The 554,628-nt window shown below is 43.0% G+C and overlaps 5 protein-coding genes and 1 long non-coding RNA gene across 12 annotated transcripts; 2 read left to right on the plus strand and 4 right to left on the minus strand.

Annotated features, from left to right (window-relative positions):
- Window positions 1–3,643: 3,643 nt before the first annotated feature.
- On the minus strand, window positions 3,644–172,285 carry WASF1 (WASP family member 1). Of its 4 annotated transcripts, XM_074948231.1 has the most exons (10): window positions 171,836–172,285; window positions 99,415–99,544; window positions 66,977–67,135; window positions 36,580–36,714; window positions 16,643–16,796; window positions 14,966–15,083; window positions 13,985–14,157; window positions 11,694–11,873; window positions 8,186–8,796; window positions 3,644–4,479 (listed from the first exon to the last, which is right to left on the minus strand). In XM_074948231.1, the coding sequence occupies exons 3-10, from the start codon at window positions 67,107–67,109 to the stop codon at window positions 4,322–4,324; spliced, it is 1,662 nt and encodes a 553-aa protein (XP_074804332.1). In that variant the 5' UTR covers window positions 67,110–67,135; window positions 99,415–99,544; window positions 171,836–172,285; the 3' UTR covers window positions 3,644–4,321. The 4 variants fall into 4 exon arrangements, with proteins under 4 accessions (XP_074804332.1, XP_074804333.1, XP_074804331.1 ...); XM_074948232.1 differs by lacking the exons at window positions 99,415–99,544; window positions 171,836–172,285 and adding an exon at window positions 74,415–74,432; XM_074948230.1 differs by lacking the exon at window positions 99,415–99,544 and having other exon boundaries at window positions 3,645–4,479; window positions 171,836–172,284.
- A 1,807-nt stretch (window positions 172,286–174,092) lies between these two features.
- Window positions 174,093–227,589, plus strand: CDC40 (cell division cycle 40). The gene is made up of 15 exons (XM_074948234.1): window positions 174,093–174,310; window positions 186,954–187,040; window positions 190,967–191,096; window positions 197,095–197,178; window positions 199,130–199,269; window positions 200,123–200,219; window positions 202,671–202,810; window positions 206,957–207,031; window positions 210,843–210,888; window positions 213,104–213,205; window positions 217,506–217,621; window positions 217,922–218,055; window positions 222,762–222,838; window positions 224,347–224,491; window positions 225,784–227,589. The coding sequence occupies exons 1-15, from the start codon at window positions 174,119–174,121 to the stop codon at window positions 225,959–225,961; spliced, it is 1,743 nt and encodes a 580-aa protein (XP_074804335.1). The 5' UTR covers window positions 174,093–174,118; the 3' UTR covers window positions 225,962–227,589.
- A 12,392-nt stretch (window positions 227,590–239,981) lies between these two features.
- METTL24 (methyltransferase like 24) lies at window positions 239,982–330,447 on the minus strand. The gene is made up of 5 exons (XM_074948235.1): window positions 330,091–330,447; window positions 286,101–286,199; window positions 277,552–277,691; window positions 273,801–274,029; window positions 239,982–241,873 (listed from the first exon to the last, which is right to left on the minus strand). Exons 1-5 carry the CDS (start codon window positions 330,445–330,447, stop codon window positions 241,559–241,561), a joined length of 1,140 nt encoding a protein of 379 aa, XP_074804336.1. The 3' UTR covers window positions 239,982–241,558.
- Window positions 330,448–362,922: 32,475 nt separating this feature from the next.
- DDO (D-aspartate oxidase) lies at window positions 362,923–409,821 on the minus strand. 3 transcript variants are annotated; one of them, XM_074948238.1, is made up of 6 exons: window positions 396,124–396,174; window positions 390,763–390,909; window positions 375,263–375,437; window positions 372,736–372,844; window positions 368,979–369,155; window positions 362,923–364,401 (listed from the first exon to the last, which is right to left on the minus strand). In XM_074948238.1, exons 2-6 carry the CDS (start codon window positions 390,775–390,777, stop codon window positions 363,834–363,836), a joined length of 1,044 nt encoding a protein of 347 aa, XP_074804339.1. In that variant the 5' UTR covers window positions 390,778–390,909; window positions 396,124–396,174; the 3' UTR covers window positions 362,923–363,833. The 3 variants fall into 3 exon arrangements, with proteins under 3 accessions (XP_074804339.1, XP_074804340.1, XP_074804341.1); XM_074948239.1 differs by lacking the exons at window positions 390,763–390,909; window positions 396,124–396,174 and adding an exon at window positions 409,694–409,821; XM_074948240.1 differs by lacking the exon at window positions 390,763–390,909 and having other exon boundaries at window positions 396,124–396,185.
- Window positions 409,822–413,566: 3,745 nt separating this feature from the next.
- On the minus strand, window positions 413,567–478,943 carry SLC22A16 (solute carrier family 22 member 16). Of its 2 annotated transcripts, none has more exons than XM_074948236.1 (9): window positions 478,847–478,943; window positions 448,133–448,609; window positions 444,881–444,998; window positions 440,102–440,651; window positions 438,624–438,751; window positions 438,117–438,226; window positions 437,538–437,637; window positions 428,842–428,995; window positions 413,567–413,636 (listed from the first exon to the last, which is right to left on the minus strand). In XM_074948236.1, exons 1-9 carry the CDS (start codon window positions 478,894–478,896, stop codon window positions 413,596–413,598), a joined length of 1,728 nt encoding a protein of 575 aa, XP_074804337.1. In that variant the 5' UTR covers window positions 478,897–478,943; the 3' UTR covers window positions 413,567–413,595. The 2 variants fall into 2 exon arrangements, with proteins under 2 accessions (XP_074804337.1, XP_074804338.1); XM_074948237.1 differs by lacking the exon at window positions 413,567–413,636 and adding an exon at window positions 424,318–428,482.
- Window positions 478,944–498,789: 19,846 nt separating this feature from the next.
- LOC141983943 (uncharacterized) lies at window positions 498,790–511,120 on the plus strand. Its single transcript, XR_012638585.1, has 3 exons — window positions 498,790–498,963; window positions 503,313–503,389; window positions 510,903–511,120. It is a non-coding gene; the product is annotated as an uncharacterized LOC141983943 (long non-coding RNA).
- The last annotated feature ends 43,508 nt before the right edge of the window (window positions 511,121–554,628 follow it).

Below are 554,628 nucleotides of genomic sequence, written 5' to 3' on the forward strand. Positions count from 1 at the left end.
TGGTGTTTAAGATCAAATCCAGCTTGTCAAGCAAGTTCAGTGTAATGTCAATATGAGAAAGAACTTCACCTGCCCCTCAGTAGCCAGTCATCCAGGTATGAGAAGATGTGGATTCCTTCCTTTCCGAGGTATGCTGTCACCATGACCATGCATTTGGTAAAAACCCAGGGGCAGAAGAAAGACCGAAGGGAAGCACCACATACTGAAAGTGGCACTCCGCTATGACAAACTGAAAGAATTTTCTGTGCTTGGCAAAACTGCCACTTGAAAGTAGGCATCCTGAAAGTCCTGAGGAGCAAACCAGTTGTTCTGAGACAACGTGGGGAAGACAGTCAATAGAGTGACCATGTGGAAATTTATATATCTGATGTATTTGTTCGGCCATGGAGGTTGAAAATGGGTCTTACCCCTTTCTTGGATTTGGGCACCAGAATGTACTGTGAATAGAAGCCCTGACCCCACTGTTCCAGTGGAACCTCCTCCACCACTTCCAAAGCCAGTAGAAAGTGGACTTGCTCAAGGAGCAAGCAGTATTTTCTGAGAGCAGTCACTGAAGAGGAAGTGGAGAGGAATGGACGGGAACTGGATGGCATAGCCCTATTTGACAATGCTTAGGACCCAACTGTCGGCAGTGATCGAGCCCCAAACATTGTAAAAGTGAGTCAGCCTGTCCCCAAATGAAGGGGTTGGGGAGAAGGGAGTGATGACTGGAACACTGCTTTGGACCAAGGAGTCAAACTAGGTACTTGAAGAGTGCTGGGGAAGGCGTGTAAACTGTCCAAAACCCAGACCCAAATGTCTCCTCCTCTGGGACTTATGCCTCTTTCTGAGGTAGTCCCACTGTCTTGTGGGAGAGAGAAGCTGCCCAAAATGTGCACTGCGGATGATACTGCTGTTGCTGTTGACCACTGTAGTGGCACCTCTGCACTGCCAACATATGCACGCCCAAGGACCGTAAGATAGTCCTTGAAGCAGTGCAAAGTCTCATCGACCTTGTCTGAAAAAGGGAATAGGCTGTTAAAGGGCAAATCCTGTATGGCCTGTTGTATATTGGGAGCAATGCCTGAATTCTGCAGCCAGGACGCCCCTTTTGTGGTCCCTGCAAAGGCCATGACTCTGGCCGAAGAATCCACAATGTCCAGCACGGACTGCAACAAATTCTTAGCTACCAAGCAGCCTTTGATAATAAATGCCCGAAATTCCACCCTCGAGGCTTTGGGCAGCTGGTCCACAAACTTAGACAGCTGTCCAGTTCATGAAGTTGTATTTGGACAGCAATGCCCATCTGTTAGGAAGGGAAAAGGAGGTGTAAATCTTCCTACTCTTCAAGTCCATCCATTTAGAGTCTTATCCTTGGGAGTAGACTTAACTCTGCCGTACGGGGCTCTGTTGTTGACTACAGTTACGACCAGGGAGTTTGGGGCTGGACGTGAGTAACCCTCAGATCCCTGCACTGACACAAAGTGGCATTTCTCCTTGTGCTTCACAGTAGGTGGTACCGAAGCTAGCATGCTTCAGAGAACCTTAGCAGGCTCTAGGAGAGCGTGATTAATAGGGAGGGCCACTCTCCCGGGACAAATGGCTGCAGGATATCCAGCAACTTGTGGATATTCTCCTGCAGAAACTCCACTTCAATACCCAGGGAAGCAGCCACATGCCACAAAGGTCCCGGTATGCCTTGAAAGCCTCTGGTACTGAAGAAGAGGAAGAGCCAGGTACTGCAGAATTGTCCGGGGACAAAGACGAAGAAGTTAACTGTTCCAGAACTGGGTCCTTTTCCAGGACTGATGGACCTCGATGGGATGACTGTGGAGGCTCCATGAGGGGAAGGGTCACAGTGCCTGGGCCTGCGACAAATCAACGGTCACTGCCACAGGCCTGCTCGGTGGGCTTAGAACAACTTGAGGAGTGGGACCTCTGCAACAGAGGGGTGTCCCATGACAAGTGTCAATCCTGGTACCCCTTGTGCTCTAGGAGCAGCCCCCAATATGGGTCAGGCAATGGTGAACAGGAGGAGGACGATCCCAACCTGGATGTCGAGGAGTCCTGGGTTTCAGGAGATAAAGATGGAGCCAGTCCTGAGGGTGCGAGCAACTGGTCTGACTCGTTCGGAGGCCAAAATGAAGAAGGAACTGGCACCAATGGTGGAAATGGTACCGCAAGCACTGAGTATGCCTTTGCTGTTTCCAGTGGTGGAAGTAGTGTTGAACCCCCAAAGTGGGTGGCAGTGAGTGCCACCACATTAACAATGACAGCATCAATAGTAGGGGTGCTGAAGAGGTTCCTGGTGCTGAGGAGGTAACTTTGGCCCAGCTCAGCCCCGCTTCCACTGTCTGTGGAAGGGAATCATTGGGATTTGGTGCTGATGGCTGGGCAAGCCCCTGAACCTGTGGGGCCAATGGGGTTATAAAAAATGCAGCCCTGGACCAAGGGAAAGATTGGAACAGAAAGGCAGAAGAGGTCCATTGCTGCCTGATATGCCACCAGAACAAAAGCAGCTGGTGCCAGTATTGCCCATATCAGTACTAGACTCAATGGATGCCCCAGGCCCAGAACCGGAGCCAATGGTATGGAGTCTCTGACTTCCCTGCGTCGTAGTGTTTGAGAGGACCTACTCCCGTGCACTGGCATTCACACCATGCCAGTCTGTGATCTTTCTGGAGGAACCAGACAAGTCCCCATGTGACCTGAAGTGGTCACGATCGGTCTTATATGACCTTTTCCTTGACACACTCGACGGGCAGCAACTTCACTCTCTTCAGAGAGGTACCAGTTGGAGGATGCGAAGTGGCAGCGCTCTCAGAAGCTGAGGGTGACCTCCACTCCAGTAGAGGCCTGGGTGCTGAAGCAGGTGCTGCTTTAGACGAAGATCTCTTGCAACTTGAGACCATTTCATGAATGATTTGCAGATTGAACACTGCTCCCTGAAGTGGACTTTGCCTAAGCACAGCAAGCATTGGGTGTGGGGAATGCTCCCCCACACAATGGTGAGGGCATCACCAGGGAAATACTTAAACAAAAGCTAACTAACACTATACTAAGGGTACTAAGTAACTATATATATAGAAAAAGTCACTAAGAAATAGAGAGCTGCAAGGTTACAAACCATACAGAGCTGACTCCAGCCACTGAAGGGGGTCGGGGCAGCACCGACTCATATAGCCAGGGGCTATGGCCATAAGATGCGAGAGCTGCCCCTCTATGGGTATTATGAGGCAAAATTCTCTGGCTCCAGTGCACTGGGTGCGCACACACCTAAGTGGAATACATGGTTGCATTTACTTGAAGAACTCTGAATTCAGTCCAAAATTGCATTGGCTTTTTGTGTATATGGATGTGGCTGACATGCAGCATAAATTAGACAGCATGAGACATGATTTTGCAATAGCATCTAGTTCTCTTTCAGTGTTGTTTCACAGGAACATGGAACATATTCATTCTGATTATTGCCCCCCCCCATACGTACCATGAGTTAAATTTTCAAAAGTACCTAAGTTACTTAGAAGCTTAAGTATAATTATAAAAGACTAAGTGATTTAGGCACTTTTGAAAATCTTACCCTTCAGATCCTAAGTAACGCCAGAAAAAGGGTGATGTTATTAAAAAAGCAACAGCTAAGAACATTTACCATTTATTAAACCAAACTGTTATTTTTAACAGTTACATAAGTTACACAGCATGTTTAAGTCAGAAGATTTCACACAGAAAAAATTTAAACTTTTGTATGCAGGCAAAATAGTACCACACGATATGTACCTGGGAGGGAGGGGGAAACCTCTAAACATTCAAATAAGGCCATAATTATTTAAAAAACAACAATAAAAGCCCCCAAAGATCCTTTTTTCCTTTCATTGTGTTCAGTGCTGCTAACTTTATGTACCTTCTTAGTGTACAGATGTATATCTTGATAGCTAGGTTTTTAAAAACATTTATCAAAAATGGAATAAGGCTCATTAGTACATACAGCTGCCCTCGGAATTTCAATCTCAGTTACCTTCATTAACTTAAAATTCACAAAGTGCACAGTTAAGATATGCCAAAAAATTGAAACTGCTACTCTACCAACAGCTGCCCATGCTTAATACTTAGTGGTCTATTGGAACAAAATATGTTCTTTCAGAAAAAGAAAAGCCACTGTAAAACATTTCGTTTCAAAGATGTGCTAGTAGTTTTCTTGTAAACTGAAAAGTAGAAAAACATCATTAATATGTGTAGTGTAAAGAAAAAAAAATACAAAAAACACTAGAAATGACCATCAAATGTTTCAAAGAACAATCACCACAATGGACATTAGCATTCAGTGTATATCAATGCATCTATTTTACTCCAACCAATCCACTTCATCAAACTCTGAATCATCTTCTGAATCACTGTATTCCACAGCAATGCGGCGAGACAATATAGTGGCAACATCATTCTCAATGCGCTCATGTTTAGCTTCTTGTTCACGCTGCTCTTCGACTTTGCGTAGCTGAATACCTAAATCACAAACATAATAATAATAATAATAATAAATTCCTTGTTCTTATGCGTAATACTTTTACCAACAGCTCTCAACTTGCTTAGCAAACAAAAACAAATTGTCTGAGAACACTGCCTGTCAGAGAGGTAACTAATACTATATTCATTTTAAGAATAGGAATTGCTGTACTAGATCAGAAGTCCATGTAGTACACTATCCTGCCTCTGAAAGTAGCTTGTAGCAGATATTTCTGAGAAATAAACCCTAAAAACCGTAACTCTGTAGTGACACCATACAATAACGATATGATTATGATCAAAACATTTCAGTATCTATGTTCCCAGATTAAATTAAACTGATTTTTAAATACAGTTTTTTCATATTTTTTTTCTCTTCATGGTTTCACTTAAGGTTGCTTGAGTACCTTAACATACTTGGATTGCCTTTATGTGTAATCTTAAATCTGAATTTCCTGGCTTGGAATGCTAGGTTTGGGAATAATTAAAACATCTCTGCTGTATTTTTTACCTTAAGTTTCACACTCTGAACCGCAACTCCCACTTAATATAGTGTTTTGTTTGGGAATGTCCTTCTTTAAAAAATGAAATACTAAAAATGTCCATTTCCAAAGAAAATAGTGTGTGATATTTTTCATAATTTGAAGGTGTATAGTATGAATCTTAAAAAAAAAATTATACTTTTAAGGCCAGATTCAGCAGTGCAAAAGCACAGGGCGAAACAGCTGAAGTCTATTGGTGAATCTGGCAATTGCAATTGAATTTTTATATAGAAGGGTGTGTTACAGAGACCCCTCTCTCTGTGAAAGGAGAGATGAGGAAATCTGAGTCTGAGTTCCAACGTTTCTGCACTTTAAGGAACCTCAGTTCCCCCAGCAGGGCTGCCCTGGTGAATTATACATGACTGGTACCTCCCCATACTGGGGGGGGGCACCAGCTAAAGGGGAGGATACGTTACCTGCCAACATGCCTCATCCCCTACCGTCCCCACCCCCAGCCTGGAGCCACTGTACTCCCCCCTGCCCCATGTTACCTGTGTGTGTGTGCGGTGGGGGGCTCTGTCCTCCCATTGCACCGGCTCCCGCCTCTGGCACCTTTGGCTGCTCTCCCTGGCAGCCAAGCCCAGGCGGGGAGCAGGCCAGAGCCACTCCAGGTCACTGCTCCTTCCCTGGAAGAGAGCTGGCTGGGGAGGGGTGGCAGCCGACTCCTTGCCCAGGCTCAGCTTCCGTGGACAGGGGCTGACTCCAAGCATGCCAGGGAGCAGCGGGCGCTCTGGGTTGCTCAGCCGCAGTCCTGGGAAGCCCACCCGAGCAGGGGGCAGCCTGCCGCCGCTACAGCCAGGTGCTCTCCCAGGCAGTTGCTGTGTTGCACTGGGCAACGTCCCAGCACGGCCAGAAGTAGCACTGTCCCTGCCCCTTATGGCGGCTGGGGGGTGTGGGTGGGGGGCACTTGACCCTGCGTGCCGCCCTTGACGCATTGCCACTGTCGGGTGTGCAGTGCAGTGGAGGCAGCAGTTCCATGGGGAGCCTTTCAAACGCTGATGTCCAAGGTAAAATGTGGCCACGGATCCTTTAAAAGTAACTTCCTACCAATAAGAATTCTTGGCACACATGTCCAGTTTTCCTTATGCCACTGAGTCCTTACAAGCAACAGAATTTTTGCATGCAAAATAGCTACAGAGAAAGGGTGGTGATTGGTAGAGTTACTTCTAATGTCACAAAGGCTTCATTTAAGTTACCTGACCTGGTGAGCTGACCGTAACTTTTATAATCATAACAATCAATAATAATTTTATTTAATTACAACCTAATTGTTTCCAAGTATATAGTATAGGCGCAATAGATTTCAATGAATTTTAGTTAAAGAAATTTGAAGAGTTTGCAAGATTATTGTTAAAAGCATTTGGGACACGAAAAGACTGACAAATGTTATATGTCTTACACAACTTGTTTTAAATTTGATTTTAATGCAAACTCATTAACTGATTCATTTCAGAAAATTCATTCTATACCCAAAGAGTAAATGTTGGGGAGGCTGAATCCCTGCTTCAACCACAAAATGGAACTCATCCTTAACTATGGTGTGCCGACTGGTGCCTCCACAATGTTAAACAATAAAGATTCTAGTAAGGAGCCATCGAGCACTCAGTCAGTCTTCAACAGGGCAAAAGTTTAAAAATCTATTTTTACTCCATTTCCTGGCTCTTAGGCAGGTTTTAATCTGTGACACTACTCTACTTTTCACCCCCACGGTTACTTAGTTTTCTTAATAGTGTCTTCTGTAGGATTCTGTCAAAAGGTTTTAGAAACTCAAATGAATTATGCCAGTGGGTTCTCCTTATATGCTTTTTTGCTGACATGTTCAAATAATTCTAACAGATTAGAGAGGAATGATTTCCTTTTAGAGAATTCATGCTAGTTATTAGATGTAGGTGTTCTATACCTATGTTTTTAGTTGTCATTTCAATCCATTTACTGGTACTAGAGCAAAGCTAACTAGTCTGATTCCCAGGATCATCTTGACCAGTTTTTGTAAAGATATATTTATCATTTGTTACCATCCAGTTCTCTGGTATAGTGGCTTACTTCACAGAAAGATTGCATTTTTTTTAAAGCACCTCAATTACTTCATTCTGAAGTTCCTTCAGAACCCTTTGATTTATACTGTTCCGTGTCCTGTTAGTTGAGTAAAGTGAAGTATAAAGAGGTTAAGACAAGTGACTTTCCTTAGGTAACATGATTTGCAGCAGGGGATATAACCCAGGAGTCTATCCTCTCTCACTTCTCTGCTCTAATCTAGAAAACACTTGCTTATTGTAAACCATGTTATATCTCCAAGTACAAATTCTGCTCTGTATGTTGAAGAGTATGCAGGGAAGCCTCTCCCAGTGTACCTAAAAACATTGGAGAAGGATTCCAACTAGTGTTGAGGGCAGCACTAGAAGAGACCCTATAGCCATGCACCAGCACCCCCAGTCCTAACGGTTCATGGTTAGACCACCAGTGCACATGTTGTAATGTGAAGAATGTGCAAGATAGGAGAGCATCAGTAAGGTACTGCCCCAGAAGGTTCCCCCATCCCTTTTGTTCTCCTGCCTTTTGTTGACAAGATGGTTCTGGGACCCACTGGTCCACTAGGCAGCTCAGAGTTACAAAACAAAACAAAACCCTTACTGATTTAATCTTTTAAAAAAACTGCTGAATATTGTCCTTACATTGTTATTGCACTGCAGTAATGTGCGTGAGGAATGCTTACATAAAAACAGGATTAAAACCCATATGCCAGTCTGTCTGCTCCACTCTTAGCTAATAGCTGTTGTGAAAAATATTCTTGAGAACATTTTTGCTTTCCACACAATTTGGAACAAATGTATCAAGAGATACTCTTCAAATAATTTGAAATGAAAAGATAATCTCCATAGATCATCTAGTAACATATACATTTCCTTAGCTAACTTTTATGGAGAACTGGTTTTTGCATTCTAAACTACACTCCTGATAGGTGCAATTATGAGTTGAACAAAATCTGTCTACTTGGCAAGCTGCAGAATACAAATATTGTGCAGAATACAAAGCACATCAGATTTAAGATACTCTTGTCAAATCTTTTTTCCAGAGGTGTAAATTATTCCATCTGTTAAAAGTACATTCGTTTTATTAAACTGCTGAGACCAACTTCTGTTGTTCTTTTAGTGGCCAAACGTTACCTTTTCGTATTGCTTCCAGTAGAACGCTTCTGGCATCGCTGATTACAGGTAGAGTTGATGGATGGCGTTTGGGTTCAGGAGCAGGAATCACTTGGGATGGTGGAGATGGAGGCATTACTGGAGCATGAGGGCCAGGAACAATGGTTGTGGGAGGGTGAGAGAGGGTGGCAACTGAGACAGGAGATGAGGGTCGAACGCCAGGGGGAGGCAATGGAGGAGGTGGTGGGGGTGGAGGAAGTCCTTGCACTTCAGCTTGTGGAACTGGCTGAACTGGTACAGTGTCACATACTTGGGCAGCTCTAGTGACTGGAGGAGAGGGCTGTGCTAGAGGTGGTGCAATTGGAGGAGGAGCTGGATGAAGAACTCCAGGAGCAATCTGGAGAGGAGCTGGTGGGGGTGGCACTGCTGGCGCTTGCAAAACAGCGGCTGGAGGTGGTGGTGGTGGAGGCATGGGTGGGGGAGGGGTGGAAGTCATTGCAGCTCTCAATGAAGAAGTTGACAAAGCAGATGGAAGAGGAGGAGGAGGAGGGGGAGGTGTGGGGCTCACAAACACTGGTGTCCTGCCTGTTGCTGGTGACTGAGGACGATTTTCTATCAAACCTGTGGTGGAGCTGAAATACACAATAGTAGGACAAGTTATTAAAACCACAAAGTGGAAAAACTGGCTAATATAATTATATTTACTTTTTTTTTTTTGCTTGTTAATATTTAAGATTAGTAATTAGGGTTATAAAAAAGCTAAATGTACTGATGTGACAACTGCATGGCTACTGTAGATCCCCATGAAATCAAATTTACCAAATCTAAAGGCTAGTTTTTAATTGTTTGGGTAGAACATATATCAGCCTTTTCCTTGCTAGCCTATACATATACTCAGGCAAATAGCTGAGTTTATTTCTCTTATCTAAGGTTTCCTACAGTAAGTAAGATTTTCCCTACACATAGTAGTAAATCCAGAGATTTATTCAAAGTATGAGGACAAGCTCGTAGAATGTGGCAGTCTTGATTAATTCCCTTTATTTTAAAGTGGGGCTGTCAATTGCCGTTAACTCAAAACAAATTAACCCGATTAAAAAATTAATCACGATTAACTGCAATTTTAATTGCACTATTAAATAATAAAATATCAATTTAAATTTATTACAAATATTTTTGGAAGTTTGTCTACATTTTCAAATATATTGATTTGAATTACAACACAGATTACAAAGTGCACAGTGCTCACTTTATATTATTATTTTTATTACAAATATTTGCACTGTAAAACGATAAACAAAAGAAATAGAAAAGAAATTCACCTCATAAAAGTACTGTAGTGCAACCACTTTATCATGAAAGTGCAACTTACAAATGTAGATTTTTTTTTTGGTTACCTAACTGCACTCAAAACCAAAACAATGTAAAACTTTAGTGCCTACAAGTCCACTCAGTCCTACTTCCTGTTTAGTCAATCGCTAAGACAAAAGTTTGTTTACATTTCCAGGAGGTAATGCTGCCTACTTCTTACTTACAGTGTCACCTGAAAGTGAGAACAAGTGTTCGCATGGCACTTTTGTAGCTGGACTTGCAAGGTATTTATGTGCCAGATATGCTAAACATTCTTAGCCCTTTCATGCTTTGACCAGCATTCCAGAGGACATGCTTCCATTCTGATGATGCTCGTTAAAAAAAAAAAATGTGTTAATTAAATTTGTGACTGAACTCCTTGGGAGAGAATTGTATGTCTCCTGCTCTCTGGTTTTACTCACATTCTGCCTTATATTTTGTGTTATGGCAGTCTCAGATGAAGACCTAGCACATGTTGTTCAATTTTAAAACACTTTCACTGCAGATTTCACAAAACACAAAGAAGGTACCAATGTGAGATTTCTAAAGATAGCTATAGCACTCAACTCATGGTTTAAGAACCTGCAGTGCCTTCCAAAATTTGAGTGGGACAAGGTGTGGAACATGCAGAAACTACAGAACTGGAACCACCTTGTGTTGGTGGCATCTGACTCAGATGATGAAAATGAACATGTGTCATCAGCAAGTTTATTGTTTTTACAGTGCAATTATTTGTAATAAAAATAATATAAAATCAGCAATGTACACTTTGTATTCTGTGTTATAACTGAAATCAATATATTTGAAAATGTAGAAAACACCCAAAAATATTTAAATAAATGTATTTTATTATTAAGAGTACAATTAAAACTGTATTCATTGCAGTTATTTTTTAAATCTCACAATTAATTACCATTATTTTTTTTAATCGTTTGAAAGCCCTATTCTAAAGGGACTATTTTTACAGAATGATTACCTAGATAAACTGACTTTGAAACTGAGATATGGGTTTAAGTTCATTGACAGGTCCAGTGGTACCGTACAAGATTAGTCATGCATAGTTATATACACATAAGACACTCCTGTCTAATTCAGTGTAGGACCCTTTTCAGTCCTCAAAGAGACAAGAAATGACTGTAAATGTTATTTTTTAAAGTATAAACTGCTAGAGGAATTTCTCAATCAGAATACCCAGGTAGGAAAATTTAACACTCATAACAAGAAAATGTTAACCTAATAAAAGAGACATATTTCTGTGTATAGCCCTGGGATAGTGGAAATACTTTCATTTGGACAGAGGTTAAACTATTTTGCTGACATAACAACATACTCTAGATCGACTCTTGTATATTCCAGATAAAGATAAGGGGAACCCTATAAAAATATAATCCATAAAGTATGACTTTGCTTGGATATGAAGTTACATGGAAAAATACTGTCAGGATGATTGGTTTAGATGGTATCCCAATATTCTACCCAGTGTTAGAAAGGCATAAAGAGAAACGATGTCTGTAATTTAATCTATTTTGTAGACTATTGTCTATGTCAGTGGTTTTCAAACTTATTTGATCGCACTCCCCTTTCTTTGTCTCTCTAGTTTACACGCCCCCTCACCACACATAAACATATACAGATTTAAAAAAAAAAAATCAGCGTGCAACTCTGACTAATAACTAAAACCAGTAAACCATTGATTCAAACAGAGCCAACGATCCATTGTAATAAGAGCAAAAGCAAAAGTGCGACTGTGGTGGAAGCTTACAATTCAATGTGCAGACTGCATTGTAGCAAATGGAATAACGTACAGATAGTAATGAATGACGTTGTACAATGCTATGCAAGCTTAATAGAAATCTGTCAAAATGCACAGCGCCATCTGAGAACCTGATATGTCTGGAGGAATCAGATTTGCTAGTTACTCGTTGCTGTGGGTAAAATACATGCAGTATGTTTTTTCCCCCCTAAAGCATCTCATGCCCCCCAGAATACATTGCACGCCCCCTTCCCAGGGCAGCCCTCCACCCAGTCTGAGAACCTCTGGTCTATGTTGCTCTCTGGGCTGAAATCAAGTCCAATAATGATGCTGCTTGCTTCTTCAAAGCATAGTCTTGCATATTTGGACCTTTTTCAGAGATGTACGTCAGTTTATTGTTGGAAAGTTGTTCCAAACTTGACTCCTTACCTAATACAAGGAGGTATGGGTTTCACATCTCCTGCTCCATGCATTGGTGGAGGGGGTGGTGGCTCATGTGGTCTGACCAACACTCGCTCCTCAGCTCTGCTCAGAAGTTCAGTCATCTGACTATAGGGTAATGCAGAAAGGGAGTAGGATCCATCCATATGATCCACATATGGCTGAGGTCTAAGAAAAAACAAAGGCAATTTTCCACTTCAGAATTGTCTTGTTGATGATCACAGACAAAATCATTCATTACTCAGCTCAGCTACTATATTATACTTCAGTTTGATCTCTGAATTAAATTCCCTCTCTGCACAAGAGATGCCAATCGAACTGTGGTTTTAAATTTTTTTTCTTTTCCCTTTCTGCCCTACTGCTTCTAGCAATTCAAACATTAAAACAATTTTTCATTGGTAAACCCATACCATTCCTATAGTATGTGTGTGTGATGTTAGTGTTTATTGTTCAGACTTTACTGAATTAAACAAACATAACAGTGTTATTAGAAACAGGTTTACAGTATGAAACAGTCATGTACCTGTGCGGTTTGTGATTCACAATCTTTTCATATGCAAACATTCTTTTACTACTTTTCTAAATTGTATAGCCATACATCATATGTTGTAGTACTTCTAACAGTTTTATAAAACATTTGTCAAGGCATTACTGTGTTTGACTGTCTTGTGGACACACAACTTACAGGTAGAGTTCCACTGATCTCCTCCCAAACACAATGTTGCAAGCTAATATACTTCAACAAGATAACTTAAAGTGTACTATAATGTAGTAGCAGTAAAATGAAGATAACTCATCAACAGCTTAAAATACTTCAGTCTCCTGTTAAAATCAACCTCTGTTTATGTCTTAAAGATCTGATCCAACACCAATTAAGAAATGTTTACAGATGTAACTGTTTAATTAAAATGTTGATAAAGATCACAATTTCTCTGAAGTCAGAGGAAAAGTGTTTGCAGAACACTTTCTAACTGCTGGTGGTTCTACTGTAGGTTTCTGGATAGTGCTCATGACTGTAATGTCTAAGCACAGTATTCATAGAATCATAGATTATCAGGGTTGGAAGGGACCTCAGGAGGTCATCTAGTCCAACCCCCTGCTCAAAGCAGGACCAATCCCCAACTAAATCATCCCAGCCAGGGCTTTGTCAAGCCTGACCTTAAAAACCTAGATTGTCACTGTTGATCCTTGGGGCTCTGAGTTTTCAAGTGGTTCTGCAATCACTTTGCTGTGGAATCTGGCATATACCTGCATGAGGGATGTGGCAGGGAGGGTGATGTACTCATTATGGGCAGCTAACACAGTGAAATACACCTATAGGGTTTTTTTTCACAGAAGAGCTGCACTTTAAGGAGGGTTTCATCATAACCTGAGTTGTAAATTACAAATTGAAATGCACTTGAAACCATTTTTGACTTTTCATTCTACATCACTGTAAGTCGAGTTCTCACTAGGTCAGAGTTCTCAAGAGGCAGGTTTTTTATTTCAGACACAACATCCTGGATCCTACAGTCTGCAGCAGGCAACAACTATTAATAGGGCTACCAGATAATCTTAAAAATTGTCTTATTTAAAAGGCTGAACAAAAAACAAGCCCCCCCTGCCAAAAAAACCCTATTTCTTTTTCATTTTCAAGATTAATATTATTTGAGAGTCAGCTCTCTTTCATAAAACAGTTCCTCAGTTGGTTACATACTTTTGGTTTTGCACAAACACCACAGGTATGTCACCAGAAATGCTACTGTCAGCCACCCGCAAAAGTATATTATGAAAAGGGAATTTAGCACGTTAAGGTTTGCAGAAACTTCAGTCAAATTCTAGATTCAATCAAGAGTAAATAAGTTCAGTGGTCTCATCCAAGTGGATAATTTGTTCACATCACAAAACCACCACATAATACTGGCAGTTTCTGCTCAAGTAAATCAGAAGACTAGAATAACAGGGGTGGTAGTTCAGGACTGAAATACAGTGACAGATCTGTGTGCAAGCCTGCACCAGTATATTAGACTGATAAATGAGTAACAATGACACACACCTCCACATCCCCCATAGCAATGAATTCCAGAGATATAAATTATTCTTTAAAATGACAAGGTAATAAACCATTTAAAACACCTGCGTGAAAGAACTTCAAAATTCTCTTTTGGTAGAGGTAATTCTGTTATCACCACTGCATTCTTAGTACTGCACCCCATATACAGTCATTTACATCATAAATATATTTAGCCAAGGATAAGGTGAATGTCTTGAAATCAAGGAAGGAAAGAAACAAAAGAAACCTTGAGTCAAAATGTGAGGCTGGGCCATTAGCAACTTCAATGTGCTTATGTAAGAGATTAGCATCATCCTCAGCAAGCTCTGGACCTTGGGCTAACTTCTGCCACTCTCGCCGTCTGTCATGAGGTGCCCTGGGCACTTTTTCCGGTTCATGAGGGCGATCTAGATTCTTCTGCTGTAAGAGTTATGCAAACAAAACTGACAGTCTTTTAAAAGAGGAATGCTTTTAAAATCAGTTACAAAACAGAGAGAGAGAGATCTTGATTCTAGCGCAAGAAAAAAAAAATATTCAAACCAGAACAGGAAATGAAGGCCTAACAGAGGGAGACACTTCAGTTTATATGATACTTACTTAGTTAAAGAATAACCAACTGATGGTATTAAGTTCATTCAAAATCTAAAAAACTGGCTTGCAATATGTCTTAAATGAGATTCTGAATGTGTCTCTCACATTTGCATTCTACAAGATACCATACTTACGCTATGAAATATGTAGGATATAAACGGCAAAAAACAAGCATGTAGCAGTGCTTCCCTTCAGTTTTTTATTCTTTCTTTACAATTAAAATGTTCCCTTTCTACCATATTAACGCTAATTTATAGTAAACATTTCTCAAAAAGGTTCCAAACAACTTTCTCTATAAAACGGTTGGGAATTCATATTTTAAAAGAAGACTCCAGAGACATCCTTGGATTCTTGTTGTATGTCAGTTAGAGATTTTTTACTGTTGTGAGGAAATCATAACATTTGGTAAACCTGCTGTTAACTATGGTGAGACAGCATTAAAACCCTGGGCTCTTTTAATGGTGTCTTATTGCAAGGAAAAATTGATTGAATTGAATGACATTGAGCCAGTTTCAATATGCTTGAAAATATTCTATTTGTCTATATAAAGAACTGAACTTTTTAAATTGCAGAACCACTGAAGTATCATATGTGCAAGCAAACATAACCCACAGCTATTTAGCTTGGAACATAATACCTTCTGCTTTCTCTTTTCCTTTCTCTTGTCCTCGGTGTCCTGCAACATCTTTTCTTTCCATAGATCAAAGAAATATGAAGGATTGGTGTAAAACTTCAAACCTTCTTTTCCATCATCTCTGAGGTAAAATTATCAAGATAGAACATACTGTTTATTTGGTAGCGCATGGGACTAAATGCTGAGGCAATGTAAAGACAGCTTATTCAGGTAGCTGCAGCCATCATTTTAAAACACAATATTCAGGGTTTTTGCCTCGAGTACATTATCAAAAAAATTATTACAACACAAGTTTACCTGAAGCATAATAATTAGATTTAAAATTATACTAAAGATCAGTACACATGTTAAAGATAAATAAATAAGCCTCTCTAACATGGACAGCCAGGTTCATTTGGAGACTCACAAAAAACAGAGCTGAAAGAAGGAAAGATTATGTGTATTTTACAGGGTAAAGTCTACCTCAGTGAAGCCACTTTTTCCTCCTGTTGTAGTTTGCTAGAGCATTTTAGGGGTCCCTTTTGGCTTATAAGATCTGCAAACAGCTCTACTGAGGCTAGGAATCTATGATAGACTAATTCTCCTGCTTTTTGTATTAAACCTTTATGCTGGAAAATCCAGACACCTTGCCTCTGAGGATAACATTGTGGGAGCAATATTTTCTGATCTCTCTCTTCCTCTGTATGCTCAGCTTTTATTATTTCAGTTAGTTATTTCAAGTACTAACACTCTCATATTGGTGCCTCTAAAACCTTCCTCCCCCATTATTCCTTGTAGTCAGATCCTTATTTGAGAAATAAGTTTTAATGCTAGTTGTGGGATAACAAGTATCCCGAATAAATGAATCCACTCACCCTAAATTGTTTTACAATGTGACTCTAATCTATCTCCCAACACAGTAAGTACAAGTTGCGGGACCAGTTTTTCATGTACATAGGCATTCAACATAATTTTAGGAAAGCAACAAACCCTCAGCTCATTTTTTGTACTAACCACAACAGTGTAATCACCTGTTTTCTAAAGTTAGATTCTTACTGTCATGTTATATTATTATTATCCAATAAATAGAAACCTGTAATGGACTAAAAATCAATGCCTTTTCCATTTTATTATGTGCTCTTTGGCATCAAATTTGCCTTGAATGTCAATGTCACAGGAAGAGAATAAATTTCTTTTCAATTAATTTTGCTGTATCAAGTCTTAGAATGAAATGGGGTTTTGACTGTGCTCTGCCAGAAACCACTGAACATGGCAACAATGCGCAATTCTTTTGGAATTATTTTTCCCCTTTTCTCATAGATGCTATTGTGAAATTGGTCACACCATATAAGATTCAAGTCACAGGACTGTATACACTATATAGTACTCCTTGGCAGAAACAGAATGCATCTTAAAAGGAATTTAGCTTTGACTTTCCTTCTCTTTTTCAGTAGAAACACAGTGTTTAACAAATATGGAGCTTTAGAATTGCTTTTCTTACCAATGTTAGCTGGGCATAAAATTCACAGTAGTTTTAATGTTGATGGCCAGATTATGCCATCCTTACTCCTCAAGTAGTTTCACTGTTGTGAATGGACTACTCCAAGACTATGGTACTACTCAACATGAGTAAGGATGTCAGAATATTGCTATAAGTTACTGGGGGGAAAAAAGGATTTTTTTCTGATTTTTCACACTTACCTGTAAGGGGTGAGTATGTTGAGTGGGGGAGGTTGTTCACAAGTATCATAAGTCTCCTGCAAAGGAATAGGCAGAGTCTTGCGGTCAAACAGCTGCTGATCTTGAATTGTGGAACTCCGGAAAGCTTTTCTCATTGTAATATCCTGCAATGACACTGAAAGGGAACATCAAAATAAAAAAAGAGTGGCCAACAACACTTGATTTGGTTGCATTAATCTGATTTATTATATTAATGCTGGAAAATCACTGTGAACTTGTAAAGCATTTTATAAGTGGTAAGCATTACTATTCATAATGGTTTATTTGTCATAGCACCCCAGTTTTATAGTGGTATATAAGGTCATATAGCTTTTAGTGATATAGTCAGACAACATGAAAACATGTATTGTATGTTCTGTTGCATTATCAGTGACTTATCACAGGAAACTTTTGCTCATTGGACTCCGGTTGGTCACAGAATTCGGTTTTCCCAGACAACTTGACTTTATCCCAGCTGGACCACCACAGCCACAAAAACGTGGTTCTAGATTTCAGAGCTACCTGCTAAAGTTAACCCATTCCATTTCATGATCCTACGGTACTAAAAGCTGGCTCATCTTGATGTGGGGGCTCTTGCCTTTAGCTCTCCTTAACATGAATAGGGACAAATTTGCACTCCTAGCATATGCGGCGCTGCCACTGAAGTACCACTGAGGCCCCAATTTAGCAAAGCACTTAAGCATGTTCCATTGAAGTCAATGGGACTTACTGGTAAGTAGTTCGCTCTCTTCTATTCCATTGCATGAAACCAGTAAAATGTCTTATTAAACAGATTTCTGAATCAGGGTGTGACTTTTCAATTTAACTTAATTGCATGTAACTACTAACAAACTTTTAAAAATCCTGTAATGATCAGTATGCAAGATTCAAATAAAGAGAATGGACAAGAGCCCATTGTAACAGTGATAAGCTTAAACACTGATTCATAACTAGCAAATATGCTTAATAAATCCTTAGACAATAATCAAAATTAAGGTCAATGTGACACTTTAGATTATTATACAACCTTTATGGTTTAAAGAACATCAGGCAGGTTGTGCTATAAGAATTCTTATTAGGAGCCTCGCAAGGTTAATTGAAAAAAATGATGGCAACAGATGACATTTGCACTGCAGAGTCATGAAATAGTTCAACATCACATCTTTCTCCTTCCCTTATTCCCATGGAGTCCAGTTACCTACTTGACCTTTTTTCCCCTCCTAACTAATGTCAGTTTTTCAGATTTGACAAATAAAAGGAGTACAACCTATACCAGCAAGCTGTGGTGTTTTTTCTCTTCAAAATCATTCTATACTGCAGAAAGGCAAATTTAATCTAAGTACTAAAGAGCTGATTTTGAACAGAACTTTCAATCCTGTCAATATTTAAAGAAACAGATTTGTGTTTCTCCCCTCATCCCCCCTAGAAATTAGTTTTTTTCTGGAGGTCCCTCAGTCTCACGCACCCAGGTGCTGGAACAGTTTGGTTCAATGGCTCTCAGTACCCTTTCTACAAAGATTGTTCCAGTACCCTACTCAAACATTCAGAAATGTCACTACAGTCTTTTAAAATAATGATTTAAAAGAGTGCATATGATTAAATTTTAAGGGTTTTCTTCAGTCTGATTTTTGTAGCGTATTAGCTAGGGCTGTCAAGCGATAAAAAAAATTAATTGTGATTAATCGTGAAATTAATCACACTATTAAACAATAATAGAATATCATTTATTTAAATATTTTTGGATGTTTTCTACATTTTCAAATATATTGATTTCAATTACAACACAGAATACAACAGGTACAGTGCTCACTTTATATTTATTTTTGATTACAAGTATTTGCACTGTAAAAAAACAATAAAAATAGTATTTTTCAATTCACCTAATATAAGTACTGTAGTGCAATCACTTTATCATGAAAGTTGAACTTACAAATGTAGAATTACCTACAAAAAACCTGCATTCAAAAATAAAACAATGTAAATTTTTTGAGCCTGCAAATCCAGACAGTCCTACTTCTTGTTCAGCCAATCGCTCAGACAAACAAGTTTGTTTACATTTGCAGGAGCTAATGCTGCCCACTTCTTGTTTACTATGTCACCCGAAAGTGAGAACAGGCATTCTCGTGGCACTGTTGTAGCCGGCGTTGCAAGATGTTTATGTGCCAGAGGCACTAAAGATTCATATGTCCCTTCATGCTTCAAACACCATTCCAGAAGACATGCGTCCATACTGATGATGGGTTCTGCTCCACAACAATCCAAAGCAGTGTGGACCGACACATGTTCATTTTCATTGTCTGAATCAGATGCCGCCAGCAGAAAGTTGATTTTTTTTTTTTTGGTGGTTTGCGTTCTGTAGTTTCCAGATTGAAGTGTTGCTCTTTTAAGACTTCTGAAAGCAAGCTCTACACCTCGTCCCTCTCAGATTTTGGAAGGCACTTCAGATTCTTAAACCTTGGGTTGAGTGCTGTAGCTATCTTTAGAAATCTCGCATTGGTACCTTCTTTGCGTTTTGTCAAATCTGCAGTGAAAGTGTTCTTAAAATGAACAACGTGCTGGGTCATCACCCGAGATTGCTATAACAGGAAATATATGGCAGAATGTGGGTGACACAGAGCAGGGGACATACAATTCTGCCCCAAGGAGTCAGTCAGAAATTTAATTAACGCTCATTTTTTTAACGAGTATCATCATCATGGAAGCATGTCCTCTGGAATGGTGGCCGAAGCATGAAGGGGCATATGAATGTTTACCATATCTGGCATGTAAATACCTTGCAATGCCAGCTACAAAAGTGCCATGCAAATTCCTATTCTCACTTTCAGGTGACAGTGTAAATAAGAAGCGGGCAACAGTATCTCCCTTAAATGTAAACAAACTTGTTTGTCTTAGCGATTGGCTGAACAAGAAGAAGGACTGAGTGGACTTGTAGGCTCTTAAGTTTTACATGGGATTTTTTTTTTTTTGGCGTGGAGTCATGTAACAAAAAAATTACATTTGTAAGTTGCATTTTCACGACAAAGAGATTGCATTACAGTACTTGTATGAGGTGAATTGAAAAATACTATTTCTTTTGTTTATTATTTTTACAGTGCAAATATTTGTAAGCAAAAATAATATACACTTTGATTTCACTTATAGCACAGAATAAAATATATATGAAAATGTAGAAAAACATCCAAAAATATTTAATAAATTTCAATTGGTATTTAACAGTGCAATTTAAACTGTGATTAATTGTGATTTTTTAAAAAATTAATCGCTTGAGTTAACTGCGATTAATCAACAGCCCTAGTATTAGCATATAAAAGCCAATCTACTTGAGGCACTGTCTGCTGCCTCACTTCCTTCCCATCGCAGCAGTTGAAAACAGTGTTACTGGAACAGCTGGTAGTTCCACTGTATAATCACAAGAGGGCAGAAGACAGGACTTTCTCCACAAAGGGCCTGCAACTTTGGAATGCTCTCCTCACTTATCAAATCACATCAATGACATTCTTTGTGAGGCTAAAGATGGTTTTTGTTCACTTTTTGGTTTGCCTTTTGAGGTTTTATTTATGGTGTTATTGGCGGGCTTCTCCCCCCTCCACTCCTGTTTTAGGATCTATTTAGTTAGGGGATATTTTATCCCTGTGAAAACCTTGTCTAGGTAGGTGCTCAGAAGCCTTTTCAAGACTTCATGAATAATACTATTACTAACAGAAAATCCCAGCTAGATGGGAGTAAAGCAATTGACAATGGCATTAACAGTAATCTTGAATTCCATGAACAATGGAGACTTGAGTTTTAGAGTGGACTCCCATTTTTGCAAGCACAATTTTGCATTCAACCATGTGCATATATATATTTATTTTTACCTGCCATGAATTGCAAGTAATTTTGCTTGCTAAAAACTGCACTTAAACAGAGGCTGGGGCTAACTTGATCTAAAATCAGGCCTTGAATTATTTAATAAAATTAACTGTTCTGCTTTCAAAGTTCTGTGCAAGATATGTACAACTGTCCATGTTCAGTACTGCACAGCACTCCCTTAAAGTCTTAAATGCCATACAGGATTTTAGTTTGAAACACATTCTAATAAAAAAATCAGTACAAATCTGTTTGAACAGATGTACCCTCAGACAGTAGTGAAGGGGTTAATTTGGAACATTTTTGGTCAAATAAAACACATACAAAATGTTTCTTTGCTTTTGATATCTGACCTTCACAAAAATATTTAACACATCTCCTAAAACACTGCCAAATTATTGAGACATGCACTGTTCTATATCCTCTCTTTTCTATCATCAATTGCCTGGTTAAGTCTTTAGAAGGAATGACCTTGTCTTCCACCTTTCCAGGCCTAAAATGTCCAAATCATCAGTCTCCCTCTTCTAGATATCGACCTCCCCTCCCCACTTAGCACAGCAACTATACAAGCCTCACAAAGGGGGAAGATCACTCCCCAGGGCATTTAGTTCACAAAGCTCAACAGATTATCTTTCCTCCAAACTTAAGAAGTTATTTGATCTCTGAGGGCTATTTATAGATTGTGGAATTCAAAACTGCTACTAGCATTTCCTTCTTTAACATTCTTTGATCCGGTCATGAAAAAGCAGCCGTTTGGTTCAAAACATTTGACCATATTATGATGATATCATTAAAGGAAATGGAAGGTCACAAAGCAAAGAATATGTAGAAATATCATACTGTGACATAATTAGCCTCTGAAAGTCATAACAAGCCTTGGTATGCTGCAGGTACAAATAATCCAATATCCAAAATGTTTGGTGGATAAATTTCTCAGGAAGCACAAACTCACTGTATATGTGGAAATCCCAGTGCATATCTTAGTTGTAGTACACAAACAATGAGACCCTATATATGCTGTTTATTCAACATTTAAATCTTTCTCATTTTACATTAAATGTAAGTGCTCATTTGAGGATCTGTATTAACACAGTAAGTGCAAGCTTGTCCTTTCCAACTCTATTCCTAGGATTCTGTGAAAAGACCCACTACATCTGCTATTCTTACTCCCTGCCAATACAGAGTTTCCAAGTAATTTAAAATAACTCATCTTTTTGACAGGCATTACCAACATATTGTATGTGAGGTTCTGAAAGAGAGATCCTTGTCCATTTATCTTTTCAACTTAAGGAAAAAAATAGAAGAAGCAAGTATTTAAATAGCGGTACTGCAACATATAGTAATTGGGTTTTGTTTGAAGCTGCCTTACAAATGAAATAAAAACCCATCAGTACTATAAATTGGTAATAATAATTTACCACCTGGTAAGCTGCTTCTTAGATTTCACTCCCCTTAGTATCATTAAAGTATGACCTGCAATTTACAGCAAAGGATGAGCTATGTAGCATATCAGCGTGCTGACAGAAACTAGCTATTCTGATAGAAATAATTTACATTTCAAAGAAATATTAAATCTTGTATTTTATAGCTCACTTTAAAAGAAATCTGTTAGGCACTAGAATTTTTACAGTCTTTCCAATGTACAGCTAATGAAAAGATTCTACACCAAAAACATTCCAGAAAAGAGGCTATTCACTTGGAACTGGCAAATATGTCTGTGCAGATCTACAGTTCTGTGAACGCTTATCTCAGCATTGCACTCCCAGCACCATTTAAAACCATGAATTCTGGAGCATCACAAGCATGATCCCTTGTGGAGCTGAACGTTTTGTGAGAATTTTATATAAACAGTCCATGAACCCAAATGCCCTCAGTTCCCTTCCTCTATTTAAAATCCTGTCCACAGACTTAGGAGAAGCAGGGAATGAAGGTGGATATTTAGAAAAAACTAGTTATGAGTAAGTAACCACCTTTTCTTTATTAAAATTTTTCTCTCTAGAAATAAGCATCTGACTCAGCTCACATGAGAGAGTAATCGTTGCGATCTGAGCTCAATGTAGGTGTTTTACAGATTTCAGAAAAGGTGATATTCTTTAAGCACGCTTAGAAGCCACCTTACATTTAGTAGAGTGACCCCTCTGCCACCAGATTTCCTGTCTGATCATAGTAGTCCTGATAGTTGTTAAACAGAAATTACTTTCCCCTAGACTTGTCCCCAAAGACAATGAGCAACCTCAAATTTTCTAAAAGGCTTTGTTTTAATGAAAATAATAGCTCATATGCTCTTTGGACATTAACTGACATGTGGAAATTAAGCTCCATAAATTGAAGAGGCTTTGAGAAGACCTGGGAGGTTAATGTACTGATTGAGACAGAGTTAAGAAATCACCTTAAATTTGGGATGTAGGTGTAGAACTATGTCCTGTGAAAGACTGAATAGAACTTTAGGGAATACCTTTCTCACCCAGGCATTTCAGGCAGCAAATGTGCTGGTTGGGTCATCACAAATATTTTGACAAGAAAATGCACTACTCAAAACCTGACATTTTGTCCAGATCCCCCTTTTTACAGATAGAAAACCAACTGTAAAGAAGCACAGATCTCTCACTAAATTAACTATCTTTATCAAATGGTGGTGGTGGTGGGGGGTTCTTAATTTAAAATGGATTAGCTACTAAACCATTAATAAATTGAATCAAATGGGCAGGACAACTGGATGAAATGCACTGAGGATGGCTGCAGACATGGCCCTCACCCCCAGTGTCTGGCTCTGTGTGAAGGACATGTTTACTGCTTTAAGTAGTTCTAGGATTTGCAACACATAGGAATGTGTGCTCAGAATAAGTGGGGATCCACAGATGCAATCTTTGATGGAGAAATGATTGCATTCTGCAATTCTAGCTCTAATGTATTGTTCTTTACTTAGGTTTGGTGCCCAAAATTCTGTCTGCATTAATTATGCTCTGATCATATTGTAATCAGTGCTTAATTTGTGCCAGGACTTGCCAGGGCTGAGTTCATGGCCCTGGCACCTCTGGGCTTGCTGTGTCAATTATGAAAGTAAAAAAATTGCTTGAGCTCCAGCGTCTAACTGCTTGACCTTGGCACGTATTTCATTACAAATTAAGCACTGATTGTAATTATGAAGTTTAGCATACTGTATATGGAGGTCAGGCCCCATCTACCTTGTATTCTTTGTTTTGAAACTCACTAAATCATCATTCACAATTCACCTACTCCCATTTTGTGACCCCAGAGACAATAAATGGGACTGGTTCTATAGCTCCCAGAAAGAGACAGTGGACCTCTTGTTTTAAGTGTTTTTCTTGAGATGGATCCCAGAAGAGGGACAGAGAGCAGGGGTCAGATGGAGGAACAGAATGGAAGTGGATAGAATGGCCCTCTTTCATGACTTCCAGTATCCACTTTTCTGAAGTAAGGTACTCCCAGGCAGGTAGGTAGTAAGAGAGTGGGTCTCCAAAGGAGGGGTAGTCACACAACTGGTGATCCAGTGGAGTGGAATACTTGATGACGCCAATGAAGGCATCAGAAGTCTCTCTTAAGAGAGAGGGGTTGACTGGGTAGAAGTAAGGATGGGAGTACCTCGTTTCTGAGGTCTAGCCTTTCTCCTGAAGGCTCCTGAGGCTTAGGGAAAGTGTGCTCATGGTAGTGCTCCATTTCTGAGCAGTTTGAGATCAACTAAACTGGCTTCTCATTGCAGGCACATAAATCCCCAGTGATCGCAACACTGTCTTGGAGTCCTTGAGTATGTCTGTATGCTTGGGAAAGAGCTTAAGGTCTACCGCCATGTTTTGAACTTCTCTTGGAAGTCCTAAGGATTGGATCAAGGATGCTCTTCTCATGACCATCAACCTGGCCACAGACCTGGAAGGTGTATGAGTGGCATCTAAGGCAGCTTGTAGAGCGGTTTTCCTATCAACTGTCCTTCAGTGATGATAGACTGGAATTGATCTTTCTGGTCTTGTGGCAAATGCTCAATAAAATGTGTAAACTTGAAGTATGTATTGAAATCATATTTTGCCATCAAGGCCTAGCATTTGGCAATGTGAAATTGGAGAGTGGCTGATGAAAAGTTCTTCTTTCCCATCAAGTCCAGCTGTTTAGATTCCTTATCCGATGGAGAGGCCCTAAATCATGTTTGACTGTTTCTCTCATTGGTAGCCTCCATCATAAAGGAATTGGGTTTAAGGTGGGAGAAGATGTACTCCATTCCTTTGTGTGGGATGCAATATTTTTTTTTTATCTGCCCACTTACAGATCAGTGGAATTGTGGCAGATGTTTGCCACAGGGCCTATACGGGAGATATAGATAGGACAGTGTTTACCTAGGGATGTCAGGATGTCCACCAGGGAATGTTTGGGCTCTTGCACCTCCTCTAGTGGGATTTGAAGGGAGTCCACTAGCCTTTTCAGGAGTTCCTGGAATGTTTTGAAATCCTCTTTGTAAGAGGCCGATGGTGGCATTACCACCTCATCTAGAGATAAAGACTTTCCAGATGGAGGTGAGATCTTCTCTGCCTGAGTCTCCTCTTCCTTTTGTACATCTTGCAAGCCTGGAGAAGTGCAGAGGTGTGAGGACATTCTGTAGAAGCTCATGGGTGGTATGATACTGGTGCTTTCTCCTAGGCATCCAATGAAGTTGGTCACTGTAGGGGCCCAGTGGTCTCAGTGACCCCACTGGGGAGGGACCCAACGATAATCCTAGTCTCCGAGCCTATGATATGTGGATGGTTCCCCAGGCTTGTCTTCATGCAAGGGGCTCATAGGGATGGGGTAGGATAGTACAGTACTGGGATGGATCCATGTACTGAGATCTCTGAGTCGGAGGTGTCGTCCTCCGAATTAAGGCAGGAGGAGCTCTCTGATGTTCTAATCTGTACTAAAAGCTGGAGGTATAAACCAGTCCCAACATGCTGCTTTTGTAGTGGTACCATGGAGGCGATGGTGGTAGATCCTCCTTTCATTTGCGATTCAGGTTCAGAGATAAGAAGATCCTCTGAAGAAAGGAACCTGGAAGGAGGTGGAGGGCTTGGATATCCATCACCTGAAGCTCAAGTCGATACTGGGTGATGAGATTGAGGTTGTTGCAGTACCAAGATGGTTGTAGTGTCCTGCCCTCTTTCAGAGATATTGCAAGATACCGGTACCAGGGTGTCAATGATAGCTCTGTGGGTCTCGCTATGTCTAAAGGAAGTAGATGGTGGTGCTGTGGTATTTGCTCTTGAGGTAGGCACATCTGAGTGGGTCTTCTTCCTCAGAACCGATACCTCAATACCAGACCTAGTCCAAAACTCCGCTGTACCCTTAGAAAGATGAGAGGTCTCCCAAGAGTGGGTCATATGCGGTGATTTTTCCCTCCTCTTCATTTCCCTCCTGGGAGAAGAATGCTTCCTCTTTTTTGAGGTCTTATTGTCCAGGGCTGCAAATGAAGCAGCAACAGTAACCAAGGCTGTCTGTAACATAGATGCCAATATACGGGTGTGTGTGTGTGTGGGGGGAAGTGGACCCCTCAGGAGCTAGGGCATGCTTCATTAGGATTAGCTTCAGTCTAGTGGGAGTAAAATCCCTTTCCCCTATCTTGAGCAGGAACAGTCTCCACTGCCCCTAATTGGAGGAGATGATCTACCTTTTGGGCAGTAAATATTCGTGAGAGGAGTCCATGAAGAGAGACGGGGTGGGTGGGTGGTATAGACAGGAAAGGAATGGTATAGCCCATTCGGGTGACTTGTAGGGACGATTTGTCCTTGGTGATAGCTAGGTACCTCCCATTGAGGTAGAATGGGAGCAAACGGTCTCCAAATAGCTGGGTGGATGGTATATGTGCTGGAATGTGGGAGAGGTCTTCCAGACCCTCCACCAAGCCTTCAAATTTGCTTATTAGAGGAAGTAGTGGTGGTAGAGGGCGTCATCGTTGTGGTCTCTGTCGCTGTCATTGCTGGTGTTGTTTGTAAGGCCTCTGGTGTTGCTGTGTATATGTCGGGTATCTAGGCGACTGATACGTTTGATACCTGTATTGTCTCCTTCTTCTGGCAGGTGTATGAATGCTGAGGGACCGGAGGCTAGCACGTGAATCCTTCAGGGTGTGCAGTACTTCATTGGTTTTGACTGCAAACAATTTTTCTCTGTCGAAAGGGAGATCTTCGACCGTATTTTGTATCTCCCGTGGGAATGCCAAAGAATTAAACCATGAGGCTCGTCGCATAACAACCACCATAGTGATGGACTTCGCAGTCATGTCAGCAGCGTTCAGCGAGACAGAGCCATGAAATCACCTGTCCTTCAGAGATCAGCAATTTGAATTGTTGCCTCTTTTTCTCAGGAATGTCATTAATAAAGTCCATACATTTGCCATAGTTCCTGTGGTCATATTTGGCAAGTAATGCCGTGGGTAATTCGCCACTCTAAATTGAAGTGTGGATGATGAGTATACTTTGTGGCCGAATAGGTCCAACTCTTACTCTCCTTATTGAAAAGGGTGGATCGAAATTGCTGTTGTTTGTCCCTTTGGTTGCCTGCTTCCACTACCAGCAAGTTGGGTGCTGGTAGTGGATCCCTTGCAGGAAACATAATATTTTCGGTCCACCCTTTTGCATGTTGGGGGTATTGTGGCTGGAGTTTGCCACACTGTCTTGGTGGGTTCCATGATAGCCACATTGATTGGCAATGCTATTTTGCAGGAGAAAGATGTCTGTAGGATATCAGTTAACTCATGTTGAGTTTCCGGCACTTCCTCCAGAGCAATCTTAAGCTCATTAGCTACTCTTTTGAACAAGTCTTGGAAGTGAGTACAGTCATCTGCCATGGTTGGTGATGGAGGTATAATAGCCTCGTCTGGTGAGGAGGAAGAATTATTGTTGGTTGGCGAGGTGTTGGGAGCAGTGTCCTCTTCCTGCTCTGCCATGGGTTCCTCCTGTGTGTCCACAGCTACAGTCTCCAAAGGTGGAGGCGGGAATCTGGTGTCTTCCCTATGTGCGCTGGGGTGCATGTTATGGTGTCTTCTGTAAGACCCCCAGGGATTCCAGTATGGCCAGTGACCAGGGAAGGTCCCATCCATGGGTAGTCATATCAAGGTGGCATGTCATGAGCGTATGTGGACCATGATCGTAGTGGTCCAGCAGCAATAGGTATCCTGATTAGGGAAGAATGGTGAGGGGAGACTACCCCTTCAACCTCTTCATCTTCATCACTTGAAAACTGTGATGGTATGGGAGATAGTTGTTGGTGTGGTACCACTGGCCCCGGTGAGACATTGGTGCCTAAGAGAGGAGACTCCGGGCTCGGGGAGACCAACAAATCCTTATGGTGCAGAAAATGGCATGGTGCCAAAAGCATCGGTGCTGCAGGGCCGGGTGCGATTGCACTGGTGGTGCGGTGTGCTGAGTCGGTGCTGATGTTGCTTGTGTTGGCACTGTGGCGATAGCAGCATTAGTCTGTGGCGTGGAAATAGGAGCAGTTGCCAGTGCCATCTCCTTTGGAGGTACCAGTGGTGCCGTGATGGAGACAGGCAGCTTAAAGCCATTATCCTTGGCACCGGAGTGGTGGGTGCCAGCGGCTGCCACCACATGAACAGTGCCAGAGGTGCCTGGAGTGTCGTAGGTGCTAAGCTGTGGTGAGGCCAGCATCAATGAGAGCGATTTGGTCAGCGAGCATTTTGTGCTGGTCTGCTCTCTATGAGGTGAGGAAGATAACTGTTTTTTTTACTATTTTTTTGGCCTTCAGGCACCTTGGCAGTGAAGAGACCGGTGACCTCTGCTGAGAACAGGGTTCCTGCCCAGGGTTGGAGGCTGGTCTTAGGGACTTCTCCATTAAGCTGAGTTTAAGCCTCAGGACTTGTCTACATTACCTGCAGGATCGACGGGCAGCGCCGAGTGCTCTCCTGTCGACTCCGGTACTCCACCAGAGCGAGAGGAGCAGATGGAGTTGACGGGGGAGTGTCAGCGGTCGACTCACCGCAATGAAGACACCGCAGTGAGTAGATCTAAGTACGTTGACTTCAGCTATGTTATTCACGTAGCTGAAGTTGCGTAACTTAGATTGATTTCCCCCTCCCCCTACCCCCAGTGTAGACCAGGCCTCAGGTATCTATCCCTTTATGCCCTAGCCTTCAGCTTGTTACAGTGGGCACTTTCTGGGGAATGTGAGATTCCCCCAGGCAACTGACACATTGAGTGTGTCCATCTGATACAGGAATTGCCTCTCTGCATGTCATGCATCTTTTAAAACCTAATGAATCAGGCTTTTCCTAAACTACTACTAACTGTACTATGGGATGGAAAATAATATTTTTTTTAAACAGGGGACATAATTTTAACAACTGAAACTTAACTTGTCTATCCTAATTTACTAATTTATCTAACTTGTCAATTTGAAAACAAAGGTTTTCAATGGGACTGCTGAGCACCATCTCAGGCCGGGGATGGTTGAGAAGGAACCGAGGAGTCCGGGTCGCATGCACACTAGCTGAAGAGCCAGCAGTGTGCGAAGCAGACACCGTGCACTGCTGCAAAACTCTCCGAGCAAAGGCGCAGGGATGCACCTTCACCTGGAGTGGAGTGGAGTACCCACAGGGACATCTCTCTCGAAGAACCTGTTCTTTCAAATGTCCCAACCCCCTTTCCAGGTGCTGCTCCTTGTCTTACAATAAACAAAACTCTAGCTTCCAGTTTCTATTTCCTTTACCAAGACCAGTTTTTCATCCCAGCTGCTGCTCCCTCAAGTTAACATCACAATTGACTCGCCTCACAGCTACCAACCATTCTAGGTTTCCCCTGCCAATGCCACCTTTGTCATCTATAGCAAAAGCCTCTACCCCCCACCTCTTATGGTATTAAGGCTATATAACAGTGGTGGGCAACCTGCTGCACGCGGCCCATCTGGGTAATCTGCAGGCAGGCTGCAAGATAGTTTGTTTATATTGACTGTCTGTTGGCATGGCTGCCCGCTGCTCCCAGTGGCTGCGGCTCACCGTTTCCGGCCAATGAGAGCGGCGGGAAGCAGTGGCCAGCATGTCCCTGCCCACCACCGCATATAACATTTCTCGTTTCTCAGCTATTAATCTTTCCCATGTGGTAACTAAATTCTGTGACAAAGCGATGTTTCTAGAACACTAAAAACCTACAGGTACACTTAAACATTCAAAAGAGACATTTGTATTGAATTAAAAGTTAAATTAATGACTTTTATTCATTTAAATATTTAATTCAATAACATTAGTTTTTGAATTTTTACACTTATTTCTCTGCTGCCATGGAATTTTCCATTTATCACAGCATTTAGCACAGGTGTGCTGCAAAAGTCAAAGGCTTTATGTACTATGTTTGGCTTCCAATTTGTTAAAATTAAAAACACCATTATAAGGCATTCTTTTCTATTAAAATAGCAAAATAGACAGATCAGCTCTCAGTTTATAAATTTTCCTTCTTCCAGGACACCACTTTTTTTTTTTTTTTTAGGGAGTAATACACAACTGTTATTTGCTAATGACTTGTTACAGTTGGTATATGTACGGCACTGTATATCAGTATCTCAAGAGAGAGGCATGAAAGTTAGGATGATGATTCTTAACAAAAGCACTGTAAAATTTCCACCTACACAGATTTTAAATTATTTATCTGTACTAGCACTTCAAGATTAATGGCACTAAGAAATTCATAGAACTGCGGGTAAAACTGACAAGTTTTCTTTACAAGAGCAACAATATGAATGGATCACATTTTCTTTATTTCATAGTTTGGACACAACTACTTTCACAAATAACCACTAACAGCTAACTCACTAGTCTTTCAATTATTATAGGATGTGTGTGTGTGACACACACCTTCAACCCCCTCAGAAATCACTGTATGTTAAATAAGGACATTAAATAAAACATGGCTGCAGAGAAACCACATCTCCAGTGCAATGAATTTAAATTATTTTTACTACAAGAAGGAATTTTATACCTTACCACGCTACATTTATGTTCTAAAAATAAATTATTAAAGGAAAAGATTTCAGAGAATTCCTTAGGTATTTCTTCAGTTAACTTATGATAATACTTACAGCACTGATTTCTCATGCTAGCCACAGCCAAAACAGGCTGAATGCTTTTATTATTTTTCACTGAAGAATTAATTTTATTAACACAGGCCTATCATCATGTATAAAGAAACATATTCATTCCACTTAATTGAAAACAAACAATTATTCTTCCTCTATGTACAAATATAGCATCACTGGTATGGGGAGAACAAAGTAATATAGAAGTCTTTGTGATAAGAAAAAAATGAGGGGAAGATACCTTATATTCAAAACATATGGACACTCCCTCTCTGAGCTACAATTTTTCAGATGTTATGGATTCATTAATTTAAACAGAGTATTTCAGTGTTGGAAACCATTTTGATTTCCTTTTTACAGAATATTAAGCAAATACATAAGGCAGAAATAATTCAAATGCTAGCTCTGATAACATTAAATCCCATTTCTGGTTGTTTGATTTCAATGTGCGATCACTGATTTTGTGAAATTAATAACTTCTAACAAACTTAGTAAATTTTATTCAAACCAAATCACATTTTTAAAGTAATTGATGCAATATTCTGATTCGTTCTATAAAATCTATGTATGAATCCATGTAATTTCTGTTCTTTCCGCTCCTCATTTTTTCCCGTAGAAAGTCAGTAATTCTATACGTTCCTTGTTTCACCCCTGAGGTACAATGCTTCCTGGAGCTCCTGGTGGAACCATATATTTCTATACTTCAGGGTAGTGCATAGCGAATACAATCCAGTCACTCTCCTGATTTGATTTTTCTTCTTTTGCATTAGAAGATTTTATTCATATAAAATTATGAGGGAAATTCAAAGTCCTTGCAAAACTTCAGTTTCTTCTGTCAACCCTAAATCAAAGTTCATGTCAAGCATCTGTATCTTGCCCAAATGTACTTCATTCTCACTGTTCATTTATGCTGTGAGCCCCTAAAAGTGAATTTTTTCTTATTTTCTTTGTTGCTGTGTGGACACAGAGGAGAACATCTTAAAAGAGATCTCTGCTATTGTCTGCTGAAAGAGAATACCCCAGTGACATATCAAAAGAGAATCACCTGATGTGTATCCTGGTATAGATGACCCCATTGCCATACAAGTTAAGTTTAACAGAAGGGAGTGAAGTTTTTACAGGGCTTCTGTAAATCACTCCGTTTTGTATGGTAAAAATTTCTAATGGAAGAAAAAAAAAAAACATGTTGATATAAAGCCTCTCCTAGCTCCATGGTGCATAGGGGCAGTGCTGTCACTCCAACACACTTTCAGAGGGTGCAGCATGTGCTCTGCTACATGGCTGGTCAGAGGGTAGGACCACAGTAATGCTTCCTTCCTAACCCCTTTGGAGTGGCTAGCACCTCTAAATAAATGCATACTTTGCAATCAGTTGAGCATAAGGACTGAGATTTGCTTGAATCTCGCATGGGGGTTTAAGACAGGAGGCTCCGTGAGCCCTCCTCTACCCTTACACTTCTGTAACTTACCAAACTAATTTGCCAAACTTTTTTAGATTTTATTACTTAAATCATAAACCATTTTCCTCCATTAAAAACCTTGATATTATTTTAGCCCAGATGAGAGCAAGAACTGTTTGTAAGTGAACCCTTAAAATTCAAAGCCAGAGAAGCCTGGTAAAGAACAAATGGTTTCCCCCATCTCTCATAATTGTTCCCCCTATCTCTCCACTCCCCTATCAAAGGATTCACATTGGGCAAACCTGTTCTTCTAAGCAAGGAGTGCTGGATATAGCTTCTTCAAGGAACTTGTTAAATGACAATCCTGGATCAGTAAGACAGGCAGTACCCCAACCTTTCCTGTAAAGTACTGCCAGGCACTGCTAGCCCAGAGAATGAGGAACCAATACTGAGTTGCCACTTGGGTCATGCTGCATGACCATGAAATTGGTGGACTGGCTCCCCCTCTTACCCCTGTTTTGTTTAACTGCAACATTCTTCTACTTCCTTATCAGTGTGGTTTAGTAAACATTTGCAAGAATAAATGCAGTATTGTCAAAAGCATTTGTAGTGCATTTTGGGCTAAATACTATTTTAACAATCTCTCTCCTGATTCTCTGACAGTAAACACCCATTAGTGCCTAGTATGTAAGCCTATAACTGAACTTGTCAAAGGCCATTTGTGCAAGAAAGTATGAATACCCATCTCACTCCTCTGTAATATCCTCAGAATCGTAACTACATCAAGCAAAATGGGCCCTGTGTATTTTTCTGAAATTTGAACGTTTACCAAATTGCACAGACATAATTTCCCCAAATACTTAAATTTTAAACCAATAACTAGATTGCCAAGGGTAAACATGAAAATGACATACCCCCACCATCACATCTGTTATAAGATTACAGTTGCTCACTAAGAAATCTTTCAATATCCAATCATTGTAAGCATAGTCCTTTACTTGAAAAAGGGGAGGTGTGTGTGGTTTTACTCTCAGAGACTTGGAGAATGTGAGAGCTCCTCGGGCAAATCATGAGTTTGTGGAAAATCAGCAGTAATTCTATGAGCAGTTGCTTTTAAAAATCTGTTCTAAAACAAATACCAAACATGTCAGAGTCAACAACTCACCCTTCCTGGGTTTAGTTTTTATTTACACTGAAATTAACAACATAAAATTCAGTTCAGACCTTCACACTGGGTTTGACTGCTCCTAGGATTCCTACCCTAGCACTGCTCAGCCTTCCCCCTAGATCAGTGGTTCTCAAATTTTTGTACTGGTGACCCCTTTCACATAGCAAGCCTCTGTGAGCGACCCACCCCTTATAAATTAAAAACACTTTTTTACATATTTAACACCATTATAAATGCTGGAGGCAAAGCGAGGTTTGGGGTGGAGGCTGACAGCTCGCAACCCCCCATGTAATAACCTCATGACCCCCTGAGGGGTCCTGACCCCCAGTTTGAGAACCCCTGCCCTAGATCCTCCCTCTAAGGTTAATCCCACCTTCCCTATATCCAGGTCAGTTACAAGTCACCAGTTTAGAATCAGGAGAGCACACTTAACATTCCACAGAAGAATAAACACCTGCTACTAGGGTGGGCTATTTCAGGCAAACAATCTTATAAAGCTGAAGAACTTGATAGTTTCCACAAGACTAGGGTCCACAGTATGAGCCTGATGTGCCCATTAGGTTTTGGAAATCTGGTGCATTTTTACCTAATTTTATAAAACAGACCAACCAAACGTTCAGACTCTTTTGTTTTATAACGAGCCAAAAGACTGAGCAGACTATCCAGTCTATCAATTTTAGCAACGGCTTGTCCCACAAAGAGAATCTTGATCACAAGCTGTCTCAGCTTAATGGTATGATCCATCAGTGGTGCAGCTATCTCAAAAGAAATGTGTTTTTCATTTCTAAACAGAATAGCTATAACATTATTCACCAGAACTGAAAAAAAAAACCCACAATAAGAATGCAAAACTTCCTTCTACTCATTCTAGTCTTGGAAAGTGAAGTTATATAAACTCCACAGTTCCTATAGGATGCAACATGAATCCTCACTTTAGTGTAGTTAACATTTTCTATCTCCATGAATGGAGCTTTAACCGCAACTAATCATGCAGAACTGGAACATCTTTTTATTGAAAACTGGAATCTTAATCTCTGTCTGAGATTACATTCCAAAAAGTGGAGTGGTCTGATTTGGGATTCTTAGATATTTTATGTCTGTTTCTGTCTATAAACAACAGCTTCCCTACTTAGGTTTTCAGGAAATGTGGAAATTACGCTAACTCTGTATGGTGAAAGGTTTCTGTGATCTTGCTCAGCTGGGGTGCAATTGACCCCATGCTGAGGGCCAGCACAATACCTATATACCACTTAAGTTGTACATAAATGCTACCTGCTAGTCCTCTGCCTAAGTCACCCCAGTGATGTTTTTTGAGCTACTTGTTTTCTCCGGGCTCAACATTATTTCTAAAGGAAAGAATCTCAGCTGGTGTAAATCAGTATACTTCACTGAAGTTAACTGAGATACTATGATTTACACCGTCTGAGGACCTGGTCTATGAGCCCATATAGGAAGTCACTGTCATTCTAACTGATCCAATTTTCACTAGTTTTCATACTAATAAAGTAATGCTGTGGGCTCCTCCTAAACTCCTTCCATAGCTAGCTCTGAAACTGTACGTTGAATCAATCACCCAAATAATATTTTACATGTTCTTATACTCATTCTGGTAACAATTCTTTAAGCAAGTCATATATGCCTTATTTTTGACAGTTGTGCCTTAGGTCAAACTGTGTTCCAGAGAAACATGTCTAAAACATTGCTTCTCCATTTTTTTCATGTCTTCAGCTCTCCTATAACTCATTTACTTCTGCATTGCATCTATACTACCAAACGTCATATCTTCACTAATGGTAAAACGGTGGATTCTGTCTAAGTGAAGAAAGGGAACAGTGTTTTAACCATGTTGTTTAACTGTACAGGAGATCCAGGACAGAAACAGTCACAGAACCCACATCCTTTTATTCCATGTAGGGTTAATGACTTAGTGGTGAAACTGCCTTGTCTACACTGCAGCTTCCATTGCTGCTATCACACACAGAGTATAATAACTGTGAAGCCTGCTATAGTAGACAAAGCTGTGGAGAAAAGGAAATTACTTACCTGTCATCTTGTTCTTTGAAAGAAGCGATGGCAGATTTATATTCACCCATCTTTCTCTACCACAGAGTTATGGTCTTAGCGGTTAGATTTTTTTGTGTGGTCAAAAAGAAACTAGAATTGGAAACTATAGCATTCTATGTACCTTCACAAGTTACATGATCTACCCTCTTCAAAAGGTTCAGTTATTTTGGCTTGTTAGACAGCTTCCAAATCTCATGACTAAGTCTTGAAACCCAACAGTATGGAAAAGCAGAGGATTTCAATCTGAGAATAGTCATCCAGAACCTTTCCTGAATACTAAATTTACTTAGGCAAAAACATATAAATCTTAAATAAATGGGGGGAGGGATAGCTCAGTGGTTTGAGCATTGGCCTGCTAAACCCAGGGTTGTGAGTTCAATCCTTGAGGGGGCCATTTAGGGATCTGGGGCAAAAATTGGGGTTTGGTCCTGCTTTGAGCAGGGGGTTGGACTAGATGACCTCCTGAGGTCCCTTCCAACTCTGATATTCTGTGCGATTCTGTGATTTTTAGCAAAATACACAGATTTAACGATTATAAGGTACTTTAATAAATTTACAGTATGCATTATGCATGAAAAAGGAAGGGGAGAAAAGGGTGAAGGGGAACACGAAAAGACTGGCAGAGTACTGATTGGTCAATTTTTCACAATCTTAAAAAAGACACAAAGGACCAAAAAGGTGGGGGAGGAGGTGGCAAAGGCTCATCCTTGATTTTCTGATGTCAAAGTTCCATAGCTAAACGATGAGTTGTTCACTGAAGATCAGTAGATGATGGACAGGATGGATGAGAGGGGAGAGCTGAACAGCATTATGCCTGTCCTGGGACAGATGAGTGAAACAATCTTTGACAAACAGGGCTACAGTTCAAACTTCACTATGAGCCCAAAGTTGTACACATTTTAATAAAGAATGACCATGTGTCAATTACTGAAGACTTTACTCACACAAGTGCTTATAAATCTCACTCATGAAGGTAAAAACTGAGTACAGGTTTACTCCCAGAATTAGACTTAATTAATAAAAACAAAAATATAATAAATAGTAATGCCATGTCACAATTCTCTAGCACCTTCCGTCTAAGTCAATGGAAGTTGTAGGTGTTCAGCACCCTGGTATGAAAATGTTGGGCAGAATGACTTGCTCAAGATCACATAGGAAATCTGTTGCAGAACTAAGAGGCGAACCTATGCCTCCCCTTCTCAGTCCTGTGCCTTAACCCCCAAATCATCCTTCTTTTCATTTTGCAATTTATCAATTATTCAATAATTTATCAATCATTATCAATGATTATAATTTATCAAATTATTATCAATTTATTTACAGCACAAAGGAAATACTCTTCAATGTAAGAACCACAGTCATGTGTGGAAGTAAACTTACGTTCTTCTTCCTTTGGGTCAAGTTGTGTAACACTGACAGATAAACGGTCCACACGTTCTTGTAAGGAGTTAACCCTGAAGGAGAAACTGTGTGCTTCATTGAAAAGCTCACCAAATATATCTTCAGCATATTTACCTGCAACAGAAAAAATTGGAAAATAAGAATTCAAGAATGGCACAAGTGATCCAAAATGAATGCTTTTTTAAAAGACTGTCTTTTGAATTGCTGTTATGTTACAAAGATTATTTTTAATAGCTGACAGCTGTTAAAGGTGCCAATCTTAACAAAAACTTGTAATTACTGAGTTCATTAAGAATGTTAGATGAAAGGACATAGAGAAGTAAAAGGGATTTTATTCCACTGACAATGTATTTACTAAAAATGAAATTAGTATATCCAATACACTAATGAACAGATCCTCAACTGGTGTAAACTAAGGTAGCTACAGTGACATCTGTGCTCAGCTAGGATGATGTATACTATCTGAGGATGTAACCCTACAACTGGATTAAGTAATCTTTTCAAGTGTAATTAAAAAATACTAAGGTAAACTTGTCAGTTATATAATCTGACAGGTTTTCGTAAATAGAAACCCAGGTATTTAGTTTCAGTATAATTTGAATCAGATTATTCATAGATACAATTAAAAAATAATTACTTTCTTCCTTTGAGTGCTCAATATTGTAGAAACTGACCAACACGCACTGAGTCCTTCCATAGACTTCAGTAGCCAATGGACCTTTCCCTAATAACACAACCTATAGCCAAGTATCATGTAGAAAGATGCAGTACAAAATTCTCCATGTAGTTCTGCTACTCCTCCTCCATCCTAACCTGCAACGCCTTTTACATCTTAAGCCTGTCCTGAGCAGAGTCTGCCAATACTACTACAAATATACCAGACTTGGGGCCACGTTTTCTGAAGACCGCAACCTGGTCTTGTGTGCATGTATTTCATGTGAAAAGTTTGTTCTTTTAAGATGCCTTCACAAGCGTGTCATATAGGCTTCTAATTACATGATCTTTGTAGAATCACTGAAATGTAGGACTGAAAGGAACCTCGATAGGTCAGGGGTGGCCAACCTGTGGCTCTGGAGCCGCATGCAGCTCTTCAAAAGTTAATATGCGACTCCTTATATAGGTGCTGACTCCGGGGCTGGAGCTACAGGTACCAACTTTCCACTGCTCAACCCCAGGCCCTGCCCCCACTCCACCCCTTACCCAAAGGCCCCCGCCTTTTCCTGCCCCCTCCCTTGAGCCTGCTGCACCCTTGCTCCTCCCTCCTCCATCCCAGAGCCTCCTGTACACTACGAAACAGCTGATTGCAGCGGGCAGGAGGCACAGGGAGGGAGGGGGAGGTGCTGATCGGCCGGACTGCCGGCGGGCAGAAGGTGCTGGAGTTGGTGCGGGGAGGGGCTGATGATGTATTACTGTGACTCTTTGGCAATGTACATTGGTAAATTCTGTCTCCTTCTCAGGCTCAGATTGGCCACCCCTGCGATAGGTCATCCAATCCAGTCCCCTGCACTGAGGCACAAGTAAGTATTATCTAGACCATTTGTGAGAGGTGTTTATCTACTCTGTTCTTATAAATCTTTAATGACAGAGATTCCACAACCTTCCCAGGTAATTTGTTCCAGTGCTTAACTACCCTGACAATTAGGAAGTTTTTCATAATATCTAACCTAGATCTCCCTTGCAGCAATTTAAACCCCTTACTTCTTGTCCTATCCACAGTGGTTAAGGAGAACAATTTATCTCCCTCCTTTTTATAACAACCTTTTATGTATTTGAAGACTGTTCTGTCCCCCTCAATCTGCTCTTCTCCAAACTAAACAAACCAAGTTTTTTCAATCTTTCCTTGTAGATCATGTTTTCTAGACCCATAATCATTTTTGTTGCTCTCCTTTGGACTTTCTTTAATTTGTCCATGTTTCTCAAAGTGTTGCACCCAGAACTGGACGTAATACTCCAGTTGAGGCCTTATCAGTCCTGAGTAGAGTGGAAGAATTACTTCTCTTATCTTGCTTACAACATTCCTGCTAATACATTCCAGAATGATGTTTGCTTTTTTACAATAGTATTACATTGTTGACTCATATTTAATTTGTGATCCACTTTAACTCCCAGATCTTTGTCTTCAGTACTCCTCCTAGGCAGTCATTTCCCATTTTGTTATTTGTGCAATCGATTATTCCTTCCTAAGTATTGTACTTCACATTTGTCCCTAGGGAATTTCATCCTATTTACTTCAGATCATTTCTCCAGTTTGTCAAGATATTTTGAATTCTAAGGCTGTGCTCCAACCCTTGAAACCCTTCCCAGTTTGGTATCATCTGCAAACTTTATAAAAGTGTACTCTCTATGCTATTATCAAAATCATTTATGAAGATATTGAATAGGACCTGACTACAAACAGATCCCTGTGGGACCACACTCAATATACCCTTCCAGCTTGACTGTGAACCATTGATAACTACTCTTGGAGTACACTTTTCCAACCAGTTGTGCACTCATTTCATAGTATAGTATAGTATAGTTCATCTGGGCTATATTTCTCTAGTTTCTCATGTAAGGCTGTGTCTACACTACAAAGTTAAGTCGACTTCATGTAAATCGACATAGAGCCTCCAATTTAAGCAAGTCGATCTTGCATGTCCACACTATGCTCATTGTGTCAGCAGAGTGCATCCTCACTAGCAGGGCTTGCATTGACACGTGGAGCACTGCACTGTGGGTAGCTATCCCACAGTGCACAAAGCCGAGTGGAATTTTGGTTTGGGCTTGCAATGCCTTATGGGACCAAAACACTGGCACGGGTGGTTATGGGAACATGGCATTAGCCTCCCATGATGCACTCTGAAATCAATGGCAAACAAACCAAGTCTTTTTCGCATCTTTTTTCATAAGCCTGGGTTACCCGCACGGACACCATAGCATAGACTCTGCTCAGTTGTACACTGTTGTTGTGAGCATTAAAAACATCTCGTGCCTTATCCTGCAGTATTTACACAGCCAATACAGGAGCCGCCGCATGGAACAATGTAGTGCCACTCAAGCAGCCCTGCTGGAAGACACAGAGTGGAGCAATTCGCAGTTGCTGGAGACAGTCATGCACCACCTTGACACGATTGAGTGCCATTTCTGGGCCTAGGAATCAAGCGCTGACCGGTGGGACTGCATCGTTATGCAGCTATGGGATGATGAGCACTGGCTGCAGAACTTTCGATTGTGTAAGGCCACTATCCAGGAACTGTGTGAAGAGCCTTCCCCAGCCATGAAGCACAGCATTACTAAAATGAGAGCTGCTCTGACAGTGGAGAAGCAAGTTGCAATAGCTCTGTGGACGCTTGCAATGCCACACTGCTGCCGGTCAGTGGAGCATCAATTTGGAGTGGGTAAATCTACCATGGGATCTGTCGTGATTCAAGTTTGCAGGGCCATCAAAAGACTTCTGCTAAGGAGGGTAGTGACTCTGGGCAACGTGCAGGACATAGTGGATGATTTTGCCATGATGGGGTTCCCTAACTGCAGTGGGGAGATAGAACGCATATCCCTATCTTGGCACCAGACCATCTTGCCAAAGAGTACATAAACCAAAAGGGGTACTTCTCAATGGTGTTGCAAGTGCTGGTGGATCACAGGGGCCGTTTTACCAACATCAACGTGGGATGGTCAGGAAAGGTGCATGACGCAGACATCTTTAGAAACACAGGTCTTTTCAGAAAGCTGCAAGCAGGGACTGTCTTTCCAGACTGCAAAATAACCATTGGTGATGTTGAAATCCCAATCGTGATCGTGGGAGACCCAGCTTATCTAGGGTATCAGATATTACTCTACAAAAGAACCTATTCAGCAAAAAGAGAATTTGCTAATTTATTTGATTCCTACAGAACTGTAATCATTGCTAAATCTTTATTCTTAAACTGTAGGTGTTGAGTAACTCCATTGTAGTGACTAGGAGTTATTCATATCCTGCAGGCAAAGAACTGGGTTCCTAGTGGTGAACAAATGGTTACTAACCTTCCGTAACTGTTGTTCTCCGAAATGTGTAATCTAGGACCAAACATTGAGGAAGTGGGAAAGGTAGTTTACAAACATGGGGAGATGGAACCGGGCATCTCCTGGTAGTTTACAAAGGTTTATAAAGGTAGTTTACAAACATGGGCAGATGGAAACCACAGAGGCAATAGTCCTAGCAGCAGAGTCTGGCGCGTCCAGTGCAGCCTGTAGTGAAGTTCTTGCTACAGACTTCCCCTCATCAACTAAAGAGAACTCCTGTCTAGCACCCTCCAGCAACATGTCCCTAAACTTTAACATGGAGTCCCAAACATTACAATCACAACGTCCCAAAGAGTTAGTTGGTTGGCAATTCTGATTTGCAGGATAAATAGAATAAACTTTTCTACCAAATAAATCTAAGTTCTTTTGCATCATTTGATTTGGGAATTGCTGCCTGTTGTCCCTGTCGTTCCCATTCATTGGCTGCTGGCACCACCAGAGAGCCTGGGGGTGGGGATGAAAGTATAGATATTCAACCCCTTGGGAGGGTACATAATATTTACATTCAGCCCTGTTTGAAGTGGGAGGAAGGGATGAAGGGATCTTCCAGAAAGATTAATGGGCTTCATAATTGCCTCTTTAATAGATAAGGACACCTGCGAAGGCCCTGTGGTGGCCAAAATATCAGTAAAGTGGTCTGAGGACTTCTTAACCTCCTCTACCTGGATCCCCAAACTTACCTTTTTCCATAGCTGTTGGTGAGTTTTATAATCATCAGGATGAGGTGAGATGCCTCCCAAGGAAATTGCCTCATCCAAAGAGGAGAATGAAGAAGCCAGCACAAGCTGAGGCTGCACCTCCTCCACTAGCTGTCCAGCAGAATCCTCCTGAACTGCCTCTTGCTGCTTGGATCTGGGCCTGGTGCCAGGCTCAGGAACAGGCAGCACCTGGTGAGTAGATTCCCCACACCTTTTCAAGGACACAGAGCAGGAACACCTGGTGTATGACCTAGAAACCAAGGGGGGTCCCCCGAGGTTCCAAAAAGACCACTGCAGGACCAGTAGTGCGCCCCCATGACTCCCCGGCCACATACCTGATCCTTTTCCAGCTGGAGGATCCCAAGACACCCCAGGCATCTCAGTGGAGAGTAATGAGACCAGCTCCGATGGATGGAAAATATAGGAGCCAATCTTCGATTCAGAAGTGAATGAATCCCTCTACTGACCAAGGGGTGAGGGTGGGGGGACTGTCCCCACTCTAAGGCAATGGAGTTTGTTGCAGAACTGAGTGCTGCACCAATGATACTGGTGTCCCTTTGTCTGCTGGTACCAAGAGCGCAGTCTCCTGCACTCCCAGGGATACTGGTACTGATAGGCTCAAAACATCTCTCGCTGCCACAAAAATCTCCAGTGTGGTCCACACCGAGAAGGTCCCAGAATGCTGAGGTACTACAGATGTAGAAGATGCCCCCTCAGGCCTCAGACTTGACAGTACTTTCCTGGGTGCAAGAGTCAATGGTATAAGTTTCTGTGCTACCAATGAAGAGGAGTGCTTGGGTTTCAGTTGCACTCTACTTATCCCCATGCTTAGACAATGACCTTTCTCTCTCGGTGGTGCTGGTGACCTTCCTCTCTCGGTGGTTTGTTTAGAGGTCTTAGGCCACTTCTTAGGCACTGGGGAGGGAAAATGGTGCCAGGCACATTCCTAACTTATGTCGAAGTACTCAGTGCTGAGTCTGAATGGCTGGGCTCTGATGGAGGTCTCAGGGCCTCCACCATAAGCAAAATCTTTAGGCTGGCTTCTCTGTTTTAGGCATAGAGCGAGACATGGAATTTGCAAATTTGGCAACAATCTTGAATGTGAGCTTCCCCAAAACACTTCAAGCAGCTTGAGTGAGAGTTACTCACAGGCATCAGCCTAGCGCAAGAGATGCAGGGTTTGAAGCCAGGTGACCCAGGCATCCGTGGGTACCCAGAAATGGAAACCCCAAAAATGGGGACCAAAAAAGAAACTAATTCGATCTACACTATTAACTAAATACTAATCAATAAAAAAACCAGAAAACTACAATAAATTTACAATGAGCACACTGAGAGCACTTGCTAATGCAAGCTAAGCAATTCCAATGACCATTATGGGTGCTAAGAAGGGACTGAGTGGGCTTGGGGTTAGCTGGGCCTTTATACTCCAGCATGCAGTGGCCCACAGCAGCAGGGTGATTTTTGTGCAGCCCTGCACTGCTTTGAGGTTCCTTGGTATTATAAAGTTAGTCAAAAAATTTAATGTTAACTTTTTAATTGTAAGAAACACATAAAAAAAATGATAAGACGTCAAGACGTGTGACAGTATTATTGTGCGTTTAGCTTTTAAAGTTTTAAACCAATATCCTAACCACTCAGGCAAATGTGAGAACATGACAGACACTAATAATGTTTTCAATACCATCATGATTTATCAATGTGGTTTTATACGTAACAGACACTTTCACATGAGTTGAGCATGTGAAAGACCTCCATACCATTGCTGTTTATAAGTCTCATATCGGAAGAGTTAAGGAAGATATGAAAAGCTGACTGACATTTGTTTGCAGAGACAAAGTAGGTATCTCAAACTCTATCTGTGGCTCAGAAAGAAAACCTATGAGATACATGGAATCCTAGGCACTAAAGCAGAGTGACAGAGAATTAGCACCAAATATTCTTTATCGTGAGTCCAAACTAGGGTAATCTTTTTGTTTTGAAAAGGCAGATCAGGGGGACAAGAAGCCACTCACACACTACAAAAGGTACAAATCATTCAGCAAACTCTGCAGCTCTTTACATTTAAAAACACCAGTTACAAATCCAGGAATCAGAGTAGCAGCCGTGTTAGTCTGTATTCGCAAAAAGAAAAGGAGTACTTGTGGCACCTTAGAGACTAACAAATTTATCTGAGCATAAGCTTTCGTGAGCATCCGATGAAGTGAGCTGTAGCTCACGAAAGCTTATGCTCAAATAAATTTGTTAGTCTCTAAGGTGCCACAAGTCCTCCTGTTCTTTTTGCAAATCCAGGAATGCTTTAAATAGACTGCAATAGAAATCTTTTAAAGCTCATTTTATAGTAGTTACATATATCTGCAAGACAGCATAGAAATTCGTAAAAGAAACACTGTTTACCTTTCCTTTAGCTACTGCTGACCACTAATATAAAAAAATCATTTAGGCTGAACGGATTTGGACAGGTTTGTATATCTCAATGTACACGGTTACTTAGAGGGCCTAGGGGTTTATTTTAACTACCTGGCTTACTTCTAAACCACTGGGCTATTCAGTTACGTCATCCTTTATGTAAGTACCAAAACCAGTACTTCCAGGGGTTATAAATTCAGATAAGGCCAGAAGGAACCACTGTGATCATCTAGCCTGAACTTCTGTATAACACAGGTCATCACAGCTCCCCAAAGTGACTGTCAATATAGTGAAGTAGTGGATTTTACTGCAAACCATGCATTGTGATTAGTATTGGGGCTATTTATTAAGAAAGGGCAGGGTCATGTTGGGTTATGTTAATCCTACTTCACTTGGAACAGAGCATTATTGCACAAAAATGTCTCCCACTTTGAAAAGTTTTTGCCTAATGTCTATTTTCAGTCAGTTGCATCGTTTCTTCATATAATTTATATAGCAGTGTGAGACAATTATCCCATGCAGTGTTTTGATCCAGTGATATCACCTCATAACATAACTTTATTTGTGTATAAGTCACATAAATCATTGTCTTTTGTTAGCATCTGGGTAGTTTTTTTACAGGAAATTGTTTGGGAGATGAACAGAATTTGGAGGTAATGTCTCCATGGCTATGCTAAAATAATAATAGTTATTTCCTGGATTTTAACAAATATGCAAGCAAAAAGGATGATCTCTGCTCTTGTGATTGGTTGCCATTTAGTCACTAAAAATGTAAAGGAGATTTGAGGCAGAGATTAGGAAAAAAACATTTGTGATTTTCAAGTGCATCTCGATTATAGATAATGAGTGGTTTAGCAGTAATTTGAGTACCTCTGAAAATGGCAATATACTCTGATCTTCAAGTTACTTGGTAATTGCTTTCATCACATATTACACATGAAAAAATCCATGGTTTTTGCAGTTGATGAAGCCTTTTAAAAACTTCTAGTGTGCTTTCTTCTGTAAAAAGAAGCAGGGTACTTTTTATGAGTTACTTAAATCAAGTTCTTAAGAAACTTTCCATGATTCTTTCATAGGCTTGTAAACCTCCAAAGGTGGGGTCAATATAGCTTTCACTTCAGTAAACCAGGAAACAAGAAAACCCATTCTGAACTTAGGCATGGGAATGTCACCATTAATTTTATTATGCTCACCAATCACATTCTGAACCAGGTCTGAACTAAAAGTTAATCTTGGTCACAAATCTGAGAGAAATAAGCTACATAGTGTAAATTCAAACCTTAATTTGTGTTGCAGCTCTGTCTTCTGTGTGACTCCTCCACACAATGCTGTACTACACTAAGTCTAATCACAGGTGTCACTTTGGGTCAAGCTTATAATATTTTAAAATGGAATAAGTAAATAATGGAAAAAGAGAATCAACTGTGTTGTTATTCTGAATTATCAATTCTGAATTCTGCTATTTATTTCATTCATATAAAAAGATGGTTATCTGCCTTTCGTAACTGTTGTTCTTCGAGATGTGTTGCCGCATGCATGATTGTTGGAAGTTTTTACCCTAGCGGTACCCGTCGAGTTGGCTGTGGAGCCCCCTGGAGGGGCGCCTTTGTGGTGGTGTATAATAGGTCCCTGCCGACCCACCGCCTGCTCAGTTCCTTCTTGCTGGAATACTCCGACAGAGGGGAGGTGGGCGGGATTTGGAATGGACATGAGCAACACATTTTGAAGAACAACAGTTACAAAAGGTAGGTAACTGTCTTGTCTTCTTCAAGTGATTGCTCATGTGCATTCCAATAGGTGACTCCCAAGCAGTTTCGATGGAGGAGGGGTCGGAGTTCATCGAGTTGCTGATTGCAGTACTGCCCTGCCAAAGGCCGCACTGCCCCTCGCCTGTTGAGTGATGGCATAGTGCGACGTGAAGGTGTGGGTGGAAGACCATGTTGCTGCATTGCATATGTCCTAATGGGGACTTGTGAGAGGAACGCAGCGGAAGAGGCCTGCGCTCTTGTGGAGTGTGCCATCAACACTGGGGCTGGGATCTTAGCCAGGTCATAGCATGTTCTGATGCATGGGAAGAGGAGGCTGGGGGCTGTGCTATCATGGCAATTAAGTCCCGCACAGCCTCAAAAGTGTCTGGTGTGGAGGGGAGGTCCAGGTCCTCCTCCAACATTTACCAGAATGGAGAGTCCACCGACACCAGACTCGATGGACCTCCACTTCGAGGCTGGAGTCGACAGTGCTGGGACTGACAGACCAGCGTTCTGGTGTCCCAAAGTGGGATGCAACACTCTGAAGTCCTGTCCACCCTTCTTGGTGGGGGAGCAGCCCCCTTCTGCCTTCTTTTTCTTATGGGGCACCGGGGATTGTGATCGGTGCCACACCGATGAGCCAGCCTTCACTTCAGGGGAACGGTGCTAATGCTCCTTATGTGAGTCCTGCCTCGGTGCCCAGATGTCCCGCACCGAGGCTGGTGCGCTGTGCACCGAGGCTGCCGGTGCCAGCTCTTGAGAGGGTTGGGGCTGGAGAGCGGACTCCATTAAGAGGAGCTTGAGGCGGTAGTCTCTCTCTCTCTCTTAGTTCTGGGCTTGAAGCCTCTGCAGATGGTACATTTGTCTTGCAAATGACCCTCTCCCAGGCACTTCAGACAAGCGGCGTGTGGATCCCCTCTGGGCATAGGCTTACCACACCTATTACACAGCTTGAACCCCTGGGGCCGCGGCATGCCCCAGCGATGGGGAAAGATATCGGGAGGGGGAACCCCCCAACTTAAATGTACTAACAAACTGACTAACTGACTAAGATAGTGAAGGATAACAACTAAATACAGGGGAAACCACAAGGAAGCACTTGCTAAAGCAAGAGACCAGTTGCTCCAATGACCGTCAATGGTGGTAAGAAGAAAAGGAGTACTTGTGGCACCTTAGAGACTAACCAATTTATTTGAGCATAAGCTTTCGTGAGCTACAGCTCACTTCATCGGATGCATTCACGAAAGCTTATGCTCAAATAAATTGGTTAGTCTCTAAGGTGCCACAAGTACTCCTTTTCTTTTTGCGAATACAGACTAACACGGCTGTTACTCTGAAATGGTGGTAAGAAGGAACTGAGCAGGCGGCAGGGACCTATATATACCACCACAAAGGCGCCACTCTAGGCGGCGGCTCAGCTGACCCGACGGATACCGCTAGGGTAAAAACTTCCGACGATCATGCATGCAGCACGTTCAAACACACCTATTGGAATGGACATGAGCAATCACTTGAAGAAGAATAGGGCCCTACCAAATTCATGGCCATAAAAAATGCATCACTGACTGTGAAATCTGGTCTTTTGTGTGCTATTACACCATACTATGCAGATTTCACGGGGGAGACCAGTGTTTCTCAAATTGGGGATCCTGACCCCAAATAGAGTTGCAGGGGGGATCACAAGGTTATTTGGGGGGAGGGCGGGTCGTCACGATAAGGTCACCCTTAACTGTGCACTGCCTTCAGAGCTGGATAGCCGGAGTGTGGCGGCTGCTGACTGAGGGCCCAGCTCTGCAGGCAGCAGCACAGAAATAAGGGTGGCAATACTGTACCATAGCATGCCATTGTTACTTCTACTTCCCTCCCTCCCCTGCCCTCCCCATACTCCTTTTTGGGTCAGGACCCCTACAATTACAACACCATGAAATTTCAGATTTAAATAGCTGAAATCATGAAATTTATGATTTTTAAAATCCCCTGACTATGAAATTGACCAAAATGGACCGTGAATTTGCTAGGGCCCTAAATATAAAAGTTGACAAAGTATAGCTAAATTTTCTGTGAATAATAATCAGGATGCAACACCTATTGGCACCAAGTGCTTTCTTACATCTTGAGCATGCAGGTTTTTGGGTTTTTTTTGTTTTTTTGTTTTTTTTTCAAATCCAGCATATCCCTATTCTTAATCATTAATTTATGTACATCCTTCATGCTAGACAAGGTGTTGAACTCTTCAAGTGAGGTTACAGATGCTCTTTTATTGGTGCAGCCAAAATCCCAGTGCTTGAATACAAGATGTTGGGAAGCCATGGCACTACCAATATTGACAATGCCTCAATGGGGCTATGGCTGAGTGTAGACAAAGTCCTGCCCCATTCCACAGCAGTTGGGAGCACACACTGAACTCTTTTACAGTGCCACTAGGTGGAGACCACTGGTCTTCTTTCGTACACCCTTTGAAGAACCTTGCTGGATTATAGGTAACAGGGTACAAATCCTTGAAACAGAAGGTCATTTTAAAGGAGTGAGGACTAGTGACTTTGACATGAGTTTGGAGTATCAATGAGAAGAGAACCAATGTAGTGCAACCACAATTATTCATGCTCACTCCTTGAACATTTTCTTCGATGCTCTAAGCTATGAAAGAAATGGTGGGGGAAGGACACAGAACAAGAAATGACAAGGAAGACAACAGTGCTGCTGGATATTGCCACCTTTACCAGAATAGACTGTCAATCAGGGTGGAATATGAGAAACCTTGAGCTTCACTTGACTAGCTATAAAATGCTCCTCTACACAAGAGGAACAAAGTGACCCTGCCACCGTGGCCTACAAGAGACCAATATAGTGTCACAGCAGATCTCACTCCCATGGACTCATAAGCCGTTTTGGCCATGAGAAAACAGAAGATGCTGAACCCACTACTGAAAAGCATCTGACCTCCTTATGTGGTTTGCTTCAGATGACAGAATTCAATGGACCAGTACAGCATCCTAACTCACTTACTTCATTCTCCATCAACTAGGGGTTCCTGTGGGATAGCAGAATACATGGGGCTGAAAGCTGCAGATCAAGTGTGCTGCTGAGCACAATAATGGAGATTTGTAGCCAGTCCTCCAGCCACATTAGCAGGTCAGGACCTCCTACTAGCAGACCAAACATGCAAGGCACAATAACAGGGACAAGTGATTTGCAGCCATTAGAAAGCCAGATTCTTTATTGCTTTGAGCCCTCTGTAGATTGGTTAACGGGAACTGCCTAAAAGCTGCTGAGGCACTGTTCCCTTTGAAGAGCTGTCCTGACTGAAAAAGTGTAAAAAAAATTAAAATTCTAAAATGAATAAAATATTCCCAGAACTCAGTCCTCAAAGTTGACTAGGAGATATTCCAGACCAGCAAGAAGGTTGCTTCTATCTGCTACAGATGGGAAAAAACTAAAGAGGGACATCCAGGAAGTTCCTAATATATGAAGGCTTCATAAAAAAATAACAAACAGCCAAAATATTCAGCTCAGTGCTCAGTAATTATATTATTAACTTCTCAAGACAAAACTACTCTTCAGAATGGTACCATAAGAGGTGCAAGTCAGCAAAATCCACAGGTCCAGTAAAGTTAGAAGTTTTGGCATATCATCTTGATGAAATTCTACTGTAGACATTATCTGTAGATAGGACATTTTTCAGTTGCGGCATGGTTTTAAACTCAGGAGACCCAGGGCTTAGTGTAGTTAAAGTACTGTTGTTCCTGCTCTAAAGCACAAACCATTGGCAAGCTGTCTCAACCTTTAGTGTGGACAGGTCAATAGTGGCTATATGTATTCATTTTCAACTTACTATCTTACAGTGCCCAAAACTATTTTACACACTTTACAGTATGCATAAATTGCCCCTCCCTCCAATTGCTTACAAATCTAATTTCACAAATGAGAGAGACAACAAAGCAGTGAAGTGTAGATGTAAGGACAAAGGAAAGGCCATAGCAATTACAAAGTTACTCAGCAAAGACACATGCATTGTATCGTTGACATTTTTTTGTCAGTAGCTTTCCTAAATATGTAAACATAAAAAATGTCTCTTTGTGGCCAAATCACTAGAAATTGGTCTGAAGAAGTGGAGGGTGGCAGCTTAGCAAACCAGTTTGGGAAGGAACCCCTCACTATGCAGGCCAAAAACAACTGCTAAATACAACTTGCCACATCATATGCACTTATGAACTTACCAACAAATAAAGTTTCAACTCTCAGAAAAAGGTACAGAAGAAAAATTCTTATTCTTGCAGAGAACCAGCCATGTGGGGGAGAGAGGCTCTAAAGCTATTATATGCTTTCCTCAACAAAGTCTTATGTCTCAAAGTTCTCCACCCAGCCTTTTAATTGCTCCACAGCCTCAATTGTATACTGGTTCTGGTCCAAAAATGTATCAACTTCTGTTGTAGTTCCAGAAAGGTAATTATTTTTATCAGACATAATTCCCTAAATTGAGAACAGATCTTGTTTTTAATGTAGGTATTACCTAATATTGTTACAAATTACATGTGATTCCTAAAACAAAGATTAGACAAAATATTCTAATGTTCTTTTCTTTGTGTAATTTGATAGGACTTTGGGTTTAGTCAATATCACTACTTCCCCTGCATAATCAATCAGTGAGTTTCTCCTTTTCATGTGGGTGTTTTACACAGCTATAAGGGATTTATTTATTTATTTTTTTTAGATAGGAATGTGTAACTGTAAAACAAAATTTTGCTGGACTACTCAATAGCAGGTGTAGTACCTGAGGCTGCTTTTAATTCATTTTTTGAAATGGACTAGACTTCCAGCTGGCAACGTTACTTTCAGGATTTCAAAATCATCTTTCTCAAAATGAGTCAAAAGTTGTTAAGTCAATAAGGGGTACATTATTAACACAATTTCCATTAGTGGCTCTCCTCTTATTTTCTTAAGGAGTAATAACCACAATTTTCCATCTTACTGGTTCTGGGGGATTCACTAAACCAAATGATTCAAGCTAGCATTTGGTAAAAATTCAACATTTTTGGTGCTGAACACCTATAGGCTGTCAGTTCTCCTTATTTGTGATTTTTATTTTTATTAAAAATATCCTCACTTTAGGATCCCCATCCCTTCAAGGGACAATTTTAGGAACAAAAAGATGCTTTCCACCAAACTCATTCTAGCACTGAGAGTCTCACGGCTTGCCTGTACAGAGACTTAGTGCGTGACAAGCTGGAGAGTGAATCTACCCTGCACTAGCCTGCTGTGCACTAAGTAGTTATGTGGACCCTCCTGCCATGCACTAAAAGTTCTGTAATGAACAGATTCATTATTAGAAGTGATGATTTTGGATAACATCTGTTCACCAGGATCACTTGAAATCCTGAGGGGAAATATGCATTCAGCTTCTGTAGAAAAGCAGCTCCAGACTGCTAGTTATTGGGTTCTGCTTATTTTGGGGCTTTTTTTTTCTTCTTCTCTATCTCAGTTCCCAAAAGGGTCTAAGGGCTTGATCCAAAGTCCTTTGAAGTCACTGAAAAGATTCCCATGGGCGTTTGGATCAGTTCCTTAGTTCTTATCATCTTAAAATCCTTAGATTCAGCATGGAGTCTACTTAAACAGCAGTCTCAGAAGGAATACAGACCTATAAATACAAAGGGAACCAGGAAGGGAAGGAAAAAATAATAGAGTTACATAGCAAGGTACAAAAGGTTAATTAAACAAAATATATATATCCATTGTAATAGAAATCCAGCACAAGTAAACCCTACAGAAAGAAACAAATTATGGCACATAAAGTCTAACATAGAAATTAGAAGTCCTAAAAGATATTTTAAAAGAGCAATTAACCAAAGACTATGAAGAAATAAAATATTATTTAATGATATCAGAAGCAAGAAGCCACCCTGGGGCAGAATTAGTGGGTCTGCTGGACTACCAGGGAACAATTAAGGAATTAAGGAAATTGCTTAGAAGCTAAACGATTTCTTTGCATCAGACATCACCACAAAGGATGGTGAGAAGATATCTATTCTTTTCAAGTAATAAAGATGTGGCAGTGTCAGAGTGCAGTTTGTCAGAAGAGGTGGTGCTAGAACAGACTGAGGAATAAAACAAAAAGAACTCACCAGGACTGAATGGTATTCATCCAAAAATTCTGAAGAAATTTAAGAAAGAAATGAGCTGCTAACAAGGACTAGACATTATATGGATAGCAAGAATATGCATAATCACATTGGATAGGATTAAATTATGGATCTGCTGATTGGAACTCCAAAATTAAGGTTGAGTTGAGTTTTGCATATAAAGGATATAATCTGTCATGCTTCAGAGCATAAAATAACCAAAGATTAGAAAGGCTGACAGGTTTTTCTATAATTGTCCAATATGGGGTTTCTTGCATCGTCCTCTGAAACATCTGATATTGAATAGCATCAGAAATATGATACTGTATTAGAGGGACTGCTGGTGTGATTCAGTGTGGCACTTCCTGTATCCTTATATTATACAATTCCAAGAAAACTGGCTACAGAAATGTTACAGTTTTTTTTAAAAAAGGTCTCAAGTGAGGTTTCTGCTAAATAGATTCTCTCAAGCTGCAGTACAGCCTCATCCTGTGGAGCTTTTAAAATGAGCTTTTAAAATAGTACATATTTTCAGTTTCTCTGACATTTTAAAAAATCTGAAATCTATGAAAAGCATCTCCTGACAAACCTATTAGGAACTAAGACTGGCAACGGGCTTATGTAGCTCTGCGTCCTGATTTCATTCAACCTATTTTTTTATTTAACGTCTAAGATAAAGGGGAAGCATATAGGTGTTTCACCTTAATCCCTGAAGCTTTGTGTGTTAATGTCTAATTTATTGAATTAGAAGCAGTCTGTCACAGGATTACTAATTACATTTGTTACTTTCAAAAATGGTAATACAGTGGATGGAAAGAAAGGAAACAATGATGATATTAAAACCTGGAAGAAATTATAATAAATCTTAAAATATACAGAGTAATCTAAAGTGATGATCAAACAAGAGTGCAGATGTTTTATAGGTTGTACAGTATAATTTCTATGGCAACACAGAATCATAGAAATGTAGGGCAGGAAAGGACCACAAGAGGTCATCAAGTCCAGCCCCCACATTGAGGCAGGACCTAAACCTAGACCATCCCTGACAGGTGTTTGTCCAACCTGTTCTTAAAAATCTCTAATGACAGGATTCCACAACCTCCCTTGGAAGCCTATTCCAGGATTTAACTACCCATATAGTTAGAAACTTCTTCCTAATGTCTAATCTAAATCTCCCTTGCTACAGATTAAGCCAATTAATTCTTGTCCTACCTTCAGTGGGCATAGAGAACAACTGATCACCATCCTCTTTTTAAAAGCCTTTAACTTATTTGAAGACTTATCAGCTTCCCCCTCAATCTTCCTTTTTCAAGACTAAACATGCCTAATTATTTTTTAACCTTTGTTCATAGGTCAGGTTTTCTAAACCATTTATTATTTTTGTTACCCTCCTCTAGACTCTCTCTAAATTGCCCACTTCCTTTCTGAAGTGTGATGCCCCAAACTGGACACAGTAGTCGAGCATCCTCACCAGTGCTGAGTAGAACGGGTCAGTTATCTCCAGTGTCTTGCATATGACACCCCTCTTAATCTGCCCCAGAATGATGGTAGCCTTTTTCACAACTACATCACATTGTTGGATTAATTTGTGATCCACTATAAACCCCAGAACCTTTTTCATTAGTAGTACTGCCTAGCTAGTTAATCCCCGTTTTGTAGTTGTGCATTTGATTTTTCCTTCCTAAGTGCAGAACTTTGCTCTTGTCTTCCTTGGATTTCATCTTGTTGATTTCAGACCAATTCTCTAATTTGTCATGGTCATTTTGAATTCTAAGTCTGCCCTTCAAAGCGTTTATAGCTGTCCCACTCAGCTTGGCATCCTCTTCAAATTTCATAAGCATACTCAACACTCCATTATCCAAGTCGTTAATAAAAATATTGAATGGTAACAGACCCAGACAGAATCCTGCAGGACCTTGGGTGGCAGATAGCATTTGTGCAAAATCAGGACGGGGGTGGGGGATAATAGGCACCTATATCAGAGAAAGCCCCGAATATCAAGACCGTCCCTATAAAATTGGGATACCTGGTCAACCTAGTGGGACCCCACTAAATACATCTTTTGAGTTTGACAGCAAACCATTGATAACTATCATCTTTCAACCAGTTATGGCTCCTCTTTAATTTCATCTAGACCACATTTCCCTAGTTTTGCTTATGATAATGTCACGTGGGACTATGACAGAAGCCTTAGATGTCTATAGCTTCTCTCCATCCACTAGGCCAATAATCCTGTCAAAGAAGGAAACTAGACTGGTTTGGCATGATTTGTTCTTGACAAATCCATGCTGCTATTAGTTATCACCCTATTATCCTCTAGGTGCTTACAAATGCTTAATAATTTGTTCCAGTATTTTTCCAGGTATCCAAGTTAGGCTGATTGTTTTATAATTCCCCAGGTCCTCGTTGCTCCCCTTTTTAAAGACAGGTACTATGTTTGCCCTTCTCCAGTCCTCTAGGTCCTCACCAGTACTCCATGAGTTCCTGAAATAATTGCTAATGGTTCCAGGATTGCTTCAGCTAGCACCCTTAAGTAATTTAGGATGAACTTCATCAGGCCTTGCCGACTTGAATACATCTAACATACCTGAACATTCTTTAACCTATTCTTTCCCTATTTTAGCTTGCGTTCCTTCCCCCTTGTTGTTAATCTTAGCTGAGTATCTGGTCACCATTAACCTTGAAGACTGAACGAAGTGTGTTAGACATTATGGACCAGACTCCAATTTTGAATCCACAATTTTGCCGTTACAATTAACTGCATGCAAAAGTAACAAAATTTAGATGTCACGCTCTGTAATCAAAACAGATAGGTGCTGAAATGTTCTCATTAATTGTGGGCATATAACTGGGGGCTAAGTAGAGACCACTTAAAAACCTTAATAATATAGCTCAGAATCAATATGGTACAATAAACCATATTGTGAAAACATATCATAGTGAAAACAATAGTGATCATAGTGAAAACAAACTTCTTAAATGCAAAAAGAATTTTTTCACCTTAAAGGATTTTGCTCAAATTTCCAACAAAAACTCACCAGTGGGCAGAAACACTGAAGGCTTCTACCTCAGAAGTTAATATTTCAAAGCTATGTATGTATGAAAACAGGAAGTTACAATGGAAACTTTTTGCCTTTTTAATTACAGCATTCAGCACAAAAAAATACTGTAATACACCTAAACACTTATATTCACTTCTCTGAAAACACAGCACATCTAGGCACCCAGTATAGAGCAGTGTGCACAATGATGTAATTTTGCTACAACACATGTTCAACAAGTGCCAGGATGTTTAAACAGCTCTTTCCATAAAAGCATTAGTCAGCATATGAAAAGTTTAAAAATTGATAGATAAACTTGATTTTAAAGCAGAGTTCATTTTCAGGTATCTGAGCTGTTAACAGTAAAAATGTAATGTTAAAAACATTACAAATTTGAGTTTTGACCCGATGGTGTTATTTTAGCTACCATAGTGGATCACCTGTCTAACCGATCTTGGGGCAGAACTTACCTAAAGTGCTACCTTTTGGACTTTTTAAATTCCTATTGAAGTGGCAAAGGGATCTCTCCATCAGATGGGGAGATTAGAGAAGAATGGAAGTAGAGAGCTGGATTTCTCATGTGGCATATGGTCACTGTATACAAAGAGCAGCTCAGTTAAAAGAAAGGTAAGCCTGACTGGCAGTTGTGAAAGAAACACCGAGGTTGCATCTACACAGGAAAATTAGATACACACTTTCTAACAATGGTGCAGCTACACAAGTAATAGCAGCTGTGTTTCATGCATGCTGAAAATGCCTGAGCCTGGTCTCCGGTAACCTTGCACCACTGGTAATGTCAGTGCAGCTGCACCATTGCTGGAAAGTGGATATGCAATTTTCTTGTATAGATGCAATCAGAAAGCAAGAAATACAGAGAAGAGTGCTTAGGAAGCTGAAACAACAGCTGCTGGTGTCCGGAGAGCTACTGTTGCTAAGGTAGTAAGAAGAGCCGCCAAATGATAGATTCTTTTACCAAGTTACAGAAGACAAGAAAAAGAGCGAGCGAGAGAGAGCGCAAGAAATAGGCAGAAAAAGAAACGTTACTTACTGGCAATTCTGTATGTTGCAGTTACATCTTCCCCCATTATACATACACAAACAGAGTGATACATCTCCATAAACCAGGGAGAAAGGATTGTCACTCAGAGTAGACATATAGATATTTTTGCCCTCCCACTTCCATTTCTTCCTGATGCCAAGAAATTTTCCAAGCTAATCAATTAAAACCAGCCACCCAAATGAACCACACAGGGGACTGGGAATTTTTAAGGGGAAAGATGACAACTATGGCAAATAGAACACTGGTAAATAACTTCAACTTATAATGCTTTTCCTCTCATCCTATACATTATTGTATATACCCATGAGGAAACCATTTCTGTAATCCGTGAACTAGGTTGAATCACAAGAAAACAACCCAAAGAAATTGTGTGGTTCCAAATGATAAAATAAAACAAGCACCCCAAAATCTAAAGATAAGTTCTTAAAGTGTGAGAGCCAATTCAGGTAAGCCTCTTGTATCTAGGAACTAATTCTAGATTAACGAAATCAACATCCCTAAAAAAATGTAAATAAGGATAATTTTTACCCAACACAAAAGACAAACACACTAAAACTTATTAGTTCTCCAACTCAATCTGACAGAAGAAAAGGCCATCTAAAAAAGTTTATTTACAAGTTAAAACACTTGCTAAACACTAAAGATGTTAAATGAGGGCCCAAGGGACTAGTATCATCAAAACCAAGTTTTCAGAGCATAAAGGCCCCAAATAGCCCAGTGGGCTCATAAATAAGATCTGTTTTACAGACTTCCATAGTGGAGGGAAAAAACACAGAAGGTTGATGCTTAGATTCAAAGATGTCAAAACCAAGGCATCTCTTTAATTGATCAGCTAATTCATTCAAATTATATGCAAAGAACCATGGTCCATCTCAATGCAAACTAAACCTATTTCCCCAATACCTCACTGACTTGAGGCCTACAATCAAGTGGAAACTCACCCTACAGTTCCCAAGCAGATTTCTACAAAATATCATTCTTCCAGGGATCACCTGTGCAACTGTAGGATACAGTACTTGTACTGAGACACAAGGACCAGAGTAAACTGCATAGATCATAATATGCTAACTATAAGGTTGTCTGCTCAACATCATAATTAAGAGAAAACGTAAAGATCTTTGACTTGAACAGCACTGTACACAAGGTCTCAGGGGAGTACCTCCTAAGCTGGTCTGTCTTCTGGGTCAGTTCATATCCTCATAATTCCCCAAAATGGAAAGCCAAAATACTTTCAAAAATCCAGTAAGCCATATCACTGGGACTAATATTAATATTTAAACCCGGCCTTCCTACAATGTTTTATGAGAATACTTAAACAAGGTCCTGCCTCCAGGAGCTTACCCCAGCTTACAGTTGTATTCAAACACACATGATATAAAGGTAAAAAGAAATAGGTGCACAGTCTATGAAGATCAACAGAGAAAGACTTCATGAAAAAGCCATGACGAAGCGGAAGGAGGCAGCACCAGCAGCAGGATCTTTCAGTACATAACACCACATCAGCAGGAGGTACTCTTTGAATGGGAACTACACTAGCACATTCCACTGGTGGAGCCACCTCTAGTCTTATGGAACCCAAACTGGCTAACATAGTCAAAGCCTCCCTTATGGTCATGCAATGAAAATGTGCCCATGCACAAGTATATTCAGACTACTAACATATAGTAAATTTATGAAAAACATTAACAAATGGAGGCCCACAATACACTGTGAGATAGAAAAGTATGTATTTACAGATGAGGAAACAGATGCCACAAGACTAGCTTTCCCACAGCTCCAGAGTGAGTTAATGGAAGAGCTGGGATTTGAACTCAAGAGTTCCTGGTTCCCAGTCATTTACTTAAGGCTCACTAGCCAATGAAGCCTGTCAGGCTAATGTAACCATCTTAGCTGCACATTGCATAAGCTGCTAAGGATCCAAAGTAAAATAATAATTGTTTTTTCTAATTTTATTTTACACAGATGCAGGATGGCATTTACCTTTCTTTAAGGAAAATATTTTGAGAACTAAATGGGTTACACAGTCTTCCTTTAAATAGAAGATATGAAAAAGACACAAAATAGGTGTTATCGCACATTTGTCCACAGAGATTCAGTGGGCAATGGTGTTCTCTATGTACATACACAAAAAGCAGAAGTGGATCACCAAAAAGCCTCCACTAGCTGTTCAGTGGCTTACTGTTATACCACAACATGTATCATGGACATTACCTTTCCGATGACAATATGTGAGAAAGATAAAGAAAGATCTATAGTTTGCTACCCATTGCTCCTACAACTGCTGGGACATCAGCCAAATTATTTTTCGAAATATCATTATAATAATTTCTGGATTTTTATGTGACAGGAGAACCGCCTGCTAGAGACATAAACTGACATGTGGTCTGGTTCATGGCAGGATTTTGTGTACTGAAAACTTGCGATAATATGCTGCACAAATTTATCCTGGGCTTTTTGTTTTGTTTGCTGCTTGCCATTAGCATTACTAACATCACTGCAGTGACTGATGTGCTAGAGCAAACAGGGCTCTAGCCCTGTTTCAGTTTCTTTTGAGAATAGTCCCAAGCAGAGAATTACATACATATCATCCTAATTTCTCAATTGGTGCTGTTTTTCTCTCTTCTTACTTCCAATTTTTTTCAATAAAAATGCTTTATTAAAACCAACAGGACAACAGATTTGCTCTCGTGTTATAATGTCATCATACACATCTTGTATCTTATCTTTATTTAGCTTTATGTCTCTTTGCTTCCTTTGTAATATCTATATGAACTCAGAACAAAACTATACATAAATTATCTAACCAAAACCACAATACACATCAGTTTCATTTAAAGTACTGAAATCTTGAATTTCATAATAGACTTTCTTGTCTCTGCAATGTCTCTCTCAGCATCCAGAACATGTAGTCTGCCCTCAAGAGCGGAAGAAAAATATGGGTAGAAAGTCAACAGGACCATGGTCTCCTTTACACGGAAGTATAAAGCCATTACTCCTGGAGAAATTCTGTGCCACTGCGCACATGCAGAATTCATATTCAGTGCAGAATTGTTTTCCCCACAGAAAATACATTCTGCCAGAGAAGTGCTGCAGTTCTGTCCTTCACCCACCAGGAGCTCCTGTGGCACCAGAACAGCCAGCAGCTGGCTGCGTTCATCAGAGCACCATGTCTGCCGGAGCCAGGTTAGGACAGACAGAGTGGGGCACACTGGGCTGCTGGGGGGGAGGGGAGGGGGACACAGACTAGGGTTCAGAAGGGCTAGTTGGGGGAACAGACTGGGGCACGGGCTCAGGAGCTAGTGGGGTGACAGCACTGAGCCAGGGGTTGAATGGGAGGGGTGCTGCAGGGCCACATGGGGACAGGGGGGTGAAGGGACACATGGGGATGGGGCAGATGTACCTGACTGAATAGGAGAGGCTTGGGGTCAGCCAGGGTCTGCATGGGGGAGGCTTCCCAACTCCCTAACAATCCCTCCTCTCTCCCCGCCCCAAAATCTGTTCTGTACGTCTCCCACCCACATCCAAAAACCCTCCAAGTTCATGCCCAGGCTCCTTCCCTCTCCCTCAGCTCTTCTGTTACCCCAACTCCCCCAGGCCTTTGCACTGCTTCTGAGGGGTGCAGAAAATATTTTTCTGTATTGTAGCTTAAATGAATTACTCAAAGTTCTGTATTAATATGCCTAGTAAGGAATCTATTTTTCAAAAAAAAGTATTACGTTAATTTTTTTTGTCTGTACTGTTACAGACATACTTGCTGACAGGTATTTTAAAATAAATTACCAAAATAATTGAAACTGGTGTGATTATATTGTGTTATTTTGACAAATAAAATAAGCAGAATTTTAAAATATTGTGTGCCGAAGTTTTAATTTTTTGGTGCAGAATTTTTAAATTTTTTTGGTGCAGAAGTCCCCCAGGAATAAGCCATATAGGAAGGAACTCCAAAGGCAACTGTAAAACCAATTTGCTAGGGAAACATAGTAAAAACAGGGTTTCAATAACTAGAGAGTTTACACCTTCAACATACTGAACTGGTGTTATAATGACTAAAAGAGCAACTTTCACCATCAACAGATGCAGGGAGAGTTTTCATGCATGTACTCACAGATTGAATAATAGAAGGCAAGTACTACTGAAGGATGATGTTCTGAAAACTGGTCTCTTTAAGGACTTGAAAAACTTGGAGCCATCAAACTTCAGAATGCAGTGATGGATAAAACCTGAATTCAAAGGCAGGAACTGAATATGGCTAAATTTATCTCAAAGACTTGTTGTAGTGAACAACTGGTGAATGTGATACCTCTTAATGCACCCCCAACAGAAAAGGTCATACATAATCTTCATTAAGCTTCTTGGTTGAGGGACTGTAACTACTCAGACAATGCATTTATAGCCTCAGGGGAGAAGCCTTCTTCTGTAACTGCTTTGTTCATCTTCCAGACCAGGGGGCTTAGTGGGATTGGACTGAGGAAGAGAACTGGCCTCTGGAGAAGAATATCAGGACAGCCTGAGAGGCCCATATATGTTCCATAGGAGGGTCAAGGAGCTTGAAGGTCAGGGCATCTGAGCCCATCTGAGAGTAAAAAGGATGGAAACTGCCTTGTCCACTTGGAATTTGCATAGTATCCATGGAATCAAAGGCAGCAGGGGCAATATATAACCAAATTCCTTCCCCCAGTGTCAGCTGAAGGCACCCAAACCAAGGGATCTATGGTCCAAAATCATAATCAAGGAACCTTGGCATAGGATCTGCAGGCAAACTAATACACCAAGGGAGTTCCCTCCACTGAGGGTAGCTGGAAAGACTTTGAAAAGGTACCAGAGTAGGTGTTAAAGAATCTTGAGAAATCTTCATGATGGCACAATTTCGGAGACTTACAGTCTTGGTAGCTAAATGGGGAGTGCTGTGGAAGATCAACTATAAGAGCACTCCAGAGAGCCTTCTGCACAAAGAGTGGGGAGTGTAGAAAAGAAAGGCACAAAAGAAAATTTGTGGGAAACCTGCCAGTGAGAATGGAGACGGGGAGTGATTAACCTCACCCAGTGGCCTGAAAGGAATACAAAAGCTCTTAATTAACCAACAGAGACCTGAACTCCTGTCCAAGGCAGAAAATCTGAGCTGCTGGCTGCCACTAAAGGTCGAAGGAAAGAAGATGAACCCCCTACCAGTGACCAAGAGACAACGAGAAGCTCTAATTGAACCAACAGACAGAGTGAACCTGGGTCAGAGCAGAAAATCAGAGGGACAGCCCACCACTGATTAGGGGAGTGGGCATCCAGTGACTGAGAAACAAACAGAAATTTCTATTCACCAGAAAGTCCTGGAATCCTGGCTCCTACATCCACAGCTGGTGAGGGAAGACACAAAGTCAATTGCAGGGAAGGGAGAAACAGAGTATGAGCATCTGAGGAGCTAGAGACAGCTAACACGTCCGGTTTTGCGAAATGATTGATGAACTGCACCATACACTCATGTTTTAATCCCCAAGGAAAGACCAGACCAGAGCATTGTATTCATGGTTGCTGAGACACAACTGAAAGCAGACAGGATCTCACAGTATGTATGTTGTGCTGCAGGCTAGCATCAGCACTTACTGCTACAGAGAGCCATCTTCAGTACAGACCTGCCAGTTAGGGTCAAGATAGAGGAACTGTAGAAGACAGGAAATGTGGGAGACAACGATTGCCCCCAGTTCACTGGGTCCTTGGCACATGAAGGGTCCATGATATGCTTTTCTTTGGATTTCTTAAGGGGGGGTCCTATTTTTTATCCTGAGGAGAAGGCTTTTATCCTGGGAGGTTTTCACTAGGAAAAAAAAAGGATACATAGACTGGCAGTCCACACATCAACTATCCAACAGACAGCAAAAAGGGAAACCCTATATAGGGGTTGAGCCATTGTGTTGTGGGACAACAAAGACCTGCATCCAACTACCAAGGAGGGGATGAAGAGAGGGAAGAAAAAGGGCTCCAAGCAGGAGTATTACAATTGGCACTGGGAAACAAGAGAGAGCAGAAGCAGCTGAAGGGGCCGCCAGAGCTAGGCTGTAATGACTGAATGGAATCTGAAGTAGAAGCAGCACTGAACTCAAAAACAACACTTGAATTCAACCCACCAGACACCAGTAGGCTGGGATCAAATCCATGCAGGTAGAGAGAATAAGGAGTCTGAAAAGCAAAGCCATGTTCCTTCTGAAGAATAGCAGCTTGCAGGATCACCTGAAGGGTTCTCTTTGATAGTCTACCTGCCACATGGGCCTGCATAATCAGGATAGGAATGTCTGGTGGATGCTCTTCAAGCTTCTTTTTGGCACTGGGAACATGCACAGTCTAAGATCACCAGACAGTACTCTGTTTGGCCTTCTTAGTTGGGTCCTTCCTGTTCTTATCTCTCTTCTTCCTCTCCCTTTTCTTGAAGTTGTCCTTGCTCTTCTTTTCTAATCTCCTTGAGGAAGAGCTAAAGCAATGGTCTCCAACCTTTTTATGCCCAAGTTCACTTTTTGAATGTAAGGGCAACCCAGGATCTACCTTGCCCCTTCCCTGAGGCACCACCCCATCCCCAAAGCCCCGCCCACTCCATCCCCCCTCTCTCTGTCCCTTGCTCTCCCCCACCCTCATTCACTTTCACTGGGCTGGGGCAGGGGGTTGGCAGGGGGTGTGGGCTCTGGGATGAGGGGTTCGCAGTGTGGGAGGGGGATCTGGGCTGAGCCTGGGGCAGGGGGTTGGGGTGTGAGGTGGGGTGAGGAGGGGGTGTGAGGTGCTGGCTCTGGAGTGGAGGTCAGGGCTGAGGCTGGGATGCAGGAGGGGGTATGGGGTGCTGGCTCTAAGAGGGTGGTCAGAGCTGGGGCAGGGGGTTGGGGTGCAGGAGGGGTTATGGGGTGCTGCTGCCTCTGGTAGGGAGGTCAAGGGGTAGGGGCTTGAGTTTCAGGAGGGGGAATGGGGTGCTGGCTCTGGGAGGGGTGGCCTCCCACCAGGAGGCACTTACCTCTGTCAGTGACGCAGCGAGGCTAAGACAGGCTCCCTGCCTGCCGCGGCCCCATGCCACTCCCAGAGGGGCCCAACACACCCCTGTGGACCCCGGGGGGAGCAGGGGCACGTGGCTCTTTGCACTGCCCCTCTCTGTAGGCACCACCCCCAAAGCTCCCATTGGCCACAGTTCCCGGCCAATGGGAGCTGCGGGGGCGGTGCTTGCAGGCAGGAGCAGCGTGTGGAGACCCCTGCCCTGCCCCCAGCCCTCCGGGGCCACAGAGGTGTGCTGGCTGCTTCCAGGAGTGGCATGGGGCTGCGGCAGGCAGGGAGCCTGCCTTAGTGGTAGGCAGCCCCACTGTGCCACCTCGGCCAGAGATCATGATCGACTGGGAGAGTCCCCAGGATCGATCAGTCGATCGCGATCTACGGGTTGGTGACCACTGTACTAGAGGTAAAAGAGCTGCATTTAAGAGCTTAGGCTCTATACTGCCAGGAGAGAAAGCAAAGCCCACTGAAAGGTCTAAGGTAAGGGAAGTGGAGTTTGCTTTATATATCCTTGGCCTTTCCCTAGTCTTTGCCTCCTTGCTTCCTGGTAGAATCAGACTGGTTGTCTGGAATCCTCCTCAAAAAGGGAGAAAAAGGAGTACAGATAGCAAACATTTTACTTTTTAAAAGCCACAACAAGACTGGATAGAAATCATCAGCCTCATTACTGTCTGTCATATTACTGTGCAACCAAAGGCCAAATTAGAAAAGTGGAAAAAACAGACACACTTTCAAAAGCATTTAATATTTCAATGAAATTAAAATGTACCTTAGGTTCAATGGTCGTGATGGAGCTGAAAGCCCTTTATCCTTTTGAGAATATATATATATATATATATATATATATATATATATATGCGCCTTCTTTAGCATACATTGGGCTGGCAGTCTGGAAAATGTTAGTGTCCTAGTGGTTAAAAAGCACTTACAATACTGGCAGTTCAAACTAGCGTCACATTGGTTCACTTGACAGCCCTTTAACTTTGCTATGGCTCCAGGGAAAAAACAGCCTTTTCAGAAAGACTCCTGTAGGGTTCTAAACCTTGTGAAGTATTCATTCATTTAAAATAAATATAGAAAAAATATTTGAGAGTGTAAAAAAATCTTCATTGCTTATTATCTTTAATGCTAGTTATTCCTCTGCCTTTAATTATACTACAAAGTAGTAATTCAAAGTAGTTATATTATAATTACATTTTAAAAATTACACATACTTTACAAAACAACAACATTTTTCCTTAATCATAGAAATGTAGGGATGGAAGTGACCTCAACAGATAATGTATTCCATCCCCTGGCACTGAGCCATGAGCCCCTGACAAGTGTTTGTCTAATCTGATGGTAATTCCATAACCTCCTTTGGTAGCTTGTTACAAAACTTAACTGTCAGTATATCTGGAAAGATTTCCTTAATACTTTACCTAAATCTCCTGTGCTACAGATTAAGCCAATTAATTCTTGTCCGATCTTCTGTGGACATAGAGAACAATCGATCACCACTCTCCTTATAACAACCCTTAATATATACGAAGATTGTTATCAGGTCTCCCCCTCAGTCATCTTTTTTCAAGACTAAATGTGCCCATTTTTCTAACCTCTCCTCATGGTCGGGTTTTCTAAACCATTTATCATTTTTGTTGCTCTCCTCTAGATTCTCTCCAATTTATCCATATTTGTCTTAAAGTGTGGACACAGTACTCCAGCTGAGGCCTCACCAGCACCAAGCAGAGTGGGACAATCACCTCCCATGTCTTACATATGACACTCCTGTTAATACACCCCAGAAAGACATTAGCCTTTTTCATAACTGCATCACACTGTTGGGTCATATTCAATTTGTGATCCACTATAACCCCAAGATCCTTTTCATCAGTGCTACTGCCTAGCCAGTTATTCCCCATTTTGTAGTTGTGTTTTTGATTTTTTCTTCCTAGGTGCAGTACTTTGCACTTCTCGTTCTTGAATTTTATTTTGCAGGTTTCAGACCAATTCTCCAATTTGTCAAGTCATTTTGGGGAATTCTAATACTGTCCTCAAAAGTGCTTGCAATCTCTTCCAGCATGGTGTCACCTGTAATTTTTATAAGTGTACTCTCTACTCCATTATACAAGTCACTAATGAAAATATTGAACTGCTCTTGACCCAAGACAGACCCCGGTGGGGTCCCACTAGATGAATTCTCTCAGTTTGACAGCAAATCATTGATAATTACTCTGAGTATGGTTTTTCAACCAGTTGTGCACCCACTTTATAATAATTTCATCTAGATCACATTTCCCTAGTTTGCTTATGAGAATATCATGTGGGACTGTGTCAAAAGCCTTATTAAAAAGGAGATACAGCTACTGCTTTCCCCCAGCCGCTAGGCCAGTAACCTCGTAAAAGAAGAAAATTAGGCTGGTTTGGCAGGATTTGTTCTTGACAAATCCATGTTAGCTATTACTTATTACTCTATTATCCTCTAAGTGCTCACAAATGGATTGTTTAATGATTTGTTCCAGTATCTTTCCAGGTATTGAAGGTAGGCTGACTGGTCTATCATTCCCCGGGTCCTCTTTGTTGCCCTTTTTAAAGATAGGTACTATGTTTGCCCTTCTCCACTTCTCTGGGACCCCGCCCATCCTCTGAGAGTTCTCGAAGATAATCACTAACAGTTCCAAGATTGCTTTGGCTAGTTCCTTAAGTACCCTTAAGTGAATTCTGAAGCAAACTAGGCATTGAACACCTCAGCCTTCTTGATATCCATTATTAGCTCTCCTTTCCCTCTAAGTAGTGGACCAACACTTCCCTTTGTCTTTCTCTGAATGTATTTATAGACCTTCTTCTTATTGCCTGTTATTGTAACGCTGACAGACCCTGGTCATTGGCAGGCGGGATTGAACCAGGGACCTCTGGAGCTTAGTGCATGAGCCTCTACAGCATAAGCCAAAAGCCAACTGGCTGTTAGCCAAGGCTGTTGAGCAGACTCATTTAACTCTCTGTCTAAGTGGTCTCAGTGCCACTAGATGGGACAGAACACCACACCCAGGTGTGTGGGCTACATTATGTCCTTTGCTAGGTGTAACTCATCTTGTGTTTTAGCTTTTCTCATTTTGTCCCTACATGCTTGTATTATTCTATTGTACTCAACTGTAGCAATTTGTTCATGTTTCCACTTTTGGTAGGATTCCTTTTTGACTTTCAGGTTATTAAAGAGCTTCTAATGGAGTCATAGTAGCTTCTTAGTTTTCTGCCTATCTTTCCTTCACATAAGATTAGTTTGCGGTTGTGCCTTTAATATTATCTCTTTGAGAATCTGCCAGCTCTCCTGAACTCCTTTCTAACAATCACAACATAATCCAGAGTGTATGTTATTGTGTAATACTGTTATAATTAGGTGACTGATGGCACTTACTGTCAGCTTCAAGCCTAACAAACCATACATTAAGGCCATATCATAATTACACTTTAACATAAATCCAATTATGTCCTATTACTTACTCAAAAATTGCATTTGGTTAGCCAGTATTGACTTATATGGCTAGAAGGCCATGTCTTACTGTTATCTTTGACTAACTGTAGCTGAACACCTTTGAAGGTTGTTACTGGGAAAGATCCTTTTTTTGCCTAATCTTGCTCTCACTGAAGTCAATGATAAAATAATCACTGACTACAATAGGATCAGTTATGAGGGTCCATGATAACTCCTATGCCTTTCTTATTCTTGATATCAAGTTTCCAGAATTTTTTGCCCCTTGAAGGGACAGAATTCCCAGTAGGAGGGGAAGAACAAGTATAAAGTGGAAATCAATAAGTGGGAGGGCATGATGAAAGGTGGTTGGGATGATAGAGGCAGAAGAAACAGCTATTCCACACATGGCAGCTATATTTTCAAGCGTGCTAAGTGTGCTGTTCACGTCTGATGCTAACTTTACTGTTCATTCAGTCAGTAATGTTAAGGCAGAGACATTGACATTGTAAATTTGGAAAAGCCAAAAGTGTTCTTGCCTGTTATCTACCTGTTTTGTGGAGGCTTACGTCTCCAGAACTGTCAGTCAGCACCTTTCAGGAGCACTAAATTAATTTACAAGATAACAAAAGAAAACAAAAGGTTCAGAGCAGTTTGTGTAATACAAGGTTGATCAAGAAATAAGGCTTTTTTGTTTCATTTTAAATTTGAAAATGTGGTTCTGTTTCATCTATAAAAACTGTAAGCAAATGACATTTTAGTTTAAAATGAATTGTAAAGTTAATAGCACAATGTACTTACTTAGACTACTCAGTTGTCTAATTATATTTGCCAAGGAAATATTGGTGACACATTCCAGTTCATTCTTGATGCCTCTGGGCAGTGCTGTGTGACACAGGTGCCTGGGGTCTATGTTTCTTTTCACTAATGGCATTTTGAGATATCAGAGGGCTAGCACACCTGTGAAGAAATTAAACAGAAGCATTATTATAGTTTTCCTTAATTATTTTGGTTCAGATCATTACATCCAATCAAGTCATTAATACTGGCAAGATTAAAATACCTTCACATTTAGGTGAAGAAGGGATTTCTTTGGCCTGAAAGGTTAGTTACATGAACCTGTATGTTTGAACCTGATTTTCAAACTTGTGAACTTTTATCTGACTACTGTGTCAATGATACTATGAACATTTTCAAAAAGAAAAGGAGTACTTGTGGCACCTTAGAGAGTCTGTAAGGTGCCACAAGTACTCCTTTTCTTTTTGCGAATACAGACTAATAACGCTGCTACTCTGAAACCTATGAACATTTTGTTACTATTCATGTTTTTCTGAAAAAGATGGAAAACCCTCTTTCGTACTGTAATTGTATCTTTCTCGACACATTAGTTCCTTACGCGGTCCCAGGCAAAATCCAATGGGAAAATCCTCTTGATTTATGGGAGGAAGTCATACTCCCCTTTTCAAATCAGAGTGGTGGCTGTGTTAGCCTGTATCAGCAAAAATCACAGTGGAGTGAATTGGCCTCATTAGCACTGACCCCCCCACTTGGTAAGGCAACTCCGATCTTTTCATGTGCTGTACTCTTTATACTGCTTACTGTATTTTTTACTCCATGCATCTGATTAAGTGGATTTTAGCCCTTGAAAGCTTATGCCCAAATAAATTTGTTAGTCTTTAAGGTGCCACAAGGACTCCTCATTGTTTTCTCAAATCAAACTCCCTTCCTATTGAGACAGACACAGCGCTCATATCATTCAGTCTGGAAGGCAGGTATGAGAAGCATATTCTAAAGATCAGTTGGTAGGAAAACTTGGTATTGCTAGCATGTATCTCCCTCGTCTTGAAGTCTAATCGCAATTTCTATATCATACCTAACTCAGGGGAAACAACAGGAGAGACTGATGGATCTCCTAGCCATCAAGCAAGGTTATGAGTAAAACGCTTAGCTCGGCTTAAAATGCATCTGGTAAAAGCCGAGATTTCTCACTCCGTTTGTGGCAGAGCATCCTCAGGCTGTTCCAACCGATGGAGGCATAAAATAGTAAATTAACTGCCTTGCGCAGCAGAGGAGACTTTTTCCATAGTCAGTTTAGAGGCGGGTCTGTAGAGCTTTCTCTAGCAGAGTGGAAGTTTTGGCTTATAGCTGAAAGCTAGATGGTGTATTGGTGGTAGAGGGTAGGAGGACAGCATTAAAGCTAAAACTGGAACCTTAAATGAGTATTTCTATATTTTCTGATATTTAGATGTTTTGAACTCGAATTACAAACTTCTGAATTGCTGACTCCATTGGGAAATTTGAAGTTAAGTTAAAAAAAATTAAGCATTGTATTTTAAACCCTAAATCAGAACTTTGTAATTTTTACATGCGTTTTGCATTATGTCTACAACAGTCTCATAATGCTGTTTTAAATTAAAACTATTTACAACTGTAATTCTATTTTTGTTTGGGAATTTCTTGAAAATTTGGGGAAATTCCCCCCAACCCCCCCTTAATGAATGAAAACTTGATATAGAAGGAGTCACTACAATTTGGAGAAAAAAAGTTCCAGTTTATGAGGGAATCAGACCCCCTACTGAATGATTAGCTGCACTGGGCACTTGCAAAATTGCAACAAAAAGAAATTTTACAGCCGAACCTGCCCACTTGCTGAGGCAACTGAGAGAAAGGCAAGAAAACCTGCCCTGCCAAGGACAATCTGGCAGAGAAGGAAAAATTCCTTTGAAGCCACAAAAAGATGATTAGGCATAACTACAACAAGGCCTCAAAACCCTGTCCTTCTCTGATCCCCAAGGGTGTTTTACTTCCTGGCAGGTGGAAGACTTTATAAGCCCCTCCCGTTGGGTATGCAGAAGTCAACAGGCTCCCCTCCCTTCATCAAGCCCATGAGGAGGTAGAAGGCCCATGAGTAAGGGAAGGGTGTGTGTACAATCCTTAAAGGGGGAAAGGGTTTTCTTTTCTATGTCAGCCCACACAAAGCCTCACACCTCTGAGGCTGTGGGTGAGGCAGGGGGTGGTACAGGTCTACACGGAGGATTATGTGGAACTGGCCTATCCCATGTTCTTTATAGAGACCTGGTGGACAGGTCTCTCACCAATGCCAGTGTGCAAAGGGAATGGGACCAGGTTCTGCCTCCTCCCCACCACATTTGGAGTAGTGTTTACCCTGAGTTTCCTCAAATACAGAGACTGGGATTGTGACTGACCCTTATATGTGATGCCTGGAGAAAGAAGGCTCCTTGAAAACTCCTCTGCCACCTTCATATTGCATAAAGGCTAGTCACAATGTGATCCGTTATGTATTGAGTTGATAGTCTTTAAGTGCTATGCTTTCATTACAATAGCTATTAAATTCTGACAGATGTCACCAATTTTTTTAAGCAGTGAAAATGCGTTGGATCTGATTTTTCCTTGTTTAATTCCTACCCCAATGTATAATGGCACTGGTGAAAAAAGTGAACACATTTTAAAAAATACCAATTTAATGAGATTTGAATGAACTACCTTTGAAAAGTTAGATAGTTACTTAATCCACTATGCTACATGCAGGCACAGATGCATCCTCTGTCCTCTAAAAGCCTTCAGCAGCTAACTTTTCTTCCTCATTCTTACCTTTTTCAGATGCCTCTGGCAGCTGCAGAGGAACCTGCCTGTGGCACTTCTGCCCTGTACATGCACTACATCTCCAATAGGAGCAACACTGTCAAAATGACAAGGATTATGTCAGTTTCATTCTGCTCCTAATGCTGAGGGAACACTTTGGGGAGCACCCCAATTCGTTGCTTTATAAAACACTTTGGGATGGTCTGAAAGTTGCCAACATATGAAACCCAAAGTCTCTTCTATGAAAATAGGGTGTGTGTGGAATTTTTAGGAATCTCCCCTCCCTCTCCCAAACCACTCCCAGAACACCGGTAGTTTAGCAAAAGAAATACAACTTTTTACCAGAAATTGCAACTTTTAGTGATTAACTTAACTTTCAATCACAGATGGGGGACACCATTTTGAAGAGCGCCCTGCCCTGCCCCCCGCGTGACCTTGCGCACATCATGCATGCGATGTCACACAGGCGGGGGCAGGGTGGCGCACTCTTCAAAATGGCATTCACCATCTGAAACTGGACAAAACCACATCTTGTTTTGTCTTGTACCAGACCTAGAACAAACTTTAAAAAAAGCAGGACTGTCCGGCTTAAAACTGGGCGAATGGCTTGCCTATCATGAGCACAGGCACAGGCATTGTTTTCCCTTGCAGAACTGGCCTACAGAATTATTTCAGAAGTGCAAGGAGTGTGGAAAAATGTTAGATTCTGCAATCTTGTGACAAATATAAACCCCAATTGTCAGGATAATAGGTCACATTTCCTATCAGGGACAGTCAGACAGGAAGATCGGAAGGATGGCAAATGTACATATAACTGAGAAAAAACCCAAATGCTCCACCTTTGCTGCTGACTTGCTGCCCACAAAACTAACGGGTATTTAATCTACATTTCAGTCTTATTCTTGGAAAGCTCGTAGAATCTTTCAGATCAAGAGGACTTTTAAAAAGTTACTTCTCATTAAGTTCCATTTGGGGACTATCAACCTTGACAATATTTCCTTAATGTTAATGGAAGTCATGTATCTATATCCCTACACAGTGTGCTGAAAATGTAGCACTGAATGTTCTTGCTTTAAAGGATTTAAATCAGACTTATGTTTTCTTTAATATATTTTTGTGCCTTAATATTGCCATGATTCTTCCTACCTATGTTTTAAAATACACAGTCCAGGAATGCTTTGTACATCCCCAATTTTCACTCAATCATTCTTTGACTGCTAGCAGAATGTTACACTTCAAAGTTTGTGACAGTCAAATTTAATATAGATTTTTTTAAAAATAGCAATAGAGTACATAACAGTCATTGTGTCTGCCTACACAGTCACACACTACCAGTACCCAACTCATTGCTTTATAAAGCATTTTGGGATACTCTGAAAGTTGCTAGCATATGAAACCTAAAGTCTCTTCTATTAAAACAGTGGAAGTTTTAGGAATCTACTCCCCTCCCCACAAAAAAACCCAAAAGACTACTATCCATGGTTTAGTAAAAGAAATATAAAGTTTCACCAAAAATTGCAAGTTTTAGTGATTAACTTAACTTTCAAAATATTCTACTATACATTACAGGAAACTTAGCAGCCATGGATTTATTATGTAATGTTGATATCACAGCCTCAGATTTAGGGACAAATTCTGATATCTTGCCAGAGCAGCTCCACAGTGGTAGCAACAAGATTTCAGAGGAGAAGGCTAGTGTGTAAACACCTAATTATGATGCTTAGTACCAAGCTAACACTGAAGTTATATAATATTTACAGTTTGGAGACACCGGCATTATACTAGGCCACTCAAATTATGTGTGTGTAATTTAGTAGTGTGTTAACTACATTTAAAAGTTAAAATGATGTGTCTAATAAACCGGTACTGGGCTCATGTCCTATAACTGCATATTACTTCAACTAGTGTTACTAGGAGATTTATACTTTAAATTCCTCTGCATGCAAATGTATAAGCTTGAACAGAAGCTGCTTCCCCACCATGCCGCCTATGGGAACTTGGGGATTTCCAGATCACTGGATTTGTGCTTATACAGGTGGGAAGAGAGGGCTACTCCTTAAGTATAAGTTAAACTTCTCCCTTCTGTGCAGACCTATTAGGAACAGGGTTGAGCACAAACTCCCAATGGGCAGGACTTGTGGAAGATCAACTTTGCATTGACTTCACCTACACACCCCATCTCACGACTACGATGGGCTTCTGCAGTGTGAAGAATTCTGCAAGATGAAAGACTTTGCACTGGCCCTCTGTAAACAGTAAATGCTGAGATATGTGCTGAATGTCCTTCTTACCCTTGCTATTAGGATGGAGCGTTCAGCACAAAGCTCTCCAATTTTTTGTTAATAACACCTGCAAATGCTTCAGATGAGATAAATAGCATCCACACTTTGCCAACATCCACACTTTTGTTAAGTGGGAATGCTATTTGTTGCTGTTCTCTTAGACTATTTTCTGACTTGCAAGACTAAATATGGTTAAGTTTTTTTAAAAAATCCATAATTAAAAAGGTTTTTCTCTCTTTTCATTTCTGGATTTTTGTATCTTAAACCGGCAGTAAATGAGTTTCAATTTGTTATGCAATAATTGGTTTTTAATCATATCATCTTATTCAAGTTCTGGTCTGCACCTACTTTTATGTTATCTACAATGTAAAACTGTTATTTGTGACTTTAAAGATTAATACTTTTTTTAATGCAGAAACAAAAATAACCAACTATCAGCTTCCAACAAACTTACCCATATTTAATTAACAAAGATATATAGATTTACTTGGTGTCTAGCTTCTTAATAGCTGCAATTTATTTTTGTCTAAGAAAATTAACTATTTTACAGACCGATTCCTAGAAAGACCTTTCACAGGGTGAAGCACTTATTACCTTCAGTAGCAGAACTACTGAAGACAGTAAGGCACTAAGCCTGTAGCATATCTGGCCCTTTGACATCTCGCCCACCCCCTGCATCACACATGACCACCCCTCACCGTTTTTTCAATAAGCTAAGTTACATGTTGTGTTAAATACCAGAGGTTAACAGAGAGTAACACTTCAATTTTTAAAATTCATTTGCTTTCAATTAAATATTTTAAGCAAATTTTGAAATTAAAAATATGTATTTAGCTATTTTTCAGTAAAATAGTATGTACAAATATTTTCCTAAAGGTAAAAAACACCGAAGTTACAACAAATAGAATTCTTGATTTAAACCAAAGTAACTAAAATGTATTCAAATAACAGGATACTCAAAATAGAATGAAAGAATAGCAAACGTTACATTACATTATTTAATTGATATTTCATATTTTGTTATAATAATGCTTCTAGATATTTTTAATATGAACTTCTCTCCATTTCATATTTGCTGAAGGAATTTCTTTGCTGGCCTACGATACATTAAGTGTACAAGATGATGAAAAGGTTAGAGACTAGATAAGCCAATATCATTATAAAGCTTCATGGCCAAATGAAAATATTAAAGGCAGAAAATGGTAAAACACATTTTATTCAGATATTGAAGATATCACACTAAACTATAGTAGAAACACATAAAAGACCTTCCCCTTAATAGTTTACTACAAACAAAAGGGATGGCTTCCAAAAATGGGCACAAGATCTAATTATATATTACTGTGGCAAGAATGAAAGAATAATTAAATTCATAATATGCCAAGCATGCATTAACACAAATATATAAGTCACATACCTAGAGATATATTGCACATATATGCCCAGTTTTACTGTTATGGTCTTAACCAAGAAGAATCTGATGGCTCCTTGTATTCATTCTTCTACTGAAGCTTCTGAATATGTAGCATAATTTTAAAAAGATAATACACGCACAATTTTACCTGATTATATATCTATATCTTTGTATTAGATATATGATTTAAAATTACTACACATTACATACATACACAGACTTCAAAGAGGACAGTTGCAGAGTTTTCTGGTAACATGACTAAAAAGTCTTCAGATTACACAGGGTTCATTTTCTTCTACAGAGCCCATTCAAATAATTTGATTTCAAAACATTTTGGAAGTACCCTGGGTTCTAATTTAAGCACAGCCAAGAATTAATAAATTAATTTTTGATTACAAGTTCTTCTTCACCCCCAAAAGGCTAAAAATGTATTAATGATATACAACTTACTATGCCATTTGAAATTGCTTTTTAAGATCTAGTGTTTATCTGATGACATTTTTTCCTCACAGCATTAATCTATTCTTTCTGTTAACAGCTTCTGCATACAGTATATCACACAAAAGCCCTATGATGGATCACAACAAAAGCTCTTTGTAATCTTGACAGAGATAGATAACTAATCCAATGTTAATTTAAATCCAAAATCTCTAAAGCCAGAAATAAAGCATAACTTCTGAGGTTTTATCAAATCTATCATAATATATAATCATTGATTAAATTACATGATAACCTTATCAAAGAATTAAATTCTATGAATTAAAACACGCAACAGTTAAATTCCATAGATATTCATCTACCACTTGAAGATAGCTACCTTTCAAATGCACATGCCAATTTTACAACTTGATTCTAAAAAAAATTATCACAGAGACACAAACTTGCTCTAAAATGGGTAGCATGGTGCTGCAGTAACAATAAATATTTAAAGAAAAAGTACCTGAACTTCACAGCAGCTAAGAAATGTAATGTAATCCCAGACAAAACCTGGCTGGCATAGAGAAGATATTCAGTTCCCACCTCCGCTACAACATTAAACTTCACTGTTACTCATCAACGGTGTATCAACTTTTAGAATTCTACACACACAGAAAGCACAGTCAACCTAGTCAATCACAGAACTGTAGCACTATTAATCATACCGAACACCTCCAGTCATTGGATTGCTTTGAAACGGGCTGGCTCTTGCACAAAGGAATTAGAATTCAACACACAGTGTCTTGCCTTAACAACAGAGCTATCTTTACAAAGAAAACACAGAAGCACTCACCCCCAGTGACCAAAGACTTCCTTTTTTTCCTCAGAAATGTGAAACGAACCCCCTAAACGCAGAATGATTAAGAAATAATTATTCCTTTGGTTCCAAACCATAATTGCTAAATATTAAATTATGACACGCCAGAAATGAGGGAAATGAGTGGCTATGCTGGGGGTGGAGAGAAGAGGAGGGAGGGGAAATAAGACACACAGTCTATGCAGCTCATTGCACTGACCTTACTGTTGAATCCAAGAAGGAAACTGGATGCTAATGAAATAATAAATAATGTCAGACACCCACAATAGTACTGAGGTCCAGCGTACAAAGGTCTGTGACTAGGAAACCTGACACAACATAGGAGCTAATTATGTGGTTGCTCTATATTAATCCACAAGTGACGTACAATTGTTTTAATTATTACAACCATAGCTTCAGACACATTTGACTAGACAGTAGACAGTGTCATAAAATTACTTTTTTAAAGCTTTTTGTGGCTGGATAGTTTTAAGTTTCTTATGCAAAACACAAAAGACATAGCTTAACCAGACATTTGAAAAAGGTGATGAATCATTCTTTGCAATATTAAAATAAATCATAGTTCTACATAACAGCCTTTTAGCTTTCCAAAGTAAGTTTTATACTAAGGTCCCAAAACAGACACTTTGAATTTGCTAAATATTTACAGGATTTTAATTTGATGATTACTGCTAACTTTTTTTCCAGTTTTAAAGAAGAGTTAAGATATGTCACAAATTGAGTCAGACAGGCAGTAATGATCAGCTCATTATTACTAGATGAGCTCCTTTCTATATAGATTTCTTTCCTTGCAAACAACAAAATTCCTCAGAAGGCGGGCTTGTTGCACAAGCCTGCCAATATCCATAAATAACATGCTGCCTTGTCTACTGAAGCCTTTTTTCTGTATAATGGTGACTCACATTTTAGTGTTATTTAAAGTGTCTGTTTGAACAGTGTTCTGTTGAAAAAAAAAAAGTTATTTAAATTGATAGAAAAGGTTGTTTACTTTCAAGCAGAGATTTATTAAAAGCTCTGAAAAGACTTACCTTTTGTAATTGTTGTTCTTCGAGATGCGTTGCTCATGTCCATTCCATTGTAGGTGTGTGCGCTCACCACATGCACTGGTGTCGGAAGTTTTTCCCTCAGTGGTATCCTTAGGGGACCGGCTCTGGCACCCTCTGGAGTGGCACGCATATGCGTCGGTATAAGGGGTGCCCCCGGCTTCCCCCTCCTGCAGTTCCTTCTTGCTGGAACTCCAACAGAGGGGAAGGAGGGTGGGTCATAGAATGGACATGAGCAACACATCTCGAAGAACCGCAGTTATGAAAGGTTACCATCTTTTCTTCTTCAAGTGCTTGCTCATGTCCATTTCATTGTAGGTGACTCTCAAGCAGTACCATCGGAGGCGAATAGGAGTTCACGGACGTGTCGATTGTAACACAGCTCTGCCAAATCCAACATTATCTCTGGCTTGCTGGGTGATGGCGTAATGCATTGTGAACGTGTGTACCAAAGACCACGTTGCAGTCTTGCAGATGTCCTGGATAGGGATGTGCCTGGGAGGAGGATATCCTGGTTGAAATGGAAGTGCAAAACCACGTTTGGCAGGAATGCCGGATGGGGCCTCAGCTAGACCTTGTCCTTGTAAAATAACGTGTTCCGGGGGCTCCAAAGTGAGGACTTTAATTTTGGAGACACATCTAGCCCAGGTAATAGCTACAAGGAACAGAACCTTCCACGACAAGTGGGAAAGGAAACAAGAAGCCATAGGCTCAAAGGGTTGATCCGTGAGCCTGGAGAGGACCAGGTTGAGGTCCCACTGGGGAACTGGGTCCCAGACCGGTGGAAAGAGTCTTTCAAGGCCTTTCAGGAACCTGATCGACATCTTATGTGAGAACACCGATCTATCCTGGATGCGAGGATGGAAGGCTGATATGGCTATCAGATGCACCTTGATAGAAGAGAAGGCGAGACTTTGGTTCTTTAAGTGAAGCAGGTAATCCAGGATGGACTGGAGAGACACTGGGTAAGGGAGATATTCCGCTCTGACGCCCAGCAGGAGAAATGCTTCCACTTTACCAGGTAAGTTGCTCTGGTGGAGGGCTTTCTGCTCTCCAAGAGAACCTGCCATACCTGACTAGAGCAGGCTTGTTCCTCTGGATTCAGCCACACAGCATCCAAGCTGTGAGATGGAGAGAGGCACGGTTTGGATGCAGGAGTCAACTGTGATCCTACAAGAGTAGGTCTGGGCAGCTGGGAAGTGGCCACAGGGCTGCAACAGCCAGGTCCTTCAGCATGCTGAACCAATGCTGGCAAGGCCATGCTGGGGCGATCATAATGACCCGTGCCTTGTCCCTCTTGATTTCTGAGAGGACTTTGCTGATGAGCGGAATTGGCGGGAAGGCATACATCAGGTCCCTGGACCAAGACAGGAGAAAGGCACTGGATAGTAAGCCTCTGCCGAGGCCTTGGGGAGAACAATACTGATGACACTTTCTGTTCTGTATGTTGGCAAACAGGCCCACTCGGGGAGCTCCCCACTTCTGGAAAAGGATTCTGAAAACCTCCAAGTGAAGGGACCACTCGTGGTGAGAGAAGAAATACCTGCTGAGGTGATCAGCTAGCATGTTCCGGATGCCGGAGGGGTGCAAGGCTTCCAGGCAGATTGCATACTGGATGCAGAAGTCCACAGATGGAGGGCCTCCTGGCACAGAGCCGATGATTGAGCTCCTCCCTGCCTGTTGACATAGAACATGGAGGCCGTGTTGTCTGCCAACACCTACACCACCTGGCCAGACTGTTGCAGAAGGAAGACACCACAAGCCAGAAGGATGGCCTGGAGCTCCCTGATGTTTATATGCAACATGAGCTCCTTTTAAGACCATAACCCTTGAGTCTGCAGTGTACCGAGATGCGCTCCGCAACCGAGGTCGGATGCATCCGAAATCAGGGAGACCGTGGGTTGCAGGCTCGGGAATGGCACACCTTCCAACACCAGGATGGGGTTGGACCACCATTGCAGGGATAAATACCTGCGGCAGGATCGTGATAAGCTTGTCTGCGTGATGTCTGGCCGGAGAGTAGACCGACGACAGCCACATCTGGAGGGGACGCAGCCTGAGTCTCGTATGTCGGACAACGTACATGCATGCTGTCATGTGCCCCAACAGTCTGAGACAGACCTGGGCCGTGGTTAGTGGATGAGCAGTGATGCTGGCAATCAGATCTGACATTGCTCTGAACCAGGCCTCTGGCAGGAACGCTCTGGTTCGGATAGAGTCGAACACCACTCCGATAAACTCTATCCATTGGACCAGGATTAACGTTGATTTTTTGTTCATTTATCAACAGGCCCAGAGCTTGACAAGTGGCTTGCAACATCTCAACACGGCACTGGACCTGGACTTTGGAGCAGCCTTTGATGAGCCAGTTATCGAGGTACAGATAAATCTGGATACCCCGACGTCTGAGGTAGGCCGCCACCACCAACATGCATTTCGTAAACACTCTTGGCATCGTTGCTAGGCCAAAAGGGAGCACTGCAAATTGGTAGTGGGCAGTCCTAACTACGAAACGTAGGAATCATCTGTGTCTATGAAATACTGATATATGAAAATAAACGTCTTTCAGATTGAGGGTGGCGTACCAGTCTCCCAGATCCAGGGAAGGAATGATGAAGGACAAGGAGACCATGCGGAACTTCTACTTCTTGAGATACTTGTTGATGCTCTGCAGGTCAAGGATGGGGCGGAGACCCCGCCTTGGCTTTTGCGAATCCGTATCTTGGCCATTTCACTGCCAAATATTAAAATCATAATGGCCAAGTGATGGTTGGCCACTCTGAGAAGGAGGCTGGACGTAGAATAACTTTTTCTACCAAAGAGATCAAGCCTCTTTGCCTCCTTGTTCTTAGGAATTGATCCCAGTTGGCCCTGTCTATCGTGCTCGTTGGCTGCCAACTCAACCAGTGAGCTTGGGGCAGTGTGGGTATAAAGATACTCAGACCCCTTAGCAGGGATATAGTATTTTCTTTTTGCCCACTTGGAGATGGGGGGCAAAGAGAAGAGTGTCTGCCACAGGACCTTAGTAATTTTCACCACTCCCTCATGCACTGGCAATGCCACCTGGGAGGGGGCTGCTGCACTTAGCACATCGAACAAGGAGTCTGAGGGTTCCGCCACTTCCTTGGCTTTCAGCCTCAGGTTTGAGGCAACCGTCTTTAAAAGCTCCTGGTGGGCCCTTGCATCATCCTGGGGAACCAAGTGAGAAGGTCCCGCTATCGCCTCATCGGGCGAAGATGAGGAGGAGGCAGGTACAGGTGGGTCTGCCAACTCTGCCGCTTCTGCTAGGGAAGCCTCAGCCGAGGTTAGCTAACCCTAGGGAGCCTCCTCTGACTCCACGTCCAAGTCAGGGGGTGGGCAGGAGACTGTCACTGACCATCCTTCAGATGCCACTGAGACTGACCTATGCCCCTGCGACGGGTGGGGAAACCCCCAGGGGTTCCATAGTTGCCAGGAGGCCAGGCACTGGCCCTAGGTCCATGCTGCCACTGGTGGCCCGGGGGGAATGTTGATGCCCCTGGTGGGTGGCCTTGGCTTGTAGGCAGGGTCTCCTCCTTGCTATCAAAGCCCGAGGAGGGAGAGACTTGTCTGGGGGACCAGGACGGTACCAAGGCTGCCTGTTGATCCGAATCCTGTTGACTCTGGCCACGGACCTCCATTGAGGACCTGTACGGGGGCGATGGCTCTTGGTGCCACAACTCCAGTGACTGGGGTCGTCGTTCGGCAGATCAGCGAAGGTACCCAGGGTGATCAGTGCCTCATGCTTACAGAGCAGTGCCACTCCGTAGATCGGAAGCGGGAACGGGAGCGAGAAGACCAACGTGATAGAGATTGTCATCTTGACCCTCCGGAATGGTGCCGTGAGCTGGGAGAGCGGACTGGGCGACCCAGCACCAGGGCTCTGGGGACTGGTGCCGCGCCTATGCAGGTCTGTGCCAGACTGCTGCCAATCGACACCTAGAGCCCAAGGAACACTGCCTAGAGTCCAGGGACCGAAGCCGGGAACTCTGGCAGGTAAGCCAACCCGCTCCTGGGGGCTGGTGGAGCTGTTCAGGTGACCGTTGCTGGGGTACCCTATGCGGCGAGGAGCAGTGCTGCACTGATGGAGACCGCTGGAAGGGTCCCAAGGCAGTTTTACCCCTCAAATGGGGCACCTCAGGGACCAGTGTGGGCAGCACCAGAAGGGACAGTATGCCCGTAGCGGCCTGAAAGGTCTCTGGTATGGATGGCACTGCCGGGTGCCAAGTGCCTCTGCTGCTTCCCGGGGTGGTGGACAGGTCTTAAAGTGGGCTTGACAGCCCAGTGGGAATCGGAGCCTGGCCACCGTCCAGAGGGGAAGAGCTGCCCCATGTGGGTCTTTGCTCTCCTCCAGCTCTCTCCTTCTCTTTACAGGACATAGGAGAACGCCACCTCCTTTGCTGTTTAGCCGGAACCGGGGATGGGGATAGGCACCAGTCGGAGGTCGGTGCTTGGAGCAGAGTCCGATCTCGTCGGCTCCAAAGCTGGTTCTAGGGCTGACCCCATAAAGAGCACTTGGAGATGAATGTCCTGCTCCTTTTTGGTCCATGGCCTGAAGCTCTTGCAAATGCGACACTTATTGCTCCTGTGGTTTTCCCCTAAACACTTCAGGCATGGGGATCACTGACGGGCATGGGTTTTTTGCAACAGTCACAAGGTTTGAAGCCTGGGGACTAGGGCAAGCCCCATCCCTAGGCTGAATCCCGTACGGGTCTATTTCTAACTTAACACTAAAGGAACTACTAACTATACTACTTTAAACAACTATATTCAACAAATTCACTACTAGATACAGTAGAGACAGGAAAGCTTGCCAAAGCAAGAAGACATACCAGCACTGTCACTGGCGGTAAGAAGGAACTGAGGGAGGGGGGAGCCGGCAGCGCCCCTTATACTGGTGCATACGCATGCCAGTCCAGAGGGCACCAGAGCCGGTTCCCTACGAATACCACTGAGGGAAAAACTTCAGGCACCGGTGCATGTGATGAGCACACACACCTACAATGGAATGGACACGAGCAAGCACTCTAGAAAGAAACACAGGTGATTTATATTATTTAAAAATAGGGATTGATCACTGATCCTTCAGTCCTTGCTAAGGCAAAACACCACAGTGAAGTCAATGAGGAATTGGACTGAGTAAAGACTGAATATCTCATAGAAGTTAGAGAGGGAAGAGACCTGAAGATTATCCAATCCATTTCTCTGGAAGTATAGGATTGTTCTTGACGGTATATTTTCTAGTGTTTTGTCCAGTCTAGTTTTCAATGTCCTAAGCAATGGAGCTTCCAGCACTTCCCTAGGAAGATTATTACAAGCTTAGTACATCTCAGTAATAGGAAAGTGTTCCCGTTATTCAGCCTCAATTCTCTCTCTCTCTCTCTCTCGCTCGGTTTCAGCTCTTTCTTGGCTTCATTCCTCTGTAGTCCCATGTTTCACACACAGTTCTTCTTCTTTCTTATTGTTTATTACCTTCACATATTTGTAGGCTTGTTATAATCCCCGCCCCCCAATCAGTCACCTAACCAAGTTATAGATATTCAGTTTCTTGTAATGTTTTCCTCATAAATCACTTCTACCATCTCTGATACTTTTTGTTGCTCGTCTCTGAACTCTCCCTAACTGATCAATATTTTTTTAGTCAGGTGGTAGCCAGAAATTAAGTCCAGACTCCAGGTGCAATTGTACCTGGGGCATATAGGGACCAGTTCTGCAGAGCATCTACAGGTGTACTGAAGTGCTTTGCTGAATAGGGATGAACTACTATATCAGGGCAATTCAGAGAGACTATTACTTCCTTGCTTTGTAACATGACGCCTGTGCATTTGAAGCCCTACATCTATTAAAAATTCCAAACTTATTTCTAATTTGCTGTTCACTCTGTATTGTAGGTGCACTGCAGCACTTAGGTGCTGATTCAGCAAGGTTTTTAAACACATGCCTAACTTTAAGCGTGACAGTGTTCCCACTGGCTTGAAGGGGACTACTTATGCTTAACATTAGAGGTGCTTAAATACCTTGCTGAATCATGGCCCAACACAGATTTCTCCTGTCCCTTCCAGATTTTTTCCCCCCTCCCAGTCATATTATTTTGCAGTTTTGCAAGTCAAATCTCATTTTGCTATTTTCTGCCTATGTTATTAATTTGTCTGTGTTCCTCCAGAATCAGGCTCTTAGAACCTCACAAACACAAATCTTTGTCCCTATGACTAGTCACCTTGAAGTTAACAGGACTCCTTACAGCAGTGAGTTTGTGGGACTGTGCCCATAGTTTTTAGCAGGTAATTTACCCTGTGGTTTCATGTTACATAGGTTCACTAGAATGGAGGTTTCTTTACACGAAGATGAAGAAACTATTTATACCATTACTTTTCAGGCATAAACCAATTGAAATGAGCAATGTGGCACCAACATTTGCATCTCTATTAGCATACTCTAAAAAAGATAAATTAAACGTTCTTTTTGATCTCTAACAAAGAGATGCCATTCTCTGTTAACTGATGTAGGTTGCAGGGCTTTTTATGTAAAAGCTTTTTTTATCTCTTAAAATTAATGGTACATAATTTCTAGCTTTTTACAATCCTCTGGAGCCTTGAATTTACCAGGTCTAAGTAAAAACACATTGTAAAAATAGTTCATCTTCCAAGGTATGAAATTATTAAGAGATGTGTATTATACGAACGTAAGTATCTACAACAGTGTGGGCAAACTATGGCCTGTCAAGGCTTTGGATCCGGCCCGCGGGATTGCCACGCCCATGGTGCCATGGGCCCCACGCCACTCCTGGAAGTGGCCAGCACCACGTCCCTGCGGCCGCTTGGGGGGGGGGGGGGGGACACATGACAGAGGGCTCCACACACTGCCCTTGCCTGCAGACACTGCCCTCCGCAGCTCCCATTGGCCAAGAACGAGGAACTGCGGCCAATGGGAGCTTCGGGGGAGGTACCCGCAGGTGAGAGCAGCACATGGAGCCCTCTGCCTCCCGCTCCCCCTCCCCCAGGGGCCACAGGGATGTGGTGCCAGCCGCTTTCAGGAGTGGTATGGGGCCAGAGCAGGCAGGGAGCCTGCCTTAGTCCCGTTGCACACCGCAGCCACTCTGGAGCCGCTCAAGGTAAGTAGCGCCGGGCTGCAGCCCGCGCCTAGAATCCCTCCTGCACCCCGCACTCTAACCCCCTGCCCTGAGCCCCCTCCTCCACCCCAATCCCTTGCCTTGAATCCCTTCCTGCACACCGCACCCCCTCTTACACCCTGATCCCCTGCCCCAGCCCTACATTCATGGCGGCCCTGCATGCAATTTCCCCACCTAGATGTGGCCCTTGGGCCAAAAAGTTTGCCCACCCCTGATCTATAAGATATAATTCTCCTAATTTTTCTTAGGCTTAAATACTAAAATTACTTCTGACCATCATTTACTGTCAGTGTCTAAAAATACAGTTGACAAATATCCATATTAGGGATGGGCAAAATGTTGCAGATAAAATAACCAACCTCACATTTTTCTTGAGGTAAACCTTTTCTTTAGGTTCAAAATCTTAACTCATGAATTTGTGTAAGAGCTTGATTCTGTCACACTCAGTGAGTAGTCCCAAATAAGCAAAGCCTAAAATGGCTGTTCAACAGAAATGTCAGAATCATGCCCAACATTTTTACATTCTTGTTCTTACTGATTTCAAACAGGAGCTACCAAAATAACACAAAAATCACCATTCTGATAGTATTTCAAATGGAGACAAAATCGTGGCATGCTTAAAACTTTATGAGAAAGCTTGTCTCCATGGAATCTTAGACAAATTTTCAACTGTACACGTCTCTGAAATTCTTCTGGATAAGAAAGAGAGAGGGAAGGTTGCTACAAGAGGTGTGCAGAAAACAAAAGCACTTTAAAATATAATGGGTTTGTGCTCCTGAGTAAACATTTGCCTAAATGGGGCAGAGTTACATGCCCTGACAACAGAAGGTCCAATCCTGCAAAAAATTAAGAAGCAAAAATGCCCTGGTTCAATTTCCATGGAAGCCAGTGGAAGCTTCTTCAAGTACTTCAGTGTGTATTGGATCAAGCTCATAGCGCTTACCACTAACAGTACTCTCACTCAGGCAGCCAGCACCACAGCTGAGGGTTCTGGAGTTAAGTCAGTACATCCACTAGACCTAAAAGGACCCTCCAAGTCCAAGTGTCATTCCCTGTTTCCTCAACATTGAGAGCAGCAGCAGCTGAGAGAAGCCTTTAATTTAAAAAGAAAAGGAGGACTTGTGGCACCTTAGAGACTAACAAATTTATTTGAGCATAAGCTTTTGTGAGCTACAGCTTACTTCATCGGATGCATTCAGTGGAAAATGCAGTGGGGAGATTTATATACACAGAGAACATGAAACAATGGTGTTACCATACACACTGTAACGAGAGTGATCCATAAATATTTCACATTTGGGGACAATGTATACCTTCAAATCAGCGGCACTGCCATGGGTACCCGCATGGCCCCACAGTATGCCAACATTTTTATGGCTGACTTAGAACAACGCTTCCTCAGCTTTCGTCCCCTAATGCCCCTTCTCTACTTGCGCTACATTGATCACATCTTCATCATCTGGACCCATGGAAAAAAAGCCCTTGAGGAATTCCACCATGATTTCAACAATTTCCATCCCACCATCAACCTCAGCCTGGACCAGTCCACACAATAGATCCACTTCCTGGACACTACGGTGCTAATAAGCTATGGTCACATAAACACCACCCTATACTGGAAACCTACTGACCGCGATGCCTACCTACATGCCTCCAGCTTTCATCCAGACCACACCACACGATCCATTGTCTACAGCCAAGCTCTACGATACAACTGCATTTGCTCCAACCCTGCAGACAGAGACAAACACCTACAAGATCTCTATCAAGCATTCTTACAACTACAATATCCACCTGCTGAAGTGAAGAAACAGATTGACAGAGCCAGAAGAGTACCCAGAAGTTACCTACTAGAGGACAGGCCCAACAAAGAAAATAACAGAACACCACTAGCCATCACCTTCAGCCCCCAACTAAAACCTCTCCAACGCATCATCAAGGATCTACAACCTATCCTGAAGGATGACCCAACACTCTCACAGATCTTGGGAGACAGGCAAGTCCTTGCTTACAGACAGCCCCCCAACGTGAAGCAAATACCCACCAGCAACCACACACCACACAAGGGGGGGTGGGATAGCTCAGTGGTTTGAGCATTGGCCTGCTAAACCCAGAGTTGTGAGTTCAATCCTTGAGGGGGCTGTTAAGTTGATCTGGGGCAAAAAATGGGGAATGGTCCTGCTCTGAGCAGGGGGTTGGACTAGATGATCTCCTGAGGTCCCTTCCAACCCTGATATTCTGTGATACAGACAAACAGAACCACTAACCCAGGAACCTATCCTTGCAACAAAGCCCGTTGCCAACTGTGTCCACATATCTATTCAGGAGACACCATCATAGGGCCTAATCACATCAGCCACACTATCAGAGGCTCGTTCACCTGCACATCTACCAATGTGATATATGCCATCATGTGCCAGCAATGCCCCTCTGCCATGTACATTGGCCAAACTGGACAGTCTCTACGTAAAAGAATAAATGGACACAAATCAGATGTCAAGAATTGTAACATTCAAAAACCAGTCGAAGAACACTTCAATCTCTTTGGTCACTCGATTACAGACCTAAAAGTGGCAATTCTTCAACAAAAAAACTTCAAAAACAGACTCCAACAAGAGACTGCTGAATTAGAATTAATTTGCAAACTGGATACAATTAACTTAGGCTTGGATAAAGACTGGGAGTGGATGGGTCATACATAACACAAAGTAAAACTATTTCCCCATGTTTATTCCACCCACCCCCTCACCCCCACAGTTCCTCAGACGTTCTTGTCAACTGCTGGAAATGGCCCACCTTGATCATCACTACAAAAGGTCCCCTCCCCCCCCCCCGCTCTCCTGCTGGTAATAGCTCACCTTACCTGATCACTCTCGTTACAGTGTATACGGTAACACCCATTGTTTCATGTTCTCTGTGTACATAAATCTCCCCACTGTATTTTTCACTGAATGCATCTGATGAAGTGGGTTTTAGCTCACGAAAGCTTATGCTCAAATAAATTTGTTAGTCTCTAAGGTGCCACAAGTCCTCCTTTTCTTTTTGCGGATACAGACTAACACGGCTGCTACTCTGAAACCTTTAATTTAAAGCTTTCCAACATCATAATTCATTCAACTCTGACACTTGGAATCTGGATCCCCCCCCCCCCTTTATTGTTTTGCTATGGAATTGTTGGTTCTCCTTCATCTTGCCCTTCTCCTACCACTGCAACCCTTTGGAAGCCTAGCCTCACTCAGTCTGTCCCTTAGCAGTATACCTCACCCAAACTATGGTCTTGATGCAGGAATTACTGAGTGAACATTTATAATGGCATTATGCAGGTCCAACTAGATAACTGACCAAAATAATTGGCCAAGTTTGTAAGGATATTACACTCAACATGACAGCATTTCTCTGTTTGTCTATCTGTATGTAATGCAGTAACTTTTTGAATGACACAGCCGATGAATTCCGAAAGTTCTAGGCATCAGTGGCCAAAACTGTATTGATTTTGTGGAAAATCAGAAAATTGAAAGGGGAAAAACGACGGACACATGGAACCCCTGCCATTCTGTTAGCATAGCCACAGCTAAAAGCACCTCTGCAGTTGTCTATAGACTGATTGACGGCTCCCATTAACATGGGGGGTGTACACACAACCCCAGGTATAGGGGGGAGATTGAGTGATCCTGGTATAGGGGAGGGGGGAACTCACAGAGCCTCTGGCATGGTGGAAGAATGGGGGACCCTGGTATAGTGGAGTGGGAAAAAGAGCATGGGGACACATCCAGAGCCCCTGCCATGAGGGGAAAATGGGGGACTTTAGAATGGGAGTGCACATAGATGGAGACAAAATAGAGCCCCAATCCTGATTTTGACCTCTGGGTGCTACAACAATGTAAATAATAATTTAAAACTTAAGAGACAGAGAGAGAGAGAGAAAGAGAGAGATAGAGAGATAGATAAGGATTTCAGACTGTCTGAGCAGTTGCTTAAAGGACCAGCACCAGACCGGGAGGCGGGGGAGCCTATCATTATGTCTCTTCAAAATGGCTGGTTTATTCTGCCTCTAGTATTTTGGTGGGGGTGGGGAAAGAAATATCTAGTTTTTAAATGGTTATTTTTACACAGTTTAAGGTAATTAAAACCAACAAACATGACAACCTTTGGCTTACTGACGTGCTCAGTTAAAAAAAATAAGTTTCAATGCCAACATAAATATTAATATACCACCCACTGTCTCATAGAGGTGGGGCAATTCAATTATGTCATGGCAGGGAGACAAGCAAAGCCAATCTGAGAAGTTTTTATTTTCTCAGTGCACACAGAAGCTGTATTCTAATGTCTCATGGAGGTGCGAGGGGATGCAGTAGTGGCAAGCATATCCATCAAGATCTCTCACAGCTCAGTAGGAGCACTTATTCAGTAAAGACAAGGTGATCTTCTAAATTGTATTTCTGTGACTAAAACTTGCAAAAATTAGATGAACCAAAAGAACATTCCACCATAGTAGCTGGTCGAGGTTAAGAGGATATCAGCAAACAGCTTTGTACTGCTAAAATTGTCACCATCTGAGTCACCAGCACCCAAAAAGAATGGTTTCTTCCAATGTAAAAAGAAACCATTGACAGTTACTAATTCCCACTTCCTTAATAGGACAAAAAATCCAAGTTGAAAGTGAAATCCCCACCTGCCACACTGAACGTGCTGAAGTGGAAAATATCAAGGATCAACTACCTTGTCCTGTAAAATTTTAAACTAAAACTTAAACAATGACTAGAAAGAAACTATCAGACAAGAAAGTAAAAAGCTCTAGCTGCAAAGAAAATATAGCTGACAACTGCAACAAATGAAAGCTCTAGCAGCCACTTAGGACTGTAAGAGTAGTAAAGCCTTTTGCAAGTTTCCAGAATTCTATCAGTATTGGAAAATAAAACAGAGAGTGAGATGCATAACGACAATTATGTGGTGAACAGAGGCTCTCAACAGTGGTCGAGAGACACACAGTAGTAGTAGTGGTGGAGAATGCCACGCTGTTGCTGCTACGATACTCCTCAAAGAAGCAAGTATTTTTCTGTTTGTCCTTACCACTACCATCCAGGAAAAGGACCCCAAAAGAGCCCAGAGTATTAATTGCCAGAACAAGTTTAGTACTGCTTCTCTCCATTTCACACACACACAAAACTACCACTCTTCTATGTTCTCACAATCCATGACCTTAGAATTCAGGAGGATTCAAAAAAGGACTGGACATTTATACTGAAAACAAGTACATCCAGAATTAATAGATTCATAGATTTTAAGGCCAGAAGGAACCATTAGATCATCTAGTCTGATCTCCTGTATAACACTGTCCATAGAAATTCCCCTAGTAATTCTTGTATCAAGCCCACAACTTCTGTTTAGTTATAACAGCAAAAAATAAACAAAAACAAAGCAAATCCAAAGAGTCCCTGAAGGAATATAAACTCTCATCCTCCACGGAATAAGCCAACCATTAACAATAGGGTAAGAAGAAACTCTCCTTGTGGTCATGTTGTTCTGTAACAAGCTAGTGCCAGGTTTCTTGGACCTTTCTCTTAAGCAGGTGGTACTGGCTACTGTCAGAGACAGGACACCATACTAGATGGACCAAAGATCTGCATGGCAATTCCTATGACTCTCCCTGATGTTTGGCTCACTTTTTCTGTGCTGAAATGTCATGTAAGTAAGTCAGGGAAGCAAAAAGATACGTAATCAGATATGACAGCTATGATGAAATGAGGTATCTTCAGTACCCTCATCCTAATCAAATATTGACCTATGTTTCTTCAGAGTACAGCATAGCAGAACTGGAATTTAAAAGGAAAAACAAGCAACCAGGGAAGAAGAATTCCTCCTGCTTTGCTGTGAAACTGTACAAGTTCAAAGCATATACCTGTATCATGCTAATGGTACCAAGCACCAGCACTGTTACTATTTTATCAACACTACTGAAAGTCACCAGGCAATAACTCAATATGTGATAAGGAAAAGACAATTTTCTTTATACAAGGTTTTCCAATAAGGCAGGTAAGTGTTATTACCCATATAATTATTCAACAACCCAATCTATTAACTGAAAAGCAGCAGAAACTATTGTCCTGGATTTGCAGCCATAGGTTAGAGTACAGGATATTGGCTTCCAAAAGGCTATTACAGCTTACTGAGCCATGCTATTCCCTATTAGGGAGAAAATTCTTCTCCATTATTGCTGTGCCTCAAAATGATTATTTCTTATTGATCAAAGGAAGGCATACTGTCAGGCAGCCAGAGAGAAAAGTTGTATATTTTAGCACTGCAATGTGGATAAACAACAAAATGATTGTATAACACTGTCTAATAGCAGACTGTTTGTTAGCTTTGAGCCTGAAGGCAGAGTAAGGAGGTTCTTACTTCTAGCACAGTTTCTGAAACTGCTATCAGCATACCAGCCACAGCCACTAAGCTGGAACTGCAGCAGCATCAATAGCAAGTAATGGCTGTTCTTGAAGTAGACCATTTCACACAAAAGGAACACTCTGAGAAGATGGAATATCTGGCTAATGTCTGGATTACATTATGACTTCTTCACTGAAGATAATAGTAGCAATATTACAAAACCACTCAAGGACCCTCTGTTCATTCATATTCATTTTTTCACCCACTGTCTTAATTAGATAATGTGAGGTTTCTACTAGCCAACATTTTACAATTAGTTTCCAGAGGCTACTCTCTCAATAAAACTACAGGTCTGAGGGCCATGAGGGTGTTTGTGTAATATGTCACCTACCTCCCCCCTTCCCTACCCACTAGCTCCAATATGCTTCCAAGCCCCCCTGTCTCTCCAAACAGAACAGTAGATGGGAACTGTAATTTTTAAAATAAGCCACTTTCTTCTTTCAGCTCTCAGCTGAAATAGTGATGCAGGTAGGGGACCATGTGCAGTGCAGGAATCCATAAGTGGCTCGCAAGATCTCACTCTCATAAGAGCTATATTGAAAGGGATCCTGAAAGAGTAGAGGGAGGCTGTAGACACTGCAGAGGCATAGGGTATCTGCAGGTTTATGAACTGGAATCCCTGACTAGATCTGCAGAAGTCAGGTCAAACCCTGCTCACCTGATTAAAGAATTCCAGGGAAACTTGGAGCTTTGTTGGCCTCTTGCGGAAGTAGCCTGCCTTGGGGAATACTCCAGCTCTAAGAAATGTGTCTTAATTTTCTGTTAAAAACTCTGGTCAGCCTATCTCAGGCTCACTCATCTATCTTCACTGCATAAACATCAGTAATTCTGGGATTTGCACTGATTTCAAGAAACTGCTGCGTTGATAATTAATTGAGTCTGCCATTCCTCACTTACATAGGGCAGATGGTTTATGTCAAAATATTAATTTTCAGCTTTTTGGTTTTGTAATTTTTTAAGGCTGGGTTTTTTAAAAATTCTCAAATGCATCTGAGTCCAAGTAACTTAGTTAATTCTGATAGCATCTGGATGTCTGGGCCTTTACCCAAACCGAACTAATGTCTAAAGCCAGGTTGCTAGATGGCTAAAAGGACTGATAAATAAACATAGGATCTCTCACCTCAAAATTATCAGTTAAAATCCAGACCAGGGAGGAAGTGACTAAAACTAATTACTATCTGAAAATGGTTTGGTGAGCAGTATGAATTGAGTTTCTGCTCTCAATCTACAAAAAGAACAAGAGTACTTGTGGCACCTTAGAGACTAACAAATTTATTTGAGCATAAGCTTTCGTGGACTACAGCTCACTTCATTGGATGCATAGAATGGAACATATAGTAAGAAGGTATATGTATACACACACACACACACACACACATATATACACACACACACACACACACATACATACAGAGAACATGAAAAGGTGGAAGTAGCCATACCAACTGTAAGAGGCTAATTAATTAAGATGAGCTATTATCAGCAGGAGAAAAAAACTTTTGTAGTGATAATCAAGATGGCCTATTTAGGCAGTTGACAAGAAGGTGTGAGGATACTTAACATGGGGAAATAGATTCAATATGTGTAATGACCCAGTGACTCCCAGTCTCTATTCAAACCCAAGTTAATGGTATCTAGTTTGCATATTAATTCAAGCTCAGCAGTTTCTCGTTGGAGTCTGTTTTTGAAGCTTTTCTGTTGCAAAATTGCCACCTTTAAGTCTGTTACTGAGTGACCAGAGAGGTTGAAATGTTCTCCTACCGGTTTTTGAATATTATGATTCCTGATGTCAGATTTGTGTCCATTTATTCTTTTGCTTAGAGACTGTCCAGTTTGGCCAATGTACATGGCAGAGGGGCATTAATTAATTAGCCTCTTACAGTTGGTATGGCTACTGCCACCTTTTCATGTTCTCTGTATATATATCTATATATATCTTCTTACTATATGTTCCATTCTATGCATCCAATGAAGTGGGCTGTAGCCCACAAAAGCTTATGCTCAAATAAATTTATTAGTCTCTAATGTGCCACACGTACTCCTGTTCTTTTTGCAGATACAGACTAACACCGCTGCTACTCTGAAACCTGCTCTCAATCTAGTTTCTAGTGGACAGGTCACTCCTGATAAAAACCCACCACAGCAGAAAAGCCAAGTACTAAATGGGCATGGAGGGCCAGATCCCCAGATAGTGCAAATCAACATAACTTCATGGAGCTACACTGATTTACAGCAGGTGAGGATCTCGTTCCGAGACTGAATACCGTTTCATTCCTCCAAGGTCAGGGTGAGACATTTGGACAAGACAAGGTGGGAAGCTTGCAGTTCCCACTTCTGTTTGTGATCCTTAAATGATAATAGATCGTTTTTCTTGGGAAACCTATCTTGCACCTTTTACAAGCATTACATAAACTTAAAAAAAAATAATATACCTTTTTGAAAAAACTGTAGACCATTTGAGATGCATGCTTCATTACATCATCTACTATCTGTACTTAACCATTAAATCATCTACTACATGCCCACAGGAGAGATAGTGGCCAACTTTCCCACAGTCTGAAATCCCAAAGTGTTTGGTAAGAAGGACAACATCATGAGTAAACCTGGAATCTCCTCCTGTGATCAGTGTTTCTTGACTCATAATAAAGAGAAGTCTACTATTTGGAAGACTCTCCACTTTCAAGATTCTGCTATTTGTACACAGTATTTTAATGGTACGCTACATTCAATTATTAATTTTCAGAGTGTGGTTAGATACCCTTTACTACTTTTAAGTAAATGGTTTTTAAAGTAACTATATAAAGAAATTTGTCTTGTCTTAGTCCTCACTTCCATGATGCTGTGTATCCATTTTGGTAATCTAAAAGATGGAGATACTATTGTCAGACATGATTATACATTGTACAGTATCCCATTAAGTTGAAACTCACTTGTTTTGGATTCAGAACACTAACATAGTCTGGCACTATTGTCATGGCAATAAGTCCCATAGTTCTCACTCTGACATTCTAATGAACAACTCTATCATTCAACTGCTATTCTGTGAATACTATAACAGCATCTTCAGCATTTTAATAAAAGTGGTGATTCTGTTCTGTACCATGAAGCCCTTTACAATCTTCAGACACAGGTAGAGAAAAGAGATTCTCTAATACCGTCCAAATGCTGAAAGGGGTTGGGGATAAGAGGGCTTATTTGTCTGCCAGTGCCTCTCTAAATTAATCTTTCTAGAGAAGGCCCCATTCGTCCACATTGTTTCAGGGGGTGACAGTTCAAAACACTAAGCACTAGTGGCAGTAATATTAGTGTGTGTGTGTGTGTGTGTATAGAGAGGAGGGCGTTAAGACATATTAATATACTTCAAATCAGAGTGTGATATTGGAAAAAGAAAATCAAAAAAGTTAGCATACATAAAACTAGTGATTAATATTCATGACATAAGCGTATACATAACCTGTATGAGGAAAACTTCAGGATTACAAATCTCGCGCATAAAAATCAGTATCTCTTAACATGAACAGGTCATGCAACCAGACTCTTTCCCAGCTACATGGTGGCAGGATGAAAAGGGTGGAGAACGGGCAAGGGTAGGTAGAACAACAAGAACAAAACAAACAAACAAACCAACATGAGCATAAAAACTCCAGCAACTTTCTGAGATACCCGAGCTGAAATTGCTGCTGGAACAAACGGAAGATAAACAATGAAAACAATTCAGCTAATCTATTTGGATAGACAATCACATTTAAAATGATCTTCTTTGGCTAGGTAGTGGTAAACTATCACATGGAGCAATTACCCTGTTCTTATGTTACTAAAATATTTGATGTCCATTTTGTATTACAACAGATTGTTTCAAGAGGCTGCAAAGAATGAGCATGAGGGAAATGTCTATTTCCAGGCGCCATATGAGACTCCCCAATGCATTAGTGGAATATGGAATGCGACACAACAAGATAATTAGGAAGCCAGGGAAAGCTTCTGTACAAAAGAATGTTATGTATTTTAGGAGTTTATTTACTACATTAATAATTTTATTCTGACGCCCCCGAACAATGCAGACGTTCAGAAATCTGAAAGTTCTCCCTTGTACAGATATGTAGGCTGTGCTCAACTAAGATGTTTACATAATTCAGACTGCAAACTTCTTAGAGTTTGCCCTCTGAAATCAGAATGGCTATTCTATAACTGGTAGCTCTTCATTATAAACTAAGGTTTCCATATACCCTGTCCGGGGGAAAAAGTTTCCTATCTGTTCTAGAGAAATTTCCAGCCACAGTAGAAAAAAATCTGCTGCAACTCATTGTGTACTAATCTATCATTAGCATAGGCGGATGCAGTCATGTTATTTCATTATGAATTCTGTCAGTCCACTTCCTTTCTCATATTCCCGATCTTAAAGATTAGACAGAATTGCACAGAAAAAAGCTGGGAGAAATTTACACCCTAACCTTCTCAGGTGGCTCATGAATAGGAACAGTATGAAATCAAGAAATAGAGAGAAGGAATGAAAATTGTGAGGTACTACTTCATTACTTATTTAGTTGTAAGGCAGCACCGCATTTAGGACCAGACTCCTATTGTGCAAGACAATGTACAAATGCACAATAAGACATTTCCTGCCCTGAAGATTACTGGGGAAAAAATAAAAAATTGCCTTAATCACTTAGGCTGTTAGATCCCATAGACATTCATTGATAGTAACTCATCTAATTGAAGACAATATTCAACAAGCGTGACAAAAAATAGGAGGAAATAAGGAGGAAGGAAAATGGTAACTCTAGTAAATGCACAGTTACCTTGTCCTCTGCTGTTATTGCTAGCCAAATTCCAGCTATACTGGTGCAGGATCAGGCGTAAAGTTAATGGAAGTTTAAACATTTACTTCAGTGAGAGAAAGATCAAGCCCAAAGTCCACAAAGAGAGACAGTCTACCTGCTCTTACTTTCAGTGCCTGGACCAGGACTCAGCATGACCCAGAGAAGTCCAGAGTTACAACTGCAGGGAAAGTCCTGCTCAACCGCAGGCTAGAGCATGCTCATTGTGGCCAGATTCTTCAGGGAATTTATCTATTATGCTTTAGCAATTGTCCACTGAGCATGTGCAAATTGTGATTTTTCACAGATTTATAACTGGATCAAATTTAGGAAGATTTTCATGAGGACAGCAAAAGGCACATCCAGTGATGAGCTGCCAAAATCTTAACATTGGGTTCCCTCCTCACCCCACGAGGGGGTCATTGCCCACCCCCGCCCCCCAGGACTCCTGCCCCATCCACCCCCCTCCCTTGTCCCCTGACTGCCCCCAGAACCGGGCAGGAGGGTCTCCTGGGCCACCATAGTGGGTGCCCACCCCACCCCACCCCACCCCTAAGAGCCAGAGGCACCTGCCGGGGGGTGAGGTGGGGAGTCCCAGAGGTGCTTACCTGGGGCAGCTCCCAGGGAGCATCTGGCAGGTCCCTCTGGCTCCTAGGGGCGGGGGAGGGTAGCTGGGGGGGAGCAGGGGGAGCGGCAGCTCCCCCATTGATCACATCAAAAGTAGCGCCTTAGGCGCCGACTCCCTGGGTGCTCCGGGGCTGGAGCACCCATGGGAAAAATTTGGTGGGTGCAGAGCACCCACTGGCAGCTCCCCGCTCCGCGCCCGGCCCCAGCTCACCTCACCTATGCCTCCTCCGCTGAACACACTGCCCAGCTCTGCTTCTCCCTCCTCCCCCGCCCCCCGCTTCCCGCGAATCAGCTGTTCGGCAGGAAGCTGGGGAGGGCTGAGAAGAAGGCAGCGGCTTCACACTCAGGCCGAGGATGGCGGAGGTGAGCTGGGGTGGGGAGCGGTTCCCCTGCGCCCCCCACCCGGTTACCTGCTGCGGCGCGAGCGGCCCTCCTCGCGCCCCCCCGGCCCCAGCTCACCTCCGCCTCCCTGGGCCTCTGGGCTTCTCAGCCCGCCCCAGCTTCCTGCGCAAACGGCTGATTCGCAGGAAGCCTGGGGGGGGGGGGGGGACGGAGAGGCAGAGTAGGGAGGCACGTTCAGGGGAGGAGGCGGAGGTGAGCTGGGGCCGGGGGTGGGGAGCTGCCGGTGGGTGCTCTGCACCCACCAAATTTTCCCCTTGGGTGCTCCAGCCCTGGAGCACCCATGGAGTTGGAGCCTAAGGCGCCACTTTTGGCCGGTTAAATTTAGAAGCCCTTTTGGAACTGGTTGTCCCTCGCAGAACAACTGGTTCTAAAAGGGCTTCTAAATTTAACAACCCGTTCTAGCGAACCAGCTCCAGCTCACCACTGGGCACATCCCTGATAAAAGCCAACTCCCTGCCAAATTTCAAGTCCAAAATCCAAAGCATAGGGGCACAAGAGATGATCAAAGAAAAAAATCGCCACAATTTCTTTTAATGTGGGCAAAACAAGGTATTGTTCCCCTGTCTCGTTCTCAGAAATGGCTAATCTGTTTTGGCTGAAAATTTCTAAAAATGTTCAGCCTGATGCAGACCACCAGCAGGGGAAATTTCAGTCCAAATGGTTCAAGTATGGCAAATTCATAAGAAACTGAAAACAAGGCCTTATAATGGGAAGTGTCGGCAACCTTAATACTAGGTGGTGCTACCAGAGCCACCTATAATACTGCATCTGTCTTCAGAGCAGTTGGCACATACAGTAGAACCTCAGAGTTACAAACACTCGGAAATGGAGGTTGTTTGTTATGGTTGTTCTTTCAAAAGTTTACAACTGAACAATGACTTAATACAGCTTTGAACCTTTACTATTCAGAAGAAAAATGCTGTTTTTAGCCATCTTAATTTAAATGAAACAAGCACAGAAACAGTTTCCTTACCTTGTCAAATCTTTTTTTAAACTTTCCCTTTATTTTAGTAGTTTACGTTTAACACAGTACTGTACTGTATTTGCCTTCTTTTTTTCCCCCTTCGGTCTCTGTTGCTGCCTGATTGTGTAATTCTGGTTCTGAATGAGGTGTGTGTTTGACCTATCAACTCGTAACTCTGGTGTTCATAACTCTGAGATTCTACTGTATTCTGTACACGGGGCAGACATTTCAGTTTGAGGCAGAATAAGTAAGTGTTGGAAAAAAGAGAGACACAAACAGGTAAAGGAAGCAAATTTTCTTAACCTAAATGCTCCTTTTCTTGTAAGTATGATTCTGTCTCAATAGGATGCTGTTCTTCTCTGCAGAATATTGGAAACAGTTTCAAATCTGTCCATCTGGGGCTACCTAGCACTAACAACCCACTTACAGAATTTTTCTCCATAATGCCTACACCCAAAGCTGTAAGACTAACATATACAGCATGCTAATTAAACAAATTTACTAACAGAAAATAATGTGTGTGTTTGGAACCAGATCTTTCTCATTTTATTACATTTCCAGGGAGAATCCAGACTCTCTCTTCAGAAAAAAAATATCAGCAGGAATAAAAATTTTACTCTTTTAGCAAGCATGTCCACCAATGTCTGGCCAATGCTTTTCTTTTAGGAAGCAGTTCTATCAAGACAGTGAAATAACCACATTAACTGCAACAAATTTATTAATAGATTACTTTGACTGCCATATTAGATGTCACCGTCATTACTTGCCAGTGAATTATTCCATATTTGTTCATATATGCAACCCTGGCAATGTTTTCTGGGATATGTCTGTAAAAAGAGAGAGATAAGCACTAAATACACTGCTTTTACCTCTGGAACTTTGGACCCTTCCATTTTCCAGGTACAGCCCCTGAACTGATTATTGTTCACTGGCAGAATCTCTCTAAAGTAAAGAGTGTCCTAAAAGAGTGTACAGTAGGAGCCGAAGTTCTGGCATGCAGTTGCTGAATAAGAGTCCCTTGCTTATTATGGACAGTAAGAAAGGAACACAGGTGAGGGACTCATGCCTACCTGTCAGTGCTATGGGGCCAAAAATCTAAGAGCAGAGGGAGTTTTGGTCTATCTCACACTAGGGAGATGAGACCCAGTGGTGGGAACTGTGTAGTGTGGAAGTAGAATGAATTATATTGAAATTATAATTCATTAAAGAAATGCTGCTTGAAGAGTTTGTTGAAATATAGTTGTCAGGAAGAGAAACATTAAGGAGTGTGAGACAATGGGTCCTCAAACTAACTAACTTAGAGCTCCTACTGAGCTAGGAGATTGGTAAACATTAGTATGCAAATAAGATATGTATGTATGTTTGTCAGTTTCTGCTTCCTTTTGTCTCCTATGTTAAATTGGCTTTGGCTTATCTGTATAAATAAGTTAGCTTGAGCTTTTGCAGGGGGCTCACAGTCACATGGGTGCATTGGCAAAGCGCTTTGCTAATAAACAGAGTGGTCTGACAAATTCAGTGAGTCTTGAATCTGACTTTGACAGTAGGCATGGAAAAGCTATTTCCTTTAAATAAATTATTTATTTCATCATAAAAGGAGAAAAGATGCTTTTTATACAAATAAATAAAAAGCTCTACAGACCAATTTCTTTATGTTAACATTGATACCGATCTGTTCAGTATTTTGTGTTGTTTTACTGTTTTGTGCATTGCAATAGAACAGCTGGAAAAAGTACACATTTGCATATTGTTACATTACCATTAACAGCATGTCCTATTACAACTTGTACTTGCAGTGCAACAGCACATTTAATACTCCTTAATTCTGTTCCTTTCACAGTGCTATTTGCTCTCTTCTAATTTCTATTTTATGTACCATTATTTCAATATTCATTTAGTTTAAAATGCACTTATTCTTTTTAACTTAAATTTTACCAAACAAATACAATTATTTCCTATCAGCTGTCCATGTTGCACATAGCTTATGAAATGCATTAATAATTCATAATCCATGAAAGTCTATATTTAGCAATGAAAAGAGGAATTGACAATACCAGAATATGTGAAATGTAGCCAAGCTAATATTCCAAGAAAAACCTTATCATTTGACATTTCCTGACTTTGGAGCATTTAATTTTGTAACTGTAAAGCGGCATTACTGTTAGTTTTTTTAGTTTAATCTTCCTGTGCTTTTAAGGCAAGAGAAGAAGAAATAACTAAAGCTAATCAGCTTACAAGTTTCCCAGTCTTTACCCATGGAGTATACAAGTCTCTTGAACGACACTATTTGGCTTATGCAGCTAACAAGTTCCACTGGCAATGCCTCTGGAATCTGACATCTCCTTAGTTGGAAACTCAGCTGTTTACTGCATAAACAGGCACCACTACCCTTTTCTCCAGAACTATTAAGCGTCACAACTTAGTCACCTCTTGTTTCAATAGTTCAATTTGTAAATTATTGCAATCAAATAACTGGTCATTTAATTACCCATGTACCACACCCATCTTTAAGTATGTAGCCAACAATAGCTGAAAGAAATTTCTATTGTCCTTGGTCAGTCCTGTATTTTCAAACATTCTTAACTTATTTTAAAAGCAGTATTTGTCCCAACTCATCAAAGAAGGTAGTGTGCATTAACAGTAACCCCCATCTATTTTTAACCCATAATTTTGTTTTCTCCAAACAGGAATCTGCTTCTCCAGCAGGCTTAGAATGGCTGGGTTTGGCACTTTTTCCAAATCCTGGGGGAAGGCAAGAGATTCCTCTTCTTTTCTACCCCCAGTGCCATCTGAATTGCTCCACAGGCCATACCACCAAAACTACAAACAACAACAAAAATTTGAAAAGACATCAGGATAAACATTTCCCACCTCCACGAAAAAAGAATGAAAATAATTTGTCATCTCCTCTCTCTGACAAGAAAATCTGCAAAAAAAAGATCAACTGCCATCTGTGTGCAGCCAATCATTTACAACACCAAACACAGAATACTGAAGACAATAGGTAAGGGAGGGTGATGATGGAGAGGACAAAGAAGATGAAATTACAGTTAGGATATTGTCAATTTTCTCATTCTCTAGCACAGCAGCAAGCAGTAAAGAACATCCTCCATCAATTAGGAAGGAGACATGAAAACATCCCAGATGTGAACATAGTTTCAAGACAAATAGTCTGAAATTTGCACAAGGGAAGACTGAAGGAGCTTACTTTTGAAGGCAGCATCAGACAAAGCATCCACGTTGTTGTGTTTCATGAATGAGCATATGGATGCCCAAAGGCTCTTAAGCAAAGTAAGCTGTCATGGGATAAGACGAAAGGTCCTCTCATGGATTGGTAACTAGTTAAAAGATAGAAAACAAAGGGTAGGAATAAATGGTCAGTTTTCAGAATGGAGTAAGTAAGTAAGAGAGGTAAATAGTATTCAACATATTCATAAATGATCTGGAAAAAGGGATAAACAGTGAGGTGGCAAAATTTGCAGATGATACAAAACTACTCAAGATAGGTAAATCCCAAGCAGACTGCCAAGAGCTACAAAAGGATCTCACAAAACTGGGTGACTGTCCATCAAAATGGCAGATGAAATTCAACATTGATAGATGCAAAGTAATGCACATTGGAAAGCATAATCCCAACTATACATATAAAACGATGGGGTCTAAATTAGCTATTATGACTCAAGAAAGAGATCTTGGCATCATTGTGGATAGTTCTCTGAAAATAACCACTCAATGTGCAGTGGCAGTCAAAAAAGCCAACAGAATGTTGGGAATCATTAAGAAATGGATAGATAAGATGACAGAAAATATCATATTGACTCTATAAATCCATGGTACACCCACATCTTGAATACTGTGTGTAGATGTGGTTGCCCCACCTCATAAAAGATGTACTGGAATTGGAAAAGGTTCAGAAAAGGGCAAAAAAAATGATTAGGGGTATGGAACGGCTTCCATATGAGGAGAGATTAAGAAGACTGGGACTTTTCAGCTTGGAAAAGAGACAACTAAGGGGGGACAGGATAGAGATCAATAAAATCATGACTGCTATGGAGAAAGTAAATAAAGAAGTTATTTACTCCTTTTCAGAACACAAGAACTAGGGGGTCACCAAATGAGATTAATAGAAAGCAGGTTTAAAACAAATAAAAGGAAGCATTTTTTCACATAACGCACAATCAACCTCTGGAACTCCTTGCTAGAGAATGTTGTGAAGGCCAAGACTACAGCAATGTTCAAAAAAGAACTAGATAAGTTCATGGAGAATACGCCCATCAATGGCTATTAGCCAGGATGGGCAGGGATGGTGTCCCTAGCCTCCGTTTGCCAGAACCTGGGAATGGGTGACAGGGGATCGATCACTTGATGATTACCTGTTCTGTTCATTCCCTTTGGGGCACCTGACATTGGTCACTGTCAGAAGACAGGATACTGGGCTAGACTGACCTTTGGTCTGACTCAGTATAGCTGTTCTTATGTTCTAAATAACTGTCTGGCAAAGTACACAGACCAATGGTGGCAGAAATATATTGGAGCATAATGACTCATATTTATGGAGCATAAGAAATATAGGGGTAGGGTATATTTCCTAGATCTTTCCTGCAGTCTCCATCTTAAAATGAGTTTTACACACTCAAAAGAGATTAAGGATAGACAGGTCCAGACTCAGAAAAAAATCTATCATTTTACCACCACAAAGAACCTGGAATAGAAAATAAAATCTCTCTTTTTGATGGGACTATGTTTAATTGCTCTAAGGGAAAGGAGATTCCCTGTATAGTCCAGAATGCTTAGTTTCTTCACACTGTCTTGAAGAAGAGGAGAGAAAAGTTAAAAGGATGGCTACTGAATGTCTAGGAAAAGGCCTTTACCCTAAGTTTGCTGAACATCTTATGATAGACTGCGCAGAATATCCGATGCAGTTGGGGAATACAAGCATGTTATGGCCTAATATGGCACTCAAAACTCCCACTGAAGTTAATGGGAGCTGCATGTGCTCAGCATATTTGAAAATAATTACACTCCTTTGCTTAAGCAATTTTGAATGTAACTACCTCTGTGGTTGCAGGTTTTATGTCTTTGAGACAGACCATGGCTGTAAAGTCTCATTTGTGATTTATACATTCTACAATGCCCCATGCAGAGGTACTGTTGCTTCTGGTGAGGCCAATACAAAAGACGTGAATGCTGTCAAGACGTAGTTTCCACTTTATTTTACAGTCACAATGATGGCTAGTTTCATACAACTTTTCTGCACTGTTTTACTGTTCATCACTAATTAATTTGAATAATAATTAATGTTTCCCATACTATACAGCTATAAGTTCATTTTTCATAGGGTATTTTAGAGGTTTCCTTTGGCAATCCTGTGTCCGTTTTTCATCAGCCAGTTCACCATAAATCAGCTCCTTTGGTTTATACTACTTATCTATCTATGAAACTTCATCTGCAGTGGTTCCCAGTCTGTTGACCAAGCCTTTCTAGTGCACATAAAACTACTCCAGAGAGGACATGGCTCATCCAGCTGCAAAAGAACACTAGTGGTAAAAAGCCTCTGAGCTCCAAAGGGTTGCTCCTTTCACCATCCCATGACTCTGCTCAGTCCCTTTGAGATTCAAGGCAGAAAGAAAAGCATTGGGGATGGGGAAACTGCCATGCTCCATAGCTAGGCTGAAGCTAAAGAGGAGAGAGTGGACAGTGACTCCTTTCAGTCACCTGTTTGACTTTTCTTTGTGCTCCCTCCACTGCCTGCCCATCACTGCTTCTCTGCTCTCCCATTAGCACAAAGAACTATGGATTCTCCATCAGCCACTGCCTGCCCCATGCCCCCAGCATGTATCCTTCTGGTAAGAGAGTGGCAGTGAATAAGTAGAAGAGAAAAGAGAAGAGCAAAATCAGGGAAGCTGGGTGTGGGGGAGGAGGAGGAAAAGACAGAAAGGAGTATTTGGAGAGAAAATTGGAGAGGGAGGAAGTAACGGGGAAACATGAAGGAGGAAGCTACTGGTGAGGGGGAAAATATAAACCACCACATTTCAGTACAGAGTTGGTGGTTATTTTAGTTTAACATTTTACACTGCTAGAAGACCATAGATGTCCCAGCTGTAAATTTTCTAGCACATTTAAAAGTCCATCACTCAGCAATAGATCTAGTTGAAATTTTCATTTCAACAGGGTTTCATCAAGAACCAAGATTTTTGTAAAAAACAAATTTAATGATATTTTAAAATTTTTCATCAGGAAATTTTGAAATCAAACTTTTTCATTTTCAAGAAACAAGAAAAAACCATAGACATCATTCATTCTATTATGTTCAGTGGCAAAAAAGGGGGGCGGGGAGAGGGAGAAAAGGGGGGGGAAATGTGTGATTTCAAATAAAACAAAAATTTCATTTTATTTTGAAAATTTTCCATATATATTTTTGAATGAAAGCTTTTCATCTAAGAGCTTTTCCACTGGAAAAAAGTGTTTCTTTTCTACCAATTCTACTCAAACCTATATAATAGGGTGGAGACTACTACTGCCCAGTTCAGTTTGTGCTCTCTCTTTCTCTCTCTCTCTCACACACACACACACCGCCCACCCCAGCCCTACATGAACATTTTGGACATGTAATTGTTCTCCTCAGATGTTAGTGCATTGTGAATGAGGACACAGAGGTATTTACACTGTTATTGTTTTCAAGACTACCATCAATATTAATCTTTGGTTCAATATACTGTTTTGTTTAGTGCTCAACGATACATAATCTCGGTTTTGAAATGCTCACAAACAAGCCAAAGTTTATAAAGGCAGCTGCAAAACTGAGATGGCATTATCTGAAGGTTTTTCTTCTGAGCAGGGTGCAAGGAGTCACTCACACAAACCATTTCTTTCAAAGGGAATGTTAGCACTTTTTGTAATGCATAGAAATGAAGTAGATTAAAAAAAGTTTACCTGAGTGGGATCTTATCAGTGGGTCATAGTGATAGTGCTCCATTGTGATCAAAGACTTCCAACTGAATGTCTAATATGCATTCATTGAATATCTTTCCCTGTTAATTCATTTGACAAAGTAGTCTGCTACATTCATGTACATATTACACAAAAACTTATGTTCTACTATCATAGCCAAATAACATCTTTCAATTTCGGCTGGAGTTTAGAGTGGACATACATATCTTCATGTTAACTTATAAAAAAAAAATGTATTTTTTGTTGTTTTCATTTTTAAACAACCCAAGAAAACATCACATTCATTGATGAAAAGTCGGAATGTAAGACTATGAAGACAGCAGCAAGTCAGGTCTACAAACATTTGGAAACATGGGATATTTAGTTAGCACAGAATCTGAACCTACCCTGGCTTCACGGGAGTTCAGAGTTCTAACCAAACCGTTCCCACAGTCCTATTTGAGGTGGACACCTGCAGCAAGCAGCAAAGATGCATTGACCCAAGGGGTGTAGTTTAACATCAGTTCATATTTATCATCAAATGAAAAAAACAAAAAAAATAAATAAGCAATGAACTACTGACACTAATAGGTCTCTTCAGTTTCTGCAATTTGCTCTTCTACCCAGCCTCTGCCTGACGGAGCTTCTTCTAGAATATGGGTTTCTCAGCCTAAGGGATTGCAAACTGTCCCTGGAGGATCACAATCATCCTAACGTTCTCTATGGATCCATGAGAGGGTAGTTCTGCAACTACTGTGATGCATTCCAGTAAACTGTTGCAAAATGGGTCACAGTATGGAAAAGAATGCCTCATTATTAAAGGGCAATTTATCTTTTCCCTGAGTGACATTACACAGCTAAATTATTATTAAAAATAATACAGCCAAACCAACCCTGAAGAATAGATATGTTGACTAACAAGTTTAAAAGCAAGCAATGATGTGTCCAAATCAATGGTAAAACTAATATGCCCTTGCTGTCCTGCTAGCCATCGTAAACGGGAAAGGCCTGGAAGGAATAGTAAGAGTTGAGGCTTTCTTCCGGCAACTCACGGAAGCTACTAGATCGCATGCCCTGATTCTCATGGGTGACTTTAATTTTCCTGATATCTGCTGGGAGAGCAATACAGCGGTGCATAGACAATCCAGGAAGTTTTTGGAAAGCGTAGGGGACAATTTCCTGGCGCAAGTGCTAGGGGAGCCAACTAGGGGGGGCGCTTTTCTTGACCTGCTGCTCACAAACCGGGTAGAATTAGTGGGGGAAGCAAAAGTGGATGGGAATCTGGGAGGCAGTGACCATGAGTTGGTTGAGTTCAGGATCCTGACGCAGGGAAGAAAGGTAAGCAGCAGGATACGGACCCTGGACTTCAGGAAAGCAGACTTCGACTCCCTCAGGGAACAGATGGCCAGGATCCCCTGGGGGACTAACATGAAGGGGAAGGGAGTCCAGGAGAGCTGGCTGTATTTCAAGGAATCCCTGTTGAGGTTACAGGGACAAACCATCCCGATGAGTCGAAAGAATAGTAAACATGGCAGGCGACCAGCTTGGCTTAATGGTGAAATCCTAGCGGATCTTAAACATAAAAAAGAAGCTTACAAGAAGTGGAAGGTTGGACATATGACCAGGGAAGAGTATAAAAATATTGCTCGGGCATGTAGGAAAGATATCAGGAGGGCCAAATCGCACCTGGAGCTGCAGCTAGCAAGAGATGTCAAGAGTAACAAGAAGGGTTTCTTCAGGTATGTTGGCAACAAGAAGAAAGCCAAAGAAAGTGTGGGCCCCTTACTGAATGAGGGAGGCAACCTAGTGACAGAGGATGTGGAAAAAGCTAATGTACTCAATGCTTTTTTTGCCTCTGTTTTCACTAACAAGGTCAGCTCCCAGACTGCTGCGCTGGGCATCACAAAATGGGGAAGAGATGGCCAGCCCTCTGTGGAGATAGAGGTGGTTAGGGACTATTTAGAAAAGCTGGACGTGCACAAGTCCATGGGGCCGGACGAGTTGCATCCGAGAGTGCTGAAGGAATTGGCGGCTGTGATTGCAGAGCCCTTGGCCATTATCTTTGAAAACTCGTGGCGAACGGGGGAAGTCCCGGATGACTGGAAAAAGGCTAATGTAGTGCCAATCTTTAAAAAAGGGAAGAAGGAGGATCCTGGGAACTACAGGCCAGTCAGCCTCACCTCAGTCCCTGGAAAAATCATGGAGCAGGTCCTCAAAGAATCAATCCTGAAGCACTTACATGAGAGGAAAGTGATCAGGAACAATCAGCATGGATTCACCAAGGGAAGGTCATGCCTGACTAATCTAATCGCCTTTTATGATGAGATTACTGGTTCTGTGGATGAAGGGAAAGCAGTGGATGTATTGTTTCTTGACTTTAGCAAAGCTTTTGACACGGTCTCCCACAGTATTCTTGTCAGCAAGTTAAGGAAGTATGGGCTGGATGAATGCACTATAAGGTGGGTAGAAAGCTGGCTAGATTGTCGGGCTCAACGGGTAGTGATCAATGGCTCCATGTCTAGTTGGCAGCCGGTGTCAAGTGGAGTGCCCCAGGGGTCGGTCCTGGGGCCGGTTTTGTTCAATATCTTCATAAATGATCTGGAGGATGGTGTGGATTGCACTCTCAGCAAATTTGCGGATGATACTAAACTGGGAGGAGTGGTAGATACGCTGGAGGGGAGGGATAGGATACAGAAGATCATTGAGGGTTTCTCATGCATTTTTATGGGAAACAGAGTAAAAATAACAATTGTTTGTCTTACAAACAATAGATGAAAACTATGTACAAATGAAATGGTACACTAATGCTTCCTACAACTAGCTAATATAGAAAGGTTATGGGTAGCTCGGCATAATCTATTTTACCAAAACAAAAAACATTCTTATTAAAACATTGCGTTCCTAAGAGGTGGTCAGTGACCACCTTGACCACTTTATTGATGTATTCTATTACTATTCTCTGCTCCTTTCATCAGTTTCTGTCTGTTTGACTTTTTGACCCTAATCCTGCAAGCTGGATTTCACTGAGGATAGAATGGCTTAGAAGGTATGTACAATTTCAGGAAAGACACATAAGACTTTTTAAAATAAAAAATGAAGAGAGGTAAAGTGAAAAGGTTGTAAAATCTTCACAAACAAGCAGAAGCAATATCAAGGTGCTTATTTTGGAGCGGGACAGGAAAGGGAAGTGTAATGTTCCATGCGGCAAAATTTAATGTTACAAACAAAACTCAGGATTCACTCAGAACTGCACATAAATTTTGGTCAAGCAACAACTATTCATATGCAGTTGTAGCAAAGGAGGCATGCAGATCATATCCTTCCACTGCTTCCCTCTCCCAAACTATTGCATAAAGTACAACTGAAGTGCTTTGTGCAACCAAAAATAATTTGTGTACACAATTTTGCCCACATAAGGCTCCCAACTGTGCAACAAATCCTGCCCTAGCCTCCTACACCTCAAATATCTCCTGTCATGGAAGATAGGGGAAGGATGTGAAACCCTGGTCTCCCTGAGGGACGGTACTGGTGGTCTGCTAAACTGCTGCCGATAGGCAGCCCATGGGTCCCAATATGGCCATTGCAGGGGTCCATAAGGAAGCGGGGATTGCATACAAGGTTGGCTCCAGCACCCTTGGTGACCCGTAAGACCCTCCCTGCAGAAAGGCGGATTCCCAAAAAAGCAAGTAGGAGAACCCCTCATGGAAACCAAGGAGACCAGTTGGGAAAACTCATCCTCCACATCCAGCTCTTGAGGGGCGGGGCAGTCAATGAGGACAGACAGTCCTGTTCCATGGAATGGCCACTCAGAGACTGAGGTCTCAGTACTAAGAGATGCTCAGTACCTGACAAGAAACAGGGACTCCGGTACATCCAAGACAGAGAGGTCCCCTTGAATATCAGAAATCCTGAAATACCACAAAGGACCTGGTACTAACGCCACAGCCAAGGTTGCCATAGCTGGAGCCAATGGTACTGGTGATGATATGCATAGTGTATGCACTGCAGATGCCAGATGCTGATGCTTTCTCAGCACTGAGGATACCAATTGTAAAGGCATCCCCCACTGAGCTGCTTGTGTTGGTACCGATGGCTGGATTAAGGCATGTGCTGGCAACAACAGATGAGTTGACTGCTTTGGTGCGGATGGCAGACCCAAGCTTGATGGTACCCTATGCTTGCCCTCCTTACTAGTATAGGTGCCCTATCAGAGCTGTGCTTACTGTACTTGGAGCTCCAGCGCTTCACGGGCATACTGCTTCCAGAGGAAGAGTCCTTAGCCTTAACAGTATCCTCAGAAACTAAGGAGCAATCTGGTCACCCAAGCTTGCATTCCCCCCTCCCATTTCTCCCCCCCACCCCCCCCATAAGGATTGATTAATTGTGAGGGATACAGGAGGCTTTTTGAATATTGATCCAGATTACTCAGACATATGAGGGTCACAGTAGCAGTTAAAAAGATAATATTTTCTTACATTTATCACTTGCACAACCCATGCTATGTCAGCTTAGGTAATGTGTTCTGCATACTAAAATATCAATTGCTTTTATCTGCTATGAAAAAAAACATTCCATTCTTTAAAAAAAATTATACATGTATACAGCAGCAGCTTGCAGTAACGTTTTATTCGCACCATTTTCCTCACAGCTGCATTGCAACTGTAGTTCAACTACCGTATTATAATATATCTTAGAATCAGTGACTGAGCAAAAGACTTTATCTACTTTCATATTTTAATTCAAAAAACCTTTACTTTGTACATGGGATCCAAAGTAGGTTTTTGTTTTTCCTTCAATAAAGAAACAGTGCCATTCCCCTTCTAACTTTCTCCTACAGCACAAATAAACACTACCACAATTTTTCTCCTTGTTTTTCATCTTGCACCTGTCGTGTATAGGTGCATTACAAAGATGCCTGATGCTTGTCCCACACAGTTTATATTATAAAGTATAAACATAATGCGACAAGCAAAGACAACAGAGATGGAAAGGAAGAGGAGTGAAATAAATATTACAACAAAAGATCAGGTGGTACCTTCAGTTAGTTGTAGGGTGACCATATTTCTCAAAGTGAAAACAGGACACTATGTGGGGCTGGCCCAAGCTGCTTTCCCGAGCCTCCCACCGCCCCAAGTCCTCTCCTCCCCCGCTGTGCGGGGATGGCCTGAACTGCTCACCTGAGCTGCTCACCTGAGCTGCCTCGCCATGCAGGGCTGGCCCATGCCACTCACCCGAGCCCCACCACACAGAGCTGGTGTTGCCACTCGCCACCCTGAATGTTCTTCTGTGCCCCACAGGGGGTGAGGTTGGGGGGCTCCCCACTTTTTGGCAGAACTGAGCATTTGCCCAATTTGCTCTTGCCAACTAATCACCAGTTGGCAAGAGCAAGCGGGACAAAATGCCCAGTTTTGCCAAAAGAGTCAGGACGTTCAGGACAGGGCTCAAAAAAGGGAACTGTCCCATCCAAAACAGGACATATGGCAACCCTAGTTAGTTCTGAATGTGTTCACAATAGTTCTATTTAAGGGTGTGCTTGTATATGTATTAATAAAGTTGTAAGTGATATTTCTTGAGGCTGGAGGAGTGAGAGGTATTACAGGAAAAGAAACGATATGGTATAAGAAGAAAGAGAAGGACAACAGGGCTGTCAGGGTGAGAAGAAGGGTGTGAAACATGATGGGTTGGATACAGGGTACAGAAAAGTTAGATGGCAGGATATGGGAAACATAAGAATATAAATGCCTGTGAAATAGTAATCTTAGTAAAACTCTAAGATAAAAACAGCTCAGAGCTACTTGCTTCAAATTATGTTGGGAGACAACTGAGGCTGTGACAGCTCGCCTCTCACATCTGCTGCTGCTTCTAGGTGGCTGGCCATAAGGCCTTGTATAGGTCTTTCCCAGAACCAAGGCAAGAAGTGGGTTGCGGATCCTTCTCTTTCCCTCTGGTTCAAGCTCACTTCCCGAAACCATATTTATAGATTATAAGGCCGAAAGGGACCATTGTGATCACCTGGTTTGCCCTCTTGTATTACACAGGCCATAGGTCTTCCCTGTTTGAACTAGAGCATATATTTTAGAAAAATATCCAATCTTGATTTTAAAATTTCTACTGATGGAGAGTCCGCCAAATGGTTAAATACCCTCACTGTTAAAAATCTTTGCTTTATTTCTAGTCTGAACTAGTCTAGCTTTAACTTTCTGACACCAGATTTTGTAACACCTTTGTTTGCTAGGTTGAAGAGCCCTCTATTATAAAATTTCTGTTCCCCATTGAATCCCCATAGAATAGAGATTCTTATATTCTTTGATCAAGACACCCTTTAATCTTCTGTTTGTTAAAATAAATAGATTGAACTCTTTAAGTCTATCACTACATGTTTTCCCATCCTTTAAAACCATTCTCATGGCACTTCTGTGCATCCTCTCCAACTGATCAATCAGACAAAGTGGGCATGGTAATATCTTTTATTTGACCAACTACTGTTGGTGAAAGAGAAGCTTTTGAGCTACACAGAGCTCTTCTTCACATCTGGAAAAGAGCATAGTGATAGTCTGGTTTTACCCACATAGTTATTGAAGCACTTAGTGCCCTGGATGAAGTACACCATATGTTGTGACAGGCATGTATAGGAGCTTGAAAGGTGTGCTGTCAGGGTTCCTTCCTCACTCTGAATTTTAGGGTACAGATGTGGGGACCCGCATGAAAGACCCCCTAAGCTTATTCTTACCAGCTTAGGTTACAAACTTCCCCAAGGTACAAACTTTGCCTTGGCCTTGAACAGTATGCTGCCACCACCAAGCGTTTTAAACAAAGAACAGGGAAAGAGACCACTTGAAGACGTCTTCCCCCAAAATATCCCCCCAAGCGCTGCACCCCCTTTCCTGGGGAAGGCTTTATAATAATCCTCACCAATTTGTACAGGTGAACACAGACCCAAACCCTTGGATCTTAAGAACAATGAAAAATCAATCAGGTTCTTAAAAGAAGAATTTTAATTAAAGAAAAGGTAAAATAATCACCTCTGTAACATCAGGATGGAAAATACTTTACAGGGTATTCAGATTCAAAACATGCAGAGGATCCCCCTCTGGGCAAAACCTTAAAGTTACAGAAAAAAGAAATAAACCTCCCTCTTAACACAGGAAAAATTCACATAAAACGAAAGATAAACTAATCCGCCTTGCCTGGCTTACCTACACTGGTTGCAATATTGGAGACTTGGATTAGGATGGGTTGGAGAAGATGGATTTCTGTCCAGCTTTTCTCAGTCCCAAGAGAGAACACACACACACAAAGAGCACAAACAAAAGCCTCCCCCCCCTCAAGATTTGAAAGTATCTTGTTCCCCTATTGGTCCTTTGGGTCAGGTGCCAGCCAGGTTAGCTGAGCTTCTTAACCCTTTATAGGTAACAAGATGTTGCCTCTGGCCAGGACGGATTTTATAGCACTGTATACTGAAAGGTGGTTACCCTTCCCTTTATATTTATGACATGTGCTGTGGGGAGTATTGATCATCATAACAGTGGGGATATGTCACTGGCCACTCCACCTTGAATGGTCTCTTAAAATATGTTCCTTAAAGATTAACAGATTTGAGCATAAGCTTTCGTGGGTAAAAACCCCACTTCTTCAGATGCATGGAGTGAAAATTACAGATGCAGACATAAATATACTGACACATGAAGAGAGGGGAGTTACCTCACAAGTGGAGAGCCACTGTTGACAGGGCCAATTTGATCAGTGGAGATCACTGGTTCTTCACTTGTGAGGTAACTCCCTTCTCTTCATGTCTCAGTATATTTATGTCTGCATCTGTAATTTTCACTCCATGCATCTGAAGAAGTGGTTTTTTTTACCCACGAAAGCTTATGCTCATATAAGTCTGTTAGTCTTTAAGGTGCCACCGGACTCCTTGTTGTTTTTGTGGATACAGACTAACACAGTTACCCCCTGATACTTAAAATGTGTTAACTACTTATGCTAAACAATCTGTTCCGCCTTGTATTTAGCCTGACACTCTGAGTGCCTTTCCCAGACCTAAGAGCTCTGTGTATCTTGAAAGCCTGTCTCTTTCACCAACAGAAGTTGTTCCAATAAAAGATATGACCTCACCCAGCTTGTCTCTCTAATAGCCTGGGACCAACACAGCTACAATAACACTGCAAACAATTGATCAATATCCTTCTTGAATTGTGGATGCAAGAACTGGATATTGTATTCCAGTAGCTGTCACATTAGTGCCAAATACAGAAGTAATACACTATCTTCCTATTCCTACTTGATATTCCCATTTATACATCCAAGAATCACATTGGCTGAACGTGAGCTCCCAGCAGGATGCTTTGGATAGAAGGGCCAATTATTCACCATGATGCCCAAGTTCTTTTCAGAGTCCCGGGATAGAGTCCCCCACATCCTGTAAGTATGGCCTACATTCTTTGTTCTTAGATGTATGACTTTACATTTGGTCATATTAAAATGCATAAGGTTCACATAGGGAACTTACTGAGTGATCCAGATTGCTCTGCACTAGTGACCCCATCCTCTTCATTATTAACCATTCTCCCTATCTTTGTGGTCATCTGCAAACTTTATCTGCAATGATTTTATATTTTCATCCAGGTCATTGATAAAAACGTTAAAAAGCATAGAGCCAAGAACCAATCCCTGCAGGACCCCACTAGAAACACATTTGCTCGATGATTCCCTGTTTACAATTGCATTTTGAAACCTTCTGTTATCCAGTCTTTAATCTATTTAGTGTGTGCTGTATTAATTTTGTACCGTTTTAGTTTCTTAATCTAAGTGTTGTGCTGGACCAAATCAAATGCCTTACAGAAGTCTAAGTATGTTATATCAACCCTATTATCTTTATCAGCCAAATCTGTAGTCTCATAAAAAAGATATTAAGTTAGTTTCACAAGATCTATTTTTCATTAACCTATGTACCCCTTTTTAATTATTGGCACATTAACTTTCTTCCAGTGCGCTGAAACTTCCCTAGTGTTACAAGATGTATTGGAAGAAATCAACATTAAACAGTCCAGAGAGCTGTTTTAAAACCCTCATATACACACACACGCATGCATGCACGCACGCACATACACAACCCTTGTTTGGATTTTATTCTGTTTGTACATAACAAATGTAATAAAGTCATGATCACCTGTACCTACGCTACCAACCTAGTTTTTAGTTCTGTGATCAACTCCTCTTTATCTGTCAATATGAGGTCTAATATAGAATTTCCCTATTTTGGATGCAACACTGAATTAAGAAATTGTTATCCATAATTTTTAGAAATTTAGAGGACGTTTTAGTACTACCAGCAGGAAACCACTAGCATACGTCACTCACATTGAAAAGTCCCCATGAAAATGCAGCTCCCCCCGACATATTATAGATAGGTGCTTAATGAAACAGTTATATTTTTCTTAGTGTGATTTGGTAGCCTGTAACAAATACAGCTAGTACTCCATCTTGTGCTTTGTATGTTAGAACCTTATTTTTTAAAAAAATCTAAAAAGAGGTGGTAGGGAAGAGGGATTGCCATTTACTTTGGCGGGGAAATTCTTAGCTCTTCACCTTTGAATTACACATTAATCAGACTTTTCTTAAACCATCATCTTTTTAACAAAATAATATCAGGCCAGAATTTGCAATACATCCCTGGAATTAAAAAAAAAAAAAAAAAAAATAGATTTAAACAACAAAAATCACTAAGTGGTTGGTCTGCATCATAGAAAGGGAAAGCCCTATTATTGCCAACTTCAAAATTTTATTTACATGTTGTAAATTGACAAATTTTAACAGAGTAGATGTGAAAAAGTTACACAATTACTGATCTTGCAGTGACTGGGGCTTCTCCGCCCCCCCCCCCTTTTTTAAACCATATTTGTTTTTAAGACAGGATTCCTTTAGCCTCTAGGTAAATACATGGAGGAGATTCAAATTAAAAATCTTTATTAGTATGACAAGTTAGAAATGTTTTTACAAAGTTCAAATTGCTACTTGAATCCTGCTGAACACACTTACATCTGTTATTTCAGAAGGCTCCATTTCAAAAGACCCATTTTGCAGAACATAAACCCATTAGGTTCACTCCAGTTTACATACAAATTTGGAATGAAAATTAGTAGCAACTGAACAGTAAAATGTAGAATTTGCTGACAGTACAGTATAGTCAGACAGACTGGATTAAAGAATAATTTATGTATTTCCTATACAAATTGTGATCTCAAAGAAATATTTAGTAACAGCAGCAGAGAAAGAATACCACCAAAAAAAACTGTTCATGGCTGAAGACATCTGTACTTGATTAATTATTTGTAACAGGATCTTCAGAGCACAGTCATCTAAATGACTCAAAGAAGGTGAAACAAATCTAACAAAATATGTAGCACATATCTCAATATGACATGCTTGCATAAACTCCATTTCCACAGACTTCGACTGACACTGGAATATAATGAACTGCTTCATTTACTACAATACCTAATAGACTTCTAATGACATCATAATGGCTAACACAATGCTCATTGACTACTATTAATCTAGCATGTGCCAAACAAACATAGAAGATAACTTCATCAAAACAGCATCCATATGGTTGTCCAGTGTATGCCTTAAAATTACATTCAGCAGCATCCTTACATTCATTTTGCATTTGAGAAGCACAGTGGTGAACACACACAGAAGAATGGCATGAAAGGGATTTATTTTAAACAGTTTCAAGACAACTCAATTGCACACACTAGAAAAATTAGTTATTTGGATCCACAAAACATATGGGTACAATTAAGTAATACCACATCAAAACATGCTGTTAAAACCAAAATTTTATGCATGCAATAACCTGCCATGCACACACTTTATGTATTGAATAGGGTGTTAGGTGGCAAAGCATCCTAAGCAAAAGCCCATAGCTCTAGATATTTGCTACAAGCCACAGCTTTGCAATTCTACATGATAGCCATCATTTAGCTGTCCCACTGCTGGCTTAGGACCTCATATTTTGCACTTCTACCTTTCATCTAAGGACATCAGTGCTTACAGGCAGTAAGCTTCACTACAGCTCTAAGAGGACAGTAAACATTCAAATTTATAGACTGGGAAACTGAAATACAGAGATTAACAGCCCAATTCTGCAAGATGCTGAAGCTTTCAACTCAATTTCAACACAAGCAGAGAGAGCTCAATACCACACAGTATTAAGCCCGGTAAGCTTAAGCATTAAGATCAGCAGGGGCTCATGAATCCCAATCCTGTAGGCCATGCTCACTTTTTTAGAAAACTTCAGACACCATTATCTTTGCTGAATGATTTCCCACTCATCAACTTTGTTGTTTGGCTGCAAACACATGAAGAATAGACATGAATAACAGATTGATTTTTTGCCCATTTAGAACAAAATGACCAATTCCTGAATGAGGGACTCCTTCCCCTGATAATTCAAATATGATTGTCTGTCCATAGTGTCTTATCTTAAAAGTAGGTTTTGGGAAAAGCTAATGTCCTTTATAGCTGGAGGGGTTAGTCTTACAGCTTTTGTAATCTTTATGAACCCATGCAATAAATTAGTGGGGGAAGTTACTCGCCTTCTCATAATTGTTCCTTGAGACATGTTGTGTATGTCCATTACATTGTAGAGGTGTGTGTGCAACTAATGCGCCAGTGCCAGAGAGTTTTCCCTAGTAGTAACAGTAATGGGGCCCACACCCTGGCTCCTCATGCTCTGAACAAAGGGTATAAAAGGGTGGAAGCCACCCTACACCACCTTTGATTCCCTCAAACCAGAATGCTGACAGTAGACTCTGATGCACTGTTGGGGAAAAGGATGGGTTGTGTAATGGACATATGGCAAAACATCCTGAAGACCAACAGTTAAGAAAAGGTGAGTAACTTTTTTCCTCTTTGTGTGCTTGCATATGTCCATTACATTGTAGATGACTTCCATGCTGTTATGGAGGAGGTGGAGCTTGGAACATAAGAGCAGCCATACTGAATCAGACCAAAGTTCCATCTATTCCAGTATCCTGTCTTTCGACAGTGGTCAATGCCAAGTGCTTCAGAGGGAATGATCAGAACAGGTAATCATCAAGTGATCCATCCCATTTCCCATCCCCAGCTTCTGGAGAACAGATGCTAGGGACACTATCCTTGCCCATCCTGGCTAATAGCCTTGATGGACTTATCCTCCATGAATTTATCTAGTTCTTGTCTGAACCGTGTTATAGTCCAAGAAACCCAAAAGGCTTTTGCCCTGTCCAGTTAAATAGCCAAAGCTCTTCACACATCCAGAGCATGCAGCCTTCATTCATCCTTGTCAGCATGCAGCTTTGGGAAGAAAACAGGTAAGTATATAGACTGGATCATATGAAAATCAGATATCTTTGACAAAAACGTATATCTATGTCTATAATTGACTTTAACTTTGTAGAAAATGGTATATATGGTGGATCTGTGACAAGTGCATTTAGCTCTCCCACTCTCCTAGCCAAGGTGATGGCCTCTAACAAGATCACCTTATCTGAGAAGTGTAGAAGCAAGCAGGAAGCTGAAGGCTTGAATGGGGGGTCCATAATGGCAGAAAACTCTAAGTTCAAATCCCAAGGTGGTGCTAGATCCTGAATGGGCGGGAACAATCTATCGAGACCTTTATGGACCCTGGTATGATATGGTTAGTAAATATAGTTCCATCATCAATTCAAGGATGAAATGTTGAGGTAGGAGTCAGATGCACCCTAATGAAGCTGAGGGCTAGACCTGACTCCTTAAGATGTAAGAGACAGTCCAGAATTGTTTGAATTCTAGTTTGAGCAAGTGACACATTAAGGGAAGTCACCCTAATAGAGAAGTGCTTCCATGTACTAAGGTAAGCCTCTCTTGGGGAAGGTTTTATACTATTGAGGACATTTTGGACTGCCACCTAACTGTGTGTCTCCTCTGCATTTAACCACGGATGACCATACTGTGAGGTGTAGCACCTGAGGGGTCAGGTGCAGCACTGGCTCATAATTCTAAGTTATGAGGTTTCTAGTGAGTGGCAAGAGAAAGGCTTCCTAAGTAGAGAGCTTTTGCAGATCAGACCACCACAGCTGCCTTTGCCAGGGTGGAGCTATAAGGATCATTCCATGGACAAGGAAGCATCTGAAACTGACCCAGAACTGATCCATCCCAGGGCTATGACCCGGTTTTGCCGAATCTCAAACAGATCCACCATCTGAAAACCCTCTACATGAAACACCTAAGCTTGAATGGCCGCATTGAGAGACCATTCATGGTCAAAGACGAAGGATCTACTCAAGTGATCTGCAGGTCATTTTGAATACTTGGCAAATGAGACCCTGAGAGTGACTGAGCTCTGTATGCAGAAATTCCACAGCTTGCCTCCATGCATAGGCTGTATGACTAGGTGCCCCCTTGTTTGTTCACATAAAACACTGCTATGGTGTTGTCTGTGAGCATCTACATAGTTTTGCCCTGCACATGAGGCAGGAACTGCTGACACGCACGGAATACTGCATGCAACCCAAAAATATTTGTGCGTAACCTGGCCTCATGGGCAGTCCACAAACCATAGCCTGAAGATCACCCAAATACACTCCCCACCTCATGACTGAAGCATCCATTACCAAAGTCACATAAAGGAGAGGCAGAGAGAAGGGGACACCCCAGCACACATCGTCTTGGCTCAGAGATGACAACACCCTGTCTGAGATGCATACCAGCTTATCTACATGGTGAATCTGAAAGCAATAGATTGACTTGAGCCTTGCCTACCTTACACTGAGGTGGGGCCTTGCATGAGGGGTCAAAAATATATATGCTGCCATGTGACCTAAGAGCCTGAGAAAATTCCGCATTATGGTTTGGTCACTGATCCTTGAGCAATGCACAGAGGTTCCATATAGTCTGGAATCTGGGAGAAGGCAGAAAGGCCTTGTGGAGTATAGGATTGTTCCAATAAACTCTATTTTCAGTCCTAGGATGCTGAACAGACTATGAAGGATAATGGCCTCTACCTGACATATGGAGTGACCTTGAATCAACCAATTGTACAGGTAAGGATATGTGTGGACATCTCTCTCGTGGAGGCATGCTGCTACCATTGCTATGCACTTGGTAAAAACCGTCAGTGCCGATCACAGGCTGAAGGGCAAACCTCAGCCTCATGACCAGGATGGATCATCACACAGAAGCAGGTATCTTGGAAGTTAAGGGCAGCATACCAGCCTCCCAGATATAGGGAAGGGATAATAGTAGCAAGGAACATCATATGGAACTTCAACTTCTTGATGCATTTTTTAGGTTCTGAAAGTCTAGAATGGGTTTGAGAATATAACTATTCTAAGTGGGAGGCAGTCTCTCAATTTGCAGATAAATTGCCAGAAAACTCTAGGGAACAGTTCTAGGCCCTCGTTACAGGTCATTTCGTCTCTCGTTCAGCTCTGGAGGCTTTCTTGGATGCAGCAGATTCTGCTGTGCAAGCAAGAAATAGGATAACCTGTCCTGGAAAGGAGGGGAAGGGCCAGTAACTTTCAGTTGGTGATTACGCTGTCCTCAGTGTAGGACAGGCTGCCAGAAGAAGAAATATTGCTGCCTCGGTTGGTACTGAGGACAATATTTAGTCCTCTTCATAGCAGCTGTGTACAGACCTGAGGACTTTAGGACTGCTCTAGAGTCCTTTAGTGTGTGTAAAGTTTCATCTGTTTTGGATGAGAATAAGGCACAGCCCTTGAAAGGGAGATCCGCAGTCACTCCGCAGGAATACCTGATCATTGCAACCAAGAGGAATGGTGCGCATTCACTGCCTTCACCATAGCACTGGCCACAGAATCTGCCGCATCCAAGGAAGCCTCCAGAGCTGAACGAGAGACCAAATGACCTGTAACGAGGGCCTAGAACTGTTCCCTAGAGTTTTCTGGCAATTTATCTGCAAATTGAGAGACTGCTTCCCACTTAGAATAGTTATATCTGGACATGAAGTCATGGTGACTAGCAATGAGGAGCTGAAGACTTCCAAGGAATAAATTTTTCTCCCAAAGAAATCAAGGGTTGAGGGTTTTTTGCATCTTTTTCTTTGGGGGTAGCTTTAGCACAGCCTTGACGACACCTCTCATTCACCACTGCCACTACTAGTGAGGCCGGTGTAGGGTGTGAATAAAACTGCTCAGGTCCCTGGGATGGAACCTGGTATTTATGTTCTGTTCATTTGACCACTGGTGAAATCAAGTAAGCAGTTTACCACCTGGTCTTGATATGGCCTCATGTATGGGTAGGGATACCTTTCCTGGCATAGTTGGGTGCAAAATGTCAAATCAGTTTGCACCTATTTTCCTACACTAGCTACTTGTATAACAAGAGAAGCAGCCATTCTTCTGAGGAGCATATTAAAGGGAGTCAAGGGAGAAACCTCCCACGGTTGGTTCTGTGGTGCTGGAATCAACTGAGCTAAGTCCAGTAATGCTGAAGCTGTAGGTTTGATCGGTACTCTCCATCACAGGCCTTTCATGACTGGCAAGAGAAGCCTCTCTTCTAAGTGATCTGCTCCTGTGAGGGAGCAAAAATGTTGATTTGGATGCTGGGGGCATCCAATATGACCAATGAGGAGGCTTGTACGGCACCAGGACCCAGCTGTACCTGGACTATGTCTCCCAATCTCTGACTCTACTCTTCTCATTTCCTTCTGAGTACAAGAATGGATCTGGAGAAAGCCCTGGAATCTTGATAATGTGAGACCTGAGAGCCCATCTCAGATTCTGTTGAAAAGGAAGGATATTCTGAGAGCCATGGCAGGTCAGTACTGAGAGTTCCTGAAGAGTGTGGCTGGGATGTATTCCAGGAATGCGATACCAGCGGAAATGTGGACGGCTTTCTAACTATTGGTACCATGTGAAAAGATGGAGCGGGTACAGGACTGGAGGAGCCCAAAGAAAGCAGTACTGGGCCTATGGTTGATGGGACCACAGCAGAGTGTACTGGAGCCAATGAGCACGATACTTGCAATACTTTACCCAGAATCAACAGCAACGGTGACACTGAAAGTCATAATAGGTCTCTCGCCACCACATAAGCCTCTGGCATTGTCTATATTGATATAGGCAGTTATCCCACCATGATTAGAAATGTCTGAACTAGAGTTGCAGACAAGGAAGTAGCCGGTCTTAATGCTCCCTGGGAGGCACCAGTCAGGGGTTCAGGTCTATCACAGTCAATATGAGCTGGTACTGGGGAGTGGCAAGCTGAAGGGAGTGCTCTACCATCAGTACAAGAGCACTGTTGGTACCATGTGAAGAGGACAGTTCCAGATTTCCTGTAGCTCCTATCTGCTGGTAAAGCTGGGGGAACAACCTGGGGAGGAATCATCAATGAGCTAAAGGAGTTTAGACAGGGGTCTAAGGGCAGCTTCCATAAAAATACATCAAAGACTCTCTTCCCCTAGTTTTTTTTGTCCTGATCTTGAAGCCCCAGCAGATCAATCATCAGTCCCTTATTTGGGCCTCACCCAAATACTTTAAACAGTGTGAATTAGGGTCACTTACAGGCATGGGCTTTCAGCAACTAGAGCAAGGCTTGAAACCTGGGGATTTAGCATATGCCCAGAGGCCTGCCTGACCAAAACTAGCCAAACAAAACCAAAACCCAGAAACTCTAATAAAAAGGAAACTAAAAAGAGGGTGGGTAGGAGGGATGGAAAGGCATTGGATGGGAAAGCTGGTCTTGATGATTACCAGTACCCATCTGTTGTAAATGATGGTTCGCCAGTTAGGATAGAACAGTATTAGATGATTGGTAAAGGGATGGTTGATGAGAGGTAGTGTTGGCAGCAAAAGTTGGAGGAGATCTGGCAAGCCCTTGAGTAAACCTTCAAATCTGCTGTTTAAAGGTTGATTGTTGAGATGTGGTGGGTTGGGAAGAGCTTGGTCTGCGTCTGGGCAGTCTCTGTCTATGCCTCTGGTTATCGTATTGTCTCAGCTGCTGTGTGTATGGTACATGTCTGGGACGCTGCGATGTATAATGCCTGCCTTGTTTACATTTTGTTGCAGGTGTATAGATGCCAAGAGACCTGCGTGTGGTCCTCGAAACTTTTAACAAATGGAGCAACTTGTCAGTCTTGGCGGCAAACAGCTTTGGACCCTCGAACGAAAGGTTCTCTACCTTGGTTTGGACCTCCCTAGGGAAGTCCGACAGGTCAAGCCAGGAGGCTTGGCACATTACTATGGCGTTGGTGATGGTCCTTGCCGCCATGTCAGCAGTCCAAAGCAGTCTGAAGGGCAGTTCTAGCCAAGAGGTGGCCGGTGGAAGTGAGCAATGTAAACTACTCTCTTTTGTCCTCTGGTATGTAGTCAAAGTCAGAAAATTTGGAATCATTTACATGGTCATACTCACTATAAGGGCTTCATAATTGGCGATCCGGAAGTGCAGTGTCGCTGATGAATAGGCCTTGCAGTCAAGTCAGTCAAGTCTTTCCCACTCTTTATCATAAGAGGTGGTTCTAGAGTAATGCTGTTTGCCCCGTTCGTTAACTGCATCGATTACCAATGAATTTGTCTGAGGATGTGTGAATAGAAATTCCATCCCTTTTGAAGGGACGTAATTTTTTTGTCCGCTCTCTGACATGTGGGCAGGATGGTAGCGGTGGTCTGCCAGATGTTCGTGGTGGGTTCCATGATTGCCGAGTTAATCGGAAAGGTGATCTTGGAGAAGGTGGACATGTGAAGTATGTCCAAGAGCTCATGATGTGACTCTGAGACCTCCTCTAGGAGTGTCTAGGATCTAGAGTGTCTCTGAAACTCTTTTGAAGAGCTTCTGGAAATTCCTGAAATCATCTCCAGCAATAGGCATAAGGGGCATAACAGTCTCATCCGGCGAGAATGAAGTGTAGGTAGCAGGAGCCGCCACCTGATCTAAAACTTCTGTCTCCTCAACGCTCTGTTTGGGAGAGGCAGCTGGTGGCCCTGTGGATCATGGTGAAGAGTGCCTATATACCTCCGTAGTGCCATTTAAGGTCTGTGGAAAACCTGTCTATAAGCTGCCCATGGATCCCAGAATGCCCACTGAGGTGGGAAGGGCATAGGTGGGAGTCCCCAGGGGTGACCATACCACCCTTGAAATTCAAACCCAAGCCGAGACTTAGGGTGCTCCTGATGTGCAGACTGAACACTGCCTTGCATAAGTGAAGAGCGTTGGGAGGAGAAAGCCTCCCCCTTCCTCATCTTCATCCTCCTCACTAGAGGAAGGAGAAGCAGATGTAGTTGGTGGAGTGAGCAAAAGTGCCGAAGCAGAATCGGTACCGAGGAGAGGTGATTTTCAGGTCCCTTCAGAGCAAGAAACTGTTGAGCCTGTGGTACTGATGGTGGTACCTGTGTGAAAGGCAGTATTGTGAAGGTACCAGAGGACCTTATGGTACTGGTAGAAAAGGAGCCAACAGAGAGCATGCCAAGGACAGCATGGCAATCTTCGGTGCAGTGTATGTGCTATTCAACATAGGGTCAGAAGGTGGCGCTGTTGCCTTTTGTACTGCAGAGTTGCTCTGTACTGAGCGCTTTGTCTGTGCTGCTGGTGCTGAGGTGGAGGAGGCGGTCTTCTGCCTGCCCTCTTTCTTAGAGCCTGCCCACTTAGGGTCTGTGACTGTGAAGGTACCGCTGGTACCGGAGGTCCCTACCGACTCATAGGTACTAAGCTGTGGCACGGTCGGTACTGATGTGGGGGACGGAGTCAGGGAACATTTCCTCCTTGATGTGGTCTTGATACGGGGAGTGTTAGCTCTCCTCCTCTTTCCAAGTCCTTTAAGAGACGGGTCCCTTCCTTTCGGGGGGAAAGGGGAGGCCTGTCAGAAGCCACCTGAGGTGACAGGGCGGCAGGAGAAGTTTGCAAGCCCGGGTCTGAAGCAGTATGGAGGAACTTCTCCATTAGGATAAGTTTCAGTTTAAGGTCCCTCGCTTTCCTTGTCCGGGTCTTAAGACTGTGGCAATGGGTGCACTTCTGGGGAATATGGGTTTCCCCCAGGCATCGGACACATTGCAAGTGTCTGTCAGAAAGTGGAATTGCCTCACAACAGGAGAGGTAGCATTTAAAGCCACGCGACCCGGCATTCTGAGAAAAATAACGTCCCTTAAGGGGACGAAAGGAAAAAAAGGGTGGGGTTTTGTGTTTTGTTTTTTTCAAATGGGGAGAAAAAGAAATAATGGGTTCTTAAACACCTAACCTAACTACATTAAACTACTGGACTAATCTAACTAAACTAAATCTCAGGTAAAGTGAGGGAGCGCACTGCTGGAGCTCTGACTAGGACCAAAGAAGGAACTGGAGGGGGACGGAGGAAAAGAACTGCATGGCACTAATTAAATTTCCACTGCAGGTGCGATTAGGGGAGGAGAGTGCATGTGCGGCCCAGCCAGGTATGGCTGTCGAAATTCTCTGACTAAAGGCGCAGGGCACACAATCACCTAAAGTGGAGCACCCACAGGGACTCCACTCGAAGAACCACCAGGGGTCACCGAATGAAATTAATAGGCAGCAGATTTAAAACAAACAGAAGGAAGTACTTCTTCACACAACACAAAGTCAACCTGTGGAACTCATTGCCAGAGGATGTTCTGAAGACCAAAAGTATAACAAAGTTCAAACAAGAACTAGATAAGATCATGGAAAATAGGTCCATCAATGGCTATTAGCCAGAATGGTCAGGGATGCAACTCCAAGCTCTGAGTGTTCCTATCCTCTGTTCGCCAGAAGCTGAGAGTGGACGACAGGGGATGGAGCACTCACTGATTGCCTGTTCTGTCTTCTGACTGGCCAGTGCCACATGCTTCAGAGGGAATGAATAGGATACTGGGCTAGATGGACCACTTGTCTGACGCAGTATGGTCGTTCTTATGTTCTTAATTATTTCTGTTGGGTCATCCAATTGCTTATATGTAGACTCCACACCTTTAGGCTGGTATCAGTCATAAAACAAACCTTTCTGTTCTCATAAGATGCTCCTCCGATGTTCCCTGTTCAGCTGTACCTTCAAGGATGATTTTATATCTAATGGGACAGCAGGAGCTGTTGCCTGTTCCCTTTTCAACAATTCCTCCTGCGACAGAAATTGAGATTGTATTTGAGACTATGTGCATGAAATCCGATCCTACCAGAAATCCCAGCAGATAAATGCTCCTTTCCTGAATCCAACTAACTGGGTGGATCTCACCACTATGTGAACATCCTCTCCACAGAACTAATGTTCAGGTTAGCACTATTCAATAACCTAGAACCTTGCAGCTAGCTGAAAGAGGGATCTGCGATCAAATTCTCTTGGACAGAAAATAAAAAGAAGGAAGAATAGTTTTATGATTAGGGACTAGAAGTCAAAAGACCTGGGGTCTTATCCTGGCCCTCCACACATCTGTAAAATGGGAATAAGTACTTTCCCTAGCTCACAGGTGTTTTATTAGGTTTAATTAGTAATGTTTGTGAGGTGCTCAGAGATTTTTAGATAAAAGATTCAATAGAAACACAGAATTCTGTGGAAGCCTGAAGAGTCTGTAGGAACACTGAGTTGGCATTGTAAGTCAGTTACAGTAAAACCTGAATGTTTGGTTTCAATTGTTTTGTATAATTGCTTATTAAGTTTGGTGTCAAGGAAATGCGCATTTTCAGCATCTCTCATTTCTCTATACTGGGTTTTCACTGTAAGAGGTAGGATAATAAATGTTCTGTTCTTTTAACAATCCTTTCATAAATATTCAATATCAGTTTGTAGCATTTACATATGCATTAAAATCCACATTCAAAGTGATGCTTCCCACACATTATAGGATTAATCATTTAATCCAGGAAAGGTATTTTAAAGAGGTGTGAGAAGTGTCTTAAACAAGGAGGTTTGTAGACAACAAGCCTCAGGAGCCAGGTAAGAAAGAGTAAAAACAATAATATCACTCCTGAACAGTCTGAGAGCTACATCCCTTGCATCTCTCCTGATGAAGAAAGAAAATGGACAGTACAGGAATTCTCCCTGCCAGATATGTGATATCACAAAGAGTTCATTAGGCTTTGCTAAAAATCATAGCAGATGCCTACTGAGCATGATCAGAAGTGGATTTCTCTCTCTCAAACTTATTTCGATCCCCCTCCAAGCTTATCAGTGACTCTTCTCCTTGATCACAACTATTTACATGAAAAATTTCAAGTTTTAGTCATCAGCTGGTTTTGTTGTAACTAGGAATAAAGGTATTTAAATTAACTGAAAATGGATAGACAATTTGTGTCAAAAACCAAAATTTGGCTGAATGAAAGTTTCCACATCTTTTCCTCTTTAAAAAAAAAAAAAAAAATCACACTTGGGCTGAGGCCAAGCATGGAAATCTTGAGACTAAAGGGAATTTTTTCCCCATAATATTCTATGTATCTGAAAACAGAAGGTTATAGTGACAATTTTGCAAGCCTAACTACTAACATTTTGCTGTATTACAGCTGTTGGCTAAAGCTATAAGATATGGCAGCCCTTTTTAATGTAATAAAATATTTTGCTTTTATTTAATTACCAAACCCCCCATAATTATGAGCCTGTTTATAAAACAGATCCACTGTAGCTCTCCCTTGTGACTGTAAGTAAGTAATGGAGGTAAGTGAGGGAAAGGTAGAGAGAAGCATTGTGTATGCTTAATGGTTTTGTTTACATCTGCTGTTCTAATCTGAATATTTTGCATCCAGCTAACTATACGGAGTAACTAGAGATTAAGTCCAAATGATGATAAATTAAAATAAAGAACTGATTTTTCAATTGTGCGATATGAAATTCAGTTGCCTATAACTTTAAAAAAAGGCTGGTTTAATGTAATTTTTATACACTTGAAATTATATGGTGAAATAACTTGTAAATTAAATCAGAATCAAGGGAATTCCCTAAACAACCATGCTGGGGATTTGTTGGGCTCTCTCATTGATGTACCTAATTAAAGTGCTTATCTGTTGAGATTTCAAAGGCACAGCTTTATAATACCACACTTCCATTTTAAGCAGGTTATTTCTGATACTATTCCTATGATTTTGCCTAAATGTAACAGGGTGTGGGGGGGTGAAATTACCTCAGAACAGAAATTATATTATTTAATAAAACAAAAAGGAATGCAAACAGAAATGAACCCCCTTCACTACAGCAATGTTCAATCTGTCTCAGAGATTTCAATTTCCATAATTTGCCTTGGCTGCTAAGCAACAAATCAAATATGATTTGATACATTTGAATGCATTATTCTTCCCCCTGCCACTCTTGTGACTGAAAAAGAGAGTTATGGAAAGGGTGTTTTCAGAGCTATAATGCTTAGGAGGGGGTTCAGGCTTCAGCAGGTGTATTAATTGTATGTAAATAAATACACTTTTGTTTGTCCTGGGGCACAAACCAAGAGACACATATCCAATCTGTAGTAGCTTGTTGTCAGTGTTACTAATTCTTTGGCTCTTTATGAGCCCTTCAGGGAGGCCAGTCCTGTCTAAGTTACCCGGCTCATGGCAGAATAATGATGGAAAGAAGAGAAGGAAAGATATAAACAGATACTACCATACTCAGACAGGGGGAGAAAAAAACCAAACAGATAACTCTCTGGTCTCCCTGTTTGGTGCTCTGGAAATCTATAATTCCTTCCCAAGGCTCCACATTGTAGACACCATATTTGTAGCTGAGTGCAGAGCTAGATGTAAACAAACACCCGTCAGGGCCAATCAAAAATGCTCCCTAATCCGTACAGGCAAGTTACCTTTTGTAACTTTTGTTCTTCGAGATGTGTTGTGCATGTCTACTCCACTCTCAGCGTGCGTGCGCTCTGCACACAGTCATCGGAAGTTTTTCCCCTCGGTGGTACCCACTGGGGTAGCTCAAATGCCCTCTGCTGCAGTATAAAGGGCCCAGCCAATCCCAAATCCCCTCCGTTCCTTCTTTCTGGAAACTCCAATGTAGCGGGGTTGTGGAAAGGACATGTACAGCGCATTTCAAACAACAGTTACAAAAGATTAGTTAACCATTTTTTCTTCGAGTGATTGCTGTGACGCTGGCAGACAAGGTGCCAACTCTTGCCAAGGCTTTAGGCCTCAGCCGAGCACTGACAAATGCATTGCTAGAAAGAGGTGGTTACTCACCCTATGCACTAACTGAGGTTCTTCAAGATAGCTGTCCCTGTGGGTGCTTCACTTTAGGTGAATCTGAGACCCAGAGCTTGTAATTGGAGATTTTTAATAGCAGTGTCTGGTTGGCTCACATGTGCGCTGTCCCCATCTCGTGCTGCCTCAGAAGGTTACATAGCGCTGTGCAACCAACCCCCAACTTGGTTCCTTCTCTACCACATAGGCTTTGGTGCAAAAGAACTCTGAAGTACAGGAGAGGAGGGAAGGTAGTGGAGCACCCACAGGGCAAACCTTGAAGAACCTCAGTTACTGCAAAGAATGAGTAACTTTCTCTTCTTCGACGAGTGTCCCTGTGGGGGCTCCACTTTAGGTGACTGTAGAGCAGTGCCCCTCAGTGGAAGGAAGGGACTTTGGAGTTGCACTTTTGACAGATGATAAAACCACAAGTCCCAGCAGGGTGTCTGATGATGAGTGCTGCTCTATGGAATGGTGCTGTGTGAATGTATGGGTGAACACCCAGGCTGCTGCTTTGCAAAAGTCCACAATAGGTACATTGTTGAGGAAGGCTACTGATGTAGACAGTGCTCTAGTTGAGTGTGTGGGTTTGCAATTGTTGCTGGCAACAACAAAAGTAAGTCAGTGCAACTAGAGATCCATTTCGACAGCCTCTGTTTGGATATGGCATCTCCCTTAGATTGTTCCATGATGGAGAGAAATAATTTTGGTGACTTTATGAAAGACTTTGTCCTTTCAATGTAAAAAGCACCCTTCGGACGCCCAGGATATGAAGCATTGCTTCTCGTTTGTTCCCATGAGGTTTTGGGAAGAATGATGGGAGATGGATGGGTTGATTCAAATGGAATGATGAAACTATTTTAGGTAGGAATTTGGGAGGTCATCTCAGGGAACTTTGTTTTTTTTAAATATTGTGTATGGGGGGGGGTGCCCTGAGGGCCCACAGTTCCCTACTTGTCAGGCAGATGTGATAGTAATGAGTAAGGCAACCTTCATCGAAAAGGTGGAGAAGTGAACACATCACTAATGGTTCAAAAGGGGCCCCTGTAAGGCAACACAGCACCAGACTGAGGTCCCATGATGGAGTAGGGACCCATATTTCAGGGTAAATGTTACAAAGACCCTCGAGGAAGCATTTAATGGGAGGGTGGGCAAAAATCGAGAACTCGTCCACTTCGTGGTGGAACGTCGTGATTGCCATGAGGTGTACTCTGATCGAGCTCACCGAGAGGCCAGATTTTTTGAGTTCCAGTATGCAGTCCAATACCATTGGTAAAGGAGAGGTCGTTGTCATTGTTTGCCTATTTTGGCACCATCCATGGAATCTCTTCCATTTGTGCAGATAGGTATACCGTACAGTAGACCTTTTGCTGTTTAAAAAAATGCCCCTTACCTCCTCTGAACAGGTCATTTCATTGTCTTGAACCATGAAGTAACCATGCCTTCAGCTGCAGTCTTGCGATGTTCACATGGTAGACCTGACCCACATCCTGAGACAGGAGATGAGGTAGAAGTGGAAGAGTGTGTGGTGGGCACACAGCCATCTTCCAGAGGTAAGGAAACCACATTTGTCTGGGCCACGTGGGGGCTATCAAGATGACTCTGGAGTTGTTGTCCTTATCTTGTTTATGACCCTGGCTAGGAGAGGGTTTGCAGGGAAAGCGTACAGCAGATGTGTATCCTATTTTAGGAGGAAAGTGTCACAGAGAGAATGGGGTCCCACTCCCACTCTGGAACAGAAGTGTCGGCACTTGGAGTTCTGATTCGTCGCAAATAGGTCTATAGTTTGGAACCCTCATTGTTTGAATATGTTCTGCGGCATCCTGGCGTCCATTTCCCACTTGTGGTCCTGGGAAAAATTTCTGCTCAGTGCATCTGCAGTGGTGTTTTTGGCTTTGATAGATAGGAGGCTGAGATGTCGATGTTGTGGTGGATGCACCAGTTCCATAGTAGGATGGCTTCTGTGTATGGGAAGTGTGAGTGTGCCCCTCCTTGGTGGTTTATATAAAACATACAAAACAAAAAGTAACATTGTCTATCAGCACTTTTATGGTCTTGTCCCTGATCATAGATAGGAAGTATATGCATGCATTGCAGACTGCCCACAGTTCCAGTAGGTTTATGTGTAGTGTCGATTCAGATAGGGACCGGTGGCTTTGGATCATGTGGTTGTGCAAGTGTGCTCTCCAGCCCAGCAGAGAGGCGTCCGTAATGAGTATCATCGATGGAGAGGCCCATGCAAAGGGAACTCCTATGCAAATGTGGTTGAGTCCACCAATATCGAGAATTTTTACTTTGGTTGGCATCGTAAGATGTTTGTCAACACTGTGTCTGTGTGGGATATATACTGTCCTGAGCCAGTCTTGCAGCATCACATGTGCAGCCTGGCATGTTTGATGACAAATGTCATTGCTGACGTGCAGCCTAACAGTTGGAGGCAGATCCTAGCTGATGTCTGTGGGCTGGCATGCGTTGTAGTGATTAGATTGACTAGAGTGATAAATCTGTGTCAGGGCAGGGAGGCTATAGCTTCCAGAGAGTTGAGGTAGGCCCCGATGAACTCCAGTCTCTGCACAGGTGTGAATGTTGATCTTTATTTATTTGTAGACCTAGCTGTGCAAGGAGAGCTATTGTATTTTGGGTAGTTTCTAATGCCTCTTCTTGAGTTGAGGCTTTGAGTAAACAATCATCCAGATAGGGGAATATCTGTATGATTGTTTACTTTACAGAACCCTTGTCTGTGGAGGTGAGCTGTCACTACAAAGGACTTTTGAGAATATCCATGGAGCCGCAGATAATCCGAAAGGGACTACTTTGTATTGGAAACGATCTGTTCCCAGAACAAATCTGGGGAAAACACCTGTGTTGCATATTGTTATGCTGAGAACCAGTTCCCTCGTTCTAGTGCTGGAATTATCATGGCTAGCATGATCATCCTGAATCACTGGGTCTTCATGAATTTGTTGAGTCTTCTTAGGTCGAAAATGGGCCTCCATCCTGTGTGTGTGTGTGTGTGTGTGTGTGTGTGTGTGTGTGTGTGTGTGTGTGTGTGTGTGTGTGTGTGTGTGTGTGTGTGTGTGTGTGTGTGTGTGTGTGTGTGAAAATAATAGGAGTAGAAACCCTTCCCTTTGTGTTGTGCTGGTACGGGTTCTACTGTGCCCAGGCATATGAGGTGGTTTACCTTCTGTCATAGTAGGTGTTTGTGAGAAGGGTCCCTGAAGAGGGATGGGAAGGGAGGGAGCGTAAGGGGAAATGGAGGTAAATTGGATGGAATAGCCAGTCTCGATAATTTCTAGTACCCGTTTGTCTGATGTGATGTTTCACCACACTGAGTGGAATGGAGTCAGATAGTCGATGGATGGATGTTGTCAGATGGTTTGAGCAATAGAAGATGAGAGAGGTGTTTCTAGTCCTCAACCAAACCCTCAAAACTGTTGTTTAGAGGGAGGTTGTTGGGATGTCGAAGGCTAAGAAGGGAGTGGTCTCTGTCTTGCAGGTCTCTGCCTCCACCTTTGTGGGTCATATTGCCTTTGTGGTTGAGTGTAGATCTAGATCTTTGTGTCGAGTAATACTTCCTGTTTTTCCTTTTGTGTAGGCGTGTATATGGCAAGGACCGCAGTGTCACCCTGGAGTCCTTCGGTGTGGGAAGGGACTGTTACAAAAGCTTTCATATTTGCTATTTGCATTTCAAACATTTTTCAAATCCTCTTTGTTTCTATGAAAGAGATTAGTTTCCATTATGTAGGGTTTTAAAAAAATATTGATTTTAAAATGTCATAAAATAATTACAAGTAAAGTTTAAAATCATACTTAGAAATGATCCCTGTCTAATTCTCTTTATTCACCGAATTTTTTCCATCACTGCTTTGCTGTAAATTGCAGAGAGAACTGCAATATACAGACTAGGTTTTGAGAAAGATTTTGAGACAATGGAATTGGGTTTTACATGGAGAATGCTATAGAAGAAGGGACTTGATAGTAATTTAATTTGAGGCAGTCAGTAATTAGTGAGCAATAACCTGCTCTAATCAACAAAGTCAAATCTCATATTTTTCCCCACAATTTAGACAAATCACATTTGCCAACCTCCAGTTATTACCTCTCAAGAAAACAATACACTTAGAATACTTGATGTATAGTCACTGATCCATTATAGATGAACTGAAATGCTTCATTAACAAATCCTGAAATCTCAAATCATAGAAGACATGCATGTACAGCTGCATTGCAAATAATTACAATGTATTGGTAAAGTAAAAAACTATTTTTTGAAGCCTACACGGACCAGAGTTCAGACTGTAGAGGTTCCAGGCCAAATTCTCTGCTAGGATAAATCCATTAAGTAGAGTTATGCCAGCAGAAAATTTGACTCTGTGTTTCTCCTAATCAGTTGATGACAGCACAAACTTTCAAACAATGAAAAGCACTGCATTTTGTACAGTACCTTAAGTGTTAACTGATATCACCAACCCTTGTAAAAGGAACAGAGAACTCTGAATTCAGGTTATGGCAGGTAAATAAAGGAGGAAATACATCTATTTTGTTTAGAAATGCATTCTTTATTTATAATGTGTATAAGCTAAAATTATATACGTTAGTTTTCTCATTTTTTGAAAAGTAAACCTACTCCCTGAGTTCAAATCTTTCACTTAGACAGTACAATAAATCAGCCATAGATACTACACTATAACTGTAACAGGCCAAGTTCTAATGAATTTCTTTCAGCCTAGCTGGTCAAACAAATTGAAAATCTAACTGAACCACTTATGGCTATATAGCAGTGATATGCCTATCAAACATGTGGATTTGAAAACATATGAAGCACTGCATTATGGTGTACTGTACTGAAGTTAAGGAAATACAGCACATGCTCAGTATGCTTTTTGAAATGCCAATAAGTAACCTTAAAATCAAAAATTATTTCAAATTTATCAAAAAGACAGACAAGTCAGTGTACTGGAAGACATTCAAGGCCTCTGTGATGGGTATGACTATGCCCTATATTCATACCAGGAGAAATTTGCAGGTAATATACTAAAGAAAAATTGCCACATCTGTTAACTTCCTTTAGCTTCCCTCTTAAAATTCTACCATGAGACTGCTCTACCTCCTCTCTGAAGCAAGGAGGTCATTCTAGCCTACCCTCTCCCACTCCTTGTGTTTCTCAGCCAGAGAATAAGATGAAATCATCTTCACATTGGCAGTTCTGAAGATTTAACCTTTTTTTGTTCCTTAAGTGTCCAATCTGATGTGTCAGAAGTAGATTTTCTCTTCTGCAAGGCTCCAGAGGCAAACCTCTATCCCCTTAGGCTGCACTGGGCAAGATGAATGACAGGATTAAAACACTCAAGAGTATTTTTAACAAAGCAGTTTGAGGTCCAGTTCTGCCCTACAGGCACCAGATCCTACAAACAACACTGAACACAGACCAAAAAACCACTCTCTTATAGAGATTTTTAATAATTCCTACACTTTGTATAAGAAAAAATGCTTCCCTTATTTCCTTCTGAAGATTTGACAAGTGTTTTGAGAAAGATTTGGTTCTACTGCATATTCTTTCTGAATAATTTATTCCAGCCACCTATCCAAAATCATTATGGACAACTATTTTGAAGAGCTGAGGTCTGAGGGGAAAGGCAAATATCAATTTTTTCAGTGAAGCTTATTGAAAAATTCTAAGGACCTTCTTCCTCTGATGTATTTTCTCTTAGATTTAGGCATTTTTCTTCTGATTTTTCTAAGTTAGGAATCTATGCATCCTGTTCGGGACCTTCAATAAGACACTCAGTGCTAAATTTTCTCTCAGGTTCTTGATTATACTTCCTGGGGCTTGTTTGGACTACCAAAGAGTGGAAGAGAGATGGGGATTATTCCTTAGAACTGCAACCAGTGTAACTAGTCAGAGCCTACAGGAAAGAAAAAGTATCTATTTCTTTGTGGAGGTCAGGTCAATATTCTGGGCCTATCAGGGTAAAAAGGAGTAAATTTAATGACAACACAGCTGCTTGGAGCTTTAGAGGAGGGATTAGATTGAGGCAGCTCCAAAGGAATGCAGCCTGTCCACTTTCCTAGTGGCATGATAATCAGTTAAGAACTTTCAAAGGAACTCTTCCCCCAGGGAGGAGGAAGAAGAAAGTTCTGACTTAGTCTTGAGGTAGAAACATTCATTTCATCCAAAGAGATGGGTTTCATCAAGAGATGGGTTTCATCATGGGTCTGTTCACTGAATACAATCAAAGCTGGATGCTAATAGTAACAGAGACAGGGTTACCCTTGTGAGCAGAGTGTCAAGAATAGGTCCCTTTTTCACTTAAACTCAATTTAAAAAAAAATAAAATTATGTATATCATTCTTCTGGAAAACTGAAATAAAAAAAAGACGTCAGGTTCACTTTCTTGTTATAGGGGTGGTTTATTGCTGCTTGACATTTAGCTGTATTATTGGGCTGCCAGGATGCAAACTGTTTTATTTCAGAACAATCTCTCCCACCCACCACAAGCAGCTACAAGCAGGTACAGCATGAAGTCTCATTTCATTAAGAACCATCATACCTATAACGTACTTTACTCTAGATTCACTCAATCCCTGGCCTTTATAAATAAAAGTAAAGATTCTCAATCTAGAAGGTAGCACTTGGAGTTTTGGAGGCTATTTAAGGAAGTTCCTGAAAGAGCTTCTCCCCAGTTTGGAGCAACACTTGTCAGACTTCTTTTTCAGGAGAAGAGCATGATTTTGGGGAGCAAGAGACTATATTACAACTATACCTCTAGGGAAAAAAATCAAAATATCTGATCTCTTACAGCAATTTGGACAATCCACTATTAGCAATTTTAGCAATACCTCCAACTAAGGCAGAGAAATAATCCTGATAACCTCCCTAATCTCCATCCTCCTGGAAATGTTTCCTGTAGGCAAGTTTCTAAATTAATGCCTCCCTCCTTTTAAATGCATAACCTAAGCATATAGATTGGTCCAGGGTAGCCTATCAAACAGCTTAGAGAGACAGAGTGCTGAGAAACCCCCAACTCCCTCCTCATCTCCTAGAACTAACATCCCAAAACAAAATATTCTTTTCTGTTCTTATCATTCTAAACAGAAACTGATACATTATTTTCTTACTCATCTTTGTGTAGCACTAGGCTGTTCCACCAAGAAAGAAAGGATACTTACTGGAGATCTCTCTCTCCAGCACATTTTCTAAGAATGCCCAAGAGTATGAAAATCATGAAAGACATTTAAAAAATGTTCTCTGATTAGAAATAATAAAAGAATAATACTTTAAGGACCAATATTATTATATAAGTCACAGAAGAAGCCATGGTCCCTGTCACAAGTTCAGTGTGTCAATAACACACCAATTTTGTAGAAGATGATATCAGCCTTGAAATGCAGTTAGAATTGCTGAGACTTAATTACTAATATTACCACAATTAGATGTTACTGGGACCTTGTGCAAATTGTTAGCTTGTTCAGTCAAGTGTACCATAAGGCACTGAACCTATGAAATCTCACACCCACACTTGGACGACTGGCTGCACAAAACCTTGCATTGCTACTTCCTAAAGAAAAAGGTTTATACCAGAAGGCATTTGACACCCTCTATTGCTATTGAACAGTCACAATGGTCAGCCACTTATTTAGACTGAATGTCTAGCGGTTACAAATATGGCTTTTAAAGAACATTAACTGAAGTTTGAACTTAGTACATTTACATCTCCAAGATCTATACTGTGCTCTTCTGAGAGTTGGACTGTAGCTTGTGTTTACTCTTTTCCGCCATATTTTTGTTAGAGAAGCATGTAAAGAAACAGTTGAATATTGCCAACAGTTCTCAGCATATATTTTTCCTTATATCAGTGTATGCAGAGCAGTGCTTCACATCCTTTCCGGCATGAAGCTCCAAATAGTGATAGATCTGCACCTAGGCCCTCCGCATCCTTGGCATTGTTGTTGCATCTCACCTGTTTTTAATCCATTGTCTCTCATTTGCTGTTTGTTCTTTTTTCATCTTTTATCTTTATGTTCACATCTATTTTCTTGTTAACACTGCCTTTCTCCCCCTTCTCCCCAGAAACACAGCCCAGCCATCTTCCTTTGCTCTCTGTGAAAATTCTCTTCCCCAGTTTTCCTCATCTAAAGCCCTTCCCCTCTTCCCCACTCCCTTACTCTACGTTCTCTCTCTCCTAACTTCCTTCCCTCTCTTCCAGTTCCCTGCCTTACTTTCTCTTTAGTTCACTTCCATGGTTTTGCTCTCTTTTCCACCTCTCTTCCCAGTATATAGTTGTCAACTTTTACATATATTGCCAAGTACAATTCTCTTAAGGTCTGATACTGCACCACTGAAAAATCAAGAAGAAATTTTGCTATTGACGTAAGTGGGATCACGACTTTAGTAATGGGATAATGGACAGTGCTGTAGGCATTCTTTGAAAGCAAGAGAAAAAACAACCAGAGGAAAAACACGCTAATCTCACCAGAATTCAAATAAAAACCACCCAGTGGCCCCTAAATCACTGGCCAATTTGAAGATAGTCTTAAAATAAAATCACACAGCTCTCCTTCCAATATTACTTGGCCTTTCTCCTCCAAGTAACTGACCTCTTTTTGCCTACACTGAGAAACGTAGCTCTCTCTCTCAACTGCATCCATCCTCACTCACCCATCAAGATGACCCTCACGCAGTTCTAGAGGCAGCCACCAGGGTTCAGAGCTAGGAACCAGCTGCCTCCAGCCAAAAAAGCAGCAGTCAGAGAGCAGGTCACTGAACAGCTTTCATCCATGCATTCCTGGGACATTGACCAGAACAGCAGTTTCCTGGGATAGGTTTACAAAGCCTGCTCTTTTCTTAGCCAGTCCTGGGCTATTGGAAGGTATGCTAGTAATTTTCCTTCTTCCCACCACCTATCAGACAAATGGATGCAGGGAGATAAAGGGGCAGAAAAAAGGTATACCAGGTGGTATACCTGTACAAAGAGAAAATAAAAAGAAGTAGGTGAAAAGAGGCTGACCTGGCCCATTGTTTTCACAAAGCTGAAATTGGCCTTTTTAAAGCACCAAGCATATATGCTACTGGTCTGGGCTTTATTCTGCTTGTACGTTATAAATGTCATCAAGTCCTGATTACTTGTATCTAAGTTACCATCAATTTTTAGTTCTGTGATCAGTTCCTCTTTAAATAAAAAATCCAAGTCTTAACAGGTAGACAAACATTTTCTAATAATTCTAGTTAAGGAAGATGGCATCACCGCAGAGTAAATAAACATATATTAAGACACACTTTGTTGGATTTATACATTATTTCTAAAAATAACAGCAAATATAGATTAGTATTGCAAATGGGGTTGGAGAGGGAGGATGCCTAGGGGTACCCTTCAGAGTCAATTTCAAGAATACCTGTTATTTTGTGAAATCTAGTTCATTCCAAGTGCAAAAATATTTCTGAAAACCAGTTTTTATGAGGCTTAAGGATAAATCACATGTAGTGGGGTGATTTAGTAGTATCCAGAGAGTGACTATCTGAGGCAGGTAAATCATTCCAAACTTCCCTTCAGTTTAGTAGCACAATTTTAAATAGTATCCCTAAAGAACCTCTGGAAAAAACGGTTACTCACCTTCTCGTAACTGTTGTTCTTCGAGATGTGTTGTTCATGTGCATTCTAATCAGGTGTGTGCACACGCACGTGCACAATGGCCGGATGATTTTTCCCTTAGCAGCATCCATCGGGTCGGCCTGGGCGCCCCCTGGAGTCATGTCCTTATGGCACCTAATATATAGCCCTGCCAACCTGCCACCCCTTCAATTCCTTCTTGCCAGCTACTCCGACAGAGGGGTAGGAGGGTGGGTATTGGAATGGACATGAACAACACATCTCAAAGAATAAGAGTTACGAGAAGATGAGTAACCGTTTTTTCTTCTTCGAGTGCTCGTTCATGTCGATTCCAATCAGGTGACTCCCAAGCAAAATTAGGAGGTGGGGTTGGAGCTGTCCACTGACTGGAGTACTGTTCTACCAAAGGCCACATCATCTCTGGCCTGTCTAGTAATTGCATAGTGTGCGGCGAAAGTGTGTATCAATGACCACATCGCCGCCCTGCAAATTTCCTGGGTGGGAACTTGGGGCACGAAGGCTGTTGATGAAGCTTGTGCTCTTGTAGAATGCTCCATTATCAGGGGCACTGGGATCCCTGCTAGATTGTAGCACTCGGTAATGTAGGCCACAATCCATGATGAAATGCGCTGTGTCGAAACAGGCTGGCCCTTCATTCTGTCCGCTACTACGACAAACAGCTGTACCGACTTCCTGCACACTTTCATTCTTTCTGTGTAAAAGGCCAGTGCTCTGTGAACGTTGAGAGTGTGGAGTCTCTGCTCCCTGCTACTCACATGAGGCTTGGGGTAGAAAACTGGGAGGAAAATGTCCTGGTTGATGTGGAACTGCGATACGACCTTCAGGAGGAAGGCCGGATGAGGTCTGAGCTGAACATTGTCCTTAACAAACATGGTGTAGGGCGGCTCGGACGTCAGAGCCCTAAGCTCAGACACCCTCCACGCTGAAGTTATCGCCACCAAGAACATGACCTTGTAGGAGAGGTAAAGCAGGAAGCATGTTGCTAGAGGCTCAAAGGGATGCCCCATGAGCCTGGAGAGGACCAAGTTAAGGTCCCAAGCAGGGACCGGTTGGCAGACGTGCAGGTACAACCTGTTGAGGCCTTTTAGGAAGCAACTGACCAGAGTTTAGCGAAAACCGAGCAGTCCTGTACCCCCGGGTGGAAAGCCGAGATGGCAGCCAGGTGTACTCTTATAGAAGAAAGGAGAGACCTTCCTGCTTCCGGTGGAAAAGATAATCCAAAATCTGGGGCACTGAGGCTAGCGCCGAGGGAAAGTCGCGCTCAGCTGACCAGATTGAAAATCTCTTCCACTTGGCCAGGTACGTGGCCCTACTGGAGGGTTTCCTACTGCCCAAGAGAACCCGTCTGACTTGTTCTGAACAGGAGAGCTCGAACGGGTTCAGCCATGGAGCCTCCAGGCTGGGAGATGCAACGACTGAAGGTTTGGGTGCTGGAGCCACCTGTATCCTGGGTGAGACGGTCCGGGAAAAGCGGCAGGGTAATCGGGGCTCCCACTGACATGTCTAGGAGAGACATGTACCAATGCTGGAGGGGCCAGGATGGTGCTATGAGAATGATCCGAGCCCGGTCTCTGAGGATCTTGAGCAGGACCTTGTGGACGAGCAGTATGGGTGGAAAGGTGTATAGAAGCGGTCCTGTTTTCCCCCCCCTCCCCCCCCGCCCTCAGTGGAGGAGGAATGCGTCCACTGTGGAGCCCGTACTGTGATTCTGGAAGGAGCAGAACTGCTGACACCTCCTGTTCCATCTTGTGGCGAAGAGGTCGATCGGGGAGAGCCCCACCTCTGGAAGAGCGAAGATGTGACGTCCAGGCGAAGGGACCACTCATGCCTGTAAAGGGACCTACTGAGGCTGTTTGCCAGCTTGTTTTGGACCCCTGGAAGGTACGACACCTGTAGGTCAACTGAGTGCTCTACACAGAAGTCCCATAACCTGAGGGCTTCCTGGCACAGGGGAGAGGAGAATGCACCCCGTTTGTTGATATAGAACATTGCAGTCATATTGTCCATCATGACCAATACACTTCGACCCGCTAGACACGCTAGGCATACCGCCCTGAGCTCCCTGACATAGATATGAAGTCAGAGATCTGTCTGCGACCAGAGGCCCTGAGTTCTGTGGTCCCCCAGATGAGCCCCCCACCCCAAATCTGAGGCATCTGTTATTAGCGTCAGGGATGGTTGCAGGGCAGTGAAGGGGACGCCTGAGCAAACCTGCTGAGCATCCGTACACCACATGATCGAGTCGAGGATGGGGCAAGGTAGGGTCACGATCCTGTCCAAGCTGTCCCTGGCAGGTCTGTACACTGATGCAAGCTGCGACTGAAGTGGCCGAAGGCTGAGTCTGGCATGTCAGACCACGTACATAGAAGCTACCATGTGACCGAGCAGTTTGAGACAATTTCTCACTGTGGTGGTGGGCAACTGCCCGAGTCCCTGGATCATAGCGACAAGGGCCTGGAATCGCACCTGCGGGAGGAATGCTCTGGCTTGGGTTGAGTCCAGAACGGCCCCTATTAACTCTATCCTCTGAACCGGGGACAGAGTCGATTTCGCCTCATTCAGTAGGAAGCCCAGGTTCTCGAAGGTGGCTCTGATGAATGCCACCTGAGTTCTGGATTGGCCTTTGATCAGCCAGTTGTCAAGGTAAGGGAACACCTGTACCTGATGTTTCTAGAGAAAGGCGGCGACGACTGCCATGCACTTGGTGAAGACTCAAGGTGCTGCTGACAGGCCGAAAGGGAGGACTGTAAATTGGTAATGCGAACCGTTGATCACAAACCTGAGGTACTTTCTGTGGTTTTGCGCTATTGCTATGTGAAAATATGCGTCCTTCAAGTCGAGGGCGGCATACCAGACTGGTGGATCCAATGAATGGATAATGGAGGTCAAGGAGACCATGCGGAACCTGAGTTTCCTCACAAACTTATTGAGGCCACGCGGTCCAGGATAGGCCTTAGGCCAACTTTGGTATTAGGAAATACCGGGAATAGAAACCCTCGTCCCTGTGCTCCAGTGGAACATCCTCCACAGCCCCTAGCACTAGGAGCGAGTGCACCTCCTGAATGAGAAGTTGCTTGTGAGAAGGGTCCCTGAAGAGAGACGGGGAAGAGGGGTGGAAGGGCACAGAATTGGATGGAGTATCCCCTCTCTACTGTGCGATGCACCCAGCGGTCAGAAGTTATACCGGACCCTGCACTCTAGAAAGGGGATAGTCAGGAGGAAAAGGTAAGGTGGGGTGAATCCAGTCTCTGGTCTGGTGCGCCGTCCTCGACCGCACCTTCAAAATGCCCGTTTAGGGCCGGAGGGTGGTTTGGGCTGACCCTGGTTAGCGGAGGAATGTTGTCTTTTCCTACCGCTCCAGTTCCTCCTCCTAGAATTGTCCTGGCGGTTCTGCTGTTGGAACCTTTGAGGAAGTTGTGGGCAGAAGTGTCTGTGCTGTGTGGTGGGTGTATGCAAACCCAAGGATCTGAGGGTGGCTCAGGAATCTTTTAGGCTGTGGAGCCATTTGTCCGCCTTATCTGAAAACAGAGTCTCACCCTCAAATGGGAGGTCCTGAATCATTTGCTGAACTTCATAGGGTAACCCTGAAACTTGAAACCAGGCCCCCCGTTGCATAGCCACCTCTGTCGCCATGACTCTTGTGACCGCGTCTGCAGCATCTAAGGCTGCCTGTAATTTAAGCACGGGAAACTAATTTCCCTTCTTCCATCAAGGTGGTGAACTCTGACCGAGAGTCCGAAGGGACGAGCTCTGTGAACTTAGCCATGGAAGCACAGGTGTTATAAGAAAAGTACTTGTGGCACCTTAGAGACTAAAAAATTTATTTGAGGTGTTAGAGTACCCACTCACAATGGCCTGCTGGTTAGCAATACGGAGTTGTAGACCGCCCGTGGAGTAGATTTTTCTACCCACGAGGTCCAGTCATCTAGCATCCCTATTCTTTGTTGAAGGACCTTGGAAACCTTGTTTCTCCCGCTGGTTAGCCGTATCGGCAACCAACGGGTCCGGAGGCAGATGGGAGTAGGATGCTCAAAGCCTCTGGAGGGGACAAAATACCGGCACTCATTGCGTTTGGCAATGGGTGGCAGAGATGCTGGCGTCTGCCATAGAGTTTTGGTGGTATCCACCACCGTTATTATGAGGGCCCGTGAGGGCCCCGAGGGTGCTAGGATGTCCACCATGGGATCCGTGTCCTCAACCACCTCCTTGGCCTTGATGCCCAAGCCTTGGGCAGCCCTGCGGAGCAACTGCTGTAAAACTCTGTTATCCTCTAACGCAGGGGCTATGGACGTCCCCACCGACGCTTCATCCAGCGACGAAGAGGAGGAAGCGTGTGCCGGTGAAAGAAGCTCCGTGCTGTCTGCCCTGGACGGGTCACGTGACTCCCGGGGCAGCGTTGGAGGCGGTGCCGATGAAAGTGCTGGGGCCGTAGGCGTCATAGCCAGCATCGACGTCAGTCTCACAGAAGGGAAATGCATCGGCACGCTCACAGGAGCCACCGGGGTCGGGGGGGGGAGCCCGGTGCCGACATCGGCACCTGGGCCGTAGGTGCCTGCATGGAGATCGACATCAGCAACGGTGCAGGCGTGGGAGATGGGTGTGAAGACATTGTGATGGATGGTGCCAAAGTCGGAGCTGAGCACGGTGCCAGACTCAACAACGATGCTGGAGGAAAAGGCGTCGGGACCGTAGGTGCCGGGGGCGGATGCACAGCGGAAGGTGATACATAAGTGGCGGAGGCGACTGAAGACGTCGCTGAACGTGGGCCCTGGGTTCCTCTCTGGCCCTGGTGATAAGCCCAGGGAGTCCAAAAGGGCCACTGAGGTGGGTTCTGCCACTGCGGAGGCCACACCTGATGCTCCCTTCTGTCTCTGCCCGACCTCGCTCTATGGCTTCTGCTCCTACTTGAGCGATAGGAGTCAGGCTCTGACTCCGAGGTCTCAGACACTGACGACCACAGAGGAGCTGATCCTGGGTGTCTCAAACAGCGAGAGCTCGGGGAGCGGGAAGGCGCTCTGTCGGAGTGTGTAGGTACCGATGGACAAGGCGAAGGGGAGTGCCTTGACATCATAGCTGGCTTTCCCTTGGAATGCACTGGAGCATGGGGCTGCGTCAGCGCTGAGAGTTCTTCCCTGGCAGGCGAGAATGGTGCCATCAGGTGGAGAAGATCTCTGGCAGCTTGGTACGCTTGCGGCATGGACGGGAGCTGCAGCTGCTGTGTAGGTGCCGGAGGTCAAGATGGGGCCGGACTCAATTGCCTCACGTGGGCAGGAGTCAAGACAGCCCCGGAAGGAGATGTTGAAGAGTGGCCCGCCTGGGGACGCACTTCTTGAGGCTTAGTCGGAGAACGGTCATCTGGCTTTTTCTTCTTTTGAGGCACTGGCGAATGGGAGCGGTACCTAGTATCAGAAGGGCCCCATGAGGAGCCATGGCGGTGCTGAGTGTCCTTGGAGAGTCCTTCCTCGGCACTGAAGTCGCCGACGGCGTCGGGGCGCTCAGCATCAAGGACAATGCCATCAGGGTCAGATCTCTCGAACCCAGGTCGGAGTGGGGGCACAAGGCTGCCTCCATGAGGATCACCTTCAACTGCTGTTCCCTTTCTTTAAGTGTTCTCGGGCAGAACTCGCAGCAGATCTTGCAACGAACTTTCTGATGAGTTTCCCCCAGGCACTGAAGAAACGACGAGTGCGGATCACTCTTAAAGCATGTGCTTGGTGCAAGCCACGCAGTTCTTAAATCCTGGGGACCACAGCATGCCACGGCGCCTGGGCCGGAGTGGGGCAGGGGGGAACCCCAACTACTATACCATACTAAACTTTAAACTGATACAACTAACTATATACACCGAATAACGAAGAAACTTGCTGAGCAAGAGCCAAGGGAAATTCCAGCCACCGTCACTGGCAGTAAGGAACTGAAGGGATGGCGGGTTGGCAGGGCTATATATTAGGCACCATAAGGGTGCGACTCCCGGGGGCGCCCAGGCTGACCTGACGGATGCTGCTAAGGGAAAAATCTTCCAGACATCATGCATGTGCGTACGCACACACTTGATTGGTATTGACATGAACAAGCACTCGAAGAACTGTTGCACTGTGTTCTCGCTGATAATCCACCCTGACTCCAGCAAGTTATTTTGCATCCTCCTCCCTAGTGAACAGCTCCAGTACTAGCACCTCTGTTGCTCACAGCTTTGCCAAGATGTAGCAATGTGAAACTGACCTGGTTCATATCAATATCACTGCTGCCCAGGGTTCTGAACAACAGTACAGAAAACTTACAAGACTCTAGTCAGCTTTCACTAGAACAGCTTGAGAAAGCTATGAGCAGCAAGAAAAGCAGACTGTCTGCAAATTTAAAAGACAGCATTGTGCATCAGCTTATATTCTTCATAACCATAAAAGGGCCAAAAACTCAAGTTTAAAAATATTTAAAGCTCAGATTCTGCAGAAGTTAGTGCACTCATCTGGGAACTATTCCCACCCATCACAGGTAAGAGGGTTTTTAAAGTTCTGGGCATTTTAATAAAAATAAACTGCAACAACAAAGGCACAAATTTCTCCTTCAGAACTATGGACCTTATCCTGAAGGTAATAGTAATTCTGCCACTGACTTCAATATGAGCATGGTCAGAACGTTTGTGCAGTACATGCCAAGTTTAAGTTTAGAAAACCATTTCAAGTTTCCAGCATACCTTAAAAAACATTTAAAAATTTCTCTCCTAAATAGATTTTTTGCAATTTACCCCAGAATATTTGTTTGCCAAGTCAAACATGAAGAATTTTATTCTAAAAAGTTAAGTGATTGAGAATAGGAGTTTCGAATCTATATGGCAAGTTTACATATCTTCTTTACATATCTTCTAGGGTTCTACAAGTTGTTTTAATCTTTACCATTACAAATATTAATAATGTTTTTGAATGCATTAATTTTATATTTTTGTACATTAATGTTCAGAACATGTCTCTACCCTCAACCCTATGTTTCTAGCCCCTAATTTAAAACATGCATTTTATAACTTCTTGTATTATCTACAACTTCTAAGTAGTGTTGTTTCCAAAACATTTATTATTTAATATAATCTCTCTGCTGGCTTATATGAATTTTTATATAATAAATTATTATTTATAAAAACAACACAATAGTACATAGTTTATTTTACTAGCACTCCTAAGGAAACTATTTAAAAACTAAATTATTTAAAACATGGCTAGACTTGTTATTGTCCTAATATGTTTAAGGAGATCTCTGCAGGAAAAAACATTAGAGCTCCCAATTTTTAACAATAGTAAGTGAAATAATATTTTTATTATAACTTTTCCATACAAAATGCTTAACCTACAATTAAGACAGTCTGGAGTTTTAAATGATCTGTTGTCCCAAATGGTCTGTTGACAATGTTGAAGTTTGATCATTTACTTCCGCCAAAAGAGACTGCAACTGGAATATTCCTTGCTTGCCCAGGCTTTTATATGAAACAGTTTAATATACAGACATCAACCATTCAGAACAAAACCTACATCATTACTCCACTTTACCAGCACCCAAAAAACTTACCTCTACTCCTCCAAAGATGGGAAGACATGAGAATTATCTGTAAGTAATTTTTCATTTGTTCTTGACTCCTTTTCTCCCATCCTACATGAAAGACTATACAGGACAGTTGGAAGTACAGCTCCTCTACCAGAAGCAAGGAGGCAAAAGATCTGTGAACAAGACTTCCTCCACATAAACCCCAGTCTGTTCCTTTACCTTCCAGTTAGACATTTCTATAGCAGGAAAGGTTTAGAAGGAAAGAAATAGCACACTTCCTTAGTGGAGAGGAGGGTAGAATGTGGGGTGAAAGTAAGATGACAAATGAAATTACTAGCAAGTAATTTTCAATTGCTATATGTCCCCCTTCTTCTACTACAAGACAGATAGCTGAATGTAGTAAGCAGCACCTGAAGAGGAGAATTTACACACCTTACTGTGCTGTCTGCAGTACGTTCTATCCAACAGTGCAGACAGCAATCCAGCTGATAAGTGTTTTATAATATATGATGAACTGAGTATGCACCTTATATTCCTCAACTTTCTCCCCCCAGGAAGTAGAGCTACTTTTAGAAAAACGTCTCCTGATACTCAGGGATGATGTTAAACTGTTCATATATTAGGCAGATAAAGCTTTAAGCCATCTAGAATTGGTAGCCTTAGCCATTCCCTTTCCTTTATGGCAGCCCTCAAAGAGCCACGATGCTTTGTCTATCTTCTCTGAACTATTGACAATGATATAGTAAAACTTCAGAACCTGTTTAATGTCCAGTGAATGCAGCTTTCTGTTGTAAGAAATAAAAGGACTGCAGAGAAAGCTGAGGAATGAACTGAGGATGCTGACCTCAAATCCCTTCCTAAACCCTATCAGTAAAAAGTGTACAATGTTCTGTAGGGAACAGGAATAACTTTGATATTTCACACCATAATCTATTTAAGTAAAGATGCTCTAAAGATGCCTTAAATAAGTGAATATGTTAAAATTATGGAAGCTTTTCTGTTCTTACAAATCCAAACAGCGAAACTACTGCTATAGAGATTTCTCAGTCTAGGAAATGGTTACTCTTAATTTTCTATATGTTAACTTTTGGGTTTTGGCAGTGCAACACCAGACTCTGGGAAAGGAGATCAAGAATTCAGGGAAGAGAACAAGGTAGAGCCACCAACAATATCACCATTGCCCTGACCAAAACTTCCTTATTGCCCACAAAAGTAGAAGATTAAGGAAGAAAAAGAGTAGACCAGTGCCTTCCTCCAAAGTCTCAAGTTCATCTGGGTTCAGTATTCCAGTGAAAAAATCAGGGCACTTGAGAGACCTGTCTATGGCAAACCAGCCTATTGTGGAGCTGTCACATTTATCACATCTTGAGAAGAAAATGGGTTTGGACTCCTGACCCACTAGAGCCAGCTACTCATGGCTGAGTAAGATAAGAAAGGCTGCCCATAGGGATAAAAGGCAGGACATCACCATAAGCTTCAGAAAAACAGCTGATTCCAGGTGCAGTCCTGGCTATTCACTTTGGTACCTGATGACCTGTTGCTACACCTAATGAGCATATGACACCTGAGAATTAGAGATTCCCACAGCTGGAGGATTAAAGGAATTGATGATACTGATGTTTAACTTCCGTTCCTCTGGGGTCCAAAGAAGACCCTGGTGGGCTCCCCAATCCAGGAGGCTTGCATCCATAATGCACATACAGGTTTGGAGGGGAAGCAACCTCTGGGAATGCCAAGTACCTGTGTGCAAACTGGGAAAGGTTGAGAAAAGCCTGTGAAAATGAGACTTACAGTTATCCCAGAGATATGGAGAAGGGAATCACATTGGTCTGTACTGAGCTGGGATGCAGTCAGGGAGGATCCAAGAGAAGAGTCTCTGCTGTCTTCAGGCAGGACAGGAATTTGAAAGGTTTCTGACTAGGCAAGAAATCCCATAGGCCTGATAGAGGGGGAATGTTGTCTGGATTCTCAATATCAAAATTGAAGAAAATGGCTCTGGAACTGGATTCCTCGGTTTCTCCCCCTCATGACAGCACCCCTCTCGGTATGGGGCTCAGGCAGTTTTGGAAACTCTGCTTCCAGCTTCTCCCTCTGCTCGGGATTCCCTGATTTGGCTGCACTGGCGGGAGGCATGAGGTCCTTTATTTCTCCATCTTCTTTAAATAGCCTAGGATAAAAAAAAAAGTGAGAGTAGAGGAAGAAGAGGCAAACGGGGGGACCAAGAGGCAAAAGAACTGGAAGGAAAGGAACAGACTGGATCCTGTAAGGAGGAAGTCTCAGTTCTTCTGCTTTCTTGCTTCATGTTGAGTGGAGCCATAATGCCAAGTGTTCTTGGGTATCTCTTGTCGCATGAGTGAAGGAAGAGGGTATAAGAATGTAAAGTTATTTACTGTACTAAGATTACTACAGATCTGAATTATTTATATACTGAGTGATACCAGTCAGCTCTGTGTTCTTGGGGAACCAGGGCACAGTATCCAGCCTGTCTGACTTCTGAAAGACACCCCCGTACCAGCCTCTGCTTAAACCAAAACCCATCAGAGAAAAAAAACTTGCAGAGAGCAGTGAAGGGCATTGGGAGACACACCTAGGCCCCTCCTGATAAGAGTGACAACATCTCCATTAGCATACAGAATGAAGAACAGAGACAACTCCCCTAGCCTCATCTGAATGAAAGATGGGACAGAGATTAGCATAAAGAATGAAGAACAGAGAACTACACTGAACTCTGGGACCAGAAAAGCGGGGGCGCATTGCATCATGGGAATGTCTGCTCCAGATGTTAATGAACCTACGCCTGCACACACCCAGCTCAGCAATTATCAGACCAATGCTAGTAATAAATCCTTGATTGATATCCAAAATACTGAAGCAGCCTAGTTGCATTGTGAGCTCCCTAGAAGAAAACACCACTCATAGCCAAGACTGATCAGCTCCTATTGTCTAGCCTAAAAAAACCCCTTGAGTCATCAGTTTACCCATAAATAAATCTAGTGGTCTCCCTTGAACCATTGTATTTTCTCTACAAAAACCCCTACCTATGCCCAAGTAAGTGTTCTGATGCATAGATCCAAACTCTACATCAGTTCCACTGGGACTCCATGTCCTGACTGATCGTGCTGGGGGCTCTGCCTGTCTCCTGCACTCAGGACCCTGAGCTACCATCACCACCTGGGAACCCCAACCAGTTCATGCTTCAGGGAGTGGTGAGATCCTTTCCCCCCTACCCCCTTTCTCTTTTTCCTTTCTACCTCAGGTATTAACCTTTAATAATGTTGGTTTAGGATCTCCTTGTGTAGTTAGCACTATTATTCAATAAACAACTTTTATGGTTAAGCTGGTTGCTTCTCTCTCTCTCTCTGAACTTTACTCGTGTGTTTTTAAGCTTCCCCCATTTACTCTGCAACAACACTTCTTTTACCTAAGCTAAAGATCCCTGTAGTGCCCCAAAATACTGTGGGGTTTGCTCATCAAGTGGGTTATCATCAGTACAATTGTGACGTGAAAATGGGATAGAGACGTGTTAAATCTGTGGCACATAAGGGGGGGGCAGCTGAAAGTGCTGCTCAGCGCAGCCTATTGAGACCAGGGACACATAAGGGTGACAGCTTGAAGGTGCTGCTTAACCCAGCCCATTGAGTACAGGGACATATAAGGGGATCAGCTTGAGAGTGCTGATTGACCTGGTCCGCTCAGACTTGCTCTGTTAGTGTGTGCGCGTGCGTGTGTGCGCGCGCTCTTATCTAGTTCTAGGTACTGCAGGATAGCTCCATTGGGAGGGGACTTGCAGAAGGAAGGAGTAGAGCTCCATGTGAACACACAAGTGACATAAAGAAAAGGAGTACTTGTGGCACCTTAGAGACTAACAAATTTATTTGAGCATAAGCTTTCGTGAGCTACAGCTCACTTCATCAGATGTAGCTCAGGAAAGCTTATGCTCAAATAAATGTGTTAGTCTCTAAGGTGCCACAAGGACTCCTTTTCTTTTTGCGAATACAGACTAACACGGCTGCTACTCTGAAACAAGTGGCATAAGCAGTACATTAATATAATTACAGGAACATTCCCCCTCCCCCCCAGAAGAGTAACCCTAATAAATGAGCATATCTGGTAACATGAGATAATGCCAACCTGTAGACTATTACCATTTAAAAACAAAAACACCCACCACTATGAGTAACAGAATACACTATACTAGAATACACCACTACACTAGAATAAAAGACCCAGGGCAGTATAGTTGCAGCTGCTCTGGGTCAGCTGGTTTGTGCTGATTTGTGGGTCAGCCAGCACTCCAGCCTGAGCCTGAACATCTACACAGCAATTTTACAGTCCCACAAGCCCAAGTCAGCTGGCTTGGGCCAACTTTGTGTGTTCAATTGCTGTGTAGATATACTCTATGTCTCTGCACTAACTCACAATATACAGTCAAGGGGCAACATCAAGGTGAAAAAAGGTCCATTGATAGTGCTAATTTAATTAAAAATAATTTTTAAACCATGGTACACTCTTCATCATGCTTGGTGTCTGCTCTTTGTCATTCACTAGCTTAGACAATACAGCTAGACTACTCAGTTTCACTTTGGTTTCTACTCGCTTTCATGGCCTGTTTCCTGTGCACTAGCACCAGGCTGGTTTTCTTCGGTTTCAGAGAGGGAAAGGTTTAGATTAAAAAATAAAATGTTAAGGATGTTTTAAAAAGACATTTTACTAGAACATTGCTATTCATGTCAGGTTTTGTTTAAAAAAAAAAAAAAACCAACAACTTTCTTTTTAAAATAAAATCTAAGTGTAAAGTGTAATACCATGCTGACCCCCTGCAAAAGATACGCATCTGAAATTCGTAGCAAACTTACAAAGAAGGATCACTTTTGCAAATTACATAGGTGAGCAGAAGAACATGGGGAAGTTCTTGTTCAGTTTCTGCTGCTGGCCAAGAAGTTCTGAAAAAATAATTAAGATTTTTGATATACTTAAATAAATATGCTCAAGTGAACAAACTATTGTAAGAAAGCAATTCAGAAAAGCTACAGTCAGTATATTGTTACTATGCAGAGCACTTGCAGCACTTACATTTCCACAGCTCCTTGCGCTGGCTTCTGAATATCAGTATCAGTTTCTCCCTCCCAGGAGAGTAACCCAGCCCCTTTTTGAGACGGAGTCTAACTAGGCTCTACTGCACCAGACTGAGTGCCTTCTTAAAGTGAGGAACTCAATCATCATCAGGAGTTCAAACCCCCCAAATCACTTGTCACTATCTGGTAGGTGGACCTCCTCCAATGGTCAACTCTGGAGCAGGGAACAGAAAGACTATGGTAACCCATGGAGGCATCACAAACTGACATGTACACCTTGCACATATAGAATGCTGAAAGTCCTCTTTGGAAGAAGTTGTGCAGCAGTTCATGTAACTTGCAATGTGGTCTAATGGATCAGGTATAAGACTGGGAGTCAGAAGGCCAACTACAAGTTTTGCTGCCTTCTGAATGAAATGGAAAAAAGCTCACTTGTTTTATCTAGCTTGCCTAATGTTAGAGAGAACAAAAAACAGCTAATGGAGGAAGAAGAGGAGGAGAGAGAGGGAGAAACACCCTTATGATTAGATATTACAGTCCTGGTCTACACTACAAAGGAAGGTCACCGCAAGCTACCTTGCATCAACCTACTTGTGCATGTGTTGACACTTAAATTTGTCTCCCACCCATGTAAGTACTCCAGCAACATCAACTCCCTTGGTGGCACTGAGCCACAGCTGATGTACGGATGTTGACACAATGCAAGTATAGATGCTGGGTTACCTATGCAAACCTTAAAAACTCCTTCAGCAGCTGTCTCACAATACCCAACACAAACTGCTCCGGTCACAACTGTCAACTCCAGTACCCAGGAGTCACATAGATGGGAAGCGGCCCCCACCCTTTAAAACCCTGCAAATTTTTGAAATACCTTTTCCTGGTTGTCCAGCTTGGCGAGCACACCTCTATCTGCTTTCCATTGTTGTGTGCAACTTCCCAGCTGATCATGCCATCTATGCGCTACAGACACACTCCAGCCTGAAGTAGACAGGAGATATAGGAACTCTATACAGAAGAGACTGTAGCAGCACAGCTCCAAACCAGCCATAGAAATGTCAACATCTACAAGCAGATTGCTCAGGGAATGCAGGAAAATGGGTATGACAGGGACCTGTAGCATGCCATGTGAAAGCCAAGGAATTGTGGCAGGCATACCAAAAGACCAGGGAGGCCAACAATGGATCCAGTGCTGAGCCACAGACTTGCTGCTTTTACAAAGAGTTGCATGCCATGCTTGGTGGAAACCCCGTCACCATCCTGCACACCACCATGGATACCTCCAGGGAGTAGGGTTGCCAACTTTCTAATTGCAGAAAACTGAACACCCTTCCCCTGCCCCTTCCCCGATGCCCCCCCCCGCCCTCCATCCCCGCTCTCTCCCTCCATCGCTTGCTCTCCTGCTCACTCACTCATTTTCACCGGGCTGGGGCGGGGGTTGGGGTGCAGGAAGGGGTGAGGGCTCCAGCTGGGAGTGCGGGCTCTGGGGTGGGGCTGGGGATGAGGGGCTTGGGGTGTAGGAGGGGGCTCCGGGCTGGAGGGTGGGACCAAGGGGTTTGGAGTGTGGGAGGGGGCTTTGGCCTGAGGCAGGGGGTTGGGGAGTAGGAGGACGTACTGGCTCTGGGGTGGGGTCAGAAATGAGGGGTTCAGGGTGCAGGAGGGGGCTCTGGGATAGGGCAGGGAGTTGGGGTATGGGAGGAGGTGAGGGCTCCAGCTGGGGGTGTGGGCTGGGCATTAGAGGTTTGGGTTGCAGGAGGGGGCTCCAGCATGGGACCAAGGGATTCGGAGTGTGGGAGGAGGCTCCGGGCTGAGGCAGGGGATTGAGGCGCCAGCTCTGGGTGGCGCGGACATCAAGCTGTTCCTGCGAAGCGGAGACACGTCCCTCCGGCTCCTAGGCGCAGGCGCAGCCAGGGGGCTCTGTGCACTGCCCCAGCCCACAGGCACCACCCCCGCAGCTCCCATTGGCCACAGTTCCTGGGCCAATGGGAGCAGCAGAGCCAGCACTCATGGTGGCGCCTGCAGGCAGGGGCAGCGCACAGAGCCTCCCTGGCCACTCCTCCACCTAGGAGTCAAACATGCTGGCCGCTTCCCAGGAGCCACGCAGAGCCAGGCAGGGAGCCTGCCAGTCCCACTGCACCATCAACCAGACTTTTAACAGCCCAGGCAGCGGTGCTGACCGGAGCCGCCAGGGTCCCTTTTCGACCAACTGTTCAACCCTACCAGGGAGCAGGAGTCACAAGTACCTACCATGAACAGTGAGAAGGAGGTGAATGAGGAGGAGGAAGAGGAGGTGGGACATGTGATGGGGGGGAAGGTGTCCAGCTAGGCCTTAAGCCGGGACCTGTTTTTGACTCCACCACAATCCAGTCAGTCCCTGTGGTTGAGCACAAGCGAGCCCAAAGCAGGGGAAGGAACCTCGGGTAAGCGTGTAAATAAAATTTCCCTTTATGGTGATGTCACCTCCAACTTAAGAGGACATAGCTATTCAATCTTCATTAATTTACTCATCCTACAAGAGGCAGAGTTATTTGCTTTTCAATCCCCTCCAGACCCTTCAATCCTCCTGAGAGCTCAATGAAACTTCCATGGATGTACACTGCAATCTTCTCCACAAGGTTTCTAGGGATGGCAACCTTATTTCTTCCTCCGTGGTAGGACACTTTCTCATGACATTCGGCGATAAATTTGGCAGGCACCATTTCCATAAACAGGGTAGTGGCATAAGGGCCCTGGCGGCTTCAGGATGCCGGTAGCAGCTGTGCTCTCTGGGCCTTTGGTACCCTCAGGAGTGAGATATCAGCTAAAACCACCATCACCTGTGGAAAATGTAGCCAGTATTCAGTGCCAATGCCCTATACTTAGTTTCATACAACAGAAAAATTCCCTCCTTCTTTCCCTCACCCCTGGTGAGTCATACTCCCCATGGCTGGTGCTGAGTGGCACCATGAACAAGCACTCCAAAGCAAAAATGTCAATAAGCATGTCTTGTCTAACACTTTAGGGGAGCAAGGGACGGGGAGAGTTCTGAATCTTAAGTTTCACTTTCCATTCCTCCTATACTGCCAATGGTTCCTCTGTGTATTTTATCTATAGCTGCGGCCATTGCAACCTTTAGGGATATCCTCTCCACACCAGCAGAATGACTAATTCAGAAAAGGAGGGGGGGAAAAGAGGGCACAGGAGGACACCTTCTGCGACATCCTGCAAGTCAGTGTTGCATCAGACCTTCGATAGAGGGCCTTGAGGGTGAATACTGCAGACTGTATGGAGGAGGATAGGATGAACAGGAGAAAGGCAAAGGAGAAGGAGATACACCAGGACATACAGAAGCTTCTCCATCAGCAAACACAGATGCTGCAGACTCTTGTGGATCTCCAGGTTCAACAACTGCGGGCTCAATTGCCATTGAATTTGGCAGAGAACTGCAGTGTAGTGTCTCCCTACACCCTCCCTCAGCATTCCACAACACCTCAGAGGCCACATGCCTACCATTACCACTCCACACTGGGGGAAGCATTGACAACTGCAGCTTCATACACACTGACTTGTGAGAGCCACAGTTGATATAAGTGTAGCTACAACAGACATCAGTGTTCCTTTATTTATTAAGGTTCCTAAATTTTTTTAAGTTAAAATGTTAAGATTTTTGGAGCTGTTTTCGTATTTGACGTTTACAACACATGGTGTATAATGCCTGCTGGCATTGTAAGTAGTTATCTTGTGCACTCATAACCGACAGGATCAGTGCCAAGTAGTGTAGTCATCATAAATGTACGCAAGCATCCCAACATTATTTGCTGCACCGTCAGTGATATATGCAGCAAGCACCACACAATTCCCAACAGGCCCCCAAAGTGCAGCATCATATTGAGCACAGTACACCATAGAACATTACTGTGCCTCACTGTTAAGGTGCTCTTTCAAATCACCCCTAAGCCATATAGCCCCCTCATGGAGTTCATCCGGTAGCCCTTGTGTCTGGTGGTTCAAACTCAGCAAACAGCCACTCCACTCCGCCTTCTACCCCTACAGCAATTTTTCCACCTCTGCTTCACAAATATTATGCCGGACACAACAGGCAGCTATAGCCATTGGGATATTTTTCACACTGAGATCCAAATCCTGTAAGTAAACACTGCCAGTGCCCTGTCAATCTATCAAAAGCACATTCAACTGTCATTCTGTACCTGCTGAGCTTGTAGCTGAATCTTTCCTTAGTGCTGTTGGGGACACTGGGACATGGCCACTAGGTAACTCAAGGGGATGGAAGACCACGAGTGTCGATGAAGCCCCCTCGCACTAGGCCCAGGTGTCCTTGGCCCCCCCTCCCACCTGGAGGCACTCGCAGCAGCTATGCGTACTAGGCCCAAGTGTCCTTGGCCCCCCTGCCTGGAGGCACTCGCAGCAGTTATGCTCAGGATCTGCAACAATATGTTGCAGAGTCAGACTGCCTGAAACTAAACAAGGCCAAACAAGGCAGATATGGAAGAACAATGGTGAATAAAGCAGCTTTATGTATAGTTTAACAAATGATACAAAAAACACGGGAACTAGCTGGGAACCGGATTGGCTGGCTATATGAATACTTAGGGCAGCTTGCTATTGGATAAGTATGCTGAAGAAAGGATGTATAAAAGCCTGTGTAACTTCCTGCTCTGTGTGCAGGATTTGAGATTCTATTCTCCCTGTACCTTTTTGCAGCTGCAAATAAACTTTTCTGCTTCTTCACCCCGTTGTGATTATTGGGTGAAGCACACCGGGCAGCGAACCAACCCCTGCTGTTGTTTTGCCTCTTGGCACTAGGTGCTGGCAACAGTGCTGTCGAGGTGACCAGTGTACAGCTCCATGAGCCAGGGGAGTGAGGAGTAGGCTGGATGCCCCAGGATCACTTTTGGTATTTTATCACCACCAATGGTAATCCACTGGTTGGGAAAGAAGGTCCCTGCTTATAGGCTTCTGAACAGACTTGCATTCTTAAATATGCAAGTATCATGCATCTTCCCTGACCAGCCAATGTTGATGTCAGTGATCCACCAGCGCTTGCATAATCATGGAAAAGTAGCCCTTTCTGTTGATGTACTTTGTGGCAAGGTGCTCTGGGGCCAAAATAAATATGTGTGTGCTGTCTATTGCTCCCCCACAGTTTGGGAACCTCACAGCTGCAAAGCCATCCACCAGGTCCTGCACATTGCCAAGAGTCACAGTTCTGCATAGCAGGAGACTACTAATGGTCCTGCACACTTGCATGACTATGGTCCCCACAGTGGATTTTCCCCACACCAGAGTGACTTCCCACTGACCAGTAGCAATCTGGTGTTGCAAATTTCCAAAGTATGATCACCAGCTCTCAGTTTGATGTCCCTGCTTTGGATGGCTGGGGTGAGTGTAGCACACAGTTACAGGAATGTGGCCTTGCGCATCCAAAAGATCTGCAGCCACTGCTCGTCATCCCAAATCTGCATTACGATACGATCCCACCAGTCAGTGTTCATTTCTCAGGCCCAGAAGTGACACTTCACCATCTGCAGCTACTCCGTGAATGCCACCAACCACCTTGAATGGTTTGCACTATGTCTCACAGCAAACTGACCACCTGGAAGTCATCATGTTCCCTACAGTTCTTCTTGCAGCTCTGCAAATACTAGAGGATTGAGAGTGTTTGCAACACTCATGAAAATAGTGCACAGCTGTGCAGGCTCCATGCTTCTGAGAGAGATAGCGGACAGCAAGTAGTCCCATGCAGGCTGGAAATTGAAAACAGGCCCAAAAATTCACCCCTTGCTACCAGTCACTCCTGCAAGACTCGGTTCTGCCGCACCATGTATTGCCAAAACTAACCAAAAGACAGTGGGTTGCACACTGGGATACCTACCTACCCATGGTGCACTACACTGTGCATTGACACAAGCACTCCTGGTGTGCAGAGCTGATGCAAGGAGCCAAGTGTGCACAGGCACAAATGATACACTAATTGCAATGGCTGTATGCTGATGTAACTTGCATTGGCAAAACTCCATAGTGTAGACATAGTCTCAGATTTACAGTGATAAGTGTAATATGAACAGACACTCTGCCATTGACTTTTATATGTCCTTGAGCAAGTCAACTCTATGCCTCAATTTCCCATATCTGTAAAGTAGAGGTGTAATTTACCCATCTTTTTAAAGCACTTTGATAACTTCATATGAAAAATGTACTAATTTTTATTTTTTTGTCTTGAGGGAATTTATTAAATTGTTCTTTTCTCCTACCTCCTCCTCCTCAATATTCCCTTCCCATCCCTGGCTCTCAATCCTAGCACACGGGCACATTTTTAAAAACAAAAAGACTAAATTATTAAATTACTGGCAACAAAAGAAAAATAGCTAGAGCTTTGATGATCTAGGCAGAAATGTGGGAAGTCTCTCTCCAGAACTTACTTTCCACTCCCACTTTGCTGCAGTTGCCATCTCTCTAATTCCCCTCTACCACTGAACAGATTTCAAGGTATCTGATAAATAGTGAATTATCCCATTCAATCAGTACAGCCATATCAAGAGTCAGTCAAGTTCAAGGAAGTTATTAAAAATTCTAAGACATGAGTAGCTATTGATATGCATGAAGTGACTTAAAAATCTGATGAGACCCCATTAGACATTTCCTTCTTCTAGCAGATTAAAAAACCACTGTCAAAAGTGTCTGAAGTGTTGAGATAGGATTCTAGTAAGAATCCTTAATTGACGCTAATTCAGGATATAAGCATCTGATCCCTTGAACATAATTGAAAACAAACATTGTCTAAACAACAAGTACATATTAAGGCAGGCTTCTTGGGATCAGGGCCCTATTCAAAGAGGGCCCACATGGAGCAGTGAATATGAGCTGAAAATTGGTTGGCTGAGGGCTGGGCTCCCTCATTTAGAAGTAATATTATGGATTCAGGATTGGGGACAGGGTGAATGACAATGGCAGAGAAACAAAATCCAGCCTAACTCAGGAACTGATAGGGAAAGAAAAGTCTGTATAGGGGCCTGAAATATTGATGAATCCGAGCTGCAATGATCGTCATTCCCCTGTCAACCCAGCCAATGATAGTCATTATACAGGGACACTTACACAGTGTGATCGCTGGAACTGCCTGACCCCTACTTCATATTCAAGGTATTTAATATCATGCTGTGAAACTGACAAGTTATCCAGTAAGCTGTTTTAAGAATGATAATTCATATTTGAAACTACATTCTATAAATCTATAGGTTTTCTAATACTTATGTAATTAAACTGATATTCAGCAGGCTTCATACCAAAGACCTACTAATGTGCAGAAGCAAACAAACAAAAAATTTTAACCTCTTACTAAAACAGTCACTAATTTAAGGTATTCCATTAAACGGAGTCTTTAGTTTCTGCAGGAACAAGTTCACACAAACAGAATAAGAAAGAGTTTCTATTTATTCTCATTGAATGAGAAAAATATTTGGTAGATAAACATCAGAAGGCTATTCAAGTGCTCGAGTTATCAACATCTTAGAACCTGTAAAGCTGTGTTTAAGAGACACAAGGTGAGTAAGGTAATATTTTTATTGGACCAACTTCTCCTGGTGAAAGAAACAAGCTTTCAAGCTACACAGAGCGATTCTTCAGATGTTTAATACGTTTAAGGTAGGGGTGGGCAAACTACGGCCCGCGGGCCAGATCCGGGCCGCGAGCCATTTAGAGACGGCCTGCAAGCTCCCGCTGGGGAGTGGGCACTGGAGCTTGCCCCGCTCGGGCACTCCAGCCGGGGCGCTGGGTCAGGGGCCGCACCACATGGCTCAGTCCCGCTCCCATGCTCCAGCCAGGGCACAGGGTCGGGGACCGCACCACGTGGCTCAGCCCTGCTCTGGTGCTCCAGCTGGGGCGCAGGTTCAGGGGCCACACCATGCAGCTCCCAGAAGCAGCCATATGGCCCCACTCCGGCCCTCCACCTGGGGCGCAAGGTTGGGTGCCACTCCACGCAGCTCCTGGAAGCCGCGGCATGGCCCTGCTCCGGCTCCCACATGCTCCAATGGCCCCCTCTGGCGCACCAATGGAAGCTGCAGGGGCGGTGCCTGCGGATGGGGCAGGCCGTGCCGCCGCATAGGAGCCGGAGAAGGGACATGCCCCCGCTTCCAGGAGCTGCTTGAGGTAAGAGCCGCTCAGAGCCTGTACCCTTGAGCCTCTCCCCAAGCCCCAACCCCCTGCCCCAGCCCTGGTCCCCCTCCTGCTCTCTAAACCCCTTGATCCCAGCCCAGAGCACCCTCCTGCACCCCAAACTCCTCATCCCCAGCCCCACCCCAGAGCCCACCCCCCCCATTCACAGCCCTCACCCCCAAGCCCAATTTTGTGAGCATTCATGACCCACCATACAATTTCTATTCCCCAACGTGGCCCTCAGGCCAAAAAGTTTGCCCACCCCTGATTTAAGGTATATAAGACTATTCTAGGCATAATTCAGTGCAACAGAAGCTCACAACCTTTAGAGTACCAAACTATAGCAAGACAAAATAACTTGAAAGGGCAATCTTGTATTGCAGGTGACATAAGACATCAATGAACTGGAAACTTAGAGGGTTTTTTAGCCATGTCACTTAAAGCCTCATTGTGTAGCCATACCCTAAGAGGCTTATTCAACCTCTATATTCATTCACTCTTTGGCCTCTCTGCTAGACAAATGGTGACAATTAGTGCCAATTGTGATGCAGGTTTTTGTAACATGGAGACTCATCCACTGGGAACTGTACGATGAAGTGAGCTGTAGCTCACGAAAGCTTATGCTCAAATAAATTGGTTAGTCTCTAAGGTGCCACAAGTACTCCTTTTCTTTTTGCGAATACAGACTAAACACAGCTGTTACTCTGAAACCTGAGACAATGAAAAAGCTCTATTTTCAACTTTCAGCCACTATCAACCTGGAGTGGATTCAAACTAGACAATTACCATCCCCATAACTATCCAATCCACGTAAAAACAAATTTAAACAAAGCACATTAGTAATGTGTCTAACAGTAAAGTATCTCCATCTTCAGGATAATCATCACTTATGGAAAACTTTCTAAAACATAATACTTCTGAAGTACACAAATAAAAAATCAGCAGTATATTTGCATGCAATTATGCAACATTTACATATTTAAACTTACTAATCAAACAAACTTTTAATAACGTTGGATAATGATGAGATACTCACACACAACAACACAATACATACACACAGTCTGATAAATACATACACACAGTCACTCCCCATCCCATCGGGTTACTTACATTCTAAACATAGTAGCAGGTTGTTCTTGCTTTCCCAACTAAAGTTAGCCTCATTTGATTTACAGATTTATACTTTTAAAATTGGTTTGCACAAAATTACAAAGTCCCATCTTCACTTCTGTGATCATTAACACATTAACTACAACATGCTCAGATTTAAAATTTGCTCTTCAAAAAGTTAGACAACACCTGAAATAGCCAGAAGTGTTAAAGTGTCTTTTCTGAATGATTTTCATTACACTCTGTTGCTCTGTTCCCTTTACTGTTCTCAGCACCCTCAGATTTGTCTAACATTTTGCAGTGAACCAGCACAACTCTCAGTAAATTTATTTTTAAAAAGGTGCTTTCATATCATATTATGGATCACAGTCTGTAAGATGAAGTGTGGGAAGAAAGCAGGGGTTTGTAACATCATAACAGAATTGCTGAAGACAGGTGAGAGTATTGTTGTACTCTGGTAGCACATCCGATAAAGTGAGCTGTAGCTCATGAAAGCTTATGCTCAAATAAATTGCTTAGTCTCTAAGGTGCCACTAGTACTCCTTTTCTTTCTGGTAGCACAGGCTCTTCCAGACCATCTGGTCCACTAACATCACCGATAACTGAAAGAAGGCTGTTATTCTGCCTCTGTTCAAAAAAAGGGGATAAGTCAAATGTAGTAACTATTGAGGTATTATGCTGTTGTCGGTCCTAAGGAAAGTCTGCTTCCACGTTAATGTCACAAATCAATGATAATATCCTGGTCTTTGCCACAAAGAGTCAATGCAGCTTTAGACCTGGTCATTCCACTACAGATCAGATCTTTATCTTGAAACAACTTGTTGAGAAGATGGCTGAATTTAATAGGCCATGCACAGCACTTTTTAGATGCTTCCGTCAGCCCTTTGATTCAGAGCATGAAGCAAGTTTGTGGGATCTGATGCATCTCGACATCCGTAGAAAGATAAGGTCATTGACAGAAGAGCTCTATAATGGAACAGAAACCTGCGTTTGAATCAATAGCCAATACATAACATGCTTTCCTATGACCACAGGAGTTTGGAAATGCTGCATTCTGACACCACTGTTGTTCAATATTGGCACTGATTGGTTGATGGATAAGCTTGAGGAGGCAACTGTCAGTAGCTTTAAGCTGAACACCATTCTGCTTTGAGATCTCATACATGAAAATGACATTGTTGACTCAGTCTGGTGAATCGCTGCAGCTGATGGCTAATCTGACAATAAGCAGCACACATTCTAATCCAGATAAAACAAAGTCACTAGCCATTATCATCAAGTTGCCTTCAGCTCTAGATTGCAATCAGATCATCATTAACATGTCTGGATGAGGAGGTGGGGGAAATTGAGTAGGTGGCAACTGTCAAATATTTGGGCAGTGTCATAGACGGTGCTGGAGAATGCTCACAAGATGTGAACATGTATGCAACAGCTGCTGCCTCCATATTTCAGGCCCTTCAACAGCTCTAGTGGGACATTTTGACTTCAAGCTGGCTACAAAGCAACGAATCTACAGAACCAAGGTGATACCAAATCTACTGTACGGAAGTGAAATGTGGGCGCCGAGGAACAGAGTGACATTTTTGATTCTCATTGTCTTCATCAGCTGCTCAATATCTAGTGACAGGAAAGATCAGAAATGACAATCTTCGAAGACAAAGGCAAATCCAGCAATCGCCTCCATCATCACTGATTTGATCTCAGCAGCTTTCTTAGTATAGTCATTATTAGAAGGAAAGACCAATTAATTCCAAAGCACGGTTACCAAGAAATACTGCTATGTGCCATAGATCACATAGGCGTCAAAAGCTTTGGTGGACACAAACTGAATATACCACCATCAAACACAAGCAAGGACAGGTGCATGCACATCCCCAATGGACACCACTATTCAAAAAGACCCCAGTTTTATGCATGAGGTTCATGTGCACCTAAAGTAGAATGCACCTTGACATTTGTTTACATTTAAAAATTAGCAAAGATGAAGAACAAGTGTGGCCCCTTACAAATATGACATTCACAATGAGCACTAAATAAATTTAAGACTGAACAACCTGAGTGAGATTCTGTGCTGCACCTCTAAGAGTTGCAGCATAGAACTTAAACTTGTGAGGGACCCTGTTAAAAGACTTTTGAAAGTCTACATAAATTATGTCAATTGGTTCTCCCTTATCCACTACTTCATTGACCCATTAAAGAATTCTAATAGATAAGCAATTTTCCTTTGCTGAAAACACACTGATTAGACCCTCTCAGATCATGATCTTCCAGGAATTTTAGTCTATAATTTTCCCCCCTCAATTTACCCGTTAAAGATGTAAGGCTTACTGGTCTATAATTCTTTGGATCATCCCTACACAGCCTTTTTATTCACCCATGAAAGCTCATGCTCCAATATGTCTGTTAGTCTATAAGGTGCCACAGGACTCTCTGCCGCTTTTACAGACCCAGACTAACACAGCTACCCCTCTGATTTTTAAAAATAGCTACATTTGCTACCTTCCAATACTCTTGTATAGAAGCTATTTTTAATGCAAGGTAGCATATTTGTGCTAGCAGCTCAGCTACTTCATTCAATGGTGAAAAAAAATTATTTTTTGACAATTTCAGTAATATTCATCTGTTAAAGTAAACAGAGATGTTAATTTTTAGAAATACGATTTTTAACCTGACATTGTGCCTGGTAGATTTTAAAAATAACAGCTCAGAAGGTTAAGAAAACACACACTAGATTTTCTCTTTCAGGTCATGTGCTTTTGAAAAATAGAGTTAAGAATGAGCTTCTCCAATGATTCCAAGAAAATGAATGAACTGAGAGTTTAAGATTATATGGCTCTCTGTATAATGTCACCTCCTTCATCCAGGCTTGTGTATGCCATCTTTAGGAAATGTTCAAAAATCTAAAAAGTTGGATCATGATTCTGTGAGTTGCTTAGTTAGTTCTGGATTGAAGCAGGGGATGGGGTGTACAAAAATGTTTCTTCCTTCCAGCAGTAACAACAAGTAGAAAAGGCTTCAAATTTATCAGACAAATAGTACCAGGAGGTTTCAAAACATGAAGCTTCAAGCAGGATCCAAGGAGTGCAGCCTGGTAAGGCTTCCATCACTCTGCACTTTCCCAGGAGCCAAGGGATATGAGAACGGGGGGAAAAACAAGGCTCTGGTTCTCATCAGGATATTGTCCATGGACATTGCAGCCCCACATTGGTCATGAGTCAAAGTTTTAAATTCTGGATCTTCACCTACAGATGACAAACACAAGCCTGGATGGAGGAGATAACATTATCTAGAAAGCAGTACAGTCTCAAACTGTCCGTTTATTTACCTTCCTGGAGTCACTGGTTAAGCACACCTGGGCATTGTCCGTGGACAATGGTGCCTCATATTTTAGTCTAGTTCTCAGGCTGTTAAGCATTTGGTACATTCTTCAAGCTGTGGATATAAGGGTCTAAGTGGAGGGAGCAAGAGAGCAGGTGGGGGTGAGAACCTGCATGAGTGGATGGGTGACAGATTCACAGGGAAGTTAGAAAAAAAGAGAAGGAGAATATGATGACTTATAGGGGGAAGTAGAAGCAGCAGAAAATAGAGGAGAAGGAAGTAAAGCACACCAAGTGGTGGGAGAGGAAGAAATGAGAGAGAGAGAGAGAGAGAAAGAGCTGTAAAGGATTGATGGAGAGACCAAAAAAAAAAAAAAAACAGGAAGCAAACGTACACTGAAAACAAAGGAAAAGATCTATTACAGAAAGAAACTGGAGTGAAGCAAGGAAGGGGGACAAGAGAGAGATAGCAAGTTACTACTTAATGTATTTGAAATGTAGGTGTTTGACAATGTTATCATTACATACAGTAGAGCTCTGCCCCCCCACCAATATGCAAGCATTTTTTATTTCTTTAAGCAGGGAGAATAGCACACATACTTGTCACCCCAGACAGCAATGATGATGATAATACTTCTCTTACAAATGTGTTTCATCTGTAGATCTCAAAGCGTTTTACCAAGACGACAAGCATCATTCCCATTTTACAGATGGGGAAACTGAGACGGTGGAGGTGAAGTAACTTGCCTAAGGTCACACAGCAGGTCAGTGGAAGAGCGAGGAATAGAAGCCAGCTATCCTAAGTCCCAGCCCAGTGTTCTATGCACTAGACAACATTGCCCTCCTCATAATAGGCTTAGTTATCAAATGAAGAAAAGTTGGGTATATTTTTTGAGCCTTAGTTGCAAAACTTTTGCTTTTATTTAAATTTACCGGAGTCAACAAAAGAAATTTTAAAAATACTATATTCAAACAAGCATTTTTTTGAATTTACAAATATTCAGTTGGTACCTCAAGACACAGCAACTGCTCTCTACACATGAATGAGAACAGCAAACTATCCTGATGCACAGGATATATAAGAATAGTAAGAGGCCAATATGGCTTCATCAGGAGCTCTGAAGATCAAAAGGGAATCCTACAAAGAGTGGAAACATGGACAAATTGCTAAGGAGGAATACAAAAGAACAGCACAAGTTTGTAGGGCTAAGGCACAAAATGAGTTACAACTTGCAAGGGTCCTAAAAACAACAAGAAGCTTTTAAAAAAACATTAGGAGCAAGAGAAAGATGAAGGAAAGGTAGTATCAGACAACATCAATAAGGGTGGTGTTTAATGCCTATTTTGCTTCAGTCTTTACAAAAAAGGTAAATTTTGACCAGATAATTAAAAAAAAAACAAAAAACAACAATAAGGGGGAAGGAACACAACCAAATGAGGGGAAGATCACATTAAAGAATATTTAACTAAATTAGATGTATTCAAGTAATCAGAGCCTGATTAAATTCACTCTAGGCTAGGGTACTTAAGGAACTAACTGAAGCAACCTCTGATTTGTTAGTAATTACCTTTGAGAACTCATGGAGGATAAGTAACGCCTCAAAGAACTGAAGAAGGGCAAACATAGTACCTATCTTTAAAGAGGGGAACAAAGAGGACCCTGGGAATTATAAAGCAGTTAGCCTAACTTCGATACCTGGAAAGATACTGGAAGAAATTATTAAACAATCAATTTGCTTGCAACTAGAGAATAATAGGGTGATAAATAATAGCCAACATGGATTTATCAAGAACAAATCAGACCAAACCAACCTAATTTCCTTTTTTGTCACAGGGTTAGTGAATGGGGGAAGCTGTAGATGCAACACATCTTAATTTTAATAAGACTTATGACAGTCGCATATGACATTCCTATAAACAAAACAGAAATGTAGTCTAGAGGAAATTACTATCAGGTGGGTGCACAAATGGTTGAAAGACCATATTCAAAGAGTAGTCATCAATGATTTGCTGTCAAACTTGGGAATGTATATAGTGTGGTCCCTGCAAGGTTCTGTTCTGGGCCCAGTACTATTTGATATTTTAATTAATGACTTGGATAAGAGTATGCTTATAAAATTTGTGGGTGATACCCAGCTAGAAGGGGTTGCTAACACTTGGAAGACAAGATTAGAATTCAAAACAACCTTGACAAACTGGAGTATTAGTCTGAAATCAACAAGATGAAATTCAAGACAGACAAGTGCAAACTACTGCACTTAGGAAAGAAAAAAAATCAAATGCACAATTACAAAATGGAGAATAACTGGTTAGGCAACAGAACTGCTGAAAAGGATCTGTGGGTTATAGTGGATCACAAACTGAATATGAGGCAACAATAACAGTTGTGGAAAAGGCTAATATTCTGGGATGTATAAACTAGGGCTGTCGATTAATCATAGTTAACTCACACAATTAACTCAAAAAAATCAATCACCATTTAAAAAGTAATCGTGACTAATCACAGTTTTAATTGCATTGTTAAAGAATAGAATAACAATTGAAATTTATTAAATATTTTGGATGTTTCTACATTTTCAAATATATGGATTTCAGTTACAACACAGAATACGAAGTGTATAGTGCTCACTTTATATTATTTTTTATTACAAATATTTGCACTGTAAAAACTATAAACAAAAAAATTGTATTTTTCAATTCACCTCATACAAGTACTGTAATGCAATCTCTTTATCATGAAAGTGCAACTTACAAATGTAGTTTTTTTGTGTTACATAACTGCATTCAAAAATAAAAAAATGTAAAACTTTAGAACCTACAAGTCCACTCAGTCCTACTTCTTGTTCAGCCAGTCACTCGGACAAACACATTTGTTTTCATTAGCAGGAGATAATGCTGCCAACTTCTTATTTACAATGTCACCTGAAATTGAGAATAGGCGTTCGCATGGCACTTTTGTAGCGGGCATTGCAAGCTATTTACGTGCCAGATACGCTAAACATTTGTATACCCCTTCATGCTTCGGCCACCATTCCAGAGGACATGCTTCCATGCTGATGACGCTCATTAAAAAAAAAAAAAAAAAAAAGAATTAAATTTTGACTGAACTCCTTGGGGGAGAATTGTATGTCTCCTGATCTGTTCTTCCTGCATTCTGCCATGTATTTCACGTTATAGCAGTCTCGGATGATGACCCAGCACATGTTGTTCATTTTAAGAACACTTTCACTGCAGATTTGACAAAACGCAAAGAAGGTACCGCTGTGAGCTTTCTAAAGATGGCTACAGCACTCGACCCAAGGTTTAAGAATCTGAAGTGCCTTCTGAGAGGGACGAGGTGTGAAGCATGCTTTCAGAAGTCTTAAAAGAGCAACAGTCTAATGTGGAAACTACAGAACCTGAACCACCAAAAAAGAAAATCAGCCTTCTGCTGGTGGCATCTGACTCAGATGATGAAAGTGAACATGCATTGGTCTGCACTGCTTTGGATCATTATCAAGCAGAACCCTTCATCAGCATGGACGCATATCCTCTGGAAGGGAGGTTGAACCATGAAGGGACATATGAATCTTTCGTGCATCTGGCACGTAAATATCTTGTGACGCTGGTTACAACAGTGCCATGTGAACGCTTGTTCTCACTTTCAGGTGACACTGTAAACAAGAAGCGGGCAGCATTATCTCCTGCTAATGTAAACAAATGTGTTGAGTGACTGGCTGAACAAGAAGTAGGACTGAGTGGACTTGTAGGTTCTAAAGTTTTACATTTTTTTATTTTTGAATGCAGTTATTTTTGTACATAATTCTACATTTGTAAGTTACACTTTCATGATAAAGAGATTGCATTATAGTACTTGTATGAGGTGAATTGAAAAATACTATTTTTACAGCACAAATATTTGTAATAAAAATAAATATAAAGTGACCACTGTACACTTTGTAGTCTGTATTGTAACTGAAATCAATAAATTTGAAAATGTCAAAAACATCCAAAAATATTTAAATAAATGGTGTTCTAGTATTGTTTAACAGTGTGATTAATTGCAATTAATTTTTTTAATCGCTTGACAGCCCTAGTATTAACATGATTGCCATATGCAAGACATGGGAGGTAACTGTTCCACTCTATTCGGCACTGGTGAGGCCTCAGCTGCAGTACTGTGTCAAGTTCTGGGCGCCACAATTCAAGAAAATTTGAGAGAGTCCAGTGGAGCCCAACAAAAATGATAAAAGGTTTAGAAAACATAACCTATGAGGAAAGTTTAGAAAAAATGAAAGTTAGTTACTTGTTACCAGCAGTCATCAAGATGGACACTGCACAGTCACACTCTTGGTATGTGTTGACCAATGCAAGTGAGATGGTGGAACTTTCTGGCAGCAGGGCCTCTTAAGTTTGAGAACATTCTGAGGGCCTGGCTATAAAAGGGGGCATGGCACCCATGTCTTGGGGTGTGCATCTCCAGCATGCCTTCATGGCTTGTTGTGAACTGCAGGTGCGTTGCACTCAGCACCCTTTGGAGCTTTTCAGACAACTACCCAGACCAGATTAGTTAAACCAGTCCCTGCAAAGGGAGGTTAATTTATTTATTCTGCAAAGGGTAACTCATTTATTTAGCTGCTCTCTTTGGGCCCACATAAGAGTCCTGGTCAGTTTCCTCACCCAGCTCTGGGAGGAGAGCTGGCCTTTGGAGAGACTGTCCCTCTCTTTAAGACAAGAGCCTCCCAGCTCTCCTCCTTGGAGCGGGAATTATACTTTAAGCCAGCTGTAGAGCCTCAGGCAGCTTTTCCTACAGCAGGCCCTTTTCCCTATCAGTCCCTCCACCCTCCGGCTGGGAGGCTCAGCAGGCAGATCTGCTGCTGCTGCTGTCTTCTCCCTGCTAAGTCAAGGCCCAGCAGATGCCTTCTGTCTCCCCGCAGGGTTTACAGGCATCTCCCCTCCTATGAAGGAGGTGGCAGCACTGATAGTGGCCCCTTCTTCCAGCTCATTCCTTTTTGGCTGCCCCACCATCTCTGCAAGGCTCCAAGTTGCGGGCCCTTAAAGACAAAGTAACAGATTTCCTTCTAAATACTACTTCTATCCTGGACCTCTTTCCTTTCTCCCCATGTCTCTTCAGGCTTTGAGTATCAGGCCTCCCCAAACTCTTAAAGGATCATGAAATCTGATGGGGAGGATTGACCACTATGCAATTCAGCCCCCAAGGGGCAGGCTACCCTGTCACAGTCTGTTGCCACCTCAGTTCCTTCCACCGCTAACAAGAATACCAAGTAATATTGAAATTAGGACTGCAGGAGTGGGGAAGGTGGGCAGAGACTATGATTATGCAGAGTCCACCTCAAAGAACTATGGTTACATTTAAGTCTTCATTTCTTCGTCAAGTGTCCTTTGCATATTCCCACTCTTGGGAGAGTTGGGCAAGCAGTACAGTAAGAAGGAGGGAGGAAGGCGGAGTCCTAATTAAACAATGACTGGGCCATGGCTCTGCCAAACTGCATCAGACCTTGCTGCCAGATCCAGTGCATAGTGCTTCATAAGTGTGAACAGAACTCCATGTAGCAGCTTTGTATAATTCAGTAAGGAGAATATGTTTAGCAAAAGCTACAGATGAAGCAACCACTCTTGTAGAATGGGATGAAGAGGAACAGGAGAATAGACTGAAGCTCCTTTATAACACTATTCAATAGACTGTCTAAATTATCTAGAAAGGGACTGTGCTGAAATGGCCTGACCTTTAGAGTTACCCGCATACGAGACAAATAACTTAGGAGAAGACCTGAACTTTTTAGTTCTATCCAGATAATATGAGAGTGTGCTCTTTGCAACTAAGGAATGTAACAGATTCCCCTTTATATGTCGGTGTTTTGAAAAGAATACTAGTAAATTAACACTTTCATATAAATCAAACTCAAAATTATTTTAGGAAGGAATTTGGGATGCAATCTAAGAACCACCCTGTGCTTATAAAAAGTAATAAAGAGGCTCCCGCCACTAAGGCATGTAGCTCACTAACTCTTTTAGCAGAAGTGATTGCTATTACAAAAGCTGTCTTATAGAAAGATAAAAAAGCAGCTCACTAGAGGTTAAAATCAGGGGAGACATAAGTTGCATTAAAACAAAGGTCAAATTCCACAAAGGGACAAGGTCCCATACTGGCAGATACAAATTCAATAAGCCTTTTTAAAACAGTTTTTCACCAGTATATGTGAAAACAATTATTTTCCATAATGTGAGTATGGAATGCTGCTGTAGCTACTAAGTGGACCTTAATGGAGGAGAGAAACAAATCCATTGCTTTTTAGTGTAGCAAGTATTGTAAAATAAGTTGCATAGGAACTGAAACTAGACCAACATTCTTACCAGATATCCATACACCAAATCTTTTCCACTTAAAACTATAACTTTTTCTAATAGATAGTTTCCTAGCATTAATTAGAAGTTGTTTTATTTCAAAAGAGCATGGTTTTTCTAAATCTGTCAAAGGCCTATTGCCCAAGCTGTCAGATCTAATGTTTGCAGATCTGGGTGGAAGACCTTCCCCTGTTGCTTGGACAGTATGTCTGTTGTTACTGGGAGCATCTTGTATTTGCCGTTGGATAAATGAATTAACTCAGTGTAACACTTTGCCTTGGCCATACAGGAACAACTAAAATCAACCCTGATCGAATTCGGTCTTATTCTCTTTAGCACCTTAAGAATCAGAGGGAATGGGGGAAATGCATACATCAAGCCCCTTCCCCGATCAAGCAGAAATGCATCCATCAATGATTGACTGTCTGAGCCTGCTCTTAAGCAAAAAGAGGGGTGTTTCATATTGGGTCTTGGTGATGAATCTCTGTCCAGAAACGAACAAAGACTGAAAATGTTCTGAATCACTGAGTCTTTAGAGGCCATTCATACATCTGTGAGGAATCTCTGCTCAGTTGTTCCACAATCTCATTGTATTCTGCTACTGCCTGCAAGGCAATTGGGCACATGTTGTATAGGATACACCAGTCCAAAAGTTTTATTGCCTTGTTTCGCAGTTGAAACAATTGAGCTCCTTCCTGTTTGTTCAAATAATACATTGCTGACATGACCATAACCATTTGAACTACTGCATTTTGCACCTGGGGAAGAAATGCTTTCAGAGCCAGATGGATCACTGTCAGCTCTAACGTGTTTACATGCACTGGGGATTCTCTGCAGCTCCAAAAATCTCAAATGAATAGGTTGCAGAGATATACTCCTCAACCTATCATAGACCCATCTGTAGTAACTCTTAACATAGGAGGAGCTGGGTTGAACCAACCTCCTTTGAGGACATTCTGTAGTTTCAGCCAACACGTCAGAGACAGATTAATTTTTCTTGAAACAGGAAGTATTCTTAGCATACTGTCCATGCGGAGTTTGAAGTTCCTTCATAGCCAATGTTGAGCCTGGCATATGGAATCACTTGTGCTATGGGTCCAACGCGTGCAATAGTAGTTTTGGAGCTGATCAGAACATGCTCAAATTCTGAGGGGAAAGGAGCACATGAGCACTCTAACAGGTACTGCTACCAGAAGTTTCCACTGTCCCAGCTGCACCAGTCAGCCTTGAGTAAAAAAGTGTGAGGGGTGATCTGATAAGTTTTCAAATATGCTAAGGGCTCCTCTAAAGAGGACAATGATCAATGGTTCGCCATGTCCACTGAAAGTAGGACAAGTAGTAATCAGTTTAGTCTGCAGAAAGGGAGATTTAGGTTAGATATTGGGGGGGGGGGCGGGAAATTCTAATTATAAGGATAGTTAAGCACTGGAATAGGCTTCCAAGAAAGGTTGTGGAATCTCTGTCACTGGAGATTTTTAAGAACGGGTTGGACAAATACCTGTCAGAGATGCACTTCGTCCTCTCTCAAAGCAGGGGGCTAGAGTAGATGACCTCTTAATGTTCCTTCCAGTCCAACATTTCTATGATTCCACAATAAGCCTGGGTAGCGTTTTTTATTTGTAACCTTTTATTCAATCAAAACTAGATGCTCAGATGATTTGTGTGTTTATCCAGCCATATAATTTTTTCCTACCATTTTTGTAATACAACTGCAGTTACTGCAACCTGCTAAGTCAAAAAAGAATATCTGAAGCATCACTAGAGGTTCAATTCTTCCAAGGGGCTGCCAGAGCCTTTCTCCACCAACTCCCCACCGCCAGAGTCTTTCCCTGCTGCCTCCCGCCTTCTGCTTTTCAGTTAGGTGGGGAAAGTCTTCGGCACTGGGGAGGCAGTGGGACAGCAGTGTAGATGTCGGTGGCATGGCTTGGGCATGTAGAGAGTCATGTAGGTAAGGTACATACCCTAGGGTTCTGATATGTCTGCTCGCCTAAGCTGTGCCTCACCTTCTACACCAGGGGTTCTCAACCTTTTTCTTACTGAGGCCCCCAACATGCTATAAAAATTCCACAGCACAATAACTGTTTTTCTGCATATCCAGTAGATTAAAAGCCAGATCTGGCGTTAGGGGGTAGCAAGCAGGGCAATTGCCCGAGGCCCCACAAAACTAAGTTGCTTGGGCTTTGGCTTCAGACCCGAGTGGCAGAGTTCAGGCTTTGGTTTTCTGCCCTGAGATCCAGCAAGTCTAACACTGATCTCTCTCTGGTTTATTTTGGTAGATCCCCTGAAACCTGCTCAAGGTCCCCCAGGAGGCCCTGGACCTCTGGTTGAGAACTTCTGTTCTATACCACTAGTTATACCTATGCTAGCTGGACATGCAACATCTGTACTCTACAAGTCACCACAAGCGTAGACCCACCCATTGTTTGAATTCTGAAGAATGTGTTGAAGAACACACCTCACTGGTAGTAGCAGCTGGACAACAGCTAATTTACACTAGCCAAGTATTCCAAAGGCTGTACTGTGAATCCACCCCAAACCCTTAAATTATTACACTTTATTAAAATATCTGAGCACCACAGAGTTTAACCAAAAGCTGTAATTTCCCCTGTTATGATATGAGAGAAATCAAACTCTGTGTATTAAATCTAGAGATTCAGCAATAACAAAATATTGCTTTTACATACATTGAAACATTTGCAGCATAATAGTTGAGATACAATATTTAAACAGCAAAGTTACACTAAACATTGGGGATTTAGTTGGGGATTGGTCCTGCTTCGAGCAGGCGGTTGGACTAGATGACCTCCTGAGATCCCTTCCAACCCTGATATTCTATGACTCTGATTCTAAAGATTGGTTTTGCAAACAGACCTTGAAATACTTCACCTTTCAACAACCACACCATGCAACTACAGACAACACCCTGTAAGTGCATGCCAGGAAAATAAGGAATGCACTTTTAAAGAATCACCTAACAATTGCTGGCAGGCACTGTGTGAATCAATGACAGCTGCATTCTCAAAATGAATAAATCATATACAAGGTGACTCACATCAGGTGTGCAAGTCAGGTAAATCACATAACTTGTATTGCTATTGCACCACTGATAAAGAGTACATTTATAAATCTGAAATAAAAGTTGTACACTTCAAACATCAAAAACAAAAAAATAAAGGTCCAGAATGCTGGAAATACAGAACTTTCCCCTAAAACAACTCTTGCAAAGTTATTTTCATGCCATGTTATTTTTGCCACCTTGTACTGTTTCTTTATGGCAATGACCACTAAAAAAAAATCTAAAGACAACATTTAATAAATATAAAAGCTTCACTATCTGCATTTTCTACTTGCTATTCTTTATTCTGTTGATATTTTCATAGAAATTCAGTCTGTTGCCTTTACAACTGAAACATTTGCTAAAAAATGACAATCCAATGTTGCAGATCAAACTAAAACATCTAATTACTGTATTTACTTCTGATTCCAAACACAAAACTAAATGAAACAAAATCACAGATACACGAAGTGTAATGACCCAGAAGGACTTCGTACATGCTTAAGATACAAGTGGAGATTACTTTGGGCTATTACGTTTTATAATTATTGCATCCACAAGCTAAATCAGCATAGGGGGATGGATATTTTTGTGTTTGGAGCAGGCGGACGCTATATGTTTGTAGGGTTGCAGTTTGGAGGTCTTTTGCTCGCAGGCAGCCGAGATCTCCACGACAGCTGAACAACGGTAGGAATCTTTCAATGGGCAGCTATTTCCAGTGAATATGATCGAATCTGCTTCTCTTCAAAAGGCAAATCGCATCTAGCTCCACCATCCATCCCCACCTCTGGCCTCTACAGTCCCCATTACATAAATTAAGCGGAGGTGGCTGGGTCAGGGTAACTCCACCCCCTTCAGATCAACATAGTAACTAGTACCTTGTGGCAGCCAACGAACCCCCGACGATTGACCCCAACAATAAAGGGTCCCGTCGCCCCTTGAGCGAGGCTCCGCACTGGGCACTGTACAGGAGACGGGAGCGGGGGGCGTGAAGAGGCACACTCCGCTACTAAAAGTGCAGCCCCCCTCCCCCACACCCTGCAGCGGCCAAGGGAGAGGAATTTACACACCTGTCCCTGCAATAGCCGGAGGGGGCCCGGGGCTCACCCCCGCACCAGCTGCAGACAGCGAGAGGGGGACCACATTGGCACAGCCCTATTGCTCCCTCCACCCCGCAGGAGATGGGGGGACGGCGAAGGGGTCACTCTGGGTGGGGATGGAAGAATGGAGGGGCGGCACAGGGGGGTCCCCCCCGATGAAGGGGCAGGCCCTCTCCCCATGGGAGAGGGGAAGGGGGGGGCGCCCTCCCCGTGGTGGGCGCGGGTCACGGCAGAGGAGGTGCAGGCTGCGGGGCACTTACTCTCTCCGCTCCGCGCGCGGCTCCGCTCACACCTTCATGCCGCCGACCAGCCCCGCCCTCTCAGCGCCCCAGAGGCTCGCGCTGCCTCCTGCTCTGTACCAATCTACGCGGTTCAAACGGCTCCTTGCAGCCGCCTCTCCCCGCTGGAGAGACTCGTTGTGGAAGGGGAGGACCCGAACCCGGCGCGAGCGGGGGGCGGCGGCGCGGAGCTCCCCAAAGGCTTCACAATAGACACAGAGCGGCGCGTGTGTGCGCGTGGGAGGAGGGGCTTCTCCCCGGCCCGGATTCCCTCTCCAGGCACGCGGGGGCTGTTTACCCAACACCTGACCGGCCGTCGCCGCTTGCCTCAGGGATTAGGTGGGTGTCTCCCCACAGCATCCGTGGCGTTGAGGATCAGGGAGCCCCGATTTCGACACACACCCCCTCAAGATGGCAGGTGGTATAGTCCAGTTCGCTCTCTCACTTACTCGAGCTAGGGGGAGGGGCCGCTGGTATTGTGACGTATTCTAAAGCCGGCTCCTGGTTAGCCAATGGGAATGGGAGAGGAGGAGCTAGACTGGGAGTGGGCGGGGCTGCTGGCAGTTTCAAAGAGAATGGGCAGGGCTGTTTCAGAGAAAAGAGTGCTTCGAGTTTGTTTTACCGTGTTTCGCACAACGTGTTCGAGTGCTCTGTACGCAGGTGTAAGGTTTCTGTTCGGGGCCCTGGCACTGCGGAGCAAGTGACTGAATACATGTATTCCTCAGTTTCCCCATGTATGAAATAGTGCTGCTGAAGTTAATTATCTCACCGGGGAGAGGGGGTTGTGAAGGTTAATTCAAACTACTGTGAAATCCATGTATTTAAGAAGACCTGATAGTGCACACATTACTGTCCATTGCATAGAGTTCACATTGAAACCAAGGAAGTGATGGCTAGATTGCATCAAAGAAGACAAGCAGGTGGACTTTAGTGCTGCCTTGGACAGAAGAAGATGGCAGATGGTTGCAAAAGGACCCAATCAACCCCAGATGATTAATAGATTCCAAGACCAAAAGGGACAATTGATCATCTAATCTGACTGGTATAACACAGGCCATAAACTTCCTCAAAATAATTCCTAGCTCAGATCTTTTAGAAAAAACATCTAAGCTTGATTTTAAAATTGTCAGTGTTGGAGACCCCCACCACAACCCTTGGTAAATTGTTCCAATGTTTAATGACTCTCACCATTAAAACTATGCCTTATTTCCAGCCTGAATTTGTCTAGCTTCTGTGTGCAGCCGTTGGATCATTTTATACCTTTCTCTGCTAGACTGAACACAATCCAGTGGCTGGAGGCTGAAATTAGACAAATGGTGTTGTCCATTTCCCTGGCTGCAATGGAATAAGGGGAAGAAGTATAGAGTTCATATTATGGGAATATTGTATCTTTATAATTTACAGGTAAATGTAAAATATTGCCCCCAACATCCAAAACTGTCATTCAAGTTTAATTTTTTTAATGATTTCATCACAAATTTGAGCTATGGATAACATGGAAATAGTGGGTTTCAGAGTAGCAGCCGTGTTAGTCTGTATCCGCAAAAAGAAAAGGAGTACTTGTAGCACCCTAGAGACTAACCAATTTATTTGAGCATAAGCTTTCGTGAAAAACAGCTTACTCCAATGGACGCATGCTGTAGCTCACAAAAGCTTATGCTCAAATAAATTTGTTAGTCTCTAAGGTGCCACAAGTCCTCCTTTTCTTTTTATGGAAATAGGAGGTTTGGAAAATTGGTATCTGTTTGAGGATTTTATGCTTATGTCTACCCCACAGTACCTTCTATGGATGATTGGAAGTACTCTATGTCACCCTGGGGTCATTAGTTTTAGTCTCATTCTCTTTTTGTTTTTTAGTTATGGAGTGCTTTCTTTGAGGCATTTATAGTTATGTTTATTATTTGTCACTTGTCAGAGAGGCAGTGATCGTGTCATTCAGAACCACAGGATCCTGCTTTGACCCTGCAGGACGCTTCAAATCCGACCTCCCCGGCTCTGGCGCATTGCATGCTGGGATTTGTAGTCCTTGCTGTGAGTCCTGAAAGATTAAACCCTCCTTCAGCTCCATGGGAGGGGATTTCTGCTTCCCAAAAAGTTTAGTTAGAGACCCAGAAAATTATAAATAATAATTTTTATTTTTTAAAAATTGTATTTGAGTAATTTTCATTCAGTCGCAAAAACAAATAAATCTAGGAGAGGATTGTTATGTAACTGACAGGACCCGTTTGTTCCGGGTCACTGCTCCTGTGGTTCCTCCTTGCTAAGATGTCGGCCGCTATCGCCGCGCTCGCGTCCTACGGTGTCTCCGACTCGGGCTCCGACTCGGGCTCGGATACTGAGGGAAGCTCCCGCCGCTCGGCGCAGGTAGCCAGCCGGGACTCGGTGCTGCATCTCGCTTCACCGCCCCCTGCCCCGCAGACCTTGGCGGTGGACTCGGCCCCGGAGGTGGCTGTGAAGGTAGGTGCCGCCCCGGGCGTTTGGCTGCAAGGGGGCAGGAAGGGGGGGGGGGGCAAGGGAATCCCCTTCCCTCCGGCCTGGGACGGGAAGTCCCCTTCCCAACCCCTGGGTAGCGCTGCTGGGCCTGTGCCGGGCAGGGGGCAGCTGCCCCGTGACGGTTGCCCTTTTCCGTGTGTCTCGCTTGGTGGCTTCAGAGGCCTCGCGCTGTCTGGGTGCCCTCAGCTGGGGGGTTGGGGTGGAGACTGGGGCTGCCTGCCCCGGGCCCTGGCTGCTAGAAAGGTATTCGGGGGTGGCAGGGGATGCAGAGCCCCTTAATAGCTCGGTGGCTGGCCAGCTGCCTCTTGCATTGCAGGTGCGTAGAGTTGCTTCTTTCTCTCCGTTGTCAGCTCTCTTCGGCTACTGCACCGATTTAACCAGGTTAAAGTCTTGGACCTTGTAGCTGATCTTCTAAATTAGGTCTTGAAACAATCAGATCTCCAGTCGGCAAGGGGAGAAGGCACCTAGGGTATGAAATGTGCATACGGAATACTGGGGGAAGCTGGGGAGAGGAGAATCCGCTAGGTCAGAGTATGATATTCTGATGTTAACCTAGCTCTCTGCAGCCAGGCGGGGGAAGGGTGTTTGGGATTAATGTGGTAATGCTGTTCCTGACCCCCTTCCCCTCCCTCTGTGGTGGACTCGGGCTTCCTTGGTTTGGCTAACAGGTGTCTTCAACCCACTACTCAGCTCACCACTCTCTGCCCCCCGCCATGCTTTTGGGGGCGGAGGTGTGATTAACACCAGAGTATGACACACAGACCTTTGGGATGCTGTCCTCCTCTCTGCTCCCTTTCTCCGCCCCCCCCCCCCATGTTTTGTTTACACACTTCAAATTGTAGGCATCTTATACTCTTCGCTAGCTAATTGTTTCAAGCCCTGATTTAGAGGATTGATTATGTGGTTCAAAATCTTAATTTGATACTGGTCCCTGCTGTTTAATCTTTACACTTTTTTTGTTTGTTTTGTTTTGCTGTATCCCTGTTATCCCCAGATAGCAGTAGAATGAAATTGACCTAATTCTTGACACACTAACTGTTGCTATTCACAGCACTGTAAGCAGCAGTGAAGGCTGACCAGTGTTGCATACATTTCACTCTAGTACTTCTTGGTGAAGCTATGAGCAGCATGATTTCATTTTGTAAGCTCAGAAAGACAAGACTGCATTGGTTCACTTTTAGAAAGTTATCTTCAGAACCAAAACGTACAGAAGGTTAGAAACAATTCACTTTTAAATGAAATAATAAATTCTGCAGAAGTTGATGCCATAGTAGCACCATCACAAGCACATGCCCCAGTGAATGCATCATACTCCACAGTGCCAAATAGATGAATGGATTTTTTTTTCCATTCACTGCCTCAAATGAAAGATGGATGTGTTATCACAGCTGCCCGTCTGACACTTATCTGTACATCCCATGATGCTTGGGCACCACCACACACCTTAGAGTTTCTAATCTCTCTGGGATGTTAGTGTACAATTTGACAGTCATATTAGTTAACATCTGTAAAGTGCTTTGACCATGAATGTTAAATAACAAGTAGCAGTGACAATGCATTGAGGCCCATCAGAGCCTTACATAAATTTAAAGGTGATGCCTAGAGTACCAGTCTCAAAAGCTGAACCACTGATGTACTGGTGGACCACTTTCTGCTGGTTGGAGGCTACTACGTTATCAATGTTACAGAGAGTGTGGCTTTTTTAACACTTCGAGGAAAAGATATTTTCTGCAAGAGTCAATATTTAGAGACCTATGAGAAATCCACTCCCTTTATATTATCTTTAAAAAGTGTTTTCATGGAGGCGACTTGTGCTCCAGTCCTCTTGTTGTTGATAATGATGGGGAAAAAAAATGAAATTTTACTCAGCTATCCCAAAACATCGCATTTAGTAGTGAGTAGAATTGTGTTAAATGCGAAAAAGAAGATAGGGCTATGTTATCTGGCAGGCAAGCTATTTTGTTTGTTTAGATTTTACTACTCTACTATAAAAGTGTCTCCACCATGCTCTGGTAACCCTTGACAATTTCTTTAAAATATACTAGCAACTAAACAGACCCATTAGTTACCCCAAAATCAAACTCAAGTGACAACACAAATACAAGAAATTAACACACACGCATTCCATACAGTCCTCACCAGATCCCAAGATTATGAACCCAGGTAACAAAAGGCAGATGCACACCCTCAATTTAAAGCATAGAAATTATCCTTGTCACTTCTTCCAGCTTGCTTCCTACAACCAATCAACATCCCTTTTGTCTTGTCTGGACTAAGTTGTAGCCATCTTGCCCTGGTGCGTGCCTCAACCTTTTCCAGACACCGAGTAATGCCATCAGCAGTTCCAGCCATGCTGATGGAGATATAAAGCTGAGTGTCTTCAGAATATTGAAGACCTTCCGGTCCATGTAAAACTCCTGATAGCCTCATGCATGCATTAAACAAAAGGAGTGACAACATGAAACGTTGCAGAACCGCCCCAGAAGAGTACTTGCATGAGGAGATGCAGGTTTCCTACACCACCTTCTGAGAGTGCCCATCAAAGCGCCACTCGAATAGGCCTGTTCACTCATGCTATGGTTTGCAAAAAAAAAGTCAACATCCAATTATGGTGAACTTTATCAAAGACGGATCACAGATGTAATAATATCAGGATAGATACTTGATCTTCATCTATTGTCAAGAGATTATCCCCCGATACCACCAGAGTTGTCTCTGCTCTACCCAGGTTGGCAACTAGTGTAGAAAAGAACTGAGGCTACTAAACAGTGTTTGAGTTATCTCACCACAACCTTTTCAATAATCTTAACTGAAAATGGAAGACTTAAAATGGCATGATAGCTGGAAAGATTCAGTAACAAGCAGTGATTTTTTTGAGTGCAGGAGGTACTTGTGCTTCTTTCAGTGAAAAGATACCTCCCTCTTTCAAGGATGTATTGATAATTTGTATTAACAATGTACCCAGTTCTTTCCTGCATGCTTTCACCATCCAGGAAGGATGTAGGTTTTAAGCACAAATTGATGGCCAAAGTGCTTCCAAAATCAGAAAGGATTGACCCTGGCCTAACCTCAAGCAGAGAAGATTTAACATTGTGTTCTTTAGCACATATTCTTATCCCATAGAGGCAGACAGTTCTAACCGAATCTGAGCAATTTTATCTGCAAAACAGAACGAAATAGGTCTTGAGCTTATGGTACAATGATTCTTGCATTACTGTGTTGGAGGAGTAGCAAGTTGACTGGGGAAGAAAGTCAAGAAGGTACTGGCCTGCTGACACACAATAGCTGCTTTAGCTGGTGTAGGAAGTGGCTGCAGCAGTATGCTGGCCATGTATTGTGGAGGCAAGCTTGGATGGGAGAAAGAGATGGGAGATCTGGCTCTGTGAAAGGGAAGGGCACTTGGTGAGAACACTGCAGTCCTTTGATCTGACCTGTAGCCATAGAATATCAGGGTTGGAAGGGACCTCAGGAGGTCACCTAGTCCAACCCCCTGCTCAAAGCAGGGCCAATCCCCAATTTTTGCCCCAGATCCCTAAATGCCCCCCTCAAGGATTGAACTCACAACCCTGGGTTTAGCAGGCCAATGCTCAAACCACTGAGCTATCCCTGCTGCTCATGCACCTCTCTAGTGTTTAGTGGGTTGTTGGGACTGAAGAATAAGAAATGAATGGCTTGAGTAGCTGGGTGTCTGGCTTCTGGTTTAATAACTGTTATTGCTTCTTGATTAGTTTAGCTTTGGAATCTTTGTGAAATGGCAAAGACGTCAAACATGCATAGGTATTAAAAGGGGAATATATTCTTAAGTATCTACAATAGCAAAACTTAGTTGCTAGTTCTAGCTTTTTGGTGTTTGTAATTTATCAGACGTCTAGTGCACTAGACACATTCCTTTTTGTATACTTTTATGAATTGCAACAAGTACTGCCCAAAGATGTTACTCCAAGATGCTAGATCTTAGCTGATGTTGAAAGAGGGCAAGGTCTTTGCTTTTGAACTGCATCATGCATCTGCACAGTCCCTTTTGATTTCAAAATGACATTTGCACCTATGCAAATTACACTAATGAATTGTAACTATTATTTGAAATAATAATTCTTGGGGTGTCATCCTTTAGTGTATTTTTAGTAGCTCTTCCACACGCGGCTGACCTCTGTGCTTTGTTACTCTTAGCAAATAGAACTGAAATTGTAATTTAAGTAGCAGTGTGTAAAACACATCCATCTGAGTCTTACGTCTTATTGAAGATTTTTATATAAAAGGAAAAATGGTGGGAGTGTGCACTGACCTCTTAACACCTGACTTTTTCAAGTAATTTTTTGATCTACAGAAATAAAATATACTGTAAAGAAAAGTGGGGTATTAAAGTACTTTATGAAATTTTATATAGGAGTATGAAAAGGTCATTAAAATGTGTAACATAGCAGATATATATTTTTCCATATAAGGGCCCTATTTTTCAGTTATTGTTGAAGTGGGGATACATTTTATTTATCTGGGGAGAGGAAAAGCCAAGAACTTATTTACTGGGCGTGGAACTGACAAGAACCTAGAATTCATTCATTGGTGGGTGCCCAGAAGTTAACTGGGGAAGATGCATATTTCAGAATTGAACAGTGTCACCACTGGTTTTTGTTTTTTTTAAAAGGTGTCGGAGCAAATTGATTGGAGGGAAAAGATGTGGTAATAAAAATCAAATAAGTATGACTTTGAGAGTACAGAGGCATAGTGGCTCATGTACTTTTCATCTGGGTATAAGACTTATTCCTCAGGCTAGTAGATGTTGTGGAAACCGGTCATAATGAATCCTATTAGTATGAAGGTTGAGGCCAACGTGCATTCAAGATCTTTATTGTAGACGCTTTGTGAAAGAAGTTACTTATGTCAGTTGATAAATTTTTATTCTAAAATTCCTCATCTTTACTAAGTAATTTCTTTTTGGTGATCAAAACTGTAGCCACAGGATACAAGACAGAGGGTGAATATCCCAAGTCTCTTACAAACATTCATGTGTTGGTTTCAAATATCCTTAACACGTGGCTTCGTCAGAGTATTCAAACTGATAAAAGGAAATATTTTACATACAGCATGTAATTAGACTGTGGACCTCAATACCCCAGGAAACTGGTGAAGCTGATAATTCAGTTTTGGAAGGGATAGTAAACCTCATGCTTCAGGTTTTAAGACAAACTCTAACTAGCAGAGATTACAGTAAAATTTAATGTAGGGAGCATATCGTCCTGCATCTCTCTCTGTAGTGCTAATTACAGGCGGAGGCAAGATACTGGACTAAATAGATGTTGGGTCTGATTCAGTATGGTAGTTCCTATGTTCTTAAGTCCATGCTGTTTGCTAGTGCAACATTAGTATCAGGAAGAACTGAATCCCAACAGGGTTCCATGTAGTTTATTTCAGGAATTTAAGGTCTGTTTTTCTGGTGCTAACAGTCAGTCTTTGGGGATTATTCAGGTGCGCAGAGAGCATTGCTTCAAAGTAAGAACATGAAACTTAGATGCACATAAGCATTAAATAATGCTGTAGAAACTGATCCCATTTAGAATGTATCTATACAGTTGACTGATGAATGTTCACTTTTCCAATCATTTTAATCTCTTCTGTGTTTAAAATGTAATCCTTGTCCATCTGGAAAAAAATTAGTTTCTTATGTTTGAGGTTTTGACCATCCATATTTGTTCTGCTTTTACTTCCAGTATCCTTCCATCCCGTCCCTCCTTAATGAGCTAGAAAACTGCTACGCATATGTTGTGGGGCTATGCTAAGCTTCGATAGTCATTTTAAGGGATTGTTTATGTGAGGAGGACTTTACTTAATTTTTTTTAAATACAACATTTAAAACAATTCTGGATTTATGAAACACAGAATATCGTGTGGATGGTGGAGACCTAGGTCTTGATCCTGCGGGATGCAGAGCATGCTAGACTAATTCACCAAAGCATTTAGGCACGTTCTTAAAGTTCAGCACATGAGTAGTCCCAGTGAAGTCAGTAGGACTGTTCATGTGGTTAAGTGTTGTTTTGCTAGATTGGGCTAAAGTGCTTCAGAACTTGCAGGGTCAAATCCGTATTGCGTTGGACTTCACTGCAAGTACCATATAAATCTCAGCAGGAAATGTTTAATTTCACTGAACAAGAATGTCATTTAATATTTCTTGCAGGGCTGTTAAGTTTGTGACCCATGGGATAGGGTCTCCATTTACTGCACTTTAATTTTAATAGATAACTAATGCCAATTATAAATCCTGTACAAAGCAGGCTGCCCTTGTTAGCTGCTTGGCTAGTTAGTGCTGAACTATCCTAGTGTCTGAATACTGTGTTTTACTGACCAAACCATACAACAAAAATGTAAAAAGTTATTTAATGTCAGGGTGGATAAAAATCAATGATTTAAAAAAAAAATCAGATTTTTTTTTTAACTCAGATTTTTTTGATAAAATGCTTTTTGAGGAAAAAACCTATCTAAAGATAGTTTTAATTAAGATACATTATAGCTCAAAGATATCTCATCATGGAATAGGCATTATAAATTCTAATTCTATAGTATGGGACAATATATTCATGTAATGTTTAAGAAAAGCTTTGTAAATGAGTTCCAATAGTTCATGGATTAAGGACCCAATCTTATGGGGTTCCAGGGGCTTCTGTTTAGATTATTTAGGTTAATCTTTCTATCTACCAACTAGGGCCGCTGCTTGTTCAGGGAAAGCCTCTGGCAGGCCGGGATGGTTTGTTTACCTGCCATGTCCGCAGTTTCAGCCGATTGTGGCTCCCACTGGCCACGGTTCACTGCTCCCTGCATAACTACCCTGGCCCCGGCCCCGGCCCCGGCCCCATGCCGCGCCACTCCGGGAAGCAGCCGGCACCACATCCCTGCGCAGCCCTTGTGGGAGGAGGGGGCACAGGGCTCTGTGTGTTTCCCTCGCCTGTGGGTACCTCCCCTGAAGCTCCCATTGGCCGCGGTAACCCGTTCCTGGCCAATGGGAGCTTTGGGGGAGGTACCCACAGGCAAGAGCAGCGTGCGGCGCTCTCTTCCCCCCCCGACCCCCACTCCTAGGGGCTTCAGGGATATGGCGTGGCTGCTTCCCGTAGCGGCGTGGAGCCCGCAGCAGTGGTAATCCCATAGGCAGGCTCCAAAGCCCTGAGGGGCCGGATCCGGCCCGCGGGCCTTAGTTTGCCCACCCCTGCTCTAGCCTCACCAGACACCTCTCTTCCCCATTATGGAAGATGGCAATTATACAGGAGTCACGCTGTACATAGAACACAGTCTGTAGAAGGGCTGAGAGAGGAAGCATTGGTGGTGGTCTTAGTCTGACTAACCCTTCATGCCCCTGTTGCTTACTAGTCTCATAGTGGTGCTGTAAAGATTAAAGCATATACAGCACAATATGTTGACAAAATGCCAAATGATATAAGTTTGCGTTGTGTAGCATAAAACTAACACAAGATTTGCATGTTCTAAATTTCAGAGTATACTGTACCAAGAGCATACATTCTGCTGTACCAAGAGTGTATGTGCTAATGTGATCTAGATCTCACTTGCAATAGACCACTAGAAGGAAATAAAGAGAAGTTATAGACACATGTTCAAATTTCTTTATGGGTAGGTAAAAGTGAAATGGACTAAGAGAGAGAAAATCAGGCACACTTAAACAGTGTACTGGCTGGTTATCACTTGGTGCACAAATGTATCATTTGTTTGATGGAATGATGGGTAAAGCCGGAGATGCTGGAATATGGAACTGTAATGAATGCAACATGTGCTTCAGTTTCAAGGACCAGCAGTTTTCACATCCAAAGAATGTACATATCGTGGTATGGGAATGAATTTATTGTATGACTTCCAAATGACTCGGCACTCTTCAGCAAACAGTAAAGTGGAACCAAAATTGCTATAGTCATCCTCCTGAGGATTGTCTTTCATACCACAATCTGTCGTCTATTGTGTTCCATTCTATAGCTGAGAGAAGAACTTAACCGGTAGAAGAAAGGGGATAAAAATAATAGAACTGAAGAATTCTTGGCATTTTATAAGGCTAGCCTTCTTTGAATCTTACAATTTAAAGAATAGCAAGCGGAACTGGCAGCTTAATATCAAGTAATTATAAGTCTACAAATGTCACAGACAAACTGTGAAAGTCTTATCTGATCAGTTTGTTGAATTTTCCTTAGAAATAACATAAATGATCCTAATCTTCATCTAAGAAATAATGAGATGGGATGCTTGTAGTATGCTTGTTGGTCTGTCAACAGAAACTGTTTGGTATGATTTGAGAAGGTTGTAAGAAACTTCTTTAGGTCATGGAGCTGTAAGAGAAAATCCTAATCTCATGTGCAAGTAAGTAATACCATTCAGGGAATTATTTTGGTACAGTTCTATTGTAGTTGCTTTGTTTGTATCTTTGTGTGTGGCTGAATGAATGGATTAGTGTCCATTATACTGTTCCTAGTCAAGAGCATGGGATATGAAACTCAGGCTTGCAAATGTACCGGTAGCTGTTGTCATCCAGGGCCAGTGAATTGGGAAGGTCATGTGATTAAAGGAATGAGGTCAGTCAGTCTGAGTGCAACACTGCCTGCTCAAGTAGGAGCCATGGAATGATTGTGTATGAATTATTTTTATTAGGCAGGTCTAATGAAAGACAGTCTTTCTGTTTGGTCTTACAATTCCGATATTAGGCAGTACAGTAGAAATACTTGCCTGACTAGGAAAATATTTGGATTTTTTTTTTTATTGTACTAGTTATTCTTTAAACAGGTTATTTAAATTGCTTTCATAAACAGATGCTGATTTTTCCCATCTCCCCTCTCTCTCTGATTTAGAGAACTAGATTTTAAACTCTTTAAGCCTTAAATATGTAAACAAATACATTATTGTTGACCTGCCATTAAACTAGCAAGAATAGCTCCTGTGGGCATTACATGCTCGTGAATAGCTAACAGAGTTAAGTAAGTATATACTGTAATATGCTATATTGTTCTTCAGTAGTTTGAAAGAGAAAACTTTGCATACTTCATATCAGATTTTTTTTTAATAAAGGAGAATTAAAATTCTAGTGTATGCTTTTTCTTTCTGTTCTTTTAACTACACCCATTTGATCCTATGGGTGCATATACACTTAGGAGCTTGTGTGCACAAGAAAATTTACCAGCAAAGCTATATCAGAATAATTATCCCACTATAGTTTGCTGGTGTAAATGCATCTGTGTACATTATCCCAGAGTAAAATCACAAAGTAGTGGGAAGAAGTGATTTTGGAGGCAGTCATGGCCATTTAAGGCTTTAGAGCTTTGAAACAGTATCTTAAATTGCACCCATAAACTAATTGGAAGCCAGTGCAGATTCTGCAGCACGGGTGCAATGTTTCATGCTTTAAAAAAAGCATATATCAAGATGGGTATATCCCCTGTCAAACATACCCTCCTCTCCAGTTGAGGGAACTGATGTCAAATCTCTTTCTTTAGGCTGGTTCTCCAGACCTTCCTGTTTAATCTCATCTTGGATTGAGTCAATGCCAGTGTACTCTCATCCAAGCCTATGAGTAAGCTGAGCAAGTGCATCAACCTGGTCAGATGTCCTCTGTGAGTTCAATATGCCACTCATAGTAACATAATTCTAGTTCACGTTAAATAATTTGCAATTTATAAAGGCTAAAGTACATAATTTCTGTTTCTAAATCCAAATCAGGCAAAAGTGAAAAAGTATTCAGAAAGAATAAGATGTTTTGCAAAACCTAAGTACAGTCTATCTTTTGTTGATAATATCCATTTGAAGAACTGTATATGCTCTGATGGAAAATGTGTAAAACTTAAGAGATCTCGATTATTGTAGTTCCACAGGAATCTAGAGGACTAGTGAACAAACAGTTCATTTCTGATTTCCTTACAAAGTAAGCATAATGAAAAGCATTAAAAGTGTAGAGAAGGCTATGTTGTCACTTGGACTTTCTTATCCTTTAGCCCAAGAATCAGAAAGGTAGGATATGTTTACTGGATGATACTCAGTTTATACAAGCATATGCAACTCTCATTGAAGACAATAGTGGCACCTGCTTCTCTCAGTCTTTATGCCAGAGTTGAATTTGACCCATTATAATACATAAGAATGAATTAGTCTTGGTTTACATAGATCCCTGGCCCAGGCAGCTTATCTAATTTTGAGAGAGAAAGGCAAACTGTTAAAAGGATAAAGTAGACATGAGGAGAGTTATGTTCTGAAGTTTCATATCAGAACAATCCACAGAGACAGGTTGTTTTTGTTTTTGTTTTTTTTTTAGCAGAAAGTGCTTCCTATGGCTGGTGATAACCATTTGTGCCAGCCTGTTGACTAGGAAGTCTCACTTGAACAGCAGCTCCATCTAGGGTGTTCACCTCCCACGCAGATGTCCTAAAGACGAGCATGTTGGATCTAGTTCCGAGATATTATGGGGAAATATTACATGCTTTCAGGGTTAGTGGTGATATATTTAAATAGACGGAGGATGAGGCAAAATGAGCAGGTTTCTAGTCAGAGGTGTATATGTGGACTGTGATCTTGATACTAACTGACCTCAACTAATCTGGAAAAATGTGCTGTAATCTGGGGCAAAAATACAGACTGTTGCATTCATTTTCGGCCCAACCAATGGGAGTGAGGGAAGAGGTATGTATATAAAAATATATTTATTTCTGCCTTGAACATGAGAACTATCCCTATGTAGATTTCCAAGGAGAGAAGCCATATTACAGCATGCCTTCAGAGTGGGAGAGAAGGTGCATCAGTAGCAGCACAAGCATGTTCAGCGACGTGTGTGTTCCATATGGTGTCTGCCTTGCATCTTCCCGTTTTCCAGACTCCTGAATGAACACCAGAGTAATCGAAAGCACTGGATGGATAAGTTTCCTAGTCCTATTAGTTACTGGTCTGCCATTTAAGAGGCTGAGGGTTATGGCCTTGGCAAGAATGTCAATAGGGAAGGCTGGTCCAGCAGTCCATTGATAACATAATCCATTATCATACAGGGGTAATGGAGTTCAGTACTTGATTTTGTACCTAGTTTAACAAAAGCTTACAGCTATGGTACATCCTCCTTTGTTTGAAGCATAGCAGCATCCACATGTAATGCTTTCTACCACCTCTGGTTGGAAAGAGACTCTCTCTCATCCTCATGGATGATCATCTGGCCTTGCTTATACATGCCTTTGTCACTTCCTAGCTGGAATGCACCAATGCAGTACACCTGGATATGAAGCCATCAGGCCTTAGAAAACTTTAGCTAGTACAGAAAATAGCAGTGTATCTCCTCAGCAATATGGGCTACCACAAGCTGTGCGGGTCTTGGTCCTTATCTACAGGGTTCTCAATGGCCTTAGTCCAAAATACATAAAAGATCATCTAAAGCTCCAGGATGTGGACCACGGTTAATGACTTTAGTTCTCAGGCACAGTGGAGCATAAGGGAAAGCTTTTCTGTGCAGGAAGACGGAGATTTTGTGTAGGGCAGGTCCCAGATTGTGGAACGAACTCACAGGGGTCAAGGACTATCATAAACCTCTCCACCTTCTGATCCCAGGGCAACACATACTTCTTTTACCTTCCCTTCTTATATATGTGCATATTGCTATGTTTTTAATGTAAGCATACAAATTAAATCTAACACACTACACTGCATACACATTTCCCCTGGGGAGAGGATGAAGAATGAGTCACATGTGAAATATGCTAGGTGTGTTGCTTAATGCATTACTGGAAGGTGCTCAAGTGAGGAGGGTGGTATAAGTACCTGTATAAAATAGAATAACTTCATCCATGTGGGGGAGTGAAAAGATCTCTCTTTAGCCAGCCAGTTGGCTCAAAAGCAATGTTGAATGACTTTGGAGGGAAGATTTTTCAAAAGTGATACATGATTTTTATACCTCAATATATGGATGCCCATCTGAGATGTCAGATTTTTGGAAGATGGGTGTTTAGTGCTGGATGAAAATTGGGCCACTTTAAAGTATATGTTGAGTTGTGCACCAAAATCACTGGTCACTTCATAAAATGTTGGCAGTTGTGATGGAAAAATAGGGGAACACTGTAACTAACAGAGATCCTTGGCACCTGACATCTTTACAAAGACATCTGCATTATGGAGGGAAGAAAGTTTGCATAGGGTTCTATTTATAAGCTGTGTAAGTGAAAGGGAATTAAGAAATGGAGGGAATTCCTAATAACCCTGCATCTACAGAAATATCTTCTAAAAAATTTCCCAAGCTCCTGCTGTTTTGTTTTTCTTATGGTACTTTGCTTTTTCTCCAATAGGTTAATGGGTATATGGGGGGAAAATATTAGAAAGTTGGGTGTTTTGTTTTTTTTAATTGCACTTACAACTTTACCAGTAAAACTGAGCCTTAATTAAAAACTTGTTAAACGTTTGTTCTTCATCTAACTGATACATAAGAATTCTTGCCAAGCTTTTCCTGATTTTTTTTTTCTTCAGAACTAAAAGTAAAGTTATATAGGTATAATTTAAAAAGCATACTGTGCCCCATACAGTCAAATTAGCGTCCGGTATCTTAGATTAGCTATGCACGAGAAGTTTTGGTTACATTTCAATAGCACTTTTGTTGTTTCAGGAAGATGTAGAGACGGGAGTCCACCTCGATCCTGCTATCAAGGAAGTTCAGTACAATCCCACTTATGACACCATGTTTGCACCAGAGGTAAGAACATTTTTATTAAAACCAGAAATGTTAGTCTTCCAAATTAATTGGCATTTCACTGAGGAATGTAAGTAGCTTAAAAGGAATGTGTCGTGTTAAAGTTGTTCTAATGTGAAATTCAGACATTACAATGCCTATCCTCTTCAAATATGAATGTACAGAGTTCCTCAAGTTCTCCTTAGATTCAGGGTTGCCTCAAGCTTCTGGACTTTAAAGTAAAGATAAGAACTTTGGCTAACTCTGAAAGACACCACATAACACAAACAGGTACCCTGAGGATATCATGTACACTTGTAATCTAACTTTAAAATAGTTTAAAGAGAAGAATCATAAGAGGTAGGAAAGGTGGAAATCAAATAATGTGCTGCATTGTGCTGTTAAGAAGCCAGTACAGGAGATTACCTGGCTGAACATCCTGAAGTGTCCTGTGTCTTCTGTTCTTTTGATGTCTACTCGTAATGTTAATCAGCGAGCAGTAGAGATAGTTGCCAGAAGTCGTATAGATCTATAGCTTTTAGAAAATGGGTATAGTTCGGTATAAAACTAAAACCCAGTATTACCAATAGAAACAGTATTCATGTCATGTGATGATAACTCAAGTGTTTTCAATCATTTTTTTTTCTAAATTAATGCAGTATGAGCGTACAAAACTCTTTTGGGCTAAAATTAGCCTTCTTCAAAACAACTTGAACTGTTTTTCTATCTTAACTGTTTTTCAGTAGCCTACAAACTATTTGTCTGAAGGATTGAAAGAGATGGTTTAAGCCTTCAAGTTATGTATAAATCTATAAATTATTTGAAAACTTCTTAGTGTTATCCAGTATAAGAAGATTTAATGACACATTTGGACAAATAGAGGCTGTCTGCAGATTGGAAGACAACTCTGCATAAATTTTGCATCAGTTATGCTTTGTTTAGAAAACTTATTATGCAACCATGTGAGCTAGATGCTATTTTAAACAAAAGCTCGCAATCTGCACTTTAAGTGGGCCAAATAGACAACAGTACTGTCTCAACTTATGGCTGTTGGTTTGCGTAGATGTTTGATTTAAGAAACCCAGGTGGTCTCAAGTGGGACAGGTTCAAGGCTTTGTGATTGGAGCCAGCAAGCACAGCAGTCAGTTAATGTGTGGCACTTGATTTGCACCTATTAATTAAATACTTTCTCTACCTGGTCCATGGTGACTTCAGGAAAAGTTTACTTTATCATCTTGGAAAAGAAAATTAAGGCGGGGGGTGTGAATTACTAGTGGAGTCCCTGAGACTGGAGAGATACAGAGTTCTCTTACCTTCCTGTAATTATAGACAGAATGGAGCTATAGGCATCTAACAAGAATTTTAGAAAGACAGGAAATTTAAAATGGAATATCACAGTGAAAATAATCATTCAGTGTTAACTCCTGTCTCATGTTGAGACTAAGAGCATTATAGGGAGGTAAACTGAGAACACAGTACGGTTCTTTACACGGCATATTGTCGACTTGAGGGAACCACTGCTACAGGAGATCAAGCCTAAGGGGCTGATCCTGGGCTGCATTCAGCATGTGTAAATCCTGTTGAGTACATTTGGTGCTGCGTATATGAAACACATCTCTGAATCTGATCAAAATATTATGGCTACATCCTTTCTTCTTCAAAGGACAGGATAATTTTATGACTAGTAATAATCAAGATAAGATAAGGGTAATCAAATCTTATGCTTCAGTGCTTAAAATCTCATTGCCACGGGTTAGGAAAGAATTTTTTTTTTCCTATGTAATTATTGTGGAATTGGCTGGTGAGTTATGATTGTTTTTTCTTTTCATTGAAGCATCAGCTGTTGGGTATTGCTGGAGACAATATAACATACAAACTGGATTCATGGCCTGATCTAGTATGGGCAAGCAAGTACAGAATCAGAAATGGTTCTGTTGATCTATACTTGAATTCTGCACTAAAAGCTTTTATTGGTGTATGACTGGGAATTGAATATACAAAAAAAAATCTAATGGATTAAATGATTCTCTCTCCTTCTGAAATTCATAAGAAAAAAATGAGGAAAAATAGGTTTTAAGTAAGAGGAGAGAATAGGAAACTTTCTTCAAAGAAGAGGAGGGTTGGTTAATTCTATTATCTGCAGTCTAAAATGTGTCAAATTATTACACTTGAAAACAATTTAATCTTGAGATTGGTATTCAGCACAGGAAAGCACCTTGGGGAATAAGCAACACGTATAAAAGGTAATATACTTAGCTTTAATACATACAGCTGTCATAGTCTTGAAATCACAACTGCTCAGAGCTGGAAGTTGTTGTTTTTTGGGGGTTTTTTGCAAAGTTTGAGCCAATTTTGGTATGTATAGCTAATAAGTAGCACAGTCTGTGTTCTCCGAGATAAAATGAAGCAGAATTAAAAAGGGTTTATCAACTGTTCTGAGGCAAGAATATGCAGCCTCTGTAAGATATAATAGTTTAGTGTCTTAAACGTTACAACCATAGAGTTTCTCGTTTAATCGACGAATAACAGTAAACCTGTAGCATCACTTTTAGTGGTCAATTTTACATTAAAAAATTGTGTGAGAGGTTGCTTTGGTAAATACAGATAAAATATTCAGTTTCTTATTTTTCCTTGGGAATTGGGGAGGAGTGAATAACATGTGAACGGAACATTCATGTGCTATGAGCGTGACATGTTACAGTTCTGGGAGACAGCTCTGCACTATTTCAGTACTGGTTGTCTTGCCATGCATGGGGAATACTTAACCTGTACTCATATGTAAGTATCTAGTTGAGCCTTACCTGTGTTTCGTTCTGTTTGCCCAGTTCAGAATGGCCTTGTTTATTGGACACAACACAGATGTGTGTGCATACACACACTTCTGTCCTTTATGTGTACCATTGCCTTCTCCTGGATGGAATGTCAGACCTCCTCAAGTGTGTGATCATAGTCCTCAAATGGCTGCAATCTTCAGAGATTACAAAAACATGTACTATTATGCAAACATTCATGTGTCACTGCTTATCAATGTTGGTAGTTATTTTTACTCTGACGGTGGCTAAATTCCCTTCCTTTGTGCTCCACCACGGTGGCGCTCAACTCAAATATTCTGTTCTCCATATTTTGAGAGAGCCCATTGACTTAAATGGAAATCCATTCAGATAGGGCAGAATATACAAATCAAGATCTGCCATGCAGCTCTAAAGAAACTTCTGCTCTTGTATTTCAGCTCTTCCAGCCCAACTCATCACTGCTGTAACTAGACACTATATCCAATTCTGTAAACTCTCCTATGTAACTCTCTGTGAAGCATGTGGATACTTCATGTAACCAATATACAAATATAAAATTGTATAGTACTGCACTTTCTTTAGAAAACAGGTGTGTGTTTGTGTATGAATTGTCTATATTCTGTAGTTGTGCAGCTGATCCTGCTGAAATATTATTACATTTTTTCTTTAAGTGATAAAGATTTTACAAGGCAATTTCCATATTGCTACAACAGTTCTCTAGGGCTTGACTTTCAAAAAGGATAATACCATGTGGTTTTAGCTTCCCCTTCCCCCCTTTCCTGTTGTCTTCTGTATGTTTGCCTTATTTACCTGTTTAATGGGAGTTTTGCGTGTGGAGTAATTTTTTTTTATTGAATTGTCCTTGCCAACAGTGCTGTGGGCAAGAAGCTTCACCGTGAAAATTACTTAATGCATAAAGAAACTCCTATTCTAATTGGTATATAATATAATGTACAAATATTATTCTGACATATATTCAGTTACAGTAGCCATAAAGGGAAAGTAAGCTAAAGCCACTACATACTGCCCTTCTTGAAAGTCACACAGTTCGTTCCCTATAGAACATTATAGATGATTACAAAATACTTACCAAGAAACTAATTCCTTCTAGAATAGTGTACAACCTTTAAATACTTTCTTTTAATTTTGTTGTTGCAGTTTGGGCCAGAAAACCCGTTTAGGACTCAGCAGATGGCTGCACCTAGGAATATGCTTTCTGGATATGCAGAACCAACACACATCAATGATTTCATGTTTGAACAACAGAGAAGAACATTTGCAACTTATGGTAAGACCTGCAACTCCTTATATTTAACCTTTGAGGCTGTTCTTTGTCTTATACTGTCACATGTGTGGCTGGGCCTGTAACAGACTTGCCAAATAATATTAAATGAGAATCTTCACAGTTATAGATCATGGCATTTATTTTGGAAATGTTATTCAGGAATTCCTCTGAAACGTTAATCAAATGCAAGACCTCCTACTGAACCATTTTAATTAAAACCTCCATTAGTTGTGGTTATGTAGAAGATGGGAAATTACAATTTTACATTTTAACAAATAGACAAAAAATTATAAGCCTATTGTGGGTAGGTTCTGTCATAGCTACATTTTGTTAGAATCATATCTGAAAGTTAAAAAGGCTACTTACCATAGCAACTGGTTCTTCATGATGGTTGCATATATGGATCCACACTTCCCACCCACCTTCCCCACTTCTTCAGTATTTTGTTCATGATTTCTGAATGAATGGAAGGACATGGATGGGTGGTTGGTGCCAACACCCTTTTTTTAAGTTTTCTGTCTCAGCGGTGTGAGGGTGTATGGCCTCCTAGAGGATGCTTGCGAGAAGCTTTGAGCTCTTGTTAAAGACACTCATCTCCTTATGCATGTGGATCCATATGGGCAATTGCCATAGTAACCAATTACTTCATCTCAAAGACCTTTTTTTAACTTTCAAATAGCTACATTGTGAAAAAGCATAAAGCTTGTTTTAATCCTGTTCAGATTGAAACAGTGCAATAGAAAATGTACAGTATGTAAAAGCAAGTGGATTTCTGAGCTTTTTCAGTACAAAGAATGTGCTGTGTGTTTACATGAAATTTTAACAAGTTTTCTTATACATTTCAGCATACAAGGCTTTTATTTTTTCACTTAACATTTGTTTATAGTTATTAAAAACTTATCAGTTTTTAAAATACAAAGTTTAATTTGGCATGCTTCTGGCCATGTCAACACTAGAGAGCTTACAGTGGCACTGCTCTAGCGATGCAGCTGTGCTGCTGTGCGATCTCTCATGTAGCTGCTTTATGCTGATGGAAGAGAGCTCTCCCGTCAACCTAAGTAATCAACCCCCAACGAACGGCTCTGTCGGCGGGAGAAGCTCTCTCACCGAGGTAGCGCTGTGCACACTAGTGCTTATGCTGGCGTAAGTTATGTTGCGCAGCAGGGTGGAGTATTCACACCCTTGAGTGACATAAGGGTTAGTGTAGACATAGCCTCTTTCTGATGAAGTATGAGAGTTTGAAGAGCATAAATTATCCACCAGGCAGGTTCTGAAATTTCCACACAAATTATTAAATAATATATAATATTCAGTCCACTGCTGTTTTAAAAGACCTCTGTATGCAGATTTCTCTCTAAATTAAACTGTTATTAAGGCCATGGTCCAGCAATTGATTGCTTGGCACAACAGTCTGCCCACATGCTGAGCCCCATTGACTTCACTGGGGCACTGTGGCCATACAGCAATCTACTTGTGTGCTATCAGTTGCAGGATTGGAACATCAAGGCTTAAATTATGAAAACTAGAGTCAGTGTGAGCCATAAAGAACAGGAGGACTTGTGGCACCTTAGAGACTAACCAATTTATTTGAGCATGAGCTTTTGTGAGCTACAGCTCACTTCATCGGATGCATACTGTGGAAACTGCAGAAGACATTTATGCACAGAGACCATGAAACAATACCTCCTCCCACCCCACTCTCCTGCTGGTAATAGCTTATCTAAAGTGATCATCAAGTTGGGCCATTTCCAGCACAAATCCAGGTTTTCTCACCCTCCCTCCCCCCTCCCCAAACTCACTCTCCTGCTGATAATAGCCCATCCAAAGTGACCACTCTCTTCACAATGTGTATGATAATTAAGGTGGGCCATGTTTACCCAGAAAATCGTGAGGATAAAGTATCAAATTTTAAGTAATTCTTTCAACTGTCATAAATTACCATTTAATGTGTATATCTTCAAATTTTCTTTTTCAGTTTCCTCTTTGGTTTGTTGCTTGTTTCCATATGCACTAGCTACCATTAGTACTATTTTATAAGTGTGATGCTAATTGGGTATGTCTACACTGTGATTCGGTATGTCTACACCTGCAGCACCGAGTCTGAGCCCATGTCAGCTGACTCAGGCTCACGGGGCTCGGGTTGCGGAGCTATACAACTGCAATGTCAACATTTGCGCTTGGGCTGGACCCCAGGCTCTAAGGCCCTTCCCCCTTACAGAGACTCAGAGCCCAGGCTCCAGTCCACGCCCTAACGTCTAGACATACTGCAGTTTTATAGCCACACAGCCCCGAGCCCCATGAGCCTGAGTCAGCTTGCCATAGGTCTTCTATTGCAGTGTAGACATACCTATTTTTAGGAGTAACAGAAAATAGTGGCAACCTTGTCCATAGGAGCTTTGTACTGTTCTGGGGTTGGTTCCATAGGTGTAGGTCTTCTGGAAATGACGGAAGTGGAGCAGCAAAAAAGCTGTGCTAGACTTGGTAAATCAGCAGAACCAGCACGGAAGCATTAGAAGGTTCAATTAGGAGGAGCAGTAAATGAGAATTGTGATTTCTCAGCATATTAGCAAGTTTGTTATGAATTACCTGAAAACATACCAGAATTCTTGAAATGTGTTGCTAAAGTCTCATCGTGCTATTGTCCATAGAAAACTTTATCTTTTAAAAATTGCCTTTCAGTTTTGGGAAGGGAAGATAAAAATTTCTCATGGTAAATTGGATTAGTAGAGGAGCAGAAGTGTGTAGTTGTCTCTGTATAAATCTAGGTGGGAAGCAATGTTGCTGACTGATTCTGCTTCAGCATACTGGAAGAATCAGTAAAGTAACCCTGCTTCAAAGTTGCAGGTTTCAAAGGCCTCCAACCTCAGCTGTTAGGGCCCATTTTATTCAATTGTCATTTGTTTAACCAGTGACTTGTCTCTAGAAATGCAAATTAAATATATTGTAAGATAGAGGGCCTTGTAGGTGAAATACTTTTGTAAAAGGAAGCAAGGGAATTGGTGAGGGATTTCTGTGCCTTCCATTTAATCTATTTACTATACTTAGAATTACAATCTTGTTTTATGTGTAATTCTTTAAAATTGAATACTCAGTCAGCTAAAACCCTGTTTACTATATTGCTTGGCAAACAAAACAAGTAGTTTTGTGGCTCAGAATATTTTCAGTCTACTTTTCTTAAGATAAGTACTTAACTTTCCTGTCAGCAATATTCTTTCTGTTCCCACTCTTGGAAGGGACAGGGGCATACTTCTTATACCAGGGGTGGGCAAACTATGGGCTGCGGGCCACATCCAGACCACCAGCCGATTGAATCTGGCCCTCGAACTCCTGCAGGGGAGCGGGGTCTGGGGTTTGCCCCGCTCCCACACTCCAGCCGAGGAGCGGGGCCAGCAGCTGCTCCACGCATGCGTACTGCGGCTCCCGGAAGCAGTGGAATGTCCCCCCTTCGGCTTCTACGTTTAAGGGAAGCCAGGGGGTCTCCGCACTGACCCTTCTGCAAGTGCTGTCCCTGCAGCTCCCATTGGTCGCAGTTCCCAGCCAATGGGAGCTGTGGGGGCAGCACCTGCAGACAGGGCAGCTTGATATTAAAATGAATATGACTTATTTGACGTAGCTTCTTGTTCTCTTTGGCACTAAATAAGTTGCTTCAGAGAACCAGGTCTAAGTGGCTAGTTGTTAGACATCTGAATCACTTATTTTCATAAATGTAGTTTGATGCCTATATTTTCAGAAGTGACTAGTGATCTTGGAGGCCTCAGATTTTTGGGTGGCCAACTTGAGATGCCTGAAAGGGGCCTGTTTTTCAGAAAGTGTTGTGTATGTAAAGTCTAAAGGACAAGCAAGACTTCTACATATGTTCACTAAGCGCTGTTGCTCAGATCCAGCACCAAACAGGAGTAAGATTTGGCTAGTAATTTTTACAGGGCCCAAGAGTATGAGAAAGTAAGTGTTTCTATCAGTGTGTGCACATAACACTTATTGGAAGTATATTATCCTTGCATTCAAGTGTCACTGTCAAAGTACAGGTCACTTTGTCTGGCCTGTCAATTGCCAATTCCGCTAGGGTTGTTTCAAGTTTCAGTATACAGATCCTTGGAGTTTCATTCTACAAGAGTGATGTAATCTTCTATGAGTGCATCTTTAAAGAGATTTATTTACCTGTAATTGTTCTGTTATGTGCATTAGGCTTGTTTGTGCTTATTTACCCCCAACTTTTTTCAGATATAAGGTGGAGTGGAATTGTGCCTTTCCAATCAACGTCAACATAAAATCTTGATGTCTCTAGTTTTAATGGCAACTGAAGGAAAGATGAGTGTCAGGGCAGGTCATGTAAATGCCTAGCACGCCAGCTCAGTAGGAGAAAAGGATGCTTTCCGTTGAAGCTGCATTTGGAAGTCTGTCAGACTTCCCACTGTAAAGTAGAAAAGCTTTTCTATAAGAAAAGACACTGAACCAAAGTCAACCTTGCTTGTAAGTAGGCATGGCTCCCACTGAAGCCTGAATTTGTCTCAGTTGCTCCTTTCAGTGGCTTGCTGTCCCTCCTTCCCACTCCTGAGCAAATGAGTCCCAGAGATGGTGTAAATACAGCTCGAGGACAAATAAACCACTGCATTGATTTTGACATCTATCCAAAGTAGAATCTCTGCTTTAATAACAGAAACCTTATAGCTTAGAGGAGCCCATTAGATGACTGGCTCAGTAACAGCAGGCAGTTGTCCTGTAAATCTAATTGGCAATGTCTGTTCAGCTTGATTGTGTCGAACACATGATACTATAACATTTAGATAATCTGTATAACAACTTGGAATAATTTTTACTAAATTATTACACAGGCATGATGGAGCTTCATATTTTATCACAAAGGGATTTATTTATATTTCACTTTCCTATAAAATGCACGTAGACCACCTGGAGGTGTAGAGTGCTCTGTAGGGTCAGATCAGAGTTAAAGCACCAAAGCACAAATCTTGATTCCAAAGGCAGATCCGCTGCTTTGCTCTGCTCTTCTGCCGACTCATCTAGACATTTCAAGAACAATTGACTCTTTCAGTATTTAAAAAAAAAAAAAAAAAAAAAGGCAGACTGGGAGTGTTGCTGATCCAGTGCACTTTCCCTAAGAGAAGGGGGGAATAATTGTGCTGGTGCAGGGATATCCATGGAGAGAGACTAGTGTCATGGTTCTTCTGTGTGGATCCACAAAATGTCAAGTCCTGTGGTAGTGCTGTGTCGTGGTGTTTGCACTAGCATTTATCTGCGGATTTTGTTGGTCATCTTCAGTTTCTTGATTTAATTATCTGAATTCTGAGGTCTTATGTGAGTCTTCAAAGGACACTGTCCCATTCAAATATTTAATTAAAATTAATTATATGTCCACAAGGGTGCAGTCTTTCTCAGAAAAAATGACATTAGTGATAGTAAATATTCTGTGCACCTGTTCCATAGAAACTAGATTTAATTATTTATCTTTACTATAACATTAAAGGTTGTGCCATCTACTTGTGTTCTTCCCACCACAGTCCCAGTTATTTAATGCAATATGTGCTGTCATGTTGCATTTCTTAGAATGTGCGTTCTGTATCAGTGCAGAATGGTACAAATTTAGAAATTAATTTGCTGCTGTAACAGTTCAGTTTAAGGGCTGTTCCTGAGGGTAGCACTCAGTACTTTAGCATATGGCCGATTTCAATAACTTGACCAGTGACTGCTTCAAATTGTAAGAGGTTTGAGTGCTCTGGAAGCAGCACGCTCAGACTCTAGTGGGAAGCAAACACCAGGCAATGCTCTGCAGTAAATCCAATAGCTAGGCTGGGAGAAAAGTTGATGGACTTCAGAGCATATCTTATCCAGTCCCTCGTGGCTTAGGAAGATATCTTAAATATAGGGCTTTGAGGAAGATATATTGGGGCAAAGAGAACTGAGAACCAAGAGGAGAATCAGTCACTGAGAACATATGCAGAGCAAAAATTTCAGCTAACAACTGGTATTTTTGCTTTTATTATAGGTTATGCATTAGATCCCTCTCTAGATACTCAGGACGTTGCTACTAAATACATTGGTTCTGTAGAAGAAGCTGAAAAGAATCAAGGTAAGTAATGTCAAATTGGATATAAAACCATTTGGTTTTAATGGCAATCTGTTCTGTTGTGTTTCAGTTTTATAGAAAACAGGCTATCATGAAATGCTAGGAAATATTAACAAAGGTTTGTGATGTGTCAAGAGAGATGCTCCTTAGACCAGAAGTCTAGGATGAAATTTTTTCTTTTCTTTTTTTTTTTTTTAAACTCAATAATGAACGGTAGTTTCCCTTCCATGGTCAGGTTAAGAATAGTTTGGGGGGCAGGGGGTGTTTCTCATTGTTTTGGTTTTTTGTTTTTTCCTAGAATGTGAATCTTTTTTAATAGTCGTCTGATTTTTTCTAACATCAGATTTCAGATTATGATTTCACATTAGAGGAGAACATTTTTTTCATATACAAATAGACTTCACAGGTGTGTATTTTTGGAGTTCAGTTGAGCTGTGGTGTCATCCTTATTCCATCATGCTCTGAGCTAAAATTGTATTTTCCCTGCATTGCAATAGCTTCTTTAAGTAGGTTAATCAGCTGTATCATAATACTCAGTGTTACGGGGTAAGCAGATAAATGATGTATACACCAATTTACCTTAACACTTCTGTTCGCAACTTTGTGTTATCAATAGTTAGCAAAATGGAGCTGTTCTCCCCTGACCCCCAAAAAGAAAAACTACTGAAAGGTAGCCCAGTGGCAGGATTTTCGTCCGGAGGCAGAAGGGCCTGTAATTACTACTTTGATGTAACATATTAAATGTTTTTAATTCTAGTAAAGTGGTTTCTTTACATTTGAAATTATGCTCATGTAAACACCTTCTCACAAGTAGTAACATCTTACCCCATATAGCCTGAAATTTGTTCCTATGTTTAATTAATACATACTGCTGTAGCTTGTTCAGTACGTTATTTTCAAATGTTTTTAAAAGGCGTTAACTTCACTTTCTCCTTTAAAATTGAAGTTGAGGATATTAGAGTTCCTTTCACATAACAATTCCACTGGGGAGAGAGGCAGTCAAGATGAAAGTTGTTTTAAAATTAAACTTAACCTGTTACTAATAACATCTGTAGTTAATTTAAAGTTTTTAAAAACTCTAATTTTATTTATAAGGTGTACTGTTTGTTTGCTTTGACATTATACTGGCTCTTTCCCTTTTTACAGGCAGTGTCACTTTCTGATTCATATGCAGTAAATGTTTACGATTTCTGAGTGTATACATTATTTTAAAAATCACTAATATATATCATGATATGAAGGGTTTTGTACAACTTAATGCAAAATCTAAACTTTAATGTCTAAAACTCACTGTCACTTCGATTTCCCTCAGTATTTTTCTTAATGTTTGTATATTGCAATGTTGAAATTCTGAAAACACAAACTTTACTTTGTAAATGTAAAGAGCATAGCACTCATGGTAGGTTAGTGCATGTGTGCAGCTCTTGTGTGAGACTTGAAAGATGCATGGGATGAAGGGAGGGTGGGCAGATGATTGGGGATTCTAATTATTTCTCTAGCGACTGATCTTGGGGAAAAAAAATCTGGTGGTGGAATAGGGAAGCTTAGTTTTCAGGAAAGTCAAGATGTCTGGACTCAATTGTTTTCCAAACTTTACAGAGTACAAAGCGTGAAACAATTAAAAATGCCTAGTCACTGTGTTCATATGGCTACAAAAGAGTAATGATAAATATATTTTTGTGGACTTCACATGTATTTTGACTCCTGCATGATTAAGTAACTTATAACAGCCATCCATCATACCTAGAATCTTACAGCCTACCCATCTTCTCGTTACTTTGGATTAAATTAGCTACATTCATAAGTAGATAAGTAAAGCAGCATTGTGATCCAGAAGAGCTCTTCCCTTCTGTTATCACTTGGTGTTTCTATACTGAAAATACAGTGACTTGTGTTCTTGAAGTTAAAAGTTGCATAAACGTCAGTGTGTATAGTGTTATGTTTCTTCCTGTAGGTTTAACAGTATTTGAAACAGGACAAAAGAAAATAGAAAAAAGGAAGAAATTCAAAGAGAATGATGCATCTAATATTGATGGCTTCCTGGGACCATGGGCAAAATATGTGGATGAGAAAGAAGTAGCCAAACCCTCAGAAGTAAGCGTTTTTTTAAAGTTTATTGGGTAAGAATCGTTAGCAACACAGTGGCATACCATGGCAGAGACCAAGGTATGGAAGAAATCTTGTGACTTCACCGGTATAGGCCAGTGGAGACCAAATGTACTGTGGCAATGATACATTTGAAGGTAGTGCTTTAAGTGCTGTGTGTTTGAAAATTTGGACAGTGGCTTTAGAAGAGATTTTGTATCTTACTTTGTTGGCCTGAGGGTAGCTGCTGTATGATAACAGAAGCAGCTAGGTGAAAAGAATAGTCAAGAAATACTCTTTAGTAGGAAAAAAGACAAGGCTTGCCTCCTTTTAGTCATTGACACTTAGGGCTTGTCCACACATACAGTGCTACAGTGGCACGTCTGGTGAAGATGCTCTATGCCAATGGGAGAGAGCACTCCTGTCACTATAATAAAACCATCTCTGTGAGAGGAGGTAGCTATGTTGGGGAAGCTCTCCCACTGACACAGCACTGTCCACACCAGCACTTATGTCAGTGTAACTTATATCACTCAGGGGAGTGGTTTATTCACACCCCTGAGTGACATAAATTATGCTGATATAAGCTGTAGTGTAGACATAGCCTTTGCTATAGCCTGTAAGCCTGAGTAGAATGAATTGTTTTAAAATTCTTTCTAGAGTGTGTATACCTTTCTAAGCTGTTCTGGCTTTGGTTAAAATTTTTCTTTTTTAATTGCTTTTTTCCTATACCGAAAATATTTCAAATATTCATATTTAACAAATACATTAATTCTAGTAAATAATGTTTCAGTTTTGTCTTTTTGTCTTCAGCTTCAGGGTAACTTTTTTAAAAAGTCAAGACCATATTTTGTTTTTCTAGGAAGAGCAGAAAGAGTTGGATGAAATAACAGCAAAGAGGCAGAAGAAAGGCAAACATGAAGATGATAAACCTGGAGAGGAGAAGACTATCTTACATGGTAATGCCATTTTAGTCTGCTTTAATTTCTGTTACGTTCATAATCAAGGATAATATCATGTAACTTCGTGTCAGCTATACTGGTAGCTATACCATGTGAATCCCATTAGCTCCCATATAGAACTGTAAAAGGAGTTAGATTCCACCTGTAGGCTGTGTCTACACTACAGACTTTTGAAGAGCTGTGAGATCTGACCAGTGTATCTGTGCTGACAGAAGCTCATAGTATGGATGCAGATATACCAGCAAATTTGCATTGTTACAGGTATAGCCTTTGACTTTCATGGGGGGTAGGGAGGGAGACAGTTTTACCTGTACCAAGAGCAGTTGTGCTGGTATAGCTGCATCCATGACAGGACCTATTCTGTACTGGTAAAGCATCCCTAGTATAGACAAAGCCTAAGACAGAGGAACTAGGAGCAGGGGGACAGAGAAGTCCTGCAGGGAACAGCCATATTCATGACCAGGCTTAACTGAAATGTTTTTAAATTAACAGAAAAAGAGAACCTCAGTAAGGGGGAAAATTTGAACTAGTGCCAGTTTGTATTGCTAAGAGTAGTGTGGCAATGTCACCTGTTTGTATATTGATTTCAAAAACGCTGGCGGTCACCTTCAAATTGCCATTCATTATTTTACAAAATAAAATCTTTAGGGTTTTGGGTTCTGCCCCATTGCAGATCTAGTACTTCACTAACAAATTTGATGTAAGTTCAGTCGTATGCCTTGATCTTGTATTTGCAAGTAATACTTTGGATTAGAGTTCATGCTGTAAGAGATTATATATTAAACATTAGACAGTCATTTAAATTTTGTTCTTAGTCTGTTTTATGCCAATTTTCTTGCTGTCATGTTGTGAATAATTGTGTAGCCAAGTAGAGTTGCTGCACATTGAAAGCTTGCATCTTTACATAAGAATAATTAATTAAGGCCTCATCCCAAAGCCCTAAGCAGGCGAAAAACCCAAGCCTTTCAATGACAGTTTTGCATACATAGGGCCTTCATGAATAAAATTAAAGAGAGTAACTCATAAACTGGGAATCTTCCTTCATTGGTGCTAATTCCTACCAACAGGAAAATACAGAACTGGAAATTCTTTTCTCAGTCATATAATAGGAAAAGGAAAGAGCTGTATCCCTTACATTTAAGACTTGCTGTATTTGTCATGACCCTGGTATGTCAATAGCGTAACACTCAACAAAGTGAAGAATACAGAACAAATAGACCTGATATTTTGTATCTAGTGATTTTTTCCCCTCTGTTTTCCCAGAGAAAGGTTCAGCAGGGAATAAATGTTAGAACTGCTTGTTCTGTATTCTTCAGCTGTAAATGATAGATTTCTGAAAAAATAAGCTTATGACCAGAAAGTCATCAGTGCTTCTGTTCTCTAACTGTATATCTTAAATTATTGATAACTTATTCCCATGCAAAAAGACTTCACCTGAAGTTTAAGGTAGAATGGATCTAAAATAGTCAGACATAATTCCCTTAAGGAACACTTCATTGTTCTCAAAACACGAACTTCATGGAAATTCTAAATTAACGTTCCATTGTATTAAATTACCTAAAATATTCAGTAATATGCAAGTAGACAGTTAAGGTCACTTAAACTTAATGTTGCTTCAAAAATGCTCCCATGAGACAATCTAGAAATTAAGAGACACTTATCTTTCCATCGCACAGGTTCATCTCCTTTGTAGCTAATGTTGAAGAGCTGGGTATTCTCTGAAACATCATTGCCTAAATATGACAGTTTTATTTCTTAGATGATTTGCTCCCTCTGTGTTTTCAGTCATATCTGGTTGGTGGTGGTGGTTTTAGGGGTGAGGTGGACTAGCTTTACTGCCGTTAGCCAAGCTGACCAACGGTTCTGTGAGGGGGAATTAGATCTTTATCTGACTCGTTAGCAAATCCTTTGATGCACTATATTCCATGCACAGGGCTAGTTGGAAATATAAATTGCCCCCAAGTTGCCATCAGTTACTTCTGTGAGCCCCACTGAAGGCAATAGGATTGCACAGGTGTAAGGGACTGACTTCAACTCCTGTTGAAACAATTGGAAACAACCTCATTGATTTCAAAAGAGTTGGATTGAGCCGTAAGTGAGAGCTCCGTCTGGTCTGTGGAAGCTTTATCGCTGTTGGCGATAAACAAGCCATGGCAAAAATGCTTAATGTTCAGAACCCAAACAGAGTTTCCAGGATTAGCAATCGGAAAAACTCGACTTCTTATTTGTGTACTGGGCACGTTTAATATCAAATGGCTGGGACACAATAAATGTAGAAATCCAAAGAGCAATTTTTGCTTGCTTTTTAGAGCAGGACTGCTGCCTTATATCTAATTCTTAATCTTAATTTTGTGTGATGGTTGGATCTTCCCAAGTCTGTAACCTTTGAAATTACAGGTTCCCTGCAATTCATAGTACTCTGTTTTTTTGGTTTGTTCGGTTTTTTAGTCAAAGAAATGTATGACTACCAGGGAAGATCCTATCTTCATGTTCCTCAAGATGTTGGCGTTAATCTCCGTTCTACAGTGCCCCCTGAGAAATGCTATCTCCCAAAGAAACAGCTCCATGTATGGTCTGGACATACAAAGGTAGGGAATATTGTTTTGAAAATGAGGTTTTTCTTTTTTTATAATGTAAATTTTTGTCTTTGTGGCTAAGTAGCTTTTCAGATCCTTATTTATAAAACAATGGACCCAGACTCATTCAAGACAGATTTTCTGGAGTTTCCAAAATTGTGCATAAACAAACTGGGTGTTCGCATACTCAAATGTATATTCATTCATTTACGAGTTTCCATGCACAACTGCAGGTTTTGCACATATGTAGTGAAATCCTGGTCCCCAGGAAGTCAATAGCAAAACTCCCACTGGCTTCAGTGGGACTAGGAGTTCACCCATACACTGGTACATGAACAAATTAGGTTTAATTCTGGAGGATCATGAAAATTTTGCCCTTATTGTGAAAATTCGTAACACAATTCCCTATCAAAAACAGTTTCATGGTATTAACAGTAACATCACAAGAATTGTACTTGTTGACTACAATTTCTCCTCCAGAAGTCCTCCTTCACCAACACTGTGTTTACACTACCACTTATGTCAGTATAATTTGTATCGTTCAGGGATGTGAATAAGCCACCCACTGAGTGACAAAAATTACACTGACCTAAGCACTGATGTGGAAAGTGTGGGGAGTCCCTGAAAGAGAGGGAGGGTATCACCCAGGAAGCTTGTGGTAGGGATACAGGGAGCCCCTTGTGTGTGCAGCAAGCTCAGCCTACAGAAGCTATGAAGTGTGCAACCCCCTAGTTATTTAGACTTTATGTATGATTGCACAAAGTCAGTGACATTAAATATCAATAACAGAAGGATTTCCCTACTTTGCCAGTAGCTCTTAGAGATAGAGTCCTGGGTGAAAGCCAGCTCACTTAGGGTCAATCCAGATAAACCTGAGATGAAGCTGGGAGGAGGAGGGGAAACATTTTAAAGAACTATTTAACTGCTCCTTGAATTCTGGTTTATTTTTTACAATCATCAGGGTGGCTTGAAATCTCAGGTTCTTACTAGACTGTTCTCCATGCACCCAAATGAGAGTGGCCAGCAACTCTTTAGCTTCTAGCAGGCCAGGATATTGCACCTGTCCATCCCTTCTAGATACAGCTTTTATTCTGGTTCAAATGTGTTTATTACCAAATGGTTGGACTGCTGTAGTGCCTAATCTAGAGCTAGCCTTGAAGACCATTCAGTCATTATCCATTCAGATAATGCAGACTGGATGTGCTTGCCTTTTAGGCAGAACAGACTGCGGATGTGGCACACTATGTTCTGACCTGTAAATTGGTAAAACTTAAAATGTCTGGACTTTAGCCAGAGTTAGGTCGATGCAAGGCAGCTTACATTGACCTAACTCTGTAAGCGTCAATGCTGAAATATAACTTGCCCGCTACACTGACTTAACTCCCCCTCCGCGAGAGGCACAGCGCTTAGGTTGATGTAGTTAGGTTGACACAGTGTCAGTGTAGAAACTGCGTTGCTGAGGTCTACTTTCAGGCGCTATCCCACAGTGCCCTCCACTGACAGTTAAATTGGTCCATGCACTCCTGGTGAGGATGCGCACCGCCAACAAGGAGCGTAATGTGGACATGCAAAAGCAGTTTAATTACTGTGGTGGCTGTACGTCGACGTAACTTAGGTTGATGTGGTTTTGTACTGTAGGCGTACCCTTAGTTTTCAGAGCCTGCCTCTGCCATGTGTAGTAGGACAACTGCACTCTGAAGGAGCCCCTTTAGTTAGCTGTTGCTAGACAGAAGCTGTTGAATCGGGGCAGGTATTTTTCAGAGATGGGCCCTCACCATTGCAATTTGATTTTGCCGATAATGCATCTGAGCCCAAGTTGGATTAAGTTTGTGATACAATTCAAGGCACATTCCTTACCCAGAGCTTTCAACTCAAGGCAGACTCTGGAGACTCCTAATGTTTAGTCCCTAGACATTTAATCTACTGGCTGCTGTCCACTGTCTTGAATCTCATCCAGTAAGATGAGCCAGCTGTAGCAGACGGTATATGTTCCTCATTCACGCATGGTCATTAGGTACTATCCTAATCATGTTAAATGTGCTTAAACATGACGTGTTAAATGTGTTGCATAGCTGCAATAAGAAAATATTAAGGCCTGGTGTATTCTGTGGCCAGCTGGGCCTGAATTCGGGGGCTGTGTTCTTAGAATCGCTAGCATTTTGTTGCAGCAGGTTGGAAATTATGCTGTAGAATCATTTACATTTGAAAAATGAACAGTGCAAATGAGTGATCTATGAAAATGAAGGTACAAGTAGAGCAGTAGCCCTTGTATGTTTTGATACTTTTTCTACATAGGTCCCACAATTTCACTATGTAATATGCCAAACTTTTTATACTGACAGTGCATAACTAAGCTTTTGGGGGAGGGCAGGGAAAGAGCAAGCTAGATATCATGGCAGCTGGGGATATTTGGGGCTTTGGCCCTAAGAGAGAGAAGCACATGACCTGTGCCTTTCTGCTGAAAGGGGCAGCACTGAAATGTTGGCATCTCAATGGGGTGGTAAAGATTAACATTTTACTGATTTGGGCAGTTTCTGCCTCTTTTGGAGCTGTTGTGTCTGGCTTTTTGCATAATTCTGAACTTTAGAAATCGTGGGTGAAAATCGTGGCCCCATGGAAGTCTGTGGCAGAACTCCCTTTGACATCAGTGGGGCTAAGACTTTCATTCCTTGTGGGTTTTTTCCTGCACCAGCACTTTCCATTTATGGTAGCAGTAGTGAGAGAGCTTATATAGACCAACTGCAGAAGTTCTTACCGACCAAGTCTGCTAATCCTGTTTAGTGAAGATAGTTGGAAGGTAAAAATGCCTTCATTATGTCTACACTAGCACTTCCACCATTACTGCTCCCTGTAAAGCTGCACTGTTAGTCCTATTCAGTAGTTAATCTTTTTTTTTTTTTTTTTGAGGAAATGTTTTTTAACCCCACTGTGTTCCATGCACTGATTTCCATGGTACCTCTTAAAATCCCCTGCAAATCTTTTTTAACATTGAATAATCCTAATACTCAAGAAAAGATGCTCATACATTGTGTTTACTCTGAGTGCAGCTGTTGCTTACTCATCAGAAAACTGCCCATGCAAATGGTTCCTATATGAACAATTACCTGTTTACATGCGCAAATTTTAGCGGGAAAAGTTTGCCAATACAACTTAACTGCTATAAAAATTTGGTTCTGTATCTGTCAACTTAGTGCCTCTTTTGTGTGTTGAGCAATAAGTAGGCTTGGGAGGCTGTATAAATAATCAGGAATAGTATTTTAAACACATTTGAAAACTTTCTGAATTAGTGTTTCCTTCACTTCTCCCATTCTGAGTTCAAGGTTTAGTTTCCTTGTATTAGTGATGTTTCAAACTTCAAATGCAATGTAGCATTTTTATGAACGTCTTTGCTCTGTTTAGGTATCTGTAATAAAATAAGCTTGTTGTATGAAACCAGCTTCCGGAAATCAGGGTGCTGTAAAATAAAGTGATGTAAAGTATTGTCTGTCTGAAAGTCTTTGGGATTTTTTTTTTCCAACATACGTATCTGTTGGTTTTATAGTAACCTCTTTAAAAATCCAATTGCAGCCCACTGGGATTATTCACCTGAGTAAAGTTACAAATGGCCTTTAGTGTTTGCAGGGTCAGAGCCTGTGTGGTTGAAGTTGTTGTCATGCAAGAGGCCTGAGTTAGAAGTTACCCCAGGAGGCTGCTTAGAGAGGCCCCAGTTACTGGTCACAGGATTGTAGTATAAAGAGGATTGTAGTCACGATTGTGCAGAACTGGGTGTATTATGAAGAGGTCAGATTGGCAGGGGGGAGAGCTCTGTGTTATTCTTTTGTCAAAGCTAACGTTCCAAACCCACAATTTGTATTTCTTTGCCAAGGGCTGCCATGGTAATGATGTGGGTGGGTGTCGGTGTGGGAGGGGAAGGGGGCATGCACACAACTATTGCAGTGACTCAGGATTGCCCCCTGGTGATTCAGCAGGAGCAATTGTTTAAAATACATTGCTGTGTTAAAAGGAGCAGGAGATTGTACAGGCTCCTCTTCAACCTTTCTGATAAGGTTATGTTTTAGGATTTGAGCTAAATATTTTAGAAAAGAGGGAAATCGAGCTTGAAAAAAAATCCACATGCTCAATTTGCTGTTCCTTAATCATTTATGTTCTTATTTACAGGGTGTCAGTGCAGTCAGGTTGTTTCCACTCTCTGGCCACATATTGCTATCTTGCTCCATGGACTGTAAAATTAAAGTGAGTTGTTTCTGATATACCTCCACTTCATACAAATGTAGCATTCACAGCATTTAAATAGTGAGCCTAATTCTGTTAGAACATGTACTTTTCCAGGGTTTGAGTCCCCTGTTTAAATTTGTATCAGGCTAAAAATTGTCAAATAGTCATCCTGCATTCTAGTTTTTCTCCCAGAAATGGTTTGAATTAGTTTTTGTTCTGCATAGAAATAAATAGTTAAGTTGTCAATCACCCCCACTGAATGTAAAAATAAGTAATGCAGAAACTATTTTAATGCAATATAAAGATCACAGTTAAAATGAAGTCAAGAAGTGCAAAAATTAAGGTTTCTGCAGCAACCTGTGTGTGTGTGTGTGTGTGTTAAATAGATGCCTATCACCGCCCTGCCCACACTGCATGTACTGTGTTTTGTATTCTTCTCCCTCATTTCTCATCTGTTTTTATGTTTAGATTGTAAGTAGGGCTGTCGATTAATTGTAGTTAACTCATGCGATTAATTTTTTTTCATTGCACTGTTAAACAGAATACCAATTGAAATTTATTAAATTTTTTGGATGGTTTTTCTACATTTTCAAATATATTTATTTCTATTACAACACAGAATACAGTGTACAGTGCTCACTTATATTATTTTTTATTACAAATACATCTCTACCCTGCTATAACGTGACTCGATATAACCCGGGTTTGCATACAACACGGTAAAGCTCAGACACACTGCTCTGAGCAGCATGTTAAGGATGCCGGGCCGGGGCCGAGGGGTTGGATAAGGGGCAGAGGGTCTTGGGGGTGGTCAGGGGCCCCCTCCCCCAGGTCTGGGAGGCAGGAGCTGTGGGGGGTCACTTTTGGGGGCCCTGCAGTCCCAGAGTGGCCATGGGTATTAGCGGGGGCCCAGGAGCAGCCCACTCCGCTTCCCTCGCCTCAGCCCCAGCCATGTTGCTCGGGGGAGGGGGCTTGGGGGAAGGGATCCCCCCCAGCACTCACTGGCAGCAGAAGCGGAGCAGCCCGGCCCCAGCCTGCTCCACTCCGCCAGCTCCCAGCTGCGGCTCTCCGCTTCCCACCGCAGGTGAGTACGGGGGGGCGTCCTTTCCCCAGCCTCCCCGCACACACCCGTGGCGGGAAATGGAGCACCGCGGCTGGGAGATGGCAGAGTGGAGCAGGCTGGGGCAGTGTTGCTCTGCTTCCCGCCGCTGCCGGTGAGTGCCTGTCAGGGGCGGGGGGTGTTGATAGGGGTCGGAGCAGTCAGGGGACGGAGCAGGGGGGTTGGGTAGGGGGTGATTAGGAACAGGGGTCTCTGGAGGGGGCGGTCAGGGAACAAGGAACGGGGGGGGGGAGGGCAAAGCAAGTTCAATATAATGCAGTCTCACCTATAACGCAGTGAGGTTTGTTTGTTTTTTTGTCTCCCAAGGACCGTGTTATATCAGGATAGAGGTGTATTTGCACTGTAAAATGATAAAAGAAATAGTATTTTTCAGTTCACCTCATACAAGTACTGTAATGCAATCTCTTTATCATAAAAGTGTAACTTACAAATGTCGAATTTTTTTGTTACATAACTGCACTCAAAACAAAACAATGTAAAACTTTAGAGTCTACAAGTCCGCTCAGTTCTACTTCTAGTTCAGCCAATTGCTAAGACGAGCAAGTTTGTTTCCATTTATGGGAGATAGTGTTGCCTGCTTCTTGTTTACAGTGTCACTTGAAAGTGAGAACAGGTGTTCACATGGCACTTTTGTAGCCGGTGTTGCAAGGTATTTACATGCCAGAGATGCTAAACATTTGTATACCCCTTCATGCTTTGGCCACCATTCCAGAGGACATGCTTCCATGCCGATGACACTCGGTTTTTTTGTTTGTTTTTTAAATGCATTATTTAAATTTTGACTGAACTCCTTGGGGGAGAATTGTATGTCTCCTGTTCTGTTTTACCCGCATTCTGCCATATATTTCATGTTATAACAGTCTCAGATGATGATCCAGCACATGTTCGTTTTAAGAACATTTTCACTGCAGATTTGACAAAAATGCAAAGAAGGTACCAATGTGAGATTTCTAAAAATAGCTACGGCAGTCGACCCAAAGTTTAAGAATCTGTAGTGCCTTCCAAAATTCAAGAGGGTCGAGGTGTGGATCATGCTTTCAGAAGTCTTAAAAGAGCAACACTCCAATGCGGAAACTACAGAACCTGAACCACCAAAAAAGAAAATCAACCTTCTGCTGGTGGCGTCTGACTCAGATGATGAAAATGAACCTGCATTGGTCCACTCTGCTTTGGATAGTTGTCAAGCAGAACACATCATCAGCATGGGCGGCAGGTCACATAGGCTGGGGGAGGCTTTGCCTCCCCAAACAGCCAAGTGTGACCCTTCTCCCTGCTGTGACCGCTCCCTGTGTGCGGCTCCAGTCCTCTGGCTCCAGCTTCCCGGTGCTCTGGGGATGGGGAGACTGCAGCCACCCCCCTTCCCAAGGCTGGAGCCATGCGCTGTCCGCACTCTGGAGCTGGGGAGGCTGCGGCCGGCCGCCCAACCCCCAGGGCTGGGGAAGCTGGGGCCACGCACCGCCTGCCCTCCCAACACTCCTTTTGGGGCTGGGGGGCTAGCCATGGGACTGGGCCAGTGGCCGCTGTGGGGTGGGTGTCTCTGGGCTCCAGCGGAAGTGGGGGCTCAGTTCTGGGGGGGGGGGGGGGAAGATGCATGGCTGTGGGCGGAAGGGGTGGGGCTAGGGGCTAGCGTCCCCCGGCCGGTGGTTCACGTACCACCCATGATCATCAGCATGGATGCATGTCCTCTGGAATGGTGTTGAAGTATGAAGGGACACGTAAATCTTTAGTGCATCTGGCATGTAAATACCTTGCAACGCAAGCTACAACAGTGCCATACGAAATGCCTGTTCTCGCTTTCAGGTGACATTGTAAACAAAATGCGGGCAGCATTATCTCCTGCAAATTTTAACCAAACTTGTTTGTCTGAGCAACTGGCTGAAGTAGGACTGAGTGAACTTGTAGGCTCTAAAGTTTTAGTTTTGAATGCAGTTATTTTTTGTACATGTCTACATTTGTAAGTTGCACTTTCATGATAAAGAGATTGCATTTTCATACTTGTATGACGTGAATTGAAAAATGCTATTTCGGTTTTTACAGTGCACATATTTGTAATAAAAAATAAATATAAAGTGAGCACTGTACACTTTTTATTCTGTGTTGTAGTTGAAATCAATATATTTGAAAATGTAGAAAACATCCAAAAATATTTAAATAAATGGTATTCTATTATTGTTTAACAGCACGATTAATCGCTTGACAGTCCTAATTGTAAGCCTTTTGGGGCAGGCATTCTGGTTTCACATGTGTATGTAAAATGCCTAAAACAATTTGGGTGTTAGCACAGTATAAGTACTTAATAATCGCATTTAAATGCTATTAGAATTAGGTTGTGAAGGTCACAAGTCCTTAAGCTTAGCTTTGCTGCTACTATCATTTGGTAGAAAACAATGTTATGTAAAGCTACATTTTATAGCTGGGACAAATGTTGATAGCAAAACATTTTTTGCTGAAAAGTTCCTCTTTTGAGTTTATGAAACTGGACCATTTAATTTCTTGTTGCTGAATGAAATTTCATTTTAGTTCAGCCTTGCATACTGTTGAGATAGTTGCAGAAATTCTGTGGCAAATGTTCACATTATTTCTGAATTTCAAGATAGGCTAGTTGTGGTCAAAATTCTCATATAGCGTCATGTACATCTGTAGTTAAACTTGTCATTTCATAAGAATGTGGTGCAGAAATTAACATTCCTTGTTTTGTTTTTGTTTAAGCTATGGGAGGTATATGGTGAACGAAGATGCTTACGAACATTTATTGGTAACCTCTCTTTTTTTTTACTGAACTCTTTAATATACATTAAAACAACTTCCTTCTTTCCTTGTCTCCTCCCCCCCTCCCAAGTAGATTTAATTACTTTGTGATTTTCGGGGGAGAGGGTGTCAGTTTTACAGAAGACATGTAGGCATCTGAGAAAAATATCAGCTTTTCAGTATGGTGTTGGCATGAATGCTGAAGAGGCTGCATTTGTGAATGATCTTACTTTGTTTTTAATCAACATGATTTAGTGTTGGCACTGAAGACTTCTAGACCATAAAAACAAGATATTAGTGTACTGGGTCAATCAGTTATGGGTCATTACCAGAAATGGATCGTATAGATCCCTATTATTGTTACCTACTCCTCCCCTCAATATGTCATGTCTGAAATTAGATGGTATGTTAACAGTAAAGGTAGTGTCTCCTTACTTGTACTGTGAGGTACCTAGCACGCTTTTGGGTGTGCTAAAATTAACAATTGTGATGCCATCATTTAACTAGGTCTTCTCTTCTGGGCTAGACAAGAAATGAATTTCTAATGCAAAAGGAACAGAGGAAAACTTCTCACAAAAACTGTTCAGACCTTCTTTCAAATATGAAAATGGAACAAGTCCAATTTTTTCCTTGTAATTGAGAACTTTTTTAGAGGATCGAGAGAGATAAATGTGAGCTTTTTAGCAGCCTTTGCTGTAGCTTCTAAGCAGCAGTTTTTCTTTTGAAGTGGAAACACTTCTAGAATGATGTACCGTCATTTGAAGTGCCCTTTTATCAATGTTTCTAGTACCCAAAGCACCAAGCAGATTGGCTAAACTGATGCCTCAGAAAAGGATCTCCCAGAAGAGACTCTTCTCTTTGAATTATGGTTTCAGAACTTTCCTGTCATGAGTCAGATTCACCTGCTGTATTTATTTTAAAAATGTGTGTAAGCTAAAATGTAGGGCCCCTATAAGTCTGCTACAATGGCCAACCAGAATTGTTCTGCAAGGCGGTGGAGATGATTCTACCTGAGCCACACGCCTTCCTGACCTAAGTATTTCCCGTATTCCGCAGGGGATTTAATTTAAGCCTGCCAAAATTATTTACCCACTTGATATTGCTGCCGTCCCAAAATTTTGCTGTGCCTAGCAGTTGGCATCCTCTTCATAGAATTCCTCTATAGTGTTCAGTCCTTGATTCTCCCTTACTTTTTTATCTTGGATGTTAATGTTTGTTGTGATATTTTTCATATGCAATGCATTGTTGCTATAACTATGTCCAGGACAATATTTGAAGCAATAGTGGATTTTGTGCATCGTATTTGTAGTGCAGTATGTCATTTCAGTACAGTGGAGAGATCAACTGCATCACATCTTAAGATGTATGGAATATGTAGACAAAACGAATATTTTAATTTTAAATAAATTGCTTTGGGGGGGCAGACTTCTTTAATATGAATGTCAACAAAACTAGTCATCTAAACTTTCTGTTACCATCCTGGCATTTATCCCATCCTCATGCAGTTTAGCTCATTAGGCTAGTTAAGTGTTAAGATGAGTGCACTTGTTCCAAAAAAAAACCTTCTGTCAGTGCAGTTCCAAAGTAATTTCTCTCTGGCTGTCTGCATGAGACTGCTTTGGGAAATTCCCTGCTGTTGCATTATCACCACTAGAGGGAGTTGATCTTTTGCCGCTGTGTCACATAACCTTGTAAAAGACAGGTTTAGACAATACAGTAATAAAAATGGCAGTCGCTGTATGAGCCCTGTGACTGATAACGGGTGGGGCTGCAACTATGGTGGTGTAGCAATGGAAGATTTTCCTAGTGCAGGGAGGCCTCCTGTGGTCAGTCTTATTCCTCGAATAGATGTTTATTTTTAAAGGCATGCTATATTTAATCTGGAGAAGTTTTAGAATTTTCCACAGCATTGCGGTCAGTCTCTTTGCAGAGGTAATTCCCAATGGCTTTATTTTCAAATCTCATAACGGCCTTTAGGAGGTACTGTTACTTTTCCAGTTGAATTGGTCTGCTGGAACTAAATTTACAAGATATTTTTAGATGAGTTCTAGTAAGTAGTTTTCTGTGTTGCCAGAGAGTGTAATTCAAAGCTGTAATTGACCATTAGTATTGTGGTTTATCTGCATTCTGTCTGTAGTAATGTTCTCCAGAAAATCCTAATTCCTAGCACTGGGGGTAAAGGGTTAATTCTTCTCTCTACCACATTTCTTTTTATCTTGTAGGGCACAGTAAAGCAGTTCGAGACATCTGCTTTAACAATGCTGGAACTCAGTTTCTTAGTGCAGCATATGACCGGTATCTTAAACTCTGGGACACTGAAACAGGTAGGCTTAAATACATACAATGATTATCAGATTTGAACATGTAACTAGTAGTAAATAGCTACTGTTTTAAGAGCCATGCTTCCTCTTTTATTATTATACGCTCTTACAGTGCAACATTGGTGTGTCAAATACAGGGAGAGCAATTTTCTCATCTCCTGAATATTTTTGTTGTCACTGTAAAGCTACAGTTAAGGTTGTCTTGGTGTTTAAGTTAAAAAATCCATGGTAACAAGGGTTCACACATTATTTACAAAAAATTACTTTGAACTGAAAATTTACATAGCAAGTCGAAGAATGGGGCCAAACATTTACCAAATTAGAGAGAATTATTTGGCACCCCTTCACTTATAAGAATGAAATTAAGTAGTAAAAGTACATTTTTGAATTAAATATTTTATTATAATTTGGTAAAGGATTTATTCTATAACAGTTCTTCCAGATTAAAAAAAAAATAGAATTTTCCCAGATGGGTTGGGGAAAGAAAGAACAGTAATTATAGCAACGACATTTATTTCACAACATTTGTATTTTCATTGCTAAGAACTTTAACAAATAATTCTATTCACCTAATGCTGAGTGTCTCTGCCAAATACACAATCAAAAAAAGGTATTTTAAATCCTGTTAGATACTAAATATGGTTTTCTTAATGCTGCACTACTACTCCCATTGTGCCTCTGTGGTACTTAGCAAATATTCAATACTTAACTGAAGACTTCCTTAATTTTGTGCATTTGCCAAGTATATGAAGTTTGTTTTACTTTAACTTGTGTGGTGACTGATCTTAGCTTTGTTGCGGCCAGTCATCTTCCACTTTGCACTTAATGTGCAGGCCACGTTTTTAATAGTCATGTTCAAGGTCCTTTTCCCCTAGATTTTCTCAATGTGGGAAAACAGCTATTAAGAGTAAAAAGAATCTGAATAGGGCAACTCCAGAGAAGAGGCTTTGTAACAGAATTATCAGTACCATAATTTTTTTTTATTTTTTTTAAATATCTCGCATAGCAGAGCTCGCGGCCGTTCCAGCTATAGGCAAACTAGGCAGCTTCCTGGGGCAGCTGGACCGAAACTGAGTGACACTGTGACCCCATGCACCAGGTGACAAGGCCACTCAGTCAAATTTGGCCCAGCTGTCCCTCCATCACGATGGAGGGGCAGTTGGGTCAACCCACAATGCGTGGCACTTAGTACTTGCCCCTTCTTCGACCAAAACCCTAGATCCATTATTTCAGTAGAGAACCTGTGTTCTAGAGCAGTGGTTTTCAAACTGTGGGTCGTGACCCAGTACTGGATCGCAGAATGTAAGGCACTGGATCGCGGCAGCTCTGGTCAGCATCTCCGACCAGGCTGTTAAAAGTCCCGTTGGCAGTGCTGCCCGGCTAAGGTAGGCTAGTCCCTACCTGTTCTGACATCACGCTGTGGCCAGCAGCAGGTCCGGTTCCGGGGGTGGGGGGGTGCCACAGGGCTTCGCGCGCTGCCCCCACCCCAAGCACCGGCTCCGCACCGGCCAGTGGGAGCTGTGGGGGGGGCAGTGCCTGAAGGCAAGGGCTGCGCAGAGCCACTTGTGAGCAGTCCGCAGTGTCAGGATAGGCAAGAAGCCTGCCTTAGCATCCCTGCTGACGGGGAGCCACTGTAGGCAAGCCTGCAACCCACCCCTGTGCCCCAATCCACTAACCCAGCCCTGAGCCCCTCCAAACCCGAAGCCCCCTCCTGCACCCCAAAGCCCTCATCCCTGGCCCCACCCCAGAAGCTGCACACCTAGCCCAGAACCCTGACCCCCTGCTGCACCCCAGCCCTCTGCCCCAGCCCTGAGCCCCCCCAAACCCAGAGCCTGCACCCCCAGCCCAGAGCCCTGATCCTCTTCCACACCCCAGCCCAGAACCCCCTCCCACACTCTGAACCCCTCATTCCCGGCCCCCCGCCGCAGCCCTCACCCCCGCAGCCCGCACCCCAACCCTCTGCCCCAGCCCTGAGCCCCTTCCATACCCCAAACCACTCATCCCCAGCTCCATTGGGTCACAGGCATCAACAATTTTCTTCAACTGAGTCGCCAGAAAAAAAGTTTTGAAAACCACTGTTCTGGGGGGGGGGGTGGCACACTGAAGTTTTGCTCAGGGCAGCAAGCCTCTCCCAGATCTTTATAAGTAGATGAGGATCACTCTTTCTGTACTTAGATGCCATTAACTCAAGTGTTCTGCATAGTTTACAAGGGAAAAAAATATTTTTTTCTAACTGCTAGCCTGCAAATTCAGCTTGGTCTTTGAAAGTCAAAATGGATTCTTTTCTCCTCATGCATATTAATTGACAATACATACTGGAGGCCAAACTCTGCCCTCCTAAAATACATACAATATCAAGGTTAGACACCATTAAAGAGCTGTGTAGAGTGCATCTTTGTTCAGAAGGCTTCATAATCTCCTGGCACTTAGTTTGCAAGGCCATGTCTGTGATTGTTTTCCTTAAAATTACCTTGTGGAGGCAACAATGGAAATAGCAGGATATTAAAAAGATGCACATGGCTGACAGCATTTTAACCACTCTTGTCATCTAACTGCTCAGAGCAGGTCTAAATGACACTGTGGGTTAAAAAACCAGCAGCCACTGACATCTTGTTTATACTATTGATGCTTCCACTGTTGCCACCACCAATGGATCAGTCCTGGTCAATTCTATTCTTAGGGTAGTATCTGAGTACCTTCCAATAATGCATTAAGCAACATGACTAACACCTATCATGTGGTTGTTCTCTCCCCAAGGGAGAGGTTTGTGCAGTAGAGGGTTTTGTTCTGGGATTTTTTTATTCTCTCTCTCTCTCTCTCTGCTGTATGTTAGAGAAGGCAAGGTCAAAGAAATGCATCTTGAATTAAGAGCGGAAGGTGGTGAGGTTTTTGATGTTCCTTGGGGATGTCATTCCATAGTCCTGAGCTAGCCCTTGGAGAAAGTTCTGTCTCCCACACAAATGAGTTTTACCCTTCTTATAGAATTATATTCTTGCCAGAGGAGCATAGTTGTCAACCACAGTCTTCAGTTGATCTTTTAGATACCTTGGGTCCAGGCCATTGAGTGCTCTGAAAATAAGGACTGAGAACTTAAACTGGATTCAGTATTCTATGGGAAGCCAGCGTAGGGAGCGGAGGACAGGCTTGGGGTATTTGCAGTAGCTTGTGTTTCTGAGAAGACGTGCTTCAGCATTCTATACTGGTTGGAGTTTCCTTATACTGGGCATGAAGCCGTCAGTGCTTTTGTATTTCTGTAGTCCGTCCAAAAGGTGATGAAGGCAAGAGGCCAAGTCATCATTTGCCAGGATGGGGTGGAGTCTCCTAACCAACCAGAGATGATAAAAAACATTATTCAAAGATGCGGCTGTGTGAGTACTTAGCATCAGTGAGGAGTCCAGGAGTGCTCCTTAACTATGAACTCAATTGACCAATTGTGGATGTGAACCTTCAACCAAAGGAAAATATACTTTGGCTGCAAACTCCTCAAAATGTTTTCTTCTCACTGTCACCATAGCTTCTGCCTTGCTTGAGTTCAGCTTCAACCAGCTGATCTTGTCCAAGCATTGGGCCTTGCTGGTTGTGGTGGTGGTGGTGGCAGTGAAGGAATAGGGTAGGTAAAGCTGTGTGTCTTCTGCATATTGCTGGCACTTTGAGTTTATATTGTCTGACCAGTTCACCTAGTGGTTCTATGTAGACGTTGAAAAGGACCGGTGAGAGAATTGTTCCTTGTGAAACTCTATAAGTGATGGGTCTAGTATTGGAGGTGATAATGAGTCACCAGGTCCGTGATGACTCATAGTGGGGTGCTGATGTCTTTTAGGAGGCTTTGGAATTTGGTGGCATCCATGAGTATTCATGGTTGAATCAGGATCATTGGTCTGTCTTGTTGCCTGGCAGTTGGAGGTTTCTGACTACTGTCTTAATAAGGTGATGGGTCTGTCCAAGACAGTGGCTGGGTTGTGATGTCCTCAGTATTGATATCTAGGCTAAAGATCAGGTCCAGGGTGTGACCAGCTGCCTCGGTTGAACCAGGTAGCAATGGTGGGAAACTTTATGGGGGCAGGGAGGAGGGAAGATCTCTAATATAAACAAGATCCAAGTCATCTCCAGAATAATTCCCAATCTCTGATCCTTTCAGGGAGTTGAAAGCCTATGTTTTTGTTTTCTCCGGATCTAAACTAAGTAAAACATCTCTAGGTACAAAGATGGATAAATTATGGTAGCTTATTACTGTGAGCATTTATAAAACTATGCTTGAGAAACTTTTGAACTGATCTAATTTGAATGGCTTGTCTGTTTACAGGGCAATGTGTTTCAAGGTTCACAAACAGGAAGGTTCCATACTGTGTCAAATTCAATCCTGATGAAGATAAACAAAATCTTTTTGTGGCAGGAATGTCAGATAAAAAAATTGTACAGGTAAGACTCAGAACTTAATTAAATGTTTCCTGATCTCATTATTTTGTAAAGTAAAGTTTTTGTACCTGACATTTAAATTTAGCTGCTGAATAACTGCAATGCCTTTATTATATTTCAAAATCATAGACTTTTTCTTTCCTTTTTTAACAGTATTTTTGAATGAACACTCCCTCAAAGGCTGTTGCTGGAGTGCTTGCTCTCTGACCTGAAAGTCTGACTAAATATCAGAAGCTTTATAGTTTCAAGTTCAGGAATGTATTAGAACCTAAGTGGCTCTGACGCTGGCTGTTTAATTTGCAGTGGGATGTTCGAAGTGGGGAGATTGTGCAGGAGTACGATAGGCATTTGGGAGCTGTCAACACCATTGTGTTTGTGGATGAGAATAGACGGTTTGTGAGTACATCTGATGACAAGAGTTTAAGAGTCTGGGAATGGTAAGTTTCAAACCTCACAAAGTTTGATTTCACATTAGTACAGAGCAAACTGGGAAATAGTTAACAATTTTTAAGTCAAATCAATGCAATTACTTTGAAGTTTTGGTGCAGTAACTTCTGGCTAGCCAAACAAAAAGTTAAATTAATTTAACTTCCACAAATCCATTTCTATTATTCTCTACAGTAGTTGAAATATTTAAAAAGAAGCAGTGCCAGAAAAAAATCAGTGATGTTCCTGCTGCTAGTTTCTAGTCTATTTTACAGTGCTGTTGACCAATTGTAAATACTCCACACCAAACCCGTATGTTCTGCATTCCACAGGCTAGTCTGAGAGCCAGTTCTTAAAGTATTTGTTCAGTCAAATGAAACATCCTTTCCTGAAACTAGATGTAAGACCATTAATTGTATTTTTAAAATCCCTTTCAAGTAAAGATTTTTAAAATGTCTAACACTTAACTCTTTTTACTGGCTTACAATTCTCCTGTGTTGCAGTACTTATTATCTGAGGGCTTCTTTTTAAAAACCTGTGAAATTTCATTAATTCTATCCAAAAGCAAAGCAGAGAATTTCATAGTTTACAGCGGACTTCATTGGTATGAATGCGCAAGAGCATTCAGGTCACATTTATTCAACATACTGTACTAGCCCAAAATGAAACCAAATATCTTGTTAGATTGATTTTTATCTAAACCAAACATAGCACCTGCAGTAATATAAAAATTGTTGCTGGAAATTTTTTCTAGGATAGTCAGTCATATGGTATGGGGTTTTAATCGGTGAAATGATTTGCTGCTTACTCCTGTATAACACACTCTAGGTGAATACCAATCAAATTATTTTAACTTTACTTATAAAGTAAAAGTGGTGCCATGGGCTGTGTTATGTGGAAACAGTGGGCATAGCCATATCAGCTTGTGGCAGACAACATTCGGTTAATGGTTTCTCTCATCTGCTATCCCATAGGGGGTGTAGCAGCACTGAAATTGCATGTATAAAGAATTGCCTGTGTGATGCTACTTTAGAGTACCGTAAAGATAACTAATAAGTCAAATCGTTTAATAGTTTCATTCTGCTTTTCAGTCATAGTGGTTGGTTTTTTTTTTTTTTTTTTTTTTTTTTTTTGGAGTTGCATGGAGAAGCACAGTAAAAACACTGACAAAAATTATAGTGGCAGTATGGTGTATAAAATTCCATCCAAGAAAAGACTCATTTAGAAATATTATTTGAACTGCTCTTCAGTTCTAATGTGAGTTGGGAGAGAGGTGTTCTGTTCAGTTCCTGAAACTTAGAAAAAGCCTTTGGTGATTAAAGAAAATGATTCATTCTGGCCTTTTCATCGAATCCAGCTGGCTATCTTTAGGATCTACAGTAGTTGTACATTGCCCTTTGTGGATGGAGGAATCTAGGTCACAGCAGTGCTCAACTGATGTCCATATTGTACCACATAGTTACTGCCTGTTCTTATTTAAAAAAAAAAAAAAAGTGTGAAAGGTATATTGAAATTCATTTTAAGCTTGTGCTAGCTCTACTGCCACATGCTGTTATGTGATGATCTCTGTTCAGTACTCTGGATTTCGCTCCCTGGCTAGCAGTTTGGGAGCTATGTGAAGGCAGTGCACTTGGCCACACAGGTGAGAAGAAGTGCCCAGATCATTCTCCGACTCAGTGGGTGTTTTGACTGGTTCTGGAAGGAGCTTTGTCTGAAATTCCTCATCTGGAAGGACTGTCGATCTGACCGAGTGCTGGTGGTTAGCTCCAAGCAGCTTCAGTGAACCCCTTAAGGAGTAGGAAAAGTCCTTGGGTACAATTAATTTTAACAGGGATTTCTTCTGTTTGGTTTGTGGAGCCGTGTCTCTCTTGCACAGAACTGCTGCCTCTTGGGACTGGATGCTCTTGTTTCTTGTGGTTCCTGACAATGGATAAGATAAACAGCTACAGGGTGGAATGTGACCTTCCCTTTCCTCCTTCCCACCACAAAGAATCTAGTCGCAGAACATCACAGCCTGATTGTCCCAAATGTAGATATCCTCAGATTATTTTAGAAGTCACAGGGATAGTGTTGTCTCATTCAGATATTATGAAATATAGATTAGATCATATTCCATCATTCAAATTTTGCTTAAGAGACTGATTAAAGCTAATATAGAGCGCTTTTCCCACTCTGCTCATTCATCGCTGTGGACTGTTGTACAGAACATTTAATGAAATATGCTTATCTGTCTGTAGGCAAATTTCACAGATTTCAGGCTCCAAATTAACGGCATTTGCATTAAAACTAAATGAACATGTTCAGCACTGCAGCTTTTGGAGCTTGAAGAATTTCATATGTCAAGTTGTCACCCATAGTGCTGTGAATAAATCCCTCTTTTCTGTTACTTTTATAACAGGCATTTTATATGGCTCGGTTAATTGATTATTTCACTTCTTGATAGGTTTAAATGTACAAATATCTTTCTTTACTTTACATTAATAATAAGCCTGAAGATTTTGATTTTAACAAGAACCAGAAAAAGCTTTACAAGTAAATATGACCTGTACATGAAATTAAATGTAGCTTTTAAGAGCAAGTTTTTAATTGCTTTTGTAGTGTTCTTAATTGTGTAGAGGAATGTTTAGGGTGTTTTGTAATCAAACCTCAGTTGGTAAGCATTTTCACTTGGCCAGCATTGGCAGTGGTCTGACATGTCAGACTTTGCTGGGAACAACTTTCCCATGATGATTGAATCTCCATTTCACGGATGTTATGCTGTGTACAGATTCTGCTTTCATGTTTACTGGATTGCAGTGTCCTGCCTTTGTGGAACTGCAACAGTAAGAATATAGAACAATAAATGTTTTTCAGATAACAAACTATATTTGCTCAGTGGAATCTGAACTGGGATATTCTGAAGTTTGCTTTCCTGCTTTCTACTTATTGCATCCATATGGCAGTGATATTAAAGTTGAGGTGGTTGCTGTATTCTAAACCCCTTGGTGTGTGAAAATGCAGAATTTTATTCTCACTCCTTAGTATTTTCATGGTGCTACTCAGGGAAATGGCGAAATGGTTTGGGCTGCTGTGCCATCATTATACTGATGACACTCAGCTCAAAATTTTCCTACCTCCAAGTCACTAGTGAACCAGTGCCCCACAGTGGTATCTAATGCTGGTTTAATTCTCTGCTAGGATGACGAGGCTAATGCAATCCCTAGGCTTCAGATGATCTCCCTGGAGTGGTCTGTCTTTCCATAGTTCCCAAGCTCTCCCATAAGCAAATTGAAGTCTTTTAAGAGCTTTTATGTCTCAGGCAGTTCCAAACACTTTTTCCCTTTCCCTTTCAAGAGACCCTAACTTTTATTTCCTGCTAGGTTTGGTCAGGAGGAAAGAGATCACAGTGGAGCACTCTAATGTTTGCCAGTGAAGGTTAGACACTTTCACCACCTATAACTGTCAGCTCATAAAACAACGTTTTGAGGAAAATGTACCAGGTCTCACAGTTTAGAGTTTCCAGTGAGAACAGCCATTGAGGGTAAATTGGTTTTTAGGTCAGCCAACCATGGGAGCAGTTTTTGGTGACCTTTAAGAAACTGATTTTGTCTGTCTTCTTATTTCACAATTTGGCTTGAAACAAGTATGAAACTTAAATGTCTTTTATTCTGCCTAATAGTTTAGGGCAGCATATCCTGCAGCAGTCCTGACTACATCTGGTACATATTAACAGAAAGCAGAGCTGCCTGGAATAAATTCCAACAGATGAGCCCTGCATTAATTTGTGAAGAGAGAAGACAGCAAAACCCACATTACATTTCAAGTCCTTCTAACTAGAATTAAATGCAGGAAGTGTATTTTCCCTAATGTGGCCTTATTTTTTAACCTTTACAGGTTACATAAGAGTTCTTCCTAGCTGGAGTGAAGACTCTTTTTGGGGGAGGGAGCAGGTTGAGACATGCAAGCTATCATACTCTGCCTGTCTGTTGTAGGAATGGAGTAGTGTCTGGCACTGACTTTCAGTGCCTTTACCCCACAGCCTCCCTCAAGTGTGACTGAAAACTGGTTTTGTAATTAGTGTAGACACGGCTATTGTGGGGGGAATCTATACTTTTATACATCAGTGGCTCTCAACCAGAGGTCCGGGGGCCCCTGGGGGGCCGTGAGCAGGTTTCAGGGGGGCCGCCGAGCAGGACCAGCATTAGACTTACTGGGGCCAAGGATAGAAAGCTGAAGCCCTGCCACATGGGGCTGAAGCCCAGGGCTCTGAGCCGCACCACTCTGGGCTGAAGCCGAAGCCTGAGCAATGTAGCTTCACAGGGGCCCCTGTGGCATGAGGCTCCAGGCAGCTGCCCTGATTGCTACCCCCTAACGCCAGCCCTGGCTTTTATATGCAGAAAACCAGTTATTGTGGCACAGGTGGGCCATGGAGTTTTTATAGCATGTTGCGGGGACCTCAGAGAGAGAGAAGGGTTGAGAACCTCTGGCCTACATCCATCTCCAAAACATATTCACAACTGGAGGTATTAAACAAGGCTAGTTTTCTTTTGTTGATAGCACCACAGTAAGAGTTCACTGGGAGGTAATTTTTAATATCTTTGAACTCCGTTTTAGACATTTTTCATCCGGACACCACCTCCCATTCTGTGTTTCACAGTGGTTGATTAAATCAGCTGACATTAGGTAGCCCTTTGAAACATTTCCAGTACTTCATCCATTCACATTTCTTCCTTTGCAGGGATATTCCTGTCGATTTCAAGTACATCGCAGAGCCAAGTATGCACTCGATGCCTGCCGTCACCTTGTCTCCAAATGGTAAATTAACACTTTACTTGGGCCTTGTCTACACAGGAAAGTTTCACCAGTTATACCAGTATCAGACCTCCCATATGGATATCTGTTTCATTTTGGGGGTTAGCTTAAATTCCTTTCCAGATGACATAAGCTAAACCAGAAAAAGATACTCTTATACCAGAGTAAGAGTAATCCAACAGGGTGAGTTATATTGATATAACTATATCAGTTTAAATTAACACCTTGGGTTATACCAAAAAATATTCCCAAGTGGACAAGGTCTTAGTTTACTTTCTCTGTAGTGAGAGGCCCAAGTTAGTTTTTTTTTTATGAACTCTGTCAGTTTAAAATTTCTCTCTTTCTGCAAGTGGTAGAAGGAGCAAACAAAGCTAGAAGGGAATAAAAAAGCCTAAAAGGCAGCAGAAGAGAAGAATAGTGTCTCCATGACATGTCTACTCTTTTTTTCCTGGGACCCTTGAGAAAGTCTTTCAAAGTCACTGTGAGGTCACTGCTCAGAGTAGAGGGAATATGTCCAGCAGAAAAGGAGCAGCTGTTCTCTTCAGCATGTCCCCTCGCCCACCTGGAAGCATCTGCATTTGCATTGGATTTCCAGACAGAAGTTAGTGCACTGCCCTCTCCTCCCTACCCACCACCAAAACAGGAAGAAGTGTGGATACGTGATTGGTTAGGAGAGAATCCCTTCTTTTTTCCTTCCAGACACTTCTCCTGTTGAACTGTGAAACTAAAAAAAAAAAAAAAAAAAAAAGATGGTTTGAAAATTAGATATTTAGGAATTATTTACATGATTAAAATCCTTCAACACATTTTAGACCTGCTTTACACTGAAGTAAAATTTCTCTTTTAAAAAAAAAAACCACTCGTAACTTTGTTCCACAATTTAAAATGAGTAATTAATGAGATGATGTGCATCTTGTGAACTTGTCTCCTGGTTTCAATTATTTGATTGACCAGTTAGGATATGTGGAAGGGGTCACCAGTACCGAAGTTTGAGAATCACTGGTGTAGTGTGATTATAACAGAGAAAGTTACTATAGGCAATTGAGTATACATGCAGGGACATACTTCCAAACTATCTCCAGTATTAATTGTAATAGGCAGAAGTTGTCATCCCAATGACAGTTTTCCGTGGGTATGACTGATAACTGTACCTCGTGTCACAAATGGCTTAGAAAGAATTGCTTACAGAATTAGAAGTTTTCTGTTTTTGTATGATTAAATTTGTGTCTGCAACACTAGAAATCTTTCAACACAAGTGATGTGAGCCAAGTCTGTACCTCTTTTCTTTGAACGAACACTGCTAATACACCATTCTAGGGTCTAGCTCTCAGCTCCACAGTACACGGTAGAAGCCGTGCATATTATTTAACTAAATGCTTTATTAACACAGAATATTGTTGAAACCAAAACTGACAGTGAAAATTCTAGGAATCTTTGTCAGATTTGTTTCAGCTGCGGTAGTCCGATTCAAAATAAGACTGACATCTGCCTGAACTTTGTTGCACGTACAGGAAAATGGCTGGCTTGTCAATCAATGGATAATCAGATTTTGATTTTTGGAGCTCAGAACAGATTCAGATTAAACAAAAAGAAAATCTTCAAGGGTCACATGGTGGCAGGTTATGCTTGTCAAGTTGATTTTTCACCTGACATGAGGTAAGTTCTATGAAAACTAACTTCTGTCTTAAAGTTGGCACGAGAACCTGCTGAATTTGTTTTTGAAACCCTTTGTAACATACTGATGTGCTGCTGTCCTTTTAACCCAACATTGCAGAAAACTCTGTGGCCACACAGCAGAAGTTAAAAGGGGAATTTGCCCTTTGCCATTTGTCAACTTCAATGGATTCAGTACTAACATTTTAACCCAGTAGTATATGAAATGACCATTTAGTTGGAGTACTCACAATGAACACTTTCGTCTAAATTCTCCATTCTACAAAGGCTGTTTTGTGTTGCTATGACCTTAAACCAGCCAGAAGCCTTCCCTAGGTAGGAGGAGTCTCAACTATAAGAGGCAGCTAAACTGCCTCCCACACCAGCCACAACCCCCACTCCACACTGCCTCAAAGTGAAAGTGAGAGGAGGAAGCATATGGAGGAGGGCAGACTGGGGCTATAAGGGGGCTTATCAGACCTGAGCTCCACTACACCTGATCCTCTGCTGGTGTAGGGGACTTTATAGCACCAGCAGCATTGAGCAGGATAATTCCTGTTCTAACTTGCAACTGGAGCTAGGTAGCCATGAACCAGGGAGCAGTAACTGGCTTCATACACACAGGTCTGCAGTAGAGTCACAAGAAGCCTTCCTGCACACACATACCTTGGGTTCAAACTTAAAGCAAAATGGAATCTAGATTGAAGCCTGGTTCTTATACTTTGCCTAATGAAGTTGTAGAGCTAATTCCTATCTGCAGCTTTACTAGAGATGTCACATCGGTGTCATTTTAAAACCGTTATTCCCATTTAACTTCCTGTAGTTAACAAAGCAAGTATATGCATGATTAGCATAATGCCCTGCAAAAGTGTTTTTAAAAAATCCCTTAAAATTTGAAGAAAAATCTCTGCAAATTATGGTTTTTTCCTGGAATTTTCTGTTATCCTCTCAGTAGGTTCTATTACTCAAGCAACATAACGCATGGTATAATCACATTTACCTCACAGATGATGTGATGAATCACTGCATAGCAAGAGCTCAGGCTCTTTAGAACACATCATGCATGTTAATTCTTTGGAATTCCTAATGTCTGTTGAAACAGACTCTCTTGAATGGAAAGCTTATTGGATTACTAAACTTTTTCCATTCCCCAGTACAAAATTATCCTGAATCTGTTTTTTGCATTAATTTAAAACATTATTTTAATGTATGCTTTATAATAATCTTCCAAAAAATGGAAAATAATAAAAGTAGTTCTGAGAGTTTGTAATACAGCTTTTACTTTTTTAATACAGCTATGTGATATCAGGTGATGCAGATGGAAAACTTAACATCTGGGACTGGAAGACGACAAAACTCTACAGTAGGTTAAAAGCACATGACAAAGTTTGTATAGGCGCAGTCTGGCATCCACATGAAACATCCAAGGTCATCACCTGTGGCTGGGATGGTCTTATTAAATTGTGGGACTGAAGGGGGTACTGCAAGGAGCTAATTTTTTATAAGACTTTTTTGTGAACATCTGAGATTGTTAAACATGAACTCTGCTGAGGATGGTTTGATTTGAACTTCCAGCTATTTTTGGGTTCTTCACTATTAAAGTACACTGTGCACTCTTGGAAATGGGAAATCTCCCAGGCAGAAGACTCAGCTGAAAGGCTACTGTTCTAAGTATGACTTCAAGGTTTGTGAGACGCTGAGAACAGTCATGTGAAGTGGCCAGAAACAAATATTAATTTGATAAGTTATTTTCTGTTTGATACACTTTTTCAGAATAAAACAATATTTTCTAGTTTGTGATTCTGGATGTCACACAGTATATGGTGTAGAAGTAGAAAACCAGCAGTTTTGTTGTGTTCTGTAACTGCACCGCTCAGAAGAAAAGACTCTTTAATGTCTACTGCAGTAGATACTGAAGATGCATCCATTAATAGACTTTTTGGCAGTATTCTGTGGCACCCAAGTTTCTTCGATTTATTAGGGTACACAATCAATGACTAAGATTTATTGATCCATAACAGAAACAGAGCTGATCAAAGGCTTTAGCATACATACCAATGAACAAATGGAGTGTAACCTGCAGACGGTGTTCCCTAAACCCTCCATCTGCATTCTTATATTTGTATCTTGACTTAAACATTTACATGATACTGATCATGGAGGTTCCTCTACGTAACCTCGTTTATTTGAAAGTTCTTTATAATAAAAAAAAAAATCCCCCCCTCCCCAAAACCCCCCAGATAAGTTCCATATGTTAATTATCATGCTTTACTGGGGCATATTTCAAAGAGAACCACATTCCCTATCCCTTAATCATATTCTTTGTACCGCGTGCACTTTAGTACAGTAACTAGTAACTTAACGTCCTCCCGCTTAACCTTGTTTCAAAGTTACGTCACTGCTCAATTAGGGAACATGCTCGTTTAAAGTTGCGCAATGCTCCCTTATAACATCGTTTGGCTGCCTGCTCTGTATGCTGCATGTAAGATTTTGTGGAAGAGCAGTGACTTTACAAGGGAGCACTGCACAAGTTCCTCTTCGCCGCCGCCTCCTCCCTCCCAGCGCTTCCCCCACCGCCAAACGGCTGCTTGGCGGCGCTTAGGACTTTCTGGGAGGGAGGGGGAGCAGAGGGGAAACACTGCATCTCCACTCCTTCTCTCCCCCCCCCCCAAGACTTTCTGGGGGCGAGGAAGAAACGGGGATGCAGCATGCTCCGGAGAGGAGGTGGAGTGGGGACGGGAAGAGGTGGGCCTGGAGCATCCCCCAGCAAAGTTGGCGCCTGTTCCTCTCCGGGTAAGCTGCCACTGCTGCAAAGGGGCTTCCTAGTGTCCTTGCCTGCAGCGGGCTGTGCCTGTGTGGGGTAAGCCAGGGGCACTTCCCAACCACAGTACAGTACTGTACAGTATATAATGCCTTTTGTCTGCCCCCCAAAAATTTCCTTGGAACCTAACCCCCCGCATTTACATTAAAGCTTATGGGAAAATTGGATTTATTTAACATCGTTTCACTTAAAGTTGCATTCTTCAGGAACATAACTACAATGTTAAGTGAGGCGTTACCGTACTCACTGTTCTGGTATTAGATGCATCAGATTGTTTCCATGCTAAGCTACTGTATATACATCACAATTTGTTGTTGTTTTTTTTTTTAAGAACTTATTTTTAATAAATCTTTTGTATAAAAGTCTGGTTTAGTTTAGTCCTTGCTTCTAACATATCCAAGTTGAATATTCATTATCCTTTCAGTTTGGGGTTTGGCATTTCCTAACTCCCAGTGGTGGCAAGGTACAAATGAACTATTTTCCTTGCTTGGATGATACTAAAACAATATGTTGATTATTTTGCAAAGCAAATGAGGCAGAAAAGTCTTTCTAAATTCTTATACCACACTCAGTACCATATTATCTGACAATGAATGAATAATGGAAATAAGGTGAAAGGACAACAAACTGGTCAGCCTTCAAGCCACATTGAATAACTATTGAATTAACATTATAAAATTGTTGGAGATCAAACCATTGTTGTTTGATCATTCAGTTACTGGGGATGTCTTAGGAAGATTAGGCATGTTGGACAAGATAAGCCACTAAAGGCCCTTTCCAACTCATACATCTAACTCGAAAGCCAGACATTTGAGTGAAGGTGAAATTTGTTCAAAAATAAATTTGAAAGTCTGGAAACTCAGTTTAGATTCCACACACACACTCTTCTCAGCCTTCATACCCAACTACAGTGTACACCGTCCATTTGACATCGGCACCTCTGGATATTTACAATACATGTACTTTGGTGACTTGTCATGGGTGGCACAGATGAGGATGGGTCTGTTTTGGGAGAAAGTGGTGGTACCAGTAGCTATATGGACAGGCCTCAGACTATGCAAGTACAAACTTAGAACTCTGTACAAGAGCAATAGAAATTTGGTGGTGAATGTTTGGAGGTTATATGTGCTGCAGGTGGAAACATGAAAATGTTGGCATCCATTGACTATAGGGGGAGTGGGTAAGGACAGGTTACAGTTTTTGAGGTAAGATGAGATGTACTCATCTCCTACTGAAGATGAGCTCTCAGGCTAGGCAGGTGGCTCTGATGTAGACAGTAAAATTGAAACATTCTTAAGTAGAAAATGGACAGCAATAAGAGTTCAGGAATATAGAGAATGTGCGTCCCGCAGCCGACCTTAACTTTAAAAGCCAAGGCAGGCCAGATATAACATTCCATAAGAATTTTTGAAAAAGTAACATTGTTAATGTATCCTAATTAAATTCTTGTCTGGGATTTTCCTTGTTGTTTAGAAAGCACTTAAAATCATTGATACACAAAATCTAACTGTACAGTATATTTACTTGAACTGTTTCGCTGTATAGATATGTAAGAACCTCTTGTTCAGTCAGAAGATTCACCCACCACTTACGCACACCACTAGTGCAGAAATGTTCCAGTGGAGCTACTAAACTCTGATAGGCCATTTTCCGTTTATGGACAAGATAAATAAACTTTTGTGAGTAACATGCAGATCTTACATGCTCCACTGGAGTTGGTGAATTAAATGTCTGCAACAAAAAGACTTCTGTAAAAACCTGCGTCAGAACTCAACTAGAACCTGCCTTCTAGATCAGATCCTCTGTCTCCATCTGTTGTTGCTCACTGAGTTAATCCTTTGTGAAATTTTTAAAGCCTGCATGGGAACCCACAGAGGCTTTTAATTTGTAATATTTTTCTCCCCATCAATGTTATAAACATTTATGGACTCCAAAAGCAAAGGCTAGCCTTGTGATAGAGGCTTTGCCAGTTGAAACAGTAGAATTATGCCTTAATAGTTATACCAGTATAACTCTGTGTGTTTCCAAAGGAACATGAGTGCATTTTTAAGTGTCTTCATGGTGAGCTAGCCTTGTGATAGCAATGGAGATAGAGTTAGGACAATTCAGGGGCCTGTAGGCTGAAGTTGCGGGGGGGCATGGGACTGGTGTGGGTTTTTTGGGGGGAGGTGGGAATTGAGACCCATAACTAGAAAACAGCATGCTTCAGATTTTCCCAATAAATTCTCCATTAGTATAAGCCTAAGCATGCAAAATTTTCAAGCTGAAAGCAGTTCTTTTGTGAAGGGTGGAGTCAAGTCTCAATATTGGTTTGAATTAATATTTACAACTTGGCCTATGGAGTTGCTTTGACAGCTTCATAATCATTGCACTTGATCTACTGTAATTTTAAGGAAATCTGAGTAACTTATTGCCACTACAACAAAGATACTTTTAGGATATCACAGTGAGGATTTTGCACATAAGCAAGCTACCCAAATCATTTTTTCTGAGCTCTGCCATGGAGATTTGAAAGTTCTTTTAGCCTTATGCCAACTTTCTGTTGGATTTCTCCTTTTGTGTGGGGTGTTTCCCACCACCACACATCCCCACACAACTTGCTGGTGAAGGGGCTGCCTCCTTTGAAGCAGCTGGCCTCGGCCTCTGTCCTGTACAGACTTGGTAATAGTTTTCAATAAGATGCAGCTGCTTACTCCTTACATTCTCATTGCGTTGCACAAAAATATTGTACCTCCAGACAAACTGACTTATAACATGAGCCAATTTTCAACTCCAAACAGCTGCTTTAGAATACTAGTTTATAATACTGTGCCTTCAAGCCCTGCAAACTCGTTTTGAAAATCTATCTGCCCAAGCACAAAATCTTTTCACCCTGTCTCTCCCAATTAATCATAACAAAGTCTCATTTTTGTCAGCCAAAAATCTCATACCTGACAAGGGACGGGAGGGTAAAAGGTGGGGTGGGGAAGGGGAGAACAGAACTGTGGAAAGCTGCTTTAATTAGACTAGTATCAGGATACCAGGAAACTTTTTTGAGATGTAAGTTGTTTCTCTGAATAACATTTAGGGCTTACTACTTTAAGTTGACTTAACAAAAGATTAGACGGCTGTTGCCCTGTAGCAAAATGAATATGAATCTCTCCAGTCAAGCTCTTTGAATGTTGGACATTCTGTGACTCTCTTGCAGCAGTCCAAGAGGACCTCACTTGTTTATTGAAGGGTGACATTTTCAAAAGTGCCTACATGACAGGAGCCTTGGGCACTTAGGCCTGGTCTACAGTACGTGGTTATTTCGGAATAAGCTGAGTTAATTTGAAATAAAACTGATTCCGTCCAGACGACCAAACCGGTTTTTTCGATTTAAAGAGCTCTTTAATCTGATTTCTGTACTCCACCTCGGCAAGCGGAGTAGCACTAAAATCGAGATCTCAGTTCCGGGTTACAGGTACTGTGGATGCAATTTGACGTTATTGGCCTCCAGGAGCTATCCCAGAATGCTCCCTTGTGACCGCTCTGGACAACACTCTCAACTCTGATGCACTAGCCAGGTAGGCAGTAAAAGCCCCGGGAACTTTTGAATTTCATTTCCTGTTTGGTCACTATCAGCACAGTCTACCATCACAGCTGACCATGCAGACCCAGATTTCCAGACGAGCTCCAGTATGGTCCAAACGGGAGGTACTGGATCTCATCACATGTTGGGGAGACTAATCTGTTATGGCAGAACTACGTTCCAAAAAAACCCCACAAATACATACGCTAAAGTCTCCAGGGCCAGGACAGAAAGAGGCTACTCCAGGGACAAAGAGCAGTGTCGTACAAAAATCAAGGAGCTCAGGTAAACATACCAAAAAGCCAGGGAGGCAAACAGGAGCTCTGGGTCATAGCCCCATACATGCCGCTTCTACCGTGAGGTGCATGCAATTATGGGGGGTGATGCCACCACTACCCCAACACTATCCATGGACACCTGCAAGGGGGGAGTTGCATGGAGCGAGGAGGATGAGTTATTGGAGGCCGAAGAGATGGAGGAGGACAGTGCACAGATGGCAAGTGGGGAATCCGTTTTCCCCCCCTAGCCAGGAACTATTCTTAACGCTGGACCCAATAGCCTCCCCCCACTCCCAAGGCAGGCTCCCAGACCATGACCCTAGAGAAAGCACTTCTGGTGAGTGAGAGCCTGATCAGAGCCGCGTAGGGGGAAACCCAGCCACTCTGGGCTGTCCACGTTTAGTTTAAAGGGCTCATCCCTGCTCAGAGCCTCATCGGAGCCACACGGGGTGTGTGTGTAGGGGGGGCGTGTTGTGTGAAGCGATCATCCCAGAGAGCCGGCAAACCCACCAGGCATTGCTTGCTATGGGAAAGGGGGCCTGGCAGTTTGAAAGCATTGAAATGAATGCGGAATAAACGGAACCCTGTGTGCCCCTAGGGCTTACCATGGCTGCCTGCAAGCTGAATTCTGTTGCCCGGCTGCGTGTGATAGCTTACTCACGCCAAAATGGCAGGCACTTGGTATAAGAGGCAAAATGTGACCTTATACAGAAAGAACACGTGCGGTGTACTATGAATTGCCTGTTTCACTGAGAAAGTGTCTCCTTTGTTCTCTAAAATGTATCTTTTAAAATACTACCCTCCCTTTTTCTCCTCCCGCAGGTGCAAATGTTTCAACGCAGCCCCTATCTACTCCGTCCCAGAGGCTGGTCCAGATTAGAAGATGGAAAAAACGAACTTGGGACAACATGTTCGCCAAGCTCATGCAGTCCTCCCGCACTGATAGGGACCAGCTGAATGTATGGAGGCAAACAATTGTGGAGTCCCGTAAAGCGTTAAATGAACCTGAAGAGAGGAGGGACGCACGTGATGAGAGCGGGCAGGATGCTATGGTCAAGCTCATGAGGAAGCAAACGGACATGCTCCGCTGTATGGTGGATCTAATGCGGGAAAGGCAGCAAGACTACAGACTGCCACTGCAGCCCCTGTATAACCACCCTCCCTCCTCCCCAGGTTCCATAGCCTCCTCACCCAGATGTCCAAGAACAGAGGGGGGAGGCTACAGGGACCCACACACTCAACCCCAGAGGATTGCACAAGCAGCAGAAAGCTAGCATATCCAAAATTTTGTTTTGGTTTCTGGACTTGTCCTTCCCTCCTCCTCCACCTCCCTCCCCCAGTACCCCCCGGTCTACCTTCTGATCTCTCTCAATGTGTTGTGCAACAAATAATAAAGAATGTTTTTTTTAAACAATTGTGACTTTATTTCCTTTCCTATGTAGGGTAACTTCAAGAGAAACAAACACAACTGTCACACCGTACCCTGGCCAGTCATGAAACTCGCTTTCAAAGCTTCTCTAATGCGCAGTATGCCCTGCTGCGCTCTTCTAATCACCCTGTTGTCTGAAATTGGCCACCAGGTGAGTTGCCTCAACCTCCCACCCTGCCGTAAACGTCTCCCCTTTACTCTCTCAGATATTGTGGAGCACACAGCAAGCAGCAATTACAATTGGAATATTGGTTGTGCTGAGATCTAACTGAGTCAGTAAACTGCGCCAGCGCACTTTCAGACGTCCAAAAGCACATTCTACCACCATTCTGCACTTGCTCAGCCTATAGTTGAACTGCTCCTTACTACTGTCCAGGGTGCCTGTGTAGGGCTTCATGAGCCATGGCATTAAGGGGTAGGCTGGGTCCCTGAGGATAGCTATAGGCATTTCAACATCCCCATCAGTAATTTTCTGGTCTGGGAAGTAAGTCCCTTCCTGCAGCTGTTCAAACAGAGCAGAGTTCCTGAAGATGCGAGCGTCATGCACCTTTCCCGGCCATCCCACGTTGATGTCAGTGAAACATCCCTTGTGATCCAGCAATGCTTGCAGCACCATGGAAAAGTACCCCTTGCGGTTTACGTACTGGCCACCCCAGTGTTCCGGTCCCAAGATAGGGATATGCATTCTACCTATTGCCCCACCACAGTTAGGGAACCCCAGTGCATTAAAGCCATCCACAATGGTCTGCACATTTCCCGAAGTCACTACCCTTGATAGCAGCTGGTCAATGATTGCATTGGCTACTTGCAGCACAGCAGCTCCCACAGTAGATTTGCCCGCTCCAAACTGATTCCCAACTGACCGGTAGCTGTCGGGCATTGCAAGTTCCACAGGGCTATGGCCACTCACTTCTCAGCTGTGAGGGCTGCTCTCATTTTGGTGTCTTTGCGCTTCAGGGCAGGGGACAGCAAGTCACAAAATTCCATGAAAGTGGCCCTACGCATACGAAAGTTTCGCAGCCACTGGGAATCATCCCATACCTGCAACACTATGCAGTCCCACCAGTCTGCTTGTTTCCCAGGCCCAGAATCTGTATTCCATGGCATGAACCTGGCCCAACCCCACCCAATCGCCACATGCCATGCTTCTAGGAACATCTGTGTCCATCTCCTCATCACTATCGTAATCGCGCTGTCATCACTTCCTCACTCGGTTTTGCAGGTACTGCACATACTGCTGGATAATGCGCGAGGTATTTACAATGGTCAAAACTGCAGCATAGATCTGAGCGGGCTCCATGCTTGCTGCACTATGGCACCTGCATGGGTAATCCTGGAAAAAGGGCGCGAAACGTAGGAGAGCAGAGTGGCAGTGGAAGAGGCGCTGTTCGGTTCATGGTAGCTGAAAAAAGGTGGGAAATGGTTGTCTTCTGTAGCTTTCACGGAGGTGGGAGCCCAGGACAGACAACATGGAGAAGCTCGGTAGCGCAGCAAGAGCGGGAGAGCAGAGTTGGTGGCGGAAGCTGTGCTACTCGTTTCACGATGGCCGAGCAGAGTTGGCAGCGGAAGCAGTTGATGAGGAAGAGAGAGTAGATACTTATAGAGATTACATAGAAAGACAAGAGGAAATGCGAGGTAGATTCATAGTACTGGGAGAGAAGCGGTGCACCGTATTGCACCATCTGCTGAAAGCAGTATGGCATCTGCACACCAAAAAGGTGCGAAACGATTGTCTGCCGTAGCTTTCACGGTGGGAGGAGCAACTGATGACGCACACCCGGAAACACTTGCGAGAATGTGTTTGCCCCATCATGCACTGGGAGCTTAACCGAGAATTCCAATGGGCGCCAGGGACTGCGGGAACTGTGGAATAGCTACCCTCAGTGCACCGCTCCGACATTCGATGCTAGCCTCAGTACTGTGGATGCACCCACCAAATTCACATGCTTTAGTGAGGACACACAAGACCGAATGTATAAAATCGCTTCCGAAAATTTGAATTGAATAATTTCGAAATAATTTCATACTGTAGACGTACCCTTAGAAGTTTCTTTGACTTAGGCACCTCAATCACTCAAATCAATTACCTGCTTTTGAAAATTTGACCATAAACCCTTTTATTACCTTATTAAAATGTTAAAGTATCATTAAAGTGTTTGGTGGTATTGTGCATGTTTGAGGCGCACTGTTAACTTACTGTACAATAGGCCACTGAGAGAGTGCTAGATATATTTGACTTTAATGGTCAGAATAAGAACTAGAACGTGAAGTTGTGATTCAAACCTAGTTGAGTATCTCTTAATAAAAAGAGTGACCGCATTGATCAAGCTTGATTTTCCTCAATGGCCTTATGGGAAGCAACTTCAATAATATGGAGACTTATGAAGCTTAACTATGGTCAGTAGCTAAGCAGACATGTTTCTGGACTACCTCAGGCTAGAGTGCTGGGTTAAGGCTTGTCTGCATGGGAAACTTTGCCAGTTGGAACAGTAGAATTATGCCTTAAAAGTTATACCAGTATAACTCTGTGTGCTTCCAAAGGAACATGAGTGCATTTTTAAGTGTCTTCATGGTGAGCTGTCGGTATAATTTATAGTGATTTTAAACTCACACCTTAGCTTATACCAGTACACCTTTCCTAGGTAGCTCTTATTTGCCCTCAGGCAGATTAGCTGGTTAACTGAAGCTTTTTGCCTCTTGAGTCCTCATGTGACACTTCTCCCTCCACTCCCCAGTCTCTGATCTGTCCTTAGCACACCTCTTTCACATTGTGTGTCTCCTGTGTGGGGAGGGTTTTAGTCAAAATCCAAGATGGCTTGCATGAAAAACACCTAAAAAGAGAAAGGTAAAAGAACCATTCCCTGTAGTTCTCAAATGATGCAAAAATGGTGATGAGCTTTTTTTCAAACCATTTTCTCCACAGCCAGGTCCTCACCTCTTCAAGGAGATAAAGGAAAGAGAGAGAGAAAAGTGCTAGTGGTAAGTCGTGCCCTTTTCCCTGAAGAATAAAATTCACAAGTGGCTTAAATTTTGACTGTGGATTAAGACTTTCTCAGGGCCACAAGTCTACGAGTCAGGCTGGGCTCACATGAAGCACTCCTCATCATCTCCATAAAGAATAGCACATACCTATTTGTCTGAAGTCACAGCTTTCCTCCAAAGTGAGCTTGGCTTTGGCTCCACTTCAAAAAGGTAAATAAGGTTGAAGTTAAAAGTATTGGTTGGGAGTGGGAGGTAAAAGTGGGAATTGAAGAATTCCAGTTAGAGTTTATCTGTTTCTCTTTTTAAGAAAAAAGTAGTTTGGAGTTACCTGACTCCTAATGCTTTCATTTTTGCATATTGAGGCTCTTTAGAAGTGGCTATGTGGTCATGTCTCACTCAGAGCTGGCTCCTCTATTTTAGAAGGGTTTGTGGCTTTGCATCTGTTGTCCAAAAGGTAATTAATGGTCTGTTGGTTCTAGTGTTCCAGATCTCACAGCAGACCCAAGTCACAACAGCCTCTCCTGTTAGCTCTGAAACAGCCTCTGGTGAGGTGGTAGAGAATGTGGAATAGTAACCATTGCTGTTAGTTCACACTGTGCCCCTCAGAGGAGTTATCTTTAGCAAGAGGTTGAGATTTATAGGGATGTCATGGCACTTTATCCTGTTATGCATTTTTTTCTACGTGATACGGATTAGACTGTGGATTAAAGGGGTTTTAATATGAACGCTTGGTCTCCTTATTATTCCCTTCAAAGGCTGTATTACTCTACCTCACTGAAATTAGTCTTCCAAAGGAGGAAAATAATGAAGAAGGCCTCCCTCTCCAGAAAAATATTCAAAAGAGAACTAACCCAGTTTGAGGCTTGTTAGATGCTATCATCATTCCCAGAGAGGTGCAAAGCATAGCTATTCCAACCCCTATTTCTTAGACTGGGCTTTTGTCCCTTAAATGGACCTTCCATTAATATGTTATAGAAAAAGGCTTTAATCCTTTTGTTGTAGGGCTCTGAAAGGACCTTTATGATCAAAAGATGGACACTCATGAGCTGAAACTTTTTTAAAGCTTTACTATTGTATATGCAGCCTGTGCTTTCAGGCCTGTTGTAAGTGGGGGTTTAATTTAAGAGCCTTTGGATTACATTGTGGTCCAGTTATTTTGATTCAAAAATTAATTTATATTAAATATACAAAGGAAGAGATCATCACTATAGGCACTTATTTTTTCCCCAACTGTTCCTGAAGTGTGGGTGTTCGTACATACCGACACACGCCCTCCTTTCAGGAACAGTTGAAAATATGATTACTTAGGTTGGGTAATCTAGTCAAAATGGAAGAAACATTCCAGTTCTTATTCAGGCTTGAGAACTTATCTGTACATATCGTGAAGTGGGCTTGTCTTTGATCATTCTGTGGTTTGGCTCTCAGATCAAGTGAAGTAGAGCGGATGATCTCTGCAAAGGCTTATTCCAGAATCAGCTGAAATATCTTACAATGACATAACATAGTTATCTCACAACAGGGTCTTTCGTTTAAGAAAATGCATTGTTCAAGTGGAAGTCTTCTTAGATATTGTCCATACAAGACTGTAGGTCCCAAGAGGAGAAAGAGATGCAAAAATGTGTCTGAACTTCAGTCAGTGTTTATTGTGACTTTACCCTTGGAAATTTCAGCAATAAAACTGCTCTAAATAAACTACAACTACTGTCATGTTATGTAACCAAGGAAGAAGAGACCAGGAGTGATCTACTAAATAATTCCAGAAAGTTCTTTCTAGAGCAGAGACGCATCTAATAATGCTAGCCAAAAAGCATGAGAAATAAAACCAACAATTTGGATAATAAAACAGCTTGGCTCAACTCCCAAATAATTCACCTGAGAGTATTTCGTTCCAGGTGCTTTATCTTTGGGATTCCTGCAACAGCCTTGTTTGCATCTGCCAAGAATCATCATTCTAAAGGATAGCACAAAGGATCAGCATGTTTTTCTTGCACGTCCTTTGATCCTTCAAGTACTGATGCCTGTCCTGCTAGCATAGACTCGTACATTGTGATTCAGACTTGATCAAAGTCTGGTCCCAGAGGTGTAAACACAAATTACATTTGGAGGGGGCCAAGACACCAGAGTTGCTACTGTCTTTCCTGATCAGGTTTAAAAACCTGTAAATAAAACAATTCTGTGTTCTAAAAATGGAACAGTTCCTTTCAAGATGCCTCAGCACAGGACTGCTGTTTGCTATAATGACCAGCCGTCCTGTGTCCAGCATGACCATAGCGAGGGTGCCTGAAAAGTGAGATTGTTTGGCATAGTCGTGGCCAGTGTTACACTCTACAGCTCTACAGGGCACCAGCTGTATGTAGGATTGACTGCTTTTAAATCAACTGTAAATTAAAATCAGTCACTTAGGCTGGAATTAATCAATTATATCAGTACAGTTACTAATGCAAAGCAAATGTGCCGTTAAGTGGGTATGATATTAATGATCTGACATTCTAGCTCTCCATTTCCAAAAGCAGCAAGCCTTGAATTACACTTTTGAATGAGTTCCTTTGCTATTGAAAGATTATCAGTGTGATCCACTTTGTCTTTTTGTACATATAAAGCAGACAGATAATTCAGGCCCTTCTTTTTCAGCGAAGGAACAAGTAGGAAAGCAGGATGGATGTTTTCTAGAAGTAACAGGTTCTGCTCTATTGTACAGTCATCTTCTCAGATTCCAATGGCAGATTCAGGTGAAGAAGTGCCTTGTGCATCATATGTGGCATTACTTGTCCCATGTTACTGTTTGATATGTGATGGAGAAACATTTTTAAATTAAACTTTGTTAGCATTCATTAGCATACTGGGAAGATGGAAAGACTTGGTAAATTTCATCCCCCTACTTCAACCTGAGATTTGGCCCTTTAAATGAGAAAAGACTAACAAACATGGGGGGACGGGACCAAAAGTAAGTCCCAAAATCGTGACACCTACCTGTTACAGCCAGACTCAGAGACTCTAAAGCTGAAGGCCTGGATAGTGTGTAAGGAAAACTAGAATTGCTCATTTTTTCCCAAAATAGTAGAACGACCTGCACTCCGCTAAAGAGTGTCCTGTCTAATCTAAGACTGCAAATGCTAAAGAACTCCTGTAGCTACTCCAATATTTTTCTGGAGGAGGTACAGAACCAGAAACGTTTGTTCCCACCCTGCTCACTCCTGATTTTATTTGGGAATCTTGAGAAAAGTGATGAGCTCTGGGTATTCTAAAGTTACAAGTCTGCTGTAACGTCAAGAGATGCATGATGGAACTTCAGTCCATTTCCATCATTACACTCCTACATTGTTTCAGAGCAATAAACTATAATAAACTTGTGTGTCTCCTTTAGAATCTTAATTTAATTTCTTGGGAAAAGTTTACATAATCCATGTTTGGAGCCTCTAACTTGTGCTTTCTTACACTACTAATCTGTAGCGAGTTGTTATAGATTACCAGTTTAGTTATTAGAAGACTGTCCCATGGGAAAAGATGATGTGGCACTATTTCTAAAACCAAGTTGTTAATCACACCCAGATTGATACTATCCCAATCTGACTTCTGAAAAATGACTCAGACATTCTCGGGGTTGTTAGTGATCACTTTTAAGTCAGATCCATGTAACAGCTGAGGAAGTCTGATGACTTTAGGCATTTTTATACAAACTCTTATGGCTCTGTGTCCCCTAAAGAATATTACTGTTCACTACATAAGAGTTTGCATCCAACGTGCTTGTAGTAAAGAAGGAATTCCCTCTCCACTTTCATTCAAAGATCATTCCGTAGGATCATAGCTTCTTGAGCAGAACGCTAATTTACTTCAGTGGTGTAGATTGACCCCATGAAAAGCTCCCTCCATGGAATCTGTAACTACAGGTAGATGATGTGAATCAATCAGTGCAGTGCTTAGCTGCAGGGCTTCTTCAGTGTTGTAGTTCTCGGGAGGCAATCAATAATTACAGCATTTATTTAGGGGTTTGTTCAGCATGACATCAGAGTTCAGCTGCCTGGACCCAGGTTAGTACAGAAATGAAAATTGAAAGCTTATCTATAAACTGGGTCCTCTTTACATCAATCTGTCTGGAAGTCCCAGCCTCTTGTGGAGCTCTCTGCCACAGGATAACAATGAGGCCAAGAACTTACTAGGAGTCAAAAAAGAATTGGACATTAGCCACATAAATAGCAAGGACTTCTTTTACCTGTTTTAAATGTTTAGAAGTGAGAGAAACCCCATTGCATCAGGACATAAAGCAGCCTCTCACGGAAGGGAGTAGGAAGAAAATTCCTTGGTGGTGGAAGAGGCAGGTTATTCCATAATTGTCAATTTCAGGATATTTTGCCTCTTCCACTGAAGCATCTAGTACTGACTTGTACTAAAGAGTAGATGGATCACTAGTCTGCTCCACCATGGTAATTCCTAGGTTCTAAATGGGTGGCTTGGAGGTTGCTGGGGGAGGAGCCAAGGGAGGCAGTACTAAGCAGCAGGGGAAGGAAAGAGCGAAGAGGAGGAGAGGGCTGAGCCGGCTGCTGCTACCATCTTACAGGGGGAAGACAGTTGACTGGAGAAGATGCTGCTTGTAGGAGGAGCCTGGAGGGACAGGGGAGGAGAAGAACTGACTGATGTAATTGTGTGGCACTAGTTAATGGATCTGGGGAAATTGTGTAGCAGGGCACCCATTTAGTATGGTACACAAGTGTTAGGAAAATGGTACATAACTTCCTCTGTTTGCCAGCCTCGGAAGGCAGGTCTATATAGCATGATGGTGTGTGCAGTGTAGCAGCACAGCAGGGAGTTTGTGATGATAGGTGTGAACAAAGGAGTGAGGGGCTTAAAGGAGCAAAACAGGAAAAGAATGATTGAGGAAAGTCTTATTAAACATAGTAAAATGAATTGAGGATAGACTGAAAACTGAGTGGCAGGGGAGAAACACCAAGGCTCAGAGCAGATGGGAAAGTAAAGGAAGTTAAAGAATGGAAAAGGAAGGGGAAGTACCAAAGCAAGGGAGACTGTGTGTCTTTTATTTAATACAAAGTTTAATGGCAATACATTACATAAAAATACTAAATTCTCTCTTAACCCCCCTCAGATGGGTAGTATTGGATGGGCTAGAGTTTTTGAAATGTTCACATAAACCATGCACTCCTTCACTATGTTTCTGGTAAAGTGAGGGGGAAATGACTTCTCTGGGAAGTTTAAAATATATTGCTTGGGCCTACTGAGCCTGCCAGTTGGGTTTCTGAGGGAAACCTGGATGAGCCAGTTGAGTGATTTGAGCTTGTTAGCCATTGGAAGGGGGACTGATTTGAGTGAAGAATGCATGTGGAGGAGGCGCTGGCATGCATATACCAGGGGCAGGTGTAGTATCTGAAAATACATTACACCTTTTTAAAAATTGACTAGATTTCCTATTGACTGTCCCTTTTAAGTAATTGTTGGTTGGAAGAGAACAATCTGCCACAACTGTCATGGGAGTGTTTGTGTTTAAAGTAATAAAAGGTGCTAGTCTAAGCACAATCATTTAAGGAAAATGTATCACTTGGCCATCCCTGAGAAAGTAACTTATTTGGATCAGTGATTTTTTTCAGCAGCATCTCTTGGTGTTCACTGTACTAGAGCTGCTCCCAGTGAATTTTCAGGGCCAGAGTCGGGGAATGCTCTCTGCTGACCTTTAGGAAGGCTGGGGTCAATCCACAGCCATGTGTGGAGAACTGTTAGCCGCTTTAGACGAACACTTAGAAAATGTCTCTCATTTGTTTCTAATAAAGTCTAACTACGTAACTTATGGAAGATGCATGTACAAAACAATTTCAATGCCGGATCTCTTTTTAGTTTTCCGAAACAATGCATGATAACATTCAGCTTTTGAGATATTGCTTAGAAACATTTTGATAACAGGGCCTCGGTTTGCAAGTTCAGTAACTTTTGTCAGCTGCTCCAATGTCCTTTTCACTAATACGGTTCAGTGGGATGATTACATGTCATCAATTCCTTTATGCTATTTCCATCTTGTGTTCACCCAGCTCAGTGTGTAACAGCTACTTGCATTGAAGGCTTCCTTTTTCAGAAACATCTGTGGTTTCAATAAGTCTTTGTAAGTGTGAAAAAGCCTGAAATCCTTCAGTTCTAATTCTTTGAGAAGACTGTACCAGTATCGGACCACCATGCTGTCATTGCCACTGACCTCAAATCCAGGCCAATGAATGTGGACTTCAAAGACCAATTGTCCTATCTGTTCAACAATGTCTTCCAGAATCAGGTTTTCCAAAATTTTCCACTCAGCACTTTCCATATCTGCCTTGAGGACATCAATCTGAAACAAAAAAGCTAATTACTTTATGAAAAAGACAGACTTTGCACTTGCTGTTGATAACCATCTGACGTGCCATGCTTTTCAATTTCATTCAATTTTACTTAATTACTCTTGAGTATGGCTGTTTTTGTTTAGCAATCCCAGCACCTCCTGGGGATAATTGAACCAGTTTTTGAAGTTTCATAATTGCTTGTTCATAGCTTCCCCTCCCCAACTCCCCACGCTCTCAACTCCCTGTTTTAAATGCTTTGTAGTTTGAGGCTTCTAATGAGGGTACTAATGTGGTCATTAAACTACTATATTTTATTATTCCTTTACAAATCCTTCGCATGTCTCAAAGTTAGAGGGGTGAAAAACACACATTGATATGCAAAGATATCGGATCATACTTTTCTTTAACTTTGGCTGTGCCTGGGCTGAAGGAAATGGTATTTGTCCATTACTTTCTTTACTATTACAAAATCCACTGAGCCAACAAGTTGTTTGTTTGTACAGCAATAACACTGAGGGTCCCAATCAGGACTATTATGTTAGGACACTCACTCGCTCCCTCCCTCCCTCCCTGCCCCAAAGACCTTCCAATCTAAGTATATGAGGACAAAACAGCTGCATACAACAGACAAGGGCAGCAGAGAGTAACAGTGAAATTGTTTTTGGTCTTACAGCCGAGGGCATTCTGCACCAAAAAATTAAAAATTCTGTGCACAATAGTTAAAGATTCTGCAAATTTTATTTGTCAAATAAATGTGTAGGCTCCAGCATGGCATTAGGGAGCACAGGCCACTGTCTGAACAGAGGTGGGAGATCACAGTGCAACTCCCCCCCCAGGACACGAACTCAGCGGTGAGGCTGCACCCAACCCTGACATGGTGCAAGGACTGGGCCTGCCCCAGAAACACCCCAGGGCCCTGCCCCTCTGTGCCAGGTTCACCAGATGTGGGCAGGCAGGCTCAGCCTGGCAGGATCCAAGTGTGGAGGGGCTTAGTGTGGGAGGATCCAGGTGTGGGTTGAGAGGGTTCTGTGTGGGGCAATCTGGATACACAGGGATTTGTTGGTGGGGTTCTGGGTGCAACAGTAATGGGACTCTGCAGGGGGATCCAGGTGAAAGTGGTTGGAACTCAGTGGGGTGGGTGTCTGGGTGTGGACAGAGCTCGTTGGGGGGTCTGGGTGTTTCAGGGTATGGGGGTCCAGATGCTGGGGGAGTGGGGCTCAGTGTCCTTTTACCTCCTGTTTTTGCCTAGATATTGCAGCTTATGAGGCATGACAATGCTACTGCAATGCTTGTTATAGGGGAAAATGAGATGAGTGAAACATAGTGTTTCATATGCGTATGCATTTTCTTGTTTGTGGGCTTAATGTCAGTCAGATAATATTGTTTCAATTTTTGTGATTTAACTTTTATGTAAATTTCTGTTACACGGTTATGACAGAACAGAAGTGTACAGCTGAAATGCACACAAGCTGACCATTTGGGGAGTGCTTGGTATGCAGCTCTTTGGCTGTGGTAGATGGAACACTGTTTTGACTTGTTTTGCTGTGACCCATTCAGAACTCACAAGCCATACCCAGTTGGTCCAAGTACTTGGAGGGGAGATCTCCAAGGAACATTGAAGTGCTGTAGGAAGCGGTGTTTGTGATTCATTTGGTGGTGCTATTTCCTTTCAATCAGTCCCAGCATGCTCTTGGAGGCGTGCCTTCTAGTGGAAGAGGCTTAAAACCAGGGCCTTGACCACTTGTGGCTATTAAGATCCCACAATCCATTTTGTAAGTGTAGGACTCCACCACAGCACTGAACTTAAATTGAGTAACAAGGCTTAATTTGTGCTGGGGCTTGCCAGGGCTGAGTCCCAGCACCTCTTTTGTTACAAATTAAGCACTGCACCCACTCCCCTCTCTCTGAAATGGGTTGGGCTTGTTTTGAAAGGCAGTGCTGCTTTTTTCTACCTACCTGGGAGTAGGACAGGGAGTTCAGAAAGGCATGACTAGAACTTGCTGGGTAAGCAAACTGGAGACAATTGAATGCTACTCTGAAGAACTGGATTCTACCCCTGCCTCTGCCATGGAATTTCCTATGTGAAGCTAGGCAGGCTACTTACACCAAACTTTCCACAGGTGGTCATTAATTGTATAATCCTCATTTTCAAGGTGCTTGACTTGAGGCACTGGCATCTGACTTGCAGCTGAAACTAAGGGGAGTGGGAACTGTGCTTTGAATATATGAAGTGCTATATAATGTTACTTATTAAAAAAAAAAATCAGGTCCTAGGTGTACCAAATTCAGCACCCAAAATCAGTGGATACTTTTGACCTTAATCTTTGTAGCTCAGTTTCCAATTTGCAAAATTGGGATATAATACTCCTTCACCTCACAGCGGTGTTGTGAAAATGAATTAAAAAAACATCCGTGAAGCACTCAGATACTTTAGTGCTAAGCACCATAGAAAAGCCTATGAGGAAACTAATAATTATGTCTCCAGAGCAAGGTTTGAATAGTGTACAGTAAATAAAGCTTACAGCCACACACTGAACAATGAGGAGAAAATAAAATATTGACTAGCTGATCATTGTCAGTATTGTCCATCCTGTGCTCTGAATGAGGCAGAGGGTCCTGTGGGAAAAAATAGTATGTAATCATGTAATTAAAGACTATATCATAATGCATAAGCACAAGGGGGCCAAATTAAGGGTGCACAGGTATCTTCAACTCTGGCACTTCCTAACTTTCAGTGCTTGATTTTGCTACCTTTAATGTAGCTTTTTGTCTTTAATAGTTTATATATCAGTTTACTTGTGAAGCATTTTAGACTCTATTGTGTTGACAAGCACTATAAATATAAATTGTATTTCCTTAACTCATTATGACATTTAAGGTGAAAAGTAGTTAAGGGATGAACCCAGTAGTTCCTCTTTATAAATTCAAATAGCTGCTGCTTTTCCAAAATACCTTTAAAAAATTGGACCTTGCTGTATTTTTGTAGCTAATTTACAGTCTAAACAAGTATGATCATTACAGGACTACATTGCAATGCCTTAGACACCACTGGCTTTATCTTCATGGGACTGCTGTAATTTTCAAAAATGGAGACATTATCTAGTTTGAAAACTTTTCAGAAAAATTGCTGCTTGGCTTCATTCTCTCATTTCCCCACTATTCTTGCCCCATAGTGATATAGTTTGAGGTCATTCTGTCACAATCTATTTACAGTTATTGTCTAAAAAATATTAATAGCCCTGTAGCTGCATTGGCTGAACAGCAGGCACCCTGCACATTCTATCCCACTTTCATAAAACTGACTTGAAATGTGGCTATTAACTCATTTTATCCTGCAGAAAAGTTGGTTGCCAAGCCACAATAATGACTTCTATTAAACACATACTGGAAGGAGCAGAAAAGAAATATGATGCTAGCAGACATGTGATATATACCCAAGCCAGAATTTCTTAGTTTAACGTTCTACTAGTCAGTGCTCTTCATTGCTCAGGCAAAGACAGAAACACATACACATATCTGTTTACTTACCACCTGCTCATGTGCAACTCCGCTTGCCCTACTTGCTGTTATGTACCAAGGGCTAAATCCATGAAGGTACTTAGGCACTGTAACACTCAGCAATGCAACACCTAATCCCTAGGCATCCTGCCACCAAGTTTGGCATCCAGACTTCTCGTACAATGCATGGTGAGAGACAGGCAGCTAAGAAAGGGATTCTCGGAAGCCAGCAAGTTGAGCAGGGAGCTGCTTAAACTAGCCAGGAGTGAAATGTAGAGGAAAGAGGCCACATACCTTCTCCTACAGTTTGGCACCTAAGCAGTCAGACTTGTGCTCTGGCAGGCTAAATCTAGATGAGAAATCTCACCAAAAAACAAGCAAGCATGACCCCAGAATACCCAATAGTCTGGGGATTAGGGCATTCACCTAGAAGGGGGGAGTCACAATTCAAATCCCTGCTCTGCCTGATTTGGAGCAGGGACTCCCAGGTGGGAGGCTGAGCTTGGTAGACTCTTGGTCTAATTTTCTTTTGAAATTGTGTGAGCATGTGTGAGAGAGAGAGAGAGAGGTTTGAATGAAAGTACGCAGATTACTAATGGAAATAAGCCTCTCTGTGGACCATCTCCTAGGATTAAGGATATATTTTGAAAAACCTACTGGAGGCCAAACACCTTCTGACAGATTTCTTCTCTGAGGATCCGGATGTCAATATACAATGATTCCAGCATGGTGCCGCCTAGCAGAGAATTTCTGATTTTGAGATTTGAGTCCTTTGAGGGAGTTAACCCACAAAATAAGCTCTGAAAATGTTAGTATTTGCCCTGGGTGCCAGCTGTTAGAGCTCTGTTCATATGCCTTAGCTCTGTGTGGGAAATCTAGTCATCCACGCTATGGGAGATAATTTTGATCTGTGTAACTGATAGCTTCTGTGACTTGCGGCTGGGTGGACTGTAGAGGCTTAGGGGCCAGACCTCTGTTTTCAAGCTATTTCCTTTCAGTACTGAATTATACAGACAATGCCAAAGCTGCCACATATTGACTTGCTGAAGAAAAACACTGACACTGGAAAAAATTATTCAAGTGCTGGATTACAAAAAAGGCCACTTGAAAACAAAGTATGGGGAGCTGCAGAGGAAAGATTTTTAACTCCATCTCAGATTCTTAACGATGTCAAAGAGCTGCCACTGTTGTTCACCGAGAACACTATTTCATGCACGGAAGCCCCTGCTTAATGGTGGAAGTATAGCTCATTCACTTTCACACTGTCAGGACTTGGTTATGTCAGTCTTTGGAGTTTGCCTCATACAATGTTGCTTCTGAGAGGGCGCTTTAGCTGCACTCAGGTTGTGATCTCTGACAGGATACTGTGTGGTCCCTGAAACCGCTAAGAGGCTTCCTTTTTTAAATGAAACCTGCCACAGCTGATTCAAGTATTAAAAAATGATGCTAAGAAATTAAATAACAGGAAGTAAATAATAGCCTTGAACAAAATGGTCTCAGGGTTAGATTGTAAGCTTCTGTGGGCATGGAGTGCATCTCCTCTGTGCTCTAAAGCACATATTTCTCAATATCTGGTCCATGGACCAGTGCCAGTCCCTGAGATCTCCCTGACACAGTTTAGGAAGGCAGCAAGCCAGTCCCTAGCATCAAAAAAGATTGAGAAACATTGTTCTAAACTACTGTGTTGTTTATAATACACCATAAATAATTAAAAAGCTTAAAGGGACACCAACTTAAACATCATGCCATTGTCTAGATATATTTTATCTACAACTGTTCCAAGTAACACCAGAGATTAGACTGAGAAATTAAAGATGAATTCGATTCATCACATATTTAGATATTATAAATGCCAAGTTTGTATGTTTTCTAAATATTTTACCCGTCTGAAGATGTACCACCCTCTTGTGTCCTCCTGCCCACAACCTTAAGAATATGTGGAAGTTGCACAGATGCAGACTGTTGGGTTCCAAATAGCCGTTACTATTAACGCTCAGCAGCTATGCTGCTCTGGCAAGGTTGTGGTAGCTACAGCAAAAGGGGACAGGGAGGCCCACCAGAGGGCACACAAACTATTTAAAGGGATACTACACAATTTCTATACAGTGCAAACAGTATTCTACCCGTCAGGGAAAAATGGGCCCTTTCCTCACACCACTGGAGCATATGTACCAACTGAAGAAAGTATGTGAGGAGAGGATTTTAGGTGTCTAATGTTTCACACATGATACACTGGCTCAATTACTGTTTTAAAGCTAATGACTGGCTGTGACCTTGTGTCATTTCCCACTACACAAGAAGAGTTCAGTTTGCCTTGATAATCTTAGAAATAGCAGAGATATCAGGGATTTAGGATGTTTGGTACCCTCTGAGCACCATTTAGAGCTCCTTGGAGAGAAGAGTCAATTGAGAGTGGATTGCTGGAGGAAGCAATTACTCACCACGTAGCACCAGCACCCCAAAAGAGAGAAATGGCAAATTCATTGCAGGTTAGTCAGCCACCATTCCTTTGTTTCCAAAGGATCAGTTTTTCAATGTGGAATGAAGAGGGGAATAGGATATTTTATTGCTAGTTCAAAGATATGTGGAAGTGCTCATGATCAAACATCCCTGCAGCTTCACATTAAGAATTCATCCAGAAAGTCGATTATAAGACTGATCCGTGCCTGACCTCCAAAGCCATGATTAACAAATTATAATTTTCATATCAACTGCATGATGAGACAAGCTCTGTTCTCTGTTGTATCTGTCTTTTGTTACCCCACCCTTAGTTTAAGATGCCCTCAGTAGATAAGAATTTAGACACTACTATATGAATGCAATCCACATTTTGGCAGTAGCTTTCTTGGGAAAAAGCTGTATTGTGTTTTTTAAATTTTTTCTTTCTTTCTTCTGTGACTTGCTAGCCTCTCTTCTGCAGTCTTTCCGTATGTTTTCCCTCTTTCTCCTTCCTTCTATTCATCCCCTTTCAACTTGATTTCTGTCCTCTTCACCAACAGCCTATTGCTTAGCTCCCTATTATTTCCTTGCCCTGTGCCCTTGTCTCTCTCCTACGCTGGGTTGTAATTGATGGCAGATGGAACAGTGGTCATCCTTAAGAGCAAAGTGCAGATGCAGCAGTGCAGGACCTCCTTTCCTGCTATCTCTTCAATCCAAAGAGAATGGATATCATCTCTGAACAGTGAGAGGAGGAAGAGGCTCTGCTGTGCAGTTGCATGCATGCTCCTGGGGCCCTGACCAGGATGGTGAGGGTGCAGGGCTTGGGTGAAAAGATAAAGTGCCCCTACCCAGGCCTGTGTTTCTTACTCAACTTGGATCAGAACTAAAGTTCCTTTTTGTCCTCCAGATGATGGCATTGTATAGATAGCTTCATATCCAAATAATTCATTCTTGGTTCCCAGCTGCTGTTGGCTAATCATACTGCTGCAGGGGCCAGAACAGTGTTTTTCCATTCACAGCTGAGCAGGAGGCTGTCACCCTTTCTGTCAATTGTAGGCCTCCCTACCATCATCCATGCCTTTTTCACCTCACAGTTAGAGTCCTGCAAAGTGTTCTGCATGGGATTACACCTTAAATCAACTTGGAAACTGCAGGTGGTGCAGAAAATGGCAGCTCGCTTGCTAAGCAGTGTATCTCCCTGTGAGCATAAAATACCTGTGCTCTGGAATCAGTATTGGCTGCTAGGGCGTGACCACTTTCCCCATGTGCCGCACTACTACAGCTGGGATCAGTGGAAGTGCTCCTGAGGGAGAACCTTTACTTACTGTCGTCTTATTCTGTTTGTTCGTTCTAGAATGATGTGCTCCTGGTCCGTGACAGGGCTCCTATGTGCTATGGTAATACAAATGATAAGTAATAATTATACAAAAGAAGAAGCTGCTGACACAGTGTTCTCCAGGAGACACCACTGACTTTGGAATTCTCTCTTTTCTTTGGTCCAAAGTAGCCCAAATGTGGTGACATTTAGGGGATGTTGTAAAGCTGGTCTATCTGGGCAGGCATTTGGAAAAGGTTGAGAGGCAGAAGGTGCCTATTTATGTGGGGAAAGAGTATGGTTTTGTGGGGGCTGAGGTGGGGAATTACAGATTTATTGGCTTTATTTCTGCAGAGAAAGGCTGTGGGTTTGCTACTGCTGGCATTGACCTGTACATTAGATGCTTTCTCAAGGGCTAAAGGAGTAATATTTTATGGTCAACATATCGGAATAAAAAAATACATAAAATGGCTTTGACTTAAAATTTTGAACATGATGTGTTGGGTCAAGACAGCTTCCAGAAAGCAGGGCTGAGACATAAAGATAAAACAAAGCCCCTGGAGTGTAATAAATCAGTCCAGTTAAACTGCATTAGTGTCTTTTCATTTGACAGGAAATGACTTGTTTAAAATTACTGGGATGTTCCCTGCCCACACAAAAATCTGCCCAAATCCTGCTAAATTGCATACGACCGATCCCCTTGGCTTCTAAAGCTCAGTGTACTCTTTTTTGCTTGGCATGTAATGTATCACATCTCTTGCTCTGAGCACCTTCCTATTCACCATTGCTGATTCTATTGAACTCACATTAAATCCTGTTCTCATTTTAGCCTCTTTCTTGCAAGAAAAGTGTGGTAATTAAAGCTTTTGGCCCTGGTCACTGCTTTGGAGATTATTCTGAGCTAATGGACCATTCATTTATAACTAAATTAGAGTAATTCCTAAAATTAAGCTACCCCAGAGGAAGCAAGGTGTGAAAATGTTGGATTGGCTCAGTTGATGTTTTACATAATGTTCAACCAGTGACTTTTTTTTACTTGCAGTCAGTGTCATTAACCAATACTAGCAAACCTCTGATCTGAAACAGAAGACACCATTTGCACTGTCTGCTGGTGTTGAGTGTTTTTTCCAACCTGCAAAGCTTATCTATGTTAAATAGAAAAGGATCAAAATATCATCACCTATTCGGGGCCTTGCTGGTCCTTCAAACTGTTGCTTAAGGGGGTAGAAGAATTCTCTTGAAAAGGAGTTTTAGAAGCCTAAATCCTACATTATGTACTGGAGAATGAAGGCAAGCCTCTGAATAGCCTAGGGGTTAGGGTATCTACCTAGGCTATGGAAGAACCCCTACGCAGCCAGATCGGAAGGGATTTGAACCTCTCTCTCCCACATCCCACCTGAGTGCCCTAGCCAGCAGGCTATAGTATCAATCTCTTGGTTGGGCATGCTCTCTGGCCCAATGAATAGTTACCAAGTAGCACAGCTTCAACAAGAGAGATGGAGAAAGCCCCACCACACAGTACCCATTAGGTTGGTGGTTAGCACTCACCTGGAATGTGGGACACCTGGGTTAAAGTCCCTGCTTCAAATCAGGCAGCGCAGGACCTGAAAACAGCTTTCCTATATCCCAAGAGAGTATCCTAACCATTGGGCTATTGGCTATAATGGGGTCTCATGCTGTCTCTTCCTCCACTGAGAAAGCTTAGGTGCAAAGGGAGGGTTCACAGCTGAGAATCCCAAGTATGGGTGGCAAGTGAAGCAGCCCCCGGGGGGGCTAGCTCCTTCTCCTGCCCTTGGTCCCGCCCACACTCCATCCATGCTTTCCCCCAGTCCCTGCCTCCTAGGCCACCCCGCTGCTGCTCTTCACATCCCACCTCACCCCACCCACTTGCCTCCTCACCCCCTGCTCCCCACAAGACACACACCCCCCGGATCGCCACATCCCTCCGCACCCCTCGGCCCACCGCTCGTCTCCCCACCCCACCCCCTGGCCGGCCGCTCATCTCCTCACGCCCCCACCAGAGCCCCCCCTCCCAATGCAAGACCCTCTCTGCCGCTGCTGGCTTGCTGCTTGCCTCTTCACTCCTGGGGGGCAGGCGCTGGGGCCAGGGATGAGGGATTTGGGGTAAGGGAGAGCGCTCTGGGGTGGGGCTGGGGATGAGAGGTTTGGGGTGTAGGAAGGGGCTGAGGGGGGCTGGGGGTGTGGACTCGGGGTGGGGCTGGGGACTAGGGGCTTGGGGTGCACAAAGGGGCTCAGGGCTGGGGCAGAGGGTTGGGGTGTGGGTGGGCGGGGGTGCAGGCTCCGGGAGAGCATTTGGGTATGGGGGGACACCGAGCTGGGACGGATGGAGGATTGGGTGCACGAGGGAGTTTGGGGTGTGGGGTCCCAGTGGCACTTACCGCGGCTCCCAGAAAGTGGCCACCAAGTCCCTGCCCCCCCCGCCCCCAGCCACATGGGCAGCCAGGGAGACTGTGTGTTGCCCTTGCGACGGCAGGTGCCACCCCCGCAGCTCGCATTGGTCATAGTTCCCGGCCAATGGGAGCCTCGAAGCCGGTACTTGGGGTGAGGGGCGCCATGCGCCTTGGTGGCCACTTCCAGGAGACACGTGGAGCCAGGGCAGGCAGGAAGCCTGCCTTAGCCCTGGGCCCTGGCTGCACTGCTGCCACCCGGACTTTTAACAGCCCAGTCGGCAGTGCCGCCCAGAGCCTCCAGGGTCCCTTTTCAACTGGGCATTCTGGTTGAACACTAGATGCCTGGCAACCCTATGCCCACCGCTCACCTCCTCACTTCCCCGCACCCCACACACACATACCCCACTGGCTCGTCATGTCCCTCCTGACTCCTCTACCCCCGCAGGGGGTCAGGGAACAGGACGTGGCGAACAGCAGGGACCTTTGGGGAGGGGATTCAGTGGAGGAGAGGAAGAAGACTTATCAGGCGGTGGGGAGCAGAAGGAGTAGAGCAGGAGTAGGAGTACTCCTCTATCAGAAGGAGTAGAGCAGGGAGGGGAAGAGTCCCACCCAGGGGTCCAGCAGGGTTTGCCAGCAGCTGCGCCAGGGGAGGCTTAGCCATCCCTGGGCTCTTATACCCATAGCTCATGATCCCGAACAGAGAGAGGCAGCTTCCTATGTCCTGTCAGATCTGGACCCTCAACCCTGCCCTTTCCACAGCATTTTGCTCCTGGCTAGCTTCGGTGGGTTCTGTGAATTCCTTTCTCAGGCCCCTGACTCTCCCATACCCTGCAACCTCAGGCCTGTGAATTCCAGTGGATGGGAGGGTACTAGGGTTTAGGCATTGACTTTAGCCTTTACTCGCTAACTTAATCTAATGAGAGAACATTCTATTGTCTGACCTCTGAGCAGGAAAAAAATCCTCTCATTTTTGCTCTTTTGATGTTATCTACCAGACACTGCTGGATGCTCCTAGGAACGGATGTTTATTCAAGAAAATAAATGCTGTTCACTGGAGCTTCAGTTCTCTTCATTAAAGAGGAACAAACATTTGTATCTTGTTTATGCTGCTGCAGTATTATGTAAGGGTATAAAAGTGGGTTGTTAACAGAACTCACCTCACGCTAACATACTGACCTCACACTTGGTAAGGCAACTCCCATCTTTTCATGTATTTATACCTGCTCCTGAATTTTCCACTCCATGCATCTGATGAAATGGGTTCTAGCCCACGAAAGCTTATGCCCAAATAAATTTGTTAGTCTCTAAAGTGCCACAAGGACTCCTCATTGTTTTTGCTGATACAGACTAACATGGCTACCACTCTGAGAACTGAAGAGGATGAAGGTCATGTTCTCTCTTACTAGACATGGAAGTTAATGGCTGCCACTGCTTTAGAGAGACAAGGTGGGTGAGGTCTAATAAATGCTATTACTTCACTGACCTTGTCCCTCTAATATCCTGAGACCAACACAGCTACAACGCTTCAAAAAATCCATTAGAAAGTAATAAAACACCTTAGAGAAGAAAAGGAGTACTTGTGGCACCTTAGAGACTAACCAATTTATTTGAGCATGAGCTTTCGTGAGCTACAGCTCACTTCATCGGATGCATACTGTGGAAAGTGTAGAAGATCTTATTATATACACACAAAAAGCATGAAAAAATACCTCCTCTCACCCCACTCTCCTGCTGGTAATAGCTTATCTAAAGTGATCACTCTCCTTACAATGTGTATGATAATCAAGTTGGGCCATTTCCAGCACAAATCCAGGTTTTCTCACCGTCCCCCCCTCCCCGCCCCACACACAAACTCACTCTCCTGCTGGTAATAGCTTATCTAAAGTGACCACTCTCCTTACAATGTGTATGATAATCAAGGTGGGCCATTTCCAGCACAAATCCAGGTTTTCTCACACACACACCCCCCCCACACACACACAAACTCACTCTCCTGCTGGTAATAGCTTATCCAAAGTGACGGCTAGTGGCGTTCTGTTATTTTCTTTGTTAGGCCTGTCCTGTAGTAGGTGACTTCTGGGATGGTCACATAAACACCACCCTATACCGGAAACCTACTGACCGCTATTCCTACTTACATGCCTCCAGCTTTCACCCTGACCACACCACACGATCCATCGTCTACAGCCAAGCTCTGCGATACAACCGCATTTGCTCCAACCCCTCAGACAGAGACAGACACCTACAAGATCTCTATCAAGCATTCTTACAACTACAATACCCACCTGCAGAAGTGAAGAAACAGATTGATAGAGCCAGAAGAGTTCCCAGAAGTCACCTACTACAGGACAGGCCTAACAAAGAAAATAACAGAACGCCACTAGCCGTCACCTTCAGCCCCCAACTAAAACCCCTCCAACGCATTATTAAGGATCTACAACCTATCCTGAAGGATGACCCATCACTCTCACAAATCTTGGGAGACAGGCCAGTCCTTGCCTACAGACAGCCCCCCAACCTGAAGCAAATACTCACCAGCAACCACATACCACACAACAGAACCACTAACCCAGGAACCTATCCTTGCAACAAAGCCCGTTGCCAACTGTGCCCACATATCTATTCAGGGGACACCATCACAGGGCCTAATAACATCAGCCACACTATCAGAGGCTCGTTCACCTGCACATCCACCAATGTGATATATGCCATCATGTGCCAGCAGTGCCCCTCTGCCATGTACATTGGTCAAAGTGGACAGTCTCTACGTAAAAGAATAAATGGACACAAATCAGATGTCAAGAATTATAACATTCATAAACCAGTCGGAGAACACTTCAATCTCTCTGGTCACGCGATTACAGACATGAAAGTCGCTATTTTACAACAAAAAAACTTCAAATCCAGACTCCAGCGAGAAACTGCTGAATTGGAATTCATTTGCAAATTGGATACAATTAACTTAGGCTTGAATAGAGACTGGGAGTGGCTTAGTCATTATCCAAGGTAGCCTATTTCCCCTTGTTTTTTCCTACCCCCCTCTGCCCCCCCAGACGTTCTTGTAAAACCCTGGATTTGTGCTGGAAATGGCCCACCTTGATTATCATACACAATGTAAGGAGAGTGGTCACTTTGGATAAGCTACTACCAGCAGGAGAGTGAGTTTGTGTGTGTGTGTGTGGGGTGGGGGGGTGAGAAAACCTGGATTTGTGCTGGAAATGGCCCAACTTGATTATCATATACATTGTAAGGAGAGTGGTCACTTTAGATAAGCTATTACCAGCAGGAGAGTGAGTTTGGGGGGGGGGGGGAGGGTGAGAAAACCTGGATTTGTGCTGGAAATGGCCCAACTTGATTATCATACACATTGTAAGGAGAGTGATCACTTTAGATAAGCTATTACCAGCAGGAGAGTGGGGTGAGAGGAGGTATTTTTTCATGCTTTTTGTGTGTATATAAGATGATCTTCTACACTTTCCACAGTATGCATCCGATGAAGTGAGTTGTAGCTCACGGAAGCTTATGCGCAAATAAATTGGTTAGTCTCTAAGGTGCCATAAGTACTCCTTTTCTTTTTGCAAATACAGACTAACACGGCTGTTACTCTGAAACCTGTCATTATGCAAGGCACCTTAGAGAAGAGCATTTGCGGTACGCTATTTTCAGAATAAAGCAAATAGTTAAAAACAAAACAAAAAACATTTCACTGAAGAGTATTTAAAGCTCTTCTTGTGTTTGCTAAACCAACAGTAAACCATAGGAACCTGATGCTGAATGCAATGTAAATTATATTAAGGAAAATATATCACTGCATACCTAGGGTCTCTCTATGCATCCTTTGGTATATGACCAAATTCAGTCAAATTCCCTCTCATCTTCAAAATGAGCTCTTTGCTAGTTGCTGAAATAGCCCCAACCCTTATATCTCCAGCAGCCTGGGAGGCTCCATCTCCCTGCAAGCCAGCTCTTCAAATGTTGTCATCTCTATAAAAGTGATTCACTGAAAGTGAGAAGCTCCTAAAGGTATTAAATTAATCCAGTGGATGTGAGGTGTGTGTAGACATTAATGTAACAATTGCTATATATGCGAGAGAAAATCTGCAGCCTCTTGGACATCAGTTGTCATTCAATTATGCACCACACCGTGGCTGTGTGTACTTCACATTGCCTACAGAGAGAGAACTCTGATTCTCTTGTTCCTAAAACATAGGCCATCATCTCTTAAAGGGACTCTCCTTCAGTTATTAGCAGAATGGGGTCTATGATGTAACTCAGCAGTTCTCATTTCATCCAGTGGAGGATCTGGTACACATACATGCTAGGCCGCTCAATACAGTACTTAAAAAAATATTCCCTTTGTGAGACTGTTAATATCATTCCACTTGCTATCTGACTTGCTTATGTACTTCCAGGCTGCCCATTCCTTCCTGTGTGGTCCCAGTGTTCATTTGCAATGGCAGCAGAAGTACGGCAGCATGTACAATGTACATTTGAGGCACACAACAAAGACTCTCATGAAGAATCTTTCCCTCTTCTGCTCTTCTCCCACGAAGACTGTAATATTGCATTGGGAGAGAGAAAGGCTGTTTGTGGGGCTAATCTGTACATTTTTAGACCCAGTCTTCCTTTGAGTAAAATGATTTGGATACTTTGAGGTGACATCAGAATCAAATGGTAACAGCAGAAAGAGCTCCAACTGCTATGATTTAAGTGTACAGACCAACAATAGTCAAACTCCGAATGGAAAGATTTCAAGCTATAGAAGGGGGATGTGCTGTAGGCTCTTTGGCAACAATTTGAAAAACTTAGTAACGAAGAATTAAGGGGTACAGCCATGTTTGCAGAATCTCCCGTTCTTTCCCTCCCCATGCGGGATTCGTGAACCTTTATAAAGAATTTGTCAGTCAGCCACTGGACAGAAGGAGAGCAACGGGGTAGAGAGGTAGATTTATTTATTTGGAAAATCTGTTTTAATTTTACTAATGTACTGAATAGAGAGATTCAACACCCTTTCCCCTTCAATTAACTGGTGTTAAATGCCCACAACATACATCCCACTGGTTCTCCAGCAAAACTAGGGAAGACCAGACTTTATATTCCTGATATTTCTAAGATAAAAAACATGCACTAAAAACCGTACAAAATAAACATTATTTTAGTCCTTTTTTATGCACCATACACTTTATATAACATACAGAAGCAAAAAAGGGCATACACCAATTTTAAAAAAAAATCTTCTACTAGTCGCCTTTAAAACTGGTGCCCACATTTTCCCCATTGTAAAGACATTTCGCATTTTTGTGTTCTTGGGGAGCACACAGGTTTTGGCTGCGAAACCTCTGACCTATATTACTATGGCTATTAACAAAGATGCTGACTGAATGCAAGATAGCTGCATACTAAACAATGCTCCAGTTTGTTTCCTGGTAGGTGCACTATTGTTGATAGCACCATAAGTATCCAACCAGGCAAATAAACAGAATGGAGTTTAAAAAAAAGCAGAGAAAGACAAAAGAGGCTGAGAGAAACTCCTTTAAAGAAACATTTGGAAGGGACAAGGGAGAAAAGGGAAACATTGGTTAGTTCATGAGCCTTTCATTTCAAGGGCCATGAGCAGTAAAAGTGGGTTTGATGATATCACATTAGAGCCAGGTATGCACAAAACACTGTACAAAGCAGCAGTCTCTGTTAAAGATGAGTTCCGCAGCAGGATTCTAGGGGTGCTGCCGGTCAGCATGGTGATGGCTTGGTAAAACTGTATTGGGGAAGCGGGGAAGATGGGGAAGTCCATCTGACTCTAGCTGCTGCCTTGATTTCATGACTGCTAAATTTATTAATTCGTTTAAAAAAGCATCAATACTTTGTAGTTTACTGATGGTAAAAGGCTGTATATGTTCAAACTGCAACTGGAAACATCTGCACCAATCTGATTTCCACTGAATTTGCAGTAACTGGAGTAATACCAGCTAGTTGATGCAAAAGCATATGGGAAGCTCACACATGGAAACAGTTAGTGCTCAAAATGCATCCTGGTGTAATTTACAAGAAGCCAGTGGAGTTTCAGCAAGGATGAACTTGGCCCAACATGCACAAGAATAACCTCAGAGGAATTGAATGTGTGTCATAGGCAATAAGTCCAGCATGAATGCATAAATCAAATTATAGAGCTGGAGACAAATGCTTATTGTTGAACCACACACACTCTACTACTTTGGGATTATTGCTTTAATGTGGTGACTTTAAAAAAACATTAGCTTTACATTTTCTAGTTGGCTTGCCATAATGTAGTTTTCACTGGTGATCTCCATTTCAGCAACAGCCAGCATGAAAATCAGACGTGAGAAACAGGTCTGCAAGAACTGCAGTAGTTCACAATGCAGAATTTGGCTGGAGTACAGTTAGTGTCTCCAGAGAACATTCAGACAGGAACTGATAACCAAACATTCTTCTTTGAGTGATGGTCCCTATATGGATTCCAGATGTGGATGTGCATGCATACCATGCACCAGGAGGTTTTTAAAGCAGTGTCTGTTGACCTGCACGTGCATCCCCTCATGCTCACAGCCGAGGTATAATAGACCATGTGGGTCAACACCTTTTGAGTTCCCTCTGACTGCCACATGGCTGGAATCGGAACCCCTGTTCCTTCATGCTCTTAACTCTGCTAAGCGAGTGATTTCCCGTCTGTTTTTTCTTGTTTGTAGTTGTCATTCATAGTGTTATACAGCTGTAGTTACTAGTAGATAGTTAGTGTCGTTTATTGCCACATTTGGGGGAGACACCCCCCTCCTCCAGCGACTATGCCCTGAGTTCATGGCTTCAAGAACTGTGCCTCTTGCCCTGGCTCATTTTCGGTGAGTGATGAGCATGAGCGCTGCCTGTATCGCCTCAGTGAGGCCCACATTGCCCCCTGCTGCCCTATTTGTAAGTCATTCCTGCCTCTGGAAGTTCTTGATCGAGGATGCCATGCATCCGTGGAGGCATTCAGTGATAAGACTGACAAGTCCTAGCACTCTCTTAAAGACTCCCATGCCACGCTCAGGTCTCTCAGTTTCTATACCTCAGCCCTATGATACAGACAGCAAAAGCAGCGATACTGGCCTTGACCGAAGGCCTCCATCTGGCTTACTATCACTGCCGGCAGGAGGCACCACGTCAACGGCAGCAATCCCAGAGACAACACTATCTCGCCTCTGCCATGACCACCTCCTTGCCCCTCGCCCACCAACCATCAAAGCAACAGTTTTGGTATACTTGTCGAGAACCCAGACCCCCCACCATCCCTCCCACAGTGCCATATACTGTCTTTGGGGGCCATCTTGCCCTATTCGCTTCCACTGGGGCAAGATCACCACGGACAGTTGGGTACTGGAGATCATCAACCCTGGATACCCCATAGAATTCCTGTTGTTTTTGCATCATTGCTTCCCCGCTCCCAACTGTCCCCCGGGGACTCCTCCCATCAGGGCCTCCTCCAACAAGAAGCCGATGTTCTTCTCCTCAAGGGCACCATAGAGACCATCCCATCTAGCTATAAGGGACTCCCCTTACTTCCTTATCCCAAAGAAGGGCAGAGGGCGCTGCCCCATTTTAAACCTTTGAGTGCTCACACCTTTAGCCAGAAATTCAAATTCCATAGGGTGACACTCGCATTGATTATCCTCTCCCTCTCCCAAGGAGCCTGGTTTGCGGCTCTCAACATAAAAGATGCCTGTTTCCACATCAATATTCACCCAGCCCATCGAAAGTTTCTCTGATTGTGAGTGGGACACAACTACTACCAATTCCAAATCCTGCCTTTTGACATAGCAACGTCTCCATATGTATTTACCAGTCTTTGCCATCATAACAGTACAGATGCAAAGTCTCGGCTACTCTCTGCTCTCCTACCTGGATGACTGGCTCCTAGTTGTGCTCTCCTGCCAATGCCTCCTCTCCACCATCCTCACTGTCTGCGCTCTTCTCACCTCTCTTGGGGTCTGTATTAATGAGGACAAGTCAGTGCTCATACCTACCCAACAATCGGCTTCATTGGGGCGTGACTTGACTCCAATGCAGCACGGGCTTTCCTTCCAGCAGACCACTTCACCACCAGCACAAACCAAATTACAAGCCTGTGCTGCAACCCTGTACCACCATTCCGCTGCTGTCTCTCTCTTCGCAGACATATGACAGCGTGTACCTCAGTGACACCACAGGCCCGTCTTCACATGCATTGCCTCCAGCTCTGGCTCCTCTCTGTCTACAGACCACATTGTGACTGCCTGCACAGCAAAGTCCTGATCCCCTGGCAAGTACTGATATCCTTCACATCATGGACTGATCCTTCCCAGGTCCTGGTTGGTACTCCCTTCAAACCTCCTATGCCACAACCCGTGCTCACAATGGATGCCTCCCTCGTAGCTTGGGGAGCTTACCTAGACTGCCATATAGCACAGGGCATCTGGACACCTCAGGAAGCTAGGCTGCATATAAATATCCTGGAACTGAGGGCAGTCCATTTCACCTGCCAGGTGTTTATTCCCCTCATACGGGCCAAGCACATCTAATTACTCTCCAACAACATTGCAGCAGTGCTTTACCTCAACAAACAGGGTGGTGCCAAGTCTCCCTACCTCTGTTCAGAGTCCATTCACCTTTGGAACTGGTGCATCAAACATCAAGTCACACTCCTGGCCACAAACCTCCCAGGCACCCAAAACTCCCTGGCAGACACACTCAGCAAGACACTCTACTTGAATCACAAATGGGAGCTGCACAACACCACACTCTGGTGCCTCTTCCACAAGTGGAGCACCCATGCTGGGACCTCTTCACCACTCACAAGAATCTCAAACTTCCATTTTATTGCTCCAGAGGAGCCGTGGGGGACGACTCTCAGGACGATACCCTTCTCCTCCCTGGACAGACTCTCTCCGCTATCCCTTGCTCCCCTTCAACTTCAAGTACTGTGCATGATTTGCCGGGATCAAGTGATGGTAATCCTCATACCCCCATTTTGGTTCTGTCAGTTTTGGTTCATGGATCTCCTAAACCTCTCCACCTGCACACCACTCCACCTCTGCACACTACCGGATTTCCTCATGCAAGACCAGGGCCAACTTCGGCATACCAATCCCGGCCCTCTTCACCTCACAGTTTCATTTTTGGATGGAGCTCAGGCATAGACAGGGCATGCTACACCCCCATGTGACGTATCCATACCCAAAACAGGGGGGCATCCACCAGAGCCTGCTACCAGGTGAAATGGAGGCTCTTCACCTCCTGGACTCACCGCCACCAATACCCGCTGTCTACGATATCCATATCTATCATCCTCTATTACCTTCTTGAACTTAAGACTTTGGGCCTATCCCTCAGCTCCATATGGGTCCACGTAGCAGCGCTCAGTGCCTTTCTCTCCCAGTGGATGGTCTTTCTATGTTCGCACACCCTACCACTGTACACTTCCTAAAAGATTTGTTCAATATCTTCCTGCCTGTATGCAAACCCACATTCTTGTGGGACCTTAATCTCATTCTCTCCGCTCTCACAAAACTGCCCTTCAAGCCCCTGGCCATGTCCTCCCTTTCTCATCTTTCCATGAAAGTAATCTTCTTAGTAGCCATTAACTCAGCAGTCATGATGGCTGACCCTCCCCTTACATCATCTTCCACAAAGATGAAGCTTCCTTTTGTCTCCATCCTAAATTCCTTCTTAAGTTGAAGTTGGAGTTCCACCTAAATCAGTGTATCCACCTCCCAATTTTCTGCCCCAAACCGCACACCTCCCATGCAAACAGGGTCCTCCACTTTCTGGACATCCAACGTGCATCAGTGTTCTACCTCCACTGAACCCATGTTTTCCGTGCATCACCCAGACTCTTTGTATTGATTGCTAACTGTTGTAAGCACCAAGCCCTCTCCTCACAGTGCATTTCCAAATGGGTCTCTAGGTGCATTTGCGAATGCTACACACTCAACAATGTAACACCACCTGATGTTGTCACGGCACACTCTACCTCAGCGCAAGTGGCCACATCGGGCTCCTTCACCAATGTCTCCATACACATCTTCACATCTCATTACGCCATCACCCACACGGCGGCTGTGAATGAAGTTGTGGGCCATGCTGTACTACAGGCAGCACTTCCAAGCACATCCTTACACCCACCTCCATTCTGGTCACTGCTCACTACTCATCTATGTTTGGAATCTGTATAGGGACCATCACTTGAAGAATAAGAGGAGGTTACTTGCCTGTAACTGGCGGTTCTTCGAGATGTGCAGTTCTTATTTGGATTCCAATACCCACCCTCCATCCGCTCTGCTGCGGACTTGACTATTCAGTGGTAAAGGGGATGCTGGAGAGGCGTCGACCCACATGGCCCATTATACCCTAGGCTGCGAGCATGAAGGGACGCATGACGCACATGCGGGTCAACCTTCAGACTCTGGTACATGGCACACATGTGCACCCCACATTTGGAATCCAAATAGGGACCACACATCTCAAAGAACCCAAGTTACAGGCAAGTAACCTTCTTGTCTCTCTGTGATAAAACTGGTTGAGGGGAATCAAAGGCCCCACCAATGCTCTAGAGTTGGCTTGGAAGCATACAAAGGAAAAAGGCACTGAGTCAAATGCTAGGCAGCCAGATGAACCATTAGTACTTTAGGTGCTATTTATCCATGAGTTTACTATTGGTTTAGTCTTGTAAAGGTATAAACATAGGCTCAAATTCAGCCCAGACACAGTAACTCCATGGGTTTCAAGTTCCAGGGCCTCCTAGCTGATACTCTGGTTCCCCAACCATCTTTCCCTCTGCAGTAGCTTCAGCCCCTGTGGTTCTAAATACCCCAGAGACAGGTGCTCAAGCATACCTCCCAGCCACTATTACCCTTCCCCAACTCAAATCAGCCCCAGGTCCCCTTCCTATTCTCTCTGCATCAGCTCCAGCACTCTGACTGAATACTGCACCTAGCCAGATTCTCCAGATTCTCCAAGTTACAATATTAAATATGCCCCGTTTCTTCACCCTTTTTTCATAGGTCATGGTTTTTCTAAACCTTTTATCATTTTATTGCTCTTCTCTGGACTCTCTCCAATTTATCCACATCTTTCCTAAGTGTGGCACCCAGAAATGGACAGCGTACTTTAGCGAATGCCTCACCAGTGCCAAGCAGAGTGGGACAGCTACTGCGCATGTCTTATGTATAGCACTCCTATTAATACACTCCAGAATGACATTAGACTTTTTTGCAACTGAATCACACTGTTGGCTCATATTCAGTTTGTGATCCACTATAACCCCCTGATCCTTTTCAGCAATACTACCACTTAGCCAGTTATTCCCCATTTTGTAATTGTGCATTTGATTTTTCTTTCCTAATGTAATACTTTACACTTGCCTTTATTGAATTTCATCTTGTGGATTTCAGACCATTTCTCTAATTTGTCAGGGTTGTTTTGGATTATAATCCTGTCCTCCAAAATGCTTGCAACCCCTCCCAATTTGGTGTTATTTGCAAATTGTATAAGCATACTCTCCACTATATTAGCCAAGTCATTAATAAAAATATTGACTCAGGACTGACCCCTGTGGAACCTCACGGGATACACTCTCCCAGTGACAGCAAATCACTGAATACTCTTTGAGTACGGTGTTTCAACTAGTTGTGCACCCACGTTGTAGTAATTTAATCTAGACCACATTTCCCATGAGAATGTCATGTGGGACTGTGACAAAAGTTTTACTAAAATCAAGATTTATCACATGTACTGCTTCCTTCTATCCACTAGGCCAGTAACCTAGTCAATGAAGGAAATTAGGTTGGTTTGGCATGATTTGTTCTTGACAAATCTATGCTGGCTGTTCCCTGCAAGTCCTTACAAAGTGCTTATTTAGTAATTTGTTCCGGTATCTTTCCAGGTGTCGAAGGTAGACTGACTGGTTTAGAATTCCCAAGGTCCTCTTTGTTCACCTTTTTAAAGACAGGTACTATGTTTCCCTCTCTCCAGTCCTCTGGTACCTCACCTGTCCTCCATGAGGTCTCAAACACAATTACTAATGGTTCCAAGATTGCTTCAGCTAGTTCCTTAAGTACCCTAGGATGAATCTAATCAGGCCCTGTTGACTTGAATACATCTAACTTGTCTAAATATTCTTTAATCTGGTCTTTCTCTATTTTGGTTTGTGTTCCTTCCTCCTTGTTGTTAATATTAATTGTGTTGTGTATCTAGTCACCATTAATCTTTTCAGTGATGACTGAAGTAAAATAGCCATTAAACACCGCAACCTTCTTGACGTCATCCGTTGTTAGTTCTCCTTCCCTGCTAAGCAGCGGACCTACATTTTCCTTCATCTTTCTCTTGCTCCTAATATATTTATAGTCCCTCTCTAGGTGTCATTTATTTTGTGACTTAGTCTGTCTGATTTTGTCCCTACATGCTTGTGTTTTTCTTTTGTACTCCTGCTTAGCAATTCATCCATATTTCAACTTTTTGTAGGATTCATTTTTGACTTTCAGATCATTAAAGAGCTCCTGATAAAGCCATATTGGCCCCTTACTATTATTCCTATCTTTCCTTTGCATCAGGATAGTTTGCAGTTGTGCATTTAATATTGTCTCCTTCAGAAATTGCCAACTCTCCCACTTATCCCTTAGATTTTTCTCCTACCCATTCTCTGAGCTTGTTAATGTCTGCTTTTTAAAAGTCCATTGTCCTTATTCTGCTGCTCTCACTCTTTTCTTTCCTTTCCTTAGAACCATGAAATCTATCATTTCATGGTCACTTTCACCCAAATTGCCTTCCACCTTCAGATTCGCATGTGGTCAGAATCGAGTTTAAAATGGCCAGTTACTTCCTCCACTGTCTGAATCAAAAAGCTGTCCCCATTACATTCCAAGAAACTATTGGAAATAATATTAGAAAAGTAATATGGAAAAACACATTTGTCTGGATAAAGTCCCCCATTACAACCAAGTCTTATGTTTTGGATATTTCCGTTATTTGTTCTAGAAATGCCTCATCCATCTCCTCTTTCTGATTTGGGGATCTATAGTAGACTCCTACCATGACATCACCCCTTTTATCTTTACCCAGAGACTTTCAGTTGGTCTGCCTCTCACCTTCTGGACCTCAGAACAGGTTTATATATTCTTGATGTATAATGCAACAGCTCCTCCCTTTTTTCCCTGCCTGTTCTTCCTGAACAAGCTTTAGCCTCTATACTAATATTCCAGTCATGAGTTATCCCACCAAGTCTCTGTAATGCCAATTAAGTCATAGTTTAGCTTATGTACTAACACTTCCAGTACTTCCTGTTTATATTCCCCACACTCCTTGCAAGTGGTCATTGTGTGTAATGATCAGAGGTCAAAGATGCAAAATGCATTCCTCGCTCTCTGACATCAAAGGAAAAGCCCACACGATTAAAGACACTGTCATCTTGCTTTCTGTGTAAAGGAGCTATAAATATGGATTCAAGAAATGATCCATCCTCTGTTTGGACTCTTACAGAGAAGTGTACCAGATGCAAAGCTGAGATCCCCAGAGATCTCTGGGTACCCTGAAAAGACTTTCGGGAGACAGGCAGTTTATTACATCATTGCCACCGTTTGGAATTACAAACTATGACTCATCTGTACATATATTTTACTGACTTTAATCTATCAATAATCTGTTTTTGGGGAATCACTGAATCACTGAACCAAGGGAAGCCTCCTCAGCTGAGGCTTGAATTGGGGCATAGCGCATGGTAAATGTGTGAATGGAGCCTCAGGTTGCCACTCTACAGCTCTCCTAGAGCGAAATTCCTTGCAGGGAACCCAGTGAGGTGCTTGATGTCTGGGAGAATGAGCCCTCACAGACTCAGGAGGAGGGGCTTCTGAAAGCTCTGGCAGAAGAGAATGCAGGTGATTTCGAGAGTCTCTGGAAAGATACTGCCTCTCCCTTCATCCTCTTGGCAATAGAGCCAAATAACCTCAGAGATCTCCTAAAGGAGTGTTTCTCAGCCTTTTTGATACCAGAGTCCAGCTTGCTGCCTTCCTCAACTGTGTCAGGGAGATCTCAGGGACTGGCACCGGCCCACAGACTGGTCATTGAGAAACATTGTTCTAAAGGGCTTTGTCCTGTCCAGGTAGACGGCCAGAGCTCTATGTGCATGTAGGGAGTGGAGTTTCCTGTTCTCCCTATTACTGTGAGGTTTCAGGTAAAATACAGGCAGGGGAGCCGTCTGCATCAGGTGAAAGTCAGAAGGAACCTTGGGGATGAATTTGGGGTGCATTCTCAGGGATACTTTGTCTCTGTGAAAGATCATATAAGGCAGGTCTGCCATAAGGGCCCTGAACTCACCCACCCTCCTGGCTGAGGTGACAGCCGTGAGGAAGCCCACCTCCATCAATAAGTGTAAGAGGAAGCAGGAGTCCAAGGGTACTAAGGATTCTGGGATACTGGGTTCATAAATGCCAATAGCACTATGTTCATATCCTGAGCAGGCGTAGATCTTGATACTGGCTGGAACATTCTGATAATGCCTGTTAAGAACTTTACTGCTGTGGGGTGCGTGAAAACTGATCAGTTTTCCACTGCAGGAAGAAAGGCATTAATAGCTACTAAATACCCACATCATGAACTGATGGATAGGCCTGGTGCCTTCAAGGACAGTAGATAATCCAGGATAAGAGGAATCCTGGACTCCTACAGAGGCAAAGGATGCTTCTGGCACCACAGGGAGAACTGCTTCCATTTGGCAGCATAGCACTTTCTCATAGAGGGTTTTCTGCTATTGTGAAGGATGGATTGAACTTCCTGTGAGCAAGATCTCTCTAAGTGCATTGCCCATCCAAAAAAAAACAGGCTGCCAGATGGAGGGATGCCAGGCTGGGATGGTTGGTCATGCCTCCATTCCGTGACAGTAGATCTGGAAATGGCTGTAGGTGAATGCACAGGCAAGGAGACATCTGCAGAGCTAAGATGAACCAGAACTGTTGCTGCCACCATGGTCCTATTAAGATCACTATTTCCTTGTCCAGCCTGATCTTCCAAAGGATACAAGATAGCAGGGTGATGGGACAAAAGGTGTGCTTCAACAGGTTTGACCACTGGACTAGGAAGGCATCCCTTCTGGAGTTGTACCCCTGAGCATCTTGTGAGCAATAGGCCAGGCACTTCCTGTTTCCCTGGGTTGCAAAGAGGATCCAAGATGGGAATCCCCATGGATGAAAAATCTATTAGACCAGCACTCAAAGAAGAATGGTAGGAGAGCCACAAAAGACAGGTATGAGGCCTATGTCTGTGCAATGCGCCAGCAAGTGAGAAGAACAACTCTGATACAGTTGCAGGCAAGAGCGTCAGTTTTTGTGGTCTACATTTAAAAATGCTGGTTACCACTAACCTGGGCATGTGGCAAAAATTTACTGAGCTCCCACCACTGGCAGCCAATGCTTGAATGAAATAATAATTCAATGACTCTCATCACCCAGTGAGCATCTTTTCTCTATTTCCTTTTCCCAACATTGTTGATTAGAGGAGTAGTTGGGTTTAAACTGATGGTCTCATTGATGTTCAGTCTCCTACTGTTGCCAGAGTCTTTCCACAAAGCCAAAATCCACTGTTGATGATTTTCATATAAATATACAAATATTTATGAATGTTACTAACAGCAGCTGGTGGCATCATGGCTAGAATCTGACAGAAAGAGCAATTCCTGGTAAACGAGAACATATGTTTACAGACTAATACCTCGATAATCAGCAGTGATGAGTGTGTGCAGAAAATGTACTTTACCAAAACCACATTTAAATGTCTTTTTAAATTCTGCCCAAGTGGCGTTGTGTCTCACTGCAAATTATCCTCACCCATTAAACATCCATAGTTTTGTGAGCTTGTGGCTAACTCCTAACAGTAATACTTAACACTCATATTATATTTTAAAAGCACTACAGACAGGGACCCAGATCCAAAAAGATACTTAGGCCCCTAAACTCCAGAGTTTAAGTACCTAAGTCTCTGGTTTTACGCTCCACAGCAATACACAAAACCCCATCTTGGCAGCCACCTAACCCTCTAGGCACCTAAACTCACTTGCACCTAAATCTTCAGAGTAAAAGTTCCCTAGACACCTAAGTTTCTGCCTCTGGGCATGCACGCTGTTGCCTCACTCTAGGTGTACTGGTGCCTAAGCCCTAGTGCAATCTACGAACTGGGGAAGAAAAACAGAAGAGCTCCTATCTTGCCTGTTGAGCCCATCCATGAGGTGTGTTCTGAGCCCATTTACTGGACTGAGCCCCATTCAAAATCAGCTGGAGGAGGAGGTGGAAGTAAAACCATCCACATTATAACTTTAGCCCAATGAGTAGAGCACTCACCCAGGAGACCCAGGTTCAATTCCCCTCTCTGCCTCAGGGGAGAAAGGGAACAGGGCTTTCCCACATCTCTCAGGACAATGTTCTAACTGCTAGGCTATGGGATATTCTGATCTGAGCTTCCTCACTCTTTCCTATCGATGCTATTCCACTTGGGCTAAATAATGAAACAGTCCTTGGAGCCAGAGGACGAAACCCTGGGTCTCCCACCTCCCAGGTGAGTGACCTAACCCCACTAGACTATAGAATCATTCTCACTCCCTCGCTTTGCTCCAAAGACTAAGTATTTATACACAGTGGAACAACTTCTGCTGGACAGACTGAGGCAGCTCACATCAGAATATCCCACAGCTAGGGTGACCAGATTTTAGAGGGACAGTCCCAATATTTGGTGCTTTGTCTTATATAGGTGCCTATTACCCCCCGCCCCCTGTCCTGATTTTTCACCCTTGCTATCTACCCACAGCCCAGTAGTTAGGGCACTTTCCCAAGAGGTGGGTGACCCTGTTCACACCCTTTCAACCCTTCTAGGAAGAGGGTGGGAAATGAACCACATCCTAGGTGAGTTCTCTAGCTACTGGACTAAAAGTTATAAGGTCATCACTGCTGCCACCTGCTACTCTAGCTGTTCTGTGAGCAGCAAGACATGCACCTAACTCATTCTCACAAGAAATGATTTAGGCACTTAAACTGCATGACTCCAGGGGAGGGGTTCCCAGCTGTGAATCACAAGCAGAGATAGGTGCCTTCCTACATCCCAGATGTAAGTGCCTAACTCTGTAAGACAGGTGGGACTTAGGACACATCCTTCTCGTCAGCATCTCCCATTAGGCTCCCTGCCTAGTGTGCTGGCTTTTATAGATCCCATTCCTAGGTGCCTCTCTCTCCCCTCTCTCTTACAGGGAGCTTGGGTGCCTAACCCAAGACTTTGTGGAGCTCATCGCTGTTCCAGTGGTTTCCTAGCTGACTAAAAGTTAGGCGTTGCAATGCTCAGCATCACAATGCCTAAGGCCCTTTGGGGATCTGGAACACACCGACTAACTCCAAACATCTCTGTGCAGTAGGTAAGTCAATCTTAATGGAGGATAATGAGATACCAAGATTAAATGACTTGCCCAAGTCAGAGGCTATGCTAGAAATCCACAAGACCACATTGTCTCTCACTACATTAATAATAATAGCCCTCAGGAAGCAGGGAAGTGTCATTTTATTGCTTTTAAAAATTGCAAGTAGTCTTTCACCAACCTTTATGCATTATTTTTGAATTTTCTTAATCTGATCGTCATATTCAACTAAGTCACTGTGCAATTTTTGCCTTGTATATTTGCTTTTATATTTATTTGTGCTGCTGCCAACACAAGTGGTACCAAAACAAAATGGGGAATTAATTTTCTGGCATCTTTGATCTTTCTTACCAGCTTTCTCAAAACTAGAAGTGCAGCATGAAACAGACTTTACATTAACTGCTTTAGGAGACGAAGACAGGTGATAAATTACTTGTCTAGGAGGCTATGAGGTTATTAATCAACATTACTGCAGGGTGTAATTTCTGAAGTTGTGTCAGGTATTAAATAATAAGTTAAGAGGACAATTTTGGGATTTCTATAAGCCTTAAATCTAAGCATGTTCTATAAAATGGAATTGACATCTGCTAGCCAGCTTGTCACCCAAACAATTCCTAATGCAAAACCCAGCATAAATTAAAATATTAAAACTTTCATAATTTCTTTTAATAGTAAACTGTGGACCTGATGCAACTGTATCTTACATCATTTCTTTTTTTAAAAAAAATCATTATTTTAATAGTAATACAAGTGAAAGCAACTCCTTACTGCAGTCTAAAAATTATATTCGGAGGTGCTTTGCTGTTAAATGCAAATTCAATTTGCTGTCTCAGTTTCTTGTTTTTCTGACTTTCTGAGAGGTCATTGTTTACACGGTTCTGGGCTGCTGACCTATCTTTCCTAGGAATGCAAACCCTGGCTCATTGGACTGTACATAATAGGACACCCTGATAGATCAGAACTGCTGAGCTCCAGGGGAAGGAAAACTACTGCTGAATAAACAGTTTGCATGTGTGAATGTGCATGATTTTTCATGCATATACTTTCAAGCCAGCATGAATTAATTTGCTTCTGCTGCTAAGAGCCTTACTGTCAAAGATTCTTATTTTTGCTTTTTAGCACAATCTTTATAACACAAAAAATATGTAATGGTTGGGTTTGGGATTTCAGGACTGGCATGGGAGCTTGGATTTCTCTTAAGATTTCCTCTGTTCCTTATCCTGCATACTAAAGCCTGGGTTACAAGGAAAAAACATTTACCATTTGGAGAAGATGCAAAAGCTGTATACAAAGCTAATACACACATATATACTAAGACTAAGCTGGATGAATGATTTGGTTGGAAATCTGAACCAGCTATCTACTGAAATAAAGTCTGAATTTAGGATTAGTAGATAACCCTTGAGCAACAGAATGAGCTGCTTCTCTGTGACCAGTCTAAAAGAACACTGGAATTTACCAAGTCTGTGGTCAGTAACAGAAGTTCTGTGTTCATCTATCCCTAACACACTGAGAGTCCCAGTCCTGCAATATTTGCGCTCAGATAACTCCTGCCAGAATCAGGTAAGAGTAGCATATACAAGAGGACTGCAGCACTGGAGTATGTATGAATATTTCAAAAAGTTGAACTGGACTAATCAGAGATTTTTCTAATAACTTCCTTGCCTCTTGAAATGGGGGGGAGTTCTCCAAGTAGCCACAAATTGTTGATACCTACTGTGATAAATGAAGGAGGGAGGAGAACTACCTATTTTGGACACCCAGCCAACCAGTTAGCTACAAAATCCCTGTTAGGGATTTTGCTTTACCTGTAAAGGGTTAAAAAATCCCATAGGTAAAAGGGAGTGGGCACCTGACCAAAAGAGCTAATGGGAAGGCTAGAACTTTTTAAAATTGGGAAAAAACTTTCCCTTTGTCTGTCTGTTGTTGTTCTCCGGAGAGAGGAGACACAGAGCAGCAATGCTGTAAGAAGCTTTAAACCAGGTATGAAAAATCATTAAATCACACCTAGGAATTACTTATCTGAACCCCAGATATGTAAGTAGATCAGGGAATGTCTAGGAAGACGCAATTAGGTTTCTCTCTTTTATTTCTTTATGGCTTGTGGACTCCTCTGTGCTAACCCCCAAAGGCTTTTGTTTTGCTTATAGCCATTAAGCTGGACCTCAAGAAAACCATTCTTGATGCTTAATTATTATATTTACTCTTTTTAAATCTAGCAATAGCTTAAGTTCCAAATGTATTTTCTTTTTTGTTTGTTTGTTTTTAATAAAATTTACTTTTTTTAAGAACAGGATTGGGTTTTTGTGTCCTAAGAGGTTTGTGCATATGTTGTTTAATTACCTGGTGGCAACAGCTGATTTCCTTTGTTTTCTTTCTCAGCTCTTCCCCAGAGTGGGGGTGAAAGGGCTTGAGGGTACCCCAAAGGGAGGAATTCCCAAGTGCGACTTCCTGGGACTTCCGGATGTGGCCTGTGGGCCGTAGTTTGCCCACCTCTGACATAGAGGAAATGAAACAAGAATACACTAGGACACCAAAACTGCCCATGAAGGGACACACAGATGTTGCACACATTTCCTCTTATGTTTCCTAGTTTGTCCAATACTTACTCCAAAGTCTTTTCCCGTGGCCATGTCACATCTGTTCCTCATGTATAAATTGGTAAGCCCTGATGGTCCAGCAGAGGCCGAACGTTACAGAGGAGGCACTCACATTATAATGGGAGGATTGCAGATGATTTTACAGCACCAGTGTAGTTAATGTGTGGACAAAACTTGACTTTAGCTCAAATGGAGTTGCTTGAAATTCCTTACTAGAAGCAGGGGCAACAATAACTTCTAAGGAAAGAGGAGGGATTTTTAAAGTTAAAAGAATGGAAGGAGGAGAATATTTTAAATGGCTAATTGAAAAATGTTTTGGAAAGTATGTCATGAAAATGTTTTGCATTAGCTTATTTGTACAGTGAAGGAAAACATTCCACTCACATTCAGTAGGAAAATGAAAAACTGAAAGTCAGTATATTTACTTTGAGGTACTCTTAATGAACAGCAGCTTGTTTGAGTCTTTATGCAACATATAATCCAGAGATGCAGGGCAGCATTAATCTTCTTAGACTGCCTTTCTAATACAGAGCTGTTGTAGCTGTGTTGGTCCAGGATATTAGAGAGACAAGGCGAGTGAGATAATATCTTTTATTGGACCAACTTACTCATCACTGTCACCAATAGAATTTGGTTCAATAAAAGATATTACCTCACACACCTTGTCTCTGTAATACAGAAAAAGTTATGTAAATTGAATTGGCTCATTCAAATATTCAGTAAATGGGAAATGGTAGAATACTGCAAAGCATATAATGGTTTTATTCTCACTGGACGAAATTCAATTCCCACCTTCAACAAACACACTGGCTTCGTATGGGGAGTTACATAGAGGGCAGAGTGTGGAAAGTGGTACTTTGCTCACCATGTATGCAGAGACCCTCCACAACCAAATCCTATGTGATATGTATATGTGGCCAATGGATCCACATAACTACAGACTCAGTAGCCACGCTCCCATACTTCCTCTACATGCTAAGCTATGCTCCCTGGTTGCCCTCCACTGGCACAGAAGAACTGCTCTGGTTTTCCTGTGCTGGAGCCTTTTCGTGGCCCCTCCATCCAAGGGTGACTTTCACCTAATATACACAGAAGTAACAAGAGTCCAATCTTCCGATTCATTCAGGGTCTTATCATTCTAAATTTGTACACTAACTAGATGATTATTCCCCAGTAGGTTTAGAGTCTAACAAGTTTCATGGGCTTTTCTTTGATATATATATCTTAGCATGTATAATTCTTCACAGCACAAATATCAAAGAAAAGTCATCTCTCTGTTCAGATACTCTTTCACTAAAGTGTAAGTCTAAAATAGGAACAATATGACTATGTGATAGAAAAAACACTCCGCTTTTTACTTTTAACTTCAAAATGGTTCTGTCAGGATAGCTGAGCCAAAATAAAATACCAAAGGAAAAAAAGTAATTAAAAGAGTGCCTCATACTTTACAATGACAAACCTACATGTTATGTTACTGCTTCCTCTGAAAGTCCTGCAGGAGATCACCTCTGCAGCTAGGTCTGTCCATTTCTTAAAAAACAAAGACAAGCAGAACTAGCTGAGGGTATCAAGGCATATTAACATTTTAATTCATGCCAGTACATTCTTTGAGGGCAATATTCATTTGAAAGTATGCAGCGTCTGCACGTCAGGAACTTTGTGAAATGTACTTTGGCAAAAGTCACTGAAGACCAGAAGAACTCTAGTATCTTTAAAATTCCCTATAAGGAGATCAGGCAAGCCCAAGAAAACAGATTACTGGCAATTTCAAACCAGGATGTTTTTGTTACTGATGTCTCTAATAAAAATGAATGGCCTTGTGAACATAAACAATCCTTTTAAAATTTCTTCTGTTCTAATTATAGTTGTAAATGTTTCTGTGATCTTATAAACGGTGCTGTATTAAGGATTCACCATTCAAACTCGGATTATGGACAGGGCTGAGAAAACAAGTAGCCGAAGTCATCAGATAGCCTCTATTAAGAGGGTCTAAAAGGAGAGAGAGGGACAGAATATTAAATGCCTGGCTAGTGATTTAAAATCAAGGTGTTTGTTGCCAGTGAACTGAAAAAGCACCATAGAAAAGCACCTTCATGACAGAATGTAACACAACTTTTTAGAAAGAGGAGATATCTATTGGAAGAGGATTTTGAAAATGAGAGAGAGTGCCTCAAGCCCCTCGGGTTAACAGGAAGGAAACTTTTGGAATTCTCTCGGCTCATTATCCTTGTGTTATAATTGCAGCACTTTAATTCTCACCTTCTGGTGTCCAAACTCATTCAAGATGGTGCCAAGCTTTTTCGTATGGCTGCGTAGTTTATGAGGAGCAATTGCCGGATTGGGATCTCTCCAGTCAATGGACAGGCGATGATTCCAGAGGTGTCGTCCCTCCTGAATATGAGCTGACTTGATACTAGGATCAAATCGATGCACCTCACATCCACTGTTGGCCAGGCTGATTTCAAACTGGTTATCATCACTGCTCAGTCTACAGAAACAAACAAGATATTATTATTACTGCAAAAAGAAATTGTACCCAACCGTTGAATTATCCCAGACTTTCATGGATACTCAAGGGGAGAGGATACTCCTACATACTGGCTTTTGAAGCAGAGCAAAGGAACTGTTTTTTAGATTGTAAACTTGCTGTTGCAGCACAATGGGGACCTGATTCTGACTGGGTCACTAAAAATAAACAGAATAAACAAATGGAACACTCTCTCTCCCGCTGAAGATTAAGAATCAACACCAATAACTTCACAGCAAAAGGAAATTTAAAAAAAAATAACTACCTTCCTTAGTGCAATATGCTAAGTGATCTTTAGGGTATTTTTAGAGATTTGTTTTCTTTTAATTGCTATAACCCTATTTACACATCAAAATATTTCAGGGGGATTGCGTGAACTAAATTAATCAGAATAACTGAGTGTAAATCAGCATACTAGCGCTGATGAGCATGTAAGAGGCTCAGTGATTGAGGAAGACATTTACTTCTGACAGTCTTTCAGTACTTTCAAATTGTACATTTCAGAGAACCAGATGCACTACACCAGATGCAGGCAATACTTGCACTGCCTTCAAAAGGATTTTTGCCTGTATAAGGACTGCAGGATGAGACCAAGAGAGTGGAAAACAGAAAAAGTATATGTGGAAGACAGGAAGTTGAAATGTCTTAGGCCATTTGGGACATCAACAACAAACACAAACTGAAAAAAATAAGGTGAGATTCAAAAAACAGATCTGCTTATCCTTCTGCAACATTCAAACGTGGCTGTGTTGAGGGTGAGGGTAAGTGATAATGCAGTAGCGGAAACAAAGTAAACAAAAGATGCTTCAGAAGACAGATCTTCTGTATAAGTAGCTTGAGTTAGAAAAAGAAAGGAGACCCCTTCATCCAACCGTGGATAGAAAACAGTTTCTGTCTCTAGTGTCAGTACAATGAAACATGCTATTGTCATTGAACTGTCTTATTTTACACTAAGTAAAGGTGAAGACACAATACTGCTGTAATCAATAGTTACACTGAAATTTCATGTACAGTGCACAGGCAGTGGAAGCGGTGGGTTTCAAAGTGGGGAGAAATCACACCCTGGGAATAAACTTTTGTTCAAGGGGCCTCTACAGCTTGTGTAAAAGTGGAATAAAGGCTCAACACTGGCCCTGCTCCCAGCCCTCTCTGGAGGGGACAGACCAGGGATGTACTGGAGCACATTGGGCATAGCGAGAGTGCAGTGCAGTATAGCTAGTCTCTACTTCTTGGGGTTCATAGAGGGCCATGAGAAACAGAACAGAAATTAGAGCAGATGGGTTGTTTCTGACTTGCACTGGGAGCCAGGCAGGCCCCTGCACAGCCCCAGAATACACCTTTGCCACACACCCCATTTCCAAGTGCACATTCCTGGCCTGCTCATGTATTACAGGTCTCGAGGGGACAAAGACAGAGAGGAGCAGCTGTGAAAAACTTGCAGTTTTAAGGTCCTATCTTCCCCTTCTGTGGGATTTTCCATAGAAGGAGATAACCTAGGCCTACAGATGGGGGGTGGGCAGGAGGGCAATTTCCAGACCTGGCTTGTGTCTGAGACACATTTTGCATTGATTTTTAGGTAGTTTTTACATTATCTAACTCTTATACTGTGTACGGTTTAACACAGTGTTTCAAAGAGACACTTAAAACCTCAACTGGTAAGTTTTTGAAATCCCATATTATCCCAGTTTGAATGTCTGCATATTGTGTTTGTAACAGAGTTAGTTTAATATAAACAAATTTAGCACTGATAATGCTACAGCTCACTAATACATATTACAATTCCATATCATTCTGGGAAATCCTGTCCCCAAAGCAAAAAAAGCAGCATGCATGCTAGTACTCGAAATAGTTAAAATTAATATCAAAGGGCCTCCAGAGGTTTTAGGCACGGCTCACTCACACTGACATATAACATTTCTCCCCTTTTGGCATAGCCCCCACATATGCAAAATATTTTCTTCAATTATTAAAGATTACAGATTTAATGCAGGGTTGTCCCTTTTACACTCAAATTGAACTTCTGCATTTGTGTGACATTCTCCCCCACTGTGGAAGATGCTGTTAATTTGAAGCAGCTGTTTTTCATTTGCTCTTTATAAAATGAATTAGAGGAGTGGAACATTTAAAGAAGATTTTTGTCTTACTCAGAACAAAATTACTTTTCTGCCAGTCATAAACCAAAGAACAGAAGAATTAAGTGGCAATGAGTCTGAAAGACTATAAATAGAGTCTGAGGGAATTAAAGCCTGCTTTTTTTAACATAAAGTACTTTCTTTTTAAAAAAAAAAATTGCTTTATGGGATGTATTTTGCTTGGGTGTATGATTAAGTATACACACACAAACACATACACATGCGCATCTTATGAGGCTAGCCTAGCAAAAAATCTTCATGATGAAGGTAAAAAACTTGTGAAAAACTCAGACATACCTAAACTTTGTTTGGTATTAAAATTACATGTTTGTTTGAAATATGCTGTGTAAATACTTCAGAAAAGAAGAAGAAAACAGTAGGGAGGAGGAGCTCTCTCTGGGTGAAAACTCAGAACTCACCTGTAATTTTCCCCAATGAGAAAACTTTCTCACCCAACTGTTTTTGGTCACAGACTCTTACTTCCTCAGATCCAAAGCCCACTGAAGTCAATAGAAAGACTCCCTTTGACTTTGATAGCCCTTTTACTCTCGGCCCTGTCATAATCACTGATACACGAACACATTTCTCAGTTATTCCAATCTTGAAGGGAATGGATTCATTACTTTTTGCTCATTATTAAATCCACACTATCAAAATCATAGAAATAAATTGTGCAGGCTCAGGGCAATGGGAGATGGATTCTCTCACTACGTCACTGTTTTGAAACTGGTCTAGGACAGTGTAAACAAAGTTTAATTAAATGACAGTTTGGTGAACTACGTGAATTTCAATCTCAACATTTTGTGAACACTAAACTGACTAAAACATTTTACAAGAAGGCCACAATGTTTTTATTATTTATCACTTCAGCACAAGTGCTCTGTCACTCCTGACCACATAGCGTGCTTTCTCACCCTGGAAAATCTGATTCTTGGCTGGGGAGTGGAGAAAGATGTTTTACAAATAATTCCTTTGAAGTAACTGGTAATTATACAAGAATTTCCTGCTTAGAGAAGGAAGCGTTTGCTTCTCAGTTGGCCTCATTAACTTTCATCTTCCTTTAATGGAACCATCACTCTTAAATTATTAATTCTTTACTTTCCATCATGTGCATCATTGTCATGTTGAATATGAGAAAGAAAAGGGAAGGACCTCACAGAAAGAAAGGTTTTTTCTTAAATCACATTCCACAACAGGGACCAACACTTGTCAACAAGTACTAAAGGCAACTGAATAAAACCCAAATTTTTGTTAGATAATACTGTTACACTTTGCTTTAAGAAAGGGCCTTTTCATGCTAAAATGCATTCATGTTAAAATGCTTTTCTGTTCCTCCAAAAGGAGTACTTACCCAAGTGAATAGAGACGGCATTGCTTGCTTTTGATTCGATGAACTAAACTGAACCTGTCATCAAGACAGATTGACCATGGCTTCTTTATGGTTTCAGAGTTATCTGTCAGGCTGTTCATATTCATATGTTCACATGAAATCTGTTGAAATCAGAAGAGGTTTTGTTTTAACGTGCAGAACACCAATCTTTTAAATTTACTCTTGGTTTACTTTGTGGGGGAAAGGTGGAGGGTAGGAAAATTAAAAATTGTTTAATTATAATCTGAGTTACAATCAGGTCCATGGCTATAAAGACTGCTTGTTTTTTCCTTGTTTGTTTCTTTTGTTGGATGAAGACTGTCATGGATCAGAAAAATCCCTCCTAAGACCAATACAAATATTAAAGGCAAATAACTGAGCTTCAGTATTATATACTGAATCGATTTCCCTAAAAACAATTCACTTGAGCATAAAAGTCAATTTATTTTTCCTTTCAAACATTGGACTGAATTCTGCATTTTGTATCATTTTGGAAAAAATCTCGTAACACTTGATTATCTAGACCAGAGGTTCTCAACCTTTTTCTTTCTGAGGCCCCCCAACATGCTATAAAAGCTCCACGGCCCACCTGTGCCACAACAATTGGTTTTCTGCATATAAAAGCCAGGATCGGCATTAGGAGGTAGCAAGCCTGGCAATTGCCTGGAGCCCCATGCCACAGGGGTCCCTGCAAAGCTACATTGCTCAGGCTTCAGCTTCAGCCCTGGGTGGTGGGGCTCAGAGCCCTGGGCTTCAGCCCCATGCAGTGGGGCTTCAGCTTTCTACCCTGGCCCCAGCAAGTCTAATGCTGTCCCTGTTTGGAGGCCCCCCTGAAATCTGCTTAGGGCCCCACAGTGGGCCCCCGACCCCTGGCTGAGAACCACTGATCTACAGGCCTGTGATTCACTGTTATTATTTATATAGTGCCATAGGTTTGCTACGCAATTTACAGGCAAACAAAAAGTTGATGTCTTCTGTTTTGTCCAGGTAGAGCCTCAGACAGCTAGCTCTCATCCAATTTCCAATCTCAACCAACACTAGGAAAGAACAGACACAGACCTCTCTGGAACTGATGAGACAGAACAACTAAATAACAGCACTAGAATGGAAGTCACAATTCAGGCTGAGCTCTAGCAATCACTATCCATATCCTCTGTTTACAAATAAACAAAACACTCACTTTTAATGAGGCTTAATCTTTAAAATAAGAGGATCTGAGCATCATCATTGCCAGGAGGCACTGGAGATGGATTGGTGATGTGCTTCGGATGGAAACTGATTCCATCACAAGAGTAGCAATAAGATGGACACCTGAAGGCAAGCGAAAATGAGGCCACCTGAAAACATGGCGAAGAGCTGTGGAAGCCGAGCTGAAAAACCTGGGGCACAGCTGGGAAGCTACTGAAAAACTTGCAGGAAACAGACAGGAGCGGAGGAGCTTCATCATTGCCCTAAACGCCAGAGGCGTAATAGGAACATGATGATGATGATTATGATGAATCTTTAAAATACCATTATCTTGAAAATTACCATTTGGAGGGCTGCATGCTGCATTTTTCCCCTCTTTAGCTCATAATACCTATGGTAAATTAATGAAAACTTAAACAGTTTTTCTTCATGCTGTCCCCAAGATTCACTAAGCCGTGAGCACGAATGTAGGCTTTTCTTCTCTCCCCGGCCCCATTCAGCCCTGGCCTACACTAGGAGTTGAGGTCGAATTTAGCAGCGTTAAATCAATTTAACCCTGCACCCGTCCACACGACGAAGCCCTTTCTTTCGACTTAAAGGGCTCTTAAAATCGATTTCCTTACTCCACCCCCGATAAGGGGATTAGCGCTGAAATCGGCCTTGCTGGGTCGAATTTGGGGTACTGTGGACACAATTAGATGGTATTGGCCTCCGTGAGCTATCCCAGAGTGCTCCATTGTGACCGCTCTGGACAGCACTCTCAACTCAGATGCACTGGACAGGTAGACAGGAAAAGGCCCGCGAACTTTTGAATTTCAATTTCCTGTTTGGCAAGCTGCAGGTGACCATACAGAGCTCTTCAGCAGAGGTGACCATGCCGAATTCATCAGCAGAGGTGACCATGATGGAGTCCCAGAATTGCAAAAGAGCTCCAGCCTGGACCGAACAGGAGGTATGGGATCTGATCGCTGTATGGGGAGAGGAATCCGTGCTATCAGAACTCCGTTCCAGTTTTCAAAATGCCAAAACATTTGTCAAAATCTCCCAGGGCATGAAGGACAGAGGCCTTAACAGGGACCCGAAGCAGTGCCGCATGAAGGAGCTGAGGCAAGCCTACCAGAAAACGAGAGAGGCGAACAGCTGCTCCGGGTCAGAGCGCAAAACATGTCGCTTCTATGATGAGCTGAATGCCATTTTAGGGGGTTCAGCCACCACTGTCCCAGCCATGTTCTTTGACTCCTTCAATGGACATGGAGGCAACATGGAAGCAGGTTTTGGGGATGAGGAAGATGATGATGAGGAGGAGGTTGTAGATAGCTCACAGCAAGCAAGCGGAGAAACCGGTTTTCCCGACAGGCGGGAACTGTTTCTCACCCTGGACCTGGAGCCAGTACCCCCCAAACCCACCCAAGGCTGCCTCCCGGACCCGCCAGGCGGAGAAGGGACCTCTGGTGAGTGTACCTTTTAAAATACTATACATGGTTTAAAAGCAAGCATGTTTAATGATTAATTTGCCCTGGCATTCGCGGCTCTCCTGGATGTACTCCCAAAGCCTTTGCAAAAGGTTTCTGGGGAGGGCAGCCTTATTCCATCCACCATGGCAGAACACTTTACCACTCCAGGCCAGAAGCACGTAGTCGGGAATCATTGTAGAACAAAGCATTGCAGTGTATGTTTGCTGGCATTCAAACAACACCCGTTCTTTATCTCTCTGTGTTATCCTCAGGAGAGTGATATCATTCACGGTCACCTGGTTGAAATAGGGTGCTTTTCTTAAGGGGACATTCAGAGGTGCCCGTTCCTGCTGGGCTGTTTGCCTGTGGCTGAACAGAAATGTTCCCCGCTGTTAGTCACAGGGAGGGGGTAGCGGGGAGGTGCTAGCCACACGCTGCGGGGAGGCAAAATGAAACCTTGGAACGAAAGCTCATGTGCTATGTATGTAATGTTAACAGCAAGGTTTACTGTGAAAGAGTGTACCCATTGTTCTATAAAATCTGTCTTTTTAAATACCACTGTCCCTTTTTTTTCTCCACCAGCTGCATGTGTTTCAAGAATCATAGGATCTTCTCCTTCCCAGAGGCTAGCGAAAAATCAGAAGGCGAAAAAAATGCACTCACGATGAAATGTTCTCTGAGCTCATGCTGTCCTCCCACACTGACAGAGCACAGACGAATGCATGGAGGCAGACAATGTCAGAGTGCAGGAAAGCACAAAATGACTGGGAGGAGAGGTGGCGGGCTGAAGAGAGTGAGTGGTGGGCTGAAGAGAGGGCTGAAGCTCAAAGGTGGCGGCAGTGTGATGAGAGGAGGCAGGACTCAATGCTGAGGCTGCTGGAAGATCAAACTAATATGCTCCAGCGTATGGTTGAGCTGCAGGAAAGGCAGCAGGAGCACAGACCGCCGCTACAACCCCTGTGTAACCAACCGCCCTCCTCCCCAAGTTCCATAGCCTCCTCACCCAGACGCCCAAGAACGCGGTGGGGGGGCCTCCGGAAACCCAGCCACTCCACCCCAGAGGATTGCCCAAGCAACAGAAGACTGGCATTCAATAAGTTTTAAAGTTTTAAACTTTTAAAGTGCTGTGTGTCCTTGTCCTTCCCTCCTCCACCACCACTCCTGGTGCTTCTCTCCTCCACCACCCCTCCTGGGCTACCTTGGTAGTTATCCCCCTATTTGTGTGATGATTTAATAAAGAATGCATGAATGTGGAACAACAATGACTTTATTGCCTCTGCAAGTGGTGCTCGACGGGAGGAGAGGAGGGTGGTTAGCTTACAGGGAAGTAGAGTGAACCAAGGGGCAGGGGGTTTCATCAAGGAGAAGCAAACAGAACTTTCACACTGTAGCCTGGCCAGTCATGAAACTGGTTTTCAAAGCTTCTCTGATGCGCACCGCACCCTTCTGTGCTCTTCTAACCGCCCTGGTGTCTGGCTGTGTGTAACCAGCAGCCAGGTGATTTGCCTCAACCTCCCACCCCGCCATAAACATCTCCCCCTTATTCTCTCAGATATAGTGGAGTGCACAGCAAGCAGTAATAACAGTGGAAATATTTGTTTCGCTGAGGTCTAACTGAGTCAGTAAACTGCGCCAGTGTGCTTTTAAACGTCCAAATGCACATTCTACACCATTATGCACTTGCTCAGCCTGTATTTGAACAGCTCCTGACTACTAGCCAGGCTGCCTGTGTATGGCTTCATGAGCCATGGCATTAAGGGGTAGGCTGGGTCCCCAAGGATAACTATAGGCATTTCAACATCCCCAACGGTTATTTTCTGGTCTGGGAATAAAGTCCCTTCTTGCAGCTTTTGAAACAGACCAGAGTTCCTGAAGATGCGAGCGTCATATACCTTTCCCGGCCATCCCACATTGATGTTGGTGAAACGTCCCTTGTGATCCACCAGTGCTTGCAGCACTATTGAAAAGTACCCCTTGCGGTTTATGTACTCGCCGGCTTGGTGCTCCGGTGCCAAGATAGGGATATGGGTTCCATCTATGGCCCCACCACAGTTAGGGAATCCCATTGTAGCAAAGCCATCCACTATGACCTGCACATTTCCCAGGTCACTACCCTTGATATCAGCAGATCTTTGATTGTGTTAGCTACTTGCATCACAGCAACCCCCACAGTAGATTTGCCCACTCCAAATTGATTCCCGACTGACCGGTAGCTGTCTGGCGTTGCAAGCTTCCACAGGGCTTTTGCCACTCGCTTCTCAGCTGTGAGGGCTGCTCTCATCTTGGTATTATTGTGCCTCAGGGCAGGGGAAAGCAAGTCACAAAGTTCCAATGAAAGTGCCTTTACGCATGCAAAAGTTTCGCAGCCACTGGGAATCGTCCCAGACCTGCAATACTATGCAGTCCCACCAGTCTGTGCTTGTTTCCCGAGTCCAGAATCGGCGTTCCACCGCATGAACCTGCCCCATTAGCACCTTGATGCCAACATTGCCAGGGCCCGTGCTTTGAGAAAATTCTGTGTCCATGTCCTTATCACTCTCATCACCGCGCTGACGTCGCCTACTCACCCGGTTTCGATTTGCCAGGTTCTGGTGCTGCATATACTGCTGGATAATGCGTGTGGTGTTTAATGTGCTCCTAATTGCCAAAGTGATCTGAGCGGGCTCCATGCTTGTCATGGCATGGCGTCTGCACAGAAAAAAAGGTGCGGAACGATTCTCTGCCGTTGCCCTGACGGAGGGAGGGGCGACTGATGACATGGCTTACAGGGTTGGCTTACAGGGAATTAAAATCAAGAAAGGGGGTGGCTTTGCGAGAAACTGAATGGTCCCCTCAAGGATAGAACTCAAAACCTCAAGGATAGACCTCAAAACTGGGTTTAGCAGGCCACTGATTTCACAGAGGGAGGGAGGAGAAAATGAATACAAAACAAATCTGGTCTATTTCTTGGTATGAGCCACTTCATCTATCTTTATACATCTTGCTGGCAGCAGACTGTGCAGTACGACCGCTAGCCATCGTCATCTCCTGGGTGCTCGGCAGAAGATGGTGCAGTATGACTACTGGCCATCGTCTTCTGCTGGCTGCTGATTAAAAGACAGTGCACTGCCGGTAGGACTCAATCGCCATGAGATGAAACTTAAAAGGGAAATGACCTGGCTGAGTCACTCTCATGTTTGCCTAGGCGCCACGATCTCATCGAGGTCGGTTAAAAGAGCACCCAGGACTACATTGACGATGGCTACAAGTCATACTGCACTGTCTGATGCCAAAAGGCAATAAACTGCTGCTGTGTAGCAATGCAGTACCGCGTCTGCCAGCACCCAGGAGACATACAGTGACGGTTAGCTGAGGGGGCTCCATGCTTGCCATGGTATGGCGTCTGCACAGGTAACTCAAGAAAAAAGGTGCAAAACGATTGTCTGCCCTTGCTTTCACAGAAGGAGGGAGGGAAGGGGGGCCTGACGATATGTACCCAGAACACCCGCAACAATGTTTTAGCCCCATCAGGCACTGGGATTTCTACCCAGAATTCAAATGGGCGGCGGAGACTGCGGGAACTGTGGGATAGCTACCCACAGTGCAACGCTCCGGAAATCGATGGTTGCCTCGGTACTGTGGACACACTCCGCCAACTACATGCAGTTAGAGCATTTGTGTGGGGACACACACAATCGACTGTATAAAAACACTTTCTACAAAACCGACTTCTATAAATTTGACCTAATTTCGTAGTGTAGACATACCCTCAGTCATACAAAAATCAGCAAATAAATGGCATTGCAATAACAAGCACATAATATATTGATGCTCATTTTAAAATACAAAAAAAATCTGTATTCCACAGGAAATCGATTTGCAGCAAAATAAATAAACTTCAGAATGCTCTGAGTTAATTGACTCATGATACTCAAGCAATTACAATGCTCAGAATTTGGAAAGCTTTTAACAGCTCTTGTCAGCATGGGCAAGAGGAGAGGACACCAGACAGGGAGCCAGGAGCCGTGGGTTGCATTCCCAGTTCAGCCACTGGCCTGTTGTATAACCTTGAGCAACACATTTCACCTCTCTGGGCCTGTTTCCCCTCTCCTCCACCACCCTTGTTTGTATTATCTAATTAGATTGTAAGCTCTTCAGGTAGGGACTGTCTCTTACTATGTGTTTATACAGAGCCTAGCACAAGGAGCTCCAATCTTGGTTGAGGCCCCTAGGTATTACTTTAATACAAATAATAATTAATGAAACATATTAAGGTTTTCATGATAATCTAATCTTAGTATTTAAAGTGCCTTCCCAGGTCCACACCTTGCTCAGGCAAGGGATTATGATATCTTCTCGATTTGGCGGCACTGGTCTTTCATTTCATTGAAACTTGCTCAGTCCACAAGAAAAACAAGACCTGATGCCCAATTCTGTAAATATCTTTCATTTCTTGTGGCATTTACTCCTCTTATGGGGCTATCATTATCAGTTATTAATTCAGTAGCATCTGTTAGATCAGCAATGAGGGTTTCTTTTATTTCTTGATTTCACTTATGCCTGCCCCAGAGGTCAGTCATCATTCTGGGAACTGAACCTCTTGATTGCTATGTCAAAAACTATAAACTCTTTACTAATTGATGCTCTTGTAGGTTTTGACCCAACTAGCAGAGTCTGCCACAATGTATTAAGTCACTGAATAAGGACTGTTTTCTGTGCTCTAAGCCTGCTTCAGGCTAAGCATCTCTACTTGACAACAAGAAGTATAATTAATTTGGTTCCATTTAGATCTTACTGTCTTCATTTGAATCATCTTCATTCCTGCTTTCTCAGTATACTTCATTCTAGTGAGTGTTTGGGGCACAGACATCATTGTAAAAATGATTCAGGTACTTCTAATCATACAGCTAGGGCACCCATAGGTCTGCAAATAAGCAGGGATTGTGTTACCCTCACAATTACCAACAGACAGGGACAGTGGTATATTTCCAGGTATCATCCTCAGAAACACTGTATAAAGAAAAAATTTCTTATGGGAGTGACACAAACACCAATCTTATAAAGTTCTTTGTTATTCCTAGGTGCAAGACACAGAATAGACAAGTTGCAAGTCAGATGTTCAGGGATTACTTGTTGGTAGATAAGGATAATAAAATACCCACCCTGTTCTAAACTATGGGCATCTAGCAGCCCTTCCCATTCTTTCTTGGGGTGAAATACACATATAATGTCATTGTAAAAAGTTACATCTTTAGCAAGACATCCAGGCCTGATTTTCAGATGTGCTGAACACCTGCAGCTCCCTTTGACTGCAACTGGAGTTCTAAGTGTTCAGCATCTCAGAAATTAACCTCTCTCCCTCTACTCCCACCATTTTTTTGGGGTGAATAGAAGAATATTTTGCTACAGAGAGATTGGATCGCTATTGACATTACTGGGGAAACCTGTTTAATATATAGGGGGACCTGCCACTTCTCCTAAACTGGTTGAGTACCTAGAATGCATATTTTTGAAGAAAATGTGCCTGGCTACCAAATGATTATTTAAAGGTCCTCCAGTGCCTGCCACAAAACTTTTGGGACCCCCCAGCCCTTGTGTGTCTATTTCTGAAATTTCAGATGTACTGTACTCGAGAAGAGGCACAGGTAGCAATGATGGATTTTATAAATAAATGTTCAATGGAAAGGAGAGTCTCTTTCTAGCCTCTCTTTTAACCATCATATTTAAGTTGATCATCATTGTTAAGTTGCACAGCTTCAGAAACAATATACATAATCTAAACAAGATGCAACCTTCAGCTCCATGGGGAGTGGAAATCATTGTAACTCTTGTTGAAGAATCTTTTTGGGGGGAATAATTGATTGTGTTTTGCAAATTATTTTCAAACTGGATATCGAAATGGAAACCAACCTGAGGTGTGGTGATATACTTCAGGAACCTCAAGGCCTCATAATTCAGGGAAGGAGTTGGACTTGCCCAAGGCTGCAGGTCTACGTTCCATCGTATAGTCTGTAAATACAGAAAAAACACTTAAAGGAATGGCATCTCTCAGTAAAAGCATAAAATGCAGGGGCACAATATATTAAATGAGATATAAGTTTAAATATAAAAAAGTTTTCTAAAATTTGTTACTGATGTAGAAAATCAGAATGTGAATGGCTAAAATCCTACAATAGTTCACTATAAAATTTAACGCAGTTGAACATACCATTCCACTTCAGTTTCTGGTAATATATGGGGATCTTACACTGCAAACAGTGATTATAAGCAATAAACCTAGACAATCAGTATCTTTTCTTTTTTTAAAGTCTAGTTTTATAATTCAATATGGTAGTCTGCATTTTTAAAAGAAAAGGTCCTTTATTCTTTCATGTTCGCCTAAAAAGAGTTTTCAGAATTCTTTATTTTCCTGAAAAATGGCAGCATTTTTGCCCATAGTATTATAACTCTTCATTTTCATCTCCACAGGGAACTAGTTTCAGTGGATGCTTTGCATACTCTGTGAGGGGCCCATCAGCTCAAAACCTTGGAGATCCTGTCAGCTTTTCAAACAACACTTCCCACAGAAAGTAGGACAGGAAAGGTCTTTCAGAAATGTGTTTACATACCAACAAGGTGTTGCACTCCCAACAGCAATACCTTCCCTAAATGCAGCATGCTTTTGTCATTTTAGAAATTGCTCTTTCCCTCAAACACACACACAAAAGTATATGGAGAAATCTTACATTAAAATTAAGACAAATTCCCTATGACTGAGCCTCACCAAAAAGATTATTCTTTGCATTGTGACAGTCCATTAGTCTTATAATAAGTTAGGTGGGGTCTAGCTTCCCTTGATCATTTGTGATTAACTGAAAATTCCAGGAAGACAACCATGGTTTTTTCATAACACTGTTTTGCATCAAGTAAACAAACAAAACAAAAACAAAAGCAAAAGCGGTCTGTGATCCCAGCAGGGTCTCATTTAAATAAGAAAGTCTCAAAACAATAAAGTTAAAGGAAGTAAAACTAATTGGACTAGACTGAACACTGTCAGAGCTGAAATCATAGGAGGAAGAAAGAGCCTTCCATTAAGCTGACTGACACAGCAATATTGACAGGCTATAGAGGAAGTTGCAGCCCTCTCTCCTCAGGTACAGGAACCATTGTAGTGATATGGGGGACATAGCAGATGGGCAAGAACTAGGGTTGCCTACGCTCCTGGTTTCGTTGAAAGTGTCCTGGAATCAGGCCCTATCTCCCAGAGGCTACTGAAGACAACCCAGGAGATTTTAGGCCACTAGAAGTCTGGTGGCACAGTGGGGCTAAGGCAGGCTCCCTGCCTACCCTGGCCCCACGCTGCTCCCAGAAGCAGCCAGCACATCCCTGTGGCTGCTGGGGGCGGGGGTCTCAGCACGCTGCCCCTGCCCCCAGCACCAACTCCGCAGCTCCCATTGGCTGGGAATTGTGGCCAATGGGAGCTGTGGGGGTGGCACCTGCACCTCCCCAGGGGCCACAGGGATGTGCTGGCCACTTCTGGAATGGCGCACCAAGGGGGCAGCGCATGGAGCCCCCTGGTCCCACTTACCTCAGATGGCAGTGCAGCGGGGCTCAGGCAGGCTCCTCCCCCACAGCTCCTATTGGCCACAGTTCCTGGCCAATGGGAGCTGCAGCATCGGGGCATGGACAGCGTGCAGAGAACCCTGCCCACCCCCCTTGGGGCCACAGCAACGTGTCAGCCCCTTCTGGGAGCGACCCAAGACCAGGGCAAGCAGGGAGCCTGCCTTATCCCCGCTGCGCTGCTGAACAGGAGCCACCTAAGGTAAGCGCCTCCCGGCCGAAGCCCACACCCCTCACCCTTACTGCACCCCTACTCCAGCCCTGAGTCCCCTCCCACACCCAAACTCCCTCCCAGAGCCTGCATCCCGCACCCCAATCCCCTGCTCCAGCCCTGAGCCCCCTCCCGGAGCCTGCACTGCACACCCCCTCCTGCACCCAAACTCCCAGAGTCCATACCCCTAAATCCCTCCAGCACCCCAAGCCCCAGACCTGAGCCCCCTCCTGCACCCAAACTCCCTCCCAGAACCCACACCCTGAGCTCCCTCCAGCACCCCAAGCCCCTGCCCTAGGCTCAGCCCAGAGCCCCCTCTCACCCTCTGAACCCCTCGGCCCCAGCCCAGAGCCCGCACCTGCTCCCACACCCCAACCCCAACCCCCTGCCACAGCCCGGTGAAAGTGAGTAAAGGGGGCTAGTGGGGATGGAGTGAGCAGGGTGTGGCCTCAGGGAAGGGAAGGAGTGGGGCCTCAGGGCAGGGCAAGGGTGTTTGGGTTTGTGAGATTAGACAGTTGGCAACCCTAGCAAGAATAGAAGGAAAGAAAGATGAAGCTCAAACACAAAGATTATTAGACAGGAACTCCAGACCAGATGGAATTTTTGCCTTGAACTCCTATCACAAGTTCATATTTTTGCTTTCTAAGTAAACACAGTCTGTGAGTGAATATGAGCCAAGTAATCTGTAGGAGAGTTTTGGTCTTGGTTTTTCATTTTTTTTTTTTTTTTTTTTGTAACAGTGAAGAGATGCTGAACATTTTAGAAACTTTTGCAGCAACAGCCAAACAGTAACCTTACATTCCCCGCCCACACACACACACACACATGTTTTTTTGGCTTTCTTTCACTTTTTGCTATTAAACAAGAATTCGTGTCCCACACTGCATGTCACAGAAGCCAGAATATCAAGAAACCCACTTGTGGCACAGACCATTGATACTCTGATTTCAAAGTGTGATGTTGAAACTGCTGATGTCAGAAAGTTAAGTGGACACTTTGGGAGGGAAAAGTGTGGAATCTTTCAGAATGATTCAAACATTTCATGTGGCTACACAACATTTGTGATGACAGGAAAGCTGTAGATCTGACATGTTTGAAAGCTGAAATGAGAATGAAGTCTGGCAATAGTTTTCAGGCAAAACCAGGGGCACCCAAACAGCTGAGTCAGCTATTCTGAAATGTAGACCACTGCAGGTACTCCACAGAGTAGTAGAATTACAGGGCACCCATTGTTCCATTGCACCCAAAAATTATCTTTACTGCTAGTTGACAGAGAAAATAAAACTCTGGCATTAACTGTCTGAAATGACAGATTTCAGAGTAACAGCCGTGTTAGTCTGTATTCGCAAAAAGAAAAGGAGTACTTGTGGCACCTTAGAGACTAACCAGTTTATTTGAGCATAAGCTTTCATAAGCTTTCATGCTGTAGCTCACGAAAGCTTATGCTCAAATAAATTGGTTAGTCTCTAAGGTGCCACAAGTACTCCTTTTCTTTTTGTCTGAAATGAGATTCTCTTTCATATGGTGGGATGTTAAAGAATCTCTGTGGCATTCTCTCTCGAGGTTTTCTGATTTTTTTTCTCACAGTGGACTAGATTGCAACATTACATTCTGCTCTGAGTAAGCTGCATTGCATCAGGAGCTGATCAAAATTGATCCAGTAGGTCTATACCAATAGCAGACTATTTCCCCCTCCAGCTCAGCTTGGCTGTGCTGGCTGGCACCCTGGGATGGGAGATGGTGAAGCAAAGGCCCAGTCTGTACCCCTGCAAGGGAGGGAGTAACAGCCCCGGTGGGGATGTCTACTCTGAAATGTAAGCCTAGGGTTAGTGGGACTTGAGTCAGCTGACCCGTGTTAGGGAACCCTGGGCTTGAGCATCTACATTGTATTTTAACCCTACATTAAGACTTTTCTAACACGTGCTCGAACCTAGAGTTCTGACATCCACACTGCAGTGTGCAGATCCAAGTCAAAGTAATCATATCCCAGAGTCCCAAAAGCCTCCCTCCCCACAAAATGTGGCCACTCAAGCCCTAGGACTGTGGTACAATGTGGGAAAATTTTCCTGTCAGCCCTGCATGCTGCAGGAAGTCTGAACAGCCTGCCAAACACAGCCTGCCAAGCCGTCATTTTGGTCTGGGCACTCCCAGCTCTCCGAGCCAGCAACCTGGACGAGGTGCCTTTTGATGAACTTCTTTTTCTTGCGCTTTCACTCCTGTGTCAGAAAACTGGCACAGCATCTGAGGCACTTGTGGACATATTAGCGATGTTTTCTGTCCCCCCCAAAAGTACCTGATGGATTTCCCGATGGAGCTGCAAGGAGAGGAGGCAGCAGAGGAGGAGGAGTACCCTGGAATACCATTTCAGACTCGCACTGGCAGATGCTGCTCAATATAACTGCATAGCCGCTGATGCCCCCTACATAGCACCACTTCTGGAGCAATGCCACAAGCACAGACTGGTGGGATCACATCGTCATGCAGACCTCAGATGACCAGGAGTAGGTCCAGAACTTTCACATGAAGAAAGCTACATTTCTGGAGCGCTGTGAGCAGCTTGTCCCCAACATAAAGAGACACATCTGAGGTCATCCTTGCCAGTCCAGAAGTAGGTTGCTATAATGGTCTGGAAGCTGGCTACCCTTGGCTGCTACAAGTTTGTTGCCAGCCAGTTTGGGGTTGGAAAGTTGACTGTGGGTAAAGTGGTAGTTAACTGAGGCAATCAGGAGTGTGGGTTACCCCAAGGTGGCAGGCATTAAAGATATTCTGGAGGTAATTACTGGCTTTGAGAGAATGGGGTTTCCTAACTGTGCCAGGAGCCACCGATGGGAGTCACATGCCCATAGTTTGCCCTCCTCAAGGAGCACGAGTACACAAACCACAAAGGGTACTACTTATGAATGTTTACAAGGGCTGTACTTGAAAAGTTCACAATGCTAGAGTTTTTTGCTGCTCAGGAATCTACATTCATGATAGGCTGGGACACTATTCCCACCAAATGACATTTACTTAAACAGCATTACTGTCCCCACTGTTATTGTGGGGGAGCCCATGCATCCCTTTTGCTTTGACTTACAAAACCGCACCCTAATTTCAGAGGCCCTGGCAAAAGAAAGATTAATTACATTCTCAGCAGGTGTAGAATGGTGGCTAAATGTGCTTTTGGCAGATTAAAATCCCATTGGAGGTGTCTATTTGGATTCCAATGTCATCAGTGCTGATTGCAGTACTGTGGCTTGCTGTGCTCTTCACAACCTTTGTAAAGCCAGAGTTGAGCCATTTCCCCCTGAATAGACCTATGACAATGACGGGTCGCTGGATTAGTACCCCCAGCCAGAAACTGCAACTACCACTGAGGGAGCTGGTTGCAACGGAAGTCAGTGTTGCTTGGTGTTCTCACATTATGGACTTGCATGGCCCAATGGAAGAGGGGGAATAGTACCCATAGGAATGTGCTTGTGGGGGGAAAGTGGCTTATTAATTTTTTGGTGGGGGGCAGTGCTTGGGAGAGATGTAGGCTTGACTGACATGCAAAGTAAGTCTGAATGACATGATAAATAGTGAATTTGGTTATGTGTTGGGGGAGAGGGTAGAATGGGTGTACAGATGGAATGTATTAAAATGTGAATAGCTAAATAGAGGAATATGGTTTTCTTACTGGTTTTCTTACTGGTGCTTAATTACTCCTAAACACATTTTTAGCTCTATCATCTCAAATCATGATTGTATGATGTGATGCAGACATAGCAGTATACTTTTGTGAAAATATAACATCCTTTATTTGTAAACATGTCCTAAAATAGTAAAACACACACAGCGTTTGGCAGGCCAGCTATCATTACAAACCCCCCCACCCCACACACACACAAAAAGAACAGGAAATAGTTAATACACGATACAATCCCCCTACTGCTACATCACCGCTGACCCTACATTCTTCTTTCCCTTCTTTACACATTTTCCCCTCACATAGCAGCGGAAGAGGGGAGGGGAGGTTTCCACCGGACAGGGGTTGATGAAGGAAGGCTACACAGGGTTTAGTTGCCCTGCCCAGCCACTCATGAGTCCTGAGTGCATGGGCCACCCTGACACAGAGTTGTCCAAGCTACTAATGGACTGAGGGTACATTGCACGTGCTCATATCATGGAGTTGGGGAGGCAGCAAGAGATGTGTCTCTTGCAGCCATTATGGAGATGAGTTGCTGAAACAGTTCTGTCTGTTGAGCACTGTCCTCCTCCCTCAGCCTCCGTTCCTGTTCCAGGAACTGCTTTGGAAGTCTCTGCTCCCTTGCTGAAACCCTGTCCTCCACCTGTGCAGCGAGCCTCAACCTTTCTTCCTGCCTGTAAACATGCTGTCCCTCTTCTTCTGGTACTGGACCTGCTGGTCTGCCTTTGCAAGAACTTCAACCATAATTTCATCACAGAAATGCTTCCTTTTGGAACAGTCTGTGGAGGTATGCCGGGCCACAGATTGAGTTCCTGAAGAAGAAGTAGGCAGTATTTTTTGAGGGTCCTGAAATAGGACAAGAAATGGAGGGTTATTGTCTACATCAGCTCAGTGGAGGAGCACTGAATTAATTTTGGTGGCATATCAAGGACATAAAATGTAACATTTCTAAAGTGAACTAACACATATTGTAAAGGAGATGCCTCAGTCCTCGTACTGTCTCTGGACAGCCTTGTTAATTGCAGTTACAGAAGTGCAGAAACAATGGTAAGTTTAAAATTATAACCTTTTTCTGTTTCATAAAAATTTCTTAACTAATTGCCATATGGAGCAGGGGCAGGTTGTTTCGTGCCCTTATTGAAAAAGGCTTTTTCTGTCTTGTCAGGCCTTTCATATTTTGGAAGGCATAACTGTCCGTGTGGTGCTTAATGGCAAAGGGAGATGTTATTCCTAGCTGCTGGAGGGAAACCTGCAGTGTATGCAGCTGAAGTATTGAAACGTACAGCACATTTGTGAGTGGAGTGGACTAGTCAGCTCTATGGGGGACCTGGAAAATACACCCTTCCATGCAATGTGACTGTCTGGAGGTCCTCCTTCAGGAATAGTTTGCAGCTATCAACAGCCAGGATTGAGTCAGAATCCATGATGGAATTAACAGGATGCTGCACTAGCTCACACATGGCTTATCCTGTTATTGCTGCATGCAAACGCTTTGAAATCTGCATCAGTGGGAACAAAACTGACACCCCACCTGTACTTGGGAGAAATGATCTGGTGGCCTGCAAACTGCATGGATTACCTCTAACTGAAATGGACTAGGTTTGGGAATAGAATACTGAGTCACCAACTCAGCTCACTGTTTACAGGTGGGTCCATAGACCCTGGAGGAGTGATTACAGAGTGGCAAGTTTCTTATTACTGGAAGGAAAACATGACTGACCCTGACAAACATCTGTGACTTAACAGTTAAAATAACCTTTACAGCTGTTTATGAATGTTTGAAATTCCAAGTTGCCATTTTGAATGCCACATGGGAGGCGGGTGGGGGAGAGAAAGAGGGGACACCCAGATGCTGTGATACAGTCAGTCATTAGTGGCCACACCCTGGTAGCCAGGGCTTATCAATGCTTCTTACAGCAGAAATCCCCTCACCACCCCCATTATTGTAATAATAAACTGTACATTTGAGTCATACACTTACTGGGCTCTGGGACACCTTCTGTCTCCACCGGGTTTTCTGCAAGCTCGGCAGTGGGCTGTTCCTCAGGGTGGGGATCAAACAATTCTTCTGAGTAGGGACCAAGAAGTTGCTGTTGTTCCTGATTCACAGCCTGCTCTGGGACTGGTTTCATTAAAAGAGTCACTTCATACTCCTCACTGGGAGCCTGCTGCTGACTTCCATCAGTCCCCAGGCTGGGTTCAACAGCCAGCAGGGCACCATCCCAGCTGACCAGGTTGTCATAAAGCACGGTTGGCTCTGTGCTGGGTGCAGTGCCCAGAATCCGGTCAAAGTCATCACAAAATGAGCATGTTGTTGGTAAGTTGGCCAAAGTGCAGTTCTTGTCCCTGGTCTTCCAGTACTCGCTCTTCAGCCTCTTAATATGCTCCCTGCACTGATCACGCATCCGGAAAATCTGCAGAGCTGCCATTTTTGTAGCTATCTGCTGGTACATGTGGTCATTCCTGCTGCTTTTGCTGAAGTCCCCGGTTTTACTTGCCTCTCACCAGAGAGTCACCAAAATTTGGCTGTGCTTCTGTGACCAGGAAGCAGCTTGCTTTGCAAAAAGCTTGATTGGTTCACTCTCCATTGCAAACCCAGGAGGCACTCTGATACTGTGCTTGGAGATGGGTTAACGCTGACCTGAGCTGCTGCTGTTTGCCAAGGGCAATGGCTTCCGTTTTCAGTAAAGTCGATTGCAGATTATTGAGATCGCGAGGACTAAGGAAATTGTTTCATGGGATTGTGGGATACTTCTGGCTGACTCCTGGGACCCACGTCAAGAAGGGCTGCATCGACACTGCATAGCAATAGGGCTCAAACCCCAGGGTCCCAGCTTGACAGGAGCTTGGACCTTTCAGCCCTGCAGGATCCTGGAACCCTGGGTTCAAGACCTGTTTTAGCGCAATTGCAGTGTAGACATGAAGGGGGTTAGACTTGAGCTCAAGCATGGGCTTACACTGCATTACATATCCAGAGGCTATTTTCCATGCACTGTGACTTGCAATGCATGAGCTGTGACCTCCCATCTGTTGTAAGGGCAGGCAACAACCCTGTTGTCTAAAACAAGTGATCTGTAAACATTAACTTTGTCCCAATATTTCCCTTTTCACTCTTTAAACAGGATTTTGCTTCCTTTCCAAATGTTCAAACATCTTTACTTTTCTTGTTAAAGCTGATCAATATTTTACTCATGTTTGAAGAAAAGCACATGGGAGGGAGGGGCCCTTCCAAATTGTGCAACACCGCTCCACAGAGGCTCCCTGCATACCACTGTGCAGTGGGAATTGGGAGCTGAGGATTCACTGCTCTGTGGATCCACTGGTCATTCCTCCTGTGGTGGGAGAGGGATGGGCAAAGGCAGCACAGAGAAAACTCCATCCCTGAGGCTGGAGTTGCATCTGTGGAGCAGTTTCATGGGCTGGTGAGGAGGATTCCTGCCCTTCTGGTCCCAAGAACATCTCCAATACACAGTCTAGTTGCTTCAGTTGTCCACCAAGAAGAGTATTTGATGTTATTATTGTAATAATTGTTTGTGGTAGCCTTACGAGGCACCAGCTGAAACTGGTGTCCCATTGTGCTAGTCCAGGGGTTGGCAACCTTTCAGAAGTGGTGTGCCGAGTCTTCATTTATTCACTTTAATTTAAGGTTTCGCATGCCAATACTACATTTTAGTGTTTTTTAGAAGGTCTCTCTCTATAAGTCTATATATTATATAACTAAACTATTGTTGTATGTAAACAAGGTTTCCAAAATGTTTAAGAAGCTTCATTTAAAATTAAATTAAAATGCTGAACTTACACCACCGGCCTGCTCAGCCCGCGGCTGGCCTGGGGTTCCGTTCACCTAGGCCAGCCGCGGGCTGAGCGGGGCCTGCGGCCGGGACCCCAGCTGACAAGGGGCTGGCAGCCAGAACCCCAGACCGGCAGCGGGCTGAGCGGGGCCAGCGGCTGGGACCCCAGACCAGCAGTGGGCTGAGCAGCTCAGCCCGCTGCCAGTCTGGGGTTCTGTCCGCCGGCTCCTGCCAGCCAGGGTCCCGGCTGCCGGCCCCGCTCAGCCCTCTGCCGGCCTAGGGTCCCAGCCCTGTCCACATAGAGTAGGTACCTACTTTCTCCCTGGTTCTGGCCCATTCTCTTCCTCTCTCTGCACTGAGCTGAGGGTGGGAGTGCACTGAGAACAGGGCTGGGGGTGAAGGAGCAGGCTGGCGGTTGGGGTGCAGGGTCTGGCCAGGAGCTAGAATGAGGGAGGAGGCTCAGGGTTGGGGCAAGAGGTTTGGGTGTGGAGCGCTTACCTGGGCAACTCCCATTTGATGCGAGGGGTGCAGGTGGGAATGTGGTAGTGGGGAGGGTGAAGGAGCTCCCGTTTGGTGCTCAGGGTGGGGGTAGGAATGTGGATGTGGATGTGGGGGTGCAAGAGTCAGGGCATGGGGTGTGGGGGGCCTGGGTATGTGTGGGGGGTGCAGGAGTCAGGGCAGGGGGCTGGGGGTGTGTGAGGAGGTGCAGGAGTCAAGGCTGGGGTTGTGGGGGGGTGCAGGGGTCAGGGCATGGGGCTGGGGTGTGTGGAGGGTGCAGGGGTGAGGGCAGAGGGCTGGGTGTGTGTGAGGCAGGTGCAGGGGTCAGGGCAGAGGGCTGGGGATTTGGGGGGGTTCAGGGTCAGGGCAGAGGGCTGGGGGCGTGTGGGGGGGGGTGCAGGGGTCAGGGCAGAGGGCTGGGGGTGTGGGCTGGGGTCATGGGGGTGCTCCCAGCCCCCTGTCCTGAGCAGCTCACGGCAGGGGGCTGGAGGGGATATGATGATTCCACCCCCTTCCCCAATGTCCCCGGAGCAGAGAGCGTGCTGCGGCTCTGCTTTTCCCTCTCCCCCTCTGTAGCAAGGGCCATCAGCTGATTAGCCACAGGGAGGGGGAGAAGGAGGGGCAGGAACCCAGCACGCTGGGGGAAGTGGCAGGGGGAGGGGGAAGCTTGCCTGCCCTGCAAGGAGAGAGCAGTGAGCGGGGGCGGAGAAAAGTGGGCCGGGCAGGATTTTTAATTGCATGCTGCTGTCCCCGGCAGACAGCAGCGTGCCATTAAAAATTGGCTCGCGTGCTGTCTTTGGCACACGTGCCATAGGTTGCCGACCCCTGTGCTAGTCACTGCACAAACACGTACTGAGAAACAGTCCCTGCCCCACAGAGGATACAAACCAAATCGACAAGACAGACAAAGGAAGTACTATTATCTACATTATACAGATAATGAACTGAAGCAAACAAAAAAGCTTCCCCAATGTAATCCAGGAAGTTTGCAGAGCCAGGAAATGAATCCAGATCTCCTGAGTTCCAGTCCAACTCCTTAACCACAAGACCATCCTCTCTCTTCATATTAAGGATAGATCCATGGAGATGCCATGTTTATGTTTCTATAGCATAGATATTATCTGCTGATTCCATTCCCAACAAATGGGCCAGCTGCTGCTGCACAAAGAGACATTCTACAGGTGATAGCACGTGAAAAATTGAAATGGCATCCTGAGATGTCTGTGCTTTTACATTTATCCCCTTCACTTACATCCACAAGACAACTACTGCCTTCAAATTACCATAATAAAAATAACTCTTTAGATACATTTTACTATGGTCCCTTTACAAGTTGACTCTTGAAACCCAGAATTGTAATGGACAGCAAGAGAAATGTTATCCTGAAGATATTTTCTAAGTAAGACTCACTGCAATAGGACCCAGGATACACTGTAGAGATTCAATAAATAGAGTAACCTTAAAACAAAGAAAGTCTTATAACATCGTTCATGGTTACTTGAAATAACATGACAGTTCATTTGAAGGTCTGGGGGTGAGGTGGGCTTTCAGACATTTCAGACATATGGCCAACTTCTCTTTGGTACTAATCTGACCTATGATGATTTTCCCCTGGAGACCATTTACTTCCACATTTTCTCCATCAACGGCCATCTGTGACAATCATCTGATAATCTATTAATAAGCTGCAGCATACACAAGGTATCATTTGTCCTGCTAAAATTCTGAAGCCATAATATAAAATTTAACTCAGCATATGCAAAGGCCAGGTTAAAGGGCAGGTGCAGGTTTTCCTAGCCTATGCTTAAAAACACAAATTGTAAATCACGGACCTCTTCATGGAGCAACAGATCCAGATTGTAGTGAGGTAATTCAAACTGCCAGGCAGCCAAAATCACCAAGGAACCATCTTTTCCTATGCTAGAATAAGAGGGCAAAACTTGAATCAGATATACAATGCTTAATGAAGCATAAACGTGTGTATATTCCTTCAGACCTGAACTTTCTTTTTAGCAATTTTCTCAATTACAGAGTAAAGGACTGCCCGAAGCCCAGGAACTTTCAATAAAATTTTAGTCTAAAGTATGAGACATACTCATGATCTGTTTCCTGGCTACATTTCAAAAAATGTTTGGTTTTGGTATTTGAATTTTAAAAGGGAGTTAGTTAGGAAGTTTTCCATGATCCCATGTGTTTGATCTTTATAAGTGCTTTTTTCACGCTTCTAAATAATTTTTTTGTTTGACAGTCTCATGATGTAATGCTTAATTACACTTTTAAATATTTTTTTTTGTTTAGCAGTCTCATGACGTAATGCTTAATTATCAGCAATGTTTATGAGCAAAACCTTTCAAAAATCACAATTTGCTGCCAAAATGTCTACTGCTTCCAAGAAAGAAATGGAAGACTCCATCAGCTTATGCACAGGCATCTTAACTGAGAGAAAATATATAATCCTCTCACTATGTAATAAGAATTTTTTACATTTGAGCCAGGAGCAAAGAAGAATGCAACACACGTGTGTTAAGAAATACCATCAATATCTATAAATATTTGTAAGCCATGGAAACAAATGATTCTCCCACCCTCACCCTGCCACTCTGATTTATTCAGAATATTTCTAGTTTCACCCTGTCTGATTTGAAAGACCCTTGCTTGTAATCAGCTGTCATTCAGGTGCAGTTTTACTGAGTTCTATCACTTTAATGATACTGTATCTACCACATACATACACCATGCTGCCACTGAAATTGCTGTGCTCACTTGACATGATTATGAGATGCAATTAACGTTTAATTGGATTTTATAGAAGGAAGGTGGTGCAAAAGATTAAAAAAATCTTCAACAGGGATAAATAATACTTAATGCTTTATATCCAAGAGGGGAATACATGGATTAAGCAACACAAATCCCTCCCTTCCTCCCCCCCCCGCCCCAAACGGAGCTGTCTATAGAAGACATAAGAGAATACAATAGAAGAATAAACATATCTCAGTCTTGACAAAGTATTCATGGAGTTGATTCACAGATTCCAAGGCCAGAAGGACCACTGTGATAATCTCATATGATCTCCTCTATAACACAGGCCATAGAACTTCCCCAAAATAATTCCTACAGAAGATCTTTTAGAAAAACATCTAATCTTGATTTAAAAATTGTCAGTGACCTCTGGTAAATTGTCCCAATGGTTAATTACTTTCCACTGTTAAAACTTACACCTTATTTCCAGGCTGAATTTGTCTAGTTTCAACTTCCAGCCATTGGATTGTATTATACCTTTCTCGGCTAGATTTAAGAGCCCATTGTTAAATATTTGTTCCCTATGTAGATACTTACAGATTGTAATCAGGTTACGACTTAACTTTCTCTTTATTAAACTACATAGAGCTCCTTGAGTAAATCACTATAAGGCATGTTTCCTAATTCTTTAATCATTCTCGTGGCTCTTCTCTGAACCCTCTCCAATTTATCAGCATCCTTCTTGAATTGTGGGCACTGGAACGGGACACAGTATTCCAGCTGCGGTTGCACCAGGGCTATGTTAGTAACAAGAAAAAGGTCGGGGAAAGTGTGGGACACTTACTGAATGAGGGAGGCAATCTAGTGACAGATGATGTGGAAAAAGCTGGAGTACTTAATACTTTTTTTGCCTCGGTCTTCACAGACATGGTCAGTTCCCAGACTGCTGCACTGGGCAGCACAGTATGGGGAGGAGGTGAGCAGCCCTCAGTGGTGAAAGAACAGGTTAAGGACTATTTAGAAAAGCTGGACACGCACAAGTCCATGGGGCTGGATGCAATGCATCCAAGGGTGCTGAGGGAGTTGGCTGATGTGATTGAAGAGCCATTGGCCATTATGTTTGAAAATTTGTGGTGATCGGGGGAGGCCCAGGATGATTGGAAAAAGGCAAATATAGTGCCCATCTTTAAAAAAAGGGAAGAAGGAGAATCCAGGGAACTACAGACCAGTCAGTCTCACCTCAGTCCCCAGAAAAATCTTGAATCGGGTCCTCAAGGAATCTATTTTGAAGCACTTGGAGGACAGAAAGGTGATCAGGAACAGTCAACATGGATTCACCAAGGGCAAGTCATGCCTGACCAACCTGATTGCCTTCTATGATGAGATAACTGGCTCTGTGGATATGGGGAAAGCAGCGGATGTGATACACCTTAACTTTAGCAAAGCTTTTGATATGGTCTCCCACAGTATTCTTTCCAGCAAGTTAAAGAAGTATGGATTGGATGAATGAACTATAAGGTGGATAGAAAGCTGGCTAGATCGTCGGGCTCAATGGGTATAAACTGATAAATAGGCTAGATGTCTAGTTAGTAGCTGGTATCAAGCGGGGTGCCCCAGGGGTTGGTCCTGGGGCACGTTTTGTTCAACATCTTCATTAATGATCTGGATGATGGGATGGATTGCACCCTCAGCAAGTTCATGGATGACACTAAGCTGGGGGGAGAGGTAGATATGCTGGAGGGTAGGGATAGGGTCCACAGTGACCTAGACAAATTGGAGGATTGTGCCAAGAGAAATCTGATGAGGTTCAACAAGGACAAGTGCAGAGTCCTGCACTTAGGACAGAAGAATCCCAGGCACTGCTACAGGCTGGGGACCAACTGGCTAAGCGGCAGTTCTGCAGAAAAGGACCTGGGGATTACAGTGGACGAGAAGCTAGGTATGAGTTAACAGCGTGCCCTTGTTGCCAAGAGGGCTAACGGCATATTGGGCTGCATTAGTAGGAGCACTGCCAGCAGATCGAGGGAAGTGATTATTCCCCTCTATTCGGCAATGGGGAAGCCACATCTGGAGTACTCGGTCCAGTTTTGGGCCCCGCACTACAGAAAGGATGTGGACAAATTGGAGAGAGTCCAGAGAAGGGCAATGAAAATGATTAGGGAGCTGGTGCACATGTCTTTTGAGGAGAGGCTGAAGGAACTGGACTTATTTAGTCTGCGGAGGAGAAGAGTGAGGGGGGATTTGATAGCAGCCTTCATCTACCTGAAGGGGGATTCCAAAGGGGATGGAGCTAGGCTGTTCTCAGTGGTGGTAGATGACAGAACAAGGAGCAATGGTCTCAAGTTGCAGTGATGGAGGTCTAGGTTGGATATTAGGAAATAGTATTTCACTAGAAGGGTGGTGAAGCTCTGGAATGGGTTACCCACGGAGGTGGTGGAATCTCCATCCTTAGAGGTTTTTAAGGCCCAGCTTGACAAAGCCCTGGCTGGGATGATTTAGTTGGGGTTGGCCCTGCTTTGAGCAGAGGGTTGGACTAGAGGACCTCCTGAGGTCTCTTCCAACCCTGATATTCTATGATTCTATGATAAATGCAGAGGTAAAATAAACCTCTCTATTCCTACTCAAGATCCCACTGTTTATTTATCCAAGGATCACATTAGCCCTTTCGACCACAGTGTCACACTGGGAGCTCATATTCAGCTGATTATCAACCACGACCTCCAAAAAAATTTTCAGAGTCATTGCTTCCCAGGATACTGTCCCCCATCTTGTAAGTATGGCCTACATTGTTTGTTCCTAGATGTAACATTTCCATTTACCATAGTAAAACACGTAACGTTTGCTTCCAGTCAATCCAGATCACTCTGTATCAGTGACCTGTCCTCGTCATTATTTACCACTCCCCCAATTTTTGGGTCATCTGCAAACTTTAACAGTGATGATTTTGTGTCTTCTCCCAGATCAATAATAAAAATGTTAAATAGCATCAGGCCAAGAACCAATCCCTCTAGAAAAACACCCATTTGATGATGATTCCCCATTTACATTTTGAGATCTGTCAGACAGGCAGCTTTTAATCCATTTAAGGTGCACCATGTTAGTTCTCCCCATACTAAGCATCATCAGTATTACAAGTTTGCATTAGGTATATCCATAAAGACTTACCCACTACTTGCATAGAAGTAGCATTATTATAGAGCTTGGACATCTACATCTTCAGTGTGCTTTCATTTAAACAGATCCTTCAAAAGCAAATAGCATTGATTTTTACAGCTCCATATATGCTTTGAGTGAACTACTAAAATAGCAAAGTATCACATCTTTATATGGCTGAACTGTTTGCTCTCTAGGCTTGACTTCTTTACATATAAAGACTTTTATCCATGTAGAGCATTGCACAACTGGTTAGGGGTATCATCAGAAGGTGGGGAGGGAAGGGGTTACCGTGGTCTGAAACATCAGGCATTGGTTAAGATAAGATTTAGATTTACAGACTTTCAGAGACCTCCGTGACCTTTTCTTCAGCTTCAACCCTGAGATTGCAGGACTGGTGCTATCAGCCCCCAGGGGCGGGGGCCTGGGAGCTCTCAACCACTGTGGGCGGCAGGGTCCCTGGAGCCCTGAGTGGGCTCCAAGCTGCTGGCCCTGGGGCTCCGAGCCACCGGCCCCAGGACTCTGAGCCATCCTGGGCAGCAGAGGCCTCAGGGCTCCAAGTTGCAGTGGGGGCCCCGGAGCTGTCAGCCACTGGCCTCAGAGCTCTGAGCTGCCGCGGGCAGTGGGGACCCTGGGACTCTGAGCCACCGGCCCCAGGTCTCCGAGCCATCCTGGGCAGAGGGGGCCCCAGGGCTCCGAGCCGCCGGGGGGGGGGGGGGGGAGGGGAGGGCCTGGAGCTGTCAGCTGCCGCTGTCAGCCACCACTGTGATTGGCGGGGGCTGGAGCTGTCATTTCCTCCCACCCACCCCAGTCAGCCCCACTGTTATTTCTAGTAAAAGTCACAGACAGGTCACCAGCTTCTGTGAATTTCTGTTTATTGCCCGTGACCTGTTTGTGAATCTTACTAAAATAACCGTGGCAAAAACTTATCCTTAGACATTGGCCACTGTGAGACCCAGGATAACACACTTGGGGCCCAATTCTACAAGGCATCTGAGCACAGCATTTCTATTGATTGCTTGCCACATCAGGCACATAATGAATCATTTTACCTAATAATGAAAATCCTGTTTCACCATTTTTAGCCTTCCAAGAGTTAATCTGAGACAGGATGTTTCTAAAGCCTTTGATGGCAGTGTGCACACGCACACTGTCTTCTTTGTATCAAAACCTTGAATAATAGCTTCATTCTCTAGAGGTATTAGTTTCATGCAGTAGAGAGTGGAAAGACCACGTACCGAATCCATCCCACAGGAGGTCTACAATCTTATAAAAACTAGTATGTTAGCATAAAACTTGATCATGAAACTTCAGGCTGAAGAACAAAGCCTTGTGCCAACATCAGCTAGTGATAAAATATGTACACAACCAAGTTCTCTTGTGTAATATGTCTATTTGCCATATTCAAGATTGCATACAGAAAGAGGTGCAGGGATTAAAGTTCCCCTGGTATTAATAATTTGTTGTATATTTAAATAAAAATTTTTGACATGTGTTGTGTAAGAGAAAAAATTTAATAACCAAAGTAGTTTACATATCTGTGTCTTAATTTGTTTGAGAGCAAACTTCATCAAACTCCCTCCTATTAATACTCCTTGTTCTCCAGACAGCCACCTCCTCCAAAGTTCTGCATTGCCTCAAACCTCCTTCTGCCTGGAGAGGGCAGGATGTGACTGCTTCCAGAGCCAATTAATACAGCTCTGAGCATTACCCAGAGCAAGAGGGACTTGCTTGATAGCCCTTAAGAGGCACTTGCTCCCCCAGACAGTCTTGCACTCTAAGTGAACTGATTTTGTTTAAAAAAAAAAAAGTAACACTTTCTGAAAATGGAAGCATACAAAAAACTGAAAAAAATAATTTGTGGTTTAATTCTAATTAGAAGAGCTCCAGGCTAAAACATAGCAACTGAAATTGAAAGAGATTGTATCTTGGTCAATATACACAGCAAAATGGTGGGTCTGTACATACACAATAATTGCTGAAGGATTACAAACGATGAGAGTTCCACTTCCACTCTCTTTTTGTTAATGGCTGTGCTTATTTTCTGCCCCTCCTTCATTTCTGACTACCTCAGCTGAGTGTCCAGAAGACAACATGTAATGAAATGCATCACGCATACAGGCTACTGCAGTCATCAAATCTGGGACTTTCAACATCCAAAGCCTCTACCATATGAGAAAGAAAGTAGTGTGTTGACACAAAGTAAATTCCACTGACTTAATGGCACCAGAATTTCATCCATAATCACGGAAACCAGTCACTAGAAGGAGACATGATCAAACACACTAAGCTGGTGTATCACACATAGGTTGAAATTCAAGTACGGTCTCTCTAAATTTTTCAGTTTTTTTCACCAGTCAAGCACTTAACCTAAAGAGCATGCTGGAAGTCAGAGATGCTTAAAATCAAATAGTCTATATTTCAATGACAAACTTAAAAGAGTTTTGAGAGCCTCCAAGAAAGCCTTCCCAAAATGAAGAAGACAGCTGTTAACGAATAAAAATCCAGGGTTTGCGTTTTATGCCTCCAGATCACAAAGCATGTATTCCATGTACAGTTGCCAGATTTTTTATTTTATTTTGTAGTCTTTGATGACTTTGGAGAGCACTGCAACTAATTTATTATTATTTACACAGTGCCACAAATGTATTTCACTGAGTATGAAGAGTTTGAAAATAAAATCACCACAATTAAAAACCCCGAGAATCAACTGGGATGCTAGAAAAGCTAAAATGTGGCAATATGGAAACTTCTGCAGACTTCTGAAATTGAAGACCTTTCTAAGTATATCCAGCTGTCTCTGGAAGACAGTGGTTTGGGTTTTTTTTTAAATCAAGTAAATAAGTTTTAGTTGTATTATTTAATTATAATAAGCTTTCGGTTTTAAAAATAAACCTGTTTAAAATGAAATCTGAATTTAATACGAAATATATTAAAGCCTAAACTTATTATGATCTCTTAAAATATTTAAATAAAAAATAAATATGCTGAACCCATGAGCCTCTATCAAAAACTTTGAATTAAAGGCAGCTTGTTTATATAAAGAAAGAATCAGGGGAAAACATCTAACTTTTGAGGTCAAGCTTTATAAATATGGAACAAAAGGTCTTGTATTAAGGGTTTCATCCTGTAGATAGCTGTGCTATCTGAGCACATAGTGACTTGGCATCTTACTCCAAGAGACACCATCATGTATCTCATCAGGGTCATCCACTGAGCCCACATACATGGTCTCTTTCTATTTTATAGATTTCACCCTACCTGATCTCTGATAGGCTCAGTTCTCAAATTATGAATATTGATTACTCTAGACACCATAGAAACAATGGTTATACCAACCAATGAGAATGCACCTTTCTTTAGAAAATAACTGAAGTTATCTGTTAGCAGAAAAAAAACAATCTCCCCCATTAAATAGATATGTTTTCATGAGATTTGTAACTCTGCCTCAAGAAATCCCAACAATCAAGGTGGATTGATTAAAATCGACAATTTAAATTGAGGTTTTGCACCTGGTGATTTAAATCCACCCTGCTGGAAGATTGTTCGGGTTTCCAGAGGCAGAGTTACCAAACTCATGAAAACATATATAGTTAATGAGAGAGATTGTTTGTACTCTAAAAGGGCATAAAAGGTACAGGGAAGGTGTGTTAGGTTTTCTTTGCTATTGTAAAAGATTGAGGAGCAGATATTTCAGAAGCTTAAGTTTTAAAAACAAACTATAATTAATGTTTCAGTGGACTTTAAACAGGACCGGAAGGGAAAAATAAACAATGACCAAGATTTTCAAAAAGTGCTTAAAGCAGGAGTAAAACTACATTAGGTTAGTTATTCCAAACCTCTGCATGTCTTTGTCTACATGTAGGGGTCAGCACCAAAGCAGCTACACTGATGGCTAGCTACTGTTTGCCAAATCTGGGCTGTATCTGTGCAGAAACAAGACCAATCTGCAACCTTAATTGTTGATTTGTTTATTTTTTAAATGAAGTTATTTGGTTGGGAATATATATGTGATATTATATTAATCTGTCTAACCAACATTTGATAGAAAAACATTGGAGATTTCCTTAGATGGACTTCATTGTGCTATTCAAACCATACTGCACACCAAATACTGTTAATCAACAAATAGTTAGATTTTGCATAAAAACCAGACACTCTACTAATGAATAACAAATATAATGTCTGATCGAAAGCCCACTAAAATCAGTGGAAGTCTGTCCACTGACTTCTACGGGCTTTGGATCAGGCTTACAGTGTACAGCACGTTAAGGATACTTGAAAACAAATCTTAAAATACTATTTGTATTTGAACAACAGTATTTAACACCTGTATTGAGCTTTAGGTCTTCAAAGCAATGTACAAATGTTATGGAGCAAATCCTCTCCTCAGCAAACCCTGACTAACTGGGTGGTATGCAATGGAAGCCCGCAAGAGTCAGGACCGAACCCTTCCCTTTAGCTCACACACAATTGTGTTAGCCCACGCAGCTGCTACTCATATGCCCCTTCGCAGTGGTGGAATGGTTAGTAGATACATGTAGTTGTGGATCCATGAGCCCACCCCTAAATTTCTTGCAGTCACTATAGAAGGAACCCCCATGAAGTAGTGTCCTGTGGCATACAGAAAATGCTGGCCCTCTGTGCAGGCTCCCTGCAGCCTTGCCCTCCTCCTCGACAAAAAAAATGTAACGGCACGGCAGTGTTGCCAAGCCCAAGCATTAAAAAAAAAAATCTTGAGTCACATCCTCTCTCACCCCTCCCAAAGCATGAGATTTTAAAAAAAAAAAATACATTTTGGTTGCTTTTAATTTGCCTTCTGTTTTTGAACCTTTAGAGTGTATTTTAGTCATATGTTCAAGCTTTTCTCCATAGCCATGAGGTCTATAAACTTACTTTTAAAAAATGAAATAAATACAGGATCTTTGGCTGCAATAAAAACACCAAACATAGTGAGACTCATGATAAAAATCAGAAGAGTGGACAACACTGACACTGGCACTGCTACATTAAGGGTCTGCACACCTGGAAGAGGGGGCAGTATTTCCCCCTAACTATATAAGCCTCACAATACCTTTGTGAGATAGGTAAGTAAATATTATCTACATTACAGATGGGGAAACAGAGATTGAGTGATTTACTCAGACACTCAGATGTCATAGTGATGAGCACAGTATAAAAACCTAGAAAAATCAGATAAAGGGAGGCTCACAATGCATCACAATTTGAACCCATGAGGCCCTGCTGTCTCTCAGAACCATACTCTGTTCACTTGATCAGCACATACCACGCTGAGTCTCAACTTTTCTTAAGCTCACTGCTATTTTGAATAGGTAAAAGTTAGCTAATAAAGAAATCAATGGGGAACCTAACTTGGCAGGATGAAACCTGTGCCATCTCTATCTCAAAACAAACATACTTTCCTCTTTTGTTTTTTACTAAAAGAATGGAATACCATTCCTTGGGCAAGAGCAGAAAGCTCAGTCTTTCAAAATAAAGAAATTAGCCGTGCCAGGCAATGATAAACTCTTCAGAGACCATAAGGCCAGGGGGGACCATTGTGATCAACTTCTCTGACCTCCTGTGTAACAGAGGCCACAGGACTTCCCCAAATAAATTCCTGTTTGAACTAGAACATATCTTTTAGAAAAACTATGTTTTTTTCAAAAAGTTTCTTCAGTGTGCTGAAAAATAGTTACAGGCAGGTTAAAAGTTATTAGTTTTTGGGGAGTTTTCAAGTATGAGATTGTTTACAAATTAGTAAAGAATGAACTCAAGCTTGCTCCAAAGCATGCAATTTGGTATAGATATAAACAACACAACTGCATGTTAGTAACATCCTCTTTGACTAAAGGTAATTACCAGTGTTTTATTGTTAATTATACAAGACATAGCACCCAAAATTCCCATGGATTTCAGAATGAATAAAAACCGCACAATCAGGTCATTAATCATAACATCTAATTAAAATGAAGAGCATAAACTCTGGCAGCATCCAATCAAAACCTAACTGTTTCTTGTTTAATTTTCCACAAAGATGTAGGAAAAAGGAGGAGGATGACATTGCTATTAAAAGATGAAACAAAGTTTACTTGCTTTGAAAATGTAAGAGACACAAGGAAATGATGAGGGAAAGGTAAAAAGTTACAACACACTATCACTTAGATTAACAAATTTTACTGTGTTCACTATGAGTTTATTCATTCATTACCCATTACTTCCTATGCTGTATTGTACGTCTCAGGAGTACATCCCATAGCTTCATCAACTCAGTAGGGGGCAGCCAGGATGTCAAACTGATTCTTAGGATATGTCTTAGGATATGTAATTTCCAGCTCAGGTAGACATATCTGCACTAGCTGTGATAAGACTAGCATGCTAAAAATAGCGTACCCATGGCTGTACAGGCAGCATGACAAACTAACCACCACAAGTATGTATCTAGGATCCTGGATGGGATTTTATTTGGGGTGGCTAACCTGTATCACCACCCATGCAGCCACAGCTACACTGCTATATTTAGCATGTTAACTTGATCAGACCTAACGTGGGTACATCTACCTTGCTCCAGTGTAGACATACACTTACTTTTCTTAGGCTTGTGTAACCGTGCCTTCGTGGGTCACAACTGAGAATACCAAATTCAGGACAAACTGCTGAGAAATAGGGCAGATGCACCCCAAAACTGGAGGTTATTCTTCCATGAGATATACCAAACCAGCAACAAAAATAAACTTCTGTTTCACCACACTGGCTAACAAGAAGTCATAAAAGCAGTTTCCTTAGGCATTCTGGTCCTCGTACCACCACCAAAAACACTAGACTTAAAGATGAGTGGCTCTTTAAACCAGTTTCATTAACCAAAGGGTTCTTCTGATCCCAAAGGACCAGCCATACACCCAGGTCAACATACAACTCGGATCTTGCCCAAAAATCACTCTGTTGCCAATCCTTTAGTATCTAAAATCTAAAGGTTTATTCATAAAAAGAAAGAAAGGTGAGAGTTAAAATTGGTTAAATGAATCAAATACATACAACAATTGCAAAGTTTTTGGTTTAGGCTTGTAGCAGTGATGGAATAAACTGCTGGTTTAAGTTAAGTCTCTGGTTGCTTCCAAATCATTAAAAGGACCTCAGTCTCTTGGTTAGAATGCTCCCATTAGTATAAGTCCATAGTCCAGAGATTTGAGCAGGAAAGAGGCAAAATGGAGATGTTTCCAGGGCCTTTTATAGCTTTTGCCATGTGGAGGGAAACCCATTGTTTCGAACAAAGCCCTCAACACAGCTAGTGGAAAATCACAGGTGACAAGATAGTGCTTGGAGTCACATGGACGAGTCACATGTCCATGCATGACTCCACTTAGACATAGTAGGAAATCATTACCTATACCCCAGACAGAACATTCACAGGACAGTCCATTCAGTGTAGATGGGCATCTTCCATTGTGTGCCACGTGTTCTTTTGATGGGCCACTTAACTTGAATAGTCCCTTCAAGATGTGCAGGCTAAATACCGTGTAGGCGTTACCCCAGCAGCAAACATTTGATATCCAGGTATAGAGCCAATACTCATAACTTTAAATACAAAAATGATACATGCATGCAAATAGCATTATTATATTCAGCAAATCATAACCTCTCCAGAGACACCTTACTTGACAACCTTTGTACAAGATTTCTTGCAAGTATATAACAGTGGTTGCAACAATGATCTATATGGTCATATTTTAATTAGATAATGTCACGGCTTGTAAGTGGCAAGTAATTTTTTTTAATTACATATAGGCAATTCCCATTTCTTCCCCCAACATTTCAAACCCTACATCTCATGGTATAGTAGAGAAGATGCCAGGTAACCAGGAGGGAGAGAACTAAATTTAAATTCCTAGTTAACTTATCAACTTTGCCAGGTTATTAGGAAAGGGAAGGTTATGGCACTGCTGCATATCTTTAATAGTTTCAATCTCCATTGGTTCTAATACCAAAGACTTTTCTAAATAACATCTATTTCCCTAACATTTTTATCCCTTTCTATTTAGTCAATCTTTGTTTTTCATCCCATTTCTACCCACTTTCTTTTTTTCTGGAGCAACAGGCATCATGATTTTCCCCTTGTTGTCCTCTTTGTCATAAAAATAACTGATAATCTTTCCAAAACTGACAACAAAGCACAGAGCATCTGCTACTGTAGAAATAACTGTAGAAAGGAGCCTAAAGAGTGGAAAATTAAATCAGTGACTCCTTTCAGAGTGTGATGGGGTTCCTGGAGTGCAACCTGGACTGTGGGACTGCTGAGCCCTCTGTTCCACCAACCTGGGGTATCCCTTTCACCCTGTGATGCTGCTGGCAAGATACAAACCTCTGGGTACTGCACTTACACAGACATCCAAAGGCAGGGACACACCCAACTGAGCGCTTTGCCAGCCACTGATGAACCAACAATAGAGAGGCTCCAGCCAGTTCCCCCCCAAGCTGCCCAGCCTTGTGCCCCAGAACTTTACCGTCTTGCCCTGGTCAAAAGCCTGCCCAGTGGTAAGTTCATTACCCAGTCCTGCTCTCCCTCAATGTGGAGAGGAGACACACTAGCCTTTGTTACTCCTGGGGGAATTCTGCGCCACTGTGCATGCACAGAATTGATGTCCTCTGCAGATTTCTTTGCTTCCCCGCAGAAAATGAATCTCTGATGGGGAAGCAAAGGGAGTCACAACAGCGGTCATGCAAACCTCCCCAGCAGTATGTTTCAGGTGCCCAGGGAGCCAGCAGAGAAGTCTATCACTGTGGGGCAGGAGGTGGGACTGGGGGAAGACCTGGCTGGTGGCTCCTACCCTGCACCAAGCTCAGCTGCTAGTCCCAGCTGGGTTAGTGAGGATGGGACTTCCTCTTCCCCTGCATGGCACCCGGGCCTGGGTCAGACCCACCCTCAGATTTCTCCCCCAGCTGCAGGAAACTGCAAATTATCCCCCACCCCCGGCCCACTTCCTGTGCCCACAGCTCCTTAGCTGCAGGAGGACGGATCCCTGTATAGGAGCTGCTCTCCCATCTGCCCAGCTCCCATGCATCCAGACCCCCTCATGCCCAGACCTTTCTGCCAAGCCTCACCCCCCTGGACTCAGAACCCACCCTGATGAGCCCCACTCCCCCTGCACCTGGACCACCCTGACAAGCCACCCGCACTCGAATCCCCACCCCACCAACCCCCAACCAGTTGAACCTGGATTCCCACCCCACTGAGCCCCATTCCCCCAGCATCTGGATCCCGCACTGAGCCTCCCACACCCAGCCCCCCCCCCCCCCGCTGAGCCCAAACCACCTTCACCTGGACCCCCTGCAGAGTCCCATTACCATTGCACTGAGAACCCCCCAACAAGCCCCTGTGCATCCAGATCGTCCCCATATCTGAATCCCCCATTGAGCTACCCACACCCAGATTGCCCCACCTAGAACCCTCTCAAACCACACCTGGATCTCCCCACACTAAGCCCCTCCACACTTGCATCCTGCCTTGTTGAGCCTACCTGCCCACATGGAGAGGCAGGGCCCTGGGGAGTTTCTGGGGCAGGCTAGTCCTTGCACTGTGTCAGGATTGGGTGCAGCCTCATTGCTGAGTCTGTGTCCCGGGGGTGGAGCTGCACAGTGATCTCCCACCTCTGTGCAGCCAGTGGCTGTGCTCCTCAGTGCCATGCTGGAGCCTCATTATTTATTTGACAAATAAAATTTGCAGAATTTTAAAATATTGTGTGCGTAATTTTTTTTTTTGGTGCATAATTTTTAATTTTTTGGTGCAGAATGCCTCAGGAGTAAAACTTTGTAAACTGAGGTGAGATTTCCCAAGCACTTCAACCAAAATACACTGTCTTAGGTAAAACACTGTCTTCTGTTATTAACTACAGAAAGATAGATTTTAAGTGATTATAGGTGGTAGGCACAAAAGGTCAGAGATAGTTACCAAAGAAAATAAAAGGTAAGCACGTAGTCTAAGGGCCATCCATGCCTTTGTTATCTCCAGAAGAACTGCAGCAATTTCCTCTTCATGAGGCTACGTCTTAAATCTATCAGTAAATGGAAACTGGTGCACATAATTTGTTATGGGGCAAATCTTTCCAGGAATACATGACACCAGTGCTTTTGGATCTCAAGTACAAGCTAGAATTTAAGATGTTGGATTTGACCTAAAAGTCCTAAATGGCCCAAGACCTAGTTATCTGGAAGATCACCTCTCTCCCCATGCCCTACTGTTACAGTTAAGATCAGCACAACTCATATAAGAAAGAGGGTTCACCTGGCAGGGCACTGTCAATTTGGAACTCAGATTTTGAACTCACTGCACCCCAGTCCAAAACAGTTCTATTCTATCAACCTTCAAAGCATGCTGCAAGAAGGAGTAGCACTAGCCATTTTGCCAGCCAGAGCAGAAAGTGTTTTTGGTGCTGCCGCCCATACACCCCACTTCCCAGCTGCGATGCAAAGGGGGAAGGGGGAAAGGCGGCCAACCAATCATCAGTGGAGCATAAATGGCCAACCAATCAATCAGAGCAGAGAAGAAGAAAAAAAAAAGACAAGTGGCACAGTAGTCTGGCACCACCTGGCTGTCAGCACCCAGGTCAAGACCTGCTCACTCACCCTAGAACTGGCCCTGGCAGCAATGACAATTTCCCCTGGCCATGAGGAACTGCGGGGACTCTGGTGGAACACAGTAAGTTTGCATATAGGTTAACAGCTGCTCAGTTATGTGTTCATTATTTGACATGGGAGATTATAGGAATAGTCCATTTTATAAAATGTATCAAGAAGCACATAGAACACAGGTTTCAGAGTAGCAGCCGTGTTAGTCTGTATTCGCAAAAAGAAAAGGAGTACTTGTGGCACCTTAGAGACTAACCAATTTATATGAGCATAAGCTTTCGTGAGCTACAGCTCACTTCATCGGATGCATAGAACACAGGGTAGGCACTCCTTTTTTATGGCATGAGTCTAGAAATCAAAAGTAATGAACAGTTAAGGGGATCAAAACAGAGTCATCCATCTACAGACCTTGTACTGAGGCTCCCTATTCTCTTCTACAGTCCATGGCAACTAAGCCCTCCACCCAGCTGCAGCTCCCCCTGGGGACACTCTTAAAGGGAGATTTCCCAATATGGGAAAACAATAATCCTGGAGCACATAGGTATGATGAACGATCCTTTCTTGTTGGTACAACGTATGCCATAGTAGGTTTATTGTCTAACAATGCGTGATAGTGCAGCCTACAACTGATTATGCTGTAAGCTACTGTGAATGCAGCGGGAAACATTTCAACTGTTTCCAGTATATATATGACTGAATTACTGCCATAAGGGTGGATTCAAAATTACAGATTGTATTCATCTGTTACCCAGGGCCTTCAGCTCATTTGTACACATGGCTTATATTATTCTAATAAATTCTCTCACTCAGAAAAAGGCCAGCAAGTCATCCAAGCACATTCTATATAAAGAAACTACCATAAATAATGACAGAGTGAATGATTTAACAGATTCTAAGACAATCTATAACACTGTCTCAAAATTATAAATCAAACCTTGTTCTTTTTCAATTGTTCAACTAAACTTCATTATCTGTTTTACTTCAGATTTTAACTCATTGGGAGGATTCTAGATGATGTTTTTATAATAAGTGAATGCAACATGATGTATATCTACTCAAGTGTGTTACTGCTAGCTGATTATATGATTCACTGTCACCATCACTGGTGTGGAAAATTGAATGACTATCCAGTATGAATGGAATTCCAAGCAGCATGTCGTCTAAATTATAAGTAAGAGAGCATAGTATGTGGCCTGAAAAATAGGTAATGGGACATAGAGACTCTCACCCATATGTCAACACTTGGAATCCAAACAAAGCCATTACAGACAGGTAGTCATTACCATGTGATAGTTGTTGGACAGTGTTTGTGAAAAGGAGTTGTTGTCCGATGTCCACATCACAACTTCAGCTTTTTGCAGCAGACTCAACAGACAGAGGATTTGGGGGCTGATTCAACTTCCAATGAGGATGTTGGATTTCAGTGGGAGTTGGAGCGTGCCCTGAATAAGCATGAGGCCTGGACTATCCCAACTCATAAAGGTGATCAATCTGTAAGCAAGGTTGAGGTGAAGTGGCGTAGGGAAGCTTGGCCTGCCATTGACAAAGCTATACCCATTTTGTGGAAATCTCTCACTTCTCAAACTCGGCATTCATTTTATGTTAAATGTTCATAATTTCTTCAGGACAAATCTTGCCCCCTCCGCCACCTGTAAGCATACAATGTCCACAGAACAGAGCCAGTGTGGTTCCACTGTGCAGGGAGGTTAGAATGCAAAGAGACCACATGCCCCACATACCACAGCTCCATGTAGCAGAAAAGGGCATTTTGGAGCTAAGATACAGTTGGTGGATTAGTAACTACACACAGATCCATTAGCCAGACCCTGCTGAATTCAGGGGAAGTATCGCATGCTGAGGCTAAGTAACCTTAGCTGCAGTAGCTTCTGTGGAGATGCCTGTGAAGATTCTGTCCACCACCACCACCAGATCCCAGGTCACTTAATCTGGCTCTCCAGATTTCAAGATTTGAACATAACCTCTGGACAATGACATTTGTCAGACTCCATCAACTGCCATGGGTTTCATGTTATTTTAAATATATACATAAATGCTGACAAGTAAACGGTCGGGTGAGTAAATGTTAATGGTGAAAAACTGATCAAGCTTCAATGAAAGCCTTAGCAGCTGGAAAGTTAAATCCTGCTCTGCATGTGACAAGATGCTAAGAAAGAGCAAGCACTCCGGAGCACTGCAGAGATAAAGGATGAAACCAAAAACTCTCCGAGAGAGCTTTAAGCCCCTGGGGTGTCATGCAGGCTATGTCCACACTAAGGATATGTCTACACTGCCCACGTTACAGCGCAGCAGTGGCAATGCTGTAACGTGGGCAGTGTAAACACGCTTTATCACTGGGGGAGAGCTCTCCCCCTAACGAGGGATGGTAGTTCACCCCGAAAGAGGGGTGGCAGCTTTATCGCTGGGAGTGCGGCTCCCGGAGATAAAGCGCTGTCTATACTGGCACTTTTCAGCGCTAAAACTTTTGTCGCTCGGGGGAGAGGGGGGTGTTTCCACACCCTTGAATGACTAAAATTTTAGCACTGAAAGTGGCAGTGTAAACACAGCCTTATAAGGTGCTTTGCCAGTACAGCTATACTGGTATACTACACCAGCAAAGCACTTCTAGTATGGACACAGCTTATACTGGCAAAATTAGGCTTTTGCTGATGGTGGTTATTCCAGCCCCTCTCAGTGAAATAAGCTATACAGACAAAAGCACAGTTTTGCAGGTATAATTGCCTTTATGCTTAGGGCTTTTATTGGCACAGTTCTGTCAGTCAGGGATGATACCTCTGACCAACAGAGCTATGCTGGCACAAGCCTGTAGTGTCGACATGGCCAAAATCTGCTCTTTCCTCCTACTCCCCTCTAGCAAGTTATACAAAGGGAATTTTTGAGTAGGACTGTAAAATTCAGGAGAGGTGGGATTCTGATCTCAGTGAAGTTGTTTGCAAGCTACCAATGCAACCTGCTGGTGGTGTGCGGTCGCTGGAGACAGTGGATGCTGACTTGTGCCATGTGTCAGAAGTATAACTTGTAAATATGGGCCATGTGACTGGGCCCAAAAAATAAAGACCAGTCTTTTACCACATTCGTGTGTCACTTTTATTACAGAGTAGGTCAGTGGCAATTGAAAACTAATACTATTCTAATTAGGTCACTATTCATATGAGGAAAATCCTGCCTCTGTGGCCACAGAGGATCCCCGAGTGGCAGAAGTGGTGCAGGTCTGCTGTGCACCTGTAGAGCCCTGCTCTCCATAGAGCCCTTGCATAGAGACCTACTCTGCAGGGGCTTTTGGAACAGCAAAAAAGAGGTGAGAGCAAAGAATCCACTGCAGCAGGAATCCTCTGGTCCCCGCCAAAAGTGCGAATGCCTAGAGGGCACACAGGGCTAGTTCAGCCACTGGCTGTGCAACCATTCTGCAGATGGGAGAAAGGGAGCATTGTTCTCTCCCCACCCCCATACATCTGCCCAGCTCAGCTTCTTGGGTTATGTGCTGAAAAGAGAAATGGGTCATTACGTATTTCTCTCCTAACACAGACACATAAGAACTGCATTTTGGATCAGACTAGTGGTCCATTTAGCCCACTCTCCAGACTCTGACAGTGTCCAGAACTAGACACTTCAATAGGAAGGTGAAACAATCCCTATAATGAAAGATTATGGAATAACTAAACTTACCCATCTATCATTCAATGTTTGGTTTATGCCTTTAAGCATGATGGCTTATATCCCTTATAAAAATATTTTCATCATCATGGCTATCTAGGACAGTTTATTCCACAACCTGTGCATGTTGAAAAGAAATCTGGAGTATGTATTTGGAATAAATCTATATATTATATTGTTAGATATAATTAAATCACATAAATCCTTAATGACTTTCTGAAAGATAATATTCCCCAGATGCTTCCCAAAAATGTATGAAGGAAGAATCTTTTTCAGTAATAAAAAACATGTAAGAATCAAGGTTACTGGGAGATCATTTACCTTGTAATTTAACAAGTGACATCACTGTCAGAAACAATGTTATATTCACTCTTTACGGTCTATTAAACAAATGTTATTTGCCATTAAAATATAGAGCAAGGTCAGTATTTTTCTTGCATAATTACTCTGAAAAGAATTCATGTGCTTCTGTATTTTTTACTGACACAGCTGCATCAATTTGGTACCAGATTTGTCTGGTGGTCTTGGGATTTGATTGTTTGCTGTTGAAACAACTATTAATAAAAGTACCTTCTTTTATTCCAAACACAATAACCTCCCTCAGCCTGCTCTTTTAGTTTGACAATATCTGAACAAAAACCAAGGCACTCATAGTTACCTCCCACATACCAATGGCTTGAAACCATACTAGCTTGCTATGTAATCCTTGTGAAAATCTTACATAATAAGCAAGTTTGGGTTAGATCAGTACTTGGATGGGAGACCTGTTGTGACTATTAAACCTATAAAATTTACCCTCACTGTAAGCTCAAAAGTGAAAGTTCATAAAATGTTACAATAACCTGTACTTTGAGTACTTAAAAATTAACTATAAAAAAATAAGTTGAGTTGTTTTCAACAAATCAATATTATAAACAAGTGCAAAAGAACCATACAAAGAAGCTGGATTAGTCCAAACAATTAATTAACCAAAATATCAGGCCTAATTGGTAGACAAAATAATGAGGGGAAAAACTATGTCACCTATTTTTCCCCTTTTCAGTTTCTTAAAAAGAGACTTTAAAAATAAATTAATCTATCTCTCTCTCTCTCTCTCATCTCACTTTCCATCCCAGCTCATCTCATCTTGTCTCATAGACTTGAAGGTCAGAAGGGACTATCACCATCATTTAGTCTAACCTCCTGCACACTGCAAGCCACAGAATCTCGCCCACCCCCTCCTATAATAGGCCCATAACCTCTGGCTGTGGATATGTCTACACGGCCGATGTTAAAGCGGTGCCACAGCAGCGGTTTAACGTGGTTGTGTAGTTGCGGCTCCAGCACTGGGAGAGAGCTCTCCCAGCGCTGTAATAAAACCACCTCCACGAGGGGAATAGCTCCCAGTGCTGTTGCTCTATCTACACTGCCACTTTACAATGATGAAAGTTGCAGCACTGTAAGTGGCAGCGTAGACAAGGCCTGAGTTACTGAAGTCCTCAAACCATGGTTTAAAGACTTCAAGTTACAGAGAATCCACTAATTACACTAGTTTAAATCTGCAAGTGATCATTACCTCATGCTCCTGAAGAAGCAAAAAACCCCCAGGGTCTCTGCCAATCTAACCTAGGGGAAGATTCCTTCCTGACAGCAAGATAAAAGGAGAAGACCAAACCGAAAGACTTTCTTCCAGGAAGAAGGCCAGTTGGCTTTGCTCTTGTTCAAAGAGCTTTGTTTTTCAATTGTAAATTCTGAAAATCATCATGACATTTTGTCCTCAGCCCATCAGAAAACTAATTACCTGTACCACAGAGACACGTAACATCCAGTTTTGCCTCTCCTTCTCTGTTGTGTTCCTTTCTGCCCCACTATTTGTTTCCTCCTATATTCTCTCTCTCAGCTTTTCATCAAACCCTGAAATCAAATGCACTGCATTAGCACAGTGAGATGAGATGGCCACAACCCTGCCCTGTCTAAGGAGTAAAAGATTCAACCAGATGATGTTCTGACCAGAAAGCGAACCAGGGTCCAAGCAACGGTTGACCAACCAGCCAAAGAATCCATTTGTGGCTAACCAGCCATCCACAGTTCCAAAGATATCAACAAAAGCCATATTTTTCCCGCCCTGTCTATCCTCTCTTTCCTCCACCTTGTGTCTATTTGTTAGAAACAGGAGACATGAATACCTTTTACACATCAAGACTGAAAGTAAAATTAATCCTTTCCTTTTAATCAAAGAAAGGTTGTTCTGTAAATGAGAGACTAATATTTTGCCTCCAAAAGGAGAGAGACTTAAAAATTTTAATTGTTTGTTTTGCATAATCACTCAGTTTCAGTTTCTTTCTTGTGTTTAATCAATAATCTTTCAAGTTTAAAATCGCTTACAAGTGTTTGCCAAAAAATCAAGTAAACTAAGGCCTATGTTAAAAAACAACAACACAATAGACCTCTTTGTATCACTGTTTTTATGTTAGACAGTGAAAGTGTCTAACATTAACTCTTTTGACCCTTGTAATTAATACAACAGACCCCAAGTGCTGAAGGAAATGGTGTCAGTGATGTTCTTCCCACTGAAGTGTTAAACTGAAGTCATGACCATTTGTGGTTGTGACGTTTCACTCCATATTCTTTATGAAAATATGATTATGTTATGAATATGACATAACTGAGATGTACTTTATGCAAGATGGGTCTTGTAAGTTATCATTGGAAAGGTTATAATTTATTGAATGTGATTATCCAATTTGTATGCTGTATCATTTCTATATCTGAAGTTAGGAATATTGACTATGTATCTGTATTTCAGCTATGCTACTTTGGGTGACACCCACTGCTAACACTTCAGTACAACAATGGAAAAGCCAGACAGGGCGGATGGCCCATCAGCGAGGACAATGGACTGTGAAAAGGCTTGGCCTTCCTGTGGACACTCCATACTGCCACTGACTCATGGATGCTGTCATACTACAGTCAGGTGGTCTTGTCACCGGATACTAAACGTTACCTGAGACTTCTTCTAACTTTCCACTGGAAGGGAACAGGGGTGGGGGGGAGTGTCAAATTTGGGAAACAAAGGATTCCCGCCTTATGTTAATCTTATTTAAGGATGGGGAGGAAGGCAAACGGGACTATTCCTCTCCATGGCCTGTCTGCCCAAGAAGAAAGACTGCTAAAGCCACCTGAGGGGAGGGCAAGTGGGGAGTCCAGACTGAGTTAAGAGTCCAGTCTGAAAAGAAATATAACTGGAACTCTAAACCAAAGAAACTTTGCAACCTGCCTAAAATAACATTTAGGGTAAGAAAGTACATTTTGTAACCTGTTTCTTAAGTATATTGAGCTTAGCTGGCATACTTTGTTTATTTGCTCAATAATCTGCTTTGTTCTGTCTGTTATCTCTTATATTCACTTAAAATCCACCTTTGGTAGTTAATAAACTTAATTCTTTTTTATAATATAATCCAGTTTATGTAATTTCTAACTGGGGGGGGGGGGGGAAGAAGTGTGCACACCTCTCTTCACATTGAGGGAGGGGGAGAATTTCATAAAACCTTTGGGTTTGTACCTCTTAAAGGGAGTGGGCATCAGAGTGTTGGAGCAAGCCCCTAAGGCTGAATCTTTCCAGAGCGGATCTCTGTCTCTCTGCGTGCTTGGCTCGAAGAGGCTTGTGAGCCTAACCCAGCAAGGCCGGGTAGAATAGGCTGACTCAGTGGCATCCCAGTACATCAGGTGACACCCCAAAGGGCCTCAAACCCATCACAGTGGTAATTAAAGACACCATTGCACTTTTCACAACAGTATGGATTTTAACTCAGTGTCCTAGCCAAATTCCAATTTGGGTAATTATATTCTAACTTTACCTAGACTTTGCCTCTACTTTTAAGGTTAAGGTATATTCTATACTTCCTCTCCTAGGCCAGGTCTACACTAAGAAGTTAGGTCTACCCTGCTAAGCCGACCTAAACACTGGGGTTGCCAGCACTAGCCTGCCAGAAGGAGAATCCTTCCGGTCTCTGTAGCAAGTGGCTATACTGAAGCACAGCAGCAGCATTTCTAGTGAAGACATAGCCCCAAATAGTTGTGTAACAATTCTGTGAATTGCTGAACTTTGATGTCTGATACCCATAAAGCAGTTGGAATAAACTCTGTGTCTGACTTGTGTTTCAGTTTATAAAATGTTTGGGGATTCTTCCAAATTTAAAAAAAAAACAAAAACCTATATAACTGTAAACTCTTAAGATCATCCTTTTCAACTCTCAAATCTCAACAGCTTTCACATTACAATGTATGGAACTGGGAGAAAACAATAATAAATCAGTATAAAAAGTTAGGGCCCAATCCTAAAAGTGTTCAGCTATTACATTACTGAGTGTACTATAAATGGCTAAACAGAGAGATTAGGCTGATTTCAAGAGGACCAAGATTCCTATGAGAGTGTTAGCACTGGCTTGAACAGAAACAGGAGCAGCCCAATAATATGTAATAAATAATAATAATACCACCCAGCACTTGTATAGTGCTTTTCCAGCAGTAGATCCAAAGTGTTATACAAAGGAGGTCAGTACAGTAACTCCTTGCTTAACATTGTAGTTATGTTCCTGAAAAATGCAATGTTAAGTGAAATGATGTTAAGCAAATCCAATTTCCCCATACGAATTAATGTAAATAGAGGGGGTTAAGTTCCAGGGAAATTTTTTTCACCAGACAAAAGACTATATTATATATATGTATACACAGTATAAGTTTTAAACAAACAATTTAATACTGCACACAGCAATGATGATTGTGAAGCTTGGTTGTGGTGGTGAAGTCAGAGGGTGGAAGAGGGTGGGATATTTCCGAGGGAATGCCTTACTCCTAAATGATGAACTACCACTCAGCTGAGCCCTCAAGGGTTAAACATTGTTGTTAATGTAGCCTCATACTCTACAAGGCAGCATGAATGGAGGGAGGGGAGACAGCATGGCAGACAGAGACACACACCCTGTGTGTGAAAGAGAGAGAGATGTGCATTTCCCCTTTAAGTACACTGACCCCCACTCTAAGTACACTGCCTTTTAAGATCAGGAAGTTGAGACAGCAGCTGCTGCCTGCAAGCTCCTTCCATCCTGAGCCCAGTCGTGTCCCCCCACTGCTCTTTGGAGATAGGGTAAGCGGGTGGCAGGAGTAGGGTGGAGGGAGACACCGTGATATTAGCCCCCCTCTTTGCTCCCCACCCTGCACAGCAAGCAGGAGACTCCCAGGAGCAGCTCCAAGGCAGAGGGCAGGAGCAGCACATGGCAGTTGGGGGAGGGACAGCTGAACTGCTGGCAATTGATAGGCTGTTGGGCGGCTGCCCCACAGGGAACTTAGGGGAGCAGAGAGTTGATAGGGCGGCTGCCGGTCCACCCTGGTTCCAAGCCCCCACCAGCTAGCTGCAAAGGGCTGCTCTTTCTGCAAGCAGTGGACAAAGCAGGCAGCTGCCAAACGACATTATAAGGGAGCATTGCACAACTTTAAACGAGCATGTTCCCTAATTGATCAGCAACATAACAACAAAACAACATTAACCGGGATGACTTTAAGTGAGGAGTTACTGTATCATTATCCCCAGTTTGGAGATGGGGAAACTGAGGCACAGAAAGAAGTGACTTGTACAACTAATATCAGAGATTTAAAAAACTGAAAACAATTTAAAAACAATATACACATAAATCAACTATGAAAAATTTTAACATCAAAAACTTATGTTTAGCAGATTTACAGAATACTAAAAATGATGCCTACCCATACACTCTAAACCAGGGGTGGGCAAACTACGGCCCGGGGGCCGCATCTGGCCTTCAGACATTTTAATCTGGCCCTTGAGCACCCGCCAGGTAGCGGGGTCAGGGGCTTGCCCCACTCTGTGCATGCCGTGGCTCTGCGCAGCTCCCGGAAGCCGTGGCATGTCCACCCCTCCAGCTCCTACATATAGGGGCAGCAAGGGGGCTCCACATGCTGCCCTGCCCCAAGCACTGCCCCCGCAGCTCCCATTGACTGCAAACTAAAGCCAATGGGAGCTGTGGGGGTGGCACCTGTGGATGGGGCAGCACGCAGAGCCGCCTGGCCATGCCTCCGTGTAGAAGCCAGACGGGGGACATGCCGCTGCTTCCAGGAGCTGCTTGAGGTAAGCACCACCTGGAGCCTAGACTCCTGACCCCCTCCCATGCCCCAACCCCCTGCCCCAGCCCTGATCCCCCTCCAAACCCACTGGTCCCAGCCCGGAGAACCCTCCTGCACCCCCAACCCCTCATATCCAGCCACAACCCAGAGCCTGCACCCCCAGCTGGAGCCCGCACCCCAACACCCAATTTTGTGAGCATTCATGGCCTGCAACACAATTTCCAAACCCAGATGTGGCCCTTGGGCCAAAGTGTTTGCCCACCCCTGCTCTAGACACCCTGGACATAAAGTCTATAAAAACAAATCCAAAGGCTGGGAACATCTTTTTTAAACAGAAACTTTTAGTTGTGTAATACAATTGAAAAGAATGAGGAAAGTCATTTTAAACTCAGCCTGGCACATCATTGCCAGCCCTCACAGTTGAGAAGCGAGTAACAATAGCCCTGTGGAAGCTTGCAACGCCAGACAGCTACCGGTCAGTCGGAAATTAATTTGGAGTGGGCAAATCTACTGTGGGGGCTGCTGTGATGCAAGTAGCCAAAACAATCAAAGATATGCTGATATCAAGGGTAGTGACCCTGGGAAATGTGCAGGTCATAGTGGATGGCTTTCCTGCAATGGGATTCCCTAACTGTGGTGGGGCCATAGACGAAACCCATATCCCTATCTTGGCACCGGAGCACCAAGCCGGCGAGTACATAAACCACAAGCAATAGTGCTGCAAGCACTGGTGGATCACAAGGGACGTTTCACCAACATCAACGTGGGATGGCCCGGAAAGGTACATGACGCTCGCATCTTCAGGAACTCTGGTCTGTTTCAAAAGCTGCAAGAAGGGACTTTATTCCAAGACCAGAAAATAACCACTGGGGATGTTGAAATGCCTATAGTTATCCTTGGGGACCCAGCCTACCCCTTAATGCCATGGCTTATGAAGCCATACACAGGCAGCCTGGATAGTAGTCAGGAGCTGTTCAACTACGGGCTGAGCAAGTGCAGAATGGTAGTAGAATGTGCATTTGGACATTTAAAGGCGCGCTGGCGCAGTTTACTGACTCGGTTAGACCTCAGCGAAACCAATATTCCCACTGTTATTATTGCTTGCTGTGTGCTCCACTGTATCTGAGAGAGTAAGGGGGAGACGTTTATGGCGGGTGGGAGGTTGAGGCAAATCGCCTGACCGCTGGTTACGTGCAGCCAGACACCAGGGCAGTTAGAAGAGCACAGGAGGGCACGGTGCACATCAGAGAAGCTTTGAAAACCAGTTTCATGACTGGCCAGGCTACAGTGTGAAAGTTCTGTTTGCTTCTCCTTGATGAAACGCCCCGCCCCTTGGTTCACTCTACTTCCCTGTAAGCTAACCCACCCTCCCCTCCTCCCTTCGATCACCGCTTGCAGAGGCAATAAAGTCACTGTTGCTTCACATTCATGCATTCTTTATTAATTCATCACACAAATAAGGGGATAACTGCCAAGGTAGCCCAGGAGGGGTGGTGGCGGAGAGAAGCACCTGGAGGGGTGGTGGAGGAGGGAAGGACAAGGACACACAGCACTTTAAAAGTTTAAAACTTTAAAACTTATTGAATGCCAGCCTTCTGCTGCTCGGGCAATCCTCTGGGGTGGAGTGGCTGGGTGTCCAGAGGCCCCCCCACCGCGTTCTTGGGCATCTGGGTAAGGAGGCTATGGAACTTGGGGAGGAGGGCAGTTGGTTACACAGGGGCTGTAGTGGCAGTCTGTGTTCCAGCTGCCTTTCCTGCAGCTCAACCATATGCTGGAGCATATTATTTTGATCCTCCAGCAGCCTCAGCATTGAATCCTGCCTCCTCTCATCACACTGCCGCCACCTTTCAGCTTCAGCCCTCTCTTCAGCCCGCCACTTACTCTCTTCAGCCCACCACCTCTCCTCCCAGTCATTTTGTGCTTTCCTGCACTCTGACATTGTCTGCCTCCACACATTCATCTGTGCTCTGTCAGTGTGGGAGGACAGCATAAGCTCAGAGACCATTTCATCGCGAGTGCATTTTTTTCACCTTCTAATCTTCGCTAGCCTCTGGGAAGGAGAAGATCCTGTGATCCTTGAAACACATGCAGCTGGTGAAAGGGAAAAAAAAGGGACAGTGGTATTTAAAAAGACAGATTTTATAGAACAATGGGTACACTCTTTCACAGTAAACCTTGCTGTTAACATTACATACATAGCACATGTGCTTTCATTTCAAGGTTGCATTTTGCCTCCCCCCACCGCGTGGCTAGCCCCTCACCCCACACCGTGACTAACAGCGGGGAACATTTCTGTTCAGCCACAGGCAAACAGCCCAGCAGGAACGGGCACCTCTGAATGTCCCCTTAAGAAAAGCACCCTATTTCAACCAGGTGACCGTGAATGATATCACTCTCCTGAGGATAACACAGAGAGATAAAGAATGGGTGTTGTTTGAATGCCAGCAAACATACACTGCAATGCTTTGTTCTACAATATTCCTGACTACGTGCTTCTGGCCTGGAATGGTAAAGTGTCCTACCATGGTGGATGGAATAAGGCTGCCCTCCCCAGAAACCTTTTGCAAAGGCTTTGGGAGTACATCCAGGAGAGCCGCGAATGCCAGGGCAAATTAATCATTAAACATGCTTGCTTTTAAACCATGTATAGTATTTTAAAAGATACACTCACCAGAGGTCCCTTCTCCACCTGGCGGGTCCGGGAGGCAGCCTTGGGTGGGTTTGGGAGGTACTGGCTCCAGGTCCAGGGTAAGAAACAGTTCCTGGCTGTTGGGAAAACCGGTTTCTCTGCTTGCTTGCTGTGAGCTATCTTCCTCATCCCCAAAACCTCTTCCATGTTGCCTCCATGTCCATTGAAGGAGTCAAACAACACGGGTGGGGTAGTGGTGACTTAACCCCCTAAAATGGCATGCAGCTCATCATAGAAGCGACATGTTTTGTGCTCTGACCCGGAACGGCCGTTTGCCTCTCTGGTTTTCTGGTAGACTTGCCTCAGCTCCTTAAGTTTCACATGGCACTGCTTCGGGTCCCTGTTATGGCCTCTGTCCTTCATGTCCTGGGAGATTTTGACAAATGTTTTGGCATTTTGAAAACTGGAACGGAGTTCTGATAGCACGGATTCCTCTCCCCATACAGCAATCAGATCCCGTACCTCCCATTCGGTCCAGGCTGGAGCTCTTTTGCAATTCTGGGACTCCATCATGGTCACCTCTGTGATGAGCTCTGCATGGTCACCTCTGCTGATGAGCTCTGCACTCACCTGCAGCTTGCCACGCTGGCCAAACAGGAAATTGAAATTCAAAAGTTTGCGGGCCTTTTCCTGTCTACCTGGCCAGTGCATCTGAGTTGAGAGTGCTGTCCAGAGCGGTCACAATGGAGCACTCTGGGATAGCTCCTGGGACCAATACCATCTAATTGCATCCACAGTACCCCAAATTCGAACCGGCAAGGCCAATTTCAGCGCTAATCCCCTTGTGGGGGTGGAGTAAGGAACTTGATTTTAAGAGCCCTTTAAGTCAAAAATAGTCGTGTGGATGGGTGCAGGGTTAAATCAATTTAACACAGCTAAATTCAACCTCAACTCCTAGTGTAGACCAGGGCTGAGGAATGTACTTACACTTGTACTCTTTTATGGTTAGGCTTGGCAGAATTTAGTTTTAATTTTTGTATAATTTTGATGGTAAGCTTTTTTATTTTTATCTATTTACATTTCTACATTTGCAGGATATTATGGGGGGGTCAGACAATAATTAGTTAATGATAGTAGACATTAAGATTCAAAAAGTTAAAGCTTTATAACTGCTAAAACACAAACTATCAAAATACACAAAGTAAATATTCTTTATTCAAACTCTAAGTTCTCAAGCAGCATTTTTCTTCTTTAGCCTATCTGTACATTTCAATTATCATAGATGGAAATATTTTTTCATTGGTTTGCATATGTACAGTGAAACTAATATTTACAGATGAAAATCTAATTCTTCCAAATTTATTTAAGGTATAAACTTTCACGCTGTCTTTAGTGTCATTCTTCCCAATCTTACTGTTGTGCCACTGATCACAAAAAGTGTGCAATCACACAATCAATTTCCTGGAATTGAAAGGATAGGAGTCATGGATGGATGAATGGATCTTAGACTTTCTCATCTTCTTTTGGAATTTTTGTTCATTTGTTTCTAGGTAAAATCCCAGACAAATGCCCTGTGAGTTTGTTCACAAACAAAACTACATTATTATCAAGCACAAAAATATGAAGACAACTGTTTGTGAACATGACCCTTAAAAGTACTGATCATGTAAATTATTCTGCAGTGTTTTATTCTGTAGTGTTTCTGCCTAGGGCAACAAAAATGATGAGGGGGCTGGGGCACATGGCTTATGAGGAGAGGCTGAGGGAACTTGACTTATTAAGTCTACAGAAGAGAAGAGTGAGAGAGGATTTAACAGCAGCCTTTTACTACCTGAAGCAGGGGTTCCAAAGAGGATGGAGCTCGGCTGTTCTCAGTGGTGGCAGATGACAGAACAAGAAGCAATGGTCTGAAGTTGCAATGGGGGAGGTCTAGGCTGGATATTAGGAAAAACTATTTCACTAGGAGGGTGATGAAGCACTGGAATGAGTTACCTATGGAGGTGGTGGAATCTCCATCCTTAGAGATTTTTAAGGCCCGGCTTGACAAAGCCCTGGCTGGGATGATCCTGCTTTAAGCAGTGGGTTGGACTAGATGACCTCCTGAGGTCTCTTCCAACCCTTATCTTCTATGATTCTGTGTAATTTGTTTAATAGGCAGCAGAGTAGGCTATCCCCCAACATCTATGGAAAAATTATATTCAGTAATATTTTGTTGCACTGCTTGTAGATCATATATTGTAATGCCCTCCAAAAGAAATATCTGTGCAGTACACTATACAGTTAAAAGTCTTAACCTTGCCACGGATAAGAAGGGGGTTGTAGACATGCAGAGGACACATGGCATGATGGCTTGCAAGATCCACAGTGAAATACATCCATCCTGGTGGATCCTTGGAGATCTGTATCGAAACCCAGTCCCTCTGCACTGTTCCTTTGCCCTGCCCTGCCCTCCCCTCACCTCCCCTCCCCAGAGCACTATGGATGCTCATGAGCCTGGCTGCCAGTGCTGGTCTAGCTACTTTCTTGCTCCAAAGGAGCAGGTAGAAGCCATAAAGTATTAATTAAGAGACTGTTTCTTCTCTTAAAACGGTCTGAAAAGTCTTTAAATGAAATAAAATACAACATGGTGAAAAATAAAAATGATTCACTCCATTTCTACTTTATTTTTTCTTATTAAAATGACTAGCATTTCAGAGCTATTTAACATCTAAGTACTGCTTAATCAGTAGGCAATGGCTACATGTGTCCCATTAAGGCCTAGTTTACATATAAATTTTGTACATGTAACTATAATATGTATAATTATTTCAGTTAACCAAAATAGTTATACCTATACAAATCCCTAGGCCTTGCCTTCACTAGGGGCTAAAGATGTGTTCTTTATTTGAACTATCTGAAGTTAACTAACTCAATGTAAAATCCTAGTGAATACAATGTAATTTCAACATGTGTTAGCAGATCAAGTTAAAGACTAAGCTCCCCTATAGTCTTTAACTCAACCTATAACTCATGTAAAGACTACAAACTGCCTTGTCCTCACTAGGATTTTACATTCCTAGTGAAGACATAGCTTGTGTATTATACCAATACAAAGATGCCTTATCCCAATCGTGCTTATTCCCCTTCCCATATAGGAATAAATTATGCCAGTATGTGAGAAACAAGGTGAGTGAGGTAATATCTTTTATTGGATCAGCTTCACTTGGTGGAAGGGACAGCATTTGAGATTCACAGAGCTCTTTCTTAGGTCGCCAGCACAGGACCAACACAGCTACAACACCACTCCAAAAATGCTTATAATGGAATATCTGTATCCACACTACGGGGATTGCACCATCCCAATTTTGCCAGCATAGATAAGTAGTACAAATTGTGTGTATGTGGACAAACCCTATGTGATTTTTTGGTTACTATTTTCCCTGACAGAGCCTCAGTCTTTACCATTCTCTTTCATTAGGTTAACTTGATTTCCTGGGAGTAGTCTCAGTAGAGGGAGTAGCATGATGAAGAGCATCCCAATAAATGAAGCATACTGTACTTTAGGTAGATGATCATGAGGTCATTTCAGTGGCTCAGTGACAGTGTGGACCAGTACCACGAATGTAACAGCACAAACAGTTCAAATAGTCCTCACACTACCATGCCACAATGAACCAGAAGCCTTTAAAAATCTTCCAGAATACACTACATCTGGGAGACATGCCAGAAATTGTTAGCTCAGAGCAGTGCAATTGTAATGGTTTAGAACAGCGCTAGTGTTGATACACAGGGAAACTGCAAAATTTTAACATATGCATCCATATTCCTTGAGTGGACATATAAAGCTATTTATGTTTAAACCAATTCTATTGCACCAATTCAGCTGGAAACAGTTCAGTTCTTTAATGCAGACATGGACCATGAACTTCAGTCACTTCACTTTCAAATGAACTTACAGCAACACAAAATAACAGCACTGTATCCCAAAGTGCTTGTGGTGTGAAGTGTCATCACAACTCAACACCAACACATACAGTGCCAACCCCAAGTATTCAAAAGTCATGAGTCAAGCCTCCCAAAAATAATTAGACTGACTTAAAAATTATAAATTGGAGCTCTTTGTATTTGTCTACTAACTTTTGAGCCTTTAAAGGTACACTTAGGATTTAAAGTTTTTACCTGCAACTACTAAGGTTAACAATATACTTTCTTTTTGAAAAAAAGCTATGGATCTCCCCTAATCAGGAGCTGGGGATTTAAGACAACACACCAAATATTACAACACTTGATAATAAAATTGCAAAAGCTGGCAACATTGCAAACTGATGTAACATGATGCCATCACCACACCACACGAGAAAATCTCAAAGTCACCATGTTGCGGCAAAATGTGCTTCTTTTACTTCCTTCATTCCTGGATGTGGTGGGCATAAGGGAAGAGGGAAATACCCAATTTCTCCATCCTCTTCCCTGGCCTGCTGGAGTATCAAGAAAAGATCCTGGTAGTTCTACACTTCCCTCAAAGGGTACCTCTGTCTATATAGCAAACAACAAACAAAACCCCAAAGCTAGTCTCGGAGCCCAGATGTAAAGATTCGAGCTCACTACTGCATTAAAAGTCGCTGTGTAGATGCATTCAGGCTCAGGCTCTGAAACCCCCTCCACTCAGAGCCTGGGCAGGAAGGTCTGCATGGCTCTTTTAGCATCATAGCCACAGAGGTCAGATATGGAGCCAAACTTATCATAGACTATCAGGGTTGGAAGGGATCTACTCAAAGCAGGACCAATCCCCAATTTTTGCCCCAGATCCCTAAATGGCCCCCTCAAGGATTGAACTCACAACCCTGGGTTTAGCAGGCCAATGTGCAAACCACTGAGCGATCCCTCCCCCAACTTCCCCTCCAAAGCCCAGGACAAGCGGCTGGGGCCAGCTCCATGTGGTGTCCCCTTTTCCCTTTGGGAAATATGGTCATCCTACTGAGCGCCCCCTGGGCTCAGCACCAGCAGCGAGATGGGGAGGCGGAGAGCGTCCCCACATCAGAGATAGGAGCCAAGCCCCGCGGGTCCCGACCACCCGTGCGGGCAGAGCCATTTGCAGGCGCCGGCCTTAGACTAGCTAGATTTTATGGCCCTTCGGCATGGGGAGGGGGTGTCATGTTGTGATATGGCGATGGCCGTGTCATGTCCCCCCCCCCCGCCGCCGCCTCCCAGGGCCCTACCTTCCTGCGGCTGCTGCCCAGGGACTGCAGGGGGCAGCAGGCGGGCTCCGAGCTCCTTCTGCGGCTGCTTCTCAGGTAGGTCACCCGCCTCCTGCTGGCGCTCGCCGCCTCTGGCCGCCCCGCCCCCGGCCCCAGGTGCGCCTCCGCGCTGCCCTTGCGGCTGCTGTGGGCCGGCACCGGCCCGAGGCGCCGCTCGGTGCCCCGGGCGGGCAGAACCCGGGCCGCAGCGGCTCCCGCCTTCTCCGCCGGGGCCCGGGAGCGCCTCAGCCCCAGCTGCAGGCAGAGGAAGAGCCCGGCCGAGAGCAGGCAGAGGCGGAACGCGAAGCCCTTCCACAGCGGCTTCTCCTTGGGCACCATCGCCCCGCTGCAGCCGCCGCGCCCGGGCTCATGGCCCGCTGACTGGGCGGGCGAGTCCCTGGGAGCGGGAGCCTGCTGCCGCCGCCGGCACAGCCCTGGGCTGGGCACCCGGCCGGCGGGGCGGGGGGTCCCAGGCGAGAGCCGGGGCGCTGGGAAAGGCAGGCGGCCGAGCGGCGCTCCCCCGGGGCAGAGCCGGAGCCCCGCGGCAGCCAGCCAGCACGGGCGGGCTGTGCAAAGGGGCTGCGGCCGGCGCGGAGACCAACCACACCCAGCCTGACGCTCCCCCGGGATGGGGGTGTGACCTGGCTGAAGGGGAGCTCAGCGAGCCCGTCTCTGTGCTAAGAGCCGTGCCGCGGTGGCCCGGCGGGTCTGCTCTGCTCGGTGCGCGCTTCTCCCTGGATAGCGCCGAAGACGAACTTCAGTCAGCGCCCGAATAGTTCGGAGTTCCCTTGTGAGGGGGGCAAGCCTCGCTCTCAGCTCGCCGAGACGCGTGTCCCCGGGCAGAGGAGCGGCTGACAAGTTTGTCCCCTTCCCCCTTATTTTGTCATTAGACTATCACGGTGGTTATCGGACACATACAAAACCCAGTGGGAGAAGGCTTCCGTCTCCCTGGACAGTCTGTAACAGATTTGAAAGTAGCCATCCTTCAACAAAAAAACTTCAGAAACAGCCTTCAAAGAGAAACTGCAGAATTAAAATTCATTTGCAAATTTAACACCATTAATTTGGGCTTGAGTAGGCACTGGGAGGGGCTGGCTCATTACAAAAGCAGTTTTGCCTCTCCTGGAATTGACACCTCCTCCTCAATTATTGGGAGTGGACTACATCCACCCTGATCGAATTGGCCCTGTCAGTACTGGTTTTCCACTTGTGAGGTAACTCCCTTCTCTTCATGTATCAGTATAATAATGCCTGCATCTGTAATTTTGACTCCATGCATCTGAAGAAGTGGTTTTTTACCCACGAAAGCTTATGCTCAAATAAATCTGTTCGTCTTTAAGCTGCCACCGGACTCCTTGTTGTTTTTGTGGTTATCTTGTCAACAGCAATTGTCCTTAATATTTTTGTCATATGTTTAAAACAAAAGTAGAATATATTTTGTCAGGGGCATGTGGAAGAAAGATTGTTTTGGTGGAGACTTGTACTAAACCAAGACAGTGTTAAGATGGGAAGAACATTTACAAAACTGTTGTGTTGTCATTGATTTTTAAAATGCAAAATTCAAAGATGCATGATCCAGCCTCAGTCATTTCAGAGATGGCTGGCAAGCAGCCAACAGTGTTTGCTGAAGTGAAGGAGTGCTTACCAGAGATATTAACTTACACTTATTGCCACCAAAGGTAGCTGAGCAAAACACTTGCTACTGAAATTCAACAAAATCCCTTTTGTCTTGGGGAAAGGGCAAAGCCAATCTAGATGGGAAAGAATGGTATCGTGTAAACGAAGGGTAAGGAACAAATGAAAAATATGTACATTTTGTATTAAGTCTGTCTCAGAAAGTAAAATTCTGAGGAACAAATTTAATAGCCTCATTTCTATTCCATTTTACAGACATTTGAGAATAGCTTGGTTGTTGTATACACCTGTGGCTGAGATATAGCAGGGGTTTCAACTTGGGGGAGACCCAAATAGCTGGCAGGAGGTTCAAGTTGTTTGCTAACCATATTGCTTAATGGGAGAGGGGTCCTGGCTAGATGGCTAGTTGGGGAGAGAGTCCTGGGGTGTTCCTGGTATGGAAAAAGCTGACAATTACTATCCTACAGTGTAATGTGGGAGTAGCACAGAAATTTTAAATCTGAAGAGTCTTTGTTCTTTTTAGTCATTAATAATGTGCCAGTTTGAACTCATGACAATTTTTTGAAACTTCAGATGTTACCAAAAGAGAATTGCTATAAAGAGGCCTTCCTTATTTTCAAACAAGCTAGGAGTTAACTGCTTGCTTACACCAGTGGTTTTCAAACTTTTTTTCTGGCGACCCAGTTGAAGAAAATTGTTGATGCCTGGGGATGAGGGGCTCAGGGCTGGGGCAGAGGGTTGGGGCCAGGAATGAGGGGTTCAGGGTGTGGGAGGGGGCTCTGGGCTGGGGCAGGGGGTTGGGGTATAGGAGGGGGGTTAGGGCTCTGGGCTGGGGGTGCAGGCTCTGGGGTGGGGCTGGAACGAGGGGTTTGGGTGCAGGAAGGGGCTCCAGGTTTGGAGGGAGCTCAGGGCTTGGGCTGGGGCAGGGGATTGGGGTGTGGATTTACGTCTGGCAGCTCCCAGTCAGCGGTGCAGTGGGGCTGCTAAGCGGCCAGCAGGCTGTCCGGCTTGTAGGTGGAGATACGCAAGCAGCTCCATGCAGCTCTCACCTGCAAGCACTCCTCCCCCCAGTTCCCATTGTCTGGAAACTGGCCAATGGGAGTGCGGAGCTGGTGCTTGGGGTGGGGGCAGCACACAGAGCCCAGTGACTCCCCTGCCTAGGAACCGGACCTGCTGCTGGCCACTTCCAGGGTGCAACGCGGTGTCAGAACACGGAGGAGCTAGCCTGCCTTAGCTGGGCAACAGCGCCGATGGGACTTTTAATGGCCTGGTCAGCAGTGCTGACGAGAGACACCGCAACCCAGTGTCTTACATTCCGCGACCCCCCCGCAGTTTGAAAACCACTGGTTTACACCATACGCAGGTGAACAGGGCTTATGTGACAAGGCTGGGGACTGACGGCCCATCAGGATCTTAAAGGGAACACAGGAAACTATACATCTACATTGCAATAAAAAAACAGCATTGCATCTCGGAACCCAGGTCAATTCACTTGAGCTCCCGGGGCTTGGACTGTGGAGCTAACAACAGAAGTGTAGATGTTTGGGCTTGGGCTGGTGCCCAACCTTTGAGATCCACTCCCCTTGCAAGTTTTTCTTCTGGTTTTTTTTTTTTTTTTAAATCCATGATCTTATACAAGCTAGAATAGAGGTGGTCAGCTGGTAGACCACCAGCCAAATCTGGACCGCCAGACACTTTTGAATAGACTGTGAAATCTTTTTATTTACTTATTATTTTTACCCTCTCATTCTCTCACAGTACGATCTCCAATACATTGTACTGTGAATTAATGGTTGAGTTCTCCTTAATTCCTTATTTCCTTAATTTGAGCTATCATAAGTTTCCACCAATAAAAAACGGAGAGTACGTTCCTGTTTAAAAAAATTACATTTTTCACTGTATGCTCATAGGCTCATTTACACTGTTGAAAGCAGTAGTCCCGCCTCTTACGCTTTCAGCGTTTAACATCACTGCTTTTAAACATGGCAGCCGTGAGTGGGAGGTATAATAGGCCAGGGGAGGCTAAGCCGCCCCAAGCAGCCGGGCTGTGGCCCCACCCACACTCCTCCCCAAGGCCCCATTCCCTCATTCTGCTCTTCCGCTGTGGCCCTGCTGCTCCTCTTCTCACCCTCACTCTGTCTCTTCCCTGAAACCAGCAGGGGCTTGAGCAGGGTGGCTTGGGCTGGCAGGCGGGCAGGCTGTGGCCCGGGGCGACTCAGGCCAGGGTAGCGGCCCAGAACTCGGGGTGGCTCGCCAGGCCAGCGAGAGCTCCTCCAGCCGCAGTGTGCGGTTTGGGGCTCCTCTGGCTCTGGCAGGCAAGGTGGGTGCATGAGGGGTGGGGTAGGGAGCTATCCTCCCCGAACGGGGGGTTCACATGCTGCCCATGATGGCAACAAAAAAAAGAATGGAAAGTTGACGCCAAAAACTATTCATTTAAAGACGCATGGACCGATGCTTACTGTTTTATTTTGCCACAGTGTCCAAATTCTTGATCAGTATGTGTAATTTGTACAAAGCTTGTGGTCTTTGTTAAAAGTGGAAACATCAAACAGCACATGAAGTGAAACATGGATTTTGACCAGAAATATCCACTGGGCTCCCGTTTAAGATCAGGCAAGATCCCTTCAATAAAAGATGGATATTTTCAGAGCACAAATTTTATTTCAAAGGCTACTTGCACTTAAGAAAAGGCAACTGAAGCTTCATGAAGTGTGTGTGTGTGGGTAATGGCAAAACGCAGGAAATCTTTTCCATACAGACAAGGACATTCCTAAGCAAAGTATGGTTACTAAAGCTGAAACTCTTTTTGCAGAGAAGACGTTGACATGCTCACACAACTGTCACTCTCAGACACAACAGCTATTAGGTGCGCTGAGATGATGGCACAAGACATTTTCAAGCAGTTGTGTGAGAAACTGAAAATGGGAAGATTTTCCATGGCAGTGGACAAATCCTGTGATATCAGAGACATGGCTCAGCTAGCTCTGTATGTCCGTTTTTTCGATAGAGAAAAATTTGTGGATAATTTGTTGTTCCTTATAATACAGCATAACAATCGCTCGACAGGTGAGGATTTGTTTAATTCTGTTCAAACTTTTTTGTCTAATGAAGATTTTGATGTGATTCAGATTGTGTCAATTACAACAGAAGGCGCTCTTGCCATGGTCAGTACTCCCCAAGGGCTTGTGAAACATCTGCAAGACCTGAACCCTAATTTGATTTCCTATCTGTGTGTAATCCATCAAACTAAACTTTGTGCAAAGCATAGTGATGAATATGCTAATGTAACATCAATCATGATTAAACTTGTCAACTTCCTTCGGTCCAAGTGAGCACTGCAACACAGACAGTTCAAAAGCTTTCTTTCAGAAGTATCTGCTGATTGAGATGACCTGTTGGTTCATAATGGCATCCACTGGCTGAGCAGAGGGCAAGTACTAAGGCTATGGGAAATTTGAGTTCATGTGGAACAGAGGTTCCCAAACTTGGTTTGCGGCTTGTTCAGGGTAAGCAGTAAAAACGGCAAACCATGGCCACTGAGAGCTGTGAGTGGCTGTACCTGCGGACGCTCAGGTAAACAAAGTGTCTCGTGGCCCGCCAGGGGCTTACCCTGAACAAGCCGCGAATCAAGTTTGGGAACCCCCGATGGAAGAATATCTACAAGAAATTCCAGGGAAAAAGACAGAAGAGCTACATGCATTTTTGAGGGATGCTGCGAGCCTGAGCATCCTGGCCTTTCTTACTGATTTGATACGTTACTTCAGAGGTGGGAAAACTCCGGCTCGCAAGCCACATCCAGCCCACAGGACTGTCCTGCCCGGCTCCTGAGCTCCTGGCCTGGGAGGCTAGCCCCCAGCCCCTCTCCCGAATTCCCCCTTCCCCGCAGCCACACCACTGACTGGGCATCACTCTGGGCGGTGGGGCTGCCTGCTCATGCAGGGCAGGGCAGCGCAGCAGCGTCTCTGGCTCTGGCTGGGCAGTGCGGTGGCTGGACATGCTGCTCTGAGCGGCATGGTAAGGGGGCTGGGGGGTTGGATAAGGGGCAGGGGGTCCCGGGGGGCAGTCAGGGGACAGGGGGAGGTTGGATGGGGCAGAGGTTTGGGGAGGAGGGGCGGTCAGGGGATGGGGAACAAGGGGCAGTTGGATAGGGCAGAAGTTCTGGGGGGACACTCAGGGGATGGGGAGCGGGGTGGGTTAGGTAGGGGGTCGTGTCCCGGGGGATGGTTGGGGCAGGGGTACCAGGAAGGGGTGGTCAGGCGACAAGGAGTGGGGGGGGTTGGATGGGGCGGGGGTTTTGACGGGGGCAGGCAGGGGGAGGTTGGAGGGGGCGGAGAGGGGGCAGGGGCCAAGGGCCAGGCTGCTTGGGGAGGCACAGCCTTCCCTACCTGGCCCTCCATACAGTTTCACACCCCGATGTGGCCCTCGAGCCAAAAAATTTGCCCACCCCTGGGTTACTTAAATGATTTCAACTTAAAGCTACAGGGGTGAAATCGCAATGTAGGGGATATCCACAGCAGTGTTGTTTCATTTCAAAACAGAGTCTCTTCATAAGTGATTTGGAAACTGGGGAGATGCTGTATTTCCTGATGCTGCTAAGCTGCTGGGACACTGCAGACATGAATCAGATGGCATCATTTCTGGAAAGGCTTCCTCAAAGGCTTCCAGCAGAGGTTCCAAAAATTTAAAAGTGTGAAAGGCATCTTCCTGTTTGCAAGGAGCCCATTCGTGGCACAACCAAATGGCACTTGGTGGAATCAAGCAGAAGCATCCTTTCCAGATGTTGAAAAAGCAAAACTACAACTGGAGCTTACTGATTTATAGGGCCCTACCAAATTCACGGCCATGAAAAACACGTCACAGACCGTGAAATCTGGTCTTTTGTGTGCTTTTACCCTGCACGATACAGATTTCACAGGAGAGACCAGCGTTTCTCAAATTGGGGTCCTGACCCAAAAGGGAGTTGTGGGCCTGGGGTGGGTGGATCACCAGGTTGTTTTATGGGGGTCACAGTGTTGCCACCTTTACTTCTGCGCTGCCTTCAGAGCAGGGCGGCTGGAGAGCAGCGGCTGTTGGCGCCCCCGCCAGCAGCAGCAGAGAAGTAAGATTGGTACCACCCTTACTTCTGCACTGCTGCCTTCAGAGCTCGGTGGCCAGATAGTGGCAGCTGCTGACTGAGGGCCCAGCTCTGCAAGCAGCAGCTCAGAAGTAAGGGTGGCAATACCATACCATGCTCTGTTTACATCTGCGCTGCTACTGGAGGTGGCTCCTGGCCAGCAGCCACAGCTCTCCAGCCGCCCTTCTCTGAAGGCAGCGCTGCTGGCAGCAGCAACGCAGGAGTAAGGGTAGCAGTACTGCAACCCCCACTACACTAACCTTGCGATCCCCCCGCAAACTCCTTTTTGGGTCAGGACCCTACAATTACACCACCGTGAAATTTCAGATTTAAATAGCTGAAATCATGAAATTTATGATTTTTAAAATCCTATGACCGTGAAATTAACCAAAATGAACCGTGAATTTGGTAGGGCCCTACTGATTTACAAGCAGATGACATGCTTAAGGTGAAGCACACTGAAACTACATGTGAAACTTGCTGGACTCCAAGTATCCACACTTGAAGGTAACATTTAACATCTTGACTATGTTTGGCTCGACATACATGTATGAGTCAGCATTCTCAACAGTGAACAACATTAAATTGCAAAATCACTCTGCTTTGACTGATAATCATCTGAACAACTGCGTCCATCTTGCCTTGACTGAAGTCACTCCAAACTTCAAGGCCCTTGTCCAGTGGAGGACCTGTCATTTCTCCTACTGATGGTGAGTATTGTAATTATTCACATATTTTATTTTACATCTGTATTGCCATATAAAATTACATTTTCAGTAGTGATGCTACAGCTTTATCATGAATAATTACTGTTAAATACCTGTTACTTTTGGTTAATACGTGTGTGTGTGGGGGGGGTGTTTCTTATTGAAAAGACTATAATCATAAAGCTAAGAGAGTTTGTGTGTACTAAGTATTTTCTTTCAAACTCTGATACTAATATTAAATAAGCCACAAAAGGCTTGAAAGTTTCAAATATGTCTATCTAGCTACATATATGCCTACAATAATTTTATTTGACAAAACCAAAGTTAATACTCTTTGTAAATTCAAAACAAATTCAAAACTTAAAACAGTTATCTGGAAGTATTTTAATGCTAATATTTGCATCTATTTGACATTTTATCTATGTACTTTCTCAAAGTCTCAGAAGTAATTTATTACATCTTTCTTTGAGGTTATTTTTAAGTTATACAGTGATTTGATTTGATTTTTCATTTGATGCACTAAAAATATAAGTATGAAGTATGTTACTAATGCACAGCATTGTGTGAATTTGTTTCACACTTGCAGTGTGAAAAATGTTTCTCTGGAGTCTAAAACTTGACCTAGAAATTTGGACCTTGACAAAAAATAATTGATTACCCCTGAGCTTGAGTGTCACATGATCATAGGACTATCAGAGGTGCTGGAAAAATTTTTATAGTGGGGATGCTAAGAGCCATTGAACCAAACTGTAAACTTTCTATATGATGGAAACCATTTCAAGCCAGGAAGGTGTGGCAGCACCCCTCGTTCCAGCACCTGTGAGGACTATGTTGTACCCTAAACTGGGAAGTTTCTGGTTCTGTTAAACCAGCTTGTTTTCTTGTTCGTGTGACTGTCTCATAGCTGCAGCCTTCCAGCAATCATGGACTATATGGCTATAGGAGGTAACTTTTCTAAACGGAGCTATTTCTCTCCTTGGTGCTCTTCCTAGGCTCCTTTGCCTCTCTCGGCAGCAGCAACCATAGGATCTGACTCCATGGGTGCTCCAGGGCTGGAGCACCCACGGAGAAAAAAAGGGGGGCTGCCAGTGGCTGCTCAGCACTCACCAATCATTTTCCCCCACCCCTCCAGTGCCTCCTGCCCACTGCGATCAGCTGTTTTGTGGTGTGCAGGCAGGAGGCTCTGGGGGCGAGGACACAGCACGTTTGGGGGAGGGGGCAGAACTGGGCGGGAAGAAGCAGGGTGGGAGCGAAGTGTGGGCAGGAAGAGGTGGGGTGGGGCCAGGGGTCAAGCACCCCCTGGCACTTTGGAAAGTCAGCACCTGTGGCAGCAATTGCTTTGGCCTCTTCAGCTACGTCTCTTTTGTTCACAGCAAAGAGCAGAACTGGAGTTGACCTCTGCTGAGAGAGATGATTGGGAGCTGCTGCCAGAAGAGGAGCATGTACAAGGCAAAGAGTTCAACCCCTGTCAGGAGCAGGAGGGGAGTGGAAGCAACTGGATGAAAGAAGATAAGGGGGAAGAAGAGATGGAGCAGCCTGACTTATTTGGAAAACTATTTGTTGTGAATATTTCCATATGTTAGTCACTATGGGCCTCTATGTCTCGAGAATAAAACCTCAGGGAGGAACATTTAATGGTCCTGTGGGTTCGCTCTGCCAATTTACAATTGCCAGCTTTTTTTTTTTAAGGCAGATGTTAGTTTTAAATCACTGGCTACCTGCATCTGATAGGATTCTTGTCAGAAGGGCCCAGATTTTCAAAATACTGATCACATTCACCAGGACAGAGACACTTGCTTCAGGAGCACAGCTTTTTGCTAGACATTCTCCTCTCATTTTGACTATATAAATAAGGCATCTGCATGGAGAAACAAGGTTTAAAAAACTAGACTGAATCCAGTATGAAATAGGAATGGTTCACTGGTCTTGCAGTGTTGCTGATTCTCATGATTTTATCACAAGTCTTGCAATGTTGGTATTTTTCTTCAATTTCCCAGTTGCTAGAGTCACGAATGTGAGAATCTCTGCTTTCAGTGAAATAAAATGTTTGTGGCCCTCGTGGTGGTGGAGAAAAATCTTAAAAACATGAGCCCTAAAGCGCAAGAACCAGAAGGCAAATAAAACTCACAAATCTATTATTTTTATAATCTTGTGATGCTTAAGCCATAAGAAATGGAAGTTTCCCTAAAATACTAAAAAATTGGATACTGAAATAAGTTAGTGAGTTGTGATGGAGTGGATGTTGTTAAAACAATGGAGCTGCTGACTTTATCACTTCAGATTTATTTGTTATTTCTGTATCAGTACACAAGTAAAATAGAAAGCTCAGGTTCTCAAATGCAGCCATTCTTTCTCATCACTCAGCCATAAATATAAACATTGACCTTGTACTACAATAACAATACCAGTCAGGTTAGCTTCAATGGGACTTCAGTTAACTTCAATTTAAAAGTAGATCAAGTGTTAGCCAGAAAAGAAAAAAGTAAAAACTAATGCTCGACTATTGTTTTTTCTAATAAAAGAATTTTATTTCTCATACACCATAACTCATGTCTCCTATTTTCTTTGGATATAAATCTCCTTCCCTCACAAAGGGAGACTAGGAGGAGAGAGAGAGAGACTCAGAATAAGGGTAGAAATATTAAACAAGGATAGTGAGAAAACTTGCCTAGACCAAGGTGTAATACAATGGAAAATCATACACAATCCTTAAACACTCTCTGCTCTCTCCCTTCTCTTCCTTGTTGGCCCTCTCTTCACTTTAACAAGAAAACGGTGCTTAATTTATGCCGGGGCTTGCTAGGACTGAGCCCAGCACCTCTAGGCTTGGCAGTTCAAAGCCCTAGCACCTCTGGGCTCCCGGCCAGCAGCTGCCACTCTCTGGCCACCCAGCTCTCAAGGCAGCGCTGTCACCAGGAGCAGCGCAGAAGTGAGGGTGGCAATATACCATGCCATTTCACCCTTACATCTGTGCTGCTGCTGGCAGAGGTGCTGCCTTCAGAGCTGGGCGCCTGGCCAACCACCACTGCTCTCCAGCCAACCAGCTTGAAACTGGGTTCCTTTTTCATTATAAATTAAGCACTGCAAGGAAATTATATAGTAATTGCCTTATCAAGGATCCCTCTGCAAGGAAGCCTGTGTGTGAGAAATGAGGGTTAAAAAGAAACAAGAATCTAGAACTTCTAAGGCACTGTGTCAAAACAGGGAGGAGGAATGCTATGCACTCTGGCTATCCCCAGCTGGTGGATGGTATTGTGGAGACCACTGCCAGAAGGTGCAGGCTGGAGGAGCTTCCAGGCTGCTCTAACCTTCACGCATGGCGGGCAGAGAATAAGGCCTCCCCTTTCTGCTGCGCTTAGAAGCAGCTGTATATAGCAGAGAACCTGGCCCATAACAGTGAGCTCAGTGTTACCCTTGAATGTGTGTGAGAGACCTTCACTGGCACCAATGAGCCCATATAGGAGGAATAATTTCTTTAACTATATAAGTCTCCCAGAAGATTTTTAAAAAGTAAACCCCATCCATACCTGCAAATATTTGTAAACTCTCTGTGGTTATGATCAATCAAGTGCTAAATCCACCCACTAATAACTGAGAGGGTGTTCACGGCTTCAAAATGTTCTGTATAATATATAAATTGGATACCATACAGTATTGTGTTGTATAACAGCATCTCTCCTCAAACGAGTGAGCTTTTCCATTATAAACATGCCAAACTTTAACTAACCACATCCTAATCCAAGGAGTAGTCTGGGAGAGTCAATCTAATGCAATCATAAACCATGCTGACAACAGTAACATTGATACCAATTTACTGGTTATCTTTTGGCTAATGCCAAACAAAATGAAGAGGCAGAGAGCTCTATCCAGTCTCAGGTATTCATGGCTTCCCAAGCCAGGCAGGCTGAAGCAGAATAGACACTGCTCTGCAGTTAGCTGACCTGCTCAGCAGAAAGGTTGGAACTGTGTGGAAAACCAATACTTAAAAAACAAGCAAGCTATTGTACTGGGGATTTCTGGAGATTACCAAGGGAAAAATAGGGCAAAGGAAAGTCCCTACAAATGAGCTCCCTGCCAATATTGCCATGAAGCCTACAGGGCTCTTACAGTCATATACCCAAGAAAGGAGATAACTAGAACTCATCTAGCCTCTTTGTGGCTTTTAAGATAATAGCCTGGTGTTATTAGAGCTGGAGGGAGGCTTCTGACCCTAACTGCTGATGGCAGCTGCGCTCCCAGGGGTTCCAGCAGTGTCACTTTCTTCCCCAGCTGTTATTTCTTTGAAGGATGTGAGGAGTGGTTCATCTTCTAGCTTGCCTGAAAGGGGGTTGTATAAAAATCCTCCTAATGGGCCAGAGGTGATTCTGGGGTTGCTGAGAGCTATTGAACCAAACTGTAAACCCTGTATATGATGGAAACCACTTCAAGCCATGGGGGTACAGCAGCACTCCTAGTGCCCCTAGTTCCAGCACCTATGGACCTCTCGTCTTGGAACTCCCTGTAAAGTGTTGCTCTTAAGAAGACCAACAAAAATGGTTAAGACAGGAAAACAAGTGTATATATAACTTTGCTAAGCCATAAGGAAAGGGTTTGTAGAGTATGATAACAGTCTACATATTTAAAGGGTGTAAACATGAAGGTCTGAGAAAAAAAATAAAGAAAAAAATGTAGGCTAAATATCAGGAAAAATTAATACAGCTCAGAGTCAGGAAGTTTGACAGTTGACTAGCCACCAAAGAAGTGTATGTGTGTAGTCCATCGATTCAATGATGATGTTTTCATGCTCTCTCTTGTTGTGGATTCTGGAGTGACTGAAGTCCAAAGTGTGTCACGCATGCTTGTGAGCAGATCGGGCAGACAAAGACATTGGTGAGTGTCTTGGTAGCTATAGCATTAGTATGACGCTTTTCCCTTGCAGCTAATAATCGGTTATTTCTGTCCTCTTCAAAGGCTTGGAAAGCTCTGTATGCTGTGTGTTGCCAGGCTGATCTATTTAACGCAGCCTTCTCGAAATCATCCAGTTTTATTGCACCAAAGTGTGTGCTGTTCTTGGTGCTGTCCTTCTAGCGCTTTCTGGGGCAGCCTTGATTCCAGTGTCCTTGTGCCGATTCTCCATAGAAAATTTTTCTAGGGAATTGATATTCAGGCATCCCAATGATGTGTCCAACCCAGCATAGTTGGGCTTTAATCAGCATGGCCTCGATGCTTATGACATTTTACTTTTGGAGAACCTGCAGGTTGGTAATTTTGTCCTGCCAGCAGATCCCCATAATGGTGCGCAGAGACCGCATATGGAAGGCCTCTAGCTGTTTGATGTCATTTGTATGGTGTCCAGGTCACACAGCAGTAGATGAGAGATGTGAGCACAAAAGCATTATAAAGTTTTATTTTTGTTGAGAGGGTTATGTTATGGGATTTCAGGACTTTACTACGTGGCTTTCCTAATGACTGAGAAGCTTTCTGGATCCTGTTTGTGATCTCTTTGTCAAGCGATCCATCACTGGAGATGTTGCTGCCAAGACAGGTAAAACTGTCAACTTGCTTTAGCTGGATTCCACTAATGGATATGCTAGGGCAGGGGTCTCCAAACTATGGCCCGCGGGCCGGATCTGGCCCGGGGCTTCCATTTGTTCGGCCCTCCAACCAAGAGGGGAGAAGCAAACAGCTGAGTAGCCACGCCAAGCAGGCAGTGGGAGGGGCCGCCAGCAGCAGCTCACGTGGGGCGGCAGCACAGCTGAGCTGTGCAGAGGGGTGAGTGCCTCTGGGAGCCAGTGTCCCCCCAAAAGGGGAGAGTCGCTGCTGAGGCCGAGCAGGCACAGACTCCTGCCTTAGAGTAAAAATACAAGCCAGATGCTTAATTACGTCTCCAATAAATGGAGTAAAGAAGATGGAAATTAACAATTTCATAATGGTTAAATTTTAACTACAGCACTAATAGAACCAAACAGTCCCAACCAACAATGGGAACCTGGAGCTTCTCTTACCAAAGTACAGCCAAACTTTCAATCCTTTGTCATTTTCTTCAGCAGAGCAGGCACAGGGAGAAAGGAGCAGGCACGGGGCAGAGCAGACCCAAAAAGGGGAGCCAACTTACAGTACCTGCATCGATTAACTTTTATACCTGATTTAGAATTTAATGCAACACTGACACAGTACAGTAGTGTTGATTTTTAAACGATTTTGCATATATTTAATTTCTTTCACAGTCGCTTTGCCCCACAAAGCCCCTTCAAAAATCTAGTATGACCCCTCATCTCATAAAGTTTGGAGACCCCTGTGCTGGGGGATACGGCACAGAGCGGTGAAGGTGATTGTTGCAACGCCACCGTTTTCTCCATGCTGATTGTGAGCCAAACAATTGTGCTGCTTCAGTGAAGTGATCTACAATGCACTGGAGATCTCCCTCTGCATGTGCTAGGAGGGCACAATCGTCGGCAAAGAGTGCCTCTCTTATTAGTAGTTCCGTTACTTTTGTTTTTGCTTTAAGCCTTGTAAGATGGAAGACTGAGCCATTGTGTCTGTATATGCCTATGTTGACCCCATTTGTAGCATGGTTGAGAACTTGGGTAAAGAAGAGGTTGAACAGTACAAGGGCAAGGACACAGCCTTGTTTAACTCCATTTGAAATGGGAAAGGAGTCAGTGAGATCTCCACTAAAAAGTACCTGATTGTGCATCCCCTCATGCGGAGGATCATCCATAATCCTTCTCTATTGACTGATCTGACAAAAGCATTTGATACAATGAAAACACTGCACAGATTCATGTTTTGTTCAATACATTTTTCTTGTATTTGCCTGATACTGTGCGGCAGAAACCCTCTCCCTGCACCATTTCCTTTTTTTTTTTTGGTCTGCTCCACCACCACCCACTTCAACTGGGGCAGCTTGCAGCCGGCGTAGGGCATTCTGGGACTTGTAGTGCAGATGGTGGCACAGGTCCAGGGGGCCAGGCGGAATGCCCCAGCATGCGAACTACAACTCCCAGCACACCTCGCAACACATTGCCAGGCTGTGGCTAGGGCTGGATTAATCCTTTATGGGGGCCACATGTAGGCATTATGGGCCCCTTCCAAGTGTGGGCCATGGTGCCATTGTAAATCCAGCACTGCACCGCACAGCTGTCCTGCTCTGCAGAGTCAGCTACCCAGTCTTCCCTCTGAACCCGAGGTTGTTTTTGGTGGTGATACGAGGACTGGAATGTTAAGGAGACTGGTTTAGGGGCCTCAACACAGATGAGCCCTAACTCTAGTCCCAAGTCTCCTACCCATAGGAACCCTAATCCCAGGGTGGAGACCCCTTCCCATAGGAACCCTAACTGTATGGCAGGGACCTAAGACTAGTGGGCTTGCTTTGTGGATTGCAGTCAAAGGGGGCCTATCCCTCCCCTTTCAATGAATCGAGACACCTGTCTCCGGCTTCGTGGATCACAGTGTTGTCTCATGATTTTCTAGGTGCCTAAAAGTTAGTTGTTGTGATTCTCAGCATTGCAATTTGTAACCCTTCTGCCTGGGGGTGTGAGGAGCAGCCCGGTTCAGGTACAATAAGAGTTGCCTCTAAACAATACAAAACAGAACCATCTCAAGTCCCTACCCACTAATCTGGGAAAATTAACAACCAATTGGGCCGCCTCTCAGAGGCAATATTTTCCTACCCTCAAATATTGAGTTTGTGTTTAACAAAGGAAACTTTTATTAAAAGGAAAAGAGAACCCAGCATTAATTTGGGAAAACACCACACCCACAAGTCAAAAATAAATAACCATTAGCAACCACCCACCCCACAGTACATTTGGTAATATCCTTTGCCTCAGTTTCCCAGTTTGTGGTGTGAAAGTCCCATGAACAAAAGTTCCTTTAACATGCCCCTCTCCTTTCCCTCCGCTGCACCCCACGCACAGTTGGTTGTCTTTGGTTAGTGAAGACCCAGAGTTCAGAGGTGAGTTTATGTGGGTTCACCTCCCATTCCTGAAAAAGAGGGACAGTCAAGCAATGCCTCTGCTGCTATTTATACCGTCTCTGCAACTGGCTCGCTACTACTACTATCTCTGTTCTTGTTTGTTGCTGCCTCTGCCCTCGACAACTGCCACTGTTACCTCTGCCACCATTGGCTACTACCTGCCACTTCACTCCTGTCACTCAGCTCGCACTGTTACCTCTGCTGCTGTAATTAATGCTGCTGCTTGCTACCACTTCTGCAATGCTGTGTTCTGAAGTTCTACCCTTTAACCCTGCTCTTAATAATGAGGTTAACTCAATTTTAACTTTAAATCCCGGAGAAAGACAAGTCAAATTCCCTCCAGGACTCTCAAAGTAGAATCCACCCTACTAGCTAGGGCAGATAAGTCTCTCCTAACTTTTACTCAGATTTGGCATCTCTACCCCCCGCTTACCAAGTGAGGTACAGTTTAGAGTGACCCCCCCCATCAGGGCAGGCTAAGTACAGTTCTGCTGGCCTTTACTCATACAAGAAGGATACCAACATTTCATGATCCCTGCATTCAATATTTAAGTGAATTGTAACCCAAAACCTGCCAAAATTGATCACTTTGGCAAAGCAGCTGTTTGCTGAACACCTAAGCAGAAAAGGTGTGTCTATGTAAATACGGTCTGCTCCTGAAGTCTTTTCCCCTAGTTCATCACTAGAAGTCTGGGGTAACCTCATTCAGACCCTGCTTACAAATGCCTAAGTCCCCACTGCAGCTGACAATCGTTTGCATTATCTTCCATAGAAGGCCCACTTTCCCCACAGCCTGGATTCTATTCACCACGAGTGTTGGATCCCACAAGCAGAAGCCAGTCAAATTCATGCTTTTTAAACACTCCAGTTAGTAAGCTTTTCTGATTGAATTACACCTGATGAAGATCAGGCTGTGGTGGGGGGAAAATGGTGCTTTACAGATATTGACAATAGTTAACAAAATATATAAATAAGAACCATATGTCCTAATATTTGTTATTGCTTCTAAAATTCTTTCCTACTGTGCAAGCTGCTGTTTCAGTGAGTGATTATTGTTCTAGAGTTCTTCAAGTCTAATCAGAAATCTGTTGTGTCCCTGCTGTGGAAAGATGGCAAAGAAAGATCTGTGTTATAAATAAAATTGTCTAATGGAGAAATCCTTTAGCAATCTCTTGGGAAGCAGAGTAATCAGGGGCTCAGCTGTGAACCCAGCTGTATACTCATGTAGAGGAGGAAGGGGGAGAAAAGAGCCTCTGATTTTCCTGCGCAGCCTACCCACATTGAAGCAGTCACTGCCAGGCTGCTGCTATCTTTCCTGTATAGGTGGGTGGGGTAGGAAGTAAGCAGCATCTTTGCTCCCCTCCCTGCAAGATGCCAGCCAGTGCAGCTGAGCTGGCGCAGAAGGTTGAGTAAGCTGCACCAGGGAAAGGGCTGGTGTAGTTTACTTCTCCCTTGGAGCAATGGGGAAGCAGTGACCCTTAGAATCACAGTTTGGTCCTTCTTTTGTAGTCCAATTGCAAGGTGCTAATCCAGGCTGATGAGGCTGGGTGCTCATGGGTGAGGGGCTGAATCCTTTCAGTGCAAGATGTTTTCTGGAAGAGGCAATATTTGCTATATATAATATGGGTGAAAAGGAAAAAAATAACTGTTAAATTCCAAAGGCCTTTAAAAAGTGAGGACTTTGCTCTCTCTGTCTTTTACCTCGTATAATACACCCTGCAATAAGCTATTAAAACAGACGGGAACACTTTAGTATATAATTATGTAATATATGCAGCAGTGGGGGGAAAAAGAGTGAAAACATCTGTTCACATACTTTTTATTGCTTTTCACTTGAGAAGTCCATTAAATGCTAGAAAAAAGCTATCCTTCTGTTTGAGGCAATTACCGTATTCCAAATCTCCATGGAAATTCATTCTGTGATTATTACTGGAACGCCAACAATGCTCGGACAGGTGCAGAACATGAAGAAAGATGTGGTCCTTGCCCTACAGAGTTTAGGGAAGAATTTTTTCAAAATCTATTAGTGATTCAGGGGCACAAGTCCCTTTGAGTTTCATTTGGATGTGTGCTCCTTCTGAAAAGACACTTCTGAAAAGTCCACACGTACAGTGAAGAGGAACTTGGAAATCTGAGGTTGTACTCATAGCAGTCAGTATAGAAATGCTATACTGACTATTGGAAATACTGTGCGTACTACATCATTTGAGTAAAGCAAAAGCGCCTTTCTCCTCTTTCCTATCTAAATGGAAGTCTTCCCTGCCAGTCCCATTTGCGTAAATTGAAACTATCTAATTCAAAGAGTCACCTCTCATCACAGAGGGAAATATAATGATGTGAGTCAAAATCCCTTCTTTGTATCCCATTATCACTGATGTAATCCCTTTTTTTCTTTTGTGCTCCAGGAACATTAACATCTGGCAGTACAACTTTGTGAAAAGAGTGTATTACTTATCTTGGGCTTCCTAGCATGCTTGTACAGTAGCAGACCACAAAAAATGCAGGGTCCTTCAGAAAGTGAGAGGCTATTTAGTTATTTAATCTTTCTGTGGCAAAGATGACTTTTAAATATATCCCCCTAAAACTCTCATAAATTAAGGAAATTTCAAATGTAAGCCTTGGATTTCTGCCAATTAATCAATAGTTTGCTGTAGTTAAAAACAGAATAGCAAAAATGTGACAATGACAGAAGCATGGAATGTGATGCGTGTTACAGGTTTAGGAAACATATTCCCCCAACAACATACAGTTAATGGACAACAGCGTGGTGGACACAAATTAATGTGTGTAAAAGGCTTGGTCCTATGCTCATTGAAGCCAATGGCAAAGCTCTCATTGACCTTAATGTTGCAGGATCAAGGCCTAAAGAATGAAGTGACACTGGAAAATACAAACTCTGGTCAAAATTTTTCTGTTGATACTTTTATTGTTTAATGGAAAAGGCCTTTTCAAACAAAATGATAATTTTCATGGCAAAATGTACGTTTAATTCAAAACTATTAGTTTTGTTCCCTTTCTCTCTCTTTTTGTACCTTCCTTCAGTAGCAAAATTTAGACCAAAAGTTTTTAGTTTTGTTTTTGATGAAAAAAACAAACATTTTTGGAAATTTCTTACCAAAGAAGGGGTTAAAAAAAGCGACCCTTTTTAGCCAGCCCTAAAAATATTGATCGTGATTAACTAAGCCTCTGAAGGCTTGTCTAGACTGTCGATGCTACAGTGGCAGAGCTATGGCTCTGCAGCTGTGCTATTGTCGCACCCTTGTGCAGGCAATTCCTACAGTGATGGAAGAGGCTTTTCCATTGCTGTAATTAATCTACCCCCCATGAGAGGCAGTAACTAGGTATAGGTAAACTGAAGAATTGTTTCATTGACCGAGCAGCGTCTACACCGGCGTTTAGATCAGCTTTACGATGTCACTCAGGAGTGTGAATTTTTTCACACCCTTGAGTGACATAGCTAACTCAGCCGAAGTTACAGGTATAGACCAGGCTTAGGTTCAGTATGTACAAGCCACTTGGCAACCAGTCCAGGAAATTAGGGTCATAAAACCTCACACCATCGGCAGGCTATATGGGAGCAAGAATAGGGTCTTTGGGGTCGTTATGCCCCACTGTAAGCAAACGGGTGGGGTAGATGTGGAGCCCTTCAATCAGGAGAGTTAACTGGGCACTAGTGGGAGGGCAGGTATAGTATGCTGTACCCTGTAAAGAGCTGTAGCAAAGTACTTTCCCCACAACAGGAACAAGTGGGAAAGCAAGGGAGGAATATGTCTCTCCAAGACACAATTTCTTCCCAGTCTCTTCCTAGGACAGTGCAGCTATGAGTGACCCTATAATCGTATTTTTGTACATCTCTTCTCTCACAAGCCCCATTTTCCCAGAAAGTTTGAAAGAGGTTTCCAGAACTTGGTACGGTAGTCGCTGAATGCTGTCATTTCTTAAACTTAACTACAGCACTCAAACCTGCCAAACCATCTGTGCTTTTTAGATACGTAGGAGCCCTGTGGCATGGGAAACTGCCCACGTTTCCATGGATGCTCATCACTCAGCTCCACCTATTTTTTTTCTTGTGCTGGAGTTCTTGGCTTTCAGGACCGGATCGATGCAACTGCTCCCTCTGGTGGAACATGAGAAATGTGCCGGTACAAAAGAAATAATTAGCCTTTGACAGTGTTTAATTGAGATATCACTGTAGAAAAATGTTATATCCTGTGTGAAATCATCCCAAAACATTTAGGCCATGCTAGTCTCTTTAATTATGATATTAATTCTATTTCTTAGACTTCTGATTATTCCATATTCAATAGTGTTCAACTAAGATATATTGCATGGTTGAACGCTTAATTTCCACATACTTGTCAGAAATTTGACAAATTTACTAAACTGCAGGCAGGAGATTACAGTGAGACAATATATCTTTATTGCTTTTGTTTTTGTAAATAAAAAAGCCCAGTTGATTACTTTTTGCCCAGGTTATAAAATCAGACATACAGGCCATCTGCTGCTTGTAATTATAAAGATTGATACAAATGTCTCAAATATAATTGTTCCTTTTTTATTCCATAATTATGCCTTTGAAGAACATTATGAGTGTGACAGATTGGGCACCATCTGCCAGGAATTTATATTTGATATAGATTACAAAGTATGGATAAGGTGGACATATTCAAGGCTAATACTTAGTCCTCCCTCAGGGCAGGGGACTGGGACAGATGGCCTGCTGAGGTCCCTTCCAGTCCTACATTTCTATGATCCTATGGTCTCTTTAACTTGTGTCCAGAGAGACATAATGATGCATTCCTTCAGGTAATATGCTGAAGCCAGGTCTGTGCTGAAGCCTAATTAGCATTCACAAGGATTTCAGACAGGCAAGAGAAAGACATGGGAGAAAGGATCCTATTTTAGGCAGAGACTAGAAAAGTTAACAAATGAACTGTATTCGTAAACAGGCATAGGCAAGATGAAAGGGGAGAAGCAAATAGCAGGTTGGAAAGCCATTCTGCAGACAAGTGGATAGGAGGTGAACCCTGGGCGGTGGGTATATTAAGCTAGGGGAGGCTCAGCCTCCCCTGGTGCAGCCGCTGCCACCGGACGCCAATTTCAGGTTTGGCAGGAGAAATTCTTGCTTATTATTATGCCCCATGCAGGTTCTGGGGTGGCTGAGGTGAACTTCCTCAGGGAAACAACATCCCATACAACAATGAATGAAACTGGAAACATTCTCTGGCTATCTGTGGCATAGAAACAACACAGAAATGACTCCACTTCCTAAAACAGGAGAGCTGGAGATGAATTATGTCTTTGTAAATTGTCACATACTTGGTCATGCTCCCTCTGCTGGATGCTCATGAGGTGGCTGTGCTTGAATCCAAACACTGTTCTCTGTGTGTTTTTCAGCTCCTTTGGGTCTGGGTAGGCTTAAATGCACCGACTCTTTCTTTGGCCTCTAGGCACATTTCCTGGGCATAGACTCACTGTCTAGCGTCCCTTCTCAGAAGTAGGACCAGGGCCTTCCCCAGCTATTCTGGGCCCCTATGCAGCACCACCCCCCTCCCCCGCTGTGCGGGGCGTGTGTGGGGCCCCAGGCCTCCAGGGAGGGGCTGGCTTGGGGGACGGGGGGAACCACCCCCCAGCACTTACCGGCGGCATGGCTGGGGCCAGGTCACTGCAATTCCCGCTGCTGGTGAGTGCAGGCCCAGCCCTGCTGCACTCCTCAGGGGAGTGGGAGTGGGGCTGGGGTGGAGCAGGGGCTAGAGCAGCACACAGCTGCTCAGGGCACCAGGAAATGTGGTGCCCCAAATTTCCTGGTGCCCTACATAGCTGCGTACTTTGCATGTGGGTAAGGATGGCCCTGAGTAGGACCCCCATAGTCCAGCTGCCATAGGCCCCACGATCAGTGCTGAACCCCCACAAGACAACTTAATTGCTTAAGCACACCCTCCCCAAAACCTCCACATCTCTGGTTTAGAATTTATCCCATCAGAGACACGTGACAGTTGAAGCAAATAGACACAGACTTTCCACAGGGATTTCTAAATCAATCACTCTTCGCTTTAGACAGCACAAGAAAAATACAGATCCAAGCAAAACAATGAATACCTGTGGCACTCTGTCCCTGAAAGCAGCATCCTGGAATCCCAATATTCACCACTGTCATATAATTATGACATGTTTCGTACAAAGTATGCCTTGTGAGGTTTCATTTTAAAAGTCTTGCTCTGTTGAACATTAATATCCTGTTGTATTGTATGTGCTATCACAGTATGTTGAGTTATGAAGTTTTGCTATGTATGTGTTACTGAAATATGTTGTGAGGTTGGGAAAACGCAATCTTTCAGATGCAACTGTGGAGGAGCCAGACATGCTAATGGCCCATTAAAGGGAATACACATGCACAAGGACTATCCCAGGAACTGTATACAATGGAGACTTCTCAGAGATAGCATGCAGACAATGGAGACTGCTTGAGCAATGTCATAGCAAAGGATCTTTCCAGCAAGCTGTAAGAAGCTATAAAAGAGGAGAAGTGACATCATCACTTGGCCTCACTCCACAACTCAATACCTGGAAACATGTCTGGAGGACAAAGACTTTGAACTGGGGAGGTGGTCCCAGACTGGAAAGGAGAATCCCAGCCTATGTATTAAGGAAGGATACCATGATGGTCAGATGCTGCTTGATTCAAATCCTGTCTAGGTAACCAACTTTGATCTGTATGCTTATTACTTATAATCACTTAAAATCTATCTTTCTGTAGTTAATAAGTCTGTTTTATATTTTACCTAAAACAGTGTGTTTTGTTTGGAGTGCTTGGGAAATCTGCTCAGGTTGCCAGAGCTGGTGCATGTCCACTCTCCTTTGTAGAAGTGGCAGACTGGGTAATAAACTTACACTGGTCAGGCTTCTGACCAGGGCAAAATGATACAGCTCTGGGGTGCAAGGCAGGGGAGCCAGAGGGAATTGGCTGGAGCCTCTCTATTGTTGGTTCATGAGTGGCTGGCAAAAGCATTCATTTAACTCAGCTTGGTGTGTCCCTGCCTCTGAGTGTATGGGAAACTGCAGTACCTGCCAGAAGTTTCAGAGTAGCAACTGTGTTAGTCTGTATCCACAAAAAGAACAGGAGTACTTGTGGCACCTTAGAGACTAACAAATTTATTAGAGCATAAGCTTTTGTGGGTTACAGCCCACTTCATCGGATGCATAGAATGGAACATATAGAAAGAAGATATATGTATACATACAGAGAAGGTGGAAGTTGCCATACAAACTGTAAGAGACTAATTAATTAAGATGAGCTATTATCAGCAGGAGAAAAAAACCTTTTGTAGTGATAATAAAGATGGCCCATTTAGACCATTGACAAGAAGGTGTGAGGGTACTTAACATGGGGAAATAGATTCAATATGTGTAATGACCCAGCCACTCCCAGTCTCTATTCAAACCCAAGTTAATGGTATCTAGTTTGCATATTAATTCAAGCTCAGCAGTTTCTCGTTGGAGTCTGTTTTTGAAGCTTTTCTGTTGCAAAATTGCCACCCTTAAGACTTTTACTGAGTGGCCAGAGAGGTTGACCTGTTCTCCTACTGGTTTTTTAATGTTATAATTCCTGATGTCAGATTTGTGTCCATTTATTCTTTTGGCCGAACCAGACAGTCATTATGCAAAAGAATAAATGGACACAAATCTGACATCAGGAATCATAACATTCAAAAACCGGTAGGAGAACACTTCAACCTCTCTGGCCACTCAGTAAAAGACTTAAGGGTGGCAATTTTGCAACAGAAAAGCTTCAAAAACAGACTCCAGTGAGAAACTGCTGAGCTTGAATTAATATGCAAACTAGATACCATTAACTTGGGTTTGAATAGAGACTGGGGGTGGCTGGGTCATTACACATATTGAATCTATTTCCCCATGTTAAGTACCCTCATACCTTCTTGTCAACTGTCTAAATGGGCCATCTTGATTATCACTACAAAAGGGTTTTTTTTCTCCTGCTGATAATCGCTCATCTTAATTAATTAGCCTCTTACAGTTTGTATGGCAACTTCCACCTGCTCTGTATGTATTGTGACAGGGTCGGGCCAGATGGCTACAGGAGAGTAATAGAAGGCAGATATATTAGCCCCAGGTTAACTAGGTCCCTTTTCCCTGGGTAAGGTAACAGGGAAGGTTCCAGAACAATCAGGAACCTTCTGGAGACAATTAAGACGACAGGCTGATTAAAACACCTGCAGCGAATCAAGAAGCTGCTAGAATCAATTAAGGCAGGCTAATCAGGGCACCTGGGTTTAAAAAGGAGCTCACTTTTGTGGTGCGCGTGTAAGGAGCTGGGAGCAAGAGGCGCTAGGAGCTCAGAGTGAGAACACATACTGTTGGAGGACTAAGGAGTACAAGCATTATCAGACATCAGGAGGAAGGTCCTATGGTGAGGAGACTTCCATGGTACACTCACACCTTGAATCAAGTGTGCAGTTCTGGTCACCCTATCTAAAAAAAGATATATTAGAACTGGAAAAGGTACAGAGAAGGGCAACAAAAATGACTAAGGGAATGGAACAGCTTCTATTCGAGGAACGATTTATACGACTGGGATTTTTCAGCTTGGAAAAGAGACAACTAAGGGGGTATATATGATAGAGGTGTATAAAATCATGAATGGTGTGGAGCAAGTGAATAAAGCAGTGTTATTTACTCCTTCACATAACACACGAACCAGGGGTCACCCAATGAAATTAATAAGCAGCAGGTTTAAAACAAACATAAGGAAGTACTTCTTCATACAACACACAGTAAACATTAGGAACTCATTGTCAGGGGATGCTGTGAAGGCCAAAACTATAATGGGGGACATGGGGGATAAAAAATTAGATAAATTCATGGAAGATAGGTCCAAGACGGTCAGGGATGCAATCCATGCTTTTGGTGTCCCTAGCCTGTGACTTCCAAAAGCAGGGAGTGGATGATGGGGATGGATCACTTGATGAATGCCCTGTTATGTTCATTCCCTCTGAAGCATCTGGCATTGGTTACTGTCAGAAGACAGAATACTGGGCTAGATGGACCACTGGTCTGACCCAGTATGACCATTCTTATGACTTCAGTCACAGGTCTCTCTTTCTGTTTTGGTCAGCTTCTAAGAACAGACCTTGTCTTTTCATATAGGAATTCACATTTAGGGCCATAACACCATCGTGTGGTGGTAGCATGCAATTATGTTTAGGGCATAGTAACAAAAACAACGAGGAGTCCGGTGGCACCTTAAAGACTAACAGATTTATTTGGGCATAAGCTTTCGTGGGTTAAAAAAAACCCACTTCTTCGGGGCATAGTAGTGTTTCTAGTTCCAGATTAAGTTAAACTTATGTTTCAAAACCCATCAAGTTTTTTTCAGTTTGTTTCCTCATGAGTTTTATCTGGGAATTTCCTTGTCTCTATGCTGTCAGAGGGCAACATCTGAGCTTAACACAGTTTGATATCACTCGTTTTAGGAACAGTAAGAGGGGACCTTTTCTAAGGGCAGCTATGGCTTCAGTTCCATTGAGAACAATGGGAGGGGATATAGCAGCCATTTTGAGATAGGGCAATTCTTCAGGGAATTTTGTGTAGAATAAATTATTTGCCAGGTCATGCTGAAACTTTCAGTGATGAAGAATAACAGCAAAAATAACCTTTAAATGTCAAAAAATCTTTAAAATTAGTCTATGCACAAAATTTCAGTGAGTTTTAATTACATGAGAAGTTTAAAGAGGCTATGTTGTTTTGTTACTGTGATCATTCTGGACAAAAAAATCATCCGGGTACTAACATTTTTTAATAAGCTATTTCAAAACTAATTTTAACTCATAAACTGATTAACAGATTTACTTGTAAAATTCTCAGAAAAATCATTCTGTACCCAAAGAGCCCTTGTTATAATTTTGGGGAGGATATCCTATATTCTTCATACATAACTAAATATTTGAATCTTTGCTTCAAGTATAAAACTCAGCTCTACTTTAAACTATGGAATGGTGAGCATAAATTCATTAATTAGCTCATATCCAGGTACAGCTGGATTTGTCTTTAACCTGATCTTCTCTCCATTAGTAATAGGGTTTTATTTATGAATCTTGTGGTCTTTAATTGTTTTTTTTTTATTATTCCTATCAGCCCAGCCTGAGGAGAAAAACAAGAAATCTAAACTCTGAGTAGAAGTAACAAAGGAGAGTCTGGAGCCTACACCCCTTCGGGTTCTTGTTCAGAAGCAGAGAGAGGAAAAACCTATCCCATAAGGCACAATCAATGCAGCTGGTGTGACACATTGAAAAACATAAAGACTGTGTATAAGAACAAAGTCAAAGGGACTCAGGTAAAAATGAGATGTTTGCAAATGGCTAAAAGACAAGATTGATCGAAATGAGTACCAGTTTCTTGTCCTATATTGCTCTATATTGTAATGTACTGTAAGATTATGCAGCAACCAGAGCCTCAGTGATGCATATAAAACTATGTAATTTACTGCAATAAATAACCTTTAACTGTTTTTGTTAGAGTTAATTTACAATACTGTAATTCTGTATTGTGCAGTGTGTTCACTGAATCATAAAATAAATATATAGCGATGGAGTTTATTGGGGAAACTGCAGGAACAAGGGCAATACTTAACTAGATTTAGTACAACTGGAAAGAACTCATTACTACCGTATCTGTAATTAGTTAATTTGATACTCTTTGGCTGCAGCTGGAAAATTCTATTAAGTTTGTCTTTTACAGATTTATAGCAACGATATATAGCTGGAATAACTTTGACTCTCATTATTGGAAGGACACCTATGTACTTACTGTCTTTCTTGATGCAAGCGATAATAAATCACCATAGTAACAACCAAATGAAAAAAACTGACAGCTATATAAACTCTTGGATCAACATACTGGAACATGTCTGTTCTGTTCCAGTCGCTTTACTTAGCTCTCATAGAGCTATACAGCTGGAAGATCTGGCCCCAAGGATTGCTATACTACAGGGGAATTTCCAAGTGGTTCCTTGGAAATTCCCCTGTAGTTCTATAAGTTCTATAAGTGGTTCCTACGCCATCCCACCTACTGGGCACTGGCAGAAAGGTGTGCCCAGGGAAAAACAGATGTGACTATGGCACCTATATGCCCCAGTGTTGCCCAGCTGATGCCGTATGGCTCATGGATCCATAGGCAGCTAAGCATAAGTGAAAGCAGCTTTGAGGCTCACCTCATCCATGGGCTTTAGGTGCCTAAAATACCTTTGAGGATCTGGGCTATAGTTCTTAAGGCTAAAAGGGACCATTAGCGTATCTAGTCTGATCTCCTTTATATCACAGGCCATTAAATTTCACCCAGTTACCCATGTATTGAGCCCCTTGACTTTAGTCAGACTCAAGCATTTCAGTCCTCAGGAGACTAAACTGTTGTGTGCCACAGGCAAACAACACAAAAGACCAAGGCGCCACCAGTGCCCGAGGCCCAGCAATGGCAGGGAATTGATTAGATGAGGTACGCCCAGATAATCCCAGTAGGTGAACTATGCCCAATGCTGTAGATGAAAGTGAAAATCACCAATGTCCCCACCAATCAGACCTGTGGGAAATTCCTTCCTGACCCCAAATCTGGTGGTCATTTGACTGTGAACATGGGAGCAAGACACATCAGCCAGGCATCTAAGAAAGATAATTCTCTGTACCACCTCAAAGCATTGGTTCACCCTATCTGGTGTCCCATCTCCAGCTGTGGCCAATCCCTGATGCTACAGAGGAATGAAGAAGAAAAAAGCCAAACACAGAATACATGTGACCAGTTGTGAATCAGGAGTGATTCAGGATGGGGATTCCTTCCTGATCTCTGCAAATGGTGACCCCAGGTGAGGAGCATCTTCGGTGCCTTCCCCTCCATTGTTAAACTTTTGAATACAATATTTTTATTGCATTTGTAGCCCATTTCACAACTTAGATGCATGATTTGCATGCATGATTTAACCCTGTCATATAAGACGATATATTTTTGCATGCTAAGATCTGTAAATCTGTATTCATTCATGCCATATATAAGAAAATTTTAAAAAATCGTTTCCTCTAAGTTTACAGAAACTATTTAATTTAAGAACAACTGAAATGCACTAACATCAAGAAATTGAACTGTGCACTAACATTGGGTGGACCAATATTAAATAGCGTTACAGTAGGTGACAGCCTTACAATGTCCTTTAAGTTCAAAAGGTTGCTTTTCTCACCTTTGCCCTGGGAACTGAAGCTGCTAATTCCTTACTAATAGGGCTTCCATCATTTGCACTTCACTCCTCAGATTTCTTCTGGGACGATGGCTACGGCCTAAAGCCCTGTCTCTGTTGTTCTGTTTCAGGTATTTTTCCATCAAATTTGCCCCTTGCTGCAAACTAGATTCCAACTGAGCTTTTTGCTTCCTATACTGAGCTCCTGAAGGCTTCTTCGGGGACATCTTTTATTTTCTATAGGGGAAAGCAGACAGTATTAGGGAGCACAATAGTTTATGTTCCGCAGTCTTAGAAAGTCATCAAACATTACATGTTAAGCATAGCATAGTCAGAGGGGGCTACAACAGTGGTACCCTTAGCTCACCCAACAATATTGTTAGTCTATCCAACCACACACTTAGCCCAGCAGAAGAGTCTGTCCTATCTCGGGGACTCTTTTTCTGCCCCACCACCCCCACGCACATGATACAGTTCTTCGGTGATCTGGAAGCCTACTTTCACCATCTCCGACTCAAGAAATATATTCAACACACCACTGAACAGTGTACTGACCCACAGGAACCCTCCTACCAACACTACAAGAAGAAGAATTCTGCATTGACTCCTCCTGACGGTTGAAATGACAGACTGGACTTCTACATAGAGTGCTTCAGCCGACATGCACAGGCTGAAATTGTGAACAAACAGCATCACTTGCCCCATAACCTCAGCCGTACAGAACGTAATGCCATCCACAGCCTCAGAAACAACTCTGACATTTTAATCAAAGGATCTGACAAAGGAGGTGCTGTAGTCATCATGAACAGGTTGGATTATGAACAGGAGGCTGCCAGGCAACTCCCCAACACCACATTCTACAGGTCACTATCCTCCGATCCCACTGAGGAGTACCAAAAGAAACTACACCATCTTCTCAAGAAACTCCCTGCTATAGCACAAGAACAAATCTACACAGACACACATGTAGATCTATCTGCTACCCAAGATCCATAAACCTGGAAATCCTGGAGGATGGTGTGGATTGCACTCTCAGCAAATTTGCGGATGATACTAAACTGGGAGGAGTGGTAGATACGCTGGAGGGGAGGGATAGGATACAGAAGGACCTAGACAAATTGGAGGATTGGGCCAAAAGAAATCTGATGAGGTTCAATAAGGATAAGTGCAGGGTCCTGCACTTAGGATGGAAGAATCCAATGCACCGCTACAGACTAGGGACCGAATGGCTAGGCAGCAGTTCTGCAGAAAAGGACCTAGGGGTGACAGTGGACGAGAAGCTGGATATGAGTCAACAGTGTGCCCTTGTTGCCAAGAAGGCCAATGGCATTTTGGGATGTATAAGTAGGGGCATAGCGAGCAGATCGAGGGACGTGATCGTTCCCCTCTATTCGACACTGGTGAGGCCTCATCTGGAGTACTGTGTCCAGTTTTGGGCCCCACACTACAAGAAGGATGTGGATAAATTGGAGAGAGTCCAGCGAAGGGCAACAAAAATGATTGGGGGTCTAGAGCACATGACTTATGAGGAGAGGCTGAGGGAGCTGGGATTGTTTAGTCTGCAGAAGAGAAGAATGAGGGGGGATTTGATAGCTGCTTTCAACTACCTGAAAGGGGGTTCCAAAGAGGATGGCTCTAGACTGTTCTCAATGGTAGCAGATGACAGAACGAGGAGTAATGGTCTCAAGTTGCAATGGGGGAGGTTTAGATTGGATATTAGGAAAAACTTTTTCACTAAGAGGGTGGTGAAACACTGGAATGCGTTGCCTAGGGAGGTGGTAGAATCTCCTTCCTTAGAGGTTTTTAAGGTCAGGCTTGACAAAGCCCTGGCTGGGATGATTTAACTGGGAATTGGTCCTGCTTCGAGCAGGGGGTTGGACTAGATGACCTTCTGGGGTCCCTTCCAACCCTGATATTCTATGATTCTATGATGCCCCATCATCTCAGGCATTGGCACTCTTACAGCAGGATTATCTGGCTCTTTGGACTCTCTCCTCAGACCCAGTGCTACCAGCACTCCTAGCTATCTTTGAAACACCACCAACTTCCTGAGGAAACTACAGTGCATTGGTGATCTTCCTGAAAACACCATCCTGGCCACCATGGATGTAGAAACTCTTTACACCAATATTTCACACAAGGATGGACTACAAGCTGTCAGGAACAGTATCCCTGATGAGGCTGCAGCACACCTGGTGGCTGAGCTTTGTGACATTGTCCTTACCCATAACCCTTTCAGATTTGGGGACAACTTATACCTTCAAATCAGCGGCACTGCTATGGGTACCCGCCTGGTCCCACAGTATGCTAACATTTTTATGACTTAGAACAATACTTCCTCAGCTCTCGTCCCCTAGCACCCCTCCTCTACTTACGCTACATTGATGACATCTTCATCATATGGACCCAAGGGAAGGAGGCCCTTGAAGAATTCCACCTGGATTTCAACAATTTCCATCCCACCATCAACCTCAGCCTGGATCAGTCCACACAAGAGATCCACTTCCTGGACACTACAGTGCAAATAAGTGATGGTCACATAAACATCACCCTATACTAGAAACCAACTGACCGTTCTACTTACCTACAGGCCTCCAGCTTCCATCCAGGACACATCACACAATCCATTGTCTGCAGCCAAGCCCTAACCGCATTTGCTCCAATCCCTCAGACAGAGACAGACACCTACAAGATCTTTATCAAGCATTCTGAAAACTACAATACCCACCTGGGGAAGTGAGGAAATAGATTGACAGAGCGAGATAGGTACCCAGAAGTCACCTACTACAGGACAGGCCCAACAAGGAAAATAACAGAACACCACTGGCTGTCATGTACAGCCCCCAGCTAAAACCTCTCCAGCACATCATCAACGATCTACAACCTATCCTGGAAAATGATCCCTCACTCTCACAGACCTTGGGAGGCAGGCCAGTCCTCGCTTACAGACAGCCCCCCAACCTAAAGCAAATACTCATCAGCAACTACACAACAGAAACACTAACCCAGGAACCAAACCCTGTAACAAACCCCGTTTTCTACTCTGTCCCCATATCTACTCTAGCGACACCATCAGAGGACCCAACAACATCAGCCACACCATCAGGGGCTCATTCACCTACACATCTACTAATGTGATATATGCCATCATGTGCCAGCAATGTCCGTCTGCCATGTGCATTGGCCAAACTGGACAGTCTCTACATAAAAGAATAAATGGACACAAATCAGACATCAGGAATGGTAACATACAAAAGCCAATAGGAGAACACTTCAATCTCCCTGGACATTCAATAGCAGATTTAAAAGTAGCCATCCTTCAACAAAAAAACTTCAAAATCAGACTTCAAAGAGAAACTGCAGAGCTACAATTCATTTGCAAACTTAACACTATTAATTTGGGCTTGAATAGGGACTGGGAGTGGCTGGGTCACTACAAAAGCAATTTTCCCTCTCTTGGTATTGATACCTCGTCATCAGTTATTGGGAGTGGACCACATCCACCCTGATTGAATTGGCCTTGTCAACACTGGTTCTCCACTTGTAAGGTAACTCCCTTCTCTTCATGTGCCAATATATTTATGCCTGTATCCATAAGTAATTTTCATTCTATGCATCTGAAGAAGTGGGATTTTTTACTTATGCCCAAATAAATCTGTTAGTCTTTAAGGTGCCACCGGACTCCTCATTGTTTTTGTGGGTACAGACTAACACGTCTACCCCTCTGATACATAGCAAAAGTAGTAACAGTATTTCTTTTATGTTGTTATGTTGATAGGGGTTTGATAGATATTTCTGGTGTCTCATTAAATATGTCTTTTATTAGTCACTACTTACACTCTTCAAGTCTTAAAACACAAGTACACTTTCACAATTACACAATAAAACAAGATTCACAATATCACAGCTTTCATCATAGGCACCCAGTTCCTGTGTCCCTGGGGGGTGCTCGACCCCCGCTCCATCCCAGACTCTGCCCCCACTCCACTTCACCCAAGCCCACACCCCTGCCATGCCTCTTCCCGTCCCCACCCGTTCTTCCCGCCCCTGCCCTGCCCCAGACCCCGCCCCATACCACCCTTCCCTCAAACCCCCACTCGTGCCTTGCCTCTTCCCAACCCCTCTCCCCTCTTTCGGCCCCCAGCGCCTCCTGCACACTGTTAAACAACTGATCTGCGGAACACAGGAGATGCGTGGAGGAAGGGGGAGGCACTGATCCGTGGGGCCACCGGCAGGCGGGAGGTGCTGCGAGGGAGTGGGAGGAGCTGATAGGGGGGCTGGTGGTGGGTGCTCAGCACCCACCATTTTTTTCCCGTGGTTGCTTCAGCACCGGAACACCCACGGAGTTGGCACCTATGGCTCTCACTTCAGTTTGTTCTTATACCTCACTGACAGACTGGTGACTCCCCAGCCCTTATATACCCGTGTAGGCATGGCTGACAACATTCTAGGAGGTTCAAGGAAAATGTAATCCTCAGAACATCTGGAAAGTTCCACGTGATTCTATAAAGGGACCACCACAGCCATCTAGCCTGTATCCCTGTACACACAGGCTGTGGAATTTCTCCCACAAACTGGATTCAAGCATATCATAATTAGAAAGTTATCTAATCTTACTTCACAGATTTAAAGCGATGCTGAGTCCACTGTACTGCTTGCTGCCCGTGCTGAAGTGTTCTGTAAAGGTAAAGAGACGACTTTACTATCTAGGCTTAGGCTTGTCAGTCTGGCACTTTTCATGAGAACATTTTTGTGCATGCAGGTTTCAGCCCCAAAGAGGAAACAGGTTTCAGAGTAGCAGCCATGTTAGTCTGTATCCGTAAAAAGAAAAGGAGGACTTGTGGCACCTTAGAGACTAACAAATGTATTAGATCATAAGCTTTCGTGAGCTACAGCTCACTTCATCGGATGCATGGAAATGGAGACAGCCATTTACAAATGTAATTCAAACCCACTGAACATTGTTTTATTTCCAATATCAAAATCTAGAGCCTGCTGACGTACAATGTCCTAATGCTGTTTACAGTACAGAAACCCTGTTACTTAACATAGTGCCAGCTACCCAGTGATGGGCATAATATTAACCCTAGGTATATTACATAGAAGTAATCACAGCTATAGGATTTTCTGTAAAATATTTCTCCCTTAGAGATTTTCTGTGCTGCTCATGCTGGGTACCTGCATGTCTGAATCCAACTGCAGTGACTATCACAGACTGCAGTAATATGCTGGTAAAAGGAAGGATGTTTTGCAATAAAAGAAAGTGAATAGAGAAGACAGTGAAAAGGAAGAGAGTTTGGAACAGCAAATTTATCAGTAGGTGCTTTGTCATTATGTACACGGCGTAGTGAAGGGTTGTTGTGCTTTGGCCAACCTCTGGATAGGATCTATGAGAGAGAAGGTACCTTTCAGCTGACCATATGAAATCACCCACTGTTGTTTTCCAGTGTTGTTATAGCCCTGTTGATCCCAGGATATGAGAGAGACAAGGTGTGTGAGAAGATAATCTTTTATTGGACCAACTTCTGTTGGTGGAAGAGAAAGAGACAAGTTTTCAAGCTACATAGAGGTTTTCTTCAGGTCTGTAAAAGGTAATCAGAGTGTCACAAGGTGGAACAGATTGTTAAGCACAGGAGCTCATGCATGTTGCAAGGGACCATTCAAAATGAAATGGCCCATTGACACCTCCACAGTCAGAGGACAAAGGAGGTTTTTTGGGGTTACAGATGGTTGTAAACAGACATAAAACTAGTGTCTCTATCGAATCTATACCTCCCACAGCACACCTTTCAAGATCCTTTGTTCTTATATGTGTTGTACATCAACCAGCGCATCAAATGCCCCAACAACGGCTATGTGGGTGAAACCAGACAATCATTGTGCTCTCCAATGAACTGACACAAGAAAAATGGTGAAAGACAAAAACTCCCTATCACCTGTGGGCAAACACTTTTCACAAAACAAGCCCTTGGCTGCAGTTCAGAATGTGGCATGCAGCTTATAGAATAACATTCCAAAGGTATTACTAGTAGATTTATTATAGCCTACCAATAACTGAAAAGGAGGCCCCAGTGATTATAACTTTGCCTTTGAAGAGGCGCCTTCCAGAGCAGCAATGCATTCTCCCACCAGTCGAGCAGCCTCTTTGGCAGTGCCCCTGTGCACTGAAAAGCCACCCGAACCATGTCCATAGTTGTGGACCACGGGCAGTTTTTTCCCATCATGGACTAGTATCTCTTTCTGCAGTCTCACAGCTAACCTGGATGGCCTCAGACCCACCCTCTCCTTTATGTCCTGGGCTCTTTGAAGTGAGGGCTCAAGAGCACAACATCTGTCAAATATGTCTTTGCTACTTCTAGGATCTGGGTACAAGCTCCAGTTATCCTTCTGCCTTGTCCCACCTAATGTTACATTGTGTATTCCTGGATAGATATAGGTTAAACCGTCCCCATCCCGGATGAAGTGATTCACCCAAGGAGCATCGACCTTGAGTACTTGACCTCTGACAGGGTATATCTCCAAGTCACCCATGAGTTCTCTGGATCCAATGCCTGAACAGTTGACAACGATGTCATATTTGCTATGTAGTTCCCACAGATCTTTGATTCGTCTTGCATACACCTGGCTGCCATTTCCTTTCAACCTAAAAAGAAACACTGGAGGTAAAGCAAGACAATTAACTATTAATAAATCACCTTGATAATTTTTACGCAAGTCAAGTAAGTAAGAGACTCTTTAAGACACAGAAGAATAGAAAATTGAAGAAAAATCAGAGATAGATAGCACAGGGCTTTTGTTTATGACTTGTCTGATTTGGCTGTTGGAATTAAGACATTGCGAACAAAAGGCTCTTCGTTTGTTTATAAGATTGGACAGGGCAAAATATATCAGGTGTACAAATATTACAGAGATGCTGTGGCAAAAAAGATGTGATAGAGATCTCATGAATTCATTCTTATGATAGCTCCAAAACTGAGCAGTTCATGCAGCCTAAGGATGGGCAAAATATCACTTTTACATCATACAAGTATTTATTATATTATTAATAGTATTTTACTACATGCATTTCTAAGGTACCTGTTACTTGAGCCAAATTCATCACTTATGTCACTCTGTCTTCAGGGTTGCTATCAAATATGACACTATTTATAACTGCACAAGGAAGAAAGGAATCAGGCCTCATTTATAGAGAGTGAGATACAGCAGGTATTAACTTCAATTTACTCTGGGTGTTTTAAAGTGGCGATCTCACGTAGGATGGGATGACTTGGTTTAATATCTGTAAAGAGATCTGTTTGACTGCACGTTAGGCATGCATGCCATTCTCTCATCAAAAACTCATCCTCTTCCTAGGGTTTACATTTATTGTTAATTTAAATCTCAACCTAAGCTTCATTTTGAGCATGGCTTAAATGTAGGGTTCTCCCTGCAGGACCAGCTCCTAATCTGTCTAATAGGTAGAGATTAACTCTCTCTAGTGGGATCTCACCCATAGCATTTGAGATTCTGTCATCTTTTTTGCAAAAATATGTTTGTACAAAAACTACTAAACATTCTGCAGAATTCAGACAAGGTAGAGGGACAAAGTTCCTGAACTGTGACATTAAAGCTAACCTAGAAAGAGGGTATAGTAAATGCTTTTGTGAAGGTACCATAAATATTGTTCAGATCACTTAGGTTTGCAAAATAGTACATATTTACTATGCTCTCTTTCCTGGTACTCACCGGGTGGGGGTAGGGGGACAAGGGGGGGGACTTGATCATCTTATTAGACTACATCCTTTGCGAAATGAGAAGAGTCTGAAACAGGAATAAGGAAACAGCAGAAGCCTTTGTGGTGAAGCAGCCTGACAGATACTAAATGGAGTCAGTGATTTAGTTGTGCCTTAGTACAATTTTCAGTATCAGTTAAGCAATGAAACATGACAAGGCGTGTGTTCCTGTGAGACACAACAGAAGTCGGCTAGAGTACTCCCACTCATGCTTGCTGCTAAAAAACAAGAAATGTTATTTTATATGGTTCGGTGGCATGGAACATAATCAAACAAGCCGATTATCTAGCAATTTGTTCCAAGATGTAGACACACATTTTACTACCTAACATCAAATCACCTCGTATCCAGTCACTATGCCTGTGAAATGTCAAACATTTGCTCTTTTTAAGCGCATTTAAATGGATTATACGTACACATTATAGGATCTGTTTTCTGACTCTGCTAAAATTCTTTGAAATTGATGTGGCTTGAGGAGAATTGGTCTTCAGAAGGAAAAACATGAACTGTAAGACTTTTTTCTGCACAGGCATACATTTTAAAGCCTTCATTTGTGCCAAGCATTTTGCACATGCAAATATTTCTGTAAGGTTTTCTACAAGATGATAATACAGAAAGATAGTACCTGGACTTTTTTTACTCCTTTCTGCTCCTGATTCCAGAATAGTTTGTGAGGTGAGTTGGGCAGAAGAGAGGTTTTTGACCAAATCAGAGATGAATTGGCCCAGCCAATTCCAGAGGTTGGAACAGGAGGCATTTTCCAAGATTTTCAAATTCTCCTGACAGGTTTTGTCATTTCATAGCTCAAAACCAGTGAGGCTAGAGGCTTCAAAACATCACCTTTGGTTTGTGGCAAAGGCTTGCAAAGCATTAGCATCTTTTACCATTTTCAAGAGCTGGTGGGATGCATTTTGGAAGTTACACACTGGCAAATGAGGAACATCTGAATGCTCATTTGACTTGTGGCAGAGAAAAGACAGAAGATAACACTTTTTCTACTCCACTAGTATCTCTGGGGGATCTTAAACAGAAGCTACTAAAGTTAGACATTTTTAACTTTCATTTCAGCAGGTCCTGATGGCTTGCATCCAAGAATTTTAAAAGAACTGGCCGAGGAGCTTGATGGGCCATTAATGCTGATTTTCAATAAGTGCTGGAGCACTAGGGAAGTTCAAAAAGACTGGAAAAAAGCTAACATTGTGCAGTTTTTAAAAAGGGCAAGTGGGATGATCTGCTTACTTATAGGCTGTAAGCCTGACTGTGATCCTGGACAAGTAATGGAGTGGCTGATACCAGACCTAATTATAATGAACTAAAGGAGGTTAATGTAATTAATGAAAATCAACATGGGTTCATAGAAAACATCCTGTAAAACTAACCTGATATCTTTTTTTGATGAGATTACAAATTTGATGAGATTACAAGATTACATAGATGCCTCTAAGGTGTTTGTCCTGGTGTCACATAACATTTTGATTAAAACACTAGAATTAACCTGGCACACATTAAATGGATTAAAAGCTGGCTAAGTGATAGGTGTCAAAATGTAATTGTAAATGGGGAATTTCATTGAACAGGTCTGTTCACAGTGGGGTCCTGCAAGAATTGGTTCTTGGCCCTACACTATTTAACATCTTTATCAATACTGGAAGAAAACATAAAATAATCACTAATAAAGTTTGCAGATGACACAAACATTGTGGGAGTGCTAAATAATGAAGAGAACAGGTCATTGATTCAAAGCAATTGAGATCGTTTGGTAAACTGAGCGCAAACAAACAATATGCATTTTAATATGGCTAAATGTACACACCTAGGAACAAAGAATGTAGGTTATACTTCCAGGATGGGGGACTGTATTCTGGGAAGCAGTGACTCTGAAAAAGATTTGGGGGTCGTTGTGGATAATCAGCTGAATATGAGCTCCCAATGTGATGCTGTAGCCACAAGAGCTAATGCGATCCTAGGATGCATAAACAGGGGAATCTTCAGTACGAGTAGAGAGATTATTTTGCCTCTATATTAGGCTCCGGTGCAACCACTGCTGAAATACTTTGTCCAGTTTTGGTGCCCACAATTCAAGAAGGGTGTTGATAAATTGGAGAGGGTTCAGAGAAGAGCCATGAGAAATTATTAAAGAATTAGAAAACATGCTTTAAAGTGATAGACTCAAGGAACTCAATCTATTTAGCTTAACAAAGAAAAAACTAAAGGGTGACTTGATTACAGTCTGTAAGTACCTATATGACAAACAAATATTGAATAATGGGCCCTTGAATCTTGGAGAGAAAGGTTTAACATGATCCAATGGCTGGAAGTTGAAGCTAGACAAATTCAGACTGGAAATAGGGCACAAAAATTTAACAGTGAAAGTAATTAACCATTAGAACAATTTACCAAGGCTTGTAGTGGATTCTTCATTGCTGACAATTTTTAAATCAAGAGCGGATGTATTTCCAAAAGATCTGCTGTAGGCATTATCTGGGGGCAGTTCTATGGCCTGTACTGCATAGGAGATCAGAGAGGAGATGAACACAACGGTCCTGTCTGGCCTTAGAATCTATGAATCTATGAAAGGACAGGACCAGGAATATGGCTGCTCTCAAGAAATCCGCTTTCCACATCCAAATCCTGCACGATTCCCCATGTAAATGTATGTGGATCAGGTCATGCATAAGATAGTTCCCCCAATGCTCAGTGAATGTCTCCCTTGAAGAAACTGATTGAGCCATTAAGACACAGTCCTTCATTGAGGATGGTGCTGAATTGCCCCAGCAAGAGCTCCAGAATGTATCATCATCTAGCTGTGTGCATTATCTGCAGGGGGACTGCAGCTGCAGTACCTGAGTCAGCCTGGTATAAGGTATATAGGTTCCCTGGTGTACTTAGCCAGCTCTGTTTCACTGACTAAGAGAAGGACCATGGTTCCTTGCCTACTTGGGGAGGCTAATGCTTCTGTGGCTATTCCCCTGGCTGGAGGTGTCCTTGCACTCAGGACTGAAATTACCCTGTCATTGCATGCAGATATAAGAAGGGGAGGCTTTGTGCACCTTCTGCTCCCTTGTGCACCAACCCAGCAAGGAGCGTCTAAGAGATAGTTTTAGAAGATTTTGAAAACAGGGGCCTTATTCTCAGTTACATTAAAGCCTCTTCACAACACTCTGCCCATGTAATGGGGCATTAAAATGGTAAATATAACATTCCTCCATTTTAAAACACCTGGACACTACCAGAATCGTGAAAAATGGCCTTAGGTTTAATGAAGCTCATTCCCATGGCCTTTAAATTTTTGCAAAAGAGGATATATGTGTAACACAGGGGTAACTCACAGAAGATCAGTCTCCATTTGTCCCAGAAAGGAAGGAAAGATTTTAAAATCCATTAAATCAAAGGAATATTCCCAAGCCTTTCCTTTCAGGAAATATCAGCTATACCCATCAAAACCAACCTTTTCTCCAACCATAGCAGATAGGACGGGCAGTCACATTTCAGTGTAGTAAAAGCCTGACCAAATCTGTGCTGTGGAAATTTCTTCAGCTCCTCTTCAGTCATTGCACGAAATCCCAGGACAACATCAGACCAGAATGGTAACACTTCATCAGGAATGGTTTTAAAGATCTGCCAGCTAAAGGACATGGAAGAGAAGAGGGTAGACTTAGACACGCTTGGGTTCATGTGACACAATTCATTTTGATCTTAATTTAAAAATATTAGCAATCTTCTTCCATTGGTCAGCAGGATCTCTAGAGTTTAGACAGATAGAAAGTAACAAAGTAAAAGACCTCGTGAGTCACAGATGATAATTATTTAATTGGCCATAAGATTTAGGGGAGTCTTAGTAGGACTTGGACCTAGGGGTGAGGGCAGAGTGAGGCTTGAGGTAATGGAGCCAAGCTAAAAATCACTAAATGGGGCGGGGGGAGAGGGGGCACCAGGGAGAATAACAGGTTAACACAGGGTTAAATACATTAAATGCAGTGAGTGGAGGGATGGAGGAAATAGCAGTCCAGTGTGTCCTGTGTCCTTATTTTCATGGTTCTCATTTAAAACTAAAACTGTACTGGAGAATGACAACATGGGCCATTAAAACCACATCCTTTCTGTGCTCCATTTACTCTCCAGTCTGGAATCTTGTTGCAGAGATTCTAGGTTAATCCGCATGAATTCACTAACTAAATTCCACACCAAGTTAAATTTAGAGATGGGCTCAAATCCAGATCTGCATCACAGTGCCACTGCTTGGGCTCATCTCCAGGTACGGTACAAAGTTTGCTCCCCTTCAGAGTTTAAACTCTGGAATTCCTGCCTGTAGGGAGTAGGTGCAGCCTTCCTCAGATGCAGACATGGAGGGAACACTGCACACCGCCTGGTGGGAGGAGCCAGAAGTGCCACGCCCACACACTGGAAGCAGAGGGACGGGACAGGAAGGGAAGCTATAAAAGGTTGGCCCAGCTGCTCAGTTGGGAGGAAGCTGCCAGAGGAGATAGATGCTTCTTCCCTGCTGCCAGAGGTGAGCACCAAAAACTGCTTTTGCCCAAGGGACTAGCATGAGCCTCCACGAAGCCCTGACGCTCCTGGTGCAGAGATGCTGCTACCGCTACCCTTGGCAGTGTACCCAGAGGAGATTGAGGCTGACCCCTGGATCCAGGTACGCCCAAGGGGGAGAGACGGAAGCAGCCCAGGGAAACCAGGCAGTAGTCTGGTGGAGGGTGAGCCTGAAACCAGGTCAGTATGTTGCAGGCGGATCCCTGCTGACCCAGTGGTGGACTACTCCACCACTCTTAGGGCCCTGGTTTGGGACACTGTGGAGTTGGGTGGACCCATGTCCCCCTGTCACCCCACCCCTGGGGTGGCAATACTCCCCCTCTGTAGGCCAGGAGACCTATGGTCCTTGGCTCACTTCAAACCAGAGCTCCCTTGACTGAGTGTGGTGCTCACCCCAAATTGGAGCCCCATAGCCTGGACTGGAGCTACTGCTCTGCCTGGTTGCAGGCCAGAGCCCTGACTGTTTGTTGAGTCAGCCTGTTCAAAGGCAGGGTGCATAGAGTCATAGGTGCCGACTCCGTGGGTGCTCTGGGGCTGGAGCACCCATGGGAAAAATTGGTGGGTGCTCTGCACCCACAGGCAGGCAAGCTCCCCACCCCTGCCTTGCCTCGCCTCACCTCCCTTCCACCTCCTCCCCTGAGCGTGCCGTGTCCTCACTTCTCCCCCTAGCTCCCAGCACTTGCTGCCGTGAACAAGCTGTTTCGCAGCATAACAAGCTCCAGGAGAGAGGGGGGAGGAGCGGGAATGCGGCTTGCTCAGGGGAGGAGTCAGGGAAGAGGCAGGGCTGGGGATTTGGGGAAGGAGCCCAACAGGGTCAGGGAGGGGGTGGAGTTGGGGTGGGGACTGTTGGAATGGGGGTGGGGCAGGAGAGTTGGGGTGGGGCTGGGGGCAGAGGCGGGTTGAGCACCCACCAGCAGAAGTTGGCGCTTATGCATAGATGCTGTAGCTCTGCTTGATTGCTGGCCAGAGCCCTGGCTGGTTGCTGCCCCAGCCTGCTTAAAGGCTGAGCAAGTGAGCTGCAACAGCTCTGCCTGATCATAGGTCAGAGCCTTGGCTGTTTTCTGCCCCACCTTGCCTAGCGACAGGGTGAATAAACTGCTGCTGCTCTGGCCCTTTGCAGACCACACCCTTGACAATTGACTACCCTGCCCTGTTTAACAACTAGGCGGATAGACTGCTACAGCTCTCCCTGGTAGCAGGCCAGAGCCCAGCCTGTGTGGCCCACCCCCACTTGAAGGATGGGCCCCTTGAGAATGGCTGATTCCCTCCTTTTTCCTGTTTGGACAAGGCTTTAGCAGACCCAAACTGCGAGGAGGTGAGGCCTCCCTCAGATGCGGAGGGGCGGCTCCGCTAGTTTACACTGCCCCATTTAAAATCTATAGCTAACACCTTTTCTCCCCCCACCTTTAAAATCCAAACTTTCCCCAGCTTTCTACACAACACTCCTAGGAAAGTACTAATTCTACCTCCACTGAGTAGCTACTAAGGGCATGTCTATACTACAAACTTAAGTTGACCTATTTTAGGTCAACTTAGAACCACCATGGTAATTACTCAGGGTCCACACTACCCTCCTTCTGTTGGTCGCGCATGTCCATACCAGGAGCACTTCCACCCTCTTAAGGGAGTGGGGAGCTGAGAGTCTGGGCTCTCAGCTCCATGCGCAACTCCCCACCAGGAGCCCAGCTGCCCCACCCCTCCCAGGCTCTCAGCTTCCTGTTCTCCCATGGGAGCCTGGCTTCCCCTAGGGCTCTCAGCTCCCTGCTGGGAGCTGGAGCAGCTGCTGGGCTCCTGGGGACAGTGGGGAGCCTGGGCGGCAGCCTGGTTCAAAGTGGGAAGCCCAGAGGCAGCTGGGGTGACAGCCCAAGCTATGAGCCAAGTTTTCTTCTCAAGTTCACGGCTCTAGCACAGAGTTGTGAAATTGACATGAATGACAGCCAACAGCCAATGTATGTAACCTGCAGTGTCTACACAGACACTGCGTTGCTCTAACTACACCGACGTAAGCCCTACGTCTCTCGTGGAGTTATTCTGTCAGTGTAGTAGGGCACTTACATCAGCAGGAGCAAAGCTGTAGTGCAGACACTGATATAATTTGGTCGACGTAAGCTGCCTTACGTCAATCAAACTCTGTCCTGTCGTGTAGACCAGGCTTGACTCAGGCTCTCTTTTTAAAGGCTACAAGCTTCTTGGCTTCATCTTCATGCAGTGCCTGATCATACTTTCTTCCAGGTGCCAGCAAAGTCACAAACTGAGTAGACAAATCTTTGTAGGTATGGTGGGCAGCAAACCTACTGTGTTTTATATTTAGTTACCATACCTGAAAGATCCTACAATGTTCCATCTCCCATTACTAGGATGACCACGTACATTTCAAGCAACTAAAGAAGGAGGAATGTAGGGAAGATATGGGCTACAACTTATATTTAAGAGACACCAGCCCAGAGTGTTTTGTCTGTATGAGCCTTTGAATGATTTTTTGCTTGAAAACTCGCTTCATGTAATCAAATGCATCTTAACACTGTAGCTCCTTTTGAATATGGGTCACAAGAGAGACTCCAGAGAAAGAATGTCCCTTAAGTATTGGATGGAGTGTCACCCTGCCTATTACAGTATATAGCATAAAAATACTAAAAACCTATTTTGAGTTCCTTTCTTACCCAGACACCAGATGAATGCCAGCATCTGAAGCCTCTGATGAATTATTGATTTCAAAAAGATAGTCAAAGGTCTCCCTAATCCACTGCTTCTGCTGATGAATTGGTATGCCTGTACATATGAAATAAAGCAAAAAACTAAAATGGAGGGAGAAGGTAGATCAGGAAAAGACTCCCAAACCCGCATCAGCTGAGAAAGGTAGGCATCAGAGAAACCAGGAATAGTAAATTTTCTACATTAGTAAAACTTTGTATATGACCAGGTAAAAGTAGACACTGTCCTGAACACACAAAATACACAGGAACTAAACCTCTATTTTAGTATTTATAAAGTCCAGTGCTATAAGGTAATGCATGCCTCCTATAAGGTGCTAATTGCCCTCAACTCTCCAGGACTGCATTGGTCTTCAAAGAGAGATGACAGTGCTTAGCAGCTTGCAGTGTTGGGGCCTTCATATTTACCCACTTAATGTTGTCGTTACACATTACAAGACTGAACTATATCCCAAAAAATCAACGCATCCCTGCTGATTGAACTATATATTAGTGGAAAATATATCCTACTGCAACATTAAGGCCCCAATCCTGCACTGGGATCCACTAGCACATAATCCTACCCTACTGAAGTCATCAGGGCCTGAGGATGGACACTTTAAGATTAAATTTTAAAAGTAAGAAAATGAAAGTTATATTTCCTAAAAAAGAAAAGGAGTACTTGTGGCACCTTAGAGACTAACCCTCCTTTTCTTTTTGCGAATACAGACTAACACGGCTGTTACTCTGAAACCTGTCATTATATTTCCTAGAACAACATAAACTCGGCCTCTTTCCCATAGGCAGTACTTCTGCCTATGGGACATTGGTTACATGCGTAGGTCAATATATTATTGTTCATGTCATAAAATGCATATGGTAAAACATACAAGGTGTGCCAGTCAGGTTAAAGTTGCTGGAGGAGCCTTTTTTCTTTTTCTTCCCTTTCTTCCCTCCCATCCCTGAGACACAATCTCTCCTAAGTTCCCTTGTAAACCCTTCCCCAGTGCAGGCCAGGGTATTCTATGTAATTATATCTATCCTCTCAGCAAACATCAGACTACAGTAATTACTGAAACAGGGGTACTTTCGTTAACACTAACGTCTGCACACTGACCCGCTTCCTGGGGGTGCCCAGAGTTGAAAGTCACCTTGCTATCATCTGCCCTTAGCATGAGGAAGCCTTGTCTGTGCCTGCCGGGGGTCAGCTCCCTGCTACAGGCAACACAAGCATTTCTTTCTAGGCCTCGCAGGCCCTGCTGTTTCTTTACAGGTTAGCAACAGGCACACTCCAAACCTCAGGCTCTCTGAGCATCCGCCTGGAGGGTCCAGCCCTTGCTGCCCTAGACACTCATGGGATTCAGAGATGCACTGCTTCTAAAGAATCAGTGCACCTCGGCTTATCAGTTCCACCTCAGATCACTATTCCATTTAACTCTCAGCCCTTAACACACAGCACAGACATGTGTATAGTGAAATCAAGTATACAGTTACTTAACAAAGCACAAAGATTCAAGTAGCAGCAAGAAGTAGTACTGGAAACAAATGGTTATATATAAAACAAAAGCATAACATGCATTCTAGAGCCTAGACTTAATTAACAAGATACACTCATGTCGTGTAGAATATTGCTCATCCAAAATCCCTGTAGCATTTTACAGCCAGGTTTGGCCTTAACCTTCCTCTCATGAGACAGACAAGCTGTCTACTTGCCTGTTTCCTTGTACTCACAGATATACACTAATAATCCTTTGTCTTTAATCTTAAGCAGACACCTCTGCTGTTTATTCCATCCTGTGAATTTTGTCTCTTGTAGATTTCACAATCTCTTCTTTTGCACATGGCTCAACATGCAAATAGGGCTACATGGTCAGGCATACACTAAACAAATAACCAGACAGAGAGATCGGTGTCTGCTGCCTCCTTCCTGAAAGGAACAGTTCCAGGTATGAAACTTCCTGGTGACCTGCCTTAACTCCAAGACCTTGAGAATATAACTTTTTTAGTATATATATACATCTTAAATTTTATCCATACATACATTTCACAATGACTTTGACAAACAGTGGGCTACAGATTCTTGGTATACACCTCACATGTCACTCTCCGGTGAACTATTATGCATATATCCATATGTGCTCTCTGCTGATTGCCATGAAGAGATCCCTGGGTCGGTGTCTCTCTCACACACACACACACACACACACACACTATGTAGAGCATTAAAGAGCTGAAAATATCTCCAAACACCTTAGGACTGAAAATGGAACAAGAGCAGGTGATTAAGCATCAAAACACTGGGGGTTTCCTTTGCATAATTTATGATTGTTCATAAAATAAAGACTGTAGACATATATTCTAAACTAATCAGATTCAAATACTATCAAGTGGAATAATTTCTCTTTGGTATCATCTGAAGAAAGTTTAAACTTAAAAAAAACTTTAATCCACATTGTTCTGAAGTTTGAGCTATGAGCTGAGCAGAGGTTTTACTCACCTAGATAAGTGTGTGGAATAAGCATTCCGGCTGCTACATCGCTCGTTGTGTTGGGAGTAAATTTGTCCGAAATTACAGTCACAGAGCACTTGGAGATAGATTCTGAAATGTACACTGCTGTTGAGAGGCCAATCAACCCAGCACCAACAACTGCGATCTTTCGCTTAGCCATATGCTAGGAGGAGAAGGCAGGAAGAAAAAAATTCCAACAGGTTATTTAAGGTGTCACATCCAATGCAATTTTTTAAAAGTCCTTTCTTCTTAGTTCTGCAATCTATTGTAAACAAGAGTCAGAAAATACAATAGGGCTGGATCCCACAAAGCTTTACGTGTGTGAGTAGTCCTACTAAAGACCACAGGACTTTGTGGGCACATAAGGTCTATTCCTGGGCATGGGACTTTCCAGGATTAGGGAAAATGGAATTAAAATATTTACAGTCGTCAGCATTGAGAGAGAAGGCAAGTTAAGGACTAAACAATGAAGCAAAACACAATATAGATAAATACTGAGAGTGGGGGTTCAGATATAAGATGGAAAATGTCTTTGTCTAGCATACATTCTAGTTGATTCTTTGTCTCAGAGAATAGTTTACTTGCTGATTTTTGTCCCAGAAAATAGACTTTACATTTTCAGGGTATAGAATAACTGCTTCTATACTTCCATCCAAAAATTGTTTGCAGGGAGATGTTGGTCCCTGTTGTCTTGATTATGCCTTGGGAGGGGGCGTGGGGAGGGGGAGGAGGGCGTAAAATCCTTCTGTGCTTTGACATTGTTAAGAATACATTTCTGGCCCTAGGGTTAGAGTGACAACAATGGCTCCAGTCCAGTGCCTCCCTCCAACTAGGGTATGCATAAATATTCTGTGATCTAGGTCCCAGATTAATGGGTCCTCTCTACATGAGGGTACAATCCTGAGCACCCACTGCTCCCATTGACCTCAATAAGAATTGCAGGTGTTCAGGACTCGGCATAAACCAGGAAACAGTAAGTCCATCAAGCCAAGAAGACCTGATGCCCCTTAGGCAGTCTAAGCATATGCCCATTCCTTGCTCTGACTGTATTTTTACACTGTTTAGTGTCTTCAGAGCACTTACATTTACTTAATATTTAATCACCACTCCAACCCTAAATTTGGAAGAATTCTGAGATGGACAGAAGCTTTGCAACTCAGGACCATCTGCACATAGAAACTGCCAGGTTACCGGACCTGTATGAACCTGAGACGTTTGCAAAAGAGGAAAACGATTTAGTGAAAAAGTGAAATTACATTTCACTCTTGCCATTTTTCAGGGTTTGAAATGGGTCCATTTTATGTAACAATTTTTACTGAAATATCTAATCTTTTCTGAAAGTTTTCATTGACCAAAATCCCAGTTTTCAGTAAGAACACGGGTTTGAGTAAATAAAGCATTTTGATAACTACTTCAAAAATGATTTCAGTAACTTTGTTACTGAAATCAACAATTTTTTTGCACAAAGCAAGTGGTTTTGGAAAAAAAAGTCATTTTTTAAATTAAACTTTTAATGCAAAAGAAGAAGAAATCCCAGCTCTAGTGGAAACATTGTTCTGCTATCAGCAGGTTCAAAGAGCATCTTGGGTCTCTGCAAAACATTTGGCCTTACAGGATCCTGCTCCTCCATTGTATGTACGCATCATCCACCTCCTCGTAGCCAGGACAGAAAGATGAGAACCAGGCCAGGAAAGGCTCAGGTTTGACCATAATTTATCCTCTCCAGACAGGGTTTTATCACAAAGGAGCTGGTCTTACCTAAATTGACACCCGCTTGCAGCCCCCTGCTGGGCAGTCTCTGCTAACTGGGCTCCAGTGGACTGCTTTAAAGCTGCCCTCCACTGATGGAAACAGCAGGGAGGGCAACAGGGCAAAAACTATCTGCCCTGCCTGGGAGGGAATGCCCCTTAGGCCACAGCTGTCCCTGCTGGTGAGGATTTATATGCATCTTCCACACATCTACTGTCCTCCACCAGTGCAGATGAATCAAGCTGAAATGTGTTCATTAACAAACATTTCTGTAGCACTTGCCACTACAGTTCATGAAAGCTGAGAGTCAGTCCTCCAACACACACAAAACTAAGGGCACATCTTCACTAGCAACGTTAAAGTGCTATAAAAAACCCACCTCCCCGAGGGGAATAGCTCCCAGTTCTGGGCGCGCGGCTCCCAGCGCTGGTGCCCTGTCTACACTGACACTTTACAGCACTGAAATTTGCACCGCTCTGGGGGGTGAGGGGGTGTTGGGGTTTCACACCCCCTCAGGGAGAAAGTTGCTGTGCAGTAAAGTGCCAGTGTAGACAAGCCCTAACTTGGTGCAAAGTTATGGCTAGAGCCCACTCAACTTAATTACTTCAGTGAGAATGGCTCATGCGCCTCAAAAATAAAATATGCAATCAGAGCAAGAATGAAGCACATGCACACTTTAACATGCAGGAGAATTCTGAGTTCTGCAGCAGATTTGCATAGATTGACATATGGATGGATTTGCAGAAACTGACCATGGCAAGGGCACCATGGGGGGGGGGTGCTCCTGCCCCCCCTGAATTCATACAGGAAGTGTGCTCCCAGGTGGAGCTCTTAACTGCATAGGATTAGTGTGGAATGTGAGTTCTCCAGAAGAAAGATGGGGCTCCCAGATTGTGCAGACTGAGGCTGGGAGTCAGTATGTGGTTTAAAAATAGAGGCAGGGTGATTAAGATAAGAACGGGCTGGAAATTAAATTAAGGAACTGGAAGTCCTTATATGAGTTTGTAAAACAGGAATCCCTCTGGGGCGGGAGCGGTGGGGTGCTGGAGAACACAGGGAACTCAGAAGAAATACAGCCAAGCCCTCAGAGCCAAGTTTACATTCAGAAAAGAGAGATTTGAGGGTTGTAGGTGAAAAGAAGGGGCCAAAATCCAGCAAAGGGATAGCAGTGGTACAGAGAAGTTCCACTCTACCCATGGTGTTTATGTGGCCCCATCACCACTGCATCTGAGCGCCTCAGTGTCTAACCTATTTCTCCTCGCAGCCCCTCTGTGATGCAGAACTTTGTTGCTATTCCCATTGTACAGATTCAGCACTCAGGCAGAAAAAGACTAAAGGCCAGATTTTCAAAGGTATTTAAGCACCTAGCGGGATTTTCAAAAGTGCCTAAAGGTTAGGTGCTTTGTAAACCCCACTAGATGCCTAGCTGCATCTTTGGGTGCCTAAAAACCTTTGAAACTCTGTCCCTAAGGCACTGGCCTGAGGTCATACAGTAAGTCCATGGGGTACTCTTTCAGGGCTAGCTCCCTAGTCACTGGACCATCCTCTCTCTGCTGTGAGCTGCAAAAAAAAAGAGGACTCTGATAGATGGGAGAAAACTGATTGGCCAGCTCTCTGAGACTCCAGCAATTGGTCCCAGCCAATGGGGAAGGATGTCATGTTTGACAGCATGAAAAACAGCACAGAGATCAGGAAAGATGAAGAGAGGAAGAATGAGAGTCAGATGAGAGAAGATCACTTAACTCCCAAGGGGTGGCAGGTTCTGCTCCAGGCTGGGTTGGAGAGCAATGGCTGCTCTGCAATTTTAGATTTTTAACTGAAAATCATTTTGTTTTGTCATTTTTTTGTTGAGAGTTCAAGAAAACGAAGGATTGAGAAAGTGTTATATGAGTACCAGATGTGCTTATGCCTCAAATTCTTAGGGTTTCAGCTGTATCCAGGCCAATTCCAGAAAAAAGAATAGAAATGGCATCCAAAAGTCCATAAGGTCATGATTTATATTATTCACTAGCACACCATGTGTGTGCTCAGCACTGTCAGAATATGCCAGAAAATGTAGTCCCTGGGCCAATGCATATAAGATAGCTCAGATATTCAACTATGAAGTGTATAGCTATTGAGCATGTTATCCCATGTTCACTGTGATGATAATATATAATGAGTGGAGGCACTGATGGCAATAGAAGTTTTACTTGATTAAGGACTAGAACAGAGGTGGGCAAACTACGGCCCGCGGGACCGTCCTTCCCAGCCTTTGAGCTCCTGGCCGGAGAGGCTAGCCCCCGGCCTCTCCGTCCTCCCCCGCAGCCATGCCACCATGCAGGCAGCACTGTGGCCCGCCATTCCTGTTGGGCAGCGTGGCGGCATGGCTGGCTCCGGCATGGTAAGGGGACGGTGAGCGGGAGGGGTTGGATAAGGGGCAGGGGATCCCGAGGGGCAGTCAGGGGACAGAGCACTGGGCAGTTGGATGGGGCGGAGGTTCTGGGGGGTGGGGGCGGTCAGGGGATGGGGAGCAGGGGGAGTTGGATAGGGGGTGGGGTCCCGGGGGGCGGTTAGGGACAGACGTTCTGGGGGGGGGAGTCAGGGAACAGGGGGGGTTGGATAGGTCATGGGGTCCCAGCGGGCAGTTAGGGACAGGGGTGTGGATAGGGGTCGGGGCAGTCAGGGGACAGGGAGCAGTGGGAGGTTGGATGGGGTGGAGGTTTTGGGGGTGATGGTCAAGGGATGGGGAACAGAGGAGGTTGGATAGGCATGGGAATCCTGGGGGGCCTGTCAGGGGGTGGGGGTGTGGATAGGGGTCATGGCAGTCAGGGGACAGGGAGGGGTTGGATAGTGGATTGGGTCCTGGGGGGCAGTTAGGGGTGGGGGGTCCTGAGAGGGGGCAGTCAGGGGTCAAGGAGCAGGGAGGGTTGGATGGGTTGGGGATTCTGGGGGGGGGGGGGGGCGGGAATTGGGAGGGGTGGATAGGGGGCAGGGGCCAGGCTGTTTGGGGAGGCACAGCCTCCCCTACCCGGCACTCCATACAGTTGCGCAACCTCGATGTGGCCCTCGGGACAAAAAGTTTGCCCACCCCTGGACTAGAAGATTTGACACTTCAACTTTCTTTCAAGGGGAAAAGCTGCCCAGAGCTCCTATACCTGTTTATTTTCCTATCCTGCCTGTAGAGGCCCTGATATACCTCAGAAGTCTCATTTTTTTGTCTCAGCTTTAAAATGTGGACCTTTCTTGATGTTTGTTTTAAATATTCTCCTGTGAGAACTGCACCCCAGTTGCTGTAGTGTTGTGTTTAAGAGCCTTCTGGAAAGTAACTAACCTTTAAACAGAAGTGAAGCAGTGTTGCCAATTCTTATGATTTTGTCATGAGTTTCATGATAATTATTGTTTTCCTTAAAGCCCCAGATCCTTGAGCCAAGTGGAGATGTGGTGATTTCAGCCTTCATTCTTAAAGAAAAATGAAGTTGCAAGCTCTTGTGCTATGAAGAAAGCTTCAAAATGTGACTCCAGTGCACCCTAAAGTCTCAAAGAGCAGAAGGCAAATAAAAAGAACCCTAAATCTACTATTTTACATAATCTCATGATTTTAAAGCCAATCTCATGATTTCTGGTGAGCCTGATTCCTGGTTTTTGAACATTTGGGGTTGGAAATACCATGAAAGTGACTTGAAAATGTCAGTTTCACCTCTGTTCAAAGTCAGTTTCTAGTCTAGTATTTGTAGTGGGGTAAGAGCCCTATCACCCCAAGCAGATGAAGTATAAACTCACAAGGCCTTGCCCCAGTGAGATGTTTCCAAAAGTTAAATGATCTATTCGAAGCTCAGTGAACTGGAAAAAAAAGTGATAGAAAGTAAGCTAGATTTTTCTACAATTGTTTCAGTTGTTTTATACAAGAGTTAGTAACAAAGTAAGAATATACATTAAATTTTACACCTCACCAATGTCCCTTAAGTGACTTGACACAAGATGTCAGAACATGTTAGTATTAGATCTGAGTGGGTCTAATATTTATTTAGTTTCCTTTCTTTGTATAGGTATTAGATACAATGCTTTTGTCAGCTAATTTCTAAGCTATCTGAAAAAAACTAGAGTTTTCAGCAGCCTAAGTAACCCCTAGAATCACTGTTAAAATTGCGCCTTCTCCCCACCCAAATCTGAAATGGCGCCATTGGACAATGGATGTCTGAGCTGTAATAACTTGTTATTTCTGGATCATATCCTATTTAGCAGGTCTTTCCTTGCTGGCAAAGGAAACAGGGTAGAACCCTGACATCAGGGACAAAGCACAGTTAATTACTTATACTTATGTAACTCTCGTCAAATGGGAACAGTCTTTGTAAAGCTTGCTTCCTGGTCCCCACCCCAGGTTGGGCAGAATGCATGAAGTGCCTAACAGCAGCCCAGTTTGGCAGATTAATAAGCAGTTTTCAGATGAGACATATGAAAGACCTAGTGTGACAACTCTTGTGTCATGTGATCTTTGCTGACTTTCTTATAGCCTCAGATGCCAGAATAAAGAGATTTCATGAGAATCTCAGCTTTCATTTTTATAAAGAATAAGTTTCAGCCTTCACGGTTGGCATGAAAAGCTTGTAAACTGGAAATGAGCGCCCCCAAAAGACTCACAAACCAAAAATAAATTTTAAAAAATACAAATGTATTTTTTAAAACTCTCATGTTTTTAGCCAATATCCTGATCTCTTGGGGCATGATTCATGATTTTTGACTATGGAGGCTGACAATGTGGCAGGGGTCCTTATCCCTTGTGATCTGATAGGATCTCATGGCAGTCTTGGTCTTGGTAAAAGCGCTTTGTAGAATTCCATTTTGGCTAACTGAACACAGCTGACCTAAATTCCAACCTTTAAACCGAATACATAATTTTTTGTTTCTAGCCTTAAACAGTTGTGTAGCATAGCTGTGTGCTGCTAAATGGCTGCTGAGTTCCAGGATAGAGGTGACTATCTCAGTAATAGGTGAAATTATTAGTGTGTAGATGCACGTATACTGTATACATATATACAAGGACTGAATTGGGTTGGCTTGCAGTGGTTTGGCAATCTAGTGCATTTTGGAGGCTGTTGTCTGGCGCTCAGCGTGAGATTAACAGTTCAAGACTAACCATGAATGCTGTCTTTGGCCACAGACCCCCCAGGAAATAGGTATCCCTAAGCTTTTCTTGAGCTAGCTCTGATTCCTTTGTTTTGACAGACATGCTCCCAATGTCCTTTTTGCTGATGGTGCATTTCCTGGACATGCTTTCACTGACTGGGCTGACTTTGCCTGTGGTGTGTAATCCGTTGCCAAACCTGTCACACTTCTGCCCAGGGAACTCAGTGCTCTTCAGATGCCTCTTTATGGCACTTCCTTTTACTCCGTGGGAATTTTTTTCTTGTCTTTTGCTTCTACATCTCTCCTGCTGGGTAATTTGCATTTTCACTAGCTCAGATTGGGGTTCCAGTTACCCTGCCTGTTTCAGAGGTAGCTTAGATATTAACTGTAACATTCTTTTACAATCCTTGTTAGACATGCCAATGACTATGTTCTCCTCTTCACCAATACGCAGCACTGCCAGCTCCATAGGCACCGGCTTTGTGGGTGCTCCAGGGCTGGAGTACCCACACAAAAAAAGTGGGTGCTCAGCACCAACCCGCCAATCAGCTGTTCAGCAGCAGGTGCTTGAGGAGGGGGCAGAGTAGGGGCAGGAAGAGGCAGGGCAAGAGGTGGAATGGAGGTGGGATTTCAGGGCAGAGTGGGGGTGGAGCACCCACCTGGGAAAATGAAAATTAGTGCCAGTGGCCAGCTCTCACACTATTACCATGAGACTTACAATAGTTGGTATTTTTCTTCAAGCTCCAGCTGCTGGAGGTTGTTTTTTTTTTTTTTAAAGTAAGATTCCAGTCCTTGTAATTTCAGAGAAGAGTACGAAAAATGTGACCTGATCATAACCAAAAGGCTCAGAGACCATAAGACAAATAAAAAGAATCCCACTCTGACATGCTTTTTCTCTCTCATTATTTTTAAAGCAAATCTCATATTTGGGGGCTTTGTGAATGCTTGGCATTGGTGTGACACTTCCCAGCGGTACCCAGGGTTGTGAGGTAACTTCCTACCAGCTGCCCTTAGTGCGAGAAAGTCTAGTCTGTGCCTGCTGTGTGTCAGCTCCCCAACCCCACTGGCCACAGACAATGCAAGCACTCCCCTCTGAGCCGTGCAATCATTCCACAGGTTAGCGACAGGCACACTCCAACCCTCGAGTCCTCCAAGCGTCTCCCTGGTGTTAGATGTTTTCAGATCACCAGGGCTTGATGAAATACATCCTGGAATACTGAAGGAGCTGACTGAGAAGATGTCTCAGCCATTAGCGATTATCTTCAAAAAGTCATGGAAGATGGGAGAGATTTCAGAAGACAGGAAAAGGGAAAATATAGTGCCAAACTAGAAAAAGGGGAATAAAGGCAACATGAAGAATTACAGACCAGTCAGCTTAATTTCAATACCCAGAAAGATAATGGAGCAAAGAATTAAGTAATCAATTTGCAGATACCTAGAAGAGAATAAGGTGGTAAGTAACAGCCAGCATGGATTTGTCCAGAACAAGTCATATAAAACCAAACTAGTAGCTTTTTTTGAAAGGGTAACAAGCCTTGGGCTTAGGATAGTTACTTTGGTAAGGCTTTTGACACTGTCTCACATGGGCTTCCCATAAACAAACTAGGGAAATACAACCTAGATGGAGTTACTATAAGGTGGGTGCATAACTGGTTGGAAAATCATTCCCAGAGAGTAGTTATCAGTGGTTCAAAGTCAGGCTGGAAAGGCATAATGAGTGGGGTCCCGCAGGGATCAGTTCTGGGTCTGGTTCTATTCAATATCTTCATCAATGATTTAGATAATGGCATAGAGAGTACATTTATAAAGTTTGCAGACAATACCAAGCTGGGAGGGGTTGCAAGTGCTTTGGAGGATAGGATTAAAATTCAGAATGATCTGGAGAAATGGTCTGAAGTCAATAGGATGAAATTCAATAAGGACAAATGCAAAGTACTCCACTTAGGAAGGAACAATCAATTGCATACATACAAAAGGGGAAATGACTGCCTAGGAAGGAGTACTGCGGAAAGGGATCTGGGGGTCATAGTGATCACAAGCTAAATATGAGTTAACTGTGTAACACTGTTGCAAAAAAAGCAAACCTCATTCTGGGATGTATTACCAGGAATGTTGTAAGCAAGACACAAGAAGTAATTCTTCTACTCTACTCTGAGCTCATTAGGCCTCGACTGGAGTATTGTGTCCAGTTCTGGGTGCCACATTTCAGGAAAGATGTGGACAAACTGGAGAAAGTCCAGAGAAGAGCAACAACAATTAATTATTAAAGTTCTAGAAAACATGACCTATGAGGGAAGATTGAAAAAATTGGTTTGTTTAGTCTGTAGAAGACGGAGGGGAGACATGATAACAGTTTTCAAGTACATAAAAGGTTGTTATAAGGAGGAGGGAAAAAAATTATTCCCTTTAACCTCTAAGGGTATGTCTACACTATGAAATTAGGTCAATTTTATAGAAGTCGATTTAGAAATTGATTTTATACAGTCAATTGTGTATGTCCCCACTAAGCACATTAAGTCGGTGGAGTGTGTCCTTAATACCGTGGCTAGCAGCGACTTACGGAACGGTGCACTGTTGGTAGCCATCCCACAGTTCCCGCAGTCTCCGCTGCCCAATGCCTAATGGGGCAAAAACATTGTCGAGGGTGGTTTTGGGTACATGTCGTCAGTCGCCCCTCCCTCCCTCCGTGAAAGCAATGGCAGACAATTGTTTCGCACCTTTTTTCCTGGGTTACCTGTGCAGACGCCATACCATGGCAAGCATGGAGCCCGCTCAGCTCACCGCTGCTGTTGTGAGCATTGTAAACACCTCACGCATTATCGTGGAGTATGTGCAGAACCGGGCTAGGAGACACCAGCATGAGGACGATTGTGATGAGGACATGGACACAGACGTTCCTGAAAGCACGGGCTGTGGCAATTGGGACATCTTGGCAGCAGTGGGGCTGGTTGATACAGTGGAACACCGATTCTGGGCCTGGCAAACAAGCACAGACTGGTGGGACCGCATAGTGTTGCAGGTATGGGATTATTCACAGTGGCTGCGAAACTTTCACATGTGTAAGGACACTTTCCTTGAACTTTGTGAGTTGCTTTCCCCTGCCCTGAAGCACAGGAATACCAAGATGAGCGCTGCCCTGACAGTTGAGAAGCGAGTGACGATAGCCCTGTGGAAGCTTGCAACGCCTGACTGCTACTCGTCAGTCGGGAATCAATTTGGAGTGGGCAAGTCTACTGTGGGGACTGCTGTGATCCAAGTAGCCAATGCAATCACTGACGTTCTGCTCTCAAGGGTAGTGATTCTGGGAAACGTGCAGGTCATACTGGATAGCTTTGCTGCAATGGGGTTCCCTAACTATGGTGGGGCAATAGACAGAACACATATCCCTATCTTGGCACCGGACCACCTTGCCAACCAGTACGTAAACCGCAAGGGATACTTCTCAATGGTGCTGCAAGCACTGGTGGATCACAAGGGACGTTTCACCAACATCAACGTGGGATGACCGAGAAAGGTGCATGATGCTTGCATCTTTAGGAACTCCGGGCTGTTCGAGCAGTTGCAAGAAGGGACTTACTTCCCAGACCAGAAAATTACTGTTGGGGATGTTGAAATGCCAATAGTTATCCTTGGGGACCCAGCCTACCCCTTGCTCCCATGGCTCATGAAGCCATACACAGGCAGCCTGGACAGCAGTAAGGAGCAGTTCAACTATAGGCTAAGCAAGTGCAGAATGGTGGTAGAATGTGCCTTTGGACGTTTAAAAGTTCACTGGCACTGTTTGCTGACTAGGTTAGACCTCAGCGCAACCAACATTCCCATTGTTATTGCTGCTTGCTGTGTGCTCCATAATATCTGTGAGAGTAAGGGGGAGACATTTATGGCGGGGTGGGAGGTTGAGACAAATCACCTGGTGGCTGATTTTGAGCAGCCAGACACCAGGGTGATTAGAAGAGCACAGCTAGGCGCACTGTGCATCAGCGAGGCTTTGTAAAACAGTTTCATGACTGGCCAGGCTATGGTGTGACAGTTGTGTGTATTTCTCCTTGCTGCAAACCCGCCCCCTTTGTTGATTTTAATTCCCTGTAAGCCAACCACCCTCCCCTCTTCAATCACAGCTGGCAAAGGAAATAAAGTAACTATTGTTTTGAAACCATGCATTCTTTCTTTATTAATTAAAAAAAAAGTGAGATAACTGACAAGGTAGCCCAGGTGGGGTGGGGTGTGGGAGGAGGGAAGGACAAGGCCACATTGCTTATTGTAGCCACACTACAAATCAAAACTGTTTGAATGACAGCCTTCTGTTGCTTGGGCCATCCTCTGGAGTGGAGTGGCTGGGTGCCCAGAGCCTCCCCCCTCCGCGTTCTTGGGCGTCTGGGTGAGGAGGATATGGAACTTGGGGAGAAGGGTAGGTGGTTATACAATGGATGCAGTGGGGGTCTGTGCTCTTGTTGGCTTTCCCGCAGCTCCAACAGATGCTTCATCATGTCTGTTTGCTCCCCCATTAGCCTCAGCATCGCCTCTGCCTTTGGTCTTCACGCTCATTTAATGCTTTCCTGGCCTCTGCCACTGAATGCCTCCATGCAATAAGCTGTGCCCTATCAATGCGGGAGGACTGCATGTGGTTGGAAAACATGTCATTTTGGATGTATTTTTTTTTCTGCCTTCTAATCTGCGATAACCTCAGGGACGGAGATGATAGGGGGAGCATAGAAACATTTGCACCTGGGGAGAGATAAAAAGGGAGAGTAAAATTTAAGATGATACATTTCTGAGAACAAAAGGGAGACTTTCACAGTGAATCAAGCAGTTCACAGCAGACAGCACATGTGCTTTAGGTACAAGGTCGCATTTTGTCTTTTATATTGAGCACCTGCCAGTATGGTGACACATCACAAATGGCTGGGCAACAGAATTCGGTTTCCAGACAGCCATGGTAAGCCTTTTGGTATGCGGGGTTGGCTTCTTACGCCTTCATAACATGTGGGAATGGTTTCAAACTGCAGCACCTTCCTTCCCAATGCCGGTTGGGTTTCACATTTAAAAGGAGGGGCTGCAGTTTTCGGGGGGATGTGCAGCACACACCTCCCCCCACTCCACCGCATGGCTATTCTCTGGGATGATCCCTTCATCCCTCCCCCCGCTGAGTGGCTATTCTCCGGGATGATTCCTTTTAGCCAAGCACAAACAGCCCAGTATGAACGGGGTCCTTTTACTGTTCCTTTACAAAAATTCCTCTATTTCAACCAGGTGACCATGAATGATATCACTCTCCTGAGGCTAACACAGAAAGATAAAGACCAAATGTTGCTTGAATGCGACCAAAACCCAGGAACATTCGCTGCCATGCTTTGTGCTGCAATGATTCCAGACTACTTGCTACTGGCTTTGGGTGGTAAAGTGTCCTACCGTGGAGGACAAAATAAGGCAGCCCTCCCCAGAAACCTTCTGCAAAGGCTTTCAGAGTACCTCCAGGAGAGCTTCATGGAGATGTCCCTGGAGGATTCCTGCTCCATCCCCAGACACTTAACAGACTTGTCCAGTAGCTGTACTGGCCGCGAATGCATCCCAATTCTTCAGGGCAAATCAAACATTAAACACTATTGCTTTTAAACCTTGTACTGTAGTTACAAATATGCACTCACCAGAGCTGCCTTCTCTGGCTTTAGGGTTGGGGATCCCGCCTTCGGATGGTATTGGCTCCAGGGTGATGAAAAGGTCCTGGCTGTCGGGGAGAACAGATTCACTGCTTGCCTGCTGCGCATTCTCCTCCTTCTCTTCTACCTCTTCCTCAGCCACAAAATCCTCCTCCCTGTTGCGTGAGACTCCCCCCCTTGCAGGTGTCCAGGGACAGTGGTGGGGTAGTGGTAGGGTCCCCACCTAGAATGCCATGCAGCTGATCATAGAAACTGTATGTCTGGGGCTCTGACCCGGAGCGACCATTTTCCTCCTTTGTCTTTTGGAAGGCTTGCCTGAGCTCCTTGACTTTCATGTGGCACTGCTGTGTGTCCCTGTTGTAGCCTCTCTCCACCATGCCCTGTGCGATTTTGGCATATATATTAGCATTTCTTCTTTTTGATTGGAGTTCGGCCTGCACAGATTCTTCTCCCCATACAGCAATCAGATCCAGTGTCTCCCTTTCAGTCCATGCTGGAGCTCGTCTGTGATTCTGGGGGGATCGTATGGTCACCTGTGCTGCTGAGCTCACCACGCTGACCAAACAGGAAATGAAATTCAAAATTTCCCGGGGCTTTTCCTGTGTATCTGGCTAGTGCATCGGAGTTCAAAGTGCTGTCCAGAGCGGTCACATTGGAGCATTCTGGGATAGCTCCTGGAGGCCAATACTGTCGAATTGCATCTGCACTACCCCAAATTCAACCCAGCAAGGTCAATTTTAGCGCTACTCCCCTCACCGGGGAGGAGTACAGAAGTCGATTTTAAGAGCCCTTTAGGTGGACGGAACGGGGTTGGTTGTGTAGACGCATTCATTTTAAAATCAACCTAACGCAGCTAAATTCAACCTAACCCCGTAGTGTAGACCCGGGCTAAGGATAGGACAGGAAACAGTAGGCTTAAATTGCAGCAAGGGCGATTTAGGTTGGACAGTAGGAAAAACTTCCTGTCATGGTGGTTAAGCACTGGAATAAATTGCCTCGGGAGGTTGTGGAATTTCTGTCACTGGAGATTTTTAAAAGCAGGTTAGACAAATATCTGTCAGGTATGGTCTAAATAATACTTAGTCCTGCCTTGAGTGCAGGGGACTGGACTAGATGACCTCTCGAGGTCCCTTTCAGCCCTACAATTCTATGATTCAAGTGATAGCAAGTAGAAGTATTAAAAGCAAATGGTGATGTATAAAATAAAATCATAACATACATTCTAGATCCTAGACTAATTTAATAAGATGATTTCATGTCTCACAAAATGTTGCTCACCCAAATTCCCTGCAACAATTTACAACCAGGTAGACTGTGACCCTTCTTTCATGAGACATTCACACCGTCAGCTGGCCTCTTAGGAAAAGATTCTGTGTGTCTTTGTACTCCAATATATACTCTAACAATCTTTCGTCTTTAGACGTAAATGCGACACCCACCTGCTATTTGTTTCTTCCTGTAGATTTCCGTTTGTATAGCTTTTGCAATCTCCCAATTTGCACCTACTTCAGTACGCAAATAGGCATACAATATACAATAAATAAATGGCCAAACGGGGAAATAAGTGTCAGTTACCTTGAAGGAGGGAGGTTTGTCACCTCCTGGAGACCTGCCTTAACTCCTACACCTTAAGAACATAATTTTCAGTATAGATAAACATTATCCATACATATATCTCTCAATGATTATGATGACCAGTGGGCTACCGACTCTTGATACAGACCTCACATGACTTTGGTGAACCATTATGCAGATCATAGAATCATAGAATATCAGGGTTGGAAGGGACCTCAGGAGGTCATCTAGTCCAACCCCCTGCTCAAAGCAGGACCAATCCCCAATCAAATCATCCCAGCCAGGGCTTTGTCAAGCCTGACCTTAAAAACTTCTAAGGAAGGAGATTCTACCACCTCCCTAGGTAACGCATTCCAGTGTTTCACCACCCTCCTAGTGAAAAAGTTTTTCCTAATATCCAACCTAAACCTCCCCCACTGCAACTTGAGACCATTACTCCTTGTCCTGTCCTCTTCTACCACTGAGAATAGTCTAGAACCATCCTCTCTGGAACCACCTCTCAGGTAGTTGAAAGCAGCTATCAAATCCCCCCTCATTCTTCTCTTCTGCAGACTAAACAATCCCAGTTCCCTCAGCCTCTCCTCATAAGTCATGTGTTCCAGACCCCTAATCATTTTTGTTGCCCTTCGCTGGACTCTCTCCAATTTATCCACATCCTTCTTGTAGTGTGGGGCCCAAAACTGGACACAGTACTCCAGATAAGGCCTCACCAATGTCGAATAGAGGGGAACGATCACGTCCCTCGATCTGCTCGCTATGCCCCTACTTATACATCCCAAAATGCCATTGGCCTTCTTGGCAACAAGGGCACACTGCTGACTCATATCCAGCTTCTCGTCCACTGTAACCCCTAGGTCCTTTTCCGCAGAACTGCTGCCTAGCCATTCGGTCACTAGTCTGTAGCTGTGCATTGGGTTCTTCCATCCTAAGTGCAGGACCCTGCACTTATCCCTATTGAACCTCATCAGGTTTCTTTTGGCCCAATCCTCCAATTTGTCTAGGTCCCTCTGTATCCTATCCCTGCCCTCCAGCGTATCTACCACTCCTCCGAGTTCAGTATTATCCACAAATTTGCTGAGAGTGCAATCCACACCATCCTCCAGATCATTTATGAAGATATTGAACAAAACCCCTGGGGCACTCCACTTGACACCGGCTGCCAACTAGACATGGAGCCATTGATCACTACCCGTTGAGCCCGACAATCTAGCCAACTTTCTACCCACCTTATAGTCCATTCATCCAGCCCATACTTCTTTAACTTGCTGACAAGAATACTGTGGGAGACTGTGTCAAAAGCTTTGCTAAAGTCAAGAAACAATACATCCACTGCTTTCCCTTCATCCACAGAATCAGTAATCTCATCATAGAAGGCGATTAGATTAGTCAGGCATGACCTACCCTTGGTGAATCCATGCTGACTGTTCCTGATCACTTTCCTCTCATGTAAGTGCTTCAGGATTGATTCCTTGAGGAGCTGCTCCATGATTTTTCCAGGGACTGAGGTGAGGCTGACTGGCCTGTAGTTCCCAGGATCCTCCTTCTTCCCTTTTTTAAAGATTGGCACTACATTAGCCTTTTTCCAGTCATCTGGGACTTCCCCCGTTCGCCACGAGTTTTCAAAGATAATGGCCAATGGCTCTGCAATCACAGCCGCCAATTCCTTTAGCACTCTAGGATGCAACTCGTCCGGCCCCATGGACTTGTGCACGTCCAGCTTTTCTAAATAGTCCCTAACCACCTCTTTCTCCACAGAGGGCTGGCCATCTACTCCCCATTTTGTGATGCCCAGCGCAGCAGTCTGGGAGCTGTCCTTGTTAGTGAAGACAGAGGCAAAAAAAGCATTGAGCACATTAGCTTTTTCCACATCCTCTGTCACTAGGTTGCCTCCCTCATTCAGTAAGGGGCCCACACTTTCCTTGGCTTTCTTCTTGTTGCCAACATACCTGAAGAAACCCTTCTTGTTACTCTTGACATCTCTTGCTAGCTGCAGCTCCAGGTGCGATTTGGCCCTCCTGATTTCATTCCTACATGCCCGAGCAATATTTTTATACTCTTCCCTGGTCATATGTCCAACCTTCCACTTCTTGTAAGCTTCTTTTTTATGTTTAAGATCCGCTAGGATTTCACCGTTAAGCCAAGCTGGTCGCCTGCCATATTTACTATTCTTTCGACTCATCGGGATGGTTTGTCCCTGTAACCTCAACAGGGATTCCTTGAAATACAGCCAGCTCTCCTGGACTCCTTTCCCCTTCATGTTAGTCCCCCAGGGGATCCTACCCATCCGCTCCCTGAGGGAGTCGAAGTCTGCTTTCCTGAAGTCCAGGATCCGTATCCTGCTGCTTACCTTTCTTCCCTGTGTCAGGATCCTGAACTTAACCAACTCATGGTCACTGCCTCCCAGATTCCCGTCCACTTTTGCTTCCCCCACTAATTCTTCCCTGTTTGTGAGCAGCAGGTCAAGAAAAGCTCCCCCTCTAGTTGGCTCGTCTAGCACTTGCACCAGGAAATTGTCCCCTACGCTTTCCAAAAACTTCCTGGATTGTCTATGCACCGCTCTATTGCTCTCCCAGCAAATATCAGGAAAATTAAAGTCACCCATGAGAACCAGGGCGTGCGATCTAGTAGCTTCTGCGAGTTGCCGGAAGAAAGCCTCATCCACCTCTTCCCCCTGGTCCGGTGGTCTATAGCAGACTCCCACCACTACATCACTCTTGTTGCTCACACTTCTAAACTTAATCCATAGACACTCAGGTTTTTCTGCAGTTTCGTACCTGAGCTCTGAGCAGTCATACTGCTCCCTTACATACAGTGCTACTCCCCCACCTTTTCTGCCCTGCCTGTCCTTCCTGAACAGTTTATAACCATCCATGACAGTACTCCAGTCATGTGAGTTATCCCACCAAGTCTCTGTTATTCCAATCACATCATAACTCCTTGACATCACCAGGACCTCCAGTTCTCCCTGCTTGTTTCCAAGGCTTTGTGCATTTGTATATAGGCACTTGAGATAACCTGCTGATCGCCCCTCATTCTCAGTATGAGGCAGGAGCCCTCCCCTCACAGACGTTCCTGCCTGTGTTTCCTCCCGGTATACCTGAGCCTGGGGATCTCTGGACCACCCTATGCACCGTCTGTTGATCTCAAGTGGTCCCTGGCTCACAGTTGGTAATACTGACTATCAAAGTCATAATGCTCTTCTTCATTCTTATAGGGCCCTTATTAAGGCTTCAACCTTTCCCTGCTTTCTGTTGGACTCTGCACCCTATGGTATAAGCACACACCCTCTGAGTGCCAAATTTCCTTTTTGGAATTATCTGCTCCTCAAACTTTTTCAGGTCATTGCCTTCCTTAATGAAGGCATGTTATCCATAAACACTTCCCACGTGCTGACCTGCACTTTGCCACTTGTGCAGTAAACTTTGTTGCAGTGCAGAACCTGGTAAAGCTCAAGCATTTTGTGGGCTTATCCAACAAAGTCTTCCGGCAAGTTTAGCTTTGACATTTTCCTTTCTTCTTATTTATACCGTTTTGAAATGAGTTGATTTTTGACCTGTCATGTCAATGGCCAAGAAGCACTGAAAGAGTCAATTTCTTCTAAGACTGAATAAGGCACGTTATTAAAATAAGCATAGATGATCCCTAAAGCTACTCTGTCTCTCCTTCTGCTTTACTTTGTATCTACCTTAGGTATTTATATGGCTCCCATTACTGTGGTATCTGAGCACCTCACAGTCTGTAGTATATTTATCCTCAACACCCCAGGAGGTAGGGCAGTGCTATGATCCCCATTTTACAGATGAGGAACTAAGGCACAAAGAGACATGATGCAGATTTTTAGAAGTATTTAGGCACCTAAAGGTGCAGATAGGCACCTAATGGGAGTTTCCAAAAGCACCTGTCTACATCTTTAGGTGCCTAAATAGCTTGAAAAATCTGGCCCTAAATGCCTTGACCAAGGTCACACAGGAAATCTGGACAGAGCAGGGAATTCAAGCAAGGTCCCAGGCTAGCACCCTAATCACCAGATGATCCTGTTCCTCTACTCTGGAGCTTCTGCCTAAGACCGCCTCCTACTCTACTTTACTGATATGGTTTTAAAGGAAACAGTACACATATACTCACAAACCACAACCCCAATTAGGATGTGCCTTTGACATGTTTTTATATTAGATTATTGCTTTAACAGACAAACAGAGCCAGGTTTAAGCCAAAGTCAAGGAATTATGATGTGATTGGAATAACAGAGACTTGGAGGGATAACTCACATGACTGGAGTACTGTCATGGATGGATATAAGCTGTTCAGGAAGGACAGGCAGGGCAGAAAAGTGGGGGGGGGAGTTGCACTGTATGTAAGAGAGCAGTATGACCGCTCAGAGCTCAAGTATGAAACTGCAGAAAAACCTGAGAGTCTCTGGATTAAGTTTAGAAGTGTGAGCAACAAGGGTGATGTCATGGTGGGAGTCTACTATAGACCACCGGACCAGGGGGATGAGGTGGACGAGGCTTTCTTCTGGCAACTCGCAGAAGTTACTAGATTGCACGCCCTGGTTCTCATGGGAGACTTCAATCACCCTGATATCTTCCGGGAAAGCAATACAGCGGTGCACAGACAATCCAGGAAGTTTTTGGTGAACCATTCAATTCTGCAGAAAAGGACCTAGGGGTTACAGTGGACGAGAAGCTGGATATGAGTCAACAGTGTGCCCTTGTTGCCAAGAAGGCCAATCGCATTTTGGGATGTATAAGTAGGGGTATTGCCAGCAGATCGAGGGACGTGATCGTTCCCCTCTATTCGACACTGGTGAGGTCTCATCTGGAGTACTGTGTCCAGTTTTGGGCCCCACACTACAAGAAGGAAGTGGAAAAATTGGAAAGGGGCCAGCGGAGGGGAACAAAAATGATTAGGGGACTGGAACACATGACTTATGAGGAGAGGCTGAGGGAACTGGGGATGTTTAGTCTACGGAAGAGAAGAATGAGGGGGGATTTGATAGCTGCTTTCAACTACCTGAAAGGGGGTTCCAAAGAGGATGACTCTAGACTGTTCTCAGTGGTAGCAGATGACAGAACAAGGAGTAATGGTCTCAAGTTGCAGTGGGGAAGATTTAGGTTGGATATTAGGAAAAACTTTTTCACTAGGAGGGTGGTGAAACACTGGAATGCGTTACCTAGGGAGGTGGTAGAATCTCCTTCCTTGGAAGTTTTTAAGGTCAGGCTTGACAAAGCCCTGGCTGGGATGATTTAATTGGGGATCGGTCCTGCTTTGAGCAGGGGGTTGGACTAGATGACCTCCTGAGGTCCCTTCCAACCCTGATATTCTATGATTCTATGATTTAAGCCGCTTCAGGCACTCTTATTCAAGTATAACGAGGAGTCCGGTGCCACCTTAAAGACTACCAGATTGATTTATTTGTTAGTCGTTAAGGTGCACCGGACTCCTCTGTTGTTTTTGTGGATACAGACTAACACGGCTACCCCTCTGATATTTATTCAAGTATCTGACCCTACATGAACTCTCCTCTCTCCAGAATACCTATTGATAGGCTGTAGCTAAAGTCAACACTGCCGCTCCTAGCTAGCTGCACTAAACATTTGCAATAATACTAGCAAGTCAATGTCCTCCTCCCTCTCCAAAAAGCAAAGGTCAAAACTTCCCATTGACCAAGACTTAGACATTGCCAGGCATATTGGCTCTTCGTATGGTTGAGATAAACACGATAAAGAGTTTAAGTTTCCCAGACCTCTGAGCACTCGTTCACAAGTCCAAGGGTTTTACGTATTGCATTAAACACTGTGGCTAATGGCACTGGCTGTAAACAGATATGACAGCTCAACTCAGCTTACAGCAGGGCAGCCTCCACCTTAGATCTAAACATAGCTCCCACAGGAATCAGTGTAGCTGTTGTTTTAAGCCAGGGGTGGGCAAACTTTTTGGCCCGAGGGCCACATCGGCGTTGAGAAACTGTATGGAGGGCCAGGTAGGGAAAGCTGTGCCTCCCCAAAGAGCCTGGCCCCCACCCCCTATCTGGCCCCTCTCACTTTCTGCCCCCAACTGCCCCCCTCAGAACTCCCAACCCATCCAACCCCCCCCCCCGCTTCTTGTCCCCTGACTGCCCCTCCCGGGACCCCCGCCCCTAACCATCCCCCGGGACCCCACTCCCTATCCAACCCCCCCCCGCTCCCTGTCCCCTGACTGCCCCGACCCCTATCAACCCCCCTGCCCCCTGACAGCCCCCCCTCCCCAGGGATTCCCATGCCTATCCAAAGCCCCCTGTTCCCCATCCCCTGACTGCCTCCCCCTCCAGAACCTCCGCCCCATACAACCGCCCCCTGCTCCCTGCCCCTTATCCACCCGGCCACCCGCCCCCTTACCATGCTGCTCAGAGCAGCAGGAGCTCGCCGCCTGGCCAGAGCCAGCCACTCTGCCCATGCTACCTGGCCGGACAGCTGGCAGTGCACTGAAGCTGCGGGGGCTAGCCTCCCCGGCCGGGAGCTCAAGGGCCAAGCAAGACAGTCCGATGGGCCAGATGTGGCCCACGGGCCATAGTTTGCCCACCTCTGTTTTAAGCAAATTTTATGCAACTTGTGGAATGAAATCTAGTGTAGTTCCATTTAATATCTGATATCTTGCCTACAAGGGACTACATCCTGCTCTTCCAAGGGAATGGTCTCTAGGAGCTAACATGTTTTTTATCTAGTTAAATATATCTATGATCCTTTTTAAAAAAAGTTGGGGAAGGGAAGGAGGGGGAAATACCTGATGAATAAAGAATCCAGATTCTGTCTGGTAAGAGTTGCTCTCTCCGGGATTGCTTAGAAGTGCACAAAAGCATTAATAAGACAGAAAGAAAAACATTAGCTCAATGGGAGGAGCAGTTATGATGCCACATCAAACTCCACCCTTATTGGCCATTGCTCCTGTTTGGTTGCTGCTTCACGTCACAGATAAAACAGTTGCTTGTGCTTTCTCAAAAGGGGCTGTCCCCAGAGCTGACACATAGCGAGAGGAGAGTCCTACAGCCCACTCATTAGCACTGAGGGAGCTTTGTCATTTTTTGCTCTATGTTTATTTTCCCTGCAGATAAATTCCTCGATGCATTAACGAGGAGACGATACTCTGGGAGCCTAGAGTATCTCGCCTAGAATTAACTTGCCTTCTCCCTAGATGTGAGCAACTATTACAGCTGTAGTGAATCGCATCATGGCTGCCAGGATACTTGGGCAACAATGCAAATCATTAACCGAGTACGACAAGCTGTCAGCCCTTTATATTCAGTTCCACAGTACAGCTCAGGAAGAGGTCCTCGTTAAATCCCAGTTTACCCATTATTTAATCAACAAGTTCTTTTGGCAATGAGTAGGATTTGCTAAAACCTGCTAGCACAATATAAAATAGAGATATTAGCAAGACAATTAAAATCATTTCAAACTATTTAACAATATCTTGAGGTTCCAACTCGGAAAGCTGTTCTTTGCTACTGATTTAGTAAATGTCATATACAGTGCACTGGTTTTATTATCAGAGATAAATAGGAAATGATAGTAAGTAGAAGCAGAAGGGACAAAATTGAGAGCCTTACACTGTCATAAACACCCCCACAAATGAAAAACAAAGCCATCTAAAATCCTAAATTGCTTTCTGCCCTCTTGTGGTGGAAACTGGAATGATCTCTTCTTGTTTGAAAGGAAAGAGCTATATGCCATCTTTTATTGTAGGAGATGTCATAGCTGGTTGTGTTCAAGGGCATACACAGTACTACAAAATTTTAGTCTTGCTGTACTCATTTATTTATTTGTAAATGGAAAATCTTACCCCTTTATTTGCTCTTGCATATGGACTGGAAAAAGAAAGTTTGAGAGAGAGAAGATAGGTTAGGTAATTTCTTTTACTGGACTAACTTCTATGGGATATCAGTTTTCAAGCTACACAGAGCTCTTCTCAGATCAGGGGAAGGAAGCAGAGTGTCTGAGCTAAACACAAGTTGGGACAGATTGCTAAGCAGAAGGGGTGAAGCAATCATTATGCATAAAAGGTTCGAAGTGGGCAATTAAGGGTACAGGCAGTGCGGTGTGTTGCAAATTATTGTTATAAGCCATAAAACAAGTGTCCCTGTTTAAGTTCATGGCTTTTGATATCTAGCAGAGTTATGAAATCCTCACATGCTTTTCGCCCCTCACACTGGAACAAAACACTCAGGAAATCTACATAGAAATCATGCAGGAAACCAAACACTATAAAAAAAAGGAGCCACTGGACTCCCTGCTGCTGTTTTTTTTTTTAAAAAGCTGCTGACAGCCATCCAGCTTAAAAAGTGGAACCAGTTACAACAACTCCACAACCAATACATAGCTGCCTGTCTCAGATACATACAAAGTAATGCACAATGCTCAGAATCCACCCAAAATACATCACCAAACATAAATTTATAACTCTGCTAGACACCAAAAGCCATGGATTTAACAGGGGCACTGATTTTGTAGCTCATTACAACAATTTGCAACACACCACATTACCTGCTACCTTTAATTGTTCATTTCAAAGCCTTTCTGCCGAACAATCTAATCCCCAACTGTCCACCTCATTTCAAGTGACTGCCTCCAACAATTACCCTATTTGCTTACCAATCTGTCCCAATTTGTATTTAGCTCAGACCTTCTGCTTTCTTCCCCAGATCTGAAGAGGGGAGCTGTGTAGTCCAAAAGCTTGTACCTTTCACCAACATAAGCTGGTCCAGTAAAAGATGATTACCTCAGGGACCTTGTCTCGCTCATATCCTGGGACCAATACGGCTACCACAAGACTACAAAGTATAAAGCAGATCATTTAAAAATGAGCCCTCCTGTATTGGTAGCCACAGCATTAAACAAATCAGGAGCTAGGCACCCCAAAATTATGGAATTTACTTAAAAATAATAATTTTTAAATCTTGATATTGGACATCTCTGTTTTTTGAGTCTTTAGCATTCATGTTTTCTAGCTTTTCTCTGCAACCATGAGGGCTAGAAACTTAATTTTTAAAAATTAAAGCTGAAATGTTCACACAGTAACATGCCTCCAGAAGCCGGGGCTTTAAGAAAAACACCAAATATCTCAAGATTCATGTTAAAATCACTAAAACTGGCAACACTGACATGGAGCATGTTTCTCCCAGAAAATAGAAGGATGATGTTTGTTGAAATGGCCCTGTCACCATAGCATCTGACATTAAGTTTAATGACACTCTCAGAGATCTTTTCCTTTCCCCCACCATTTTGGATCTCACCCTTGCAGCCTCACTTAGCAACACTATCCTTCCTGCTGAATAGAAATTAATTGCATAACTGCCTGCAGAGTTGCACCCTTGAAGGAAACAAGGCACTGTCTTTTCCACAGAGGCTGAGTGTGTTACTTCTGCAGCTCACTGCCCCTTGTTGATGAAAACATCTATTCGCCTAATACTGAATGTCTTGGATGCACCCTGTATTAGCTATATAAGAAGATTCCAGGAACGCCACTCTGAAGCCTAAAATGTCTGAATCGAGTCCGTGTGTAGTGAAGTTATAAGCATGATTGAGAGCTCTTTTTGTTCAGAATATCACCAGGTTGAATCATCAATAGGTTTTGCAATCTGTTACCATCCAATTTTTAAGTTCTTAGCCATTTTGACTTTATGCATTATATCTGTACAGTGTACAGTGACAATAAAGCATGTCTCTATGTCATGCCAAGAGTCCTTGATATCATTGTGATATCAGAGGTAATTCAGCTAATCACCATCCTTACTCTACAACTAATTTGCATGTGACAATTTCATTGGTTGCATGAGAGAGACTGCACAGATGGTGGATTGCTTGACCCAGCTGCCACCGCATGTGTCCCTGTGCCACCCGCTCAAATCCACACAACTATCCCAGCACAACCAGCACAAATCAACACACCCATCAACATAACACAATCAGCATACACAATAACCCCAACACACACAGCCTCTCCCTGCAGCACACGTCCTTTATTCGCCACCCACACAAATCTCCCAGCACAATCCCCTCTAGACACAAATTAACACAACCACCCAAACAACAACATAGCCAACTGTGATGCTGTATGATTTAAGATGACCATTAATATCATTGTTGTTACTACTGTTATACAATTGCTACAAATCTTATGCAAAATATGTCATGTTAGGTATTATATGTATGTATCATCTTTGTGTCTAAAGTTACAAATATTTGCTACGTAGCTGTATCTCAAACATGTGTTTTGTTCTTGGGTTACGCTCACAAGGTAGTTTTACATCCCGTCTAGCCAGCCCAATGTTGGTGAACCATTCAATTGTAGATGGACCATTCAGGTGGTGATGGGCCATTATGGGAGATCAGCTCTTCAGTGAGTCTTCCTGCGGGTGCCTCAGACAGCCAAGGGACAGTGGCCAGCCCTGTGATTCAGCAAAACATGTAAGGGCATGTGATATGGACATGTGACTTCAGACTCCATCTTTGTCAGTAACTTTCCATACACGGGGGCTGTGGGCTTTGTTTGGGACAGTAAATTTCCATGCACATGGCAGAGGATATAAAAGACCGTTGAGACATCTCTTTTTGCCTCATTCCTGCTCCAATTCTCCGGACTGTGGATTTACAACTAAAAGAAATATTTTGAACTATGGACTGAGGACCTTCCAATCTTTTGGAAGTTACCAGAGAGACTTTTGCAAGTCAGCAGTCTATTCCATCACTGCTATGATCCTAATCTATGCACATGGAAAATAATTTGTATGTATATGATTATTTAACCATTCAATAACTCTCTTCTTTTCTTTTATTCATAAAATCTTTGGATAGTTTACCGAGGATTGGCTGACAGCATGATATTTGGGTAAGATCTGAGATACAAAGTGATCTGGAGTAAATGCCTGATCCTTTGGGATTGGTAGAACCTCATGTATGGGGAAATGGGTATTCAGTAACCTTTCATTATATTAGACTTGTTTGTCTGGATGGGAGCCAAGGGCTGGAAGGCCGAAAGGGGACTGTGTTTGGTTTCTTGTTAACCAGCATGGTGCTACAGAAGCTCTTTTGATACTGGTTTAGTGAATCTAATAATAAAATAAACCACCAGTTAGTTTTTGGGGGATTGTCTGCCCTGTTTCATGCAGTCTGCCCTCAGTGTGGTCCCTCCCAGGCATCCAGTCACACCAGCATATACTTGGGATCCATGGTCTGTTACCATCCAGTTTTGAAGGTCTCAGCCATTTTTGGCTTTTTCACACATATGTGAATTTGTGACTTACACCCATGTGCCAGCATGGGCTTTCAGCTACTAGAAAATTTTATAAAGGAAGCTAAAGAAGTGACAAATAATATTAAAGTTATTCTTATTAATGTAAGCCCTATGGCCAGATGCTCCAGAGGAGAAAGAGATTTGGACTCTCACTTTTGGGGAGAAGGGAAAAGTCCTGCCATAAAGCACTTCAGTTGCAAAGGCTACCTACTCACCATTCCTCTAGTGACACTTGAGCAGTCACCATAACTATACAGGAAGTTGGATTTAGGGGGCTATGTGCTCTCAGAAAGGCTCAAAGTGAGGAAAGAGTTTTTATCGCATGGCGAAAAGCTAATTTCTAAGCCCCCAGGTCTCTGCTCAAGTGCCCTAACTGCTCCTGGCTCCCCTCCCATGAGGACTTCAATGCGAGAGATGACAAAGAGGACATCAGCAGAACTGAGTGGACTCCACTGAGGCCCTGCCTACTCAACATCTTAATAAAACTGAATCACTAAGTTGAGATAAATGGTGGCACCTCCAGGCTGGACCAGACTCCCCTGAGACTGGAGTCAGACTTGCTGAGAAACTCTTGGACTACTGCTTCTCATTGATCTAAACTGTACAGGGGTTTGGTGAGGTAGTGCAGTCAAGGGACTACTATCAGTGGGTGGAAAGGGAGTTAGACAAACTACTACCAATGTTATTGAAAATGGAGTTTCATATACTGTGTATGGGGCAATAACAAGAGGACTCCTCGCTTGTAAAAAGAAATTGGCGCTTTCTTAAAAGAACTATTTATAGAGGTGCTACAACTGCAGCTAGCATTGAAGCCATGTGACTAACTTCCTGGTGCATCCCCCAAACACCCTCTCTCCCGCAGCCTGGGCTCCTCCCTCCAACTTCCATGCAGGTTGCCAAATCTTTCCTTGCAACATTTTGGTGGTGGTGGTGGTGTTGCTAAACAGTGGATATTTTACTCTTTCTTTGCATATAATTCTCGTGCTGTGTTTTCCCAAGTTGATGACTGTGATCCCTTTCCCCTAATAAGAACAGGAGTACTTGTGGCACCTTAGAGACTAACCAATTTATTTGAGCATAAGCTTTCGTGAGCTACAGCATCCGATGAAGTGAGCTGTAGCTCACGAAAGCTTATGCTCAAATAAATTGGTTAGTCTCTAAGGTGCCACAAGTACTCCTTTTCTTTTTGCGAATACAGACTAACACGGCTGCTACTCTGAAACCTTTCCCCTAATGAAGTCCTCCTTGTTTCTACCCAATCTTGGAGTGCTACAGGTGGGAGAGTTCTGCCTCTTAAGGGCACCTAGAGAAGACGCATTTAATTTTTCCAAGTTACGGAATGAGGGCTAGTTTAATTACTTTCAAGTGGGACCCTAGATATATTGAACCTGGCCCTTTTTTGCTGCTGTTAACCACCTGGCAAAAGGGTTCCATTAAGATTAAGGTCACACACTGGCCTACACCCACCTTAGTGAGTTTTTTTTAAAGACAGTCTTATGTATGTTAGTCCAGTCCATATACATGTTTCCAGGGTGTCAGTTGCCATGATATCTAGGCATCACTAGTTGAAAGAAGTTCCAGAGATAGTGATGGATAACTCAGGAGGCTGGACATCAGTTTTCGCTGTTTTTTTTTCCAGCACAAAAGGGGAAAATAGTATGTGAATGATAATAAACATACTGGCTCAGAATTACGCATATGAATAATTTCACCATCAGCAACAAAACTGTTATTTCAAAACAGCCTGGGGGATAACGTATCTGTTCAACGATTAGCAGTGTAGAACTCAGGCTCCAGTATGTCCTTCAACATAGGGAACAGTCAACCTGGGAGTCAAGGAAGGAGAAGGGAAAAAGATAGCAGTTGATTTATAACGTTTTTTTTATAGGTCACTATGAGACTCTTGGGTCAGCATTGTGTCTGTGTGTGGCAGAGAGATGTATAGCTTTTACTAACGATTTTATCACAAGACACAGGGCTTGTCTACACAAACACTTAGTTTACGGCAAGCTGGGGTGTAAATCTACCCCACACTAGGCTGTCATGCACTAAGTATGCATGTGGACCCTTCTAATGTGCACCAAAATTTCCCAAGTGTGCCTTGATCTACTCCCATTTCAAAGCAGTGTTGATCAAAGTGAACTGTGGAACTTTTTTTTAAGTGCATGACAGCAGGGCCCACAGAGACACTTAGTGCACGGCAGGCTAGTGCCAGGTAGATTTATACCCCAGCTTGCTGCAAACTAAGTGTTTGTTTAGACTAGCCCATAATAGGCTAAATCTAGAGCTCAGAGCATCTGAAAGGGGGGAGGGAAAGGTGGTTCTAAGACACAGATCTTGAGACTGGCTCCTGGTGCAAATTAGAGCAGCCACTGGTCTGTTCTAACTTGCATTGACTTGTAATGGCTGCTGGGGCCTTTACACTGCTGAGGAATCTGGGGTGCAGTGCACTCAGGCCTTGTCCCCTCCCTTCCCTCAAATGTCACTGTCAAGCTATCCTTCAGTGGCTCAAGAGTGTGGTTACCAACCTCAGGGCAGACTGTTAGGAGGCCGGGCACAAACCCCAAATAGGATGTGAATTCTATACTTAGATGTCACCAGATATTATATGTAAACTCCTGAGGCACTATAAACATCCTAACTGTGGAGTCATTGACAGTCCCTTTGTGTACTCCAGTTTATCTTGTCACCTAGGCAAGCTTGCCTTTATGATAGATTGCCCCTTATATAGAAAAAAAAGTCACAATATTCAGGTTACTCCCAGTCCCAAAGGACCAGTCACTTATCTCAGGTCAATTGCACCTTAGATCTCACATCAAGACAATGCTTGTAGCCATTCCTGTAACAAACTATTTAAAGATTTATAAACTACAAAAAGAGAACAAGAGTTATTTACAAGGGTTAAAACAGGTAAACATACTATAGTCTTAAACTGCAAATGGTAATAGAAGCTTTTATAATAAGCAAGCTCTATACGTCCCTTAGGGCTAACCAGCTAAATACTGGGGATCTCTTGCCCATGCCTAGAAAATCTTGCCCTTGAGAGTCCAAGCAACATAGAGATACACTTTCTCCTTGTCAGAGATTTTTATTCCCCTACCCCCTTGGCTGAGCTGCCAGTTCAGCTGAGAGGAGGAATTCACTTGTATGTTCCCCCTTCATAAAGCAATCCACAGTCTTTTGTCCTCTGATATTCCACAATAGTTTATCTGGTGTTAATAGGTCCTGCCCAACAGCAAAGGCCCAACACTTTGTTTGAAGCCAGTATTTCACACTGATGCCTGATTTACACTGGAAAATTAAGTCAGCTTTATTATATCATTCAGGGTTGTGAAAAATCCTACATCCCTGACCAGCATAGTTTAGCTGACCTAACCCGCAACATAGACAGTGCTATGTCCATGGAAGAATCCTTCCATCAACATAGCTATTGCCTATTGGGAGGTGGATTACCTCAACATACAGGAGAACCCTTCCATTGGCAGAGGTAGTGTCTACACTGAAGCACTGCTGCAGCTGTGCTACTTGCAGCATTTCAAGTGTAGACAAGTCCTAATTCAGGTCTCTTTCCTGTCTGGTGATTTACACAGTTACAGAGACTTACAGCAGTATCCTTACAATATGCGATACAGATGTTAAGTGAGATTAATGCATGTAGCAATTTACAAGCATTCAGTAAAGTCTAAACACTAAGCACAATTTTATAACTCAAATACCTATTTTACCAATACTAACCCACAGGTGAGCCAGCCTGGTTCCAGCTATGAATTTGTCAATGCTCAGTTGAGACCTAGGGACTTCAGCATGAGCTGGATTTACCCTGCCTTTATGGCAGCTGAGCATTTCCCAATCCTCAAGTGCCCATTGACGGCAGCTTTAAGTCTTTTAGCACTGTTCTGACAGCACAAATTGACATTAGTGTGGGCTAAGATTGGGTTGTGACACTCTGTACCTCGGGGGAACACCCTACACCCCCATATTCATCTTTATAAAATGATTGTGTGGTATCCAATGCAAAGTTTCTCATGTTGGGTGTCCTCGGAAGGCTCATAATGCACTGAGCATGGTTGTTATAGTGATGTTATAGTAATTGTTACAGTAATGTTATAGTAAGGTTATAATTTCATGTATATAGTTATGAGGCTGAAAATGTATCCTCATGGCTTAAAGCAAGCCCATGCAAAAACTCTCCAAGAACAGGGGGCAGTTCACACCTCATCAGAGCATGGATGGGACAAGCCCAGCCCAGCCTCACAGGAACAATGGACACTGGTTTAGGCAGCAAAAAAATAATCTGTTGGAGCCTTGAGGGAGTCACCCCCTTCCTTTGACAGTTTGGGACTGCGATGAAGTAATGCTCACCTGACTCTGAATGGGGGCGGGGGGGGAGGGGGAAGCCAGGAGGAAAAAAAGGACATGATAAAAGCAAGAGACATTTTGCCATGCTCTCTCTCTTCCACCTACGTCTATAGATACCACCACCAAGCAACTGAAGCACTGATCAAAGGGGAGAGCCTGGCTGAAGAGCCAGCCTGTGGTGAGAAGCATCTAAGTTTGTAAGGACATTGAAAGTGTTAAGATCATCTTAGAATGCATTTTGCTTTTATTTCATTTGACCAACTCTTCTATTATCTCCCTGTGTGAGCTACAGCAAGTCACTCCTGTCTCAGTTTCTCCATCTGTAAAATGGGGATAATACCTATTTCGCAGGATGGCTGTGAGGAATAATTAGCTAATGTTTGCAAAGGATTTTTTACATGAAAATTTTAAAGCAGAAGTGTTTCAAAGCCTTCCAGCTCCAGATTAAAGAAAAGGATGCAAAGCAAATGCAGTCTCCTATTTAGATTAAATACTAAACTCTACTAGTGCACACACAGAGAACATAGGTCATTTAGATGGAATGTGTGCCTATCTGCATACTGAATTAACCAACTCAATGCAGATAGGCATAATCAGCTCCTCACTAGGTGCTGTGATATTGAGTCTCCATGATTTACTAATTCATAAGTGAGATTATGTTTTTCATGTTTGTGACACAGCATGTTAGCAAGTATGGTGGGTGGACTGGCCACTTTCAGACTTTATCATTCCTTTCTGACATGGCATTTTGTCTGATAATTGAGCACTAGATCATGTATCACTCAACACGCAGGTGAGTGCAGTGACATGAAATGGTTCAAATAAAGCCAGTCAGGCAGCATTTGGCAGGAAGCTTCCATTCTGAGGTCCACATTTTCATAATTGGGTAAACAAAGAAACAGGCATCTAATGGGATGATTGTATGTGCGTTTTACAACTGGTCACAAGAACTCAATAATTGTGAGCACAATACTGCATAAACAGTGTTGTGTGCTGCACAGTTGCACACATGTAATTACAAAATATCGGGCCTGACTTTGAGTGGGAAGGAGACGAGTGAAAAAACATACAGCCATGGCTGGGAATCTTTCACTGTGAAAAATCAATCCTGCAAAATCTACGAAGCCACAACCTCTTATGATACCCATATTTGAATAGCCAATGGCCATTAATATACCTAGCAAGAAACATGACTCTTTTACATTGGATTTTCTGTTTAGATTATTCTGTTCTTAAAAAATTTTATTGATCTAGATTAGTTTGTAGAGATTTGAAATTCAGAGCATGTTCCAAAAATCCCAAGGGCAAAAAGTTAATGTTAACTTAGAAAAAAAGTTAATTCCACCCTTTATCCACCCCTCCACCTCTTCCCCCTCAAAAAATAAGTTACACTAGCGAAAGAGAGGACAGAATTTGTCTCAGTATCTGACCTTTTAACATAAATAGGTCCTGATATTTTCCTCTCATACTGAAGTAAGTTAGGAATAACTCCACTGAAATCAATGAAGTTACAGCAGTTGTAGCTCAATTTTTCCAAGCCATTTCCAGAGGGTGGGAGTACAGAAGGAGGTGGGAGCTGAATTAAGATGGCACAGGCAGCCTGAATTTTGGCATTTCCTAACTTCTGAGTACTTGACTTTGTTACCTTCTTTTAACATCATTTTTTAGTTTGTACTATAATAATATCTAGGCCAGCGTTTTTCAAAGTTCGGGTTGTGACCCAGCACTGGGTTGCGGCATGTCAGGCACTGGGTCACTCTGATCAGCACCGCCGACCGTGACATTAAAGTCCCGTTGGCGGTGCTGCCCAGCTAAGGCAGGCTAGTGCCCACCTATTCCGACACCATGCTGCACCCCGGAAGTGGCCAGCAGCGGGTCCGGCTTCTACGCAGGGGGGCCACAGGGCTCTGCATGCTGCACCCACCCCGAGTACTGACTCTGCATTCCCATTGGCCGGAAACCAGCCAAAGGGAGCTGCGGGGGTGGTGCCTGCGGATGAGAGCTGCACGGAGCTGCTTTCGTGCCTCCACCTAGGAGCCAGACCTGCTGCTTGGGAGCAGCACAGTCTGCGGTGCCAGGACAGGCAGGAAGCCTGCCTTAGTATCCCCGCTGTCCCGCTGACTGGGAACCACCCGAGGTATGTCTGTGCCCCAATCCTGTGCCCCAATCCCCTAACCCTTAGCCCCCCCAAACCTGGAACCCCTCCCTCACCCCAAACCCCTCATCCCAGCCCCACCCCAGAGCCTGCACCGCCAACCCAGAGCCCTGACCCCCTGCCACACCCCAACCCCCTGCCCCAGCCCAAAGCCCCCTACTCCACCCTGAATTCTTCATTCCTGGCCCCACCCCACAGCCCTCACCCCCATACCCCAACCCTCTCCCATGAGCCTCTCCCATGCCCCAAACCCCTCATCCCCAGCTCTGTTGGGTCACGGGCACCAACAATTTTCTTCAACTGGGTCCCCAGAAAAAAGTTTGAAAACCAGTGATCTAGGAGGTGGTCTTGGATTTTGGATTCATAGGAGGCTGAAGAAATATACACACTACTCTTGTTGAGGTGCTGGTACTTAATACACAACCATAGTTTAGCATGAAGAAACATTTGTCCTCCGTGTATACTTGAGCCAGGTTTATAACGTTTCATTACAATGTTGCTCATTCATGCCTGACAATTACCAGAAAGTACCCTTCCAACTCTTAATGCTACTGTTATTTTTCTTATATCCATCCTTTACTGTAATCAACTGCACAACACAGTACTTTCTTGGTCTAGCTCTGGAGGATCAACAAGCTGTTTAACAGAAAACTGTTGGTTCTGCACTGATGCCTTCAGAAGATTAGACAAAAGTACTGTAAATGCCAGTCAGTACTTTCCAAAAAATACTGGGGAAGGGTGATATAGCAAGAGAGAGCTGCCATTTCACTCTTCAGGATAACTGCACAAACATTAAAAATTTCAGGAACATGAATGTTTTTATTGTAGGATGTTCTGTGCATACTAAGTAGTTTTGTATTAACTAATAATATCCTAGGTGGTATCCTGCATCAGCTATGACAACCTAAATTAGAGGAGAAGTAAAGGCAGCCACAAAACTAATATATATAAATAAAATAAAACAAATAAATAAAATGGAATAAAGGGGAAGTTTATAGTAATTAATATAAATCAGAAGTTAGCAATTATAGAAATTGATAAGAGAAAGGAAAGGGAATCAAGGAGAAATCTTTGGTCAGCAGAGTTAAGGACAACAACTAATATGAATATTAGGAACAAAAAGATCCTAACAATGCTATTGGTCCATTACTATATGAGAATGATAGAATTGTCAGTAATATGTCAGAAAAGGAAGAAGAGTTCAATAACTATTTCTGTTCTACATTTAGGAAGAAAACAGATGATATAGTCATATCAGATGATGACATTCTTTCTAATCCATGAGTATCTCAAGAGGATATTAAACAGAAGCTACTACAGGTAAACATTTTCAAATCAGCAGGTCTGGATAACTGGCATCCAAGAGTTTTAAAAGAGCTGGCTCAGGTGTTTGATGGACCATTAAAGTTGATTTTCAATAAGTCTTGGAATACCACAGAAGGTCCAGAAAATTGGAAGAAAGCTCATATGGTGCTAGTTTTTAAACAGAGTAAACAGGACGACTTGGGTAATTACAGGTCTGTCAGTCTGACGTTGATCCCAAGCAACACAATGGAGCATCTGATACAGGACTTGATTAATAAATAATTAAAGGAGGGTAATATAATTAAGTGCCAATCAACATAGGTTCATGGAAAATAGATCCTGTCAAACTAACTTGATATATTTATTTGATGAAATTGCAAGTTTGGTTAATAAAGGTAATAGTGTCAAATATAATACATTTAGACTTCTGTAAGGCATTTGACTTGGTACTGCATAACATTTTGATTAAAAAACAAGAATAATATAAAATTAACATGGCATGGCTTAAAAGCTGGCTAACTGACAGGTCAAAACATCACTGTAAAAGGGGAATCATTATCGAATGTGTGTGTTTCGAGTGGGGTCCCAAAGGGAATGGTTTTTGGCCCTATGCTAATTAACATTTTTGTTAATGCCCTGGTAAAAATATATATATAAAATTATCACCAATACAGTTTGAAGAGGACACAAAAATTGCGGGATTGGTAAATAATGAAGAGGACTGGTCATTGATAGAGAGTGATCTGGATAGCTTTGTAAGCTGGGCTCAAGCAAATAATAAACATTTTCAAATGGCTAAATGTGTTTGTGACACTGCACCCTATAGTCTTCACAGTGATATAATTATATGGTTATAGCATAATTATGATGCATTTTGTACAAGACGGGTCATGTCAGGTGTCGTTGAAAAAGTTACGACTTGCTAAATGTAATTATCCCATTTATATGCATGTATCATTTTTGTAGCTAAAGTTAGGAATATTGACTGTGTATCTATTTCAATCACGCTTACTCTGGGTGACACCCACAACTAGACTTTCTGGTACAAAAAATGAAGAAGCCAGACAGTACTGATGGCTCATCAGCAAAGACAATGGACCCTGGAAGAAGTTAACCTTCCTGTGAACATTTTGGCCAGCCTATAAGCAATGGCTGTCCATCATGGTGGCAGCCCATGTCCATGTCATGTCATCAGTCATTGTGAGCAGTCTCCAAAAGGCAATGCCCCAACTCATCCCTACTTACCTGAGATTGAGGGATCCTGGTTCAGCAGCTGATTTGATCTGTGTTCCTCCTGTGCATGCCACCATCAGCAGGCACAGTAGAAGGTCCGGGTTGTCCGTCACACCAGAGCTGAAGCAATCGGTCAGACATGACCCTCCCTCTGTGACTGATGTCTCATCTATAAAGAATAGATTTTTTGACTGTTAGTCCATAACATCTGTAAGGGCTAGAGGGCCTGGGCTTCACGCCCTTGATTCCAAACCACTGAGTGTTCTTTACTAACTTGTACCTAATAAACTGTCTTCTCATTCACCTTTAATTTTGTCCCTTTTCTGTTTCACTGAGACGATAGGTGACAGACCCTAAATCAGGGATTACCCAAACTTCCATCATTAGTTGGGGTCCTTTAATATCCCTTTTAGTTCCCTTTTCCCCTAACAGACTCAGCGGTACCCCAGTTCCAGGTGGCACTCCAGGGGGAACCCATCACAGTACTTATCTAGGAACAAAGAATGCAGGCCACCCTTACACAATGGGGAACTGAATCCTGGAAGCAGTGACTCTGAAAAAAGATTTGGGGATTATGATGGATAATCAGCTGAACATGAGCTCCACAGTGTGACCCTGTGGCCAAAAGAGCTAATGCGACCCTGGGATGCATAAATATGGGAATTTCGCTTAGGAGTAGAGAGGTTATTTTATCTCTGTATTTGGCACTGGTGCAACCACTGCTGGGGTACGGTGTCCAGTTCTGGAGACCACAATTCAAGAATGATTTAACAATTAGCTCCCTCCAATTTGTCCACATCCTTTCTGTAGTGGGGAGCCCAAAACTGGACAGAGTACTCCAGATGTGGCCTCACCAGTGCTGAATAGAGGGGAATCATCACTTCCCTCGATCTGCTAGCAATGCTTCTACTAATGCAGCCCAATATGCCATTAGCCTTCTTGGCAACAAGAGCACACTGTTGACTCATACTGAGCTTCTCGTCCACTATAATTCCCAGTCCTTTTCTGCAGATCTGCCGCTTAGCCAGTCGGTCCCTAGCCTGTAGCAGTGCCTGGGATTCTTCTCTCCTAAGTGCAGGACTCTGCACATGTTCTTGTTGAACATCATCAGATTTCTTTTGGCCCAATCCTCCAATTTGTCTAGGTCACTCAGGACCCTATCCCTACCCTCCAGCATATCTACCTCTTCCCACATCTTAGTGTCATCTGTAAACTTGTTGAGGTGCAATCCATCCCATCATCCAGATCATTAATGAAGATGTTGAACAAAACCGGCCTCAAGACAGACCCCTTGGGCACTACACTTGATACCGGCTGCCAACTAGACATTGAGCCATTGATCACGACCAATTGAGCCCAACGATCTAGCCAGCTTTCTATCCATCTAATAGTCCATTCATCAAATCCATACTTTTTTAACTTGCTGGCAAGAATACTTTGGGAGACCGTATCAAAAGCTTTGCTAAACTCAAGATATATCACGTCCACCACTTTTCCCATATCCATAGAGCCAGTTATCTCATCATAGAAGGCAATCAGGTTGGTCAGGCATGACTTGCCCTTGGTGAATACATATTGACTGTTCCTGATCACCTTCCTGTCCTTCAAGTGCTTCAAAATGGATTCCTTCAGGACCTGCTCTATGATTTTTCCAGGGACTGAGGTGAGGCTGACCAGACTGTAGTTCCCCAGATTCTCCTTCTTCCCTTTTTTAAAGATGGGCACTATATTTGCCTTTTTCCAATTGTCAAGGACCTCCCCCAGTCACCACGAGTTTTCAAAGATAATGGCCAATGGCTCTGCAATCACATCTGCCAACTCCCTCAGCACACTAGGATGCATTAGATCCAGCCCCATGGACTTGTGTATGTCCAGCTTTCCTAAATAGTCCTTAACCTGTTCTTTCACCACTGAGGGCTGCTCACCTCCTCCCCATATTGTGCTGCCCAGTGCAGCAGTCTGGGACCTAACCTTGTCTGTGAAAACTGAGGCAAAAAAAGCATTGAGTACTTCAGCTTTTTCCACATCATCTGTCACTAGGTTGCCTCCCCCATTCAATAAGGGTCCCACACTTTCCCTGACCGCCTTCTTGTTGCTAACATACCATTAGAAACCCTTCTTGTTACCCTTCACAACCCTTGCTAGCTGCAACTCCAGTTGTGCTTTGGCCTTCCTGATTACACCCCTGCATGCTCCACCAACATTTTTATTCTCCTCCCTAGTCATCTGTCCAAGTTTTCCTTTCTTGTAAGCTTCCTTTTTGAGTTTAAGATCACAGAAGATTTCTCTGTTAAGCCAAGCTGGTCGCCTGCCATATTTGCTATTCTTTCTGCACATTGGGATGGTTTGTTCCTGCACCCTCAATAAGGCTTCTTGAAAATACAGTCAGCTCTCCTGGACTCCTTTCCCCCGCATATTAGCCTCCCAGGGGGTCCTGCCCATCAGTTCCCTGAGGGAGTCAAAGTGCTTTTCTGAAGTCCAGGGTCCATATCCTGCTGCTTTCCTTTCTTCTTTTTGTCAGGATCCTTGAACTCGACCATTTCATGGTCACCACTGCACAGTTTGCCACCCATTTCTACTTCCTCTACCAATTCCTCCCTGTTTGTGAGCAGCAGGTCAAGAGGATCACAGCCCCTACTATAGAAGAACTCAGACTAGATTATCACAATTGTCCCTTCTGGCCTTGGAATCTATGGATGTACCTGCACTTAAACTTCATGCCAAGATCAATAATAGTGGCTCTTCCTTCATTGACTAAATGCAAGTCATTTTTGGATCATTCAGGGTAGATAGCCAGGTATTAGGTGGGCATATGCCTCAATGGTAGGACTGATAGCATGTGGGGCTGAGATTCTGTTTCTGAACAATATTTGAGTGTTGAAATGTTTGAGCACCACAGTGACTATTAACTCAGCTGGGACAGTGCTTCAGACAGGTGCAGTTCAACTTTCTGATCCTCTTCTTCCCTGTGTTCTTTAGCCACCAGTACATATATGAGAGTCTGTGAACCTGTTTCTAATCCCCAGGAAGAGAATGGAGTCCTTCTGTGCCATTTCTTCTTTGAGCAGCTCCAAGATCATGAAAGTCAACATGAGTGGCTAGTTATTTTAGAAGAGTAGCTCCCACTAAGATTTCAACGCTGTTCATTTTACTGTTCACTTGCAGATGGCATTTATTCAAGACAGGGTGAGAGAATAGGAATACTGCCTTACATATTAAGATGACTTATGATTGTATTTAACACAAAGATCTGGTGATTCTTAGCTTCTTAGGCATCATGGTCAGTATAACTGAAGATACTTTTCTTTCTAATCAAACAGTGGTGATAGGATGTTATAAAATTTCCCTTAAAGCTGTGAGAGTCTGTTCTGTCCTCTGGTAGTCAGAGACACAAGGTGGGTGAGGGAATATCTTTTATTGGACCAACTTCTAAATAAAAGAGATTACCTCACCTACCTTGTCGCTCTGATATCCTGGACCAATATGGCAACAACAACACTACAAACAACAGTGACAGTCAGTTCATCTGCCACAAGACATATCAGAGGGGAGCACTAACAACCAGACTCCTCTGGGTGGATCCTATTTATCTGCAACAAACATCTGAGTATTATACAAGATTCTATAGGAGAAAGTAATGCAGCTAAACAATATGTTCCTTTAGATGAGCCCTACTACATTATTTCTGACAGTCATACAATCTATATGACTTTTTAAAGTATCTGTAGAATTTCTTTGAAAGGGTCATTTGTATTCAGAAACCTTTGTGATTAAACTATATTAATGAATGACAGTGTAACGTTTTCTTGAGCATAAAGATTCTTCTAACAGTCATTCATAAAAGATTTCTGCACTATTTGTCAAGAATTAGCTATACATACCATTTCCACAGATCCTATGTCTTCCATTGCTGCTCATGTCTTTTCTATGATGCAGTATACATGCATAAAGTGGCCTGAAAAAAGCACATAGGGACTATCATTACCCTCATGTCTGCCCATCTAGTTCAGCAATTAATTCTGCTCCCAATGCCCAAATCAATTCTGTCCCCACAGTTCTAGCCCAACATTAGTTCTGTTTCCACATCTATTCTGTCCCCCTCCAATCTCTCATAAGTTCTGCCGGTGCCCCAGCATAAACTCTGCTCCTCAAGCAACTCCTGATGTGAAGTGATGAGTCATCCCTGAACTACAGTCTGATTAATCCACATGCAGTGATTTGTCATTCCTGTGCTAGGCTCCAGCCAATCCACAAACTAGGAGCTGGTCTGCTGATTCTCAGGGCAAGTATATAAGCCTCACAGGAGCAACAGCCCCTCAGTCTGCCCAATGTCACTACAGGGCTTGGAACTCTCCCCTGCCTGATAGTGGTGACAGACTTCATAGACCTTGGCCTGCTCGAGCCCTGCTCCAGCCTAGCTCCCAGACCCACTCTTGCTTCGCTCTGAACCTACTCCTGACTCTGGCTCCAACTTCTGGTTCCACTTCTTCATCCAACTGCCACGACACTGACCACCGTACCCAACTACCACTGTACTTATCACTATGTCTTATCCTTTATGTCTCATTATTTCACATCTGGAGTTCTTCATCCCCTGTGCCCAGCAAGGTGGAGCTGTAGCAGGCTCCCCTCTTGCCAGGCTGGATGTTGCAGGGAGTGGGGAGGAGCAGCGAGCCATTCTGCCTCCATTGCTCACAGGAGGGGCAGAGAGAAGAGGGAGTGGAGTCGCTCTGAGTTGATGGGCTCTTTCTGCTCACTCCTCCAATATACCCTCCTGTGAGAATGTTGTTGGCTCCTGAGTTGGGAGGGGGAGAGAGCTCTGTCTGCCTCCTGCAGCAGCCCTTATTGGCTGCTTTTCCCCAGGAGGTAGCAAATGGGGAAAGCTGTCAATCCAAGGGAGTTTTCCCCTAGGCAGTACTGAACATGTGTGCCCCTCAGACATCTGGCTAGCTTTTTCAAAAATGTATTACCTAGGTCTGCAACCGGGCATGCTTTAAGCACTGGCAGTCCAGGCTAAATTCTGTTACTCTGCAGTTGCCGTCTTCGGTGTCTTTCAATGAGAACTTTTCTAACTGAGGTACATTCCTTGGGCTTGATTCTCCTCTTATTTACACTGATGTAAATCAGCAGTTATATCACTGAACTCAATGGAATTGTGTGTGTAAAACTGGTGTGAGAGGAGAATCAAGGCCCTAATCCTTAACAAACAGGTCTCTGAACAGGCTTGAGATATTTGCTCCACTTAATACTTTTTGTCTTCTACATACATTTTTCCTACCAGTACCTTTCAGTTTACTTCAGGAGTTGAACCTAATCACCACTAACTGGCATCTGGCAAGTACAGATAAAGTACAGATAAAACAGTAAGGACAAAATTGGGTGATGACACAAACACTTGGAAGTATATGTCAGTGGAAAGTACTATAACATACACCAATTTGGCATTCAGTGGGAAATAAATGTAACTTATGCACTGCTGGATTAAAGAGGGATAGCAGGAAAGGTAGATCTACAGGTTGCTTTATCTTACACTCTCTTGTTTTCATGCTACCATATATCCCGGCATCACAGTGTGTATCATTCACCATGCTGGATTGTCACCTCCTGCTGGCAGTCTTGGGGATTAGCTTGAGGCCAATGCCCCCATCCGTGGTCTGCACACCATCATCCAATCTCTGCCATCTGCCTACAGCCCCTCTCGCAACCTCAGTAACCACAGTGTCTTCTTTGTGGCTTGGCCCCCCAGCTGTGTCACTGACCATGTTCCCCCCCTTCTGGGGTAGTATAGCTCCTTGTCCAGATGCTTCCCCAGTGGCAACTGGAGTCAATTGTCCTGCCATTTCCCCACTGGCGAGTGTGGGGGACCTGGGCCTGCCCACTACTTCTGGTCCCAGCCCAGGGACCCTCCAGACCGCAGTCACTTACTGCATTCCTTTGCTTCTACTATCGCTGCATTTCCCTAGACCACCTCCCCCTGACCACAGCACCCTCCTCAGTTTCAGCAGCCCATCTGGAGCTCCTTCTCTTCTCCTGCCTGCACTGCTCTGTCCAAAGTGCTCCAGAGTTGCAGCCTACCCCAGACAGTCCTCCCTCCCCAATCTCCAGGTAGCTATTGACATTGCTCTGCCTTGCACTCTTTTTATATGGGTCTGCTGGGCCCTGACTGGCCACTCCTCATAGCTCCCTTCCTATTGGCTGCTTTTGCGCAGCCTCCCTAGGGCTCTATTAACCCCTTGTCTGCCAGTGTGGGGCAGATGTGCCATCACACTCCCTCTTGCCCCTCTGTGTTTAAGTAATACATCTTCCACACCCACTGAATGCTAAATTGATGCTTTCTGGCAACTCAAACCCATCATACAACAATACAGCCATTTTTGTCACTACTGAATTTGGCTGAGAGACTTCTACCATGGCAAGTTTATATCAAGTCTTGGCAGAAAAGGATCACATTCTACTAGTAGCTGAAAGCCCACACAATCACATGGGTGTAAATAATAAAGTTGTGTGTAAAAAAGCTAAAAATAACCGAAAAACTTAAAAATTTGACAATAAGAGTGTGAATCCCATTTGTATGCTGGTTATGTTGGATGGGTGGTTGTGTTGATCTTTGTCTAGGAGGCCTTGTGCTGGGAGATGTGTGTTGATTTGTGCAGGTGGTGAATGAGGGGTGTGTGCTGTGATGAGGGGCTGTGTGTTCTGGGGGTTATTGTGTGTGCTGGTTGTGGTGTGTGTGTTGGTTGTGATGTATGGATGATTGTGTTGATTTGTGTGTAAGGAGAGTTGTGCTAGAAGAGTTGTGTGGATTTGTGTGGGTGACAGTTGGGCACATGGGTGTGGCAGTTGGACCAACCAATCGACCATCTGTGCAGTGTCCCTCATAAAACTGAAGAAACAGTCACATGCAGATTAGCTGAAGAGAAAGGGTGGGAATTGGTTGAGTTACCTCTGACATCACAATGGTCGAGGACTCTACAGACATAATAGGCTTCAGAGTAACACAAAGTGACAATCCTGAATCTTATTATATTGTATAGCTCCCAGCTGACACTGCCTTTTAACAGCTAACACAAAGGACAAAGAGACACACAAGTGGTAACTGTCAACCCAAAACATGCAAAAATCTTAATACAGTACAGTGTCCCTAAAGGAAATCATTCAAAAGACCTTCCAGGTGTTAATATAGCTCCTCAGAATGAGTTTATAACACCAGTGCATACGAATGACTATATAAAGGGAAAAATAAAAGTGCACGACTGCCTCTGAAGCCATGGTGATAAAGATTAAATGCATATTCCACTTTATTGTTCTACATACTTTGAGATAATAAATACATACATGGAAAAACAAAATTCCATTGACCGAATAATGCATATTGTATTAAAATCATGTATGCTGCATTTAACACAGTAGACAAGGTCAATTAGAACAGTATATATGCCCCGCATCTATTATCAAAATGGATAAATTGCCTGGTGTATAGAATCTGGTATCACAAACCAACTGCAAGAATAACTACCGTATATGGATTTCCCTTAACCTTTTTTCATGAGTGATTCAACAATATGGGTGTTGTTTTATTGCATACAACAGGAATTTCTTTTGATATCACAAATAACCTCGTTATTGTTTAAATTCATAACTAGTCTTTTAATCTTTTCTATCCTTTATACTTGTTACGAGATCTAGGCAAGTATCTTAGAAGTACCTTTGACACACATATATAGGACAAATCCAGTATCCACAGAGGCCTCCAGCAGTATAAATCTGCTGTACAAGGTGAGGCTGGATTTTGGAAGGCCATAAAAATGGGTGAATAGCCCCGAGACAGTGCAGAGCCAAACCCTGCAGAGGGTCCCTGCATGGCAGAATACAGGGGATGGGTTGGCATAAGCTGAGGGAGCAGCAGGGCAAGGCCAAAGAATCCTTTGGTCCCACCCACCCCAGAGTTGGGACTGTCGGCATTCTTCAGGCTCTGTGAACCAGCTACACAACAACATTTAGGGGGGAGATTCCATCTGCTATTGACACGTTCAGTGCACAGCCCACTGGACTTGGCCCATAGCGTACATAGTTTGCATGGTTACTTTTCCCATAGTTGATTTAAACTACCAAAATGTATAAAAAGACATTAAAGTCAGACATTAAATTAGAAAATACATCTTAAAGCTTAGTTTAAAAAAATGAATTTGATTTAAAATATCAAGCATATCACCTTATTATTGTTCTTCAGTTAGAATTCAACAAATGTTAATCATTGTACTCATTACCCCGGGAAGTATTAGTCTGATAACCCTCACTGTTGTATGATACAATGTGATATCAATTTTAGGATATAAACATTTTACAGCCAAAATGACCGGCAATTATGATGAACCACAATTAAAAGGAGATAGCTTATAAATCATCAGGAACAGTCAGAACCATTAATTAGTAAGTTATAATTGACCCACTATCAAGGTTAAGGAGAAAATAAGAGACACGGTTAATGGGATTTTTTTCATGAGCATTAAGAGGAAAATATGCCCCCCGGTTGATTACTTTGTTAAAGTGTATTGGACCTTGTACATAATATAAATATGAAACAGTGAAGCAGGAAGCAACCACACTGTCAGTCTGTCAAGATAGGAAGATGAGAGTTGCAGCCAAAGATACAGGGAACAACAGGAGATTCCTACAGCTCTTTTAAGACAAGTTCTGAGGTCCCATCATCCATGGGAGATGTCCATGCACAATTCCCATTGAAATCAATGGAAGTTGCTCATGCTCATCTCCTAGGATGATTGAGTCCCTGCATTTTTCTGAAGTTGTATTGGTGTATTTACATCCACAAAATGCTTAAATTTCTTAGCTAAAAATAGATCTAGAACGATCATTCTGTTGTCTGTGCTTCTTACTGCAGTTCTGACCTTCCCATCTTGATACCAGTACCAGTACTTTGACACCAGGCTGCATTTTCTGTTGCAATTAGCATTAAAATTGTAGCCTCTAATGATTTACCCAGATTTCCAGTTAACAGCAATGGAAATGTGTAAACATGTTTGGGTATTTAAGTACTGCATTTAATTTCCTTCTTTATTTTACACACTTTGAACAAGGGTCTGGTCCTGAATCACCCAAGTCAATAGAATTTATGCCATGCACTGACTTTGATTGGAGCAGACCTAAATTGATTTTTCATGTAGTCACCTTAGTTCTGGAATTAACTTTAGTTTTATTCTAATAGCTTGTTAGAAGTATATTGTAATGCTCCATATACGGTCAGGATTAAGGAGTAGCTTTAGTACTCTTAGTCCTCAAGATGTCATTATACAGTGGATCATGTATTCCAAGACAGCATTTGGCAATGTGTAACAACCTGAAACTTTTAATTAACAGTGGCACTGGCAGCTGTAATATCAGAAAATATCAGTTTACTTCCCTGTTACAATTATATTATGCTGTTTCCCTCCTGCACTATAAAACACCCTGTAAAGAGAAAAGAGCTGCTGGTAAGTACAGCTACTGAGAAAGCTGTATGGCCAGGGAGCAGTGCAAAAGCACTGGAGCCTCAATTCAGCAAAACACATTGCCCCAAGCATGTGAATAATGCCATTCCTGTTCAGGAAAGCAGGTAAGTGCGTGCTTTGCTGAGTAGAGATGGGATTACTCACGTGGTGAAAACGTGTAAGATTAGAGTTAGTGCCAAAGTCTCCAAACAAAAGCCCCACTCCTAGTTGCATATCTTGAATTCTGTGGGATTTCCCTGTATATATCAGGACATCTATGTGATGGGAAGAGCACTTTCTACTTCATACATGATTATCCCATAGAAACTCCCTAAATTTTGACTTGCTGATTTTTCCAGGCTTCTAGGCATGTTTTTTCCTCACACAGGACATGATTTGTTCCTTAGTTTGAACCCAGAATACTACAGTACTACGGGGGATGGTGATCTAAGCCCAGAGGTAAGTGCAGAAGGGATATTGGGAGGAAACACAAGGAGGAGGGTGCAACAAGGGGAGCCTCCTGATTCATACTGAGAAAGGAGGGCAATCAGCTAGTTATCTTAGGTGCATGTACACGAACGCAAGAAGCCTGGGAAACAAGCAAGAAGAATTGGAAGTCTTGGCACAGTCAAGTAACTATGATGTGACCGGAATAACAGACTTGGTGGGGTAGTTCACATGTCTGGAGCACTGTCATGGATGGGTATAAACTATTCAGGAAGGACAGGCAGGGGTGGAAAGATGGAGGAGTTTCACTGTATGTAAGAGAGCAGTATGATTGTTCAGAGCTCCAGGATGAAACTACAGAAAACTCTTTTGAGAGTCTTTGGGTTAAGTTTAGAGGCGAGAGCAACAAGGGTTATGTTGTGGTGGGCATCTGCTATAGACCACCAGACCAGGAGGAGGCGGTAGACAAGGCTTTCTTCGGACAACTAACAGAAGTTTCCAGAACACAGGCCCTAGTTCTAATGTGGGACTTCAATCACTCTGACATCTGCTGGGAGAGCAATACAGCAGTGCATAGACAATCCAGGAAATTTTTGAAGAATGTTGGGGATAAGTTCCTGGTACAACTACTGGAGGAACCAACCAGAGGCCGTTCTCCTCTTGACCTGCTGCTTACAAACAGGGAAGAATTGGTAGGGGAAGTAGAAGTGCGAAGCAACCTGGGCAGCAGTGACCATGAGATGGCTGAGCAGGCAACCAGTTTGGCTTAACAGTGAAATCTTCAGTGAGCTTAAACACAAAAATGAAGCTTACAAGAAGTGGAAACTTGGACAGATGAGTAGGGAGGAGTATAAAAATATTGCTCGAGCGTGCAAGGGTGTAATCAGGAAGGCCAAAACTCAACTGGAGTTGCAGCTAGCAAGGGATATGAAGGGTAACAAGAAAGGTTTCTACAGGTATGTTAGCAACAAGAAAAAGTTCAGTGAAACTGTGGGACCCTTAATGAATGGGGGAGGCAACCTAGTGACAGATGATGTGGAAAAAGCTGAAGTACTCATTGCTTTTTTTGCCTTGGTCTTCACAGACAAGGTCAGGTCCCAGACTGCTGCACTGGGCAGCACAATATGGGGAGGAGGTGAGCAGCCCTCAGTGGTGAAAGAATAGGTTAAGGACCATTTAGAAAAGCTGGATATGCACAAGTCCATGGTGTGACATTGCACTCCATAATGTTTTATGGAAATATGCTTATGAGTGTGAATATGATGTAACTGAAATATGCTTTATGCAAAAGATCTCTTGTAAGGTATAATTACAAATCTTATAATCTACTGAATGTATCATTCTTGTATCTGAAACTAGGATTATGAAGTATAATTCTGAGGTCCTATTCAGTGATGAGCTGCCAAAATCTTAACAACCTGTTCCCTCCTCACCCCACGAGGGGGTCGTGGCCCACCCCCGCCCCCCGGGACTCCTGCCCCACCCAACCCCCGCGTTCTTTGACGCCCCCGCCCCCCGGATCCCTGCCCCATCCACCCCACTCCCCTGACTACCCCTGGAACCGGGCAGGAGGGTCTCGTGAGCCACTGTAGTGGGTGTCCACCCCGCCCCACCCCTAAGAGCCAGAGGGACCTACCGGGGGCGAGGTGGGGAGTCCCAGCGGTGCTTACCTGGGGCGGCTCCGGGGAAGCATCCAGAATGTCCCTCTGGCTACTAGGGGCAGGGTAGCATACCTGAGAGGGAGCGGTTGCTCCCCCCACTGATCACATCAAAAGTGGCACCTTAGGCACTGACTCCGTGGGTGCTCCGGGGCTGGAGCACCCACAGGGAAAATTTGGTGGGTGCCCCGCCCCGAACCCAGCCCCAGCTCGCCTCTGTTGCCTCCCCTGAATGCGCTGTCCCGCTCTGCTTCTTCACCCCCGCCCCCGGCCGGCTTCCAGAGGATCAGCTGTTTGCGCGGGAAGCCTGGGAGGGCTGAGAAGCAGTCAGCGGCTTCATGCTCAGGCCCAGGGAAGCAGAGGTGAGCTGGGGCGGGGACCGGTTCCCCTGCCCCCCGCCCCGGGTTACCTGCTGTGGCGTGGGAGGCCCTCCTCATGCCCCCCCCCGCCCCAGCTCACCTCTGCTCCGCCTCCTTGGGCCTGAGCACGAAGCCGCCGCTTGCTTCTCAGTCTGCCCAGGCTTCCCGCGCAAACAGCTGATTCACGGGAAGCTGGGCCGGGGCAGAGAAGCAGAGCGGAGTGTAACCCAGGGCTGGAGGTGGAGCGGAGGTGAGCTGGGGCTGGAAGAGGGGAGGGGAGCTACCAGTGGGTGCTCTGCACCCACCAAATTTTCCCCTGGGTGCTCCAGCTCCGGAGTGCCCACGGAGTCGGCGCCTAAGGCGCCACTTTTGGCCGGTTGTTAAATTTAGAAGCCCTTTTAGAACTGGTTGTCCCTCACGGGACAAGCGATTCTAAAAGTGCTTCTAAATTTAACAACTGGTTCCAGCAAACCAGTTTGAACCGGCTCCAGCTCACCACTGGTCCTACTGTAATTATGTGAAGTGTGGGCCGTTAATGGTTTAGAATCTTGATGGTTCCCATTGACTAGGACAATCAGCTGTAAATGGCTCTGTTTACTTGCAAACCTTCCTGTGTATGTGTAGGCCAGCCCAGGAAGAATGGAGGCTGGGGATCTCTCAGGACATGTGACCATGTCACATGATACCGGAATCCATCTTAAATCTGGTACTTTTCTATTTAGAAGGAGAGGTGGGGACCTAAGGAGACAAAGGAATCCCACCTTGTGGCAAAGCTATAAAAGAGGGTGGAGCAAAATAAGGGGGGTCCAAGTCATGAGAAAGCCCCTGCTTTTCACCTAAGATGCCTGCTGGAACTAACAAGTGGAGAGGATTGGGCCCAGACTAGAAAGGAGTCTAGTCTGTGAAAGAAGCTTATTGAAACATCTCTGAGGGTGAGATTTTTACTTGTAATCAGTTTCTTAATGTATTAGGCTTAGACTTGCGTGTTTTGTTTTATTTTGCTTGGTAACTTACTTTGTTCTGACTGTTATTACTTGGAACCACTTAAATCCTACTTTTTATACTTAATAAAATCACTTTGGTTTATTGACAAACCCAGAGTAAGTGATTAATACCTGGGGGAGCAAACAGCTGTGCATATCTCTCTATCAGTGTTATAGAGAACGGACAATTTATGAGATTACCCTGTATACGCTTTATACAGAGTAGAACGGATTTATTGGGGGTTTGGATCCCATTGGGAGCTGGGTGTCTGGGTGCTGGAGATAGGTGACCCACTGAGCAGTTTTTGGTTAAAGTCTGCAGCTTTAAGGGTGTGGACCAGACCTGGGTCTGTGCTGCAGCAGACTAGCGTGTCTGCCTCAACAAGGCAGGGTTCTAGAATCCCAAGCTGGCAGAGTTAACTAGGCTCAGAGTTAACTTCAGCACGTTAGGTGACAGTCCCAAGGTGATCTCTGTGACCGAACCTGTCACACATGCATCCGAGGGTGCTGAGGGAATTGGCTGATGTAATTACAGAGCCACTGGCCACCATCTTTGAAAACTCGTGGCGATTGGGGGAGGTCCCAGATGATAATGGGAGACTTCAATCACCCTGATATCTGCTGGGAGAGCAATACAGCGGTGCACAGACAATCCAGGAAGTTTTTGGAAAATGTAGGGGACAATTTCCTGGTGCAAACGCTGGAGGAACCAACTAGGGGCAGAGCTCTTCTTGACCTGCTGCTCACAAACCGGGAAGAATTAGTAGGGGAAGCAAAAGTGGATGGGAACCTGGGAGGCAGTGACCATGAGATGGTCGAGTTCAGGATCCTGACACAAGGAAGAAAGGAAAGCAGCAGAATACGGACCCTGGACTTCAGAAAAAGCAGACTTTGACTCCCTCAGGAAACTGATGGGCAAGATCCCCTGGGAGAATAACGTGAGGGGGAAAGGAGTCCAGGAGAGCTGGCTGTATTTTAAAGAAGCCTTATTGAGGTTACAGGGACAAACCATCCCAATGTGTAGAAAGAATAGTAAATATGGCAGGTGACCAGCTTGGCTTAACAGTGAAATCCTTGCTGATCTTAAATAAAAAAAAGACGCTTACAAGAAGTGGAAGATTGGACAAATGACCAGGGATGAGTGTAAAAATATTGCTCGGGCATGCAGGAGTGAAATCAGGAAGGCCAAATCACACCTGGAGTTGCAGCTAGCAAGAGATGTTAAGAGTAACAAGAAGGGTTTCTTCAGGTATGTTAGCAACAAGAAGAAAGTCAAGGAAAGTGTGGGCCCCTTACTGAATGAGGGAGGCAACCTAGTGACAGAGGATGTGGAAAAAGCTAATGTACTCAATGCTTTTTTTGCCTCTGTCTTCACGAACAAGGTCAGCTCCCAGACTACTGCACTGGGCAGCACAGCACGGGGAGGAGGTGACCAGCCCTCTGTGGAGAAAGAAGTGGTTCGGGACTATTTAGAAAAGCTGGATGAGCACAAGTCCATGGGGCCGGATACGCTGCATCCGAGAGTGCTAAAGGAGTTGGCGGATGTGATTGCAGAGCCATTGGCCATTATCTTTGAAAACTCATGGCGATCGGGGGAAGTCCCGGACGACTGGAAAAAGGCTAAAGTAGTGCCCATCTTTAAAAAAGGGAAGAAAGAGGATCCTGGGAACTACAGGCCAGTCAGCCTCACCTCAGTCCCTGGAAAAATCATGGAGCAGCTCCTCAAGGAATCAATTCTGAAGCCCTTAGAGGAGAGGAAAGTGATCAGGAACAGTCAGCATGGATTCACCAAGGGCAAGTCATGCCTGACTAATCTAATTGCCTTCTATGATGAGATAACTGGTTCTGTGGATGAAGGGAAAGCAGTGGACGTGTTGTTCCTTGACTTTAGCAAAGCTTTTGACACTGTCTCCCACAGTATTCTTGCCAGCAAGTTAAAGAAGTATGGGCTGGATGAATGGACTATCAGGTGGATAGAAAGCTGGCTAGATTGTCGGGCTCAACGGGTAGTGATCAATGGCTCCATGTCTAGTTGGAAGCCGGTATCAAGTGGAGTGCCCCAAGGGTCGGTCTTGGGGTCGGTTTTGTTCAATATCTTCATAAATGATCTGGAGGATGGTGTGGATTGCACCCTCAGCAAGTTTGCGGATGACACTAAACTGGTAGGAGAGGTAGATATGCTGGAGGGTAGGGATAGGATACAGAGGGCCCTAGACAAATTAGAGGATTGGGCCAAAAGAAATCTGATGAGGTTCAACAAGGACAAGTGCAGAGTCCTGCACTTAGAACGGAAGAATCCAATGCACCGCTATAGACTGGGGACCGAATGGCTCGCCAGCAGTTCTGCAGAAAAGGACCTAGGGGTTACAGTGGAAGAGAAGCTGGATATGAGTCAACAGTGTGCCCTTGTTGCCAAGAAGGCCAATCCAATTTTGGGATGTATAAGTAGGGGCACTGCCAGCAGATCAAGGGAAGTGATGATTCCCCTCTATTTGGCACTGGTGAGGCCTCATCTGGAGTACTGTGTCCAGTTTTGGGCCCCACACTACAAGAAGGATGTGGAAAAATTGGAAAGTGTCCAGCGGAGAGGAACAAAAATGATTAGGGGACTGGAACACATGACTTATGAGGAGAGGTTGAGGGAACTGGGATTGTTTAGTCTACGGAAGAGAAGAATGAGGGGGGATTTGATAGCTGCTTTCAACTACCTGAAAGGGGGTTCCAAAGAGGATGGCTCTAGACTGTTCTCAGTGGTAGCAGATGACAGAACAAGGAGTAATGGTCTCAAGTTGCAGTGGGGAAGATTTAGGTTGGATATTAGGAAAAACTTTTTCACTACGAGGGTGGTGAAACACTGAAATGCGTTACCTAGGGAGGTGGTGGAATCTCCTTCCCTAGAAGTTTTTAAGGTCAGGCTTGACAAAGCCCTGGCTGGGATGATTTAATTGAGGATTGGTCCTGCTTTGAGCAGGGGGTTGGACTAGATGACCTCCTGAGGTCCCTTCCAACCCTGATATTCTATGATTCTATGATTGGAAAAAGTCAAATATAGTGCCCATCTTTAAAAAAGGGAAGAAGGAGAACCCAAGGAACTACAGTCCAGTCAGCCTCACCTCAATCCCTGGAAAAATCATGGAGCAGGTCCTCAAGGAAACCATTTTGAAGGAACTGGAGGAGAGGAAGGTGACCAGGAACAGTCAATATGGATTCATTAAGGACAAGTCATGCTTGACCAACCTGATTGCCTTCTATGATGAGATAACTGGCTCTGTGGATATGGGGAAAGCAGTGGACATGATATATCTTGAGTTTAGCAAAGCTTTTGATATGGTCTCCCACAGTATACTTGCCAACAAGTTAAAAAAGTATGGATTGGATGAATTGACTATAAGGTGGATAGAAAGCTGGCTAGATTGTTGGGCTCAATGGGTAGTGATCAACAGCTCAGTGTCTAGTTGGCAGCAAGTATCAAGCGGAGTGCCCCAGGGGTCAGTCCTGGGGCTGGTTTTGTTCAACATCTTCACTAATGATCTGGATGATGAGAGGGATTGAACCCTCAGCAAGTTCACAGATGACACTAAGCTGGGGGGAGAGGTACATATGCTGGAGGGTAGAGATAGGGTTCAGCGTGACCTAGACAGATTGGGCCAAAAGAAATCTGATGAGGTTCAACAAGGACAAGTGCAGAGTCCTGCACTTAGGATGGAAGAATCCCATGCACCACTACAGGCTGGGGACCAACTGGCTAAGCAGCAGTTCTGAAGAAAAGGACCTACGGATTACAGTGGATGAGGAGCTGGATATGAGTCAGCAGTGTGCCCTCATTGCCAGGAAGGCTAATAGCATACTGGGCTGCATTAGTAGGAGTATTTTCAGCAGATCGAGGGAAGTGATGATTCCCCTCTATTTGGCACTGGTGAGGCCACATCTGGAGTACTCCGTCCAAGTTTGGGCCCCACACTACAGAAAGGATGTGGACAAATTGGAGAGAGTCCAGAGGAGGGCAACAGAAATGATCAGGGGGCTGGGGCACATGACTTACAAGGAGAGGCTGAGGGAACTGGGCTTGTTTAGCCTGCAGAAGAGTGGAGGGGGGTTTGACAGCAGCGTTCAACTACCTGAAGGGGGGTTCCAAAGAGGATGGAGCTCAGCTGTTCTCAGTGGTGGTAGATGACAGAACAAGCAGCAATGGTCTCAAATTGCAGTGGTGGAGATCTAGGTTGGATACTAGGAAACACTATTTCACTAGGAGGGTGGTGAAGCACTGGAATGGGTTATCTAGGGAGGTGGTGGAATCTCCTTCCTTAGAGGTTTTTAAGGCCCAGCTTAACAAAGCCCTGGCTGGGATGATTTAGTTGGAGTTGGTCCTGCTTTGAGCAGGGGGTTGGATTAGATGATCTCCTGAGGTCTCTTCCAACCCTGATATTCTGTGATTCTATACTTTGAACTCCAGGACAGTGCTGTAACTGAAGAGAGATGCTTTGTTTCCTATTAGAGAGGCATAGAGATATTGAATCATATTCTTCTTTCAGAACTCACTGAAGTCAGAGGAGCTGTACAGATGTAACTGAGAGCAGAGTCCAAACCATTACTTGCATAGCATGTAGAATCTTTATGCACAATAAGGAAGGCTGCACAGGTATGGAAGAAATGGCTAGCTCTACAGTAGACTAAAAAGGGAGGGCTGGGATAGAAAATTATAAAAAATAGCAGCTAGAGTGAAATGATGTCCTCAATCTATCCCTGTTAGTGTTTTCTACAGTCTCCATCACTCATGTGTATCAGCACGAGTGATATAACAGGAGGATGTTTTCAGAGCCGGCACTAGGCATAAGCAGACTAAGCAATTGCATAGGGTCCCAAGCAGCTCAAGGGGGGCTCCCATTCACTTTTTATCATAAGAACTTGCCTGTTTTAGTGTTTGGGGGGGGACGGGGACAAAAATATTTCTGCTAAGGGCTAGCACCAGCTCTGGATGTTTCACAGGCATCTGCAGGAATTAGTGACTGTTGCATCCATTTCTAATGGTTGATAAGTTTCTTCCATCAAAAATAATTTTTTTTAGTATTTGGTTCTGTACAGTGTTGAATAAATGGAGCTACAAATGGATGGTCCATGAAAAAAATAACATTTTGATGCTAGCAGTTATACATCACTTATTTACTAAGGCCCAGCTCCTCAAATGTATTTCGGCACCTAACTCCTATTGGAATCAGGCACCTATATACTTTTGAGGATCTGAGCCTAAGCGCCCAGCCCTGCACAGGCCTATGCACTACTTAAGCTCTACTTAAATCCTATTTTGAGCACTAAAAAGATACATAAGCCTTGTGTGGTTGCTTTGCACAGGGGTTGGTTTTACCCTAGGATGATATAAAGAAAGTGATGATAGGTCTGAACGGAAATTAATGGGAAAGGGTCATTTAACGTAACAGTCTGGAATGAATAAGATTTTCAAAAATACCAGATTTTATCTGTATACATAGACTTTACTGATACTTCAACAGAGTCCCAAAGCAGTTTTTTCTCTAAATCAATAACAAAAAATACATTGACATTAAACAAAATGAATAGTATTCATACTATTTGAACATTCTGCAAATTGAGAATGATTTTTTTTGTCAGAAGCTGTTGCATAGAATATTTTCATTTTTTAGCAATGGCAGTCTCTCCAGAAGAAAATTTGAAAAACAGAAATCTTTATTTCTGTTTAAACTTTCACAGTAATTAAGAGCCTTTTCTGTTGAATTAGTACTGTGTGCTTGAGCTTACCATGTTAATAAGTCAAAAGTCTGTGTCTGTCAGTTGTAATATGGCAGTTATTGACAGGGGATTTCATGATGAGATTACAAGCAGAGCTGCAGAAAATCTAAAGCAGTGAAAGGAAATATGTGAATCTGGGAAAACCTGGTATTTTCCAAATGAACAATAATCACTCCAACTAGTCAAAGCAAATGAAACAGATTTTTAAAAGTATGATTAAGTTTGCGAGTGGCTCTAAAATCCTTTCAAATTTTCTACCAGACATTTTTATATTTTCCCTCTAGAAAAGGCAAGATTGCATACAAATTAAAAGATGCGTGCATTAAAACCATGATCAGGTTGCTCTAATAAAATGGTCTTATAGAATTAATGAGGATTAAAACTGGTGACAGTAATCTTGATGTTGCTTTATTCTTCAGTGCTGTGTGACTTTTGGCTAAGCATCTATCTTTTCTAACACTATACCACTCTGGGCGGGGGGTGATTTTCCCAAACAGCTGTTCTTGTTTGTTCCCAGTTCTGCAGCTTCCGCCAAAGTATTAGTCAATGGTTTTCCAAGAGTTTCTGGGAGCATTAATGTTAGCATTCCACTCAGAAAGGCCATGATTCCAACAAGCAACTGGAAGAAATAAACAATTAATGTAAGGGTTAAACATGTCTTTGGGTTCATGGAAAACATTGGTCTTGCTTGCGAAGATACTTTTAAAATTTGGGAGCACAGTGAACTTCAATGAAAACCAAAGATCAAAAGTCTTAAATGTTCCCTGCTGCAATTGCTAAAATAAAATAAAACAAAAATAAATACATAAATAAACTGACAGATTGTCCAGCAAAGTTAACACAGACCAAGTCAAATGTTTTACACAACGAGCTAAATACAGCCCCAGTGTAAGCAGGAACAACTTTGCAGAAGTGAACAGAATGCATGCAACTTCATTGAAAAATTATTCTCTTTAGCAGATAGTAATTTGAAAAGTAATTGTAAGATTGCTTAAATTCATTTTACATTTATTTTTATTGGACTACAACTTCCCTGCTGTCACACAGAGGGGGGGAAAGAAGCTGTAAACCTGGCTCTTTGTCTACCTACTCTACCTATCATCATAGTATTTGAGCACCTTTCTCCAATGCAAGCTGTAGGTCAGGATCTCTTAACTGTGATCATAGAGATCCTGATTAAAGAAAGCACTTCAGCACATGTTTAAGTCCATTCCTATGCAGGAAGATGCTTAAGTACATACTTGCATGCTGTTCTGAATAGGTATGATGTCCTGAGTCAGAGAGAGAAAGCTGATGGGGGTCCAGCTTCTAACTGACCCATGCATTGTGTCTATGATCTGGATATGTACACTGTGATTTCAGTGTGTACTATTATCATTGTTTTATTTTATTGTGGTAGTAGCCAAAGACCACAATCAGGATCGGGATCCACTGTGCTAGGTGCACACATGCAGGAAGATGCTGTCCCAAAGAACAATAGAAGATTTCCCATAAATTTGTTGCTCTGGACCAGTGGTTTTCAACCTTTTTTCATTTGCAGACCCCTAAAACATTCTGAATGGAGGGGTAGACCCCTGTGGAAATTCAACCTGTGGCCTGCAGACCCCTACCATAGAAGTCTAAGACTGAAAACTGGCTGAACAAAATTCAACTATAAATGTTGCAGGTGCTCAGCATGGCATTTGATGCAGTCTGAGAAAGGGCGCTAAACTGTGGGCTTTCTATGGTAACAACACTTCCAGGTTTTGACCTGTAGGTGGGGGAATTCACATACTGTACTTTTGATCCATCAGAAGAACAGAATTCCTTTTCTTGGATCTGAAACTTTATTTTCATAGTCACCTTTCACGGTCCCCTTAGACACAATCTGCAGACCCCCCAGGGGTCTTTAGACCACAGGTTGAAAACCACTGCTCTGGACAATCGGTACTTTTAAAAATTCTTTCTTGTTTTCTCTTTTCTTTTTTATTGTTTGATAAGAATGATAATACTTAGCAATTAACATCTTCAAAGCATTGTACAGATATTAACACACTAATCTTCAATCTTATCCCATTATGCTCCCTATGCTCTCACTCTACTTCTCTGTAAATACATGTCTTTAATACACCATTTCTGGCAGGCTTCTTTTTCTGTTTTATAACTGTTATTCTGTGCATTTTGATACTGTGATGTCCTCAACTTGCTCTGTACTGACCCCAAGCTCTGATCCATTTTGTTTAATACTTTCCTTCTAAACATGAGAGAGAACATATGAAATGGCTGTGGTTATGACTTTCATAACACAGCACTTTCAGACAGATATGGGTACACTGGCAGGCAACCACCCCCTAATTCTAAATGAGAATAGCTCTTTGGAAGTCAGAAAGGAGATTTCAAATTTGAACTCTCAGCTGTAACTTGACAGAGTTATTTTCAGTTAAAAACACCAAGCTGTGTATGATCCCCCATGGCCAGAGCCACCAATTGTCTTAAGCAATCCTCTGCGAGAAGCAGAATTACCTCTGTTTCAAAGGTTTCCGTGTAGCAGCCGTGTTAGTCTGTATCCGTAAAAAGAAAAGGAGTACTTGTGGCACCTTAGAGACTAACAAATTCTGTTACACCATATTGAGTGCAGAAGCTAAAAGAGTAAAAAACTAAGCAAAATACTGTTGAATGATACATACTACAATGAAAGTAAAACCGTTATATTCCTACAATGAAGAATTAGAAAAGAGGGCAATCATCACTACTACAGTAGGAATGAAGGCCAGACTGGTGGAGGTCTCTGCAGGCAGGTATACAGTTATAGGAGGAAGTGTTTCAAGGGGAGGCTTAATTGTATACACTAACTACTAGATCCCATCTTTAATATTTTTCAATATTTTCCTTGAAAAGAGCTGTCAGCTCCCTCACCTTTTCAGCCACCATAATGTTACTGTTATACCAGAAATTTTGAGAAAAATAACACAATCTATAAAAGCATCCAATGGATGCTTTTGCAGTTGGAAATTGTTCACTTATCTGTAGTCAACTCTCCATAGTTAACAGTCATTCTGACCTGTGCTGCCACATTGACTGTCTGGAAATTTCCCACACTGCCTCTTTTTAGATCTTGCCTGAAAACTGTTAGGTGGAATTTCCAAAAGCGCTCAGGTTTGGCCTTTTCCTAGTCACACTGTCGTCAATGGTAAAATTTCTAGGGCCTGATTCTCATCTACACTAAGGCTTCTTTACACAGTGCAAAGGGCTGAAAGCGGGTGTAAATGAAATGTACTCCCACTTTAAAGCATCTTTATACTACCACTGTGGCGCAAAAGAGCCTTAGTATAAATGCAAATCAGGCTCCCATCACTGCAGTGGGAACAGGAGTAGGTCAGTGCTGAACGCTTTTGGAAATCCCACCAGTTAGACTAACCAGTTCCAGTTAGTCTCCAATTCATTCTGAATCATACTCACCCTTCCCCCCATTAAGCACATCTATCCAGAGGCAGATTAAGATTTACTGGGGCCCTGGGCACAAGGAACATTGCCCCCTCCCCCCACATCCCACCATGGGGCCCTGCCCTTGCTCCTCCCTTCCCCACAGGGCCCTGCCTCTTGGCCAGGCTGGAAATCGAGCCATGGTAAAAGCTGCCCAGGGAGCCTGGGCTTCTGTGGGGAGCCCTGGACCCTCCACCTGTCCTGGATGGCATGCCCTGGGGGGCAGGGACACGGGCCGTGCGCTGCTCTCGGGCACCCCAGCTCCTCATTGTCATCTTGTCAATAAATTGTTTGGTTTTGAATTAATAACCCCGCTGATACTTGTAACGGTAGTTTTGGAACCTGAGTTTCAGGTGAGTGAGTGTGGACAGCATGGGGAGGAGATGACCAGCACTCTGTGGAGAAGGAAGTGGTTCAGGACTATTTAGAAAAGCAGGACGAGCACAAGTCCATGGGGCCGGATACGCTGCATCCGAGAGTGCTAAAGGAGTTGGCGGATGTGATTGCAGAGCCATTGGCTATTATCTTTGAAAACTCATGGCGAACGGGGGAAGTCCTGGATGACTGGAAAAAGGCTAATGTAGTGCCCGTCTTTAAAAAAGGGAAGGAGGAGGATCCTGGGAACTACAGGCCAGTCAGCTTCACCTCACTCCCTGGAAAAATCATGGAGCAGCTCCTCAAGGAATCAATTCTGAAGCACTTAGAGGAGAGGAAAGTGATCAGGAACAGTCAGCATGGATTCACCAAGGGCAAGTCATGCCTGACTAATCTAATTGCCTTCTGTGACGAGATAACTGGCTCTGTGGACGAGGGGAAAGCAGTGGACGTGTTGTTCCTTGACTTTAGCAAAGCTTTTGACACTGTCTCCCACAGTATTCTTGCCAGCAAGTTAAAGAAGTATGGGCTGGATGAATGGACTATAAGGTGGATAGAAAGCTGGCTAGATTGTCGGGCTCAACGGGTAGTGATCAATGGCTCCATGTCTAGTTGGAAGCCGGTATCAAGTGGAGTGCCCCAAGGGTCAGTCCTCAGGCTGGTTTTGTTCAATATCTTCATAAAATGATCTGGAGGATGGTGTGGATTGTACCCTCAGCAAGTTTGCAGATGACACTAAACTGAGAGGAAAGGTAGATACACTGGCGGGTAGGGATAGGATACAGAGGGCCCTAGACAATTTAGAGGATTGGGCCAAAAGAAATCTGATGAGGTTCAACAAGGACAAGTGCAGAGTCCTGCACTTAGGACGGAAGAATCCAATGCACCGCTACAGACTAGGGACCGAATGGCTCGCCAGCAGTTCTGCAGAAAAGGACCTAGGGGTTACAATGGACGAGAAGCTGGATATGAGTCAACAGTGTGCCCTTGTTGCCAAGAAGGCCAATGGCATTTTGAGATGTATATGTAGGGGCATTGTCAGCAGATCGAGGGACGTGATCGTTCCCCTCTATTTGACATTGGTGAGGCCTCATCTGGAGTACTGTGTCCAGTTTTGGGCCCCACACTACAAGAAGGATGTGGAAAAATTGGAAAGCATCCAGCGGAGGGCAACAAAAATGATTAGGGGACTGGAACACATGACTTATGAGGAGAGGCTGAGGGAACTGGGATTGTTTAGTGTGCGGAAGAGAAGAATGAGGGGGGATTTGATAGCTGCTTTCAACTACCTGAAAGGGGGTTCCAAAGAGGATGGATCTAGGCTGTTCTCAGTGGTAGCTGATGACAGAACAAGGAGTAATGGTCTCAAGTTGCAGTGGGGGAGGTTTAGGTTGGATATTAGGAAAAAAAATTTCACTAGGAGGGTGGTGAAGCACTGGAATGCGTTACCTAGGAAGGTGGTGGAATGTCCTTCCTTTGAGGTTTTTAAGGTCAGGCTTGACAAAGCCCTGGCTGGGATGATTTAGTTGGGGATTGGTCCTGCTTTGAGCAGGGGGTTGGACTAGATGACATTGTGAGGTCCATTCCAACCCTGACATTCTATGATTCTATGGACAGCTGCGTCTGTCTATACACGTAATACAGCATTATGCCAGAGAACTCTGCCTAAGTGCCAAATATTGTAATAGCTGAGACATGAGGTTTTCTATTAAAACAGTATTGTCTATTGGTAAGAGTTGGAGGCTGGCAGGCTGGACTTTTGAGTTCTCTAACTAGCAGTGATACTTGATTCACTTTGTGCTTGACCGCAGGCAATTTATTTAACCTCTCTGTGTTTCACTATACCCATGTGTAAAATGAGGGGAAGGAGAGGGGTTGTGGGGGGCAGCTCCACACAGGAGGGAGGGGGGAAGGAGATGGGCTGGGGGGGGCAGCTCCACACGGAAGGGAGAGGGGCTGGAGGTGTGGGGGCAGCTCTGCGCAGGAGGGAAAGGGGAAAGAGAGGGGCTGGGGGCAGGGCCGGCTCCAGGAACCAGCTTTCCAAGCAGGTGCTTGGGGCGACAATTAGAATGGGGTGGCAGTCCGTGTCCCACGGTGGCAATTCAGCAGCATCTCCACCACTTTTCCCGCCGCGGCGGCTTTTGGGCAGCAGCTCCGCCGCTCTTAGCACGGCGGCAATTCAGCGGCGACTGCTTGGGGCGGCAAAATTGCTAGAGCCGCCCCTGGCTGGGGGTAGGCTACATATGGAAGGGAGGGCTGGGGGGGAAGCTCAGCGCTGGGGCAGGCCGGGGAACATGCTCATCCTACAACTCCTGTGTCTGGCCTAGCCAGGGGGCAGGGCCTCAGGAGGAAGAGGACAAGGAGGAACAGGGTAGGGCCCTGTGAGCAGAGAGGAAGAGCAGGGGATGGGGCGGAATTCCAGCAATCCTGCGGGGGGCCCCCCAATTGGCCGGGGCCCCTGGCCATGGGCCCCATGGGCCCATACACTAATCTGCCCCTGCATGTATCTATTCCCCTCCTGACTCTAACTACTCCACAAGCATACTCACTTCCTCTTTACTGTCAGCTATTTACTCTATTCCATCCTCATGTGTCAGTTTCCCCTACTGATATGAGAGCGGCTGTACCCAGAGCTGTAAAGCATTCTCTTCCTCTACCTCTCTCTATAAAGTATTTTTGAGGTATTTCCTAGAAAGGATAAAATAGAAAAATAAATTGGATGATACTGGATTAATGAATTGACTTTTAAAATGTCATCTAAATGGCAAGCTGTAGAATTTATTATTTAAACCAGTGAGATTGCATGGGGGGGGGGGAGGATCACAATCTGGCCTTTTGTTATTCATAATAAATGTTTTAAACCTTTTTGTGTATTGTTATTATTCATATAACACAGGGATCGGTGATGTGTCTCATACATATTATATGCCTTAAATTTTTATGATAAATATGGAATAAAATCTATTAGTCATGTCCATAAACACTTTTGCTAACTAAGTTCTCTTGATGTTCAAGGTACTAGGGCACATGCTTAAGTGCTTTACTGAACTGGGGCCTTAATTTAAACTTTAAAACCACAAATTCTCTACGATGTGTGGCATGAACAAGACAACTGTGGGTATTATTTCAAGATTTATTGGCATTCTTTGGGATGGTTTGTATTACTCTTGGGAGACAGAGCCACAAATGAGTTATGGTGAAAATGAGTAGCAATAAAAACTTAACGGAATATAGGATGTGTAGCATAAATAATATACTGTATCAACATAACCTATGTCAGTCTATTTCAAAATATTAATCTATTTTGTTCATAGTTTACCCCAAAATGTGTATGTTAGCTGAGACCTTGCATGATAAGCTTCAGCCCAAGGCAAGTTTTTAGTGAACTTACAAATGCCTGATGGTAGAAATTTATCCTGAAAACACACATTTACAGTCACTATTGCAACAAAGTTTCACACTGTATGTGAGTGTTTTTAGTGTACTGAGAGTTGTCCATATTTGAAATATTTGCAGTGCCACTGACAGTGTTCTCAAATGTTTAAACTTTGCCCCAGCTATGTTTTAAGTGCAGGAGTTCTGAACAGATAAACCTTATCACTGCTAGTGAAAAGCAAAACTCTGAAGGGAAGAAGAGTCAAAGGAGACTGTTCTCCCATGATTACTGTGCTCTTCAGATCTTGCTTTTCATGTATTTTCTAGGTGCATTTCTTTGGCGTGATAAGAGTGCTTGTTAGGAACTTTATTAATTTATTCCTACTCTGCTTCCCCACCATCACAAATGAATCCTAAAAAACTGGACATAGGTTACTTACATAATGGGCCAAGTTTTCAGACAGTCTCTCAAACCAGTCTCTAGCATTCACAAATGTAGATTTTATATTTTTAAAATCAAATGGACATGACTCTACGTTTGTAGGAAAACCCAACTGTGTGTGTGTAAAAAGACACACACAGGAAGAGAGGTTGGGTTGAAAATTCAGGCCAAAACGCTTTCACCTTCTTTACATCTGTAATTCACATACAAGCTGTGATATTAAAGGTGAGTTGTAAAGTTTTTTCAAAGAAGTAAAAGTAAATTAAAAAAAAAGTTAAATGGGTAAAATAAGCTCATTATCAGTTTAACTCCTCAGTATAAGGTTTCTCACCATTTATGTACATGAACCTAAACTTATCCTTCTGAAAAAGCAAGATTGAGCAATTGTAGAATTTCTGAGCAGCACACATAATAGATTTCATAAAGAGAATAGGGGATAACTTGTATGCACTGAATATAACTATACAGTTAAAAATATTTTGGACAAAATGAACTCCAAAATCCATGTAATGCTAAGGAAGTGCCCATTTTCTTCTACAAAGAAACTGCCCTATCTCATCTTCATGGGACAATTAAAGTTACAGATGACTGTTGGATCACATGATGGAATGAGGTTGCAGCCACCCACAAATAAATGTGTTAGTCTCTAAGGTGCCACAAGGACTCCTCATTGTTTTTTCTACAAAAAGCAGCTCTCTCTTAAATCCAAGGTTTGTTGAGAGTCCTAATGATCATCACGACAGCATCATTTTCTTCTGTAGTCACCTCTTGAGTTATTTCTCACCTGGTTATGCTCTTACTATCCCATCTATGCCACCTCCTCAACATCTCACTGCCCCACTATTTGGCTGCTTCTGACCTTATTCTTTTTAGCACTCCATATCAGCAGGATGTTTTGATCATAGTTAGGCTGGTGGTCCAATGAGAGCTTAGATTTGCTAGGCTTGCTCTCCATAGAGAGGGCTCCAGTTCATCTCATGTGATCTAACACGGCATATGTGTTTCACTTGACTGATAGAGATGGAGGATCTTGTCCTCATCAGCAGGATTTAACGTTTGCTCCCTCCCCCATCATCTGTGTTAGGCTATTCTGCTTCTTCAAAAGGAGATTGATGGCAACAAGAAAAGACGGTTGCTCAATGAAGATCTTGACTAAATACAACACTTTCAATTTAGGAATGAGACACTTACTCCAAATTACATGAATGATACAGTACAGCTTTGTACAAAAGATAGTTACTATTTTATACCAGTATTCAATGCATACAAGATATGTCTGTCGTCTTTAAAGTGTCTGTAATACCAACTGTTCAGAAGATTTCAGTGCCTCGAGGCTCACTCCTGAGTTCAGATTCATATTCTTAAAAATATATAGCTAAAAAACTGACAATTTAAATTAAGAATGAGAATATTTAACACTCTTTCCTTTTGAACGTATCTGCATTTCAACTTTAAATCTCAGTAAAATAGATAACAATTTTTTTTGACTATCAAAATAAACACGTACCTGTGGCATGAAGATCCAAACACTCGTCAGGTAAACACAAAAAGGAGCAACTATGCTCCCGACACGACACATCATGCTCCCACTTCCTACAGCAAGTGACCTGGAGATAAGACAAGAAGACACAAGGCCCAATGAGAGTGACATCAGATATAGCAATTAATTAGAAATGCAGAGATGCTATAAAAATATTGTTATGTTAATCTAAATTTATCTTACAGTGAACTTGGTTGCTTCTATAAATAGAATAAAAAGTATACTGAGCATTCAGTATAAATCATATTCCTAATGACCATGAACATTCAGAAAGAGGGAACTGAATGCTAAGAATACTGAGCATTTTTCCAGTACCTCAAGGGACCAGTCTATGTAGAAGGGAACAGAAAATAAATGCATTTACTGCGGAGCCAAAACCAGAGAATTCTATAACAGAAAAGAGACTGATCTTACACTAGTGCAGTCGCTTGGAGCACTGCCATTGACTTCAGAGGGTGCAGGATTTGGCCCCAAAAGCATAACAAATGAAGGGAAGAAATAGCAAAATAATGAAAAACACATGGCAAATTATTTTAAAGTTCTTACCGTACAACTGTTGGATACAGTTCTGCTGTGTAAAGGTAAATGAGGCCAAATGCAACGCCAATTGCAAACTTTCCAGCCATATTTGCTAAGACAGATAATATACTGAAATCCTATTAAAAGAGAGTACAAATATATAAAGCACCAGAAAACTTCACCATTCCAAATTCAATGCCATTCATTTATTTTGAAAAATTTAGACCGTAACTGTGATCTTTCTGTAAACAGTGAGCAATACCTATTCCATACTTTCCTGATTATTTCCACCAATAAATAATGGCTGAATGTGGCTTTGTTTACTAAACAGCTTATTTCGAACCCTTTGTTTAATTAAGAGCTAGGAATGCTAGTTTGGGACCCTTAACAGAAATATGGAAAATCTATTGTAAAGAACTCCAGCTTCATTTCTAAACTACATTTAATTAATCTCAGGCCTTAGAAAGACATGTTGCATTAACATATCTCACATTCCCCACAATATAGGTATATTTTAAATGGTAAGTGACTAACCTGAGGGATCAGCATAATCAAAACACAGATCACTGCACTTGATATAAGAAATGGAGTCAATGTGTTTCTCCTTCCCAGTTTGTCCATCCCAATGCAAGCAACGACATACGCAGGAAGCTCCACGGCACCTGTCATTATGAATTTATCTGGTATTAAACCATGATAATATGACTGCAAATGCCCTTTAAAATAATTCTGATTTGCTTTTTATGAGCATTTATTTAGTCTAATGATTAAACTGGTTTTAAAAGATAGAGGTGTTAGGTGAAAGATGTATTTCACCAACATTTTGCGATAAACCCACTGGTGGCAAAAATGCCAGTGGAGGGCTTACACTGGCATAAATATGGTTGTGGGGAATAAGAAATGCACCAGGGAAAGAGGCTATAAGGCACAAGGCAGCTGCAGCTGCCCTTCTGATGGGGAGATAGGCCTGTATGGATACGTCTACACTGCAATTAAAAACCCGCAGGCTGACTTGGGCTTGGGCCAAGGGGCTGTTTAACTGCAGCTCAGGCTGGAGCCCGGGCTCTTGGACCCTGTGAGGTGGGTCACAGAAGACAAAGAAAATAGTTTTGAAATTTGCTAACATAGTAATTTATTTACAGTATCATAACAACTTAGTTATATTAGCAACATTAGCATCCTATTTTCAACACAACAGTCAAGTTACTAACATGTAATAATACATGGCAACTTAAAATTAATTCACTAGTATTCCAATCCTGAAAAGTGCTTATGAGCACATGAATAGTCACATTGACTTTATTGTGATTACTCATATGCTTAAAACTAGCATGAGCTTAAGTCCTTTACAGGGCTGGAGCCTGATCCAGAGTCCACCAAACCCAACGGGAATCTTTCCAATGACCTTAAATAGACTTTAGATCAGGCCCTATATGTGCTGACCAATTTTATCATGTCAAGAGAAAATTTGCAACCACATTAAATTAAAGACTAAATTAAAGAAACATTGCCCCTTAGATTTAAAAAACACACTGTGAACAAACTTTAAAATTATGAGCTTAATAGTGTTACCAGTATAATCTAATATTATTATGACTAAAAAAATTAGTGAAGAAAATCTCTATTTTTCTCAGTTTGTTTACTGGGATAGTATTTCATCAATTTAATAGTTTCCCCTGTACGGTTAGTCAATTTTCCCTGTTGTTTGTGTGGTTCTTTCACAGAACAACCGGGCAGAGAGAAACAATTTTAAAACTAGGAAAATGAGGTTTTACAAGCACAAAAATTGGCAGGAGAAGTCAAGGACAATATAGTACCTTAACATACTCTAAGCTTGCTTTTGTAAAAGAACTACATTTCAAGTTGACAAGAATTAAATCTGCAATTGTAAATGGAGTTGGTGATGGTACAGGTAATTGGGGGTCAGGAAATTGACTGTCAGATCTTTAAACATTTATAAATTATAAGTTCTAGTTCTGTCATAAGCAGAATAAAATATATCAGATATTTACCTATGAGAAATAGATTTAAATATTCATTGCCTCCTAGATTGACGGAACTCAGGGAGAATACGTAGTATCCTAAACTCCCAGTGAACCAAATCATCCAGACTGTAATGGTCCTTCTTGCAATGTGCCAATTATAAAACAGATCTAAGATGTTGTGCTTCTTCGCTGTAGAAATGTCATTATCACCCGTTCTGCAACTGACTAGATCATCTTGTTGGACTGAACACAGTTCAGAAATTTTACAAGGAGTGCTTACTTTATTCCATCTCACCATTACATCCACTACTTTTTGTGCTTCTTCGTATCTTCCCTCTGACAGTAGCCAGAAAGGTGTCTCTGGGAGCATCCAGCAGCACAAGACAAAGGGGAGAGTTGTTATGGAAAGAAATATCTGATAGATCCACCAGGTCCTCACCAAAAATCCCACCAGTGCCACAGCCATGACTCCCACAGCAAAAAAAGCATGGACATGCATGGATGCCCATGTTCGAGCTTTAATGCCAACATATTCTGTCACATAAACAAAAACCACAACCAGATAGCCACTTGAAACCTGAGGGGGAAAAAACAGAGAAAAGCTTATGTCTATTCCCTTTGTGTGACAATACCAAAACAAATGGCCAATACTTTCATGTTTGTTTATGTTGGAAGTCTTAAGAGTCCCCTAGCTTGCCCTGTATTGGAGTATGATGCACTCAGAGAGAGCAACAGTAATCCTGAAAAAAACAATCAACATTAGGTAAAACTGATTTCAGACCTGTAAAATATCAGGTCACAATTTTCAGAAATGGCTAGTGACTTTGGATACCTCCATTTGTGGGTAATACCTTTTTAAAAAGCCTTTAAAAATCAGGCCCCTAGAAGGTGAAACAAGTTGGACACTCAAAAAATTGAAGCACCCAAAACCAACAGTCATTCTGAAAATCTTGGCCTTAGTTTTAAGCATAGTTTTAAGCATAATACCCTGCATACTATAGAAATGCATATTTCAAAATAATGATTTTCCACCCCCTGGTAGATTATCCTGTTAAATCATATTTTACAAGTTGAAAGAGAATCTTCCTTACACTTTTATAGGCTCCCATAAGTTTTCTAACCATACTAATGTTCTGCATTAAAGTATTTATTTAGTGAATGTACTTATTTCTATTTCTCTGGCACATATCTAGTGTTTTAGGCATCTGAAAACATTTCAAAACACACAATTAAAAAATCTAAAGATGCTTCCCGTATAATATTTTGATTAATCAAATCTCCAGTTATAAAAACTCCAATTAATAAATTCCCATACAAAAGTGAAAAATATATATGCATTATACTCAACCATCTAAATCATCCTTTAAGATCTGATCCTGCACACAGTGGAGGTGATTGGAATGCCCCCATTGTTTTCAATGGTGTAAGATTAGGGTTTTTAAGCCCCAGTCCTGGAAGTGGATTCCTGTGGCCAGATACTTAGGCCTCTGCAGAGCTTCACTGAATTCAGTGTGGCTCTGTGCCCACGCAGGGTCTACTTGTTTGAGCAGAGTCTTAATCTCCAGCACTTCCATTTATAAACCCCCTCAGCCTCACTCAAACCTCATCCAATGCCCAGTGAAGTCACTACAGAGACTCCTATTGACATCACTGGCAGTGTTTAATTTGTAGTGAAAGAGGTGCCAGGGCTCAAGCAATTTTTTTACATTCATAACTGACTAAGCAAGCCCAGAGTCACCAAAGCAATGAACTGCCAAGCCTGGAGGTGCCGGGGCTCAGACATGGCACACCCAGGCACACATTACACACTGATCACTGTGCACTGGACCAGGCTCTTAAGGCCTGCGAGAAAAGATAGGCTTTGCAGCATTCCTGGTAGTGAAGAAATCGAAGCTCTGGCAGGCAAAGGAGGGAAGTGAATTCCAGAGTCAAGGACCCCTCTTGCTTTATGCTTTGCCAGCAACAAGTAAAGAGAATAATATTTGATGCTTTATTCTTGAGTGAATTTTAGTTTCTGACTTCTAAACTATTTTAAACCACTTATTTCATTTGTCTCCCACCATCTTTCTCATTAGTCAAAGCATTCTACAAGCAAAGGCCACAAAACGTATACCTTTGAATATAGGGTAGCAATTTGAAGTTGATTGCTAAAAAATTAAATATGCTGACATACATACAAGTATAGTAGAAGCTTTTAGGATGTTTACCAAGCCTATCTATTTACACATAAATCCAGCATTTTAGATGTAGTTTAAAAGACAGAAAGGATGCACATGAGAAAAAACAACAAGGAGTACTTGTGGCACCTTAGAGACTAACACATTTATTTGAGCATAAGCTTTTGTGGGCTAAAACCCACTTCATTGGATGCATGCAGTTGAAAATACAGTAGGAAGATAGATAGATAGATAGATACACACACACACACACACACACAGAGAGAGAGAACATGAAAAAATGCGTGTTGCCATACCCACTATAACGAGAGTGATCAGTTAAGGTGAGCTATTATCAGCAGGAGAAAAAAAAACTTTTGTAGTGATAATCAGGATGGCCCATTTTCTACAGTTGACAAGAAGGTGTGAGTAACAGTAGGGGGAAAAAATAAGCATGGGGAAATAGTTTTACTTTGTGTAATGACCCATCCACTCCCAGTCTTTATTCAAGCCTAAGTTAATGGTGTCCAGTTTGCAAATTAATTCAGCAGTTTCTCATTGGAGTCTGTTTTTGAAGTTTTTTGTTGTGGTATTGCCACTTTTAGGTCTGTAATCGAGTGACCAGGGACATTGAAGTGTTCTCCAACTGGCTTTTGAATGTTATAATTCTTGACATCTGATTTGTGTCCATTTATTCTTTTACGTAGAGACTGTCCAGTTTGGCCAATGTACATGGCAGAGGGGCATTGCTGGCACATGATGGCATATATCACATTGGTAGATGTGCAGGTGAACAAGCCTCTGATAGTGTGGCTGATGTGATTAGGGCCTATGATGGTGTCCCCTGAATGGATATGTAGACAGAGTTGGCAACAGGCTTCGTTGCAAGGATAGGTTCCTGGATTAGTGTTTTTGTTGTGTGGTGTGTGGTTGCTGGTGAGTATTTCCTTCAGGTTGGGGGGGCTGTCTGTAAAAGGACTGGCCTGTCTCCCAAGATCTGTGAGAGTGATGGGTCGTCCTTCAGGATAGGTTGTAGATCCTTGATGATGCGCTGGAGAGGTTTTAGTTGGGGGCTGAAGGTGACGGCTAGTGGCGTTCTGTTACTTTCTTTGTTGGGCCTGTCCTGTAGTAGATGACTTCTGGGTACTCTTTTGGCTCTGTCAATCTGTTTCTTCACTTCAGCAGGTGGGTATTGTAGTTAATGCTTAATAGAGATCTTGTAGGTGTTTGTCTCTGTCTGAGGGGTTGGAGCAAATGCGGTTGAATCGTAGAGCTTGGCTGTAGACAATGGATCGTGTGGTGTGGTCTGCATGAAAGCTGGAGACGCGTCAGTAAGTATAGCGGTCAGTAGGTTTCTGGTGTAGGATGGTGTTTATGTGACCATCGCGTATTAGCACTGTAGTGTCCAGGAAGTGGATCACTTGTGTGGACTGGTCCAGGCTGAGGTTGATGGTGGGATGGAAATTGTTGAAATTAGGGTGGAATTCCTCAAGGGCTTCTTTTCCATGGGTCCAGATGATGAAGATGTCATCAATGTAGTGCAAGTAGAGTAGGGGCGGTAGGGGACGAGAACTGAGGAAGCTTTGTTCTAAGTCAGCCATAAAAATGTTGGCATACTGTGGGGCCATGAGGGTACCCATAGTCGGAGAACACTTCAATCTCCCTGGTCACTCGATTACAGACCTAAAAGTGGCAATACTACAACAAAAAAACTTCAAAAACAGACTCCAACGAGAAACTGCTGAATTGGAATTAATTTGCAAACTGGATACCATTAAATTAGGCTTGAATAAAGACTGGGAGTGGATGGGTCATTACACAAAGTAAAACTGTTTCCCCATGCTTATTTTTCCCCCTACTGTTACTCACACCTTCTTGTCAACTGTTGGAAATGGGCCAACCTGATTATCACTACAAAAGTTTTTTTTTTCTCCTGCTGATAATAGCTCACCTTAACTGATCACTCTCTTTATAGTGGGTATGGCAACACCCATTTTTTCATTTTCTCTGTATATATATATATATATATCTTCCTACTGTATTTTCCACTGAATGCATCCGATGAAGTGGGTTTTAGCCCATGAAAGCTTATGCTCAAATAAATTTGTTAGTCTCTAAGGTGCCACAAGTACTCCTCGTTCTTTTTGCTGATACAAACTAACACGGCTACCACTCTGAAACATGAGAAAAAAGGGCAACTATCCCCTATCAATGAACATAGCTGGGGTAAAACCATGACTACATTTTACCAAAAATAAAGTCTATTTCTAGTAATACACCATGAATAACAGTGCAATGCAAGCTGCAATGCAGGAACCAGAGTTTGCTACTCAAACTTCGTCTCTCACCTAATTACCAGCCTAGCTGGGGTTGAGACTGTGCTAAAAGAAGCATTGTCAGCCCCTGATGAAGGAAGCACCAAATATTGCTTCATATGCACCCTTTCTGGTTAAACCAAAGAGAAAGGGCACTGAAAGGTGAAGAAGCAGTGTTCAAACTCTCACTCCTTTGCTAAACAGAGTGTTGTGGCAACACATGGGGCTTTTAAAAACTGGAGAAGAGAAGGAATAGGGAGAAATTATGGAGGGCTTTCCTGAGGAAGGTTAGGAAACTGCATTTAAAAAGAATTAGGATGAGCATCTATACTTACCATAGCAAGGAGAAAACGTATGATCACGAAGCTGTAGTAGTCAAATGTGAATGCCACTGCCACACCAAATAAAAACTGACCAGTGCTTGTGAACCACATTATATACCGTCTTCCCACTCTGCACATTACAACAAAAACATCATCATTATTTATTATTAACCATGTTTATGATGAGAGTGCCTGAGGGCCAACCAAGAACACGGCCCCATTGTGTTAGGCACTGTACAAACACAGAGCTGTCTCTACCCCTAAGAGCTTATAATGGAGATAGATAAGACACAAGGTGAGGGAAGGATAGAACAAACACACAGAGTGAACAATGGGGTGGCATGTGATAAATATTGTACTAAAAAGCGACTGCAACTTTGGAAATCTTACCAATAAGAATTATAGTAAATATGAAAGGTATCACTAGTGCTGTATTTAGGGCACCGCACTACCACAGTAGCCCCAAGTTTGATCTTAGCTCTGATATATTGTTCTCTAGGTGAGGGAAAAACTTTTATTTTTTCTGTACCTATCACTGTGACCAATATAAAAGTAGTACTGATGAAAGGGAGCCCCACCCAACTTTCCATGACTGGAAGAAAGGTCTCCATAGAAAAGGGCACTATGTATGTTCATATTGAGCTTTACATTTAACTTCCGCATCTGTAATTTGCCCTTTTACACAGATTCACTCCATTCTATTTCTCTCTTTCTTGGACATTTTATTTTAAGTAACAACTACTTAACATGTTCCAGCACAGGTTAGCATGCAATAACTCATGCTATCTCAAAATATAATGTGGATTCCAATGAAAGGTTTTTTATCTTAATTCCTTCCAATTACATTAAGATAAAATATCTAATAAATGGTAATCAGATACTCCCCCAGAGTTCTCTGATTTCATAAGTGTACACACAAACTCATTACCAGGAATGCCCACATATGTTAAATGTCACATATACAATAAGTACATTAGCAGGGAAATAAAATTATGTGAAATTTTATCTTCTTATTATAAATATTACAAGTCAGGTCTTAAATTATGTGTCATTCCTCATTCTGAATCAAAGGTCTTTAACATAAAAGGAATCCTAAATTTGTTTGTCCAGTTTCCACATCATCTCAGATAGAAAACATGTTGATCTACCAGAACATGCTGTATATAAACAAATAACCAGAAGTGAACACCAATAAATTCAACTGAAGAGAAAACAAACTCTCACAGAAATAAAATCTATTTATGAATTAACTCTGTCCTATTTTGTTTAACAATGGTCATTAATATAGAGTATGTTTCAGGTGTCAACTAAATAATGAACAGGCCCTGTTTCATTTTTATTCTCTAACGTAGAGATGTATTATTTCTATCTTCAGCAGCAGCAGCTTTTGGAGATTTGGGTTTGGGTTTGTACGTGAATTTGGTACCACATTAAAATAATACTGGAATGTGAAGTCTTACAGAACAGATATAGCCCAGACAGCTGCTCTGCAAATTTCCCTACAATGCCCTGCCAATGTGCTTCAACCCTGACCTAGGGCACGTCTACAAAACAGACTTATGTTAGATCAATTTAGAGCCACCACAGTAATTACTGCGGTGGTTCATGTCCACACTACCCTCCTTCTGGCGGTGGTGTGAGTCCTCACCAGTATCACTTCCACCGACTGAAGAAGGGCTGGGAAGGGGGGAGCCAGAGCTCTCAGCTCAGCTCACCTCCTCGCTCCCAGCCGGAGTGGGGGAGCCAGGCGAGCACAGCTCAGCTGCGACTGGGAAAACAGAGGCCTGGCTTTTTTGTCAATTTCACGGCTCCAGCATGGAGCCCTGAAATTGACAAGACAGCCAACAGCTGATGTAAGCATTGCAGTGTCTGCACAGACACTGAGTTTCCCTAACTACACCAACCTAAGCCCCATGCCTCTCATGGAGCTGGCATTATGATGTCAATTAGTAGGGCACTTACATAGGTGGGACAAGGCTATAATGTGCACACTGACATAATTAGGTCGATGTAAGCTGCCTTACGTCCACCTAACTATGTGGTGTGGACCAGGCCTTGGAAGAATGGAGGAGGTAGTTGTCTTCATGCCCATTCAATCCTTAATCTCTGCCAAGATTCTCAGCAGAGATGCTAATTAGTGCCAGCTGTGGTCATTCTTGTGCTGGGAACATCTGTTGACTGGAAGTTGGACTGAAATTACCAACTTATTTCCCACCAATCAAAAGCTGTCAGATAGTAACTTTCAGATGTAAAACTTTTAGTTGTAACTCCATAAAATACAATATGTTTATTCTCTTAAATGGATGTCTAGAGCTTGAGCTAATCTAACTGAGAATTATGTGACTATAATGTCATTATCTGTGTCTGCATATTAACTGAAAATATTATAACTGATTTAAAGAGACACTGTCAGTTCAATTTAGGCTCTAAATTCAGGTTTTGTATTAAAGAAAGTTTTACAAAACCTTAGATTAAGAGAACCAATTCCATACTTTTATAAAATCCAACTGAAAAAATAAGATCTACTTTATGCATTTACATAATGTGTTTACAACTGAAATATTTCAGCATTATATTACTGCTGGAGGAAGTGAAACTGAGCAAACTAAAGGGAAACTGATTGGTCTATTTTCTTTCTTAATACAGACTGAAATGCAAAAAAAAGGTAAACCAATAATGGTGAAAAATACAGTAGATTTTTAGTTTTAGTAATACAGGACTGGATTCAAATCCCAAAGTCTTTGCATCAGTCCCATAAAGTAGTAGTATTGACAGAGGTCAGGAAATCTGTTTTTTAAAAACTATATATTTTTTAACCTTTCAGCATAGCTTTAACTGTTCATCATATCCATCATAAACATTTCTCTTTTTTATTACAAGATGAGGAGAATGCGTAGGGGGAAGAGGGAACTATTACTAGGGAAATTCACTATGACCCTGATCCTGCAGAAAGCTCTGCTTAGGTACAAGGTTCCACATATAGGGGTAGCTTGCAGGATCAAAGCCTACATTTGATATAAAGCAGGGCATTTTAAAAAAAATAAATTTTCTATCAACAGTTTTTTAAATTTTCTGATAGAAAAACACAAATCATCCGTATCAGAGAAAAATAAATGTAAGCTCTGTTGAAGAACACATTTGTTAATAAAATGGCAATTAGATTAAACGTCTTTTAAATTAATATCTAATAGAAGAGCAAAGCATTTAGGCATATACAGAGTTATTGCACTCTTAAACTACAGTATTAAGAGGATGGTACTGTACCTGTCAGCCATACCACCAAAAATCACTGCTCCAAACAGGACTCCAAACATGAATGTGGGCTGAGTTAATTTTGCAAGCCATTCCCGGTGACAGACCAAATCCCATTCTGTAACAATGGTGCTCTTCCATTTTGTGTGATCATAGATATATCCATCAGAACAAGAAGAAACAGACTTGTTGCCACTATATTCATATGCAAGGTACAAACTGTCCTCCCGCTTGGACCTGCTGCACTGATCAAGTTCCCAAATTTCTCCATTTTCCAGCTGGACCACAATGTAATTTTTTGTTGATGTCCACAGTGTCCAAATATCTTCTATTCTTGAACTAGAGGAATTGTTCAACAGTATACTAGTCACATTTCCAGGGACACTGCATACAAATTTAGGAGTAACAGCCATGAATACGGAAGCCAAGTAATGGATGCCACATGAGATAGACTGAAAGACAGATGCAAAATAGACACATGCTTGGAATCTGTAATGAGAAAAAAAAAGTTTATAGGGAAAAATACCTGAGATTTCCATAGACAAAAGAAAAGGACAACTAAATAATTTTGGTGGCTAATATGAATCTAGTAATTTTTAAAAAATTTGTAAAAGGAGTCATAATTAGCTATCTAGTGGTTTGTTTTGTAGCGGTTCTTCTAAATTAATTAAACCCTGCAAGAGACCAAACACCAGCAGAGTGCCACACAAGCAATGTTCTCGGTTCCCAAGAAATATCAGAGTACACTTTTGTGATGGGTTCCCTCTGGGGTGCCACCTGAAACTGGGGTACCACTGATTCACCAGCCTGGGCTCCCTCTTACACGGTACTGCTGTGACAAGTTAACAAGCCCTCCAGGCTTCAGCCTGCACTTTCATCAGCATACATACAGGTAGGGACATATCCAGCTGCAGTTCCATGCAGGCAGGCTATTTGACCAGCCCCTGCATGGGAAGGCTTCAGCTAGGGCACCTCCCAGCTCCTCAGGCACACACACCCCCTCTGGAGCATAAACCCAAAATTATACCGTCTTGAGCTGCACAGGGAACAGTACAGTGTAAGATCACAAAATTCGCTCCCTCCCCTCAATGTGGAGAGGAATATGCAACAGCTTCCTGCCCCTAAGTTATAATTTTCACACATTGGTTTAGATAAAGCAAAACAAATTTATTAACTACAAAAGCCACACACACACATACACACAGAGTCTGTCTGTCTGTCTCTCACACACACACACACACACACACACACACACACACACAGAGTCTCTTTCACACTCCCCTCCCAGCACATACTTGTATTATTGTTGTTGTTACTTCTTGGTACGTCCTGCAATGCACATATATTCTCTGTAATTTTATTCTTTCAAAGTGTTATTTTAGAGTTTTGACTAGTCTACGCATTTCATAATTTTTATTTCTCTTACACTTAAATGTAATTCTCTGCGTAGTGAGTTCTAAAATGCTGAACCTGTCCTGGCTGCAGTAATAATCCTGATGGTAACTTTTAAAAATATATATATTATATCTAGGTTTTTTGTCTCTATTCGTGGCGCACATAGGCACATACCTCAGTGCACATAACAAAATTTATTCCACATATGGATGGAAAAAATTAGACGGAACATTGCCGACCACCTGACCAGTATGGTGATAGTGTCTGTGAAATGCTCAGGGAGACTAGAGAGGCTATAAAAATAAAAAACTCAATAAAATGGGGGATTTCAACTATCCCCATATTGACTGGGTATACATCACCTCAGGACAGGATGCAGAGATAAAGTTTCTTCATATCTTAAATGACTGCTTCTTAGAGAAGCTAGTCCTGGAACCCACAAGAGGAGGACAATTCTTGATTTAGTCCTAAGTGGAGCACAGGATCTGGTCCAAGAGGTGAATATAGTTGTACTGCTTGGTAATAGTGACCATAATATAATTAAATTTAATATCCCTGTGGTGGGGAAAACACCACAACAGCCCAACACTGTAGCATTTAATTTCAGAAAGGGGGACTACACAAAAATGAGGAAGTTACTTAAACAAAAATTAAAAAGTACAGTGCCAAAAGTGAAATCCCTGCAAGCTGCATGGAAACTTTTTAAAAATACCATAATAGAGGTTCAACTTAAATTTACACCCCAAATTAAAAAACAAAGTCAGAGAACCAAAAAAGTGACACCGTGGCTAAACAACAAAGTAAAAAAGGCAAACTGAGACAAAAAGGCATCCTTTAAAAAGTGGAAGTTATATCTGAGAGAGAAAATAGAAATAAGCATAAATTCTGTAAGTGAAGTGTAAAAATATAATTAGGAAGGACAAAAAAGAATTTGAAGACGAGCTAGACAAAGACTCAAAAAGTAATAGCAATTTTTTTTTAGTACATCAGAAGCAGGAAGCCTGCTAAACAACCAGTGGGGCCACTGGACAATTGAGATGCTAAAGAAGCACTCAAGGACGATAAGGCCATTGCGGAGAAACTACATGAATTCTTTTCATTGGTCTTCACGGCTGAGGACGTGAGGGAGATTTCCAAACCTGAGTCACTCTTTTTAGGTGACAAATCTGAGAAACTGTCGCAGATTGAGGTGTCATTAGAGGAGGTTTGGGAACAAAATTGATAAACTAAACAGTAATAAGTCACCAGGACCAGATGGTATTCACCCAAGAGTTCTGAAGGAATGCCAATGTGAAATTGCAGAACAACTTACTGAAGTCTATAACCTATCATTTAAATCAACATCTGTTCCAAATGACTGGAGGATAGCTAATGTGACGCCAATTTTTAAAAAAGGCTCCAGAGGTGATCCCAGCAATTATAGGCCAGTAAGCGTGACTTCAGTACTAGGCAAAGTGGTTGAAACTATAGTAAAGAACAAAACTGTCAGACACATAGGTGAATATAATTTGTTGGGGAAGAGTCAACATGGTTTTGTAAAGGGAAATCATGCCTTACCAATCTACTAGAATTCTTTGACAGGGGTCAACAAGCATGTGGACAAGGGGAATTCAGTGGATATAGTGTACTTAGATTTTCAGAAAGCTTTTGACAAGATTCCTCACCAAAGGCTCTTAAACAAAGTAAGCTATCATGGAATAAGTGGGAAGGTCCTCTCATGGATCGGTAACTGGTTAAAAGATAGGAAACAATGGGTAGGAATAAACGGTCAGTTTTCAGAATTGAGAAAGGTAAATAGTGGTGTCCCCAGCGGTCTGTGCCGGGACCAGTCCTATTCAACATATTCATAAATGATCTGGAAAAAAAGGGGTAAACAGTGAGGTGGCAAAATTTGCAGATGATACAAAACTACTCAAGATAGTTAAGTCCAAAGCAGACTGTGAAGAGCTACAAAAGGATCTCACAAAACTGGGAGACTGGGCAACAAAATGGCAGATGACATTCAATGTTGATAAATGCAAAGTAATGCACATTGGAAAACATAATCCCAACCATACATATAAAATGATGGGGTCTAAATTAGCTGTTACCACTCAAAAAAGAGATCTTGGAGTCATTGTGGATAGTTCTCAGAAAACATCCACTCAATGTGCAGCAGCAGTGAAAAAAGTGAATGGAATGTTGGGAATCATTAAGAAAGGGCTATATAATAAGACAGATAATATAATATTGCCTCTATATAAATCCGTGGTACGCCCGCATCTTGAATACTGCATGCAGATGTGGTCACCCCATCTCAAAAAAGATATATTGAAATTGGAAAAGGTACAGAAACTGGCAACAAAAATGATTAGGGGGTATGGAACAGCTTCCGTATGAGGAGAGATAAATAAAACTGGGACTTTTCAGCTTGGAAAAGAGATGACTAAGGGAGGATATGATAGAGGTCTATAAAATCATGACTGGTGTGGAGAAAGTTAATAAAATTGTTATTTACTCCTTCTCATAACACAAGAACTAGGGGTCACCAAATGAAATTAATAGGCAGCAGATTTAAAAGAAACAAGAGGAAGTATTTTTCCACACAACACACAGTCAACTTGTGGAACTCCTTGCCAGAGGATGTTGTGAAAGCCAAGACTATAACAGGGTTCAAAAAAGAACTAGATAAGTTCATGGAGGATAGGTCCATCAATGGCTATTAGCCAAGATGGGCAGGGATAGTGTATCTAGCCTCTCTTTGCCAGAAGATGGGAATGGGTGATGGGGGATGGATTACTTGATGATTACCTATTCTGTTCATTCCCCCTGGTCACCATAGGGGAGAAGGAGCAGTGCAAGCTCAGATGAGAAATAATCACAGTAATAAAGATGTATATTCGGACATTGCAGAAGGCATGCAACAACTCATCGGGTATGACCCAGATAAGCAGCAAAGCAAGGTGAAGGGGAAGGAACTCTGGCAGCCCTTTCAAAAAATAAGGGAGGCCAACAGAAAATCTGGAGCTGCCCCCAGACCTGCTGCTTTTATGTTGTACTGGATGCTGTATTTACTGAGGATCCCACCACCATCCTGCACATGAGAGTGGACACCTCATAAGACCCAGAGGAGGGAACCTGGCAGTAGTCACTGACTACCCAATAACACCTTTTTAGGAAGTAATCCTGAAAGCTGCTGAGCTTCCCCAACTCTCACTGAACATGATGGGGCCTTAATGCGTCACAGGAAGTACTTAGCATTTCACAGAATTGGGCCCTTAAATTGTATATCTGTAGTGTTAATTTCATAACATTGTATTGCAGCCATCAATGCCTCTGTCTTCACTGCAATAAAAGTTTCTTTTTACATTATAACTATCTCAAAGTAAAATTTTAGTGGAGACAAGACAAGTAGTTTTCACCTCAATATAGCTAGTTGAGATCAACCCTGTTTCCTCTTCCTGGGGTGACCTTGACTAGCTTGACACTAAAAACTGGAATGCCTTGTCTCCTCTAGGATTTTACACTGAGATTGTTATCTTGATGTAAAAACACCTTTTTTTGCCATGAAGACATAGCTTATCTACATTACATATACTTCCTTATGGTCTACATTTCATTTGACTTTTTGCTAAGACTGCCAAAAAGGTTGTAAAAATGTTGGTATTATTTTGTACTCTGGGCACTTGTGCATCAGGAAATACACTGGGGTCACCAATTCTTACTATAAAGGCCTCTAAACCAGTGGTTCTCAACCAGGGGTATGTGTACTCCTGGATACACAGAGGCCTTCCAGGGGGTAACTCATCTAGATAGTTGCCTAGTTTTACAACAGGCTACATAAAAAGAACTAGTGAAGTCAGTACAAACTAAAATTTCATACAGATAATGACTTTAAATTGTTCTATATACTATACATTGAAATATAAGTAAATTATTTATATGCCAATCAATTTATAATATGGTAAAAATGAGAAAGTAAGCAATTTTTCAATAATAATGTGCTGTAACACTTGTATTTCTATATCTGATTTTGCAAGCAAATAGTTCTTAAGTGAGGTGAAACCTGGGGGTATGCAAGACAATTCAGACTCCTGAAACGGGTACAGTAGTTTGGAAAAGTTGAGAGCCACTTCTCTCAACAACCATTAGATGGTAAAAATGTTGGTTGTTACCAATCTGGGGTAAATATAGACCAGCTGCCCAAATCTTAAAGTCTCTGGATCCCAACCTTACCAATCTCCTGATCTATCCACTATCCTGACTATGCAGACTCCACATTTGGGTTCTCCAAATAGATGATGATGATGATGATTATAAAAAGGATATGATAGCAGAGTTGTTATTATTAAAACTGAAGTGGCTTGGATAATACATTGTGAAAACTCCCTTTCCACTTACAAGAATCAGTTGTATCCAGTTCTAATTTAAACTCTCGAAAGACTGAGGGAATGAAAAATGACACAAATTTCTATTTCAAGTAAATTTTTTATTGCTTTTTAAAGAGATGGGTGCTGTTTTACAGGATAAAAAGAAGAATGTGGAAAGGTTAAGGAACTGTAATTTATACAGTTTAAAGAAATAAGCAGAAGGGAAAATTTAATAGCACCATACATGGAAATGATAGTGAGGGAAGATTTATTCAAGGTTGCCCAAGGATGTATTACAAGAAGTTAATGGCCTCAAACTAAAGAAGGGGACATCAAGATTCGATATAAAAAAACATTTTTTAACAGAGCAAGTTGACATTGGAGCAGTCTTTCAAGAAATGTCATTGAAGTGCCACCACTGGAAATGTTCAGAAACTGATTAGATAACACTCTCAAAGGAATAGTTAGGGCAGAGATGAGTTATTGTTGGGATGATCTGGGGATGTGGGTGTGACAGTGTATCCCTGTGTTCACCCCCTTTTTAAGACTATGATAAATTGTGTACAAAGTAGACCTTCTAAGGTATCATCTGAAAACTCATGATTTCCTGATATTTATTGTCCTGGTAAAATGTGTGTGGCAACATTGTACGTAAAGTTATAAGATACTACTGTATGATGTTACTAAGACACAGTTCATATCTGGGGAAGCAGCCACAAACCATTTCCTCAGAGACAAAGGCAAACTAACACCTCAGCCAGGTGTCAACAAAATCAAATGGACTATTACCTGTTTAAGTGGCCGTTCTTTGGCAAGAAAAAGGTGTTAGTGAGAAATTTACGTCTTGGCAAAGAAACAGCTGGAGGTTCCCATCCCCACATACTTTCTGTGATGTCTCCTGAACCCCAGCTGGAGATGATTCTCAAAGAAGTAGAAAATGTATAAGAATGGGGAACGGATCAACCCCAAGATATCTCTCCCTTCATCTCTACCCACAGCACTTGAAGGAAAAAGGAAGCATCATTGGACTGGGGAGAGATCCTGGCAGAAAGGAATTCAGCCAGTAAGAACATGCTAGAACAGTGGTCTCTTTTTATGCCCAAGATCACTTTTTGAATCTAAGGGCAACCCAGCATCTAACTCGCCCCTTCCTCGAGGCCCTGGCCCTTCCCCAAAGCTCCAACCACTCCATCCCCCACTCTCTCTGTCGCCTGCCCTCCCCCACCCTCACTCACTTTCACCGGGGTGGGCAGGGGTTTGGGGTTCAGGAGAGGGTGTGGGCTCTGGGCTGGGGCCGAGGGGTTCGCAGTGTGGGAAGGAGCCTGGTCTGAGCCTGGGGCAACGGGTTGGGATGCAGGAAGGGAAGAGGGGTATAAGCTCGAGGAGAGAGTTTGTGTGCAGGAGGGGGTTAAAGGTGCTGGCTCTGGAAGGAGGTCAGGGCTGGGGCAGAGTGTTGGGGGGCAGGAGGGGGTACAGGGTGCTGGCTCTGGGAGGGGGGTCAGGGCTGGGGCTTGGGGTGCAGGAGAAGGTTCGGGGTACAAGAAGGGGCATAGTTGCTGGCTCTTGGAGGGGGCTCAGGGTGGGGTTTAGAGTGCAGGAGGGGGTATGGGGTGCTGGCTCTGGGAGGGGATCAGGGCTGAGGCAGGGGGTTGGGGTGCAGGAGGCGGTACAGGGTGCTCGCTCTGGGAGGGGGCTCAGGATGGGGCTTGGGGTGCAGGCTCTGGGAGAGGGCTCAGGGATGGGGGTTGGGGTGCAGCCTCCTGCCGAGCAGCACTTATGTTCAGTGGCTGCTGGTCGGCAGCGCAGCGAGGCTAAGGCAGGCTCCCTGCCTACCCCAGCCCCACACGGCTCCCGGAAGGGGCGAATGTAACCCTGTGGCCCCTGGGGGAGCCTGAAGTCTCTGTAAGCACCACCCCCACAGCTCTCCCAGCCAATGGGAGCTGCAGGGATGGTGCTTGCAGGCAGGAGCAGCGCGCGGAGGGAGACCCTTGCCCCCCCTCCCAGCTGTGGGGCTGCGCTGGCCGCTTCTGGGAGCGGCATGGGGCTGGGGTAGGCAGGGAGTCTGCCTTAGCGGCAGCCACACTTCACTGACAGAGATAGCAAACGATGGGGAGATCCTCTAGGATCGACCAGTCTATTGCGATCAACCAATTGGTGACCACTATGCTAGAACATGTGGTGAGAGAGACTTTTGCTTTGAATTCACTTAGCTTGTTAAGTTAGGTATTAGCTGCATTTATTTTCTTTTAACCAATTCTGACTTTTATGCCTCATTACTTGTAATCACTTAAAATCTATCTTTCTATAGTTAATAAACTTGTTTTATCTGAATTGGTGTGCTTGGAATGAAGTGTTTGAGAAACTCCTTTTGATAGAACAGGATTTGTGCATATCATAAGAACATAAGAATGGTCATGCTGGGTCATACAAAAGGTTCATCTAGCCCCGTATCTGTCTGCTGACAGTGGCCAATGCCAAAGGGAATGCCTGGGGTCAAACTTTCTACAGTAGACATTTTTGGGTCCATCCACCACTTTAATGACAACAGATGGAATGTATTGTCCTGGGAACACCCATCAGCATACCCAGATGATGTTTGCATGGCTGTTGTAAAGGCTTCAATCACCCTTTTCGCATGCAGCACAGGTGAAATCTGGCATGCTGAGTCATGAAGATGCGAGATACCTATGGCTCTGAAGTCTGAGACATGTTCTTACTGATGTTCAGGCATGAGCCTGGAGATGGGTGTGTAAGTCGAGTATGATTTGGAATCTTTCTGGAGGTAGATAAACCATCAGTGCTGCAGAGTCCAGAATACCCCCAATGAATTCTATTTTTTTTTGTTGTGGGATCAGTATTGGCATGTCCATGTTTACTTTAAGATCTAATTGGGTAAACAGAAATAGAATTTGCTGCATGAAGTCTGCTACTTGTTCACAGGTTTCAGAGTAGCAGCCGTGTTAGTCTGTATTCACAAAAAGAAAAGGAGTACTTGTGGCACCTTAGAGACTAACAAATAAATTTGTTAGTCTCTAAGGTGCCACAAGTACTCCTCTTCTTTTTACTTGTTCACAGAATTCCTACAATTCAGCCTAGCATGGCCGAATACAAAGCCATGGGGTTCAAGAGAGTTTGCATTCAGCATGGCTAAGCCATGCCACCACTGCCCATCTTACCATGACTATGCTACTATTTCTAGCAATAGCTCTCATTGAGTCAGCACGAGTATGTGTACATGAGCTGGGAATCACACCCCTATTTCCTAGGTGTAGCCTAAATATCCAACTATCTGTTTAAACAAATATGAAAGTGACAGTAATTTCAAGCTCCAACTTATAGCAATGGATGGTGAGCAGGAACTGAGGGGCCACTGGAGTTGTCCCACCCTTTATGCTCTCAGTTGGAAGCACAAGGACACTCAGGATACAGCACTACCCCAATGGACACTGCTGCCAAAAGAATCTGTCTTCAATATATTGGGTACACGGGCACCAACAATGGAATATACATGTGGACAAGCATTTGAAGAAGAATTTGATCTTTAACATCTAACTCAAGGTAGAAATAAGTCTCCAAGTAGCTAGGATGTAGAAGTAGTCCACATCATAATGCTCTGTATCTAGGTTAATGTTTTTAAATGTTTGCATGACTCATTTGTCATGCACTTTGCAGACTCTCCAGAAAAAAGGCTAATGCAAGTAGTTGTGTGCAATCCTGGAGTCTTAAATGGGGGCTTCTTGCTCTGCAAGGTGAATTCCACTGAAAAACATTGAATTCCTGTAAAAATAATTCTGTCCCTTTCTACAGGAGAGGTGAAATTTTAAGCTAATAGGACCATATGCATTTGTACTTAAACCAATAAACTAATGTTTTACATAAACATTTGCTTAATACTAGGAATAATCAACATTTGATTTTTAAAATATATTTAATCGAGAAATGTCTGGCACAAACAAAACAGCCCTGCTCCAGAACGACTGACTACTTATTTTCTACCTGGGAAAGCCCAAAATTAGTCAGAGCTAATCAGAAATCCTTAAAAGGGCCCTATATATGAGTTTGTATTAATGAAGATCTTTTCTTTGTATTGCCAAAGTGAAGAGTTAGGTGTCTAACCTTACACATCATGTACTTATCTCTACTGCGTCAATAGCAGCCTGTCCTACTGACTGAAGTGCTCTGTCAAAAGGTGATTTAAGATACACAATGTCCCAGTGAAATGTAACACCAAGGAAGTTAATGCTGGGTACACATCTTTGGCTGAAAATCATGTATGTGTTGATGAAGTGGGTTGCAGATAAACTTAATAAAAAAACTTATCAAGACGGGGTGAAGAGTCAGCTACTGATGCTGTACTCATAGCTCATGAAACAACCTGGTATAAGTTTTGCGATAATAAGAAGCAAGCAAGTCAGTCAGCCTCTGATCATTAACTTGCTAACAGAATTCATTAGAACAGCTGAAGTTCTCACTCACAGTGATCAACCATATTTTGTGCGACAGATATGGCAATTTTCTGCAGTACCTTTAGGAGATGGTACTATATAAAGTTTACATATCATTGTGGGCCAAGCCCTCCAGGAATTAAGAACAATGGAGCATGATTAGGCAAATTTATTCAGGTTGTGACTCCTCCACAGAGGCTCACAAATACTAGTTCAAACTGGATTCTCCAGAGATCAACAGACAAAGAAAGGACTTCTGGAAAAACAGCCTCACTTTAAACTGATTCAGGGCCTTCCTTCTGATCCAGAAAACAAACAGGACATTCTGTCCAAGGGGGATCTCAATCCTTAAAAGTTTTGAAGAACTGATCCTCTACCAGAACCCCTTCTGGAGTTGAGGGGTTGGGGTGATCACTGGTAAGCTTATTAGCATGCATGTAGGTTCTTTTATTGTTTTTAAAATGTTTTCCCTGTAATGTTTTCACCTTAAGAATAAACATGCTTGTTTAGAAAGAGGTGAGTGAAAACGTGTAACTGGGGACAATTACACAGTTTATAATCTCTTAGGAGAAAGCAAAGCAGGCTTGCTTAGGCAGTCTGACCTGCTAGGGAACTCACAGTGTAGACAGGGAACTGTGCATCCTGGAAAAACCCAGGTCAGGAGGGAGAAAGACACAGGTCTCCACCCAAGAGAGGGGACAGCTGAGGAACCGGAAGCCTAAAGTGGATGCCTTTGCTTGACCACAGGGTAGAAATACAGGTGCAGTTGCCCTGAACTGTGACACTATGTTGTCAAAGTCCTAGGCAGCACCTAACCCCAAGTCAGCTTCCAGTCCTCACAATGGACTGGCCAGTCTTTGAAACAGAAAAGCAGATTAGCACTGACAAGGCCTCAGCTGGAGTGCTGTGTCCAGTTCTGGGTGTCACATTTCAGGAATGATGTGAACAAATTCAAGAAAGTCCAGAGGAGAGCAACAAAAATGATTAAAGGTCTAGAAAACATGACCTAGGAGCAAAGATTGAAAAAACTGGGTTTGTTCAGTCTGGAGAAGAGAAGACTGAGACTGTGCCTACACTGCACTTTCGTCAGTAAAATTTTGTCAGTCAGGGGTGTGAAAAAAACCCACACCCCGACCGACACAAGTTTTACCAATGAAAAGTGCCAGTGAGGACAGTGCTTTTTCGGCAGGAGACGCTTTCCCGCCAACAAAGCTACCGCCCCTCGTTGAGGGTGGTTTTATTTTGTTGGCAGAAGAGCTCTCTCCTGTTGACAAAGAGTGGCTACCCTGCGTACCTTACAGCCGCACTGCTGTGCCACTGTAAGATGCGCAGCGTAGACAAAGTTGTCAGGTACAGAAAAGGTTGTTACAAGGAGGAGGGTGAAAAATTGTTCTCCTTAACCTCTAAGGCAAGGACAAGAAGCAATGGGCTTAAATCGCAGCAAGGGAGGTTTAGGTTGGACATTATGAAAAACTTCCTACCACTCAGGGTAGTTAAGCACTGAAACAAATTGCCTAGGGAGATTGTAGAATCTCCATCTTTGGAGGTTTTTAAGAGCAGGTTAGAGAAACTCCTGTCAGGGATGGTCTAGTTATTATTTAGTCCTGCCTTGAGTGCAGGGGACTGAACTAGAAGACCTATTGAGGGCCCCTTCCAGTCCTACACTTCTGTGATTAATTGGTCAATGAAGTCAATGGGAGCTTTGCATGAGTGAGGATTTCAATATTTGGCCATGCCAAGGCCCTTGGGATTCTGTTGGACAGCGTGCATTAAGAGATGGCAACATTCAAGACTCTTGGTGGCTGACCAAAAGATAGTGGCTGCATAGCTCCACAGTTTAAGCTGACACAGCAACAGGCACAATGGACTTCTTCCTTCAAACACCTCCTCTTATTTGAACATCCTACATATTTATTGTCAATGCTAGTTTGTACATTCTTCAGCAGATTCATGCCAAGTATCTAGATACTACAGAGAAAGATGATAGTGCACTTCAGGTCACTGATTGGTATCTCATGAGAGTGTTGTTACTGGATAATCTTTCCTTTAACAAAGTTAATGGACAACCTTGCCTTTAATTATGTTAAACATTTTCCAGTTTGTGCATTCACTGCATGAAGCAATCTTTATCTATACACCAGGGGTGGGCAAATTTTTTGGCCACATCGGGGTTGCGAAACTGTATGGAGGGCCCGGGTAGGGAAGGCTGTGCCTCCCCACACAGCCTGGCCCCTGCCCCCATCGGCCCCCTCCCACTTCCCGCCCCCTGACTCCCCCCTCAGAACTCTCAACCCATCCAACCGCCCCGTTCCTTATCCCCTGACCATCCGCTCCTGGGATACCCCACCCCTAACCGCCCCCCCCAGGACCCCACCCCCTATCCAACCCCCCCCGTTCCCCGCCCCATCCATGCCCTGCTCCCTGTCCCCTGACTGATCCCCAGGACCCCCTGCCCCATATCCATGCCACTCAGAGCAGCATGTCTGGAGCCACGCCACCCGGCCGGAGCCAGCCAGGCCGCCCAGAGTGCTACCCGTGCAGCGGCGTGGCTGCAGGGGAGGGGGACAGCAGGGGAGGGGCCAGGGCTAGCCTCCCAGGCCAGGAGCTCAGGTGCCAGGCAGAACGGTCCCGTGGGCCGCATGTGGCCCACAGGCCGTAGTTTGCCCACCTCTGCTATGCACACATATCAATTGACTTTTATAATTGATGACACAGTTACTTGTACTAAGCCACCCAAATTATGCAGACTGAGAATCACCACTCAGCAGATCAGGGTAACAAATCTTTACTAAGGAAAAACACCAAAGCAAGCAATGATCAGTTACTTTACACATGGGAAGCTCACTAGACCACCACCACATACACTTCCAGGACCAGTCAGCTTTAGCTTTAGCTTCCCTTTGTTAGGCTGAGTGTGAAGAGGCATACCTCCATCCCAATCAGGAGAAGGCGAATGAGCTCCTCTGGGCTCAGTCTCTACCAAACAAACATACCTGCAGAGCCTGCTCCAGCTGGATGAAGAAAGCTGAAAAAGAAGATATGGTCACAGGAAGGGGCAGCAACCAGGAGGAAAGCTGCTGTGCCTTAGAAGGAGCTGACTCTTGTGACAGAGTAGCCACCCGCAAAGACTTACCAAAACCCAAAAAGACCTTTGAAAGGGGGAAAGGCTCAGAAGCTGCCTGAGTGTGACCCCCTAGAAAGGCTCTGCCTATCATGACTATTTATAACTTTTGTTATCTTTTCTTATGAATATGTATAATTTCCCACCCCGTCAGGTCTTTTTCAGCTCTCTAACTGCTTGTATCTTCTGTTGTCCTCACAAACATGATTACTCTATGTCTCTCCTACATGTACACAACACTAACCATGATTACTCTGCAATTTCTTAAACATATGCAACACTGCTTATGCTGAGCTGTTACATATTACCAGAATAGACTCAGGCCTGAATACCCCTTTGCTCCCAATGTTGTGCTGCAACACCTGCAAATGATAATCTAACTGATAAGCATTTTTAGGTCTGTCAGCTGTTCCATTACAGAGCTTTAGTTGCACACAAGACATTACCTTACTTCTCTGCCTATACCCCTTGGTAAGGCACATGAACAGATTGATAGGTTTTATTAAGGTAGCTTTTTAGTGAAGTCTTATCAATATGTCATATATAAACACATACTGTTAATAAGCATATTTAAAAGCATCTTAAATATGTTCGCTCTCTCTCATTACATATATTGACTGAACTTCACCATTTATTTCTTTATAACTTGGCTTGGCAAGAATAAATTTTTTTTGTAGTTTTCACAGAGAACGATTTTTTATTTTTAAGCATTATTTTTCAATTTTTATCTATTGTGACAAAGTTCCTCCTCTACCTTGGTGGGTCTTGCGCTTATTGGCAGATTTGCTCGCCTTGGAGCTTCACAGCAGCCCTCAATTTGGCCATTTTCGGGAACGCACAGTCCAGGTCAACTCCTCCTGCATCTGACCAGGAGTTGGGAGGATTTGGGGGGAACCTGGGCCCGCCCTCTACTCCGGGTTCCAGCCCAGGGCCCTGTGGAATACAGCTGTCTAGAGTGCCTCCTGGAACAGCTGTGCAACAGCTACAACTCCCTGGGCTACTTCCCCATGGCCTCCTCCCAACACCTTCTTTATCCTCACCATAGGACCTTCCTCCTGGTGTCTGATAATGCTTGTACTCCTCAGTCCTCCAACAGTCCGCGTTCTCACCCTCAGCCCCTAGCGCCTCTTGCTCCCAGCTCCTTACACGTGCACCACAAACTGAAGCGAGCTCCTTTTTAAACCCAGGTGCCCTGATTAGCATGCCTTAATTGATTCTAGCAGCTTCTTGATTGGCTGCAGGTGTTTCAATCAGCCTGTCTGTCTTAATCGTCTCCAGAAGATTCCTGATTGTTCTGGAACCTTCCCTGTTACCTTACCCAGGGAAAAGGGACCTACTTAACCTGGGGCTAATATATCTGCCTTCTATTACTCTCCTGTAGCCATCTGGCCCGACCCTGTCACACTATTTTAATTTCCTCAGTTGTGCAAAAATTATGGGTTTTAAGCATTTTTTCCTAATTTTATCTATTTCAAATTTCACAGTTGTTGGAAAATAAGGGAGGATGGGCTTAGGGCAGTGCTGAGAGTGAGACTACAGGGGGCTCCCAGTGTGGTCAAGGGGCCCAAGACACATGGGTGCAAGGTGTGGGGTAGACTGTAGTGCTGGCCGGTGGTGCCGAGACCCCCAGCCAGGGCTGCAGTGCGGAGGACCAGCCACTGGCCACATCACTGCTGAATGGCTCGTGCCCAGAGACAGACCTTTTACTCCTGGCCAGTGGGTGAATGAGGGCAATGACAGCATGGCTGCAGAGGGCTTCCTGTGCAGCCAGTGACATTGGATCCGGGGGGGGGGCACTATACGTGAGGGAGGCTGTACATATTGACTGTTATCAATGTATTTGTTTTTGTCTATTTCTGTGTGTCAGGTGAAAGTGACATTTACAGATGTCTAATGATTTCACTCAAATCCTGCCAAGCCTATTTATAACACACCTGCTCTGTAACTGTTAGAGCTAAAAACAAAATAAAAAAGGGGAAAAATATCAAACATAAAACCAAAAGCCAAATATTCAATGGCACACATTAAATATCTAACATGCACCTGATAAACTTGAAAATCATTATGAAATAATGTTATATCTTACACTACTAATATGCAAGCAACCACAAAAGACTCTAATACTTCACAAAGGTAGAGCTGGAATCAGTCCCATTTCATCATAAATTGTTAATTTGTTCACTTCTCTCTCTTCTAGATAACACATCTTGAGAATATTTGTCATGTAATTTAATAAAGGAAAATTGCACAGCTTTAAAGTTCTTTCATTTGTTTTGAAATTAATAGAACCAGTGCTCCATTTCCAACATCCACTATGCACAAGAACTACATTTTCACAACCATTTATGTTTTAGCATTTGCTACTTCTGTATTATCTATTTCTAGATATTATTTCTTGCAGGGAGAAATCAATACTACTACTACTTTTGGTAACACTATTTTCTATCATTATGTTTGTATTTTGAAGCACATCCCAATTCCACATTTTCTGTTCCCTTTACATTGTACACCAACACAGTGTATGAGGCAATAATTTCATGGCCCATAAACTGAAAGGAGTCTAACAGAATAGGAGTTTATACCGTGTTTCCATCAAATTACAGGCATAAGGCACTCTTTTAGGTGTACAATATTATTTAGTTTCATTCTTCCTTTTCTATTTGGTTAGTAGAATGCTTTTTCTGTTTATCTTTATGGCTTATTTTATTATTTTTGTTCAAACTATGTAAGCTTTAATAAATTCTCTTTGCAACTTTTTTCCACTGAGAACCCTGAAACAAAACTAAGTCCATGATGCCTTGAGTTATTTATTTTTTTTCTATTGGAAAGCTATGCATCTGGAAATATAGGCACAAAGGAAAATTATGAAGACCCCCAACCCTCTTCTCTTTAATATTGGACAGTGATATAAATTCTCTACTCTGAAATAAGTTATAATATAGCAATCCATTTTCTGTAAGAACACTTTCCCAATTACTTATGCCTTAGTATTGCCATAATTAAAGACTGCCCCTTAAGAATACGCTCCTTAGTCTTTGTCCATAGTATAGTAAAGGGAGATTTGGTTTTAGTGAAATCATTCTCCATTTGGATCCAGGGTAAATTATTTTAATTTTTATTTCAGTCTGCTATTCTGAACTTTGTCCAATAATACTGTTTATAGTTTGGAAATCCAGTTCCTCCCTGCATGGAAGAGAACTGTAAATTTTCCTTTTGACTTGAGGGTTCTTAAAGATCCATAAAACCCTACTTGCATTTTTTTCTAATTTTTCCAAGATTATCTTTGGTATTTTTACTAGGAACATGTAAAACTAGTTCTGACGGGTTGGGTCACAGAGATCCCCTTGGGACTGCCATCTGATGTGCTGAGACTATCTCTGAGCCCGTTTTCCCTGCCAGCTTGGAACTTCAGTGCCCTGTCTTTTGGAGCCAGATATGCTAATCTGCTGCAACACAGACCCAGGGTCTGACCCGCGCCCCCAAAGCTACAGACTTAACTGAAAACAGCTTAGAAAGGACTCCTGTCTCTAGCACCCAGATACCTAGTTCCCAATGGGATCCAAACCCCAAATAAATCTGTTTTACTCTGTATAAAGCTTATACAGGGTAAACTCAAATTATCCGCCCTCTATAACACTGATAGAGATATGCACAGCTGTTTGCTCCCCCAGGTATTAATTACTTACTCTGCGTTTATCAATAAACAAAAGTGATTTTATTAAGTATAAAAAGTAGGATTTAAGTGGTTTCAAGTAATAACAGACAGAACAAAGAAAGTTACCAAGCAAAATAAAACAAAACATGCAACTCTAAGCCTAATACTTTAAGAAACTGATTACAGATAAAATCTCACTCTCAGAGATGTTCCAATAAGCTTCTTTCACAGACTGGAGTCCTTCCTTGTCTGGGCCCAATCCTTTCCCCTGGTACAGTCCTTGTTCCAGCTCAGGTGGTAACTAGGGGATTTCTCATGACTGCAGCCTCCTTTGTTCTGTTCCACCCCCTTTTATAGCTTTGGCATAAGGTGGGAATCTTTTGTCTCTCTGGGTTCCCACCCCTCCTTCTAAGTGGAAAAGCACCAAGTTTAAGATGAATTCCAGTACCAGGTGACATGGTCACATGTCCTGTGAGACCCCAAGCCTTCATTCTTCCCAGCTTGACTCACAGATAGGCGTGCAAGTAAACGGAGCCATTTACAACCAGTTGTCCTAGTTGATGGGAGCCATCAAGATTCCAAACCACCATTAATGGCCCACACTTTGCATAATTACAATATACAGAGTTATATTTCATATTTCTAGTTTCATATACAAGAATGATACATTTATACAAATAGAATGACCACACTCAGATTATAAGCTTGTAATGATACTTTACAAGAGACCTTTTGGATGAAGCATATTCCAGTTACATTATATATTTCTTTATTAAAGGAGCCCTTTATTATTATAAGATATTATATTTTGGGGTAAGTATAAAATATTTGTTTTCTAATTGTCAGACCAAATCAATCTATAGTTCAAGAAAGCCCTCAGAAAAGGCCACTCAGAGCAAATTTCTGTTTCTTTATCCAGGCTGAGGGGATGGAATTTAATGTACACCGTAGATTGTCTGAGTACTGTTTTCCAGAGATTAAATATGTCTGGTCTTTATGAATCTATGAATTGTTTAACTACTGCCTCTAATATTGTTGGCAATACACTGGCAAAATTTGTGATGTGTACATTCAGAAGGGAAATTGGCCCTTAGTCAACTGTTGGTTTTTCCTTGTGTAATGGTGTGGTGATAGCATGCTACACAGTTTCTGGGAATGTACCCTTCCCTTGTATTTTAGTACAGACCCTGCCCAATAAAATGATTGAGTTCTTCTAAAAAGTTTTGCTTTTGCTTCTTTTTAGCAGTCTCGTTCTGGACTTTTTGTTTCAAGCTCCAGACACTGGTTCATCTAAACTAACTGTATCTTCTTCCAAAAATAAAGGTGTTTTTGTTTTTCTCTAGCTGTTTCGAGGGATTTACACATTGTGATGCATATAAATTAGTATTCAAATGCTGAAAGCTGGTATAAGAGCTATTGGATTTTTTGTCATACCTTCCTTGGTTTTTAATTCGACAGATAGCTTTCCCATGAACTCTCCTAAGAGGATGAGACAAAATATTATCAGGTTTATTGACCTTTCTAAAGCAGGATCTTTTGATTAGCTTTATTGTGACTTTGGCTCTTTAGTCAGCAGAAAATTGAATTTTCCCCTTACATTTATTAATATTCTGTATTGCTCTTGGCTTTTTGTATCCTTATGTAGAGCAGATATTCTTTTTGTTTCTTCTCTTTCAAGGAAGCCAATTCACAATTTTTTTCTTTATTGCTAGATATTTAAAGCAATCTCCCTAAATTACAGCCTGTTTTCTATCTTCAGATTGTACTGTAATCATCTCATTTTACATATTCCAGAATTTCTCTTTTACTCAATGTCACTACCTATGTATTCTGCACTAGGATATCGTATAATATCGAGTTCTTTCCTTGTTTTTTCTCGTTTTTAGTGGATTGTACAATAGTCCCCCTCTAGGGGCATGATCTGAAATAATACTATTGTCTATCCCACCAATACTATAATACTATGGTCTATCCCAAGGTTGTAGCCCTTGGGAGGTCAGCAAGTTTTCCCATGTATGATACTGCAGTCCATCACAATTTCATCTTGTTTTTATTCAACATTAGATATACTTCCCTGGCTCTTTCTGGAAGGCATATGAGATTGATCTCATGATTTGTTCAATTGCAGGCATTTGTACTGAGCTCTTTTTAGTGCTCTATTTCAATTGCTTGGGTCTATGCAAAAGCAAAGCTTGCATTACTCCTCAATGGCTACATGCTGTTCATTTAATTTGGGTTCAGTGACTTCAGCAATTGTGACAGAGTGCTGGCCAACCGCAGCTGTACCAGCACTCTGATCATTAAATCATCAATTACATTGCTCAGGAGTCATCCCTAAGGCAGGAAAGCTGTGCCTAATTTATAGATTGGAATGGTCTGAGGAGAGCCCCCAAAAGCTAATTATCCCATTACCAAAGAGGGGGACAGGGAGGAGAGAGATTGGCAGGCTCTTCAGTGTCGAAGTCAGGAAAGATCTTAAAGGGGGAAAGATACTTTCAGTCTCTCCAGCTCCTTGGCTAAGTGTGTGCCATTGTAAATACAGTGCTGCACAAGTCTCTAAGGGTGGTGGAAAGGACACTGAAAATAAATTGCATGAGGTGTTTGACCAGAAGGTCTCCAAGCAGTTTGTGGCTAGAAAAGAGACAGGAGCGGGATGATGCCCTGATAGACAAGGGGGGATTGTCTGGGGTCATAGCCAGCAGGAGGGTTCAGTGGCCTCGACACTGGAGAAGACCCTGCAAAGGCTAGTGAAACAGCAAGAGGAGATGCAGAAGACTCTGTAAGGTTTCCAGCACCACCTGGAGAGGCCAACATTGCTTGCCTGGTAGGCAAAGCAGCAAAAGAGTCTGCAGGGCGTCATCAAAGAGCAAGAGAATGTGCAGCAGCAGTTACTGCAAAGGATAGTGAGTCCCTTGGTAGGGAATGGCAGCTGTGCACAGGGACTGGGCCCTGGAAGATGGGCTGCTATGGATGACCCCACTATATTCCTGGGTATCTTTGAGAGGGTGGCTCTGGGTGCAGGATGGGACAGAGGAGCCTGGACCCTGCGGCTAGGGAAGGCCAAGTGGCCTATATGGCACTAAGGGTATGTCTACACTGCAATGCAAGGCCAGGATTAGTGGGACTTGAGTCACCTGAGCCTGGTTAGCGAACCCAGGGCTTGAGCATCTACACTGACTGTTTACCCTACAGTAAGAATTTTCTAAACCAGTCTCAAACCTGGGGCTCTGCCATCAATGCTGTAGCACACAGATCTGAGACAAAAGCCCTTTGACTGTGGTGCACTGTGGGAAAACTTGACAGTTCACCTGCCTACTACAGAAAGTTTGAACAGCCTGACCACACATCCTGCTGAGCAGACTTTTTGGTCTGTGCGCTCCCAGCTCCCAGAGCCAGCAACATGGAGGAGGAACTTTTTGAAGAGCTTCTCTTGCTTGCTCTTTCACTCCCATGTCAGGAAATGGGCAGAGCTTCCATGAGGCACTGGTGGACATTGCAGCGGCACTTCCTGACTCACTAAAGGCACCTGACAGAGCTTATGATTAAGCAGGAAAAGGAGGAGAAAGAGGTAGGTGATGACAGAGATGTGGAAGACTTGAACTGGCTGATGCTGCTCATGACACTCAGTTTAGCTGCTGATGCCCCCCTACGTAGACTGGAGCTTCTGGCACAGGGCTACAAGCACAGATCAGTGGGATCACATGGTCATGCAGACCTGGGATGACCAGCAGTGGGTCCAGAACTTTCACATGAAGCAAGCTACATTTCTGGAGCTTTGTGAGTAACTTGACTCAACCCTCCAGGGTAAAGATACATGCATCAGAGAGGCCTTGCTGGTCCAGAAGCAGGTTGCTATAACAATCTGGAAGCTGTATACCTCAGACTGCTATTGGTCCATTGCCAACCAGGTTGGGTTTGGAAAATCAACTGGGGGTGAAGTGCCGGTGGAAGTTTCTGATGCAATCAGGGGTGTGGTTTACCCCACGGTGGCAGACATAAAAATCCATGATGCCAGAGTTTTTCACTGGTCATACACATTCACGGACAGGCTGGGATACTAGTCCCACCAAATGATATGGTCATAAACAGAGTTACTGTCCCCTTTTATATTCTGGGAGACCTCGTGTACCCTCTTTTGCTTTTGGCTTATGAAACTGTACCCTGATTTCAGAGGACCTGGCAAAAGAAAGTTTAATTACACTCTCAGCAGATGTAGAATGGTTGTTGAATGTGCTTTTTGTCCTCACTCATAACTATTTCACATTTGGGGACAATGTATACCTGATTTGAAGTACCCGCATGGCCCCACATGGGTACCCGCATGGCCCCACAGTATGCCAACATTTTTATGGCTGACTTAGAACAAAGCTTCCTCAGCTCTCGTCCCCTAATGCCCCTACTCTACTTGTGCTACATCGATGACATCTTCATCATCTGGACCCATGGAAAAGAAGCCCTTGCGGAATTCCACCCTAATTTCAACAATTTCCATCCCACCATCAACCTCAGCCTGGACCAGTCCACACAAGAGATCCACTTCCTGGACACTATGGTGCTAATAAGCGATGGTCACATAAACACCACCCTATACCAGAAACCTACTGACCGCTATTCCTACCTACATGCCTCCAGCTTTCATGCAGACCACACCACACGATCCATTGTCTACAGCCAAGCTCTACAATACAACCGCATTTGCTCCAACCCCTCAGACACAAACACCTACAAGATATCTATCAAGCATTCTTACAACTACAATACCCACCTGCTGAAGTGAAGAAACAGATTGATAGAGCCAGAAGAGTACCCAGAAGTCACCTACTACAGGACAGGCCCAACAAAGAATATAACAGAACGCCACTAGCCATCACCTTCAGCCCCCAACTAAAACCTCTCCAGCGCATCATCAAGGATTTACAACCTATCCTGAAGGACGACCCATCACTCTCACAGATCTTGGGAGACAGGCCAGTCCTTGCTTACAGACAGATCCCCAACCTGAAGCAAATACTCAGCAGCAACCACACACCACACAACAGAACCACTAATCCAGGAACCTATCCTTGCAACAAAGCCCGTTGCCAACTGTGTCCACATATCTATTCAGGGGACACCATCATAGGCCCTAATCACATCAGCCACACTATCAGAGGCTCGTTCACCTGCACATCTACCAATGTGATATACACCATCATGTGCCAGCAATGCCCCTCTGCCATGTACATTGGTCAAACTGGACAGTCTCTACGTAAAAGAATAAATGGACACAAATCAGACGTCAAGAATTATAACATTCAAAAACCAGTTGGAGAACACTTCAATCTCTTTGGTCACTCGATTACAGACCTAAAAGTTGCAATTCTTCAACAAAAAATCTTCAGAAACAGACTCCAACGAGAGACTGCTGAATTGGAATTAATTTGCAAACTGGATACAATTAACTTAGGCTTGAATAGAGACTGGGAGTGGATGGGTCATTACACAAAGTAAACTATTTCCCCATGTTTATTCCCCCCCCCATCCCCCACTGTTCCTCACTGTTCTTGTCAACTGCTGGAAATGGCCCACCTTGATTATCACTACAAAAGGTTTTTTTCCCCCCGCTCTCCTGCTGGTAATAGCTCACCTTAAGTGATCACTCTCGTTACAGTGTGTATGGTAACACCCATTGTTTCATGTTCTCTGTGTATATAAATCTCCCCACTGTATTTTCCACTGAATGCATCCGATGAAGTGAGCTGTAGCTCACGAAAGCTTATGCTCAAATAAATTTGTTAGTCTCTAAGGTGCCACAAGTACTCCTTTTGTTTTTGTGAATACAGACTAACACGGCTGCTACTCTGAAACCTGAAATCCCTCTGTAGATGTCTATGGACCAATTTGGATTTGAGTGACATTAATGCTGTCCGCATTACTAAGGCTTCCTGTGCTCTTTACAATCTTTGTGAAGCCAAAGGTAAGCCATTATTTCCCGAATGGACCTATGACAGCAAGGGGCTGCTGAATCAGTACACTGAGCCCAGAAAGTGCACCAGCCACAGCTGAAGTTGGATACACCTGGGCAACAGCTGAAGTTGGATACACCTGGGCAACAGAAGCCAAGGACCCTTTGTGCTCCCATATTATGGACTTGCATGGAAGAATAGTACCTTTATGAATGTGCTTGTGGAGGTGACTGATTGCCAGGCAATGTACTTATGACTGACATGACCCCTTATCAAATGGGGGGTGGGGTGCTGATTCACAGTATGGATCAATGTAAGGAAGTGATTGAAGTATGGATTGATTTAGCTAACTGTACAGAAGATACTAATTTCTAATTGTCCCTGATCTTGTGTTTACCTTTATTATTTTAAATACTCATTGTGTGATGCAATGCACTGATAGCAATACATTTTCTTGATGAAATAAAAAACTCTATTTATAAACATGTATTAGAAAAGTGCAATATTCACCTACTGGCAGGCCAGTCAGCTGCCCGTACCACACCAAAACACCAGTAACAACAGAACCTTAAAGAAAAAAAAATCTCCAAACCAAAAGTACATGAACAAGTGCAAATAGTGAAACCATGTACAAGATAGATGCGCCCTACCATGGCATGTCCCCTGGTCTCCTTTCCCTTCTTTCCCTGTTTGCCATGAATTTGGCACTGACAGAAGGAGATAGAGGCATCCACCAGAGAGGTCAGTCAGAAGACTGCATGGAACAAAGTTGCCCTGCTCAGCTCCTAAGGGACCCCTATTGGGAAGCTATTTATATCATAACAGAAAGATGTGGTGCTTTGTTTGAACCTATCAGAGAACCAAAAAAAGAAAACAAGTTTCCCTTGTTCAGGGGAATTATTCATCAGAGAAGATCCTCACAGTAGCTATTCAGCATGACTAGAGTATCTTTGGCACATCAGACATCACATGCCAAACATGCTCAATCAATCTGGAAGAATTCTTCAAGTATGAGATTCAGGCATTTCTACACTAAGTACCCCACAGGAATCAAACACATGAATGCACGCAGATAGACCTTATAAGACATCTAGACAACAAACAATCATCACTGAAGTGCCTACTGATTTTTTACATGAAAATATGAGCTGGGGCAACAGTTCTGTGCAGATGCTATCACTTGGCACAATTAAGATGTTACACTGATGAAGTTTTTCTGTCACACATCCACTCCCAACTAGAACCCATAGGTGGACACTGATTTGAGATACTTAGTTTCTAGAAGGTTTGAAGCAATCAATCGAGAGAAATGTGGTGCTGGTGTTCATAAATATGCATTTTCCAAAGCTCTATACAAGTAAATAGGAATAGCTCCTGCAAATCAGAGGAAACAATACTAAACTCTTGAAGCTACCAGGTTAAAATGTTGAGGGAAACTGTGTTATTTTCATCCTTAAGATACAGCACCAGGTATAATCCATCATGCTCATATAATATTTGCATCATGTTCCATGTTGCAGATGCAGCTTATCACGTACATTACAAAATAATTAATAATTCTGTAGAGACAGCCATTGTGGCTTTTTTCAAGTGAATGTTGTACATGACCAATTACCCATGAGTCTGAACTGCTTTTGGGTTTGGTAAAAATTATAGATTCTTACCAGTCTGTGAAACACAGCCCACAGCCCTACACTATTTAACATTTTTATCATTGACCTGCATGAAAATATAAAATCATCACTGGTAATGTTTACAAATGACACAAATATTGCGGGAGTGGTAAATAATGAAGACTGACAGAAATGCTACAGAGTGACCTGGATCACTCGATAAGCTGAGTGCAAACAAACAATATTTTTAACTTTAATTTTAATATGGCCAAATGAAAAGTCATACTTTGAGGAACAAAGAATGTAGTCCTTATTACAGAATGGGGGACTCTATCCTGGGAAACAGTGACTCTCACAAGGACTTGGGGGTCATGGTGGATAATCAGCTGAACATAGCTCCCAGAGCAATGCTGCAGTGAAAAGGGCTAATGTTATCCTTGGCTATATTAATGGAAATATCAAGTAGGCGTAAGAAGGTTATATTACCTCTTTATTTGGCACTGGTGTATCTCCTCTTCGATCTCTATTATTAGATCTTGTCTTAACAGATAAAGAGAAACTGATCACAGAAGTAAAAATTAATGGTTGCTTAGGCACAAGTGATTATGACTTGATCACATTTACAATGTGCACGCAGAATTAAGGTCAGAACAGTAATATATACACTTGGTGCTTTAACAGGGCCAATTTCACAAAGCTGAAAACAATTACGAGCCATAGCAACTGGGAGGAAGAATTTAATCAGGAAAACGTGACTGATAATTGGGAAGTATTTAAGAACACTTTACTAGATGCACAAAAAGCCACAATTCCACAATCAAGGAAGGTGATGGTACTGGTTGAAAAAATGACCTGTTTTAGAGTGGAAGTGAAAGCCGGTATAAAAAAAATCACAACATACAACAAATGGAAAAAAGGGGAAATTGATAGTAATGAATATAAATCAGAAGTTAGGAATTGTAGAAAATTGATAAGGGAAGCAAAGGGACTCAAAGAGAAATCTATGGCCAGCAGAGTTAGGATAATAAAGAGTTACTTAAATATATTAAGAACAAAAAGAATCCTGACAATGGTACTGGTCCATTACTAGATGAAAATGGAAGTCTTATCAATAATAATACAGAAAAGGCAGAAGTGTTCAATAAATATTTCTGTTCTGTATTTTGGGGAAAAATAAATTATGTAGTCTCATCATACGGTGATAACACTCTTTCTATTCCACTAGTATCTCTGGAGGATGTTAAACAGAAGCTAATAAAGTCAGATTTTTTAAAATCAGCAGGTCCAGATAACTTGCATCGCTGGCTCATTAATGTTGAATTTGAAGTAGTCTTGGAGCAAGCTAACACTGTGCCAATTTTTAAAAAGGGTAAATTGGACATTGATCCCAGGCAAGGTAATGGAGCGTTCAATATGAGACTTGATTAATAAAGAATTTAATGTATTTAATGCAAATCAACATGGGTTTATAGAACATAGATCTTGTCAAACTAACTTGTAGTCTCATAAAAAAAAGATATGAAGTTTGGTTGATGAAGGCAATAATGTTGAGATAATATAATTAAACTTCTGTAAAGTGTTTCACTTGCTACTGCACAACATTTTGATTAAAAAACTAGAATAATATTACAGATATTGGATATGAACATGAGGCTGAAGAGGATCCTAATGGGAGCAGGAAAGAATCCGCTCATTGTTCTTCATGATGGAACAAATGATACTGCTAGATTCTCCCTGGGATGCATTAAAAAAAGACTGTGTTAGGCTGGGGAAGACAATTAAAGAAATGGAGGCTCAGGTGATCTTCAGTGTGATTATACCTTTCCCTAGAGGAGAAGAACAAAAAGCAAGACAAGATGATGATGATCAGCAAATGGCTCAGACAACAGTGCTATAAGGAGGGCATTGGGATATTCAACCATTGGGAGGCATTCACAGACAGACAATGGTTCTAACTGGATGGACTCTACCTGAGTAGAGCGGGAAATAGACTTCTGGGATGGAGGTTAGCACAACTGATTAAAAGAGCTTTAAACTAAGAATTTAGGGGAGATGGTTGGGAGATACTCATGTAATCTTCATACCCGATTCTAATATTGAGTGGAAGGAAAATCAAGTAAAAGGAGCACAGCAACAGAGAAAGGAACAACAGAGGGTAGGAGAATAGACAACAAAAGGAAAGATAGAGCCAGTACTACTGACAGTAACAGTCAGGTAGATGATGATGGCAGTAAAATGATTACCTAAATTAGGCAAGGAATATGCATGAAGCCAAGCAGAAACAAATAAGATGTCTGTACATCAATGCAAGAAGCCTGAGTTAACAAAATGGAGGAACAAGGACTATTGGTGCACGAAGTGAAATCAGATATTATAGGGACAACAGAAACATGGAATAGTAGTCATAACTAGAACACAGGTACTGAAGGGTAGGTGCTGTTCAGGTAGCTGTAGAATAAGGTGGTGATTGGTTGAGCTATCTCCAGTGTCACAGTGGTCTAGGACTCTTTGCATGGCATAGATACATGCTTTACAGTAGCTGAAAGCCTATGCTGCCGTACAGGTGTAATTCATAAAGTCAAAATGGCTGACAACTTCAAAACTGAAAGGTAACTGACCGTGAAATCCAGTGATGATCCAATCTATTCTGAACAAAAAGAGCTGTGAACGATGCTTGTAGCTGCTTCCATTGATTCACGCTGACTCAATGGGCATTCTAAGCTTCAGAGTGACACACACAGTGACAATCCTGGAATCTTATTATATAGATTATAGAAAGACTGTAGTCTCTTCATTGTTATGGTTATGTGTAGCTCTGTTACAAAGTGGACTATGACCACCTGTTTCTCCACAGTAAACTGAGTGAACCAAAACCAATTATCCTTAAATTTCTTAAGCATGTGTATTCATATCTGCCAAAATTCTGTATTTTGAGAAAGTCTGGAAGTAATCTTTCAAGGCATTTTTGAGATAAGAGACGTTGGAAAATCAAAAATACACTCTGTACAATTATCTTCTTTTTCTCTACGCAAGGAATGGTGTCTGAGTACTTTTGAGATGGTTGGGGATTTTTGTTATTTGATTCATCTTTTGTGAACATTGGGAATTCCATGAGGCCCTATGAACATATAGTAATTTACACGGGGGGGGCGGGGGGGAGGGGAATATGGCCACAACAAGATCTGTGAGCTATGACATAGGAGAGGGAATATAGGACTCTATATGGGAAGGAGGAGTCTAGAAAAGCTCTGAGTGAAAAGGAGAGGGAGAATCTAGCACTGAATGGATGGGCTGGAGACAGATAAGGCCCCAACAAGTGGGAAGGAGAGGGAAGGCCTGGCACATGAAACTCAAATACTGCTGCTAGGGCAATGAGCACATATAAAAGCTTAGATGGAATAGTACAGACCTGGGGTCTGGATGTGGCAGAGCTCCAATGTAGGAATCTCTGGTCCAAAGCAGTTTTTATAAGCAACAGTCTCCTGCTGAATTTATAAACCCTGGAGTAGTTCTTGCATTGGGTTTCTCTTTGCTCCAAATTGTAACAACTCCACATAACATAGTACAAGTTTTCACACACCAGCAGTGTAAAAAGATTTTTTAAAGTGAAGTAAATCAACCAAAAATCTTATTAAAATAAAGCTAAGGTAGCAACTGTACGATTAATTGATAAGAATGCTGTAAGAGCATTTCATTTATTAAGCAAAAAACGTAAAGTTAGAAAATTTGGAGTCAGATTTAAAATCAAGTGTTTGAAAGACAGGAATTTAGATCATTGCAATTCAAAAAAACCTATACATCAGAAAGTGTAGAAATATTTCACCAAGAAATCTACAAATAGGGAAAATCCTGACCCCTTTCCCCTGGCATTTTTCCCAGGGCCTGCTCCAGGCACCAGCGTTCCAAGCAGGTGTCTAGGGCAGCAATCTTAAAGGGGCGGCAGTCCGTACGTCATTAGAGTGGCATGGTTTTTTTCACCGTGGCAGCTTATATCTTCACAGTCCCGCAACGGCAATTAGGCGGCAGTTCCCTTCTTCAGGCGGCAATTCGGCACGCTGCCTGGGGTGGCAAAAAGTGTAGAGCCAGCCCTGATTTTTCCTCATCTGTTTTAATTAAAGTATAAGCCAAGACTCCCCTACAACCCCACAGAACGCTCTACATACCTACTTGTAAACTGCAACCCACATCCACTAGTGGTTCAGATTAGGGACTGGAATCCTGACTCTCATCCATCCTATTGGTATGGATAGCTCATATATTACTCTCTATATTTATTCCAGACTAAACCATGGCTCAATTCACCATTCTGTGATGGGCTAGACACCATACTCTTCTCCATTTATCTTCCCAATAACCATCAGAGACTTCACTCTCCAAATACAGGCCAGAGAGCAACTTTTAAGCCAACTTTCCTGAATTTATGAGTCTCAGACAACCTCCCCCTCCTCAACTCCCCCCTGGCAATAACATACTCACCTTCATAATATAGGTTTCAGATTCTCCTATTACTGATAGACATCAGAAAGGGAGAATGCAGGTTATTATTACTTATTTTTTATTGCAGTTAGTGCCAGATGGCCTCAATAAGGATCACAGCACCATTGTGTTAGGCACAAGTCAAACACAAATGGACACAGTCCTTTTCTTGATAACAGCAGACCATACTGCTAGAATTCATATATGCAGCAGGGAAAATGTAATTTTTTGTAGTATTAGCTCGGTGTTTCTTTTCAAACATATGTTTTATTTTAATTATTGCAATTTTCTAACATTGGTATTACAAATTATCTTTTTACAACCTTAATGACATATTTTGTTTTGAAATGGCTTTGGACAAAGCCATGTTTTGACTTTTCAGTGATAACAAACCTGTGTATTAACGTACTTTTACAAAAACTGGGATGAGTTGAACAAACAGGAGTGGGCGGTGGGGAAATAAAAGCTATGAAATATTGAGGAACTGCTGAAATATTTTAAATGAAATGTTGAACGCCATAGCTTGAAATTATTGTCATTTATTTTTATATCAACATTTTGTATGCACATGACAGAACCAATATTTGAATGGCTGTAGGCACCAAAGTAGATTTTGAAAGGGAGCCAAATAAAAAAAGGGATTAGCATTAACCGGGCAATTTTAATGCTTTTAACTAAAAGTGATTTTTTTAAAAAATTAACAGCTGGCCATTCTTTACTGTATGATCTGGAGCTTAAAATAATCAAACCAGTTCCAAAATACTATCAGTCATATTTGGATTGGTCAGAATCTAACTGTGCAAGAACTATTTCAACCATATATAGCACATGATTTATATGAGCTTATAAAAATAGGCTGACTGAGGAAGCTATATGATTTGCTAACAAGGATTCTCAGCTGTAGTACTATGCATGATTCAAAACTAATAAAACACACCATTAAAGCAGCCATTTCATGATAGATGAAGGAGATCATTTGGGGTTAAAAAAAAATCTTGTTAGGCAATGATGTCAACCCTAAAAACAATAATAAAACCATTTGAAAAGGTTACTTACATTTATGGGGAAGGGGTTAATACACCCAAAATAAGCCAAAAAGAAAAGGAGTACTTGTGGCACCTTAGAGACTAACCAATTTATTTGAGCATAAGCTTTCCTGAGCTACAGCTCACTTCATCGGATGCATCCGATGAAGTGAGCTGTAACTCACAAAAGCTTATGCTCAAATAAATTGGTTAGTCTCTAAGGTGCCACAAGTACTCCTTTTCTTTTTGCCAATACAGACTAACACGGCTGTTACTCTGAAACCTGCCATAATAAGCCATGACTATCTGTTTCTCCAGCTGTAACCTCTTGAAAACGTGTATAGCTCAGGCTGAAAACACATTATTAAGTTTTTGTAATGTGGGGCTTATCTCTGTGAGGTCCTGACCTGAGCTAGTGTAACTCTGACCACATGCCAAAAGAACCATAGAGGCAGCAGGGTCTCGCTCCCGCGGCTCGCAGCCAGCCGGGCGGGTAGGAGGTAGGTCTGACTCGGCATTTCGAAGCGTGACAGCCCCCAGAGGGGTCAGCAGGGCAGCGACCCGCCACGCTCCCCCTGGCCCGTGGGTCCGGCAGCCGCTGCCTCCCAGGAGCTCCCCTGCTGCCCGGGAGCAGGCTCAGGAAGACTCAGTTTCCCTTGGAAAACACCCGCCCGGCCCCGCGCTCGGGTTCCGTCCCACTACCTGCCGAAGTGTCCCACGGAGTCGAAGAGGCGCTCCCAGTGCGGAGCCATGGCGGGGGCAGAGGGGCCGCGTTGCTGGCCCGGCGGCGGGCGCGGGGAGAGTCATTCTCCGAGCCCGGCCGGCCCCCGCCGCTCCTCCGCCCACCAGAGCCTCGGGTCCCGGCCGCCGCTAACTCCTCCCCCTGGTCTGCAGCGCCGCGCCCGAGACACCCCCGAGCCCGGCCGGACACCAGGGGTTGCCACAGAACTGTACCGCTGCCTTCCAGCTTCCCGCTCGAATGATCTCCATAGCCCTGGCCAGATACCCCGGGGATGGGCACCCTCTACACCCCTGCGCTCCGTGAGGGGTCCACTGGAGCCCCGCCAGGCTGTAAGCAGCGGTGGGCAGGGACTTTCCATAGTGTACACAAGGAGGACTTGTGGCGCCTTAGAGACTAATCAATTTATTTTGGCATAAGCTTTCCTGGGCTAAAACCCACTTCATGGGATGCATGCAGTGGGAAATGCAGTGGGGAGAGAGAGAGATAGAAACAGAAAACATGAAAAAAATGGGTGTTGCCATACCAACTGTAAGGAGACCAAATTACAGTGGGTAGGGCAACACCCATTTTTTCATATTCTCTCTGTGTATATATATATATCTCTTCCTACTGTATTTTCCACTCCATGCATCCGATGAAGTGGGTTTTAGCTCACGAAAGCTTATACTGAAATAAATTTGTTAATCTCTAAGGTGCCACAAGGACTCCTCAGTTTTTTTGCTGATACAGACTAACACGGCTGCTACTCTGAAACCCGTCACCATACTATACACATGTACATAGGTCCTTGACCTGGATGAGGCCTTGAGGCATGACCACAGTATACATAATTCATTCCTGCTTTTGGCCGGTATGCCCGTCTGTTCCCAGAGTTGCTCCCCACTCACCCCTCGTCCTTATGCAAAGTACGCAGCTGCGTAGGGCACCAGGAAATTTGGGGCACCACATTTCCTGGTGCCCTGCGCAGCTGCGTGCTGCTCCAGTCCCTGCTCTGCCCCAGCCCCACTCCCCTAAGGACTCCAGAAGCGGTCGACCCTGCACTCACCGGTGAGTGGAGCAACCCAGCCCCAGCCTGCTCCGCTCCCCTGGCTCCCAGCCACGGTGCCGGCAAGTGCTGAGGGGCGGTTCCCCCATCCCCCCAAGCCTGGGAGCCGGGGGAGCAGAGCAGGCTGGGGCCGGGTCACTCCATTTCCTGCAGGAAGTGGCCAACCCTTCTCCCCCATGGAGGCCTGGGGCCCCACACAGCCCGCCCCCCACGGCGGGGCTGCGTAGGGCACCAAAATAGCTAGGGACAGCCTTGCAGCCATAGTGTATCTCATCATGGCTGCCAGGATACTTGGGCAACAATGCTAATCATTAACCAAGTACAACAAGCTGTCAGCCCTTTAAACTCAGTTCCACAGTACAGCTCAGGAAGAGGTCCTCGTTAAATCACAGTTTACCCATTATTTAATCATTTAATATTAAGCCTTCCCCCCCGCCTACGGGGGCGCTGCTTAGGGCACCAAAATAGCAAGTGACGGCCCTGCCTCTCTCAGAAGAACGTAGGCTCTATCTGCCATTAATTTGTATTTGGAAATTAATTTGTATTTGCTGAGCCACATCCGTGTGCTTGGCCCTGTACAGACTGTTCTCATTAGTAAGTGCCAACAATGCTCTGGGCACTGCACAAGACACCAAAATGCGGACATCCTTGTCCTCAAAGAGCTTACAACCTAAATCTGACACACACAATACAGTTCAGGCAAATATGATGCACCATTTGAAGGCGCAGTCTCAGACGCATGCAATTTTTTTGCTATCTAGTCTGGAATAATTTTCTGCTGTGTAATTAGTATAGTGAAACAGTGACCACCCGCTAATAATTAATCTGTTTGTGTAAAGTAAGATACAGGGAGAATGGGAGGTAGGGGAAAGAGAGGAAGGAATTTGCAATCCATCAAAATCATCATGAACCAAAGGTATTGGAGAAAATTCTCCCTCTTACAAACAGTTATGTCCAAAGAGACAGGACCTTGATCTTAAAGGTTTAATCTAAAACTCTCACAGTAAAAATAAAAGCTCAAAAATTAAAAAGTGGCCACGTTGGGATACTTTTTATAATTAATATTACATTATCACTAATTGATTTATATACTCTATACATTTTAATTCAAGCTGATTGAAATTGTTCATTCATTGTCAGCAAAAAATGGCCTTTTTCAGAAACAAAATTTGTCACTGAAATTTGTAGCGTTTTTATTTTCCATCTTTAAATTAAAAATTCAAAACCGAAAAATAGTTTTGTTTTAATTTTCATTTTTCCCTTACTTTCTTTCCCTTTTCCCATTTTGTCACTGGAGAAGGATAGGGAGAGGAAGAGGGGGGAAAGGCTGGGTTTTTGTAATCAAAAATTCAGGAAATTTTGAATTTTTTCCACAAAAAAAATAATTTTCTCAAATAACATCGTAGCTACCAGGAGACGGAACAACAGTTAAACATTTCTTAAAGGACAAAAAGAAACTTCAACTACTATGCTATCACATTCTCAAGTTAGTAAGACAGTTAATATACAAAATCATAGAAGATTAGGGTTGGAAGAGACCTCAGGAGGTCATCTAGTCCAACCCCCTGCTCAAAGCAGGACCAACCCCAACTAAATCATCCCAGCCAGGGCTTTGTCAAGCTGGGCCTTAAAAACCTCTAAGGAAGGAGATTCCACCACCTCCCTAGGTAACCAATTCCAGTGCTTCACCACCCTCCTAGTGAAATACTTTTTCCTAATATCCAACCTAGACCTCCACCATTGCAACTTCAGACCACTGCTTCTTGTTCTGTCATCTGCCACCACTGAGAACAGCCGAGCTCCATCCTCTTTGGAACCCCCCTTCAGGTAGTTGAAGGCTGCTATCAAATCCCCCCTCACTCTTCTGCAAACTAAACAAGCCCAGTTCCCTCAGCCTTTCCTCATAAGTCTTGTGCCCCAGCCCCCTGATCATTTTTGTTGCCCTCCTCTGGACTCTCTCCAATTTGTCCACATCCTTTCTGTAGTGCGGGGCCCAAAACTGGACAGAGTACTCCAGATGTGGCCTCACCAGTGCCGAATAGAGGGGAATAATCACTTCCCTCGATCTGCTGGCAATGCTCCTACTAATGCAGCCCAATATGCCGTTAGCCTTCTTGGCAACAAGGGCACACTGCTGACTCATATCCAGCTCCTCATCCACTGTAATCCGCAGGTCCTTTTCTTCAGAACTACTGCCTAGCCAGTCGGTCCCCAGCCTGTAGGGGTGCATGGGATTCTTCTGTCCTAAGTGCAGGACTCTGCACATGTCCTTGTTGAACCTCATCAGATTTCTTTTGGCCCAATCTGTCTAGGTCACGCTGGACCCTATCTCTACCCTCCAGTGTATCTACCTCTCACCCCAGCTTAGTGTCATCCGCAAACTTGCTGAGGGTTCAATCCATCCCATCATCCAGATCATTAATGAAGATATTGAACAAAACTGGCCCCAGGACCAATCCCTGGGGCACTCCGCTTGATACCGGCTGCCACCTAGACATCAAGCCATTGATCACTACACATTGAGCCCGACGATCTAGCCATCTTTCTATACACCTTACAGTCCATTCATACTTTTTTAACTTGCTAGCAAGAATACTGTTGGAGATGGTATGAAAAGCTTTGCTAACATCAAGATATATCACGTCCACCGCTTTTCCCATATCCACAGAGCCAGTTCTCATCACAGAAGGCAATCAGGTTGGTCAGGCATGACTTGCCCTTGGTGAATCCATGTTGACTGTTCCTGGTCACCTCCCTGTCCTCCAAGTGCTTCAAAATGGATTCCTTGAGGACCTGCTCCATGATTTTTCCAGGGACTGAGGTGAGACAGGCCAGTCTGTAGTTCCCTGGATTCTCCGTCTTCCCTTTTTAAAAGATGGGCACAATATCTGCCTTTTTCTAATTGTCCAGGACCTCCCGCAATCGCCACACGTTTTCAAAAATAATGGCCAATGACTCTGCAATCACATCAGCCAACTCCCTCAGTACTGTCGGATGCATTAGATCCGGACCCATGGACTTATGCATGTCCAGCTTTTCTAAATAGTCCTTAGCCTGTTCTTTCACCACTGAGGGCTGCTCACCTCCTCCCCATACTGTGCTGCCCAGTGCAGCAGTCTGGGAGCTGAACTTGTCTGTGAAGACCAAGGCAAAAAAAGCATTGAGTACTTCAGCTTTTTCCACATCATCTGTCACTAGGTTGCCTCCCCCATTCAGTAAGGGTCCCACACTTTCCCTGATCTCCTTGTTGCTAACATACCTGTAGAAACCCTTCTTGTTCCCTTCACATCCCTTGCTAGCTGCCACTCCAATTGTGCTTTGGCCTTCCTGATTACATCCCTGCATGCTCGAGCAATATTTTTATACTCCTCCCTACTCATCTGTCCAAGTTTCCACTTCTTGTAAGCTTCCTTTTTGTGTTTAAGCTCAGAGAAGATTTCTCTGTTAAGCCAAGCTGGTCACCTGCCATATTTGCTATTCTTTCTGCACATTGGGATGGTTTGTTCCTGCACCCTCAATAAGGCTTCTTTAAAAGACAGCCAGCACTCCTGAACTCCTTTCCCCCTCAAATTAGCCTTCCAGGGGATCCTGCCCATCAGTACCCTCAGGGAGTCTGCTTTTCTGAAGTCCAGGGTCCATATTCTGCTGCTCTCCTTTCTTCCTTTTGTCAGGATCCTGAACTCAACCATCTCACGGTCACTGCTGCACAGTTTGCCACCCAGTTCTACTTCCCCTACCAATTCTTCCGTTTGTGAGCAGCAGGTCAAGAGGAGCATGACCCATAATTGGTTCCTCCAGCACTTGCACCAGGAAGTTATCCCCAATACTCTCCAAAGACTTCCTGGATTGTCTGTGCACTGCTGTATTGCTCTCCCAGCAGATGTCAGGGTGATTGAAGTCCCCCATGAGAACCAGGGCCTGTAATCTGGAAACTTCTGTTAGTTGTCCGAAGAAAGCCTCATCTACCTGCTCCTCCTGGTCTGGTGGTCTATAGCAGATGCCCATCACAACATAACCCTTGTTGCTCTCGCCTCTAAACTTAACCCAAAGACTCTCAAAAGAGTTTTCTGTAGTTTCATACTGGAGCTCTGAGCAATCATACTGCTCTCTTACATACAGTGCAACTTCTCCACCTTTCCTCCCGTACCTGTCCTTCCTGAATAGTTTATACCCATCGATGACAGTGCTCCAGACATGTGAGTTACCCCACCAAGTCTCTGTTATTCCATTCACATTATAGTTCCTTGACTGTGCCAGGACTTCCAATTCTTCCTGCTTGTTTCCAAGGCTTCTTGCGTTTGTGTACAGGCACCTAAGATAACTGGCCGATTGCCCTGCTTTCTCAGTATGAATCAGGAGGCCTCCCCTGTTGCACCCACCTCCTTGTGTTTCCTCCCGGTATCCCACTTCTGCACTTACCTCTGGGCTTAGATCACCATCCCCCGGCGAACCTAGTTTAAAGCCCTCCTCACTAGGTTAGCAAGCCAGCCTGCGAAGATGCTCTTCCCTCTCTTCGTTAGGTGGATCCCATCTCCTCCTAGCTATCCTTCTTCCTGGAACAACATCCCATGGTCAAAGAATCCAAAGCCCGCTCTCTGACACCACCTGCGTAACCATGCATATACCTCCACAATTCAATGGTCCATACCTAGGCCTTTTCCTTCAACAGGGAGGATGGATGAGAACAGGACTTGTGCCTCAAACTCCTTTATCCTTCTTCCCAGAGCCACGTAGTCTGTGGTGACCCGCTCAAGGTCATGCTTGGCAGCATCATTGGTGCCCACATGGAGAAGTAGAAAGGGATAGCAGTCCGAGGGCTTGATCAGTCTCAGCAGACACTCCATCACATCCTGAATTGTAGCTCCCGGCAAGCAGCACACTTCTCAAGTCTCCCGGTCTGGACGGCAGAATGATGACTCCATCCCCTTTAGGAGGGAATCCCCAACCACCACCATTCATCTCCTTCTCATTGGATTGGTGGTCATGGAATCCCCATTCCTAGGACAATGCATCCCATGCCTTCCGGTCAATGGGGTGTCCTTCTAATCCCTTCGCTCAGATAAATCTTCCAAACCATTCTCCGCTGTAGTACCTGTGCAGAGAACCTGAAAACAGTTTCTTACCTCTATCTGCATTGGGGAAACATGGCTTCCCCTCTTTCTTCTTCTGGAGGTTACATGCTGCCAATATTCTTCCCTGTTCTGCACTTCCCTCTCTTATTCTTCAGCATGCTGTGCCTGCAGTACCAAATGCTGACTTCTATCCAGAAAGTCTTCTTTTTCTCTAATGCAACGCACGGTTGATACTTGGGTCTCTAGTCCTTTAGCCTTCTCTTCCAAAATGGAGACCAGCTTTCACTTCGTACAGGTATTAGTGGGACAAGGGGGTGAGAGCTTAAAAACAGAGAAAGAAAAAAAGCATGACAGCTTTTAAAGTAAGTAGAATGTGTAAAAGATAATTAAATAACCTACCCAAAATCACAGTTGTTTGTAATGTACAATGCTTTCACAAAAAAGGAAAATAAGCCAAAACCCAAGGGTGGGGAGAGCTCTGTGGTGGAAACCCATACTAATTACACAGCAGAAAATTATTTACATTGCTTTAAGCTGGCAGTGATATCCCTTTCTGAATGTGAAGAACTTTCAAAAAAATAGTCTATTTACTTTATTGGTAGTTGAGCAGTCAAGGACTGTTTAATGTTATCAGAGTCAAACTAGATATCTTCTTGCCATTTCAAAACAATACACAATTTAGAAAGTTGTAATTTCTGTACTACAAAGATATCATTTTCTTTAAAAAGTTAATAGTTTACATTTCCAAACTTGTCACCTGTGCAATAGCTGGGAATATAAAAATCTGAAAGAAGATTGATACATTCAAAAATAGAGGCTAATAACCCATTCTTTTTGCCAAACTGAACTGAAGGAAATATTTAAATGCTTAATAAGCTTCCTGTGGAATTAAAGAATACTCTAAAATATTCCTGGCATTAATATATTTAATAAAGATACAAAATAGTCTATTTTTCATTTAAAGGAAGTGAAAACCGTGTTTTGTCCTGAATATTTTCCAGTGTTAATAGGATTATTTTCAGTAGGATTCTCATAATCTGCTCCATTTCTTATGTCTAGTACACTAAATTTACCTCTGTTTTTCAACTTGGCAGTATACTAAAGCATTATCCTTAAGGATAATGTTTGAGATCCCTTCCAACCCTGATATTCTATGATTCTATGATCCAGAAAGAGCTCTAATACTTTCTATATTTTCATGAGTATTGTCAATACTGTCATTATAGTGTTGCTTTGATTTCAGTTTAATTTACTCTATATTTTAATCCAGCACAGGCCAAAATAATAAATTTTGAATGACCTGATGATGACTAGTAAAGCAGCATTCAGGGAGATCTCTATAGTCCAGTGTTTGCTCTCAGTGCAATTTCTCTAGTAGCGTTCTTGTCCAAAGATGTACTGTTTGGAAAGCACCAGAGAAAGAAAGAGTCAAATCACAATTTAACCCTCTCCCCCCTTTACCATTTTATTGTTCTCAGAAAGCATGGATGAAAAAAGGTTATATAAAAATTCCAGACATTTTCCATTAAACTCCCAGAAGCCAAAGAAAATAAATAAAATATTGTTCCAAATATATGCTCTGCCAGGTGTGTCAAGAAATTCCTTGATCATAAAATTCAGTACCCTCATTGGATGCATCCACTGTCTCATCTACCATGGAAAGATGATGTACTGACTGACTTGTTGAGCAGAGTTTTCACTCAACAGCATGAGGACTTTAATAGTCTCTATGGCCCTGTCTACACTGGCAAGTTTCTGCGCAGTAAAGCAGCTTTCTGCACAGTAACTCCCGAGGTGTACACACTGCCAGGCCCCTGAGTGCACAGAAACTGCGCAGTTGTAGCGCTTTAAAAAAAACACCCCAATGAGAGGTGTACAGCTTTCTGTGCCGAGGGTACAGCACTGCAATGCCAGTGTAGACACCATGGCGATTACAGCACTGCACAATGCTTGTCCTCACCTCTCTGATCATTGGTTTGAACTCTACTGTCGTGCCCTCGGGTGACCAACTGTCATCCCCACCCTGTAAATTCCTTTGCAGATTTGAAAGTCCCCTTCCTGTTTGCTTGGTGATGCATGCAGGGGTCTCAGCGCATCTTTCCAGGTGGCCACACCTGCTCTGCGCACCAGGCGATTCCCCCGCTTGGAGCAATGCCAAGCTACTTGACCTCATCAACATTTGGGGAGAAGAGGCAGTGCAGTCACAGCTGCACTCCACCCATCAGGATTATGATACCTAGAGACAGATTTCACGGTGCATGATAGAAAGGGGCCATGACTGGGACATACTGCAGTGCAGGGTCAAAGTGAAGGAGCTGTGGAACGCCTACCACAAGGCATAGGAGGAAAGCCGCCACTCCGATGCTGCGCCCATGAGCTGCCAGTTCTACAAAGAACTAGACATGATACTCGGTGGTGACCCCACCTCCACTGCAAAGGTCCCTGTGGATATTTCTTTGGCTCACGTGCCAGTCAAGAGTGGCCCAAGCCAGGAGGACTAAATCTTGGATGAGGATGTGGAGGGGGAGGGGACCCAGAGGCAGAGGATGACTCGGAGGCCAGAGATGCCTACAGCCAGGAGTTCATTTCTACCCTGGAGGATCCTAGCTAGTCACAGCTGTCGGATCTTGGCAAAGCACAAACAGGAGAGGAGGCCCCTGGTAAGTGGATCTGATTTTGGGAATTTCTGAAACGAGTTGTTGGGGGCAGGAGGGTTGCAGAAAATAGGCTTGTCTCCCACCGCATGCCTAGTCTGAGCGGCGAAACAGGCTGTTGATTGACTCCCTCGCTTCAAGGGAATCTCCCTCAGAGATCTCCAGGAAACTCTCGTGGATATACTGGGCAATCTGCTGCCACAGGTTCTTCGGCGAGCTGCTTTGTTTCTTGCCCCATAAACGGTAACTTTCCCGCGCCACTGTGCCGTCCTGGGGTGGGACACCATTACTATACACAAGCAAGCCGCATAGAGGCCAGGGTGGAAGCCGCAGGCTTGGAGAAGACCCTCCCTTGATTCCCTGCTCACCTCAGTCGCGAGATATCTTACATTATGATCACATCCTGTGGAAAGTGTGGGGACAGGAATGATTATCAAGCCTCCCCTACAGTGCTGGCTCTCCCCAAGAGCCACATGCCCAGTGTACAGCAGGATCCAGGAACAGTGATTTAACCTGCCCCTGCAGCAACTCACCATTTTGGGGGTCTTGTGGCTCATGTGTGCTTGCCTGGGGTCAACCAGGTAGTGACAGGTATATGAGTACTGGCTGTGTTTTAAAGCACTGAATCAGTGTTGTTTATGTTGCAAACAATACTGCTTCTGTAAAATGTTGCATTTAAACTTCACAGTGATTACCTTGGGAGCCCAGCCTCCCTCTTTGTTATCGGCAGCAGAACAGCTGCGCAGAATTAGAAAGCGGCCAAGAAGAACTAAGGAGGACTTTCTGCGTGAGGTTATGATGCACTCCGACGCCAAGAAACAGGAATTGAATGAGTGGCAGGACAGCGAGAAGTGGGACCGGAAGGAGAACATGGCACACCAGAAAGAAGCCACAGAGCAGCTCTTAAATGTTATGGAGTGCCAAGCGGACACACTCCAGGTGATACTAGCTCTTCAAACCAAGCAGCTCTGTGCCCACCCTCCCCTACAGCCGCTGTCACAAAATTCTTTCCCATGCGTCCCCCACACAATGCCAACAGACTCTTATCAACCTCCTGACTTCACTCTATACCCACAGCATTCCACTCCTCCCTCCTCACAGTCCAGCACTGCGGACTCTCACTACCCACTGCACTCAACACCCATCCCTCTGAAGTTTGGCCCTACTGAAGTACAGTACCCGCTGCATTGTACTCCAAAGGAGAAGGTTGGATATGATCCCTGGACATACATAAATCTTTAGCCGTCCCGGGACCCCTCTTCCTCCTGGGACTTTCCCTTCCCCCATCCCCCTCCCTGCTGATGTATTTTTTTCGTTTGACTCTCTCCTCTGGCTGCTGTCTTTTAATAAAAGAATTGTGTTGGTTTGAAAGCAATCTTTATTCTAATAAGTGAAAGCAAAAATGCAAAGCAACATACAATTATGTTAAGCCCCCTTACTGCATCATGTGCACCAATTACCTCCTAGCATTACAAGCACTACAATCCCGAGCATAGCAACAAATATTAGTGGCTTTCAGCTTCAAATTGCTGCCTCAAGGCATTCCTGAACCTTATGGCCTCAGGCTGTGCCCCTCTAATAGCCCTGGCCTCTGGCTGTTCAAACTCAGCCTCCAGGTGCTGAGCCTCTGCAGTCCAGCCCTAAGTGAAGCTTTCACCCTTCCCTTCACAAATACAGCTCGTGGCTATAAGCATAGAAATATTTTCATCGGTCAGGTCCAGCTTCCTATACAGGCATCGCCAACGGGCTTTTAAATGGCTAAATGCACACTCAACAGACATTCTGCACTCGTTCAGCCTGTTGTTGAACCATTCCTTGCTGCTGTCAAGTTGCCTCGTGTATGGTTTTATAAGCTATGGCATTAAGGGGTAGGCAGGGTCTCCCAGGATCACAAGGGGTATTTCGACTTCCCCTATGGCAGGGGTTCCCAAACTTGGTTCGTGGCTTGTTCAGGGTAAGCCCTTGGTGGGCCGCAAGACACTTTGTTTACCTGAGCATCCATAGACACGGCCGCTCGCAGCTCCCAGTGGCCACGGTTCGCCATTTCCAGCCAATGGGAGCTGCGGGAAGCAGCGCGGGCCAGGCCATTGCTTCCCATAGCTCCCATTGGCCAGGAACGGTGAACTGCAGCTACTGGGAGCTGCAAGCAGCCGTACCTGTGGACACTCAGGTAAACAAAGCACCTCGTGGCCCACGAGGGGCTTACCCTGAACAAGCCGCAAGCCAAGTTTGGGAACCCCTGCCCTACGGTGATCTTCTGTTCTGGGAAAAAAGTCTCTGCTTGCAGCTTCTTGAACAGGCCAGTGTTCTGAAAGATGCATGCATCATGCATCTTTCCGGACCAGCCTGCATTAATGTCTGTGAAACGTCCATGGTGATCCACAAGCACCTGGAGAACCACTGAGAAATACCCCCTTGCAATTAATGTACTCAGTAGCTAGGTGGTCTGGTGCCAGAATTGGAATGTGCGTGCCATCTATTGCCCCTCCGCAGTTAGGAAAGCCCGTTTATGCAAAGCCATCCACAATGTCATGCATGTTGCCCAGAGTCACAGTCTTTCAGAGCAGGATGCAATTAATGGCCCTGCACACTTCCATCAATATGAGTCCAATGGTCGACTTTCCCACTCTGAACTGGTTAGCAACCGATTGGTAGCAGTCTGGAGTAGCCAGCTTCCACAGTGCAAATGCCACGCGCTTCCCCAATGGCAGGGCAGCTCTCATTCTCATGTCTTTGCGCCACAGGGCTGGGGCGAGCTCATCACATAGTCCCAGGAATGTGGCTTTCCTCATCCAAAAGTTCTGCAGCCACTGCTCATCATCCCAGACTTGCATGACGATGTGATCCCACCACTCAGTGCTTGTTTCCCGAGCCCAGTGGCAGCATTCCACTGTGGTCAGCGCCTCCATGAATGCCACAAGCAATCTCTTGTCGTAGCTAGTAGGTGTGGCAAGATCAGTGTCGCACTCCTCTTGCCTTTGAAGTTTAAGGCATAACTCCACTGCCACTCGTGATGTGTTGGTCAGAGCAAGCAGCATTCTGGTCAACAGTTCAGGATCCATTCCTGCAGCCCAAAGAGGCAGGGCACACAGTACACAAACCATTGAAAGATGGCACCAAATGCAGATGGAAGCACAGGGGTTGCTGGGATGCGAAGCAATGCATCATGGGGCATTGGGACAGGAACCAGGATGCCCTGCAACCCCCTCCGCCTTCCCACAAGTCTTAGCGGCAAAAGAGAAAGAGGTGCTCTGTGGGATAGCTGCCCAGAGTGCACCACTCCAAATACCGCTGCAAGTGCCGCAAGTGTGAACACGCTATTGCACAGGCAACTGACAGTGTGAACACACAACAGCGGTTTCCCTTCAGCGCTCTCTGAGCAGTGCTGCAACTGCCAGCCCTGTAACTTTGCCAGTGTAGACCTGCCCTATCTTATATTAGATGTTTGTCTGCAAACAGGGTAAATATTAGTTACATCTTTTTCTACCAGGGATAGCATGCTTGTCTACAGTTCTGATACAAGGGCAAGCAAAACCTAACATCAGTATCACACTCCTTTGCCTGCATCAAAGCCTTTGTATGTGTTCCTTCCCTCTGAGTCTGCTGAAAGGGAGGGCTTTCAGTTATTGTCATTAGCCATGGTGACCACCCCCCCCCCCCACCACACACACACACACACACACATATTCAGGGATGTCTGAAGCTGCCCCTTTCCCGGAGGAATTCTGCCTCAGAGAGTAACAGAGTTTTCCTCTTAGAGCTCCCTGTTGTTTGTTAAACCCATGTGCCCAGAGAGCTTTGCTAGCCTATGCATAAGTGGGGCAGGGCTGTGGCTGCACATACTCCACATTCCTTTCGCAGGGCCTTGCAACCCATAAAGGAGGAACACAGAGGAATTAGTTCCTGCATTTCAAGGAGCACAGTATGAAATGTGTCCAGTCGCTCCAAAGAAACACAAGAGCTGGACTTTTCATATCATCCTCCACCACTTGCGCAGAGCAATGAGGCAAAAACTAGCCCTCAATGTCCTGCAAATTCACTTAATTCAACTGAGAGGAGATTTGAGCTTAATGTCACTTCTCCGTGACTTAAAGTCACCTATTGACCATTCAACTTGGAGACCTGTAGGCAAATAAGCACTTTACTAGACCCTCAGATGTCTCATTTGTTAAAATCTTCAGTATGGTAAAACCTCCCAGATTTGCCAATATGTCTGTACAATCTGTGAATTGTGGTAGATACTATAAGTTACTATGAAGTGTTTACTATGTAAATTTCTGTGTTATGAGCAAGTACCCCCTGTCACAGATCCTCATAAGCACCCCCTCTTGGTGACCCACTAGGACTGATGTGAAGGGAATCCAAGCCTCCATGCTCTGGACCCCTTGGGTGTATTAAGTTTCTGGAGCCTGAATGGGTCCAGTCAGTGCCCCAATTTCAGGGTCCCGAGACTTACTCTCAGAGCGCAGACCTTCTATCTGGTACCTCTCTCTGAGCATTGGAATCTGCTGTCCAGCTGCCTAGCTCGTTTGAGCACAGAGCTGACCCTTCAGACTCCCTGGTACTTAGCACACCCTTCTCCCAGAACTCCATACCAAAGGTGTGAAGCTTCTGCTTTACAGTTTAACTCTCTCAGGGGCATGCAGAAGTTGTGAAGCACACCCATCTGGTAACTTTCTATTGCTCCTACCTTCTCCTTCCTATCTGGAGTCAGCTAAATTTGTTTTCTAAGAATGCAGCTTACCCACCATCCCAGATGATTGTACCTGACTACATAGGGTCATTAAGTCTTAAGTACCTTCTTATTGTAGCTAACTGATGCATACATGCTACAGGACTTGTTAACAGTGATGGTCCACATGCATATGGGCACTTATCACACAGCAGATTTTCATAATACAATTTCACAATATCAGTCAGAATTCATAAGTTGTATGGATATAGCCCTAATTCATCACACACCTCCAGTTATGTATACCCCCTGGGCTTGCGGGGCTGTATCATGTCCACCTCGACCAGGTACAATGGAGGATCATTAGAACTCAACACTTTAGAATAATGGGTAAGCTCAGGCCTAAGGGGAAAAAATGGTTTTACCCTACCTCGCTGAGGGGAGGGGAGAGATGAAATTTAGCAGGCACAGAAAGGATGCCAAGTGACCCGTTAGGGGCTTAAATAAGGACTCGGGCAGCAAGAGGAAGAGAGAGACACAGGAAGTTTGGGTAGGAAGATCATGGACCAGTCCAGGTGAGCATAGCAGAGCTAAGGAAGAACTTACCATGTTTCGGGACAAGTCATGCACTGGAGCATAAGGACCCTGAATGATCCAAGGGCCTCTGACCCCTGTCCAAAGAATGCTCTGAGGAAACCGAAGCAGGAAACTGTGTGTAGGGTTTATTATTTTTGCATAGATCTCTGTATTTCTCATGGGATTAAGTAAAGAGCAACAGCATGGAGAACTCTGTGCTAAGCATCTGTGTGCTAACTGCTACCCCTACCATGTGGCCCTTTGAAGAGGTAAACCAGAAGGCTCACAACTTTGGTGGGATTCTAGGAGAGGATGTGTTTAAGATAAGGGGGAGTCTGATGGGTCAGCACTGATTCCAGGGGTACCATGGACAGGTAACCGTGAGGTTGCAGTTTTCAGGAGGGAAGGTTAGAGAGGGGGTCTTCATGCAGAGAATATGCCTAGGGGACCCCAAAACTGAAAAGAGCCTAGGGTCTGTTCAGCTTCTGAAGGCTTAAAACACCCAAGGATCCAGAGGCTGGATTCTCCCATACCAGTCTGGTGGGCCACCTCACAGGGAGCCTGGCTGGATCAAAGACACCACTGGTCAAGAATAAAATTCTTGCATGGTATTTGTTCATACAATGGGACATTACAGGCCTGACTTTAAAAAGTATGCATGCAGAAAAAAGTACACAGTTGCAGTTACTATGATTTTCTGTGCATTGACTGACTATAATTGTGTTTGTAAATGAATATTTATGCAGGCAACTTGCTAGTTAAATACATTTCTATTTGCATGCACAGCTACTTGATTTCCATGCTTAATCACAACTTTTATTGGTTAAAAATGAATACAGTTACAGCCATTCCAGATTCCTTGAACAAGACTTTAGAACAATTGAAAGAGAGACTCTCCAAGAGAATTTATCCAGGTTTTATATTCAGCCCACTTCATGCTGGGACGGGATGTTGGAAGCTTAGTAAGTGATAGACATGCAGTGCAGATGTGATTGTGGGACTAGAGCTCCTTTCCCTTTCTTACCCCTGTCCTGCCCCCCCGGACAACCAAACCTGATTGGCTGAGGTCAAGTGCCACTCCAAAACAAGGACACAGAATTGGCTACAGACTGGGAAGCTTTGAGCCAATGAGCTGATGCCAGGGGGCAGATCAGGGACCTCACCTGTAAAGGTTGGTGATGTAACAAAGAAGCTACAGAGGCTCCATCTGGAGCAAGACTAGATGGGGGGCACACTGTATGTTGCGCCAGACACAAGGTTTATTCCCTATGCTGCAATAGGGGCCAGGAAGTCTATGTAAACCCTGCTAGAGATCCTCCCCTGGGTTTACTCTGGACTTTGCCTAGGTTAGATAAAAATGGTGTTCTACTGTTAAGTGTGGTGCTTGTTACAGAAGATAACTCTGACCCCACCTAAAAGATAGGGTTGGTGTTTGAGCAGAGGCACAGGGCTGGGACCTGGAACCCCTTCTCCAACTCTGGGAATCCCTCACCTGACAGGATTTGGGGAGTTTAGACAGGGATCCCTGGGGACAGTGTCTGAGGCTCAAGTAGCCGGAGGGCCAGGGACATCTTTGAATAGTACAGGCTCTCAGGCAAGCCCCTGAAACCCTGCCCTCCTCCTGGAAGCCTGCCCTGCCCCAATGACTTTAACTCATGAAGACCCTATAGTTACCTCAGTTTAGAGGGAATGGCCAGACCAGCTTCACAGCTTTCCAGGCAGGGCTGGAATCCACATTTAATAGGTACTGCCTCACTGAGCGCCAGATGGTGCGGATCTTGTTGGGCTATGTGGGGTGAGTCTCCCAGTGGAAGCACAGACCTGCCCAGCTGACCAGAAGTACAGTCGAAAATATTTTAAAGCAATTGGATCAGATTTATGGGCCCAAGTCCCACGAACAGATGAAATTGTTCTGTGCTTAGGATCAGAAACCTCCGAGCCACTCAGGGACTTCAGCAATAGCCTCCAAGTGATCCTTCACTCCATCAAAAAGATGAGGCCTTCCCTGGCCCAGGACCTAGGACATTACCTGGCACAACGATTGGCAGAAGGCACCTGTAATGCTGTTGCTCAGCAGCCTTTGCGCTCCCTCCAAGTCCAATACCCCAATATGGAGTTTGAGAACTTTAAAGAGAAGGTTGTGGAGGGAGTGGAGTTGCAAACACCTGAGAGCCAGGGCTAGACAGTCACCCCCATGCTGGGATTGGGTTACCCACACCTGACATTTGGGGCTTGGCTGGAGGTGGACTGAAGCTTCCCAGCCAGCGCGGAAACCCACATCATCCCCTGAGATAGAGAGAGAGCAAGTAGACTCCAGGACAAATGAAGAAATCACCCAGATGGTGCTGCCCCGCATGGCAGCCGATATGGTTCTCCAAAGCCTATCATGATGCTTTGGGCCACTTTGGCCCCAAGAAGACTGATATGAATGTTCACATGAGGTTTTACTAGGTGGGGATGGCCTGAGCCATTCAGGAGTGGCACGATAACTGCCCAGTCTGCGCCAGCAGAAGGAACTCCAGGGTGGGAGACAGGGCCCCCCCTCCAGATGATGGAAGCCAGCACGCCCTCGGAGTTGGTAGCACTGTATCACTTGGGGATGAACTCAAGCCAAAGCAGTGCATCCTACATGCTGACCATTGCGGATCAATGCCCCAAATTCCTGGTTGCCAGGCTCCTTGGGGAGATCACAGCCAGAGCAACCACAGAAGCCTTCCAGAGCTACTGCATCCAGCCATATGGCTACCCCACCAAGGTGCTCATGGACCAGAAACACCCTTCAAGTCACAGATATTCAGTGATCAAGAAAGTTCAGAGTTACTGTCGTGTATTTGGCTATGAATTGATGACTCCAAAGCATTTGGTACTGTCCGACATCACTGCCTCTGGAAGATACTGGCAGATTGAGGAGATTCCAAAGCATTTCATTGAACTCATCACAACTCTGAACTGTCAACAAGAGACTACAGTGCAGACAGCAGCAGGAACCAGCAAGTGGTTTTCCATCGGGCACAGTGTGAGACAATGGTGTATTCTGTGCCCAAGTCTTTTCAACATGTATGCAGAATGTATTATAAGGCAAGCCTGGACAGTTGGATAAAGTAGAAAGAGCTGGGATTTCCATTGGTGAACACTTAACTGACTTCAGATATGTTGATGATACGAAACTATTTGCTGCAACCATCAATGCAATGCAATGCAATGCAATGAATGTAGGAGTCTGTAAAAACAGTCAGTGAGGAATATGGACTATCCCTGAATGTGGTGAAAACTAAATGCATGTTCACTGACATTATCAATAATAACAGGATGCCAGCCGACATCACTTTCATGCTGTGTGGAGTGGCTCACGACCTTGAGTGCCAACCTCAGGGCAGACTGTCAAGAAGCAGAGCAGACACCCCAAACCAGTGGTATGTTCTCTAATTAGATTTCACCAACCCAGTAACAGGTGTGAACTCCTAAAACACTATAACAGTTTTACCATGGAGTCTCAGACAGTCCCTTTGGGCATTCCAGCCTATCTTGCCACTGAGGCAACCTGGTCTTGTGATAGATGATCACTTACACCAAAAATCACACCAATATTCAGGTTACTGCCAGTCCCAGGTCAATTGCACTTCAGATCTCAAACCAAAGACAAAACGTGTAGCCAATCCTGTAATAAACTAACTCAAAGTTTATTAACTAGGAAAAAGAAAATGACAGTTACATTCATCACTACTGAATGCTCAGTGCTTTGAATTAAGGAGATCTCATTAACATAGGACACAATGCGCAATGAGGAGATCCTTATCTGGATAATATTTTTTGTCATACACTGTCCCTGGCACTCTAGGATAGGATTATCTGCAGCAGAGGCTGGATATTTTAATCACTTTATTAGATATCTCCAGGACTGCCTTATGTAAGTAATGAGATATTTTTGGCATTCTCAGTCCCCTGAAGAGAAATGTGATTGACTTCTTGGACAAAACTCAGTTAGTAAAGATTTAATCCAAAGAGAAACCAAAAATTGCCCCAAATACAGCAACTATCAAACATGGCATATTAAAACCTCAAAAATTTTATATTTATCTCTACTGTTGTTCTTTTAATGTTTATTCCCTGCCTGTGGCAGGCTTTCATATCACCCAACACCCTCTGATGACAGAACAACATCAGAAACCCTCCTCAGGGGAAGCAGGGATCAGGGGAAGCATTTATGTGCAGTATTCTCTTAAACCCTGTCTACTCTAGGGTTTTTCAACATTGGACCCTCACAGAATTTCTAAATCCACTGTTCCCAAAGGACCAGTACATCCAGCTTCACAGTTATCTCAGAACACAGCTCTGCTTAACACACAGCAGTTAGATTTGTTTATAGAGAAAACAAGTATAAATTGATTTAACAAAGAACAGAGATTCAAATGAGAGCAAGCAGAATATTGCAAAGAAAGGGTTACATATAAAATAAAATCATAACACACATACTGGAGCCTAAACTTAACCAATATGACATAATAATGTCATAAGAGCAAAAATTCACCCTAAATCTTTGTAGTGTATTACAGCCTAGCTTGGCTGTGATCTTCTGTTCATGAAGCAAGCACACTGACAGCTAACTTCATAGTAGGGTGTCCCTTTGCAATCCCAAATGTATCTTGATCTTTATTCGTAAACTAGAAACACTCGTGTTTGTATTCCTTCCCGTAGATTTTACAATCTCTTGTTAATGTCTTAATCTTGATTAGCTGGTGGCATAGTAAGAAAATAGGTATCGTGAAATAAACAATACTCAATTTTCATAAAATCAGACAGATAATTGTCTCCTGCCTGTCTGAAAGAAGCATGTTTGTCACCTCCTAGTGACCTGCTTTAACCCATAGACCTTAAGAACATATTTTTCAGCATAGGCACATACCTTCTTAAATATTATCCTTACATACATTTTCCAATGGTTATGATGACAAGTTTGTTACTGGTTTTCAGTGGAGACCTCCCATGCCACCTTTTAGTGAATTGTTACAAATATAACTGACATAGGGGCTTCCTGTAAAACTCTACTCACCCTCTGTGCCATCTGCCAGTTAGCATCAAGAAGTTCTTTGGTCACATGTGCTGTAGTCAAAAAAGGTATTGAGCTTAATACAGGAGCAACTGAATGAAATTCTATATATAGAAATTCTGTAATATAGGAAGTCAGACTAGATCGGGGTGGGCAAACTTTTTGGCCCGAGGGCCACATCGGGGTGCGAAACTGTATGGAGGGCCGGGTAGGGAAGGCTGTGCCTCCCCAAACTGCCTGGCCCCTGCCCCCACCCCCTATTCGCCCCCTCCCACTTCCCGTCCCCTGACTGCCCCCTCCTGGGACCCCCCCACTCTAACCCCCCCGGGATCCTACCCCCTATCCAACCCCCCCTGCTCCCTGTACTCTGACTGTCCCGACCTATCCACACCCCCGCCCCCTGACAGGCCCCCTGGGACTCCCACGCCCTATCCAACCCTCCCTGTTCCCCGACCACTGACCGCCCCAGAACCTCCGCCCCATCCGACTGCCCCCCGGGACCTGCTACCCAACCCCCCACTGCCGCACGTGCGCCATCACCTCCCCCTTACCATGCTGCTCAGAGCGGCAGGCGCTCACAGCCCCGCTGCCCACGCGGTGACGTAGCTGCATTGGAGGGGGAACAGCAGGGGAGGGGACGGGGGCAAGCCTCCCGGGCCAGGAGCTCAGGGGCCAGGCAGGACCGTCCCGTGGGCCGGATGTGACCCACGGGCCGTAGTTTGCCCACCTCGGGACTAGATAATGTCATGGTCCTTTTCTAGCTTTAAAATCTATTAATTTTACTCTTTTCATTCTCTGTTGTAGCTTATTAGAGACACTGAATCATGTTGGGAATGACTGTGATCAACGTGATGAAAATGAATGGAGATATCTGAAAACTGGAACTTCTTCAGGGACTCCTGGATAAAGTAGGAAGTAGCTGTAAGAATAATGCACTGAATAAAGCAGTGGGTAAGGATTGATTCCTAGTTTGTCAGCACTTACAGCTAGCAGATGAAGAAAGGCAAAAGTGTAAGTAATCTGAAATGCTCTAGAAAAATTATTTGTGCTTAAAAGCAATGCAATATCACCAGAGGTATATTTTCAATGTATATAATCAAAGTGAAATAGAAGCTATAGACTAATATGCAACAAGGTCATGCCAGTTAGACATATCATGCACATTTGGCACACTTACAGACAAACTTATTAGAGATCATGTAGTTTTAGGCACCAAAGATAATGAAGCCAGAGTGAACTTAATTGTGATGCTGCTCTTTGCTTCAGCAGCAAAACAGGCAAAGAAACAGCTACAAAAACTGAAAGTATTAGAAATCGTGGAAGATATGCAAACATACAGAGTAAATCAAGAAACAGAGTAGCCATCTGCAAAGAAAGACAAGCAACACATAACATAACAATGGCCATACTGAGTCAGACCAATGGTCCACCTAACCCAGTATCCTGTCTTCTGACAGTGTTCGGTGCCAACTGCTTCAGAGGGAATGAACAGAACAAGAAGTGTTATTTACCCCTTCACATATTCACTTTCTCCACATATTCATGATTTTATAGGCCTCTGTCATATCCCCTCTTAGTCCTCTCTTTTCTAAAATGAACAGTCCCAGTCTTTTTAATTTATCTTCATCTAGAAGCTGTTCCATGCCCCTAATCATTTTTGTTGTCACCGTCTGTATTTTTTCCAATTCTAATATATCTTTTTTGAGATGGGGTGACCAGAACTGCATGCAGTATTCAAGGTGTGGGTGTACCATGTATTTATATAGTGGCATTGTGGTATTTTCTGTCTTATTATCTATCCCTTGTCCAATGGTTCCGAACATTCTCTTAGCTTTTTTGACTGCCACTATATATTGAGCGGATGTTATCGGAGAACTATCCACAATGATTCCAAGATCTCTTTCTTCAGTGATAACAGATAATTTAAACCCCATCATTTTGTATATAGAGATGGAATGTTTTCCAATGTGCATTATTTTGCACTTATCAACATTGAATTTCATCTGCCATTCTGTTGCCCAGTCACCCAGTTTTGTGAGATCCCTTTGTAACTCTTCACAGTCAGCTTTGGACTTATCTTGAGTAATTTTGTACTGTCTGCAAACTTTGCCACCTTGCGGTTTACCCTTCTCCCCCAGATAATTTATGAATATGTTGAACATCAATGATCCCAGTACAGATCTCTGAGGGACACCGCTATTTACCTCTCTCCACTGTGAAAATTGACCAATTATTCCTACCTTTGTTTTCTGTCTTTTAACCAGTTACTGATCCATGAAAGGACCTTTTTTCTTATCGCGTGACTGCCCATTTTTCTTTTTGCCTTTGGTGTTGGACCTTGTCAAAGGCTTTCTGAAAGACCAGATACACAATATCAACTGGATCACCCCTTTCCACACGTTTGTTGACCCCACTAAAAGAATGCTAATAGATTGCTGAGGTATGATTGCCCTTTACAAAAGCCATGTTGTGACTATTCCGTAACCTATCATGTTCATCTATGCGTCTGATCATTTTGTTCTTTACTATTGGTTGAAACTGAAGTTAGGCTTACTGGCTAGTAATTGCCAGGATCGCCTCTGGAACCTTTTTAAAAATCAGCATTACATTAGCTATCAGCCACTCATCTGGAACAGAGACTGATTTAAGTGATGGGTTACATACCACAGTTCTGCAGTTTCATATTTGAGTTCTTTAAGAACTCTTTGGTTAATATGATCTGGCCTTGGTGACTTATTACTGTTTAATTTATCAGTTTGTTCCAAAACCTCCTCTATTGACACCTCAGTCTGGGACAGTTCCTCAGATTTGTCACCAAAAAAGAACGGCTCAGGTGTGAGAATCTCCCTTACATCCTCTGCGGGTAAGAGCAGTGCAAAGAATTCATTTAGCTTCTCTGCAATGGCCTTGTCTTCTGTGAGTGCTCCTTTAGCACCTCAGTCACCCAGTGGCCTCACTGACTGTTTGGCGGGCTTCCTGCTTCTGATGTACTTAAAGTTTTTTGCTGTTAGTGTGTGTATCTTTTGCTAGTTGCTCTTCACATTCTTGTTTTGGCCCAATTATACTTTTACTCTTGACTTGCCAAGTTTATGTTCCTTTTTATTTTCCTCAGTAGGATTTGACTTCCAATTTTTAAAAGGTATCTTTTTGTCTCTAACTGCCTCTTGTACTCTGTTGTTTAACTAGGGTGGCTTTTTTTGGTTCTCTTACTTTTTTTTTATTTGGGCTATCCATATTGTTTGAGCCTCTGCTTTGGTATTTTAATAAAATTTCCATGCAGCTTGCAGGTATTAGACTCTTGTGACTGTTTCTGTTTAACTAACCTCCCCATTTTTGTGTTATTCCACTTTTTGAAGTTAAATGCTATTGTGATGGTTTTCTTTGGTATTTTCTCCCCTACAAAGATGTTAAATTTAATGCATGTGTTGTGAGAGAACATGAAAGAGATCAATGTCCACCATATGGTGCCATATTATGCTTATTGCAAAAAAAGAAATCATTGTTCAAAAGTCTGCAAACAGTGACAGAAATAGTCCTACAATATAGTCTAAGCGGGGGGGTGGGAACTAACAATTATACATTCTCAGGTGATTTTGTTTCACCTCTACCTATTGCATTGGGGTTGTGGGGAACAAAGAAAAATGTGTTTTGTACAGCAAAAACTTCAAACGGCACCAGCTCAGATATTCAAATCTTCTGCTGACAGTGGGTCTACTTGCAGCGTAACAACATTTCATGCTTACCGCAAAACTGGGCAAGTTAAATCCCCCAAACTACTGGAAAGCAACTCCAGGCTAACATATTGCACATTAGCAGATTAGTGTGCCACCTCGGACAATGCACGTTGACATGTTCATAAAAGGTTAATTATATTGCCACAACCATTATTCCGTAACAACCAAGCGGTCAAGGAATGACTCAAGTGGATTCCTTCTCCTGAATGAGGTGCAGGGGAGACTGGCAGTGACCAGTGACCCTCCTGTGAGTTGGCAGTGGTGATGCCAGAAAACCCTGCAGCACAGAAGTTTTGCTGTTTGCCCTCATGAGACGAGGAAAAGAATCAAAATAAAACCACACATAGTGGAAGAACAGTAAAGTTACCTAGCTATTTCAAAGACTATATAGTTAATTACTTGATTTCCTTTATAGGGAGAGAGATGTTGCAAGAGTGCTCTATGTCTGCATATATATTAAAACAGTTGAAAGATAAGATGACAGTAGATGACACTCAAGAATCTATAGCATAGCTCCTGGCTTTTGTAGGACCAAAAAACTTCTTGTTCATTGCTGGTGGCTTCCTTTGTTCCACTCTTTACAGCTACTCTGAAATGGCTAGCACTAATGTTTTAGGTCAATGTCATTTAGAACTGCTCCTCTGGTCACTTTTGCTCCCATGCAGAGATAAATTGTGTCTATCCCTTAATGGTTGTAAAGTGCTGGAAGATTCTAAGATGAAAGTTGCGGTGAAAGTGCAAAGTATTATTCACCGAAAGCACTAGCAAAGCCAGTATCCTGAGAATACTTTTGTGAACATCATGACAAAAAAGGTTTATTTTGCATTCCCTCTGATACACTTGGGTCTGTGATGTTGTAATGAAAATGACCTTGCTTACCTAAGTTTTTAGGGTTTTTTTTTTTATTATTTTGTCTTGCAGTTCTTGGTTTTACTTGGCCTAGTTTATCTGCTATTGGATGTGCTAATTAATGTCTGCTATGTGCTAAAAGACCATAGTAAGGCAGGTAGTCTCAGAATGTTCTTGCCAAGTTTTTAGGATTAGCAGTTTACTTAGTATTCCTTTTACATCCATCACACTGGACTGCATGACATTGTGTGGAAAATGTTAATTACAGTAGAACCTCAGAGTTACAAACACCTCAGACTAGGGACCGAATGGTTGTTCTTTCAAAAGTTTACAACTGAACATTGACTTAATGGAGCTTTGAATCTTTACTATGCAGAAGAAAAATGCTGCTTTTGACCATCTTAATTTAAATGAAACAAGAACAGAAAGTTTCCTTGCCTTGTCAAAACGTTTTAAAACTTTCCCTTTATTTTTTAGTAGTTTACATTTAATACAGTACTGTGCTGTATTTATTTTTTGTCACTGCTGCTGCTTAACTGCATACTTCAGGTTCCTAATGAGGTGTGTGATTGACTGATGTTATAAATATAAAGGAAAGAGTAGCATAAAACCCCTCCTTGCAGCTGTACTGAATCGCTTTACCTGTAAGGGGTTAAGAAGCTCATATAACTTGGTTCGCACCTGACCCAAAGGACCAATAAGGAAAGAAAATACTTTCAAATCTGGGGGAGGGGAGAGAAAGTGTTGTTTGTCCTCTCTTTGTTGTTCCCTCTCCAGACAGAGAGAGAGAGCAGGCAGGTACCAACATCTCCTGAAAACCTACCTGAAATGATCCATCTAAGATTACAAAAATTGTAAGTAAGGCAAGGAAATGCGTTAGGTTATCTTTTGTTTTAGCTTGTGAATTTTCCCTATGCTTAGAGGTAGTTTTATTCCTGTTTTTGTAACTGTGAAGCTGAGTCCAGAGGGGAGTCCTCTGTGTTTTAAATCTTTTTATTACCCTGTAAAGTTACCTTCCATCCTGATTTTGCAGGTGTGATTCTTTTACTTTTTTCTTTTGTATAAAGTTCTTCTTTTAAGAACCTGATTGATTTTAGTGTCCTAAAGATAAAGGGTCTGGTCTGTACTTACATTAAAGACAATTGGTTGGTATACTATTCTCAAGCCTCCCCAGGAAAGGTGGTGAAGGAGTTTGGGGGGATATTTTGGGGGAGTAGGGGTTCCAAGTGACCCGTCCCTGAATTTTTTTTAAATCACTTGGTGGTGGCACAATACCATCCAAGGACAAGGGAAAGGAATTTGTGCCCTGGGGAAGTTTTTAACCTAAGCTGGTAGAATATAAGCTTGGGGTGGGGGGGTCTTTCATGCAGGTCCCCACATCTGTACCCCAAAGTTCAAAGTGGGGAGGGAACCCTAACAACTGGTCAGTTCGTAACTGGTATTCAGAACTCTAAGGTTCTACTGTACTTGGGTAAATGTTGCTATTAGTTTTGAATTTGTTTGGCCAACTTTGTAGAGGTTGAAGATGATCTCGGTATGCTAACACATTTCCAACAATCTCTAGATGATTTTTTAAAGCAGTGAATTATGAGTATTGAGTACCTCTTTGGTACTAAGCAATCTGTAACAGAGCAGGGAGGATACTGAACAGAAGGCTAAATTTTCAAAGGACATTTAAAGTGCACAAACAAGGGGAAATTAAGGACTCAATTTCAAAAGACAGACCTTTGACAAAAGTAATTTAAGCACCTATTGCAAGTGAAGAGGGATTTTGCACACTCACCTGTATGATAAACTTTTCCATGAGATTTCTCAACTGCACATCTCAAATATCATCCCTCTGGACTTCAGCAGAGTTACTCCTAATATATACTGAGATGAGAGGAGAATCAGGCCCAAAACATCTTAAGGGCTTGTCTGCATGCTCTAACTGCCGCTTGTAGACCCTGCTGGAATGCTCTAAATAATGTACCTCATTTGCATTAACAAAATAGGACTATGTTAACATGAACAAGGTACCTTTTGAGTGTGCCAGCGGGGTTTATATGGTGTAATTTGAGTGCTTTACATATCACACCCTTCTGCTGTGCTTTGTCGGCCCCTTGTAGACAAGCTGAGCAACTGTAGTCTATGTAGAGAGAACAGAGGGGGGCACTGTGTATTGAAGCTATGGGATTTTCTTCCATTTATTTGATAAATATCAGATTATGGTTTCAGGCAAAATAGCAAAACAGAAAATTATGGCTTTGGACACCCTTCCAAAGTGATTATTCTGGTGTAGTACAGCCAACTATGCCCTCTCCGAGAGCCACTCCCCACTTCTTTCCTTTTGTGTTTTCATATATTTTACTGATTATTCAAAACACAAAGCAAAAGGAAACAATCTGACAAATCAAAGCAGTGACAAAACATGCAATAATACCCTGATTAATTAGTTACATTGTCATCCCTCTGAAATTCCAGAAGAGGGAGAAGACCAAGGCCTGTTGACCAAGAAGTCCTGAGGGTGATGAAAAACTTTAACTGTCTAACCCTATGTGGTTTCAGAGTAGCAGCTGTGTTAGTCTGTATCCACAAAAAGAAAAGGAGTACTTGTGGCACCTTAGAGACTAACCAATTTATTTGAGCATAAGCTTTCGTGAGCTACAGCTCACTTCATCAGATGCAACCCTGTGTGGTTACAGCTATCTGCTGTCTCAATTTCCAAGACTGCAGTGGCCTAATCTGCTAAATGCTCAGCACATTCCACCAGGCCCTGAAACATTTCAAATCTAGCAGCAGATGAGGTTATTATTAATTGGTTAATAGAAAGAGTAGAGCTGTCCTTCCAGTGCTAGACCATCAGCTTCAGAAATACTCTTCCTCTCCACCTGGGTGCTTTTGAACCATTTCCCCTTTATTCCCTTCCAAGCAAAGCTGCATTAAACCAACTTGATTGACTGTTCTCCATCTAATTCAGGAACCAGGGCTAAAAGAAGAGAAAACAGATTGTAGAGCAGCTCTTGCTCCTCTGGTAAAAGCAGAAGCAAGCACCCCCACGGTTCTTCTTCTAGTTCCACCGGTAGAGTGAAAGTTCCCCTTCCTGTTTCAGTCAACTTTAATAACTACTCAAGAGCAAAACTTGAAGTAGGCCCATGCATTTTTCTTTTCCATGTCTGCAATCCAGGAAGCCTTTGGTTTGGTACTGTAGCCATTTTAACTCCTTGGGGAACATTCTACTGAAAACTCATCAGGGTAAAAATGTGCCTGATCTTTAAAAGTTTCATACAAGAAGCTTTTCTGCAAGAGTTTCAATCCAAACAACAAAATAAAATCCATAAACCTACCTGAATTAACTGGGAATGCTTGAGATTTGTTAAGTAGAATAAAAGGATTTTAGTGCTAATCCTACTTCCCCACCAAGCCAAAAGTCGCTGTCTGAGGGAATTTAATCCCCCCCGCTTATTACTAAGCAAAGAGATTCTTCGTCTACTTTTCTCTCAAAACTCCCCTTGGTCAGGACCCTGTATGTTGAATTAGGTGTTATCTTGCTCCTTACATGCAAGAAATACTTCTCAGCCCCTTATTTTTGAAATGACATTGTGTCATTCCTCTTATAATCCTCTATAAGAACTCAGTTTCCTATGGTAGAGCATAGATGAATGATGTAATTTAACTGATACACTCAATGAAGCTGTCTTCAGGCTTAAAATAGGATCTGAGACAGGACAGCTACTTTACTCCAAATGGAAAAGAGTATTTAGGGAAACAACTTAGAAATGCCTTTTCAATGTTGAAGCAAGCTGTCTAAGCAATGTCTAAACTGGGCTTGCTACACAGTAGCCAGAGGTACTTTAGATTGACTTTCTCTGATAAGAGCAGGTGAAGTTGTTAAAGTGTTTCCACTTACTACAGCAGAAAAAAGAAGAGGAGGACTTGTGGCACCTTACCTACTAACAAATTTATTTGAGCACAAGCTTTCGTGAGCTACAGCTCACTTCATCGGATGCATTCAGTGGAAAATACAGTGGGGAGATTTATATACATAGAGAACATGAAACAATGGGTGTTACCACACACACTGTAACGAGAGTGATCACTTAAGGTGAGCTATTACCAGCAGGAGAGCGGGGGGGGGGATGGGGGAAACCTTTTGTAGTGATAATCAAGGTGGGCCATTTCCAGCAGTTGACAAGAACGTCTGAGGAACTGTGGGGGAGGGATAAACATGGGGAAATAGTTTTACTTTGTGTAATGACCCATCCACTCCCAGGCTCTATTCAAGCCTAAGTTAATTGTATCCAGTTTGCAAATTAATTCCAATTCAGCAGTCTCTCATTGGAGTCTGTTTTTGAAGTTTTTTTGTTGAAGAATTGCAACTTTTAGGTCTGTAATCGAGTGACCAAAGAGATTGAAGTGTTCTCCAACTGGCTTTTGAATGTTATAATTCTTGACGTCTGATTTGTGTCCATCTATTCTTTTACGTAGAGACTGTCCGGTTTGACCAATGTACATGGCAGAGGGGCATCGCTGGAACATGATGGCATATATCACATTGGTAGATGCGCAGGTGAACGAGCCTCTGATGGTGTGGCTGATGTGATTAGGCCCTATGATGGTGTCCCCTGAATAGATATGTGGACACAGTTGGCAATGGGCTTTGTTGCAAGTATAGGTCCCTGGGTTAGTGGTTCTGTTGTGTGGTGTGTAGTTGCTGCTGAGTATTTGCTTCAGTTGGGGGTCTGTCTGTAAGCAAGGACTGGCCTGTCTCCCAAGATCTGTGAGAGTGATGGGTCATCCTTCAGGATAGGTTGTAGACCCTTGATGATGTGTTGGAAAGGTTTTAGTTGGGGGCTGAAGGTGATGGCTAGTGGCGTTCTGTTATTTTCTTTGTTGGACCTGTCCTGTAGTAGGTGACTTCTGGGTACTCTTCTGGCTCTGTCAATCTGTTTCTTCACTTCAGCAAGTGGGTATTGTAGTTGTAAGAACGCTTAATAGAGATCTTGTAGGTGTTTGTCTCTGTCTGAGGGGTTGGAGCAAATGCGGTTGTATTGTAGAGCTTGGCTGTAGACAATGGATCGTGTGGTGTGGTCTGGATGAAAGCTGGAGGCACGTAGGTAGGAATAGCAGTCAGTAGGTTTCCGGTATAGGGTGGTGTTTATGTGACCATCGCTTATTAGCACCGTAGTGTCCAGGAAGTGGATCTCTTGTGTGGACTGGTCCAGGCTGAGGTTGATGGTGGGATGGAAATTGTTGAAATCGTGGTGGAATTCCTCAAGGGCTTCTTTTCCATGGGTCCAGATGATGAAGATGTCATCAATGTAGTGCAAGTAGAGTAGGGGCATTAGGGGGCGACAGCTGAGGAAGCGATGTTCTAAGTCAGCCATAAAAATGTTGACATACTGTGGGGCCATGCGGGTACCCATAGCAGTGCCGCTGATTTGAAGGTATACATTATCCCCAAATGTGAAATAGTTATTGGTGAGGACAAAGTCACAAAGTTCAGCCACCAGGTTTGCCGTAACATTATCAGGGATACTGTTCCTGACAGCTTGTAGTCCATCTTTGTGTGGAATGTTGGTGTAGAGGGCTTCTAGATCCATAGTGGCCAGGATGGTGTTTTCAGGAAGATCACCGATGGATTGTAGCTTCCTCAGGAAGTCAGTGGTGTCTCGAAGATAGCTGGGAGTGCTGGTAGCGTAGGGCCTGAGGAGGGAGTCTACATAGCCAGACAATCCTGCTGTCAGGGTGCCAATGCCTGAGATGATGGGGCATCCAGGATTTCCAGGTTTATGGATCTTGGGTAACAGATAGAATACCCCAGGTCGGTGTTCCAGGGGTGTGTCTGTGCGGAATTGTTCTTGTGCTTTTTCAGGAAGTTTCTTGAGCAAATGCTGTAGTTTCTTTTGGTAAGTGATCACTCTGGTTACAGTGTGTATGGTAACGCACATTGTTTCATGTTCTCTGTGTATATAAATCTCCCCACTGTATTTTCCATTGAATGCATCCGATGAAGTGAGCTGTAGCTCATGAAAGCTTATGCTCAAATAAATTGGTTAGTCTCTAAGGTGCCACAAGTACTCCTTTTCTTTTTGCGAATACAGACTAACACAGCTGCTACTCTGAAACCTGTCATACAGCAGAAAAGTGACTTCTCTCTAACTTCTGAATCACATAATGCAATGTGGGGGATTCATTTTGTAGCATGACTAAAACAAAAAAAAAGCAGAAAATGAGTTGGCAAGAGAAATATTTTTGCATCTATGGAAACCAAGTATTGGAAACCTCAATCAATATCAGTGTTATTATGATGCATAATTTATGTGGTGCCATAAATAAGCAGCATTTTGCAGTCAAAAGACAACATTCCTGCAGTCAAACATTTTGCAGCCAAAAGACAAATTGCTTAAATGAAAATTTGCTTCCACATTTGAAGAACCAGGCTATCAATACATGCAGTAGTTGATTTTAACAACATGATGACCACATATATGGCAACCTTGTTTAGGAAAGAGTTAATGAAGATCTGTGCATTCTTTGTCACAAATACCATTTCTTAGAATGTAATATTTCCATAGGAAGCTCTGGGTACATCTGATAGGAGATGCAGAATTAAACTGTTTGCCTGGTTACACTGGAGATTAGAAAAAATAGGCATAGAGGCTTTCAGCACTAAGTATTGGAATGGTCATTAAGTAGTCTGCTTCTTCACTAAACCTGTACAACACAATTTCCTTCTCCCCAGAGGAAAGACTCCTTTTTTCCTCCCTCCTCTGACTTCTTGAGCAAATGGCACTAGATAAAGTGAAGTCTTTTTTAAAATAAGCATCTTTAAAAATATATATAATGAAACTGAATCTAAGACAGCTGAAAAAAGCAGGATCTTTTTACCCTTCTAAATTACTGTGCTTGGAACCCGCATTTCAAAAACATGCTGTGATACTCAGATGTGCAGTGAAATTAAAATAAAAACTGCACTGACATGTAAGGAACATGCACCCCGGTAAAAATCAACCCCCACTGTGAAATACTAAGTGTCAAGGGCCAATTCTAATCTCAGTTACCCAATGTAACACCATCCATCTAAGACGGGGGCAGACAAACCTTTTGGCCTGAGGGCCGCATCGGGTTTCAGAAATTGTGTGGAGGGCCGGTTAGGGGAGGCTTTATCTCCCCAAACAGCTAAGCGTGGCCCAGCCCCCGCCCCCTATCTGACCCCCCTGCTTCTCACCCCCTGACAGCCCCCTCCCCGGGACTCCTGCCCCATCCACCCCCTGTGCTCTCTGTCCCCTAACCGCCCCCAGACCTCCTGCCCCTAACTGTCCCCCGCTGCCCCATCCAACCCCCCCTCCTTCCTGACTGCCCCCCCCAGGACCCCAGCCCCATCCAACCACCTCTTCCCCCTGACCACCCCCAGACCTCCCACCCCTAACTGCCCCCCACCACTGCCCCTCACCACCCCATCCAACCCCTCCTCTCCTTCCTGACTGTCCCCCAGGACCCCTGCCCCATCCACCCCCCCTGCTCCCTGACCGCCCGCTGAACCCCCGCCCCTGACTGCCCCCCGCCACCCCATCCAACCCCTCCTCTCCTTCCTGACTGCCCCCCCAGGGCCCCTGCCCCCATTCAACCCCCCTGTTCCCTGCCCTCTGACTGCCCTGACCCCTATCCACACCCCCGGCCCCTGACCACCCCCCGAACTCCCCTTCTCTCTATCCAACCTCCCTCCCCCGCTCCCTGCACCCTTACTGTGCTGCCTGGAGCATCGGTGGCTGGCGACAAGGCTGCACCAGGACAGACAGCCGCGCTGCCCAGCTGGAGCCAGCCACACAGCATACAGCACAAAGCACTGGGTCAGGCCTGGCTCTGCAGCTGCACTCCCCCAGGAGCTCGCAGCCTCACTGCCCAGAGCATTGCGCCGGCGGCAGTGCAGTGAGGTGAGGCTGCGGGAGATGGGAGACAGCAGGGGTGGGGCCGGGGGCAAGCCTCCCAGGCCAGGAGCTCAGGGGCCAGGCAGAACAGTCCCGCAGGCCGGATGTGGCCCAAGGGCCATAGTTTGCCCACCTCTAATCTAAGATACTTATATGATTGGGGCAGCCTGTCCAGATAGGCAAACTAGGCGGTTGCCTAGGGTGCCAAGTTAAATGGGGCGCCAAATTTGAGGGAAAAAAACGAATTTAAAAACAAATTTTTTCAATGAAAAAGATGAAGAAAATACAAATAAAATAACGAAGATGTCATTATTTCAATTCCCATGTGCGTACGGAGGGAATATGAATTATAATTAATTTCTCTATATTTCTGAGAATTTATTAATAATTCAAATATTTTATTTACTGCAAAAATAAATAATATTTTAGCGAAATTTTTTTTCAATTTGTGACATAGGATCAAGATGACCTACTCCACAATTTTGATAAGCAACAACTCAGCCACAACGAAACACATCTGCCGCCGGCAAGAGCTGCAGTACTAGTGACACCTAACTCGAATATACATCAAGATCGCATAGTCGGAAATTCATGTAGAATGGAGATATCATGAGCTGATACATGTCAAATGGTCATTTTAACACACGTCACAGGTAGATGGCTAAGAATCAAGTGAATACTGCAGAAAATTGTGTTTGTTGGTGCCAAAGAATAAAGAATAATGTCTTTCAGCATTATAAATCCAAAATCTGAGTATATTTAAGCGTTATTAAACCTTAGCGTTATTATCAGGCTGTATAATTATGAACTTTTCTTTGTTATATCTGGTTCACATGTAATAAATAAGGTCCATGAAAGAAAAGTAACATAGAATCATAGAATATCAGGGTTGGAAGGGACCTCAAGAGGTCATCTAGTCCAATCCCCTGCTCAAAGCAGGACCGATCCCCGACTAAATCATCCCAGCCAGGGCTTTGTCAAGCCTGACCTTAAAAACCTCAAAGGAAGGACATTCCACCACCTCCCTAGGTAACGCATTCCAGTGTTTCACCACCCTCATAGTGAAAAAGTTTTTCCTAATATCCAACCTAAATCTCCCCCACTGCAACTTGAGACCATTACTCCTTGTTCTGTCATCTGCTACCACTGAGAACAGTCTAGAGCCATCCTCTTTGGAACCCCCTTTCAGGTAAATGAAAACAGCTATCAAATCCCCCCTCATTCTTCTCTTCTGAAGACTAAACATCCCCAGTTCCCTCAGCCTCTCCTCATAAGTTATGTGTTCCAGTCCCCTAATCATTTTTGTTGCCCTCCGCTGGACTCTTTCCAATTTTTCCACATCCTTCTTGTAGTGTGGGGCCCAAAACTGGACACAGTACTCCAGATGAGGCCTCACCAGTGTCGAATAGAGGGGAACGATCATGTCCCTCGATCTGCTGGCAATGCCCCTACTTATACAGCCCAAAATGCCATTGGCCTTCTTGGCAACAAGGGCACACTGTTGACTCATATCCAACTTCTCGTCCACTGTAACCCCTAGGTCCTTTTCTGCAAAACTGCTGCCGAGCCATTCGGTCCCTAGTCTGTAGCGGTGCATTGGATTCTTCCATCCTAAGTGCAGGACTCTGCACTTGTCCTTGTTGAACCTCATCAGATTTCTTTTCACCCAATCCTCCAATTTGTCTAGGTCCCTCTGTATCCTATCCCTACCCTCCAGCGTATCTACCACTCCTCCCAGTTTAGTGTCATCTGCAAACTTGCTGAGGGTGCAATCCACACCATCCTCCAGATCATTTATGAAGATATTGAACAAAACCGGCCCCAGGACTAACCCCTGGGGCACTGCACTTGATATCGGCTGCGAACTAGACATGGAGCCATTGATCACTACCCGTTGAGCCCGACAATCTAGCCAGCTTTCTATTCACCTTATAGTCCATTCATCCAGCCCATACTTCTTTAACTTGCTGGCAAGAATACTGTGGGAGACCGTGTCAAAAGCTTTGCTAAAGTCAAGGAACAACACATCCACTGCTTTCCCTTCATCCACAGAGCCAGTTATCTCGTCATAGAAGGCAATTAGATTAGTCAGGCATGACTTGCCCTTGGTGAATCCATGCTGACTGTTCCTGATCACTTTCGTCTCCTCTACGTGTTTCAGAATTGATTCCTTGAGGAGCTGCTCCATGATTTTTCCAGGGACTGAGGTGAGGCTGACTGGCCTGTAGTTCCCAGGATCCTCCTTCTTCCCTTTTTTAAAGATAGGCACTACATTAGCCTTTTTCCAGTTGTCCAGGACCTCCCCCGATCACCATGAGTTTTCAAAAATAATGGCCAATGGCTCTGCAATCACATCCGCCAACTCCTTTAGCACTCTCAGATGCAGCGCATCCGGCCCCATGGACTTGTGCTCGTCCTGTTTTTCTAAATAGTCCCGAACCACTTCTTTCTTCACAGAGGGCTGGTCACCTCCTCCCCATGCTGTGCTGCCCAGTGCAGTAGTCTGGGAGCTGACCTTGTTTGTGAAGACAGAGGCAAAAAAAGCATTGAGTACATTAGCTTTTTCCACATCCTCTGTCACTAGGTTGCCTCCCTCATTAACACTTAATAGACTATGAAACAGCATTAACACTTAATAGACTATGAAAGTGATGACGTCACACTCCAAGTGGGTAACCCTGAGGAAGGGTATTACTTTTCAAAAAACCGTTGTTGGGTTATAACATTGGAAAAGGTCATTTTGTTTAAGTGTAAACGCTGTAACTAACTGTTTTAATAGGTAAGTGAGTGTATGTTACTAATCATTGAACCTTTAAGCAGTGAAAAGATGTGTTGGGATGGCTGCAATGTGGTTTAAATCACCAATGATGTGGTGTGTCAGCCATCCTTAACGCTATAATGCTTGCAGTCGGGAGCACAGTACATAATATTCAAATGCCCCATGGCAGAAAGAGGAAAAAGGAAACCCTCAGGAGCTGAGTATCGTAAATGAAAGGCTGAGAAGGAAAAGGACCAAGCAAAACAGCAGGGATCCTTCCTGAAATATCTTCTCTTTAATCCAAATAAAGATGGAAGCAGTTAACAGCATCCAGATGAAGGAATTTTACTTGGAGAGAATGTTAGCTCACATCTGCATGGAAGCAGTTTGGAACATCAAGATGAAGGTACATTACTTCAAGATGAGGGTAGCTCACATCCACAAAAAAGCAGTTTGGAAACTCAAGATGACAGAAACTTACTTCTAGATGAAGGCAGCTCACAGCATCAGACTTATATGGAAGTGGAGAAAATTTATTCACCTTCAGAGACACATGCAGAAATTGAAGTAAACGAAGTAGAAGGAAGAAAGGATGAGGAAGTTACAAACAAGTTAGAGTGGCCAAGCTTCATGGCCCAGATGTGATGACCGTGTGGGGCAAATTCTCATGGAACATGGACCCGAACAAGTTCATGAATTTCCCTTCCCCAAGGATGGAAATAAAAGAAAATTCTCTGCTCAGCATTACAAGAGGAAACTCATTAATGGGGAAGAAATTCATTGAAACTGGTTACAATATTCAGTGTCGAAGGACTCTGTTTTCCTTTTGCTGCAAGTTGTTTAGAAATCAAGCAATTGGTACATCACCTACTGAAAATGGTTTGAAGGACTGGAAAAACATATCTTCAATTCTCTCTTCACATGAAAGAAGTACAGAACATTTGGAATGTTTTCAAAATTGGAAAGAACTTGAATTACGATTGAAAAAAGGAAAAACTATTGATGAAGAAAATTTATATGTGATCAAGGAAGAAGAAGAATATTGGCAACAAATATTAGATGATCTGATTGCTTCAGAGAGAGTTCTCGGTGGGCAAAATTTAGCATTCCACGGCTGCGGTAGAAATGAAAAATTATACACTCCAGGTAATGGAAACTTTTAAAAATTTGTTGACTACCTAGGTTTGTTTGATCCAGGCATGAAGGAGCAGCTACGTAAAATAACTGATCGTGAAACACAGGTTCATTACTTAGGAAAAAATATGCAGAATGAACTGATTCAAATCCTAGCAAATGCCATTGAAAAGAAAATTGCAGAAGCTGCCCATTCTGCAAAATACTTTTCAATTATACTGGACTGTACACCAGATGTGAGTCATGTTGAACAAATGACGATGATCATTCGTTTTGTGGCTATGGAAAAGTCTGCAGATGAAGATAATGTGGAAGTGCTCATAAAGGAACATTTTTTGGGTTTTGTACCACTGAAGGAGACAACTGGAGCATTTATGACTGAAACTATTCTACAAGAGCTTGAAACCATGTCATTGTCTGTTGAAAACTTATGTGGCCAAGGCTATGATAATGGGAGTAAAATGTGTGTGGGGTGTGCAAAGGAGAATAATGGAAATCAACCCTAGGGCCTTTTTCGTTCCTTGCAGCGCGCATTCTCTGAATTTGGTTGTCGATGCTGCTAGATGCTGTTTGGAGGCAAGCAGTTTCTTTGACCTGGTGCAGCATGTTTATGTGTTTTTCTCAGGCTCAACACGCTGTTGGGAGACTCGCCATGTGAATTCTCTAACTGTGAAAGGACTTAGTCAGACAAGATGGGAGAGTTGCATTGATGCTTTGAAGCCTCTTAGCTATGAACTTGGAAACATTTATGAAGCCCTAATTGAAATTTCTGATACTACCTTTACTGGATCATCTGGCAATATGGCACTTTCAGATGCAGAAGCTCTTGCAAATGGCCTTTCCAAGTTCAAATTTGTGACTTCACTCATTCTGTGGCATAATATCCTTTTCAAGATTAACCTCACTAGTAAGCAGCTTCAGGAAAATAACTTGAACATACATTCTGCTATTCAAAAACTGCAGCAAACTAAAAATATTCTGGAGGAATTCAGAAGTGATGAAGGGTTCGAAAGAACTCTGGTAGACTCTCTCAAGCTTGCTGAAGAAATAGGCTTTCCAACAGAATTTGAACCAGAGCCAGTTGTCATTCAGCGAAAGAAACGGCAGTTTTTGTATGAAGGATGAGAAACACCCGTTCGGAACCCGAAACAAAGGTTCAAAATGAATTTCTACTTCACAGTTCTTGATACTGCTATTCACTCGGTTGACGAAAGATTTCAAGAGATGCAGCAGCTAGAGCCAGTATTTAGCTTTCTATATGATATCCACAGCTTGCAAAAGAAAACAGCAAAACAGATAAGAGAATTTTGTATAAAACTGGAGTCGGCATTGACTCATGAAAATTCAAAAGACATTGATGCTACCGATTTGTGTAGTGAGCTTCAGGCTTTTTCAAGAGAACTTAAGAAACATTTCACGCCTGAACAAGTACTGAAATTTGTTTGGGAAAATAAACTCCCAGACAGTTTTCCAAACATTTTTATAGCTCTACGCATTCTTTTAACTTTGCCAGTGTCCGTAGCTAATGGGGAAGGTAGCTTCTCAAAGTTAAAATTGATAAAAACATATCTGCGTTCAACAATGGTGCAAGAGAGACTTGTTGGACTTGCCACAATGTCAATAGAGCATGAAATAGCTGGAAAACTGGATCTAAAAGAATTAGTGACTGAATTTTCAAAACTTAAGCAAGAAAAGTCATGTTTTAAGAGCACAGAGTGTTTTCTAAATACAGGTTAAAGTTAATTGAAGAGTTTTCTTATTTCTTTCTATATTGGACGTGGTAATGGCAGTTAAAGCAGGATAGCGTAATGGATGATTTTGGATGTGTAATAATAAAAATTATAATTAATATTTTAATGCATTTTTATTTGAAATCAGACTGAAATATCATCTAGCTGTCGTGTACAAATCTATTCTGAAAATTTTGTGTCTCTATTTTATCTGATCTCAGAAACATTGGTTGGACGGACGGACGGACGGATGGACAAACCGAATAATTAAGCCTCTGTTTAAAAAAAAAAGCTTAAAAAACATTAAAAGGAAAAAAGGGGCAAAATGTTTCCCAGTTTACCAAAAACCTCAGCCTAGATCTGCCCTTGGTGTTTGGGGGTGAGGAGCGCCGATTGCATGGTTCGCCCAGGGCGCCAGTTGCTAGCAGCTAGTCTAGGGCCACCCCTGTATATGACCATGTCACAGGCTTCACTGACAGTTGTGGGCATCTCCTTGTAGCTGAGTCTGGGGAATCAGCTCTCATCTGGTCTGGCCCCCACTTCTGTCGTTCGCTCACCTCAGGGTCCACCCCCATGACTGAGGGTGCTCCCTCTTCATATCTCAGCCCTCTGGCCAGGTCACTAAGATACCCCAGAAGGCAAGGCAGATTACAAAGTCCTGCCTGACCAGTGTCTCTCACAATGCTGTGCCACTTCCCAGTGGCTGAAAGGGGAACCCAGGCCTGCCCTTTATAGTGGGTTCCAACCCAGGGACCCTATAACAAGCAGCCACTGTCTGCTCAGTCCTACTGCTTGCTGCTGTTTCCCCGGACTTCTTCCTGCTCAGCCCTCAGGCTGTCTTTCTCCACAGTTCCTCTGGGGTTGACACTTCTTCCAGGGCTACAATCCCAAAGCTTATTCTCTCTCTTGGGTTTTCTCCTCCCCACCTCTCTGCACCCAGAGACTCACTACAGACTCTCCCCCTGTAGCCTCCTTGAACTCACAGCTTCCTGGCTTTATACCAACCAGCCTTCTCCTGCCCAGCTGGGCTTCATGTTCAGTTCATGTTCAGTTAACCCTTCCTCTCCCTCCAGGGTCAGCTAGATACCATAATTGGCTTTTCAGGCCCACATCAACCCTTTCAGAGCCTGTGTGGAATGCACAGCCCATTGCAGGCCCCCTCTAACATAGTATCGGAGCACCTCAATTTTTAAAAAAATGGAGTCATTTCATTGATCTCAATGGAGTTACCCTGGTACAACTAAGATCAAAATCTGGCCCACAAAATTTGTTGAGTTTATTTAATGTAGAGCAGCCATTGTTAATCTGGGTTGGTCATTTACTCCTTTACTTTCATTGCAGCTGTTAATTGGTTTGGAATAGTAGTGAACAAGAGTTCAAATACAAGTGTTTCTATTTATACTCAAAATTCTACAACTGCTTTAACTTTCATAACAAAATTGATACTTACTTGAGGATGCTTTCAATTGTTTGGATTACAAGGCATCCATAGACTTTTTTGTATGTGGCACAAATTTATATTGTTTTAAGTATAAAATCAAATTCTTAAATTCTGAATTTCTTTCCCCTCCACCTCCAGAAGTTTGTCTGACTCTTGTCTTTACTATTCCCTGTGATCCAGAAGAAACTTCTTCCAAATTAGACCAGGGGAAATTTTTCAAAACCAGCTGAGTGATTTAGGAGTGTAAATCCCACTGATTTTTAATGAGATTTAGGCTCTTATGTTGCTTTTGAGAATGGGACTTAGGATTCTAAGTCACTTTGGAGCTTTTCAGAAGCTCCTTCCAGGACTAGTGTTGTTTCTCATATGTTTAGCAGGGTGATGCCATTTCCCCAAGACTTGAAAACCCTTCCAGAGCTTGCAAATATATTCTCAATTTGGGAACATTGTTTTTCAGTGATAATGTTCTGATGCAATATGATGATTCATGATGACATAAGGCCATATCTCAATGGATTCATTTGTCCCAGAATGAAAACTCTTGGAAGTGGCAACCTGAACATCAGGGTGGTCTCATCTGATATTTTAAAACGCAGGAATGAATACTCTTGAGAGTTTTATTAAAACACATCTCTTGGAAAACAGAGGGGGGGAAATATATGTAAAAGAAAATTTAAAAAAAAAGTCTTGAAAGGAAGCAGGTGCTGTATTTTAAGATTGTTCCAACCATTAATTTATGTCAAGCTTTGACTCAGAATAATGGGCCAGATTTTCAGAAGAAACTGCAGGCAAGTCATTGTACCCAGCTAGTATATGTTACACAACTTCAGACACTCCAGAAACTTACCCTCTTATAGAATTATAGTAATGACAGTATGGTACAAATAGCACTTTTATTGTAAGCTTGTATTCAGGTATTTATAACTTTCTATAAACATTTCCTTTAGGCCTGAAATTCCTTTTATTTGTCCTCCATAAAGGTGACAGTTTCAGAAAAGTGTGGTAACATTTCATTTGATCATTTCTGATAATTTTGGGTCAAACATGACCAAATGATATTGTTCTACATTAGATTTAGACATGTTTTTATCTCAGAGCTCAAAAATAATTGTTTTTAAAATGTAAATTTTTCCATGGTCCTTGTACTCAATTTTTTCGGAGCTAAGTGTTTAAAAACTGCATTCTGTGCATATACAATATGGATTAAATGTACCCCTCTGGAGAGGTTGTGTACAGCCAGGTGTCCCTTAGGGTCTCATTTACATCTATTTTGAGGAAATAAATGGGTGTATAGGTCTTGGGCTGACCTTCTCCACAGGGATGAATTTCACCCCCTGTGACTTTCTACTGATGCTTTAAAATAAAATTCCAGGATGTGAAGATCTAGATATAAGCAAATGTATATGTTCCACACATCTAATATAAAAGCCTCTGGGTTTAAGTGATTAAACACTGAAATAAATGCACTTTTAATTGGTCATCTTAAAAACATGTGAGAACATTCAAATAAAGATCATGCAGCCTGGCCTCATTGAATTTCATGATACTGTTCACAAGAAAAGAGGCTGCACAACCCAGCTGCCAGTGCATTGGTATGGCTCTTGCTGCACAATGTATTTCTCTCTTAATGTGAGATCGTGCAGTCATTGCAAAGACACTTGTGGCCAAATTCACTCTGATCTAATTCCACTGAATTCAAAGGAGTTACACCAAGAATGATTTTGTCGCCTGGTATGAAATGTAAATAATAATAATTAATAATAATAATTCTGACCTTCTGCGATCAGATTGAGCATATGTGTTCTGTGACTGCACTGACTAAAATGACTTCTCATTGGAATATACATTCTGTTTGTTAAATACTGATGAAATAATGATAAAACAGCACCTTAACTTGCATTGACCAGTCTGGTATTAATTGCCAAAGCCCAGGGTTCCTTTCAGTGGAAAACCGGATCAAGAGCTGTCGGTGACAGGTTTCACATGGCTGAAAGATATGAAAACTATAACGCCAAAGGGAAAACTGACAGGTGTTATTAGATCCCAAGACCTCCAACTTTGAGCAGCCTTGGAAACCCTTTTAAAATTATATTAAAAGGAAAAGAAGCATTGTCAACATGAAAGAGGCAAGTGAACAAACTGAATAACGGGGTTTTGGAAAGGACACATATGGCATTACTTTGTATCATGAAACATTTCTTAAATTGTTCTCTGCCTAAAAAGATTGTGTGTGTTATTTATGTGAATAAATGAATAAACTCATGGCGATCGGGGGAGGTCCCAGACGACTGGAAAAAGGCTAATGTAGTGCCCATCTTTAAAAAAGGGAAGAAGGAGGATCCTGGGAACTACAGGCCAGTCAGCCTCACCTCAGTCCCTGGAAAAATCATGGAGCAGCTCCTCAAGGAATCAATTCTGAAGCACTTAGAGGAGAGGAAAGTGATCAGGAACAGTCAGCATGGATTCACCAAGGGCAAGTCATGCCTGACTAATCTAATTGCCTTCTGTGACGAGATAACTGGCTCTGTGGATGAAAGGAAAGCAGTGGATGTGTTATTCCTTGACTTTAGCAAAGTTTTTGATACGGTCTCCGACAGTATTCTTGCCAGCAAGTTAAAGAAGTATGGGCTGGATGAATGGACTATAAGGTGGATAGAAAGCTGACTAGATTGTCGGGCTCAACGGGTAGTGATCAATGGCTCCATGTCTAGTTGGCAGCTGATACCAAGCAGAGTGCCCCAAGGGTTGGTCCTGGGTCCGGTTTTGTTCAATATCTTCATTAATGATCTGGAGGATGGCGTGGACTGCACCCTCAGCAAGTTTGCAGATGACACTAAACTGGGAGGAGTGGTAGATACGCTGGAGGGCAGGGATAGGATACAGAGGGACCTAGACAAATTGGAGGATTGGGCCAAAAGAAATCTGTTGAGGTTCAACAAGGACAAGTGCAGAGTCCTGCACTTAGGACAGAAGAATCCCATGCACCGCTACAGACTAGGGACCGAATGGCTCGGCAGCAGTTTTGCAGAAAAGGACCTACGGGTTACAGTGGACGAGAAGCTGGATATGAGTCAACAGTGTGCCCTTGTTGCCAAGAAGGCTAACGGCATTTTGGGCTGTATAAGTAGGAGCATTGCCAGCAGATCAAGGGACGTGATCGTTCCCCTCTATTCAACATTGCTGCAGGTTCATCTGGAGTAGTGTGTCCAGTTTTGGGCCCTACACTACAAGAAGGATGTGGAAAAATTGGAAAGCGTCCAGCGGAGGGGAACAAAAATGATTAGGGGACTGGAACGCATGACTTATGAGGAGAGGTTGAGGGAACTGGGATTGTTTAGCCTGCGGAAGAGAAGAATGAGGAGGGATTTGATAGCTGCTTTCAACTACCTGAAAGGGGGTTCCAAAGAGGATGGATCTAGACTGTTCCCAGTGGTAGCTGATGACAGAACAAGGAGTAATGGTCTCAAGTTGCAGTGGGGGAGGTTTAGGTTGGATATTAGGAAAAACTTTTTCACTAGGAGGGTGGTGAAGCACTGGAATGGGTTACCTAGGGAGGTGGTGGAATCTCCTTCCTTTGAGGTTTTTAAGGTCAGGCTTGACAAAGCCCTGGCTGGGATGATTTAGTTGGGGACTGGTCCTGCTTTGAGCAGGGGGTTGGACTAGATGACCTCCTGAGGTCCCTTCTAACCCTGATATTCTATGATTCTAAGTTATTAAAAGTGCTTTTATGTTGAGCCACTTGGCACAATAAAACAAGCAACTGAATCCCAAATGATTATTCTAAATAAGTTTTGGAACATATTATCCCTGTGATTCAGTGTCAGTTGTTGCCAGCACAACAGCAGACAATGGCGAAAGCATGCTTTCTAATAGTTAACACATCTTATTAAATTGTGATTTATTTCATGGATGCCCTTCTTGGAAGTATATTTTTCTATTTTATAGAACCCTTCAAAGGATCCCAGGATAATTTAAATGTGCAAATTCATATCTGATCAGCTGTTAGTCTTTAAAGACTTTTTTAAAATGAGGGTTAAAAATCAAATATGAAAATGCTAGGATCGAGCCACAAAGCAATTCTGGGATTCATACTCACGACAGTAATCTCATTGAAGATAATACTATCCTACCACTACATGACTCCATTGAAGGACATTTTACAGGGCTGCAGGTTTGGGTCCTTAGTATCCTTTATAACTTGCAGTAGAAAAGGGGGGGAAAGGATAGTAAAGATACCTAGATCAAATCATGAGATCACATCCATGGGTTACTCAGTGACAGCATTGATGTCTTCCAGTTTACTCTTATGAAGATTAACAGGTGCAAAATAATCCAGGAACAGTTCCATGGCTACTTCCTTCCTTTAAATATGCTCTCGCAAAGATACTAATGGTCACAGCACCAGTCACTGAAGAAAATAAAACTATTGTCTTCCCTTAAGTCAGTGATAGGCTGATAAGGGTTGCCAGACTTGAAGTGAGCTAGGAAATACTCTTGAAACTGGGATTCTTCCTTCTAAACCTGGAGAAGAGCTTTTTACATCGTAGGCAGTCTCTGATGTACCTGTGAGCCAGATCCAACACACAAGAAGGAAAAGTATTTCCAACTTTAGAAAGCATTCAAAATTCTGGCAGCTACCAGAATGATATCCCTCTCAGCAGTCCCAGAAAAGCTATTCCTGTGCAGGCAGGGATCCCATGGAAAAAATAATATGTGATCCTGTAATTAAAGACTGTATCATGCAGAGGCATTTTTGTATGTAATTTCTTAGGGTTTTTTGAAGTAAAAAGATACAAAAAAATTCCATTATTTGCAGCTGTAACTATCTCCACATCACGCATCATCTTGAACTACAGCTGGATGGAAAAATTCTGATGAAACATTTTTTTCTTCTGAATTTGCCAGTTGGTTGAAATCAAAACATTTTGAAGAGAAGGTTCAATTTCAACAAAGTTCCTCTGGAACCCAGGCAGGTTTCCTGCCAGCTTGCCCACCAGCGTTTCCAGGGTCCATGGCACTTCACCATGTAGACTGCCTTGAAGTTAGGGACCCTAGAGTTTCCAGGATCAATGGCTCTGGGGCATCCCACCAGGCAGGCTGCCTCATAGCTGGGGACCTTAGGGCTTCCCAGGTCTGAAGCTGAGGGGCATCCTGCCAGGTGTACAGCCCCAGAGCTGGGGTTCTATTCATTTTCATGGGGAATGACAATTTTTGGTTTTTTATTGTGAAACTGAATGAAACCAAAATATCAAAATCTTCCACAAAATGGACATCCCTTTCTCCACTCCACTCTAGTTTGGGCCTGAAATCTTCAGCACTGACGCAGGCCTAACTACATTAGCTGGCAACAGCAGCAGTTATCCACAAGGAGAATGGGCACCATGTACTGGTTCCTGAGGGGTCAGTGGGAGCAGACCTTGCTCACTCTCTATCCACCTCATGCTGCCTGAGGTGCTCACAGCAGGGGGGTGTTCACACAACAGGAATTCATAGCATTCAGGAGCACTGGCCTATAGGTTACTTCATTGGGAAAACAAAGGCTGCTCTCTGACGTATTGTGGCTCACAGAAGAATTTGTTTGCTTCCATTGCGAATCATCTACTACAGCACATACAAGGTTCGAACAGCAGGGGAAAGTGGACATCTTCTTGATTCCATGCATAAGATTGTAATTTTATGCTTTACTGCCCATAGCCCTCATAACTACGGCACTGATGCAAATAGACTAACCCCCAAAATATCCCGATAACCTCGGCTATTCTAACTCAACACAGACTGGCCCCGCACAGAGCAGCAGTGGGATTGGGGTGAGCTTTCCACCATCTATGTGCACACACACAATCTGAGCAGCACTCTGTGCACAGCCACAGCCCAGGATCTGACTCACAGAATTTGTAAAATGCAAGTGCTCGTCACTTCACTTACAGACCGAATGATACAAGCATTTACTCATGTGTAGTAGTAGGCAGTGAAGAACAGGGAAAAAATAGTTTTTTCAGTTTTGCTTACAGTTTTGTTAGCCTCGGTTGTTGTATTGCCTGATGCGAAGGAAATAATGTCAGTAACTTCTTCTCTGTCCTTTTCTTGATTGTGCTGGGACATATGCCAGGTTCTCTCAAACTTTTTGTTTGTTTGTTTGTTTGCCTTATTATATTTTCTGGCTTTGTCTCTTCAGCCAGCAGTAGATTGTGATAACTTATCTCCATCCAAGGGTCAGAATGCACCTCTACACTAGAGAGCCAGTGGGAGGGTGGGACTATGGCCTGAGAATAGAATGAAGGAGAAAGGAAAAAAATCCAAGTGTAACAGCCTCAGTCTCCTCAAAGACCACAGCATCCCATCATACAGGTTGCTATGTTTCCAGGGGTGCTGATTTCAGGCGTCACTTCTGCTGTAAATTGCTATGATTTCCCATCTCAGCACCATGCCACTTCAAGTACCATGTACACCACAAACTAGATTTAAAAAAAAAGATGCAAAATTGGAATTTTATTAACAAATGTTGCTCAGTGTAAAACTTTGTACACATCTAAATGAGAGCAGAAGAGTAGGCCTGGGAGGGACCTATTCCTAGAAAGTGCACAAATGCATATTCAACATACTGAGGAGGGCACGTCTATTTCTCAGTTTAAGCAATGCGCAAGTGGAATGTGAATAGCCAGTCTCATGCCTGTGGCATTTTCACACTCAAACACTTGTTGGGATATACATTAAATTCTATGTGCAAAATATTCAAGCACAATATCAGATGCCAGGTTATGTCCCCTTTGAAAATTTAGTCCTAAGATTCACACTCCGGGTGCATACAAGAAGGCTGGCAGATCTACCTGTACAAATTGTTACAACCCGATATGTTTTCATCATTAGCAAAATGCATTTTCCTTCTTACTAGGGTAGCTAAATTGTTTTTGGCTCAGTGTGAGAGAACAATTGCTGTCATTGGCATGCATCTGATTCCACTGGAGCTTTCAGTCCACAGTTCATGGCTTTTCTTGCCATCACTTGATACAACTATTTCTACAACTGATTTTATTTAAAACATAGTTAGTGTATCTTTTTCAGTGTAATGAGTTTTTGTGTAACCCACTGGGTGTTGAAGGCCATTCTTCATCTTTGGCAGGGGGAACAAACAAAATAATTTATACAGAGTCCTCTCATCACTCCTCCAACATTTTATGAGCCACTGCTACCTACAAGGATCTGGGTGCATTAGCACAGAGGAAAGAAGCAGGGAGCAGATAAGGCACAGAGGGAAATCTTTCACATACTAGGAACTATAAAAGTGGATTTTTAGATTATACAATCTAAACTGCCATTTCATTTCAATAGGATACTCAGCAAACCTTTCTAGCAAATACTTCTAGAGGGCTCACTTGGGAAAGAAATATAGGCTATTTTAAGAGAATAACAAGTCCCCCAAAGGTATGAGAGGAAGATTGGTGTGGCAATTAAACCACAAGGCTGGGTTTGTGAGACTGAATTCATTAATCTGTATGAGGCATTCAGCCACTACAGTGATTAATGCCATAGAAGTATGTACACAAACACATACATGGGGCATGGCCATCCTTCATTCTCGACCAAACACAGTACGCGACTCAGATAAAGGACTGCTACTAATGTAGGGGAAGAAAACCGTGAGTTCAATCTTCCCAAATAGTGCAAGTAGCTTTCAGTTTGTTTTCATTATAAGCCAAGAAATGTTCAAATGTGGTTTTCCTTCCAAGCACAGTTTTCTGGAATGTTAAGTTTGACCCAAGTATATGTGTTTGAAGAGAGGCACCACTCAGCCCACTTAGCAAGCGGTCACAAAAGCTTTACCAAACAAAAAGACAATGAGAATTTAAGAATCCTGCAAAAGAGTCAAACCTCAAAGAAAGAACCTGTGGAAGAGTTCACTCACTGCTAGTGTACATCCTAACAGCTGGGCATGTGGTAGCAGGCTCCTTCCCCATCTGACAGCTGGTCCAGCCCTGTGGTGGTCTCTATTCCTGTGGCTTAGCCCTTTGGCCAGGTCTTAATTGAGTCCCACCCCTTTTAGGGTTAAAAAAAATCCAACAAATAACAGTTCAAACTTTCTTATAAAATGGTCTTCAGCTCTAATGCTGGGCCCCAACTCTAGGCCCCACAGTTCTCATACCCTTCTCTTAGGGCTCTCCATCATCCATGTTCCCTTCTCCCTGCTCATGCCACTTCACCACTGGCTGGTAGACTAACCCAGGCCCACTCCCTCCTCTGTGTTGCAGCCCCAGGGACCCTGTAGCAAGTAGGCAAGGTCTGTCTATTAAACCTCTCCTCCCCACTTCCTCCCGGGGCTTCTTTCTACCATAACCTTTTATGAGGCCTTCTCTAGGTTCACCCTTCTGTCAGGGCCAGGGCTCTCCCCTGGCATCCCTTAGTAAATCTCAAAGCAAAAATATAACTTAACTTCTGCCCTGCTCTGGCTTAAGTTTCCCTTACACAGTTCCTCAGTTAAATGCCTCCCAGGGCTTTCTCCTTGGAAGATCCGATCCTGCCCGTTTCACCACCAGAGCCTGCTCCATCCCAACAGCTGCTCCATATCATTTCTGACCTCCTGCCAGGGCTTCCTCCTTGACCCTGCCAATTTCTCCACTCTCTTGTCCCAGAGAGTGACTGCAGAATTTCTCCCTGCAGGCCCTTCTGCTCTAAACTTCTTCTGTTTAAACTATCCACCCAGCTCCTCCCCCGCCTGGGAATCATCTTTAATTGGCCTCTCAGGCCTATATTAACCATTTCAGAGCCTCTTTGGGGGTACACACCCCAGCACAGACCTCAAAAATATATCAACAGAACTACAAGAATAGGTAGCCTAGCAATGGACAGTAATATAAAGTAGGTCTCAGAAACCTCCCTAAGTAATCCACAGATGCTAACGTTCTATTGGCTGGCTTTATGAAAGGAACAGAATTGAATTCACTGTTCTAATCTAAAAAGTAGGACTGTGCTAACAGTCTGACTAGTGAGTAGTCAAATCTAGCAGTTCCAGAGTCTTCCCATTGCTATTGCAGTTCAACCCACTGCCTTTTGCAGAGCAAGGCTTCACTTCTTTCAGACACTCCATGTCTGTACAGTATGTGGGAAGAGACTGAGAACTAAGGATACTTAGAAACACATCCTGGAATAATGGTAGAAATTAATCAAATCAAAGGATACATCACATCAGAAGCATTGTAGCCAGAAATGGCTGCAATGAAACTTCTGCTTCCAAGGTAATGTACCTCCTGATGTTGCTAATTGCTAATTAAATAACAACATGACACCTCAATACCAGAGTGATGTATGCACTGGAAATGCCCCAAATAGATTAGATTACATAAGATATAATTATGTGATAGAGCTGTATTTTTTCAGGTCAGACACAAGGTATATCTTTTAGGGTGAAGAGTGCCTTTTAAACCGATTGCTTTGTAACTAACAAACAAAGAAACATTAAGCTGCCTGATTGACCACTGTCATATGTCTCAGCACCAAGGTTGCACACCTGGGGCCAAATTCTACCATGGTGTGAGACGGTGTAGCTCCATCAATCTGCTTACACCAGGGTTGAATTTAGCCCCTTCTCTTACTTTAAATAACCATTTTCAGTCCAGGCACCACAGAATCTTTCCCCATGCAGGAATTACACTTCCATCAACAAGATGTCAACACTGCACTAATAAATCAGTTAGCACTGTTTGAAACCCAATTGTTTTCATGTTCCACTCATCTTTTCTTTAGAGGCCCTTGGACTACAGGACCCTGGTGTTTTTAAAATCAGTACAGTAATGAGCCTCTTTGTTTCAGTAACTATGAGTTAGTGGAATGTCTGCAGTCAATTACTGTGCTTGAAGCATTGTCTCTGGCAGGTCTGCAGGAGATTGCTCTTTTGCTTGGATATGGCAATATGCTTTTTCAGAGTCCATTCCATCAAGCCTGGTAGATTGGCATTCTTTTCTCATGACTGAAATTTTTTTTTTTCAGTTGAAGCGGAAATGATTGTTCAAATGAAGGGCAACTAATAAACTGAACTGGTGACTGTCCAACAGCAGGATGGGAACAAGAGTTTTCTGATTATTAACGCACATTCTGAAGCCAAGCTTTCTCTGACATGATAACCTTGGTTGTGCTGGTCCCTTTTGTATCATACCTACAAAGGTAAAATTCTCTGATATGGTCATTGGTGAAATAAGATACCATGATAAGAGCTGATATACAAATATTTTAGAAAAGGCCAAGTTCTCTTACTGCTTCTTTGTTACGTAGATAAACCCTGTATGCTCAGTATTGCTGCCCCTCTGGTGCTGTATATAATATATCCCGACATTCTGTTGTAATTGATAACACATTGTACTTATTAGGCACGTGTCTGCCATAGCATTCTAGACTCCTTGCAAAAGACCAACAATAAAATCAATTAAGATCTCATTAAAAATAAAACCTAAAATAGTAATCTGTTTTTTAGCTTTCAGTGGTATAGAGCCTTGGATGATGTCCCCTACTGAGTGTAGAGAGAAAGATAAATATAACTTGGCTCCCCAGCTTGGCAGTGATGGTAACCCAGCCTGTAACTCACAAATCTCTTCAAGAGGCTAAATATAGTCAGACTGAAGAACATCGAAGATAGCTCACAGCCTTGAAATATACCATGAGAATTCATACAGTAGTACTACAGACAGGAATTGCTAGAACCATTTAAACTAGGGCTGTCAAGCGATTAAAAAAAATTAATCATGATTAATCGCACTGTTAAACAATAATAGAATACCATTTATTTAAATATTTTTGGGTGCTTTCTACATTTTCATATATTGATTTCAAGTACAAGACAGAATACAAAGTGTACAGTGCTCACTATTTTTATTACAAATATTTGCACTGTAAAAAACAAAAGAAATAGTATATTTCAGTTCACCTAATACAAGCACTGTAGTGCAATCTCTTTATAATGAAAGTTGAACTTACAAATGTAGAATTATGTAGAAAAAATAACTGCATTCAAAAATAAAACAATGTAAACCTTTAGAACCTGTAAGTCCACTTCAGCCAATCGCTCAGACAAACAAGTTTGGTTACAATTTGCAGGAGATAATGCTGCCCACATCTTGTTTACAATGTCACCTGAAAGTGAGACTAGGCATTCGCATGGCACTGTTGTAGTCGGCATTGCAAGATATTTACATGCCAGATGCCCTAAAGCGGCATATGTCCCTTCATGCTTCAGCCACCATTCCAGAAGACATGCATCCATGTTGATGACAGGTTCTGCTTGATAACGATCCAAAGCAGAGCGGACTGGCGCATGTTCATTTTTGTCATCTGAGTCAGATGCCACCAGCAGAAGGCTGATTTTCTTTTTTGGTGGTTCGGGTTCTGTGTTTCCATATCAGACTGTTACTCTTTTAAGACTTCTGAAAGCATTCTCTACACCTCGTCCGTCTCAAATTTTGGAAGGCACTTCAGATTCTTAAACCTTGGATCGAGTGCTGTATCTATCCTTAGAAATCTCACACTGGTACCTTCTTTGCATTTGTGAAATCTGCTGTGAAAGTGTTCTTAAAACGAACATGTGCTGGGTCATCATCCGAGACTGCTATAACATGAAATATATGGCAGAATGCAGATTAAACAGAACAGGAGATATACAATTCTTCCCCAAGGAGTTCAGGCACAAATGTAATTAATGCATTATTTTTTTAACAAGCATCATCAGCATGGAAGCATGTCCTCTGGAATGGTGGCCGAAGCATGAAGGGGCATATGAATGTTTAGTGTATCTGGCACATAAATACCTTGCAATGTCAGCTACAAAAGTGACATGTGAACTCCTGTTCTTACCTTCAGGTGACACTGTAAATAAGAAACAGCCAGAAGTATCTCCTATAAATGTAAACAAACTTGTTTGTCTTAGCAATTGGCTGAAGAAGAAGTAGGACTGAGTGGACTTGTAGGCTCTAAAGTTTTACATTGTTTTGTTTTTGAGTGCACTTATGTAACAAAAAAAATCTACATTTGTAAGTTACACTTTCACGATAAAGAGATTGCACTACAGTACTTGTATGAAGTGTTTATCATTTTACAGTGCAAATATTTGTAATAAAAATAATAATATAAAGTGAGCACTGTACACTTTGTATTCTGTGTTGTAATAGAAATCAATATATTAGAAAATGTAGAAAAACATCCAAAAATATTTAATATATTTCAATTGGTATTCTATTGTTTAACAGTGTGATTAATTGCGATTAATCTTTTAATTGCAGTTAATTTTTTTGAGTTCATTGCGAGAGTTAACTGGGATTAATCGACAGCCCTAATTTAAACAGATCCCCAGCCAGATTTAACCAATTACCCAAGTGATGCAGAATCCCATGATCTACAGTATCAACAATTGAAATGGACCTTAGACCACTTGCAAGAACATAAGAACAGCCATACTAGGTGTGACATTGCACTCCATATGTTATGGAAATATACTTATGAGTGTAAATATGATGTAACTGGAATATGCTTTATTCAAAAGATCTCTTGTAAGGTATCATTACAAATCTTATAATCTACTTGAGTGTGTTCATCCTATTTGTATGAATGTATCATTCTTGTATCTGAAGCTAGAAATATGAAGTATCACTCTGAAGTCCTACTGTAACTATGCAAAGTGTGGGCCATTAATGGTGGCTTGGAATCTTGATGGCTCCCATTAACTAGGACAATTGGTTGTAAATGGCTCTGTTTACTTGTAAGCCTTCCTGTATATGTGGGTGCCAGCCAGTGAGTAATGAAGTCTCACAGGACATGTAAACATGTCACATGATACTGGAATCCATCTTAAACCTGGTGCTTTTCCATTTAGAAAGAAGGGTGGGAACCCAGAGAGAGACAAAGGATTCCTGCCTTGTGTCAAAGATATAAAAGGGGATGGTACAGAACAAAGGGGGCTGCCAGTCATGAGAAATCCCCTAGTTACCACCTGAGCTGGAACTAACAAGAACTGTACCAGGGGAAAGGATGGGGTCCAGACTAAGAAGGAGTTAGTCTGTGAAAGAAGCTTATTGGGACATCTCTGAGGGTGAGATTTACCTGTATTCAGTTTCTTAAATTTATTAGTCTTAGACTTGTGTGTTTTGCTTGGTAACTTACTTTGTTCTGACTGTTATTACTTGAACCCACTTAAATCCTACTTTTTATACTTAATAAAATCACTTTTGTTTATTAATTAACCCAGAGTAAGTGATTAATACGTGGGGGAGCAAACAGCTGTGCATCTCTCTCCATCAGTGTTATAGAGGACGGACAATTTATGAGTTTACCCTGTATAAGCTTTATACAGAGTAAAACAGATTTATTTGGGGTTTGGATCCCACTGGGATCTGGGTGTCTGGATGCTGGAGATAGGTAACTTGCTGAGCAGTTTTTGGTTAAAGTCTGCAGGTTTGGGGGCGTGGACCAGACCTAGGTCTGTGTTGCAGCAGACTAGCGTGTCTGGCTCAACAAGGCAGGGTTCTGGAGTCCCAAGCTGGCAGTGGAAAATGGGCTCAGAGGTAGTTCCAGCACATCAGGTGACAGTCCCAAGAGGGTCTCTGTGACTGAACCCGTCACACTAGGTCATATCAATGGTCCATCTAGCCCAATATTCTGTCTCTGACAATGGACAGTGCTAGATGTTTCAGAGGGAATGAACAGAACCGGGCAGTTTCAAGTGATCCCCTGTCGTCCAGTCTCAGCTTCTGGTAGTTGGAGGTTTAGGGGCACCTGGAGCATAGGGTTGTGTCCCTGACCATCTTGGCTAATAGCTATTGAGAGACCTGTCATCCATGGATTTATCTAATTCTTTTTTGAGTCCAGTTATACTTTTGGCCTTCACAATATCCCCTGGCAATGAGTTCCACAGGTTGACTATGCATTATGTGAAGAAGTACTTCATTATTTTTGTTTTAAACCGGCTGCTTATTAATTTTATCAAGCAAGGATCAGCCACTTTGAGGAACTGTTCTTAGTAAGTAATTCTTGACTCTGACAATGGCAGCGTAAGTTCAGTATTCACAGCTGAATGTGAACTGCAGATATCATTGATGGCTGTGTGTCCCTGTAAATTCATCTAGAAGTTTGGCCAAACCAAGAGATTACTCCTTAACTACCAAGTGTTGCCATGTTGTGGGAGCTTTATTTAGTTTAGGATTCATCACAGCTTATCTACACGCCCTCTTATAATGACAACTGAACTATTACTACACTGACATCAGTATCTCCCACCATTCAGAAAAAAAAAAAAAAGAGTTGTAGGGAAAAGGATCCAAGCTCCAAGTTGCGTGAAACTCTGAAGCTGATTTGAAATCCCCCTGAACAATCAACAGAATTCCTGACACCCAACTCTGGTAATAGCGGTAAATTCAGACCATCTTGGAAATCCTAGTTCTTGTCCTTGAAAACTGATCAGCTCTCCCCTAGGGTCATCTCTGCTGGCAGCCAGCAGTTGAAATGAATAAGACTACAGTGGTGAGAAGGACAGCTGGATGGTTTAGAAGAGGCACCTAGCAGTCCCACTAAAGAAGCAGGTTTTACAGATATATAGGACCATGATACTGGAAGTAATGATTCTGCAAGGCAAGTATGTCCTTCTCAAGCTCTGTTACTCTAAAACAGACTCAAACCATAATGGTCTCTGAGAAACTAGGACGGAAAGAGAATGGACTAGTACCACTGTATTAAATGGTAATTATCAGACTTATATGAACTCTCTCTGTTGTGTTAACATTCCTGGTGAAGGACAGGCAAAAGATTAAGGAAATATTTAGGTGAATATTGATACATTTTTATGACAGTAGCAGAAAGCTTGATCACCCAGTGTTGAAATGCAAACTATGATGATTTGATCTCCCAAGACATTTGGCCCCTCCCCTGGGATTACTAAATCCAATGATACCAGGTCCACCTTTTGATCCTTTCCATGTCTGGCTATGCTAACTCATTGAATGAAGTTAAATGTAACTATCACCTACTGACATTTCAAAGCAAAGGCTCCGAGACCTTCTCATACCCGAGATTGAAATCCAGCACAAAGATTCATAGGCCTTCCAGGATCATAGTCAAGAGCAACTCCTTCATGAATTTCCTGCGATACAGGATGATGTATATCAAAAGAACCCTAAAACATGGTCCTGCTTTACATCATATACTCACAGTACCTGATTTTTGCCAGGCCTGGCTTCTTTACTCTGTGTTGGATTTATAACAAAGGGGTTTTACATTGTGGTCTGGGATACTGAATTATCAGATACAAAATCATGCAAAATTTGAGCTGCATTATCATCCAACCATAAGTCAGTAATTCAGGCCATAGCCATCAGATAAGCAAAGATTAAATCACAAAGAGCAGGTGTCTGATTTACAATAAATGTGGCATTTGGAAACAGCACATTCACTGGTGCCTTTATCAGCCTTATTTAATCTCTCATTAAAAAACTAAAGTGATAGATTGCTAGGAGAAGCCAGACAGTCAGGTTTTCTTGCCTGACTGCAATGTGTGCATGCAGATGTTCTAAACGTTAATTACCTGAAAGCCTCCTTTCAGTTTCACCCAAAAGGAACAGGGTTGCTTGCTCCTTTTGCCTTAGAAACAGACATCACCAGAGAGAGCTGAGAATCCAGTCCCAGGAAGGGGGAAAAGCTACAGAGTTCTCCCCAAAAAACAGAAGCCATTGGATTCCTGCGCAGCACGTATGATTATTATTTCCTAGCATCCACATTATAAAAAAATTCACACGCATGCCCACTGGACCCCAGCCATCTTCAAACAGAGCTGCTCCCATTAATGCCAACAGAGCCTCATAGCTGGTCCAAAACAAGCACTGTCAGTAGTCCCAACACATCACCTCCCATCTGATACTGCAGGACAACTGCAAGAGTCAAAACTTCTATGTTACTAAGTGACCGTTGGCCATCAGATCCAACGTCCACAGATGAGGCAAAAGCAAGACCCAGATGCTGGCCACTAACCCAGCACAGCTTCCCTCTCACTCTCAGATGCTGAATTTTCCCATTTACTTCCCATCCAGAAAAATGTCCTAACAGCTAACCATCCTAGTATCCTATCTGAAACATTAGTCCCACCCTCCCATTTTCTTAAAATCACACAAGGATTGGCTGTGATAGAGGGACATCTGCAACAAGAACAGCTTCCAAACTAAACAGCTCTCATGGTCTCCAGCACTTTTTGGTGGCCTTCAAAAGGCAGTGGCTCCACAGCATTTCAGCATCTGATTAATTATTTAATTAATATTTTTATTACTGTAGCACCTAGGCACCCTGGTCATCTAGCAAAACCTTGTGCAGAATATGAAAATGTTAATTTTCCAGTTAGATCAGAACTTGCTGGTTTCTTCCTGGTCGTCTGTTTGCAAATCTGGTTTTCCTGCCAAGTGTGTACTCACAGGGGACACGGTAAAGAAGTGATTACCAAAACATATCTTGTTGAAAAAGCAATATTATGTCTCAAATGTACATACAGTAAGGATATAATTGAGGTTATTGTGACACTAAAAAAAAACAACCCTTAAGATTTGTTGTCAGGGTTTTATAATGTCATCAGGATGTCTTGAAGGAATTCCAGACTCAGCAGGTACAACTGAGGTTACAGTTTTCCTCCTGGAAGGCATAGCTATGTGTTATGTAATTGGTTATAATAAGGTGCAACTCATTTTTGTACCCCTCTTTAAATTTCAGAATGGCTTATTGAAGCATCACTGTTGCAGCTGTTCCAGATTTTGCACTGGTATTAGGTTCTGATATAGGGAGTGTTCCTGCATCAGGGGTTTTGGCAGTGACTGTAGTCCTAGGTTCAGAGCCAACACCCATGAAAGCCAATGAGAGTTTTTCCATTGATTTCAGTGGAAGCAGATTTTGTGCTCCTGGGGAGGAGGAATCCTCTGAATTGTAACTGGAGATAAAGCCCTTATTTTTAGAGAGGCTGATGAAGAAAAGTATAAGGTGATGGAATTAGAGTCTGTCCCATACTATGATACAAGATATAACTCTGGATCTGAGGAGGAGAGGCGACTGTGCCATCTGAGCCCTTTACATGTCTCCCAATAAGACACACAACAATTAGTCACAGTCTTTGGGATGCAATTCTACTGTGAAAAATGACTGTAAAAACTTTGCCATTCTCTCTCATTAATTCCACATCAAATGAGTTTACAAGTAAAAGTGTTATTTTCCTCCTGAATGCTTGCCTTGCAAATTCAAACTGGGTTCTTTTCACCTCATACATCCTTGCTAGCGTTACTTATATAGAGAGTTGGTTGGGAATTTTCGGTTGAAATTAGTTTTTTTGTTGGAAAATACAGTTGCTGCACCATGACATTTTTTCACAGGAAAATTTCAATTTTGCCAATTTTGTTTTCAATTTTACTGACCCAAAATTGAAACAAAATATTATTCAACATTAAGCAGAATTTCGCTATTGTACTTTTCTTACTGGAGTTATAATTCAGGCCCTCATTCTCTCCAATGGACTGAGCTCCCTATGGAACTACATCTCCCATGATGCAACATGGATTCCTTTCTGACCAACTGCTTGATGTGTCCTGGGAGTCACATGACTGTAGATGCATCCTGGGAAATGGAGTGCAACCAGGAACCTTTGCCCATAGGGAAGAATGGGGGCACCAGGTTCCTGAACTACAGTTTCCTTGTGACAATGGGAAAATTCAGTTTAATGTTGGACTGACTTGAAATGTTGGTCAGTTCAACAAATGGGAATTAAATATTTCAGTTTGGGGAACATCAGAATGTTTCATTATCAAAAATGTCTACATGAAACATTTCAACATTTCTGAATTGAAATTTTTTGAATATTTCCGTTTTCAAAAAATGTTGATATTTCAGCTTTTTGTCCCAATTTGGGATGAAAACAAACGAAATAACAACATTTCCTGTGGGATGGAAATTCTGATTTTTGCTCAGCTCTACTTATATAAAAAGTAATAATAAAACAACCTTAGCACAGTGAGGGCATTTTGTTTTCAAGACACATTCAACCACATTTCAGTTCTTATGTTCACCTCACCTAACTCCACTTGCAACTGACAAGGCATTTCAACTCTGCTATGCAAAAAATTCCAGGCTTTGATGATGCAACAATTGTGGAGCACTGAAAACTGTTAGCATTATGATCTATCACTTTACATTCTCAACAGCTTTCCTGGTCCTGCTTGCAGCCTGGGGCCTCTGTAGAGAAGTGTGCAATCATTCTGTGCAATCAGAGTCATTCTGCAGCCAGCCAGTTTAAAGTGGGGGAAATTGTGCCTCTCTGTTTTAGGGAGCAACCTGCCTTGTCTCTGCCTGTTTTGGGGTTCTTGCATGTTATCATTCTGAATTCTAAGAAATAAAGTAGTGTAACACCGCAGCCTTGCAGCAAGAGTATTCTATGTTTTTATCCAACATCTCTGTTTGTATGCTGCAAACACACCAGTAATTACGCATAGTTCTTAAAGCGCCATACACCCTAAATGGTAAAGGGGGTTTTGCAGGCCCAGTTAGCCCCTCATTGCACACCTGTGCAATTCCATCACTCTCAATGGTATTGCAAATGTGTAGTGAATTGGAATTTAATAAACAGTGCTGTTGATGCACAGGAAGGAACAGAATCCAGCTTTCACATCCTCTTAACTGTTTGCCTCTGCAAGGCTAACAAAAGAAAAGAGCAGTAAAACTTATTTTGTCACTACAGTAAAAGGATGTGACTCTGAATAGACACAGGGAGAGATGTTGGTTAAGAAGTTGCTTTTAAAATAAAAACACTTGGCTTATGTAGTGGAACTGCACTTTAACTGCTGCATCATTCTGTCACTGCTTTTAATTTTCATTATTTAAAATTGTTGCTAAGAAACTTTTGGATTATTGTTTTTCTAGAGCTAAGTGCTCTTCTGTAGGACCAGTTTTAGACTGCATTCTAAGGAAAATAAATTGACCTATAGATATACCATAAATGAACCAAAATAATTTAAAGTCAAGAAATGTAAATGGATTAGTTAAAACAAATATTCTCTCTCCGCTCCCCCAGTATTTCTTTGTAACAATCTACCCAATATTCTACTTCTGCCAGAAAGTACATTGTATTATCCTAAGTAATTTTATTGGTATGCAGTGTCTTGGCTCTGTTTTGAATAATTGGAAATCCAGTTCAACCAGAAACTAACATGCCTGGAGAAATGGTCAGTTTTTACATTAAGTGGCAAGACATGCATGGGAAACCTCACTTGTGCTTAGCACAGGGTCTCTCTTAAAACATTAATTTCTTCCTTCAGATAGTGAAAACACTGACCCTTTTATAAATACCTTCATAGTAAGTGAGCCATTTTTCTGTCTCAAAGGGTGTTACAAAGTGATTGGAGTAGAGCTGTCATACTACTTCGTAGTGACGGGGAAGAGAGTGTGGTAAATAGTGTTTGTGCAAAGTTCATTATAAAATATGTCTACAAAGCAGAAGTGAGGGTGAAAAACCAAAGAGACCTGCATATTCAGGGAATATTTGCAAAAAGATCAAATGTTTTGTCCAGTCAAAATATAACAGTATAAAGCTGCTTTAGAGTATGAGTTTACTATGAAAAGTGACTATAAAAACTGACATTATCTTTCATTGCTTTCGTATCTGATGCGTCCAGTTTACAGGTACAGTGTATAAGCTGCTCCTCAGTTCTCCAGAGCTAACCCAAATTATGCTCTGTTAGTAGTCAGCCAGCACTGTATATAAAGGCCTGGCTCTGCCCTCTATTTAACATAACCCCTCCCATGGTAGGTGCTCATTTTATAAATAGTTGATTTGCAATTTTCATTCTGATCTAGCTCCTCGGGCAGAACCACCAAAAGCAGGTAAGTTAAAGTCAAACCATCCCGATGAGTCGAAAGAATAGTAAACATGGCAGGCGACGAGCTTGGCTTAATGGTGAAATCCTAGCGGATCTTAAACATAAAAAAGAAGCTTACAAGAAGTGGAAGGTTGGACATATGACCAGGGAAGAGTATAAAAATATTGCTCGGGCATGTAGGAAAGATATCAGGAGGGCCAAATCGCACCTGGAGCTGCAGCTAGCAAGAGATGTCAAGAGTAACAAAAAGGGTTTCTTCAGGTATGTTGGCAACAAGAAGAAAGCCAAGGAAAGTGTGGGCCCCTTACTGAATGAGGGAGGCAACCTAGTGACAGAGGATGTGGAAAAAGCTAATGTACTCAATGCTTTTTTTGCCTCTGTCTTCACTAACAAGGACAGCTCCCAGACTGCTGCGCTGGGCATCACAAAATGGGGAAGAGATGGCCAGCCCTCTGTGGAGATAGAGGTGGTTAGGGACTATTTAGAAAAGCTGGACGTGCACAAGTCCATGGGGCCGGACGAGTTGCATCCGAGAGTGCTGAAGGAATTGGCGGCTGTGATTGCAGAGCCCTTGGCCATTATCTTTGAAAACTCGTGGCGAACGGGGGAAGTCCCGGATGACTGGAAAAAGGCTAATGTAGTGCCAATCTTTAAAAAAGGGAAGAAGGAGGATCCTGGGAACTACAGGCCAGTCAGCCTCACCTCAGTCCCTGGAAAAATCATGGAGCAGGTCCTCAAAGAATCAATCCTGAAGCACTTACATGAGAGGAAAGTGATCAGGAACAGTCAGCATGGATTCACCAAGGGAAGGTCATGCCTGACTAATCTAATCGCCTTTTATGATGAGATTACTGGTTCTGTGGATGAAGGGAAAGCAGTGGATGTATTGTTTCTTGACTTTAGCAAAGCTTTTGACACGGTCTCCCACAGTATTCTTGTCAGCAAGATAAGGAAGTATGGGCTGGATGAATGCACTATAAGGTGGGTAGAAAGCTGGCTAGATTGTCGGGCTCAACGGGTAGTGATCAATGGCTCCATGTCTAGTTGGCAGCCGGTGTCAAGTGGAGTGCCCCAGGGGTCGGTCCTGGGGCCGGTTTTGTTCAATATCTTCATAAATGATCTGGAGGATGGTGTGGATTGCACTCTCAGCAAATTTGCGGATGATACTAAACTGGGAGGAGTGGTAGATACGCTGGAGGGGAGGGATCGGATACAGAAGGACCTAGACAAATTGGAGGATTGGGCCAAAAGAAATCTGATGAGGTTCAATAAGGATAAGTGCAGGGTCCTACACTTAGGACAGAAGAATCCCATGCACCGCTACAGACTAGGGACCGAATGGCTAGGCAGCAGTTCTGCGGAAAAAGACCTAGGGGTGACAGTGGACGAGAAGCTGGATATGAGTCAGCAGTGTGCCCTTGTTGCCAAGAAGGCCAATGGCATTTTGGGATGTATAAGTAGGGGCATAGCGAGCAGATCGAGGGACGTGATCGTTCCCCTCTATTCGACACTGGTGAGGCCTCATCTGGAGTACTGTGTCCAGTTTTGGGCCCCACACTACAAGAAGGATGTGGATAAATTGGAGGGAGTCCAGCGAAGGGCAACAAAAATGATTAGGGGTCTAGAGCACATGACTTATGAGGAGAGGCTGAGGGAGCTGGGATTGTTTAGTCTGCAGAAGAGAAGAATGAGGGGGGATTTGATAGCTGCTTTCAACTACCTGAAAGGGGGTTCCAAAGAGGATGGCTCTAGACTGTTCTCAATGGTAGCAGATGACAGAACGAGGAGTAATGGTCTCAAGTTGCAATGGGGGAGGTTTAGATTGGATATTAGGAAAAACTTTTTCACTAAGAGGGTGGTGAAACACTGGAATGCGTTACCTAGGGAGGTGGTAGAATCTCCTTCCTTAGAGGTTTTTAAGGTCAGGCTTGACAAAGCCCTGGCTGGGATGATTTAACTGGGAATTGGTCCTGCTTCGAGCAGGGGGTTGGACTAGATGACCTTCTGGGGTCCCTTCCAACCCTGATATTCTATGATTCTATGATTCTATGATTCTAATTAACCCCGACAGACAGAAGAAGCAAGATGGAAAATGCTGGGACAGCTCCGTTCAGCCTTGCCTCTCACAAAGGGGACGTTTAAATGCAGAGAAAAGGGCAAGAAGGAACAGAAGCAAAATCTTTACTCAAACTTCTCTGTGGTGTGGGCATTTCAGGCCTCTCTCTCACAGGAACCTTTGCAAGTCTGTCTGATGAGCGCCTGGATACTAGTCGCTGCTTTCCCTCCTGTTATTTTCTGCAGCAGTAAAAGACAAATGCTCTGTCCATAGATGGAATGTTATAGACCAGGGGTGGGCAAACTTTTTGGTCCGAGGGCCACATCGGGGAATAGAAATTGTATGGCGGGCCGTGAATGCTCACAAAATTGGGGTTGGGGTGCAGGAGGGGGTGAGGGCAATAGATGGGGGTGCGGGCTCTGGGGTGGGGCTGGGGATGAGGAGTTTGGAGTGTAGGAGGGTGCTCTGGGCTGGGACCGAGGGGTTCGGAGGGCGGGAGGGGAATCAGGGTTGGGGCAGGGGTGCAGGAAGGGATGCAGATTCCAGCTGGGGGTGTGGGCTCTGGGGTGGGGCTGGGGATGAGATTTGGGTGCAGGAGAGTGCTCTGTGCTGGGATCGAGGGGTTGGGAGAGCAGGAGGGGGATCAGGGCTAGGGCAGGGGGTTGGAGAGTGGGGAGAGGCTCAGGAGTGCAGGCTCCGAGCGATGCTTACCTCAAGCGGCTCCCGGAAGCAGTGGCATGTCCCTTCTCCGGCTCCTACACGTGGAGCGGACCCCAACCTTGCTAGAGCACTGGAGCGGGGCCATGCGGCTGCTTCCGGGAGCTGACCCTGCGCCCCAGAGTGGGGCCATGCCATGGTGCCCCAGCTGGAGCACCAGAGCGGGGCAAGCCCCAGACCCCGCTCCCCAGCAGGAGCTCACAGGCTGGCTTAAAACGGCTCATGGGCCGTATCCAACCTGCGGGCCATAGTTGATAGCTGATAAACTGGCTCTGAAGACATGCCAGGCTGATGATGGCTCATGGCTCCCTGGGTCACTTTGTTCTACTGATGAATTTCAATTTCTGTTTTAACTGGCTCTTCTGATATAAAGAAGACAGAAGAAATTATCTGTAATTTGAGAATGGGGCCCTTTTTGTGAGAAAGAAGGAACAAGCAAAATGATAATTGCATTCTCAGGGACCCAGTGGAAGAAATAAAATAACCCCAGGCAAGGGACAGTGGTGCCACAGAGGCAGCTGAGCTCATGTTCCCCTAGTTGCAGAACTGGGGGGGCACGATCCAAAGCTATGTTGTTAATCACAACCTCCCTGCTCTTCTTGCCTCAGGAAACACCGACAGTACTACTTTCACCGTAAGCACTTGAGAGACTACAGTGCTGGGGGCCACATAAAAACATGGCTAGAAAGGTCACCCAGTTTGAACCTTCCACAGCTGGAAATCTGCTTTTTATAGGTTACACACCAGGCGCTCTAACAGAGAAAATGATGATCTCTTCACTGGCAAGAAGACTATAACACTCCAAATTCTGTAAGCTTAATATTGCGATCTGGGGGCCCAAATGTGATAACACAGTAGGGCTAGCTTCTGTCAACAGAACAATAAATGACATGAGAGGAAAAAAATGTTATCATGTTCTTTCAAATTTCTACTAGGAGTTTTCATTTTTGAGTGCCTGCATTTCATGCCCCTGGAATTCACCAGCAGATGGCAGCCAAACCTTTAGCGTGTTACTTGCCAGCCACACCTTACCCAATCCAGCACAACTCAAAAGAATAAATACCTCATTCCAAACCTCTTACACCTTAAGTCTGTAACTCCAGCTGAGTGGACTCTGAAAGCTTTCACCCATGCTCGCCCTCCAAACCAATCAATCAGTGAAGGGGGAAGAGCATTCCTCTCCATCATCCTGCTTTGGTAGCATTTTACAGCACTTTTCACTGGTGTAAAGTCCTAGATAAGTGGAGAATCAAGCTACCCCAAATTTCAATTTTTGGACAAGCATATATTTAAACCATGTGACAATACCACTGAGTAAAGAATCTGCTGCCTCATTGGATGAGCATTTTGTTGGGGAAATAACTGCTTTAAGATGCAAATTTAAGATAAAAGAACAGAAAGGAGAAGAAAAGGAAAGGAAGAAAATTTTCAGGAGTAGCTGCAAAATTGTTCTGAACATTGCATAAAATAATCCCTCCTGCTCTTATTTGCTTTACGCCAAACATAACTGAACAACAATAGAATTACATCATGTAATTTTACAGCAGGGGCCGAAGGCTGGTATTGGGCCATCTGGCCCCCAAACTGGCATATACTGATGCTGCAAAAGTAGAGTTGCAGGGGAGTTCACCCAGGTGCTGAGGCCCCTTTGTGCCAGCTAAGCTGCTGCAGTGCAGCTGTAAGGTTATCCAGAGGGATGCTCAGCATAGGAGGCTCTCTCAAGGAGCTGCAGAATGGGCTTCGCTGTTTATACATCCCCATAGGAGCCCTTGGCTCAGGCACCATACCAAGGTAGGACATGACTTGGTGGCAGGCAGGTCAAGGGACTGGCTCGAGCAGTCCTGCTTCCCAGCAATTCTAGGGTCTTGGCTACACATTCTGGAATAACTATTCCTCATTAACACCATGTGTGGACGCTTTTATTCTAGAATAACAGCGCCGGATTCTGAATTAGCTTAATTTGCTGCTCTCGGAATTCTTGTGGGGAAGTTCTGCGACCTATGATGCACAGGGAGTCAGACTTGAACACAGTGGGCCCTCTGGCCTTGGAATCTATGAATCTACTTTGGAAGTGACCAACTTTGGAATAAGGCACTTGTATTCTGGAATAAGCATGTCCATACATAAAGTTAATCAGGAATAGTTAATCCACTTTAACTTCATAACCTAGTTTATTCTGGATTAATTTGCATGTGTAGACAAACCCGAAACTCCTGCAGTGACCCATAGGCAACACTGAGCTAGGGGAGGTGGCAGTAGCCTTTTCTCCGGGTTGGCCCTAATATTGGCACAAGAATGAATCTAGCCCTTAATGTGCACCTATATTCTGACTGGAGGAGAGGCTGCATACAGTCCCCTAAGCGAAGAGTATTCCTGCTAGAAATAAGAGTAACTTGAGGGTGGTGCACAGATGCCATTGCTGGTTTGTGGCTGCATTTTATTTCTAATTTTTAATGCAAATGTTATGCAGATGATATCACCAGGATGCCCTTATGCTGGCTCCAGTGCTAGCAGCACCTGATAAGTGCTGAGAGGAAGCACACACTATACTTGGCTGTAGATGTCAGCAGGCAGCAGACTTCCTGACAATCTACTTAACCTACATTAACTCCAGGTGCTGCCTAGGCCTGCGATGTTCATAGAGCTGTTACAGATACCAAAGCTTGCCACTCTCCAATGCAGTCGTGCAAGTTACTTGACTAGAGACTAATAAAGTACAAAGATTTGCAACAAGTGTTCACTTCATCCTTCCCCAGGATATCACACAGCATTTCAGCTGCCCCAGCTTAGGAATGGCTGCATTATTGGAGATGCTAAAATAATACTGTATTAACATATATAATAGGGTATGTCACCTATCCATAAACTGTCTTACTTCAATTTTAACATATGTCTTTAGGTGATATTTCTCATGTAATTAAATTTTATATGTCATCTGACCCGGCCAGTGGTTTTTAATGTGCAAGTGACAGAGCTTTGTAGAGTTCTGGGAGAGCTTTTTAATAACTAGGGCCAGGAGTTTGAATCTTGGCTTGGGAATTCCGAGCCACGTTCTGGAGCAGCAGGTGCATAGCACCTCTTCAAATCAGGAGCCTTTTAGTTAGGAGCCTACATATGGAATTAGGTGCCTTACATTAGGCACCCACATTTGAAATACCTGCCCAAAACACAGCTATAAAACTCTGCCTTCAAGTTTTGTTACCAAGGTGGTGTAGGGGAAGAGACGAGGGTGGAAGAGCTTGCTATATGGGCACTGACAGTTACTGGGGAAAGGCATTTTTTGTTCAAGTCTCAGGAAGGTATTCCCAGCAATGGAGTGTGAAGAAAACATTGGGAACGCCTTAGGATCCGACTCTGCAGCAGCTCCACGCCTTCGACTCTTATTGAAATCAAGGGGAATTCTGCTACCGGGGGCTCTGAAAAAGTCCTTTAAATCTAACTGAGTGAGGTTTCAGGCTGCTCATGGCTTTATGCCAGAGTGACAGTATTTGTCCAAACTCTTCTTGAGAGACTTGAAATTCAACGTCTGATAATGTCTGTTTAGAAAACAGCGTAATTAATGCTCACTGCTCTCAAGGGGAACCAGCCTAGTGACAAAGGTACAAATGATCCTGAAAAGTAACGTCAACTGCTTCCCCTTCCAATGTCTGGCGTTCTGTGTGAGATTTGTTGTTGGTAACCGGAGGGACACGCTTACCCGATGGCATTTTATGGGCAGCTGAACTGCCTCTTCATTGTTCTCTGCCAAGGGAGTGCTCTTTTGTTGCTCTCTCGCATTCCTCAGCATGACATACTGTAGCCAGCTGCCAGCAGGAGATGTATATGGCCAATAAATTATTTATGCACTGGAAAAGAACTGCCATCATCTCTGGTACCTGAGCTCTGGGGAAAAACAAACAAACCAGCAGTTCCTTTCTCAGAAGGCAAAAGGGAGAACGTCTGTGCCCTGACGTTCTGTCTCTGTTTCCCAACATACTGCGACACCTGCCATTGAAATGTCTGGTCCCAGATTCCTTAATCAAAGCTTTTTCGAGTTCACCGAGGATTATCTGCAGTGGCCGGTAGATTTCCTTTAGGTATAGTTCTTGTTAAGTTATGTTTCCTGTAAGTGGATTAGTGAATCTGGTTACCAGAAGGCAAAAGAAATTAAAATAGTGCATTAGCAACACATCCCTTGTGAAGCCACGTACTTAGCCTAATTTTAAAGTGCAACCCTACTATTTTTCTCATGTATTTGCCTGCAAGGGGGCGATGGGAGTTTTTGCTTTTAGGAGAAGTCTTTTCATTTTTGCGTATAGGGAGCACAGATTCTGAAGTCCATGGAGTTATGCCAGTTTACACCCGCAGAGGATCTGGCCCTTTGTGTCTTCATTACTTTCGGTAGGACTTATTTTGTCTATTAAAACCCAGAACTGTAGGATGTGTACTGAGACTGCAAGCTGTTTCAGGCAGGGATGATGTTTCTGTCACTTGTGAAGCAACTAATGCACTGTTGGGCACTGTAAAATGTGTGATGTGCTCGCTAGAGAGGACAAGGTGGCCTGGTTTTGATTTGGGCAAAACCCCACATTGTGCTTTGGTTCTGCAATCCGTGAAAGCCAAACTCGCCAAGCCTGTAGGAAGCAACGACAGATGCCCAAATAATCTTCGGCAGACAGTATGGAGCCTCTCTGTGCGAGGCTTATTGTTCTAAAATGTCCCAGCTAGTGCTAGGGATGAGAGGAGGCTCTCTGGATTCAGATATAAAAAGAGTGTGTCTGAAGCAAGCGTAGCAGTGTTTAGACAACTTATCCCTGAAAGGTGTATGGGACCCCATCTCTGACCTGCACCAGCGGCAGTCACTGCAGAAGTCTCATACTCTGAACACAAAGGATGAAGTTCATTCTCTCTCCAAGGAAACAAGTCCCATGAAGAGATCAGAAATGGTCCAGCTGCCATAATAGAAGAACCCAGTTCAAAAAACTCAGGAGGAGGCTCCGCCACAGAATTTCTCATGCCCATGGAGCAGCAGCGCAAGCTGAGACAGAGCCACCTAGCCTGTTCCCACCAGGCTCCCCACACACAGTTGTTAAAGCATGTTCCAGTGACAGAAAAACATGAAGTGATTCAAAAGAAAATAATGGAGCCACTCCCACCTGCCCATGCAAAAATGAATCATACGTGCTTGAAAAATAGCCAGATACAAATCAACATCATATAAATTAAATACAAAAGAACAACTCCAGGGGCCTTATCCTCCATCTGCAAGACACAAATAACTCCAAATGGGCTTCAGTGGGATGTGCTCAGATATCCTGAGGGGAGAGAATAGGCCCTAGCTGTGTAACTAGCACTGAAGCTGGTAAACATGCCAGGAAGCTAATAAACTCACTCTTTCTGCGCCCACACCCATAAAAATGTTCATATTCCAAGGGGTGTTGGCCAACAGACCACAATTGCCTCCCTCTTCCTCTTGAGTAAGTTGCTAGCTGGAAGAATAGCTGGGGTAATATTTCCTTTCTTTCACTTTCAGAATTAGCTGTTGCATGGCCTTTGGCTGGGAGTTGGGACAAGACCAATATTGTTATTGGACCCACTGCAGATGGTCAGTTATTGAGAGGGAAGCTAAGATATTTTAAAATGGCATCCATCATGGAGTCAGGGACACTGCTTTGCAAACTGATTGCAGCAGTTACCCCCGTGCCTGACATCTCTGAGTCTGGTGCAGGATGTTCTTGTATCATTGCAAGAAAAATTCATCAGACTCCTTGTCCGCTGCACCATCTCTGTTGTTGTAGAATCACAGAATATCTGGGTTGGAAGGGACCTCAGGAGGTCATCTGGTCCAACCCCCTGCTCAAAGCAGGACTAATCCCCAATCTGCCCAAAGCAGATCCCTAAATGGCCCCCTCAAGGATTGAACTCACAACCCTGGGTTTAGCAGGCCAATGCTCAAACCACTGAGCTATCCTCCCCCCACCCCCCTTCCAGCAACGTGACTAGCCTGACCTGTCAGATAACTTAATAAAGCAGAAGTGCCGAGATCATTTCTCTCTCTTCCTGCTGACTGAGCTCTTACACAAACTGCACATTACACAACATGGATCAGGGCAATAGCAATTCGAAATTAGTGATACATTAACTTACTTTCTTTTGCATGTTGCAAGTAAGGCATCATGGTTTCTGCCAGCCTTTTCTGTCAGTCCTGCACATTGATGGGACATAGTTCATCCAAAAAAGAAAAAGACCCTGTAGCTTGAACAGTAGGGAAAGTTTCCTGGCAAGTGAGATCTATTAGATAGTTGAATAGTCTCTTAAGGGAATGGTGGAAACTCATTGCCAGGAACCTCTAAATGTGGACACAATACTCAAGCCTCCTGTAGGGAATAACCCTGCATTGGCAGAGAGATGGACTAAGCCTTTTCTGTTGCTAACTTTTCTCATTTTATGGCTGATGTGAAATCCGATCAAAGGATTTTGTGTTTACATAATAGACTTTGGGCCTCATCCTCCTTCCATAGAAGTTAATGGGAGTTTTGCTATTTACTTCAGTGGAAGTAGGATCAGAATCTTTATCCCCATTGCAGTTCTTAACTTATGGTACTACACAAAAACCAGGTTCTATATCATCTTGGGATTTCCTTATCTCCTTGCAGCTGCCAATGTAATCTTCACGAATGATAAATAGTTGATTAAGGACTACATATTGCTTAAAATAGATTAGTTCTTTCTAATCACTGGATGGCTTAGGGGCACATATGTTTGCATGATAAACCAGCTCTAAAATTTGAGTGAGAAATCCCCATAAAACATGAATATTGGCATTGTTAGCTTAGGTTACTTCCTGAGAACATCAGGACTCCGGGGATTTTGGAAAATGGGTCTCATCTGAGGCAGACATTTCTGAGTTGTCTAAAGTAAGGTGGAACAAAATGTTAGTGGGACCTGCATGTACATTATTACATTGTGAGTCTTTTCCTATGGAGCTGAGAGGATGCTGTTAGACAGAACAAGTCAGGCACACCCCGGAGTTCTGACTCAGGTACGTTTCAATCCAGGTCACGCAGCAGGCAGCACGGGGTTTAAAGGGAAGGAATGAATGATACTTTTGACATTAGAATACCACAGAAGCTTCAGAAGAATTGATCAAAGCAGGACCGTGACCACAATATGGAGTATTCAGCCACTCACCGTACTCAGTGACCACTCAAAACTGGTGCTGTCCTTCTACCATCTGAGTTTTGGATAAAGCTTGTCACTTTAATGGCAGCTGAGATGGGGGAAGCATCCCTCCAACTCCACCTGAACCTGGTGAACTGTCATGATCACAGATCAGTCTTTCTATGGAACAGACAAGAAAACAGATTAACATATTTCCATGTAAATACTACACACCAAAAACATTTATATACACATGATGTGGTGGAGAAAATACATCAGACCCACTTCTGCACTCACAGCCCTGTAGGGTGGGAAGATGGGCTTGCAAGGGCTTCAGTTTTAAGTCCTCACTTTCTTACAGTTAAAAATGAATTGCCACCCAAAAACTCTATTGCTTGTTGAAGTCGCATTTGTAACTAAAGGTGCACGTTCTGGTGTTCTGGATGTTTTATGTGCTTAGCAGGTTGTATGAGCTTTGGCTACGACTGGAATTTTTATTAGACTTTAAACTTGTTCAATTAATACATTCTATAGAACTGTGAATTAATCACTCTCGAAATGTATCAGATTAGCTCCTAAAACAGAAGTATTTTATCTAAATATACACAATACAAACACCACAATGTCAAATGAAGCCCCCCAACCGGCTCAAATACCTGAACCCTGGAGACTTTTCATAACTCTTCAGTATTGGCCTCTCTCCTGAGACTTCCAGTAGGGGTGCCAGTTCATGTCAGTTGGCTTCTGTAATGTGGACAACTGCCCATTAGGAACTGTTGGGGATGATTTAGTTGGGGATTAGGTCCTGCTTTGAGCAGGGGGTTGGACTACTTGACCTCCTGAGGTCCCTTCCAACCCGGTATTCTATGATTCTAACTGGACTTTGCCCATCACACTCGTTTCTTACAGGCCACCAAAAAATGATCAGATGGTAACAATTTGCAGTTGCTCCTGGCATGGGCTGACATTAAGGTGGCAATCCAGAGGTGAACGTCTGAGTATGCCAGCCCTTGAGCTATCTAGTCTCTGTTGAAAGAATAACTGTTATGTAGTTTGCAGCTTAATTTCCAAAACAGCTTGTGAACATCCATTATAAACTGGAAGCTTGGGAGCTTGCTGTGATTTGTATGTAATACAGATCACCCAGCACTGTGGGATGCTGGGTGGTTTTGGCTCACAGTACAATAGTCCTAGCTTAAATAATGGATTTACCCTCTTGTAACTGTAGAAATGGAAGCTGGTCATGTATATAGATGAAAGAAGTTCTCATGTTACTCATTTGAGAATGTCTGGCCTTGAGCATCCTAAGCTGGGACACACTGTGTATATCTGAAACCTCGCTGAAATATGAATGTTGAGAGTTGCTATACGTAGTTATTTTGGCTGTTCAGGGTATCCTGTTTTATCATATTTTTGGCTAACAGACCATGTCTTAACACACACACACCCCATTTGGATGTATGAATAATCAGAATAACTAGGAAACTTGATTACAATTTTTTGTAGGTGTCTCTTCAGCATGCCGAAATGTGGTAAACTGTAGTGGTAAGATCCCATCAGCTATACTACATAGGAAGATTTAGGAGATATCCTGAGACATTTTGCATGAGCAAACCACAGTGAAATGTTACACTGAGCTTTGCCTTCTGGAGGAATCCTAGAGCCTAAAAGCAAAAGTCTTTTGACTTCTACCTGCCTAGCATAAAGGGGTTATCACAGATTGCATGAAAATAGTCATCTCAAAGTATCTCGTAGTACATACTTTGAAATTTCACAATCTACAGAAGGGAGATTAGGGCACTGTAATGGTAATCATTAGATTTTAGAGGGCGTCCAATTTTGGCCTACATGGAACTATGGACCACAGTCAATATGCAAATGATATGATTAGTTACTCCATAAAGGGAATTAGGAAGGAACATGTGGTTTACCCCCGCTATGACTGTAATGCATGGAGCTGTTGCGACAACAAGGTCCTGAAATAGTACAAATACTGTGTATTAATATGACGCTCTGGGATTGCTATATGGGTATGGCATGTGTGGGGAGAACCACCACTGTTTAACATGCCCTTCTGTGCACCGAATGGTGGGGCACTCATGTCTCAAAGTGGACACAGTTAATTGAAAAGTTTTTTACAAGACTTACAGTAGCAAGCCATAGCTGCGCATGTGTACTGCATGTGCATAACACTGTCAGTGAGACTGGATTCTCTGAGATGAAAGCACATAGCTAGTGTGTAAACATGACACACGCCAGTCAAACACAGTTACAGCTCTATGAGCACACTGTGCAAAAACAGACATTACTTGAAGCTATTGTTCAGGATTGTTACAAAGATTTTTTTTTTAATATTCCCTATTTTAACAGCACTATTTAATGGCAACCCAAGGTATGTCCCAACAGGTATATTCACATTGGAATGTTTGTACATTTTCCTATTTTAACTGAAGTGATGGGGAATCATTTCTATGTTTATGAGACATGACGAGCTCCCCCCCAAATGCAGAAGGATGTAAACAGATATGGTCAATATAGCAGAGAACAGCATTTTGAAACCCCTAACTCTATGCAGATATTCATGCATTTATGGTGGTAGAATCAGATACCAAAGTCTGCAACCTTTTTGCCATTGGTAAGTCAATCCATAATTGGGAGATGAATTCTTTCTGCTAAATGAGCGTAATTTGCCCCATAGTGGGTTGTTGGCTATTAGGTTAAACTGCACACTTTTGCCTTTGTACATTTTACAGTTGTGATGCTACATCTGGAAGAAAATAAACATTTCCCACTTAACATCAAATGTTTTCAAAAAGAATTAGCTACTTCATAATGCAATGGTCTGATAAGACCTGTAATCAGCTGCAGCAGAAGCAATGCCAGCACAAGCATCAGGACAGCCAAGGGAAAAAGCCTGATTTCTTTTGATGTTTCCCCGTTAATGAGTGACATTGAGTTCAGATGACAAATTATTCAAAGCTTTGCTTTTCCTTGTGTATCACTACCAGATCCTGGTAACACAATTAAAATACATCCTGGATACATAGTTGGAAATAGAAATAACTGGGATAGATTTCATTATACCCTAGGAATTTACGTACTTTTATATCATTTTTGAAAACTGGTGAAAAACTAGTAAGAGTGCTTATGTTGTATCGCCCTAGTAACAATGCTAAGCTCTGAGAATTTCTGAATGTCTCACATCGCTACCCAGTAGACTGGATGGTCACATGGTGTTGGTAGTGGAATTTTGAACCTTTTCACCTCCAGGTCTCTGTCTTTAGTCAGGAGTGATTTTTTGTTAAAACCTATCTGATGGCTTTTCTGTGGCTTATATGAAATGAGCTGATGACCTAATGATTATGTGTCCACATCACATATGTAACTTTGCTGGCAAACTCAGGATTGAATGATCACAGAGCCTGAACAACCTCTCATCCTTAGAGGTCATCCCTCCAGAACAGGGGTGTATCAGCCTGACCATATGGTATGTGGAAGTTTGTACTGTTGCCTATTCTATAGATAAAAGAAGAATGTCAGACTCCAGGGCTATTAATCTAGCCCATCATTAGCATTGCATTCACTAACAAAAATCAACAGAATCCATACTCCATTTCCATCTGTTCTTTAACATCCCAAAGAAAGCCAGAGACCCTATTTGTTAACATGTAGAAGTATGTTCTAAAGAGATTAATTATAATTATTTAAAACATTTCTTGCAATGCTGCCCTTGAATATGCCTTAGGACTCTCACTGAAGCTCTATGCCTCAGAGACCAAGATCAGGCCTGTAATCAAAAGCTTGGCCTCCTACATTTACTGAAGCTATCAGTAATAGCCAGCATGTGAGGCAGTGTAGTAATATCACTGTAAAAGTGTACAACTAAGCACTAATTTTAGACATCTCACGTGCCCTTCCTGCCTTTTCCACATTCTTTTCCTTCTAAAGGTTTACATTTGTAATGGTTCTGTCAGTTTGAAAGTTCCCCTGCTGAAGTAATTTTCAGGTTAATTAATGAGGCTACTTTAAAACATAGTGTGCATCCTCTCAGTGTTGAACTGTTGCTTTATGCAAAGTGACCTAGATTTTGGGTTGTTTTTTTAAAAAACTTAGTCTGGAAAAGTCGGATGACATTGGTTATTTCCATTACTGTATCACACAGAGTGCCTCAATCAAGATTAGGGCCCCATTGTCCTGGCCCTGCATGTATACATTACCTACGCTGCTTGAATTCTCAGTTTCTTGTGGGATGGAGAGAGTATAGAACATATCATTATGATTACATTTCATATCATAGGTTCTGTGTCTTTCAACAGAAGAAATCGGAGGGTTTTTTTAAACTACTGATTCAAAGATCACATTTAAAAATGAGAGAAGAGTCCCTAGCTAATTTGTTTTAGTAACTTTCACTGCTAGTTTAGATTTACATCCACAGAGCATGACTCCAATTTTGCAGTGACGTTACTGGGGCAAATAGATCCCTTGTTTAACAATTGATTTCAGGCATCAATTTGACTCATTTTGTTTTAAAATGTATCTAAAATGCATTGATATGGAATGGCGCCTAAAGGAAACATAGCCCTGGGAATGCTTTGCTGCCTTATTTCATTCACAGACAAGAGAAGACAACATTTTTAGCCACATGTTGTGAATGCACATAATAAAAGTATGCAATTTACACTTTCTTCCAAATTCTGTATCCTATTTAAGCGATTCCAAAGAACACAATCTCACATATAATGCTTTCTCACAAATACTGCACATGCATGCCAGGATGTTTATTTTCAAAGCCAGAGACGCTGATCCTGTGATAGTGTTTTCATACAATTATGTTAAATAAAAATATTATGTATGCTGGCAATAACCGTCAGATTTTAAATGTTGCCAGAATGAGGGATTATGACTTTTAAAAACATTTACTGTGGATATTATTGTTGCAGAAGAATTCTGGGAATAGCACAGTATTTTAATAGGCTGATTGTATCTAAAGTCCCATTACTCACATCCTTCACAACAACGTCAGTTGTTTCAATCACTATAATTGTTGCACTAATAAATATTTAATTCATTAATGAAAAAATCAATCCCTGCAGTGTCTTGATGCAACAATAAAATATTTTTCTTTCTGAATATTAAAAAATGAATCACATTTGCTGACCATACATTGCTCTGTGTTGGAAAAGAAGGGCATGAAGTTCACTTGCACGAAAAACCAATGTCTATTAAGTAGTATTTCAGGTCAGTGTTATCCTTTGTTGGCCTCTGGAACAATGCTAAACTTCTGAGTTTATCTAGACAGAGTTAATAATACCTAGCATTTCTGTAGTACTGTACATTTTCAAAGTACTATACAGAAACTAACTAATCCAGAAACCACTACTGTGAGTGAGATACCTTTAATCCCCATTTTATAAATGAGGAAACAGACAGAAAGGAGAAGTGACTTTAAGGCCACACGGAATCAGTAATAGAGCCAAAGTGTGAATGCAGGCCCCTGACTCCTAAGTCTGTGCTCATTCCTCCAGACAACACTGCCTTCCACACTCCCCTCTGTCAATATCTGTAAAACCACCTGAAGTAACAATTTATTGCCCTTAAAGTTTCAGCCTGATTTTCTGTTCAGAATGTTTAGAACTTGTATCTCTGCAATCAGCAACAAATATTCTCTCTTTAAGACACTTTTTGTTGCCTCTCCTTTGCTTTGGTGCTAACTCTTAGCATGAGCTTGTCTCAGCTTTAAACACTGTCTTTGCAGCCTTTACCCATAAATGGCTGGATGCTGCAGGGCTGATTCTTCTTTAGATCATTAGTCTTAAACTTAGCTCTTTGACACAGAATGCCAGACCTCAAAGGCTGGCATCCAACTTAAGCACACTGCTGGGAATGATGAATGATCTCTGAGACAATGCTGTACATTCCAATGTACCAGGGATTTCGAAAGGCTGCTGCTGCACTCCACCAAGTACAAGTAGAAAAGGAAAAAAACATAGTAAGTGGTGTAATGTAGGCAGAGAATCCTTTATATCACCATGTCTACTCCCACCGGCTAACCAGCCCTACTCTCATCAAGAGGAATAAACATAAACACACATGTTGTAGCCGCTTGGAATGCTTGGTGAAGAGATTCCTATACTTTGTAAATATCATCTGGAAAATGTTTTGGGATCCTTCTAGGTGAAAGGTACTACACACTGGAAATGCAAGTCATCAGTGCAGACACAAAGTCAAAGAAACCTCTTTGATAGCGTGTATGCATCATGTTAAACCTAATCCTTTGATGTATCAGGGAGGAAGAATCAGTCAGAACCCTTTATCTGCTAGAAGCCAGCAGCTTAGTGAACATGGGTATAGCATGTTCTTACCTTGTCCTGAAGTTACAACAGAAATTCAAGCCTCTGTTTTAGTGTCAGTTGAGAAGCAAGTGGGTGGCAGCCATTCTCTCACACACAGCTGGGATGGAGAAAATGGGTGTAGTTTATGGAAAAGCCAGTATAACAACCATCTCTGAAAAACTGACTCGTGGAGTTATAATATGCAAGCCAACAACGCACAGAAAATCACCCTGAAAAACAGAGCTGAGTTCCCTAGTTCATGTTCTCCAATCTAACATGCTGTCACCCTAGACACTTGGGAGAATTATATTCAAAGATAGCCTGGATATGGGATTGGAGGGGGGAGGGCGGTAGGGAAGGTGGTAAGCATGGGGGCTTAGTCTCCAAATGCACAGCTTTTCCAGAAGACAAATATATAAAATCACCAGGTTGGTAGTTCTATATTTTTATAAGTGGTATCCAAGCTGCATGCTAAATCACTTTAGAGAGTACACCAAGCATTCCACCTGTTTTGTTTTTCCATAAAGCTTCATTCTATTACCGTACATGCAAAACACGAATACCCTCTTGGGTATTTTAAAAGGCTATAATTCCAAACTGGAGGCTTCACAAGATCTGTTTTGTGTGGTTTATGATATCATAACATCTGAATACAATTACAGGTTGCAACTCTGCAGGATACATTTTGCTTCTTTTGTAACTCAAAGTCTGATGTTCACAACTTCCCAGCACACTTCTTTGATTTGAACCTTTTATTATTATTATTAAAAATGTATATTATTTGTATTAAAAAAATTCACACTGAAGCAAAGTCAATTCAATTTCATGACAACCAGGAATATAAAATAAATGCAATGAACTCATAGTTCAGTTTTAACAGTCATTTCAAGAGCGACATGAGGAGAACTTAAAAGCAGCAACTCTTAGCTCTAGAATGAGAAACAAATATTTTGTTTTGTGTTTTTGCAAACCCATCAGCATGGGTATTGCTGTATGTGGCCACCAGAGAG

The sequence above is a fragment of the Natator depressus genome, chromosome 3 (assembly GCF_965152275.1).
Source record: "Natator depressus isolate rNatDep1 chromosome 3, rNatDep2.hap1, whole genome shotgun sequence".
NCBI classification, from domain to species: domain Eukaryota; kingdom Metazoa; phylum Chordata; order Testudines; family Cheloniidae; genus Natator; species Natator depressus.

Coding starts and splice junctions, on each gene's coding strand:
- WASF1 (XM_074948231.1), bottom strand. CDS start 67,109: ATGCCATTAGTGAAAAGAAACATAGACCCCAGGCACCTGTGTCACACA. Junction 16,797..36,579: donor TGACCCAAAGGAAGAAGAAC/GTAAGTTTACTT, acceptor GTTCCCTTTCAG/TGTCATTGCAGGATATTACA. Junction 15,084..16,642: donor AACATACTCACCCCTTACAG/GTAAGTGTGAAA, acceptor ATTTTACCTCAG/AGATGATGGAAAAGAAGGTT.
- CDC40 (XM_074948234.1), top strand. CDS start 174,119: ATGTCGGCCGCTATCGCCGCGCTCGCGTCCTACGGTGTCTCCGACTCG. Junction 197,179..199,129: donor AGAAGCTGAAAAGAATCAAG/GTAAGTAATGTC, acceptor TTCTTCCTGTAG/GTTTAACAGTATTTGAAACA. Junction 222,839..224,346: donor CGTCACCTTGTCTCCAAATG/GTAAATTAACAC, acceptor TTGCACGTACAG/GAAAATGGCTGGCTTGTCAA.
- METTL24 (XM_074948235.1), bottom strand. CDS start 330,447: ATGGTGCCCAAGGAGAAGCCGCTGTGGAAGGGCTTCGCGTTCCGCCTC. Junction 286,200..330,090: donor TGGGCAGCAGCCGCAGGAAG/GTAGGGCCCTGG, acceptor CTGTATTTACAG/ACTATACGATGGAACGTAGA. Junction 241,874..273,800: donor ATGAGTTTGGACACCAGAAG/GTGAGAATTAAA, acceptor TTTTTGTTTCAG/ATTGATGTCCTCAAGGCAGA.
- DDO (XM_074948238.1), bottom strand. Junction 372,845..375,262: donor TATTCCACACACTTATCTAG/GTGAGTAAAACC, acceptor TCATATGTACAG/GCATACCAATTCATCAGCAG. Junction 364,402..368,978: donor CTGCTATGGTTGGAGAAAAG/GTTGGTTTTGAT, acceptor GTTTCTTTTTAG/GTTGAAAGGAAATGGCAGCC.
- SLC22A16 (XM_074948236.1), bottom strand. CDS start 478,896: ATGGCTCCGCACTGGGAGCGCCTCTTCGACTCCGTGGGACACTTCGGC. Junction 444,999..448,132: donor TTTGGTGGTATGGCTGACAG/GTACAGTACCAT, acceptor TGTAATGTGCAG/AGTGGGAAGACGGTATATAA. Junction 438,227..438,623: donor TGATTATGCTGATCCCTCAG/GTTAGTCACTTA, acceptor CTCTTTTAATAG/GATTTCAGTATATTATCTGT.